Raw genomic sequence first — 576,716 nt, 5'->3', positions numbered from 1 at the left:
TGGAATGGGGCTGCCTCCCTTGCGGGGAAGGGTAGGAATAATATTTATGTGTTTTACTTTTTCCTAACTGTTTTTCAAACTTGATTACTGGAGCATTCACCAGTCAAAATTAGCAGCCTCTGCTGACGGCTTTGTGATTTTTAAATCTGCAAGAGGCTCTGCTGGCTGCGGGCATTTGGGCTCTGTCACCAGCCGGACGCTCAGGTGGGCGCAGGGTGAGTTCATCGTGTCCTGCACGAGGCAAATCTTGGCAGCAGAGGTGGGACAGCCCCCGGGACGGGACAAGGACAGAGTCCCTGGGGAAGGTTCACACTCTCTTGTGCAGACAGAGGTCTCTGGGGTAGGAAATGTGGCCGCTGGGCAGCTGGCACAGGTAGTGGCATCCCCTGCGCTGGGCTGCCACAACTGATTTAAAGGGAAACAGTATTATTTGCGTCTAGCAACTTGGGAAGAAATTTTTGGGAAAAGGAGCCAGGCTCAGAAGCCATGGGAGCACAGTGCAGGGTTTGAGCTGCAGTCAGGGTAGATAAGCGGTCCTTTGCTCACAGAGATTCCTTTGTCTCAGCAGAACCATGCTTCAGGTGCCCAGTTTTAGGTTTGGAAGTGGGGGGACCAGCTACACGATTTGCAGCTTCCACCAGTATCCCAGATCCACAAGAAACTGGAATTCTGGAGGATGGTTTTTAACTTATCTTGCCACAATTAAAAATGTTGTGTTTAATGTTAAACATGCATTTGTTTTTAATGCAGAAGCCTGGCTTTCTGCTCTCGAATAACCCATTTGTAATGGGTTCTTCATCCAAGCAGGGAAAGAAATACTTGGTCCTGGAAGCCAGCTCCATAAAGAAACACAAAGAGTATCTTTCTGAATAGCACACAAGTGTGAAAGGAAACATGCAATTGCTGAAGAAATGGAATCATTTGTACTCAGTGAAGGGAAAAAGGAAAAAAAAAAAGGCAAGCTTTTCAAAAGAAGATCTGTGACTGAAGCTCTCCAGAACTGTTTAACCTGTTGGGGATATTTAGCAGATGAATTCTGACCCACGTTCTCCACTTTGCTATACCCTGTGACAGAGCGACGCAGCATCTGCCGCTTGTGTTCCTCTCCAGACACGCTCACAATGCCGGAGGAAACGGGGGAGAAAATTATGCAAATTGCTCCGAGCAGATTACTTTGACCAGCTGCTCTTCTTCCTCCTCAATCAAAGGTCTGCCTGGGAAAGCCAATCTAGATTATATATGTCAGTCGTATACTCCGAGCCCGAGCCACAGCATCTTGGTTTCTTTCTCCCCAAACAGGGACGTTTCTTACAGTGAGCTAAAATGCAAAATGCTGAGGGTATCAGTTGCTCAAAAGAGGGCACAAGGGAACGGGAATTCCTTTTGCTTTTTTGTGTGGTAGCACCTTCCCAGGTCGCTTGCTGGTTTTTCAGGGCAATTCCCAGAGAAAGTGGTTGATCTCCACACTAACAATTATTGAATTTTATTATTAAGCATGATGAAATGTGGCAGAGAGGAAAAAAAAAATGAGCAAAAAGGCTCCCTAGACGGCGTGTTCACAGCATGGCCTTAGGTGGTGTTATTAAGCACATGGGCTGAAAGCTGAGTCGCTTTATCCCATGCAGCCGGGGGGGTTGCCGTTTGGTTGGTTGGGTTTTTTTTTTGCTGTTGTTGTTGTTGCTCTTGCAAAATGAAATTTATTCATGAACACAAACTGGAGGCCAACCTGCTGACGTGTGTTTCGCAGACCCGCCAGACGTGGCTGTGACGTTGTGCTCAGACAGACCGAGAGCTCCAGGCACATCCAACCGCTCCGGGCTGGAGCTCCTGTCCCTCCCTGCCCTCTCCTGCCATGTGCTGCCTGCCCTGCACCCAGAACAATATTCAGAGTCCAGACAAGACTCCACAGCTTCATAAATGATGAAATTTTTTTTTTTTTTTTTTTTAAGCTGCTGTACCAGAGAGCACCTAACCCTGGCAGGAAAAAAAATACAATCCTGTCACAGTCTTGTGGCAAGCCAGATTTCACTGCATTAAATCACCAGTAAGGTTCTCCGTAAGTTTGATGGAAACTTCGGGTATTTTATCCCATATACAAATCAAAGAAAGTCTCATGTTAGCATGTGATAAAACACACACGCATAAATACGCGAGCTGAACGTGGCTGCAGGTCTGTTGGGACGCATCCTCTGGAGGGTGCAGTTCCAGCAAGAGAGCCCTTGCTGTGGCTTTGAGAGATTGATCATTCTCTTGCCCTAGTTTATTTTTTATTGGTCCTATCCCATAGATTTTTTTTTTTTTTTTTCCCCTGCGGATGCCAGAATTGCTGAAGATTTTAGCATTTCAATATACATTCCCTCCCCTGAATTTCTAATCCCACTCAGCAAGACACTGGAGCAGGAGCTGAAGAGCCTCATCTTGGAGGAGAGCCTCTTGCAGCAGGAGATTTAGCTCTGTCTGGCTCACTTTTTGCTGGTTTTACCTTTTTGTGTTCACCGACTTAGTATGGGAGTAGGGGTGATTAGTGATAGAAGTTAAGCAAGCAAGCAAATTTTCATGAGTGGGCCAAAGATTTCTGGCAAAACCCGTGTGTGTAGAGATGCTCAAGGCAGTCAGCACAGAAGTGCGGACCTCTCCCTGCTTTCCACCATCACATGCCGATGGTGAAGATTAAAAACTTGAATCGACACAAATTATTTTAATTCTTAATCGTGGTGCAAGAATTATGCAAAATAAGTAAATACAACTGAATACAGAACTTTTTTTTCTTAAGGTTCTTTTTTTAAGGGTTACGCAATGAATCCTAATATTTTTCCAGAGTCTATGATTTGATTTAAGCATCAGAAGTGCGCTGCCATCATTCAGTAAAATTACCATTTGCTACGTGTTTCTGTGCAACATGCTCCTAATATTCTTTACAAACAATATTTGTAAAAAGGAGACAGTGACAAATAAAAGCCACTGCAAGTTTGCCCTGTTCTTGCTGGATTGCCAAGGCACTTGCCTCAATGGCACCCAGGGTGGGTGCTGACAACAGAGGAGTCTGCAGCACTTGCTGCTTCGTCTAATTTCTGTTTACTGCTGGGTAAGTCTGAGCAGCCCCTGTTCAGGGAAAAACTGCAATTCTAGCTGTGATCTTGACACCAGAGTTCACCTGCTTTTCAGGACGAGTTTGCGAAGGTTTGGAAGCTAATGAGCTGCAGCTAAAGCAGGGGGAGCTCTGCAGCTGCTTCTGTAGGGGGTTTAAGGTCCTCGGCACAGTGTGTTTTGTGCTTTTCTGTCTTGCTCTGGGCCCGCAGAGTGCATGTTCTCACTTTATTTCTCCAAGCCTTGGCTCTATTCTGCTTTATCAGGTCTGTCTTGTACAAAGAATTGCTGCAGTGTATTGATGGAATGAAAGTTACTAGTAAAAAAAGAAAAGAACCAAAACCAAAAAAACCCACGCACACGCAAAAATGCCACAACACCAAACCAACCCTTGAGATATGATGAATTAGCTGCAATTTGAGTGGTAAAAAATGGTCTCTTGTAGCTGGCTATTAACTACACTCTGAATATATTTTCATGCAAGAGATGGTTTGCCATTTCAAAAGATTCTCATTGAGACTTGATCAAGTTATTTTCGAAAGTTTAAAATATTATTAGATGGTAAATCCTACTGCTCAATTTTACAGCCACATTTATTTGCTGTCACTTCTCTGTGCATACTCAGTGAAGCTGTCTGGGTGGATATCGAAGGAAAAGTGAAGCTAACTACCCTGAAGAAATTGGAAGAAATAGAAATACTTTCCTGTTACTCTGGCTTAAAGGAGGTACAACTTTGTATTTCATGGTACTGTGGAGTAGGCTGGAAATCACTCCCTCACCGGCACGCTTGCATTTCTAAGCTGCAGCCAGGATTCTCCTTATCTAGGATGGAGCACAGTCACTGATGTGCCATTACGGGTCATTTGTTAAAAAAACTCTGCTTGCTATTTTTGACAAACAGTCAAGAGGGGTTTTTTTGTTTGTTTTGTTTTACTTTGGTTTTAGGTTAATAATGAAAGGAGGAATCTAGCCAGCAGGGTAGCTCAAAAAGTTGAGTAAAATGATTGCTTGTCAGGTCGACATCTCTCAGAGGAAAGAGCCACAGAAGTTGCTGCCTGAGAGTCCATCAGCAGCAAGTGGGAAGGAATGAGTGGTCCTGAGCAAGCCTGGGAGATGGATGTTACTCAAGAGCCACTGATCAAAACAATTAGTAATTGGTAACTCAGCAGAGTGGCTAATGAGTTCTGTATGCAACTGCTCTTCTCTCACCTGAAGAAAGAAGTTTCTTTCCAGATCTGGACTAGACTGGACTGCTTCTGCAAATAATCTGAGGACATCTTGGGTGCACTAATGCCATCGGAAATTTGAAATCCGTAAGGTATTGGATCATCCTGTATTTACTGTGTCTCTACAGAGAACCTTAATTACAGAGAGGAAATGACTTGTCAGCATTTGCACTTCCCTGCTTTGCCACTGAATTCATCATGGTCAATTTTTTCCCTTGTCTACTTCCAGTTTACTTGGGCTGTAACCTCAGTGGATCCTTCACGCAATCCCAGTTAGCTCAGGCCAGTGCGTGATCAGGAGGTGTCCAAAGGAAAAGTCAAGTGCTGAAGTTATTTCTGTTGAGCCAACAGTATTTTAGGGTCATGTTCTTATTGGATCTGCTGCATTTTGAATGCAGCAGATCCGTGGTGAATGCATGGTGAAATTCTTGTCTGCATTCAGTAAGTAAAGGAAGTGTGTTAACTTCTGTGCCCTCCCTAAATTCTAGCTCCTGCCCTCCCTGAAACCTGTAATTTCAGGTGGATAAACTCTGCTTCAGTGATCTACCACTGTTTTTTCCTGGTGACTCCACTTCTTTGTCTTCCGTCCCAGAATGTACTGCTTTTCACGATGGAATAATCGCTGAACAAATCTATAAACATATAGACAACCAGATGATCCCATGAGCTCGTTCGTACTCAGTACACATCAGTCTTAAAAAGTTAGATCTTTTTTCCATATCTGGCCTTAGGAGAGGCACTGAAATATAAAACTGCCCAGTTGAAAAGCAATTCTGAACCCGATCAGTGCCACGGTAAGGGGCCATGGGGCACGCGGCTGGGCAGGAAATGGAGATTGTTCTGTTGCGGCAAGACTGACCTGCTGCTCCTTCTCCTTTTTTTTCTTTCTTCTGAGGCATCCTTTGGATCTCAAAGCAATTCTGTCACGGTGGCACACAGTTCTTCCTCTCAGGATGCCTTCTGAGTTGGACCTATGTAGGATGTGAGGTTTTTTTGAAAGTTCAAGGAGCTGTCTGTGGCACTGTCAGAAGCAAGAGCAAACAGTGAGGGGGGAGGATGTGCTGTGTTTTGCTCAGCCTGTCACCCTGAGATGCACCGTGGTTTGCTTTGCTCTAGTGCTGGAGAGTGATGTGGTTTTCTCTCATTTCATTTTCAGATGCACAAGCTGAACTTAGAGCTGGAATCGGTGGATGCAGCTTTTCCTGGCCTGCAGAGCAAGTTGGTTTGACAGGAGCATCAGCCAGGCAGAATAAGTACAGAGAGAGACTGTGTGATTGTAATCACTCATAAAGCCACCTCCTTGATGCTTCTGAGCAGGATCTCGACAGAAGCAAGTGAGCAAGGGTTTCTCTCTCAAGTTGGTCCTGTAATCCTCTCCCTCTTCTTTCTGTGCCCCCTCCCCAAAATCCCCAGGAAGGCAGTGAAATCTGATAGACAGCGAAATCAAAGCTTTGTCCTGTTACCAGGTTACCCACCACTAAATCTGCGAGGGACTTGGGGACATTCTCTATGACTGAACAAGTGACTGCTCTGTCCTGGGGGTATAAATCTAACACAAGCTTGTCAGCATAAGCCTTGTATATTTATGGGAAGCTTTCAGAGGAACTGCACGGGATCAGAGTTTCTGTTCAGCTCCGAGACACAGCATCCCCTGGCATGTCCCAGGCACAGCCGCTGCCTCGCTGCTCAGCCCTGAAGAGCAGCGATGCGTTTGTACTGATTTGTTGCTTCTGAACCCGGTGTAAGAGACCTGGAGTGGGAGCATGAAGGATGGAAGTGCCACCAGGGTAAGGGCAAGGAACATTCACACTATATTTAGGGCAGAAGCAGATAGTGGTAACAATTGCAAGGATCATATATAATGCAGTAAAACTGTCTACCTGAAATATAAACAAAAGCCCTTTCCTGAGGCAGTGAGGAGTGATCAGTCATGTTGACAGTCTCCTCAGCTAAGCAGCCAGGACATCTCATTCAGAAAGCACAGACAAAGTGTAGGGCACAGCTTATTCCTCTAATGGCATCCTGGAAACAGCATCTTTGCTCTGCTGCAGAGTAACAACTCCTCTCTAGACATTTTACACGGGTGTCATGAGTGCATGCTAGCACCTTTGGTGTTTGCTACACCTGGAGAAGCACGAAGGTGGAATATAAGCCAGAATGCAGCAGAACCTTGGAGAATTTGGCTTAGTTTAGAGTATACTCTGAATCTCAGTAGCTTGTTCAAGGATATATGTTTATCAACTGTATTGGATCCCAGATCAAAACATATTAATCTAACTCCTGGATATATACATTCTGCTTCCAGGATATTTCTTTTACACACACAAAACAGCACTAAACCCAGCAGAATTCAGGCCTGCACAAATGTGCCGCAATCACGTATTTTTTTTTTTCAGCCCGCATGGAGCAAACATATGGAAAAATTTCAGTATACTTCCTATATTTTTTTTTTTTTTTACTCTTTCCTGAGACATCCATTTTTGGCTATTCTCAGTGAGAAGATGCTGGCTTCATCTCAGCTAGTGCATCTTTACCTATGTTTTGCTAAGGAAGACTGTCCTCGTTCTTCAAGGAGTGGAAAGCACACGATGCCGTCCATCGCTTCTCAGGGTAATTCCCATCATCTTTTTCAGGCAGCGCCAACAATAGTGACAGAAAGCTCTGTGAGCTGCAGGTTGCTCAGTGTACTCGCTGTCTCATGCTAATTCTTTGCCCGCTCCACTTTTAAAAGTCTCAGAAGAATGAAATTCCACTCTGAGATATCCAGATACAATTCAAGAACAAACTCTTCAAAGTGGTAGATGGAAGGTAAGAGATACAGGGGCAACCTGATCCCCACCCTCTGCGCACGGGAGGAAGGTATTTGATTGCAGTTTTATTGTTCTGTATGTCAGAACTGATGGACTGTTAGCAACAAGGGGCTGTCTCTGGGGAAAAGCAGCCCATGGCTTAGCAGTGGCTCCTCTGGGTCCAAGAGCGAGCGGTGGGGAGAGGTTGGGGCTGGAGGCGGCCGTGTTGCCGAACTGCCGTGTGTTACTGCGGTTCTAACTAGCAGAGTGCCCCCTTCCTGTCTGCTCCCAGTCTTGGCTACCAGCCCTTCGTTTACACTCATAATAAATTCACCCGTTAATTGGAAGAAGTAAATATGATGAGCTTTTGATAGAGTTCAAAGGAGCAATAGCCAGCTTCTTGATTCCCAGGTTGGCAACTGTCCTTCCTGCGTGCCCCAGAATCAAAGTGCAGCTTTTGCTTCTGCAACTGTCAGGTTTTTTCACATCTTTTGATCAAGAGCCTGGTTGCAGAAAGAGGAAAAAAAACCCCAACACCCAACTGTTTGGATCTTTTTTTCCCCTACAATTATTATCACATCCATTACTCAGCAGAAGCCTGGAATGCCCTTTCATTCTTACACAAATACTTCCTTTTGGCATTCATTTAAAGTTTCCTTGTGCACGAAGTGGTCACTTGTCAGCGATCCACCTGAAGGGGTGAGGCAGAGAAAGCACAGTCAGCTAAAAAGGAACCATGACTTCAAGCATTTAAAATGAATATTGACAAAAAGAGGGGGTGGGGAGGAGTGGGAATCAAAAGCTCAAAAATTACTGATTAGGCAAAACCCGATTGCCTCCTGCCTGTGGTAGGAAATGGCATCATTAGGAGAGATACAACAGGGCTGGTCCGGAGCAGCGAACGGGCTCAGCAGTAACTCCCACCCAGACCAGAAAAGCAGCGAATTGCCCTTTTGTCTGGCTTGTGACATTTCAGCCCTGGCAAAGCCCCAGGCTGTGGTGGTCCCCAAACTGGGTCACACTTGTGGCGTGTGCAGCTCAGGCTCTGGTGCTCGCTACCAGCAGTGCTGCACAGACTGGCAGCAGGAGCCCTGCAGTAGGCACGGGTGGGATATTTTGTCTCCCTTTTCCAGATTACATCAATCTCTGTGTTAGTTAAGCCATGAAGTCTGATGTTTCTATTCCTTCTCATATTTTACCTCTAATTTAGGGGTGCGAGTGGTGCATAAACCAGGATGGAACAGCAGCTTGGGCTGCTGGAGACCTCCAAAGAGATGACTGGGGCCGCAGAGAGCTGAGCATCCTGCACGGAGCCTTCCCTTGGCCGGTATTTAATGGTGAGTAAGACTGGGGGTGCCAGCGATGATCAGGTATTATTGGTTATTCAGTGCCTCGTGGCTAATGAATGGTGCTCTCAGGCTGGTTTTGTCCATAGGGTAAAGGAAAAACATCAGGACTGGGGTCTCCTGGCCAAGAGAGATGGAGTTAACTTTTTTAAAAAAATATGTATCTTCAAGCATTTACTGCAAGTCAGGACTGAGACACTGGAGGGGAAAGCTGCAGCACTGCTGCCCATGTACTCTCTTCTGTGCTGAGCGGACCCAGGCCCCTGGGGTATGGATTTCAAGAGCAATAAATTCACTCTAAAAATTTAAAGAGGATGACGCAGAAAACTTTGAAAAAACCAAACAAACCAGCTCCACGCAATAAAAGCCATTTCTCTCCTGACATCTCTCTCTAGTTGCAGCATGACACATCAAGGTCAGATACCCTGTCTCACAGGAGCACGGCTTTGTACAGGGTGAAAATCCTCCCCTGATGGTGTGTGATGTCTAGTGTTTCATAACAATAAACTGTACTTATATAAAAGCTAGGATTCTCATAGTGGGGCATCATTCATAGCAAGCATTCCCTCTCACAGGGCAGGAAAGCGCTGAGCTGAAGTGCCTTCAGGAGGTAGGAAGTGTCAAAGAGATATTTAACCTGCAATTGCTGACTCCCCAGCCCTGTTGTCTGACTCCTACATCACACTGCTTTCCTTATGCAAAGGAGAGATCACATCTGTAGCTCAATAAATTAGCCATTCATACCAGGAGGTTTCTCTATGGCAGAAGCTGAACTCAACAGTGAGAATAATAATCCATATGTCTGTTACTGTGATCAGCTCCTCTGGAAGATAAAACTTAGAAAGCTCTGCTGGAGCATCATGAATGCTGCAGTGCTCAAGGCCCCTGATGCTTTCGGTCAGGAAAGGGGGTAGGAACAAGGACCTGCCCCCCCCCAGCCTGGAGCATTTCCACCCCACCAGTCTCCTCTGTGGCTTGTTCAGCTCCTCTGCCATACTGATTCTTAGATTTTTTTTTTTTTTTTTCTTCTGTTAATGCAGTGGATTTTCTTGTACGCAGTCTCCTAAATGAATGCACAGGCTGTTCCTGGCATGCTCGAAACCTTCATGCATTTTTAATGATTTACAAGGAAAAGAATTTTTCCTCTGTCTTTCCCCCCTTTTCCTCCTCCTTGATTCCCTTTTTCTTTCTTCAAGGGAAAAAAAGGAAAAAGAAAAAGTAATGACTTAATACATATCAAGTGCAATTGTTGGTTTGTGGTGACGTTTTTATAATTCCAGGTTCAAGGGGGTTTTTTCTATTTAATTATGGACAATAATTTTCATGAACTATAATGCAATAACAAAAGCATGCGCCAGACTTGGCATAAGCCTGTTCTTTATTAGTATGGGTATGGGTACTGTGCTTTATGTGTGAAATAAAATATTTGGAGCTAATGCTGAGTCTGTTTCTTTAGAATTGCACAGAACACTTCTTCCTTTAAAACACTGAAGCTCAGGCTTTCTGTTCCCTGTTTGGCCTGCTTATACCCTGATAAATTCAATTGTACTTCATTTCACGATGCCTTACTTGTTTGTAACTGCCTTTGTAATACCTTAATTGAATAGAGGGTTCATACGTTAACCTGAAGTCCTCTGTAGTATCTTAGTTTATGAAGGTTAAAAGTGATTAACTGATGAAAGGCTGCCTGCTGTAAATATTGACATTTCCCCAACCTGCCAGGGTTTTGATTAGCTCCTGAAGTTGCCTTAACATTTCGTTTATCAGGTTATCAGCAGTTCCAAAAGCTTATAAGCATCAGGACTTTTCTCGTGCCAATTATCGCTAATGTTTCAGATGTTGAAGGCAAATGCTTAACAGTACCTGAGTACAGTCATCAGCTTTGAGTGGGAGTGCGTGTGTAATATTAAGCTTGATTGTAAATATTTGCACAAATGTGACTAATTTTGCAAAAATTATTTTCTCTTTCTTGCAGGCACTTTATTTCCTTTTCATTCAGTCTTGATGATAATATTTGTAAGTCATTCTGGATTTTTGGAAAGAATAGTTTCTGAAGCAAGCAAGATTGCTTTTTACAGCTGCAAATGGTTTATGTGCAAGACTTGCCCAAAAGCAGCTTGGATTTGACAGCAAGTGCGGGTGAACTTTGTAACATTCATAGCTGGTATTTTAGAGAATTCCTCTGAAATCTGCCTTTGGTCGTGGCTCTGACTTCCTTGGGGTTTCCATAAGTGTTCCTGGCACTGAATATTTAACTCTCTGTTTACCAGAAAGGTTCTGTTAACCTGTCAAATGTCAGATTTTGTGAGATGGCTACCTTCAAAGTGCCTTGTTGGTAGCAAAATGATATCAAGTGACTTAAGTAACCTGTCATGCAGCTTGTAAAGTCAATACTATACAATATGTATGTATATACAGCTTGTAAAGTCAATACTATACAATATACATATATATATTTATCTCACATGCTTTTAGCACTTTTTACTGCAAACTCCTCACAGGTGATCTTGGGGCTTCACAAACAGGAGGGGAAATCCTCCCACACCCAGGAATAAAGTCAGGGGCAAATTGCACCAGGGTGGTGCTGCTGGTGCCTCCCGAGGTGGGACCTGCAGAGGTGGGCAGAGCTGCTGGTGGCTGTGCTGGGCTTGGAGCTGAGAACCTGCCTCTCCTCCAGCCTTGCCGCAGAGACGCAGCGATAAAAACCCTCCCTGCCTTTTGCCAAGCAGCTCTCAGGTTCCTTATTTGAAATTAAGCATCGCTTTAGGGGTTTGGGATCCACCCTTTGCATGCTCCTTCCTACCTGTGTGTTGTGGGGAGGGTGCTGCCTTACTTGTTGTTGGCTTGTGATCTCCATGATTTGCCGAATTTAAAATCTCCTCGAGTGTGACCCAGTCTGGTTTTCCTCAGGTGTTCAGACCATTCTAGTCCTCTTGCATAACTCCTGTCCTTGTAATGTGTGCTAGACTGCTTCTCAACAAGCAGCAAAGAGTAGATGCTAAGGAATGTTAAACCCTAGCTTGCTAGTTTCCCTTTTGATTTAAAAAATGACCAAAAAAAATCATAGGCACCCATGACTTCATGATTTATTTTCTTATGCAGAAGAGACGTTTCTTAGCTACAGTTGGTAGGATGTTCTTTATAAGGTTAAATATCTGGTTTCATGGTTGTGTTTTAGTTTGCAAACTGTGACTTGGCTGTGATATGACCTGCCTAAAGGTGTTTTCTTTAGTATTTGAGGATTCTGAAAATCTTTCTAATGTAGTTGTGATTTCATTTCTGGCCATGGCAAAGAAATACAGATGCACATGAATAATACTTCTGAAGTTTCATGCAAGAGGAACAATTTGTAATCTAAAAATATTTAAAGCAATTATATTCTTGTGGGTTAGGGGAATTTCAAGGGTTGGGGCTTTTCTGTTTTTTCCTCCCCAAACAAGTTACTATGCATATACTTATTTCTGTCATCCTGGCCTGAGCTTCTCAAGGGCTTACGTTGCACTAAAGGAATGAATGCTGAAAATATTAGTTATGGTATTCATAAACTTCACTCTTAAGAGCTGCAGACTCACTTGTAAGTGGACAGAGAATTTCTCATTGACTCCCAGAGCTGTGACACCATCACGGAGTAGTTGCAAAGACAGTCGTGCACTGAACTTCAGGTGAAGCATAAAATCAAAGAATTGCTTGTTTTGTTTTGTTTTTGTTAGGTGGCAAATCTAGCAATTGTTTAGGTTACCAGTATTTCACAGATTCAGAACAATGCTCAGTAGACACTGAGATGTGATGGTTTTGGCTGAGGTCTGCTGTCATCCTCCATCCTTGACTGCATTTACTTTGCCACAATTCAGCTTAACTAAGCCTCGCTTGTCCTCTACATCTCATTTCCATTCAGCCACAGGGAATAAACATCTGGACACAGCCACGGTTTTCTCAGCCAGAAGAGCAGGTAAGCACCAGGCAAAGTTCTCCAACCCACACATTATCCCATGCCCCTAGAAAGGACGGTAAATAAATCACCTTCTTCTTATTTATAAATGCTGCTTACACTGAAACAGCACTGCATTTCATAAACATGCTATATGATGTGTCAGTGTAATTTTAAGAGAAAAATAAGTGCTGCAAAGTTGCAATGGCTTCCTAAATGCTATCCTTGAGCCTCACGTATTTGGAGAAGATGTGTTGCTGGCTGCTCTGTGGGGTGGGCACTGTGCTTGGGTGGATAAGCTGAAGGCATTGCCAATATTTGCCTGGCATTAAGGCAGGGAGTTCCAAAGGCAGCAAAGCAGCTGAGTTCCTCTGAAGTGAATGGGAACGTGCCGCCTCTTTGAACTCCCTGCAAAACCCAGGCCCTGTTTGCTGCGAAAGGGAAGTGTAATTTCTTGCATCGGCTCCACCTCGTTCACTTCTTTACGATGCCCTGAAAAGTAATCCCATGCCTCCCTGGAAGATCAGATCTCCCTGAATGCCCATTCTGCAAGGGTGAGCCGGTCGCATGAGTCATGGTTGCAGAGGCTTCTCATCCTTTTGAGTGAAAGGTGCTTAATGAACATCCTCTTAAATGTGTCCTGGATTAGTAACAGACAGGCAGATGTAGTTATTCTGGAGCTGTCAAAAACGGGGTGGGTGGAAAAGGCACTTAAAGGTTGAAGCCCTGATGCTTCCCTTGGAGCAGAGCATCTGCTCTGCCACGTTGGATCCCACTACAGCTGCAAGAGCCCCATCTAGTCCTGTGACCCAGCTCGGGCTTGCGGCAGCGTGACACCCGTGTGGCTCGATTCGCTGTGGCACGGCCTATGCTCACGGGATGTATTATTGATGCTGAGGAAATGCAAGTGTTACAAGGGCTTTGTTCAGAGCTGCTGAGCCAACTAACAGTGCAGAAATAGCTAAAAGCAAGGAGTGCCCGTAAATTCACAAATTCTCTGGCCCTTTATTGCGGTTGCCCAAATCTCCAGTTGTATTTTTCTTGTATCTGTGACAAGGACTGAAAGCGTTACAGGGAATCCTGTGGAGAAAACGGGACCTCAAAGGCAGATGAGGAGGAGTATTGCGGGTAAAGCTGGCCTCAAAATCTAAAGGGGGGTGAAGAGGAAAAAGGGACATGTGCATGTGTGTGCCCCCATGAACCTGTTTCTAGCCACCAGGGGAAAAAAGGAGAAAAATCTATAGCTAAAGAGATATGTAAGATCTCTCTTATAAGTTAGTGAGCATTCATTGTGCCAAAGAATTGGCAGAAGTGCCTCAGTGTGCCGGCTGCGACCCAAACACGCTGTCCCTGTCTCTCCGCATACGTGTCATAGGCACAGAGCCGGTCTCTGCTTCATGGTACATGCTGCTTACTGGGAAAATTATGAAAGTCATAAAAACGTCAGCTTCTGTATTTCAGTTCCATAAACTACACGTGCACAACATTCTCCTCGCATCCTGTGCAACCAGTCAGGGTTGTCTTCGGCTTTCTGCTTGAATAACAACAGGGATGCCTCCCATCCAGACATCTCCCTGGCATCGCTGCCCCCATCCAGCTCTGGATGGAGCTGAGCTTGGAGAGGTTTTGGGGCATGAAGGCACAGCCAGCTGCACTGCTGCCACCTATTTCAGATAGAACATGATGGAGAAAAGTTAGCTGGAGGTTTTAACGCTGCCAGTACAGATGCATGAAATGTCTTACTACCATTACTTGCGCAGAACGGGCTGGTTCAGGAGGTTACTGCAGTTGCTGGTTTGCTGTGGACAGTATTAGAGCTGTTGTTTCAAAAGATGGCCATCCAAAATGCAGTATTATAGTCATGTGTAGCCACTGGTAGTAAATCCCTCAGTTTAGGGTGTGAATCTTGCCAGCTGCCCATCACAAGAAAGTCCCTAAGCTTTGGATCTTGAAGGGAGAGGGGGAAAAAAAAAAAAAAAGGCTGATGAATACTCTGGAGCATGGAGTTGTATGTGACTGTGGGCACCGAGTCTAACAAACCTTTAAGTGCACACCTTACTTAGCAAAACCTAGAGTGGTCAAGCTTCAGCAGATGCCTGCTGGCTGTCTGAGCTGGACACAGACCCGTCATGCGGGTTGTACAGACACTGTGCAGCTGCTCTACCTGTCATGTACACCTGCATCAGGTAGGGCTAACAGCAAACCCTTTATCCCCCAAAACTCGGGTTCAAGGGGAGTTGAAGGAGTTAGGAGCATGTGTAACTGCTGTGCAAGAGATCAGGTCTTTGGAGCCTGATTCCATTCTGTTAGACTCCATATGAGCCTCTCCATTGATTTCAGGGCTTTGTATTGGTCCCTTACCTGTGATTAAAACTTTTTTAAAATGGTATTTGGCATGAAAACCAGGTGTGAGTGTTATGTTCCTGGCACAGAGCCAGTGTAGGCCCTGGTCTCCAAAGGTTGGTGTCCTTGGGTTTTATACTGCTTTGCCTATTGTTACAGTGACGTCCTTCTGTTATGGACTGGTTTTGTTGTGTGTGGGGTTTTGTTTTTGTTTTTTGCTATTTGCAAAACTGACTGGCTGTGCTGCACATATGGAAGTTTCAATAATTATTCCCAAGCAGCTCTGAGAGTTTTTTAACATGGAAACAAGTTCTACATTACTCGTTAAATTGGTCAGATTTCAATAAAGTCAGGAAAACATATTGAAAACAGCATGAATATAATTTACAAAGAAAACAATCCAAGCGTTACTGCCAAAGAGTTTTCCAACAGGAAGGAAGAAAGAATTTCTCTTTCCCCCCACATAGAATGACTGTACCGTACATTAAATTAGTGGGTTTTGGAGTGCAGAAAACCACCACAGGATCCACAATGTTAATAAGAGTGAGGCTGGTACCCGATGTGAAGATAGGTCTTGCTTTTTTGTTATCTTCCCGGGTAGGTTGTATGAATCCTGGCTGCCAATATTCATATTTCTGTAAGTAGCTCTATATCAGCCTCTTTATCCTTGATGAGCTCTTGCTTGCTGTGTTTTTATGTCTAGCAGTCAAACTCCATGCAGGGGCTGAAGTTTAGCATAGAGGGTCTGGATTCTCAGCAAACATGGAAGAGAACGTGATGCTCTCTTTCCCCTCATATCACATTGTCCTTTAATTAAATCTGTTGAATCAGAGCGTGGATGAACCAAGTGCAAAACTACGGGCTGATCTGCTGAAAACCTCTCTGGAGTCCTCAGGACCAGCACCAGGCAGTGAGGCAGCAACCTTGGTTAAGAGTTTCATCGCAGGTGAAACCCTTGTTGATTTTTCCTGCTTGGAGTTCAAAGTAAAAAGATGGGGAGTATAGAAGAGCAATAATAGCAAATCTCATACTTGTTTCTTAATGAAGTAGATTCAAATGTATACGTGCCATTCTACATGTATGCAGCCATGTGAAGGGGTTGTTATAAGCAAGTATTGACTGGAGACATTATTGTTGTAATTACTTGGACTATCAACTCCACCACCTGAAAGGGAAATATAAAGCAGACCCAAACTTGCCTGATGATAGAACTAGATGTGAAACTACAACTGTGTCTGGTGACCACATTTTGCAATTTTGAGATGTTTTTGCGCTGACATGAAAAGTAGTCTTTCCAAGTTTTTTGCAACATAAAACTCGGGCCTCAAGAACACGGTCTGCACTGATTGCACATTCTCCCCCTCTTTCGTTGAGAGGGACAAGTTGGTCCACCCTGAACTTCATAAACCTTTCTGTTGAAATCTTGGGCAAAATCAAGATAATATTTGCAAAGCATTTTAGCTTTGGTAACAGGGCAGGGTTTTTTTGCTTAAGCAACAAGCCTTTCGGTCAAAACAGTTCCAGCACATTTTCTTTGTCAACTTGTATATAATCTTCCCCTGAGGTTCCTTTGCAACTGATATGAACACAGAGGGTGTGGGGGGAGAGTGGTGGTGCAAAACCCACAAACACATTTTTGGAAGTGCTGTGTTTTGCAGTGAGGCGGCTGCACTGTTTGGTTTGACGCTTTCAGAAATGTTGTGAGGTTTAATTAACTAAAGCACTTTGTCATCATTAGAGAAATGGAGTTCTACAAGGTTATTAGTAGACTTTTTAAGGGCAACATCTGTATCGGAAAAATTAAAATCTTAAAAAATTTTTCTCACTAGTAGCGTTGGAGGGAGAAACATGGAAAGGGCACAGCTACTAATTAAATTATTGTGCACTTCCCCCCTCCTTCACTGTTAGTTTAACAGCTGTGCTCCATCTCTGAGGCATATTTGTCTTTATCTTTGGCCACTTTGTCAGAGTTGGCAGAAGGACTCTTAGGTGGGGTTGTTCTCTTAGCAAATTAAACAATGACCAAAACTTTGCTCATTTCTTCCATCATTATTTCATATTTCCATGTCTTCATTTTGACTTAGCAATATAGAGGCAGTGTGTCTCTGCTCCTGAATATGAAGCAAGGAGTGGGGACAACCCAAGGATTGTAGGGCCTACAAGGGTCTGCGTTTTCATGAGAGTGTTCAGGTCCTGCTCTATGCACCGTACCATCCACCTACGCACAAAGACACTATAGTAAAATGCTTTTACAGCATTTTAAGTGCATAAAAGTGCTCGGGTCTATAGCTTGTGCATAGGCAGAGTAACGCATTGGTGAGATGGATTTTATCTGAGTTAGGTGACTGTTAGTGGTAGTAAGTACCATTTAATATAAGCTATCTGAGATCCAAACAGTTCCAGTATTTTCTGTTTCTTCATTTTAGTGCCTGATGACCATCAGAGGATTTAATTTGTCAACAGACTATACAAATGCCCAAACCACCTCCATCTGCTGCTGTGACAGAATACAATAAACAGGAAAAATGCAGGTACTTGCCTTTGCTAGTCTCCTTCTGGCCAGTTTGGTGAACTTTGTGAGAAATCTGACTTTGAAGCTTAGGCTTGCATTCAGGCTTTATTGTTTGGTTGTGTCGGTCTCAGTGGAGAATGCGGGTGAGGGGTGAAAGAGCAGGACAGGTAGCAACAGCACAGAGAAATGTCAGGAGATGAATCTGAGTAGAATCGAAGGAAGGAAAAATGTTCCAATAGTGGGAGTGGTGGGAGGAGAAGGGGCTAGAGCCAGAAAGTGGGATCCTGGATGCTCTATGTCTTTTGTTCAGCGAGTCCCAAATCTGTTCTGTCCCTAGATCTGGTGGTGATGGCATGGTTGCTTATCACTGGAACAGATCTCAGGATGTTCCAGGAAGATTTTTCCCTGTGATGTTTAACTGGGCAAAAAAGAGGGCCAGGTTCAGATGTTTAAATAGATGCAAGTTCATGTCCCCTGGTGTCAGCAGGCTTGTTTGCACTGGGGCAGTTTGGCTGAAGCTTGTGCTTCTATGCTTGTGGCATTGGTTTGTGGCTGCTGAGGTCTTGGGCTGAGGGAGCTTGATCACAGGGTGTCAGCCACAGCCTGGGTTTCCTTTCCTTTCCTTTCTCCTTCCCTTGCAAAGCTTCAAAAGCAAATAAGCAAAACCTCCTGGGCCAGAAAGCCTAAACCACCTGCAAACTGCTCCGAAATTAAAACAAAAAACAAACCAAAACCAAACCACCACCAACAAACACGAACAAAAACCAACCAAAAAAACCCAACTTGAAATCTGAAAACATCCATGGCTGTGCTGGGCAAGGTTTTCTGGGCTCAGCAGGTATGTTGTGGTGTACAACTGGAGATACCTTAAAAGACTGGAGTAGTACACACTCTGATGCAACTTTCCTCCAATTGAAATAGATGTAAATCTGCAGGGACCAGTCACTGTCTCTCTCAGCTGCTGACAACCACAGCCCTATGAGTTATTTCCAGTTTTGTACACCCAGAGCTGAAGGTTGGCATGTCTGTGAGGGTGGCAACAGGTCTGGTGCCATGAGACCTATCTCCAGTAGAAAATACGGTTGATCTGTGCCTGCACGTGACAAAACCATCCTGAAGTAACCTGCTCACCCAGAAACACTTGCTGGTGTCCCCTGTCACTTACTGGTGGCGTGTTGAAATGCTGGGTGAATGTTATGATGATCTTTTGGCAACCCCTGATGGAAGAAATAGAACACCAATCTAAAACACAAAGAAAAGGCTCGAAGAATCTATCATTATTAATCCTGCTGTCAGTTTTAATTTTGGGGACATTACCTCATTAAACACTCGTTGGAGAGAGCTGCCAAAAATGATGATGTCATCATCACCAGGCACATCTGACCCTGGCTGCTGATTGCCAGTGTTGAGTGCAAGTTAATAAATCCCATGGTACCTGGATACACACTGGAGTTTTATTACAATGCAGGCGTTCCACGATACCCCGATAATTAAACAGTCTGGGGCGGAAAGAAACTAAGCCACTGCTTTTTCCTAGTTGGAGAAATTGTAAAATATAATTGTCTTTCAGATCAGCTTCCTTCAACTGTCATTTAAACATGTGTTTTGATTGTAGAGAAAGGCTAAGAGGAAAACTTGCATGTAGGCAGAAATGTGAGATAAAATACAAAGTGTGAGACCCAAGCTGCTTCCCCAGGATTGGTACTTGCAGACCAAAGTGGCTTCTAAGTTTGTGCATCAGGGCAGACACCTGAGATCCCAAAGCAGTGAGGTGGTGGCTGTGGGACCTGCTGGGGGAGTTTGTGACAGTTGTGTGTGTGTCTGGTAGTGCTGGTGGCCACCAATCCATCCCCATCGGTCTGTCAGGCTGGCTGCTGCTGTCCTGAAACCCCGTGCCAGGAAAAGGGCGTGAATTATTTTGCGATCTGGCTGGTGGGGGCTGATATGACAACAGCCACCCCTTGCCAGCCCGAAGCCCTCCTTGCACCACGGTACCTGTGGATGGCTGTACATGGTGTGGTGCAGACAGAGCTATGCCAGTCCCTTGGCCTTCCTTCCCCTGGGAGCTTGGGCAGGATGCTCCCAGACATGGTCTGGGATGTCCTCATTGTGTAGCCTTCACATCTAGCACAAATAGTAAGGGTGAACTTTGAACCAAGCCTGACAATTAGGGCACTTCACCTCCAAGAGAGAGAAATATTTTCATTTCTAAGGAATACTGCAATTCTGGCATCTCTATGTAAAGTCAGGAGTGGGGGTCTCACCACAGCCATGCTTCTACCTCCCCGCCACCCCTGTGAGCTCCCAGCCATGGGCATTCTGGGTGCTGTTCTCTAGCAGAACAGTAGAGGAGCCAGGTCTGAACCCTGTCTAAAGTCTGAATAGGAGCAATATGTATAGCTTATGAGTAGTGGATCTGCACTTTCACTCTTAGCCTGTCTCCAGACATAGCCACAAGATGAGACAGACAAAGTATTCATAGGGTTGCCACATTCCCGTGGCAGTAGCAGCATAACTACTCCCAAATTTATAGAGCCCATTGAATAAAAGAGCGATTGAAGAAGTCATGTTGACGGAGCAAAGCCTTTGAAAGCGGGAGCAGAGCTGGGAACTTTCACACTAGAGAAAGCTCTCAAGTCACGCTTGTTTGGAGCTGACATCTGTTTACCTTTAAAGGTCTATAAATAATATTACCTTTCCTCTTTACCGACTACTGGAGATGATACTTTGCTTCTGTTTACGGACCCTCTCCTCCTCTATCTTGATATTGGAGTTATCTGGCTGAGCGATTTGACATCATCATCATCACAGACATTTCCCCTATCTCTATAGCAACATATGATGATGCCACAAACAGAGGATTATGCAATCTGTGTAGGCTCAGATGGAAGGAGAGGCAGGGCTGGGAGCTCTGATTTAAACACAAATGTCTCTAATAACAGTGAGGGGAATACAGAAACTTGTTGGCAAACAGAATGTTTTTTTGTATAAACATTCTGATTTTCCAAGTTTTGCTCTTGTGGGAAAGTGCTTCCTTAAAGACCTCTTATACACGTATATATGTATTATATATACGCATTTGCACACAGATATGCCTATTTGTGTGTAAATTAATTTATGCAAATGCAATATTTTTTCCCAGCGTTGTGCAAGCAGAGGCGTTGCCAGCTCCCTACGCACAAACTCTAATGCATCCAGGATCTATTGTGTTTCACTCATCCCAAGGTGCTGTGGGTCTGCCCAGCCCTCTCATTCCCTCTTCAGCAGAGGACTGTCCTGGCAGACCTCACGGAATGTCCTCTGTCATGTCTGGGCACAATCGTGTCCTTGGCTTGGTGGGATCAGCAGCCTCCTTGTTCAGACCCACCCTGTCTTTTCTCTGCCAGGTTTGTCCTGTGGTTAAAGCATCAGAAGAGAAGCACAGGGGTAGTTTTAAATCTCTGCCCTTCCCCAAAACTTCAGCAAAGCCTAAAGAAGTGCTTTTGAAGACCTCTCTGTGTCTGTTTCTCCAACAATAGGACAAATAGATCTCATTCTTAAGGAGGCGGTGAGGATAACTTCACTCTTCTGTCTGAGTGCTCTGACTCTTTGGTGAAGGGCTCCATGGAGACTCTGGAAAACATGCTTGTGGGCATTTCTTCTATGTTTATCTTCTTTTTATTGAACATACAAATGCATCCTATCTAGCACATGTTGTCAGAATCAATAACTGTGCCTTGTTAGCAGTTTTTCCATTTATGGCATATTGTCCTGACATAGCTGTAAAACCTCAATGAATATGGTTTTAATAACCCAATGGTATTTAACGTACAATCGCTGTCTTATTAAGTCTAAATTAAATCCTTACTTGAGACACTTGATTTAAAGTGTGACTGATCTTTTCCTGGCCTGGAAGGAGATGCTTAAGTGACACTTCTTCCAATTTGGCTACGTGGCTGAGGGGGTGGGATTTAAATAATGTATTTTGATGATACTACTCATCTGGTTAAAGCTGAATCGCATCATTTTGTGAACACTCAGAGGCAGGATCAAATTAAACCCAACTTCCCACTAAGTTAACTTAGCTGAGCTCGGAGCTTAGCACTGGATTCAAAACACACACTTATTGTGACTATCCACTCATCAGCATCTGCTTGGCTTTTCCAAAGGAAAAAATGAAGTGCACCATATTTTTCTACTCAGAGCCTCTTGTGGGGTGCTTTTTGAGTTGACAAAGACAAGGCTTACATTCTGCTGTGGGCACACTAATAAAATAAACCTAATAAAATAAACATTACATGCAATAACGATGCTACTAAATCTAAGTTCAATGTGTAGCTAAAGTGTTACCCACAGATCTATTTAGAGTGATGTGCTTGGACTTCTTTCCATCCTTTTCCAACCAAGAGTCACATAAACATTTGCTAAATTGAAAGCATCGTCACGACCAATGGGAGCTCCGCAAGCAACTTTGGCACGTGCAAAGCTGAGGAGGGCACGGAGCTCACACATAGATGATGTGCTGTCATTTCTGCGTGCCAAGGCCACCATTGAAGAATGGCCAGACCTAAGGGTCTGGAAGAAAAAGTCTGCACAAAAGTGCCTGGTGAGTCATTGAAAGCTAACACATACATTGCTGCTTTGCTTTGTGCTTGGGCCACACAATAATTGTCTTGTTGGATTCATGCAAGTTGTGTAGTTGAAGGTGGACAGGGAAACCTCCTTTAGTATAGATAGATACGGGGCCTTTGGGTTTATGTCTGGAAAGATGGTGCAGCTGAGTGAACAGGGCACTGCACAGGGAGCCAGGAGAAGTGGGGGCAGTGGGTGTTGGGGTGACTTCTGGCAGGACTTCAGTTTCCCAGCCCATTTGGCCTCTAGGTCATAGAGAGCATTGATGGAAAGCCAGGCAGTGCCATCATTATTGCAGCCTGCAGCTCAAATTCTAGCTGCATCCTAAACTAGTCTCTGTGGATTATTTATTGAAAGTAAATTCTGGAATATTTTAGTTTGTTTTCAATATAAAGTGGAAGCTTGCTCCAAAAAAAGTAATAGGAAAGACAATTCCTGGAATCGCAGAAATCTTTTTATTTGTGGTCAAACTCTGCTAAAGAAGCCTCTGTAGATTTACCTGCTGTTGTGCTGAATGATGTGGCTCAGCCCCTGTGCGTGGCCCTTTGGGCAGTCACTGGGAGGCTGTGGTAGAATTGCTGGAGAAATACACCCTCAAGAGCTGGTCTAGACAGATGTGTTTCATGGCTTTCTCTATATCGAACAAACTGGGTGATTTGTGCTTGCTTTCTATTGAGTTTGGTGGTGTTGCTCACTTTTAGAATGAACTTGTGCTTTGCAGTACTTCAAGATGTTTTTTTTACCAAAGCCCCAGCTGCTGGATTTATGGGTTTATGCAAGAGGTTCTGCTGTCATTCAGAAAACCAAAGGAAAACTCAAGTTCAAGTGATTTCAGGGGGAGGGTTTAAAGTGTGACCAAAACCAGAGGTCAAGCATGAGGATAATGTAAGTGTATTCTTCCTTTAAAGACCTCAAAATTATCTGTGAAGCATTGTCATGGCTGCTTTAGAGGCTTGACTTCATGATGTCAAGCATTTAGAACTGACAATACTGCTGCTGTATGCAAGTAAAGGGGCCAGACAAAGTCAGTTAATTGCAAGGATCTCCCTAAGGTGGATCACCACAAAGATGCTTTGAGATCTGCTTGCAAGGCAGCTGCTAGAGAATAATCAGGGCTGTCTCCCAGAATGAAAAACTTTGGGGTTTTGCAATGCCTATTACTGCTTGCAACCTTGCAAGGGGCTCAGGATAAAGAAAATGTTATTGCTATATAATCCCCTGAAAAAAGTTTGAAAGCAGCCTTCCCTGAAAGAGAGGAGAATGTGTGTTGTTTAACATCACCACCAGTAGAGTTTGCACTGAGGGCAGTATAACACTTCAAGTAAAAATATTTGTGTTTCTATTATGTCTTCCATCCAAGAACTTAACTGCTATTTGGTTCAGTTCAGTCTTGATGATTGATTTCTCCTGGATGCTGGGGTGAGAATTGTTTTAACAGTTTACAGATGGACAAATGAAACAGGGAGGTGTCTGATATATTGCCCAGCACTATAAACTAAGCTAGTGGCAGAACGATCGTATCCCTGTTTGATCCCAGCCAGGTCTGATCCCTCTTTTTTCCTTGTGTAAAGATTTGACTTCCTCCCTAGCATGTGTACACTTTAATAGCTGCATCACAGCAGTAGAAAATGAAGAGGCTGAAGACACTGATGAAGATCTTTCATAGTGATATTTACCCTTGTTCTAAATCTGGAACAAGCCTTATTGCAATAATTCCAGTTCAGGGAGATATATTAGGTTTGCACAGTTGTTGTTGTTGCCGATGCTATACCGATGTATTTAACAGTTTTTCAAATGGTATACTGAAGTTCACAAGTTTTAAGAGCTTTTCCAGGATGGAAGGGAAGGGAAAGTGCTCACCCAGAGTGTTTTCTCCAGAGCTCTTTTGTCTATCATTAATTAGGAAGGGTTTCAAGTGATAAAACCAGCTTGTTGTTATAAGTCATCCACATGCTAGATTAAAGTGGGCAAACTGACATGGCGGTTAAACCCTCAAAGCCTGAAGTCAATCAATAAAATCTATGGAAAATTACTCTCAGCAAATTAACATCCTTTATTACATAAATGCAGATTTTTTTTTTTGCATGTCTCTGCTTAATAACTATGCACAAATTTCCTGTCCACCCCAATTTCATTCCAAGCTACACATCACACACTCTCCTCTTTCCACCAGTACATCTTCATAGAAGTCCATAATTCTCCAGAGTGGAGTGACAGTCAAGGTAAAGGAGTGGGCCAGGCTGGCTGAGGACACAGTGCCCCAGCTCCTTGTTGGCCAACGCTCTCAGAATGGTCTGATTTAGGAAAACCCACTAAGAAAATTGTTGGAGTTAATTTGGCTTTTTTTGACAGAGCCAAGCTATGGAGCAGCTATAGGTGAGTGGGAACATCAGGTGGGGTGAGAGGGAGCAGAAAAGGATGGTAGATTTTCTCCAAAACATCTTTTTGACTCTTTCATTAAATTTGCCAATCCCAACCTCCCTGAGTTTGTAGAGAAGATAACTGGCTGCAAACAACTTCGGAGAGTAGAACAAATAGGTTTACAGAGCAAAGGGACTTAATGGTTTCTGAGGGCTAAGGACACGTGATCCATCTTTCTATGTACCCTTGCAAGCACTCAGCGTTAATATCTGACAGCCTTTTAGTGCCACTGAAGAATTTATTTTCACAACACCACTGGCAGAAGGAGGATTTCATAGCTCTAATTTCAGTATAAGTAGGAATTTGAGAAACTGAACCATCAAGCTATTGCTTTCCACTTAGGTCCTGTCTATAGATATTTTCAAAAGATTACAAGAATAGATAGACAGATAGATAGATGAACTAGAGAGTATCCAATTAATTTTATTCCCTTCCTGTACATCAGTGTTTCTAGACCTCTAAGGACGTTGAGTGTGTGTAATTGTTTTAGATGATTTGGGCTAAGTCACCCCAGATAGAAAGTGCAACACGCTAACAAACTAAAGGATTTGAGGTATTTTTAATTGCATGGTCAAAAGCTGGCAGTTTGCTGAAGGACAAAAGGTTCGAGGTTGTGAAATGAACGAGTTCACTTCTCTGCCAATAAAGCTCTGGAATGGGTTTTCTAGATGTTTCCTATCAAGAAAGTGTTCTAATAAAAATTTGTCTTTACGCAAATCAAAATTTTCTGCAGGAAAATTCTGACTTTGCTCAGTTGCCCCCTTCCCTTGGGAAAATTTAAACAGAGCTTCCTGGCTTCCTGCTGGGAAGATTTTTGCCAATTTTATTTTCTGCCTGGAGGCAGAAAAACAGATTGATGCATATTTTCCAACAGCCAGCAGAGCTGGGAGGAGGAAGGAAAGGCCGAGTGCCCTGGCTGTCTGCCTGCCACACAGCGTGGTCACCTCTGCCCATTGGGTTGGGTGGAACAAAGGGAGGCAGGGGTCCTGGAGACCTTGTCTACCTACCCAGAATATTATTGTCTAGTTTAACCTATTAAAAAAAAAGACATTTTCAAACCTTCTCTAAACAATTTTTTCTCATGGAGCAAAGGGTGCAAATTTGTCCTTTTAAATTTTTTTATTTTATTTTATTTTTTTTTACCCTTGTAATGGATTTGCATTTTCTGGGCTGCTCTCCTCACACAACAGCTACAGGAAAGCTGAAAGGACAATTACTTTTGAGCAGGAGTCTGCAATACCTTGGCAGCTGGAATTCCATCAGATAAGCAATATTTGATTAATATTGGACAGCAGGAGGAGACAAAAAGGGATAGTATGGACATATTGGAAAAGCACTCACAAGAGCTACTCATGGATTTGCAATATTCCAGCACAGATTGCCAATGTTGCATTAAAATATTGCCTCAGAAGCAGTTCCCTAGACCCAGTGCAGGATGAGCTGATGAACGACTCCCCTCCTTCTCCATTCCACATATTTCCTTCAATCATGTTTCCACCCATTTCCTCTGTCTATTGCCAGTGGCTTGAGCAAGGTTGGTTCAAATGAATTTAAATCAGGGATAAATCTTGTCAATTCAAATCACGGCTTTCCAGTCTGTCCCCAGGATTGTCCCCAGGGCAGGCATTGCCTTGCTGAAACAGGTCATAATCCCTTTCTACATGAGAAGGAAGAGGTGAGGGGTCACAAGGAAAAGGCAGGAAAAGGGGGAAAAACCAGTAAGCAAGCAAATGATTCGCCGAGCAAGGAGGACATCCAAGGTTTTGCATTTTTTTTTCCTTATTGTAGTTTATTCCAAATCCTGCCATAGCCTTTCTGGAGGAGGGGGAAGCGCATCGGCTGATTTGCATCTTATGTTACTGCTGACAGTAGGAGGTCTTAATTGGGGCACCAAAGAGCAGGTGTATGCTAACGTTAATCTTCCCTTTCACCCGTCACTCATGCAATGAATATTATCGCTCCCTCTCATTAGCAGCCCTCTGTCACATACCGGGGAGCCTTGGAAGGGTCCCTCTGAAACTTGTTGGGATTGATTTTGCTGCCTGCACTGTTATTACCACCAAACCCTGGACAACCGCTCCCAAGGAACACATCTGTCCAGTGAAGGTATGGATGAGCACTGCCTAATAGCCTCAAATCATATGTGCCTTGTGGATAAATGAACAGTAATTCCTGTATCAGCCTTATGATAAACACGAGACTGGCTCATTTTGAAAATAACACATTGTGTGCTTGAGTGTTACAGAGATGACCTTAGGAGGAAAGTTAATTTGGGAAAGATATTCAATTTGGTATTATCTCCAAATGTTGATTCCTGGAATCGTTACTCACTCAATAGTCAGGCAAAACTTCCCTGGATTTCAAGGACTCCAGCTGGAGCCAAGAGGAAATTGGCCTGGGAGAAGATGAAATAGTAACTCTAGAATTTGAACCTCCATCATTTGCAGTTCACCTATCACAGCAACAAAAGCCTAATCCTTTGCTTGAGTGATGCAGAATATTAGGAAACAACCATGAGCAGCCAAGATCAACTAAACCTGCTTTGTTTCGCTCTTCGTGCACCATGAACTCTGTGTCTTGTGAGGAACCTGCAGAAAGGACAACGATCTCTGTCTCCCAGCCACACATTCCTCGCAAAGAGAAGGGAAAAAAGGAAAGGCATCTCACAAAGAGTTTATCTAAGCTTTTTACGTTCTTCTAGTGCTGCTTTGGAACAAGTTCCACTTTGGTTCATTCAGAGGTGAAATAAATAATTATCTTTGCGGGAAAAAATTCACATGGTTAAAAGTATTATATTCAGACAGCAACAGTTTGCTGGCTGTGAGTGCGATCCGGGGGGATGAGCATCAGCTGCAGCCTGTGTTCTGAGTCAGAGCAGAGTCCCGTGGGAATCACAGCTGCCTCAGGGCCCTGGGGCTGGTGGATTTTCTTTAGGATGATGATGGTTGGCCTCTTCTTTACTTTCATCATTCCCATCGGTTGTTGGGAGGTGGCTTTCTTTATCATCAGATTCCTTCCAAAAGCAGTAATACTGTGATTCAGTATAATGGAAACTGAGAAACAAATGGGACTGACACATTAATAATGTAATTCTAACTCATAATCTGTTTTTTTCTTGCTGAGATTGGGTCATGGTATGAGACTCTTCTCTTTCCTGAGATTATGAAAAAAAAGGCCAGTTGTAGTAGCTGATTGCTTGGCCGTTTTCAGGATGAAGTACCTCTGGGAAAAAGCACAGGAAAAAGCCCTAGCTTTCCCTCCTAGTGGGCACATTTGGGAGCAACCTGCCCTGTTCAGGCAGTTCATCAGCAATGCAGAACCCTGCCGTGTGCTAGTATTGCTCCCAGACACCCTCCTGCAAGGACCAGGCTGCTGGCAAACACACTGTTAAAAGCTAAGGTGGTTTTGAAATTTTCAAACGTTATTCCTCTTATGAGGAAGAGGTGCCATGTCCCAGCCACCCAGATTAGATGCCACGAATTGCTGTTCCTTCTGCCCAGGGGTGTTTCCCTCAACCTGTGCTGCAAGTGGGGACTGTACAGCCCTGCAGACAGGGCAGGGGGTGGCAGTCGGGATCAGGACCCATGTTTGCAGACCGACCGTCACCTGCTGCCCTTTATCTAGAGAAGATTCCCCAACAGCCACATCCTAAATTTAATTACACTCCTGATTTGCAAGTGTGTTATTTGAATCAAACTTTCCAGGCCTAATCGTGTGTAAAACTGAGACTAATTATGTTCTATAATGGTCCAATCTGCAATAGTGAGATGAAGTTAAAAGAAGGAAAGTGAGATTGCCTTAGCTGTGCAATTGTCTTCCCCAGGAGCTTGGAGATGCAGATGTCCTCTGTGCATCTTCCATATCAGCTTGGGAAATACCAGAGAAGATAATAGGCATCCTCCTGATTTCATGTGGGTTTTCTCTATGGTCTTTATGGTCCTTGTGTGGTCTTTAATTTTACAAACTTACATGCACTGGTGGAAGGATGCAGGAACCTTATGGCCTTTTTCACATGTAATTTCAGTAGTCCAGTGATGATGTGAGAGCTACTGACCTCACAGACGGCTGCAAAAGCACTTTGAGGTCAGTAGGCGAGGGTCAAAAACTGAAGATGTGATGTGTTCCTTGAAAGCCTATGTGAAGGAAGTAAATATTTGCTATGAATATTTTTTAAGAAATGGTTTTGGTTTTAAAATTTTTAAAATTTTGCAATTTGCTTTTCTCCAATGACAAATGGAAACTTCAAAATCAATTCTGAGTCAACACATTTATTTTTTCTTTTTCCTTTTTTTTTTAATTCAAAATTTTTGCATTCAGCTCTCCAGCAGAGGGAAACAAGGACCTTTATGAGAAGAACCAATATTCCATTGAAGACAGGGGGACAAAAATGGTGAAGATAACCCTACTATGTTTGTAATTTCTCCATTGGGCAATTGAAGGCATTTTATCTTACAATTCACAACCTCCTTACTGGCTTGTCTTCTAGCGAATATTAATAAGCATGTTCTTCAATTCCTGTATTTATCTAGTGTACTCCAATCAAGTAATTACCAAAATTATAAGGGACAATCATAGAATCACAGTGCCTAAGTGCAGGAGAAATAACATGCTGGATTTTAACTATATGAATATTACAGATTTCATTTGCCTGGTGAAGTGGGGTGAGGCAGTGCCAGATTCAGTGAGATACCTCATGTGCTTAACAATAAGTGTGTGCTTAACCATGTTCCTGGGTTGGGAGTCTACAATCTCTGTTATTCCAGTCTGTGAATGTGTTGTCTTGAAATGTACACGCTGCAATTAAGAGCTATTGGATAATAACTATGCCATGAAAATGTCCTAAACTATTAAAGAGCTGAAGATGATAGTGTGCTTTTAATGTTTCACATAAACCATTTGGGATTTGAAGAACTTTCAGCGCTCATGAGGAAGTTAGAATATATGCTTGCTTGGGTTAAAGGGAAGGAACAGAAAAAGCCCTGAATTAAATTTTTGAGCTCAACACCCTCCACTTTTCTACATGTTGCTCAATTCTAAACAGGGAAAATAAAATCAGCTTTGTTCGTGAGCATATGCTTTTGACATTTTTTCTTCTTGGAGCTTGTGAATTATTAATAAACTAATTTCTCTTTATAGTTCAATCTTTGGAGACTTAAAGTGCTCACTCAAATGCACTCCCATCAGCTCCTATCTTCTTTGGAAATGCTGGCCTTGAGGTATCTTTGAGTCTTTGAAATCAATCTTTTATTCAACCGGGAATTTTTGATGGCTTGGAGGTCTAGTCTGTTAATTCTGCCTAATGCCCTGTTTAAGTTTGGGGCATTTTAATCGGCTGATTTTCTGCTTTTACTTTGCTAAGGGACTAAGAGCATCCCTCTCTCCCTTCACCACACTCCCTGTTTCTTTTTGCCAAGTGGAAACAAAAACGTTTGTTGTGCTCAACAAGTAAGATGCGGGAGGTAGGATGATCTAGAAAATACCCAAGGTGGCACCTGGGTAAGATCTCGCTGAGTTTTTTAAAGCCAGTTTAACGCAGCTTGATCTCTAGGATCAGAAGTGCAGGTGTCGAAGGGATCCCTGTGCTCTTTCTTGCAACACTTCATCCCCACTGCCTCGGCTGAGGGTTTCTCATGCTGCTGGCATCAGTAGCACTCCCACAAGTTTAGGAGCCTTTGCTAATAAATTGGGATTTGCTCTTCATCAGAGCCTGGGCTGAGAACCAAACAAACTCATTTCACTTATGATCATGTATGCATGTGAAACAAAAGCTCCTAAAGATAAAGCAACATTGCTTGGTCCTTCCATTCTCATGCTTCTAAAAAAAAAAAAAAAAAAAAAAATCCAACAAAAAACCCCCCACAAAACAAAACACAAACTACTGAAAAAAGTCCACATGAAATTTAAAAATAGGCTGAGGGACTGGGTTACAAGTCACCGAGCCCCTGGCGGTCTAATAAAAATGACAACAACAACAACAAAACAGTGCTAAATTAAGCTGTACAACAGGACTTCATTTACCAGAAATATTTAACTGGAGAAAACCACATTAAGGCATTGGACTCATTAACAAAAATGTCCTATGCAGAGGTGGTTTCCCAGTTAGCATTTTGGGGGGGATGGAAATCTGACTCCTGAAAGAAACTGAAAAAATGTTTTAAAAAAAAAAAAATCTGGGTTTCTCTTGAGTCTGATGTATTTCTCTTCCTTAGTACTCATTACTGAAGCTATTTGCATGGAAACTGTGGGCCAGACTCTTGCTCTCCTTCTTGCTGGGGTAAATCCGGAGTCACTCCGCTGGGTGATGCAGAGCTCGTACAAACCCAGAGCATGAGCAGTGACCGTGGTAGCGCAGAGGGGCATGGAGTGTTTTCTGTACACAATTTGTTTTCCAGCTCTCTCTGAGACCTTGGCAGCTCTCTGAGGTTGGGAAAACACCTCCAAATCTTGAAAGGGAAAAATTTTACTTTCCTGGAGCATGGGGGGATTCCCAGTGAGGGATTAAAGGGATTTGCTTCTGGACTCCCATTCAGGTCCATGGGATTTGTGCAGCTCATTCCATGAAGGTCTTTGGGAAATTTCAGCCATGAAGGTTAATTATAAGCCTGTAATTAATCAGACATTCACTGTGGGCTGAAGTGGTCGGACTGTCTGAGCACCAGCCCAGGAGCAGCTGCTGGTCCCTGGGAGGTGCTGGAGATGCTGCAAGGCCAGGGCTGAGTGCTGGGATGAGGGGAGCGGTTTGTGCCATCGGTACCGAGTCCGGTGCACTCTGCGAGTGGGCTCCATCGGGGTCCCCAGGGTGACCACGAGATAACATTTAGTGAGAGAAGCAGTTATAAAACAGGGGTAAAAAACCCCAAACTTTTTATTACACCTTATTCAATAAAAAATGAGAATAAATTGGCAGATGGAATTAAAAATCCAAACCGGCTAATTTAAGTTGGGAAACTGTTTAAAAGAGGTTTCTTAATTTAAAATTCCCTAAAAAGTGAGGTAGCAATAAATGACATCTCTCAAGTTGTTTTTTTCATAAGTGTAAAGAATAATTATTCAGTTACACAAGAGTATGTCACCTCTTGGTTTTCCCCAGCCATTGAACTAACGTTTGGCCAGTGCAGCAGAGGTACCTGCAGCAGGGAGGGACTTGCTTCTCTTTGCAGAATTTGGCTTGAGAACTTCTGGCCTCCCTCAGAACGATGGCAAAGTAGCATTGACTTCAGGGAACATGGGTTTTCTCTCAATGTAATTAGCAGTGTTTCAATATTCTTTAACTTAATAGAAACAAAAAGGCAGCACTAGAGAGAGATGCTGATGAGAGAGGAAAAGAGCTATTTAGCTTCTCCCAAAATTAGAGGAACTCTTTTTTTTTTTTTTTTTTTTTTTTTTTTTTTTTTTTTCCAAACGTGCTGCATTTCTTAGGAAGAGGGAAAAATATGATGTGGGAGAAAATAACTTCTAGTTGATGCACAGAAACATTTTTAACTATCCAAGTGATGGAAGCTGCATCCATGAGAAAATCAGCAAGGACTCCTAAAACAATATGAGGCCAACAGAAAAACAGAAAATAAATATCCCCATTCCTGGAGGATGCCTGTTTCTTTAAGCAGCTGTTTCTTGTCTCTGAGGTAACAAAGTTGTCATGTGATGCATCTGTTACCATGGCAATAATCTGTAATTGTGCAGAAAATCCACCAAAGTAGCGTGCAACTCCTTAGTGAATTGGATGGAGAGAAAAAATCACCCCTGTGCAAGCCTTGAATTGATGATGTTGTGAAACTGCATTGGCCAAATCAGCCCAGTTTCACCTCCAATGAATTTCCTGTATTTATTCGCTCTGGTTCTGGTGTCTAGGGTTTGCTCGGTCTTTAAATATGCTCCTTGCTCGTGCACTCGCGGCTGGTAAATGGTGTGAATCTTCGTGTGCACTTCCATCCTCCTCTGTCGCATTCAGGGCATTTTATATAAAGCGAAGGATTTGGACACTCCTACTGTTCTCGTCAAAGGTGCAAGAACCGTAATTATCGAGCCATTCTTTTCAAGCACAGGTGATAAAATGGCACCAAATATTGTGCCCTGCTACAATTGCAATGAGAATTTATTTTATCTCACTCTCCTAAAGGGGCAGCCCCAAACATCTGCATTATCTCTGTTTCTTCATCAGGATGAGTTGTTACACCAGTACCTTGGGAACAACTCCCACGCGCACTCATGTGCATGCTATATTTTTATTTATGTATAATGTATAAATTTAAATAAATCTTCTGCTAGCAGGCCAAGTTCAGCATCCTTTAAAGCTAACTGAAAATAGAAACACAGAAGGATGAGAAGATGAAATCTGCAAAACTTTCTTCCCTGCATTAGTCATAAAATAAACTGCTGGAATTTACAAAGAAAATCCTTGAGCATTTTGAGTCATCTGCTCATGATATCATTGGGCTAAAAGTGTTTGCTACTATCCAAATCAAAGCGCCAGAGAAATCTCATGAGAATATGCCTCGTGGGCAAATCCCAAAAGGAGAACATCTGGATTTAAGATGCCATTGCCCTGTACTTAACCCTAAGCCACTGAGAAAAATGACTATTCTCCTGCTCTCACTCTCTATGTTATTAGTAAATATTTATACTACACAAGCACCCAAAGGCCTCAAACAAGAGCAGACTTCCATCCTGAGGCTTGTGCAGGCCTAACAGAGAGAGGAACCCCCCTCTGCTCTGAGGAGCTTGTTCATTCTTTATTTTTCCTTTCAGCTACGATGTGATAAGCTGCCCCATGCCCAGCAACTGACTGTGGTCTCGTGTTATTGGCAAATAGATGAGACCCTCAATTATTCCATAGGAAAAAAACAGAGGTGGCTAGTTCAGTGGTGTTAGTTCAACTGAGGCAGCTTAGAATCAGTGAAAATGCTTTTAAATTGTGCCCACACCAGCAGTGCCACCTTTAGCTTTGTCTGCCCAGCTCTAATTTAACCCATTGAGCCTGAGTTAATAACATAAAACTGCTTTATCTTCCCTTGTAGTTTAGAAGGTGTTAATTAGACTGATGTGGATGATTTAATACTGCATCACACTAAAATTCTAGCCTAAAACCAGACCTTCTCACAGCCTGGCATTTGCAGTGAGCAGACTGGAGTTTCCCCCACCTGTGCAAGTCCCTGCCTGCTTTTTAAGGCCAATACAAGTGCCTCATCTGCAGAAGCAGGGCTGTACCCCAGGGTGGAAAGACCTTACAGAAAGTCATTTGCCCTCTGGCATGCGTTTTACCAGCTGAACCCAACACCACTGAGTGGGCAACCCAAGATCTGCCATTTTCCAACCAATTTTGAAAGTCAGATTCTGACATCTTAGTTGATCCTCAATGGATCATAACCCGAGCCTCCTGCAACTGTTTCTGAAGGGGAGATGTATGACCCCAATGTAAAACAGCAGGAACTTCCAAACAGCCTTGGGTACTTTGTCTCGTGCAGAGTTTGCCTCTAGACTCCTTTTCTTGGTGGTTTCTGATGAAATGGGAACAAGCCAGTAACAGAAAGAACCTCCCCATTGCTGAAAATGTCCCACACCTGTGCACTCCTCAGCACATCTGACAAAGGAAAAGCACAATTAACATAATTAATTGAAGTAGAGCCTGGGCTGGGCTTCCTCACTTTTTTAACAAGGACCCAATTAGGCTGAAAGTTGTGCACCTGAGAGACCCGAGCTTATAAAGGCCTGGGGAGGAGCAGAAGGGAGGTGGCATTTGAGATGAGTTGTTTGGGATGTATGAGAGTTATTCATTCTTGTTGCCAACTTCTTCTTCTCCTGAGGAAGCTGCAGAAGCGGTAAGGGGGTGGTGTGTGCTGGATTTGGGAGGTCTCCAAGGGAAAGAGTTGGCTTGGAGCAACACAGGGCTGGGTTTTCTTGGGCTTCTGAGCTTGGCATTGTACTGATTGGCTCTAAAATGAGGGCCTGTTGCTCCCCTCTCATCTCTTTGCAACTTTCCTGCTGGATGCGCTGAGACTTTTCACCTCTGGAGAGAGACCCCTCGAGATGACTCACCACACTCCCCCAGCCCCGTGAGATTGCAAAGCTGGTGTGGCCACTGTGGGAAGGCAGGAAGCGGCAGCCAAGGCAGAGCTGTTCTGAAATAAGCGCTCAGGAATGCTCTGACCTCTTGCCTCACTGAAGCATCTTTTTTTTTTTTCCTTCTTATTCTTTTTTTTTCTTTTCAGAAAGCACATTAAAAGAGCTGTTTGTACGTAACTTTAGTCTGTGTGCGCACATACACAGATTCAGCCTGGGCGAGGGAAAAGGGATCAGGGCTCTGCCAATTGTAGGGGTTCAGGGCTCCCGACAGCTGTGACAGACCGCAGGCTTTTTGCTACCTTAAAAAGCATAATGGATCACTTTTGTAATTTTAGCTGTAAATGCACTTCTGCTGTATTACAGGACAGTGCTTCAGTATGAGAAAAGAGGAATACAAGAAGTGCAGAAATAATGTGGTGACAAGCCAAAGAACAGCTTATAACACACCCACAGAGTGTTTCCTGTGAAAACAATATTCTCCTGGTTCTGCCTAAGATGCTCTTGCTTTCCTGCTTTAAGGAGTAATTTCTCAGAGCTGTATTTTAGATGTTCAAGCCTTGTAAACTCTTCACAGTTTAATGCATCACAACTTCTCTGCTTGCTGAGTTTGAGCCACTGGATTAAAATTGCATCCACAACCAGGGTCATCAGTATTACTGTTAACTTCCCTTTTCCTCTCATCCCAGGCTCTACCTAGTGACCACAACCTGTAATCCCAGTTCGTACTACATACATGGCTGAAGAAGACCACAGATCTCAGTCTTTCCACAGTTTGGACAAAGCAGATAAATAAGGTGAGTGGTATGTGTGTAAAAGTGAGCCTAGGTAAAGTCTTCCGAAGTAGCAGAAGTCTTTGTGGCTGCGGTCGTGGCCTGAAAAGAAATATGAAGACTGTGATGGTGTCCTGAGTATGGACCTGAGGGAAGGAGGGATGGCGCTTAGGAAGGGTGTCTGCTGGGGTGCTGCTACCGCTATGTAGTAGGAGCAGAAACTCTGAGGTTCTGGACAGACTGCAGTGATCGCTGGATTTAGCTGGGAAGAAATTGCCTTCTGGATGAATTTACCAGGCTTGATGTCGTATGTTTCATGGGGTAGGATCTCCTAAGGAGATCTCATTCACTGAGTTCCTGCCCTGACTGGGGCTTAAGGTGTTGCAATCACAACCCAGCGGTGGTGGACACGGCACTGCTAGTGGCATGCCATGGGGTGGGCTGCAGGCCGTGTGCGGTGCAAAAGCTTGACTGAAGGGTGCGATGGCTCCTTCTAGTCTCAAAGTCTGTGAGATGGAAATCAAAGGAAAAATTGATTCGGTCGAGAAGCTGAGTTGTGGCTGTGTTGGGTTTTATGTTGTCGCTCGATGATCAGTAGGGGCTGGCAGGCAGCGAGGTGGGCCGCGTGCTGGAAAAAGGCTCAGGAAGGGCTCTGTTAGCACCGACGCAGTGCGAGGCCCTGCTGGTAGCTAAATGCTCTGGAAATTTGTGCAGCAAGGAAGGCGGTGGTGTTAGGGAGAGCCTGAAAGGCCAAAACTGAACTTTGGGAGGCCTTGGTGTTTGAGTGAGGCCAACTGGGGATGCACCAAATGGAGCTGGGAATGTGAGATCAGAGGAGACTTTAAGGTTGCTTAAATCTTTTAACAGAAATCTCAAGGAGCAACAGCTATAAACTGAAACGTTTCAGTCTAAGTCAATAAAACTGATCCAGTTTTTGTTCAGAATGCCTCCTTCAACCTATTTAACAGCTCAAATTCCTTAAGGGAGCCAGCTCCACAGGCTCGTCTTTCCATAGGCCTTACTGGCGGATTGCAGCAGTTACCTTCTGTGCCTTGTTGAGAGGGATGCTGGCTCTTCAGGCACATATTTCTGCTGCAAGTCCTCCCAGAAGTGTTTGGATCTGTGTGCAATCTGACTGGTGGTGGCTAAAGTGCTCCATATGGTTCCACATCAGGAGAATGTGAGGCTGGGTGTCCTGGGAGGTCATCTCGTCCCCCACGCTGGGACACTCATTGTTCTCCTCCAAAGGCTGAGCAACTTGCTGGGTTACAGATGTAGCTGAGCATTACATCTGTCCCTGCTGGGCTCGCCATGCACTGCTGGTTGGGACAGCAGTGAAGGACAGAGCGGCAAAGGATGAGGGAGAAGGAATATATTTTATTTTTTTTCTTTCCCAATCTACCTACGGACATCTCTACCTTCCCCCCCTTTCCTTTCCTCCCAAGCCCTTAGATTTGGGCATAATGTTTTTATATTGCCTCAGAAATCAATCTGTTCACTAACCTGACTGAGAATAAGTAATGCAGCTACATATTTCTGAATAGTTATATGCTCACGATCTGTTTGTACGATATGCTCCAGTCTTCCTAACATCTGGTTCTAGCCAGTTGCTATCAGCCCCTTGGTTTTATAAGCACTAAATTCACTCAGTTTTTAATGCAGGGAAAAAAATACAGCCCAAAGAGCATAACATTTACAAGCATTTTTTGTGGGAGTGGAGACAGGAGGCCAAGTTCTGTTCTCAGACAGAGTCCAGTCTTTGCATTTTTGGGTGGGCCTCTGAAACCATATTTTTTCCTTAAGGTGCCTCCTTTTCAGCCAAGCTAAACTGATTCCTGTCAACTGTTATCACGCCAGTATGAATGGGTTTGGCATAGACACTCAAGGGAGGGTCAGCAAGATGGCTTTTTGGGATGCTTGTCAAATACAAACTGAACTGTTATACATGCAGTATGCATGTGTGCCTTTGTCTTCTGGGAAGGGGGACACAGGGATGGGGTGATTCATGTTTCTGGTGGCCTGGCCTGCCTGTTTTCTTACCTGGTGTCCATCAGGTGCCGTGTTTGGTGGAGATAAGGGGAGGAGATAACCCGTGACTGTCCCAGCAGGCTGTAGCATCCCAGGGCCCCTCCCCAGGTGGCTCTTTCAGTGCAGCCCTGAACATGCAAGGAAGACCTTTATGCTCCAAAGCCTTCTGCTCATTATCTGCAGGGACAACTAAGGGTGGATTTTTATTGAGCGCATATGACAGCGGATGATCCAAAAGCACAAGGCAGCCTGACAGATTTGTTGAAATCTCTCCATAAGAAAACCAGGCGTCTACAAAGCCAGTGCTGCCAAGCCAGTTTCTGACACAAACAGCAAATTCATCAATAATGAGAGATGCAAACCCACTCAAATCCTTGGAAAACCTAAATCCACGTTATCCACGTGCAGTTTACAAGAGGGTCGACCAGCTGCTGGCTTGCTGTTGTAGCCAAATTACCTTTTTACTATCATCTGTCTTCTCATCCCAGTTTGCTGTTCACCTCTTCTGTGTTAAGACTCTAAGGTGAGAGTGAAACTCCGAGGGATCAGAACTCTCCTTAAATAATTTGAATTATGGTCCTGAATAATTTGAGTCAGATCATTAATGCCATTGAAAACTTCAGTAATGCTAATTCTAATAAAAATGCCACATACCAGTGGTCCTGTATGCTCTGCAAGGGGAACAGAAATGCATTTGGGGTGAAAAGGAGAGAGCAAACCAGAAATTGCTCATACTTTAAGTCACTGAAGGGTTGCAATTCACATATGGATGAAATTTGGCTCTAGAACAGGATAACGTATTTGTAAGTAGAATAAATCTGGTCCACTAATTCTTTTTCTGCCTGCTTTGTTTTAAAAGACAAACCATCTTCATTTTACATATGCACATAAAACATGGGTAGTTGAAACAGGTAATGGCGTAAGTTTCTGAGTAGGATTTGCTGGGTTCTTTTGGCAAAACCTCATTTTGTGAGGAGGATTAGAGTGAATACACGTGTCCCCTTGTAGAGGTTCTGCCTATCTGTTACCAAACTGTGACTGGTAATGGTGTGGCACTAATTCAGATCCTGCAATCCTGCAGAATTGCATATAGGTTTCCACAGTTATTTTTCTGTTGTTATCAAAGATTCAAAGTAAGGCTATGCCGTGGTCATATAGGCAGAAAAATGACATCATGCTTAAAACCACTAATCCAAATGCTTTGGAATCTGAAAGATGAACTGTGTTCTAATTAGGAACAAAAAACAATGACATTTGAAATGGAGAAATTTCTTGGATTATTATTATTTTTTAAATCCTCCCCTGGCTTTCCTTCCAGCCAAAGCTGTGACAAGTGCATTCGAGCTGATAATAAACATACACCTCTGAGGTCACAGCTAGGATTTTTAATTTAAATAAATAAATAAGGATGAATTTTCTGGTCTCCAGGGATCCAGCATTCAGGAACGTGCAGCACAAAGTCTGCTCTGCAAGGTCAGTGTGGAAGATTTTTTTTCTGCTGTTTAGCATAACTGTGTTTTTTTCCATTATTTGAAAATACAAACCAGGCTTTTTTTATACTTCTCCTCCTTCCAAGTTTGGTAGGTGGTAACGACAGGCTTTGGGATGGTGACACTTAGTAGGGATTATTCACTGCATGGAAAAAGCCAGAATTACTCACAGCAGCCACACTGTTTTAGGAGGTCAGCAGATGTGACCAACTCATCTTGCCATGGATGATGAGAGCTGGCTAGAGAAACGTTGAAGAAATCATATTCCACCAGCTGTTGGGTTCTGCATGTCTCAGTGCTGCTGCATCTTCTGGAAATGAGTCAACTCTGGTTTTGGGAGAAAAAGGGGCAGGAATTTCAACAATGTTAAAATTGACACATTGGCACACAAAGAAAAAACTATTTCTTAGTCTGAAACAAATTTTCTCTCAAATTTCTTAGTATTTTATGTTATATGATTGGGAATTGATTGAAATAGATATTAAATACTTTAATCTAAAAAACTGGTTTTATTTTTTTCCCTAGAAGCTGCTTTTGCAGAAAACTGAATGCTAGGGGAAGAGGAGGGTGTAGTTAGTTAGAAGACTGCAACACTTTGAACTCCAATTTATAAATTCTTTGAGAAATGCGCCTTCCATCCTTGAACCAGATTGCCTTGTTTCCTGCTTGAGTCAAAGTCATTGCTCAAATGCAACAAAGCCTGCCATCTACCCCCCTCCCCAAAACGAGGTGACCATAATTCCCAAAGAAGACTTGCAGAAGCTAGTGTCTAGAGAGACGTGAACCAATGCTGTATGTCATCCCCACTCAAGAAATTCTGTTTGAGTGGCCCTTTGTTTTTGCGTGATCCGTTACACTGGAAGTTAGGTAAATGGGTTCTCCATCTCCATCCTCTGCCCCTGCTCACTTTACCTCTAATCCCCATCTGGAGAATAATATGAGAACAGTTATAGAGGTTGTTGCAAGGAATCACCTACTATCATGCACCTGCCAACAGGGTGGATTAACTGTCTGGTTCTCTTAGGAACAGAATAAATCCTGACATATTTTGAAAATGCATCCTCACTTGCTTCTGAATTTCTGTTCTGCTCAGTTTCATCTCAGTCATAGCTGGTTTTCTAGAAGTGCCACTATTCATATTGAATTTACACCTTGCAAGCACTTGCAGGCTTGTTGTTTAGCATGGACTGTTCTTTATTGATTTGATTTTGTGTGTTTGTGTTTTGTTTTATAACATTTCATGGTATGGTCAGCAACTTTACAGGTACTGGGCTAGCCTACTAATTGGTTTCACATCTCTCTTTGTGGATTTAGCAGAGTCTTTGTTGGTTCTTGCTTATTTAATTAATTATTTATTTTTTAACCACAGAAATGGAAGCAAAAAGCAGCTCTATAATGTGATAGTATCATTCATTACTTCCTACGGCTGCTTCTGTGCAGACCACAAAAATTATTTAGTTGCTGAGGGAGGGCAGATCACAGTCTTCTAGAATGAATGTTCCATGGGGCAGAGGATGGCTATTCAGTGCCAGTGGGGAGACAGTGGGAGCAAAGCTGGGCCCGGTGCTGGATATCAAGTGCAGAGGTACCTTTGGAAGCCAGTGCAGGAGCTTCATCTGTGCCACCACGATAAAGCTGAGCCTTAGTGCTAGGTGAAGTTTATGGGAGTCTTTCAGTGGGTGTTAATCCACTTTGAATCAAAATGATCGACTTCTTGTTTCTTCTGTGCTTTCGCAATACGTGAGCTGAATTTCCGGAGCCCCGTTGCTGTGATGTGGGAAGGGGCCGTAGCAGGGCTGCCCAGACTCGGGGCAGACGCGCCCTGTTCCGAGCAGCCCCTCAGCAATGAGTCAAGTTTGGTCTCGGTGCTTCCAGGTAAAGAAGCCGTCACTCCCCAGTGATGGCTGCTCCAGCTCTGACTTCAGTCTTAACGTTTTCTAATCTTGTCTAAAGCAGACTTTTTAAAAAGAGAAAAACAATTTTCTGCATTTATAAATTACAATTAAGTGATGAACTTATCTTTACCTGTGTATTCATTTACTACATTTGCTGTTTTGGAAACTAAATGTGTCCTGACCATATTGTGTCTCCAGCTTTGTGGCAAGCAGGCTTTTCTAGAGACTCTTCAAGAAAATGAATGCTAGGATTTTATCGCTAGTTTACTTTTGCCATCTGATTATGACAATGGTGCTTGGTTATGGGGAACAAAAGTCAGATGAAATAAGACATCCTTGTAATAGCATATGCTGTTCTTCATGGTACTTAAGACACATACGAACAACAATAAAACAACTTTAGGTGAAGGGCCAGTGAATAAGAACACTAGACTTCATTCTTTTTTCCTGCAGAATAAATTCTCTTCTGTCTGCAAGCATCTCATTTGCTGTTTGTACAGAAAGTCCTTTGTTAGTCATTTCTCATTACAGCTATTGATAAGGCCTGTCCAAAAACATGCCAAAGTGCTTTTGTAAGTTAGATATTTTACATCAAGTACCAACAGCTAGTAATCATACAGTGGGTCTCTCTTAAAAACTTTTTCTCTGTTGCCTTTTTATTTAGATAACATTGCCATGATACTTGCAGCAAGGGAATAGTATGAATACTTCGGTATGGTGTTTGGTTGGAAAAGCAACTGAGAATGTTTTAACTGTTAGGAAGAAACTTCACTTTAATTAACATGATTTCAAATATTACTACTTATATGATATGAATGTTTTGTATTATAAGGACATTTGTTTCAATGAAAATAGTACTGCACATGGGAGCAACTTTTTTTGTGTTGTTAAGCAACAGTGAATAGTATTTTCTTTTATTTTCAGCTTTAAGAAATATACATTAAAATATTAATAGTTCATTTATATATTTATCACATATATACAAAGTATCTTCCCTTCCCCTCTAAGTCTGATCTTTATTGCCAACCTTTGCGCGTTTGTTTGCAATTTGCAATTTCAGTACTTTCCAGTATTGTCTATCCATTGCCAGTTTAAAATAACCAGTCATATGGAGAAATGGTTGTTGGGAATGGTAATTAGCTATTTCTCGTAACGCTGAACAGCACCCAAATAAATGATTATGCAACAGCCCGTAAGCAAACAAAAATCTACTTTTTTGCACAATGCATAATTAAGTTGTGGCACTCATTGCCACAGGATGTTTTAGATATCTAAAGTTCAAGAAGCAACCAAACAAGTGAATGGAAGCAAAGGTCTCTAAAGGGCTATTAAATGAGATGACGCAGATGTAGGCTACAGCTCAGGAAGTCCTTAAACCACAAATTGCTTGAAATGGAGAAGATATGGAGAATTTCTTACTTGCATCACTTACATGTGTTCTCCAAATGCCCATAACTGGCCTTTTCCAAAGACAGGATATTGTGTCGCATGGGCCTTTGGCATGACCTGGTCCCACCTTTCTTGTATGTACCTGTGGCTCCTGAGGAACACAGGCAGGAACATTCTTGAGCATAGGGAGAGGAGCAGGCATTTTCATTCAGGTTAGACACAAAGATAATTTTTTCAGGTGTGGATAGTCTAAAAAAAAAAAATCTCCTTTTAGGCATATAAGAAATCTGTGAGTCTCCAACTGCCAAGTACCTTGGGCTCTGCTAATTCCTTTAAGCTCAATTGTTTGGGGAGAGAAAAGTGGAGGATGTTATATATCAGGTTGGAAACTTTATTGGGAAAAGCCTCCAAGAGTTTTGTGTGTGAACCACAAGTGGAAAAATGTGGTGAGCAGTGCTGTGCTAAGAACAGGAGGAGGTGGTGACAACCTGGCTGATTACTTGTTATCTCTGCTCCGGTGGCCATGGTGTGGCATGGAGTCCTTCAGGTCCCAATTGAAGTCAGGTCCCATTTATTTCCATATCACATCTGTCTCCCAAGGGTTTTGTTATGCAGAAAAGCTAACCACAGGCTGAAGAAAGAGATGAGGACATGTGCGATCCTTTCCCCTGCTTTGGAATTTCAGTCTGAGACCCAGAGAAATAAAGTGACTTTAAGGAATATTGGATTTTTTTTTTCTTAGTTTTTAGGGAACATGATACATTTTCTTTGGCACTAGTTGTGATGTAGAGTAATGAAGATGGTATTTGCTTTTATTTTAAAGTAAGACCACATACCTCACTTGAACCAAGATAGGTGTATCAGCCTCCATCCAGTCTATTTTATATTGACTTAGGGGTACCAATTGTGGGAAGCAAAAGACTTTCTCTCATGAAAATAAATGTTAAGCTTCCCTCATTGGATACAAAGCAAAACAGTTACATTTTCAGCCTCCAGCTGCCAAGGACACCTATGAGCATTTTCCTACCACAGACATTTTGCAGGCAATGTGGAAAACATGCCACATGCCAAAGGCATTAAAAGAAAGAGCCAATCATGAATAATTCATTTGGAATTCACTATAATGGTGTTAGTCATAATGAAACCTAAGCTGGTATTAACATGTGGGTAATAGGTACGGCACTTCCTGAGGAATCACTCTTTATTAAGAAGGGAGTATTAAGGAGAGCTTGGAAAAGGGATCCTGTTTCTGCCATCATGATGCCCTGGTCTATGCATAGTGGTGTCTGATTGTCTCCAGGAAAATAGACAAGCTATGTTGGCTATGATCAGCTTTGAGATACTCAGCCTACTAGTTTAAAAAGAAATTGCTTACAAAATGACTATATGCAGCAGCTTAGAGCAGCAGTAGATGTGCCAGTAGAAGCATTGGTTCAAAAGAATAAGTGATCTCATCATATTTCTGTTCCTTTCTTCTTCTTCCAACAAGCTTCCGTGCAAATGAGGTGTTTTCATGTTTGCTTCACAGCTGCTGGGGGAACAGGAGAGCCTGTTGTTGCATGAAGAGAGAAGAGATTTGGTGTTTTGGGCTGGGATTGTCCCAGCCAGTCTGCAGGAGGGTACAGCCTGGCGTTCCCAAATGGGGATGAGATGCTGCTCCGGTGTGCTGGGTGCTCACATGCAGCCATTCACTGCGACAGTAATTCACTAGGGAAGGAAAAACCTGTACTGCATAGCTTCAGTAATGAGGTGATCCAGAATCACTCAAGCCTTTAAGGATGTGCTTATGCTCTGTTGAAAGCCTGTGATGATCAGGTTTGTTTTTTTCCCTAGACTTTGAAATAACTGAGCAGTAGGTGTGTGTTTGGAGTTCAGTACTCTTGAACTTGGACTGTATAAGGAGTAATCAAAGGCACACTCGACAAAGGCAGAGTCAAAGTAAATGGTTCACAGGGCACTCTAGTTGAAATATGTTTGCATAAAGTTGCTATCAGAGTCAATCCCCAGAACAAGATGTGAATGATTCAGAAACAGGCATAAGGGCCAAAACATTCATGCTAAATAATTTGCTTTGCTTTAGTATTCTAAATCTCAGGTTTGTCCAGTTGTGCTGGATGAGCATGAACTCCTAGTTCACTGAAAGGGCAGGTTTACAGTACAGTTTTCATCATGCCTCGGTTGCCATAATCCTTATACAGTGACTGCAGAGCCCTTGCTAGAGATGCCCTGAACAGAGAAAGCAATCTGCTCAGCTAATGAGCATCCTGCAAAGTGTAATTACGAGGCCTTTGCCTCATGAGGTGGAACTAATTAACCAAAACACTAAAATCACAGGAGAAGTTAACAATAGTTACCCAATACAATGGAGCCCTGCAAGGTGCACTGTTACAATATCCCACCTGTGATTGTCAGGTGCACCAATGGACACCACTCAGCGGGCAAGGCCAAGAAGGTGCCACAATGATGTGTTGGAGTCTTCCGTGCTGCATGTTGTTGTTTGTGATTTCTGTACACCAAGCGGTACAGCTCTTTCTCCAGTGTAAGAACTTGCAAAATAAAAGACGGAGGAAAGAAAAGTATTGTTCATCTTTCCTTTATTTTCTGACATGAGAACTACAGGTCTGGAAAAAAAATGAAGGGCTTGACATTTACCATTCATAAATTGTGCAGAAACAGATCCAGACACTGAAGCTGCAGGAGTGAAAGAATACAAAGTTTGTCACCTGCTGACACTTGTCTTGGAAGGAGACTGTCAGAGACAAATCCTGTCTGTTAGGACTGAGTGCCCAAGAGAAGTGTCAGGTTCCATATCTTTTGCTGCATGAATAAGTTAGGTCTTCCATTGTGAGCCTGCAGAGATGCCAGAACCTGCACAGGTCTGGACACAAAAGGGAAAAAGCCTTTTTTCCTCCTTGAAGATAATGACTCAGATAGGCTTGGTAAGGAGCCTGCTGCCATCATCAACCCACCCTGTTCCACACATACCCAAGGGCCATCAGCATGAAAACTAAGCGAGTTTGGGTTTATTTTAACATCATGATGAAGAGCATCCCAGGTTATGGCACCTGTCAGGAGACGGCTTTCCCTGCAAATGATGGAGAAGGAAGAGCTCTCCAAGAAGATAATTCAGAGCACCTCAGTGAGATCCCTGCTCTAAATTGCCCACAGATGCGTTCATCCTGATTTGTTAATCATAGTGGCAACACAGAGAGACAAGCCTCTTTGAGGTAAGTTATATGTTTTAGGTCTCTAATGACTTCTCCTGATTGACTTCCTGTTCACATCAGGAAACTGAACTTGCTTGGGGGTAACAGACAGATTCTGGATGAATTTCCTGCTGCTGCTTCTGGATGAATTTCCTGCTGCTGCTGAGACTGTATGTGCAAGGGACACACAGACTTGTCCCTGAGGGCTCGCTGCACCAGCAGTGCTGATGCTCAGGGCGGGCCAGTCACCGCTTCCTTCCATGCATCTGCAGGAATGCAGAATTTTCCAAGGAGTGCAGGAAAAAAGTCTATGTGTATCTCTTTTTATCCCGAGCATTGACCTATGAATTATGTCAGGCAAACTCAGGTGCTTCAGGGAATTCTAGTTCAGCTTTTTATGAAGAACTGAGTAATTGCCTCTGTTTTACTTTCTTCACCTTCTCTGTTAATGATACAACCTATCCCCTGGGGGTTTAAACCTATCAATGTCAGTAAATCCAGGTAATTCCAATAATGTTAAACTTTTGGCTTCCTTTGCATTGTCAGAGTTATGGTGTAATCTTTTACTATAGAGGGTCGTATGAGATGGGTATGGTGTGCTCTGGAAGATGTAGAACCTGAGTGGGATTTGTTATGGAGTAAAGGGCAAATAAGGATTTGGATTTCCTTTCTTCTGAATGCAAAAATCACCTTTCTGTTCCCATGGGAATCTGCTAGAACTTTCTCTCTGCTACATTCACTTTGCTTAGCTCATATTGGACTAAAATGCTTGAGATCATTACTTATCTGTGTAGCTGAGACCTAGTACTGATTACAAAAATCATGTGTAGCTGTAGACATCTTTAATTCCAATAACTTTAAACAAAATAATTAGTCGTTTAGCCAACTGAGCTGCACAACAAAATTTTTAAATAGACTTTCCCAATTTTACAGACATTAATTTGTGGTGTACAGATTGTGTGATTTACTGATGGTGACAGAGCGAATGTGTAATAAAGCCAGAAAATGGTTCCAAGACTCCAATGAGGACATGAGCAAGCTGCCTCAACAGAGAAATATTTACACCAGAAATAGAGCTCAGCCAAACATTATTTTGGTGTGGGTAGGAGATTGCTTCATTACATTTGTCATTTTATGGGGAAAACTGTAAGAAAAATCAACCAAGAATGTGATTTTAGAGTCAAATTTTCATTTTGAATTTTGAAAATGCTTATGTTCGTGCTTGCTCATTTATCTTAGTGGTTTTCGCCAGTGATTGTGTTAGAATGAGCTTCACTTTGAAAGCTGGAATCTTGTTTTCTTTCTTTCATGCCCATAATTTCCAGAGACTACATTATTTGTTTGTTTCTTGTTCTAATTGGCTGCATGGCTTCCTCTGTGTACTTCAAGAGCTACTGCATGTCTCCCTATGTTGGATGTTAAGAAAAGGTGGGATTTTTGTAATGTTCTATTAAAGTTCTTTGTATGGAATATGATGTCTCAAAATAGTGTGATAGACATTTAGATAATGTTGAATACCTTTGAGTTCGTGAAAATGGCATTACAAGCTAGTGTTCTGTGTAGCCTGTTTCTTTTACATTGGTAGTACTTGGCCTGACTTCTGCCCCCTTCCTACACTGTGCTAAGCTTCTGGTCTTTTTGGTCCTGGAGATCTGAATTTTGTGATGAAGCAGTAATTATGGGTTGGCTGTTTGATGGATTCACTAGGCATTTGAAAGGCGTGGGCTTCCTTGCTGTCCAGAGGAACTGCATTAATATCCTAACATTATGTTGTCATGCCTGAGTTTCAAGACACTGTCCCTCTGTGCTGTTCAATACATCAGGCAGGTAAAAATTCTGAACTTTCATTCAAATGCATGCAAAGTATCTCTTTTTAAGAAAGGTTACTTTGCTTTTAAAGAATGTGGCAAATCCATGAGACAATGGCTAGGTCAGTTTGGGAAGTGAAATTCAGGAGACTCTCTCCACTAAAAGTAGTATTTCTGTTTGTGGAGTGTTACTGGTTTGTTTTTTTTTTTTAATAGCATATATCTTAAAAGGTGTTTTTTATATTAAGTTGTATATATTGCCGTTGATGCCCTGTAGAATATTTTTTTTGGTACAATGGCGTATGCTAAGGAGCTGTGCTTTGTAATGCAGCATGGAGTACAAGAACGTATATATCACTTTATACGTGTTTTGGACATCCTCATTTTATTTATACATATCCTTAGAAAAATGACACTTTTGTTGCTGCCAGCTAAGAACTGTTGGATTCCCATACTGAGATTTGAAGAAAAGTATTAAATTATGTAGACACTGTGCTGAGTTCTAGAAGAACTAATAGTGCAAATTCGCATGATCTGCATGACCATGATTAATTTTTCAGTTAATGATCCTCTTTGTTATGCTTAGAGAGTCCACATGTGCTTTGTATACAACACACAAGCAAACAAAATATACATATGGGAGTGCTGCAAAAGCATACATATATGCAGTATGTTTAAGGCCTTTGAATGGGATTCCTGGGAAACTCACTTTAATGGTAATATCATGGGCAAATACAAAATATCTGCGGGGCAGGCTCTAAGCTAATGTAGTCCCAGGTAACTTGTCAACTGCAAGGCAGAGCAGTAAAATTACAAACTTCAGAAGCAATCTTAGGAACTGATAACCATGTGGCAAAGCTACATTCATTTGGAATATTACCAGAAACAGAGAAAAGTGTGTAGCATAATCAAGTATTTCCGCTGCTGTGTATTGTATGTTTAATGGACCACACAAGACTTTACCAGAAAATCCTATTTCACAAATGTTTTAAAGCCACAAGTGCCTGGTGATGACATAGCCATAAAATACAGCTTTTAAAAATCTTCCACCAAGGGGAGAGGTTCTCTGCATTATATCAGCAACATTGATTTAAACAATGAAGAATTGATTATAAAATTGGAATCCAAATTGAACTCTGTGAGTAAATCCAGATCTGTGCTCAAACCTCAGTTTGAGCTGAAAGGTCTGGACTGTGTTTGATTTGGGAAACAGAACCTCTGGTTCTTTGGTGAGGTCCTCCTGCCACTGTTAGAGATGCTGTTTACAGAAAATTAAATGAAAATGAACCCGGGCAGGGTTTATGAGAAATCAAGTTTGCATAGTGGGTACAGGATATAGGTAGCCTGCCAACACTGAACCGTCTTTTGTAACATAAGTGTTTGTAACACCTTGATGTGTATTTAACTGTTAAATTTAGGAAAACACATTTCAGTGGAGAATGACAGCTCTGAAAACTTTATATCTTTGCCATTGCAGACACCTTTCTTCAGGGCATTAGCTCTGGCAGAGCACAGAAAGAGAAGACAAAAGATCAGAGGTGAAAAGACAAAACTGTATCATGCAAACAGCACATTGCCTTCCAGAGCCATGGGCTGTCTTACAGGTGGTGAAATTCCACCAAAAGCACCGGAGCTTCCCGTCTTCCACTCCTTAAGACCACGGCATGTGTGTTTATTGCACAAGGAGCAGCCTGACTTTAGCTCTGGTTCTTGCACCGTTTATGAGAAAGCTCTTCTCAAAGGTAAAGTCATCAATGTGATTCTCTGGTTCCTCTCAGGCCACGAGCTCCTACTGTAACCTGTCATCTTCAGATGCAGAGTGCTTCCCTGTGACAGCTGGCTGCGTCAAAACTGCTTGGTGTGACATCTTGCTGCGTGAATCAAGTCTCTTAACACTTAGCAGGTGGTGTTTGGTGACAGTTACGTTTGTTGCACAACTTTTAGTTCACTACATTTAAAATGCTTTCCCTTGCTTCTTTGGGCCAGTGTATTCCCAGCTCCTCTGTGCATGCTCCTGTTCAAAGATAAAAGGTAGAGAGAGGGTCTTTTAGCTAACACGGTTTGTACACGTGACCATGATCACACACTTTGGCTGGGAAACTTGTTTTGTAACACCAATAAAGCACAAGTTGCCTTTCTTGGTATCTCGGGGAAGACCAGAGGTTGCAGAAATTGGCTTGCCCCATTAGAAAGGGTGGCCCTGCTCCTGTGGGGAGCTGTAGGAGGAGTCTGATCCTGCCAACTCCTCACCTCAGACCATCTCCAACACGTACAAGTGGCCTTGGCAACCCACATGAAAATGCAGTAGTCAAAAAGTTTTTATTTGCCTCTGCTGGGCTCTGAATCAGTTGGCATGAAGCACTCCAGAGACCTGCTGTGGTTTTTATATCCAGTCCTGTGGTAGCCTGGGGAAATCTACCCTTCTGCCTGGGAAGCAGACAAAGCTGGTGGATCTTGTGGACTTCTGTGCACCTCCAGGTAATGTTGTCCCTGCTTCACCATGCATAGTGCTTTGGTAGCAATACGAGGCTCTACTAATGGTGAAAGGCAGGAATTTGTTCCTGACCCTATGAGTCACCCTCCTATGTCATGGAGCGTGTGGTTTGATCACCCTTGCCATTATTTTACCTTTCATCTGAGTAGTTACAGGTACCATTAATCTATAAAATAGATGTAGGCAGACAGGAGGACGTCATGTAAAGTCTGTAGAGACACAGAACCAACAGACACAAAAAAAGGGAAAAAAGAAAAGCCAGCTTGAAATCATGACCCCAACTTTTTACTGTCATGTGCTACAGGAAAATGATTTATTGTTGGCATGTTCCCATGTCACACTGATACTCAGGACAAAGTAAAAGTCATGGTAGTCACTCAGGCCCTTGCTTCTGTCATTGTATTTTCAGATATTTCAAGGAATGAGGTAATGACTTTAAGATCAAGGTCGTCTTCAGCTGCATCAATTATTTCACTTTCTCCTGGCAAAAGCATTTGCATACCTCTGCACAACGCTAACTACCAGGCAAAGATTTCACTGGAAAACCTGACTGCTCCCATCTGTATGGAGTGCCTGGTTCATACATTAAATTGGTTTAATCATTTAAACTTTTACTATGTAACTTAGAAACTGGTATGCAGCAACACTGCATGTAACCAATTTAATGCATTTAAAACAAATATAAGTGGGTTCCAATGTACTTAGTCACTGCTATGCAAATGAGAGACCCCATATTTCAAATAACAAGGCTTCAGCATAGACATGACGTTAGTGGTGGGTAATAAGCTGAACTATCTATCAAGATATCAAGTATGAAACAGATGGTGAGGAAAAAAAGGGTCCAGATACATTTACAAGCCTTTTAACATGCTCACCCATTTAATTCACCACAAGGTCACAACTTGATGTCTTAGACATGCAATCTCCTCTTCAGCTAGAAACGAAAGCAGGATTAAAAAAAAAAAAAGGCAACCAACCAAACAAAAAACAACCTGTTACAGAAGACTGTTGGATTTAGCCAGCATTTCTGGGAAGGGGAAATAGCCCATCGTCAAACCTTACAGATCTTTGCTTCCCAGCACCAAGTCTTGAATACATGATTTGTAGACCTGCATCCATTGATTCCTCCAGTGGTGCAGTACATTAGGAGTGATTTGCTGTAATGATTCAGCTCTGAAAAATGTGTTCCCTTCCTTTAGGACAATAATTTTGGGGGCTGGGAATGTTCTTGGTTGTACCTCTTATGTTTTTGTGTCCACAAATATTCAGGTTAATCAGTCAAATAGTCCCATCTCCTAATTTGTTAAATCACTGGAACTTAGTCATGTATCTGAGTGCTTATCAGCTGGTCATGAACGTCATCTATCTATTTGATTTGTGGGGTTAACTCTTTTACACCCCATTCTTGAATTCTAACACAATACAACCTGTGTACATACTTTCTCATAGCATAGATTAAAATGTTAAAGAACCTCTAGTAACTGTTACTTAAAGCCTTCATTCTAGTAGCTGGGGAATTGGTGTCAGATGGAAAATGATTTCCCAATGGTTTGGTTTTGTAGCAAAAGTCTTCAACTTTTATGTAGATAGTCTTTGAAGTTAGAAATTGTTGTTAGACTATCAAATATTGTTTGAGGTGTCACTCATTTTTTTTCTTTTTTTTCCTCTTTCTGTTATGGGAATGGGATCTTAGCAAAGAATTATTGTGGTAGAAAATGAATGTATGACTGACACTGGAAAGGAAAGTGTTTATGGGGTATATACAAGGGGAATTGTTGTGCAACCTAGACCTGTCAATATAATATCAGTTAATTCTCCAAATGTCTGGTGTCTCGCTCAAAGAAGGCAGGGTTAAATCTCCAAAGGCTTAATACTTGAATATGTCATCCATGGTGTGGAATATTTTCTAAAATACCTTTCTGCTGGTGTAATTTCATGTTGCTGGTTTATCTGAGTCACACCCGCAGTTTGAAGCAGGGGGTGTGACTGTCTTTTGGACTGCAGTTGGCTTGAACTGCCTAGAAAAATACACTTCCTTTCCCTGTTTTCTGGACAGCTTTCCTGTATGTGATCTCTGTCCTCCCACCTCGTGTTTCCTGGCCCTGCACAACTCTTCCACCGCTGTTTTTGTCTGAAGAAGAACTGAGCATGGGTTGGACCAATAGGTGGCACACAGGGAGCTCTTAAGTAGGCTGAAAAAAATATACAAAGAGAAAATTAAGATGATAATACTCCAGATACCACAAAATATTCCAGTTCTGGGTTAGCTGGGCTTTTTCCCATCCTCTGGCCTTTTCTTATTTCCTTTACTTTTGAAATTCCATCCAGGCCTGGTTATCCAAACGAGTCATTAACACTATACTGCCTGTCCAAAAGTGAACGTGATCCTTCTGTGGAGACACCTACATGAAACAGCTAGTGCTCTCAGTACTCTCTGTCATGTGCATTGCTTTAGCATCTCAGGCCAGCCACCCAAATCCTGCTCTGCTAGGAGCTGTAGGAACACACAGCAAAATTGTCCTGTCCTAAAGAGCTCATCAGCAAAGTAAGAAATGAGAAGTCAGATGGTACAGGTAAGTGGAAAAGTACAAGGAAAAATTGGGACGGTGGTAATCAGTATGATAGCTCTTAGCTGTATTTAGTTTAAACAACAACATGAAATCTTCAAAACTGAGTTTTAGGGTGTTGTGAGTTCACCTATTGCAACAAACTTTTGAAGGCTTGCAAGCTCTAGGGAATATCCAGTTGCCCTGAAGTCCTACAGAAAACAGTGGTTTGGATTTTTAACAGCATATCAATGTATTATATCTTCAGCCTTCTAAACAGGGCTGGAGCTTTAAGTGGTACCTCCAGGAACAGAAGGTTTGATGATATTTCCTCTGACTCCTTTTGGAGCTGGATGGCCAGTAAAAAATGCATAAGCCAGTCAGTCACATAAAGGAGGTGTGAGAGCTTAAATTCAGACAGGCCATGTCACAACTGGTGAGATCTTTACATGTTAGATGAAATATTGAAAGAAAATCTGGGTCCGGGTAATACCATCCCCATAGAACCTGCAGCACAAATTTTCAAGAGCACTGCCGGAGTTTTCACACCATCCTCTGAGCATCCTTGGGAAGGAGTGAAGTCAGGCTCTGTGTATTTTCACATCTCTAAAAGCACAGGAGACAGTCAATAAAAAAGGGATGGCTGCCTTGAGATTACCCCCCTTCCTCTGTGTTCTGAAGGCAACAGAACAGAGTGGATAGCGAGCAACCTGCTTGCCTTGGGTGCAGATGGCTTTAATTGTCATTCCCAGATGTTCTGCCTCTTGAAGGTCAAATTCACCTTGTATAAATCAGACTGGAACCATCCAGGGAAAGCACAGACATTTTATTTGAAAAAATGTAATAAAAGAGTGTCCTTCTTTCTTGTTATTTCCTTCCTTGTAAATTTAAAGGGAACAGATTGAGAGGGAGGCCTGGCTGGCACAGGTCATGTTAATGGAATATAGAAGCTCTTGTCTGGAAGATGTGTGTTCAAACCCAGCTCTGTATCACCATGGTTAAAATATGTTTTGGCTGGCATAGCTCAGCTTAGGTGTTAGTCCAGGACTCTCGCTGCTGCATTTGACAGTGTCACCTTTTAAACATGGCAATACAAAAGCCACACACAATAGAAAATTGCTAGATGGAGCATCTGTTCTATCAGGAAAGGACACATGTCATTAAGGCCAGATGCACAAGGAAACCAATTATGCTTTTGCCTCATCTCGACCTGTTCTGTAGTGGAGGTTGCTTTGGTCTCCAAAGCAGCATGTTGTGCATCTCCTCCAAGCAGAAGACTTGCACTAGTGTTAACACCAGAACAACCCATGTTTCTGCCAGTTTTGCACTGATCTCATCACTTGATCAAGAATTGCCTTCCCCATGTACTGAATTACGTTGTTACAGCTGCATATGTTTTGTCATGAAATTAGTGGAATGTACCTCACTCAAAATAGAAGCAGCAGCATGTTTAATTGAGATAACACTAGTTTGACAAGGTTCAACTTATTAATTACTGCACGGAGGAAATATACAGAAGAAAACTGAGTTAGCCTCAAGTTAGAATGTTTCACACCGAGACTGGAGATGCAAAGAATAGAGAAAACCCTCCTGTTGAGTCATGAGGTTCAGAATGGACCCACTTGCTTTCTCAGAGAGGTGTATAGGTGTGACTGCATCCAGACTTAGTCTCAGACTTGGTCAACAGTTTGTCTAAGGAGAGAGATGCAGGGATTGAGAGCAAAGAATACAGAGGTTGTAATATTGGAAGGCCATGGGCATTGGTAATGTTTCATTAGTATAAGTTCAGTATGCAATCAAAGTTACCATACTACAAGGTTATGTGTGATATCAGTCTCTTACCAAAGATCTGCCATTGGTAGAGGGTCTCTGTGCCTTCAAGGAGCAACTTTGTCCCAGCTCAAGGGGAGATCAGTGCCATGCTGCCTAGCAGGGAGAGCTCCAAAAAGGCTCAATTAGGCTGATGTATTTATAGGATATAGTGGTTGGCTTATAGTCAAATCAAAGATGTGGTGGGAAAGGCAGGCATGAGGCTCCTTGTGCCCACAACTTTCTTTGTTCCTTGATAAATGAGCCTTGGAAAAGCCACCCACTGTTCATACATCTCTCACATGATTGGTGTTCCAAATGCATCGGTGCTCACTGTGCCGTTCTGCCGCTCTGTGGGTAAGCTGGAGGAGTTCATGGGCCACCCAGAGCGAAGGCCTTTGCCTCCTCCAGAGCCTGTCCCAAACCACCACCAGCCTGGTCAAGAGCACACCCATCACATTCTTTCATCTGAAATCATCAAACTTAGTGATGCTTTTAAAGTAGTAGTTCTGCAAGTTCTGCCTTGTGGTTATTCCTTCCTGGTGCAGGTGGTTGTACTGTGGCACAACTACTTGGCTGACTAAAGCTTAGGTAGTGTCTTACATTTTCAAATATTAGTTTTGATGTTAGCTAATCAATGCTGACAGTATCTGTAAGAGTTCATCTTGTAGTATCTCTCATTGTCTGCAAGCACCATTGACTGTATCTCTCTACAGATCGTATGATTTTAGAGACTAATAATGAAATGTATATGGGACAATAAGAATAGTATATTTATTTTATTTTTTAACGTAAAAATTATGTCTTTTGCTGTCCCTTCAATGACTTGGGTTTTTTAAAGCAGATGTTTTAAATATCATGAGACATATCCAGTTTTGTTAGCTATAATAATGTATGTATAAAATACTTAGGCTACAGGAACGTGAGTCACATGGACCATCAAGTACATTCCTTTGCTGTATTACCACATCATATAATCCTATTCACAAATGTACCAATCCGCATCCTAAAACTTCTTTGGCTGTTTGTTTCTCCTTCCTCTCCTACTCCTCTAGGAAGTCTGGTTCATCAATTCACTCCATTGAGGTTGGAAATGTTTTTGTTCTGTCCAGTGTAATTTATTAGCAGACAGATATATATTCCCTTGTTTTTGTGTCAATAATGCACAGTGTATTTTTTAAGTGTACTGTAATTAGGTGGAAACATACTGTTATGTCAAGCATCACCAGATGGGGCTTTTACACATAGTCTGCAAAGCTTTTATTTTTGATGCACATGTGCAAGCTTTGACTCTGGGGAGGATGTACTGCAGAGATGTTTTCAGTTATTTAGGCGTCTGTAGAGGCAGCTTTGGAAGAAAGACTGTTGAGTGAGCATTAAGATGTTGTTTTTCTCAAGCTTGGATTAGAGTCAGTTATTGAGACAGGAACCAAACTTGAGATTTAGATGTCCTCAGATGTCTCAAACAGCACCAAGAAGGGAGAGGAAGCCAGAATTACTACATAATTTTTTAAGATCTCAGACAAAACCTGCATTTTTCCAAGATAGCTGTGTATTCCCGTATCATCTTGCAGCAGATAAAAAAGAAAATAATTTTTAGGAACGCAGCCTTATCCTTTGATATGGTTTCTTTGGGCAATTCTGGAAGAAAGGAGTGAAGATTATACATATGATAAATGTGGATTTTAATGGAGAAACAGCTAGAAATTCTAAAGGTGATTAATTAAAGGAAAATTAAGATGCTATTAAGCAACTGTTCAGGGTAATTTCACACTGGAAAATTTACAGATTCAAACACAGCACTTTGTAAATATAAGCCATGAGATGAATAGAGAATTTTTATATGTGACATTTATTCCCTTACTTTTCTTGTGGACTGAAATATTTTGCCTCCATGATCTCAGAAGTTCTGAAATCCCAAATATCTTTGATTCATATTCCCATACTTTATGTTGAAAGCAGAGAGCATTGGAAGGAGACATTTGGTGGATAATTCAAGACACTGAGAAAATATATCAAGGATCTGTTGTGCACACCAGGTCCCGCACCGTAAGTCGTGTTCAGGGCCAGAATAATCATTGTTTGCTGCACACACAGCTCCAAACGGTGAGAATGCTGCCTGGGCTGGGAGAGCAGCACAAAACCCCAATGCAAGTAAATGTTGAAAATCTGGAGGAGACACCAGTCCGCAGCAACAGAGGTCTTATGCAATTTAATGAGCATGGAGGTATCTGTATAGGAGTGTAAATGAAGCTGAGGCCAGTGAGAGAGTTTAGAGAGACACCTTGGGATGCCTAGCAACTAGGAAAATAGGGTTTGTTGTTCAAGTACTTGCTGCTTATCCACATTCCACCCTTGGTTGATTGATTTGTGCTGGGAGGGGAGGATTTAGCTACCATTGAAGGTGTAAGTTGTGGGTCAGTGCGGTGGGTACTTGTGAGTGGGGTTAGTGTAGAAGAGGTTTGGATTAGAGGTTTGGGAAGAAAAAAAACCCAAACAACTACTGTCTTACTGTTCTTGTATGAATTCATGAGATGAACTGTAATACTTGGGGCAGAAGTCCTTGTTCATGCCAATTTGCCCTCAGGGAGCAAAACTTTCACCATGGACCCTAGGTTCCTTTTCTTCCTGATCTTTAAATCGTATCAGGCAGCCTGCAGTCTCCCAGTCTTCATCTGGAGAGATGTTGTGAGTAGAAATGTCAGTGCATATGGTAATGTAGGAGTGCTGGGGGCTTCCTAAATCAGGGTCAAGAACTCAGAGAGTGGCCACTGTGCACACACTGCAGCTCACAGTTCTTATGTTCATGAACATATTGGAGTTGTGATGGGCACAGGCTTATTCTTAACACTGCTTGGGAATGATGATGTCTTTGCTAAGCTCTCATTACTTTTATATATATTTTAAAATTGCACTGGAAGTGAACTTGCAACTTTGAAAAAGTGCATTTTTGAACCAGAACCAAATGGGCTAGTGTGGTTGTCATGGGCATCAACAAACTGGAGTTCACCTTGTTTGTGTGATTCCCATACAGGGTTAACACTAGTCCCTAAAGCTCCCTATGTCTTGGCACAATAATGGTGAAGCCACCACATGGATACTTTAAACAAGGAGGAAAAGCCAGGATAGAAGGAACTAATAAGTACACAACAAAACTGTTCTGCTCTGCAGTGTGTTTGAGGGGGAGGAAAAAAAAAAGGTATAAAAAATAAAAAACCCAAAAGAAACAGATGTATCTGCCAGAAGTTAAATACACATCTGTTAAGGATGCTCTTCTCATATTTGGGGTCAGAAAAATATGTACAAATGTAGCACCTTGCTGATTGACAGAAAATCCTCAGTTCTGGCACTGAGAATCTTGTTTTCTTGACAGCACTTTGTTTTAAGGCTAGAGGCAGAAAAATGTCTTATGCTTGTCCTTAAACTGGAAGGCCCTTTGTTCAGGATACTTATACCATTTGCAGATAATGATGTGCATTGCAGTTTCAGCTGTCTGCATATGCATTTTTATGTTTTTTTATGACAGCTCTGCGTACTGAACTAAAAGGCCATTTAGAGCTGTCAGGAAGTGACAAGCATTACCCTTTACATTTACAATTCTGTTAGCATGCGTTGTCAGGTGGGCTCACCATTCCACCGACATACAATTTTCTTTGAAACCTATGTATGACTTTAATTTAATACAGCAGGCTCCAAAAAAAAAAAAAAATAGGAAAAGAAAAAAGAACCTTATTAAGATTTCCTTTCCCATTTATCTACTTTTTCCTTTCATGTAGTTCTTTTTTCCACTCTTCCTTTCTTTTTACTGTTTTCTTAAGAAAGAAACAGGAAAAGAGACAAAAGTAGCTGTCTAGCCTGGAATACTCCAGCAAGCTTCTCCATTGCAGCCTGTGATGTTACATAGAAAAGAGTTGATTTTTAGTCCATTGACTTAGGAAAAAAGTGCTACCAGCATATGCTAAATATTGAACCAACTTACGAAAGTAGAAAGATCAGAACACCTGTAACTTACAATCTTGCCATGAACTACAATAAATGTGGTTTTGTTTTGTTTTCTTAGCCAGCAATTTAACAGCCCAGCTGAGACCAGTTTCCATCCCTATGGGTTAGTTTTGAATGACTTGTCTCCCAGTCTATTTTCTGCTGGTTCACATTGCTTTCTAGTAGCTGCACTGTAGCTAAGCTTCAAAGGTCCTCTTTAGCTTCCAAAATGTCACTGTCCCCCAACTGTGTTTTGAGCAGGAACTGGTTTATTAATGGATTTAACAAGATTCCACCTGAGAAAGGCCCACACTTGGAAGCATCAAACATCAGAACCAGTCTCTCCTCCTCTGAGCATACAGACCAAGTAGGTGCACGCTCAAAGCAAGGGAGGGAAACTGAGGCACAGAGCTGTGAGGAAGGTTCAGCTTTATTCTCAGCTGGAGAGAAAGTGGTTAGGAGCTTCCGAGTGACAATTAAAGCAACAATCTCCATATGAACAGATTCTCGGCTGTATTTTTTATATGGTGATGATACGGATATATTATTTAACTGCTGACAGTATGTTCAGTTTCTCAGAAGCCCCAGCAGAAGATGTATCCCCAAAGACCTTGTCGTCCCAGACAGTGGCAGCTGTCTAAATCACACTCCCTGGATTGCACAGATTGGTGTGATAGTTATTGAGGGTTGTATTTGACTGACTCATACCACTTCAGATCGAGTCATCAGTATTGTGTGGCTGGAAGGACTGGGTCATATTAAAAACAACACAAGTATTTTTCATGCTAGAGTTTCAGTTTGCATTTTGGATTTGTCCTGAGGGTTTTTTTGGATGTTATATGCAGGCCAGCCCAAATGGCAGGGTCATTCGCTCAGCAAATTCATTTGTTATTGGTGGGTAGTGTGGAGAGATCTGTATGGATGGTTCTGTAGTTCAAGAAGGCATTGTAAGAATTAAGGATCAGAGTACAGTGTGCTTTGGAGTAAAATAACACATGTGGCTAAATGCTCAGGCAACTTTGACACTGAATTCCTTTTCTGTCATTGCATAAAAGCAAACCCTAAACATTATTTTTAAGCAGCTGTTTTTATGCATACTAGCTGACACATCTGAGTCCGTGTTTCTATACATCCTAAGCTCTTCATTTGTCTTGAATATATGGTGCCGACATGTTCCATACCCAGGCGGACACAGACTCACTGAGGTCATCTCTGAATGTAAGCCATCCTCTATTTCTTCTTGAGGACCTTCACTTACAATCCCCTAAAGTATTTTTTTTTCTCTCTTGTAGTTTGTGAGCATACACATTTATTTTGGAAGTTTACATAGGCGATGTGATTCTGATTCACCTGAAGTCAATGACGGTATCTAAGCTTCAGTGGAAGAAAGTCAGATACTTCAGGCTTGAAGAAGTAAAATGGCAATAAATATCCAACAGCCTAATTGAGATAGTGATGTAATATACCGAAAGAAATGCTCTGAAGTGGCTGGCGTAGAGAGCGAGAACCGTTCTTTTACGGTACATCCTCAAAGACACAGGGTCACAATCTGAGCTCTGCAGCACCCCTGGTGCTGTGCAACTCCCATTGACCTGCAATGAGATCCCCACATGCTCTCCTTCGAATGCAGGTGGAAAGTAAGTAGTCCTTTAAAATTTTTGACTCTTAGTTTGGTCCCTGCTTGCAAGAAGAGGCAAGAACTCCTTGCATCAGCCTCCCCTGCTCCTACCTGGACTGGGACTTGCTGCTCCTAAGAAAAAGGGGAAAATTCCCATGTATTCATTCTTTCTCCTTTGTCACTATCTAACATTTTGCCCTAACCTGTAATACTCTGCAGGGACCAATTACATTATTCCAACATAGACATTTTCCATTAACTGCCTTTACAAGGTTTTTCTTATTCTCTTCATCGACATTCTGACTTTATATCAAATTTCAGCTCCTTGCAAGTAAAGAAATAGAGTCTGTATGTGCACATAATCCTGTGTCTGCAGATAAATGTGTATATTGTAGGCAAATATTTGTCTTTACAAGGTATCCTTGAATATGGACCAGATTCCTTCTTTGCAGGTGTCTTCCTCAAGATTACGAAGCACTTAATGTTTTTCTTCCTCCTATATTTTCCGGTGCATTTTCCTACAGCTAATTCTCTTATACTGTATTTACTTATTTATTTCTTTTCAAGAGGTACATAACCTGGTCCTTACCAAAGTCCTGAAGTCATTATATCTTGACCGTATTCATTACTTTTTACTTTGGAGTCTGGAAATTCCCTATTGGACCTTCCTCTCCACACAGTTCTGTGAAACTGGCTCAGAAGTGTGACCTGAAGACACATTTTCACAAGTGCTCCAGTGCATTCTTCACTTATAGTAGAAGCTCCAAGCTTCAGAATGACATTTTTTAATTATCTCAAGCTTTTATTTCTCAGAAGCAGCTTGGAGTTAAAACATTCCTCCAGTTCTTCGGTGGATATTTTAATAAGACCTTGAAGATGTGAGCAACTATCATGCAACAGGTCACAGAGGAGCACAAGAGACACTGAGCAGCTCCCTCTCTCTCTCCACATGAATATGGATGTGGGGAAGGAAAGGGGGGACTGTGAGAATAGCTCTGACGTGGGAAGACTCATAAAACCATTATCAGGTTAAGCCAATTACAAATTCTGAATGGTTCTGCTCTGTAGGAGTACTGAAGTGTTTAGGCATAACTCTGTAAGTTGTCGTATTTGCTTTTCTGTAAGGGACTTGCATAGTCTAGAGCTGAGAACACCCATGATATTTGGACTACAGCAAAGATTCCTCACAGAAATGAGGGGAACGAAAATCCTGTTCACTGCTGGTGAACCATGACAGCCTCTCTGGAGGTATGACAGGCCCAGGGTGATGTGTCTAGAGATATTTGGAGTTTCTCATTAGCTGTTTGGATTGCAACAGAAAATACCTGACAATATGGCAGTATTCATCCTGCTTCCGTACGAACCTGCAGAAGCAGGAGGTCCGTGACCTCAGAGGCTTCACAGACTAACAGGATGGGGAGAGCAGAAACCCGGACACAAAAAGCAGATGTGACTTGTCCACAGCTGTGCAGGCTGTCAGTAGTAAGGCCAGGAGCAGAGAGTAAGTCTTGAAACTCCAAGTGCCAAGCCGTTACTCCATCTTGTTACGCTGGCATATCTCTACCTCATTGGGAGACAGACCAGTGGTGTATATTCATATATTTATCCCTAAAATAGGTGGGATCATATAGCAGAGGTCCCAGAGCAGGTTGTGCGTCCCAGGACTGAAAGCAGAGTTACTCCATTCCAAGTGTACCTTGGCCAAGCAGGAGGGCTCGCTCGCTTAGATACAGCCCCACATGAGCCTGGTTGTGCCACTTGTGCAGCTGTGGGCTATGTCAAAAGGTCCTGGGATACCTAACGCTTATGGGACTCCAGCAACATGGGGGTCTTCATTGCCCAGTGTGGACAAGCCACCAGTCACCTGAGAGCCAGCTATTTCTAAAATAAGGCTCGGGAGTGAGATATGCTCCCAGAAGTCTTCACTCAAACAAAACTGAGGTCCCAGAGAGAAAACCCCAAATTGAAAATCTCCCCAGTGCTTTCCTTCTTGATTCTTCCCGCTGGCAGTGCAGCCCGGTATAGTCCTAAGTGTGTGTTTTGCGATGATGAGGATATCTTCCACATAGGAATGAGTCCAAAATAATTAACATTTCATAGAAGTTCACTAAAAACCAGGGTTCTCTTTTATTGCTGACCCACCAAAGAGTCTGGTTAAGGCTTTCTGTGGCTGGGCCCTCTGTGACATCTAAACCTAAAAGATAAGTTGTAATTTTAATTACATTTCATTTTAACAGCCTGTGCAGGGAAGCACCCATAAACTGTCAAATAAACACCTAAATCGTGATGATGATGACGCTGTTATAAAGAGGTTGTATGATCTTTTGTCCTGGAGACACCAGTTAATTTGCATGAAGTGTTGGGGGATTTTTTTGCAGCAAATCTGAATTATTCATAGCATCTCTGTGGGATCATAGGGATTGCCATGGTAGATCAGATTGCTTGTCCATCTAGTTCAGTATCCTGTCTCTCCCAGTGAAGAGTATAAGACAAGACGTTTCAGAGAAGGATCCAAGAAGCCTCAGAGACAGCAGCTGTGGGATGATCTGCCTATGGGGAAAATTTCTTCCTCCCTACCTTCCCCTCAGGCAGCTGGTGGGTTGGATATGCCCTGCGGCATGGTGGCTTATATCATGTATTCAGATTTAATCCCATTATTTTTATTTGTTATTTGGATTGCGGTAGTTTCTAGAGGAAGTCAGCTGGGTCATGTCCCCTGATTGTAGGCACTGCACAAGCACAGGGAAAATGACAGTCCTTGCATAATGCCACTGGAGATGCTCTCATTACCTGCATTGTCATCTCTACATATTCATCCTTTCAGCTTCCTCTGGAGTTGCTTCAGCAGTTTAGAGAAATTCATCATTCTGTTTCTCCAGGACACTGTAAAGTCCTGAAGTGGTTTGTAAGTTAACACCTCCAATTGCAGGTTTCGTTACAGAAGTTTGAACAGAAGCAGCACAGCACCAGTGGTGGAAGTGCATCAGTGCTTCTGAAAATTTATTAGTCTGAATTAAAGAAGAAGGAAAATGCTCAAACCCAAAACCTGTGATGACATTCACTCTTTCCAGAGGCCTATATTCTTCTTTATAATGTGTGCTGATTTCTAAAGCTAAAGTGTTATTTACTACTTGTTAATAATTCTTGCTCAAAATTACAGACACCACACCCCCCAGCTCCTCTCCCTCAACACTGCAGGATTGCATTAAAGCTTTAATATTTGCCCTCAATCTGTTTTTCTTGCAACTCCTTTTGCACAAAACTTAGGACGTTGTAGTAAAACTACTATTTGACGTTTTAACACTATGATCTAGGAAAAGATACTTTAGCTTTATTTGAGCTATGGGCATTGTCCAAGTTTTCTGCAAAAGAATCCTAATGAGGGCTCTGAAAATCCATTAGTAAATTGTCTACAGGTAAAACTTTCTGAGAAGGCAGCAGCTATACTGAACTGCCAGTTTCTTGGAAGAAAAATCACAGTGCAGCACCTTTCCTAAGGGTATGTGCATCTGATCCCAGAGCAGGGATTGCCCTCAACACTTGGTAATTTCTTTGTGCTCCTTTGAATACCACCATAGGGACAGTTAAGAATACAAGTTTTCTTGAGGCTGACTTTGATCAGATTAATTTTTCTAGTTTGGTTTTGGGGATTTTTTTTTTAATATATTTTTACAATTTAGTCAAATATTTCATTTTAATGTAAGACCAAACCACAGAAGCTGGAATGAAACTGGTGAAACAAAACACAAAGAACATTTTCCACTTGAGTTTTTAGCTTTTCATCTAGCTGAAATGCAATTTTTTTTTTTTTAAAAAGGAAGAAACAAAACCTCCATGTTTGGGAATATTTTTTAATTTTTTTGAAACCACTAAAAGTATTTTTAGAAGCTTTCAATCAATTTTTCCCTCTACAGGTGTTTTCCTGGGATTATTTTTTTGCAGGAGACTTATTTCTCAGGTGTTTCATCCTGCAGCTTTTCGCATGACAGATTTCTGTTGGCCTCCTCTTGTCTCTGTTCAAGGTTATGTAATTATAAGAGGCTAAGATTTTTAAGTTCTATTGCTTAAATAATATTAGGGCAGAGAGCTGGCGAAGCAATCTCCTGCCTTCTCACTGTCGTTACCTGTCTTGTAAACGGTGAGCATTTGCAACCCTTTACTCCATATCTGAATTTCATTTTGGCTATCAAAAGAAACAAATTAAACTAGAAACTTCAAATCATAACAAGTACAAGCAAGATCCAAAATTATTTTAGGTACAGTCTGTACAGAAAGGGGGACAGGGGGATAGAAAATAACAATGAGTGCTTGAAGTCCGAGAGCCATGAACTCCTGCAGTAGCCGTAACATTCCCTTTCAGAGAAAAAGGGGGAAACAAAAAAAGTCATTCCTCCAAGCCCAGTGGAGCTTTTTCCCACATGAAATTTCAGTAGATTCTGAGCATCAAGCGCACAGACAGCAAATGATTAATTTATAGGTTTACACATTAAATGACGTGTATTTCCACAGCTTGTCAGAGCAATTAGAGTAACGGATGAGACGGCTGAAGACCCCTTGATGTTAAAACAAAAGGCTGGCATGATGCTCAGAGAGCAACTTTGGAGTGTCTCCTGAGGGATTCTCTTCAGGAGCATGCGGGGATGTGCAGGGTCACAGCGGTGGGGAATAATGTGGTCACGGGAACACATGCTTCTGCTCAATAATTACTCTTTAGGTCAGCCTGAACTTAGGCAGAATAATGGCTCAACCTTTCTGCGCAAAGTGATTGTGTCCAGCCTCTCTTGCGCGGGACAGCAGGGTAGAGAAAGAAATTGCATTGCCTGATGGGTCTGGTGTACCCTGTTTGGGGACAAATATAGTAAAACCTTTATTTGCTTTAGAAGTTTTGCTCTATGTTTGTGTTTGTATTTCATGTCTGCCTGCTCATTTTCAGGCACTGTTCTATTTATATCCACGTCTTTTGGGAAGCAGAAAATTGCTTTACTTGGACCTTTCAATCATGATCTTTTCCATATGGGTTGTCTTTGCAGTTTTCCAAGTGCAGGTAACTCCTCCTGCAACAGCCAGAACTTCTGTGTGTTGGCGTTTTGTTGTGTGGAGAGGTCTGAAGGTCTGCTGCAAACAGTGGCCAAGCACAAGCTTCAGTAGTCTCCTTGTCCTCTGGAAAAACTGATTGGCACGCTGAATTTATTATATGGGGTGTTCATAACGAGTCCCATGCTCACAGATTGCCTGGCTGATGTAGAACAGGAATTTCTAAGCCATGATCTAAGAATTAGCGCTATTTATTTGTGTGCTGCAGCAGCCTCAGTCCTGGGTTAAATTGAAGGTCCCACTGTGATAAGGGCCAGGCAAACACACTCTGTCAGCCTGAGCTGCCCCAAGGATCTGCAGCCTAACGGGAGAAGACGGAGGAAGGAAGGTTTGCTGGTGGTCTTGCGAGCACTTGCTGGAGTCTCTCAAAGCTGATTGATCACTCGGTGCTGGCAGACCTCCTCCTTTCCAGCTGGTAAATGTCATTAAAAGACAGCTATAAATACATTAAATACTTTCCTAATATTACTTTTCCGTGTGATTCGCTGCTGCTGTTGCCACAGGGAAGCTGATCAAGAATGTGAGAGGAGGTGATCTCTGGAAAGGAGGGGAGGGCTGCCCAGCCTCTCCATTAAGACACAATCCACACGGTGCAATAACCTGCAAAGGCAGAAGAGAATTAGTGAAGGAACATTTGTCTGTTGGTTACTACTCATTGATTACTTCAGACAAAAAAGCTTGGCTTTGGGTCTTTGCTCAGCAAATTATGTCATTCTCGTTCACAAAAGGGAGAGCTTACAGTATGCTTTCTAAATTAAAGCTGGTGTTTCAAAATTAAAAGCAGATAGGGCAGATGTGCCTAGGAGAAATTTATATCCATATCTTTTGGGAATTAGCTAATCGCTCTGCCAGGACTTCAAATCAGCCTTTCCTATGTAGGGCTCGATTGCACCACACCTACACAAGCCACATTGAATAACGTGGGATTAAAATGTTACCAGATATTTCCTTAACTTTACCATGTGAAAGATGAGGGCAATTGTTGATGAAACCCAGAAATTCCAGGGCTCCAACAACATGATTTAATATTACTCAAGATGATTTTACAAAGAAAGAGAGGGTTCAGAGTCCAAGTGATCATCTCTAGCTTAATAGGCAGACATGTAAGATACTAAAAGATTGATTAGAACCATCTGAAACTGGAACATATAGTATTACTGATAATTCCTGCAGAGATATTGCAAGGCAGACACATTTATTTTGGATTCCAGGTACATTGTAGTGATGCTATATTGTTTTACAGTAAAACTTGGCCAGAGCAGGTCAAAGAAAAATCATTCTTCTCCTCTCTTCCCCCAGAACAGTCATTTTATGTAAGATGTTAAAAATGAGAATCTGCTATCAATTTGCAGAGTTCAGAATGAGCTGATTTGCTGTTTCAGTTATATTTTCCCCTTTAAGAATAGTCTACTCAAATTCAGGGTTCATTAGTGAATTGGGACATAATCATGATAAAAATATTAATAAAAAATCTGAAACATTCACTAAAATAAGATTTTTTTAATAAGGTCAAATATATTTGGAAAATGTTTCACTTTCTATAAATGACATATTATAGTCTAAGAAAAAACTGATGTTCTCAAAATTTTACCAAGACTCTTGCCTGGAGGTGTGTTACATGTCAACGTATAAGTGTATAAATATACAGTAAATATCATGTAGGTATGCATTTGTTGGCTTCTGATGTTGAAGTTCTTCCCAGTTGACTCTGATCACTTGGTCGCTGGAGTTAACTGGTGGGATCTTTCAAGGCGGGGAGTGCAGTAAGAATTTTATACCAGCTTCCAAAGTGCATTGGTGGGGGGAAGACAGTGATTTATCAGTGATGAACATCCCCTCTGCCACAGATCTGTGCCTTTAGGCCCTTCAGCTCCTCCTTGCTGTAGGTGGCTGCTGGTTGGAAATCATCAGGGTCTGGACTATTATTAGTAGTAGTCTTTGTTACAGACCCCAGTGTGTCTGATCTGCAAGCCCTGGCAAAGGATGGGGCTTTGCTTCTCATTTTGAGCAGGTACTGCATATACATCCTATGCTAGATTGAAGTGCACCCTTCAGAAATATTTGCTTTTTTAAAAGTATTTTTAATTTTTTTATATACATTTTAAAATTCATTCAGACTGTTTTTAAAATCCCTCCTTAAAAGTTGTGGGGTCTTAGTTCTTTACCAGGGTGAGAATGATGAAGAAAAGTACTAATGCATTTTAAACACATCTGAAAGACAGCGTAAAGTAACTTCTTTATACAGCAAAGATATCCCAGCTTTAAAGGCAGTTAGCCCGAATTTCTTCTTTCCAATAATATAAAGTTTGATAAAGTTTCTAGCCCTGCCGTTTCATGAGAATTTGAATTGTAAATCTGTTCCTGCTTGAGGAGTCAGACTAAATAATCCAGCCATGGGCCCCCAGCCAGTGTGAATGCTGGGAGGGGAAATGTTACTGTTAGAGGATGAAAAAAAAGGAAATATTTCTCCTGTGGGTTTTTAAAAATTATTTTTATTTTATTTTCAAATAGCAGCTGTGCGAATCTGCTGATGGGTTTGGAAAGTTGGAAGTGGCGCTCGGGGAAGGGGTTTTGTGGGCAGCATGCAGGTGGGGGGGTGTGCTGTGGAGCTGTGTGCACTCCCAGCACCCAAAATCGCAGCTGCCGTGCTGCCACGTGTGCCTCTCCGTGTCACCTCCATCCCTAGATCTGCACCGAGACCTATGGCACATGCACCCCTTCCTCCAACCCCTGCACTGCCACACAGCAAGCGGTTGTAATGCAGCCGCCGGTGCCCGGTCACAGCTTCTGGCAGCACGTGGTGCCCCAGATGGAGCTTTTCTTGGCAAGATGGGGTCTGGCCCCACTTCTATTTCTTCTGGGGTGTGCAGCTCCCCATGAGCAGCCCAGGCTCTACAGGAGCCTCTATCCTCTTCTCCAGGGCTTTGAAAGCATGATGTCCTGGACCACGCTGGCGATGGTGTGTGTTCAGCGCAGAGTGGGGACAGCAGCCCAGCATGGCTTGTGCTCTTTGAGATGTTGCCCACCAGCAGCTCCAGCCTGAGAAGTGTCCGTGTTCCCTCGCAATGGACGCTGGGTTGCTGCAGGCAGTGTCGCTGGGCTAGTGAAAGGGCAGGGGACAAACGGGCTCCCTGCTCGCTGTGGTTCCAGGGGAGACAGCACATGGATGTGCTTATGGCATGGGTCATGGTGGTGGAGATGTCCAAAAGTCCAGACGCTAAGAGGGCCTTCAAACCCAGGCAGCAACAGCTCCTCCATAGGATCAATCTGCTGATGCTGCTGAAGTACGTCCACAGAGCCACAGCTGGTTTTTGTTTGGTTTCGTTTTGTTTCTAAGGGCTTTTCATCACTAGGAGAACAGTCAGTAGGGCTGCTGTGAGTGCAGGAGAAGTGCAGTCACCCGGCTCTACGGCGTGAACACTGACTGCTCATGCTGGCAGCAAGACAGGCTTCAGAAGCCACAGCATGCAAACCCCGGGGCACTGTGCCTCCTGTTTCATCTTTCAGTCTAGGAGAGTAGAAATGTCCGACTGAAGTCTGACGGGAAGAATGCACATGCCCTTTGAGTGGGCAACAAAATCCTGCCAAGGCTTGCAGACTCGAGAGGAAGCGGGTACAACACAGACAGCAGGGGGCAGGGGGGGAAACAAAAAAAACCCAACAACCACCTTCCTAAGCCTCAGTGTGTCTGCAGCACATGAAGCCGAAATGAAACTATTGGGCCAAACATGATGGGCAGTTTGTTCCAAGTTACCCTGTGGCCCCCCTGCTCCTCCAGCAGCACAGTGTTTGTTCAGACAAGGCTGGCTGGGGTACCCAGAGCTAATAGCCCTGCCTGAGGATGCTGTGCCAGCCTGCTCTCAACCTCCACCCTTCAGGAAGATCAGGTGTGGCAAGGTGGTTGATCACGGCCTGCTCATTCATTACCTGGGAGACCTGAGGCACAACATAAATCAAAGCAGCCTGGAGGGACCCCTGACTTACAGTGTGGCTACCACTGTCCCTTGCCTGGTCCATGATGTAGAGAGTTTAAAGGCGGTTCAGAGATTTGTGACCGTGCCCTCCATCTCCCACGAGTTGTCTCCAGAAAGTAGAGTCTGGACCGCAGAAGGGTGATTTTAGATAAGACTACTCCAAACTCATAGGGCTCTGCTGTTTTCCTAGTCATATTAGTTGTTTTCTGATAATATTTGCCATTGGTCTTCTGGGAGTGCCACTGACATCATTAATCAAAACCTTGCACTGCCTACTGATACCAAAGTATCCATACTGCATCATCAATCATAAATGCCATGGAGGGTGCGCTCTGGATATCTAAAGAGAGCACGTGATAACATGGTGGGGTGAGGGGAAGGAAAAGGAAAGAGGCTTAATTATCCAGTGGTCTTTGGTCCATCGCTCACATTGGAAACATCTCTACAGCTCTATTTTGCTTGTATCTCTTTTAAATCCTTGTAAACAGCAGTTAAGATAGAAAGCTTCATTCTTCCGTGCAGGGTACCCCACTGCTTCTCAAGCTATTATTTTAATAAGGTCTATTTTACAATTAAGGCACCATGGGCTTTAAATTACATATAAAATAAAATGTGGAAATTGAAGCATTAAGCGTGCGGCTGCCGTCGGAGCCTCGGCAGCCTCACATTAAGTGGCTGCCTGTTCTTAAACAGAGTGACAGAAGGTAGAGGGTTTGTGCTACGGAGGGAGACGAACAATAACAGCCCCTTCCCTCCGGGGAAGGCACCAACGTGGGGCTGTTCTTCCCACTGGGCTGGGCGGGATGACCGCAGTGGTGGGTGCTGGCCGGGGACTCTGCAGAGGAGTTTTTTCCCTTCACCCCCCTACTCTGACTCTTGATGAGGTGCCTGGCACAGCCTCGTAAAGCCCGACGGTTTCGGTTACGCTTGTTGCCATTGCCGTGGTCTGCTGTGATACAAGGAGCGACTCCCGCTCCAGATGGTTGTAAAGGTTAACGAGGAATTTATGCAGAACTATATACAAATCAGGCTGAATCTTCTGGCTGGGAACAGTGAGCCACCGACATAAATTTGGTTTTCTGAACATATGTAGCTTGGTCACTAAGGGAAACTGGAGAATGGCAAGCTGCTCTGCAGAATATCACCTCTCGCTTGCGATGGGGAGGGGACAGCACTGCCTGTGGCACAGGAGGGTCCTGGGACTTGGGGGCTGCTGCAAAACTGTCGCCTCACCTGGAGTGCCAGGACCAGCCTTGGGTGTGAGATGCGCAGAGGTCAGGCGACATGTGGCTGATGTTCCCAGGACTGAAGGAGAGGCTGGTGTGCATGCAGGTCCCCCCACGTGGCACCGCGCCTGAATCAAAGCAATTCAAAGGAGCTTCAGGGCAGGATGTGGCCCTTGCATGAAGGGGGAAGGAGCTGGGTCTTCGGTTCAGAGCATGAGCTACAGCCTTTCACCCCCTGCACGGATAAAAATTTGTGGCCTCTCCTGCGAGGGAAAGGAAATGCAGGAGCCACTTTCTCTTCCTGTGTGTGCACAGATCCATTAGAAAGGTAACACATGGTTGTGAAAAGATAAAATTTTAAAACAAAAAAAATTTAAATTTCCAATGAGCAACTTGGAAGTGCTGTGCTGATGTTCAGATCCGTGGCAAGTGGCCATGACCTTTCACAGTGATACTCCCCTGATGGTCCTTACAAACTGTGTCTGCCTCTCCGAATACACAGTGCACGGATGTCCTTGTGCCAGAGGCTCAGGGAACCTCCCTCTGCCACCTCTGTAGGGTGACCCAGGTCCCACACATCTCTTCTGACCGTTTTTTACTTTTCCTTCAACAAGTACATAAGCTCAGGGCATTTGTCTGCTACTCCACTGTGCCTAAAAGTGCTCTCACTCCTCCCAGAAACAGTGGTCATGATGGCATGGGACTTAATTTTTCATTTATTTGTCTACTTTTTAAGTTATAAACAGATCAGAGCAGGATGCAGCAGAGGCACATAAAGAGTTTCCTTGTTAGCTTGTTGTGCTCAGGAGCTGATGAGTTCCTCAGATGAGTTGGTTGCACTGGGGACAGGGATGTCAGCTGGAATTTAACCTCAGGATTGTGTCTTCTCTGCAAGAGCAGGGAAAGAAGAGAAAAGGCTCCTGCATTTCTTCCTTAGGATTCATCCAGGTTACAGATGTGTTGGCAAACAATCTTCCCACCGAAAAAGAAATGTATATGTTGATGCACCTTCTGAGATAAATAGCCACGGGTTTTTTTGGTGAACATTTCTCAAATTTACTCTGAGGCTGATTTCAAGCATGTATTCCCAATACACTTACCTGCTTGACTCATCTTAGGGCTTTTTCAACCCCACTGCAGTTCCCTGCCAGCTCTTCCCATGCAGAATTTCTTCCTGCCCTGCAGTCCTACCTACAGAGTCACCTTGGCATCAAGTGTCACTGAAATCTGTTGGCATAGATGGGACTGACATGATTATAGATCCAGCACTGACCATCAGCACAGGAAATCATTTCAATCCCTGTGTCTGAGGCTGGGAAAAGCCTCCTGCGACCACACAAGCTGCTTATTATTGTACAATGCTCTGGGCCACAAACCAGATTCATAAAGAGCCCAGCTCCACCCTGTCTGGGCTCACAAGGCTTTTTTGGCAGCACCTCTGTCATTTGAAGATGGGCTAGGGGCAGCCTGGAGAAGGCTCCCTGCTCTCTGAGGCACCTCCAGTGGGATCCTCTTCCCAAGGATCTGACCACAGGTAGCTCTGCTCCTGCTTTCTCTGCCACTTTTTCTCTTTTGCATCTGAAGGAAACAACAGACTCCATAAAATACCCGACAGCCCTGGCTCGCTCCCCTGGAGCGGTGAGGCCAGGCGGATTTCCAGTGGCCAGCATTTCCAAGCACACTCCAGTTTACCAGGCTTGAGGCTTCTCAACCCAAACAACACTGAGGCTTTCCTTCTGCAATATTAAAAAAGGAAAAAAAATATAATCATAAATCCTCCTGGCACTGCTGGCTCATGCCACTAAGCTATTCCATGCCAGTCCTATTGTTAAACTGTAAGGATTGGTTTCAATACTGTAATAAAATACTGCATTTGAAATTTTACAGTTCCCCATTAACCTTCTTTCTCTCTCTCCCCCACCTATTACATCATCTCGCTCACTTCTCCAGCTTGACATTGCTCTGACATAAAACTTGAAGCTTCTCCACCTTTCACTTTTTCATTCTTCCCCTCTTTTTCAGAGCCTTTAGCTGTCACTTGTGCAATAGAACAGCTGAGCCAAAGCAATAAAGTGCTGCATACCATCCCCAAACAGCCTGAGCAATTTTTTAAGACATCTGTGCCAAATACCGCTGCTTCCCACACTCGTGCACACACATAGCCCCATCTCATCCCCAGCCTTGATTCTACCCAGTACATTTACTTGAAAAATGATTTTTTTCTTTCTGTGCATGCACTGTCTGAAAACAACCCTGTTTTCAAAACCTTTCCTGCCAGGGCAGTGCTTTGTTCTTCTTGCTATCTTGTTGTTCATTCTGCATGAACTGCCAGGCTTTTACTTAGGAACAGACACTAGAATTCCCAGTGACACTGTGTTCAAGGATGCCTTGTCTCCCAGGACCTGGGCAAGCAGGAGTGTCACTAATTGTCACACGGGTCCATCACAATGTCATGCACCAGTTCTCTACATCCTGCAGTCTTCTTCCTCAACAGGAAGGTGACTTCTCTGAAATCATTGAAGACACCATAGCAGAGGACCTAGACCAGTATCTGCTGGCTGTGATCTCCATGAGTTAACTCATTTCACGTGTTCTCTCCTCCTCACTCCTCCAATTTGTCTAATATAACCCTGGTGTAAGGGTTGGCGGTGGTAGCACTGCAGCACCGAGCCAAGAGAAGACTTTTCCACTCCCAGCATAATGATCCAGTTGGCCAAATTCAGTGGAAATGTTGCCATTGACTTCGCTGGTCTTTGTGTGATGAGAGTCTCCTTTGTAGTTTTGGATACTGAGAAATCTGGTGGAAATAATAGAAATGGTCTACGAAGAACAGAAAGTGGTTTTGATTGAATGATGGTCAAGTGGCACTTCCATGTTCAGAGAACCATGTGGATGTTCGCTGCTCGCAGCTAACGATGCCGTGGGGTGAACCACCGGTGTGGATCAGTGCCCACGCTGTTCTTACGGACACGGGAACTGGGACAGGGTGGGAGCAGTTTGCCTTGGGTGCAGCGGAGCATAACGGGGCCAGGGTGCCTGTGCTGAGGGTGCTGCTGCATCTCGGGCTGCCGCCAGCCTCCCGCCCTCCTCGGCCAGCCTGGCTGCCATTTCCATCTTATAAAAACAGCTCAAACCCTAAAACCAACCTTAGAGTCTTTCTCCGATTTTTGGAGAGGGCTGGTGCTTTGTTTTGGTTTGATTTTTTTTTTTTTTCCTGAACTTTACCTCCTCTGTTTGATTCTGCATCAAATAAGGAGAAGTTTTTAAACGGCTGCTACTTGAGGTTTGTTTGTCCTGCATGATAACACGAATTTCTGATATTTTTTCCTTGTGTAAGAGCTGGAAATATTGAAGACTGGCTGTATTGTGAGCTCTCCCCATCCCTGCTTTCTATACACACGCACATACAGACAGTCTCACTGATCTGCCAGTGATCTCAAGCCTACCTAGACGGACCGCTCTCTCTAGGGATCTGTCTGCTGCATCTGCCTCAGGCCTTTCCTGAAGAGAGACAACTAATTGGGAAAAATTATGTTGCATTACGTGTGGCTGCTGTGTGATGTGGACTCTTGGCTGAGGCCTCCCAAACTCGCTGTGAGCTTACGACTCAGTAACGCTGCGAGGGCTTGCAAGGATCAGGGCAGATGTTTGCGCTTTCCGTCCTAAGGTAGAGGATTTTAAAGATTTGGGTTGATGCATATAATGCTGCTTCATTATTAACTAATGAATGAGCACAGTATGCAGGCTAAACTGTTAACATTAAACCTGACAACGGACATCCAGGCTTTTCAAATGCTCTAATTGATGAGTCTACTTTTAGAGGCTCAAGGGTCTTATTTACCTTTCAGAGTTTCGGTCCACACACTGTTTTTATTTTGGGTGGAAAAAAGTGCTTTGACATATAGGGTGAACTCAGCTACCTGCATGTTCATGTTTAGCTTGCTTTCCTTCCAAACCTCCCCAGGGGTGCAGAAAAGGGAGGGGGAGACAATGAAGGAGGCAGTGACTATCAGATTAATTACAGATGCTGGGTTAACTGCAAAAAACAGCAGAGAAGGAGGAAGCAGGGGAATAAAGTCTGACCTCATCCACTCTTTTCTCTAAAAGAAATTAGCAGGTAGACTGTCACAGAGAGGCCGTGAGCGAGACCCCAGCACCGCTCTGCTGATTTCGGTGGAGGATGCCAATTCACATGAGCCGAGATCTAGCCCACAAAGGTTTTGTAGCCTGTAAATGAGATTTAAGGCAATGGGGGAAGAACTGTATGTTTGGGAAAGGGCAGAGCTTCCCTCAAACAAACAAAAACCGCGACTAACCTAAAAATAGCAAAATAGGTTACGTGACTCCCCAGTTTCTTTGAATTATGTGGCAGGACAATATTTGCCCTCATGTGGAGCTTGTCCCACGTCTCTGACCGGTTGTGGCTGAACAAGGGCACATTTCAGTATTTATTTTCTTTCTGTTGATTTCAACCAGATTGCCCGCGCTCTGCTTAATGTAGTGCCTGCTATAGAAGTGGGACGAATATTCAGTCACATTAAAAATAAATCCAGAAATAGCAGCTTATAAATTTGGATTTTTCTCCTGTTATTATTTATGGGTGAATCCTGTCAGATGCATAAATGAAATATCTTTGTAGGACGATGTTGGGATTTATATCCAAGGGGTTCTAACATTTACTTCATGTACTCAGCTACAACTATTATAAGCTATTTCATGTACAACTAGAGACAAATGATCTCTCCCATGTTTGTCTTAACTTAAAATGCAGTTGGGTTGCTTGAATTCGCTTCCAAACCTCCTGCATGGAGGAGGGGGGCAGGAGACTTATGCCTCTTTAATATAATCAATTCTAAGCATATCTTTAGACAAATAATTTAGAAATCTATGCATCAAGAGACACCTCTATTAATTTCAAGACACACTGTTTCATGCATTTTTTTTAATGTGTATTAAAAAGGGATTAATTTTTTTAAAATAAAAGCCCTTACTCTGTTAAGAAAGCAAATTCTAACAGGAACATTTTGAAATAAAATCCCAGAAGGCAACAATCCCTCCAACAATTAAACTGGGAGAAGGTCCCCTGAGGGCAGACCAACAAAATTTAGTAAAAATAATTGCCATGCTGGGTCCTTGCTCTATTTTAGCTGAGTATAAGCAGACACACAAAAAAATAACCTACTGAGAGCAAGAACATTCCTACATGAAACAGGCTAACAACAGAGCCATGTAACTACCTGGCCACACCACTCGGTTTTGCTGGCACGCAACACAGATTTTTATACTTCAGCCAATATAAAATAACAATCAGGCTATTTACAAGGCTCTGCCAAATATTAACCTTATATCCAATTCTCTTCAAACCTTTCAAAGTCTCTAATGTGAACCATGCAAGTTCCTCATTACTTGATAATATTCTGTAACTATGATGTTATGGGCTAGTTATATTTTTTAAAAGACAGTGTGTTTATGCAAAGATAATGATGCGGTGCATTTTATGCTGAAAACCTCAACGATTAATTAATTTATAATCCCTCTTACTCTTCACCCTCCTCCCTCAAAAAAAAGAATAAAATAAAAGATTAATTTGCTGGAGAAAACAGGTTCATGTTTGCCCTTAAGACAGAGGGCAAAATTACTTTAGCATGTGTACGGCGGTGAAAACAAGTTAGATGCATGCACGTTCACAGCCAGGTGAGAGCTATTGTAAAGGTGCTGAGAATGAAGCAAGCACAGAACTAGCTCTTAAAAACAGAAGGTTACCTCCAAAAAGCAACACCAAGCATGCAAGGAGCTACCAGGGTTACTAACTGTGAAACAAAGGCTTTGTCTCTGGCTGTGGGCAGCACTGCATGGGAACGCAGGCACTAGCAGAAGGGGTGGAGGAGAAGGCACAGAGCAATCCTTTAGATCTCTGCTGTGCCAGACGCATGTCCCTGGATTTAAAAAAAAAAAAAAAAAAAAAAATATATATATAAATTGCCTCGCCAAATTTTCTGACATGGTATCTTGGAGCTCTTTAAATAGTTAAGGTGACTGTTTGTGGATAGGGAGGGGACAGTGAGGCCACGGGAGGCTCTTGCCACCCGCAGCTCAGGGGTGACCAGGGTGGTTCGTGGCTTCACCGGCCACACGCTGCTGAAACGCCGGCGCTGGGGCCACACAGGTGCCCACGCAGCCACCCTGGGCCACCACGGCCACTCATGGGCTGACCTGTGCCCGCCCAGAACCGTCCACAACTGGGACCTGTCACCCTGCGGAGGAAGCGCTTCCAGCTGCTCAGTGAGAACTTTCTAATTGGGCTCCTCTCCCTGAACATCTGTGAACATCATTTTGGAAATCGAATATTGGGTTTCTTATTTTAAAGGGAGCCTTTAAGTCTATTTTTTTGGACACATTTTTACCAGCAGTACTTTTAACAATAGGTTACCAGATCCATCACACAATCTGACTAAAAGCCCGTATTTATTTCCCTAATTTTATAAACATTTAATAGGTCCTTATTAAACACATCAGCCAGCATGATTTAATAACACAATCAGTCTAGAAGTTTAAGAAAATTGAAAACAGGATTTGAATGTAATACAGCCACAATTACCGGAGATTATAGGCAATCATTTCCATATGTCTGCAATGGGGAGCTGCTAATCTCTGTTTGCGTGGAGGTGATTTCCTCTGGAACACTTCCCAGCCTTCAACAGCGCTAGTGCTGAACAAATTAGATTTGAAAGTCCCCAGTTTTATGACTAAGGTAATATACTCTGTGTATTTAGAGAAACACTGATTTCCTATTTTAACTGGCTTCCAAATGCTGGACAGAGACCTCAGCTTCATTTAGTTTGGCTTTGCTAGGTATATGGTAAAAGGTGGGGTTTTTTTTAAAGGGTCAGCACATGTATATTTGGGCGTCTCAATGATACAACACAAGTTCCCTCCATCCATAGGAGGGAAAGAGTTAGCATGGTGATCCAGTGACATCATGGCTGAGGAATGCGTAGCAATTAGCCCTGCAGTACTGCAGGCAGCCCGTGGCCAGGGGACAAGCAGCTCCCTCCTGCTAAACTTTAGGAGTCCTAACACCTTATTCCCTGACCTACCGCTTATGAGATCCTGAATAGCGTCACTTGTGTTTTGTGGGAATTCATCTGGTAAACTAGGCTTTTTGTGCACGGCCTTGGCTCGGCTTTGGCAGTTACTGTTGAAAACAGGACTGCTGTTGGGAAAGATTTCCTGCGCGGAGCAGTCAGGAGCTGGGCTGGTTTCAATAGCAGCCAGTGACTGGTGGAGATGGGAGAGCGGCAGGGACCTGCGAATGTGCCAGCCCCTTTGAGGGGTTGCGGGGCACCTGATGGTGTCCCAGGCATTTTTAGAATTTATTTTGTCACATGATTCACATTTAAGAAATATTTACGGCAGAGTTATACCTGAGAACCTAAAGAAAAGAGTAGGACAGAAAGGAAATCTGTGCTGCTCAATAACGAGAGAAGAGCAAAGGAACAAGTGGATTCCCTGTGTGCGCACATGTTTGTTAGTGGCATCACTCGTTTCACCTCCCTGTTGCTGGACCACGGTGTTGGTGAGCTCCTCAAAAAATAGACAGAGAGAGGCTGTGCTGGGGAGGGAAGGAAGAGTGCGCAGGCAGCTGGATGTATGGTGCTCTTATCTTTTGAGTGCTTGTATTTGTGAAGCTCTTACCATTCTTGTGCTATTACAAAGAGGCTTTCTTTATGGGTTCTGGCCGTGCAGACTGAGAATGACCCTCCGCTATTTCACTAAGTTAGAAAGCTGATGCTTATACGTTGGACTAGGAAATGAGAAAGCAGATGCCTCCACTGGAAAGACTCGTTTGTGGCTGGATGATCTCCTTTCTCAGCTGAAGGAGGGAAAAGTGGCCCTTAACAGCCCCAAGTCAGGACTTCAGCACGTGCTCAACTCCATCATTGTTCAAGAAAGCACTTAAGCACATACCTGATTTAAAACACGTGCTTAATTCACCTTGACTTCAATTCATTCAGGGTGCAGAACAACACGTGATGTCTGGACACTGACTTTGCTGGAAATGACACATGGTCTTTCAGTCGAGCATGTGATTAAGGACTTTCTTGAATTAGAACCCTAATCTGAAATTTAGGGTTTTATTTTACTGTTTTTAGTCTGAGAAAGAGTTAGTACACTTGGGCTGAAAATATGAAAAAAGTTAAAGAAAGATGGTATCTCTCACGCTGTTCTTGCTAAAAAAGGGACAACACCCTCGGAAAAACCCAAACCAAAATAAAACAACCCATAGTATGGCAATGCACTTTGATTAGGAATTGGTTTGTGGCAAACATGAGCAAACTCTTAAGGTGACCAGAGGTAGCACTTGTCAACTGCAATGACACTAGGGAAGTCACCAAAGTGAATTTTGCTACCTGTTGTCCCACTATAACTGTAATGGAAGTTATGAGTGCTGAGGTATCAAGGCGACACATGGCACAAACCCTGCCGTAGACTGACCTTGGACGTAACAGCTGACCCAGACTGAAACTCTATATAATGAATTAAACAGTGACAGTATTAAGTAGATAAAGATATTAGGTGTGTCCTTTTTATTTCCAGATAGCACAGAACAAAGCTGAACATATACTGTAGTATTCATTTGCAAAGCTTGTGTCTATGATCTGTCTTCAACTTGGTTAGAGCAAAAGGAAAAGAACACGCTTCTTGTAATAAAATAAATGTACAATCCCTGCACATTACTGCCTTTGTAGTTGCTTTTACCCTAAAAAAGCCCAGCTCTAGTGCACAGTATATTTTTCATCATAAACTTGCTCGTGTATGCATTCCAGATGGTGTGAAGAAGGGGTTCAGGAATTCTAGTGGCAACCGCTAGTATTACGAAAATAAAGGTAGGGCCCAGTTTTATGATGAACCTTGATCTTAAGGAGTTTATAACTAGACTGGCTCCAAGTTATACTTGGAATACACGGATAAATTTATTACATCAGTGGATTCCTTTACCCACTTAAAAAAAAAACCCCTGTCTTGTTCTTGTTTGAGTAAAGCAAGAGATTGCTTGCAGTTTAAAGATGTTTCATGGCCTTCATTTCATATAAAAAAAGAGTTGATTAAAAGGAAGTTGGCAAGACAACAACCTCCCATATATTGTAATCATTCTCCATTTGGAAGCAAAACATTCTCCCGCATTCCAACTATCTAGGTTGATTAACTTTGCAAAACATTATGTTGTACAACCATGCAACCTCATTTTGTTATATATTTTTGATATCAAGTGTAAGCTTTTCCTTAAAAAGGTTCATTATTAAGTATTTGCATCAATGCACAAAAATACGGCAATTAAGGATGCAGAAGTGGTTTATTAAGTTCGACTTTTATGGGAAAGTTTTTTTCCTTCTTTTCATTTTTAAGTTCTTGCCAACAAGAAATAGGAGCTCCACCGAAATAGGTTTTAGGAAGAGGGAGGCAATAGGCCCCCGTGCAGGAAAGGCTTTCAGCACATGCTTATGTTCCGTTGCTTTCACTGGGATTTAAGCACATTCTTAATTTATTTGTGAACAGAGTTGGGGTTTTTTTATGAGGCAATCTTTACAGTGGACACTTTTTTTATGATAACGTGTTCGAGGCCACAGCCTTGTAAACTGGAATAAGGGTGGCATGGTGTGAGGCAGGAACCAAACCTGGGAGACAGACACAGGGACACGAGACTGGGCATGTTGGGGAAAAACACGGGGACATGTCCATCGGGAGGGAAATCAGGGATGCGGCCAGGAGCAAGGACCACCGTGGGTGCAAATGAGCTGTGTCGCAGAGGCACTGAAGGTAAAAGTAATTTATTTTGTAGTTTTTGCTAAAGAAAGTCTACTGCAGTTATCTAGACTATGTATAATCGAGAGGGAACTCACCCCACCTGAAGGTGATCATGTCACCTTTCTAAGATGCGCTTTGGGTTACACCAGGTTGCTTCAGATGCTGTTCTCTTTTTAGTGATGAAGGGGGATCCCAGGTGATGGCTCCAGCTGCATGAATCCCATCCCAGCTCTCTGAATTGATAGCTCTTATTTTCTGTTTTCATGAAAAAAGAAATCCATCAAAAATGTTTGTTTACCCCTCCAGCAGTAACTGGAGCAGGGTAAGAAATGTCCTTATTTAGGAAATTATTTTTTGTTAAATAATTAAGTGCACTACCTTGAAGCCAGATCCTAGCATACCCATACTACTGAGCACAAAGGAACTAAAAGTCTGTCTGTCTGCAATGCTTCCTTGGTTTCTGATTTGTCTCCTGGGCTGTGGCTTACAGATTCAGGCACATCTTGGAGTAAGACACAAGTGAGTGAGCTAAACATGAGGCAGAAGCCTTTGTAGTAAATATCCTGGCTTGTGTTATTTTTATGTTCTTTGAACTCTAAAAGCAGTTATTTATCATTTATTTGATATCCCTTGACAATAAACATGATGTCTGTGTCGAACTTGTTACTGATAAGCTATCCAATAAGGTCGAAACATGCAAACAAATGACAGCAACAATAATAAAAATGTTAACCACTGCATCCTTTTTTTTTATAACTTTTTAGATTGTGCACTACTGTGTTTTTGTTGGAAGCATGTGGTACTTTTGCTTCTGCAATAACTCGTCTTCATGCACAGCAAACAGAAAGGATTTCAGGCTTTTTATTTCCTTGTCAGCTTCAATGAATGCAAAACGATTTACCTAAAAGAGCAAAATATCAGGTCCAAATTTTTCAAAGCTTTTCTTTTTCTTGTCATTCAGAAAGCAAACTGTAACTTTATAAGCAGAGAAACAAAAAAAGATTTTTTTTGCATAACTTATAAGCTCATTTCCTTTGATTCCTGCAAGTGATGTCACGGAGCCCAGCTGTTGTGTTTCTACAATGATTTCCCTTACTCATGTTTCACCCAGTCATTTCAGGCCCTAATAGAATTACTTTGAGCGAATCCAGGTTTTTTTTCTTTTCACGGTTCACCTCCTACATCAGCTGATACCAGGAACTTGTCTTTGGGATGCATGGAGAGTATGTACAGGGAATGAGATAGATTTTAAAGAACGTTTTTGTGGTTTGTTTATAATCAGCCCCTCATCCCGCTGCAGATCAGCAGTCTGTGGGCACGAGGACCGATAAGGGATGCAGACATTAAATTTGATGTTTTCTATTTTTTATACACTTAGTTTCTCAGAGGAGTCCAGCAGCCTGGCCATGTGTGTTGATATTTGGTACGATAAAGGGAATTTTGGTAACTAGTTTTGACCAGTTTTATTGGCTGTTCTTCCCTAATGAAAAACAGTGTGCACAGGGATGATTCTTGATTCCTACCACCCAGGCACTTATCTGGACTTCAGTACAGCACCTTTGCCTACTTGTGCAGAGACTTCTTAGCTGGCAAATATTTTCTGAAAAACAGGGATAATGAGCTGTTATCCTTCCATACCACCACCTAAAGGTAACAGCACTCTGTGGGCTGGGGGAAATCACAGTTCAGTGGCCTTTTTGAGTGGTTCAAATCCACGTGTCCCCTCTCGCAGGAGACAGTTCGATGCACTCCAGGTGCAGAGTTGTCTGATCCAGGGCATAGCAGACAGGTAGCAAATAACAGGATTATCTTCTGGGTAGCAGATAACAGGGTTAGGGACCTGCAGAGCTGTTTTAGACTCAGTGTTTTTGGAGCTTGAGACATTATTCATGGAAAAATTAGGCTTCTCTGTAATATATAAGCTACGTGTGCTTTCTTACGGAGTAATTGCATGAGCAATACCTCGATTAAATGCTTGCGTCTTTTATGTCCCTCATGTCCATCTTTGGCTGATCAGGAGTGCGAACTGTGTGGACTTCCAAGAGCTTGAATTTGTAATGCCCTCAGTGTCTTCATGGAGTCATTTTAGATGGAATATTCGATCTTGTGTAGGTGCGTGTGTCTGTATAAATATATGTGGGAAACGATCTTGTTTTCTTTGCAGCTGGGGTTTTTTAGGCTTTTTAATATTGCTGTTATTCTTTACCTGCTGCTGACATGTTTATATTTTGGTTGTTATTTGTACTCCCATGTTGGTTGGAGGCATCAGTGAAGACTGAGCTAACATGCAGAAGTGAAGGGACCATTGGCACAGGGAGACGTGGTGATAAGCCAGCAAGTACAGAAAACCACTCATCCCACCTTTAGTGCTTTACCTGAGCTACCTGTATGAAGGACACAGTTATGCTGGGGTTCCTGCAAAGTCGGGAGGGAGACTGGCAGCTCCAGGGTGATTTAGCCTCATCAAAGACAGGAATTAGAGATGCTTTTCTTTCACCTCATTAGCAGCTACAGTGATTGATTCTGACTTATGGAGCCCAACCTGCTCTAACATGCTCATCCACCAACCTTTCTTCAGTGTGGACTCCCCTCCCCATTGACTGTGAGGCCTCTCCCTTGCTGCCCTGCTTTGCAAAAAAACCTCAAAAATTTAAAAAAAAAAAATTCTATTAGGAAAAGATGGAGCATGAAGAATTCCAGCCTGAGAGGGGAATGTAAGTGAATCAATCTCTCCTGGTGAGGAGGAAATTATTTTTGTTACTCGCAAAGGTTGTTTTTTCATTGGAATTTTTCTCCCAAAGCTTTTAGGCATCCATCAAACCCACAACAGCTTAATTTCTGTAGATACATTGTTTCGCTATTTAGTTGCCATATAGCCTCATAGATTTAATTTTCCAGATTTTTTAGATGCTTTCAGGAAGTTGTCACTAGAGACCCTCCCTGGATAGATTTCCTCTTCCAAGAAAGCCACTTGGAAAAAAAAAAAATGGAACAAAGATGGTTCGAGCAGTTTTGCCCTACCCAGAAACAATGCTGCAGCTAAGGTGTGATCGCCTTTTATTAAACTCAGAATCTTTCTGGCCCTTTGCATGTGCTGAGGGTGGGGGCCGTTGATCCGTTCTGCTTCCACCACAGCCCGACCCGAGCAGGGACCCAAACCCGCCACTTTTCAGCTGTGCCTGTCCTCTTCTCCCCTTTCTTTTTTGTTAAATGGAAGTTGACGTAACGGAAGAGAGGAGCCTGCCAGGAGGGTGTCAGAGTCAGCAATGATCACAATCAGACACTGCGATCAGATTGCTCTACCAGCTCCTAGGAAGAAATAACCATCTGTTTCGATGGTTACGGGGAGGGGGAATACGGACCCATGTCCAGGATTTTGCATTGCACGCAGTACCTCATTCCCTGTCAGGAGGCATTGAAATAGGGTTTGATAGTGATGCGAGTTCAGGACCTTTTGCACCAGAGGCAAACAGCCAGCACTCAGCTAATGCGCGGTAAAATCGAGGATGGTGCGTGTGGTGGTTTAAGCATTTCCATTTTCCTTCTGGAACCTGAGCTGGACAGCAGCCTGGGGCATCTATGGACTTGCCTTAGCCCATCTGGCCAATGGATTTCCACCATTTTTTTTTTTCCTCCAAAATGCGCTGACAAAAGCCCGTTGCCGTAGCTGGAAGCGGCGTGGTCTGCTGGGGTAAGTGGGGGTCCGGAGCCCGTCCCCTCGCCTGTACCCCATCCTGCACAGGTGGCTGCTCGGCGGTGGCTGCACATTGGCCTCGCTGTATGATGTCCTCCGAGCCCAGTAAATATTCCAGCCTACAGAGTGCTATCATGCATGCAACAAAGGCAAAATTCATTTATTCACTCAGGCAGGTGATGGATAGTCTGTCAATGTTTATACAGTAGACACAAGCCTAATTTTCAGGTATTAGTTGATTAACACTTGAGTCATAGTGTGTGTCCTGTGTCCAGTAATGTGGAACATCAAATGTGTGAGAGAGATTAATAGTGTGCACAGATGTTACTCAGAGGATCAATTTGTCTGGGGTTTGAAGAGGTGGTACCCTGCGGATCAATAGGAAAGGAGAAAATTAGAGTAATATGTTGAAAGAAATCAGAGCCGAATTTATGCATGGCTGGGTTATCTGCTCCAAATACTTAGTTTCTCGTAAAGAGTTACAAAGACTGCAACAAAATGTTAAGTACATTCTCCTGTATTTTTTTGTTTGTTTGTTTCTTACAGACCTACAGCTTCCCCAAATGGCGCACAAAGCAGCCCTTGTGCGATGGGCTGAGCAGCCCAGGAAAACTTTTCCCTGGCATTTGGTATGAAAAAATGCTTCCCTATATTATAAATAGCAACAAGCAGGAGGGCAATAGAAATAAATGTTGTTCTGTAAATGAGAGCCCAAGTTGGACGGCAGAAAGGCTCTTTCTGGACAACCTCATTTTTTCCTAAGTTTTAAAGGAGAAATATTGTAGTACCTCTTTTCCCTGCTGTCTCCAGGTGGTGCGTGATGGGAGCTGCATCACAGCAGAGTTTTGGGAAGGCTGGAGCGAGTTTAGGCACAGACATCCCGACAGCAGCTACTGCGCTGCATGTCCCTGGGCTCCCCACACCCTGACCTGCCTGTGCAGGCAAGGGATGAGCATCAGGTGTGCTAAGACCTACATACACAAAATTTCCTTCTGTAGTGGCAGAATGTCTCTTGAATTTAATGCTCGCTTTAAGTGCTCCCACCCCTTCACTCCATGCAACAGGGGGTTACAAAGCTGCCCAAGTGTGTTACAGCCCCATTTCCCATCACTGAGTTATGCAGCCTCTTGGAGGAGGGCGCTTTGAGGTTTAGGAGGTTGTGGAAAGTTCCTCCACGGGAGAAGGACAGATCCCTGTTATCTTTAATATCTAAATAATGGCTGAGTAAAGCTCTGGAGGGGACACTCCAGCAAACAGTCCCACATCTGCAGTCAGAAGGATGCTCTGGTCCCCCACCTTGTTCACTCCTCCGTCTCTCTTGCTGTGGTTGCAAGTGATGCAGAGCTGGAAAGACCTGAAAGGAGGGAGAAGTTGTTTGGGGTCGGTGATTCTGTGGGCAACGCCATCGCCATCCCCTGCCCAGCCCGTGCGAGGGGCGGAGGGTGCGTGTCCCCGCCGTGGGGACAGCTGCCGAGCGCAGAGCAGCCGGCTGGCGGCTGACTCGCACGTGCTGCCAAACACAGCCCAGAGGTTCTGCATATCTGTTTATCTCTGTTACTCAGAAACTGTTCCTTGCCACTGAGATAGAAAGCAGCTTTGGACAGAAATTTCAGCATATGATGGGAATGTCAGCAGTGTTATGGTCTTTCATATTTTTTTAAAGCCTGGCTTTCTGCAAACTGACATACTATTTACATGCTTGCTTTATAACATTGGCATGGGATTTATGAAATCTCCTTAAAATTAATGTCTGTTTCTAACAAATTTAAATTAAAAATGACCATACCCACATGAGGAATAGGGTAGGAAATTTAATTTAAGGGAAAGCTGGGAATGTGTATATTTCTGTTGCATATATTTCAGACTATTTCTGTTGCAACCTAATAGCATGTGAGAATGAGTGCCTGATCCTTCAGACATAACCTATGGAGGATTGTACTTATACAAGAAGTTGCTTTGTGATATTAGCAGAAAAGCTCAGAAAGTAAGAATTACATTTAGTAGCAGATTTTTTCAAGAATCCAAATTCATCTGCCCTGGGGCCCACTCACCCGAAACAGGAGTGAGGAGGGCAAAGAGAGGGGCCGGTGCTGGGCTGCAGACCCCAGGAGGAAGAGGCAGAATTAACAATGGGCTGCACAGAAACACCTTTTTCCTTCCCTGCATCAGGTCCAGGCCAGCCACTCCGTGTAATTAGGAGCCCTTCATATATACCCTTGCTTCGAGAAACAGCCATAGCTTCCTTGCTGAGGAATGGTGTAAACTGCTCTGAACCATCATAAAAATAGTAAATTCTCATTTTCTCAGCCCAGGCAATAGCAGCTGAGCTTACACGCCCCAGACCAAAGTCCAGAAGCCATGCTAGGCGATATGTTTCCTGCACAATATATTTATATAGACAGCTAACCCGTCGCTAGTCTGCTTGCAGTTTTGCATTTTCCTTGTAAACTGTTCTTATGTGCTACAACACATCTGGGCATTCTTAATTCTGCCTCTCACTTCATTACCTTTCATAGGAGACTCTGGGTTTACAGCAAAAGTATCAATAGTTTGAAAGTTTTAAAAAGTGCAGTATTAAAAATTTAGAAGAAACCAGGAAATCATAGTCTCCATTCAGAGGAGGAAAAAAACCCCCAAACCACACACACACACACACACACAAACAAAACAAACAGAAAAATGCAAAACAAACAAAAAAAACCAAACCCAAACCAAACAAAAACGCACGACAAACTTTTTCTTTGGGTAAGGATTTGGGTTCATAATTAATTATCTTCATACATAGCAGTCTGGGATTTCTTCAGATCTTTTTACTAAATCTATGTGTGAGCATTGCTGGTCTTCTGTAGCCCACATTAAATACATTATAAGTGTTTAGACGCGGCATGGATTGTTGGCAGTGTTGGTGCAAAGTGGACTCCGGCAAACAATCTGTTGCTATTTTGACGATTGGAAAGTCGGGTTTTGGGGCAAGGGGAGGCGGGGGGCGTGTGGGGCACGTCCCGCTGTGCAGCCTCTGCCCGCGCGGGCAGGAGCCCCAGCCCGACGGGACTGACTTCAGCCGAGGATCAATTCCCCGCTGCAGCATTTCTTTCCCTCGAGCTGATCTAATTGAAATCAGATCTTTGTGCTGCGTTAGGATTCCTCTGGCAGAGCGGTCTTGGCATTGTTTTCTTTACCATTTTTCCTATTACTGTTAGTACCAATCACCAGAACAAGGCAGCGAGGAACAGAAGAGAAAAGCAACATGCTGTGAAATTGTTGAAATAATTCAAAGGTTTCCACAGGAAACATCATCTCCAAATGCTTGAATGCAGTCTCCCAGGTATAAATATAGTGCAGGGAAAGACAAGGGGGAGGGGAAGTGAAGGGAGAAAGAGATTTAGTGATATTAAGAGGCTAAAACAGTTGAAATGATTTGTAAATTATACAACCGGTCATGTTCCCCGCATAACGCGCTTCGTGTAGCACCGGAGAAAAATGCAAATGTCTCGCCGGTGCTTAACAGCCTGTTTTAACTGGGGTCTGTGGGCTGCGGCACCCTCGCTGCTTTGTTTTAAGGGGTATCTTTAGACTCTGGGTTTTTTCTTGCAAAGACGGAAGTTGGAAAAATAAAAGTTCATTACAGAATAAAAACATGCTCAGTTCAAAGAGTATCCTTCAGCACGTGCTGACAACAGCATCAATAACATCCGTGTGTTTATTGATTGATATCTTTCAATCATTCAAGGAAACATTTTGGTTTTAGCAGATGGCATTGTTCCAGTGTAACCCGTTCAAGCTGATAGATAGTAAAATAATACGGCTACTATAACACTAAAATATGCTATGTTTTAATGTTTTGAAATGAAAAGTCAGTTCACTTATTTTAAGAAACAAAGCCAGCTTATTTTCTAAGCCTGAATAGGTAGGTCAGATTTCCAAATTAATATTTTGATTTGTAGATGTAATATATTTGATTTGTAGAAGTGTGCATTTTAGGAGTGGTTAAATCCACATTAAAACTTTTTGTTAATGGAAAAATAACTTTTCAGTTAATCAGAATTCCCCAGAAGCAATGGTTATGTTTTTTTGAGAAAATTTTGTTTTGCAGAAGAGACGGAACAGCTTTCTGTTTTTGAAACCATCATTTTGGAGTTTTTGTAGTTTGATTGAGCAAGAAAGACAAATTCTACAGAGGACCATTTCAATGAAAATAATTTTTATTTTGTTTTGTCTGCAATTCTTGTAATGAGAGAGAAGGGACCTTTCTTCAGCTAGTGCTTCTGAGTGGCCGAAAATCCCCATGCCATCCATGGGAGTAGCCACACTTTGGAAATTAGCCGTTTGTATTTGGGTATTTGAAGGTAAACAGCCAGGTTTGAAGCATTTGCCTTAGGAACTTGCCTTACAAAAGCAGAAAATCCATCTCCCCTATTGTCTTCAGGAGCTCAGCAATTTCTGGGGGCTCCCAGCACCCCCCAGGATTTCTTTGTCTGTAAACAAACTTCAGCTCCGCTCCCCTCTGCTCCAGCTCTCTAATCCTTTGCATGAAATCATTACCAGCTACTTGCAACGAACATGCCATTCTTCAGCTCACAGTTATTGTTGTCGGCTTCACATAACAGTTGATCTCTTTTCTGCTTAATCAGAGGCATTAGATTTCAGGTATTTGTGGAAATGGAGAAGAGTTTTGAGGTTTCCAAATACTTCTCTTAATGAATCTTGCGATATTTTTAACAAAGAGGTCAGAAATACATATTATATTCTTTTCTAAATGTTAACAAAATACAGAAAAAGAAAGAAAGAAAGAAGGGGTGGAGAGAAGAAAGTTTCCAATGATTTTAGTCTGGTGACTGGATGTCCTTTGTGCATCTGTTCAAGTATTTTGTGGTTTGCATTTACGTCTGTATTTGCCCAATTTACAGCTTAAAAAAATCAATAGTAATGTTATATTTTCATGAAACCAGCATTTTTTAACTGAGATCTCATGAGTGAATTAAATTTCATCCATGCTGGATTACATCCAAGTTGGATTACAGTTGCAGGCCCTGATCCTGCAAATGCGTATGCACATGTATATTCCTGTTTAGTTTGTGCCTTGGGCTGAGACTTGAGAGACCTGGAACCTAGTTCTAGGTTTGGTATAGCCTTTCTCATCCCCATGTCCCTTATTCGCTCTGAATCTCAGTTTCTACTATTTACTAAACGGACAAACAAACAAAAACCCCAAACAAAATAAAAAACTACAAACACCAAGGAGAAAAGATGCACCAATATTGACAGTTGATTTGATGTCGGTGTTGCATATATATTTATATCACTTGCTATGGTCGTCTGTGAGCTATGAAATCACAAAATGTACCAGATATTATGGTAAAACAGGCTTTATTAGCTATGCTTACCCCAGACTCTCCTGAAAACTGAAGTTAGTCTGTGACAGAAAAGCTCCTGTTGAGGATTCCCTGCTTTTCCTCTTTGATATCCTGTTGTTTCTACATCCTCCTGCTCCTGGCATAGGCAGACAAATTAAAGCAAACAAGAGCATGGCTAAATTCTTCCTTGCACAGACCCTCTTTTGAGTCTGCACTTCTTTAGGGCTGACAAAATGGAGCTGCCATATTACAAACACACACTAATATGAATGAAGTCCCATACGAAGCTTCAGAGAAGCAAATGTTATGTCACAAAAGAGAACCACTGGAGCAGGTGGACACAAATGCTATAGTGCAACACACGGAACAAAATTGCCCATGTGGCTGAAAGATGATCTTTGCTGTAGGCAGTTCTCTAGGCTACAACATAAGGTAGTACATGAATTAAAAGAGGATCCTAAGCCTTGGAGACATTAAGTGTGATTTAATATATTATTGCATGTCGGCTGAGCTACTGTAAGTGCCTGTGTATCAGCTCTGCCTCAACACCATGGTGCCAGGCTCGCGAAAGCCGTACGGCGTGTAACTGCTGGGAGGGCCAAGAGCTCAAATATTGACTGTTGCCATAGCTCAGCTGAGGTATTGCGGATTGTTCTGCCACAGTAATTTGGGCTTGTTCCTGAAACCCTTGTGATCTGTGAAGGTCTCAGGAGCAGCCTGAGGGAAAATGGGGAGAAGGAGGAAATTTACTTCTCCTCTTTTCTCTTTTCTTTCTCTTTTCTTTCTCTTTTCTCTTCTTTTATTTTCTTTTCTTTTCTTTTCCTTTCCTTTCCTTTCCTTTCCTTTCCTTTCCTTTCCTTTCTTTTCTTTTCAGAAAAGTAGAATAGCAGCCTGCCAAGCCACCCTTAACAAAATTGTTGGTGAAGAGATTGCCTACAGAAAGGTGAAAATATCCTAAGAATTATGTTTTTACTGTTCACCAGAGAGTAGGAGATAATACTTAGGGAGCAAGTGAGAAGGGATCCCACTGCAATAGGCCCTGTGCAGGCAGGGTAGAAAAATCCAAATCCCTGAAGAGTTCACAGTAAGCAATGATTAACCAGCCCAAGGGCCTGGAAAGCAGGAATGAAATACACAGCTTAACCCTTCACAGGCCTGGAAACCAGTGTAGTGCATGGCATGCAGCAAAATTATTTTTAAAGTTCATTAAGGTTAGTGTGTTCCTTTGCAGTTCGTAATTTTTATTGCAGGTGTTCTTGCAATGCAGCAAACCCTGATTACTTTGCCTCAGAGTGGAACTGAAGTTCACCTGGTCAAGCCCAAGTGCTAGGAAGTGAATATAGCAAATAAATAAATTCAAATTGGAGATTATGAAATTAATTCTTCTACCCAAATATCTATAATATTGCTGTCTTTATGAGACTCAGCTCTGTGAGGTAATACAGCTTATCAGATACTGAACATTAGGTATACCAAATTATATGCATATATTCCTCACTATAATACCAGACATATATAATAGGTATGTAAAAGAACTTATTTTCTATATAAAGCCTATGTATCTGATGCATCTTTTTCATTCTGTTACTCTTCCTCCTCACCAAACATCAATGACTGTAGGACACAGACCTCCCTTCCAATCAATGTTTGCACATCCCCTTCTTGAAAGGAGACCATTATCCTATGGTATTTAGGTGAAAAAGCACCCGATAGGATCTTAGAGTGGCTGTGGCAAAAAGGATCCACTGTGATTTATGCGAGGTGCATTGGGAACTGTCTGATGTGAAGTCAGCAGCTGAAGGGCAATGAATAATTCAGCACTAGGACCCGTCACATCATCTCTCTTCCCATGTTATTGCTGTTTTTACGTAATTGCAAAGTGAAAAATAAATTGATGTCATAAAGAAAGCTGCATCATTTGTCTGGAAACACATAAGAGTTATAGGTACATTTCTACTGCTTTGTGAGCCCTGTATGATCTTACTGTGTGCAAAATTAAAAATGTGTCTTTATTAAAACCTTCTCTAGGGTTAGATGGGTGATCCATGCAGCATGACATCTTTTACATTGGTGCGAGTAGCCTGCATTGATAGAGAATGATGTTTCTGAATTGCTTCCTCCCAGCACTCCAGTGCCATTGCCCTTGCTCTGTGCTTCCCCAGCGAAGCTTTAATGCAGACCTGGGACTGAGGCGTCTGCCTGTATCATATGGGAAATGTTGTTTGTCAAACTGCGGACAAAAATAAAGCCGGGTGGAAAGGTTTGCCTGCCTCAGGGGAGATTTGGAAAGAGAAGTTGTGTAGAATGTTGCAGCTCTTTACTCTGTTCATCAAAAATAGAGAACCCAACAAAAAGATAGGATTTGGTCAGTGGACTTGCTGATCCTGTACAATGTACAAAGCTCAGATGGCTGGCTAGGTATATTCACAGGGAGATCAGCATATACACACACATCTCATGCTTTCATAGTGTTCTTAGTGTTCATAGGAATTGGTGAGTGGAGGAGCCGGTTCAAGGGATGCTTTACTTGGCTGTAGAGTGGGCTAACATTTTGTATGAGAACCTGGAATGCCCCAAAATTCTTGCATTTGGGGCTGGAAGTTGGTGTTTGGCCCCTTTCACAGGTAGGTCTGAAAAGCAGAGTTCAGACCAGGACCAAAGAGACTGGGACATGGGCTGGGAAAAGATCTGACTTCTTTGTTCTCATTTTATGGTGAAGAGTGCATTATCCATCATTGTGGTTAAGTGTGACTTGTGCTCTATGCCTTTCTTGCTGTTATTATTTTGTAAGTGGGAGAAAAAAAAAACCAACTCGGCATATTTCTGCCTTTTAATCTGAATTGTTCCAAAGGATGTCATAATAAGCTCCAGCCTCTGACTCTCCTGTCTTCCTTATAAAGCACAATCGCTCCTCTGTTCTTGACTTTGCCCTTGCCTCGCTAACGCGAGGCTGATGTGAGCAAATGCTGTTTCTTAGGAAAGTTCTGACTCAACAATGTAAGCTTTTCAAAGGAGAATGAATGCAATCTGTGAACTGAATTGGCAATGCAGGCAGATTAGAAGAAATGCTATGCAATACCCAGATCATGCCATTTTAATATCTAAAGATGATTGCTTTTAGGAAGGAGACAATAGGTTTAGCATAGAGGTGACAAAACATATTCTTTTTGCCTTTCCTCTTGGTAAACAAACTTCTTTCAGAGATGAAATGAAGCTGTATTATGCAACAGTGATGGAAAGGGGAAGACGTGGTGTGGGGGCTGTCCTCCAGCTGGTAAGATAATAGGTATTTACCAAAGGGAACCAGTGGGCTGCAGAGACCTTCTGATACCTTTTGTCTTGCAGAGCTTCACATTCTTTAAGTTAGGTTGTCAAAACTGAAGGGCTCTGTGGTTTGGTGTTTTGTTTTGATTCATATTAGTTGCTTTACTCAAAGGCCATGTCAGCTGGAAAAGTCTTCAGTTTTAGTGTTAAGCATCCATCAGAAGCAGGTTTTAAAGGAGGGCTGGTGAGTGGGCAGAGCAGCAGAGGGATGCTGAAAGAAGGGATGAGACCTAAAGTAAAGGGGTGTGAGGGGTTATGAAGGTTAGAAGAAAATTATTCAGTTAACAGACAAGCTCTGCAATTCTTCGCAGTTAGGCAAAACACCTCTGCTAAAGACTCATTGTGATTTCTCAGTATTTCCAGCTGATCCTGTGATATCAGACTTTTCCCCAGTCCTACCTTAATTTGTCTCTGTTCTCTTCCAGCCCTGCTATGGAAGGTGGAGGTTTTTATATGAGACTTGGCTTTCCTACCCTTCATACTGACATTATTCCATCCCTAGAGAAAGAAACTAGTCTATTGTATACTTTCTCTTCCATCATCTGAAGTAAGGGAGGGCTGGGATAGGCTGATAATGGGGATAATATAGTTATTATTTCTTCTGGATGCTGGGAAAAAAGTCTTGACAGAGGAATAAAGCAAGGGGAATGTAAAGACCACCAGCTGGATGGTGTAGTAGAGTTTTCTTGTTTATCAAATCCTCAGCATCACATGTGGCTACCCTGTGATGATCTATAGTATCACCAACCTACATAAATTGATTGTTAACCCAGTCTGAAAATCCATGAGGCTTGATTAATGCTCACAGATCTATTATTTCTAAAAAAACATTACAATTATTTGGTTTTGCTTATGAGTTCCAAGCCTTTAGCACATGCATTTTTAAACCTTTCTCAAGTATAGTGATGCTGTAAAACATCCTGTACTTTTTTTTTTTTCCCCAGGCTCACAGTAACATGGTGAAGTCTGGCAGCACTGTAGGAATTTTGGAGTTAGCAATTTCTTACCCAGTTAAAATAGTACAGAAAAAGAAAAAGTAGGATTTTTGAAGTTCCTTTCTGTCTTATGGCTAGTATATCTGTTTCTGGGGGGTTTCCCCCTGGTTTTTCTTTTTTTCTTTTTTTTTTCTTTTTTTTTTTTTTTTAAATAGGCTTAGCCTATTAGTTTAGTGCTGCAGGTGTGCCCATCCGAACCAGGTGATCCCTCCTCTCATTGGCCTTTAGCCCAAATTCTCCTGATTCATTCAGTGCTCTCAGGTCTTTCCTGTGCTTTTGTTCTCTCTGTGGTCCTACTGACAGAGTTAGCAGGTGAGACTCTTTGAGGACCTGCACCAACATTCTTCTCTTCTGGTTGCAAAGGCAGCTCTGTCCCACCTTCCCTTGTCATCTCCTACTTCCAGCCAGTATATCTCCCACAGAAGGACAAAAGGTAAGCAACCATCTTTATTTTCACTGGCTTAAATGACCCTGTGCCAAAGCTGTTTTGTTTCTTAACTCCCCCTATGACACAACAAATTGCAAGTTCAAGGTAGAGGTTACTACAGTGGTAGGTAACAGGAATTACCTGCTTCTCTAGCTCAAGCAAAAGATTATTTTTGTGCAAAATTCCTGAAAACTTACTGGTAAATGAAGCAAAAATCTTGCCCATATGAGTAGTCCTGCAATATTTTTCTGTGGACATAATGTGACAAATATACAAAGTAAGAAAAGCTTGTCGTTAGCTTCTAAAGACACTTATTAAAAACGTAAGGCTAATTAAAATAATAGCAAAAAAAATCCACCAGAAAGTATCCTTTATAATATCTTTTTAGAAAAAGCGCTTTGACTTCTTGAAAATAAAATCTCCAGCAAATAACAACTTCTTCCTGCTCACCCCCATATCAGCAATTTTGAATATTTCAGGGATTGTAAATAATGAGGACTCAGTTATCTTCATGGAGACAATGATGTTGTTCTTGAAAACACTTAACTGGGGTCGTGGTTTTAAGGAGAAATATTCCTTGGTGCATTATGGCTGCGAATTGTAAATGCTGAGTTTCCAAGTATTTCCGAGCACATGCTTCACATTAAAATGTAGGGTTTTCTTCTAATTTCTCTCTTTTTAATGGATAAACTCTACTGGGGTTTTGAATGCAAAGACATCAGAAAAACACATGGATAATTTATTTTAGTTTATAAGCAAAGTTTTTCTAAAGTCCCTTGCATGCATTTTCTTGTAGCTGGTCATATTAATACAGAAAGTAAACCAGAACTGTCACCTGAATTCTATTTTATTGCACGCACCTTTAACACTAAGGAACTGTATAATCTAATATAGGATGTAGGTGAGAAGAGTCTAATCCAAACCAGTAGTTGGTGTGTTGTATTCCTTTTTCTGATGCTTAATTTGTAGCAGTTCCATGAAAAGCTATGTAGACACTTTCCCGATGTGGATAATAAGGTCATTTCAAGTGCGTGTTACCTGGACTGTGCTCTCTTGGATCTGTTCAGGGTAGTGAAAAAAAATTTACATCTGTCTGATACCAGAGTTGTTTTGCACAAAATATATAGGGGGTGGGGGTGTGGAATCCCCAACAATTGAGCAGTTGTGTTCTTGTGAGTTTAATTTGGAAAGCAATCATATATTTCCTATAAAACCTGTTATAGCTGTTTGGGGAGGGGGCTGGGGAAGAGGTGTCTTTTGGTTTTATGCCAGGTTTAGTTTCTGAGAAATGCTTTATTTTCCATTTGGACAAATAACTGCAGCACAGTCTTGCTGAAACCAGAACACCAGTAAGCTTACCTGGCCTGCTGGTTCCAGTTTGGTGTGAGTCCCAGGGACAAATAATGCAACTGCTGAAGTTTAGTGTGCCAAGAAAAATCTACCAGGGCAAATATCGTTGAATCCGAGCTGTAGGGACGTAGGCTTCCTGCTTCAATGGCATGTCTGAAGCAGGAACAACAGGAGGTTGGAGCAGAGGCATTAAGCTGTGACTTTATTGCTTCTGTTGCTGTTAAAATATAGTATTACCACAAATTGTGCAGCCCAGGTTGCTGGCTTTGAGGCTCCAGTCTCAGTCTCCATGTACAGCGTTTTCATCGATCCTTATCTAGACAAGCAACTTGTTTTGCTGCTAGGATTATAATCTTCTTTAAGAGAGTGATCAGTGCAACCCATGTTCTTTCCTCCAGCACAAAAATATACACTAATTAAAAATGTTTCTAGGCAGCTGGCACTGGTGTGCGAGACTAAAAGTTCAGCACTTCTGTGGAGAGGAAAGGGAATCCCAGTAACGAAAAGAGTTTATAGTCCATCATTTAAAGTCAACACGAATGCTGCAAGGTTTGGGTCATTTTGTTCATGTTGCTAATAAGAACCATTTAGAATATGACTCAAGCAAATTCTCTTCCCAGAAAACAGAAACCAAATGAAACTGGAGCATTTAGTTCAAGCCTGTAATGTGGCACACTAATTAGTCTGTAAAAATTAATTAGTATAAGGAAGAGTAACATACTGTGGGCCAAATTCTTTGGTGACTTCAACAGGAGAACTGCTTGTGTACCTGAGGGCGGTGTTTAGATGGCCCTTTGATCTTAACTTCTGTAGCTCAAGTGCCAAACTTTATTAAAGATTAATTCTTAGGGCCTGTTTTTTAAAATATGGACAGTCATTTCCAGAGGCAGATGCATCCAGCCTGTGGCTGGGGGAAAGGTGACACTACAGACCTTGTGGAAAGCAGCTTCATAAGGCTGGGGACCTGTCAGTGCTAAGATGTAGCTTCAGAGCCTGTCACCCCACTTCTTCCAGCAAAGAGGCGCCAGACTTCTGTTCTCATGAGATGACTAAATGGTGCTACCCCTTTGTACAGTGAGAAAAAAGGCAAGTCCCGTAAAGTGTTTCCTGTCTTATGTTAGTCATTTGTGGACATTTATAGTTAAAGAAAATAGAACAACATCTCATGGCATATGGGCATCTCAGATATGTCTTTCAAATGGGGATCTGTTAATTGATGTTTTTCTTTTACTCTCTGTAATTGTTTCACTTTTTTTCTGTTGTTCTAAGATATTTTTTCTCTCCGCCAGCCCATACATCTCGCACCCATCCCTACCCCAGGGGTTGCTGACACCCAAGTGTGACAAATGCAGACTCAGCAGTTTGCATGGCAGTGCCCCCAGGGGACAGGAGGCTGTGGTATGGCACAGTAACAATAATATTTTTTTAAACCAGTTTCCTTTCAGACTAATTCTCAGTTGGGTTTGCAGAATTTACATCTCTGATATAAGGCAACAGCCTTCCCTCCCTCAAATGCTGTAATAGGCTATTATTTTTTGCAGAATATAAGGAAGAATGATAAATTTGGATATTTCTGTAGTGGCAAAGACATTTCACTGTATCGCTGGCATAGTATTAAATATAGCCTGACAATATTTGATGCAAGTGCTGTCGTCACTCTTCTGGGTAGTGCTGTTATTCCTGTTTTTCAGATGACAGGTCAGGGAAACCCACATAAGCTCTCGCAGAAATCAAGGGTCAGGTGCCTCTGTATTTTTCTGGCTCTCTGTCTGTATCATTTGTCCACAGTGAAGTGGGAAAAGGAGGACTGGTCCCAGGCTGGGAAGTTTTCTCAGTACGTGTCCTGATGTCTCCTCCCTTGCACTCTTGTGATCTCAGAGATTTGTGGTCAAGCAGCTCTGCTACAGGTGGAGGGCAAAGTTTCTCCTACAACAGGTGGAAAATGATCCGTTATCATTTTGTGTACCCAGCATGGAGAGATCAGGTGGCTGAGGCATATGCGAAAGTAAATAACTTTGGAAATCAAAAATAGAGTTTCTCAAGGATTGTATCGGATTGAGTAACGACATTGGTGTTGTCTGTGAATGAACATTTCACTAATGTAAAAGAATTCCTTTTTGGCCATACAATTTTCTGGATGTTACTTATTTAATAAAGGGAGCTTTATTTGCTCACTTTTGGGATAATGCAATTTGAACTCGTGACTCTTCCCTCCCCAGAGGGTGTCAGAGCAGCTCTGGTGGGTATGTCAGGTCGGAGTGGTTTCAGTGATGCTCCCAGAGTCCCAGCAGAGTTGTGGTTCAAGGGCTTCCCGCTTGTTTATTTGGCAGATAAAGTACTGGATGCTGATCCAGCATCCTAGGAGAATGATTCTTTTCTTCCTTCACATATCTCCTCAGCTGCTGAGCAGCTGAAGAGCTGACAGAATTAAATTACATTGCTGCTGCTGCTATTAACAAAGAGTAAAGAGAAACTGTTACATCTGGCTCCACTTCTTTGCCAGAGTCTTCATTTAATTGTTTTCTAATTTGAAGAAAACCACTAATGACAAGATGAAACTGCTAGAAATGTAAATACAAGAGTCAAATTGCTCTTGTCAGATTTCTAGTTCACAAACCACGGTAATGCGATTCTGCATATCTGACCAATAAATAAGGGTTGCAGCGAGTGGCTGCTGTTGATTTCTCTCTCCACGTTCTCAGTCCCCTCGCTCACGCTCACAGAAGTGCTGCATTTGAAGGAACATCGAACATGCTGAATTTGAGGATCCAGCCTGACAGCTGCAATCTTCTTCAGTGCATGCTGCAGGACAGCACTCCTCCTTGGTGTTAAATGGGGAAACCAGCTTGAGCTGGCTGGAAAAGGTTTCATTGCTTATTCTGTACCACTTTTATAATTATTTTGTTGCTTTCTGCTCCTTGTTTTAGTCAGGTAATGGTGAAACATATTTGAAGAATACTGAAAGTTTCACAGATCGTGGTATGAAGGGCCATCTGATTTCTACATGCATGATCAAAAGTCAGTAGTTATGTGGTTTCCTTAAAAATACAAACAAAATAGTAACGCTAGTCAAAGATTTTTCCCTAATGTTTTTGCAAAAATTTTGATCCTCCGATAGGAAATTTGAAGCAAAGTATTCCTGAATAGACTGTTGGTGAAGAATAAGGTTTGTCCTTTGTAAAGTCCTTATGAACAGCAAAGTTAACAGTAGTTTACAAATGGTTTGTTGGTCAAAAATAAGTAATTGACAGTTAAAATACAGAAATGCAAACAAAATCTGCAAGCTAATGTTTGTTTTCAAATTGACGTCTGACACTTATTATAGAAGGTTACAGTAGTGGTCCTGAGCTCCACTGGGCACATTTACACAGTCAAATGATGAAATCAATCACCACTAAGGGATTCCCTGGCAGAAAGAAATTCCCAGGTAATGCAAGGACCCTTTATTCCTTTAAAAATACGTTGCAGCCCATAGCACTGGCAGGGTCTGGCAGATAGCCGACCCTTTTGTGTGACGTCTCCGCTGCGGCTTTGAACGACACAGTTGGCCAAGTTGCTGAAGCTCATCTATTTCCTTTGAAGCTGCCCCGTTGTGGAGGCGAACTGGATTGATCCCTATCTGCTGCACGGGTCAGCTAGCAGGTTGGTTTGAAGGACAGCTCGTTGGGCTTGCAATGTCGTGTGTGGAGCGTCATCAAAACGCTGCTTTTCCAATCTGTTTGAGCTTGGTTTGTTTGCCCTGGAGTTCTTGCGGCGAAGCTAAATGTCGCTCGCGACGTGGCTTGAACACAGAGCTGCAAGAGAGGAGCAGGGCCCTGGGGGGCAGAGAGGAGCGCAGCCAACAAGCACCAGTAGAAAGTGCAGCTGTCACGGAAGAGAGAGAAGTTAAAAAGGGAAGGGGAAAAAAAGCCTTGACTGTCCCTCAGGGGCAGGGGCTGCTGTTGTTCCAAATGCCGACAGCTTTCCAAACCTAAACCAAAGCTATAAAATATGAAATATAATGAACAAAAGTTGGCACCCACCCATGTGTAGCTGTCAACCTAATAAAAACAAAACTATCTGGCAGCTGGCACGTAGGTGCTGGGAGATGCCAGCTCTGGACTCCTGCAGAACAGGTCTTGCCTTTGCCTTCTACTTCTGGGTGTTTGCTAGGTTTTAAAATGTGCACGAGAGGGTGAGGAAAAAGGAACCTCCATGCCTAGGCAGGCCTTGGTCATCAAAATAAGCATCTCCAAACTATGTGTCCCTTCACGCTTTCCCATTTAGAGAGGACAAACAACAAAGGAGTGGTGGAGATGGGATGTTACCACATTTTGGTTCCATTTCCCCTGTCATTCATTTGTTAAGCACTGGCCTAGGCCAGTGCCTGGCCACAGTGAGTGGAACTGATTTGCTTTTGATGTAGACAATTAGCAGGTTTGGTTGCACAAAGCTGCCAAAAGGCATAACCCCAAATCAGGACTCCTTATCAATTTCCTAAAGCAAATCTCACAAAATAAATAGATAAATAAATGTTTCTACTAGACCATCTAGGAATCAATCAGGAATGGGATTCATGGGGGAAAGGGAATGACTAGTCTTTCCCTATACCAGTGTTGGGGCAAGTGTATATTCTTTCTACATTAATAATTAATTCCAGACAAATAGATAGATGAGTAGGTGAAAGGAACTGATGATAACAGCTCTACATTTCCACTGTCTGAGAGTCGGGGGTTTTACTCTGGGTTAGATTGAGGCTGGATTGGGTGTTCTCACTGCATGGGTAGTTTGAAGAAGTCTGAAGGACCAGACACTGATTTGGATTTCACATCCCACTAGAAGTTGGGGCATATTTGGCATGCACCTGGACTGGAACATCTTATGTAGTTTCTTCTAAAAGGGATCCCATCCAGGTGTGGAGGAACCACTCTGTGATTGAAAGCAATGCCATGATGGATGGGGATGAGCAAAGGATTCTCTTCAGAGCTGCACCAAACTGGAACACTAGCGTAGACACAGTCTGGGTGCTGCGCAATCCTTTAAGCAAATAACATTTTAAGAGCAGAATGCGTCATTTGGGGAGCAGTTGGGTTTCAGTGCCCTGGGTTTTTTTAGCCTGTGCTCACTGAGGAGTCTGGTTCCCCAGCTCGGGCTGTGAGGCAGACTGCTTTCCAAGTTGACACTATCAGAGTAAGGTACCACGTGTGGGAGGAATCGTGGCAAACCCAGGCCTTTAATTGCCATGTAATCCTAAGGTATTATACCTGCTTTGTGCCCCCACACTCCAGGAATAAATAGCTACCTGCAATTGCAGGCTTTTTGGTTTTTTTACATTTTGTCTGAAAACTGCTCCTCATTACAAAAGAATCTGTCTTGAATGTGTCTCACTCCTCACAGACAAATTGCTTGGTGGGATCTCCTGTGACTTTCCCCCTCTGTAGGTTAGAAAGTATTTGTTCATTTTTATGAAGGGCAGCCTCTCGATATTTAGTGCAAACAGACGATCCCTCAGGCACCTGACACTCATGGCAAACAGACAAGTCTTTCGGTAAATGACAGTGCCCCTGTAGAGTGGAGAAAGTGGTTGGTTACAGACATCCAAGGGCAAAGAGTGAAGCTTTCCATTGCATGGCTGGGTGCAGCCTCCTTTGCTTGTCTGCCAGCAGACTTGACCATGTTTTAAGGGTCTGGGACTTGCTCCCGTTTTAAGCAAAATAAGTTCCTTCTTAGATGCTGTGATTTTTGTCAATCATCTTCTTGCAACTTTCGCTGGCATTGAACCAATCTGTACCACTCACCGCACTCACTCATGGGCTCTGATGGTGACAGAGACAACCTGCTTCCCATCAGGAAGGCTGGCTTAATGCTGTGCACTTCAGCTGTATAGATCATTAGAGAAGAAAATGGAACTAATTCACTATTGAGAGAATTTGAGAGGATCTGTTGTCATTCTGTAGTACAATCTTGGCATTAAAGTCTTCCTGGTTAACGCAATTCTGCGAGCGGGCACTTACAAATGTAGTGCTTCTCTCTGAAATGTGAAGTAGATAGAGCATCGAAAGAATGACCATGAGTAACTGGTCTTCTTTCCTCTGAAACACATCCATCATGTGCGAAGACATACAAGCATATGCATACATGTAATCCTATATGTCTATCCAGGAACGTTTGCATGGGCTCAGAGGTTTTCACGGCTGAAAGGAAATTTCCATGAAAAATAACCTATGTGAAGACATGATCTGTCATAGCCAACCCACTAATGGTTCGTTGCAATGTATGTAAATAGGTGTGCTATGCATTGTTTATTTGGCTCTTGTGTGTAATTAAGGTGGTTGCAGAAAGATTTGCTTTCAATTCACTCTGCCTGTGGGTCTGCCTGATGTTTGCTGAGTCGCTGGTTTATATCACTCATTGCAATGGGGAGACTATTGGAGTTTGCTCTTATATCTCGATATGCTCTTGTGTCAAGGTAATAAAGGAGGAAAAATGGAAGTGTTTGTATAGCAAATATGAAGATCCAAGTGAAGCTAGGTGGCCAGCTAATCTGGGCGTAAACCGTGGATCCTTTTCGCTTGCTGGAGTTTTAAATGGTAGCCATGTAATTCCTTTTTCTAACACCAGAGGTTACCTTGATTTTTTCACGCAAGGCACACTGCAAACCCCAGTGAAGGGAATTTTGGCATAGGTGCCGGATATGAAATATTGTCAGTGAGGCTGACCCATTGCTGAAACCTGCTCCCATGAGATGGAGGAGACTCTGGTTGCATTTTAGCCATTTAAAAATTTGTGTTCATACTAAGCTAGTCATACAGTATCCCACAAAGATTAGCAGTGAGACAGACATCTTCAGAGTCAATCTAGCCAATCCATCCTGAGATATGTTGAAATCTTTGCAGAGCTACCCACTTTTCTCTGCAGACTGCTGAAGGAGACTTAATGAGTAATTTAGACTAGATAGTTAACTTCTGCAGAGCTGAATTTAGATTATGGCAGGTTAGCCCTGCCCATAGAGGCTTTCCAAGACATGCTTTCACTAACCCCCTGGCTTCCTGGTTTAGATGCCTGAATTGCTGACTGCAAACCATGGGATGTGTGATTGGTTAATCGCAACGGTCCTTTCCTCCCTTAAAAATGTCGGATTTGAAGAGAGGGTCACGACTGCCGAATGCGGTTTGCATATTCCGTTGAAAAAGTCCGAACTGAGAGAGAAGCAGTATGATCCAGAGAGGTGCTGTCTGAAGCTGCAGATGCTTTTCCAGATAGGAGATCTGCGTATGGGGAGAGCTTGAACAATGGACCATTCAGGATGGTCTCTCTGGGACAGCACGTGGTGGTTTTGGCTGCAGAAAGTATCTCCTTTGGAGAAGATATTCTTTCCTCGCTCTTGAGAGAGGGAGACAGAGTAATGTCACTAAAACAATGCTTCAGAAAGACCTTCTAGGGAGGTTTCTCTTTAGTGTCATTTGAAATGTTAGAAGCCCGAATTTTTTTGTGTTTTTGTTTTAATGGTACATTCTTGCAAGGATTCAATCTGTCATCAGAGGGTGTATGAAATTCCCTCTGACAATTATGGAGGTTCCACCCATAGATCAAAAAAAGAAAAAAAAAAAAAGAAATGAGAGGGAGGAAGAAAGAAAGAATAGCTCCCTGTCTATCAGCAGCCCAAGCCCCATGATTTGTGCTGTGCCAAAGGCTGCACAGCATGTAAGTTGTTGTGATCATTCCCATCAGAAAACTAAATTGTTAGCTAGGAACAGCTCAAAAGTTTTCGCATGGGTAGTGCTTGCACACACCCAAATTGGTAGCAGGTGTTCTAGCCTATTGTATGTTAGTTTTGCGGTGGAAAGAGAGTGCTGCCAGGTCAGCTATAGAAGGGGTTCATGCCTCCTCCTCATCCCCACTCCATTCTTCAGCTTCTAATCCCTGGCTTGGCCATCCTGCATGCTTTCTTGTCATCAGCACCATCAGTAATGGTTTCCTCGCTTCGGGTATGAGTCGGGTTGCGCTCCGTGCCAGAATGCTTTGGAAGGAAATCATTCCGAGTCAGCCTAATGCCATAACAAGCTCTGCAACAGCTGCAGCAGTGATATGCTGGCAAGCTGTGTTGACCTTTTAAAATGAATAAAGAATGACTATTTCCACAGTACATATAACTCTTGTCCCAACCCCTATCTGTGTGCCCAGACAGCACAGGCATGCTGCTGAATTTGCAAGGAAGCATTTTTTATTTTTGCCTTTTTTTAATGTCAAATTTTATCAAAGCCTGTAAAATTATTCTACAAGGGTTAATCCTCTGAAGTTTAAAGTCAAAATACCCCATTCTAGAGGATGAAAAATAGGCTCCGAGAGGTTAAGGAATTTTGTAATGATCATACAGTGCACTTGTATCAGCCACGAGAATAAAACCTGGAACTTTCAGGTCTCAGTTCCCTGTTAATCCAAGCTCCATCCTTTAAATAAATGTGTAATGGAAGAAACAGGGCGTGTATACAGTGATCTTTTCTAGCACTCTGCAGTCCAGAGATTTCCCAAGCCAGAGAATCTGAAACCTGAATCTTCTTTACTAGCCATTTAGCAATCTCCTCTACAGGTTTGCCTTTTGTCCAGCACTTATTGCTGTCCTATAAACCGGATTGGTTGTCAAATGTTTGGAGATCTTCACTCCACGGCTGGTAATCTGGCACCATCCCTTGGAAAAGAAAGGCTGTACAGAAAAACTCCAATTATCAAAGGTTGTATCATAGTTTAATGGAGACTGACTTGTTTCACCAAGCTCCTGGGCAGCCGTCAGCTCACCTAGAACTTGGTCCTCAGCCCTACACCACCTCACCAGAGACAGTGCCCTGGTGTTTGGGTCCGTGGGGTACACAGGTCTCCTCGCCCTGCGGCAGTCCTTCAGGCTGGGAGGCTCTATGTCCTTCCACATTTTCAATTTTGAAATTTTGGGAGCTTCAAATTTTTTTTTTTTTTTTTTTTTTGAAAGCCAAATACCAAGCTAGCCTTTTCATCAGTGAGCTCTCATCCCCGAAAGCAACCTGAGAGCCTCCTTTCTACACCACCGGCACTGGTTCAGAAATCTGGAAACCCCGCCACTATTTTCTGCACAGTCAGAAGCTTCCTGTGGGACCCAAAGAAAAACACATATTTTTGTGCTTTGGTTACCCTTGGCAAAAAAGGAGACGACAGCACTTAAACTCACCAGATCATGGCAAGGAAGACAGTGGGGCACTCCAATGATAGAGCCATGTAGAGTTGTAAAAATAGTCTATGTATGTAATTAATTTTAGCCATTTCAGTGATGCAGTAGGAAAAAAATCTATCTATTGACCCACTGTATAAGAGAAACCAAGATTATGTGAAACAAGTATATTTTCATTAGTGCACTTTCATATTACATCTATGTTCAAAAAATATTTATGAAATTGTTACAACTGCATTGTCAGGAATGTGGGCTTACTGGAAGTGCTATTTTCTTGATGGAAAGAGAGTTAGTTTAACAAAGTTTTCATCACTAGATACTTTTGTAAATGTTCTAAATTATCAAAATGCTCTCTTCCAGTATGTTCCAAATTAATTTTTTTCCTGACTTTTTGAAATTAAAAAATCACTCAGTGCCTTCGATAATAGTAAAAATTAGATTAAATATTTTAAAACTATTTGAGACAAAAATGTTTCACTTGGCCTAAACTGTGTCTCCCACTCACAGTAATTATTATATTAAACTTTCATCTCAGTTCAGGATACAACTTCTTTCTAAAATTGTGACTATCTTTATGGATGAAAAAAGTTTTCCCACCCAATGTTAATGTCCACATAATGGCACAAAAGCTCTTTTCTCTAAAGATGCACTAAAATCAAGGCTGTTGTCAATGAATCATGAAAGTGGGCTTGCTTGTTGAGGTTTCCATAATTCTCTAGGAAAACTCTTATTTTCTACCTCAATCTGTACAGGCAAACTATGTACGCTGGAGACATTGTGGTCCATATGGAGAGGAATGTTGAACCCAAGCCAGATGTTTGTAAACCTTAACTTTGAAATGTGGCACAATACCACAAGCTGTCAAGTTGTGTAAAAGCTTAAGCAAAGACAAAAACAGAATGTAATATTTACCAGATGAGATTTCTCTGTAATCTTGTTGGAATTTTGGGAGTATCCAGCTTTCATGGATTTTGAAATGAGCCCTGTATCATTTTTTTTCTTTTCTCTCTCTCTCTCTTATGAAGAGGGAAAAGGAAAAAACAAAAACAAAAACCATGCTAATAAAAAGGAAACATTTTACATGGGCAAACAATGGACTTAGTATGTCCTTGGGCAGTTTCAAATGGCCATGTATTTCCTTGAAGACTGAATCCCATGGAAGATACACATTTTATTGCAACATATTTAAAGACTTTTCTTGAAAATAAAATCTATTTCTGGAAAAATTTACTAAATTGGTAGTACGTAGGACAATACCATAGTATTAACAACATTTTTCATAATGTCTAAATTATTGCAGTAACATATGTTAGAACAGTGCAAAGCTATCCAATATATTTTACATCTTTTGCCAAGAATAATTTAATTCATCCACATAAAAAGATGAGTAAAATATTTCACTACTTGAATTAAAGACATACTACTCAATCCAGAAATAAGTCACTAACTCAAGGGGTCTAAGGTGACATTTTTTGCTCCCTGCTGAGAAACTTCTTATCCTTGGTGGTTTTCTGCTTTTGATTTTCATGAGCCTCAACTATTTCCAAGGTGATGTTCTCTACAGCACCAGGTTGGTAGCCTGTTAGACCTCTTCCCCCCCTAATTAAAAACTAAAGGCCTGTCCGTAGATGTGATCCCAGGCTTTTTACACTGCTCATCTAGCCCAAGAGGAGCCGGACTCTGCCTAACGAGAAGTTGCTGAAACCTCACCTGGGAGAAGGGAATGGGTATATGAGGACAGCATTCCCCACCCTACAGAGACATTATTGCCTCTGAGCCTCAAATTAATAGTGTCTGGGGGAGAAACAACCAGTTTCTGCCATGTCTCAGCTGGCAGAACACCAAGAAGGGATTCTGTCCAGCTGGCATAATTTATTGCAGCCACTGGGCTGTTCAATATCACCCTGGATGGGATTGGCAGGGATTGTGCTGTAGAATCTGGGATTTCTCCAGTGGTTTGACACACCTCCCCGGTGCTTATGTTTGCTGTAAGAGAGATATGTAGCATATATGTTGTGGTGGTGAAGAAAACATTTGTTGAAGGAGTGACTGAATTGGCACCAGCAGTTCTGTCTTTTTCAAAATATCCTCAAAGTCCAAAAATAGCAAATGCACAAATCTGCAAAGAATGATGGGGCTATTTTGAGGGTAATGTTGGATCTGGTTCCCAGCATCAAAGAAATGAGAGCAGTGCATTCTGTTGAATCTCCCCTAAAACATAACTGAGAACAGTGATTTGTATCACTTTATACTCACCAGACTCACAGAGATTGCTGTTTGTGTTGCTTTGTTTTGCTGTTTGTGTTGCTTTGTTTTGCTGTTTGTGCCAACAGCAATTGAATTTAAGGACTTCATTTTCCAGAAAGTCTCCGTCCAGCTACTGAATTGGTGTGAACATCATTTGCATGCTCAAACAATAGAATGTGAATATACAAATAGTATTTGTGTGCACAAATCAAGTCATTAGCATGTTAGTTAATTTGCATTGCAAATTAAGTGCCAGACTTTCAATATTTGGCTCTCATTAAGGCTATAAGATAGAGGAAAATAAAGAAATACAGAAATCTTGAGACTTTCGTTTTTGAATATTGTAAAGCATGATTATTGACATCAATCCAAGTGTATTGAGTTGCATGGAAAAAGCAATCTATGGGTACGTATTCATACTGATCTACTTCAGGCAGGCAGAGACCAAAGTTATATGGCAAAGTTACTTATGAAGTCAATATAGGAACAAATGTGTCTCCAGGTTGTTTATTCGAAGTACATAAATTAGATATTTGAAATAGCCAGAAATACATGATATGATGACTTATTTGCTTACCAGCGTGTTCAACCAATACTGAACTACAAAAAGCTTGTCAGCTCCTTCCCCCTACCCCATCTTCTAAAGCACCACTATGCTGTAAGATCAACTAACAGCTAAGTGTTTTTTTCAGTTCACAACTGTGGGCACAAAGATCTCCCTCATTCTGAGTAAACAGTAGTTTCCATTTTCCCCAGTAGCTGCTGGTTTGAGATCATAATGAGAGTTCCCACACAGCAACCCCCCATGTTCCTGGGTAAGATTTCAGCTGGAATAGTTTCCTCCTAATGGAACACGGTCCTTTATTTGAATGTTATTCACTTGATTCCTTTCCTAAAGACCTCGCCCAGTGGGACTTCCACAAGCAAAATTCTTGCAGAACTGCAGCTTGTATTTTGCCTGGAAAAATGAGTATTTGCTAAATGATTAGTAAGTCATACGTGATCAACAGGCAGCTCACTTCCCTTATTTTCAGTGAAAACAACTCCTGGAAACTCTCTAATTCTAGGAAAGGATTAAGATCATCTTTTCTGGTTGTGCTGATGAACAGATAGGACTTGTCAGGTTGGATCAAGGTCATGTATCACCCACTTCAGTACCCAGAATCCCAGATATTTTCACAGGGAAGTGAGGAATCCCTGATGTCTGCAGATGCTGTCCATTTTCCACTAAGAACACCTGGGGACATCTAAGTCCCCAGCAGGTAGAAATGGGCAGAAAAGCCAACAAGAAGTTCAGTATCTTTTCTGCAAGCTGTGTATTTTTAAAGTATTTTGTTAGCACTCGTTACCCATTCTTAGTGATGTATGAATGGAAGTGACTTTGTTATTAAAGAGAAACCAGAGATGAAGGTCCAAAATTTCTATGTTTTGAAAGCTGGCCTGCTGCTTTGTGTCCCCGCTGTAGATATGGAAGTGGAAGATAAATGTTCGAGACCAGTAAAGTTTTTGGGTGTGATTTGCCTTTGAATAAAGGTATCAGTCCTCCCAAGGTGAGCTAATATGACTGGTGCTAGAAGGATGTATAGAAGGACACAGCAGATGAGAGTGAGATGGAAGGAATGCTGTACTAATGCCTTTAAAATCACTTTCCACAAAGTAGATTGTTAATTTAAACTTGTTTTCTTAGCTGCTATTTTTTTAATACAAGACTGGGACAGAAGACACATGAGATGTAATAATTACCCATCAAGAGCCGACTTTAAAAAAAAAAAAGGAAAAACAACAACCTGAAACAGAAATAGAAGTTGTGAGGAAAGGGGGGAAAATAGGAAATGTAATTCATTTATTCAGTGCTGGTATTAAGGGAAAACCAAGGTTAAAAAGGAAAAAAAAAAAAAAAAAAAAAAAAAAAGTATGTCTTTGCAAAGCTCTAATAGATATGCCAGATCCTCTCTTTTGCTTTCAGCAATTCTGGTGCATATTGTTGGCAGCGGTTCAAAGAAATGAAGTGTTCGTTCCCTGGGAATTGTCTTTCACACAAAAAAAAGTAATTAGAAGAATAAAAGAATATGATGTATTAGAAAATGGGAGCCATAACAAACTACCAAGTAAGCTGCCATGGCTAATTCTTCTTAACATTCTTTTAACCACTCTCAAACTTGTAACTGCATCCCAAACATTTCACAATTTCTATCTTGTTGAAAAATTCTGCGTGGCCCATCTGAGGAGGGCAGAGATGTCAAACATCTAAGCAGTATTGTGTGTCCTAGTGACAAATATGTTCCCTTGGTGTAGGAAAAGGTCCAGAAGGTACAAAGGGAGAGAGAGTAATCTATTTATAACTTTTACAATGCCTTGTAAGAAGAGATCTTGGGAACTCTTCTCCCGGGGTGGCTGATTGTGCTCTCTCTGATGTGGACTCTGCTAAGTACGGGTAGGAATCCTGTTACTGACCACTACAAAGGACTGAGTGGTTTAGTTCAGAATATAAAATTCATATTATGAATGCTGTATGGAGGCGGGTAGGGGGGAGGGAAGTAATATTAGCCTTCTGAAGAAGAGGAGACTGTCATGAATAATGCAATAGTGGCTCTCCGGGAGTCACACAAATGGATCAGATTTAAGATTCCTTTCCCAGTGATAAGGTCATCCATAGGGATGCTTTACATTTCTGCAGCACTTCCCAGGTACAGGTCTCAAAGCCCAACGAAGACCATAAAGGACTGTGATTTCTCAGAAATCACACCCTGGATCCAGATGTAGGGAAAGAAGGAGAGAAAAGCAGAGCTGACAACTAAGTTGGCATGGATGGAGCCAGCACACAGCCTGGCTCTGCCCCCTGGTTCGTGCTGTGTTTGGAGGGATGGTTGTTTGCCCAGCCCTGTCTCAGTGCCAACACAACAGTCTATGAGGGCTGGATGGAAGTCCCTGTCAGTAACTCTGACCCAAAACAGGGCTTTTGAAAAACTCCAGGGTAATTTGGTGTCTAAAACCAGCCACTTCGGGCTATCAGTGTCAGTAGCAATGGTTTTGCATGGTACTGTGCAGAGGAGAACAAAGCTGGATCCTGATGGCAGCGTCCCAGCCATCTTCAGCATGGACCACGCAGCCCATAGCAGCCCTTCCCACAGCCTGCTTTGCACCTACACGGCCACAGGCCTCCCAGGAGAGCCAAGATGTGTCAGCTGAAGCAGGTGGGCACGCTGGGCACAGCCCTGGCTGTAGCCCCCAGAGGGTGGCCAGGGAGGGCATGCAGAGCTGCTGCGGCCACCCTTCCTGAGGGCCAAAGCTGCCCATCGAGCAAAGAGCCAGCTTTGGGCACACCTCGGAGTGATATTCCTCTGTCCGTTCAGGATGGACAAATTAGAAATATTAATATCAGACAGAGCCTGTGCACTGCTTCACTGCTCTGTGACTTCATTGCTAGCAGCACCTTAGAGGTCAATACTGGATACAGAAATGATGACTCCCTGGGAGAAACTCATAACCCTGTGGGCTCAGAGTCCCATCAGTTGTGTGCTGACACAATATTTCTGTGTGTTTTCAATAGAGAATGAAAAATTTTGCTGTTTTGTTTGTTGGGTGTTTTTTGGGTTTTTTGTTTTTAGTCGAAATAATGGCAACAATAATGAAGTGGCAACAAATCTTTAGGTTAAGAAATATCCTTGATAGTCTCTGCTAATGCTATCTGCAACAGTTCATAACTTAATGTGAACAAATAGAAGGATATCATCTTCAGACAAGGTTATAACTTGCTTTCTCCTGTGGAGCTGAGTCTATAAGAAGCAAGAGCATTTTCCTAAGAATAAGCATTTGACCCAGGAGAGAACTGTAGGTAAACACCAGTAATACAATGTCCTTTAGAAAAAACAGTATTTTTCTGCCCCTTGATCTCGCTCAGTCTTAAGCCAATTTTGGCAGGTACTGCTGTATTAAATGGTCAGTACCCCGTAGTGGTCACACACTGTTTTACTGGAGGTCTGAGAGCAGCTGTAGGAAAGATAAAATTAACCCTTTGGCTCCAATGGCTCCAATGGATCTTATTGCCCACAACAGGGAAGGCATCGAGAATTTCTAGCTCTCAGCCTCATGGGGTTAATGGCAATCTGTTGCTGATTTCCCTGTACAATCAGAGTAGCAAACACTGGGCTTTTTAATGAGCCCCAGAGGACAATACTGGCACACAAGGCTGTGAAGATCTGGACAAACCAAGGAAAAGTAAAATGAAAACAAACATGGACGTTTATTTTCCTAACTCACCAGTTGCAAACAAAATTTCATTTAATAAACCATGAAATGATTCACAGAGTTTCTGTATATTATTGTAAGAGCAGCTGGGTAATGTAAAAGTTACTTTCCTTCCTCTTTGTTATGCTGTTCCATATCCAGTTCTCATCCAAACAAAGCTGTATTTATTTATGTGTTAATATTTATCATCTTACTTCTTACCATGCTTTTCTGAAATGAGTTTAGTTGTGACTGAAGTCGTCATCATGTGTAGGGTATGCAACATAGAGCAAAATCAGAGAATTGCTGAGGTTGGAAGGGACATCTGGAGGTCTCTGGTCCACCCCCTCTCCCCCTGCTCAAAGCAGAGCCAACTTGGAAATTGCATTAGGTTGCTCATAATAGAGCATGAAGGAAAAGCTTTTTCTGGTCATGGAATGGGACAGATTTTCTGGCAAAGTGGTCAGAGAAAACAGTTATCCAAGTTTCACTTTGCCTTTTCCCCCATATCTAAAACAAACTGGAATTTACAAAAATGTTTTTCAGTTATCCTAAGGGAGAAAAATCAGCACGTATTTCCTATATCAGGAAATTATCCCTACTCAGGGGAACACATTAAAAAAGTGCTGAATTTGAGCATGTACTTGAGTCCCACTGTGGTAAACGAGCACATGCTTTGAGTTAATCTCCTACTGAAGTACTTTCCTGATTCAGGATGACATACTGCTTGTGAACAATTTTTCCTGTACACATCCTTGATGCATACATAATGCTTGGTACCTGATTTTTTACTGATGCCCCCTGTTTTGTTTTTGTTCCTTGATTGGATGAATGTAAACTAGTGGAAAAGGCAATAAATCAAGAGAGATTTCAAGCTGGCAGAGAAAACTCTGTCACTGTAAATCTATGAAATAACATGAGATATCTGTAAGACTTTTCTGTCTTTCAGTGAACCAAAAATTCCGTCATGTGAGTGTGGGGGTTTCACTTGTTCATGTGTTCACAGAAGTTGTAGTATTTGGTTAAAGCTAGTTTGTAGCAAGCTGCTCTCCAGAACAAGTGAATGTCAGCTTTGTCTCACATGTTTTATAAGGTTGCATTGAATTATGGTACAACAATTAGTTGCATTCCAACACAATGAGGTTCTTATTTCTTTCAAAACCTTCCTGACTGCCAAATATGCAAACATATCCACTTAAAACAAGACAATTACTGTTGCAATTATTGTAAGATTTTTAAAAAACAATTTCTAGACTGTTTCAGTCAGCCTCTCCAAAACTTCCCTGTAGAAGAAGATCAATGAGTGCATTTGTAACAGCTCTGTGTGCTTGAGAATATGATACTGATCTAATTGTGTGGTGTTACTGAAACCCATTCCCACACATCTGGGCAAATGAGATAGTATATGAGATAGTCCTGTCCTCCCCTTTTAAACACACACTGATCCCACTGGACTGAGAAATGAAGCAGAAGGGAATTGGTGCTATGTGGCAAATGCAGATAAGCATCGTGAAGGCAGAAACACCTGTGATTTCATGCACAATGGCAAATGAATGACCAATTAGCAAGAGGGACAGTGTAATGTGGCACTATAATTATGCTCATTAATGGCACTGCAGGATTATATCTCCACTCAGTGGTTTCCATCTTTTGGAAGGGAGTAGAGCACAGCTGAAATGCAGCAATTTAAGAGGGTTTTAGTAGGGATAAAGATAAAAGCAAGCTCTGTAGTGGCTTTCAACTTGTAGTCAGTAAACTGATGGAGATTCATGGGCTAAAGACTGGTGAAAGTCAACTGTTGTCAGTAAGCATGAGCTGCTGGTGGTCTGCAGCTCAGAAAGGGTAGAAAAGTCCTGGCCACTCAATGGATATGGACAAAAGCAGCAGAAAAGGGCTTGGCTCCTGTTTGCCAAATGCTGGATGTGGCGGTAGCAGAGCTGGCTTGGTGTGGGTCCAGCCCCAGCCCTGGCACCAGAAACCAGTTTATTTTTAACTGCACGGTTAACAGTTGCTTTTGCTGCCTCCCTCTGAAACACCTGAGCAAAGTCAACAGGCGGGCAAGACAAGGTGGCCTGATAGTTTAATCCAGTTTTATACATCTGCGGGAGCTGATTTGTACCTGATCTTTCTGTTTGGCATCACAGCTCACATTGCTGTTTTGGTGGGAAATTGTGCTGTTTGGCAATGAGAGATGAGGATCAAATGATGTGCTGGTGACTCAGGAGGCTCTCAAACTGCAGGAGCAGCGGTAACCTTCATGATTCTCAGCCCAAATGTCAGCAAGAAACTTTTCTGAGTCTACATATTCACCTTTAATTTAATTTTTAAACATTTAGTAAACACAATTGTAGGGCTTCTCATTAACTTTGGAACCTTATAGTCATAATTTTTGATACACAACATTACTTACCAATTAGCTTGTCTTGTTCGTTTAAATTTCTTCTCTCATATTTTAATGGGAGCTAATGATGCCTTTGTTGACTTATTTAATGTTATGTAAATGTGGCTATAAACTGTGAAGGGTTTAAAGAGCAGCTCTTTTTATGCTTACTCGTCAGTTTTCTGAGAATGTTTGGCATTCTCACAATCTGCACATATCACTCTGATGAATAGGAGTAACTAAGAAGACAAATAATAATAATTTTGTAAGATAAGCAGTGAAAAGTATTCAGTGTGAAATTTGATTTCTTCTCTTTACTGATGATTTTTTTTTAATGGAGCCTAACAGGGCTTTGTGGCAGCTAATCTAGTTTATCATGATATTAAGAAACTGCTAAATGTAGGTGAATGTTTAGATTCTGCCACACTCAGGTTGCCAGCTCATGAGGACACCTTGTTTCATTTTGCTTGACAGAGCAGAACATGTGTGGTTATACAGGGACTTTTAATTCCATGTACACTTCTCGTTAAACTGAGATACAAGCACTTACAGGTAGATGTATATGGGGAATACACACAAACATATATGTATATATGACACACACAGATTTGTGCGGCAGATAATTTAGTTACGTCTACAAAAAAAGATATCTTTATTAAAGAAAGCATTGACTCTTGCACTTATCTCTGACATTTGGCCCTCTGGAGAAAGCAAAGCAGCATATTCAGCATCCCCTTTCTTCTCTAAACTCAGGACTGCATCCCTTTCTCTCCTTTCCACCGTGCTTTACTGGCTACTAAAGGTCAGCCAAAGGGGATTCTTAGAACTCTGAGAGAAGCGGCCAGTGCAGTCTGACTGGGCTACAGTCACACTATTGCATGGAAAAGCAATTCTAGTTGCTAATGAGTAGAAGGTGGGGAGAAGGGAGGCTTGTGAAACTCTTCAGCCAGGAGTTCGTAACCAATTGAGTACTGGTTTCTCCAACCTGATGATAATGCTTTGAAAATGCACTTCAAACATAGTGTAGAAAATTTCAATATTTAAATATTCATTTATTCTAATGTTCCTTTTGATAGGTACCCACCACTAGGCATGCATTTCAGCAACTATGAAGATCTACAGCACACTGTCTATCAATGTGGATTTTAGCACAATCTGCTGTAAATTAGGGAATGATTTTCACCTTCTTATCAATATTTCAGGAACTCGTTTAGTTCGATATTTAGCAATTGGGGGCTGAGAAGGAAAACTTCAAACAATGAATGAACAATTTTTACCTCCTATTACTATATAGATCTGTTCTAAAGGTTGGTGAGCATGTGGTTGTCTTTCTCTAGAACAGATGCTATTTTTACCAGTGTGGATTTAGACAGACAAGTATAAAAGTATGTTCATCATAAACTCTTAGAAATTAATCAAGGATTTGACTTTAAAAAAAAGTCAAGCAGATGTGACATTCAAATTAACTATACGTTTTATATGATACATATAATATCAGAATGCAATATTTTGTTGTGTTGTCAAGACATGAATGTTTCCTACCCTGGTAGTCAGCTAATAGTGAAAGTAATATTAGCATATTAAATTTGGCGTGACATAAGTGCTAGAGAAACAAGTTTAGTGCAGAAGATGTCAGTGATATTATAATAATGTAATCTCTGATTCCCAGTAAATTGTTTCTTGGATTTTTGCTTTCTTATGGCAATTGTCAACTCTCTTATATGCATTTTCAAACTTCCTCACCATTGTTTATTAAGGATGTTGTTCTGCTGAACACTGAAAACACACTTCACTTTTTGACTTAGTATGGCAAACAAGAAATATATTTGCATATTTTAGTAGCAGAAATGTGGAAATATGTATGTATTCTTCTCTTTGCTTAATCGTTTGGTATTATATGAGTTCAAAAGCTCATGGCAGATGCACCAGGGTGCTATTAGTTTCACTGCTATGAAGTTTACTTTAGCAGCATCCATTTGTAGAAGACACAGTACTCATCACTGGTAGGCTTTGAAGCTCATTACAAATGAGTGACGCTGAATCCTTTATATCATACCCCAGTGCTATCCGTACCAAACGTGTTGCAAATTCGTAAATCCTCTCTGGCATAACGAGACTTTCTAAGATGTATCGTTCTATTTAAGTTTCTCATGAATGCAATAGGAGCTATGCTGGTATGAAGTTCAGTTCTGTAATTACTGGGAACTATTATCTTGTACCATTTGTTCTCTTTTATTTGCGTGTAACAGACATTGTACCAAATGTTGTATGTCTTGTGCCTTTAGCATAATTCCACTTCCACTTCCTTACAAGCCCATTACTTTCTGGGCTGTTTCACTGTTGAAAGGTGGCTTTTTGTGGCTATATCATCGGTGTAGAGTTCTTCAAGGCATGCAAAAATATCTGGGCAGTTTAATGCAGACTTCAAAACATGAATTCTTTCTAAAAGGAATGCTATTACAATGAACCATCTATAATTGACATTTCAAACATATTTCTCTCTTTCCTTTTCTGTTTTATAATCTAGAAGTTGAGTGTGTGAAGAGAGGGTTGTTGGGTGTTTTTTTCATAAAACACCTTTCTCTCATACTAAGCAGATGATAAATCCTATGGAGGTTACTATTATGATTTCTTGGTCTGAAATCTCATTGATAAAGGTGAAAGAAGGATCCATATAGGTTCTTGAGGGATATTTATTAATCTGTGTTTATGAAAGCAGATGTTAGAATTACCATTTCTTGCTCTCAGATTAAATTCATTCTGCCAATCTCAGCTGCCCAGCAGTCCCTGGCAGAACATTATATAGTTTTGGAAAAAAATGGAGTCCCAGTGCATGGTGAAGGGAAGTCAAGTTTATTTAGCTCACAGTTAAATGGAAAATTATTGGGGCTGTAGCTGAACATGCAGAGTTCACAAGGTCCCAGAAGTTCACATAAATTCAGGTAAGTCCCCAGGCTTTTGCTGCTTCTTCAAGCTTGATCTAAAGTGTCTTAATCTCAGATGTTTTCAAGGTGGAGCAGAAGAATCTTATGAAAACAGGGTTCTGTTATCAGACTGCTTCTAGCTGCTTCTGCTGAGGTTGAAAGTGAGGAAATAAATTCATCTGGAGGCTTGGTTGGGAGACTAGTATTGCTGTATCATGCTTCTCTTCAAAAAGAGGAGTGAAAGAGTGTGCAGGCACAGTCTGGAGACCAAGAAGGTACACCACGGATCATAACAAATACAGACGTTGCAGCCTGTTTAGGTTACTCACGGGGACTACCCGTGCCTCGTGTGCTGAGATCACGGTGTGTGTGCTGTGTAGGTACACCGGCAGTCAGGGGGAGGGAAGGAGAAGGTTGTGTTTTCTTGCAGGCAGGTAGAGGTGAGGGTATTTTGTAATCACACACTCAAAGGACAGAGACAGATAAAAAGACTAAAAAAAAAAAAAAATCCACAGCTTCTGCTGTCAGTACTGAATGAAGCCTTCTTTTCCTTTTCGTTGATTGTACTTCATCACAGAATTAACTTGTGTAACAATTTACATTAATTAAATCGTGCAAGGTTCAGGCATTTGTGCCTCACCAGGGCTAGAAACACCCTGTGATTTTAAAACCAGTCGTGTTCAGAATATACTAAAAAGCCCCTATTCGGTCTTACTTCTAATGTAGCAAAATGCAGCTGTGATCTGCAACAGGCCAGTATGCTCCAGCCCCAGCCCTGCTTAGCCCACTCCATCTGCAGTTGCTGGCAAGCGAAACCAGAGGCCATTAAGAAAGCTAATGCTTAGCCATTTTTGTTGATGGATTCAGCACTAGAACAATATTTTGCAGGGAAGCTGGACAAAAATGCTGTTAGTTCTCATTAGAGATGGAAGAACTTTGTGAAGCTAGAGGTTTTTGCAAATCAATCATATTGCTTTTTAGGTACGCAAACTGAGTGTGACTTCACGAACCATTTTTTTTTCCTGTCATTGAATTCTCAGGGGGTTTCCCACTCCCCACACAACTGATGATTAATAAAAAGGAAAAAAAAAAAAACCAAATGTTTTTCTAGCTCAGGGGAAACCTATTCCTTGTGTTAGCAACAGTAATGCCCACCCTTTAAAACAATAGACCTTGCAGAAAATAGGATAGGCTCTCTCACTGTTTGTTTTTTACTTCTGTTTTTCTCAATTATATTTTTAATTCTCTCTTTCTTTTCCTTTGTGATCACTCTCTGTTCTCCATTGTATGCTAGCCCAGCTCCTCTCCTTCGCACTCATGCTTTCCTCACTCATAAATAAATTTTCCATTGAGGTTTCTGTTTAAGTCCAATTTCCAGTTCAGCTTTTTCATACAGAATGAGTTTGTGTGTTTACTAAATCTTATGGGTCGTTAAGTGCCATTGTAATAAGACCTCCGTGGATAATGTACATATTTTCTAGAAGCCCATCATGCTGTTATTATAGCTGAGTACCCAAGCCTCCAGTAAGAGGAAACTCAAGATGCAGGAGAGGGAAGGGGTAAAAACCAGACAGATTTACTGGGGGGCTAACGAGCCTTTGGAGCCCATAACACTCCTCATCTCTGCACTGCTGGCAGCCCCCTACTCCCAGCAGCTTCTCTCTGGCTGCTCAGTCCCATCAGCTAAATGCAGCTGACTGGCCCGTGACAAATACATCTGGCACAGGAGTTGCTGGAGCTGAGAAAGTGCAGCAAATGCGTCTTTTTCTCCTCTCTCTGGACCCTTCCCTCCAACTTGGCTGACCGTTTCTCTCGGGAGGGAAGCGGACCTGTCCCCAGGACACTGTAGGCTGGCTTCACGCCATCCTCTTGGCAGGAGCTTTGCATCCCTCACCCAAAAGGTGAGCACATGGGCAGAATGGGGAGGTAGACAGGGGTGGACATGCTCTTTCATGATGTGCTGGGATCGTGGCCATGCAGACAAGCAGCCCCTCATCTGCTTCCATCAGGGAATAACTCTGCCCACCTTATTGCACAGATCTAAAATTCTACAGTAACCCTTTTGCATGGTCATTTCTGGCATAGTGATGCAATACAAAACCTGCACCATGATGGCACCAACCACAAATCATTGGATGAGGGGGGTAGAACATATTTCAGCTTTGCAAAACACGCCATTAAATATTTATTCTAAGTGTATCTGTGCCATTGTGTGATTAAACCTTCTCCATTATTCACAGCAATGGATCTGCTTATTATAATGACATGCTGTCTTTTAAGTATTAAATACCATTTCCAAGTTGTTGTTTGAGTTTTTTTCTTCCCTCTTTTAAAAAATACTGAGCTATAACAGCCTGTTTCTTACTGAATGAGTTGCTGTTCATAAGTGAGCAATCAGCATTATCTAAATAAATGAAATATTCTTTGGGGCTCAACAAAACGCTTGTTAGGTTGAAACTAATCTGTAGGTAATGAATGGTGTTTGTTAGTCTTTGAGAACACAGAAGAGATTCAGTTCGTGTTAGTATTTCCAATAGTGCCAACATAAATGTAATGTGCAATTCTCCAAGATACAGAGCTTGTTATTGTTATCAGATGAGGGGTGGAAAGGAATGTGGTGTTATGTAATTCAGAATTATTATTTAACATGGAAAGAGACTGCAGATTGCGCTCAGTTAAAATGTACAGTGGGTGCTCTTTAGTGGCAAAAGAAACAGCTCTGCATGCCAGGGGCTCCCAGGATGCTGCGAACCCAGATTGTTCCACTAAAGTCCCTGGAAGCTGCTTGGACTCAGCACTCTTGAAGAATCAGTCCAAAATGTGATTTACTGAGTAGCTCTTCGGTTTCATATTGTGTGTTTTTCATTATTGTTTTTGCAAGTGAAGGCAGGCTGATAGGAGTTGCTCTCTTGAGAACCATGAAAAGAGAGTTCTCTTTGATAGCAAAGCTGAACTGCATGGCCGCGGCCCCAGGACTTTGAGAACGCTGCATCACTTTCAAACCTCATAATTTCCCGGAGACCACCATGCAGCTTTATCATAAAACTTTTGATCGAAAACATGCAACATATTTCTCACTGCTCCACAGCCCATCTTTGGCCCTTTAAACATGGCTTGGACCACCACTCACCCACAAAATGCTGTTCAGAAACAGGGAATGAACCTGCTGGCTTTACTCTCACCTTCCTTCCACCGGCGTGGTGGTTTCTACATTGCTTCATATTTCATGTTCTGTGTTTCTTTTGAAGTCCAAAATACCTTCTTAAGAGTGACTTTGTATTTGTGGCCATTCAGAGACCAGATTCCCAGCTGGACTTTTCAAGCAATAGTGAGAGGAGAGATGGTCCAGAGCTATGAGTCAGGGGACAGTCTTGCTTGACAAGAGCCTCCTGCGGGACCTTGGCAAGTCATTTAGGCTGAAATAAAGGTGTTGGGGAACGTGAGCCAGGTGAGCTGCCCTTTGGAGCTGCTGCTTGCAAAGTGGCTAGCAAGAAAGCTGCTTAAACTAGATATCTAAAGTTAGACATCTGGAGATAAACCCCACCTTCAGTAATTAGGAGATGGCAGTTGGAGACCTGGACTGGTTTCTGACCATCTGCTGGGGTGAGAGGATCCATTTTCCATCGTCAGTCCCTGTGCAGCTCTGATGCTAAGTTATTTTCAGTTATTTAAAAAAAAAAAAAGGCAATTTGCAACTTAAAGGGGAAAAGACCTGACATTTTAAAGGCAAACTATCAACTAAAATACAGTGAAAGGATTATTATGTGCATATGAAGGATGGGATAAATGAGATATTTGTAAGTGACATATACAGATTGTTCGTGGAAAAATGATTGCTATGAGTAACATGAAAATTAGTGCCATACTACACTTTGGTATGCTCATGCTTTTACTTCTATCTTTAGAGCTCGCTTTTATAGTATGGCCATCTCCGTAGTGCTTGAAGTTTCTCTTACGCTGTTTTTGAGGGTGCTTCTTTTGGACTTGCAAAGTCATTAGGTTATGCTAGGTAGAACCATTCTTAATACAGAAGTCTCAGAATTGACCTGAAACCTTAAAAAGGTTTCTGTCATTGTGAAAAGCCTGAAAATTCAGTTGGCAGAATTTTTTGATGACCAAGGAGGCTGTGGACCAAGGCTTCCTTCATTGGCCCAGGTCTGTAATGCTTTAAAATGAACACCAATGTTTAACACTGTGCCTTCAAAGCTCTGCAGTATGTGCTCAACATTTAGCAAGGTCTTATCTACCATCAAAGCTGAATTGAAGCATGTCCATGCACGCTTTGTTGGGCAAAGAGCCTTCAGAAGTGACATTACAGTCCCAGACTAACAGCTCTCTCCTTCCCAAATGTGCTAATTTCCACCATCAGTCTGTCCCTCAAAATAAACATGTAGCATGTTTCTTGAACAGGAGGACCACACTGGAAAGAGGATGAAAAGCCTCAGAGGAGGAAGGTGTGAAAAAGTATGTTTATTAGGGGGTCGAAGTCAAAGAAAAATAGAGCTACATCATCTCCAAACAGCATGTTTGTGCTAAGAACTTCTAGCACTATTTAGTTTTGTTTTGCTATCTGCCATTGACTGTCACATTTCACAAGTTAAGAAACATGTTATTTCTTTGTTTATTTTGTCAGTCTTAGATAGTCTCTGGAGGGAAATTATATCACTGTTTCAGTGGAATAGATTTAATTTGTTTGTGTCTTGTTGTCTATAGCATCTATCTAACTACTTATCTCTGAAGTTACCTCTCAGTCAAAGGTTTTCTGTTTTGTTCACATTTTAACAGGAGGGAATTTGCACTTGATTGCTTTGAACACTTTCTAAGTTTGGTCAGCTATCTATGTATTTATTTTTCTGTTCTAGTGAGAGAAAATGGGAATTTAAAATGTATGGAGCCAGCAGAGGTTTAGCTGAGATTTGTTTCTAATGTAGAGGAAAATTGCCCAAGTAATCTTATCCCATTCATACAACTAATATGGCTATGAGGCTCTGATGTGTTGAACAGTAAACACCATGCAACATACCCTTAAGAACTGTGGCTTAAAAGATTTCTTATTTTCCATCACACGGTTCTAGTTTTCGATGAATAAATATCAGGTCCTGCTTACATTAACGTCCATGGGAATTTTCATGGGTTTAAATGGGAGTAATGTAAGTTCCTAGTTTATAAGCATATTTTATAAAAATGATAGTTATAATGCATTATGGAGTTAAATGGTACCACTGGGTAGCTATGCGAGGAAAAATATTTCTGATGCAAGCAAGCTACAACAGCCAATTCCGATCGAGAGTATATAAACCCACTATCAACATTTGGGCAAGGGATATCATACATTCTCCAACAGATGATGGCTTGAAATCCGGAATAAATTTTTACTATGTTTTCCAAAAACCAAAAATTGAGAAACTCATGCAGGGAAATGCTCTGGCCTGTGTGATATAGAAGACATTTTAGACTAATATGGCAACTCGTTTGGAATTAATATCTATGGGTCAGCTCACACCTTCACCAACCAACATGATCTTTGAGCAAATTTTTATATATATATATGCATATATATATGCACATATCAAAATCCCAGGGCTAAGATTGGAGAAGATGTAGAAAAACGTGAGGGAAAATACCATTACATGTATCAACTTCCATACCAAACCATAGGAGGTCGAATCTTGTCTCATTATCATCAGGAGTGCATTTTAATCTCTTTAATCAAAGTTGGTGAAGCACATAGGCTAGGTTTGAATCTAGTCTTTGCAGAATTTTTGTGACTCTCTCCTAATCTTCTTAATCAAAATATCTTGTGACATTTGGCTACGGTATTTCACACCTGACACCAAGGACGTTGTTAAGTGGCAATTTAACACATTGTCTTGCAGGACTTTTAATGGATCAAGACTCATACACTGCCTCATTCTTTTGCAATGGTGTGACAAATTAGCAGCAAAATCTGGGCCTTTTAGAAGTGGTGGTTTTAGGCACGATCCTCACTGTATTTTGTATTTATCTTCTGTGAAATCCTTCCCTGAATATACAAAATATTAAACCTTGCTTATTCCTCTGATGAAATCTACACATCATTTGACTACAATTTTGTTTCTTATATGCCACCTCCCTCATTTGCCACATCACCACCGTTCCTTTGAATCTTGTCCAGATCCAGTGGTTGTTGAATTTACATTCTTCTCTGGGCTGTTAATGAGTATATCGATTAATACTGGCTCCAGTATCAATCCCTGTGGGAGACCAATTGATACTTCTCTCTCTTTTGACATAAAACCATTGATGATAACTCATTGGTTCCTAGCTGTTGGATAGATTTTTTGTCTACCTTATTATATTATTATGCAGGCTATGCAACTCCAGCTTTCCTATTGAGTTTGTGTGTAGCACTAAACTAACAATTTACTAAAAATCCAACTATGTTAAATCTGTCTTCATTAATTAAATTCTCAGTATAATTGGGCCTGATCTCCCTTTCACAGATTTGTATGAGCTATTACATGATTCCACATAATATTCACCATTTCTGTAAGGCTTCATTTCCATAGAATCATGGGATAATTTTGGTTGGAAGGGACTACAGAGGTCATCTGGTCCAAGCCCCTGCTCAAAGTGGGTTCTATTAGATCAGGTCACTCACTCCAGTCAGGTCTTGAGCACCTCCATGGGTGGGGTTTACTGAAGCTCTCTGAGCAACCTGCTCCCATATTTGGTCATTTCATGCTTAAAAAAAACACCCTTACAGTATTCCTTCTATTGTTCCGCCTTGTGTCTATTACCTCCTGTCTTATTGCTGTAGACCTCCACGAGGCATCTGACGTTCATTGTATCAGGCAGTTGCAGGCAGCGATACAGTCTTCTCCAGGCTGAGCAAGTCCATCTCCCTCACTTTCTCAGCTCCATCACTCAACCAAATTTGAGGCCTCTGGGGATTTACTCCAGTATGTCTATGTCTCTGTTATGACTGGGAACCCCAAACTGGACACAGCACTGCAGATGTGGTCTCACAAGTGCTAGAGAGGAGCACGTCCCTAGACCTGATGGCTGCTTTCATGCTAATACAGCCCAGGATATGGTTGGCTTTCTTTGCTGCTCCCTAGACAGTCAAGCCTGCAGTTTGTATTGTTGCATAAGGTTATTTTTGCCTAAATATATCGAGACTTTGTATTTGGTTTTGTTGAACTTCATGAGGTTTCTACCAGCCCATTTCTCCGGCCTGTCCTGGTCCCTCTGAAGGGTAACCCTGCCATCTGGCATATCAGCTGCTCCCCCCGCCTTTCGATATCATCTACAAACTTGCTGAGAGTGCACTCCATCCCATCATCAGGTCGTTAATGAAGACATTAAGCAGTATTGGTCCCTGTATTGATCCCTGAGGGATGACACTACTTACTGGCCATTTTGTGGAGGAGCATGCTAGCTAATTTACCTCTCATGGTGGTAAGAACTAATGGTACGAGCCAGGCACAGTGGAAGGAGATCCCGCCTCACTGGCATTGGCATATGACTGAGAAATTGTGGCGCTTCTTAGCTGAAAGCACTCAGGGTCTGCCTGGAGAGCTGGGGTGAGGCTGCTGGCTGACTGCTGAACCTCAGAACAGCCAGGGAGACAAAACTAAAGCTGCTCGAAGGGCAGATTCAATACCTAAACAGTTTAGTGAGCCTGTGATTCTTTAGATTGGGCATTTCATGGTGTTATCACATACCAGTTCCAGCTCCGAAACTGACGGGCAACAGATACAGCAGAGGCTGTTGCCATTTGTCAAAGGCAGCGTCGACACAGCCCAGGGATGTCCGTGCTAGGCACTAAGTTCATATTTCAAGTTTTATGTGGACCCACACACATTGGGACGGTGTAATAGACCCGCCAGATTGAAGGACTACCCAAGACATCTCCACTGCGAGTGCAAGTTTGCCCCCGGGCCTGTTGCCCTACCAAGCACACTCAGCACAGCTTACATAAATATTTGTTCACTTCGGAGGCTGCAATGTTATTCCTTATCCAACTACCTTTCTAAGTGATGAGGATGTGGGAAAATAACCCCTTCTTAATACCTCTGACACAATAAACATTCAGCTCCAGTAACTGAGGCCCTGGTTCAGTAGGAACCCTTCCTGGGGAGGAGTGCTTAAGCAAATTATACCTCAACGTAATCAATAGGACTTCAGCACATGCTGAATGTTTAAGCATGTGCTGAATTGTTTACTATTCAGCCCCTCATTTAGTTCTCATTTAATTAAACAGGATCAGATTCTCAACAGAAGTAAATCACTGGAGTTTCTCCCAAAGGACTTTTCCCAGTCTGCAATAATTGAAGAGTTGATCTAATGTCCCAACTCTACTTCTTTTTTCAAACATCCAGGTATCTGTCTGTCTAACTACCTAACCTGTGTTATTTTTACCTCGTAAGTGATAAACTATTCAAAGGAGAGATGCTGTCAGAAGCAGTGTAGAGGGGCATAGGTGTCATTAGTTACAAACGAAGTTCTGAGCCTCTGGTAAATGAAATGAAACTTTTTTGATATTATTGTTGTTCAAGTCTAAGCTGATATAAGCTTCTCTGCTTCTCCTAATACAGGCAAGGATTTCTTTGGAAGTTTAGTGCTTCCACTCCAGATAAAAGCAAGTCATTTGCTTCTTTCATCATGTCACTACTAATTTCCAAACAGTCAAAGCTGCTGCTAATTTATTTACTGAACACTGAAGCCCTGTTAGCAGGGGCTGCTACTGAAACTGCTTTCTGGCCTTCGGCTTTTGTTTGTTGACAGCCTGATTTCCCAGTAGGCTATTTCCACCTGTGTTTCTGTTGTTTTTAGTGCATGTCTTTCTTTCTTCTTCCCAGTGACTGTCTCCCAAATGGCTCCTGAAGGCTTTTCTCATCTTCCCTCGCTCTCTCATCCCCTTCTCCCTCCTCAGCTCTGCTTTCAGTCATTCTGCAGTTAGTGGTTGTCTACACTGCTGAGCTCCCATGGGGCACTAATTTTTGTTTCAAGGACAAGATTCAAAAGAGTTTGCTACACACAGGTTGCAGGGTGCACCTTCAGATGTGCCTTCAAATAGACTTTGGAGATTTGAATATATGAGCTCCTGAAAATCAGTTTTTAAATTGCAAGGGAGGCCTATTAAGTGCTGTAAAAAAAATTTTTTTTTGCTTTTCTATTTTAAAAGCGGCATTAAAAAAGTGATATATTTTTTTTCCTTCCTCTCTCCCATGACATTGGGTGGAAATAGAAATTAGGAGACTGCCATTTCCCTTTAACTTCATGCATATCAAAGGAAGAGAGATGACAGGATAAAATGATTCAGAGAGTGCCCAGCATACTCTGTATCTGGAGGAGCTAGTGAAGAAAGATATTGAGATGTTGCAATGGTTTCTTTGGAACAGCTCAGTGTGTCAGGAGCTTTACGTGTGCAAGAAAGGTTCTAAGATGATTTCCATGCATTGAAAAATTTGGAGCCTGCACAGCTTTAAGTATTTATTTATTAAGATATTATTTTAAATTTGCTACTTTAAATTATCTACCTTCCTTGTGTGTGAGTGTGTGTACATTTCTTGATGCGCACTTCACCTCCTTTGTAACTTCTGGTTTACACTTACTTTCTCTCAGCCCCAGCAACCTATGCAAATCTTTCTGAGGTCAATTATGAGAAGACTCAACTGGTGTCTGGTATACTGGGCTTCAAAAAACTCCTTTGCTTGCATGCTAAGTTCAAGCGGGATTTTAAGCCTTCAGTTTTGCTTGAAGACTTGGTTTCTAATGAGTCCATAAAACTCAAGACACAACTGCTTATCTTCTGGCTTGAACAAGGAACTGCACCTTGGTGGGAGGTTTTCTGCTTACAGCTCCTGGGCCCTTGATTTCTTAAACTGGCTGTTCACATCTAGTGGGTACTTTGGATTTTTTTTTTTTTTTTCATCTTTGCCTCAGTTTTCCATTTGCAAAACAGAGGTGGTAAGGCTGTCCCACCTCAAACAGGCACTGGGACATTGTTCAGAAATGTAGATGGGAACATTTTCAAAACAGTACTCAAAGCAAAGTTTGAGGAGTGCATAGTAAACCTCCCATGTCCAAAGACGCGCTTTGCAGGAGGCCATGCCTGCATACAGAACTACAAGCCGGGCATTCAAGCTGTAATCTACTGACCTTGAGTAAGTCTCTCAGCTGCTGTGTCTCTCCATTTCCCAATAATATTGCAATAAGACTAATATTTACTTACCTCACAGTCACACAGTCAGAATGAATGAATGTTTATAAAGTACTCGGAAGTCCTTGGATGAATGATCTCATCGAAGTGCTAAGCGGAGCATGCATTGTCATTTCAATTTAGATAAATACACACCATTTACATGGGTGTACAGAGCTGTTCACACAAGCACATGCAATGTCTCTTCTCAGTGCACTCAGGTTAGCACAGAACATAAGAACAAACCCAACAGTCCTTGACAATTCATGTCGTTTTGCTTTGAAATGAGTATATTTTCTTTGAGAACAGAGCTTATCATGTAATCTCCAATGAAAGTTATGTTCTGCCTTTTTACAGTTGCCATGATGCAAATGTCATTTGTGCTCTCCTTCTTTATGAAAGTTAACAGTTATTTAAGAGATCAAAGTTAATTATCACTAAGGAGATCATTTTTACCTATCAACGCACTTTTGTAACCCCACTATCACAAGTAGAAGCTTTATGCTAATCAGGTTTCTAATTTCCATAAATTACTGATAGAATTACTTTTTTTTTTTTTTCCAAGCATAAAAGTAGATCTGTTGGTGAAAGCTCTTGAGAGGTAAAGAGAGAGAGGGAAAATGAGGTAAGGTGTATTTTCAAGAGTTCACCAGCTGAATGTGGTACCAAGAAAATAAAATCCAAATCATTAGTTTCATCACATCACAAAACTTGTAGATGCTACAGCTTCCCTGCACTGCAGAAATCTGATGCACACACATTGTTTCAATTTAACATGGTGATAGGAGTGGAATCGAACGTGAGGATCACTGTGTGACCCTATTACATGTGAAGTGTCTCTATTAGAGCTGCAAAGACAGCATGCCAGAGGAGCTGAAATGTGTTGATAGAAACAAACAGATATACCTTTTTAAAAGCAGCAGTCAGAAACTCTGCAGAGTGATGCAAGCGTGTTCTGCTGGAGAGGGCAAGATAGTCTGTCCTGGGGGAAGATGATATTAAGAAAGAGAAAGAAACCCCTTCCACTCCATCACAGCGCTTTCTGTGTAGTGAGCTTGTGAAATGGAAGCTGCTACTGTGGAAGTTGTTACTGCTCTGACTGACAGCTGCTGTGAAATAACCTCAGCTACAGCGTGGAAGGAACAATAAGAAATCAAAATGAAACAGATGCGGATATTTTGGATATCCCCTTGGTCTAAAAGTTGAGTAAAATAATTGCTTAGAAATTAATAAGCTTGTTGCTATGCTGCTCCAGCCCTTTAGGCTGATGCTGATGAATTCCAGCATAAATTAAATAATCTTGAACACAGACTCTACAACCTATTGCTAAAGCTGTATCCGTGAATCACTTGAACCCCACCATACTTTTGGAGCTTCATTCTGAGTTGGTAACAGAGCAGTTCATCTTCCAGCAGGCATCAGTAGATTTCTGCTTGACCACTGGTCTCTAGAATAAGGAGGGACCTGGGCTGTCATTTTGATCATATTGAAGTCCCAGTGTCTTCTGTCTTTGCTCTGTATCTGTGGCATTTCCTATGGCATCTCTCCTCAGCCAACTGAAGAGCTCAACTCTTGGTCTGTCAAGTGCCTGAGGCAAAGCCCAGAGAGACCAGGATCTGTGTCACATCCCCTCTCTCTGTCACAGGCATCCCATTTCCCACAGAACAGCCCTGCAACCCAGATGGGTCTCCAGAGCTAAATGTAAGGGGCACCTGCAAGCCCCCCAGGAATAGGCAGGCACAAAGGAAACTAAAAGGACCTTAGCCCCCCCCCGGCTGTGAGGTTTTGTGTTGCTGCTTAAAGAAAAGCAACACAAAATTATATTCTCTCTTGGTTTTTTTCATTCTTCAACCTTCACCTCGCCTGCATGCATGCACTTATTTCTCTTCAAACACATGAGCCATCCCATTGAAGTCAGTGGGACTCTCCAGTGCTTCAAGCAAAGCATACATATGCCTGGATCAAGTTGATATTTACAGAAGGCTCCTTTTGAATTGGCTTTTGATTATACACCTGTGTCAGAGGGTTTTTCCTTATTGCGGCTGTGGACGGTGAGGACCAGTGTGACTTGTTTCCATGTGAGAAAGATGGCAAAAGATTGCAAATATAACCTTTAACATTACAGACTTTTTTTAACTGTCATGTACTGCACTGAACTGTGTATTTGTCATTGAAAGGGAACATAAACTATGATGCAGAACACTAAAGGATTTAGAAAACATAACCTTTGTGCGTATGTTTACGGTTTTATTATCCCATTTATTTATTCTGCTGGATATCTGTAGGATAATATGATCAATGAGTTGGAATCCTTCTTGTTTCTACCAACAACAAATCAAACCATTAATAGCCCAATAAAACCCTGGGATTTGGAGAGAGGGAAGGAGGGGAAGTAATTGCATTGTTCTGATGGTAACGAAGCACATCTATCTTGAAATAACTGTTTAAAGCTGGTGTTGACACAAGACCTCTGCACAAAAAAGCATGTTGCTAACGTACAAGGTGTGTAGTATTGGGGTATGGGAACATGAAGTCGCAGTGGCAGCTCTGCCTTTGCTGTGTGCTCTGTACAAGGGGGATGTGGGAAGCGCCTCTGTCCGAGGGGGATTTCATCCTGCTTAACCCTTTCCGTACACCACAGTGACAGGCTCACAGCGCGGCGGGGCAGGAGCACGCAGGGTTCATGGGGCACGTTGTGCGGCTGATAAATAGTTCCAGAGATGCGTGATTGCATAATGATAGCCACATTCATCCACCTGCCTATCAAAAGTGATGCATTAAAGTTTGAGCTCTCTTCCCCTGGGTCCATGAAGAGACGTTTGAGTGTTGGCTTATAGTCTTTAACATTTCTCCTAACAGTGGGCTAAGTGCAGTGGGGTTAAACAGAGTCCCTTTTGCTTAGTAATCCATTAGCTAATGGGTGTGTAAGCCCATCAATTTTCTGTTTATACCCTAACCCCATTAGGGTACACCTGCTGTGCATAAAAAATACACCTGACAAATCAGAGTGATAGTTGAAATAAAATAAATATCAAGTGTTGTTATAGCTGATCCATAGTGTTTAAAGCAGAAAGGGCATAACAGTGAGTTGTGAGGGTGGAACAAAATAGCGCGTGTTGGCTCACAGTAGCTCGAGCACGTTGATACAAATCCCCGTGCAGTTTTGCCAGTTCACCTGTAGACTCCAGCACTCGACTGCCTCTTTCCCCAGCCTCATGGACGCCTTTGGAGGGCTGGAGTTCACCTTCAAATTCTGTCTCCAAGCGCTTTCTGGAGAGCCAGAGCGCTGCTAAGTGATAAATTAATTATTTGGGGAAGGGAGGGTGAGAGCTCACAGGCTGCTCTCCCACAAATGCAGCCAGAAGCTTCAAATCTGTCTCCGCTACCAGGCCATTTGTTTTGTCACTTCATAGGCTTTATTTATTTATTTATTTATCTTCCAGCTCGCCTTGTGATTAAAACTGTTGAAACAGCTGTTGGCTGGTAGCAACTTTTCGTTGTGCTATTTCCTGACGTCTGTCAGGCGACCGCGGGGCTGCAGCCGCAATAGGAGCTGCCCCGCGCCGCTCTGCTGCGGCTGGGCGAGAGGCGGCAGCATCCCCCGCTGTCCCCAAACCCTCGAGGGTCTGTGGGGGCTTCAACACACCCTATTGCACAAGGAGAAAATGGGGGAATAAGAGCAATGGACCTGTGGGACTCGTTGCCAAAAGCTGTTACTGACATTAAGAGGTTATTGGAAAATGGAGTAAAATGGTGCTTTTATGTTTTAAAAAAAGAAAAAGGGTGCCATACCCCCAACTAGGGAGGCTGGTGACAATAAGATGAGCAAGGCACTTGGTTTAAAGTGATGGGTCCAGTGTGGAACAACTCCCTGGGGCAAATGAATGGGATTTGAATGAGCTGGTCTCAGGCTTTGTGGACAGAAGCTGGATGCTCTCTGCCACCAGGATGCTGAGCAGCCCGGCCAGGGAGGGCAGATGGAGAACACCATGGGCATCTGGGATAGCAGAGGATGGGGAAGCCTTGTAATCTCTGTGGTTGGGGGAATGCGCATAAAAAGCCTCTTAGGCTGAGGAAAGCTTAGGGCCGTGTTTCTTGTGTCAAACTTGAGGTGTGAAAGAGACCATGACCACAAACATTGCTACTCCTTTTGCTGTTGAAGAAAACAAATGTTGTGCAGGCTTTTTGAATCATATCAGGCACCTCAAGGCTGAGATTACTGGCTGTGACAGGCCTGCTCGTGGCTCCTAATTCCACAGTTGAACAAGCTGAAGAGCTCAGCTTGCATTTAAAAAAAAAAAAAAAAAAAAGAAAAAAATAAAACAAGGAAGAGAGACCAGGTCAACCCAGTCCTGCAATGGAGCCAAATTGCCAAACCCCTCCATTTGGGTAAGGTGGTGGAGGGAGGGTTTGAGAATCTGGTCTGGGTTGCCCAATCTCTGTTGATTGCAAGTGCTGCTGATGGGCTAAGGAGCAGTGATAAAAAGAACAACGCAGGTCTTTGCTGTTGAGTTGTATTATCCACAGGCTTTGGCATTTCCCAGCCAAATGCTCCCCTCTTCTTCTTTCCTGTCCCACTGCTGCTATTATTTTTACATTGTGACTGTTGAGGAGTGTATCATTCATAACCTACTTATCACAGAGAGATTCCTTTTTAAATGCTTAGGGAGATAGAGGGCTACAAACCCTGGGAAATCAGCTATGCCTAATATATTATGTAGAAGTTCTGTAATCATTATTGAACTAAAGTGCATTGAGTAAGTGGATAAAATCAGTCCCACTGTAGCATAAGTCTCCAGAGAGCACAGATAAAAATGCCTCGCACTTAAGTAGAAAAAGGTAACAAAATATTTTCAGTCCCAGCAACTGCATTTTCCCCTCTATATAAATAGGGAACCCTCAGGAGAAGGCAATGATGCAGCAGAGGTTGAAGGCAAAGTTAATGGTGGCGAGGTAGGGGAGTGATGCAGCGCCTGGGGCAGGCTGACGGTGAGCGGTGTGAGCAACGCTCCGTGGAAATGAAGCTGAAGGCAGAGCCCTTCGTGGCCGGGGCGGGTCTGGGAAGGAGTAGAGATGAAAGCTGCAGCACAACGACCTTCCGGATGAGCCTCTGTACAGTGTTTGTGCTCTCCTTTCAACTAAATGCTGCAGAAAAGTGAACTTTTATGACAGGCTTCATCTTGGGGCTTGCTCCCCAGAGCTTGTCACGGCTCTTATGCAGTTTCCCACCTGAACACACACACAGGTGCACATGCACGTCTGCATTTTTGTGCCTCCTGAGCTAAGGGCTGAGCTGAGCTGTCGCCTTCCTACAGGGGGTCACTGAGGCATCCTCACTGGCAAATTCATCTTGAGTTTATTCTCAACCAGAGAAGCGGTGCCTCTTCAGAGCACACTTGTACGTAGCTGCAAATGTAATCAGTACTTTCCTCTCTCATACGCATGGTCAAGAGCTGCCAAAGTGCAGTGAATCACCTTGACATGGTGAATCTCTCTTGTATACCAGCTGCAAACCCACTGAAACCCTTGGAAGGGCTTACAGTATAAGATGCAATTTGACATGAATAAATGTGATAAAATTAGGTTTTTCTTATACTTTAATAAAGAAGGAAGTGAACAGTTTCATCCCCCTTATACAAAACAGACTTTGGCTCGACTGGGACATGCAGGACAGAGTTTTCTATATGTTTCAGGAAAGGGCTGGGTAATCATCTAAATGATATTTTTGTTGTTGTTGTTTGAGGTCTTCAAATGTGCATTCACATTAGTGAGGAGGTTTGGGTCATTCGTTGAAAATAAGGAGAAAAATGCATGTTAGAGTCTTGTGTTTGCTGCTCCTGCTGTAGGCTTACACAAAAAAAACCCACCTAGAATTGCAGTCCCTGCTGTTAGGCTGTGACCTGGGTAGTCATCAGCATTCGTGTCCTGGAATGACTATATTAAAGTTTTCTAAGATGTGTGCTCTTTCACATGACCTGCCAATCATGTTGGAGCAGTGCCATAAGCTCTGGTCTAGTTGTATCCTCAAGGGCACCAAGGAGAGGAAGAGAGAACAAGGTTGTGGAGTTGGAACTATTACTTATTTATCTAAAGTATTGACCTGACCTCCCCTACTGAAATATCAGCATTAGATGCTGGGGAAAGGGATTCCAGAGCCAGCTCCTTCTGGGAAATGGAGGAAACAGAGACGTCAAATGAGGCCCAAATCAGGCAGCATCCCATTGCGATAACGGTGGTGGGGACAGGTGGGGACAGGTAGCAATGACATGAAAGAGTATACCTAGTGGGTAACCAAGTATCTTGCTGAACTATGTCAGGCTGCTTCACAGCATCTCTGAAATGTGGCCCTATTGTATGGAGTGAATGTTGAGTGTTCACTGGTAGGTTTTGCACATTTTTATTAGTACGATAGTATTGAAGTGTGTTTGTGAAGACAGAAAGAAAGAAAGAAGGGAGTAGAAAGAAATGTTTTTGTAATGTTGCTGTGGATGAAGCTAAGCAAATAAATGGTCACAGCTCTGTGATGACGAGTTGGATATGAGTCTTACTTCAGCCATACCAGAATGTGCACCCTGCAATTGGTCCTCACACGGTTTGGGCTTTGGAGGTTTTTTCCTGGCATCAAAAAAGGCAGTCAGTCATTTATTACAGTACTGTCACCCAGGTGATCTCAGTTTGGCTTGTCAGATGAACATCACTGGGGCTGACTAGCAGCTTTCAGCATTTGCCTGAACGTTCAGGCTCTCTTATCTCCCTCACCCCCTTTTTATAAAATGTAGCTGAAATTAAATTTCACACAAAAACATTCCTTATTGGCTCCAAAAGGCTGAAGCAGAGCTCTGGTTCTGTGGCACCTGGAATGGGTTGCCTAATATTACATCCTGAATTTCATCTTTAAGACTGCTTTTCAACGACATGTGACCCAACATCTTTCTAGTTAGCTGAGCAATCAGAGCCCTTGGCTGCAGTGAGAGCTGCCAATATTCACACCACTTGAAAGAGGAGCAGGAGAATTATCTCAGACAGAAGAAACAGATCTCTTGTGCTGACAGAGTAAACACATTTGGGGTCTGACGTCTCTGCCAACAGCTCTCTTTTCTCTAACAAGTACTGCAGTGGATCTGCTAACATTTAAGAGATATCCAACATGTTATGTTGGCAGAAGCCCCTTCCAGTTGCTTATGTTTTTAGCCACTTGAATTTTTAAAGTAAATTTTAATTTTGTTTAAACTGGAACCCAAACATCCCTATTCCTACCTTGGAAATGCTTGGAGCCTTGGATTAGGTCTCGTGTTTAAAGGTGTGTTGTTTTTTTTGGTTGTCCCTATACAAGTCATCTGTATGACAGCCACTCTTCAGGCCCAGTTAAGTGCCATTGTGTCAACCATTCTCATCCCAGAGGTAAAACTCCTTATGGTGCTCTCCTGCCAGAGGAGCACAGAATGAAATGTAACACCTAGAACCGATTTAGCACCTATGGATTTGTCACTTAGGAAGGGGAGCAGAATGGAAATGCTTTACAGAAGCCTCCTGCATGGTCAAGTAGCTAGTTACAGCTCAACGTACTTCGGTGCAGTTCTTGGAGCTGGCCTTGAGCAAGTCACTTAAGACCTGGTCCTGGAAGTGTTGCCATTGACTTAAATAATACCAAGATGAAAACTTGAATCTCCCTGGGTCTCTGGCACTGGATCTAATATGCCTTTGTCTTGTACTTCATGATCGCCGTGTTTAGAGGGACAGCTCTTTGCATCTGGGTACCTAAAGCTCTTGAAATCGGCTAGAAAAATATGTTGGCCCTTCAGGCAATCAGTAGACTAAAACAATGGAAATAATAATGATAACAAGATGAACATTCAGCGTTATGAGTGAGGAGCCTTTGAAATCCATTAGTGACAGAGGAAGAGGAGTTTCGGTGCACGAGAATTCACTTGTTTCACTGTGTAATGCCATGAATCTGCTTCTCCTTAATTTCAGAAGGACAATTCAGTAGGCTCCGCCTTCTGCATTTTATTTTTTTCTCATCTACTAGCCAGCAGAAACAGAAAAATAACCACACAACTAGGAGCTATATTCACAGACAGGAAGTAACTTTAATTAAATATTGTGAAAGTTGAAAAGTTTTTACAGCTTGAATTTCTGCAAAAAAATTATAACAATCTCTACAGTAGTTAGTTTCTCTAACAATAGAACTGTACAGTGTGTGTGTCTATTGAAAAAGATTTAGATAAGAAGGTGAAAGGTTAGTAGTTTCAGAGATGACTTCATTTTAGCTGCATCCTAGTACAACTGTGAGGAAATAGGCATACTTTATGCAATCCAGTCATTGTGAAGCTTCACCTTGTTAAAACTGAAATTTGAACGTTTCCACTTAAAGCCATATTCTGTAAACAGCTGCATCTTTTACGTTGTAAAAGATCAGGGTGGTGTCTGGGGGATTTTTATAAATTCCCAGTCATCAGATCACTATAAATAGCTGCAACAAAACAAAATGATGCACACTGTCTAAGGATCTTTGGACACTGGCATAGAAGGCTACAAACATCGATGGCTAACACTGGTGTCAAACTCGCTATGACTTTGAGTGGAGCTCTACAAGAGTAATTGATGGTGTCACTGGACAAAATATGGCTTTAAATTTGATTACATTGTCGTGCTGTTGCTTACTATGTGAATTAGAATAATCGCTCGGAATACAGAGAAGCAATAAACTGACGTCTCTCACATTTTCCAGTTTTCTCTTCTTTTATTTTCTTGCCATAGAAAAAAAAAATCCTGTTTTCTTCCCTTCCCCCCCCCCCAAAATCACACTGTGACATTCTAGTGAAAACCATTGCAAAATTCATACAGGAAACATGCACAGTTGCAGCATCGTTGTAAATGATTTCTTGCTCGACTAGAAAAAAGTTATATTGTTTTAAGGTAACAAAACAGTTCTTTTGTGCTTTTCGATTCTTTTTTTTTTTTTTTTTCTTAGAATGTTAGTGATGATTTGACAGTTCTGGTGCACAGTACAATGTACAAGTGAAATGAATATGATTTGCATTGTTAAGGCATCCAATCTGCTGGTTTATATTTATGTGAAAGACAGAGAAATATACAAGCAGACTTAAGAAAGAAAGTATTTTCATTGATTTCTATGAAGTTTCTCCCCATATTTAATGCACAAAAATGCGTCACTCCAAAGAGGAGAAATCCCATGCATATTAATAGAGTAAAACAGCATTAGTTTTTGTTAAGCCTCAAAAGCAAAGGATACATTTTTTTTAAAATCTACATAACTAAATGCTACAAGAATAATATGCTACTTTTTGCCATATATTGGAAAAAACTTCTTAACTTACAAATAATACAAAAATAGACAATGGCTTTTGGGTGGAAATTAAAAAAAATGGAAGCATGGATTTAAACAATACTAAAAAAAAAACCAAAAAAAACCAAACTATAAATGAAATGTTTAAAAATCACATTTCAACAGCTAATACAATGGTGAATGACCAAACAAATCAGCACTTTTCACATAGCAAACATACACAATAAAATAAACTTGGCAGGGGAAAAGAGCAATGTACAAATTCCAAAGATAAATACATTATTTATATGGATATTTTACAAACTCCCCTGTAAAACAAACGAACAAAAAACAGAAACAAAAAGCTTTTTTTCCTCTTTAATTAATTTTGCAAGTATGTGCAAGCTAAAGGTAGTGAGCTCTTTTTGCAAAATATGCAGTAAAATTCTTTTTTTTGTGATATTGAAAAACTGTCTTAAGACATTAAAATGTATAAATAGAACAACAACTTTGGCAAAAAATCACAAAAAATCTACAGTATTTATAACTACATACAAAACACAACAGCAAAGAAAAAATATCAGGTAATGCATCTTCAGAGCTTTGCTGCCTCATTGACTAATAGTTTTTAAGAACACTTCCCAGATAACGATAGCAAAATTTTTGTAAAACTGAAGCTATGGTTTTGATTGGAAACCTTTCTAAGAGCCCTCCCCCCGCCCCCCCGCCCCCCAACTCATGTTTCCATTTACTATTCAAAAGCAGTTACCTGTTGCTTAATATATTATGGTACAAACTGAGAGGGTCGACTGATACAGGACCGATCCTAGCGGGATGCTGACAAACTCGTGTGCTTTTAGAATGTGAGGATGCAGAACTGCAGATGAGTCTGTTCTCGTTCTGCCCCATAAAATCGAACAGGGGAAGGGGAGGGGGCTGCACCGAGCCCCCCGCGCGGCGGCCGCAGTCTGTGTTGGTCTGTGCAAAATCCAAGTGGCATTTTATGCACAGCTCGGGTGACATTAAACCTCAAGAAGGCCACTCATTTGGAAAGAGTCTGATGTATAAGCTAATGGGAGCGCCCTGCTAATCTAATTCTGCTGTTGTAGCATTATATCTAGAGGCACTGGATTTTCAGTTCAAAAGGAAATGTGTTATTTGCATCCTTACCTTTTCTTTCACCAATTTTTTTGTTGTTGTTGCATTATTTACAGAATTATTTAGCCTGATATTAAAGAGAAGTTGCTAATCCCACCCCTCAACCCACCCTCGTCATCCAAAAATACCATCTTTCTAGGGAGTGGTATCTATTTAATTAGAACATTAAAAATGCATCATATTAGCTAGTAACCACTGGATAAGCAACCTGTATGAGCTGACCCTTAATTAAATGGCCATAATTCTTCTACGAAAAACTAACTGGCACTTCTATTCTGTCCCATACAGACTTGTATGTAAATGACACCTCTTCATTTTTCTTTACACGGCTTTAAAAAAAAAAAAATCATAAATTAAAAATGTGGAGTTCCATCTCTAGTGTCCCTTGTGTAATTGTATGATTTATAAAAGACAAATGGTGTTGAGTTAAATCAAGCCTTTAAAAAAAAAAAAAAAAAGACGAAAACCAATTAAAAAAAAAAAAAAGGAAAAAAAAGCAAGGCCCCACCCCCCCTAAAAAAAAAAAAAAAAAAAAAAAAAGTGGATTTTTTTAACCAACATACAATAAATATTTCTCCCAGGTATTTGGGATGGACAACTTGAATCAACACCTTGCAATTGTAGGTTGTTAATTTCAGTATTTGCAAGGATGGCGATTTCTGTTTTATTTAAAAATCCGCAGTTATTGTAAGATTCTTCTTTATTTCTTTTATTTTTATTTTTAAAAAGGCCTGAGTAAAAAGTTCCACTCTGGGACTTGTATCAGATTCTCTCTGAAGCAGAATTCAACTTCTTCATTAATAAAATTCTTCAAGGCAATTCTTTCACATGGGGGGAACAATCATGCCAGATATAGCTGTCAGAAGGAAAGGGGAGGAGGGGAGAGAGAGAGGGGGGAAAAGTTACTTTAGTGCATTATCAAGCAACTTTCCAAATCCTCAGAGCTTTTAAGCATTTACTGTCAATGTACTGAGCTTCAGCTGTACTGTGAATTAAATTTATATTTAAGTATCATCCAGTAGAGACAACTATGTACACATTAATCATGGGAAGTCTCATTCTGATCAGAAAGTGGTTTAAATTATAAGTGATTGCTGAAATTAGTGGTTTTCTTGCAGAAATAGTGCGCTTCCCTGATATCAGAATCAGACCCCAACTTCATTCTCTGATTTTAGTTTCAAAATCTCAGAATGCTCAGGAGGCTTAAACCTGACCCACCTGTTGCTACGCATCCTATTACTTTTTTAAAAGTAAAGCAGATAGTTGCTCCACATATGAGCAACTGGCTGGGATCCCGTAGGTCCCCAATATTACAGATCTGGTAGGGTGTTCATTGCATTAGGCACTCACAGTGGTTCATTCTCCTATGCCAGTTTTCTCTTACAAGTTCAGTGTTCAGCCCTGAGACTTATGTATGCATTTCCAGGTGCTCAGAAAAGGACTTAAACTCTCAAATCCAATTTTCAAGTTGAAATATATCGCTAACTGGTGGTTTAGCAGACTGGCTTCTCATGGTTTTATTACACTCGTAGCAGACATCACCAACTATATTGAGTGAGTCATATGTTAATGTTAATTTAGGATTTTGAAAGCTGAATCATCAGTATTTATTATGCTTCCCCAACCTCATTTTCCATGAAACCACCACCTCTCTTAAAGAGGAGACATTCGTTACAAGTCAACAGGTAGAGTCTTCCACCTAATGTGACCTCCAGCTTGGTCTCCTGCTGTTTACCAGGCATATCAGATGTAACAAATGCCCAAGTGAGCAAGCACAACATTACAGGAGGTAGTCATGCAAGTTTATGATGAAAACTATAACAGCAATGCATCTTTAAAATACCAGTTGTATGGTTACTTGCGAAAAAGGTAGAGAACAGATTCGCCTTCAGGTTGGCGGCACTTCATGGACACATTATTTAAATGCTAGAGCTGCCTGCCATCACAGACATCTGGACATGTAATTTCTTAAGGAAGAACTCAAACCTGCGACTGGTGCTGATTCATTGTGCTTTAATTACAGCTGCAATTATTTGATAAGGACAGAGCCAAAGTAAAAGACTCACAGATTCAGGGTTGGAGGGGGAGAGGAGGGAAATATTTTCTCCACAAACACCACCATATGTGCAAGAATTACAAGTCTAATCAACAAGGGGAGAACAGCTCGAGTAAACTGCACAGATTAAATGAAATAAAATGAGAGGAGAAGGCGAGAATGCAAAACACATCCACATGTTTGCAACAGACCATCCTCAGAGGTGACATGTTGCAACTATACGGCAGCACTTAAATTCTTGGCATTTGGAATTCAGCAATGTTTCTATGTGGAATCACTGTACTGATTGTTTCCATTCTCCATGAGGGCTCTTTAAGGAGCTGGGAACAATGATAAAAGGGATAGGGAGGTGAGTTAAGTTGCTTAGGCCTACAGCAAGGCACTTAAGTGACTAGCATAGAGGACACCACTTTGTCTTAGATGTTCCTTGCTGACGTATTCCCTGTCATGGGCTTTTTTGGCTCCATCCTGGAGATAATGTGAGGATGCATTTTCTTATAAGCTATGCTGTCTCCTTTATCTCAAATCATAGGATGAATCCAATGCTGCCTTTTTTTAAGAATCCTTGCCAATTTAATCAACACTGGGTGAAACAACAGCAGCTTTGTTTAAAAAAAAATTCTCTAAGCGTTTTATTTCAGCAGCGTCTCAAATAACAAGTTCTGAATCCTCACAATTGGGCTGTCTTTTTCATACATGAGACTGAAAAAGAAGCAAACCCAAGCCAAGCAACACTCTCACTGTTGTGGTTTCTCCCTATTCTGCTCTTGGGATCCTTCCATGCGGGCCAGGATATGGACCCTGAATCATGGACCTCTATAGCATCGGTAAAGTACGTATTGACAGCAATGGATACAGTCAGCCTGACTAATTCTGCTGTTCACCTACAGCTAAGGGCGAGAGTGTAATTTTCCCCATCTGAATATGTGAAAGATTCATGAGGGCAAAGACCCGAGACACAGATTTTTTGTCCCAGTTCTCCTTCTAGCTCATTATCTTACGTCAAGTGGTTTGATTTGTTTCTGTTTCTTATCTGAGGATAACAATTTCTATCGCTAATAGTAAAGCACTTGGAGATTTCTAGATGGCAGGTGTTTAGCAGAATATAGGGGTGGAACTGCAGTGCTTGGATGTCAGTGCCGCATGTTACAGTGCAAGGAAAAGCAATAGTGACAACAGTGCTCCCTTCGTTACTGCTCAGATAAGCAAGGAGTTGAGCAGATGGGGAGAGCCTTCCTATATGTGATGAGTGCAACTGAGCAGAGTCAGATGGATAATTCATCCTCTGTGCATACCACTTCAACCTTTTTTTGTCCTTTCTAGATTCTAAATTTAGTGAAACTTTAAAACGAGATATTGTTTTACTTTAGAAAAAATACCTACACTTCAGAAAAATGTCAAAATATTATTCCAAGAAAAAAAAAAAAGCCTTGAGCTAAAAGATTCATCAAAACCAAATAAATTTCAACAAGAAATGGCCAAGAATTGTCTCTCTCTTGGGACAGCATAGCTGTCTGCCCCGGGTAAGAGCCCAAATAAAGGTGACATCATTGCAACTGCTCCCTTAGACATTTCCCTGTAGTTACATATCAGCCACGCACCTTTTGCCATTGGAAACAATTGGTACAGATGCAGATCTTCACTCATTTTTTCAAAGCATTTTTGTTTTTGAAGAGCTCTGAAATTCTGAATTAAATTACAAGGCAAATGGCAAAATGATATCTTTTCTGCCTAAAAGCTTTGATATTTCCGTTCTTTCCAAGTCTTCATTTGTATCTTTCTATTTTTATTCCTTAAGTGCTACATCTACTCATGCAAATTCTCTCAGCTGTAGCATGTTATTGATCCTGAAAAGAGATACCAGTGCGTAACAGTGCAGGTATGAGACCACACCACCTCCAGAAAGGGAGGGCATGGAGTAGAAAAACTCTCACCAGTGGGCATTATTTCATCTATCATATACTAATTTGTATTTGCTGCTAGCAAATTACAGAAATAATGTATTTTGAGTTTTACAAAATTGCATGGCAAAAGGAACAACAGATAAGCCTAGCTGTTGTTTTAGTGAGTTCTGCTGATATCTAAGCTACATAAGGAAAGCTTGATTGCTTTCTGATGTATCCAGAAGCCCAAGAGAGATAAGCCAGCCTCCTCATACATGGTTGTTTATTTAAGCAATAAGGCACAACAGGCAGTGCATTTCTGAGTGATTATTACAAGCCCCAGGTGGTGTCAGGAGGCATGGGACTAAAGGCTGTCTTTAACTCACAAAGAAGTTCAGAGATGACCTAGAAATGAACCATCTCTTGGTGTCTCATTCCTACTATGAAAACTGAATTGCTAAATAAAAATTAGGGGGGACACTCAGATCTCTGTGGTTTCTGGGCACCGCAGATCTGGATGTGACATAATGAGGTGGCAATCAGCAAAACCCAGTTTTGTCCAGTGCTCTCAGCTCATCCCATAATTGCTTTTCATAACTGAGTATGTGGAATCTGGGTATTCCATGTCTTGTCAAAGGAAAACAGTGCCTGAAAAAGCTTTTTCCTGTTATTTGCTTTTTCTCTCCACCCACAACATCAAGTTGGGACAAGGTGAAGAGAAGAAAAAAAACATTAACGTTAACATGTTCAAAAGCTTCTGGCAGTCAACTCTTAGCTCCTTTTCTACTTTTTGATTTGGAGGTGAAACATTTTTAGCTGTTGCCTTTAAAATTTGTAGCATGTCAGCAGTGCTAAATTTTTTAAATGCACAAAAATTAATCTGCTAAACATTAAAGCTCATCTGATTTTTTTGTTTGTTTTATTCCTGACACACACTGCATTTATAACAAAGTCCTGACCGAAGGTACACAAGTTCTGCTTATAAGTTCCTAGTATTTTCCCAATTTCTGTGTGCCTGCAATGATTCCTCCTCTGAATTCACCACTGTAAAATGCACAGAGGATAATGCTTTCCTCCAGTTGCAATAGATCCCAGCTTTTATGAATGAATTCCTTCCACTCTGTCTGCATATAGATTTTTTTGGCTGTTAATGGTGCTATCAGCATTATGCCTGCAAGCCCGGCATTTCTCTTTCCAGAGGCTGTAGAGTGACATGTGGAGTCTATGGAACGATCCTCCCCCCACCCTGCATATCTCCTTCTGAACGTGGCTTTAAAAATGATGGATTTTCTTCCCTGCTCGATGCTCTTTGGATAATTTGCACAGGCACGTGGAAAGGAAAACAGACCTGAGGTCTGGGGGAAGCACAACGCATACTGCAAAGTCTTTCCCACCTCTGGCACAGTTGGAGGCAGCTGGGTGCATCTGCTTATGGAAACGCCTCGGTTTAAGCGAGCATGAAAACAACTCTCTCGGCACACTAATGCGTCCTGAGGTAATTACACAGGAAGGTTTAGGCACAGTGTTGTAAAACAGGCTGAACCAAACAATGAAATGGGCAGTGCTGGGCTTTGCAGCATCCTCAGTTTGACAAGCTTTTGTCTGTCACTCCCTCGACGCTTCGAAACATATTTAGGTGCTAATGCTGGAATACTTTGTAATGAGAGGGGAAGGGATGCAGAAAAGGAGCAGCCCCTTGATACCAACAGTTGAAGAGGCTTTCAAAAAGGCCCTGCACCATTTATGGAATTAATTGGCACAGAAGTACATTAATCAGTGGAAACTAATGTTTGCCCTGGTATGAGTTAAACTGGAAAATGCTGCTGTTAGTTTGTAATGTGTCTTCTATTTATGAAAGGCAAAGATGTGTGCCAAGCTCTGTAACGCTCTATTGCTCTCAGTAGGATTTCTGCACAAGTGTACTATGACAAAGGAAAAAAAGGAAGGGAAGATTGAGTGACGTACTTCAGGAGAAGGCCAGCCCCTGGAGAGACCCTGCAGTGGAGTACTTGCTAGAGTCCACAAAAGACTGGTCTGATAAAGGACGACAACAGGGAATAAGAGAGGAAAGAAAGAAAAAGGATGGTATTAGTAAGCTGAAATATTACTTGTTTTTTATCATAACAGTAGGTCTGTGCTTTAAAAGACACAGCTTCTCAATTTAGCAGTATTAGTCGAGTTAGAGACAGGGTGGTTGCCAAACACCTGCACAGTACTAGGTGGGCTGGTGGTGGAGTCCAGTTACTCTTTACTTTAGGACAGAGACCACCAGGGATCCCCCATTGTCTTCTATCCCCTTTGACAACTCAGTGTGGTTTGGAGCCTGGCAAGGCACTGGGAACTGATGGGTTTGAGAGAAGCCATCTATGCTCCGGACTTGGTTTCACCTACCTTGCAGGCTATTGCCATTGGTGCTGGTGCAGGTGGGAGGAGGAGAAGTTTGCGGTCTCACGACAGGCGCAAAAGCACTCTTCTGTTTCACCGCTGAGACCATGTTGGCTGGTGAGAAGGAGAAAATCCCAGAGGAACTGCTACAGTTTGAGGGGAGGCTAGTGGAGGAGGCCATTGTCGGACTTGATGGCACAACTACAGGAAAAAGAAGACCCCCCCGAAAGGCATTTCTTAGTATTAGATAAACAGCAGGCTGCAGAAACAAGACCACTCTGCTTCTTGGATGCACTGGGTCTAATTTCAAGTGGCCAAGGCCTTTATTGCAGTTAGATTTCTGGTTGTTCAGAAAGTGTGATCAATCGCTACAGGTAACCCACATGTTTTGTTTTGCACGTGTTGAGGAGCAGTAATTCTTGGAGATCTTAAACACTCCCTTAATCCTCTGTCACTGCAAATCTTTATTCTTACAACAACCCTGTCTTGCCAACCTGTTTCAAACTTTTCTAGTGACTGGCATTAGCCACTGCCCTGGTCCGAATTTGTAATGTTTTTATGTAGGTGGATAAGAGGGAAATCAGACTGTGTAGGTAACTCAGGGGTTACAGAACTGATGGACAAGGAGAGTGGTTAAAGTATAAATCTGGATCTAGAATTTTTAACCTGGAAAGGTTTGAGGTTTTTAACTGGCCTGCAAAACCAGCATTTTAATCTGTGCTTTTCTTGTAGTGAGATGGCTCCAGAAAGACCTATGAGGTTTCAGGGAAACTTGCAGAAGGTAGAGAGGTCTCAGTGGTGGCCCAGTCAACCTGCTTGTCAAAAGTCAGCAAAAAGGTTTGGGTTTCTTTCCCCTATCAACCCCTGCAAGAACTAGGATTTAAAAAGAGTTATTCTGAAAACTGTGAATGTATATATATCTCTCTCTCTCTCTATGTACACACACACATAGATATATATACCTATACATGGAGGCTGTCTAGCAAAGCAACCAGCGAGATGGCCACTCTGACAATTTTTATTCCTTTGGTCTCCTGGCACTAGTGTTTTCAGCGTCTGTTGCACACACAAAAAAAAAATGTGGATGACTGACAGAGTTTGTGTTTTTATCTCCCAATGGGAGAAACCATTAAACCTTTCTCACAATGGCAACTGATGCTTTCTGTGTTACAACTACTAGTAGCAAGTCAGTCTCCAGCTTCCCTGTATCCATCAGCTTTGGGACAGTTTCTACTGTGACGACTTCCCAGGAATTCTCAGTGACATGACAAACAGTCGTATTTCTCATGTGACCATTTTATTTATGCACAGGAATGGAACTGGCATTTAGTAGCTCACCCGAGATGGAAAATTTTGAAAATGAAGGTCTGTGCAATAATGGTCAAGACAAATAATTCTCCCAGAGCATCTGTGACCACCATCTGAATACAGTCAATACAACATTCTCATTCAGAGCCATCGACTGGAATCTCAGCTGGACCAGCTAAGCAATGAAGCCGTTCTGGTTTACATCAAGTGAAGATCTGGCTTTAATGACAAGACTGAATCAAATGAAAGTCGTTAATTTTTCTAAATAAGTGTAGACATAAGGCTCACCTTTTTTTTTTTGAGGGATTGAACTGATTGTCCAAAATGCAAATCTGCCATATAGGAGGTTTGGTTTTCAAATCATATATCCTTAAAACATAATTTTACTATATAGTGGGATAAATATCTTTGGTTCGTGTATTTATCATTGAGTTTTAAGTGAATTTGTTCTCATGAAAATAAAGCCAACTACATTTATATTCAGACAGCATTGTCAGACCAATGGTAAGATCCCGCACTTTCATTCTTCGTTCTGTTTAGAAACTGCTTGTATACATGAGGGTTCTATGAATAATTACATATTAGAGGGTGAAATGCCTATCATCTGGGCTTTGAATTATTATTTTATTTGCATTTATGTAGATAAAAATCACCCTATTTAAGTTCTTATTTGAGAATCTGATATCATATTTGTTAACACTGAGGAAATCAATTAATGGAAATTAAATGTTCAAAGTTTCACAGTCTGACAGATACAATCTTGGTCTGAAGTCACTCTGTGTCTGGAAGTACTAGCTAAGGGAGAGCAATCAAAGCACCTAAATTGAATTGCTACTATACAGCAATTAGTTTATTGATTTAATTAAGAATGCCACCTTTTAATTTTCAGGTCATGATTGAAGCATTTTCTGATTCAATGGATTAGGCATTAGCAGAATGACAGATATACCAAGAAAACCTCCCAAAATATAGCTAGAATAGAGAACCAGGGCTGGGAAGTGAAGTACTATTCTAAAGAGGACTTCGTTCATAAATATGAAATAATACACTGCTAGAGTATTTTAAATGCATTACTGGCATCTGCTTCCAAAAAGAGATGTCTCATCAATCATGTTATATTATGAATTCAGAGTGCACAGATTCTATGACAGTAAATTCAACTTAATAAGTAAGGTACTTCGTAACGTTACTTGTTACATTATTATTAGAGTAGAAAAATAATAACTGGTTAGCAATCCCCAGTTTATAAGTACTAGTTATGTGGGTAAATATTTTCTTCTAAATTTGGAGCAGCTAAGAAGCCTTGGAGGCAATTTTTCAAAATCAGAGTTACTATCCCTTTTTTTAAATTCTGAATTCTAGCAATGCAATTCAAAATAATTCATTACTGCTGTTTACACCACTAAACTTAAGATTTTCTCCGTAAACCTTGGTATGTTCAGCAGTCTGTTTGTCCTGTCCGTGCAAGGATCTCAGCCTATAAACCTATTTATATGACAAGACCTTCTGGCCTGATTCTTCTACCAGCTTTCTGAAGATGTCAGTGGAATCCTTTGTGCTACATGAGTAATGTCAGCGGAGTTGGGCAGGTCCTATTCATTTAATTTTCTCATGTCAATAGGGACTACTGAGCTGTGTGAGTGGCTGCAGAGGAGGTTCATAGCCCTTTATCAGTAGAAATGCATTTATATTTAAGCAGGTTACTAGACCTGTGATATCAAAATGCAGAAAGTTAGTCCTGCACATAAATATTTCCATAACTGGGACTGTAGATCATAAGCTCTTTATGCCATGCAGTGTATGATTTGTGTGACTTACATGTTTGGGGCATTCACTCTACAGACACTAAACCACAAACTCTAAGAGCCATTGTCACAATTTACTAATACTAAGCTCTCAGTGAAGTCAATATAATACCTATTTCCAAAGCAAATGGTGTGTAAGCAATCAAAATTAGGCCCAATAGTAATTCATAATTTCTATAAAGGTTATGAACATATTATTTGCTCAGATGTCTTGGAAATATCATCATGCAGCTTATGGAAATGTCAGTCTTATTACAGCAAACTTTTCTGCTCTTCATATCTTACAGCTGGAAAAAACCTATTTTTCCTGCAGCAAAGGCCCTCAGCCTCCTGTCATATCCCATACAACAAAAAGTCATGTACTGACAACTGACTTTTGATCCAGTGCAACAGACTTTAAGTCACTTATGTCACCCCTGCTTTCTGCAACATTGAGGAGAGCATTTCTTATTTACAGAGTATAAGGTAAGTTATGAAACTATCAGCCCAAATCATGAGAGATATCATTATTTTTAAGCTCCTATGAGACACAATAATAATAAAACAGAGAATAGCATTGCTGGCAACACTGTCTTCAAAGTTCTTTGAAGATCAGTACCTTGAGGAGGAGAGAAAGGACCAAGATTTGCTTCAAGTGCTCAGAATAGAAACTAAATATTAAGTATCACAAAAAAATTCACCATCTCCTTCTAATGAAAATGCATAAAACACAGAAGAGCTATATAATACTCACTGGCATAGGGAGAATTGGCAGCAGATCCATTCAGGAAGGTTGGAGAACCGCCTAAATTTGACATTCCAGCATTCCCATAGCCATTCATGCTTGTTGTGACAGAGTTATAATTTGTCTGCTGAGGGGTGGTGCTTGGCACGTAGCCATGAGGTGACACGCTGCTTGAGTTGCGAGTAAAACCTTTTGTGGGGAGGGAACACATTTAGAAATTGGTATTATCCCAAGAACAGTTTCTTACACAAACAGCGACAAGCAAGTAACTCTGGGCTACCAAGCCGGTGGCATAGTCTAGCCATGGTGGGCATTGGGAGGTCCAGGACCACCACTACCACCACGTAACCCAAATTGTGGACCCTCACTGCCTGGGTCGCTGCTGATGGGAGCACAAAAAGGGAGGAGGGAGGCTACAGCCTTCACATCTCTGCAAGCAACCCATGCCCTCGAGCAAAGATCACCATTGGGTATCACAGGAACACTCACTCTGGAAGAGCTGCTTGTAGGAAATGGAGTAAACATGACCTACATTTTCAAAGCGAAGAGTACATGCCAACCTAAGATATGTAAAAGCATGTAGTTTTTGTTAACTCTATTCTGACATCTCTCTCATCTACTGCATCTCAGATGCTCACTGCACACTTTAGAAAATGTATGGTATATTTCTCAAAGTAGTGGGATATCCTTAGTCTTTTTGCCCTGGTCTGATCATGATCTTGGTAGAAAATGACTATCGAATTTGGCACCAAGTTAAAATTTTAGTCTCTACTTAATTCTGGAAATGATCGTTGGTGAAACTCATATCCAAGTATCCAAAAAGGAATATTTCTAGAAGCACAGAAATACAAAATGCATCTTCACTGCTAACAGAAAAAAAAAAAGCCGGCTTTTCTTCCTACCATACAGTGAATCCATAGAATATTTTAATCTAAAAATAATTCATATGTTTTTAGTGTAAAGTAGAATAATTTTGTCTGCTTTTCTAGTAAACAGCCTCATTCTAATACTTTCTCATTAAAGCGGATTTTTAAGTTGGATAAAAAATAGAGCTGAGCAAAGGAGAGGGGGAAATGCAAAAGGTTTTTACAAAAATCTTCTTCACTTTTTTTTTTTATTATTATTTTGAACTGTAGGAACTAAAACAACATAGGTTTTATATGAAGTGAAAACAACTTTATTTTAAAAATTAAGCTCTGAAAATGCCCTTGTAATTATTTCTAATTTTAGCTAGTTTCATAATTTAGAAAAGTCTCAAACTCTGAAAAAAAAAAAATCGGTGCCAATAGTATGTCTCTTGCAAAACCAAAGCAAAACCAAATGGAAAAATATTCAAGGGATACTTTTGTGTTATAAAAAAATGCTACATGGGGCCCATCCATGTTCAGGAAAATATTTAAGCAAGTACTTAACATTTAGTACATGCTCAAGTCGATTGAAATCCTTTTAAAATTAGTGGAATTTAAACACAAATACAAGTGTTATTTTCAGCAGAAGGAAATCTATTTAGATACATGCGGAAGTGCTTTTCCCAAATTGGGGCAAAGTGACTAAAGAAAGGCCCATCTCATGACTGCGTTGTGTCCTTCAAAGGTTGTGCTTGCATACGGGATGGGGTCTGTCTAGCCTGCAGATTTGAACCATCACTCTTTCACTGCTCTTCATGATTCCCTGACTTTTATCAGAAAAGGTTCATAGAGAGAAGAAGACGAGTCTTCTCCTGACCCTGATTGGTGGCTTGTGAGGCTTCGGAAACGTTGACAGCAAGTTGACCGCTAAAGGAATTCACTCCCATCATTCCGGCATGGACTGACGTGTTAGCAAGGGCGGGGAGCTGGTTGTGGTTGCGGGGGACACTGTAGAGTGCTTCTGCGATGTCTGCTGCTCTTTTCAGGATTATTTCCTAGAGGATAAGAAGGGGAGGGGGAAAAAAAAAAAAAATAAAATAGTTACCAATGTGCCTCTGACAAACCTTTTCTTACACTCTAAAATGAAACATTTCCCTGTCCAAAGGCAAAAACTAGATGCTTTTCTATCTAGACCAGTTGGCTGACTGATAGCTAACACTTAAAAGATCTGCTGCCTTCGTGACAAATCCTGACATCTGCGGTAAGAGAGTTGGAAGTTTCAGTCCCAGCGGCCACACTTCTATATAACAAGACCAACTGGCAGAATGAGGCTGGAGCTTAGACTTACTCCACCTTAAAGCTGTCTTTAGGGTAAGATTGAAGCATCACTGGTGGCAATACATAATACATATCATTGTCCATATTATATAGTATCTGCTGAAAGTGGGCAAATGCCTTCAGGGTTAATAGCATGTTGCTTTTAGAAGCACTAAATTCGCACCCTTTAAAAAAGAAAACAAGCAAACTAAACCCCACTGCAGATATGACATTGCCCTCTATATTTATTCTTGTCTCACATTGTAGTATCATGTACCTTTAGCCCCTGATCTATCTATACAGCTAAGAAATAGCCATATTTTAGAATTGCTGAAGGAGAATGCATTTACCTGGTTATTATGTGGCATACCATAGAGTGCTTCTACTAAATCAGCAGCCCTCTTAAGTATTACTTCCTGTCAATATAAAAACAGATGCATTGCTCTGAGTTCAATAAACTCCTTGTGGGGAGAAAAACAAATATTAGAATCTTTTTATACTCTTCTATTAGTTGCACCGTGGTTTGTGTGTTTTTTTTTTTCCCCCTCCCACCAGGTGCACCTTAATTGTAACAACTCTCAGCAACCACCGAATGGTGTTAAATCACTAGTTCATCCTATTCGCACACACGCTTAATCAAGTCAAAAGGTGAGAATCATTGGTGCTGCAAAATAAAATACATCACTCAATTGTCTCTACCATCTGCACTATAAACCACTCATCGGTTTATTGCAGAATACAATCCTGAGGTCATTTACTAGATTACTGCAATCAATGTCATTCAGAGCATGTTATGAATCCCTTCAATGTGTTTATTTTATTCTTAATTGCATACTGCAGGAATTGTGACCTTACCCAGCAGGCCACGTTCAAAAGATATCCAGTCAAGCCTGTGCTACTGGTAGTGTAACCTTTCAACTTCTTTGGTTTGTATCTGATATGATGGGTCAGGGCAGGATCCATGTACATAAAATGCTGCACAAGAGGAGAACACGTGCAGTACGAGAGAATGGCCCAGTACGGTGCAGTGTTTCCTGGAAAAATTCCTGCATGGACAGCAGAATTTAGAACAGTCTGGGATTTATTTCTCCATTTGGGGCATTTTTTTTCCCCTCCATTTTCCTATTTGTTCCTTTTCACTTGATATTTCTTAGAGTATTTTAATCTGGCATGCAAGTAATAATATTTCCTGTGTTCTTACATTTTACAGTGTGGAAAAATCTCTATCAACCGTACTGATAGAAAATGTAAAAATGCATTGCAGAGTTAAACCAGAAGACATTTTTTTCTTATTCTTTCAAAGCATGTAGCAGATTCCCAATTGCCTGATCAAAACCAGTCAAGACTGTCCTTTGATTAAAACAATATATTTTTGTAATTCCCAGCCCCTAAGCGTTGCTCTAATATACTAACATGATGCTATTCACCACAGTATATTTCTGCAGGTAGCTTACAAAAATAGAACCAGTTTTAAGGATTTTACAGTTTTCTACAAAGTTAAACTTTCTAACTTAAAATATGTTACACAATAGCCATATTTTATACCAAAAAGAAACAGTAATGCTCAATTTTCATATACTGTAGACTCTGATCAGAAAATAGAGATATAATTGCGTTCATTTTGCTGTCACCATAACCTCTTCAAAATCCTTGAACAACTCTTCAAATGACAAGCTTTTAGATGCATATTAGCATTTTTTTCAATTTTAAATTCTCTATAATATAAGATAAAATAGTTGTCATACTGCAGTAACTACTTATGACATATATAATGTCCTAAATTCAAAAATGAGATGGAGGATTTTTGTACTCCTAGTAAACATTTAGGCTTGCTTTCTGCTGCACACACCCCTCTCTCAGAATACACATTTAAATTATGTTCCACATATGAAGTGAGAGGTAATATATAATTAATGGTTTTTTATATCACTACATCAGAAACAGATTCTGAGGAGTTAAGTTGCTAAAGCCTTTATTTTTTCTTTTTGTTGTGGTTGTCTCATGGTTGTTGTTTATTTTATTTATTTTTTAATTTTTGTGTGTGTATGTGTGTAGCTTGACCACAACATCTAGCAGTATAATCATGGACAGACAGACTACAAACAACATCCAGGTAAAATCAATCAATGTTGCTTTACCAGAATCATCAGAACACTGAGTTGCCCTTTTTACCTCATACTGAAGATACAAACTAGAGAAGAACAGAGATGTTACTGAAAAATGTTATCTTTTTCAATCCATGATTTTAGGTGGAAAATTACTACACAGGTGTTTGACTTTGCAAAGCAGGATTTATTTCACTTCAGGAGAAATTGTTTACACTATATATTTCACTGATGGAAAATGAGAATGTGGTACAGAGCCGTCAAACTGCTTTGGAATATTGTTAACCTAGGCTGTCATTATGCCAAATTACTAAAAAAAAAAGGTTTAAATAGTCATTTTGGCTCAACCTGACTAATCATAGTTATTTATGTAATGCTGAGCCAAAACCCTTAGAATGCATCTAAAAAGAGATTGAAGACCACGTTAAAAAATGAGGTAATTACATGGAATCTTACAGCCGCTCTACCTAATATCAAATATATTCCAGTTCTTAAACAGCGGAAGTTCTTTGATGACATATCATATTGCATGTAAATAAAACTAATTTTCATGATGGTTTATTGAAATATGCTTGACAAGCAGCATTCAATTTTCCTAGCTAGTCAATGGTTATATTTTTTTTTACATTTTCAGAATCTGTAAATTTTAGTTTCATACTTTCTCTAACAATATTTTCACACAATAAAAGCATTTTTTGTTTATGATATTTTCAGATCATACAAAGTAGATGTTACACGAAAACTGCTGTGTCAAATAGTGGTATCTTCTATTCCAGAGCTAGCGGTAGTTGTTATATACACAAACTAGCTTTAAAAATACACAATAAAATGCTATTACAGACATGCTTGAGATATTAACTTCCTGTGTTCTGAACGCATCTTAAACCCTTTCCAGCTCTGCTTAAATTACCACAGAAGCTACTGTTACGACTCCACATACAAAGGAGCCCCAAAAGTCCTCTATAAGTTAGAGCAACAGACCTTGCAAGGTGCTCGGATTGCGGTGACCAGAAAATTGTTCTCACCTCCATGTCATTACGCTCCCAGTGAAGCAGCCCCCGAGCATGTTTGTGTTCGGGATCTAATATATTGCCTTTCAATCAGAGCCGAGAGCCACTGAACACACAGACGGAACATGACGAGCAGGTCAGGAAAGCAATAAAGATTTTACAGAGCTGTCCAAGGTGCTAAATTTACTCAATAATGGGTTTGGCACCATAGTGTTAACCTCTCATTTACTACCAGTTTGAGGGACTAAATTGAAGTAGCTGACTTCATTTACCTTGAAATGTATATTTTATGACATTATGTAAGTAGATTGAAAGGGCACTGCAGTTTTAACAATTTAAAGGCTAGAGCATGTTTAAGATGAAGCTCGAATATTTATTGTGTATTGCACTTAAACTATATTGTATATTAAAATGCATTGATTAAATTTGTAAAAGGTATTATTAAAAAGGACAGCTAATATAAAAGATCTATGTCTTTTAAAATCCAATTGATACTGCAATGGTGATAGATAAACAGATAGGTGGACGGAGCAGCAGACAGACATATCAAAATGTGAGTGAAACTCACATTCTATAAAAAGAAATCTCTGCCGAAGCTCAAGTTCTGTTACGTCAGATATTCTTTTGTTCACAGAAATTCTTCTTTGCCTTCATCTCAGAAATCTGGATTTTCATAGCATTAAGTGGGAACCATGTAAGGTCCTTCCAATTGAATATGCAAGTGAAAATATTTCCTGAGAGAGACGGAGTTTGACTGAAGCTAATATCTAATTTATGGGGGAATTTGTCAAGAAAGATCCACTGTTCTATTAATGCTAAAAGTCTGACAGCTTTTGGTTTAGAATAAAGGACTTCAGAGCATTTACTTAGAGCTAACGTGAGGGTCTTCTTGTCTTGCATTTGATTTCAAATGAGCATCTTCTTATTTCTATAAAAATAACAATTTAACAAATATTGAAAAGATTACTTTAGTGATTAAATATGATGCATCAGAACTGTGCCCTTCATGCAGCTACACACCACAGATCCAGAGTCCATTTTTATTCCAAACTGAAGCTGATTTTCTACTGAGGGATTTTTACTTCTTTAATTTTTGAAACAGGCATAAAATTAAATATTTTAATCAATTTTTCCATCTGAAAATACTAAAGAGTATTTACGTAAGCAAAAGAGGAGGCTGGGTAATGAAGTCTGCTGCAACTTTACATATTCCAAAATTACTGTAGGAAGGATTGTATAAATCATACCAGAATGACTGTGCTTTTGAAGCACAAAAACTGAAATTCAGACTGAATCCACTTCTGACAGAATGTACCTTGAACCAACATTACAGCAACTTTGCATGTTTTATTTGTGGCATGCATTCGCTTCAGAAGGAATTCATTAAGATCATGAAATTTGCATTTCAAGTTTTATCATGATGAAAACATTTTGTGTCAAGTTTTATCATGATAAACACATTTTGTGTCACCTCCTAAAAAAATGGAATATTTCTTCTCTTGACAGCTGCTTACTTTTTATTCAGCAACTACTGAAAAAGCCACTCTGTGTCCCAAAAGGGCTGTGAGTCTAGTCAGATAAAGGGTATCTAGAGTTACACTGAGTTATTTGGCTTAAGTAACTAAATTAGATAATGTTCAAAGTACTTGTTAAATCTAAATGAGTTTTGTCAAGAAGAAGCTGACCACAATATATAATACTCAGCAGCCACATATTGTATTATTGAGACCACCAAAGGATTTATGGACTTGTGGAGGGTGTGGGGGGGAAGCTGTTCTAGCATACTCTGAGGCATTTATCTTATGTGTTGTCTAGATATCATATCACCTTCTAATGCTCTTTAGCATTGTAATACAAGAGAGAGCCCATTCATCTTCTGAGGGGGTACTTAGGGATGATGATATCATTCATACTTCCTTGACTCTTATGTCTGACCTCCTGCCTCTGCCTTCTAACTTCCTACTCTCATGGCTACTTGCAAGAAAAAAAACTCTTCTGCAGAGTCAAAATGCTGAACATCCCTTCTTCACCTTGGAAAGGTCACATTCTGAAATCTCCAGTCAAAATGACAACAATCTGTTCTCAAACTTTTGCTTTGTTTTTCAATGAGTGAAATTATAAATGTGCTAGTTAAGGATATGTGTTAGAACTAAGTTTTAAACTTATACTTAGAATTTGTGTGCACATTATCTTTTGAAAGATAAAGATAAAATTTTGATCACCACTTTCAAGTGTAAAGGCAAACCCAACGTTTTGGTAGAGAGCCATTTAGAAGGATGCCACACATTTGAAATGCTATCTAGCTTGGTATACAAGAGTTTCAGCCTGTCCAGAACCTCCTGTCTCCATGTCGACACTGAGCACTGTATTATTGTATCATTTTCAGCAATTATAATTTTATAAAGACTCATAAAAGCCATTCAAAATGTAAAGACCCTCCATTTACTGTAAAACTAAGGGAACTATGCCAGCCTAATGGGAAGTATAAAATAACAGGGCCATTTTACTAAAAAGATATTTGTACTTGCATAAAGATGAAAACTTCTCCAGCAAACAAACAACTAAATTGTTTCCATATATTATAATTGAATCATACTGAAGAAGTAAACACCATACAGATATTACAAAGACAGGAAGGCAAAATGAGAGAGAAAGACAACACACTTCACTTGAGGGGTAAAAAAAAAAAAAAAAGCTTCTGCTTACCACTGCCTGTGGGATGGAAGTGCACTGAAATCCTGTCATCGCATTTCAATGGCAATTTCCAGAAAATAAGTCTACAGTGGGAGCTAGAACTTTAGCCTTTCCAAGCCATTTTAGTCTCATCAGCCTCCACCCAAACTGAAAATCACAGCCTAAATCTACAGCACTAAAAACAGTCATGCATGACCTTACCACCTGCTCCACAGTGAGCCAACCTTATAAATAAAATATAGAAAGCCTATATGAGGCAGCAGAAAGAACAAACACTGAAGTGCAAATGCAAGCAAGCATCTAGCCATAAACATTGAGAATCAATGATTAAAACACCTCTTAACCACAAAGGTGATAAATGCATAGCAATACAGAAAATACACCCTGTTCAAACAGTCTCCATTGCAAATACTGCTGACAGAAAGAAGGAACAGAATTATGATGATCACCTATGAATCTGTCCTTGTAAGTCTTCCATCTTACCCCTATTATTCTCCTGTTAATATAGTGTAAAAAAACGTATCAGCCCTTTTTTTTAAATCCACACCACTCATGCTCCTGGTTTTGATTTCCATAAATAATGGACATATAACAATGGTAACATAATTAGTAGCTGGCACAGATGTGTACTTCAGCTAGGTACACAGTAGCATGGAATAAACTAGCATTAATATAGTTGCATTGGAATAATTCTTTGAATCCACTGACATTTGAGAGTTTGGATGCTCCCACCATATTACATCAACTGAAGTATCTGGCAAGTAACCTGGATGGTTTTGTTGCTGAAAAAGCTCTAGAGTTCTCTGCTAATGTTAGGTCTCTAAGTCGAAGGGAAAAGAGCGAATATGTGAAAGCAGATACGTAGAAGTAAAATCACATGGCCGGTGCTTAAATCCCCTCCTTTAGGGACTTTATCCAACAGTGATTACATGACTCACATCTGTGTCCCTCAGACAGCTGTAGAACTTTGATTCTTTTAAGTATGTTTACAGTATGTCTTGCCCCAGACCACTAAGTTTACCAGAAAAAGACATATATAGCTACCTGCGGGAACCCTTCAGAGTTATCAAATTTTAACTCACGAGGTCAATCTACCTTTCATGCACACAGCGCAGAGCTGGTAGTTATTACTACGTTGTACTCTTGTATCTATTTCCATCCTACAAGACATTGACTGGTGGATGTGAGTCATATTTGGGACTCACAGTCATCAACACATCGACGCTATGGTAATTCACTGGCATCTTCTACAGCATTTCCCACAGGTTATCTTGCAAGCTCACACTGTGAGGATCTAAGGACAGATCCCTTCAGATTGAAACATAGCAAGATGACAAAAGGAAACACATTTTTCCTGCTGTACAAAAGGCTGCAGTATTTATCCCAACATGTAAAGACCAGTTCTTCTGCACATACTTTTCCTTAGTTCTGCAATCCCACCTACTATGATCACTTTGTCAGATCCAGTAAATCACTAGAAGACAAAATAAATGAGACATGCAAACTAGATCATGAATGGATAAGTTCACATGAACGCAAAATTCTTTACCAGCTTCTTTTACAGAAATTCCTCCATTTCACCAGTTTACAGTGACTTATACAATTCCCATCCATCTAGACAACAGAAACATTATTCCTGGTTTATCTGTGAATAAAAAAATTATAAGTTTATACTCTTCTCTTCTCTCTGACCTCAAAGGTTTGCCACAATGACCTAAACCCACATTTTGCACTCGAAATTCTCCTTAAATGCCACAGCTACCTTCAGTCCCTGGGCAAAATATACCAAGAGATATGTACAAAGCAATCTCAGATAGGAACCTCAGTGTTTTTTGTTTTGTTTTGTTTTAATTTACCCCAAACTATTTGTACGAGCATCTACAGTACTTTGAAGCAGTTCATTATTGAGATTAATGAACTTTAAGGTTTGTTTGGTGGTTTTTTGTTTGTTGGTTTGGGGTGGGGTTTTTTTGGTTTTGCACATATAAGATTTTCTGATAGTTCTTCCTGTGCTCTTTATAGTATGAACATTCCTATTTCTGCAGGTGAGAGTTGGGGGAAAAAAAAAGTTATTACTCAAAGTCTTCTCCTGACCATTTTATACCCATATATTTTTGGAAAGTTGTCAAAGCCCTCTTAGGGGAGAAGAATGTTTTGAATTATTTGAAGGGTCTGAACTTAAGTAAACTTAAAAAGAATCTGGAAAAATGAACAGAGACACTAAATTCTGAGACTGTCGTTCAAAGATACTGTACAGACTGCTTTAGAAGCTTTATTCTGCAGATCATATTCTTGTGCCCATTAGAAAAATTCCCTGGAATACTGGGAATTAAAAAAAGATTAAATATAGCTTGTGATTTTTTGTGGTACAATGTAGATATCTAATTATGTATTTGTTAAGAGTGAAAAACATTTTACTTGGCAAATAGACAGGCTGATATCTATTTTCCATGGTTTGTATACTCAAATAATTTCCAAACACAGGTCAAGTTGGATCACTTTTAAATTGTTCTCTCATTCAGTCAAATCTAGTATGTATTGGGTGGCATAATTCACTTGACTGCATTTAAATCTATAGAGATATATAAGCATGGTTGGTGTTGCAAGACAATAATGTCTGCTGAGTTAAATCAGCAGAGCTATCTAGCAATTAAAGTGTAAATTGTTCAAATATGTTTTGTCCATTTAATTTTCAGAGTTGGTCTTTATTAATGCATTTACGCATATGAATATCTAAGTATGCCAAACCAACTATTTACTGTAAAAAACAAGTGTTCACCTATATGCAATTAAAGACCCACCCACATTTTCTTTTAATGAAGGGAGAAAAAACCCCAGCAAACCAACACAAGAAAAAACCCCCCAGCATATCATTAAGATCTGTGAAACTGTCACTTTTCTGGATTGTACGCTTCAGGTAGGAAGTGTTAGGTAGATAGAAATTGAGAGTTCAGGTTACTTTTAATAGCAGGAGGAAAACTGAAAAATAAGACGTATTGAAATTCTGACCTACAATGATATTCCACTCTGTTCTGTGGAGAGTGAGTGCATAAAAATGTTGAAATAGAGACTGGAATAACGTTGGTAGGTTTTAGTATTACAGTTAAAACACTGCTCAGTCATAACCCCTACAAATGACTACTTTCACTTACATTTTATCATCAGTATAATTAAAAGGAGTCTCTTGAAAGGGGCATTCTCATTACAGTGAAGGACCACTTCAGCCCCAATTGAAATGAAAAGACAGACCATAGATTAGGTGTAGATACCAAGTGGTAATTTCTAGGGAAGCATAAAATGCCAAATGTGTAACAATTATATTTTATAACTATGTGTTCAAAGGATTTACAGTATTTTATTGTACAAAGAGACTTTGGTTCAGAAAGAGTACTTCAATGAAGTGCCTTGCATACATTCTAAAAATTTTTCAACTTTCTTATCAGAAAGAGAAGATATTTTAATTTACAGCCTTAAAAATTCAGCTGAAATTATTCAAAGCAGGTATAAATGTTGAATAACCATGTATTTCAGAAATTAAATGTATCCAACATTTTACAGAGATAACAGTGTCTTTCTGTGTATACCTCCACAATGTAAAAGCAGGTACACTATTTTACACAATCTAGGGCTCCTTTCTCAGTTGAGAGTGAAAAGATATATAGCATTATTAATAAAGACACTTAGATCAACCTAAAGAACAAAATTAACACACATGTAAGCCAAAATTTCTGTATCTTAGATCTCCCGCAGTACATGAACAAAAAATTGTTACATATATGTGGCATTGCTTTAAAAAATTACTTCTGTGTTTTGTTTTCATTCTCCTCTCAGCAAGCATATCATTTATCATCTATAGTCACAAATACATTCCAAAACATTATTTAAAATAAATCCAAAATGCATATCCGTGTTTATACAAGTAGCATGAGATTGTACGCTATTGTACTTAGAGGATATTTCAGTCCAGTTGAGTTATATCAACATAAGCTACATGATTGACTTTTACAACGGAAAGAAAAGGTTGTACTCAAACAACTGTTATTGCCTCAATGGAAAAAAAAAAAATCAATGAAAGTAAAATGAACAAGAGACTTTGTCTGAGTTGCAGTTAATACTACTGAAGAGCTATGGATATTAAAAGGTCAACAAATAAATTAGTCCAAGTGTTATGAAATGAATGATTTGGCTTATAATTGTATTGAGTGGAAATTGTTCACTGCCTATTAGACCAGGTAATTTTTAACCATAGTGCCTCAATTACTGTTCCATAAGCAATAATATAGTTGTAAGAGCCACTGGTTCGATCGAGTGACCTGTGAGACGCGCCAGGACAGCTGACTTCGCTATGATGGATCACTGAGCCTGATCTCCAAATGGTGCCAAAACTTCTCTTCCTGTGAGGAGATCTCATAAAAGAAACATTACTGCTATATTCATTTTACCAAAATGTTTGAGTTTTCAAGCGTCAGCAGTTGAGTACAGATTGTGAAGCTCTGTATTTCTTAGAAGAATTACGACAACAGGCATCCTATTGCTTCCAGCACTCTCTGCTAAATGGCATCATGATGGTTAGGAGGATGCTTTTTCTGCTACTCAATTGGACTGTGTTGTGAGAAATACACGGCAATCATATTTTACATCACCACGTGAACCACCGCATAACACCTAAAGCTAGGCTAGAAATGGAAACTGTAGGTGAGATTATAGACATTACTTCACACTCCTGCAACGCCCTGCGTTCAAAGATCTCAAAGCGCCACTTTAACGGGAGCAAATTAAACTTCACAACATACTTTCTAGGAAAATATTCTCTCTTCTCCACCTTCGTCAGAGACAGCCTCAAAGCGTAGCTGTTTAGCTGAAGTCACAATGGTCCATGGTTACAACCAAGACAAGTTTTGTAGGGTGAGATCATATCTTTTTATTAGACCCACTGATACAGGTGAGAGGCAGCACAGCTGGTGTGCAGGAAGCAAGGCTTGTGCGCCCAAAACCTTGTCTGTTTTTCTCCAGTTATATCGGTTAGTCTAATATAAGATAATACCACTCCCTGCAAATCCTGATAGCCTTAAACAGGGAAAATAAATTAATCAGATATTGCTTTCATGCTCTGAAGTAAAATACATGGCACTTCATGAGGAGGAAAGGCAGCAGCTGTGTTTCCCCATTGCTCCTAAGGGCACGGTGTTCCCTGTAAGCCAGGGCTCGAAATTCAGCAATAAAAGTCTCGCCACACTTCCCAAGCACTGGGCCTTAAAGGACTGTAACTATATAGTAACTACGCATATCTGCTCTCTGCCCATATATAAAATAAGCTGAAGATGTAAATGCAAATCCTGAATTATCAAATAATCTGTGCAGAAGAAACTGCAATAACAAAAGCCTAATTAGAATAGATTATACCACATACAACCAAATCCTGTTTATATTGTCACTCCGCTATATTTTTGATAAATCACTACATTCAAACAGTCCATTGGGAGGGTGATTTTCCATTTCATCTCTCCATTGAGCAAAGAAGTGCCATGTGACTGGAGTCTGAATTTCAATTTCACCAGCATACAGTTGAACTGAATATTATTTGGCACAATACAGTATACAACTGAGCCACTAAATGGCTGATTTACTAAATTATTATTAGATGAGCTCTTGCTGTTCCAAGTGAAAGTGCAGTCACTGTCTCTCTTCATGGTGTGTTCAAATTGTTCTGTGTTTAAATATTCAGCATGAGGCTAATGTGAACTGATGAACTGAGACTACAAACATTCACTTCCAATACAGACAGAGAGACAGAAATGCAACATATCATGTGGCCTGCGGAGGTGAAAATGATTTATATTTAAGGATGCTGCTGCCTACTTCCATTACTATAAGATATTCTTAATTAGCTTTGTGTTTGAATCAGGAGTTTGGAAGTGTAGCTAAAAAGCAGCTCCAAAACGGAACTAGTGATGTGCCTACGGAGGCTTCAGAATCCTGGAGAAGTGGTTCTTGAACCTGCATCTCTGTCAGTAAAATGCCACCACATTATCATATTTTACTACCTTTAGTATTTGAGTATCACCTGCAATTCCGGCCTCAGTGTTAGAAATCCTAGGAAATGCATAGGACTGACCATATTGTGTAATTCTATGACTTTTTGAGGTAGGGGAGATGGGGGGAAATGAATTTTATAAAGAAAAAAAGAAAATTAAAAAAGATACAATTTCTTTACTGCCACCTGCTGGAGTTGACAATAACCCTTTGTCATACTGAAAGAACAAGCATCTTCACTTAGAGGACAGTTACGGCAAGCATTTAAAATACTGTGATCCCAGACACTTACAGTAGATTAGAATTTTTTATTGGTGCTGTGTTGCCATAACAACATAAAGACAGCAGATGACTTAAGCTAAGCTTGCAAAGCAAAAGGCTGCTCATCTGGCAGTTAAAATGAATACAGTTCACTTCACAAGTTCCCCATATGGACCCTTAGTGTATGGTAATGAGGATACCATATGGTGGGAGAAAATGCACAGAGAACAATTGTGCTCTGCTGGATGAGTGAAGTGAGGAGGAAGTTATGAGGAAACACAGGAGAGAGATTTGTGCCTGTGCTCTCTAACTCAAGGGTTTCTTTCAGAGGTGGGGATCTCTCTCTTCTTAATCTTCTTCTTAATATATACATGCATAGAAACGACAGAGAAACATATTGTACAGTTTGCAACATCATTCATCATAAACTGTCAGCTGTGTTTGTAAATCAGCTTGGTAAGATCTTATAAATTTGTAATTCTTAAGAGGTAAAAGTGCTAAGTTTTTAGACAAAGTGCAGGAAAATTTAAGCACTTCTGACAGGTAGAAACATTAGTGGTAATCATTTTAAAAATGCTTGCATCTTTCTGCCTGCATGTTTAGCTGTAAATAATGCCGCCATGAATAAAAGCTTGAGAAAGGGGAGGGGAAGATGAAATGGAATAAATACTTTTTTTTTTTTTCCGAAAGAATAAAAAGTAATAGTTGGTCAGAACCACATACATGCAAGATTCTGCTCTAAATGTACATATGCTATACAGTACGCTGTACTAACCAGATCCTAAACCTGGTAAGACAGCTTGCTAAAGGCTGCAAAGTCAATTTTGTACTACACATGCTTCATAAAAGATGAATATAAATGCATTAGTTAGACACGGTGAGCTAAATTAGAAGGTCAGGCAGGGCTAGAAGGGCTGAAATATCACACAACCAATGACTGTAATTACTCTTTTTTTAAGTCTATTAAGTGGTGTTGTTCTATCAAGGCTCAGGGGTATAGGACATGAAGTACAAGATAAAGTAATGTGTATTTATTACTCCCATGGGATCAATTTACTAGATATTTTCAGCTCCACGGAGCAAAATACACAAATGCAGCCTTTGTTACTTTCTTCAAACTGTGGCTTTTTCCTTCAAAAGCTCTGCTCCTCAAACGGATTGTGTTTACCTGTTTGGTATCTCCCTGCCGCCCTCAGTTAATTGTTGTATTTAAAATGATAACAAGAAGGATACAGGAACAGAGAAATGCAGGGATCCCTCTTACAGGATGTTCAAACAAGTGGTTTGAGTTGCTCAGATGGAATGTGCAGACTAGAAAATCCAATCCTCGGCATGATTTTTACCCCAAGGCAAAGCAGAAATCAGGAACGGAGAATGGCACAGCGCTCCTTGTCATCGTGTTAGCCCTGATCTATTAAAAGTTTTGTCATAGATTCTAAATTACACCATCTGCTCTAATCATTTGCTGAGTAAATGCTGACCCACTTATAAAGAAAACTCACTGAAATGTGTATGCACACGGTTGACCTTCAGAAAGGAAAGGGCTCCTTGCCAGCCATTTGGATGTGGCTGTGCCCTTCAGCAAGCAACCTGCCTCTGTCTCCCCACTCTCTCTCTTTTCAGACTCTGCATATTCCCGGACATGCCTCTGACATGCACCACTCCATAAGGGTGATACTCTCGTAGTGTCCTCAGGCATCTTGGTCTTCTTCTCTCCCTGAATATTTTCAATAGGATAAATTGAAAACCAACCCTCCTCCCCAAAAAAACCAAGCAAGCCCCTCAAACAACTAAATGTCCAAATGGTTAGGAAATGAAAAAAAGCCAACTCCTAAGGGTTCAATACCAACCTTAGCTCTGGTCTCACATTCCTATAAATTTTACACAGTACAGTGCAGAAACCGCCAAGCACATCTCATGCCCTTCTTGCTATACAGATGAATCATAGAATCATTTAGGTTGGGAAAGACCTTTAAGATCATCACATCCAGCTGTTAACCTAGCACTGAACTCCAATAGCTCCTCTTCATCTGCTCTCCCTTCCTGCCTATACTTAGTATAAAAGTTTTCTAACAACCCTCTTGTTACAATGAGTGGAGAGAAAGAAAAAAAAAAAAGTGTTTTCTCAGCTAAAACTGACTTAGGTTAAAATACAGTATTTTGAGTTAACAGATGGATATCCATTCTGGAATTTCCATGGGGTCTATCTGAAGCAGCAAGCCTCAGTTTCCTTGTCTTCATTGCTATTTTAACCTTCACTAGCAAGCCTGGGCCAACCCACCCACGTTTAGAGACAACCTTTATTTGCAATATAAACAATGTCCGTGTCACGATGGATAAAGGGCAGATTTGTGGGATTTCGTATGGGAAAAGACAACTGCTTTTGCCAGCCATTGGTTCCTAATAACCACCTGTCTTCTATTAGTGTCCTAAATGGGAAGGTGGGGTATGTCTTGGGGGGTCTAATGAGAGACCAGAGAAAAAGAGCTGAAGGGAAGGTGGAGCCTGGTTACGTGTGCTCTCCACTCAGCAGGGAGGCCCCTGTGTGCTACAGAGAGAGAAAAAGGCTCCACTTTCATCCACATGAAGAGAAACCAGAAGTAATGGTCCCTTTCAGGAGGGATAAGGGGTCTCCTAGAGAGAGCGTTTATGCAACAGACTGGGCAGGAGAGGACGTGAGATCTCACACACAGAGTGAACAATCTTGTGCTTCATTTAAATACAAGTGATGAGTTGTAAAAGTGGGGAAAATGGCAGATAAATTCTATGAAATTGCATATAATAAGGAATCATTGTTATTAAATCATTTAAGATGTATGTGTTTCAAATCTAGCTCTCAGAGGAAACTGTTTTACAGCTATAGCTGTGGAGTCTTAACAAAATTGCAGAATTGCAATGTATCTGCCAGGGATTTATTTTAAGGATTGTAGGGTGGTTACATAAATGAACCTCAATAGATTCAACATGTTGTTGTGATCAGAACTTTTTCCTGATTTCCACTGCAGTTATTTATGCAAGAGTTAACATGTGTATTTGTGTGCATGTATGCAAACACATGAAACAGGGAAATTGCACACGCGTGTGCAGGCTTGTTCCTGAGCTCCACAGGCAGGCTTTCTACAAACTGTTCCTACAGGACAACGATACAATTTCTTAACATTAGCATTGTGATATTTCTTTTAGCTTCTCCCCAGAGATCTCTTCTTTCCTCTGATCTGCCTCCTGTCTGTATAAGAAAGGAAAGAGTATACTGTCCAGCGCACTCCTGGTACTTGATCTCACTCCAAGCTTTGGGTGCTAATCCCACCACCTCTGTACTGCCTGTCTTTCCTCTTGGTGCACGTGTTTGTATGTACAGATGTGCACAGCTGCTAGTGACAAGCCTACACTGGCTGCTTTCCCCGACCTGCTCTGTACAAGAAGGGAACAGAACTCTGGCCCATAGCTGGCTCCACAACTCAGCTGCCAACATCAGCTCCCACTCCTTTTTCTCCAGAAAATATAAAGTGCATTTCTACTTTAAACACATCTCCATGTCAACTGTCAGTCTGGCAGTCCAAAGACACTAGTTCCCAGGTGCTCCATTCTCCTCACTATGGGAGGACATTCTCCTGGGATTTGGCTACTGAAGCACTGGGAGACATAGAAAAAAACCTTCAAAATCAGGCTTTTTTCTTTGCATACTTCCACCACATGTCTGGAACATTTAAGAAAATTCATCCTAAGCATGAACACGGAGCACTTCTGAAGATACTGGTTCTACACTAGTGGTGATCAAACTTCTCAAACAGCCTCAATGGTTTTAGAAATGCCTGTTGACACAGGTTAGTCTGTTAACTCCTCAGCTCTGGAGTGCAGAGCATCTGGAAGCACTCACTTGATGGCTTCAACTATTCTCCTTGACTGCAGGGATAAGTCACACAGCAGAATGTTCTTGTTGGTCCGTGGGAAGGATTGCATGCCCTTATGAACACAAACATTATAACCATTTATGTTTCTTGAAAGATCTCTAATTCTTCAGTAATGGCTACAAATGCTAGCAGCAATCATAGAAATGTGTTTTGTTTTACTTATTTAATGCATAAGCATGAGTTTTTTAACGAACAGAAAGTGATGATGCCCTGGCAGGACAATGGGGAGAACGGAGGAAAGGGTATTGAAAGCTCTGAGCACTGCTCTCCTCTCTGCTGTCTCGCGCTCTGTCTCTCTCATACATTTGCCCTCTCTGCCCGTGGTTCCACTGTGGCAGCCATATGGCTTCCAACTCTCTTCTAAGTAGCCACTGAGAATTGTCTATAGTGGAATATTGCCAAAGCCCTTCCTGGTTTAATGACATGGAGAAGAGCACTGTGCAGTGCTCACCCAGCACAGAGACTCGCTGTGTCCTTGATTATCATCCTGGAGCCAGCAAGTGATGCTGGGAATTGAACCATCAGTGCCTCAAATACAGAAGTCGACATGTGCCAACCCCTGCTGCATTCAGCTCTGTGCATGGCATATTAATGAGTCTTGAACTTGAGGTCCAACCTTCAAGCTTGCACAGAATGAATTGGCCAAAGACAAAAAAGAAAAAAAAAAAAGGTCCTCTTCATCCTATTTCCCTCTAACCTTGCATTGCGATACTAGTTTCTTTACTGAGCTTCTTCGGTCCTTAAGCAGTAACTTTTTCTTTTTAGGCCATCATATCATACTTCTGCATACATAACCACAATTCCACAATTTCCCTTGATTTAAAGATCTGAAAAACTAGCTTGAAAATATACTCAGAACGAACATATTGAGCCAGAAGAATATACGAGGGGGCAGATGACTCTGTACTAACCCTCATTGTCATACCCTACCCATAAATACCTGCTAAATGTCAGAGTCAGGATATGGAGCTAGGTGGAGCTTTCCTGGGTCTGTTTTTTTGTCCTGTGACACTAGATAGCAGGAACATGTGATCAGTGTGGTGACAGTCTTGGTCTAAGTGGGAAGAAGACAGGTGCTCAGCCTGGTGGCTGCATTCCCATACCAGCACAAACGAGCATTTCTGGGGAGCCCCTTAGTGCCATGAGTGTCAGAAAGGGAGCCTGATACCTATGGAAGTTGGTAATGCACTACAACCCCCAGCTGCATAACCCAATTTGGAATTGCTCAATCTTATTTTACTTCAATTTCCTCATTTAGAGGAAAGCCACAGCCATCTACGAGTCAGCTGGAACACTGAGTTCGGGGAAATTTTGCAGCATTTCTTTCGGTCTTGCAAATGTCTAGTGCATAATAAAGGCTGGTCTCTTATTTTCTTTGAAACGATTTTTCATCTGTGTGCATATTTGGCGGCTGATGCACTATACAGATGACAGAGCCCCTACAGAAGGATGCTTGCTTTCTTTCCTTGGAAAGGGTTGCACCTCTGGAGGGAAATTTGACAACCTACAAAAGCTGTGTCCTGCTGCAAATCTGTCCAAAAGTCAGAGAAAGGGACAGCTTGTAGAGGGTGAACAGAGCCAATGTAAAATGTAACTCTCCAGGACAGCGTGTTTCTCTAGTGCTAAGAAGGAAGGACAACACATCATCAACCCTGAAACCACAGTCTATAGACTTCCTAAGGAAAGATAAAAGACCTAACAAGCCTGTTTAAAAAAAAAAAAAAAAACACATATTGAATTTCATTTCTTTCAAGAAATAGAAATAAGTTGTGGTTTTCACAGGTTCTTCTCATCTTTGAAACACTTTAGAAATTTAACTAATGAAAGCCCACAACAATCCCTGATTAAATCCTGCTCACAGCTCAAGAAGCTACGGAAGAAAGGTCACGAGATTTACCCAGTCACAAACGCTATACTGGATGTGCATTGTTCGAGGGATCTGGCCTGAGGCATCAAAGCCAAATTTGTTCTGTGTCTCAGGTCTGCAAATTCACATCTTCCTATCCGTAAGTCAAAGGCAGTGTTCATCAAATACACCCACCAAGCCCACTTGACTGCCCAACTCACTCACTAACAGCCACTATACCAGAGCAGATACAACACACGGTGGCAGCTCATCACACACAGTGACTCCAGCTCATGCACTCTATTGCTCAGTATTCCTGTGGCAAAGAGCAATACTTTTTCAAGAACCCTGCTTCTTCCTCCAGTATATCATGAAACTCACCACAAATTCTTGGCAGAGAGAGTACAGTACAGCAAGGTAGCAAGAACAGATGTGAGTGCAGACCCAGACTGCATTTTCACAGTACAAGACAGAAGTTCTACAAGCCCACATGAACTATTCTGTCTCTTCCTCAGTTTTTACTTGGCAGAAATCAACAAAAAAAATTTGCACTAACTTTGATGGGAATGAACATCAAATCATTTCACTAAGCATTGCTCTAACTATTTCATCAATTCTGAAATAAAGCAGTATATAATAATTATCTTAAACCAACACATGATGCAGCAGCAGTGGACACACATTCCCTGAAGATCCAAATCACTTGATTTTATTAATGGCAAAGTTCTCAAAATTATAATGGCAAGTACTACTGTGATACCAGAACCAAGATGCATCATTCTATGAATAAGCTTCTCAGGTTCAAAAAGACCAACCGAAAATGTGCTCTTTGTTAAGTATTTCAGAACACAGAGTAAGATTTGCTTTTAAGAAAGGTAGGAGCTGTTTGAATTAGGTGTGACTCAGAAATGTCACAGAAGTCTCATAAGTCTACAATGAAAGTTGCTGATTGGGCTTCATTGGTCATGTCTCTGTTTCAGCTTATCTAGGCTGGGTACCAAACCAGGACCATTACATTTACAGAGTCTTGTACTTCCAGACAAAAACATGCAGTAACCAGCTTTGCCATATTTAATAAAACAATAAACTTTATGCTGACCTTTGGCAAACGTTCAGGGTCACCAGGGTGCCGGGGAATAACCTTCTGTAACCTTTGGAAACCATAGTCAATGGTGGGTTCGTTCAGAGCTGAAACAATAACAAACAAGATGGTGAGGTGAGAAGCGCACAGCAAGCGGGCTCCGTCGCACTGTAGCAATTGGCAAAGCGTTGCAAGACCAAGGAAGGATCACAGCAAAATCCTCTTTTACTGAAATCAGCACTGACTGTGAAGTCTCGGTTCAAACACTGTTTGAGGTTGGTTCTGAGGCTTTGGTTCAAACAGCAACGCAAACCTTCCCACTTGAGTTCCTAAAACAAGGTTGCTGGAAAATTTGAGGATCTTGCGTACATCTTCCAAACAGGAAGCAATTATTATCTCAGAAAGCCGTGGTGAAATTAATTTGACAAATACTTTGCACCCCATGTTTCATGTTGGGGTTTTTTCCTCCTTTCATATTATGAGGAAGGTCCTTTGTGATTGGAAGACAAAAGAAGTAACTATTAGGGAGCCTCTCCTGTTCCAGATTCTATTGTACATTTAATATGTTGCATGTGCAATGATCACACATAATTTTGTTGTGAAGTATAGGCAGAGGCTTTATTTTTTATCCACCCACAATGACTTTAGCAGCCCAGATCAGGCTCTGATCGGCACTAAACTGACCAAAAATACTTAATTAATTAGAAAAATAAGAATAATCTATGTTTTTAGTTCATCTTTCCCCAGTCCTTGTCCAATAAAACCAAAAAGGAGAGAAATGGTGGAAGTGGAACACTTTAATCTTCATGAAAATGCTGGTCTGCCTGCATTAATCAAAGCTCTGATTGTGCCAAGCCTTTAAGGACATGCTTATCTGTAAGCACATACTTAAACCCATTTGCTTTCAGCAAAGCAAATTTGAGCATATTATGTTTTTTGTATGATTGCCTGTAATTACAGGGGACTGCATTAAATGACCTTCTAGCTATATTTCCAGTCATATGATCACTTTAAAACTCAGATGTTAGTGAGACTTCAACATGTGCTTAAAATTTCCTAAGTGCTTTGGTGAACTGGAACAACAGTCAAGCATTCTCAAGCATCTCTAAACAACTGCGCATCTTGACTCTCCCATGCCAATAGAAATGATGAAATTTTCCACAGCAATTTGTTTGCAATTTGTTTGAGTTAAATGAAAACAAACAAACAAAAAATCCAATATGGATTTTTATTTTTAGACTTTTTTTTTTTGGGTGGGAAGGAAGTCAAATTTTTTTTTCTTCATTTTTGGGTCACTTAAAAGTTTTTCTTATTTTGTCCTAGCTTATTAACAAAAAGAAAAGATTTCTTGCACAAGGTGTGCCTCCTAAGTTATGAATCTTTTATTTATATTCAGGGCATCATATGGAAGAGGTGAGAATAAGGCTTTTTTCCTGCTTGCGTTCTTTGTGGTTTTTGGATGGTTGGACCTTTTTTCCACATGTTTCCTTTCACACCCTGGCCACATGCTGTGCACGCTGTTGTGTAGTTTTGCAGAAAATCTCACAGTGCCTGTGTTTGCAAACCCCCAGTTTCATTACCTTTGAATTTCCTTACATGGCTTCTTATTGTCGATCTGTTTAGCTTAGACCTTCTTCAAATTTTACAATAAATTAATTTACTGCTGTTTATATTTATTATCAAAAATAACTGTTCTCTGAGAAGATTAAAAACCCCAAACCCCTACAGTTCTAATTTACATTTCTTTTGCAAATATGTTAGAAGATTTTAGTGTGGTACTGTCAAATTTGTTTCTTCTCTAATTCACTCTAGTTTATGGCCATTTTCGCTTTACATCCTTTGGGAAAGTAGTTACTAAATTCTGCAGTATTATAAATGGAGGCCAGTTCTGAAATCCCCCCAGAGATAGCAGTCATTTTCTCATATCTTCCCACACATTCAACACATTTGAAATCTACAGAGTATTTCTTGCGAGCATTTTCTGAACTAAGTGACCAAAAAAAAAAAAAAAAGTTAATCTTATGGTCTAATCTCACCGGGCATCAAGTATCCTCTGAGAGATACGGAAAACTTTGTGTCTCAAATAGCTTCAGCTTTACTTGAGCAGTGTCGAGCGGCTGCACACAGCAATTCACAGGATTGGGTCCCAGGCTAAATATCACTCATTAGTCCATAACCATTCAACCCTTTCGATCTTAGATAAAATGAAAAGAAGACGTCTTTAGCTGGCCGAACCTCTAACCTCAGATTGGACAATATCAGCCCTCCATTCCTTGGTTCATTTATAATCCGAGTCATACGTAATTAGTCCCATCTCAAAGAAAGAACCCCGTTTAAATATTTAACCCCACCTTCAGCATTAAGGCTGCACCAGTTGCTGTGTCAGCAGCTGGCAAAACTCCGAAGAAAAGGTGATATTCTGATCTCCAGGTACTGCAGAGATCCAGTGCTCAGGTCGCCCTTCGTGGCAGCCACGGTACAAGGCGAGATCCCAGTTTCATGCAAGGTTTTGCCTCTGTCTCCCATATGTATGAGCCTGATTTCTGCCTTTGAAGTCCATTCACAATAACATGTTTCCCAGTGCTATTATTTTTTTTTCCCATGATTGGAAAAAAAGAATCAATAGGGAATACAAACTCTCTATTTGTGTTCTTGACATCCACACATTAAAAACAAGCTAACACATGCGGTACTTAAAATGCATTCCCATTATCCTAAATTTTAAAAGTATAACTAACTTTAAAAAACTGTATTAAATTCAAATAGGTCCCAAGGCTAATGGAAGCAATTTGTATACCAACCCAAACTGACTGGCCTACTTTTCAAAATACAGGTATGATAATCTTGTGGTTTTAAAAGGACATTTAAATTGAAAGACTGTGAATTTAGTACATAATTATACCAATAGAACCCTTTAACTTGTCAACTTGTAAATCTAAAAGGCTATCAATCATTTCTAAAGAGGAAATAAACCTTAAAATTCTTTGATTGACAGTGCTTACTTTTTATGTGGAAAAAAAAAGGAGTAAAGTGGCCAGAAATCCATTTACAAAAGTACATTGTTTTACATAGGTGAGTAAAAAGCCAATAATTACACCTCCAAAAGACATATAAATCAAAGTAAGTACTTTTCCCTCACTTACATATTTTAAGTTGAAGTAAACTTCAGGTAACTTTTTATTAAAATACTTTTCCAAATGCAAAGCTTATTGAAGCCATTAATAGAGTAGCATTTTCATTTAAGCTAATATAATCATTTTTGCAAATACAAGATTTAAGCCATTTTTCTCCTTCCAAACAATAAACTTTCAGCCTGTCTCTTGTGTGAATTAACTAAAATTACACCCAGGTGTACAAAATCTGTCTATCTATCCTAGTGTATGAGTTAAGGCACAATATTTATTATTCTTACCGTTTTATGAATTACTTCTTAAACCCTTGAGAAAGAACTTTCTTTCAAATTAGACTCTAACAGAATAAGCCATGAAGCTCTATGCAGCAAGTCTAAAGCCATAACTCATAAAATCTAAGGCTTTTAATCAAGAAAATGCACAATGTCTATGGAAATAAGGATGCTTACATATATTCATCTTTTCAAAGTCCAACTTATTTTTCAACAAAAATGCTGCTTATGCCTCTGAGAAAAATGTTTCCATCATAACTATAACTTCAAATTCTGCATGAATAATTTTAATAACTATTTGTAGATAATCCACCATCTTTAAAACTCTCTCTTTTTTTTACAACTAGTCAGTGGAGGGCTTTTTTCAATATTTCACGTAATGAATTCCTACTGTGTCAATAAAGCTTTGGTCGTTAATTGAATGACTGTCTGATGTATCTGAGAGAGGAATTTGTTTCTCTGGCCACGCTGCCAACTTATAGCAGAATGATCGACACTTAATATCAGCAATTAAAAGGACCTGTTCAAATATCGTATGGAATTCGTAGCTTGGGGTAGTGTAGGAGAACTCTTCACCGAGGAAAACTCATTCAGTGAATGCAGAGAGTAATTGAATTAGACACATTTTAACATTATTATTCAAAGAAAAATAAACACACACTACATAGAAGCATTATGGAAATATTTCAGAACGTAAAACATATCCAGTTAATTTGTTTCCCATGCATTCATGGTTTCATTTATTCCTTTTATTTTTCAGTGCTTGTTTCTTTTTCATTCTGTTTGACCCAGAACCAATGAGAAATCAGCACTTAGACCTATGAACTTCCCATATACTTTTCCAGGGGAAAGGGCTGCAAAGAGAGGGGAAAGGATTCGAAGGGCTCAAATAGCAAAAATGAAAAAAGGATGAAGGCTACAAACAAATTTGCCTCAGGTCCACAGGCCTGACTGTCCCTATCCCAGATGAGAAACCTGGTCTCGATTGTTTTAGGTGAAACTCCCAAGGAAAGGCTGCACGTGGGAATTAAGTGCCCCAAAGTGCTTGCTCCTGTGGTTCGCCAGAGTCACTGGTTTTCCTGGAAGAATTGGGGGAGTTTGAAGAAGGTAAGAATGACCTGTAGAAGCACAGAGCTATAATGGCTTCAGATTATGTCCAGGAGGTTGTGGAACGGAAGACAAATCTTTAGACTCTACCTTTGCCTCTGCCCAAATCCTTTTTTTTTTTTAGTTTGGCTCCACAACAAAATTAGACACCTAGTGACAAGTCCTGAACTATAATGTCAAAGAGATGGGGCTTTGGGGTCTACAACGCAGTTGTTCTGGGTGTTTTTCCTGTCTGATGAAAGAAACTTCACCAAAATATAAATAGAAGTTGACTGTGTGGCTGAGACACGCAAATATGCCCATCTCAGCACCTCAGAGCCTCAAAAGAGTATGAAGAAATCCATGCAAAAATGCTGCAGCACAGTCCCAGCAATGAAGGCCAGGCCAGGAACACATTTAACGTGTCTCCCTGTGCCCAGATTAAACCAGGTCAGAACCTTCGAAGGCACAGCAAATGAATATTTTAAATAAAATCAAGGGCATCTAGGAAGGCAGACTTCAATGGGAGCCTTGCAATTTTAGCGTCTTCAGAGGAATGTTACAGCTAAGGGCTTCTTTTGTCCTCGACATTTGGCCTCTTCCCCCAGCAACTGAGATGCCCACCTCTACAATCAGCTCTCTTCCTTTTTAATCTGTATTTGTGTCTGCAATTCCACACTGCTGAGAAACAGCAGAGTGGAGTGCAAGTGGGAACACATGAGAGTAGTCAGGCAAAAGGTTGTGGCTTCTGACTCCCCACTCTCACTGAGCACAGATTTTATGAGGTGATGGAAAGCAGGAGCTCCCGCTTCTCATAGCAGCAAGATGCTGCCACGGAGCTGATCCAGGCTATTTACTTTTGCTAACAGCTTGTGGCTTCTGCCTCCAAGCCCTGGGTGATTTCTGCTAGAAGCCCCTGACTCAAATGAAATAACACCTTGACTGTGGGAGATAGAGATAGGACAGGACAACCATATGAACATCGAACCCCAGGTGCTAAAATGCCTCGCTAAGGCCCTGCAGCAATATAAGCAATGGATGATATTATAAAGCAACAACTTGACATGGTGTGCTGTAAGCAAACCCTACCCACCAACTCTTATGCATAGGGGCCTCTTTATGCCTGCTCTACAAAGACAGCAAAAATACCACTACAAAACCCCATCATCAAATGAAAAAAATAAGCCTGTTTTGCAAATCTCCCTGCAAAGACTGTTCCTTTGCTAATTAAGGACAGTTAAATGAAAACATGCAAGCATTTGAGCTATTTGTTGTTGTTTTTGTTGTGAATTTGGCTTGCTTTTTATAAAGTTTCCTTTCCACTGGCTTTCCCTGGAGTGTTTATTCCCACAAGCAGTGGAAAACGGAAGCGGGTGGGCCAGCGAGGGCTGCACAGAAAGGTTTCAGCGAGAAAAGCCCTTCAGTGCTAGCTCAGAATTTTCTTGCTTTTCTGGTCTCAGTACTCCCTCACTTAAACATACTCTTGTGCCTTGAGTTTCCATGTTTAAAATCCAACCGTGACATGATGTCATTTTTTTAATTAGAAATAGGAAGAGATAGAGATATCTGAAATGTAATTCCTATATTTTATTGCCACGCAATGCCCATATACCACGTGCATGTGCCAAGAAATACGAAAAATGCAGAGCTGAGTCAAATAACAAATCTAACACCTAGATCTGAGTTTCCCTAGTGTCTGCTCTTTACTTGAACTAAAGATGCAATAGGCCAGCGTTTGAGACAGCTCCGCTGTGTTCATCAGAGTTATTACAAACATGATAGACAGCGTGATATTTTCTTCCCGATGACAATTTTTCTCCAGCAACTAAGAACCAGAGGAGATGTTCCCTTCCCACCGAACCCAGTCTCTGCAGCCAGTGGGAGTGCTGAAGCTGCAAGGAGAGCATGTGTTGAGCCCAATCTTTTTTTATGAAAGTTAAGGAATGAAATTACTAGATCTGTCTAGCAAGAATCATGTGTTTGCTTCTCAAAATACATTAACTCTGAACGTTCACTCTTAGCAACCTGCAATCTGGCTTGAAAAAAACATCAAACAGTCCGTGAGCTTCACAATTCCTTCTGCCTCTGACTGCGCTGACCTCTTGTCTAATAGGGAAGATTTGGCCCTAAGGGATTCTGAAACAGAGTCCAGTTCCAGACACTGGAATTTCAACATACCAATTTCAGAATAGGCTGGTAGAAATCACTGGGGATATGTATAGAGAGGGCCAGAAGGAAATTAATGCATGTTGGTTACTTTGTCTAGTCATCTAGGTTAATTGATGCACCTTTGGCAGTCATTACAAAAAGGGAAAGAACAGCATTTACATGTGAATATTTTCCTATTTGTTAGACACATTCTGGTAATGCACATGAGCATGCAGCTAAAATTTCCTGAAAACGGCTAGCTCTCAATAGATTACCTCTTCATTTAAATAAATAAATACATGCCTACACATACACACAAACATAAAAATGCATATAAGCCAAGCTAATAATAATAGGTACCTAAGGTTGGCTATAAGATCTATATTTAGGTCTACTCAAAACATTTAAAGAATAAAGAAGCTGCATTTATTTTTGAACTGTTGGCTCAGAAACAGTTGCTGTGATGTACCATACAGACTGTAGGATATGATAAAATGTCACCTCATGTAACCTTTTCTTTCATTTTCTACTACACATATTTTCAACATTTTTCTTTTGCATGGACTCATCAAATTCTACAATGTAGGTGCAGACACCTTTAAAATTTTCACAGAGTTAATTTTGTATAACATACAGGAAGTTGTTTCTTTTTGTCACCCTCCACAAACTCCTTTGGGGTAGATAGCACTGAAAACCATTGTTGTGATATGTTGATATGCAGAAATATTTTCTTTTCAATAATCCCTTTCTCTTTTTCTCTCTCTTTTAACACTGCTATTTCTCACCTTCTTTTCAGATTATTTTAAAAAAATTATTATCAGGGGATGTATAAATGAAAAATTCAATGTCCTGTCTGAATGCCAAGGCCATTCCTATCAGAAAACATCTTAGCTGAAGTTTAGCTGGTTCTCAAAATTGTAGCCTTCTGATGAGCAAGTGCACAATAGTCAGAGCAAAAAGAATCTTCAAGAGACAAAATGGGAAAAACATCCAAGTCTCTGCAAATGAGATTCACGGAAAAATACAAGTAGAGCTGAATCACAAAAATGAGATGAATTGTGCCTTGCTGTAATGAACATTATAGGTGTGATCTTGGAAGGGACTGACCTCCTGTGAGGTTTAATTTAGGTCTTTAATCCCTCACAATAACTAAGCTTAAATCCCTTGAGAAAACAGTAGCTTCCAAACATCTTTACTTCTAAACATTAGCTTTGATTTGTCTACATGAAAATGCGATAAGGCTACTCACTTGAAAGCAAAAGGACCATTTTGGTTATATCCTTGATGATGCAGCAAATTGTTTAAAACTAAAACAGTTGGGTTTGTTGTTTGCTAGTTTGTGACATTTAAACAGAAATGCATAATTTGGGAGCTCTCGGTAGTCTCTGATTTTAGCGGCAGTTATATAGCCTGCTTCTATAATTGTTCGCGGTTTTTTTTATTTTGCAAAAAACTCGACAATAACTGTTATCAAGGGTAAAAAAAAAAAATATCATAGCAGGCTTTCTGATAAACATGTTTCCCTGCCCTCACACCCCAGTGAGCACTGTGACACTATACTTTTATCATCTAGTGTGTGCTCAGAATGAGCTTAGAACAGCAATTGCCAGGAATAGGCAGGCGATAAACTGCATTGATTTAACACATCTTGTTTTCAATCATGCTCGGATTTTCTGAGCACGCATTTTTCCTGTACTCTAGCTTGTAGCTTTTATCTGACGAGCTGATCCCTTTTCACTGGAAAATGAAAAGGTCGCACAATAAGACACGGTTTACTGGAACTTGAGCACGCACCAGGGAAAGTATTTTAGATAAATACTGTCAGACATAGTGGAGCTGAATTTCAACAACACAATTGCTAAACAACAATACTTATTACTCTCTAGAACAAGCCTACAAGCAACTTATGGCTCCCAGCAGGGGAGATCTCAGAGTTAGGCTCAATAGTTGAAGAAACCTTATTCGAGCCTATTTAAAGATGCAGTATCACTTTTGTGTTACATGCACCGACTAGCCATACCTCAGGACCAAACTAAATGGCTCTTCAGCTGCTTTCCCAGGCAATTTGTAAATGACAGAAAACCACTTCAATGACTTTTCTCTTTTTTTTTGGCAGAAAGCTGACTATGTGCTTGATTTAATTTAATCAAATGAGATACTAGTTAGTGGAAAAAAAAAATTATCCATATGTGAAAGTAATTGAACTGAAACTAATTAATTAACCAAGGCAAGCTGCTGAGGAGGTCAGTAAACAAGCAAAGAGTAATATGACATGACCCATCTACCAATGGCCAAAGTAGAGTAGGCTCATAATAACTCTAATTTATTTCCCCCTCCCTCTGAAGTGACTGCAATGATCTTGGCCAATACAGCACTGGAAGCAAAATATCTTCACTTATTCCTACCAGAAGGGGCAAAGAATATTCCAAGTTATTCTTGATGGCACTGATTATACCCCAAAAAAGATCTCACCAAGTAAACGTGGAACCTGGAACGTGGAACCTCCTTGGTCTAAGAGGACTAACACCCACCTGCAAGGACTTGGCTGCGATCTGCAGCCAGGGAGGGGGAATTGGTTCACTCCAGCTGCAGCCCCTCTCAGCACCTGCTTCCAGGCTTCAGGTGTGCACGTGCACATAAACAAAATAATGGCTTTTTGCCATTTGCCATTGTCTTTCAAAACCAAACTCCACCTCACCCCTAAAGACTTCGGAGAAGATTCATCCTTGTCAGTGCTTCTCAGTCTGCTCCCCTCTTCCAGCAGCCTTTCTCAGGAGAGGGCCCTTGTTTTTCATGGACCCCAAACAGCCCCCAGACCTCCCCCTCAGTTACAGGTATTTCTGCACCACTGCGAAAATGCCAGCCCAGCGCGTTCATGAATAACATGGACTGCAAGTGAGAATGGTGTGTTTAGGAGAGGGATTCCTTCAGCACAGGCAGCTTGCTCTGGCAGCAGTGGGTTCAGCCCCACGGTGTAATTCTGAACGTGTCATGCCCTGCTAGCTCACTTGTGTAAGTACTTTCACGTGGCAAAACTATCACAACCAAGTGATGGCCGCAGGTGAAAGCAGTCCTTCCTGCCTTTTCTCCCTGATATATCATCATTCATCACTTTTGCTTACAATTATATATAGTCTCTCAATCTCTGCAAACATAAGAGGGGGGTAAGAAACTGCAGCCCCTGATCCAATCTGCACTTTTGGAGAAAGCAGCCTCGCTTTTCCAGGCAGCCGGTCGCTAAGACGCAGCTGCCAGCTCGGCTTAGCTGTAACAGTTAATGAGACACAGTGATACCATCTATTCCTTATAGAAGTTGCAATACAAAGGGAAATCCCCAAAACCAAGTATCATCCCCACAGACATCCTTCCCATTTGTCGGCAATGCCAGTGCAAAACTGGTGTGAAATATTTATGTTTTCCTTGCTTCTCCTGAATGTGCTTATTGGTCATTTAGGCCCAGCATAAACTCATCTTAAATTCACTTTGTTCAAGATCCTTAACCTGTATAAAGCAGAAGTGTTCTGTCAATTTTTCTGAAACTATACTGATACTGGCTGGAAACTCTACTGGCTGGAGCTTAGTTTATATTTTGCATATGCACATCAGATAGCCAAGCCTCCACCTCTAGCCAGATACATCCACCTTTCTCTGCCATTCTGCTCACATTGTAAGTCTTATAGAAAGAATACGGTACATATTATTTAAATCACATTTTGAATTATAATTTTAAATAGGCAAGTCAAAAGCAAAGCAATAGACCTGAAGAAACGTATAAAGTAAAATCCAACTTTGCAGGCAATGGCACTTTACATTCAGGCCCGTAAGGCTGTCTGCTACAGAACCCATTCAAGCATCTATTTCTCCCTCTCGCCTGGCACATTTTTTTTGCTGGACGAGTAAGCTGAAAATCCATGCTGCATTTTAGGGTTATCTCATGCAACACAGGCAGAATTCCAATATGTCTTCTTCATTAACTGCTCATAATCCCAGAAATGAAAGTAACTCATTTCTTCCCAGGGTGCCTGTTAACTGAGAAACTCATCTTAATTGAATGCACAGATCAGTTAACCATCTTCGGATTGGCAAACCACTAGTTCACCGTTTGCACAGCAGCTCTGCCAGCAGGTCTGTTCCCACCTTTTAGGGGATCTGAGGTTCAGCGAAGGTGGTGAAGGTGGTGGAGGCCATGAGCAAACACCGTTGAGGGCTCACGCTCATGACAGAATGAGTGCTCTGGGGCCAAACGGGCCTTTGCTAAATTATCAGCGCTCGGTCCCCTTGCAAGTCAATTATACAGAAATCAACAACTACTGCAGCTCTGCCCCCAAATACGAGTTAAGTAGCCTCCAAACACACCTACAGAGAGATCGCTGATCTGGAATCTGGAGCCTCACAGGCATAAGAGAGAGGAAGTAAAAATAATTGCCTATATCACTCCCTTTGCATCTTGCCTCTCTCTCACCATCACAATTGACCGTCTACAATATCCTTGGTAAACCAGTGAAGATGAGTACGGAAATTAAAATATCCCAGGTGCAGCCATTTGCCTATAAAGCTGATGCTTCCAAAATAAACTGTAAAAGGAGGGAAGCGAGGAACCCGACTGAAACTCAGTGGCCTGTTGTGGAACACTTCTAATACTTCATTTACAGGGGGTGTGAACTGACCATCGGTTCTTTGGTGGCCACTGCTGAGTCTGGGATACGCAGCAAAACATCTCAGTGGCACGCTGAGGCAGCAACCACATCCCGGCACCCACCCACATTCATCTGCCAACTGAATAATGCTCTTCTGAGGTAGCCAAAACTTTATCGCACTCAAATAGGGCTCACCAAAACTAGCCATTTTCCTTTTAACAGGATTTAGAAAAATATTTTAAGTGCCATTGGATTAATTTTTCCTAAACCAGAATTTCCCTAATTCAAGGCAGAGGTAGAATAAACAGATTAAAGACTGCAAGATGATCAGAAAATAGAGCAGAAGATACAAAGTTACCACCGATAACCAGAATTGGTCACGCAGGTTTATCACCCTGCATTTGTGCCTGTTTATTTCCTCATTTTCTAGGTATCATTGGCAGTCTGTAGGAAAATTCAGGTCCCATCTCTGAAGTTATCAATAAGACACCATCGGAGTAGCATGGTATCGCCCGTTTTCTCTTGTATTAAACAAATACCTTCCTTCCATCCAATTCGAAACAAAAGCCAAATCCCAGTATAATAGATTACATTCTTCTATACAAATTTGTTTCTAGTGGATTTCATGACAACTGTTATCATTATAAAAAATTGCCACCGAAATATATGTGTATTGTATTAATATGCCTCAAAGTTCAATACCAACACAAACAGTATCATCAGGTGATAGAAACAAAGATGCTGCAAGTGTGACATGAAAAAAAAGAGTTAAGATGTAATTTAGCAATTTGCAAATTGCCAGTCTAAAAGGAGGAATTTAACATTAATCTTGCTGGAAGTGGTATACTTACCAGTAACTGATTTGTAGCTTTCCAGACAGTAAGCAATATATATAAATATACTTCTGGGTCCATCAGCAGTATGCAAGAATGTGCTTAAACAGACAAACACACTAAGGCCCTGAGTGAGCAAAGGATTAAGCACCTGCCTGCCAGAGTTAATTAGTCTGTGCAGAGCAATGCACTGATGCTGCTGCTCCTGCTCCAAGCCAGCTCCATCACCACTGGCCTGGGGCACCTCTGCATTCTGCTCTCCTCTGCTGGGTATAGGTGACTCAAGAATGAAGTTTCTTCTTCCTCCCCCATGACCCCCGTGCAAGCCAAGCTCATCACCTTGGTATCTAACCACTCATGGTGAGGATACCTCCGCTCACCAAGGACACAGGGACAGAGCTGGGAAGGAGCAGCCTCCTGCACCATCTCTCAGCACCGCACACTTCAAAGAGGAGTTAACTTGTCTTTTGGCCCGTAATGCATTTAGCCACTGTGCAAAGCAGGCACAAAGGCTGTCAGAAACCGGCTACACGCAGAGAAGAACTTGCAAAAATGTTCACTGCCTTGGGCTTCAGTGAAAATCGCTTTGGTTTCGCACTGAAAAGACCATGCTGATGCCTGGCAGCCCTTGTACATCATGGGGTGGCAGTGCCTGTACTTGCAGAGCCTGGGGACAGCTGGGGGGGCAGGGACCACACCTGAGATGTCCCTTCAGAAAGGAGATTCCCAGCAGTGGAGTTTACTCACTTTGTTGGCTTTGATTTTTACATCCTGTGTGGTCTCTTCTCTAACTGACCAGATAATACACATTCAGTGGCACGGGTAATCAACCAAAATAAATCTGAGTTATAGCTCATTGAGTAAAAAAAGGATTCTGACAAGGTACTGTGTCACATTGTACACTAATGTGCTTGTGTAATTGATTTTTTTCAAAAAATACACTATTTTTTCATCTTTACTTGAGGAACACCTAACATTCTCCTCTTAAATGAAGCCCCTCAAAAATGTTATCTGTATGTACGTGTGTGTATAAGTGGTTGTGTGGCTGAAAAGGTATTAACTGCATCTCCTAGCAAATAATTTTGCATGTGCTGTATATCCATGTGTACAGAGGTTCAGAAAGGGGAAAGTCCTTCCTGGGGACTGTAGCAAGCAGTAGATCACTGCTGGAGCAGAAGCGTCCCAGCTCATCACAGCCAAAGCTGGAAAAGACACAGCAACGATATTTAAAACTAGGACTTGCAAACTGGTAGATGCTTTCTCCATACAGAAAAGGGAAATGTAATGTCATTTTTTTTCTTCCAAACTTTGCTTGTTGTGCAAAAGAAAAGTGAATGAGCAAAAAGAAAGGGAAAAAATTCCCGCAGGATTCTCCTGCTCTACTCAAGACAATGCAGACCTGCCATTCCCCTTCATTCCCTTTCCTTCTACAATCTGTCCACACCAGTAGCATGACAGACAGAGAGCCCTCCAAAAACTACTGTTTCAGTAGATTATCACAGGTATAAAATAAAACATGAAACTGAAACACATATAAAAAGAAACTAAATACATCATCTCCTTGGAACCTAGAACAAAACTAAAAAAACCCTACTTTTTCAACATTCAAATATTCAGAAATTAAAATAGTGGAAAGTGAGAGATGGGACTAATCCAACTCTGCTTTAAAGCTTGTTGTGCTGTGAAATACCACATTACTGTACAGGCAGCATTCACCTCACTTCAGCTAATTGTGTGTGATGGACGCTGACCCACCAAAGTTTGGCGTAAGTATCAGATGGCAGAATTCAGTGTCAAGTACGCTTGAAAAAGTACTCAGGGTTGATTTTTATTACATTTAACTGCTAAGCATGCAAACCATTATTTATTATTGGTTAGGCTCTTCAATCCCACTGGATTAAAGAACACATTACATGATTTGGTCAGATTTTTTTTTAAACATTAAAATCTCTTTATGTCAATCAGATTATAGCTGTGGGGCCTCTGAGTTTCAGGGTACTGAAACGAAGATGTATTTTTAATAGCAAGAGTGCAGTAACCCTCTTTGTCGGGTACCTATGCAGTGTTTTTTGCCTTAGTATCAGAGCTCTTTCCACGTTATTTGGCATCATGCATTCCCTGTAATTTATAGTAGTCCTGCATTATATCTCCAATTTAAAGCTGGGGAACAAACAGCCACAAATCCATAAAATTTAGGTACCTATGCCTGTTTAAAAATCCCAGCAGACACCTAAATTAACATTCAGGACTCTAAATACAATTAAAATTCTGGATGTAAATAACAGAGTCAAAATCATACAAGAAGCCTGAGGCTAAAAAAAGGTTTTCTGCAACTGGATGACAAGATACACCTCACCAGTATTGTGGGTCTGCAGCATCTGGCAGGTGGTCACTGGCAGCACAGGCAATATCAAGATCCTGCTGTCATTCAAGTTTTAGCTGACTAAATATGTGAACAACCACAAGGGACAAGATTCAAAATTCATTACCTTGTGCTGTGGCGGGCAAGGGTAAAAGAATCACCTGTTGGGCACAATTTTTCCCTGGTAAACTGCACAGGAAAGGAGCTGTGAGTCAAAGACGACCTCCTATTCCATGGCAAATAAAGTTTTCTAACTTCTCCTTAAGGCACTAATGAATAAAAATGAGGATCCACCCAACATTGTACTATTGCCTTCAAATAGAATTTACTCTATTTGAAGCTTTTTAATGGATTTGCACTCTTAATTTATTCTCAGCCATCAAACTCCAAATCTTTTGGAGACAGGTAGCATCCCAGAAAAAAAAAAAGAGACTGTTGTTAACGCCCCATTAAAATAACAGGATCTACAAAGGAAAGATCAATATTTTTCAACGTGTAGTGTACAAACCTCCAGGACACCAGAAGTCCTGCAACTGTTTCTTGGTGGTCCATGAACAGGAACCACAAGAGATGCAAGTCTATTGTCAGCAGGCTTAAAATCACCACACAATTCATTGTTCGAGGATCTGCATTTGTACTGGAAAATATTTAGGTGTCTACAACCCTGAAAAATGTTGAAATGACGCTGCGATAGATGGTTTGTTGGCACAAGCTCTCCTCCCGCTGGAAGATTTGCTACATACATTGAGGACTGTGGATATTTTCTGCTGAATGGGGCCCTTGGAGAGGAAATATTTGATTTACTGCAGAGTTCTCATTTCCCTGAATTGCAAATAAAATGTAACTTGATTAAATGTAAATGAATCCTACAATACTTTTGGTGGCTTGTCTGAAACAATTGATTGTAATGGGCATCCATCATTTGGCTTGATTTTAATTCAGAGACAAAAAAGGCAAAATGAGAAAACTAGAGCAAGTGCCACTAACATTCTAGAGCTGGAGCAGTTGAGATTTCTGGCATTGGACTGTTATTTCCATTGTTTTCGGACAGCAAGCAACGCAGTGGAGGAGAAACACAACAGTAAAAGACAAAGAATAATGTGAAACACATACATAGAAATATACCTAGAGGAAAATTGAACTTTTTCACAATGAACTCCACTAAATCAGCTTAGAGAGCATGATTTGTTAAATTTATTTTAACACTGATATTTGAAAACAAATGAATAAGGAATATTCTTCTGTGTTTTTCAGAAGAAAATGTTTGTTTTTATGGACCGCCCAATTCCATTTTCACCAAGGTATAATATTCACCAAGTGCATAAGAGTAGTTTCAGCATTTCTTGTGGTCTGAAATAATAAAAGAGAAGTGAAAATTTTGATAGTGACACAAGCTTAATACACTTTTGGTGTCACTTTCTTTAAATGTGGAACTACTCCAACCACAGAGATAATTATAGATGACCATATTGTAACTGCTTTATTGCTTCTTTTTCCTCATAAATTTTAATTTTGGAAAGTTAAGTGAAAAATGTGGTTTCAATTTCCTACAAATTGCACACAATTTGGTTTTAACAAGAAAATAGAAAGAGATGGTACGTTCTTTTGGAGTGAATTACTGAGGAGTTTGTTTCTTTGTCTTTCAGCATCATCAGAATAACAAAGTACAAAATGCAAAAAAGATGACTGTGAAAAAAAGGCAGCTGTACAATGTACTAAGAAAAGCACCAAGTAATTCTTTATCTGAATAAGCTCTGAGCAATTTAACTAGATAATGCAATTGCTCTAGCTTTTTTTCCCTCTGTTTTACCAGATTAGAGTTTAAAAGAAATCAAGCTGCATACACATGTTACAGGAAATCTTCTAATAAGAAAATGCTGCGTATATAACCATCTTGCTCTCTCAGAAGGTACCAGCAATTGTCAAAGTGCCGTGCAAGGGAGCCTTATTCAGAACATATTAAAAAGGCTTGGATAAATACTTACATGGAACTAACAAAACAAAAGCAGAAATGAAAGCCAACACAAGACAGAGCCAATATTTATTTTGCCCGAGAGGTATGTGGGACTCAAATCAGTGTGTGGCTTTACCTACCGTACCCATACATATAATTACAATACACTTATTAGGTTCTTAAATCACATTAAAGGCTGCCCAGCCTTTACCTTCAGCCACAGCAGAGGTTTTAGAGGAGATGGAAGATGCCCTGGAGTAGGTAACAGCAGCGTAAAGCAAATGTTGAGGGGATCCTGCCAGTGCTGCCAGCAGAGAGGTGAGTGGGCTCAGCTCAGGATGGACAGGGAGAAGTTCCAAGTCCAACCAAGCCTATCAGTCAGCGTGGCTATGAAATGGGATGGTGGAGATCAAAATGCCAGATGGAAAGTCCACTAAGTGCTTGTAAACAGGCAGTTAAGACTTACTGTAAGGGCTGCAGGTATCGTGATTCTTAGAATAATCCCATGAAACTTCACAAAGATTGACAATTAGATTCCTAATTTAACAGAGCATTTAAATAACCTAAAGAGTTTCCTTGACTTTCACCAAGTCGTTTAGCTGCTTCTAAGGAAGGATGTTCTCAAAACTTAAAGGGTGCCAGTTGATTTACACTGTTTTTAATGCAAATAATGGTGAAAATTAACTAGTCGTGTATGTAAATATAAAGCCTTTATCAGTTTTCTTTGTTTAAATGTTAGATGCAGAGCTTCCAGAAACAAGTAGCAAATAAACAAGAGAGAAACATTTATAATTAATTTTAGAGCAAAAGAAATTTTCATTATGAGAGCATATGCAAAAAAAAAAAAAACAAACAATTTCCCCCAAAAAAACGAAACAAAACAAAACCTGGCACTGTAAGTAGTACTTTGGGAAAGAAAAAACAAAACAAACCAAAAACTTCCATAAAAACTCAAGTTACCAAATCTAGAGGGATCCAAGTTATTAGGGAATTACTGCACAAATTTGAGAAAATATCTGTAATGAATTTCATGCAGCTTTAGACTTTATTACACAAATCCCTAGTATTTTTTATTTTGTAAGAAAACTTTCACTGGTCAATAACCGGGTAAGTCTCAAACTGTTTTCTGAAAAAACACGTGTGTGAACCGATGAAGCTGCTTAACTGCTCTGTTGACACCCCATGCCATAGTCGTTTCCTGCCATAACACACATTTTTCATCTGATCTATGACTGTAATCACCAAAGACAGAAAAAAACCACAAGCACTGCGGGTGCCTTAAAAAGATGCTACACCACAAACATCTTGACCTACAAGAAAATAATTCTTTCTGTGAATAGGAAGGCATGGTCCTACCTCTTTCCAGAGGCAAGAGCATGTCTTCGGTTTACAATGGTCCCTTCCTGCCTGTAGATGCAATGAGCGCAAGAGAAGAGGGTTTTCTTCACCCCGCGTGTCCCCTCAGAGTCAGAACACACATCTCAGCCATTTATCATCCTGCCATCTCAACCTGCCAGCTCGACGAGGATTTTTCCCCCAGGGTTTCTAAACTAGAAATGTTATTTAGGTTACGAAAACAATTGCACGTTTTCTGCTTCCTGAGCCAGCGTAGACCAGCAAGGATGCAAACGAAAGGAACCATAAAGCTGCCAGGGATCCAGCTCACTCCTCACCTCCTTGCCCAGGGAAAACACACCCGTGGAGGGAGAACTTGTGCCTGGGAAAGCAGCACATGGTGAGATGCTGTGACCATCACAACCTGTGCTCGCTTCAGTATTGAGGGTTCCAGAGTCTTACTGCAGGGCCTTGCAGTTTACAGAAAGCAATTTTCTTTGGCCTCTGCATCAGCCAGAGGTTATTTTCCTTCTTTCATTTTTCCTCCCTTCCCCCTATTCCTTGATCAGAAGTGTCCATTTCACTACCCCCTAGCCCCCCAGCTATATGGCTTAAAGGAGAAAAAAGGACGAACCTTGCATGTCCAACAATGCTGGGGATCCAGTGCAAATCCTGCAGATTAGCTGAAAATTTAGCCGAAATTTGCAAGAGGCCTGATCTGTTCAGAACTTGCTCATCTGGTCTTTCTCATATTTTTAGGTGATGATCACAGGGGATGAACTAAGTTTGCAGGCACATATAAAGCAGCTTCCTCACAGGGCAGGATGCATGTTTGTCTTCACAAGTGCTAAAATGTTGCCCCGTTACAGGAGTTCACTAATTTTTACCTCGCACAGTTTCTTACTTTTTTTTTTTTTTTTTACATCATTAAATCTTATCTGTGCTCATTATAAAATTCTTGCTGCTAAATTATTTATGCCAAACAACTGAGTGTGATACCTTTGCAGATGTCAGCAGATAAACAGAAATGCAATGTTGCATGATGGAGTTTAATGCTGTGGAAATGTCGGGGCGCTTATTTTAAAATTCCACTGACCTTTGCTGTCCTTTTTTCAATGTTTGCTTATTGCTACAGTAAGGAAACACTGCAACAAGATTAGTCATTTTTATATGTGGATCCTGAAAGTCAGTATTTAAGGAAAGCATGTTTCCTCAATTACACCATTTCTGATTACGTGCTATCGAAACAGACAGCATGGAGATACCATTTACACAGAACATGGGCAATACATGTGATACAGTGAAGAGAGCAAGAGCAAAAAAAACTCAAGAAAAGCCGAAGTACAGGATTGTCCTAAGAGGAGCACGGGAGCTCGATGTCTGCCTATTGTTACAGCGGGACACTGTGACATTAAGCTGCTACAGGTTTGTTGTTATTTTGGGGGTTCCTCTCTTTCCCAGCTGGCAGTCCAGGCTCTGCGGAACCCGTGTAACAAGGCAATAGCGTCTGCAAAATAATGAGCCGGGAAGGCAGTGTGGTTCTTCCACTGCAATGCTAGGTGCGATGTTGCACACTAAAGCTCCAGATCAATACTTCCAGCAGCAAGCCGTTCAATACCCCTGAATTATTGCTTCATTTTTCTTCTTATTATAGATGAGTTGTGTTATTATTTTCCCCAAATCGATATTTTACAACCTTTTTTATCCGTTTCTCCATAAATTTTGTGATTACTTTAAACTGGGAATTCCGGTACACTAAATAAGATGCAGTGTCTGAGAGGTAGTGAATGTACCAACACGATTTTTTACTCAAGACACTACTTAAAGGCAGATCCTAATCAATACCTAAGGAGGAAAATTTTTATGTAAGGAAGTCAGATGCGGCACCACTCTTACAAAATCAAAACTCACATTCCTATTAAATATTAGCTACAAAAGAAGACTCTTTTGGAAGCACAGGGAAAGAGAGGTCTGATGGGCACTTTGCGTGGGAAATTTAATTCCAAACAAATATACTTTTTACTTTCCCTCAGCTAAAGGGCGACCATAATTCACTGAAATTGTTTCTCACAAAGCAGATAATCCTGTGCACCTTAGAGTGATTTAATTAGCTTCCATAGCTGTCTCCTGCTAAGTGTTTAAAGCATCTGCAAATCAAATCATGTTAACTCATCTGCTGCATCACTTTCTTTGTTGTATGCATAGGACCTTCCTAATGGCATTAATAGAAGCATGAGTTTCCCTGGAGAGGGGAGCAGCAAGGTGAGTTAATTACGTAGTTACTGTAAAATTGTGTACATTATTCCACAGAACACACAGGCTGCTGCACAGAAAATTAGGATGATTTGGGCTAATCTCACGGACCACAACTTTGTAATTTGAGGATAATGCAGATTTCCACTGAAACCGGAGGAATTCTGCCGAATTCCTGCGTGCAGTCTTCCCGGCCGGGCTGTTCACAGGCTGCAGTGCAGGATCCTGACTATTCCCTACACATTGGCTACAATTTCTGTCCTCACATTCACTGCACAATTACAAGATGGAACAGTAGGAGTCACAGTAATCTCCATTCAATGTTTTATTACACCTTAATATTTTTAAAAGGAAAATAAAAACCAAAACAGAAGACCTGCCTGGGATTTTCTGCCGTAAATTGTACATATTTCTGCTCATATCCATTTGGTCTAATTAGGCACAGCATTGCAGACCCCTTGAAGAGCAAGTCCAGCAGCTCCTTTGGGTCTGGGCATCAGTACTACAGTGGGCAAACAATTCATAACAAACCATTCCCTCTCAGTACCTGTCCAAAGAGACATCTTTCTCCAATTGGCTTGTTAGCTGAAAGCATTTGTAAAATAGTTCTTCTGATTAGCCTTGTTCTTCTAGACAGATCATTAGAATGGCTTGTTACAAATTTTCATTTTAAATTGTCCGTTTATAGCGTATGTTCGGAGAGGGCATCACCTCACCTGTGTGTTTGCTGTTTTCAAGTCATGCTTCCTAACAGCTAACAGTAAGTTTTACATCCTTTTGTTCAGGCAAAGACATATACACTACGGAAAGTTCACTTTTCATAGTACACTCTGAGTTTTTCTTAAAACGAACTCTGTCAACTAACTCACTTCTTCACACACTCAAAGAGTGCAAAGCACTACAGGGAAACGGAAGGAAATTCATTGCCAAAAAACAGATGAATATTCATGGTCCTTAGAAATACCCTTATTTCCCAGCTCTAATCAGCATGAATATCTGTGAAAAAAAGTCTAATGGGGGAAATTGGAGAGGGGAGGGGGTCATTTCCATCCTTTCCCTTAGGCCCCAATTTAAAGAAGGCTCATTTGTCTTTTTAACAGAACTTGCAAGCGGTGCAAGGATGAACAGTTTTGGTGAAGAAACGATGTGCAGACTGGCCTTGTCTTTGGGAAAATGGAACTAAATTCTTCGTTCCAGAACAAAAGATACCTCGTGCAGACTCTTGTTCCTGTCCCTGACCTGCCAGACACATACACTGGCCTGAGAGCCCCTCCATCAATAACAGAGCCTGAGCTGACAAAAATACCCAGGGAAAATACAATCTAAGGCAAACAGGTGAGGCGTGTTTCACTCTCTTCCTTTTAAATAAACACCACACACATTTCAACGCAAGATTTAAGGGAACCAGAAGTACTTCAAAATGAAAAACCTGTAGAGAAAAATATTATTTTTCAGTATGGTGGCCACTTTAAGACCTATTTTTAGGAACAACAATGTAACGACTATTTCTAGCAGCTGTGCACAACATGCTTGTGAACTTTGGGGAGAATTTTCTTTGGAGTGCTGAATCTAGTCAGAAATCTACATTTGGAAAAAAACATTTCCCTTGAAGAAGTGACCTTTCAACATGAATTCATGGTTACTTCTGTCAGTAAAATCTTGCCTTTCATTTTTATAAATACAAGCTTGCTGCTAGAACTGCCTGAGCATACAAACTATTGTTTTTACCCGATGAGTTGTAGTCTTCTAAGGGAAGTACCTCACAGAAAGCTAGGAATATGATATAAATTAAGATTTAAAAACAAACAAACAAACAAACAAACCAAAACAAAAAGGTGGGGGGAACAATAAGCACATGTATTTCAGAAACTAGCATAGGATCGTAATACTTGGAGCAATAGTTGCTTTCCTACACGGCGCCTAACGCGTGGGTGACTAAGGGTGTAAAGCTTCTCACCCAGCTTCAGCCATCCAAATGCACATTTGAGAACTTTTTTAGAGCCCATCTGCAGACGAAGGACAGAGAGGAGAGTTTCTTGATGCAGATACACCCACTTCTAAGATGATGTCTGAGACAGTCAAGGGGGTATCATGCCCCAGAGCTTCAAAGGGAGGGTTGCTAGAGCTCACGAGATTCCTATCCCTTGTGCGGACAATGTAAAAGAGGACCTCATTATGTTGAAAAGAGATAAAGCTCACTCTGGAAGATGCTGCAGTACTAAAAAGCGACAGCAAGTTTCACAATTATTTGTAGACATCACAGGTTTTGCTCTGTAACTTTCACAGATTTAAAATGGAGAGTTTGACACAAATTCTTGTTTTCACAAACATGTATTTTTGCTGGGTGACTCTTACTACATCTTAATTTCCATGTGCATTTTCTGTCGCATGGGGACTTAAAAAAAATATCATTCTTAGTTGATTATGTGTGGCTTCTCTGTCTGGTTTTGGGTGGGTTTTTTTGCTGGTGTGTTTTTTTTTTTTTTTGTGGGAGGGTGTTCTTTTTGTTGTCGTTGGGTTTGGTTTGTTTTTTTTTAAATTAACCCTCTGTCCACTGAGAATGAGGTTTCCTCTTGTTAACCACCGATGCTGACACCTGGTGCTATGCAAGAGCGGTTCAAGAGTCCGCAACGCTTCACGCAAAGAGGCTAACTACAATTTATGCCAACAGGAAAAAGATGAAAACATTACATTTGGGAGGGAAGGGAGAGAAGGGAAACTAAAGAAGACACTGAAAGATGAAGCAACAGTGGCTATGGCCACGCAAATACCTTAGGGCAAACTGCACAAGACTGCAGGTCCAGAAGGGTACCTCTCCAAATCCAGGCTCTTTATTGTGATACTGAATGGACGGTTCACAGTTATCTCCCCAAGGTGTAAACTGCCATGAACTATCTGATACTTGAAAGTCTAAGTTTGGCATTGGCTATTAAAAAGTTCCTGCGGAACAGTCAACATGCTGCAAAACCATAGTCTGATTTACATCACACAAACATGCTTGTGTACTAGTATGCTACAAAACTTCTGTCCTACCATGTGGGATAAAAGATCTGCATACTCCTGGCTTGGCAGAATAAAGTAACGGTTTTATACTTCTATAGTTAACCACAGAGCTCGCAACAGACCAGTGGCAAGATCCAATGGCAAAACACCTTTCAGTGAAGGTTATACAAGACAGCAGAAAAGCACAAAGAACTTCACGCTCCATGAAATAAGTTGCTCTTGCATCCACTCAGATGAAAGGCTGCAAGTACAAGATTTTCCTTTTATCTATATATTAAAAAAGCCTAAACGTGTAGACATGGGCTATATTGGGGCACATCTACTCTGTAGTCATAGCTTTAACCAGGCTAGATAAGCGTTACTGGCTGCATAGGGATGCCAGTACAAGCTCAAAGCGAGTGAGGCTGCCCAAATCCTTCCTCTGGGGAACGATGGCTGCACAGCTCACCGCTGGTCTGAGCCAGCCCTGCAGCCTTCTCCTGTGTAACAACATGCCTAAGCAAAATGAACCCTTACTAACAAGCACCTTGAAGGATTAAGCACATAATAAGGAGGCTATTTTGCAGGTAGTGCCGTGCAGGAGCGTGCCTCAGGTGGCCGTGCGCTAAATTCATGTTCTGATTTTCTGGCCGGAGCCAGCGCGCTGTGTGCACGGGCACCTCTGACAGTCCAGCCCACAGCCTGGCCATTTTTCAACAACACACAGTAAATCCTGCACACGGTTCCAGGCAGAAATCAAAACCTGCTGCACCCCATGAGAAGTACAAGACGGGTGAGTTAGGTACATATACACCCGCAAGGCAGCCAGAATTCCCGGCTATGAAATATTTCAGTAGCAACAAGTAGCCAAGGAGTTGACTTTTTGGATCAGCAGAGACAGTGCCTTGTCCCTCTTCTCAGGGCATAGGACCAAAATGCATTGAGGTAAGCAGTACAGCCACTGCCGCTACTATAAACCATACATTTCTGTGGCATTTATCTAATCTGAATACTCATACATTAAGAAACAAGACAGTGAAGACCCCTGTAGAAACAGAGTGCAATGCAGGGGTTTTAGTAATTCATCTCAGCTTTCTGTTTTATTGGCCATTTTTTTTTAAGATGGAATAATATCTTATCAACTGACATGAGCTAAAAGGAGAATAAAAAAAGATTAACAATTTCAGTTTGAAGCAAGGGCATGAAAATTTAAAGGTTTTGGGGTGGGGATAAAGAGAAGAATTTACAAGGTTTATTTTGTGAACCCAGAGGGTTAATTTATCATGGAGTAAGTTCAGAACTTGAAAAGCAAAAAACACTTCATTGGCTTTGAAGGTCAGATAACTATGTTATATCATATTCAATAAGTTAAGGTTCCAAGGGTCTATGGGGTTGCATGACAATTGCAGAAATCCTTATAAAGCCTAGTTTATACCTTTATCGTTAATAGCTTTCTAATCCTTTACCACAAATTTATAGTTTAGAAATGGCAACACATCTTAAAGATTAAAGGTATGTGACACACAGTTCATGTCCTTTAATAATCAAATCACACAGCTTAGATTGGGGGCTTATCAGGCTTTTTCCTACTCTATGGTTTCATAGGTAGAGAATACTTTATATCCCTATTACATGAGTGATGAATGGGACCATTGGTTATGGGCTGTTATTTGCTTGGCTGTAGTCAATATGTTTTCTTTGGACAGGGACTTCAGTGATTTATTTCTCTTTTGGCCTTATCACTTATTAACTCAGGGCAGACAGAAACAGCCAAGGTTGTGAATAAGGACTAGTGCCCATTTAGACTTCTAATATCAGAGAAAATATTCTTTTTAATGATGCAGCTACCCTTTGCTGCATAGACTCTGATTGCACTTCCCTCTAACTAGAAAATAAAGGTCATATTTCTTGGTAAGTGTATACATAAAATATGCAAAATAATATGTTTCCTTCACAGCCAGCTTTATTCTGATGGTTGCTGTAATTGCTTTCATTTTGCAGCTGTCCTACAGGTACACTGCACACTTTTAGCTATTGTTTTTTGCAGTGTGTTATGATGCTGCCAGTGTTTAAGAAATACCAAAGATATGAGGGTTCTGTGTTCCGATTAGCATACAAAAGGGATTTTCCAGTCTACCTCCACTGCTCCCTCACTGTCTGGTAACACCCTTTTTACTCACAATCAATTAGGATTCCTCCCAGCTTCTTTTCCTGAATTGCTGCAAACCAAACCAACAACCCCAATATTCAACCCTGATAATTGTCTGTATTTCACTGCACTGGGCATACCCTAACAAACTTCAAAAGCAAACGCTTTTGTAATGACATTCATCCCTAAGCCCACCACTAAATAATAAAGACTGAAGTTATTTAATCTAGGAAAGCTTGGTCCAAAACAACGGCAATTTTTTTCCCAACCCCCCCGCTAAAAATTTTCAGGCAGACCAGGTATTCATACTGACTCAGCAGAGCAACGAAGTTAATGAACTGGAACTCAGAAAAGGTCAGTTCAAGCTTAAACAGAGATTTTCCCTTTCAAAGGCAGGTAACACCCAAGATCACATCACTACTTTTGGTGCTTGGAGGCGGAGACTGCCCCAATCCCTCCCTTATTTTCCCATCTGTATTTTACCTGCAATCCTCCCCAACCCAGCAGTGGAGTCCTGAGGACCTAGTTCTTCAGTGACTATGGCAAACTCCTGTGGTAGCAGAAAGCCATGTGTACAGCTCAACTTCTTCAGCCCCACGCACCACCCCAAAGACGGGTCCATCTCTGAGCTCTGCACAGCACCTGATGCCCCTGGGGTCCCCACAGTGAGGTCCAGCTGGGAGCCAACACTCCACAATGAGATGCAGGGGGAAGCCAGTAAACTCTGCATTTTTTCAGATAGCTGTTAGGAGGGGGTTTTTGCTTGTTTCCAGAGACACTAATTAAATTCACCAGTAAAAGTCTACATTTACAAAGGATGAATTTAATGCTTCCTTACTTGATTGTGCAATAGTTAGGATTTGCCATCTCTCCTCTGTCCTTTGCAGAGTCGCTCTGCGATCAGGAACAGACTTTATTTTGAGCATCCAAAGCACAGGGTAACCTGCAGTGCAGGGCTCTCCTGCTTTTAAGAACAGACACTAGCTCTTATTTTAAACTTTATGCATTTCTTTGTATTGAGGGATTTTGTTCTCTTCTGAAGCACTCGGTGACGATTCAACTTCGAGACATCTGATACTTTTTATTCTACCACTGCTATTAATATTTACTAGTGAAAGGCAGATAAAAACTGCTGTTAAAAACAAATGGCATTCATTTGCTAGCTACCAAATCTCATAGCTGGTCACTCTTCTGGACAAGTGATGTGCTCTGTATTTCATTTAAGATTAATGATCATCATATCTTTGAGGGTGAAGAATTTTATGAACACATCAGGATAAAACCCAAGATAGCATCAGAGATGCTGGCTTTTTTATTTTATTTTTATCGTTCTGTTGATGGTGGCCTTCCCTCCTCATTTATACTAATCAGCTATTTAAGTGCTCATGATTTAATAATAAACACACATGAATGAGGCATTGTAAAACTAATGAGGTTGTGTATTACTGATGTTGAGAAGAACTGCCACTAGGTTTTAACATTTCTCAGGAACTAACACATACACAGCTATGGCCAAGGTTAGCTGGCGTAAGGGTCAATCTCTAGCCCACAGGGATCAAGAAAGGCTCCAGTGGGGCTACAGGAACCTCTTGACAGCCAGTCTGTCTCTCATCACCACTTCTTTTTCCTGTTTTTAAGTCTACAAACTCCAGAGCTCTCCATTCTGAAAACTGATTGCTTCATTGATTACGTATCTTTTGAACTTTGCATAGTTATTGGTGCCCTCTTGAAAGCAGAGAATTTTCCTAGCAAAGGAATCACTGAAGTTTACCACACTGGAAAACTTAGGGACTGGATATCACCTATTAAGTGGTTCCAGTTCTGACCAGATCTGTGTACAGGACTTAAATCTCTGCTTCCAGGTCCATGGCCTGAAATTTTAAATAGTGATAGGTAGTGTTTGGTCTCTTACTCTTAGAGGTATTTGACTTAAGAAATGAAAAGAGAAAGGTTCTCAGAAAACGACTACCCTGTGCTTCTATACATTGAGCCATTTAAAGCTAAAAAACTAAAAATGAAGCCACCTAAAATGGAGGCTTTTGAAAATGTTGCCCAAATCATCTGTGATCTGCAAGGCTCTTCCTATTTGTGCACAGACGCAAATGTTTTTGGAAGTAAATAAAGGGTGAAACGAGGATGGAGCAGGGATTTTTCCACATGAGGCTATTTCTTCTTTTGTAGCAACTTGGGGAGTGAAAAGTTCCCTGAGAAGCCCTATGACCCTTCAGAGAAAAATGCAGTTTCCCAGAAATTCTGCAAAGATCCTGACCTTCACAGCGCTAGCATTTCTCCATCACTCTACACACAATGGCCCACAAGCGCAATGCAAACACTGGTCAGTCTGGGCAGTGCTCCACTCTGACCTTCGTCACAATTATCCTGGAGGATCAGCGCTCAGCATCTCGGATATTCGCCCGGCACAGCAAGCCCCGCATGTCTACGCTGACTCTACATCCACCCATTCCTGTTAGTAGCACTTCTAGAGACACACCGTACCCCATAGCTTGTAACAAACCCCAAATGAGCTGTGTGGGGACTTGCCTGTTTCTCTAGGTACAAACAATTTAGCCCTCAGCCTCCCTGCAAGAATAATGCAAATGAAAATTCTAACCTGTATCCAATCATGTAAACAATTTTCAAAAAAAAAGGAACAGTATGTGGAGTACTGCTCAGCTAAGCATCTGAATTAATGCCATGTTGTACACATAACCTTGGTGACAGAGCTGTATAATTCTGGTCGCTATGTAGTCCTTTGCTCTAGCTCGGTAACAAAAGCACAAAACCTTAAACTGAGCAGGTGGTAGAAAACACAGCATAATGCGTTTTTATGGGCCTTCCATATGTCTTTTCCAACATGCAGTGAGACAAATTCTCATTTCACTTACATTCACGCAGTCTCACTCAAATCTCACAGTTTAGTACCACCATCCATAGCAAAATTCATCTATGAAAATCATGCTATCCATGATGTATCCATTTCTTTTTAATTAAAAAGAAAAAAATCCCCTCAAAAGTATCGCAAATCTGTGTCAATTCTCATCCCTTACTTAAATCAACCATATATGCCTGGAGTCACCTTGGCAAACTATCTACATATTTGTATCTTTAATGGCTTCTTCCATTATCTCAGGTAGCGATACATACCTCACTCCTGAGTTGTGACATGAAAACTCATTCAAGGCTCTTCACTACCAAAAGAGACTTACAGATGAGGGTACCACAGGTAAACACCAACAAGCAAATTTGGGTATCTCTGTGTGCAGTATGAACTTTTAACATTATTCCAAAATGAACACACACGCAAGACGTGTTGAGACTTCCCTATATCTTATAATGTGCTCTCAGGACTGTCAAAGCTTAAATCTAAGAAATAATTGCTTTATAAGTGCATGCTAATGGCTTGCTTTGCAGATGGAAAATAGAAAACTTATGTTTACTTGTAAGCACAGGGTTGACGCTGGTTTATTTCTTTCAAAAATACTTACAAAAGCCAGGATTTCTCTGTATATATGTGACCTTGATTCCTAGATGGCACATGGACTACTTAGAGATCATGTTACTAAGTTATTTGCAGTTAAAGGGGAAAAAAAGGCTAAAATTAATGGGTCACTGGGTATTTTCTTCTGAGAACTTAAGTACTTAACAGTAAGAAAAAAACAGTTTACAGCCAGGTGGCTTGAGGGGATATTTTGTTGAACACTGATTAAAAATAATTTCTTCTAAATGAGACCTGACCACAAAATGGGACCATTAACGAGCAGGGACATTCTCACCAGAAAGGAAACTATGCTTGATCGACTCCTGCACCGCCCACAACCCCCAGGTTTTTTTCTCTCTCTCTCACACACTCTCTTTTATTTTTTTTGCCTTTTCTCCTCTCCCCTTTTCTTGTTCTTAATAGCAGAGTAAATAAGCAGCAAGTGATGCTGAAATGTTTTCGGCCAAAAACAGAGGCCAAACTCCTCTGAGAAAACATTTGGCCTCTGTGGTTTTGTAATATGTTCCAGAACACTGAGTTCACTGAAGAACATTGTGAAAAACTCCCATCGGCTGGAGTGATGCTGGGGAATGTTACTGTATCCCAAATTCCAATTGGTCCATTTCCTGCAGGCCTTGTTAAAAAAAAAAAAAAAAATAGTGCTATGTGGGAGTTAAAACAAGTTCTCATGGGAAAAACGAATGGCAAGAAATTCTAGCTTTAAAAGAAACAGCTAATCTGCTAGTTTGATTGTTCTTCAAAACTTACAATGAACCAATAATCCTAATTAAAAACACTTGGCCTAGTTCTCTAAAGCATCATAGCTTTTTCTATGCTTCGTTTGTACACACCATAGACTATTAGTTTTTTTCTAGTGCTCACTAACAAAGTGCTGACTTTGTTGGGATGGCTGAGCTAATTTCGTGAACTCAGTGTGAAACCTTAGCTAAACAAAATTGTGGTAATTTTCCTTAATTTGTAAAAGTGATTGGAGTGCAAACAAAATTTTCCTCTTGGGTCAATCCTATAATTTTCAATTAACTAAAACTAATCGTCAGGCGTGTACTGAACCTGCATTTTGTTTAAAGGGCTGGAAGGCACTTCTGAAGGTCAGGATGCATTAATTGTTTTTATTTTAGTTTCATTTAGTTCTTTTTTAAAAGCCACATTTAAGTTCAGGCTGCCTGTAAAAGGAAAATGCAAATTACGTGAGGTACGATTTCAGTCACAATAGCTTTTCTGTATCTACCGCAACTCTATAAAAGCTGCATGAGTGAGAGAATTGTCCACGGACTCAATCACCTTTGATTATATCATTGTTCTTTAGTATTTCATAACTTTCATTTACTGAATGAAAAACAATGTGTTTTAAACACTAACCTTAAAATGCATATATGGAAACACTCTCCCTACTGGGACACTTTATTTTCACATTCAGACATCTGCTTTTGGGCAGACAGGCTAAACTGCCGCCCTCCTTTTCACTGGAAAAGCTAATTAATGATGATCTGAAAAGCAAAAAGGGCCCAAGCCATTTTTACGTTTAAATCGCAAAATGAAGTCCCCCAAAATTTCTTCGCAATGTCGAGGGCGGCAGGTTTCCTCCCTTTCTCCTTCTGCCTGTATACTTGCCATTCCACCAGCCCAAGACGCAGCCAGGCTGGCGGCTCGACGGCAAGCAGGACAGCACAACTTATGGTGAGCGTGAATGTGAGACGGGAAAGGATTCATGGTCACGCTGTCCAGAGCTCTGGCTGACACTTCCACATGGTATACGCTGGCAATTTAAACCTTTGCTTTTGCTTTTTCTTTTGTTCCAACACATTCAAACACTAAATAATTTTTTTATATGGTGTGTTATTGTCCGATATATGAATTTCCCACAGATTGTTGAAATCATAATGCTCACAATAAATACACGCAGCCTCCACAATTGCCTGCTGCTCAGCCAGCAAGGTGATACATGAACATTTTAAGACTCAGTTTAAAGAAACCCAGTGCATAATCCCAGCTGGGGCGAGGGTATTTGGAAAAGACAACAAAGCTTTACAAGAGACCTTTGTTTAACTTGTTCAGCATTATGAAAATCAAACGAGAGCTTCATTATCCAGCTGGAGCACAGAGGTCTGTCCTCTGCCTCGAGTCCCTCTGTGTACATTCATAGTTGGAGCAATATACGTGCCCAGTGTAATGCAGAGTGCCTCACCGACACAAGTATTTATGATATATCTTACTCTTAAAGTTTCAGGGGCATTTAAGAATGAGAAAAGGAATTGCAGTGGATTCTGGAAAAGAGCTGCAGAAGTAATCCTGTCTGCATATGTCGACCAACAAGTGCATAAGACGACAAGCACATCGAAACCTGGACCAAGCCATTAATTCTCAGGCCATGCATACCTTCCAAGGAATAAATGACACACATTCTTTTTAAAAAGCTAGGCTGCTTTTTGATTTACTTCCCATGCCATCCTTGTCACTACTGAGCGTGGTTTAACATTGACAGCACCTGAGATGTTCTAGCACGTTTTTTGTTAAAAACTCTTCAGGCCAAACCAGTTGACTCTGTGGTCTCAGTGTGGGACGTCACCCCAAAACACACCACAAGTTACCAGGTCTGCAGTGTCAGCCCGGCTGAAAGCCACCGAGCCTCCCTGGGAGTCAGAGACAAGTGTGTCATGGTGAGATGGGCAGGCACACCTACTGCTGCTTGGAATACTTGCTGGACAACATGAGATGGAGATATTCAGCAAGATGCTTCTTGGAAGGCAGGTTCATGATTGCACCAGTGTGTCTGCCTCTTGATGCCTGTACTCTTCGTCTGTTTAAGTATCTGTTTCTCTCCTTCCTCCCCACTCCTTGGTAAAGAGAAGTCCCATTGCGAAGACAAACGAGCAAACAAAAATCCCACAATACTATGTTTTCAGATTCATCTCTGTGGTCATCCATTTCTGAAATTCAGCCTTAAATTGGTATCTTCAATACCAGCCAAAATAATAAAATACAGTACAGCTTTTAACGATGAAAGCAGGAGCCCTGGCAAGTGTGATATATTGCTGCCCTATTTCTCCACGTTGTATCTAGTACTAAAGCATCCTTACCTGTGTAAATGAATCTTCCAGGCGTTCCCTTGCAAAACTGCTTAGACTTGTAGGACAATGTGACTTCTACAACCCCTGGGATATGTCGGGGAGGCGTCTGTACACGGATGGCATGAGGAGTAATCAGCTAGAGGAAAACATTGAGAAGGGAAAGGGGGAAAAAAAGCGCTGTTACATGCTGAACACTTCTTCAATAACACTTTCCTCTCAGATCAGAGTAAACAAGCTTTGAAACATGTAATTAACCTGTCAATGTTTGAATACAATCTTGATATAACCTACACAAAAGCCAGTGACTACAATATTTACAAGCATTTTCCTTCTCAGTTGTAACAACATTATTTCTGTTTTCATACATGGCAGGCACTTGCTTCCTGCTACAAGCATTACCCCTCGTTTAATGCAATGGCTTTAGCTTACAGCAGCAGGATGCCCATGTTTGCTCAGGTGATCATTAGGGTCATGACAGTGTCCAACAAATCTGATTGATAAATGATACACTCAGGTGTGAACACAGCGCAGCACAAGCCCAGGCTGAGATTCACTGCACAGCTAAAGCCCGGGCAGGCTTGTAAACACACTGGTCCCCAGCTGACATCTGTACACTGCGAAAGCACCATGTGCTGCTGCTTTAATTCTCTATTTATATTGTGGAGGTGTAACTGATTACTGCAGAAATGCAAAGCTTGGCTTCTGAAGGATGCTGGATCTCATTGCAGGTGATCAGAGCACACAATGAGACACACCAAATATAACCATCTAACCATCACTTCCAGTCTGCCTTCACTGCAATGACTGAAACACATCTGAGAGGGCTCCGCACATGTGGATTTACACAGTAATAAGTAGATGAACTTATCTTTCTTGCTAACAGAGCTGGGGATCCTGATCCTCTTAACATAAAGGCTGGGGTGGGTCAGTGCTGCAGTTTCCAGGTTCTAGGCCATTTTTGCTCTTTCAGGATTCTGGACTGGATTTAAAATGTAGTCCCTGAAATTAATATAAGAGCCATCTAGGAGTTCACTCATTTATGGCAATTTATCCCAAATCTCTGCTGCACTCAAAAACTGCAGAATTATCCTTCCCATCACTGGAATGTCCTCTTACTCATGCTCCCTCAGACAAGAAGAGTAAAAAGAGGTACATAGAAAAGGGGACATGATTGTGTCCAGGAACCAAGATGCGGCTCTGGCACATGGATAATCCTTCTCTAACTGACTGTGGCACATTAGAACACTTCTAGAGAGGCAAACAAGATCAAGACCATAACCAGCCTTGACAGTGAGCAAAGCCATGGGCACCCTATACAGACAGTCAACTGCTCTGTGCTGTTGGTTGACTCACATCCTGGATGGGGGAACACATTTCTATAGATTTTTTTTTTCTTAAATAAAAAGTTAATTTTATTCTTATTTTTACTGGGAACCAAATCTTTCAAAACTGTAGTAAGGTCCTACCAAAAAAAAATCACACTTTTAACCAGTTCTTTGTTTAGAGCACAGGACTGAAAAAGCACAGGAGAATAATGTCTGTCTGAGAGCCATCTGTGCTACTGAGGGAAATGGCATACACAGTAGGAAGTTCTCCATATTTAAAATAAGAAAATTAACAGTAAATCAAGTTGAAGATTAAAACCAAAACTACTAGCATCCGATGCTCCAAAAGTTATTCAGATCCACGGAAGTGGATTTAGAAATGATCATGTAGGAATTGATGCCTTCTTGTTTGTGAGCTCCAAAGAACATATTTTCGGGCTCTGCTTTGAAATCATGTGATTTAGGAACTTATTTATTTTTGAAAGAAACCTGCCTTTTTTCTAAATTGCTGACTCTCTCAACTGGCAAAACAAACAAACTTCCAAAGATTGCTTATACTTAAATTGAGTTGTCTTACAGTTGGGCTCACCCAAGCCTAAAAGTCTAGGCCAATTATCTCCACATCCTCAATAGTCAGCAGAGGCAGAAAGCACTGCCAAACAGCATTTTATTTCCAGTGCTTTAGACACCTCTCATGTTGGGATGAGCTGCTTTCTGGAAGCATCTACCTTTCCCCAGTAAACCCAGATGACAAGTTTAGGTTAGATGCTTAACTGTAGGCAGCCAAACACAGCTGAGATAAATCCCATCCCCAAGTGGTTCTGGTTAACTGGGTGAACTGGCAAGAGGAGAAAAGATTCATGACATTTTTAGGGGGAAAATATTTGTAAAAACAGCCAAGGATTTTAATAGTAAAGGTTAACATGCTAATCTTACTGTATCAGCATGTGCCTTGCACCCCTCACCCCCATTCTGGCACGAGCTATACAGGCAGCTTCTGGTTGTATCTTTGAATTTCCCAGCATTTACTGGTCTGTCACCACTTTAATGTGCTTTAAACATAATTTGTGGCATTTTCCAATACTCATCTTCCCTGGTTCCCAAGAAATGTCTGACCTATTTATGGTCCATTGTTACAGAGAGCTGGGGAGAGTTAAGCAAGTTTCCTGGTTTGTTCTCCACAAACAGTTTGGTTTTCCTTTGTGCTCTGAAGTAAATAAGTTTAACTGTGTTTAAAACCACAAATATACAATAATGTCGCCCACACATTCCCAAAGGGTGAACATTATGTCTGAAGTCCTATGGCTTCAGATACCCGGGATATATTTTACTCCTTCCTTCTCTAGAACTAAAGCTTGGGAGGTATACCAGAATACATGTGCCTTTTGCTTTTTCTCCTTGGCATCTGCCACTGACCACTGTCAGAGATATAGTGCTGAGCTAGAAGGAGCTTTGTTCTGGGTCAGCCTCCAGTTCTCATGCACACAGAAAGAAACTGGCTGGCTTGGTTGCACACCAGTAGCCTGCTATATCGCTGTCATATCACAGAATTGTCTTTAAGGGACAAACGACGTCACTGCACTTCAAAACCTGCCCTCTGAACCTCACCTTTGGACTTGAACTCTGATTCCCAGGTGCTGCCAGGATATGCATCGTGGATTGTGACCAGCTGGCTGGATTGCCCTAACTCCATTTTGCAGTCCCAGTGACCCAATGGGTACTGCGCAGGTCTGGGTACTGCACAGGTCTGGGTACTCCAGGCCAACCCACAGCAAGAGAAAATCTGCCCCTGACTCCAATAACTCCAGGACTATGGGATGTTCTCCTGTCTACACTGTCAGCCCGTGGCCTGACCTTGGGAACCCACTCCACCTTTTCCTGCCATGTTTTCTCCTCTCACACTGACACAGGCTGTACCTTCTTCAAGGCATAGTCTGTCCCATATTTGCAAATAAGGCATCTGGAAAAGGTGAGCCGTTAGCATCAAGGGATTTTAAAAGTAAAGACACCAGTTGTGGTAGCCTCTGAGCCCCAAACCGTTGCAGGCTGGTGGAACCTTCTGGGGAAGCATCACTACATGCTCACCCTACTGCTTTTATAGACATCTGTCATTGCCCAGCGCCAAACACAAGATACTGAGCCAGATGAATGAACCTCCATGTCTGTCCCCATACAGCCATTTCTATCTTTTAACCTCAGGTGCAAACTCTTGATATATTAGCAGATGTCATAACAACCATAACAATGACATGCCAAGAACTGAGCTTTCGTAAACATGAGTTATGTACATTTCTGAACACATTTTTTTAAATGCAAATCTTGAGCAAGACATTAACCTGTGATTCGGAGATAAACCCACCAGCCAAAATCCCAGATCCATTCCATTCCAGCATTTGGCTGATTGAGATCTGGAGCTGGACATAAAACTAGTAACTGGACCTTTTCTGCCAAGGGATTTTCAGGTGAATTGGCCTGATACTTGACAACTGCACTAGCTGTTTGATATAAACTCTTACATGTCAGTTGAGATCTGCTGTGGATTGCATTAAACCCTGAGATAGAGACCTTCAGAATGGAGGGAGGTGCACGTCCTTCAAAATCCAAAACACATTTGGTTTGAGCGTGTACAACAAGCCTCTTTCTGTGGTTTGAAAATATATTCTAGACATTCTTGTGTGATACAGCATAATTTCACACTCTTCAGAGTGCCAGGTTACTTTCTTTTTTTAAAAGTTACATTTTACAAGGAGATGTCATTAATCTGAGTCACTAGTTTATTTTTGCATGCTTGTGCACTGGCTTGTGGTTAGGGAAATGGGGACAATCAGCCATCAATTTTACTTGGACTCTGTGTGAAGAGGACCATTAGGACAGGAATGAAGAAAAATCCCACCAGCTAAAGGTAATGACAGGTTTCAGTGAGAACAGGACCCTTAAGATACCTATACTTTTAAAAATGACCAGTGACTATGCATGCCTCAATTCTGGGCATCCAGATGCTGCTTAATAAACCTTGGTGTTCCAAAAGAGGGTGCCTACTCATTTTTTTTAAATGAGTCAGCCCTCCAAAATAAGCACTCAGAACCAGAGACTTCCAAAATCAATAATAAACATAAAAAGCAAAATAAAAATCTGTGTCACAGAATTTGATTCAGCAGCATCAAAAAAAAAAAAAAAAGCCAAGCCAAAAAACCCATCCTCTGTTTTTGTGCTGTACAAAGGTAAAAGAACTGATGTTTCAGTGCTTCATCTTTTCTAAGTATAAAAGAAAAAGAAGTTGTTTCCAGCTGACTCTGTACAGCTGGAGGAATGTTCTTGGCAGGAAAATGTTTAAAGAAATAGTTCATTTAAAGCAAATATTGTGGAATACTTATAAGAAACTAATTTTGTCTTCGCAATCATGTATTTGCCCTGAAACTCGACTCTCGGAGGTTCAGCCCCCCAGTCAGAGAAACAACAGAGGATTCTTATCAGCAGCTCAGATTTGGAACATTTGCAACAAGGCACAGCCCCAGAACGCTGGGTAAAAACCTGCAAATAGCGACTTTGTCTGTTCATGGACCAGACAAACAGCCAGGCAGAGTCTGTCTGGCAAACAGACGATTTGCTGTGAGCTGTCTGTCCAGGTTCAGCATGTGCACGATATCCCGATGCCGTTTGTTGGTTATGAAAGTCCCTTGAAAAAAAGGCATTAGATGGCCCATTTTGCTGTATTCTAAAAATATCAAGGGCTTTTAAAGTAATTTTTATAAAGTAATATGGGAGTTAAGGATTTGTGCATTTCTGCACAAAATTAATGTGACAAATTAAGTTTTTATTTAGTTCTCCCTGGCTGAGAAAGGTTGTAATTATGTTAGAGTGTTTACAGTTAAAATATATGTTTAAATAATAAATAGGTGTTTCAGAAACCATTTTAAGCCTCCTTTTTTAACACAGTCAACTCCATTTCAAGCATATAAATATTTCAATTACAAAACTTGAATACATGTAAAATAAATTAAAAATATATTATTTACATTTCAAATTATTTATAACATATGCTGCTTGACAGCAACAAATTCACCCTTAAGATGAACTTTTTTTTTTTTTTTTTGGCTTTTAACTTGGCTTCCAAACTGTGGTAGGATTTATATTTTAAATATCCATGCATCTCAGGTATTTACGTGGATTGTGCTATAATAAAATCTGAGTAATATAGGACCTTTACGATAATTATCCTCACAGCACCTCTCCAAAGAAGGTGACTAATCTTATTACTATGTTAGAGAAAGGGAATTGAACTTTAAGCAGATTATGTGATTTGCCCAAGGTCCCATGCGAAGTCTGTGGCAAAACGATGCTTAATTTAAATATTAGACTTCGACCCCCAAACCACCTGCAATTACATCTTAAACTGAGGATAGAAGAAATCCATGTGAACATCCTCTGCAAGACGCACTTTTTCTTTTGTTTCCGCCTATCTAGTTTTGTTTTGGAATTTCTACAGCTCAGTTAAAATCACGTTTTCTTTGGATCTGTGAAACAACAGGACTAGAAAATTCTTCTTTAATTCAATAACAAAATAACCTGGCCAGGTTTGCTCAGGACTGGCCCTGCCTGGCACCTCCAGATGAACCCGGTCCAGGTTTGAAGATCGACAGTTCAATTCTACACTCTCTTAAAGTAAAACAAAAATATTCTTCCTGGGTACTGAAAATGCACTAGATATTTTTAGAAATGGGAAGGCAAATGAAAGAACTTATTTTGTACTTCATATGTGGCTAGTTTGTGTAATTTGAATTATTTATAGATCACTATTATTTAGGGATCACTCCAACAGCTCATGCATTTCTGCACTTGTTTATGATGTCTGTTTCTTTTAGAAATAATTTCTTTTCCCTTGTAGGTTTTTCTATTGCTCTAATTGGTTATGAAACTGAGAAGCAATTCTGCAATGGAGAGACAGTGAAACAGTTTTCACTCAAAGCCAACTTGCAGTCCATCGTATCATTCACAACAAACAGGCTGACTTTGGTCTGGACCTCCTCTAACATGATTAATTTTATGACAAAGCCTTGCAACCATCGGCAACAATATTTTGACCAGCATTCACTCTCCTGAGATTAGAAATTGCCAATTAATGGCTTCGACTAACAAACAGAATCAAGATTTATAATGAAAGATCCAATTCTGTAGTACCAAATTCAGAGCACTTTCTCCCCAGCCTCTTCACCTTTCCCTGTTCGACGTCTATAACCATAATGGCTTCAATTCGAACACACAAAACGCTTACACTGGACCCAGGGGGCACTTTCATGATCACATAAGGGCTTCAGAATAGGGCTCATTTAATATATCTCCTTTTCTGGAATGCCCTTTCATACACACTTGTCCTCAAGTGGAAGAATGAGTGAGAGAGAGAGAACAGTGAAGTCCATGAAGGACATTAGAGGATACTCTTCATATGGAAAAAATGCTGCCATGTGTGCAATGGAGTCAGCAGCGGGAATGTGCTGGATGTGAATTAAGCTATAATATTGGTTTAATATTTATAGGATACAAAGGAAAGCATCAGAAGATCCTTACTTAACTGGGTAAGCATTGTATAGCTATTTCAGAGATGCTGGTTTGTCTCTTAGCACGTTTATTTCGGTATTAAAATAATGAAAATAACAATTTCTTATAAAACTCCCAAAATGCTTTTGACAAGCCATAAATGCAAAATCTGAACCTTTCCTTGGAGCTGCCTTCCCATGCCAATGAAGCCAGTGGGAACTCTGCCCTGACTTCCGTGGCCGTTTGGGTGATGCCGCCTGGGTTTTAACTTTCCACAGGCTTTTGGGGAATATCAGACTCCGCATTTCATTATGTGCCAGGAGAAGAGAGGATTTAAGAAATCGGGAGGAACAGCAATAGCAATAAATAGATTATAAAAAAAAAAAAAAGGCCTGCTGTGAAACTACAGAGGCCCCCACTAGATATGGCAAGTCTTTATTTTCCACTGTGGATACAATACTGTGTATTTGGCTGCTATTATGTAGATGGTACTTACACCAAGCACCTACACTTTAAGGATATGCTATTCAGAGGAGCTGAATTTCTGCAATCTCCACCTCACTGAGCTACAGGTACAAGCAGCCAGTTTCCCTGGAAAGCAGGATCCCCTAAACGTTTGTTTCCTGTGGGCCTTTAGCAATCGTAGTGCTAAATGCAGAATTATTTACACAAGCATTTATCCTTCCCTTTTCTTGGAATAAAAGGCACTAGGCTACATTCTAGGCCAGTGAGAGGAGATGCAATTCCCCTGGCTATACTGGATTTCTGCCACAGGTAAATTTGACTAACTATTTTGATAAAACTGAAGTAGGAAAGGATTCACATTTCAACATTTGTTGCTGATTTCGCATGTGACACAGAAAAAGGACAGGCTAGCTAGAAGCTAGACAAAGCTATTAGACATTACCGTTCAGACAACACCTACCTCACTCCAAACCAGCATGGTGCCGAATATGACCTGTAACCCATCAAAGAAATTGTCTCCTATGATGATGACAGTGGCACCTCCTGTAGTCCATCCTTCACTTGGACTGATGGCTTTGATACATGGTGTAGCTGCTTTTCAACACACATGAAAAAGAGAAGTATTCTGCTGTTAGAACCAGATTTTAATGATAGAAGACTTGAAAAAATAAAATAAAATAAAAGGAGCTTTCATTTTCCCCCCTTACTAACACAAAGATTTCAGCAATCACGTTCTTTCTAGTACATGTGCATGACCTCAAACTATGTCTTTGGAGTATTTTTTCGCAATTAATTTCTGTTTGGTTTTGTTATCTCCATTGAAAAAATTAACTTTTCTAAACCTATATTCACAAAAAAATCACAGCATGATGGGCAGAGACCAGTTGGAAATCAGAACAAATCCCTATCTTTATTCTATACGAAATGTGCCATACTTGAGTTAATAAAACAATCTCCAGCGAGCTTGCTTTATTATCCATCATAACCTAAACTCATCAGGGAAATTCCTATAAATACTATGGCAAATATTGGTTAAATGAAAATGTGTGTAACCTTCAGCATTTCTTTAACTATTCTGCAATCAGATCCAGGTTGTTCTAGTTTTAAACCAGCTTGCCTTGCTTCGGCTACTAAAAACCAAAACAAAATAAAAAACAGCCAAGCAGAAACCTACAACCCTGCCATCCAGTTATTCCAGTCACACTTCACCTACATCTATATCTATCTATATATATATATGCATATATACCTCTTCTTTTAGGGTTGTTGGCATTTGGCTATGAATCGCTACTTGGTCAAAAGGCTGCTGGGCTGTTAATTTGGTTTGTAACTTTGAGTATTTGATGATGTACTCAAGGGAGAGCACGCAGGCACATCACCAGGTGAGGATTTACTAAGAAGATAATGGTGTGAACGCACATGTCAGCACCACCCAGGACAACACCCTTGCCCTCATTAATTACTTAATGTGGCTGTGTAGCAGCACAGCCCCTGCCCTGCATCCTTCTAATTGCAAAGGCAGTCAATGAATTCAATCAGGGAAGCCGACTTTAAAATGCTCCAAACATAAAACACTAAAGAGACCCTGTGTGCCTTTATGATTATTTAGTGAAGTTCAGGTTGGTTGGAGCTAATAGCAAGAGTTGGTGAGGCTGGAGAAGCTCCTTCCTCCCAGTCCCTGGGCAGGATGGGTGGACATGGAGCTGGGAAGCAGGAGGGAGCTGGAAACGGAGCTGTTGAGTCACCCTTAGCAGTGAGTGTTTCTGTGGGCACTGCTACAGCCTGGCACCCCTGGTGATGGAACACATGCCTGCAGAGCAAACAGACCCCATCCCCACCTACAAAAGGTTGTAAGTGTCAGGCACAAACTTTTCCACTACTTAAGCTGATGGGGATGCCAGCTCCAGCGAAAAACACAAACACGCAGGCAGAAAAAAATCATTACCCTATTCCAAACTTGGCAGAGCGCAGCCATTAACTTTCACATGAGCTAACAAAAGAAACATCCCAACATTACCATCACGAAAATGTAGTGCGTACACAGAAGTAACTTCAATATGTTTAATTTTGATTCAAGTATGCTTGCATAAAACTGTACATAAAAAATGTTGCAAAAAGTCCAAAACCAAATGCTTTTCTTTCAGCCAAGCTCACAGCAAAGAATTTATAGCTTCTCAAAATGCCATCTAGCCCTTTTCACAGAATCAAACTTTTTCATAAATACAAATTAACATCACTTCCAAATTACACCCTTTCCAATATTTCCAGTTGATTGTGGACACCCACACCCCACAATAAAACCCAAAGATAATCAGTTTCCCATGTGTCAGAGAACAAGCTACTTTTCTTAAAGATTACAAGCAACATTTTTTTCCTAAATACCAGTGAATAGAAACTGTTTGAGACCATAAGCCATTAACAGAAAACACATGCAGGCTTCAAAATTACAGATTCAATTCATCTTTAAAATGAATGCAAGACACTGTTCTGCAGTTACAGGTCCCTGCTAAAGGTCTTGCTATTTATATTGTGATGTTCTTTGCAGAAGTGCAAGGTGCTGCACTGTCTGTGCAGCCTCATGTATTTGATTCTGATACTTTATATGTGTATGTACTTAATCGTAAATACATGCCGAGTGCCATGGCAGCCAAGGGGACTTTGAGCCGACACTCAGGTCCTTGTGCTGCATTGGGGCTGTGGGTTTTTCACTGGAACACTCTCGGCTGCAACGTGACCACTTGCGCATGTAATTTTATTTAAATATGTAGCGATTGTGCTGAAGCAGTGCATCACCAAAACAGCTGGCAATAGCCCAGGACATCTTCTCTGAGGAGGAAAAGTCAGGACTTGGTCATTTAATAAGCAGGGCAGGTTGGTACTCTTTGCAGGTGCTACCTGAGAAGCAGCAAGAGCCCTATGCATTCACAAAAGATTTCAGGGCATCATTTTCCCCTGGCTACAGTAGAAAAAAAACCAGTGGGACTCCCAACTTTCCCCACACAGCTTATCTTATCTTAAAATGCAAGTGTATGTAAGGACTGGAAGGGTTGCACAAAGGTGCTGGAGGGCTGCATCCCGAGGAGACGTGCTGAGGGAGGCACCCAGACTGCTACCTGTTTTTGAAGGCACAAATCATGTTTATCCAATGACATATTTGCAACAGACAGTGTCATTTGGGATATTGGTCTTACTAAAACTTTGCCCTTCCCAGGTCCTTCCCTTGGAGCACCAGGAAGGAGGATGGAAGAATCAGGCGCCATTTGGCAGCATCACCACAGGTGACACTGGGAGGGGGACAGGGCAATGACCTCAACTCTATTTATGTCCCTGGTACAAATGTCTGGCCAGCTCAGGCCCTTCATACTTCTTCTGTTAATCATTTGGCAACTTTCAAAGTGCTGTCTGGAAGGTGTTTACTTCTGTGCAACCCTAGAAAAACAGAGCTAGGCAAAACAATCTTTTCATTGGAGACCTTGATTTTTCTACATTTTGTTTTGGTCACAAGAGAAACCAAAATACAGAACCTCTTTTTTTTTTTTTTTTTTCAGTATGCAAAGTTCCAGAATCTCTATCTGGAACTAACGACACCACTTTTTAATATTTCCAAGAAAAACAAAATAATTTGTTTCAAAATATTACCACTTCACATGCTCTCTGTAACACCAAGGCATCATTTCTAAAATGGTGGTTTTAAAACAAACAGAAAAAAGTTACTTAAAATTTAGGTTTTTCTGTAGAAAAAGAGATTTTCGTCGAAGTCTGGAACTTCGCTGATAAACAAACCACCGTGAAGGACTTTAGACCAATTCTAACAAAGACAACGAAGTGTACATGATTAATAATATGAACAGACTTTAAATCCAGAGACTTATTATTATTATTTTGTTATAATAAAAAATAACAACTACACTTTCTTACACACAGAAACATTTTTTTAAATGAACAGCTGGCAGCCAACTACAACCGGAATGAAAAGAGTTTGACAGCTTAACTATCAGAAAAGATGTTAAGACTCTTTGGCGTGATTGTATTACATTCACTGCATGTTTTCAGGACAGTCTTTGGACTGTGGAAAAGCTAAATATTACCCATCCAACCACAGTCACGGACCTTGCAGCTCCTGGCTGAAGGGGATGTGGCCGCATCCTCCACCTGCTGAAATGGCCTAACGGTTCTGAGTCTAAATGAGCTGCTCTCCTTCTTTGCATAATATCAAGGCAAATCAGTGTTAACATCTGACATGTTTTATTGCGCTGCTCCTGCGGTTTGAGTTAACAGATACAGATGCTGGAAGGAGGCACTGCAATCCCAGACTTACTGAAGACGATGGGAATTTTGCCACTGAGTTCAAAGCTAAGGTCTCTATCAATACATTTTAAGGATTTATGAGCAAAAACCTTAATGACTTTCAAGGGAAACAATGTTCTTTTGAAATCTTCATCTTTTCTCAGAATATACGTTGTTAAAATCTTATCTCCTTCCATACAAAGGATGGTAGGTACCGATTTCACAACACAGACAGCAAAAAAGAAAAGTTTTTCATTTTGTGCTGTGTGTGTCAGTGTGTTCTTGTGCTCCCGTGCTCCCCTAGCTACTGATATACAGGGGATTTTTCTTCCTTCAAACTGTGACAATAAAATGATTACCCCGCCACAGTTTAGCATAATGGTTCAGAAATGCTCGTGGCATATTGCAGAGTTAAAGTGGAAATTATTAGGTAGCTCTTCTTTGTTATAATAATGATCACTCCACAAATAAAAGCTCTTCTCCCAAAGGTACTGCAAGGCACAAAATGCTAATTCTGAAGATTATGTGCACGCTTTTATTAAATATTACTATACCCTGTCTGTTTGAGGGTTTCACTGCTCTGATTGTTTTATGAGTGCCACGTTAATGTCAGCCCCATCTTGCTAGCAGCAGGCACACATTTTAGCTTTTGTATGAGAGTTGATCAAAGGCCACGTGCTGAGGGAATTGCTGAGAAAACATGGACAAGCGATAAAAATCTAACAGATTAATTGGTTTAAATTTCATTTCAGGGCGTTGAACTTTGGCTCAGGACACTAATACTACACTACCAGTCAGGGCCTAATTACCACATTTCCAATTTGCCTCTGAACAATGCTTGTAAGGGAGGATAATAACAGTACTAATAATACTAATAACAATAATAATAACAACAAAACAACAGCCATAACGTCTCCTCATAGCTTCTTGTACATGTTTAACAACTAACTTGGTATGCAAGCAATTGCACTAGGAAATCCCTCTCCCCAACATCACTGTCCATCCACCTTGCAAGCATTTCTGTCTGCCTTGAACAGCACCTGAAGACAGCAGAAATAGTAGACGCTCTCGGGAGCATCAAACATCTAAATTTACAGAATCAATGAGCTACCGATCCAAGTCCCCCACAAAGATACCCTGGCCATCTCATACTCTTAATTAGGGACCTGCATTTATAAACAGAGATGGCGTTTTGTCCTCCAACAGAAGTGATCTATTCCATTGATAGAAAACAGAGGCTGGAGGAAAAAAAAAAAAATATATTTACCACAAAGTTTATGGGTGGCCTTGGAATAAGGGTTAATTGAGCTTAGAGGTATGTGTTCACTGAGGTGAATTAGTGGGATGCACAGCTATCAGCAGGGCTCTGGGACTGCTCTTATTTAGCTTCTGAAATGTATTTGCGATATGATTAATATCCAGTTTGTGCTGGTGACTGTAAGAGTGACCTCGCCTGCAGTTTTTATCATGAAATGTGGTTTCATCCTCCATTATTCCATAGATGAGGCTCTGGCAACAGTTGCTGCATCGCAACAGGAGTTTAAATGATGGGGTACATGCTTTTATTTTTCTTTTCTTTAAGAGTATTGTGACACGCAAGGAGAGTTGCATAAAGGCAGTTAAAACCAGGAATTCAGAGAAACAGGGAATTCGTCTCATCTTAGAGGAAGTACTGAAAATATCTGGAGTTTAATTTAATTTTCCTTTTTTTTTCTTGGGTAAAACCTAATTCCAGGCTAAATACATAAATAAGCCACATATTAACCAACAGTGTGTGGGTCTGATCCTGCAACCTGTTAAATGATTTCGCCAAACTGCTGATTTTCAGAATATCAAGACAAATCAGTTTTAAGCACTCAAAACCATGAATTATTGAAGTTGCGATTCAACAAGCCACTTAAGTGCTTAAAAGCACAACCAAAGAAGTGGCAGAATAAGGAACTAGATTTTGTAAGATAGTTGAGCAGTGCTCAGCGCAGTGCTGCCAAGAGCTACGTCATGTATACAGAACTGGGGTTTCTCATTTCAAAATCCACTTGAGTCACCTGCAGACCACCCTGTGCAGTGCAGAGCTCAACCGACCTGACACGAGAACCAGCAGCAGCAGAGCTGATGTCCTAACACCAATATTCTGATTTCAGGAACTGAGCTGCTATGTCTCTGCAGTGCATCAGAGTCAAATGTAACAGCAACTCAACACCAGCTCCAGGTTTTCTACAGCATTTTTATATCATCTGGTGTAGATCTTCCGTCAGGTACGTCATAGCTATTGAAATCGCGTAGGGTTTGTGACTATGAGCAAGGCGATGCCCAGGAACAATCTGAGCCTAAACTCCTTTCTCACAGCATCCTGGAGCCAGAGGTGTGCAGCACTTGTTAGGGTGCTAAAGGCCTTTTGAATCAAATATTTTTAGTTTGGCAAGGTATGTCTTTCCTTAAGAGGGGAGAAAAACAATATTTCTTCCCTTGTCAAATTACAGATTTAAATGGGTGTTATATGGAGGGCAAGGGTTATTCCATTCATCCTTGTTTATTGTGGGGTTTCCACATCAAGCACTTTAACAAACCGATTTGATCGTGGGAAGGGTGGGGGGTTTTTCAGAGCTGAAACTTATAATTTTCAAAAATTTGCCAGCTTAAAAGAATGAACCAAATATTCGGGGTGAGGAGGTTCAGTTTGGGCGGGTTTGTTTGTTTTAAAATAACTTTCTCATTCCTGAGAAGCAGGAGTTGTCTGCTTACCTACTTTAAGCACGCTGAAAGGGTGGACCCTAAAAAGTTTGTGCACCCACATAGTCATATCATTCCAGTCCAGTGTGCAGAGGCATCGGCCGAGTTGTATCCAGCACAAGAAACTGAAGTTTACCAAAGCAGTCTGGATGGGAAAAGTCCACAGGATCATCCCAAAGGGTTAGTCATAGACACTTCAGGGAAAGGGAATGCGGTGGAGTTTTTACATATTGTACTGGAGCATTAAATCTTCACTCAAACTAAACAATGCGTTTGCTGTTTATCTTAGTAAAGTGATGATCTTCCTGCTTTCCTCTTTCATATCACAGCCTGCTCTCTCTCCTATTCTCTCCTGACAATAAGCAGCTGCTGTGCAGGAAACAGGGTAACAGAGGTTTCCCTCTCGAGGAGATAACTCACGCAGCTTCATTCAACACAGGCACGAGAACGTGATGCCCCGTTCCCCCTTCCCAGCTCCCTCCTCTACAGCATCTCGATATTTGGGACTTACCATTTGCAAGCTTTAAGGATTACAACACTCTACCAAAAATGGCAACCTCCACCAGGTTTTTCATGACGTCTGCACTGGGTGAAATCACCGAACCAAAAATACATGCACCGTGCAATCCCTCTAGGTTGGGGGAAGGGAGGAAGTTTGCATTTGTTTCTGTTTTCAAGTAATGAAATTAAAGGTATTGGCTGTAATTTTCTACCTAACATTTTGGATCCTCAGTTTCCATTAATGGCAATTTAAAATGTATATTACCTGGTATAATATTCCACCTACAATCAATATTAAGCCAGTGTTTCTCTTTTATCCTTCCTGATGCCCCAGCTAGCAAAGTTACATGTCATGGAGTCCTCTGTGTTTCTCTTAATGATTTCCAAAGCTCTCAGTTGTTGAACACTGCCTGAAAAATGATCGCATGGAAAAAGGAGGCAACCCTGAATAATGAGAGACGTGTTACAAAAAAAAAATCCACTGTGTATTTTACATAAAACATTTCCATTAAAATAATAATTTAGTTACCTATAAATAGCAAGAATTATCTCTAAATAGCAAGTTAGTTATCTCTAATTAGTAATCTCCCCAATTGCAAGAGATGCATTTGCATTCATTCTTTCGAACCCATTCACATCACGGAGGAAGATTGGGGTTTTTGTTTGGTTGGTTGGTTTGTTTTGGTTTTGGGGGTTTTTTTTGGTTGGTTGTTTTTTACTTTGGGAGCTACCTCCTGCTTTCAAAAAACAGTAAGATTCCTTAGCGTTTCACTGCAAGTCGGTAAACTTGACCTCCAAAAGAAAGCTCTGTCATGTTTCTTTGGCAAATAATAAATTCCCCAAGAAAAACGTAATGTTGCTAAACCACCTGAAAATTTGGTTAAATTCAATATATAGTTTCAGTCAAAACATGAATACGTATATAGTATTTTTTTTAAAACTACATTATTATTATTCTTGAAAAAGTATATATGCTCTTTCTAGATATAAATGTTTTTTTCAAGAAGCCTAACGATTTTATTGGGAAAACTTGTGATTATTTTTTATTTCAAGGAAATTTCAAGCAGGCTTTAAACTGTAATTTTTGCATTCAGACAGAAATTGTTGTGGGTGGCCATGGCCAGTCACAGCACCCTGCCTAAATCAGTGCAGCTCTGGGATGAATTTGCACCGACCCAAGCACCAAAGCAGTGAGTGCTGCAGCACGCTCTCCCTCCTCAGGGATGCACAGGCACATTTTGAGCCCAAGCAAGATAAATGCTTTACCACGACCCCTCAAATTATTGCACCTCAGTTTCTTCACTGCATCCTCCATCCCACAGGGTCACTTGCAGAGGCGCAGGAACCGTGTTTGTTCATAAAAGATGGGAAGTTGAGGCAACAGCATCCAGGGGACTAGAGGTGTGACACGCGCACGGGATCGCACTGCTTTGTCTTAATGTGAACTTCAAAAGCTTTGTTAGTAAAACAGAGAAAAAAGTCCTATATGCCTCTCCCATTTCAATTTAAACGGCTTCCTACTGATTTAACTTCCGCTGATAGAGCTACAGAGCCCAGCTAAGTCAATATGACTATTTTAAAAACAATAAGCATATCCAGAAAGGAGATTGCATCTGTTTAAGTGCAATAAAGTTTAAAAATAGTTGCACTGATGCAATTTCTGGGTGAGGGTGAAGGTAACCTTGAGAATGGAAGCCCAAAATATGTAATATAAATCAACCCTAAAAGTTTGTCAAAACAAACATTGCTGCATAGCTTACATACTCCAAAACCTACTTAATTTAACTGACTGGTCCTTCAATGCTGCTAACTAAGGTCCTGAATCAGCAAAGCGTTTTATAGGATGGGACCAATCATTTCCTTAATGTCAGCCCTGTGGTTTACTGTTTTGCTGAATCCGAGCCTAACAGAAAGGCAGGTGGATGCTATTTCTAAATTCATGTTTTGTTTCACCATTACCCTGGTCTCATTTCCTCTCTTTTATTTTCCATCAGTACCTTAACAAAATTGTAAATCTCTCCCAGAAAAATCTCTCTGGAGTCAGAACACAGGGCTAGATAAAAGCTCCCGAGCCACAGCATCCCATCCCCGCAAGGTGTAAAAAGTTCAGCATCCCACGCACAACAGCAGCGAGTCTTGACATCCAGATGTACACTGGTACGTTCTGGCCACACTGGCAAGGTTTAGTCGATGCTACACAGAATTTAATCTAAATCTAAATTCTCACTCCCCCAGACAAAATATTAGTATCTACTGAACTTTTCTGTAATCTTCCACTATCACAAAGAACAAAGCAGAACTCCATCCCCCCAAATCAGCTAAACACCCCTGCTATGTTATATAGCACCACATTCAGGTCACCTGAGATGGATCCCGTGGCAAAGAATCTATTTCATCCTGATAAAAATAAGAGCCCAAACTAAAATTATTTTTTAGCTGAAGTCTCTTTGTTCAGCAGAACTGAGAAAGTCTGCCCACAACAGAGACCTTGCAGTCGTCATCCTTCAGAAACAGAACAACCCGCCGAGAAACACAAAGCAGTTGTGGCAGGGACAGGGAGCGCCTGTAATCCAGTTTCTTCAAGGGAAATTCAAGTACCCTAAGAGTTCTTATTCCTCCTCTGATTTCTCTCACTAATCACAAGCTGCCCTCTAATGCAATTTTCTGGAGTCTGAAAATCATAAAGTCAAATATGAACAAGTCTAGTGGAAAATCTGTGACGCTAATCTTGGCCTACGTCGTATTTTTAACAGGCACTGAATTTGTGTGCCGGATTATCCAGATGGTCATACAGGAATCATCCTGATAGGATTAAACCTTTGTGCTGAACTCTGCTCCATCTGTTCTCGGAGGTTTGCCTATTGCTATCAGAATACGAATGTTCAGCCTATGTCTCGCACCACGACTGAAAGCGCCTCTTTACCACACACACGCAAGTATATGTGCCACACATATCCCTGAGTGCTTGATTAGTAATGTGAGATGAAGTTAGCCTGAAGTTTACCAATAAAGAAACATATTGGTTTTATTATTTGTTTGAAGAACAAAGTATGCAATATCTAAATTCAAAGAAAAAAGCATTTTTGTTGTTGTTCTGGGACTTGTTCAATTCATTAAACCATAATACTGCCATAAATTTACAGATGAAGGCATGACTAAACATGAAGCAGCAGGCTCTTCGTCTTTGAAATCTATAAGTGCATGAGAATGTATGACACAATGGCACTTTGAAGATATCATGGTTAAATATTCCAGATTAAAAACCAGCCAAGAACAAAACACATGCATGCACCCAGTGTTGTTAGCTGTAATTTGTGTCTCGATCCAGTCATAGACCAAGAACAAAGAAGTAATAATCAGTCCCAGTAAAAGAAAAGCTTATTCCCATCAATTTTCCTTCTGCTTTTATTATCTATTAATGACAGTCTTCTGCATTCACTGTTGCAGCCTGCCAGATGCAGCAAATATCCGTGTTCATCGTGGGCAAAACCTGTGCTCAGGCTGTCCCTGTGACAGGTTACGTGGAGCTGCCAACGGAGAGACCAAAGTCCGATGGACAGCCTCAGGTTTCCAGGCCCTGGGCCGAGGGAAAAGGTAGGAAATCTGGCTCTTCTGTAAGAAAAGCATCCCAGTGATCAGAAGACTTTACTGAATTGCTGTCCTGGACAGAAATATACTACAAACTAATGACTACCTGGAATGGGAAGGGTAGATAAGAAAAGTAAACAAAATAATTCTATTATTATTATTATTATTATTACAACTACTACTACTTGGGAGGTTTGATTCAGGAATGCAATATAATACTCAGTCCATGTTTGTGATGGCAGTGGGACAGCCATGAATTGCATTTCAAGCAGAAGCCCTGATTGCATTGCAAAGACTGAGGCTCCCTTGTCTCTCCTGTGCAATGCCTTTCAGACTGTTTCCTCCTCTGTTCTTTGTGCTGCTCTGAATGCAGGGTCAAGCGCCTCCTCTTAGCCATTTAGGCTTTACTTGCAAAAACACAAGCATAAAAATATATTTATAGTTCATAGTATCTCTCCAGCAATGACACCACATAAAACCAACACGCTGAAAATCTGAGGAGTGAATACTTTGGACCCGAGCCTACAAACGCTTAGAGAAGTTTTTTCAATGTGTCTGATAAAGTCCCGCTATGTTTTTATTTATTTATTTAGGGCCATATTCAGACCACCTACCTAAGGCGTTGCAGCGTGTACAAAGTCAGACTCCAGCCCTGGCTGGGTGTATCAAACTGCCTAAATGAGGCTCCTCTTCCCGGTGTACGATGAGCAGAGACGGGCAGACACCTCTGGAAGCCTGGACACCTGGGAGCTCTGCGCTGGCTCCTGCCGGGACCGAGGGACCTTGGCAAGGTGGTATCACAGGTAGGAAGCAGCCAGAAGCAACCTCGTAAGAAACATTTGGCAGCTGATACTGAACAGGCACCTGACCCTGGGCTTTCCATCAGGCACCTCTGCTCAGGCTCGGGGCTGGATGAGGAGGCAGCGCTCACCACCGCCTTCAAGGTCACAGTCCCAGGAAGGGGATATTTTTCCCTAAAGGGCCCCTAATCAGAGTTGCTTTACCTTTCAGTGCCTCAGAGAGCCAAACCCGGTCAGAAATATTTTTTTCCCCCTCTTCATCTCCTCCAAGAGCCCGGGAAGTTGAGCGAAGCTCTCACCTGAACACGCTGCGGGAAAGTGCCGTGACCTCAAACCCCAACCCTCGAACTAAAGCTGCAGCTGGAAAGATGAGCAGCGCCGTGGTCAGCCCTGCGATCTACCTCCAAGCGCTGGCCTTCCCTCCCACATGGATCAGGCAACACCAGACCTACGAGTTCCATACGCAAGCCCGGGATTTCAGCGATCAGCAATGCGAGCTGTGTGTTCGGTCTCCAGGAGCAGGGGAGATCTAGCACGTCTGCTGCCATGTCACAACCCAAACAGGGACCTCTGCGGGAAACACACTTTGCCTTTTCATGGGATTGATAAAAAACCTCTCAGAGAGTAGCTACAAAACCATAATGACAAGGTATTACCCAAGCATAATTACCTTTGAATTTCCTTATACTCCCATTGCTAACAGACACTTCAGTAAAAAGCACACGGGTTCCTGCAGCACTTTAGGAAGCACCCAGCTATCCAGTGCTTCCAGTAAGCACCTAATGGTATTTTCAAAGTACCTGACAGATAGGCATAGAAATTATGTAGCCAGAGTTTAAAAAATGCCACCAAACACCCACTTGCAGCTTTAAGCACCTTGGCCCTTCGAGTTTTGCTTCAGGTCCAAAAATTTGCTTTGGAGTACCTACACTTTTGGGTGAGCACTTGACTCACAAAAATGGATTAGAAGTTCAGAAAGTCCTAAACATCCTCGTCATGAAGGACAGTATCTTGTTGAGCATCTCGCAGTGGCCCTTGTACCTTAACTTTCAGATCTAAATGTTTGAATTACTCTTGAGAAATAAATTTAAACTGCTAAATTTCAGACAGTTTTTTCATAAAACTTACTTCTTGATCTTTTTAATAAACTTCCTAACTCTATTTGCTTTGTTCAATGAGGTCATAAACCAGCACTGCTTACATTACAGTCACTTTCACCCTAAAGATTTGTTTTGTCAGAAAGAGAAACATAAATTTATGGAATGAAGGTGGGAAGCAGAAAGGACTAATTGTGACACACAAAGCTTTCTGGTTATGCTCAGCAAACAGTTTGGGCTGAGATTTTAAAAAACACTTTATGAAGTTGGACTACTGGCTGTAATGAAAGCATACTTTTTGCAATGCCATGCACTCCTGAAAATCCTGTATTTGGATTTGGGCCAAACACAGAGCCTGTCTGCATTCCAATATTAATTATTAGTAGTTTATTTTTATTCTTTACTACTAACATTAATAATTTTCACATGGAAACCCAGATTAGAATAACCACTCCAAACATCCCACTGTGGTTGGTTCCACTTTCTGCATCAGTTTCCTGGTTTATGCTATTAACTCATTTCCTCAGACGCGGAGGAGCTTTGTCAAATACTCATTTTGCTGGGGAAACACTTGGCAGACATCCTGCAACGGACAGTGAGAGACTTGAATGCTTACACTGGCCTTCTCTCAGTTCAGTGAGAAGATGTACAGCCTCAGATGCAAAAAATACTGAGTTCCTTATTTGTGAAGTGTTCTAATCAGAGTATTCTAAATGACAATTTGGAAGAAAATCTTCTCTAAATAAAACTTTAATCCTGAGGTTTTTAGCACTCAGTTCATTCAGACCTTTGGACATAAGTTCAAGAGGAACAGAGACCTTTCATAATCACCACTTGCTCTGGGGTATTTAAATACCAGGGTGCCTAACATGAAGCATTTGGAAGTGTCCGGGTACCTGCAAACTGCTGTGAACACCATTCTTCGATAATCATGTCCTTTTACGACACCCAGATGAGTTCTCAAAAGATCACCAGTTCTTGGTCTTCATTTACAAACCACAATTCACAAAACCCTTTTCCTTTGTACCCTGCCCAAATCAGCAGGGGACTGGAGTGAAAAAAACACCTTTTCCCAACGTAACAACAATAAAGGCATCCTATAATAAAAAAGCTAAGAGAGAGGAATTTGTTCAGAAATAATCATCGTATAACAACAATATAAAGTTTTGTAATTTGCTGGCATGCACATTTTGGAACCTCTGGCAAAACTTCATTGCCATACAGTGCAATATCTCTCAAACCTTTATCTCATCCTAATGTAATTCTTCTCCCCTATGATGCCATTGCATTAGTGACACAGTGGCCAGCAAAGCAAATTGAAATGTAATGAATGCTCATTATCTATGAATATTCATTGCCTATTTGAGTGCTACTAAATGTTCTCCTGTACTGGTAGCTGTGAAGTTTCTGCCAAACAGTAGTTAAGGTTTTTCTACTCACATAACTGTACTCTGATTGTACTCTGATTCCTCTGAGGTCTGGAGAGAAACCTCAAACCTTCAGAAAGTGGTTGGTCTAACTCTTCAAATAAGAGTCAAGTCTGACGGTGGTTGGAGAATTTCCATCTGAACTTTACTCCCTTATCTGTTTGCTGTAACAAAACAGGGTTTTTTTCACACAAATCTGTATCAAATTTTAATGACAGTTTCCCCCATGTTTTCTTCTTTTGGCAATTTTGGGAGCACAGTTCTGAAAGCTCCTCTGGGAAATTCACAAAATGTGCTCTATCTTCATCTAGATATTATTTTTCTGTGAATTGATGACATCCTCATAACAATAGAGGGTAACAACATATCGCAGCTTGGCATTATTTAGATATTCTGGGGGAAGGGCTGTTTTATTTTTCATTTATCTGAAAAACATAAAGGGCAGCTGCTCGTGGGTAGAAACTGCCACACCTTATCTTTTTAAAATCAAGGTGTCTCCTACTTCCATTATAGTGTATTTTTCCTTTTTCAATTAAACGTGACATTAGATCCGTGACAAGTGACTGTCAAGCAGGAATCCTTTTTAACTGTGGTAATTGGAGTACCCAAGCTTGACTTTTCAGGAGGTATTTCCATGGGCATTATGTAACAGCAACCCTTTTTATTAAAGGCTTGGATACTCCAAATGGTATCTCTTAAGTCTTCTGTGGCATGGCAGCAGCGTTAGTACATATACGTTACGAAATAATGTTGAAATAATGACCAAAATCACAAATTCGAACCACCAACTTCATCAAATACCTACAGCCTAATGGCAGAACTCAAATTCTAGAATCTCCTCACCCAAATCAACCATTAAAAGTCCGCCTCCCAGAAAATAATTTGAAAGTTGTTTCCATTTAGCCTCAGACTAAAAATAAATTTTGAAAGATCAAAATTGCTGCAGCCAGATATTCTAAGCTTTTGAGTAGCTCTTCTTAGTGGCTGATTTATGACCTAGACAAATAGAAACAGAAGATTTTCTGCTTTCTGTTTGACGTGACTGGCTATGAGAAGGGCAGCTCCACCCACCCACCCAGTTCTTGTGAAATTCCCAGTGACATCCAAAGACATAGCGGGGGTTTGGGCCTGCAGACAACTAGTCTGCTCCAGTGCAGATTTGAAAAACAACACCAGCACAATTCAGAGAGGCATAATTTAGTTAACACAGTTTTGGCCACCTAAATGGGAGCCGTATAAATCTGAGCTCTGCTGTGTTTTGCTAAGCTAAAGGATCCTAAGATTTTGCTCCTGACGGGACCATTTGGCTCACCGAGCCTGACCTCCTGCCCAGCATCCAGCAGAGAACCTCAGCCAGCAATTCCTGGGTGAGGAATTACTCAAACCCTTAACCTCTCCCTGACCTGCCGTATAATTTTAGGAAGATACCATGTCCTGACTTAACATTTGCAACCTGGGCAGAACCTGCCACAGTTTTGGCAACTTAATTCAGCGGTCCCTAGAGTTAAAATCTTGTTGAAATTGTAGTGGAGTCTCTATCTACAAAATCTTTAAAGTGAAGCACCTTAACTTTCTGGCCGTGTTTTGTCTCTTCAGAGGCACAAATGCTCTAGCTCCATCTGGGTGTACATACTGGACTAATTCAGCCCTGGTGTGCTCACTTATATTAGAAACATACAGTAGGTCCACAGGGCAGCGAAGAGGTTAATATTATACACTCAGTGAGGTCAAACTCCAAGAACACATAACAAGCCATTATGTAAAAAATTGCCTGAATTTATGACTCACTGCATTTATGAAGGAACTGATATGAAAAAGACAACTTGGCAAAAGTAAAGAAAATTATTTCCAGCTTGGAGTTTTGCAATCCTTCAGTATATCAAGGCTCACTTACTGTTATTACTATCCATGTTGTGCAATGTTCTGAAAGTCACATTTTTTCCCTAGTGTATGCATAGAGTTGTCCAACAACCCTAGGTATTCTTTCCTCATAGAAAATAAATTAGAAATCAGACGTAACTCAGAATAACATGCAAGATCCCCTCAAGTAGAGTGGTAGAATCCTAATATTTTTTTTCATTATTTCCCTTCTAAATAATAAATCAAGCCCACTGCATTTCTCTGTATGGAATGATATGATGCAGAAAAAGCTTGTGTGTTTATATCTTTCACATTATCACGATAACATTCTTAAGTGAAGCACTAAGTTATAACAGGTGCTTCCACCCAAATATTCACCATCCCAGGAGGTATTTAAAAGAAGCGTAGATGAGGTTCTTAGGGACATGGTTTAGAGGCAGACTTGATAGTGTTAGGTTAATGGTTGGACTCAAAATGATTCTATGATTCTAAGTTTCTTTGGTTAAACCTGGCCAGTTTGTGAATGCAGTAGTCCCTAACTTTGATTAAGACTCTGAACCTATACCATCTAAGGGTAAAATGTATCAAGTTTTGAAGCCTAACCTTTCTTAACTTGCTAATACTTTTCACTTCAGTCAGTATTCTGTCTTGTGTTAACAATTTCAGCAACTAACACGGACACATGCAACACCAAGGGAATCAAGGTTGAAATGGTTAAAATGGAGCTGGTAGGGGCATCCTCTTCATGACTCTCCACACTGCCCAAAATGTAGTGGTTAATGTTGTGGCAAAGCCACTTAGAGCACAAGAACCAGGTCACTAAGTCATATTTCTGGGCACCCATCAAGAATCAGTAATGGGCATGCCCAGCACACGCAGCTAAATTCAAGGTAGACAACGATCATTCTCAACAATTCTGTTCCAGTCAGACTAGATACAATGATACTTAAAGGCAGCCAGTCTCAGAGCTTTAAGGATTATCCTCTCAAAAGAGTTTATAAGGTGAGGAAAAGCTTTCATTTTATTAACCTAAATAGAAAATATCTAATCAACTAAGACACAACCTCGCACTCGTTTTTGCTTTCAAATCTGAAGATTTAGCAGGAAATCTGTGCGTGTGCCTGCTGTGGTGACTGTGGGCTCTCAGATTTCCCAGACTGGGCAGAATTGGCAAGAAAAGCTCTTTAAATGTGCCACTGCTGACGAGATGATCTACCTGACACACCCAGCTGAGGCACAGCAACTACTACTCTTCACTTACTGTGGAAGGTTTTCCACCTGCAGACAGCAAATGGTCTGAATCACGCATTACTATCATGAACTAAAACAACATAGTAAACAACATAGTCTCAGGTGATGTTATACAGGAATGGAATAATCCAGCCATGCATCATTTCCAGTATAAGGGAGACACTAATAATGGCTTTCTTATACAATAACTGATTTTAGATGCACATACACACACATAGATTTATATATATTTCATACAAAACAATGGCAGGATATTTTTTTAGAAATCATGGTTATCTTCGCTTCCATCTTCAAATTCTGACACATTTTATAATTTGTCCCTATTTCTACCCAGCATCTTTCCTCTGTTGCTGCTGTTGAGCTGACCCAGAACCAAATCACCAGCAAACGTCACCACCACCTAATTCTTCAGCACTCTTCTGTGGAGGAGAAGGAAGGAAAAGAAAAAGAAATAAACTGTCCCTTTAAAAACCCAAGCATTTAAGCTGCTTGTCAGTCGTCTTCCTGACAAGGCCACTTGAATGTATTCAGGAATATTTGCATAAATGCTCACAGTGAGTTCACGGTGGCAGCTAGCGCTAATGGTACATAAAGTAATTTAGTCACTTCTCTTAGGCATGCTGTCAGGGTGATAAGCACCCCCTCTTTGCCTTGTTGCATATTAGATCATTAGATAATAAAGTGTTAGAGCATGCAAACTGACAGGGTCTCAGGGACTATCATTTTTCGAGGGCATTGCATTCTGCCAGTGAGGAAAAATAACAGAGAAACTGATGCTGCAATTGGCTTTACATTCTTGTAAAGCCATTCAAAGATTTGGGGGAAAAAAAGAATTTTTACTTTGCAGTGATATGAGAGTTTAAACTGGAAACTTTGCAGACATCTGCAGTGGTGGACTTCATGCTGGTAAACTTGAAAAGGATTGTCGCAAACCCTGCCAGAATTCCCCCCTTCCATAAGCTAGTCACTTAAATCACATCAGAAAGATTTTGCTTTTAAAATTGACACCCTGGGATGAACTACAAGCCGAAATATATTCTACTGGTTGGGGCCTATTGGCTATACATTATACATCTTACTATATACGTACAATTTAGAAAGGTCAACCACACTGGCTTTCTGGTTTACCAGAAATATAAAACAAGTGAGGATCCAACTATTTGTGAATGAAAAAGTGATAATTATTGAAAACCACAGATTACCGTGGCTTACCCTATTTATACCACACAGAGATATACGAAATAATTGGCCTCTGCCAGCTATTACTTTTGAAAGATGGATATATTTATTTGAAATACGGGCTTCTTAACCCACTGGTTTCAAGGAGCACTGTGTGTGGATATGAAACCATGATCTAGGTTCCTAGCTATATTCAGAGAGATGAGCTACAAAAAGGAACTTTCATATTACTGTCTGACAAGCAAGATATAAATAGAGATGTGTTGGATGTCCCAAAAATAATCCAGGCTACCTGCTAATGAGATGGTAAAACCCAAATGTGGAGACACCAGGCTCTTGAGTGGCTTGGGAGGCGAAGCTTTCTTTCCAGCTTTTTGGCACCCAAAGTCTCTTTTAGGTGTCACATAAACTGCAACTTCATGTTTAAGAGCATATTGTCCCAAAACAACTTTGTAAGGGAAAATAAGATGGATATTGTCTAACTAAACCAGGCCATGAGCACACCTTCTTGCTACATCCCCCTCCCCTTTCCCCAGTCCGCACACAGTCAGGCATTCACCTCTCTTGCCATCAGATATTTGTGTTAAAGAGTTAAACGTCTAGAAAAGTACACTGGAATAAATTTGGTCAGAAGTTGCTCACCAGAGCGATAAACCCGAGCCAAACTCGCCATGCCTAAGTCAGCTTCTCATGTCACTGTTTACAGCAACTGCTCAGGTCAATCTGTCCTCCCCTGGCGGAGGCAGAAGAGCTGGAAAGAGGAGAGGCAAATAAACTGTCTCTGCTACTTACACCTGAAGATATTATCCAAGATAAAAATTCCAAACCTGAAGAAAAATAATATACTTCAGGACTGAGACTAAAAGTAAAAATTAATTCCAGTGGGGGAAACTGTTATCTGTTCCAATGGGTCTAAGGTTCGTGGTGGTTGCCCAAAATTTAATAGCATTAAGCCCAGCTGAGATTTTTCCTACTTTTTTTCATTCAGTTAAGTGTTTCAGACATCTAATAACAACATCTAAAACAGTTAGTGGATTTGTTTGTTTATTTCCTGTCTCTTGGACTCAAATATGCACAGAATTCCTGGAGAGCTGGATTGAAGGATTTAGATTAAAAAGAAAGACTCCACCAAGCCATTGGGAAGAGTGCAATTTTGTAGCATGGAGGTTGCTATTCAAAAGTCCGAATCTACTGGTTGCTTTATGAGGTTGCTTGAGAGGTGCTTGAGAAAGCAGATTAGAAAAATCACCTTTCCCACAAAACATACACATGGAGATATTTTGCAGATGTTGACTTTTAATGTTGGCACAGTAACTAGGGTTTGTACAGATATGTAAGCATAGCATTACCTTTTTTTGTTGCTTTTTGCTAACATAATCCCTCAGGTAGCAGGAATGAGAATGATAACTGTAGTAAAATGATTTGCTATTACATCAGGCATGCAAAAAAGAATATTTATGTATGAGAAGGTAAGTATTGCCTTGACCAAAAGCGTGCACTGAGAAGACTGCAATTGAGAAAAAATAATATATATCTATGGCATCTACTTTAGTAGGAATTCAAGTAAAAAATAGGAGTGTTTTGTTGAAAGACTAGGCTTAATGGGAAGATTACAAAGTTGAATAGAGAGAAGTTTCCTTCTGTAATATTCTGCCTTCTGCTAATTAATAAAGACAGAGTTCATACATTCCTTACAAAAATTCAGCAAAAATCATAACAGTGGTTTGTTTATTAAATTAGGTCGTTGGCAGGATGAAAAAAAAATTCTATAATATGAATTATGGCTGAAAATGGCTCATAGCCTACATAAAAAGTTAGAGCTAAATAAATACAGATGTAAGTTATGTTTGTATAATGAGAAATGCTGCTGAGCTAAGAATTTTAGGTTAGTAAGTGTGAACTACAGACCCGATTCTGCAAACACTTATCAATACCCTCAACTCTACTGACACAAGAAGCCTCATTGATCCCAACAGGACCATATGTGTGCATAATCTTAAATACATGCATAAGTGCTTGCAGGACTGATGCCTGAAAGCATAAACAGAATAGAAAGCTATTTCCACAGGAATTCACTGAGTAGTAGAAACCCACACATTTGTCCATTTTTCAGTATTAATAATTTCTTTTAACATATCTAGTTAACATTTTTCTGAGTGGCATTAGCTTTCCCAGAGAAATTTTATCTGATTTCTTTAAAATATTTGGAAAAATCTATTTAATTATTCATCAGATCCTTGGCAAATATTTGTGAAACAAACCAGCAAAAAGGACTGGAGCCTTCTACACTCAACTACTTCAATGGAAGCTGAGGATACACATCTCTTAAAGGGAGGAAGCACCTATTGAATTTAGGATTACAAACAGCTTTGGAGACAAAGACCTATTCTACCAAGCTGGAACAGGGAGAGGGGAGTGAAATGCCCTCTGTTTTGCTTTTCAGTAGTAGTCATCAGCGTTGAGGACAAGGAGCAAAACAAAACATTAATCAAATCCATATTTTTCAAAGTACATTTGCACTCAACAACTCCCATTTTAAGCACCTACAGTCACCAGCAGATGTTCTTTTCCAAGACCAGCTGATCTTACGGAAAAGATTACTGTCCCCCAGGCTGCTCCCAGCCACGTGCCCCCATCCCACCCTTCCTGGGGTTTACTGTCCTTTCAGAAAAGCCAGAGAAATTGCCTTGTACCATTTCTCTTCCAATTATTTCAGAAAAATAAAGTAGATTGGCAAAGAGTTATTATTTAAATGGTTCAACTTCAATGAACTTCTTTGGACTGAAGAAGGCTAGAGAGCAATCGGATAACCATCTTAGCTGGCATGCCCAGGGTGGAGAATAGCCTGCAGCAGGGAGGAGAGACAAGCAGCTGTGGTGTGTATGGAAGAGCAGCTTCCTCAGCTGGCAACAGCTGGAGCCAGAAGAGAACATTCGTCCATGGCTTGAGTAAGCAGATGGATTTCCAAGAGGGCTCTGCTTTCATTTAGGGCAATCCAAAGAAACATCTGGATCTCCCGGAGAGCTTAGCTCTCCATAGACAGAAGAAATCCAATCTGAAACTTGGGTGCTGAGCACTTCAAAATATATGCAACATGCTTTTGATGCACAATCGAAAATCAAGGCAATTTGGAAAAGCTCAGACTCAAAAAAAAAAAAAAAAAGAGAAACCACCACAGGACAAACTCTGCACCCATGTTTGCTTACTGGTTTGTCATTTCACTATGTTTACCACTGACCTACTTGAAAAATTCCCCCTTTGGTCTGAAGGCCAGTCTCTTCAAAATATCTGGTCCCAAAGGTATAAACTTTTACAGGACAATTTGAAACCAGTATCCAGAGAAACAAACCAAATAAAACTACATTTAAAGTAGCAATGCCAACCAATGAAAATTATATGCCTACCATGTTCCAGATAAGAAGGCGTACCTTCCGAGGGATCGAGTCTTCGAGCTCTCCGCCCATGCTTGGAATTGTTGTGTACAAACATATTGTCCGACACTGCCAACACATGGCCATCAACATTGACTGTTGTAGACACCACGACCTGCAAAGACAAGAGCAAAATGGAGGTAAATTTGGATATATCTGTATGTTTTTTAAGAAGCACACAGTATAATAAACTCAGTTAAATAAATAACAGCTGGGAGCTGTAGAAAATTGCATAGCTATTTCACATAATAACTGGTGCTTGTGCTGTACAAATCTAACAAGAGACGCTATTGATGAGTGGGTCTTTGGCATCGAAAGCTTTTGATGCAGTTTTAAGTCAAATTGCAGAGTTTGTAGCTGCACGGCAGACGGCACACTGTTAACCATCATTTTAACAAGAGGATCTTTATTAAGTATTTTTTCCCCTGCATACAAGGGCAGCTGTGTTTCACCCTAAATTATCCTTCAGCTTCCACGCTGAAGTAGATAGAGCTGTTGACATTGCAAATGAGAATCAATTCAGAATAAAAGAAAACAAAAGTGTATTTTGTGAAGTTGTAATGAGAGTTGCTGCACGCCTCCCTGCCCCCAATTCCCCCCTCAGTACAGTCACTACAGGTTGTTGGACTTGCCCAAATTTCTCCCGAGTTCTAACTTTGGGAGTACATATAGGCATGTTTGTGTACACACGCACGCTTGACAGTGGGGTCTTGATCTGGAGAACACAACCCTATTCATCCAGCATTGGAATTATTTGTATTTCTCAACTTATCTCAACGTCAACACCTGGGATTTGGTTTAAGGCGAGGGGAGGGAGACAGAAGCACCACCCTGGAGGCAGGATCCCACAGTTCTGCTCCCCAGAGCAGCCTGGGGCAGGAGAGGAGCCAACCCAGCAGGAGCAAACAGGTACGTGTTGGGTCCAGAGTAGGAGACCAAAGTACTCCGAGGGGTCCAAAGGGATGTCTCAACCCTAAGGCCCAGCAGGCATCATCCTATAGGAGACCCCTGCTCAGGCTGAGGGCGCCCAAGTCATGAACTACCACGAAGGAAGCAGGGGGTGCATGGGGCAAGCCCCTGGCAGAGCTGGGAGCTCATCACACCAGGTCTCCTCCCACCACACTCAGACCAAGCAACCTCACAGCCTCCCTGGCTTTCATCCAGTCGCCCCCTCCCACAGCCTTTTCCCAACCAAGTACAGCATTCCAAGGGTTTTACCCCAGCCAAAGACTTGGCCTTCAGCTGGCTGTGCTGCCTTGCCAGGGGCACATGTCGCCTTTGAGAACTTCGACTAAAACAATAAGAAGAAATGACCTACACTTCTCCTTACATTAAACAGAGAAAGGGATTAAAAACTGAAACCCACAGAGATATGTTTATTCATGCGACCTCTTACAACCAAATATAATAATTGTCTGTTAATTGCAGTTTCAGCTCCCACCTCATGCTTCGACATGTGAAACAGCAATCAGCAGCTCCTGTTTAATCCACCTATTATGTTGACTAATTAACTTTGCTCGACAGTTTATTTCTTCCTCCATTATCAGCCCCTGTCAGCCGCAAGCACACTGCCGCAAAGGGAGACCTCAGCCCTTTTGATTGATCACCGATAGATTGACATGCAGATTAATTTAATTAGAATCACCTCACTTGAGAAATGAAAGACAATGGCAAGGGGGCTAATAGATCTGCTCTTATAATGAGGCAAGCCTCCAGAGCCACGGCAGAGGATTTCTGATTTATTTTGCTGAATTCCCCAGTCGCTCTGAAAGGCTCTCGCTTTAATTGTTCTTGGTTTTGAGAGGCTTTAGCCTCTGAAGAGGTGAAATGCTTTACAAGGATTGGCAAACATTGCTTCAACTCTCTCAGGAAGCTGCTGCCTCTCAAAGTTGGTCAAATGGGGACACTTAAAGGATTGCTTACAACAATTCAATTTCATCACTTGAATTAGATCCAAAAAAAAAGGTAAATGAAAAATTTTCCACCTCTTGCTGACCACCGATTAAAATGCTTAAAAATATAAAGTAAGCAAAACTGCCCATAGCTAATCGCAAGGTCTTTGTCTGTAAAAAGAGGAATACAAAAAAGAGCAGGTTACATCTGAAGTGTCCTAAAACCATCCCTCAGAATGGCATTCCAGGCAATAGATTTTTGTGCGTGTTTTAAGTGAAAGATATTAAAACACAGAATAAATTATTCAAGAGCTCTTACAGACGGAAAGTTGGGAAAAAGAAAGCACCAAACACTGTAGGTAAGTTTTTCTGAAATCAAACTAAAGGCAAAAAAACCCCAAGCCCTTTATATAAAATTCCAAAAGGGATTTAAAAAGTAATTTATCCATTGCATTCCTGAGGGACAGAATAAAGTTTATGATATTTTCAATAAAATATGATCTTATAGTAAGTGGCTCAGGGTTTGCAATCTCATTTGTGCACTTGCAACCATTGTAAATTCTTTGCAACTGGGATTTTAAGCCAAATCCTTAGCTGGCATTGCCTGTCGAGGCTCCATGATTCCCGCCAGCTCCTTATATTCTGCAATAGATCTGCTTAGACACATCTGAAAATTAACGCTATTACAATTAATAACAATGGCTACAACATAAAATATTTTCCCCAATCCTAAAACTATATAGGTACACACAGATTTCCCACTGAAGTTGATCAATCCTGTGCTGAAATCCAAACTTTTAAACGTTTCTAGAAATAGGATTCCAGAAAAATAATGGGTCAAGAGTAATAATAGCAAGGTAGGTTCCTGTGACAATTGTAGATATAAGTAGCTATCACTACACACGCACCTTTCTAGGGAAGAACTCAAGGAAAAAATCCTAGTGAGGTTAGTTTTATGTGAGTAAATCTACATTTAATTTTTCCCTCCTTAGGTTTCCAAAACTGTTGATGTAACGTACTTTGAATTACTCAACAGTGTCTTCCTACCCACCTCCTGAACAGAGAGTTTGATTTACTACAAAGAGACCACATTGATGTGGTTCTTCAGTGTCGTTAGCAGAAGAAACTATAAAAGGAATCCTCCAGAGAAACTGTTTTCAGTCTCAGGAAATGCAGAAAAAAGAAAAAAAAAAAAGTGTGGTTACTCTTACGTATCTGTTTGAAAAAAAATAAGATTATTCATAGTGCACCTGTAAGATGCACCACACGCTCACTGCTCAATTCTTTAAATGCAAAATTTCATTAATACGGGTATACTGAACATACACTGCACTAACAAAATATTAATGCCCCTAATTATTAACAGAGAAAAAATACACCTTGAATATTGTGTGACACAGTTACATATTTGGATCGCTACAGAGCACTTACAGAGTTACAAGTTCTCCTCATATTTTTTAATCTAAAAAAATACTGCACTCTCCTCATTTTAATTTTGAAATGACTGGGATATGTTCAAGTTAAAGGACACACTAAAACTAATTTGTGGAGAAATCATAAAATTAGGGGGAGGGGAGAGCCAAAGTATATATGGAATGGGCTCTGAGACATCCTAAAACACAGACCATAGCAAGAGGGAAAGGCACACTACAGTTTAATAAATGATTAATGAGGTGCTGACACATTAATGTAAGCACAGGGATAACCAGGCCTGCCAAATCTCAAACCTTTCCAAATTTTGTCAACAAAACACAGTTTTAATTTGGGACAGGCAAACATGGAAAATGATTTTGAGCTTTAGCTTTAGCCCTTCATAGATTTTGAATTTAAATCCTGTATCAACACCAGGGGAGACAGAGGTATGAAAGAAACACATTGGTTTACAACTTTCTTCAATGAAGTTGGCACTATCAACTGTGCTAACGTACCACGGCTCTGTGAATTATTCTGCATGCCATTAAATAGTTCAGTTTGTGAACACTTTGGAGCTTAGTTTAAAACAAACAAACTAACAAATAAAAAAAACCCCCACATTCAGAGACCAGGAGCCTGGAGATCCAGCTATTTATCCACGTTTAGCACTCATCCTGTTTATTTGTTATAGTACCTCACCTAATATATCAAAATTAAGCATTGCATGACTCCTCATTTTTAACCCCAGCCCATTAAGCTATGTTAACTGATTAAGACATAGCATGTTCCTTGTGCTTTCAGTTTTCTCTGATGTAAGGTGAGGGATCTGATATTTTTGCGATGTCTCCAATATACAGTGGCAAAAGCAGAGAAAATTAAGATTAAGATGATTTCTAGTTTGAAGTGTGCCATTACTGTTAAACCTGTAACTCCAGTGTTTGCTGCTCTTCTGAAAGCGATGCAGAAAAGGCTTGAGCGACACCTTTATTTTCAGCACCAGTTGGTGACTTCTTCCTCCAGTGTGTTGACTTCTTTATTCTAGTGACTAAAAATCACTCTTGATTTAACAAGGCACTTAAAAAGTCACCTAACTTTAAGCACATAAGTAGAATACATTCAGTAATTTTGCTCATGTGCTCAAGGACAGGCCGGGCACTTAATTACCTTGTTAAATCAGGCCTTTTTTTTTTTTTTTTTTGCCTTTCCCTTCTCTGGGGATGGAGCCTTGCATGTCCAAATTCCATTATCTGGGATTCATGAAGCATCATCTCTGTCTCTTATGCAAATTTGCAATAAGACACAAGTGGTTTCAATTCAAACATGAGTGGCAGTGTCCCATGGAGGCAAACTAGCAGCCTAGGCTGAGGAAGAGGTTGTGGTAACAGAATCAAATAGCATGGCAATTTCTAAGTGACTTTCAAGGTTTTCATAATAAATGAATGTCTGGGGCTTTATGCAGTGACTCAGTCTGAAAAGTTTCCTCTAAATTAAAGCTTGAGATGTGTCAGTTTGCAAGCAGTTGTACTAAAACAAGGACAACAAGATAACTAGGGCACCTGGGTTTCATTAATTACAATAACATGCAAAACTGTTTAGGTTGTACGAATGAATTTTTAGTGCTGAAATATAAAATCTGGGCAGAGTTCACCGATGATGCCTTTTCCTAGGTATTATTATTACCATCACTAACTGGGGCACTACAGCTCATCCCACCAAGACTGATGACTTACTGTGATGAAGAATGCAAAACCAGACTGATCATCTGCTCCATGGGGTTGTTGGAATAAAAAGGCAAGGTTGGACAAAGGTGACAATACGTGATATCACCAAATGTTTTCTGCAATTGATGAAACACAGGTGATAAAACGATTTTCTCAAGGACAAGCAGAGAGTCTGTAGCACAACTGAACACTCAACTGTCTTGAGTTCCTTCATAATACTTGACTCTCCTCTCTGACCATCTCCTTCTGCTAATAGGAACACAACTAACACAGCCAGGGCCAGCACTGCTCCAGCACACGTTTTTGCTGGCACTCGCCACCGTTCCCATTGTCACATGCCTGGACATCTCAGACATACAGAGAAATGCATTTCCTTCCAGGCCCACAAGTTATTTTATGTGAGGCTTATCACACTACTACATTTGCACACAAAGTTCAAGATAAAAATTCCTAACTCATTCCTAGATGAGTCTGAATGAATTTTCACACACAGGTCACCTGAATCAACACATATTCTGCCTCTTCCCTGTATTTTCTTAACTCCCATACCATATGATAATCATACGATTCCCTACTGCAGGATAAAAATACCAAAAAATGACAAGAAAGGACATTTTTCACAGGACCCATGCTTAGATACTGCAAGACTCGTGTTCCTGGCCCTTCACTGTTTCTTCGACCAAAACCATAATGTGCATTCTAACAACTCCTAGCAACTTTTGGGCGCTGATGAATAAGAGACCATGGCTAAAAGATCGACAAATCTCTGGGCAGCTTAACAGTCCAGCACAGATGGGGGAATGAAGTAAAGGAAGGGGAAGTCTCAATTTTTTTCTTTTTTTTTTTTTTCCTTTTTTTTTGGTTTTGTTTTGTTTGTTTGGGGTTTTTTTGTGTTTGTTTGCTTGTTTTGCTTTTTTTGTTGCAAGAGTATTCTACTATTCTGAAAGTATCTGGAAATATCTTACTCTCATCACTTTTAACCAGAACTTTGACATAACTATTGGAGACCTTGTAAGTCACTTGCAATATTTCAAAGGCAGCTGACAGCAAACACTCCACTGACCTTACAGGACCCCAGATTTCACTTGGTTCCTATACAACATTGTCTCAAACATCTAGGTGCATCATATGATTGAGGTACTGTGTGTAGGCTTGGTCCTTTCCGCTCTAAGAAATGACAAATGAAGCCTGGACTTTGCAGACTCTGGCAGTTTTATTTTAAGAAATCTATTTCTAAAACAGCAACAAGTTCAAAATTTAAAATAAAATAAAATAAATTTTAAAACCACAAAGAAAAAAAAAAGCATAAAACAAAAAAAAAAAACACAACAAAAGAAAAAAAAGCAGCTGTTGTAGAACAATAAGCCTGGGCACTCAACAGAATGCTGCAAGCTTCAATACCACCCTGTATTATAGCATGAGTGGTTCGCTCTGCTGAAAGTGATTAATTTCTTGAAAATGCTAAGGTCACACTAATTGACATGACCTGTGTAATTAAGCAGTCTCTGTTTACACACAGAAAGCCCAACTGCTGTGAAGCTGGGTTTGTATGACAGAATGTCTTTACAAGTCAAGAGACCAACAACCTTTCCTATGTCCTACCTACTCACCGACACAGGCTCCTGATTGCTGTTCTGAGAGAACATGAAAAGGCATTACCATATGAAAATCAGCCCCGAGCCTGGACGAGGACAAACCCAGTAGACTGTACATGTTGTGAAGCAAGATCTGACAGGCCCCAGGGGTGACTGCTTGGTCTAAACCCCCGTGCTGGTGAGAGTCCTTTTTCCTCTTTCTCCTTCAGTGATAATGCCCTCTGGAATCACAGGAGAAATGTGATGGAGGGAGGAGTGTGGAGTGAGAAGCTGAGGGCTCTGCCATGCTAATGCCAGCTCTTATGCTGATTAATTTAATCCCTGTGGCCACATCTCCTCACTCTGCACTTCTATGCTTGGAGGGGCAAATAACACCCTTCTGCCTTCCAGCATTGTTGCGATTAAGCAGTTCAACAAAAGACACATGTTCTACATATAAATAATATTGCCATTTACATAGCATTTAGCACTTTTATTTAAGTGCTACAGTGCTGAAAAAGAAGCAAACAAGGTCCTGAGCTACTGCAGAAAACAGTCAGCTTTTGGAACTGTCTACCTTCAGAGATCCATGTAGTTTCTGGGACAAATCTCCTGTTTTTTACTCAGATGCCTGAGGCACATCGCCACTGAATGACTCTATCGTGTTTTCTCCCTGGGTCATATATACTCTTCCCATCAAAAGAGAAGGTCCTTCGGCTCTCTATCCCAATATTTTTCAGCACGTACTCAGGTAAAGCATTATTGGCAGTCAAGGGACCACATCTTCAATAAGCGGGTTGAAGCAACTATTTCTCAGCATTGCCACCACGTACATCATTCTGCTGCCAGCACTGGGGAAGGCAAGTCCAGACCATCTTCCCAAGGGACAGTGGCAGACTTAATCCCAAAGGTACAGGTAGAGCATAAAATATGTCCTTGGCCATCTGAAGTTGTGTTGATACTACAGTTCCCAAGCCCCACTGCCACATGCTGCAACAACAGGGAAATACCAGCCCAAAACATCCCAAGAAAGGTACACCCAATGGTAGTTTTTTCTAAGAGCTGACTGCTGGGATGGACCTTCATCCTATTTATTCATGTTTATGAGTCTTTAACACTGCTGAAGAAGAACTGCTGAAGTGTAGTCATGAGCTTGATTTTATTGATTGCTCTTATACCCGCCTCTGCCCCTTCCAATAAATATGGTACTCACTTAATGTTTACACGAAGGCAAATAGTTCCCCGAGCAGAAGGGAATATCTCAGAGCAGAGTAGCCCCATAACCTAAAACAATAGTGAGGTCATTCCAACTTTTCCTTTCCATGCTTTCACTTCCCGTGGAGATGACATTATCTTCAAGAGTTCTCTTGTCCAGAGCAAGAAAACCCAACTACTTCCTGACAATTCTGCTGTGACAAGAAGTCCTCAAGCAATATTCTGTGACCTTATGTTTTTAGCATCTTTCAGTGAATTACTAGGTTAGTTTGGGTCAAAGTACTTGTGTCCCTAACAGCTGCTGAGTTTTAAAGGAGGAAGTGCGTCCGACTGACCTGGAATCGACGCATATCTCGAGGGTTTCCTGCATTTTTTAGGCAATTTTGGTTACATTTGAGGAAAAATTTCAAGAAGAACCTGTGGAGAAAGAGAAATGGACATTAACATCTTATAAACAGTGTGTAGTAGTGCTATGTAACATCTGGACATTTGGTCCAACAAAGCCTTATTTGCATTAGTATTCCCAACTCAGACAAATCATCCCACTGACCATCCAAAGAGGGAGCAGAGCTTGCATGGGCTTTAATCCAGCAAAATATGTAAGCATGTCTTAAAAATTTAAACATTAAATTAATAGATCTGTTGTGTCATAGCCATTAAAGTTTGCAGAGTCAATCCCTCTATCGCACTAAATGGCCAGCATATTTCAGCACAGCAAAAAAGAGGACAGAAAAATGTCAGCCAAGAAGATTCCCTTATGTATAAATGGGGTTTTGTTTTACAAGTTCGCTCTCATGCAAATTTTGATTTAATACAAAAATACTGAAAATGTTCCATCGAGTTGAAATTTCCCTTCCACAATTACCCCTGTTTCTGCATAAAATTAATATTCAAATAGTGGTTAGTGGGAGATCAAAACTCTGAAAGGAGAAGGAGGAGGGAAGTCTTGGTTAAAAGACTGACTTCACAGAAAAACAAAATATTTTCAGTGCAGTCTATTTCCTGACCATACACAGTTCACTGAAGTAGCTATATGACCCTGACATATATCTCCAAGAAAAGACACTGCATTTTACAAAGCCAACGAGAAAAGCAAACATTTCACTGAGAATATTTCCTTCAGTGTTATGCATCAGTGGACTGTAAACTCATAAAGACAAGTCAATGAATAATAGTGAGTCTCAGATTCCATGCGTCCTCCCTGAGAGCCAAAGTTTATCAACCTTTTGTCCAAAATAAACTACAGACTAAGGTCTACTAAAGCTCAGGCGTGCAAAATTTAATCCTACAGTAAGTTTAAAACCTAGCACGGAGCAGCATTACACTTGCAACAACCATCAGTTGACTAAGCAGAAGTTAATCTAACCTGTCTCCATATACAAAAAAGCAGGGTGGAGAACTGTTCGATTCTGTTTTACTTTAAATCGGAAATCTAACTTTTGCAAGTATTCATCTTTTATCACCCAAACTGAATGCTAGTCCAGCAGAATTTGCACACGCTGCCACCAAGAAAGGCAAAACTACAGGGTAAACAGCTTCAGAAAATCCCTTTTTGATGAGCAGCATTCTTTGCCCCACTCTAGCTGTGATGCTGCTCCTCAATGAGGCAAGTTTTGGTGCTTGTTCCTCCATGCCAAGAATATCATACTAGGCAAATGGTTGCGAAGACAAATTGAAACTACAACAGACTGTTTTCCTTAAAGAAAAATAAGGTTACGAGGAGGATTATAAAATGTGATGCTTGGGATTATCAAGGACTGTATCTCCTGACCCAGGAAGTCCCTTCTAGACCTGTGCTCCTAAATAAGGGCAAGCAATCAACATGAAATAAATAGCTACCACACTTGAACGGGGATTTGGAGACACTGTGTTTGTTTACACTAAAATGAAGAGCAGTGTAAGCCATTACATTTTTTCATCAAGCAGGTTCTGATATTCAATGATGGAAAGTTGGTGTTGTTTGTTGTACGTGTGCGTGTCTTTCTAAGCCTCTAATGGCCAGCTGTGACAGCCTGACTCAGATTGTGTAGAAGGAGCTGTCAGCACAAATCTTGGCATCTCGAATCCAGACAACTGCTTGCCACCAGGAGAGGGTTTGTACTCGTGCCAGAATGGATTTTGAGAGACAAGCAAATAGGGCATTAACTCCGCCAAAGAAAAACTAAAAGTGGGAAGAGTTCAGGATCTTACACTTTAGATTATGGCTTTCCTCTCAACAGCCCATCATTTAGGCTCATGAGCTATGAAGGGCATGGACATCAGATCCCTCTTGCCCTAAGCTGGCCCTGTCATGCAAAGTGCTGGCAGGATCCAGAGACCACCCCTCCACGCAAGATTGGTTGCTGAAATAAAAAGCCTGGCCATCTGTTGGGAGGCAAAGACATCCCTGTCAGCTGGTGCCTACAGCTTCGAATGGGCCCTTGTGTGGCAAAGCCTCTCAGAGCCACTTGCTCTTTGGGGAGAAGCTGGTGCTGCCCCAGGTTTGCCAGGAGATTTTTGGTGGCTTAGCCAAGTACCGAGCCCAGCAGCTACTCGTCTGGTCTGTCACAGCCCTGGAGCAACATCTCAGCCTCCAGCAGAGCTGGGACATGGAGTAGTTAAAAACATCTGCACTGAAAAACAGTGTCAGCCATGCAAACATGGGAAGTGCCTTCCCAGCCTGGCTTTGCACAGCACCCATGAGCTCTGGGCAGTGGGGGTTGGCGGGTTGACGTGAGGGCCCCGAAAGAGATGGAAAGCTCTTCATGAAGCTCTTTGGAGAAACATTGGACCTTCCCTTCTGAAGTCTGAGCTCATGTCAGCTCAAAGTCTTTGAAAATCACTATGAAATACAAGAGTTGGCTTCCGGGGTCTGCAAACTCTAACCCAAAGTTTCGAAGTCTAACTGCATTTGCACTGTGCTATCTGCACCACATTCTACAGAAGTTTCATCAAAATAAACTACAGAAGAAATGAAGCTTATCTGTTTAAACCTACCAAAAAACATCAGGCAAGCATGCAAACAAACAAAACTTCCTTCGAATTAAATCAACTCCAGAAAAAATAACTTAAAAACCAGCAGTATTTTCAGAGGAATTTTCAAGACACCAATCTGACACAGCCCAGTTCACTCCCTGCATTTTAAGTAAAAAGCCGCCAGTTTACAGAACACATTCTGCCAAGCGCCATATTTTTATTCCACTGAAAGACAAAACAAACTATAGGCTGCGCTTTGTTTTGGAACACACCAGAGCTGGAGTCCCCCTGGCTACGCGAAAGCGTCCCACGCTAGTCTGGGCAAGAGCTGAGCAGCTCCCGAGCTGGCACGGTGCGCGCCGGCTGACGGTCTCCCCCAGCTTTGGCAGAAAAGTGGATGAGAACAGATTAGGACAAGGGTAGAGTGGAGCAGTTCGATTCACGGGGTTCAGCCCAGTCTCGGTTTGTGCTTTAAACCACTTCTTCAGACGCCTTCTTCAGCTCGAGTCCAGTCCTGACAGCCTTGGTCATCACCAGCACTTCACTCTGCAAATATTTCAGATTTAGATTGACAGGACTGGTCCAGGAGAAGTGCCAACAGAGCTGAGCTCTTTGTAGGCATAAACCTCCATCCCTGTTTGTTTGCATCTAGCTTCTTCACTGTGGGTTATTTTTTTCAGTTCTAACTTTATCCGCCTTTGGCAGGGCTGTATAGCATTAATACTAACCACAGAGGATATATAGCATTAATACTAACCACTGGGGTCTGACATTCATTTCCAAGATGAAAAAAATCTGCAAAACACAGAAGTGTCAATAAAATCTTCAACTCTCTCTCCAAACTTATGTGCTCACTGAACACCAGCTCTTCTGTCACACAAGACTCAGTCAGCAATTATACTTATTGCTACCACTGAAGGTTTATTTTTTTCATGAATCAAACACACATTTTCTGACTCCCTTCTTGACTACTAACATCCCTGGTGTGAAGAGAGTTGGTGCATATGGAGCAGAGAAACACAAGCCAGCGCCGCACAAGTGGGCTCAGGTCCAGAAACGTGCACACTTTACAAAGCGCTTGCACTTACTGTCCTACATTGCTATTAAATCACAGGACTCCGTGCTTCACCCCTTAACCCACAGAGACATGGTTGGAGGGTACGGGAGTGCAGTTTTGGAGAAAACTGGTTAATTTTAGATTAAGATGTGCCAAGATGCAGCTCAGTGCGGGCTGCAAAAACTACTCAAGGACTGGAGTCGTTGAGCAGTTCATCCATGCCATGGCACTGTACTACTACTGATCTCTAATCAATTGCAAGGACCAATGTAGAAACATAACCTTCAGTTAAATACAAAACTCTGATCTGAATTAGGCCCAAAATTCACCTGAACTTCTGTATGCCAGGCAGAAAAATGGGTTATTGGCTCTTTTGGGAGTATTCTCTCCTTTCTCACAACTTGATTGAAAATTAATTTCTGGAGATGACGAATTTTTTTTCTGACAAAACTGCTTCATCCCCAAAAAGGTTTTGGTGTCAGCAAGACTGTGCTCTCACCATTACCCTCTAACTCCATGTTAGCGAGGGACTCTCACCAGCCCAGTCTGAGCTCCCTGGTTGTCCCCACTGCCTTCCCACATGCTACTTCTGACCCCTGACACCAGCTCATCTCTTGTCCTTCCATCCTCTGATTCCCCTCGTGCAGCTGAAGGATCCAGTGAGCACACGACCAGCTGGAGGTCACTACACTTGTATGAAACACTCCCCGCCATTCATCACTGGCCATCTTGTCCACCACACTGCAAACCCTTTGGATGTTCAATCCCCACCCCACCAGCATCCCACTCTCTGCCACTGCTAACTACCACAACGATTTAAACTAAATAAGTGCAGCAGGCATGGAAATAGTAGCAATAAAGATTTTAAAGGATTTTGCCCTCCTACATTTCTCGCCACTACAAATTAATACCCATGTTTATTAACAAAAACCCAAAGAGTTAAATTAAAGAAAGCAAGCTCTGACATGATCTAGTTTGGCTCTTCTGTCACTCCCTGAAGGAAATTTAAAGGATCTCAAACACGAAGGCTTAGCAGTAGGATTTTCTTGCCATTGCCACAATAAATACGTCTCTGGAAGGAGAAAAAAATAGTTGGAAAGAAGACCTACTGCATTCCTGATGCTGAAGAAAAGCTTGTTTGTTCCTGATACATTGGAGAAGTTGTTCAAGAACAGTTCATCCATGTGAAAATACGACAGCTGTCGTGCTGCCAAGGTCAGCCAGAGCAGTGGCTGTCCAGAAAGTGAGTGCCCATTATACAATTTAAACATGGCTAGCGCAAACAAAATTCACAAAATGCACCTTTTCTGAGGTATAAATGCATTTGATAGAAGAGGGCAGCTTTAGACCCCTGGGTGAAACACAGCAGTAAGTATATGCGGGTTTGCAAAATCAGTAAAACCAAAATACATGGTCCAGTGCAACAATCAGTCCATCAGATAACGGGATTGCACGCTCATTCTGTAGGACATAGCAATTCAGCAGAGTATTAAATATGTGCATAAATTTAAATACACAAGCAGTACCGATGGAGACAAAGGTACCACTCACGTACTTCAGGAACTCGCAGAACCAGCCTGTCTCCTCTCTTTGGTTGCTCTCCCAGCAAAAGAGGATGCTGGGGATGTGATACTACAAATACAGTTGTCTCAAACAGTATCTGATGGGTATTTTATTTCTGGTGAAAACTTGGCAATACTAAGAAGTCCCAAAGCAAATATAGGGGTGAGTCCACAGGACACCAAGAGGCCAACAACGCTTCAGCCATTTCATTTGGGGTTTTGATGCACTTTTCACACACTTCTCTCTTTCTAAAACAGTAACTTCTACTGCATCTGCTGGTAGCTAGATCTAATTAGTAATTTGCCACTAAAATAAAAGTATAAAGGGAGTGCATTATTTAATGCAATTGTATTTGGAAAAGTAACAAATCAAAATGTACAAATGTCTCTTTAGAAATTTCAGAAGGACAAAGCTAATTTTTTCCCCTTTCAAGACAACTCTTCTAATCAAAACTCCAGTTTTACAATGGAAAATTCCCGTATTTTAAAAAAATTAAGCTAAAATAAAACATTTTTCCTTGAACAATAATTTCTTGAATTTTCCAACATTTTAAAAATCTGCTTGAAGGGAGCACTTTTTTATCCTGCTTTGCTGGAGAAAAATTTCAAAATATTGGAATTTTCTACACTACAGAAAATGTAAGCTCAGCCCAGCTCTACTAATAACTGCAGAAAAAGGAGGGGGAAAAAATGCCTTAGCATTTAAGGGATGAGGATTCCCATTTACTAACAAGTCTGTTGTTGCAATGCCTTATTTTTGTTTTATTTTGCGGGTTTTTGTTTTGATTTGGTTTGTTTTTCCTCTCCTTGTAGACCTTTTCAGATACAAGTTACTGGTCATGTCAGGGACCCTATCCAGAAAAGAAAAATTGAGACTTAAATTGATATTTACCAGCACGAGGTTGTGCATGGAAATCAAATATAGACATGGGGAAAATCTCCTATTACCCACATGTTCTCAGCTGGATTTTACTTGGCTCTTTAGTCAATAAACAGCAGTAGCTACCTTTTGTGGCATTTTTATAACAGTAAATTTATTCTGCAGAAGAGAAATTAAACACCAGATATGGTCATCTAACTCTTTTCTAAACATAACCTTCCTGAGTTGTTGAACATCCTAATTAAGAAAAAAAAAATCCTAAACCTGCTCTCCGTGGATTCAGTGTTCTCACTGATTCAAATTGGAAACAGAATCAGACCTCTATTTTGCATCTACGGGATGCTAAAAAATTCACTGGGTAAAAAAATTTTTTTAAAAAATAAAAAATTCAAAAAGCCAAAACCAAAAGCCTGGATAATTATCTATTTTACTACAAAATATGTATCTCCCTCTTGAACTGCAGAAAAGGTCCAAGGAAGGCAACATGACATAAAGAATAAGCCTCAAGCAGTCAGAGTCTATTCTGAGATTCTTCAGGCAATGCCATAATAACAGAAACAGAATAGTCTACATTATTTTTGTGAACTTGCTCTGACTCCTGGAGCTAGCATTGCCAGGGCTTGCTGCTATCAATATAGTAAATATTCAGCTCAGCACAGCAAATAGCCAAGGAGGCACAGACATAATCACCAAATCAGAAGGTAGAGCTGCCCAAAACAGCCTTAAATTACTCATTGCTCGCTTCGCCAAGTGTTCCCACTCGCTTTTCCTCAGGTCTGTGTGTTCTGCACAGTAAAGCGCAGCATATCAATTTTTCATCTTGCATCTTTTGGACTTCTCTAGCTCTCTGATACTGAGTTATAATGCATCAGAGAAATTTAGAGTAGTTTGGGAAACTGTGTTTGTCATTTTCTCCCATGAGTGAGTTAAAATCCCAGAGAGACTGTTTTGGTTTCTTCTCTCAGACTTTTAATAAGAAAAGAAAGAGATAACACCACCAAAAAACATCATCACAAAACAGAATTAAAAATAGTCCAGAGGCAGGTTTGAGTGCTCAGTTTTCTGTAATTTAATTTTGCCCCCAGGTCTGATTTTTTAATATTTTTTTTTCTCTTAAAGTAGTAAAAATCTGAATTTTCTTATATCTCCTTACTTGTGCCCAACTCCATTATCTAAAATTTTTATTAAATTTGAACTGCAGCTACCTGCCTATCACAAAAAAAGGCTGCATGGAGCTTATGTCATCTGTGTACAGAGTATACACGGTGTATTTGGCTTATGACAGCTAAATGCAAGATAACTGAACATACCGACATCCTTTAGGCTACAGAGACACGAAGCACGTTGTGAGATACACGGTGCAGTGTACGCACACCCGTGCCCCATGCACAGCTCCAGCTCTTGGCTTACACGGCACAGAAGCCTCCAAAGCTCTGCCTTTCTTTACATGCTTCAAATCACAGACTATTCTGTATGAGCTGATGGGTCAGTGCTTTAGCTGAAATTGTGACAGACTTTCCAGCATCAGAGTGTTTTATTATCGAGTATAGTCACATAACCAAGGGAATTTATCCTTATTCATTTAGTAAAAACAACCAATATTGGATCAATTTGTTTCAGTTGAACTACTTTTCCCTTCGCTCTTTCCCCATTTCACTCCTTTTTTCACTCCTCAAATACAATAGATATGAAAGTGGGCTAACTATTTCTAATTTTTTACCGAAGATGCTAGACTTCAGTCACTGGAAAAACATCCAAACCAGCTCTGTGGTCTGCCATAGTTCACACAACGCCATTGAATTAGCAGCTCCCAGAGTCATACTTTTGCTAAAAGAACCTCTGTTCAGTGTAAGCGATGACACACAACAGCATTACTGTTATTGTAATACGATATTAGGATTTGGTTGCCTGCTACCTCGAGGTAAACTACTGTAACTTTAGCATGGTTACCAAAAAACTTCAGCAATATCAAAGTCAGAGTATGTCGGAGAGCAGCGTTAATCCAGCCTCCTGGAGCTGTTTTTCTCACAGCAGGCATGGGACCCTAACACTTGTCACCTTGAGCTGAGGGTGCTGATGATATATTTCTTTCGTCAGCTTATTTAGAAAGTTACAAAGATTCACGTGGTAAATACATCAGGTGTGGGAAACGCATTTCCCACCTTTCCCTGGATCAGGCACATATAAATCCCCTGTATATAAAACTACGTGCAATCTGCCTGCACATACAATAATTAATGATTCCTCAAATACCCTGACACCAATAATATCCGTAAATAACACTCGACGCACCGGTGCGATCATCTGAACCTGCGAAGCCCAGAGGGTCAGGCTATTAAAATGACACGTGTGTGCAGAACAGCTCCTGGCCGGAGTCTGAGCCTCTAAAGCATTGAGAAAAGTTTTGGCTCAAGTAGCGGTGGAGTGCTGCTCAATACCCATCCGCACTGATGTAACCAGGAACGATCAGGCTATACGCAGACAATGGTACAAGACCTGGCTCAGAACCTGCTCCGTTTTGTCCTCAAGATTTCTTTTTTCCCCCTTTTAAGTGGAAAATGCTTAATGTTAAAAAAAAGCCAAGGGGTCTGCTCAGACTGACAGGCAATGATTTTTGACCAGATTTATGTGAAGGGTGGATGGCCTGACGAGAGAGAAGTCACAAAGATGCTGTTAGATCTCTTATTTACAGTAACCCATAGTGTATGCCAATAATGAGAAATGAAAAAAATGATTATTGAGTCCATTCATGTCTCAAAATCATTAAAAATACACAATCCAAGGAGTTTCCAGACCCAGAGAAATGTAAGAGAAACTTCGCACACGTGCTGAAGCGGCCCAGGAGATGCTGACTGGGCAAACTCAGGGGCTCTTGGCTGCAGCAGCTCCACAGCCTCGGGATCATCCCCAGCAGGATGGACGTTGCAAGACCATGGGATTTACTGCTGGGATGACACCCCAGTCTCAGCTTCTCCATCACAAAAGTCTCAGCAGAGCTGCAACAGCAATGGCCAACTTAGAAATGAGACTGTAAATCTCCTGTTCACACAGTCCTGCTCTGAAGATGCGTGGAACTTACCCGACCCATCTGAGTAACTACAGAGAAATATTTGGAAAGTGTCGATATGGTGATTGCAACCCCTCCAAATACAACTTATGCTTCAAAAAGCAAGTTGAGTGTTTGTTTCAGGTAAAGTAGCAGCAGCGAAGGACATTATGTGGGGGAGAAAAAAAACCAATAACTTAAAGTTAACGTTTAGTAACTTAAAAACAAAACTAAACTGGGAACCCAGCCTGAGACAGAGATAGAGGAGAATCTGACAGAGTTTCTGCTGGGATGTGCGATTTTACTTTTTGTAATAAACTTTTTTAGTTCTTCTGGGAAGAAAAAACAAAAACCAAACCAAACCAGACCAAAACAAACCCAAACAAACAAACAAAAACACACACATACAAAAAAACCAAACCCACAACCACACCACCAGACAATTAAAAGGAGACTTTTAAACATACTAGTTAATGATGAGTTGAGAATTAGCTGCTTAGAAAATAATATACATCTGCAAATGTGTATTTGTATTTATACAAGAAAAGACGAAGCACAAAAAACCTGTGGAAGAAAGTCAAGCGCTGCCTTTGGCTCCTGCCCACAAGCTGGACATTCCATCCAGAGGTTCCCATTGTTTCATGATATTTAAGAGAATAAAGCCCTCGCTTCCTTTGCAGCAGGGAGCTCTGGCAATGAGGAGGGGATTTGGCGCGTAGTTGCTATTTTGAGTGCCGGAAGGAAGCAAAGAGATGTTTTGTGGAAAGGCGGAGGAGCATAGTTTGAGCTGTGCACGCGGTGGTTCAAGAAGAGAAGATATTCCAGAGGTGTTTGAAGAGGATGCTGAAGTGGCTGTAGGTATAAAATGCAGCAAAGTTTTTTTGAGCAAGCAACCCAGACACTGTAAAATTCACTGTAAGTCACCACAGAAGAGTAAGACTGAAAGAGAAAGGGGAAAAGAGAGTTTTTGATGTGATGGTGAAGAGGATCATGCCATATGCAACATTGGAGATGACATCGATAAATATTGCATGTGTGTGCTACCCTTAACATGACATTAAAAGAGCTCAATTAATCTTCGAAATAATGACCTCTGCAGCAGACGTGCAGAATCAAATCATATCTGATTATATCACAACTTTTCTTAAAGCAATGGGCCTTTGACATGTAGGAAAAATACTTTTGCTGATGCCCTCTTCTATTTCAGAGAGACTTGGAAAAGGCTTCGTTGGTTGGAATGATGAGAAACAGCATATTTATCATAGAGTTCAATGGTGTGAAGACATTGTGAGGACAAAGGCACAGTGTTAGATACCCTACGCGAGGGAGCAGGGAACAATGTGCATTATCATCTTAGGAAAGGAGGCGACCTCTGTTAGCAGCTGTAGACACCTTCCATGGGTGCTGAAACACAGTCAAGAGGTGGGATCTCTCCTGTGTTTCTGGATGTCTGGCTGTGTCACTGATATGCCCTTCTGCACGAAAGCAGAGATGATACCTGTGATCAACAGGATTCATAGCCAAAAAACACAGAGCATGAGGATTTTCAAAGTCTTGTCTAAGTATTGCGTAATAATTGTTCTTCCGTATCACTGTAAAGCAGTGAGGACAGCATCAGCAATGGAAAAATGTTTAGAATGAGCAGTTAAGTAAACTTGCCAGATGGTCAGAGCAGAAAGGTTGAAGTTCTTATTCATCTACATCATAGCAATGAAAGTCACAATTAATTCAATGGACTAGGAAGTGCTTTCAACTTAACAAACTTTTACTCTCTAACTCTATTTTATGTTCTATTGTTCTTCTTTTGAGAACAGTTGTACTAGCAACTGGCAAAGAGTAAAGAGGATCAGTAAAAACCTACAGCTGCCCCCTCCAGCACCTCATTGGAAAAAAAATAATTCCTCGTTAATGTAAACGTAACCAACAAATCTCACTCAAAATCTTTCTAACTAGGCAGTATCTTAAAATCATCGAGAACCCTACATGAGTACTGAATATTGACCATTCTTTTTTCATTCAATCCTGTAGGTCTGACAAAGTTTCACTAAAGACTTAATTGCATAATAGTTTTTTCAAATATGCTATCCTTTCTATAATACATACATATCTCTAAGGAAAGGGCTAAAATCCTTTAAGATGATTGGCTAAACAATGTGAACCTAGATGACAATATCTCTGATGTCAGAGATGTTAATATGAACCTAAAGAAAACATGAATTTTCATCTTCTCTGGCGAATGAAAACTCCAGGCCCAGAGTCAACTAATACAGGAAATAAAAACACAGGTGTCTACCCAAAGGCTTGATGCTCATTTGCTGAGCATACAATATCAAGTTTTAAATCCTTGCTTAATCTCCATATAAAAAATAAGAGGGAATTTGAAGAAATACTGTGTGGTGCCAATGACAAATTTATCAGCAGACATGTTAGACAACATTGTAAAATACTCTCACGTCAACTTGTCAACAATAACCACCAACTAACAGACAATCCTGACAAAATAATACTCGGGGCTTGATTCAAAACAAAGAGGAAAATACAGTTAAATGTACATTATCTAAACAAGTTTTGTGTGACTTTGGTGTCTATTAAACAAAATAACATTACTCCAAGTTCTAAGTATGAATCATTCTGATTACAACTGAATGACAAAGTTCCTATCCTCAAAGTTTTCTTCCACTGTACAGAATAGCTATGACATGTCCAAAATGATTGCACTGTTTGTCCCTCTGCAGTGCAGATTTTCTGCCGTCCTAGAGCTACAGCATTACCTATTTACAGTCAGATTTAGCCTTGGCACCTTCTGAGTCCTCCACCAACTTTTTGCAGAGTAAGTTCATGGATATAAAGAGGCAGGTTTGGCTCACTGTATTTAGGAGAGCATGAAGATTCCTTCATCTAAAGATTCCTGATGCTCAGTACAAGCAGCTCGCTGGAACTAGCAAGGACACCGAGGAGAAAACTGTCATCCTTACAGTAAGTGCCTTGGGACTTGTTATGTCTACAGGTGGCCAGACACTTGACTTTGTGTCTCTCCTGAAAGACAGCACCTCCAGCATCCTACTCCCTGGTGTGACACCTCTTGAGCAGCATCTGAAAGAGAAGCGTACCTCCTACTGAGCCACCAAACACCGCTTCCCGCAGTACAGAGGCTTTTCCTCAGAGGACTCTTCTTTTACAACGAAAATTGTCAGTCTAGTGATGCAGTGCCAATAACTCCATGTGCTTTTGTTTTTGTGTATCCTGAAGGTTGCGTTTGAAAAATGGGTTTCATTACACAACGAGTTACAGCCAAGGGACGTGTCACAAGTTTTGAACCGATATAATTTTTTTGCAGCTGGACACGGTCTTCTTGATCTCCATCCAGTCATTTAGAAGGCGCATACCAGTGTTAACCTACGTGTCTCTTTTCAAGCAAGAGATTAATAGAATCTGCACTCCTTGGTAACAGTTTTAGGTTATGTTTTTAATTCTACTCCTAAAGATCACAAAATAATGAAACAAAACTAGATTTATTTTCCTTTAATCAGAGGAATCTTTCTGTAAAATTGTAGGCAATAATGCATTTGAGATATGGAAACAAATTGGAGCTGGCAGAACACCCACAGAAATGTCTTGCCTTCATTCCATGGAGAAACATGCTTCTAAGATATTCAGGCAGAAAATTTTCTGGAATTTTGAGTATGTTAATAGTTCAAAGTACTGATGACTCCAAGCCAAAACCCCAAATTGGAAGGTTCCTGAGCTCTGGGCAACATTCAGTCCACAGTTGTAGAAGGAACACAAATTCAGATGGAAACACGCACACCTTCTGTAAAGTTCTAATTTGAGGTTGGCGCCTGACCAGAAATAACCAGGTCAGACCCCATCTTGGAGACCTGACCTCAGGACCGAGAAGTCTCCAGAATAAAATGGAAATGCCTTCCTGAAATGTGAGAGAGGCTGGTTTCTCTCTTGTTGCACTGTCTTTTTCCAAATTATCTCCACCCGTTACCTCTTAAAGGACACTGGCAAACGGCACCCCTTAGGCTGTATAAATCTCTGCAGAAGGAACGACATAATTTTTCTCCCATCACAAGCCTTCCAGTCTAATATTTGACAGCCTAGATCAGGTGCTGTCCAAACATTTATTAAAACATTTTAAATGATGAATATATCCAATTATTACTATTAATGCAGCTAATACTGACTAATGAGGGGGAAACACACTAGCTTGTGTCCCGCAATTCATTACCCCTGCCTTGTCAACAATTCAAAGCCCAAAACCTAATCATCCATACCGGGCCCTGTTATATTTCACACGTCACATTTAATAAGTCACTCAGTGCCTATAAATTAATGTAACATGTCGGCGTTTATGAGTGCGGCTTTGTCGCTGTTAACAAATGATGTGCTGGCCTGGTCTGCTGCAGCTCGGCAGTGACGAATGATGGAGGATGATTTCTCTCCAAACTATAAAGTATGCACTGGGGACCACAGCAACACATGGATACACTTACATACACGGGCACATATGTGCACGCACACGTACACACATACTGTGTATGGAAATGGTATATCATACAAAGAATGTGCACCTGCGTATACTTTTTTAGGTGTATTTCATACATTTTCATACAGAACATTTTTCTGTTCAGTCATTATATTTTATCAACATCATACCTATTCATACATGCATATATATGCACAGTAGATACCATACAGTATTACAGGAATGTATATACAACTCTTCAGCAAGTTTACCAAAACCACGTCTGCTGTATATATCATATCACAACTTCGCTTGCACTAGTTTGAGCCAACCAAGTTTATAGAACAATACTACATACAGATGGGGCCAAGCCAGACTTACAATTAGTCTGAACACCTGTAATATTTCCATGCTTAGTGCTTCCACGGCCAATCACAATCTGAAACAGAAATGAAACACCATAGACTTGCATTGCAAAATGTGATGTTAAACTGCAGATGACTGGCACGGCACCAATAGTTTCTTTTCTTTTTCCGGAGCAAAACTGATTGTTTTTTTTTAAAACAGTGTTAATAATACATAACTTAAGAACTTAAAGGAAAACAGTACATGAAGAAAAAAAGGTACATGTGATACACATGTACTTTTTAATGTGTTTCTTCCTATTTTCCTGCAAGTGTACACAGCAAAAAGCAGGGAAAGTGTCGGGGTCTTTTTGGCTAGTTTGGTTACAGCTGTGGCAGATTTGGGATTGGCAAAAGGCATCTGGATATACATACTGTATGCAGTAATAAAACAGCATGTTGGAAATGCACACTGTGGCCAGAAGGAAAGCTGTCACTAGAAGCAGCTTTTATAGAGCTCAATTGGTTTGTCAGCAGCAGCAGAAGACAGATCAGGAAAGGACCTCTGAGAGCTGAGCTCCCAACCCCTAGGAAAGCTGAGTCTTACCAAATCACAGACCAGGGCCCCAGTTTTGGCTTTGTCACAAAGATTTCCCAATGGTAATACCAGTTTTACCCTTCTGTTCTCTTTTACATCAATGATGTATCCTGCGTTACAGCAACAGATTCCTTATGAAATGAAATGTATTCGAGTACATGCAGTAATTTGAAAAGTGTAACAGAGTGTGAATGCACTGGTGATGAGCCCACAGCCCGTCCGGGAGTGACAGATCTGACTGTGAACTTTCTGGGTACTTTTTTTGCCTCTGTTGGGAAACGATAATCTGTAAACAAGAAACTTCTGTGGGAAGGAGTCATGGCTGAGGGTCTGCCAGTATGAAAGAAAATGTTCAGAGGAAAACCTCCAGTGTGTCAAAATCTCAGATAGTTTATAAATGAAAAGCATCCTTTCCTGGTAAAATACAAAGCTTGCTTGGAAATTTTAACTTAAAAAGAAAAAAAAAAAAAGTTAGAAATACGTTTAAAGGTTGACATGGAAATTGTCACATTTTTACTCACAAATTTCCCTTTCTTTCTTGGACCATTGACTCACAAATAGCATAGGGATTCTGATTGTGGTTTGATTTTCGTTTGATGGAGAGTTTTTTGTTTGGTTCATTGGGGTTTCGTTTTGTTTTGTTAATCCTGGTTTCAAACCAGAAAACTCTTGAAAGGCCTCTGGCCCTGGACAAAGGTTTCCTGGACAGGTCCAGCAAAAACCCCACAGACATTTGCTCTGTGACCCCCTGAGGCTTAAGACACGAAAGTAAAACCTGTCTCTGAGGGATCATCGCACTGCGACACGGGAATCCCTGCACAGCTACATTGTGCTGAATTTGGGACAAGTCACAGGTACCGAGATTTAAATCACCTCTTCGGAGCATACAGCAAAACCAGCCAGGGCTGGGACACCTTCCCAAGCCTCCTGCCCAGGCAGCGCAGACAGAAATGGGCTTTTCCAGGGGCCAGTTCTGGGCAGGATCCCAGCCCAAGTGCTCCCAACTGTCTTTGGAAAAAGTTTGTCTTTCCATAGGATCCCATGGAGTGTGGCCAGCTTCCCGATTTGGGCTTTTCCACTGTGCTCCTGGGCTAAGTTGTGCAAATATCCCCTTGAAAGATGCATTCTTACAGAATGGGAAATTTTAACCTGGCTATAAATACTGTCTCCAAAACGTATCTCCTTGAACAGTGTTCAAAACACTTTAGGTTTCAACCATGGACAAAGGTTTGCTCTTCACTTCATGTCAGCAGCCACAACTTAGTGCTTCTATGCCCCATTGAAGCAGCAATAGCGAACAACAATACAGCAAAAAATCATATTTATTTTCCAAAATCCATCTGCCCTGGAAGGGCCATCCAGTGGTTAAAGTACTAGACCAGAACACAGAAGACCTAGATTCCCATCTGTGCTTGCCATACTTTGTAAGCTGCCAAGTCGCTTTTAGGCTGCTAAAGATGCAATTAAGCCCTCTTGAAAGTCCTACTACACACTTTACTGTAACTTTAGAAGTCAAAACACTTTTAAAAATCTAGCTTTAAATCTCTCTGTGTCTTCTTTTCCCATCTTTAAAATAGGGATCATGACACTTCCCTAGCACACAGATACTGTAAGGATAGATAAAGACAAAGACACTTTCTAAAAGGTGTCACATATATCTAGGATTGTCTCATGTATTGTTGGTATAAAAAAAAAAATCTTAGATATTTTTAAAGACTTCTGATATATAAAGTGGGAAATGATGCACGATTTCATAGACTTTTTTTTAAATGTCTCTGAGAAAATTATTCTAGTACAGACAGTATCACTGAAAGAAGCATACTTACCAATTTATTTTTCTAGGGTTTTTTGGCACTTCATGCCTTTAGACTAATAGATATGGTAAAATTTTGTTGAAAGGTTTGTGCATTGCTGCTCCTGCACTCTACGTAATGGGCAACAGCCCATGCTGAAGGAAACTTTTGGGGTTCAGTCTGCAGTCAGCCATGGGGCAGCAGCGTGTGGTGCACAACGGCAGAGGTCTGGTGACTAATTAAAGCTAAACGATGCCTTGGTGTCCCAGCAGCCTGCCATTTGCACAATGTTAAAGGTAATAAAGACCCTGAAAACCCAGGACTGCATTCCAGCCAAGCAACACAGAGACCTCTTACCAGAGGAAATAGGGAGGGGGCAAAAACAAGATCCCCAAGATATTAAATACTTTAATAATTTCACTAAAGAACATTTATTTGGTAATAAAGCAATGTTGTATTTCCAGCATCTAACTCAGAAATTGTCATGTAAACTCTCCCTCCAAGTAACTCTGTGACAACACCTGGGCAAGCAGAAGCTGAGATTATTATTCCTGACCTAAACCAAATTCTTTGAGCAGCGCGGCTGTACAGAACCCCCACCATTTGTTTCTTCATCCCATTCTCCTCAGTGTCCTGTCATTCATTTACCATCTCTAGTTCTTTCAGCCATAGTACATTATTTGTATAGAAATCTGACCTACCAGAGGCCTCCAGGTACTACTGCAAAATACATGATATATAAGAACAAACTTCATTTTTTTTCCTTACATATACATTAAGCTCTAAATGGGCAGGAAGAAAAGCAGAAAGTGAGCTGAGTGCTAACAGGAAAGCTTAGTAATGTACACATACCACAGCAGCCTCTGAAAACTTAGAAACCTCCATGAGAAAGGTGGAGACTTTGCAATAAAACTACCACACTGGCACTGCTGGAGAAAGCTTTAAAAAAAAAAAAAAAAAAAAAAAAAAAAGTAGAATTACCCTGCAGTAAGGGATTCATGGAATCTCTGAAATCTTGAAGAAAAGAAGAGAAATCTGCATGACAATAACATTGTTTCCTTTTCCGAGGGACCCAAAGGGCTCATAAAATTGTACGGAAAAGAACACAGCTCTTTTCAATTCAGCCCATTGTATAGAACGGTGAATGTCACAAGGTTTATTTTATAATGATTTATTATCAAGAAAAATAAGGCCTCAGGCAAAGACATATTTTCTCAAGAACTTATTGTTCACCAAAATGGTTTGTTTTGCAGAAACATTTCTTTTTCCTCTCTTTTTTTTCTAGCGATTCCTTTTGGCTTTATCCTAGAGCTGCCTTCATCCGTACTTTGCTTTGCTCTGAGAGAGTTAAATTTTAAACCTTCACCTTTTCTGCTACCTGCTGCTCTCAGGCTTGCCCTGAATGGGGAAGCTGCACCCGCAATCACTGCTGAGCCACCACCTTCTCCTCCTTGCACCACATCTGTCTGGGTCCTCCCTCCTGAAGCATCAGAGATCACTCAGACCTCTGGAGAGCCAAGAAGAGAGCAAAGCACTGACAATACAAGATTCAGTCCACTGCCACCAGAGACAGAAGCACACGGCTGAATCCCGCAGCGAGGATCTCCTTTGCTAACGAAACCACAGCTGGGGAATGCCCAGGTGGCGGGGGGGGACGGGAGCAGCTCAAGCTGCTCCAGGTGGAGCAGAGGCTGGTGGAACATCCTTCCTAATCCCCGTGCGAGCAACGAAATGAGCTGCACTGAAATGAAGGGCCTTAACCAGCTCTCCTGACCACCTACCGGCACGAACTGGCATCTCTACAGAAACCCTGGCTAGGTGCATTTTGCGTGATCCTGGGCTATTTCAGTGCCACCACAGACTTCATCAGTCTATGTGTTCCTATGACACTTTGTTGTTATTATTGTTTATATGGTCAGTCCCTATAGCCATTATGCCAGCTAAGGAAATGCCAGTGTTCTCTTTTCATAGGGGAGGAAAATAGGTGACTTCACAAGGGCATGCAAAAGCTTTTGGGGAAAGAAGAGAGGGTTATTCCACTGCATGGACTAAGGTCATGCCACTGCATGGACTAGTACTCTGGCTCTGCTAGTGACTAAATTTCTACTCTAGTAGTTATGTCTTTTAATTAGAAAAGCAGAAGGATTTAAAAATTAAAATAAAGTCTTCCTCGGATGAATTTTTCACTTAGAACTTGCACTTGGTTCAGAAAGTGGATAAACCAAAAACCGAGCAGGCAAAGAAAACTCAAAGTGCATTGTATGTCCAAGATAAACTGATGCAAGTGCACACATTCGGTAAAAAAATAAAGTCAGAAAAATAGGTCAGAAAAGCTGACATAATTAATCACAGAAAAGATGAATAGGAAATTTGACGGAAATAAGACACTTTTCATGATGAATTCATAGTCAGCATTTAATTGAGTACAATGAACTTGAAAATACACTTGGTGAACGTCTGCGTTAGCTGGACTGCTGAATGTTTGCTGGCTGTTAAGATACACAAACTGATCAATAGTGTAAAACAAAGGAGCTCAGGTATGCATGTGTACTCATACATCACTTCAATAAATTACCCTGCGTGTTACAACTGGGAGAAGGGAGGGGGGTGGATTTAGAACAATCATTTTGGGATCAAGAGCTAAATCATTTCAACCACATCTTGATTTCTGCAAAACTCGGCAGGAATTATGAGGCTTAACAGCATCTCAACAATTAGCATATTATAAATACAAAAATGATATATTAAAGTGAGAGGAGAAAAAGGCCAGCATTTTACACCTACAGTAATATAATTCCACTACTTAGTGCAAAGTAACAGGCATTAGAGTGTTTGGGATCTTCTTGTATAGTGTTATCTGCTCTATCAGTAAATGAGACTATGTGAACAGTACAACCTATAAATAATTCAAGGCTTGAGATGGCAATTATAGAACCATGCACAACCAGCATGAATATTTTATGAAGGCTAAAACAGCCCTCAGAATGAATCATGGATAGATGAACACACACACACACACACTCACTCAGCTGTTGGCCAAGTATTGCTTCCAGACATGGCTTATATCTGATCCTCAGTACATCTAAAAAGAAATTTCCTGAACACAAAAGTCAGAAGTTACATTTGTATTTTTATATATTAAAATATATTAGAAAAGATAAATAAAGTGACTGTAGAAAAAAATTGCTATATTAGTGAGAGAAAACGTTTGTTTCTTTCCAAATATTCTGGTAGGAATTCTAAATAACTTTTTGCTATGCACAAACTGAGGTTGACAAATATAACCTGTGAGGTACAAAAGGACCTACAAGGGCTGTGTTGTACATTGGTCTGCAAAATCTGCCCCTAAAGAAGGACTTGCCCACACGGAGATATTTACTAGTAGAGATACACTGGTATAACTTCCCATATGGGCACTATTATCGCAGCACAAGAGCATCCACATGGGAGCTACAGCAGTATAACTACTCCAGCATAATTATACGGGTATAATTATGCCAGTAAATTTCCCTGTATTAGCAAACCCAGAAAAAAGCTCCCTGTAAGGAGCACGGCACGGCTGCATCCCTCCCAGCACACCAGCAAGGGGCTGCAGCAAAATACAACCCGGAGCAGAGACCCCCAAATCTTGCTCCCAAACCAGGGCGCTCAGTGACACATTAGTAAATGAATAACGCACTAGAAAAAAAAAATCTTTTACGTGCACATCACACACATAGACACAAAGACACGTATGTGCATACATACACGCTATAGTTATATTTATACTATATATAAATATAGTATATATAAATACACATAGAGTTATTTATATGAATTTACATTTTAGAAGATACGTGTTATAAACACTGTCTGATTAGTCCACAGATCAGCTCTTTGAAATGAGGATGTATAATTTCTCCCATTCTCTGACTGGTAAAACTAAAATACACAGTTAAAGCACCACCAGCTATTAAAAGAAACTGGGCTGGAACCAGGTTGACCATCAGATAACTCTTCTATGCCAAATATAAACAGATCTTCGATAGCTTGAAGATTTCACACGTGTGAATATAACTGACCAGGCTGGGTTTGAGTACATGGCAGTCTACACACATGCTTGAGAAATGAAGATTAAGACTGAGAACAGAAAAATGATGGGGGCTAAGGAGGCAGAATCAGATCTTTCTTACTAATCTTAATACACTTTTGCCTTGTTTTTTTTTTTTTTTTAAACTCTAATTGGGTCTTTCATTTGCATCTAAAAAAGGATCTTTTAAGGCTACAATTTAAAACGAAGCATTGCAGACAGGCTGCCGAGTCCTCCTGCAAGGATGTGCCCATGAACAGGGTCACAGTGTCACAGACAGCGCAGAGAGCACGAACTCACCCATCTCGCTGCCTTTTCCTGCACGACCCCTATAATTTTGCGGGTTTGGCAAGCACAAGGGGCAATTGTGTCAGCCAGGGTCAAGTTGCCATTGTGGGGGGTTTGTGGGCAGGTTTGGTAGCCGAGGGAGAAGGGTTGTGTCATGCTGGGTCAAGATACTGCAATTGTGGGTGCCAATTTGGCAGCTACCAGGTGGGTTGCAGTTGTTTTCCAGGGAGGGAAGAGACAAGCGTCCAGGCGGCTCTGGAAGATACAGTTTGAACTGAAGCTGTTTCTAGAAGGTTTGGCACTTGAGAAGAAAGTGAAGTTAGTTCAAGGAAGCAAGGAGATTGCAGAGGTGCAAGGTATCTGGGAGCTGGAATGGTTTAGGATATCTGGAGGGGAAGATGCAGCCTCTGAAGGGATGGATGCCTTCAGCATCCTTTATCGCTCTGAGTATAACACCTTAGTCAGCAAATAGGTGCCTTTCCTCCAGTAGAAGAAGCTGGAAAACAACACATCCCTCAGTGTGTTGGAACCGGTGCACTGGGGGAGAGGTTTCACAAGTGAGTTTTACAGCCTAATTCTGCTTTGTTTGCAACCACCTCCTAACTCAGCCTTTTTTCTCTCACCTGCCAATGCATTAGGAGATGCTGATCTGCGAGTCAAACTGTAACTTGAACATGATCAAACCCTTGGTATATATGGATCCAGCAAAGCAGAACTGTGAAGTTTGTTTTTTCTCATTTAAAGGCAGCGAATAAAAAAAAAAGAAAAAAAAAAAATCACACACAGAAACACATACCTTGAGACCACAAGTCCAAAGGAAATACTCTGCTAATTGCAAGGGTGTATTAAAGTCATGAACTAAGTAAACTAATTTGCTCTTGGCATACCTTCTATACCTCCCAGGTTTCTGTTTAGAACCTCTGTTTAGACATTTCGCAATCTAAATCCGGTGAAGTCTGAAAAAGGCCTTCAGAAGAAGGGGGGGAAAGAACAGGCAACTGGTGTAACAAGCAGCTTTTGGAACTTGATCTGGCTTTCTATTAATTTGCAACATAGATTTGATTTCTAACTCAAAAAAAATCTGAATGGTTAATCTTTTATTTTCATTATTTTGACATTTCTGTTTACCTTTTAGAAAGGCTATCAGAGGCACAATGTGGCATTGGAAAGCTAAATGCTAACACATGGAGTGCTCCACGACTGCAAAAATTTCTCTCATACTTTTGCAAATACCACAGCCAAAATCAACAGTATAAGTTTGATTTTCTTCATCATGAATTGACAGCTTATTTATCTCTAAGGAAGGACTTTCGAAACCTCTTAAGCTTCTAAACAACAGAGGAAGGATTCTGCTGACTATCCAAAAATATTGGTGCCTCATAAAATTATAAGTTTAGTTATTCAATTCTTTGTATGTTCCTTCCAAAACAAAAGAAGTATGCACTATGAATTCCAACAGGCTTCAGGAAAACAAAAGTCAAAATGCTGATCTGCCAAAAAGCTTTCTTATTAGCAGGGCATCTTCCATCTGATACTAAACCTGTATTTATCCATACCAGGCATAAAGTCCAGCTAAACAGTCTTCATGGTATCAGCTGATCTTAAATACATATGGACCTTCAAACACTTGGTCAAGTCTCATTAAAGTAAAAGTTTAACACGGGCTTCAGTATGTGCAGAACAATGATGGATTTACATTCAATGCTCAATTGCTTTCCTGAATTACAGCCTTGACCACTTCATACTCCAGGGCAGGTAAACATGACCCTCCTCAGAATGCTGGGTAACGCCGATGCTTTACTACAGCCACGAAAGCACAGGCGTTGCCAAATTGCCATCGCCTGCAGCAGAAATAACGGGTTTTGGTGGCTGTCAGGCAGAGTGAGATGGTGGGTAAACACCATCCCGGAGCTGCACAGGAGAGAACACAACCCTGGCACGGCAGGACCCGGCCAAAGCAAACCCGGGCTGTGCATCAGCATCTCCCAGGAACGCTGCCTTCCAGCGAGCTAACTGCTTGTTTACCGGAGAGACTTTAAATCAATACACGGGAACGAAAGAATCCAGCAATGCTAACAGATCAAGTATTCAAATGTGGAATCCAAGTAACGTCCCGCTTGCCAGTAAAACGCCCAATGTAACTCATTCACCCATGAAAAGAGCTGTGTCTGAAGTCATCTTTATTTACAATGTGTTTGTGCCATATGTCTGCTTGGGAAGTGGAGGACAAGTTGGAGTAGGTGGCATCTCTCATAGTTTCCTTTTCACACACTCCAGATTCAGACTCCAAAGGTCTGAGCCTCACAAGGCAGCTACTGACGAGCAGAGCAAGGCACACATTTATTTGGACTGAAACTGCATAACGTATTTGCTGTGAAAGTGTTAGCCTGAGCTTATAAAGCAGGAATTCCCCGTGCAAAATATGTAATTACTCTGCTCTAAAACTGATGTAACACAGAAATTGGGCCGTGTGCTGCTTTACCTCCACTGCCCAAACAGCAAATTGGGTATAAAAATTACCAGTCAACCAGGAATATGCTAATAGGCTATGAGTTTTTCTGTATGTCAAACGGGTCAAAATTCAGAATTTTTGTTTGACTTAGAAGCCTGAAATTTTGAAATTTATTCTCATCTGAAATCAAAAATTAAAAAAAAAAAAAAATGAAACCATACATGCTGTGAAAAACTAGAAATTGTACCTGGAATATAAAAATTACCTTATGTAAGCCATGATAGAAGTAAGCAAGATGGTGGGAAATCTATAATTTCCTCAGACATCCTGCTGGCCACTGTAATATATATACCACGGTCAAGTGAAACTTGATAACAGGAAAAAAAATTCCAGACTTCGGGTTTTCCTGTTTCAAGCTCTCAGACCACCCTATACTTGGAGCTAACGGAGAAATCTCAGATAGCAGGAAAGAGCTCACAGGAAAACATAAAACTGCCAGGAGCAGGAGGTGTCTCCAGTTATGTCATACAAAGTATCATATAACATCTTCATCCACTCATTTTTCTAAAGTAAGAGACCCTTTTCCACCACGAACTGCAATATCACACCATAAAATTTAAAAATATGTTAAAACCATGTTTGAATGTATTTGATTAAAAAGCTATTCTTGAAAGCACTGTTCCATCCTGAAAATGGCATTTCTGTAAGCAATTGCATCCAAAAGGGATGGCTTGTTTCTAGGTTACTCTGCAGAGTGGCTGTCTCAAGAGAGATGAAAGAGCAAAGGTGGGTCTTTCCTCTATATCCCTATCAAGATATTAATGGATGTGATGGGGGAAAAAGCCTGAAGTGATGTCACTGGAGGCAGAGTGCACACAGTGTTATATGGATTCCATAATGAAGCAGGAGACACGAGCCACCAACACAAGAGAGGGAAAACGCTGATGAAAATCAGGTAAACAATAGCGAAATGGAAATTCAGTTGGACTGGAAGCTTTTTGCGAAATGGGAAAAACAGACACAGTTAAGTCCTCACTAAGGGGACATGGACCATAAGGAGGAGCCGAAGAAAAATAAGTAAATAAATAAATAAAAAGAAGCAAAACTCAAACCCAAACCCAACCAGCTTCTGATACTACAAAACAAGGCTCTACAAGAGACTCCACCACTCAGAGGGTTCTAAACCCATGTGTCCCACTCTGTGAGCCCATTCCAAACCGCCATCCTGTAGGGCCTTTCTAACCTACCGCAATGCAACACACACAGTATTTTTATAAGTCAGCAAAGCAGCTCATTTTTGCGGGTTGTCACAAAGCAACAGGAAATGCATCTTGCAGCATAAATGGCCATCCAGCATAGAAAGGAGATTTTGTGTTAGTGTTACACATGCATACACATAAAACCAGTTCCCTGGGGTAAGAGGCATTACATAACACCCCCGCTACTTACTAAATGTAATTTCTGTTTTACTGAAATAAATGAAGACAGGTAACTACTCTAACCACAGAATCATAATAATGAACCGGCCAACAGATGGCAGCTGAACCAAATCACCTGATTTAAATAAGATCTGTATTCTTTTCAATCCGGCAAGTTCTGCAAAGGGATTTAAGTCAACTGCCAGATAAAAATCAAGTAATTTCAGAGTCATGCTTGCTTGTAATGGATTACAACTTTATTATGAATTACGTCTCTGAACCTGCATATTTACAAAAACAAACTGTACTACTGTGGCAACTGAAAGGCGGGGACAATATCACTCTATTTAATTTTGCTCACCAATGATATCATTAATACAATGAAAATAATGTGCTGTGCATGAATCTGGCTTCTGATGGCAGCACTTTGGTGAGAGACTGAGAAAATACAAAGCAGAAACAGAGTCCTCAGGCAGTCAGTGAATATGAATAAAAAAAAAAAAACACAAGAGAGCTTTCTGGCCTGAGGTTAGAGGCAGAGGTTGGCATTATTTTACATTAGAAACAATTCACATTCAAAACTGTAATTGATAGCAGTGAAGTGTTAGGGAAAAGAGACTGTGGTGTTCAGGCAGGCTGACCTGCCAATCAAACTCAACCTTTCTCTGAATGAATAAAAGCTTCATTGCCCTATTATGTGGATCTGGGCAGGCAGCACTAAAGTACCCTGTTTGTCAAGTTTATGTGCACTGCCCCGAGCTACTCAGACACCCATGCTCAATAATAACTCGAAATCATCAGTGATTTTTGATAGGGTTTCTTTTAAAACATTTAGTGTTAATTTTACTAAGTCCCTGGGACTTAAAGAAACAGGAGGGCAATATTTCCACTCTGCTTTGTACAAAGACTGACAGACAATTGTGCTACTGCTATAGTTAAGGTAGAGAGAGGCTGTCAGCTGGGGTTTTTTTTCAAACATCTGTGAAACCGTGTAGTCTGAACGCTGCAGGCAACAGCTCCTTATCATTACAGGGAGGAAATGCTTGTCTTGATACTTTTTTTTTTTTTTTTTTTTGCCTCTCCTCCAGGCAGGAGAGCTCTTGTAAATAGAACAATTGGCCCTTTGCTAACCATCTGATGGGAGACTTTGGGTTTCCACAATTTCTTTCCTCTCCCAATTGCTGCCAGTCCATTATGCTCACTACCGCACCAAACCCACCCCTGCTCTCATCCTGATGCACTTATGAGCACAGAATTATTTGCTGCCATCAATTCTGTTTGCAAACAAGCCTCCTTTAGAGGTCTGCTGGTCTCTGCTGAGACGTTCAGTGGGTGTTCAATGTTGAATTTGGCCGATGTGGTTGATCGCCTAAACTGCAGGGTGCTGTTGCTACTCCTTGTTTGGGGAACACGGGCTTTCCTCACGCAAGTCATGAGGAAGCTGATCTTTCAGGAGATATTAGAGGGGATGGGGAAAGATCAGTGAGCAGCACATACACAGGCTTAGGATGTTTGAGAAAGGACCTCACTGCCCTGCTCCACCATCACCCCATTTCTTTCCTGATTCTCTCCCTGCTAGCAGTCGTTCTCTCTTAAATGGAAAGTGAGTGTCGGGCCGCTATGGAATCCAGTCAGTGTTCCTGTGCGATGGGAAGCATTAGATCTCACTCTGAATATTAACATTGACGAATATTCTCCAGGCAGAGGATCTGCTGCTGCCTGCACAGCTCACTGCGTGTTTTACTTGCCTAACTTGTATGAGAACTGCTTGTTCTCACAGCTACTGCAGTTCCTTTTTACCTCCTGAATCTCCCCATTAGCAAGTATACGAGGCCAGTTTAATTCAGATGTGTCCACGTTTGAAGTTTCTTGTAAAGCTGCAAGAAAAACTCCTGCTGGGAAATTAGTTCACTGTGTCCAGATATTCTTGTTAATATATAATGATGATAAAGTACACATAAACACAAATAAGAGCTCCTGCCAGAATACAAGGAAAAAACCTGTGTTACCATGAGAAAGCCGCCCTCCAAAGACAGCTCAATTCTGAAACCTGATTTAGCGAGCAAAGTTTCTGATTACATTCAGCCACTGCTTTTCCAGTTCTCTTCACAAGTGATTGAGGGGAAAAGCTACTTTTGTAAGCGATAACTGAATGTTGCAGCAAACAAACTGGGCAGTAGTCTGTGGCTAGAAAAATTAGCAAGGAAACCTTTCTTAAGGTGCTTTCAAAGCTATTAAAGGAGACACAGAGAAGAAAGTGAAGCAGAAAAGTATTCACTTGACTTCTGCCTTTTAAACCACTATCCTTCTTCCTTAGCCTATTGTCTCCCAGGTTTTAAATATCTTCTAAGCTGTATTTTCAAAGGGGAAGCTCTGTGTACCGGCAGACAAGCTGGTTGAAAATAGATTCATCAGGCTTCAAAGGATTATTATTTGCAAAGAGATAGTACAAACATTACTATTTCACTGTACAGCTATGACATTATTAACCTACTGTGGAAGGATTTTATTGCCAGATTGGTTCATTTGTCAAAAATAAGGGAAATTCAAAGCACCATAAGGAAGCTAACATTTCAGCAGGCTTGGCTTTCACTTAACGTCATTAATCTCTCTATTTACAGAAGAGGCAAAAGTGTTCATTTAGTGGTGTCTCACAGTTCAGCGTAAGAGCCTTGATTCAGTTTCTGAGCACCAGTACATCAATACTGCACGCAGTAGCAGAGGAAATATTAGTATTTTTGCTATGAAGTTATTTTTTTGTTACATTCAGCGTCCCTTTCCCAGCTAAGTGCTGGGAGGAGAATGACAGTTGCTCTATGTGAAAAGTGTGTATGTACACAAACCGGCCAACACTGGAGAGAAAAAAAGATATTCAAATACTGCAATATACATGTCATTGAAAGAATTTAAACTTTTATATGTAAGAATTTGTATCTTCATGTCATGATATCACAAGGTAAAAGCAAAGTATATGCTGGGGGAGGAAACACTGAACAATGACTCCTATTTTTTTTTTTTTTTTTTGTAAAGAAACTGATGGCAAACATCTCAATAATTCATGAAGAAGCAATTGATTTTTTTGGCTGGAAGGACTGGCTCCTTTCGACTTGTCCTCTCCAGAGGAAAAGCTCATTAACACAGAGGTGTGGGGGGCGGGGTGTGCCTGTGTGCACGCTGATCCTCTGTATGTGTGTGCATGTGTTTGTGCACACGCTATTTATGTGCACATTTTTATCTAACTTTTAGACATCTCACACAAATGTGATATTATGTTTTTTACCTATACAAAAAGTAGAGACAAAAACGCACAAATACACATACACACAGTGAAAATACCCTTATGGATTTTCATTACCATATTCAGACTTCCCTATTCCCAAAGACTTTCATGAAGACCCTAAATTATAGCCTTTTAATTGACCCACCTCCAAAGCATGCAGAGTGCTGAGATCCCAAGATGCATATAGTATTTTTGCAATACATTATGGGTCAAATTCATTTCAGCTACAACCCCTTTGCAGTGACTAGTTATATCTTTTGAGAACGTTAGCCCCCAGAGTACAGTGACAGCAATTACCCCTGTTTTCCTGCAGGAAACATTACAATATATTTGAACACTACTGAAAGCACGGGAAAATGTGCTTATAGTCATGGCTCCCTCAGATGCCTAATAATGGAAATTATAATGTCTCCGGTTCAGCCTACTGGGTTTTGACCCCAATGGTCAAGACATAAGAGGAAGGCTTTGCCTTATGTTTTTTTTTTAAGCCTCTGTTTTTATCATTGTCTTAGAGATTTTTAAGGGCTTTTTCAACTAGCTGGAAATATAGCATCCAGCACCCAGTACTTTACGACTGGCTTTACTTAATCCCACACAGCCAAGACATACAGAAGTTGAACTAAAGCCGTGATTTCGTCCTCATGCCTGGATACTGCAAGCTCATGCCCTTGCACATCATGTGTAGCACAGATTGGCAGAAAAGATGTTACTAGCCTTAGACCTGAAGGAGCTCCTCTCTGCATGGTGAGCAGGGTATAGGCGGTTATTCTCAATGAAGAATGTGCAATCCACCCCCATAGCAGTATGAGCTTCAGCTGTAGCTCATACTGTTAGCAGGTATTCTAGCACCCGGTGATCCATTAACTCTGTGAAACCAAGGAACTGCCTCCTCTGTCACCCACCACTTCACAGTTTCCTCCCCAGCTTCTCATCTCCTTCCCTTGCTCCCTTTCCTCCCCTCTTCTCATTCCACCCTCGCAAACAGAAACCCCTTTCTGATCAGAGCACCGCAGCGAGCTGGGGGGTGCAGGGTGACACTGCGCAGCCCGGATTGTCCATGTCCCTGCAGACAGCGCTGTGCTGTACCTGTCCACGCTACAAACAACGTTGACAGCAGCCCACAGCACGGGGGCACTGGCCTATTCAGTGCTCCCCTCCGCCAGGTCTCCGAATACCTAAGATCCATTTCTGGACCAAGATTCCTCAGTTCTCAGCTCACTCTCCACCCACAATGAATTAACTTATACTGGGATATAGTCCCTATACGGGGAAGCTGGTATGCTGGTGCACAGTTATTGCTATACAGAACACTCCACTAACCCAAAGGGAAGATACGGATTATTTCTCCTCTTTCCCATACATGGCTGTACCACAGCAAAGCAAAGGCAGCTTCATTCTATTTAATGCACACTCTTCTGGGCATATATTATTGCCTAGAATTACTTACTTTTAAACAAGATCAGGGACCAAACAACAATGCTGCCTTTGAAAGTTTAAAGTTTAGCGGCACGTTTTAAAACTCAGAAGACTGGGAATTATTTTGGTTTTTGCCGACTATGAATTGCAAACCCAAATGATTAACCTCTCCGCTGGGCTCCCTGTTTCCAGGGGAAACAGCAGAAAGGATGATTTCTATGCTTAAATCTCTAAATCAGATTGCACAGAGTAGTGCTGGCAGGTGATAGCTGAGCAGAGGATACATCCTTTTGTCATCAAAACCTTACAAATTATTTATTTGATCAGGAAGGAGAGCTGCAAAAGGCATCATATATTGACAGTTACTATTTCAGGGCAGGTTGCCATCCTTCCCAGTTGCTGTAAGAAAAAAGGAACAACTCTTAAAATACACTCAAGTCTCCATACATTATATTTTTGGTGTGGACGAACATCAAACTTACAGCTCAGACCACAAATCTACTACATCTCTCTGTAATGGATTTGTGCAGCATATGATCCCATCAGCTGTGCCCCAGAAACCCTGGGCTTGTTTTTGGCTTTGCCACTGATGTATTCTGTGGGTTTGGGCAAATCACTTCAGCCGGTTGTGCCTCCCTCTGTTCTCTTCTTCCCTGCTGCCTGTCTTTGGCTACTTATGTACACCGAGGATGTCTGAGAACAGAGACTGGTTTCTACTGTGTATAGAAACTGTTATTTAGCATCCTGATTTTTGCTAAAGGCGGTATATGCTACTTCACAAATAAGTAATAACAACATACCTATCCATACCTCTCTGTTTGTTTATGTACCCCCATTCAATCTCAACCGGCATATTGTGCAGTTTGGGGCCCATCTCCTTGAAAGAACAGTTCACAGATACAGAACAGGGAGAGACTCAGGGAGAGTAACTTGAGCCTGCCCTGGCTCCCCATTTGTTCTGCAACACCCATCCAAAACATCGCTTCCAACACTGCCTAGCATTGTTGAAATTCTCACAATAATAGCTATTTCACCTCTGTTTCCATGTGATTTTTGTAAGGATTTCGTCACACCACTTTTTAAAGGAGGTTGATTTCTGGATTTCACATGGTGTTGGGAAAACCAGAAAATATATAAACTGCAAAGTGAACCCTTTACTCACCATCATACAAACCAGCAAATAGAGACAAACTAGTATTTCTGTAATGAAACATCTTCTGATCTTATATTCAATCTCATTCTGGAGGGAGCTAGTGTTCCAGCACCTGACAGATTCAAGGTCCCAAGGAGATGAAAAGGATTTCAGATCTGGAACAAACTCCCTCCAAAAGCAGGGCTTTTCTTGAAGTCTTCCAAAGTGCAACACCTACAAACATAATGTCTTCCATAAAGGCAGACACTGAGCCAAGCATCTGTCTCAGCAGTGGCCAATGGTAGCTATGTGAAAGGAGAAAAGAGGAACATGGAAAGAATATCCGACTGTACTCTCCCAGCTTCCCGCAACAGAAGTTTCAGGGTTTTCTGAGCCACAAGATTCTATCTGCACCCTCATATTTATAGGCTTTATAAGATCTGTCCTTCCTGAACTTGTCTCTCTTTGAACTCATTTTCAGTTTTGACCTCCACAACATCCTGTTGCAATGGGTTCACAGTTTAATTACGCATTGTGTGAAAAAGTACTTCCTCTGCTTGTGTTAAACTTGCTACCTGATCACTTAACAGGGAAATTTTTAATCTTTGTGTTGGGAATTTTGAACACTCATTCCATATTCCCTTTGATAATTTCATAGTCTTGATTGTATCCTCCTTCTCTCACCACTTTTCCAACCTAAAGATTCCTGGTCTCTACAATCTCTTCTCATACATGAATCATTCCACAATCCTAAATATCCCTCTTCCCACCTCCCACCCCTCCCAAAAGATACCTATTTCCTTGACTTGTTTGTGTTCCTCTGATTAGGATGCTGGGAAGAGAAAAAGCAGAAGCTTGTCTTGTTCATACGAGTCTTTTTATTATGTATTTCTTAATTTGTTTCTGTAAGGTTTCATTTTCTAAGAATCAAGAGAATAAAACAAATGGTTTTCTTAAAATGTGGTCCCTTCTCAAACTTGACTGTAACTGCCAGACGTTTACAAAAACCCCAAATATAGTATTTCAAAAATCACATTATGGCCATTACAAAATTGCCAATGAACAGAAAGGTGCTGAGTGAAGGGTAGGAGCGTGGAAAACAAGTTCTTGTAAAATGTGGTTTGAAAGCCCCTGGAGTCCGGAGTTTATCAAAGAAGGGATTTTACTAATCTTGGTGACTTTCTATTTCCCTCCTGTAATACAGTAAGTGATTGCTCCTTTATTTACTTGTGCTATTTGAATATCATTCCCTGGATCCTCACCATCTTGACAGCCTTGCACTTAGTCCCAGTTTTGCATCACAGGTAAAGATAATGAGGTTTGTGAGCTACCATGGGTTATTCCACTCTGTCTTGAGCTACTACTACTGAGAAGAATTTTCAGCTATTTGTTCCTGACCATGTTGTCAATAGTTATCCCATGCACAACTCTGTAGATTAGTTTCTTACACAAAGAGCTAATTAAAGTTCACATCTGTAAACATGTTGTTCTCGGCTAATCTCCATCCTTAATTGCTCCTTTGTACTTGTTCTTGACCATTTTGTTGGAGCTGGATCCCCACACACAGAGGCTAAAATGCATTTATTACCTTCTAGCTGCTGTCTTACGTTTAATAACACAGCCAGGGCAGGTAAAGGGATGAACACCACCTTCAGGAGTGACCTGCGTGGTCTACAGTTCATCAGGTGGGGAGACAACAATGTCCACAGAGATACTACCTGGCTTGGGCCTAGATATCACCAATCTCTTCCAATCAACATAAAGGAGAAAGGAGAGACTAATTTGTCTAAGCATAACTTTGGCACTGATAATCTCATCTGGAGCAAATGGCAAACAGCATCCAAGTCCTGGCTTTGAGTTACGGGTCTTTGGCCTAATCCAGAGACTTGTAGTGAGATTCATGGTTGTCCCCTACGGTGTCCCTCTGCTTCTTTCTCCAGACTTCAACTTAGTTTTGCTTTTTTTTTTCCCCGTGAAGGGTATTGTGAGCATTTCCCTGCCGCAGATGTCAGAGCTTGCAGGGCACAGTCACCTGGAGCTCCTTTTTCTGGATTGTGATAAATGAGCAACTTCACATCATTTTCACCTTTTAGACTTCAGGGACATAATCTGACTTGTCCAAAGCTTCACGTACTTTTTCCATGACTCGCAAAAGTCCTTCCTATTTCTTGTTACTATATGTATAGTAGAAGCACAGCAGGCAATGGCGTCTCTCCAGGGTTTTCTTTTGTCAACTGTGAGGGGCACAGAAGCCTTTCAAGACTTTATAGCAACCTCTTGGTCTTCTGTCAATAAATTTCTTGTCATCTGTCACAGGATCCTTCTTTCTCCTTGAAAGTTCTTCTTTTGGAAGTGAAATATTTCTGAATATGGGGGCTCTGGGCGCTCTAGGATCTTTCCTAAGCAGAAAGTTCCTTTACCTGTCGAATCGAAACAATTTCAAATGTTCCCTCTAGTTCATTCTGCAGTTTCAGCTGCCACTTTGCAGCCTTCAGGTTTCCTTACTAGTTTTTGAATTCTCCTGCTTATTTCTATAGCCCTTTTTTATGCTTAGTGTATTGATTACATGAGAGCGTGCACAACTAATTCCTCTTTGGCTGACAGCAGAGTTTGGAGAACAGGCTCTTCAGAGCTAGCAGTAGAACCTTCCACAGCTTGACTCAGAAGATTGACTTACAAATGCCTTATCTGGACAACCACAAGATGGGGACAAAAGCCACAGTACCTTCCCTGAATGGGCCATACATTTTTGCAGGCATTAAACTACAGTGTACCAACTCCTCTTACTCAGGTGTTCCCTATGTTGCATCTTCAAAAATTATCATTTCTTCCAAAATACGTAAGTGTTCAATGTAGCATTGTGACAGCTCTATTCAGTCTTCAGACAACACAACTACCCAAATATCCTTCACTTAAAAATAAATCCTCCATATAATGTCAACATTCAGAAATCGGTCTAATTTCCTCTCACACCAGGCTTTAGTGTGATGTAATAAAGTAGGAATAGGGCAGGGAAATTTGTGCACCAACAAAAAACAAAACGAAAATGACAGATAAAACTAAAAGCATAGCAAGGATGTTAATACTTGTAGCACAAAAGGTTTTCTGTCATCTGCTTTGCCATTGAAGTTCCATATATTTTACGCCGTCCATAAATTTTCCGTTCCTGATATGCCAGAAGTTTTGGAACACAAAGTGCGTGCCTGTACCAGGAGAAGACGCAGCAAAGCTTGACGCAAATAGGAAAGCAGAGGAGATGGCTTGAAGCTGTATCAATTGAAACCTGAAGCTTCTTTTTAAATGACAATTAGCAAAAAATAAACAACACTGTCAGTCATTCTACCCTCTTTAGGTTTTGGAGTTAACTGTGAACTAACCAGGACACCATACACTTCCACAACCTTTTGTTTCAAACTCCTGGCAAACTCCAGCAAAAAGCTCTGCATCCCTCTCCAGTCGCTTCATGATGCAAGAGTTGTCCCTACCAATTTGAGAACCAAACCCCTACTACTTGACTCTGAGATGGAGGAAAATTTGCCCTAATGTGAAAGAAGGGCTTTCTGCAACCTGAGAAACACAATCCCAAGGGACACGGCAGGCAGAAAATTTCAGCATGTGGGAGAAGACTGAAATAATAGATTCGTGTTCTCTTGGCAAAGCTGAACTTGATGAAGCAATCAGAAGTAGAATGGAGCACGAGAAGCAGGAAGGAAAGGGAAGAGGACTGACTCCAAAGAGAAAAAATTCCTCCAGTCTCCAGCAGATCTTCCAAGAGTTGTTACCGAATGAGAAGATAAAAGACTGATCAGAGACCCAGAGCAGGAACCAGCAGCTGGGAGAAAATGAATGGATCAGGAAGGAGTATGTGTGATTATTTTGAATATGGTTAATGGGGGAGAAGAGGTCCTTGAACTTGTGTAGGGTGAGGTCACGATTGGTGACGTTAGCTCTGCAGAGCAGCACCATTGTTCTCCCTGAAGTCTTCCCCTTTGGACGGTCGAAAGAAAATAACTGTTTTCACCATCTTCTCTTTTAATTTCAAGACAGAGTGATTCGGCTCCAGCTGTTTCCACACCCTGCTTCACATCTATGGTCCATCTGACCTTTTCTCCCTCCCCCACCCCCCGCCATTTCCTCTCTGAGCTCTTCAGAACAGCTTATACCAAACAATATTTAGCACTAATTCATTCTTGCTCCATTTGGTTACTTCTCTCAGCTACAAAACACAAAATAGCTGCACTTCCCTGATGAGACAAACACCAAAACCTAATGAAAGTATTGGCACTGTTAAATTCTTCTAATACGAAAGTCAATGCTGTCCCAGCCCCCTCTCCCTCATTTTCAATCTCTAACATATATATTATTAACCACCTTTTTATTTTGCTGCTTATGAAAGAATACATGGTCGATGCGATCTTGTGTCCCTGGGATTAGGAGTTAAGACATCCCCTATAAATCAGAGTAATCTTTGTAATAGGACATTGTTGCATTGAGCATTCCTGTCTGTATGATACATTTTCAATTACTCTCCATGTTTTATACTTAGTAAGCCAGCTTAATTCTTCGCTATGTCACAATATTAGAACATGTCCCAGGTTAGAAAAAAGGAGCAATCTTGGAGCCCTTGTAAAGTTGTTTAGCCTCTGGCACTTATAAATCCAAAAACACAAGGGAAATCCCTTTTCCTTGCTTGTAATATGCCTTTAGATTTATTACTTAAAGAATCTGTTCACTTAATCCCTGGCTGAGGTCAGGGTTCATCTGCATTCTAATAAAGGTTTTAGTAAGAGTAAGACAAAATAAAAAGTCAAGGAGCTGTATATGCCTGTATAAGCAAGCCATGCTGCAGATAAAGTGTATTCCCAAGTAAATTCTCCACCAGGAAAGAAAACGAAGCAGAAAAAAAAAGAAAAAGGGGAAAAAAAAAAAAAAAAAAACAGGATGCTTTAAATTACTCTACACAAATCCAGACCATCTATCTTGGGCTGCTCTCTTGGACAGCTTGGCCAGGGTGGGCAGGCAAGGCAGAGGCTAAAGAGCTCTTTAGGGACCAAATTACTGTTTCAAAATGGGCCTGCTGCTCCAAGTATACGACAATATTATCTGAGAAATGTTACAGACATTGTGTGTCCTTCAGAGTTCTGCTAACACATGTCCTGTGATTGGAGGCATGTGTCACTACAGAAGAAAAAAAATACAAGAAAAGATGTTCATTATAAATAGACTCAAGGATATCTGGATGTAGAATTAGGAAAATGACCAAAATATGGCTATGAAACTTATTAGCATTTTATTTTGATGATCACGTTTGGATTTCCAGAAAACTAGCGCACAGATGTTTTATGTCGTCTCTGTCTTTTCAGGGGAGCTTGTTTAATTTATTGGGTTTTGTGTTGGAACAAAACAGTGCTGCAAATTCCCTAAGAGGTACAATGAGAAAGAAAGAAGCAAGATGATGCAGACAAGTTATCTTAGCTTGTGTTTCTAAGAATCTGTGTGTGAATAAGCATGTCTGTGTATACACATATGTGTGCAATAAAAAAAATATCATTATTGCAAACTAAAGCGTCTCTCTTTTAAGGAATGCTCTCAGAAAAATCTACATGTACGCTGGGTTCTAGCTGATTCCACTGAAATTCAGACAAACCCAAGTAGACTGAAATCATGGTCGTTTCTGTAGTCACGGGACAAAGCTACTGTAGGCACAATCCACATTCTGCACCTCAACCTTCTGATTTAGAACAGCTCTGTCCCACACGCCTCCCCACAACCACCCCGCTGCAAAGCTCTTCAGTGATGTCCCTGGAGTAGCAGTGCAGGGACAGAGCCAACGAGAACCAAAGCAAAAGTATTTTGTTGTCAAGCCTGAGGCACCAGCCTCAAAACACAATGCACTGAAGAGGGTTTGCTTCCAGTTAACACAAGATACTCTGCAGGAGAGAAATATTTTAACGCAAGCAAATACTCCACAGCCAACAGGTCTTTAGCAGATCACTTGTGCAAATACTACCAATAAAAAATTCACTGGGATTTTGTAGTTTACTCTGAGATCCTAATGCCTGTCCTGCAGATAAAAGCACCTGCATCTGTGTAGCATTTACAGGATTTCCCCTACGTATCAATCCAGAACTAGAACAGAACCTACCACCCTTGGTCCTACAGGTATTTCATGAATGAAGAAAATCCAGTTTTAACAACTAGCACTGATTGAAGTCATGTTGTAATACAGAATGCTGGAGGTACAAATTGAACCACATGCATTTTATTCTTTTTTCAGAGATGTTACTGAATGGAGCCATCTCTCATCCAATTATCACAACACAAAGCATGGATTCTGAAGTGGAAGAGAGGAAATATTGCATTGCTTCACTCCTCCTAGATCAACTCCTCCAGAGCAAGTTTCTATGGAAAGGCGAGAGAACAAAGCTGCGGGAACAAGAAAATTTCCCTTTTTTCACCGGGTCCTCCACCTGGCCTTGCCTTGCAGGTCCTGGGCCCTGATCTGGCACTGGATACTGCACTCAAACTGGAAACCTTCTGCGTCAGCCTAAGGAACCCAATGCAGGAACAGTGAAGTGAGTTATAAGCTTTCCAGAAAAAGAACTGCATTTAATCATGTTTTCTCCAGCACAAGCCCATTATCTACAATAACAAACAAAACTTACATTCTTGAATTATACCACGTGGAACAGTTATTTATTCATCAGGTTAGGAAAATTGCTAAGTTGTCAGAGGGCACCTACTGTAAAATGTTTGCAAATAACTATTCTCAGGCCTGTTTACAAACAGAAGATAAGAGGATTCAGAGGGAAATCTCCATACCATAAGCATCTATTAAGACTACTTGTTCTGCTGGTATACTGTAAATTCTTGTTTTCATTTACCTCAGTCTCCAGAAAAAACATTCTATTTCAACTAAATAAACAAATCAGTCTCAAAAACCAGATGCCAGGCTGAGAACACCATTCTCCTCACAGCAGCATCGAGCCCCCAGCACATGCTGATATTGCAAAGGGCCTTTCCTACCATTCCAAAAGCCAGAAATAGAAGCCATTTAAGATAACCCATCCCCAGATTCAGTTGGGTTTTTTTTACAGTTATGGGTACTCGAAGGACTATTTTTTTTTTCCTTCATCTGTGATATACGACTAAGCCCATTTCTGTTCTTATACAGATTGATACCATCATAGCACCCCTGACCTCCATACAATTTCTGTTCATTTAGACCACAAGATATTAGGAGCAAGCACATCTTTTTCTTGCTCCTGTGTGTGGTCCTCACTGACATACACACAGATTGAGAGCCATTCTATTATGACTAAATCACCTTTCATGAACTGAGTGCTCTTCGTCAGCTGGCACTGGGCCTCTCCAGAGCTGCATGAGTGCATGATGAGATGTTTTCATGTCACTAAGAATTGATTAGTTGAAAAATATGGGTTATATTAACACTTTGATATGATTATGAATTTAATTTCTCAACTCTTCAATCAGGTAAACTCTTTATCAATAAGAATATTTCCACTGCATATGAGCAGTTTTCTGAGGTGTTCCTGAGTTTTCTGGACATAGTTTAAATTACAGCTCTTCCTAGGAAGTAAATTATTCCTATTCTGGTCATGCTCCAATCCTAAAAGGAGCTGACAGCCTTCTGTTGGCTGTCTTTCCTCAATCTCTAAAGGCTTAACTCAAGCCACAAAAGTTAGTGGCTGGAAACCAAAGGCAATCACCCTTCTCCCGATTAAATCCCAAATTGCCATCTAAAGTTCCCCACATTCAGCTTTCCAATCCCCTTATTAGACTATTCTGAAAGCAAATCACAGTGGGGTTCCAACAAAGACCACGTCTCATTGTTACAGGTTTGACTGTCAGTAACTAAAGATGTCACACATGCAGAGCGTGCCCTGTGATGAGCAACCATGTCAAAGGAGCTTCTCTGTTAAAACACTGATACTTGAAGAGTGGGATTTTCAAAAGCACTCAGCATTCACATAACTGTTCAATGGCAACGCTCCCCAGTTAGGCCAATATTGAACACTTTTGAAAATCCCATCCTACATGTTTACACGGTCTTTTAATCATTTCTGTCCAGGCTGGCAGGCCCTGGGTGCCAGAGAGAAGAAAAGGATTTAACAAAGCAGAAATAAAAATAAGGAAAAAAAAATCTAAGGTACAACAACTCCTTTAATAAAACGTTGTTGCTTTTAAAGGGTAAAATAATTCACATTTTAAACCCCAAAAAGCTATTAGTGAAAAGAACATCTACAAGTAAAGCAGTAGTCCAACAGTATCAAATAGTCCAGTCTGGATTCACATTTAAAGTCAAAGGCTTAATAACCAAATGAAAGGATACTGAATATCATTAGAAATGAAGAGGTGTTCTGTAACATCAGGGAGAGCTGATTAAATGGGCAGTTTGTACCACAATTTGGTCAGTGGCATTTTGGCATTACAGTATAAATGGGTAAGGATTAAGTCATTTCTCAGCTTTCCTTGGCAGAGTCTTTTATTATTTACAATATTTACTTCAGGGAAGTCTTGGCGTGTGTCATATTTATCTTGCTGAAAAATGGGCCCGTAAATGCATATCACCTCTTGAACAAAGCAAAGCGTTGTGATACTAATGCGGTTCATGAAGTACGTAACTCAGCCTCTTTGCACAGGGGCAACATTTGTCTCCTGCTTTATTAAACAACTATAAAACCATTTTTTTTTTTACTTGGTACTGAAACAGGCCAGGCCACTGCCACACATACAGTGGCCTTCTAGAGGGCTGCCAGCACACAGGAATTGTCATCTTTCAGCATGCACCCATCACCATGTGTGAACACAGGTAGGACAGCAAGACCCAAAGCTATTGGAGATAACAGCGTGGTAAGTCCTCAGTGACACAGCAAAGAGAAACTCTCTGCTAATCTTTTTATTCCTGCAACAATCAGCTCTTCCCACCCAAAATTCGCTGCTCAGACAACAGCTCTTGCTGCAATGGGTTCATCTTGTCAGCCCGGCTAACAAGATCTGGCTCCAGCAGTTTAGGACACAAGGAGAGCACAGAACCTGCTCATTTCAGAGAGATAATCTGGGGATAACAGCAAGTAGAGCCATCCCACATACACCCACAGCACCAACACAGCAAAAACCAGGAGCATTTCTGACTGCATCTTCTGGCAAAAATTTCCTCTCCCACCAGGAGAAATGCACAGTATTAACACTCAGAAAATCCAGATTTGCCCATAACATCGCAGACTCTGATGGTTTAATTTTCAATAGTCACATCTCAGACGACCACTGCCACCCGTCGAGAGCTCTTTCATGCTTCATTTCAGATTAAGTCCTAAATGAGATCTTCACTACTCTACCTACAACATATGTCTCAGGAGCTCTACACCTGCCTGGTGTTTATGGCCACCTGCACTATGAAATACATAAAATGCTGTAAAGGAGCAGGAAAAAAAAAGAGATGGAGAAGAAGAAACACAAACAGTCAACCTCCAGTTATGTACCTCTTTTTCTAAAGCAGACATCTTATACACAAATGGGTTAGGAGTAATTCGATATTGCAGAGCAACCAACTACGGGGGAGGGAGGAACGATGTGCGCAGCTTACAAATGCAGAGAATAAATACACATTTTTAGTGAATTGAGAGTGTTTAAAATAATTTCACAGACAAGATTCACTTATCACCACAGGTGGCCTGTGTAATAGATGTTTTAGTTGAAGATGCAAAAATTCGGAGAAGCAGGAATTGTTGATTACAAGCAAGAGTGTTTGCACTTAAAATCCTATCAAAACTGATCTTTGTAAGTAAATAATATTAGACTAATCTATTCTCCAGAGGTTATTAAGTGTGTACTCAGAAAACAGCATTGCCGTAATGTTAATTAATTTGAGCAAATGGGGCAAGGGGGAAAGGAACTGCTTTCACGAAAGTTTCTCATTTTATCTTCAGAAATATGTTAGATGAAGAGCTGATCATAATAATAAATACCTAGGTTCTAAGTGTTGTTTTCCATGAAAAAGATTACGCAAATACTTAACTTTACACGTGGAACTACTGTCATTGGTATTCTAAGTAACAGATCAACCAGAAAGAGACCAAAAGCGAGAGTTCTGCATCTCTTTGTTATCCAAACTGTGTCCAGTGCAGTGCCGTCTACCAGCTTAGGACTCAGCACCTGTTTTTGCTCTGAGATGCTGTTGGGCCACAGGACATTCCCCACAGGAGAACGTTACAGAGTCAAGACCCAAACTACTCACAACCCAGCTCAGGGCCTGCTCCTCATGAGGCTGTCAGCTTCCATGAAAAAGAGAAGAGGCAAGAAATGATGGGAAGAGAGACATTAAAATAAAGCTAAATGCTTTGGAGTTTTAGAACAACGATATTGCTTTGATTCCATATTGTCCACAGCACCTACTTTATGTAGCTGCCCGAGTGCTATTGCTTTCGGGTTGTGGGCCAGCAAAGGAAGCACACGAGAATTACTGAGTGCCCTCCTATACTTAGCACAACAGCCCTTTTTCCTTGCTTGATTTGTTCCAAAATTAGGATGTCACACTTTCCTTAGCCACACTTAAAGATGATAGAATAGCACCTCTCCTTATCCACAAGCCAAAACACATTACAGTAACAATTAACTCAAGCTGTTAGCTATCAATTTATTTTTTTTTTAATCTTCATGCTCCATCTTATTTTCCCATTTTCCTTTCATAAAACAAACATTGTCCTTCAAGCTGCCATGTTCACTGTGCTGCCTCATGAGCTATGCTGTCTCCTGACAATGAATTTCTCTTTCTCTTCAACAAAGATTTGTTTCAGGTGCTAGCTACCTGGGACTTGTTGCACCCAGCAGGAAGAAGCACAGCCTGGCTGATGGTCATCTAAACAACAAAGAGAACTGATACTGCAGGGCATTCTCCCTGGAGTGGTGTCTGAGAAGATGTGGCACTGCTGGAGAGAGCCTGAAAGATCAAAGCACGCACCCAGCCACCTGCCGAAAATTATAGAGGACAAAAGCACATATAAAGAAGTGGCATTAAACCGTAATGATGTGCATACATATAGGAGAGAAAAAGGCAGTTTTGTCCCAGGAAGTTTTAATTGCCTTTTGTCTGAAAAGCTTGCATAACCCAGCCGTTAGTTTTAAGTACTACAACTTTTCTTAACAGAGGACGACAAAAGCCAGGCAGCCTCCATGACACCCTTAGCATCAAATACAGTGGCTCCTGTCAAAGAAGGCGGTTCTGTTTTTTCACCATTGTGTTCCATACATAAGGAATATGCCATGAAATAATGGCAACAGTGCTATGAAAAGACGGTTATTTTTATTGTTATTACAACTACGAGAGGAACCAACAATTTCCATTTAACTAGAATTGTAAAATAAACACACAATCATAAAGCCAATATCTGAAAACAAACAAACAAACAAAATTGAAAAGTGCATTGGGGGTTTTATACCTCACTTGGTACTCTTGGTCTTGTGTGGATCCTGTAAGCAAACATCTAATGTAGCAAAACCTGCCATGTACTGCTCCGATGATATTAAGGACAGGTACATGTTGCATCCATCTTGCAAAGATAACAAGCAGTATAAATACACATAGTGGGAAGTGAGAAAATACAGATCTATTATCAATCCATGGCTCAAAACCTGAAACTGCTGCACAGACAGAAGATCCGATCTATGACAGTTTTGCACCTACAGCCACTGCATGGGATTAGCTTCTACCATATGTATTTTCCCTTTGGATTTTTCTATAAAAAACATAACATGCAGCTATTTCATGCATTTATTTTCAGATATCAGTAATCAATTGCTTGCTACCAGCTCCTATCAATTACACACAGTGGCCACTACGCGTACGTGAATATCCTATACGATGCCTTCAGTATTCTGAACACTGAAAATAATAATAAACGGGGCACAGTCAAGTTGACTAAATAAACTTTGTAATAGACTGCAATTAAGACTATTAATTTTTCAGCAGAAAAACAGGCATATAATCCTTCCATAAGAAAAAACTTCTTTAGAACGGTGCCTATCCAACACCAACCAAATTGACACGCTTTCTTCCATGCATCAATGCCACTTCGTTCAGACTGGCTGGCTTTTGCTGCAGTGACCCCATCTTGCCTCCTGTATTATTTAAAAAGATTTATAGCTGTGTGTCTCGTGTGGTGAAACATGAGCTCTGACCCCCAGGCTTGGAAGTTGTCAGGCAGAAACATTAATATTATGCCACATTAGGAAAGAAAACTCATCAGTAGCAGCAAACCAAACGACAAAGTGAAACATGATGCTGCTTGTCATACATGACACTGAACAGTTAAACGTACCCAAAAAGTTGTGCCCTCTAACGTGTCACGTGTTATGTTACAGCAATGCAACAACCAGTGGTCCAAATATCAGCTGTTGTGCCTCAGATACAGAAGAACCTACAGTCACAGCAAAAACAGTCAAATCTCACTGTGTGCTGCAAAAACACAAATGCAGACCACTTTTGTCAAAAAAAAACTTAACGTCTAGATAGTTGGGTGGAGGATAGAGGGGTAGATAACTGACGAGCAAGGCATGAGGAGCCAGAGATGTGAAATGGCTTCTCCAAAAATGCATCAGAAATCTGTGCCAGAGCAACGGACTTTCCTGAGACCCCAGCTAGTAACCTTACAGCACATGGCTCTTCTTCACTTAAATTATCTACAATGCTTATGCAGCCAACAAAATCATTTCATCAAAAAATGTCTGTGTTTCAAGATAATGTTCTCCCCCCAAAAAGGCATAAAAACCAAGGTTTTAGAAAGGGCTGGCTAATCCCAACGACTTGTAAAATCAGTGATGATGCTTCATGCTAAAAATAGGCACAAACAAGCTCAGCTTCAGGGAATAATCAGATCGTCGCAAGGTAAGCAAGGATTTTCCCACCCAAATCCCATGGACAGAGCTTTGCATCGGCAGAATATTTGAAATAAACACACACACATATATCTATCTATATATAATCTTGTCTCCGCTTTCGTACACACTGATATCAGTAATATGTAAGACTATAGATTCAAAGTCTGAATTGGGAATGCAGAATTCGCTATGTCATAAACACAAAAACTAAAGATTCAAAATATTATCCCCATACACACTTTGCTCAGGTGTGTGTTTTGCACACAACCCATTTATCAATAATTAACAAAAAAAAAAAAAGAAATTAAAAGAGAAAACGAAGGAAAAGGAAGGGGCAAGAAAAGAACAGGAAGGGAGTGAAAGGAGAAAGGAACAACTTTTGCTCTCTCTGCTTCTTAGCACTGGTCTCAAAAACTCCTGTGAGCTTGAGCTACCTTGATGAAATCACAGGAGTAAAGATATATATGTTTAATCACTGGGGCAGATATGACTTTTTAAAAACCATATATTTTATTTAAGTCTGATTTCCTTTTCATAATAAAAAATGTATTAATATGTACTTTCTGACTAATCTCAGCAATACCTGGTAATTTTCCCATATCTTTAAATATTTCTTAGAACAAATAGGCTTGGGTCTTAGCATATAACATGTGCATGGGTGTATGAGTGTGAAGAAGGTCCTGTTCCTCATTTGAGAAACCAAATTTGCTTTCTCAGGACCTGCTCATTTTAAGTCCCTCTTTATAAAGTATAGAAAAGCAAAAACTGAGCAAGCAAGAGTTTTCTTCAGACATGAATCAGAGAAACACTAATTCTTAAGGCAAAATGAGGCACAGACAGGCATTTCCACCAGCTTCATGTATTGGTTTTGTACCTTACTGAGCTCTCCTAAAATTCTGGCATGCCAGGATTGTGGAGCCCTATCATCATCTGCACCTCTCCTGACACTCTGCTAATACCATAACTTATCCGCACCACTAAGCACGGACACGGCCTCTCTCCTTCTGAATGGTCCGCTCACTACATGCACACAGGGACATACATAATGCACAAGTCTACTGCATCAAAAGTGGAGTATCAGGAGTATTTCTGGTCTTTCTAGGTTGTACAGAATAAAATATCATCTTGGTTGAAAGGCCAAAAACCTGCCTTCTGTAAAAGGTATGTATACATCAGCAACGACTTACATATTTCTGTCAAAAAACATCTGCTCTTTTAAATTAAAAGCCTGAGCCAGCTTGTGGCATAGCGTGTAAATCCTGGAAGTTCCGGGGTGCAAATTGTGGTTGTCTAAATTGTGCTAATTGGGGGAAAAAACAAACAAAACAAAACAAAAAAACCCCACACCACAACCAAAACATTTCCATTATAATGAAATTTTACATATTTTCCTGACTTTTCAAAAAATTACACAACCTAAAAAAATTTCTGCAAAGTTTAGCCTGTCATGGCTATAAATGCAGAGGTGTGGATAATCCAAGATCTTCATTTTCCAAGAAGACGAAACAACACGAGTACCAAATTTTCCTGGCTCATTCCATCTATCCTGCTACACCTTCCACTACTTTCACAAGTTTTACATGCACGCCATGCAAATCAAAAAGAGTGCTACAGACAGAGAAGCAGGGGATGAAACAAAAAATGCATATAACTAAGACAAGAATAGAAGTCTATACTGCCTCGAGATAACTGCACATTTAAGCTACGATTTTTATTTTTCTTTTTTTTTTTTTCCTGAGTGAATATGGAAATGCACCTCTGGGCTGGAAAGTTTAAGGACCAGGGACAACTTACAAATGTCTCGTAAGCACAGAGAAAAAACTGGCAGCCAGAGGACAAACACTAAGATCATGTGCTTCCCAAGCCTGCAGACTTGCAATTAAATTAAGTTCTCATAATTGTGAATACATTAGCAAATATCAAAGAGTGAAATCAGAACACAAACAGAATGAAGGGGAATATTTTCAAGAGATCTGTCATTCGCAAAGCCTAGTCAACTGTCTATACAATAACGGTGACTACTCAGTCGGAGTTTCACAAATGCTAATCAGGGATGGAGTTTTTCAACGATTTTCAGATCAAATTAATTAAGAACTTTGGAGAAATCTACTACATTTCCAAGGTTTTTTTGGCTGAAGAGAATTTGTCACACCAGCCTAAAGAATTTTTTTTATTTTTTTTATTTTTTTTTGGTCTGGGTATTTCCACCACATGTACCGTGAGGAAACTGGACTTACCACCAAGCACAAAACTTGAGCAGAGATGAGAGTCACACAGCGCTGATGCCATCTTTCTGTACATTTAGGAATTTGTGCGTTCAGGAAGACCTGACAAAACTGACCAGAAAGAGCTTTTGGCCTAGGGAACTGTAATAAGGCCAAGACTGGAAATGTTGCAATCGGAGAGTCTGGGACAGATAAACGGTGCATACACAGGTCTAAGTTCACAAGGACCAACATGATGAAATGGTTGATCCCGCAATGAAGTTGCTCTGCATGCTGCAAACCTGCTGTGTTGAAATTGCCACACATAGGTAGGCTGAACACAGGGAACATGTGCCCTTTACCAAGCAGTGAAAAATAACTGCAGAAAGTCAGGAAAGACTACATGACACTGAAGAGGACTTTACAGCACGGCCAAACTTCTCCAAAAACAAGGAGTCGAGTCCACACACCGTACTGGCAACTTACAAACTGCCTGCAGTCTCTCCACTGGCTTGCAGTATTTTTTCCATGTCTCTCCATCCAGCATCCCCCTTACACTGGAAAACACCTCTGTCAGATACCTCACCAGTAATAAAGAACCCTTACAAAGACAATATACTCCCTTGTGAGTTCCAGAGTTCATGCAGAAATTCAAAGTTAATAGTTTTTCAATACTATTTCCATTTCCTGCCCATGATCCCAGTGCAGCAAAGTATTTAAGCATGTGCTTTAAACTTTGTCCTAGAAATGCATTTATGCACATGCTCAAGATGCAACCCTGCCCGGTGCTTTTCCTGGCTCCAACAGGAAGAGCAGAAGAAGGGTAACACGGGATAACTAACATTTGCAGTACACATTCCAGTCATTTGAATTTCACTTTCTGATCAAAAAAACCACACATAATTTCCACACTGCTATTTAGAGTAACCTTCAATCAATGACAGTTTAAAAAATGATTTAATGCAATATGTAAACAGCCTGAAGCAAATGCATCCAACAAAAAGAAAATATTTGCAAATAGAAACAACAAAGATTTTCATTTCGCTCTAGAAAATGAAAGAAACCTGCTTAAAAACAAGTTAAATGAGCAACGTATTTTTCCAATAAAAGTTTTGTTGTTTTTTGGGGTTTTTTTAAGATGAATGGGTTGACAGATGTTTTACTAAAATCATTTAGACAAGATGGCAGTAATTTCTGGGTGTGTTAACTAAACTATTGCGATCTGGATCATGTGATGCATGACACCACAGTTTTCACATAAGGCGCAGAAGCAGTTTACCAGTTTGAAAGTCAATCAAGTGAGTATCCCATGCACTGGCTTTCATACTCCCAATATAGAATACCATCAGTAAAGGGACAGATATAAATATACCTGCATGTAACTTTAGCAATAGATTTAAGGTAGGTGCTTATTAATATCATGAAGATATGATTCTTAATGATCTGGGAGCACAGCCTTATATAGGGTTGAATAATGACATTGTCTTATTGCATGCATAGTTTGTGCTTTTGTCTCCGACAGGTTCATTTTTCACTGGAGGGGAAAGGTTCATATCACACGAGGGGGGTAACCAGTTGATGTTACAAGGCTGCCGATTAGCCCTCTCGCTGTTCCACATGACACTGGGAAGGACTCCAGCAGGCATCCTTAATGCCTGCTTCAGCATCTTGAAGAAATTAATGAACACAGCTTCGATGGCAAAACATTTCAATCAACCCCAACCAGCTGTGCCTAGCATTAAAAAAAAAAAAAAAAAAAAAAAAAAAAAAATTATCTATTTATTTTAAACCAGGCTTATCAAAAGTTTCTTCGAAGGATGCAAGTTATTTTGGGAGAGAGAGAGGGAGAAATAAAAAGGAAGGACAACAGTGGTTAACGCCAAAAGATGTGCGATGGCCTCTGTGTTTGTTGAACAAATTAAGCACGTTCTGGTTTTTCACCTGCTGAAGTAGCAGCAGTGCATATGGCCCAGAAGTTAAAAATAAGGAAATATGCATACATTACCATACTTAATGGACGACCCTCTCCATTTAATATGCAAATTTCCTGAAATATTACTGAATGCCGTCTGTTCTAAATGAATAAATTTGAATTGCAATTAGAATAATCCTTTATAATTAATGAAAACTGTCAATTTTGGTTCATAAGTAATTTGATTAACAGGATGATGGGACACTTATCAAGTTCACTGGACTGCTAGGGTATGAGAAAGCTGACAGGGAAAATAAGGTGGTCCAGGCACTTAGGCACCACTGGAATATTATCCTAAATTATTGATAACACAAGCTAATGAACTTCAGAAAGTGAACTCTGCATGCTTTATTTAAAGGGACAGTGCAGTGAGGTGATAAGTACTAGTTTGGTCATGATGCCTTCTCCAAAATACAGTCATGTCATTACCCACTCTCAGAGCAGGAAAAAAAGAAAAGAAAAAAAAAATTCCACAGGCAACAACACACACCTACTTAAACCTGAAATTTACACCTTCCAGCTGCTTCCAGAGAGGGAAAAAATGTTCACACCATAAATATAAGAAAGGGACAATGCAAGCCAGGTGGAACACCGTTTATATAATGTACCACAGATACTATTTTATGTTATATTTCCATTGGTTAAAAAATGGCACTGACTACATTTCGTTTTCCAACCTTTTTCCTCCTAACATCTACCATGCATTTGACCATCGATGGGGTTTTTTTAAAATGTGCTTTTGCTAATTGAGAGCAGGAGAATGTTCATATATCAGTTTCAGTTTTATAAGAAAAGTAATTTAAAGAAAACAGCCACTACACACCCAAGAAAAACCCCAACTCTGAGGCCATCATTTCCATCAAGCCACATGTTCACTGACGCCAATGCCATTCTGCCACAAATGGGAAAGACAACTGCAGGGCAAAACTCTGGGCTGATACACCACTCCCTCTGTAATTCCCTTAATTTTCCAGGCCAGGGAGGATGTAATCCAATGCAAAAGTTGCCCATAATGGCATTTTAAATCAGTACACCCATCAGCACACACAGGCTGCAATTCTGATAATCCACCTAATGAGCCCAAGTATGAGTACTACAGGTGAACCTTAGTAAAAGTATCAAATCTGTGGCAACACCTGAGGATATTAAGTTTCCCAAATCAGTTTAGGATTTGAACGAAAAGTTCTGGTGGATTTGCTATCCTGCCACTAAATGAATGTGGTGAAATCAGAAGGATATTTTTTTCTTTTGCCTTCAGTCTGTCTTCTTACAAAGACCTTCTTCTAAAAACATGCTTGACTCCAAACACGTCATTCCCCTCTCTTGGGGAACTATGTCATATTTTATATATTGCATATGGCATTTATTGTATGCAATTATTCCATATCACCCTCAACACAGCCAATGGAACAATTCTGAATGCAACTTGAGAGTATGATCTCCTTCCAAACATCCTGATAGAGCACATCCTGGATACACCCACGCAGCATAAATGGAATCCAGTGCAATCGGCCTTTTGTATTTTGCAAACGACAGGAGTTGAAAATGGTGAAATCGCTTATTGAATGAGGTTATCCTTCGCCTGAGCACAGGCACAGTGCCAGCGGATTCTAGGAGAAGGTTTGTAAAAGCCTGCTATTGCATAACAAAGGCCAGTGTGCATGAGCAAGGTATGTTTTTAAACCATTGCAGCTCTGAGAACTCAAAACAGATTTTCAACAAATCACTGAAAAGACACTTCCATGACCGAGGGACTAAATCTCTGCTAAATTTCAGATTTCTACACTCCGATCACCAAGCCACCAGCACTACCTTCAAGAAGGCCACAACTTTGAGTAAAACATATGCACTCGCATACTCAAGAACGATACCTCGTTTTTTAATCAAATTGTCCGATAATGTTCAGATCTTGCCTAATACAGAATATTTCAACACAGGAGGTAACATTTGTCAAAAGTACAAGCATCTGGAAAAGGCTTTTTGGAACTGAAATGCTCCAAGCCACAGGTGGTGTTACAGATAGACATTATTAGAACTTGCAAAGCCAGAAATGAGTTCACTTTACTAACCCTGACCTATATTCCTTTGTAGCCATTTTAGCCTGTTTCTACTAGACAGTTACTCCAGTGTTGAGCAGAATCAGACATACCCAAACACTTCTGTGCTCAGATCTTGGTACAGCGCTCATCAGTATGGCAAATAAACCACATTACAAAGAAAACAATGCCATAACTGGCCAGTGGGCCAGTTTCCTGTCTTCTTCCCCTGAGGCAATCAGGCTTTTTTTCTTTTTAGTCTCATTTCCTAGGGAAATGAGGATCTGTGAGATCACATTGTCTGCTCCTGAGTCCCTCCTCCTAATAGTTTTAACCCCTTGTCCATCCTCTACTTAGGTCTCAAAAAAGGAAAAGTTTTGATACTTTCACGCAAATGCACCACTCAGAAAAAGCAGCGAGTTCTCCCATGGAAGGAACAACTGGTACAAAAGGGAGCACAGGATGGGGAGCGCAGTTAAGGGACAGTTATGCAGGAAGGCAGGAGAGGACTGGGTGTTTGCAGAGGAACTGAGGTTCATAGGGAAGTAGTGAAAATATTGGAGTGAGGGCTATAAAGGCCATGTCAGTGATCAAAGAGCATTATGGTGACAAGCAGACATGATGAATGGAGTTATTGTGATAAAGGAGCACAGGAAACAATACAAATCTGTAGAAAAACAGGGGTTAGTTTCATTAGTTCCATTGTTCATGGAACAAACTCAACAAAGTTATACTCTTTTTTTATACCTCTGTTTCTACCTTCCTTTCACTGCCCTTTTATATTTCTCTTTCTTTTTGTTTGCTGGTTTCACCATGGCTATAGAAGAGCATCCTTTGCAAGCAGTAAGACACCAGCAGACTTGCATAAGAAAACACTAAATTATCAGTCATGCGTGTAAAACATAAGGTTACATTTATGTCACTGACTTCACTCCTTAATGGGATGTGGAAATTATGTGCAACTCCGTCACGCCCCTTTTCACTATCTTCCAACTTTCATAAACCTTTGTCCCAATCTTCTTAAGAAGGCACGTCCTTTAAGAATCCAGCAAGCATTTCAGGAACTCTAAGAGAGCATTACTACTCCAATTTAGGAACAGGATAAATGAGGCAATAAGATGCCTGTAACTCGCCATGTGACTACAGCAAGACTAATAATACAATGCAAACAGTGAAGTTAAAAAGTCCTGTGACCAGACCACAAGACCATGCTTCCCCTGCCCCTAGAAATCCACCACTCTAAAAGCAGGAGGACAACTAGTATTACCCATTTGGATATGTGAAGGTTGAACAGGATCATCTGGATAAGTAAATAATCACCTAAACAAAAACCACACAAAACGACGGGGAGAATCTTCCGTTCTGAGCTTGCAGTATCTTTCACTACATACAATGAAGGTGAGTTCTTTATGATTTCGTAAGAGCAATAAAGACCCATCTTCACGAGAAAGCACTTTAGGTAGAGCACAGCTAAAAGTTCATAGTGCAATCTCTTATTTTGTTCATTCGCACAACGTCGGAGAGTTTCATTTAATACAGTTCTAGGTCCTGTAGTGGGGCAAGACTGAACCATCCACTAAACAATTCACAAGAACATCAGAAACATAGCTGAAGGACATATCAACATGTTGGACAGGAAAATGCCTCTATTTAATTCTCTGTCACATGAATGGGAATATAATATTCTCCTAGCAGAGCTTCAGAATTATGATGTCAAAGAGCAAACGCCAGCAGGTGAGAAAAAAATATCTGTTGCGACAATAACTGAAGTTTGGAAGTTTTTCCCTTGGGTAATATCAGTAACCATTCTAACAAATAGGACCTATCTATTCTTATTTTATTCCCATTATCATGGCATCCAAGAACCAATATCATGTGCTCTTCTTGGTGACTAATGCTGGAGCAACTATGGCAAGTGGAAATAGAAAATAAAAAAACCAACTGCAATGCAGATTTTAGTGGCATAAAGTGTTCCGGATGTGGATGTAAATAACGAACTTATTTATTCATGCTCCTTAAATATTCTTTTTTACTTCATTGTTTGCTGAGCTAAGAAAATTAATCATTTTCAAACTGTTAATGTTGGGAAGGGAAGGGAAGGTTGAAAAGGGTGAGTGTTGTACAAGGGCTTTGTCCCAAACAAATGAAAGTCTTTCAATGAATTATGGTCTGACTAGTTTTCTTTTTTAAGACACATCAAGGCATTTCAGTATGTGTCAATAAAAGCCCACCTGGAGGAAGAAATTACAGAGCGCTGGAAAGAACGCCAAGATTACTCAAGTCTTTGTGTTTTCATTTGTTTTAAATCTGCGTGTTGTTAAAACAAATGTAGAAATTAGCCATATGGGAACTTAGTTTTGGTGCAATATCTTCATCTGTCACCGCATTTGGAAAAAGCACACACACAACAAGATCAGTGGCCAGGGAAGGGAGGGTGAGAACAGCACACAAGGAAACAATGCTGAACATATGCACAGGATTTCGACCTCGCAGCATGGTGACTAATGATTATTTCATAGATATTGAAGCTGTGATGGATTATTATTACTGAAGAGGTACATTTTTAAAGATCATCTTACAGTTATTGTATAGAAAGGTAGCTCGTATCTCTCACTGGGACAACCTGCCCTTATATGCAGCGTATCTTACCCAAATGAACACCACACACTATTTTCAATTCAAACCTTAGACCCAATCCATGTAAGACAGGGGCTTAATAGCTTTCCAAACTCTCATTTGGCCTCAGTTATACAACCAGCTGACACTGAAAATAATTAATGCCCTTTAGGACTCGCATCTGCTCCTATGGTTCCATGTCAAGGTTTTTAATTGGGCTATTTTGGCATTTGGAGACAATGGCAAGGTGAAATAACCTTTCTTTAATATTTCTGAGGTCAGAAGTTAGTCCTGCCAAAGGTCATCCTTCAGGTTCACAAATGAGTCATTTGTATCACCTAATGCAATCTGTGACTTGCAAATTGCACTGGGAGATGTTATAGTGCATTAATTAGTCCATGTAGTGAATACTGAATTCATCATTACCAGTGAGGCCTGTGCAGGCGTGCCAATACTTGTTTTGGTGGGCTGCAGCAGCTGATTACATTACATATTATCCTTCAAACTGTGGCCTTTAATATCAGGCCTTGTTTGCTGCTAAAAGCAACGACAAGGACAATCTGGTCCTCTCCCACTGAGCAGCAAGAAAAGTTACATGTGAACAGTTCCCTGGGTGAGTGTGCGAGAAGCCACCTCGGCCCATTCATTTGGCTTCTACTTCACAGATACTGCCATTGAGTGTTCCCACAACTGACACCATTGCTGGATTGCACTCACAAGTCAGAAGGCTGGTTGAAAGTTTAGAAACTGGGCTGTCTTAGCTGTCTTCTGTTCATTTGAGCCTAAAGAGTAGTTCTAATTTTTTTTTTTAATTATTTTTTTATTTTACATTATCTGGTTGGTTTTCTCCTTAGCTGTAGGGGTTACAAGCTTTTAAAACAGACAGGCATAAACAGTAATTAACTGCAATTCTCAGGTGGCTGCATGTCTACAAAAGCAGGGCCTTTTGGAAAAGCACAATAAAACTGCAAGAGCAGCACTAGCATCTTCCAGTGAGGATCTGGGACATTTGCCCAATAACGAGGTTTCCCAGATCTTATTTCCAAAAGCCCATGTGTTGCTGTCACCTTGTACAGGCTATTGAAAACCAGCTAATGTCTCCACATGTGCCCTTCCACACTTCAGGTCCTTCCAGGCCCAAAGACAGGTCAATATCAATCCCAGAGCCCATTCTGTAAAAATCACCATTCAGTCAAGCTTCCTTGTTGTCAAGAAACCTTAGAGAGAATTTCACCTTAAGTCACAGTCTGATCTTTCAGCTGTTTGGCAGCTATTGCCTATAATGAAGGGATTATTAATTTCTGTTTCAAAGGGATAGGAGATCAGGATATGGACACGGCATGACTGTACCATCTGTGTGGCTGACATATATTGATTCATAGCATCTTTCCATCTGTCCTTGACACTACAGAGCACCAGAGGTCACAATCAACTCTTTGCTGGAATTCCCCCAAAAAACAAGTTTTCATCCAGTTCCCTGTCAAAAAATGCTTCAAACCTCTTTTACAGAAACTGGATCACCTCTTCAGTGTATTATGGAAACCTATACACAGACCACAGTTCAGCCTTCTAAGTATAAGCCACACAAGAGGTATAATAATGACCAATATCAAACAATGACAAATAGGAGCTTCGATGTCGCTTAATGAAAGGCTCAGACTAAAATATTGCTCTTGAAACAATCAGGGGCTGAAGAAGCTATGAAAATTATTAAAGCTCTAAAGAGATTTACATACATATATTGCACTAGGTACAACAACCAATCTGAGCAGAAGGTTGAGAAATGTGAAGTTTGGTCGTATGTGTCTATGGAAAGTGGTGGGGGAAAAAATGAAAACCTGCATCTGAGTAAATCGTGAAATGTATCAAAGTCTCTGGAGATGACCTAGTTTTGTTTTCATGATAGGTACCATTCTTTTTTCCTGTCATCCTATGCAAATTCCTAATAGCTAAGAAATGAAAACTTTTGAAACAGCCATTTCTGGCCTTTGTCAGTTTAAATATTTCATCTGACATAGCCCACAATATAACTGGAAGCACTGTATGTAATCTAGGCTTAAACACTGCTCATGCAAAACTATGTTCTCAGTGAGTTACAAGTGCCCCAAAAACAGCCTTGGGTCAAAACATGTCATGCTTTTTTCTCTCTCCAAAAAAATGGCTGAAGAAAATCCAACCAGATTTGAGCAAGCCTGGAATTTTAAAAAGTCTGTGGTAGAAGGATTGGCAATTACCCAATGATTTTTCATTGTTGCTGCTGTTGTCACAGCAATGACCACAGAAGTTAATCCTCAAATTTATATTTAATAAGAAAATTCAGTCTTCATGTACTGCTTTCCTCTTTGGGCTATTTTACCAAGCTAAACTCAGTGAAATCACAAAAATCCTCACCACCTTTTTATGTTTAAATAATAGGAAGAGGACAACACAGTCTGCCTGGGTATGAAGCCTGAAGCTGTAAGCCCTGGTTTGATTTATGGCCATGGTGAACACTACTAAACTCTAACGTTATCAGTTTCTTTACTCAAAGCATTAGCATAACCTAAAGTCTCTCTGATATTGTTGGAGCGCAATAGTGAGCAGAATGCACAGTGAAAGAACTCATGCTGGATCCCACCTGCAGTGCCAGCATAGCAACTTTATGTGCTTGGCCTACAAAAATATTCCCCAAAAGCCATGGATCTGGCCAGCTGGGAACTCTCAGGTGACAACAGCACCTTGGCAAGTGCACCTCTACCTGGTCACCCATCCCCATGTGCCCGGACAGCCCATAGCACCCAAGGACAGCTTGACATATTATATAAATATCATAGAATGTCCTGAGTTGGAAGGGATCCACAAAGCTCATCGAGTCCAACTCCTGTCCCTGCACAGGACACCCCACAGGTCACACCGTGTGTCTGAGGACGTTGTCCAGTCTGTCCTTGAACACTGTCAGGCTGGGGCCGTGACACCTCCCTGGGGAGCCTGTTCCAGTGTCCAGCACCCTCTGGGGGAAGAACCTTTTCCTAACGTCCAACCTAAACCTCCCCTGGCACATCTTCCTGCCGACCCCTTGGGTTCTGTCCTTGGTCACTAAAGAGCTCAGCGCTTGCTCCTCCTCCTTCCCATGTGAGGAAGCTGTAACCACCATGAGGTCTCCTCTCAGTCTCCTCTTCTCCAGGCTGAACAGATCGAGTGACTTTAGCCACTCCTCATACGGCTTCTTCTCCAAACCCTTCACCAGCTTCATAGCCCTAAATATTTCACAGCAGTTGTATAAGCTCTCTGCAATTTTTAGACAACCCAGCCAGCTCCTGAAACTCAACAAGAGCAACGCACCGCTGTTGTGGTTTATACCTGATACCTCTCATCTGCATCAGCTGTGCTCACCCAACTGATTAATTTTATGAATTAACTTTTGAACGCATCCATCCAAAACAGGTGACAGGCCACAGGGGTGGACTGGCTGCCTGCCCTCCCTTTTGTCTGTGCCAGACACCTTCCTTTGACCCTGCGTAAGCAGGGCCTGTGCCCAGTGTTCCCACACACCTCCCTCCAGCCCCAGGGCCCCACCGGGACACGGAGCCCAGGGGCTTGGGACAAGACCAGCAGCCACCCTGAAGAGGCTGTTCACTTGGTGTTAGAGGATATTTCTGCTTTCGGTGGACTAAACAGCAGAAAAACAAGGGGGCACGGAGGAGGAACAACGAAAAGCACGAGTGTTAAGGGAGAGGAAGGGGCCGGAGCACCCGAGGGGGCCGCTGCAACATGGCGCCCCGTGGCCCCGCACTGCGCTGCCACCTGGCGGCCGCCGCCGCGCACTGCGGCCGGGCGCTCGCTGGGGGAGGCCGCCTCCCTGCACGGGCACGCACCGAGCCTCCAAACAAAAAAAAAAAAAAAAACAAAAACCTAATTTTTGTCGTCCCTCCAGTGCCAGGCATCCGCGGGGGCAAGGGTTGGAGGGGTTTATGCTGCCTTGCCGTGTTGGTGCACACTGACAGGTTTCCTCACCCACATTCAGCCCCTGAGGACTCGGGGAACCTCGCAGCGCGAGGCCAAAGGCTGATAGCACATGGTAACGGTGTTAATATGAGGTAAAATATTGCCACGTTATTCTTAATCTCTTAATAAATGCATTGAAAACCGGGCACCATCCATTAATAGCTGCCCAGGAGCCAGGACGTTAGTCAAGATTTCTCCACGTTAATTTACTGTGGCCTGTTCAGGTAGTAAAAGGATCTAGTCAAGCTGCAATCCAGTCATCTTAAAAGTACACATACAAAACGAGGCTTTGGGATTTACAGTTTGACTGCCTGCCAGCTGTTGAGGTTTCACAATCATGTTCCTCATGTGTGCTTTTTTTTTCCCCCCCTTCAAATCCTTTTTTCCTGTGTTCCCACTCGACTGTGTAAAGAGGTACCAAGAAAGAGGGAAACATGGAGCCTCGGTCCATCTCCCATGAAAGCTCTGTGTAATATCAGCCACTGTATAAGACCCTACTTGTATTAAACAGAGAACGTATCTAAAATGAAACCTCCTGGAAGTACTGGGTGGTTAAGTACCTTGAAAATCGTGTTTCAAGGGTACATCAGGGGATTTGTCTTTGCCGAAGTGGATGAGAAGCCAGCCCTTTCAACATATTTGCTGTAGACATCACAAGAAATCAAAGTCTTGGAGCCTGTAGGAGCTGAGACACCACGGTGGCTGATCAGAGCACAGGGATTTACCGTCACAGCCGTTACTGACAACAAATTGTGGGTGCTGTGCGAATCCCCACGCTCTGACTAGCAAATGGTGGTTGACAGACAAGAAAAGCAGTAGGACTGTCCTCAAGTACGATGTTAATGAGACTGTCTAAAATTACAGCAAATAAACCAGGCAAATGAAGAAACTATTGAAAAGGGGCAAACACCAAATGGGTCATCTTCTGTTATTTTTCATGCCTGCCTAAGTCCATGTTATTTCACTTTGTAACCAAAGGGTAAGGACAACTTTGTAGTTATTTTGCTGAGGTCAGAGAAGGTGATGTGCATCTCGAAGAGCCTTCATAACCAAGCGGCAGGAGCACTGCTGATCAGCTCAGAGCTCACCTGAAGGGAGAAGCCTGAATTTTATATCACTTACTTTTGTAAATCTGTTATAATATCGGCATGTTCGGTCTAGGCATTTGGGTCTGGCTTTTACCTGTTTCTATGTTTATTCTGTACTTGCTCTGTTCCATCTCCTTAATGCAAATGAATGTGTTTATATACGTTGTTTTAAATAACATGACTCAGTGTGAAAATACAGATTTCTATGAATTTGAATTAACTTTACCTTTTCTGTACCTTCAGAGCAATGCGTCGATCCAGGAATCAACTATCACTTTTCCCTGTAACCTTCCTGTCTGGGCACAGCAAATACAACCTCTGCCCCAGAAGGCTCACAGTCTAAAATGCTTTGTCCCACCTAACCTCACTGCAGTAACCCTTTCTGCACCTTCCTTCTCCATCTCTTTCCTGTGCATGCTTTTAGAAGCAGCCTGAAATGCTTCCTCACCTTCCTTTTTAATTGATTCAATAGGAAGCAAAGACCTTTCCTGGCAAACAAGTGAGTACAGCAGAATCACAGTAACTAGTGCCTGCATCTGGGACAAAACCACCTCCAACATCTCCCTGCTTGCTCTAAGCCAAGAAGCCATTCTCACAGTGTCTCACGAGCACTGCTTCATAAGAAAACAAAATCCATTGACACACCAGCCACAAGCAGGCTAAGAAACCAGAACAATGTCCCTCCCATGCAAACCTTTGAGCAGTTGCAACTGGCAGCAACTAAACCTCACAATTCTCTGTTAAATAATTTACCAGAAAATAAAAACAGATAGAAGCCCCACTACTTAACATATTCATCCCCACATCTGGATGATAAAATATAATTCTTATGGCAAAATATAATTTTTAGGCGCTATGTTCCCTATCTGCAATTACATCAAAATCACATTAATTGAGCTATAACACTGTCAGGCCCAGCAGCTGGGAGGCACATCCATACATTCTAAAGAGGTGGCCATTAATTCAGCGCTCCGCAGTGTGGCAATGAAGCTGGGATGTCCGTTCCCCAACGTGATTTACTGTCTTTCAAGCTGCTTAAGTGGGAACCTCTACAAAAAGATTTAAGTTAAGTGACTCTTATGCCAAGCTGGAGCTCATTTATTATTGAATTAAGTTTTCATTTCTTTTAAAGGGAAAGAGAAATATAGTTTTATTTGAAACAAGGTAAAACTGTTCAGAGAAAGCAACTACTGCAATTCAGGAAGCAAGAATATGTATCTGTGGGTGACAGCGGCATTTTGGTTTTGCATTGCTGTAAAAGATAAATTAAAAAATTATATACATATTTATAAATGCATACATGTATATGGTTTATGTGCATGTCTGCTTTTAAGTATATATATATGTATGTATATGCATAAAGATCTGGAAATACATCTATAATTACAAATGTAGATACAGTTTATATGTATCTAATAAATTTATGAGCCTAGATCCTGAAACAGCACATATGCTTACTTTTAAGGCTATGAAGTAGCTGACTTTACAAGGCAGTGGGACACTGCAGCATATAGAACTTGCTACAAAATGTATCGGTATAAATTGTATTTTGCCTCTTACCTTAGCACCTTTTTTTCATATTCTAGCACTTCTCTCTCTTTAAAGAATGTATTTAATCAAGTTCTATTTCAGAAAATATATCGTGATTTATTTCTTAAAAAAAAAAAAGGCAGACTTATACCTGACACTCAATCACCTTAATTAAATGGGGTAGAAAGGGTGGGTATTGTTTGTGTCCTGTGCTAAAAACTGGGTTTGACATAGAAACAGACATTTATCCTATTCAAGCAGCAGGTACACAATTTCTGCTCTGAAATTAGAACATCAGAACATAGCAATCGATGCAGGGTTTGGCTTCTGTCCTCTAACCACGTGAAAGAAATACAGTGAGTTAAATTTTCTGCCAGCTTAATTTTATTGAAATTAGTGGAATTTATCCAACCAAATACTTGGCATCTTGCATTTGATGGGTAAAATGTGCCAGTGCAGGAAAAGGGATTTTGAGGGAAAGCAGTTACTCTGCATGCTTAAATTGGCTAAATATTTCTGAATAAAATATACTTTAAAAATAAATAATTAAAATTTGCCAAGACCCCCATAATGGTGTCATTTACACTCCAGTCACATGAGTCTACAGCGCAAGACCCTTTCATAATTAGGAACGTACACTATATAAGCTCCCTCTCTAATTAGCAAATTATGTTGAAAATAGCATCCTGCTAATTAATGGTTATTATGGCATTTCTGAAGCTGAAGCTTTAATTATCACCAACCTAATGATTGTGTACAGAAAAAAACAACTTTTTTTCTTAAATTATCAATAAGGGCAGGAGATTATTATCAGGCAAATCTGCTGACGGTTGATTAATTTGTTTGATGCAAAGTTGCTGTGTGTTTCGTATAATTTTATCGGAGTTGCAGGAAAAAGGTACATAATTTGGTTTCATTAGCAACTACTGCTATTTATCACTAGAAGATACCCCTCCCTTTTTTGTTGTTTGTTCAATTCCCTCTGTGTTTTTGCCTGCACCAGCATCAAAGTCAAGAGCAGGAAGTTTTAATTAAGTGACACTAATGAGGTCGTTGAAAATGATACTTCAGCAATTCAGCATGCTGTTAAATGTGTTTATTCTATAATGTCATCAAAGGTGATTGTTTTCCCTTGTAATAGATAAAATTCATTACCATAAGCATTGTACTTTTGAGTGTTAGAGATACAAAATGCGAGTTAGTCAGGTGTGTCTGTCGCACATTTCATCTCATCTACCTCTGTAAATGAATTTGCATCTAAAACTATCCCTTAAAAAGGAAATGTAGCATGAGCTGTAATTGTAAGTGGGTTTTTGTTCAGAAATAGCTAGCTTTGAGTAATCTACTTGCTTATGATGATTGTAGCCCTGCTTTTCTGGCTGCCAACCCATTCATAAGTGCATCCCAAAATTCAGTGTTTTCAGCCTATTTTGCAAATCCTAATCAAACAGTTTGAATTAATCATTTCCAGCTCGCAAAATAACTGCAAAGTAGTTGTACAGTTAATACTACGATTACGCAAATCAAAGAGTAGTTTTAGGGCTGTGATCCCAACAGGCTAAGGATATATTATAGTAAGGCAAGGTATGTTTGTAAGGAGAGGTTGTAATCTCTTCAACCAGCTGAACTAGATGGAAAAAAACACAGTTCTTCAGGTCTGCTCTAGGAGTAGTTACGAGCCTCTGCTGCTCTCTTCCTCATTGGGGATTTGGTCTTGTAGAAATATTCTTTGTTTGGCCTCACAATTGCACAGGAAAAAACCCTAGAGATGTTTGATGAGTAAGATACGGCTTCTACAAACGCACATACCCATGAAAAAATAGTAAACCTGCAATCAGTGCTAAGGAATAGATTTACTCACGTCTAAACAAGTTGGCATGAGCAGGGGCAAAAATTCACAAAGGTCCTAAATCTTCCTTGGGTGGAGATGGACAATGATATAAACGTTGTCTAGTGAACAATGTAACATCTAGTCTGATCGGTCCTCAAATTGCTTGATTCCTTGACAAATACATTTCCGAATTAAAAAAAAAAAAGAAAAACCAAAACCTAATCTTACATTAATTTTGCAGAACTACGTTCCAAAGAGCAGCTAACTCTTAAGTAGTAATCTCAGCATAGTAGCGGAGCAGTAAGGAGACTTAAATGGACTTCATCTGTCCTAAAGCCTTGCAGCAGGTTAAAGACATTCAGCTTTACTCAGAACATAAACAGACCACAGTACTTCCTGGCAACACACTTCAACTCCCAAATTTCACTCGTGATTGAGAAGGTGGTCAAAATGTTACTTTTCTGCTCTTGTATGCTAAAAAATAAGGAACTAGGTACACGTTAATACTAAGGCCAGTAAAAATATCGCTCGCATTTTCAGTGGATATGTTCTTTTTAAACTATTCCAGTTTAAAGATTATGAAGTTTTCCTTATTTAGAACAACATGAAACTAAAAAAGGAGAGAAATGAGCTCTATGGGAAAAGTCTCCCTTTTCTTCACTGAAGAATGGAGGCAATAATTTGTTTCAATTTAAATCAAATTCATTTTTAAAAATTCAGTTTGTTTCCAAGAAAAATTTTTTAAATGTCAGATGAGGCGAAACCAAACAAACTTCAAATTATTCAGAAAAGGCAAAGCACCACAAATATTTTTCAGTGGAAAAAGTCCACTGTTTCCAATAAATAGCATTTGGACGCTGCTCCATTGCTAAGTGAAATACAACATGGCATATGCAGGCCTAATACTGGAAACCTTTACTTACAGCTCGAATTTAGAGCTGCCATTCAAGGCTTTGGGTCTCTGGGCAGATCCCATTTTAAACACCTGGCCCATACTGTGTTGCTTTCCATCTGGCTGGAGGGAGAACGCTCTTCAAGTTTAACCAGCCTAAAGCCACCAAATCCACCTCGTCCTTTGGCCCTTCGCTGCGGGGTGACAGAGGTGGCCAGGGCCATCGGCATCTGTCGCTCCGTGTGCAGCCTCTGGACAACCCAAAGAGCACGATACTGCAGAGGGATGTTTCATCCTGGCATAGGATTTGCATCCTACAGTGTAAAGCCCACAGTTATTACCCCTTGCGTTTGCTTGACACGTGTGTGTGACACATCAGAATACACTGGAGATAAGAGGATCTCATCCTTCCTCTTTGAAGTCAATCGAAAAACTCCTATCGATTTCAATGGGGCAGGACTGGGCCTTTAATGAGGAATAAACAGTCCCCAAAGTGTTGTTTGTTTTTGTTTTTTTACAAATAGTATTTACAGTGGCACCATTCAACCATCACAACTTGTTTGTAAGACACGAAAAGAATTTTTGCCCTACAGTCAGGAGTGGGGAATTAGAAATTGCCTGCAAACTCACCCACCCACCCCCACAGCAGGAGCCATAAATCATCATTTTGTCCACACAGAGTGAAAAGCAGGAATCGCAGCAAGATGCAAGGAGAGCTGCCCTTCATGTGGACAGCAGGGGACACGTCTGGGTCACATGCCCCCTAACCTTATCTTTATTTTTCCATCAGGCTCTGTGACATTTGTCCTTTTTCATTCAATAAGATGCAGGACTATTTGCCATTTTCAAGTAACTACATTATACAGTATTTCCCATTGACAGACACGTCCCCCCAGCACAAGGTGCTTTAACTCTTTCTAATAGGTTTCTTCCTGGCTTCTGTTTACCGAGTGAGATTTTATGTTTTGTTTGCTTTGACAAAAAGAAGAAAGGGAAAAAAAGAAAGAAAGAAACATACCCCCTGGGAAAGTTAACCTCAAAACATAACATTTCTAAAGCAGGATAAACCACTATCGTAACTGCAGAGGACAACATAATTACAGGCAAAAACATAGAAAAACAGATGTACTGAGCAAGCAGTCTTGGCAGTCCAAAGTTAGAAGGTCAATAGGTTCTGTTGCCTAAATTGTACGTTTTTAAAGCAGACATTAGTTTCTTTCTGCAGATTAGCCACTGCAAGATCTATATTTTGTCTGAAATCACAGGCACCTTCTCATCTGAAAATCCAACTTCTCTGGAAATATAAAAGATGGCACAAAACTTTATCCCACCTAGTACAAAATCCTGGTGAAGAGCTGCATGTAGAAGCTGACAGTTTACATCTCCAGAAGGTTTCTATCAGCTTCACAAAATGCTGTCTCCTCATCTGTAATCAAAGGCTGGAGCTGCATTGTCCCATGGTCAATGTCCTTGGTCAATGGTCATTGTCCTATGGTCCTGTATGTCCCAAGGGGCTCATCCTGGTCTCATCCTTCCAAGTGAGAGAGGACATGCCATCCTACCCTTTCTCTGCCCTCTGCAGATTGGAGTTATCCTCATGGGGCCAAGCTCCTCAATGGTTGAGCTCTGACACATTTTTCTTGAAAGATAGAGGATGTACCCACCTGCTCTTGCCATGATGCTTAATATTTTCTCACCAACAGCGGCACTGCTGATATTAGTAGAGTGCAGCTGGTAAGGAAGGGCTATTCTTCCCGTTTTACTGATAAGAAATTGAGGGCCAAGGAAACTGCGTAAAACAAGGTGTCCTGGCAAAGTAGGACTTGGAAGAGGAGTCTCTCAAGTCACTGATCAGCAGCCTTGTGGCTCTTTGCAACTCTCCTCCATCTCCACATGAAATGTGTGTGGCCTCCCTGTGCATAAACATTGTTGATGAGCCCAAGCTTCAAGGTAAAGCACCTTTGCAAAGACTCTGGAATAGAAGATGAGATTAAATATTTCAAGCAAATCCTTTGGTGCCTCCTCTGACCAGTCCTAACGTGTCCTTGCTCATAATGGGTGCTTCAGCTGCTCCATTTCAGGATGCTGCTGATAAAAGCAAGGAGAACAACGTTGTATCACAGACACATTTCAAGGGCATCTCCAAGTCACTAAAGTGTTTTTAAAACCCCATGACATAAACTTGCTTATTATGCTAAAATCATGTGCTCAACCTCTAAGGTAAAGTCTGGAGGAGGGATCCCTCTCTCACACAGCACAAAACCTGATGGAGCAAAGGTGCAGTTGATGTCCACAAACACTCAGGAGAGCTTAATGGCCTCTGAGGGGTTCAATGGCCTCTAGGCATCGCCTGGCTCCCCTCCAGCCCCAGCTCTGCCTGCCACCTCCACCCTGCTGAGAAAGGGCAAAGCGACGATGTGCAGCCTGCACCGAGCAGAGGTGCCGTCACCGCGCTCGCGCTTCGCCCACACGCAGAGTAACCATGGGTCATGGAGGAGGCAGGATTTCAGCCTGAATGCAAACATGAGATGTTGACCAAGAAAATGCCCCACTGGGTTTTTTTTTTTCCCCCATGTGATTATAGGCACATTCAGATATTCTCTGAGAAAAATGACGCTCTCTTTAGTCATCGCAGGGAGGAAAGCACCACTGAAGGCAGCGTCATTGGGGTGTCCAAACCACATCTTTGAAGCGGCAGAAGTTTAGTCATTCGTAGCTGACTTGTAGCATAACACTGTGCTCATGTGAGTGGATCCACCTCTGTGGCAAAATTCAGACAAAGGCGGCCAATTCTGGTTCTGTTCTTTCCTTCGCTTATATTTGACACGTAGTCTCAAACATGAGCTTACGTCATGTATTGTAACACAAGAGATTATTACAACCGCAGGAAGAGGCTTACTACAAATTCTCAGTGCTTATTCTGTGCCAATCCATCCCTGTACCCTCCTGAAAAGTACCCGATTTGCATTAGCAGCTACTCCAAATGATGACACTGAGGTGGATGTGGAAATGTAAATACTAGGAGAAGCACAACTGCAGATCCCAATACCAGTAACTAGCAGCTTTCTATGGCAGCATTTGATAGCAGCCAGTAAACACATCCCATATGTTAAGTATTGTGACATTTTCTGAATGGCAATTGATGCGTGTGTTCCTACCCAGAATGATTGTCAAGGTGATGCTTCCAGAGAAGCTTCTGAGATGCCACAGGTTCAGTGTACTGCTGGTGGACAGCAAATTAAACATGTGATATGGCTACAAAATGAGCGTTGAGTTGGAGCCACATGTACAAAGGTGGCATGTGATGATCAAGTGGCACCGACGGGTGTGCACCTACAGCACCGTGTTCTCCTCCAGACAGCAAGATTAGACAAGAAATATCGGCAAATTAGAGGGAGATAAGAGAAAAGTGACAAAAATTTTCAATGATATTCAAGGGAAAAATAGATAAAGTAAAGTACGAGATAAGCTGCAGATTTGTAGGCATTAGTTTGTTTTCTGGTGATACTAATTGAATTTGTAGTCTTCTTTTACAATTAAAAAAATAAAGTACGACCATAAAAGCAGCAGTTTCATGGGAATGGAGGCATCAATATATGAACTTTTAAGCAATGCTGAAGCTGCTAAGAAAAGTTCTCAGAGAAAGAGTGTAATGTGTTTATCCTTATCCTCTGTGACTGCAGCTCAGAGGCTTTGCAGCCTGCGCACAGCATGCACACTGTGCCTGCATCCCAGCTGTGGGAAGATGTTCTCTACACTCCTTGTCACCAGTCATCGGGATTAAAGGCCTGTAGGAGCATTATGCTACTGCTGCTTCCCTTGCCGTAGGAAATCGATGAGTGTTGAGGTTTTATTCTGACATGCACACAGAACATATTTGTAATATGGACCCAGAGACGCAGGCAGGGCACAGAATTGCTTCACGGTAGACACATAGTCCTGCTAAGGTCAGTGTGACTGCCAACAGTCATTCAACATGCTCCAGATATTCAAAACGCAGGTCACGGGCAGATCAAATTATCAGTGCTAGGTTTTCAGCTGCAAATTTTACACTAACAAATGGAAGTTTCTCAGCGGTGTCACTTCTTGCAAATATTTCTACAATTTTTTCATGTATCTTGGACCCAAAGTAGATCTTTACAGCAAAAAGAAGACAATCTACCTAATAGAGCTACTGGGCCAAGGACTCTAGTCCAAAATGTTTAAAACTTAGACTCAAATTATTGATCTTAGACTAAGACTACAACCACAATAATCTCTGCACCAGAGCAGTTTGCTGCCAGAGGAATCTTCTGTTCTTGAAATTATGTTCTCCTTAATAAATAAATAAATAACATAAAAAGCACAAGCTTGTTTAACCTTGTTTTCCTCCTGAAGTGGAAGAAAATGAAATGAGGAATCTTCATGTTTCTGCAGACTGGAATTCTTGGGTTTCAGTCAGCACAACTGAACTTGCATACTTGGGTCCAGACTTTCCATGGACCTCTGGAACCAAGAATTCCTCAACTCCTCTTGAAACTCTTATGACCCCACTCCCAAGAGTCAGCATCAGACACGTGCTCAAAAATGCACAGCTCTTAAAAGAATAAGAGATCAGGCACGAATGATGAGTCTTTTTGGAAGTTCAGATCCACCCATCAAAAGAATGTCACAATCTAGTCCCAGGCCAGACAAACGCATGGCTGCCTCCCATCTAGTTCTTTCGCGTCTTAATTTCCTGACCATCATTTTCAAGTTTTATTTTCTCTCAACTTCCCGTCATGTGTTCTCAGCTTGCAAAAGACAGGATGCCATTTGCATTCACAAACTACAAGGAGATTTTCGCTGAACTGTAAAATTTACTGACATTATTTTGACTGTATCAGCACTGGTTTGATATCGAAGTTGAAGCCTATCATAGAAGACATTGTCTGGCCCTCTCTTGCACTTGGGTCTCCATCTACGACCAGCTAGCCCATAGGCCAGGAATGTAGAATTTAATCAGAATATCAAGGCAACATGAAGAAATCCAAATTTCTCCAGATGGGAGAAGTTTTCAAATATGAAGCACACATTATGATGTATTTGGTATCCATGTTTTATTCTTCTTTATTAACTTTTTCAAACTTTAAGATCTGTGTTGCACTTATACTGTAACCATGCTTCACTTCCACAATTTCTATTCACATATAGCTTACTATATGTAAGACAAAGGCAAAAAAATAATGTCTATTGATTATCTACCTAATGCAGCTGTGTTACTAATCCTCCTACCTCAGACTCCAGATGTGCTACGTGCAAACAACATTTGCCCACAATCATGAACATGGAATTAAAAAGCATGTGATGTTAAAAGTGAAAGCTTGCAGAAGACTTTTCCGATATTAAATAACATTATTTTCAAGCACTTTTTTTCCTGAACTATAAGAACTAGAAACTTTCTTTTACAAATAAGAACTGGCAACATTGCAAGCAAACAACTTCTTTGTGGTTTAGCAAAAAGTAGATTTTATTTTGAACTGAACATTCAATACTGATAAAGGGTACTCTCTGTGACTGGGAGCACCAAAAGTAAGAACCTAGCATTTTAAAATAACTCTTACAAATACGGGCCGTGCTTCAGTGGCTTGAAATGCCTTATTTGTGTAATTTCTCCCACTGGGTGAATACGATTTTAAAAGGAAATGAAGCATCGCGATATAAGCTACACACCACCTATATATACCTTGCGCTTGCATGTGGGCATTATAAATATTATCAGCAGCAAGAAAAGCAGCCAATGCTTTTCTAAAGGAAGAAGACTTTTTTGTTTCATTCTTTCTTGATCTATTGTTGTGACTCTCCCTTTGATTGACAGGTGGCATTCTTGTCTTTATGGATGGAGAAGCAAAGCTCCTGATGGTTATCGACATAAGGAAATGTCATGTCTGAATATGTTTCAACAGGACCTTTTTTCCCCTCATTTCCTGCTCCTTCCTCTGACTTAATTTATTATATTTAATGCCATGAAATCTCGCAAGTATGAATTGATAATCCAAACACTTAATTGCAGTCAGGAACCCACACCTGGCATTTAATTGCTATTTGGTATTAAAAATCACATTTGCAACAGAAGTGTCCTTACAAGGTCGGGTTGACCAGGTTCCCTTTGCACCAAAGCATCTCTTGACCTTGAACCTTCAAGATGGTGGTGGAAACATGCTGCTGAGTGACGGGAGCAGCTCTGTAACCGACGCATCATTGCAAATTACACATTAAGCATAATTCATTCAGAAACCAGAAGCAAGTGGGTGGAAGTGGTAAAATAGCTCATTTTGCACTGGGCTGACACACAGTGTAAGTGCAACACGAGGGCAACTCACCCCGACGCGGTGCTCGGTGGCATTGCATACCGTCCTGCCAAAAGGGCTACCACCTCCACATGACATCCAGAATAACTCTCTGACACTCAGCGTCAGGGCTGAGTGCAGGGCCTGAGGGAATCGTACTCTCCCCCAAGGCCTGGGTTTGGCTCTGGTAGCCTTTATGGTGCTTTACACCAGTGACACCGACCAGTACATGCCATTAGTCCACCTCTTTGCCCCTGACACATCAGTAACATGGACCATCCTTCCCGTCTGACCATCGCTACCCTCTGCACCACACCATCCCCAGCAAGACTCGCTTCCACCCTGTACGATATATTCCTTGTTTAAAAAACACTGTTTCTTTATGCCATGCACAGGCTTCGGACTACCTCTAACACTTCTCGTCTGCCCCTCTTACACCCTACCTCTCCTTGTTTTGTCAGGTCTGAAATTAGTTTGTTATCCTCCATCTCAAGTGGGGATCATATCTTTATCTGTATTGCAAAGTGCCCAAACAGCATAAAAATTGTATCTTTGGCAATGTCAAATAAAAAATAATAACAATAGGGCAGACTGGGAATACTTTGTCTGGGATAATGCATCATTGCTCTCTCTACCATGACCCTAATTCATCTGCATAAATTTCCACATGTTTTATATGCATTAGGCTAACATTTTGACCACTAACCACAGGGTGAAGAAATGTAACATAGGAGCCGGTTTTGTGCAGCCAAAAATAGGTACCTCTAATTAAAAAAATAACAGGAAATAATTCCCCAGAATCCATCTGTCCCTTCAAGTGGATCCTTGTCCCATCCCAGGTGGAGAAGCCAGAGACACGATTGCACTTGTTACTCCATGAATGGCTCACATCTTACAAGGAGCAGATCGTAGCCTAATGAACCGCCCTCCCTCTGCCACTTCTGCACAAAGAACTTCACAGCTAGGTAAATTTTCATCTGCTTTCAAAGTAAAGCTCTTTGTCTTGCTTCTATCTTAATGAGCAGTGCTGTGGGGTTTAATACGTTGCGAATGCCTCTCTATTGCGCTCTGAAATCAGAGAGCCAGTCCCTCACACCAGTCCTCAGTAGCTGGGGAGTCACCAAGACATCTTACAAGGTTCAGCGCTCAGGTTAGTGTTTCACTGAATCATGTTACTCCACCTGGAGAGCAGATGCTGTAAGTGGTTCCAATGGTACCTGTCAAAGTTCCTAAGCCCGGCTGAACTTTCCTTCCCAGCTCATTGCCATATATTCCCCAGCTTTTTAATCCATATGCTTTCAGGCGTGCATAGGGCAAATGCTTCTCCCAGAAGACTGAATAAAGAATACTCGAGTAATAAATTGTATTATTTATGGCCTCCTCTGCCATTGGATTCAATCTCATAAATGCAAAAAGAACATCTAAGAGAAGAGCCTTCCTGGCCTCTTCTTCTCCGTGCTACAGATGCTAGAAGAATCCTCCGAACAGCACAAAGAGAGAGAGATCTGAGCCAACTCTGAAGCAATTACATTACTCCAACTGAAGGAGTATTTGGGAAGACAATCACATGCAGGATGCATGAGCATTCCTATTTCTTCTAGTTAAGTACTTCTGGCTTTCCCTCATCTTGTCACTGAATGCATTTCTACGCCTTTATAGTCAGCCAAGCTATAAAATTCAGCATGAGCTCCAAGTGTACTACACGCTAATTTTGTATCGCCCTAATAATGCTCAGATTTACTGGGATCTATTCTCTCACTGATGCATATTTGTAAGTACTATTAACGTTAATGGGAGTTACCAACTAATTAGAAAGGAGAACAAAATCTAGGCTATAGGATGCAAATTAGAGCAGTGCCTATGTCACTTATCTTCCCGCTGAGGAATTACAGAGTAGAGCAAAATCAAGAACAGTGACTCTAAATTCTGTTGACTATTTGCCTTACATTTTGTACCCACGAACCCACAACAAAACAAAATATTTGAAGGGAAATAGCTAGCCAGGTTATGAAAGTTATTGCGTAACAGCAAAATCTCCAAGCTGGTTCTCAAACAGAGAAAGATTTGAGAAGTTCTAATCTGGTTCACTTAAACACACTCGACAAAGAACGGTTGCGAGGTATAGCTAACAATTAATAGTTTTAACAAGCTAGTCAAGAGAGTGTAGCTCAGTGAGTCTGTGTATTAAAAGGGCATTGTTAGCACACTGCTTGGCTTTTATGAGGTGAAACAATCCAAACCTACTTCAGCGCATGGAGAGGTTTGGAGAGGTTTTATTTTCATCCTTAAAGTCCAGGGTGGCTTTGGCATAATAAAGGTCATATCTCCTCATCATGGTAATGTTCACACACAGCAATATGAGCTCATTGCAGAGAGCTCCAGCACTCAGAAATCCCCGGTTAGAAGGTGTCACCGATTAAACTATCGCATTTCAAAGGCTTCCATACAGTAAATAGGAAAGAAAAGAAGAAAAGGAACCATGGCCTTTTGTTATTCAAAAAGCTACGGAGAGCGATAATTAACCCATTTTTGTTGAGAAATCATTTGGACAAAAGTCAAGGGATTGCCACCCTGTCAATTGTTAAGTCTAGATAAGGACATTATATTCCACTGTACAAAGAGTGACTGAAGATAGTGAATAGAAAGTAGGCCACTACTATGACTTTCCCCAGTCCATCGAAAAAGAGGTCTATTTTTTTTCCACAAAAGAGGTAATATAGTAAAAAAAAAAATCTCTTCCTACATTAAAAACATAACTACAGTGCTTGTTTTTGCATTTTGTTAAATATTCAAAGGTACCATGCAATTAGCATGTCATTAATGAATAATTAATTAGTGCTAAAACAGCCTTCAGTTTTTTTGCAACTAAATTATTTAAAGAGCAAATATAACAATGGAATGCAGCCCTCCCTGCCCCCCACCCCGTCCCTTAACTCTGCGTTTTCATCAGTGCATTGGTCTGTAGATGAATAGGGGTATATGAACTAAGAGAAAAATAATATTTTGGAACGTGGAAAGATTCTAGTTTCCCTTCCTGGTTGTACTGGGTCAACCCACCACACTGTTCCGCTGCCCTCATCCCCTCAAAGGAACCCAAGGGCAAAAGTGATGTGGTCCTTGGCAGCATCTGCTAGGAATACATTAGATAAAATATCTGAGATGTGCTTCAGTATACAAGATTTGGACATCTCCTGAAAAAAAAAAAACCACCCAAATATGTCAAAAACTAGTCCGACCAGCACTTTGCAGCAGTGCACCCTAAGACTCAGCAAGTGTGTTGTATTTTTGTTTATCATTTGTCACTAGATCTAACGACAGTTGCTGTGTTATTAAAATCTACCCCACTATACAGCCAAGAGTTAAAGAGAAAGTAATTTGTTGCCACTTGCAGATATACATCACTAGTAAGACGTTAGTTTATATTTATACGCTGCACATCTGTGAATCAGTTGGCCTGCCCATCTGTTAACTGCACCAGTAAACAGTAAGTCTGTGAGCTGCGTATTCCTGCATCCATCACAGATTCTTTCTTTAATTGTATGTTTATGCAACAAACCTCCACTTAAGTGTATTTGAGAATGTTTTGAACAGTGATAATTAGTTTTTATGACTCAATACTACTCTTCCTAACACTGATTCAACACTATTATTTTAAATAGAGACGGCGCTTTTCTCTGACAGTGTCAAAGCAGGTTTTCTCCATGGAGCAGAATTCGTCCCTACAAAGATACTCTGGTAAAACAAATCTCTTCCCAGTGTTCCCAAGCTACCGTTACAGCATGCAAATGTGATTCTTCATCTTTTCATAAACTTCTCTTTTAGAGGTTAGTCCCTGAAATAAAATACGTTACGAGCTATCAGCTCACCACAAAAAGTTGTGAAAGAGCTTGGATTGCACTGGACTGGATAGCAGGGGCTAAAATTGCAATCTTGGACACACATTCAGCAAGCTGCAGTACAATTATTAAGACATGGCATCTTTAAGCTTGTGAGTCAAGGAGATGACTCACCTGTTTAAACTTAAGATACCCACTTACATATACTGCTGATTCCAAGCACTGTTTCATTTCCAAGCAGATTTATGCTTGGGTACTTCGCCTAATTTCTGTAAACAAAAAGCTAATGGAGAAAAAAAAAATAACCATGAAGTTATACCTCTTACTGTATCTCATTTTACTCAGGAAATATTGCATGCACCTTTTTGCATAATAGGGGATTTTCACAGTATTTTTTTCTAATGGCTTTACAGTGAAGTGGCGTACAATATGATGTTCAACTTCATAAAGCATTTAGTTACAGCATTTATTTTGTTTGAGGAACCGAAAGCACACTTATCTATGTATCATTGTGCTGATGCAAATGGCAAAATTTTCCACATGATTAAACATCATTTTCTCAGGGTATTCTGTGTCCAACTGCCTGCTACTCAGTAAATGTTTAGATCAATGCACAGTTGATCCCAAGTCTTGCAAGCCTGAAATCCTTCCGTATCTAAATAAACACATAGGTTTACTTAAGGCCAAAAAAAGGACTTAGGCAAGATCTGGAAAGAATCAGCTGGGTAACAAAAAATGCTAATTTAAAAAAAAATATATGCTTGCAAAGATATTTTAAACCACAGGTTACGTTTATGTGTATCTCTTTATTTACTCCTTACCAGGAAAGTGTTTCACTTAGTGACTCTTGGAGCAAAAAGTGGCCACCAGTGAATGACGGTGCTGTGCAGAAATCACCATTGACTGACAGCAGTGACGGCTACTGGCACCGCCGGCCCCGGTAGCTGCCAGAAGCTCCCCTGTAGTTGGTCTTCAGCCACCAAGCTGCTCAGAAGTCCAGCATCTGTTCTTTGCTTAACATGACTGGGAGCCGTATGGACACAGTCCTCCTCTCTCATTCCTAGGGGCAGATGCCAGTGTGGTCTTATGTCACTTCCAAGAGAAAAAAAACCACCCTGACCTACACAGTGGCCGTTAGACAAACCAGGATCTTCAAGAACAGCAGGCTTAACAAACTACGATAATGATTTTTAGAGCACGCAGCAGCCAAAAGAGAGATTTTTCTCAGTAAGTATTATGGTGATTTTGCATGATTATTACAGATATTGAGAAAAGTCAGGTTGAAATAAATTTATTGAGGATATAATAAAGAATGCAAAATGAAGGAATCACCCTGCTCCCATCACCTAAATACTTTGCCAGTCCAGGACTCCCAAATCCTCCAGCCCCATACACCAATAGTTAAGCTTGGCACATCACCTGGGCTCAGTGCTGAAAATCATGCAGCTCCTGGCTTCCCTATGAAACTGATGACAAGGGCATCAAATTGATGCTTCTGCCAGAACTGGCCAGAGTACAAAATCTCATTCCTGAGCAGATGTCAGGTAGGGCGAACATTCAATCTCCACAACGCTTGGACAAAAATGTAGGATCACAGCACAGAGGTGAAAAAGACTTGGTGAAAAGAACAGACCCCAGGTCTCCAGCCAAAATATTTCAAAGCAACTTCTGCCGAGGAGACACAATCAACAATTCCAGCGAGAAAGAATGTCGGCTTCAGCACACACAAAAAACCTTCTGCTAACATCTCCCAAATGGAAAAGATATTATAAACAACATTCACCTCACTCTCCTCCCTCCCTGTCACAGAAATGACCACAATTCTTTACTACATGCCTTCAAAAACTGTCCTTTGCAGATGAAAAGAAATAAAATCCAACCTTAAGAAGTACATTCAGAGACCCCCTTTATGCCACCGCTCTGTGCTACGGAAAAATGAAGGTAGAAATCTGTTGAAAAACATTTCCCTGCTGTATTGTGATTGACATCTGACAGTGCTCAGTGGTGTCCTAACTTGGATGAATTTAAATGACAAGCTTTCCTTTATAAGTAACAGAGCTCCTTTTACAATAGAACAGCACGATTACTTCATGGAAAGGAAAAAAAGGAAGAATCAAAGTTTTTCTTCAAATCCCTGGGGGCACCCCTGACCTGTCACCAGGCTGCGACCTTCCCTCGTTAATCTATGCAAATCAGATGACTCTAATTTGTGCCACCGATTGCTTTGCCACACCTTTAAATTCAGAGATCAGCTCCAGGATGATGCCTACATCACACAGAGTTCAGATCGCCTTCATGTTGCCAACTTTTTTAATGCCATGACAGATGACTTCCCCACCATTCTGGGACAAGACCGTCCACGGACCCCTCCAGACTACTTTTTGATTAACATCGAGACAAAAGCCAGCAGTGTTTTGCCTCTTGGTTTGTGATTAGCAGCATTGCTGCCGTAAGCATTCCTAAGCAAGAACCCCTGGGAAGAGTATCAGATCCCAGGTCAAGGCACAGACTGCCAATATCACGGCTGCACTAACAGTCACCCAATCGCTTTTATGGACATAAAAAAAAAAAAAAAAAAAAAGGTATTCACTGTAATAAGCACCGGTTCCAACTGAGAGACATTATGTCAAACTCTAAGGCCTGTTTCAAAACTTTCTCCATTCATGTAACTTAATACACTTTGTAAGCCAAAGAGGGCAATATCACAGAAGATGCTCTATGTTCACCTTCCACGTCACACAAAGGCCACGGAAGCTGTTTTGTCTGGGTTTAGAGTGGTATGGGAGTTAAACTTTTTGCTTTAAATTGGGTCCTTGTCAAGGATACACTATTTTTTATTTAACCCTAACCTAACTTATTTTATCCCGAGTTTTATCCCTTTTCTCCTGTGAGACTCTTGTCCTCATAGTGCTGAAAAAGTGGAGATTTTCGTTTATAATGAAAAACATATTAGTTATTTCTATTATCCACATATACATGTATATCTATCCATTCAGAAAGTTACTGGAGAGAAAACTTGAAAATCGTTTTCCTGAGAACCAAAAAGTGCATGGAGGCATCATCATTAATAAAACATTCAAACAATTTAATACATGGCCTATGTGATCCATGCGTTTAATGCATCTAACAATATACTCTGTGTAATAATCTTATTTGCTTATGTCTTCCAATTCTGACAACACTCCAACCTGTTAACTATCTTTTCAAACAAACACTGAAGGTTGCCAGTTGTGACAGATTTGGACTAATGTTGATGGTAGCATGGGAGTTCACTAAAGTGATTTGATAAGCTTGTAGCAGCTTGAGGGGCGGCGTTATTCCAGATATGTAAACAACATTGTCAACAACAGAGCCCATCAGTAAATGCAGCCCCTATCTCACGCAGTCATTATTAAAATAAAAATAATATTGAAAATACAGGAAGGCAGACAAAGAAAAAAAACTATTTGTCTGTTGCCACAAATCAATGACATATAGCATCAGGGTTCACTGAAACACTGACAAATGTGTCAGGAACACTTGCTTTTACCATTACTGTGTTCTTTACAACTATTAGGAAGCAAGTACAAGGTTATTATAGGCATAGAGGCTAAACATAGTGACATACTTCACAAGCTCACTCATGCTTTGTATCAGAGCTTTCACTTACTATAGGAGTGGATTATCCCATTTTCCCATGCTGATCCAAGTGATGTCATTACTTAGAGAAGAATCTTGGTATACAAGGTTTACTTTGCCAACCATCACTTAAAACATCCCAGCAGACTCTATTTTTAAAGGAGAACTGTCATATTTTTCTTCTAATGGCTCTTCTATTGAAAAAACAAAAACTAACAAAACAACAACCAAAAAAAGAAAAAATAAAAAACCCACAAAACATGACACAAAAAAACCTCACAACCCACCAACACTGAAAATAGCTGCCACAGGGCTTATAGCCTCTGCCACTGGGAAGTGAAATGCAGTTATGGAGCCAATATTTTTTAATGGCTCCCACTCTGATGGCCAATAAGCAGCTTGGTATTCCCCCGTCTCCATCCCCCAAGCAAATTTTTATATATATATATATATATTTGTACACACACATCTATATCTCCACTGGCGTGCTGCCAGAGTCTCTGGAGGCACTGCACTCAGTGAATCCTGGCCATCTGGTTAGCTGGCTGGATCGCTGCCTCCACGATCTGTATCTTCGGGCAGAACCAGCCCCTGGAGTATCTGGTTATGGGCAAGAACCATTTTAGGGAACAGTCTGCCTGTGCTGATTGATGAGAGATCAATTCCTTTGCTCCATCCTCAAGAGCTTTTATCAGAAGGTGGATCCCAAAGGTCTCTCAGTGTCTTATGATATATAGAAGCCTTTTCCATAAGGTAGGACTTTCCATAGCAGACCTCAAGATTAGACCTGTAAATTAGTGGGGAAAAGTGGTTCAAAATAAACAACAGCTCTCAAAACAAACCCTAAAAGCATCTAGGCCCCTATCCAACAAAACACTTAAATGCTCGTGAGAGGGAAGGCAGCTCACCAAATATGCACAGATGCTTGATAGCCAGATCCACTTTTCACAGCTCTGCCACAGACTCGTCTGTAACCTCATACCAGTGATGTGAGCCCTGCCCAGCCATGCTTCGTTTACTCCAGCTGTAAAACTGGGAAAGTCATCCCGAGTTTCATCATTGTGAATATTGTCTTATGTATTGGATGTTTATCCAGTGACGAGGTACCCGAGTTATGAATTACACAGAGATGCTTGTACACTTAACTACATACATCCAGACTCTTCCTCAAATGCATGGACCACCCCACACCCACCGAGTAGACTCTTTCAAATTTCATTGAGATTTCTCCTCTGAGTAAAGATTTGCTGGATCTTTAACTCTCCTGGGACATTAGGCTGTCCTAGTTAAAATTGGCTAGGAAAAAAAAAAAATAATGGGCAATCTTCAAATTCTGTCAGTCTTCCAGGATGTGGTTCAGTGCTAACTGTAGGGGAATTAGCCCTTTAAATTCAGTTCAAGGAGAGGGTTCACTACAGAAACAGACCATATTGCCTTGCCTCCCTTTTCCAGATACATAAGAAGTCCTTACTATATACTCACATAAAAGAGGGAGGGACATTCTGTGAGGTTCAAGAAATAATAACTTGGAAAAAAAATTATTTCCAAAAGAGCGGCTACAGTAGTGATTAATATTCAGAGAGGAAGATCTAGTGGATATGGAACTGTGTAGGGATTCAGGAAATATGGGATGTGGAAGAAGATCGCAGTTTGAATATGGACTTTAGAGAATTGGTTTCATCTCACCTGCAAAATCTCAATAAAATAGCCCATTACTACTGCAGAGGGGACATAATCCATTAAAACATCTCAGGTACTTTATATTAAGGCTGAAATAACAGGTGTTTCATCCATGATACTCTTACTTTTCCTGATTTGCAATCTATCCAAACTCCACTGATTCCTAAATCTCTGCCCAAATTGGTATCAAGGTCACCTTGACAGTGCCACTATAGGATAAAGACATCTGTTAATTCAGAGAGAGAGCGTATAGACTACCAGTGCCATAAGGCACCACCGAGTCTAACCAAGAATACACATCGGCCCGAGAACATTCAGGAAAAGCAGAGCTCCACAGCTGCATTTTCCAATCCATAGCTAAAGCAACTTCCCAACAGCAACCACAGGGAGACAGAAACACAGAGTAAGAGCCATCCGTGCAACTGAATAACACTGCCTGACATAGTCGCCAAGAACTACTCGAGAAGAGGCAGAATTTACCCTCACAGACCGGAGTAACAATGCTTATTTCCTGTAATGAAATGATTAGTCCCACTCCCAAGCTAAGCCTGCAACCAAAGCACTCAGCTGGCCCGTGTAGTTCCCCAGAGCAATGCAAGGGGGGCCGGGCACCGACCAGCTTGTTCCCCTGGCCCAGGCACCTCACACCACGACCTCTGGAATTGCGGATGAAGGGCTGCACTTCACAGGAATCCACGGTTAGAAATCATTGCTGCTACTAGAGGTGTTGCTGGGATCCACACGTTGAAAAGCATTTCGATTTAAGCAGTAGTGATTAATTGATGTGAAGCTGTGTTCCTGCCCCTCCCATGGCATCTGAGCAGATCTTACCTTTGAAATAACAAAGGGTTAAGATTTGCCATGAACGGACCACCTACATTTTTAAGGTTATAAAAATAGGATGCTTACACTTTTCCTAACCCCTCACCAATGACCAGACCCATATGTAAATTTCACACAGTAGTATTTAGTAGCATAATTAATCCCTACTTTATGTTATGAGTAATATTTCCTATTCCCGACCCTGCAACGTCCTTTAAGAAGATCCATGTTCCAATTAGACTAGCCCATCGGCACTCTTTTAATGAGCAGATTAATCATTCAGATGGGTACAATGGTGTCATCACAGGTTTTAAATATGATAATCTACATCCTAATGGTGCTGCAAAAGCCTTGGCTCACAGCAGAAAAAAAGGTAGGCAAAAATTGGTGATACTTTCTTTTTTGTTCGTTCTTTTTCCACATGACTCAAGACATGAGAATACTTGGGCGCTGCAGAAAGTGCTGCAAGAAGGCAGCTCAGAGAGAGGGGCTGCCGAGCAGTTCCATAATTCAGGTGCAATAATTGTTTTGCAAGGACAGCCAGATTCTCTGGTCCCTGAAAAACCTTCTGCCATGATGAGGAAATATTTCAGGTCTCTCTTGTCAGCCTAACACATTGGCTCTGCCCTTACAGCCTTTTCCCAACATTTATTGAAAACACATCCAAAATGTAAGACTGTCATTCAGAATTTAATTTCATTTAATTTTAATAAGAACAGAGGTCTTTTCAGATCATGCCCAACTTCACCATTTCCAAAAGGCAGCCTGGATATTTTTAAAGCCAAAGAGAACCTATTATATTATTAAAAAAACAAAAATCTAAAACACCAGACTTCCAAACTACACTATATGGGCTCAATTCCATGCAAAAAAGCTGGTATAGATACTCCCGTTCAAATGCAATCCATGAAAAGGCTGCTAAAGTAATACCACCCTCAAAGCTAGAAGTGCCATGGTTATTAAGCCAGGACCATACTCCATATCCCTGTTCCAAGTGTGACAGTTAAAAATGTTATGTGCTGCACCGCTCCTTAATTGGCTTTGTACTCACGAGGCTTGTTTTAGCAACCAGTAGAAGTTACATCTGTTTTTCCTTCTCTTGAGCTTGTCTTACTAAGACAAGCCCTGCAGAATACCAGCACCTTTGCAGACATGCAACATTGATTTACGCTATGGTTGATTTTGATGTAGCCAGAAAAGAACCAGCAACTGTCAATTCATCTACAGGTCACCTTTTAAACCCGGCAAGAAAAGGACAGTGGTGGATACTTGTCTATGAAAAAGCCGGCTATAAACCATGACTCAGTTCTGAGGACTGTCCTCTAGTGAACAGTCCCCATGAAGTCATGACCAAAGTCTGAGTAATTCTTTCATCATTGTCTGAGGAAGAAATGAGTAAGGGATATAAAATTTGGACTCATCTCTAATGTACCCACACAAAATGTATGGCAGAAGGCAACTGTAAATTCTGCCTCCAATGTCTCAACTTCATTAAAACATGTTTCTGACATAAAAGAATCTTTATTTCTTATCATTAAAGCAAAATCTCCTCTTCAGCAGCCAAAAATCTACTCTCCAAAGTCACCGTCAACAGTATTATTGTATTTTTCAAACTGCATTTTTCAGCTAATTGTTGTCTAAAGCCTCCTCATTTTACTCAGATATGTAACTGTAGGAATCAGTCATGCTTCTCTCTCCATTAAATTGTATCTACCTTGGCCCTTCATCTTTTAGGATCTAATCCAGCTCTCCTTGACTACAAAGACAATTGGATCTGAGCCATTTTGCATAACATTGGTGGAGGATTAGGTATTTCGGTCAGGTCTTCGGGCGTACTGCCTGCACTCAGTCTGAAATTGCCTGCATCAGGTAGGCTGATAGAGAAAACTGTTTGTACACAGAAGGAAGCACTGAAATTATAAAGAGCCGTCTTGTGCATGTGCACTTGCTGGGCCAGGAGACATTATTCTTACTAATGCACCTTTGCTAATGTCCGCATCACAAGGTGTTTTTTTTTTTTTCAGTATAACACTAATGTTAGTTGTCCATTATGGTATCTGGAGTCATAATGGGCAAGGAATCCCTACAGTGAAGGAGCCAAAGGAACAACATTCAGAAATAAATTCCTATATTGGTTATGGGAATTATATTGCTGTAGCAAACTTTATTATTATTATTAAAAAAAAAAAGTTTGCAGTGCATTAATTTCTCCTCATTTTGCAAAACCAGGAAATCATTCAGAAAGGCAGCACTTTAGAAACACTTAGGAAAACCAGCATCACCCATCGGACAATCCTGCGCTGCTCCTCCCCGCTCACCCGGGCTGGCCTTTCCGCAGCCCCGCGATACTGGGGAGCAGCGCATCCGTCTGCACCCGACGCCAGAGTCTGCTTTGGGCTGTCACTCTTCTGAGGCTTTAACTATCTGTGCAACTCTAGAAACCACATCGAACTGCAGTTTTTCCTGATTTTATCGTAATTTGCATAATAGGTCACCATTAACACGCTGTGCTGAAGGAGAAACAGCTCAGCTGAAACCTACCTTGAATGCTTCCATTAAAATATGCTCAAATTTTTCCCTCTACCCTCAGTCCTGCCAGCCCAGGAATGAATTAAGGAAATACATATGTAAACAAGTATAAAAAATGCAAAAAATAATTATAAAATTAGTTCTAGACGCATAATCCAATGTGATTCATGTTATGTTCCCACCGTGATCCCAGTTCCAGAAGAGTTAATCAACCATAGCAACCTTCTAATCAGAGCAGTGAACTAATGATCCTATTTCTGAGTAATACCAGTCAGATAAGGCTCTCAAAAGGTAGTTAACATCACTTTGGTGGAAAGGCATGACAAGTGCAAGTTCTAGCAGTGGGTAATGCATCATTCATGCCCCCTCTCGTTCTGACATTTTAACGTTATCTTGTTTTACTGTGTCGGCCTAACACTGCCACTGCTGGCAAATTAAACTGTGAACTTACAAAGTGGGTGGCAATAAATACAAATTATGAGAGTTCAAAAGATGTCCCTGGAGGTGTACTGCCAGACATGGAATGTCTCTGGCTTTTCTGTCACATAGCAATAGACAAGACAAAGTGTAGCATGAGCTGAAAAAAAGAATTAACTACATCATGATGAAAAATGAGATGAAAATGATAAGAAAAAAAACAAATAAAAGGGAGATGTAAAGGCAGGACAGGAATGAACAAAGGAGCATACCCTTGAAATAGAAAACATAACTCTATCTCAGAACAAAAGCTATGTAAATTCAGAATCAACAAATGCCTTTTAGAAATACGGACCAACTATAAAATGTTGTCGATGTTATTACAAAAGTAAGCAGCTCCTCCTAAAGAAACTGCAGCACAGAAACAATAGCAGCATGATGTTACAGTGTTTGTATCTCTAGTAGAAATTCTGAATATCCCACTGCTCTTCCCCACACTAACAAAGATTTCACATTTTGCATTGACTTAAATACGTGGGGCAAAATCTTGCTTTCATAGTCAAGGGAAAAAAAAAACAAAAACAAAAACCAAACAAACAGAAAAACCACACCAAAACCAAACAGACAACTCCCTGAGGTGACAACAAGGAGGTCACAAAAAGCAAAAGCTCCTTGCGCAGACTTGCCCCAGCCTTTTCTGTTTTGTGCAGGGTGCAGGAAGAGAACAGAGCAGTGAGGTTCCCCCTCACACATCCCGCCATTCTTGGGGGGCTGATGACTTATTACTGAACCCCACAGAGCCAGGACTCAACTGCACAGTTCATCAGTCGTACTGCAGATTTAACATAGACAAAAGAGGAAAAAGTTAACGTTTCTTCCTTCCCTCAGGAAGATAAAACTTTACACACTATTAACAGGGTCAGAAAAAACTGTTCTTTTTTTTAATATACTGAAGCCACGAAGCTTATTCAACTTGGTCTAACACCACTAATGAATCTTATAAAACATTTTATCTCCCCCGCCCATGTTCACAAACCACTCACATGAGGCTCGAAAATCACAATAATATCTTCCCAAAGTGCAGATATCACTCACACCATATGCAGCACAACTCTGTTTATTTTTCCCTATAAACCATTAGTTTCATTGAAACTCATTAGCATCACCTGTGTTAATTACACTAGCAAACCAATCAACAGCTCCTTCTTAATTAGGTTTTCTTTATTAAAGCCGGAAATTACCAAGGAGACAAAAGTCAACTGGGGAAATTATGTGAAAAGGAGTGTTTATGCCAAATTACCATACAAAATATAATAAGGAAAGGAAACTCAGTTTGTTTACAGGAATAACAAACAATATTAATTTCCAAGGTCACTGGCACAATTATTAATTACCTGTCTTACATTTTATAGTGATAGTTTACTCTGCAAGGGAGGGTAGCTCATAAAAAAATCTTCAGAGTGTAGTTGTATCACATTTCGGCTGCCATGGTCACTGCCTATGATGCGCAAATTCTTTTTGGAAGTTACTTTCATGAGCATTTCCCAGATGGGTTGGCACAATGGAAACTCTGAAAGGTACATAAAAAGCTCTGAGGTTTGACCACTGCCTGCCTTAGAGAGGTCTCACGGGAAGGGAGAATTCAACCAGGGAAATCTAAGTTGCTCATCGCTGGTGGAAGGCATTTTGGAGTCCAAGAATATACCATGAGAAGTGCTGCTACAGATCGTAAGACCCCACAGAGGTGCCATGGCCTCTCCTTTTACATCCCCTGATACCAGCTAAAATGACTCCCACAGCTCCAAGGAACAGAGCTGGCACTGGATACAACAAGCCTCACTCAATATAACTGGGTTTTCTGACATCCAGCGGGGAACACTGGTTAAATCAACCCTTCCGCAGGAGAAATCCGCCGGTGTACTCAGCCTCTGCCACTCCGCTGCCAGTGAGGAGCTCTCAGGCTTCCTTTGTGCTCTGTGGGTCAAGAGCCAGACCCAGCAGCATCCTGCTCAGCCTGGTTGGGATGGCGTTGGTGCCAGGAGGAGGTCAGGGTGCTGGGCCACAGAGCAAACACTGTGGCTATTACTATAGGAAGTTTGCCAGCTGCTTGCTCTTTACATACCCACCTACCAGGAGAGTCCTCTTTGAGTGTTGGTTACCACGCTGTGTCTTCTCTGCAAGTTTTCCAATGTGCCCACACGCACCTTAGTGCAACTCCTGTGCAGCTCCACAGGTCTACCAGCATCCCCAAAGAATCATTATATGTTACCAGCAAAGCAGTTGTCTATTGACAAGCCCCTAAACTAGCAACCAGGATGAACCTTTCAAGACGCACTGCATCAGGAAGGCATCACGTGCTGATGTTTTGGGTCCTCTGAAGCTTCATCTTCTCTCCAGATTAAACACATTACAACACACACTGATTCTTCAGTTGACCAATAAGAAACTCAATGCTTGAGCTCTGCATTCTTGACCTGACAAGTCAAAGGGAAATACTGAAATATGCCATTCATGAACTGTAGATTATCTGCTGTCAATTCACCTGGAAATCCAGTCTCAGCAACCTATTATTTCAAAGTTACTTGCTGTGCTGCACAACAGCAGCTTTCTAAAAATGACATGACTGTTCCCAACCTTGCACTGTTTGACATGTCTATGATTTTACAGAACCTGGAAACTCCTCACTGATTCCTTAGAAAGCTCAGATCCTGCATCATCCTCATCATCACATTTTTGTTTCCTAGATGGCTGTGAACAGGTCTCTTTGAAGTTCACTGCAGTTAGTTCAGGGTAAGATGCATGCATGCTGCTGTTACATTGTCAGACATTTTTCTGTTGTTTTGGGATCATTCTACATTGATTGCAAAAATACATCTAACTTTTAGTTAATATTTGTATTCTGTCCTACTGGTTTGATGCATGCAGCCTTAGTTAATCACCCATTAGTTCTTTTCAGTCCTGCTAATACTTGCATTTGGGAAGAAAAATTTTCTATAATTTTACAAATATCCAATGTCCTTGAAAAAAAATAGCCTACTTCTCAGAATAACTTTCCTTTAACCCAGTTATCTATTATACTGCAAGCATCTCAGTCTGCAATAAGTCCATTTATTAACTGTTCAAATGCACATGCCTTAGCTTTATTGCACAGATCTATTACATAATGGGCAATTATCTCATTTCACAGATAGTTGCTTGTAAACTAAGATAATGTGGTTTTCCCATGAGTTATTCTTGTATGGATTATGAGTTTTCTGTATTTTTTGTGTGTCTCGATCTTACACTCTGCGGTCCCCTTTATGGCACTGCTGGAAGACACAGCAATCACCAGCGCCAGGACACCTGCTGCATCTGCTCTCTGCTCGTGCTGTATCTGGCACACTGGGGCCTCGATGCTCATCTGGTGTCCCAGGTGTGACCATAGTACTAATATTTCACTTTCTCCAACTTCTTTGCGATATTGCTTCATTCCAGCAAAATTTGGAAGCATTACAATCCATTCTCTCCAGCTCTGCAAGGACTTTTTCCAAACTGACACTTTCTTTGATCCTGAAGTAGGTAATAAAGACGCGACAGAGATTCAGGAGGGCTGGTGAGAGACTGGATCACCTCATGGCCTCAGAGGAAAGAAAAAGGTTATGCAAGGCTTCGGGTCTGACTCCCCAGAAAACCCTATATAAACCATACACAGTGCTCACATGAAGGAGTGAGGAGTACTAGGAGGGAAGTGACTGCCCTGGAGGTGTCTGTGTAATTGAGGACATCTCGCAAGGTCTTTGTCAGGACCTTTCTCCTCTCCCCACTGCCTGTGGGCATTTCCCCTCAGCTCAGCCCGGTCCCTCCTCTGAGGCATTGACTCTAATGGAAGCAACACCCATAATCTGCATTCACATCACGTTTTCTGGTGAACCAGGGTTCAGTCAGATGACATATCCATCCCTGCTTTGATCCTCCCCATAGGCTGCTGGAGAAGAGGCCCTCTCCAGTCACCCCCTGAGTCTTCCCGATTTTCAGAGTACAACAATAACATGGTCTGCATATGCCAAGAAACTGGCTGGCAAAGCCCCCCAGGTGAACATCCAAACTCTGGAGAAGTTGTGGTGGCTCTTTAGGCCTCCTTCACACCCTACCTTAGGAGGGAATGACTTGTCAACGCAGAGAAGTCCCTACTCAGCCTCTTCCATTGAACGAATGCCAAAAATAATCCAAAAATAAGGAGCTGTTGCCTATGATGTCGCCTGCTGTACCAAGCTCTTGCAAGATAGGTAATGTCATGCAATGTGACAAGGCTGTCTCAGAAAAGAGTTATACCTATATCAGCTGCCCTTTAAAATGGATGATTGTAGAAAAACATATTGCACCCTGAAGGTGGAGTTCCCAGTCATTGGATCATTTAAGACAGACCATCACGTTCTGTTTTAGAAAGAGACAGACATAGGGAAATGTTCATTTATTTTATGTTAGTTGGGGAGGGCAATACCACAGAAAAAAAAAAATCCACTATGCTAGAAATGTGTCATGCTTGCAACAATTCCAGAATGAGTATTTAACAGACAATTTTTAAAAAAGGTATATGATTTCCCTGATAAACCATCATGGCTCTTTAGAACCCATCATGGTCTAGTATTAAAAAAAGCATATTTAAAACACTTTTAAAATACGTGTTATAAAGACTTTTTAAAAATGAACATTATTTACTCAGAAGGCCATAATGGTTCTGAAATGTATTTCGCAAATCTGTATTCAGGGACTTTTTTTGTTAAAAATGATTTTTTTTTTTTTGACCCAAGAGATCTTAAACAGCTTCTATGGAGCGATCAGAATTTATTGTTTTAATAGGGCAGGAATGAAGTCTGGAACATGTTATTGCACACACAGCAGCAATGTTTTTCAGACAAAAATGAGGAAGAGGAAAGAGAAAAAAAGAAGTATAACTGGAAGAAGGAAAAGAAATGGAAGAGGGAGACAAGAAGAAGGGAGATGAGAAGATGGGAGACTGTCCACATGACTAAGATGCTCAGGCACAGAAGAGCCACAGTCCTGGCAGCAGACGCAGTGAGGGGGAGGTCCAAAATTTGCAGGAAAGGGGGGAAAATTATTTCTGAGCTCAAGGGGAAGCACTGCTCCCACAGACTGCAGCAGTACAACGTGCCAGCTCTGAAGGAAATAAAATGAAATTAAAAGGTCGATTTGAGTGAGCGGGAACTGCAGAGCTGACAGGAACCCCGGGTAAATGCTGTAAATAGTTGCACATCAGCATCTTGAGACAAAATAGTAAAGACTGTTTGAGTCTTCTCCTGCGTGCCCGTTAGGCAAACCCAGCCCACATGCTAGTCCATGCTGTGGACTAACGATGTAAGAGGAGAAACGTGAACAGACAGAACAAAATAACACAACCACTATCCCACCCATGCCGGGTTGTAACCATGAGAAGCCACCTCGGCCCACGTCAGGTGGATCGGAGAGCCATGGTGGCCTCTGTCAGTGGGAAGGGACTGGCTCATGCTCTTTAGAAACATTCTCTGGCTGATAAAGAACAATATCGACAACATTTCCATGTTGCTTCATATCTTCAAAGCGAAGTGTCAGAGACATCAACTGATCCATCTCAAAGGCAGCCTCCAGCAAACCCTCAAGAGGAAATTATGGAGGGGATAAGGACCCTCAAACAACAACCAGCTGTGGATGCACAAAAAGCCTGCAGCAAACAGCAAGTTCTACACGTGTGCACAGACACACACACGCACTACAATTTCCAGGAGCCATAGTTGGTGCTACCAGATGACTTTGAGCCACGACACTTGATTTTCATTATCTCAGTACTTTAATTCTCACCTGGGAAGAAAATATTGTGCCTGGAACGATACTCTGGGACTAGGAGCCAACTATTTCAGTAGAGGTGAATCAGACTCTAGTTGAAACACCAAGAAACAGCCCTCACTCAGTGCAGCCTTTCAGGGACGAAACCAGCTTTGCTCTACTTAGAGAAGTCAGAAATCAAAACGTGCAGGAGCTTGCTGGGTTGCCTCTTGCAAAGCTCCGCTGCTCAGCCACACAGGGGTGATTCCGGCATCGCGGACAGTGAGTGCCCACGACTGCAACACTGCACCAGGCACAGCATCTGCGAGCAGAGCACTGAGAAGGATCAGCCACTGAACCAAATCTAGAGCAATCCTAAAAGCCTGGCTGCCATCCTTACTTTTTTTTTTCCTTAATAGCTGGAATTAAGTACCGACTAAAAGCTAGCAAACGTGGTTTGTGCCTTATCATGTGAATATGTCATCAAATCCAACCTGACAATGAGCCTGCTGATACTGCAAATGGCATTGGTTTAACTAAACTAGTAAAAAAGGCTAACACGACACATTTAAACCATTTTAATTTATGTCTAAATAAGATTTAGAAATAAAGACAAGACAGCTCTTGATATTTTTACGCAAGCTATGGTATCTTCTGAGTTAAACATCCATAGCCCAGTGTAGTAAGAATTTCTGTGCCTGGTCCTCTTTTCCTGTTAGTGCATTGCCGCTGGTGGGGAGGAAGTCACCACTAGTGTACACCGGTGGAAATGGAGTCACTGCAAGCACGTGTTCACACGTGAAGTCCAGCTTATCCTCCCAAGAGAGGGTTTGGTTAACATTACAGGCTGGGTGCAGACGCGAAGGGGTGAGTTTCCCTGGGGGGCGCTGAGCCCAAGGTCAGACTGTACCATCCGTGGTCTCTTCTGGACTTCAATTGTCTACATCCGTGAGTCAGGATAACCGGTATTAGTGATGAAATTTGGAGTGCTCTGCACCTGGGGACCCTCACTCCTCAGGGAATGGGGGGATATGTGCAGCAGAGGGGAGGCTTCCTTGGCCAGATGCAGCCTTACATTCACAAAAGATAACTTTTGTCACCGGTCTTCCCCACAATGCTTCAAGAGCTTAAAACACACTTCGAGGAAGGTTTCGAACACTTTTTTCCCCCCTCAAATCTGTCTACGCTTATTCACTGTGGATTCCGGAGGGATGACCTGGATTTCCTTGCACACTCTCAAACCAAATTATATTGGTCCCAATTAGGTCACCTGCTAGCTGTACCTGCAGCCAGGGCTGCAAAATTTCTTCCCCTCTGTATCTCCCTACAGTGAGGGCTCTGGACAGGGAAGCTTTCTGTGTTAGAATAACTACTATAAAACCATATAATGCAGCCTAAAAATACAATTATAATTGCAGTGCCAAAAGCAAGCTAGTCAATATCTTCAGGATTCTAATAGTTTCAAGCACTATTACCTTAACAGTCTCACATCACAGTACTGATTAAAGAAACATTTTGTCTTTTTATCTGTATTCAATGGAGAGTGTAATCACTGGATCGTAGAGAACTAAAACATTTATTAGGAAGTACACATCTCGGGTCAGGTGGCGAAAGCCAATGTTGAAGTGGTGAGGTGCAGCACAGCTTTCACTCTAATTCATGGACCGCATCCCATCATCTCCTTGGGATCATCTCCTGCGAACGGGACAAGCTGCTGCTCCGCTCCTCTGACAAACGCTCGCAGGAAGAGCCCCCTCAGGAGCTTAAATTGGCAGCGTCACTCATGGATGACGTATTTCTGTTGGGCGAAGTCAACAAGAGCTGCACATGGAGTTGAGATACATAATCAGCCTCAAATGTGGAAAATATGGGGTTTTTCTAAGTAAATGAGCAAATCTACCTTTACTGAAAGTAGCACTGCTCTTCTCTAGAATTAAGAGCGGGGTGGAAAAAAAAAAAAAAGGCAATGCTCCCATTCTTGTACTGATAAATTTGTTTTCTCTTTTTGCCTAATTGCTTAACAATAAATCCACACACACTCTATTATCCATAGCCTACTGCAATATTCCTCAGGGCACATGATCAGCAATCAGAAAGCTTGAAAGATGGCCAACATAACCTTAAATATCCCAGTGTATTACCAAATCAGTATTTCAAATTTAGTGGACATACTCAGATATGTTTTCCTCTCTGCTAGAGGCATCAGGTAAGTGGCAAACAAGATACAGAAGATCGATTATTTAGCATAATTGCACAATCTAATTGTATGGATTTTAAATGGAACAAGAAGGAGAAAGATTAAAATCATACAGCACAGCAGTATACTTTCACAGAGTGCATGAAATATATTTTCCCCAATTAGCTGAACAATGGAAATACTTACTGTCAATTCAGTAAAGATATTTTGGAACAAGAGTCAAGCAACATCCAGATCAGCACGGGGCAGGAGCACATCATTTTATCATTAATGGGAAAAAAACAAAACAAAACAAAAAAACAAAAAACCACAACCACACCACACTGAAAACTTACACATTCTGCTCAAAAAGCTGCACTCCTTTGATGATGCTTCATTTCAGAACCACATTTGGGGGACCTTATAAACAGACTGTGCTGACTTCCCAGAAGAAAGTGAAACATCCATTCACATGGATGAATTTTGTACCTGCCCACGTCTGTGCACGCACTGCCCCACTCCTGCCTGTTTCACCATCACTTACCAAAAACCGAGCCGGTCCAGAACATCCTGCAGATTAACTGGGGGGCGGGGGGTGGTGAAGGGAGCTTCTCTGTCTCAAAAATTAAGTGAAAACGCTAACCTTGTCATATTCCCCGGGCGAACAAAGGCAGAGGCAGCGCGGCTCTGCTCAGCCGTACCACGGGTTAACTGGCATTTCTAATACTTTTCACCCAGCCCGGCTTGACAGACGCCGAACCTTCGCTGGGGAGTGGAGACAGCCTGATGGGCCCTGGCCATACAGGGGGAAAAATTTTGATGCTTCCCACTTATGACATGATTGATTTTCTTTCAGCGGCCCTTCACTTTGGGATGTGGCGGGGGCTGCCTGCCCGAGCCCCCGCGCGCCCTGACCTCGACATATGGCCGCTGCGAGGCTGAAAACTGATGACGGCAGAAACCTAAAAAATCAATAGGCCCTGTCAGTCAGCGGGGAGGCGAACGTCTTTTAAAAACCCAATCACGACATGTACTTGCTGCATGGTGCGGATCTACTGCACACTTGAGAACACACTGAATTTCCCGGTTTAGGTATTTATTTATTTATTTTTTAAAAACTTCTGTGTTAACACACCGTTTACCTATTTATTCCTTAACCTTTTATGCAGGAAGAAAGCAAATGAATCGTCGTCAGGATGGAATCTCCATGATATTAACAAGAAAAAAAAAAAATCCCTGGAAACTCTCTGGGAATAGTATGAAATAAATAAAGCGCACCTTGCCCTTGCCAATATAAACACTGACATCATTATTTTTGACATTATCTGGAAAGAATTTAGATATAAGGAGTTCTGGAGTCTAAAAACATATGAGTATGAAACTGTTTTAATTTTCTTTATGGGAGGTGAAGTATTGTTTTGGTTTGATTTTTTTTTTTTAACTTCGTTTCTGAAATATGTAAGAAAAAAAATTAGATTCCCCATTGGTTCTACACTTCACAGTTCTTGTCATCCTCTGTGTGCACTGAAGAGAGGAAATTATTAGGCTGACTGAAATCAGCTGGAGATGCTGGTGCTCCATAAACTGCACTGGGCCATTTGTACCCCACAGCACTGGGCCAACAACATCCAACTGATCACTTCACTCTTGCCAGCTCAGGAAAGAAAAGCATTTTATGAGATAAGTGATATAACATACACTGATTTGATTTCTACATTTTGCCCCAAAACTGTCTTCTAGAACTCAGACGAAAAGCAAACAAACAAAAAAATCCAACCACAATTAGAAAAATAAATATACTACCGGTGGATAGGACTTGTTATACTTTATCACCTCTAATCAAGAGTGCAGAGCCCAACCAACTAATGCCTCTGAGTGATTTACCTAACCTTGTTGAAATTTTAGAGGGATAGCCGTTATTTGAAAACGATGTCTTCATGGAGAAAAAAATCAAACTGAAAGATGTTGGCTCAGAAATCGATGCGTTGCCAGGATGTATTTTAAAAATCCACCAAAAGTAAGAAAGATATTAAAAAAACAGTAATCACACAAATAAACAAAATCTCATGCTGAATTCCCAAACTAAGACCAATTAAAGCTTTCTTTATGACTGCAAACCCGACAAGCTTACAATTTCACCCTGTTGCAATGGGGTGTGTGTGTGTTTTAATGTAATATTAATGAGCCAGGATGGAGGGTCATAAAAAGTGATAGGTTTTTGCGATGGTAAATTATAAATCGGTATTGATTTTTCCCGGCACTAATGCAGCCAGCTTATTGTAAGACACCACAGGCAAAGTGCACTTTATCAGATTAGACTGGAGCCTGGTATCAAATATACATGAGAAAAGGGATGCATTTGTGACTTCGACTAGACTTTTTTTTTTAATGATACATGAAATTTTTAAGGAAAAAAGTCTCAGAATATTAGGAAATTAAATACAGTTTTAAAATATCTCAGATGGTAGCAAATAGATATTAATGTCACATTAGGGTAATCTGTTTTTACACTGATGGGATATAGGCTTATATAGGAATATAGGAATAAGTACATGAATTAAATCCTGCTGAGATTTAACTATATGCTTAATCAGTCCAATTTATGATCATCTCAAGTGTTCATGATAAAATAGTTCCTCATTTGCATAACATGCCTGAAGAATCAGGCCCTGCATCTGCTTATGACTATATATAATATAAAGTCACACGTGTATACATCTATCTGGTGAGCATTGATTCTGTGTGTGTTACGTTTCATATCCTACACTGCTTTGAAGAAGTTGTTTGGTTTCCCTGTATATGTACCACCCAGTCATGCCAGCCAAAGACTCTGAAAAAGCTTTTCCTTGTAGCACTTTTATTGCTTAAATGCTGTGAAGCTTTTCTTTCCCTTTCATCTCAAAATGCATTGGGAGTTGGCCGCGCAGTAAAACTGGGCGTTATTTTTTAGAATCAGCTCTGCTTTTCATCTCCTGACCTTCCCACAGTCGGGATTTCCTCATTAAAACATTTCAGTGACGTGGATAATTGACCAAAAAAAAAAAAAAAAAGAAAAGGAAATAAAGGAAGGAGAAGAGAAAACAACAACAACAATAAAAAGCATCGTTACTTTCTGCAAAGTTGCTCTGGATGAGGAGCAAACCAACATCACTTTTGCTTCACCGGAGAGGGTAAGGGACAGGTTTGCACAAAGGCACATGCCTGTGTCCCCGCGGTGGCTCAGGAACCCTTGGCAGCTCCTTCCCTCCTCTCACCCCAAATGTCCCCCCCCGGCCCCTGAAGCAGAGCCGTATCCCGCCTTGCTGGCCCAAGCAGAAAACTCACTATTTTTTCCCCCAAAACCGTATGCTTATTGACAGTTTGTTAGCAAACAGCCCCTGCACAGGCTGCCCGCGAAGGCAGGCACTGAAGTGTGAACCCAAATACGTAACAGAGGAAGCGGGGGGGCTGTGAAGGGGCAAGGGGCAGGTGTGTTTGGCGAGTATTTTCTGCATGGAAAGAGGTGTGTGGTGAGGGAGATGGGGACCCTGGAGGCATCTAAACCTTTTGGGATGTTTTAACAAAGGAACATCGAGAACAGCCCTTCACGTTTCACAAGAACGGGCAGGTGGCCAAGGAGCCCCCCACATTGAGCACTGAGGGGTCTCAGTGGGGCCCACGAACAGCGGTGGGGGGCACAGAGAGAGTGGATGATCCCACTGCCCCAATCCCTGTGCCACCCATCCCAGACCACCCCACCCAAGCACCAGTTTGCAGCTTTTTTTTTTTTTTTTTGTATTTTATCTGCTGAAACTAATGCTGGACATTGCACTCTCAAAATGTTTCAGCAACTGTTTGCCTTCCTATATTTCAATTTTTTTATTCTTATAAGCAGACTAAGAAAGAGATGAGAAACTGGGAGAGGAGAAGGAGGAGGAGGATGCTTTTTCTTTCTGCTATATACATACGAATGCTCCTGAACAAGCACAAAACATTGAGACCTTGTCACTGGAATCCCTGTTTCTGCACCCAGCCACACGGACTGCCAGAGATTTGAGCTTAACAGAGCCCCGTGGAGCACGGCCCCCCCAGCACCGAGGATCGAGCCCACGGCGAGTTAAAGGATCTCGTAAAAATACTTAGGATTAAAACAACAAAGAAACTCAAACACAAACAGCCTCATTAGCAGATTGCCAGCAACCCCACTTGTCTTGCAGTGATGCGCTATATCACAGGATAAAAACTCGAGGCCTGATCTTAACAATCCTTTCTCAGACAGAATTCCTATAAACTTCCATGGAAATTTTGTCCATCTTGGGACCGACTGGGCTTTCACCTTGCAGCTCTTCATACGCTGAAAGTAATAAGAGGAAACTTTTCTTTTTGACAAGACCTCATCAGCTAAAACCTAATAAAGCTAAAAAGGAAATTAGGAAAATGGAAGGTTATTCCCAGAGCAGTCTGATCCTGCCACGGCTAAAGCCAACACTGGAGATGCCTTTGGTCTGAATGGGCCAGATTCCCACCGGCATGTCCACCAGCCCCCGGTGTAAGCATCGCACCACGGGGACCAGCCGAGGACGTGACACACCAAGGGGCACTTCACACAGGTCCCGCTGAACTCAACCACAGCATCGGAGTCTGTCCACGCACCCAGGAAAAGACGAGAACCTTCTGCTGCCTCAGTGCAAACTCATCGCACTCCCAGTCAACGCGGCACTTTTAAAGTTGTGGCTAGAAACATTATTAAAGTGAAACAAGCCATTTTTCAAATGTATGCTAATTCCACTTTATTAGTGATGCCAAAGTCCTCATTTACATTTTTCATAAAAATTATGCAGAGGTTTTTGCTGCTTTAGGGATAAAACTAATAAACAAATACATAAATTAGTACATTTTAATTAAATGTTATCCCATGAAGTAATATTGAATCCCGTTGTCTGAAACAACAAAAAAAGAAAATCTAAAGAAGCACCTCTAACTTGAAAATTTGTGTTGTATTAAAATATTAGAACTCATTAAAAACTAATTTGAAAATCACTTTACCTAACAACCATAAAAATTTTGAATTCTGTATTCTAATATGTGTTATTTGTTTTGGTACAGGAGATTATCACTGCAGCATACACTACTATGAGAATATACATACATTAGAAGCATCGTAATGCCCCCAGATTCTCCTAGAAAATAACGAAGTCAAGTACTACCTGCAAATGTATCCCCATTATGGTTTTAAATACTGTATTATTTCTATGCTCTAACATCACAGACTGTACACAGCACACGCAGACTCACAGTGGCACACATGTTAATTTAGGTTTAGGTCCATATATCACATCTGAACATGTAAAAAATACATATGTATTTTGGGATGGGATATTGTGTGCTATTATTATTTTTAAATGCTGCTCAGGGTACAATAAACAGGACCGTTTAAGCAGTAAGGTGTGGCTGGAGCTGCAGGGGGAAGTCCAACAGGCAGAAAACAATCACATCTTAACATTTTAAAGTAGTCTGCAGAAATAGCTCGAGTACTTAAAAAAAAAAAAAAAAGCAAATGTGCATTAGAACATATTCACCTCATTAGAAGGTTTTCTGCAACCCTGATTTCCTTAGGAAAGGACGAATAGACCCAGACTCTGCATTTTCATGACTCTCTATCCTCCACTGTAATTTCTTCTAAACGTAAGATTATTGCCTTTCAAGGCAGGTATTTAAATGAAACAAGCACTCTATTTGGCATTTTCACTGAAAAAGCTCTGTCTGCTACTTGGTTATGTTTCCTGGAAATGGAAAGATTTTAAAAAAGAAAAAAGAAAGCAAGAAACGAGAAATTTTTGTGTATATAAATGCGCTTTCTGTAAAGTTACATTCATTTCTCAGCCTTCCTGTAGGTGTAATTGACTGTATATTCCTATTAAAAGTACCTTACAGTACAGTGTAAGCCCTTCGGAGGCCATATCTTCAGGTATCTGTTTCCAGTATCAGTGAGTGATACCAATTGCACAGCGATGGGGAGCAACTGGACGAAGCCAAAGCAATTAAGCAGCAAGCTTGAAGTCAGGGCTCTTTGAAGGCACATTTAATTATCGTGTGGATGCACCACCAGGGAGTAGTACCCGCCATTCGGAAAAATGGACCACAGTGCAAGGGTGGGAGGACCGCGGCTCCCCATCGAGGTTAACCTCTGTGGATGATCCAAAGGATCATGGATACAGAGAAGTGTTTAATCTATGGGGAGAAATTTCAGATCGCACAAATACGGAGGGTTTTCCATTGAACATGAGGGTTTCTTGTCTGCCCCCTAAGAGGAATTTCCTGCAGCTTAAACTCCCTGGATCCTCCTGTTCTAGAGGAGGTCAGGTCATCTCATTGGGGGAATTTGGATTTCTGGCGGTACAAGCAACATCCAGTAGCCTGTTCCGTGCCAAACAGTAATCAACAAAAGACAAGGAAAAAAGCTGTCTCCTGAACTTGCCCAGGCACTTTGAAAGCTTTAAAAATATTTTCAAAGTGTTCTTTTTAAACTGCTAAGACTCATAACCCACTGTAAGATTAGTCTTAATGTGGAGCAGTGACTCATCTACAGTGACATCAGAGAGAGTCCCATGTCCTCTCTCACTTTACAGTCAGCGTTATCATCCCCTTGCCTCACCCTGAGCCTTCCCCATAAATATTTAAACAAGCAGCAAAGTGATATATTATGGATATCATATTCAAAACCGCCAAAGTGAGTCGCTTCAATCCAAGATCCACGAGTGTATTTAGATACCTAAACTTCAATTTAGATGCTTAACTTTCTTTTCAAAGGAATGGAAAAGTAGGCTCCTCGATAGCTTCTAAGATCCTTGTATTTTTATGAATCTGGCAGTAGGTTACTCACTAACACAGCGTTCAGCATCGTAGCCATCATCTCTGGAGCTGAGGACAGGCTAGCAACATCAGCTCAGCAGAGGACATGTAACTGCCTGGCAAAGCGGTGCTGGAAGACACATAGAGAAGCTCAACCTCAAACATCTGATGCTACTAAAAGCCTGCCCCTGTGGTACTGACTCCTGAATTTCCTCTCCCCAAATGCAGTGCAGCTGGATCAGCAGCCACACAGCTGTCTGGCATCAGAAACCACCCCCCACAGCCCGTCAGGGTGGAAATCCTGGGTCACAGCTCCACGCTGCTCCAAACACTTGGACATGGAGGAGCTCCCAGGAGATGCACTGCTTCTCACTGCAGCTACTCCGAGGTGGCCAGGTGTCCCCAAAAGCCTTGTGAAGCTTATAATAAGAGCGAGGATTGCCAGATTCTTTCTGTTAACTGTGAGTTATCCCCCATTTCATGCACAGATTTTACTCTGGAAACCCCCTTTTCCTCTACCTCTGTCCACATGGCAGAGCTTTGGGGTTGTTATCAGAGACAAGGCAAAAAGAAGGAAGGGGCTTTGTCTCTACCATCAGCACCAACATGTCCACTTTGTCACAAACTTCCTGAACACAGAGCAAATGCTCGAGCTAGACATCCAAACCAACAGCGCATTTTCCCAGGTGCAGAGACTCCTACAGCTCTGATTAATTACAAGTACAAGATTCCCAAATATTCTTACGTGACTGATGCCGTGATAGTGCTTACACTTAATTAACAAGTGAGACCTTGTTGTATCACCTCGAGCACCCTCAACAGACAGACACTAATGTGACAGATTTCATTTCTATCTTTGCTGACACTCCACAAGCTAACCAAAATGCAAACTTTGTTTTCACCAAAAACTCCTCTGTTGCATGGTACAGAGAAGTTGTGAAGTCCTGTGCGCAACTAATAACAAATTATAAGAGCACTAAGCAGGCAACTTGCATGGGAGCTTCAGCAAAAAGTCTCTTTCCTTCTTCTCACACCCCCGTTGTTTTCAATGGGATCATTCGTGCACTGGGCACTTGCTAGACCACGGTGTTCAGTTGTGCTTGTCATCAGCCCCAGACACCAAATCTCAGTGGCAAAGGTTGGCGCTGAACCTAGAAAAATGGAGGATTAAGCCAGTCCCTCCATCCTGGAATGATTTATATTAAACGGAATTTAAAGGGGGAAAAAAAAAAAAAAAAGCTTTAAACTTTCCAGATTTCCCATCAAAACTGCAGGCTACCTCAGCAGAGTCCAATGTCCTTACGTCCTTCTGACTCCAGAACCAAGACACCAGACTCACAGCAAAATGTAAACAGGCAGACACTCCAGCGAAGGGAGCGTTTCTCTTGCCATCAGTACGGTGCTGATTTTGTAATCAGCCTGGAACTTTTATTTTTAACTGCTTCACCAAGGTTCCACAGACACACAATTGTTCTTTTGAAACCTTGCTAATAGGGCTGATCGGTAATACTACTACTATATACAGAGCAGAAAAGCACAGCATAATGAAATTGTACTATGAGAAACTATGAACGAAATATTCTTTCTATAAAAAGCATTTTTAATAAAACATGCAATGGCTCCAGAAACTGCTCATCATATTCAGATGAAGAGACTGGTTCTGCACTCACCGGGTGCTCACCATCTCCCCATCTCCTCCGGGCCCTCACAGTGCTGTTATGCCCCTTTGAGAAAGCACATCTGGCAAATTGAAAATGGGGACTTTTCCAAGCTACTTTCACATTGACCACACACTTTAAACCACTCAGAGCCCGTTCCAAGGAACAAAGTGAGTAGAGATACTCTTTCAGCAACTCTTAGGTCGATTTGATACACTACAGATGCATTTAGGTATTCTATGCAGATTACCATCATTTATAAATTCAGCACTAGGATCAGAATTTTGATTTGGATCTCCAAAATTTGCATACATCCCCTGTAAAGTGTCATTTCTCTAAGCACGCTACCTAAAAGCTTATTTACAAAAGCAGTTATCGATATAGCATGCACACAAAGGTTACAGCCAGCAACCGAACACAGCTTTTTTTTTTATGTTGTGCAATCATTTGAGGAAAGTCCATAGTTTCTCCTTCCTGAAAAGCTTGTTGTTGAGGACCCACTTAAAACTGAGGTTGTGGCTCCCACTATTCCTGAAAATACATAGAAAAAGCCAGTTCTGCAAAACAGGGCTCTCTGCAGTAAGCAAACTCAATAGCGTGGACTGGTTGGTCAAAAAGGCATCAGACAAGCCCTTTTGTCCTGTCTGTAGGCTTTTTGGAGTGACAGATGAGAACAGTCCAAATTAATCACGCTTCCAAATTAATTCTAGGGAGCAAGAAATAAGCTCCAGGAGCTCCAAAGGTGTTTGCAAGTGGTAGTTTGCTCTGTTTCCTGAACCAAAAGGTTTGCACTTGGTTGTCTACAGGTAACTTTGCCCCATGAACTTTGTAAATGTTCTACAACTTGATCTTCTAAATCTTTTTAAGCATTTAAGAAACTTGTGGCTCCCATTCTTGTATCATTTTAACAACCTAGACCATATCCATATTTTTTCCTTGTTACCATTGTCTAGAGTCACCTGAAGAGAACAGTCTTTGCTGCCAATTCATCATTTCTTTGGAGTTTAGAACACATTAGAAGTTTAAAAGTTTTGGGTTTTTTTTTAAGTTTAAAAGGTATTAAAACACTTTGCAGACATACTGCACAATTTAAATCCTTTGCTAGATTTTTTTTTGCATCTTTCTCTGTACTTCTCTGGTCCTCCCTGCTGTGCCATGCAAGCACTTCACAGTGATTAGTGGATTATAACCTCTTAACAATGAGGTGGAGGCACAAAACGGATTAAATGACTTGCCCACATCCACACCAGGAACCTGTGGCAGAGCAGTGAGTCACAGGCAGGACACTCAGATTCCCTGTGCAGTTACCTATCTATAAAAGCAACATTTCTTGTCACAGAATTAAGAAATTTTTTTTCAATTTAGATTGAGAGGGGTCAAGAAAGAAATCTTATTATTTAGCACAACTGTAAAAGGGCACAGTCGGTGACCCCAAAAATTTTGGTTTGGTTTGGTTTTTTAAGTCAGTAGATTTTAAATCTGTATTTATAGATAGAAGTAATCACAGCTATAATCCATTTTTAAAACACCCTGTATTTGCCACTGCTGCCTTTCAAAAGGAGGAAGAGGAGAAACAGACAGAATTGTTTTGTTGTCAAGAAAAATACATCTAGCATAAAATGTTAAGGTTGCCAAGAGATGACAGTATTTGGCAGCATCCTAAAATGTTTGTCATTTTAAAAGTATTTATGCTAAGGCAGAAAATAAACTATCCAACATTTTAGTCACTTTAAGTGATTAAAACAAGTTATTAGAATTTTAGCTTAAAATACTCTTCGACAAAATTTTCCCTTACCTAACCAGCCAGTTTTCCTTCCTCACAGAAAAAAAAAAACTGTGTGCAGTCTTTGCTCTTAAAGCTTGTGTCTTAGTTCTAAGTGCTCTTGTGTGATGTAGGTAAAACAAAATGTGGTAGACTTTGAATATCATTTTCATTTTCATTGGAAACATTTTCAGTGACTACACCACTGAACAGAAATAACTAAGGGGGAAGAAGGTTAGGAAAACTTTAAATCCTCAGCAAAAATGCAAGAACTTCTCCTTACAAAAATACAAGTAGGTGCACTTAGTTGTCTAAGTTTAAATTCCAACATGAATTTGACAAATTTTCCTGATAGCGACTTGCCGTACTTCTGTTTCTTGTACCACGTTCAGAGTATTTACAAACGCACATTTCTCATGAAGTTGGAAGTAAATTCGGATCTATTTTTTTCATTTTATAGAGACGTTGATGTGTTTTTTCTGACATGCCTCATGAACTCAGTCAATCACAAGTCTTTCTTAATGGAAACCACATGTCTGCCCAGCACTGTGTAATTACAATGCTAGGATTCTTGGCACTGCCAGGAAAAGGGGCATTGTCGAACCAATTAGAGTTTATTTATTTACATACCATTTCTGGATGAGAATGTTCTTTCTTTTATGCTGATGCTGAGAAAATATATATTTCATCGAGCAGCTGTAATTTTCGCTAGATACTGTTACATTTTGTAGCAATTACATCTCTAGTTTTCAGTTACTTTGTATGTAAGGAAACTTTCCTTTAAACGAAACAGCTGGGAATAACATAATGAATTTTATCAGCCCGGTTTTCATTTGTTTCAGATGATGAAGGAGCCGTGAGGGCGGCTGTTTCCCTAAGCTCAGAGTCAGTATTTCCACCCACTTCCACCCCACTATGAGCTTTTCATTGTACAAGACGCCTTATTTGTACATTCACCCTCCCGCTGTATCACCCTTTCCACACCCCCATCAACTGGTACCTGCAGCCAGCCCTGGCCGAGCAGCGCAGCGTGTCTCAGAAAAAAGAAGGAGCAAGGCTCCAGAAGGTGATCTGCAATGCTGTTCTAAGGTAGATCCCTCTGGACACCATAAAAAAGAAAGTTACGTGACTCAGGAAAGCCAAACGCCACGCAGCTTTGCGCCAGGTCCTCCGCTGAGCTGCGGTGCTGCTGCTGCTGGAAGGTTACGAGCAACCCGAAGGGGCTGTGTGCTGGGAAACTGCGTTCCAGGGACACCAAAAAAAGGCCAGAGCCTGAATGCTGGTGTAGCGGGGCTCCCACAGAGCACACCGCACGCCGTAACCTGCCGAGGCTCCCCTCTGCTCATTCACAAACACCATTCGCTGGTTCAGACCATCTCCCATGGGCCATTGGAGGCCGCTAAACAGGGCGGGGGGTGGAAAAAAAGCCTTTTTAAGTGGTTTTGTCCCGAATTTGAGTACAACTGCAGCACAGGCATGAAAGGGGGAGAAGGCTGCTAAGTACTGGCTGTCTATAGGAGTAAAAGTGGGAGTAAATGGACAAGTTTAAACGACAAGTTTACTGGACGTCTTTCGCTTATTCACATTATTCCTACCTGAGACGGATCGTGTACTTTTCTGGCTAACGCCTTTCCAGGTCCCCATTCCTGCAGTGCCTGGACACCCAGCCGTCCCCAATGTCCCCAGCCTTTAATCCCACCCTGGAGAGCTGTGACACCTTCACATTGCCAGGGGATCATGAAGGGATGTGCTCAGGACCCAGCAGGACAGCTGTGGCACGGGAGGGGGACGAAACCCACATCCTCAAGAGCCAGACGGGGTTGTGCCAGGGTGATTTCTCAGGGCTGACCCACAGGAGCCGTCCTCTTCCTAACGCAGAACCAGCCCTTTCTGTTTTCACAAAAATCTGCTGTGTGCCACAGTCCCAAGCAGTGACCTCACGTCAGCTGGCCGAGACGATCCCCTCCCATGGCAGAGGATATCAGAGTGTGTCGTGTGAGACCATAAGGTGTTTAGTAACAGAGAGATGTCAGGCTAAAACCCTCCCATCTGGACCAAGCCAGTCCCTGCCGGGATGCTCTCTTTGTCGCAGGAGGCACCTCCTACCCCGAGATTGTGTTGTGCCCTTCCACTGAAAACACAGAGGAAGGGAAACAGCTGTAAAAATCTCCTATTTAAAGCTCCTGAAGCTTCAGGGCCTTCTATGAAATCCCTTGTACGAGATTTTTTTTTTTTATTATTTGTTTTAATTGCTGCTCCAACCTCTCATGACTTCCTCATCTTTGGAAAGTTCCAAAGCATTAAAAGGAAACATTAAGTTCTGACGCCCTCCAACATTATTTTTTAGTTTAATCGTTTTCCCCCATTTTCCTCCTCTTTCTCTGTGCTGAGTGAGGGTGGGAAAGAGACAATTAAGGGAAACTCAAAACTCTCAGATGTTTCAAATACGAAAAAGTTTAATAAAAGTTTTCCCACACATCGGCAGAGTAGTAGGAAAAACTTTTCTTATGAAATTCTCAAAGCAGAAATGACCAAAACATTCCTGGGTTTTGTGTTCACCACTCCCTCCTCAATTTTTTGAGCCAGAAGTCTCTGTTTTATCTTGTATTCATGCTTGTGTGCATGTCTGTGAGAGATAGAGCCTTGCCCTGGTGATCTTACGTTTATAGTGACCAGGCAGACGTGGGGTGAGGGCTGAAACGGCGGCACAGAGAGGGGAAATGACTTGCCCGAGGTCGTGCAGCGGGGCAATGACTCAAAAGATTTCCAATAACACAGTTGTTTCTGTAAAGGCTTTAAAAAAATGGTGCTTGATTCACTGCCCCGCACGGCTGCTGCGGAGAACAACACGGTCCCGAGAGCTGCCGAGGAGTTATGCGATGCTGTGTCAGGCCAAGCATTTAAGCAAAAGTTGGCTTTGGTTCAGCTGGGGGGGGAGGAGAGGGCGGACGGATACGTGTGTTTTAACTACAGATCCTGAATAAGAGAGGGAGACTCCTGGGATAGGCATTTAGGTGGCTATTTTAAGAGTTGATGGAAGTAATCCACATCTTCAGAAAGAGCAAGTGAGGATGAAGATGAGTTGACAGGTTGGGCAGTGGACAAAATACCCTTTTTTTATTGTGTCACAGCTTTTATTTCCATTGTGGTCTATGTCCCGTGACGTCTAGCCACTCAGCTTTGGACATTCACATCTCTCCATCCTCCATAAATCGGGTGGCCCATCGCCCTTCTCACACAGCAAAGCAGGGCAGAAGCGCTCTCGGTACCACAACCCTGTCCCAGGCCCATGGACGGGCAGCAGGAGATGGAACCTGGCAGCTTCTCCTTGCTGCAAGCAAACAGCCCAGAAAGGCAGGAGAAAGGTGCCCACAGGGAAGAATTTTCTGCCTTCACAGACCAGGGAGTCCAGGGAGAGACTGGATTATAATCCAAGTTATGTTTTCATCTGAGCTCTGTTCACAAGATGCTGCAGCCCTTGGTTGAGCTGTCTCTTGGCTACTAAAGTCAGGTTCATCATCGCTTCACCAGGCAATAGGAAAAACCTTGCCACCTTGCAAAGCAAACCCATGAAAACAATGTGCTAGTGACTGGACTGCAATGCTAATTTCGAATTACAAAGCACAGGAGCAACCTTCTATGCGCAATTTCTGATTCTGCTTTCTATTCCTGTCGAGCTGCAGCCAGAGTTTTGCCAGTGAAAAGTGCTATAAACAGCCCTGGCCTAGCTGAAAAAAGCAATATGCCGTCAGTCTGACATCTACCTCGCTTTTCCGCTCATTGTCAGCACTTTGATTGATGGTGTTGTTCATTAATGTGGAACGATTGTCAGCTTTTCCTGAATAAATATAAAAAGAAACAAAGAAATCCCCACCCTTTTCAAGCCAGAGTGAATTATTTCCTATTTTCCTTTGCTGAATTCAGGCATGTAACAGTACACTGCCCTCAAAATATACTGGAGCTTTAACCACAAAGTAGGAAATTGGACTTTAGATAGAGGAACCAAAACTTCACTTAAGTAGTAGGTACAGTAATTAAATTTTACTATTATTTATTTTCCAAAAGGAAAAAAAACAATGGTATGCCCTAAAGGCTTCTGCTTTAATACAGTACTTCAATTTTGTGCAAAAAGCTAAAAGAAATCTATTTGGCGAAGACTAAAACGACATGTGAAAAGCAGAGGCAATCACAAGCACCGCGAAAGATAGGCAGAGATTCAATTTAGTACAAGGCTGCATCTTAATTCATACTGGGGAGAAGGGGGAAAAAAGATGTGAAAATTCACATCCATTTAAAGTATTTAAAAGACAGGTAAGTTTTATTGGGCTCTCAGTACCCCCAAAATACTCCCCATGATATCTTGTCTGCTCAGGAATCTTTGAGGTTTTGTGAAGTTGGACATCCTCACTGTCTTCTTTGTATTCCCATACACCAACAATTAGGAGAGAGGGAGATGCCATAAAACCTGCCCTAAACTCTGTCTTAACATTTGCCATTTTCACTATACATTTTATCTCTCTGAGTTTTCCTTGCGCTGGCACCCTTAGCTTTCTGCTTGATGGAGTCTTTCTAATCAGGTCATTGCTTTTATCGTTAGCAATAGGGTCATTGCTCAACATCTTTTTCAAATTGTAGGTTGCATCAGTGTGTACAAAACACAACAACAAAAACGACAATTACAAAATTGTAACTGGGTGTGGGGGTTGGGAAAGGGAAGAGGAATGTAAATGGGTGACCAATGATTAATCCAGTAAATTATGCTTCAGCACAGATTTGCTTTAGAAGCAACATGCTAACAATAATAATATTCTTCACAAGTGCTACATTTGTAGAGTTGAATGGCAAATTATTTTGAATACCTCTGTAAAGAACAGGAAACTGAGAACTGTGGAAAAACTGGCATTACGCCACCAATTGAAGATTCAATCTGACTGTAATAGAAGGTGATTATTGGGGACTAGCAGGCAGATGATGGATGATTTCCTCCTAAAATGACAGCTCTGCTGTGTATCAGCAATCCTCGTACAGCACAAATGTACAGGTCGGCTTTTGTGGCTTTTTAATTGTTACCATTGTGGGAAATGGATTTCAAACCTGTGGCAAGCTATTTCAGGCTGGCAGGGCACATTTGGATTGTTCCTGTCTTTCTCTTTTGCCCCCTCTTGTTTGGTTTTGTTTTCCTTTTTTTTTTTTTTTTCTTTATTTTTTTGTTTTTCTTCTTTTTGCAAACCTGACAAAAGATGCTCAGTGAAGTTTCGCAGACATTCACCTCAAGCAGTGGAACAAAGAGCAGAACTGCACGGTCCTTGGTCCGACAACATCCCCACTCGAACCCAGTGGGACCACACCTGGGAGGGCAGAGCAGGACAAGCAGAGCCTGGTGACAACCTTCCCTTCCCACCACTGCCCCCGTTCCTGGGTAGTGTGGAAATTAAAATACCCTCCCAGGTATGTAATACCTTGTTTATCTTCAACTCTCTTCTGCTTTAGTGAAAAACACATACACAAAGTATAATTCATGTGCTAGAATCCGATACCCTGCACAGTGGTTTGTTTCAAAAGTACTCATTAGGGTTTCCTAGAGAGCATGGCCAACCCATCGGTGTGACGGGGGACCCATACGGCTGCGACACCAACACTCCTTCCATGTTTCACTGCAGAAAAAAGGCAGTCCAGAAACTCTAACGAGGTCAGAACAAAAAACATTTTAAGTTCCTTGCTCAAAGCTATAAGCCCTGTACAACGCTTTGCTTTAAAAGACAAGCTAATCAATAACCCCGTCTTTTATCGCTCTGCCCCCTACGTACTCCATTAATGATCACACAGCACTTCTAGTACATCGTGAAATCATACAGACCAGTTATAGGACAGGCTGCCTTCAGGAGGAAAAAGTGCTATCCAACAAAATCCAGGCCATCTACTCCATGTCACGGTGGCCTGGTGTCTAATGATGCCCTGGCTCCCCGGTCCTCACTGTAAATTAGTATGGACATATGTTCTGGTGTCTGTCAAGACCCAACCCCAACACTCTGCCACGCCTGCACAAAAGGACAAAGTAGTTCACAAGAGCGGTAAATTTATCAATCAAATCCTGTAAGTGTCCCTCGCTGACAACAGCCGCCTTTTTTTTTCCAGTTTAACAAGAAAGTAAGATCCAGCTTGCTAAGACGTCATGGGCACTTTCCACCTATGAAAATGCCGTTGCCAATATTTCACAATGTGCTTGCCATTCTCCTGTCTGCAGTCAATTGGATGCTGGATTGTGCTTATTCACTTGCTTTTAAAGATGAGGTGTTTGTACACCAAAGACCAAAACAAAGGCAACTACACACAGCTGGTTAATACTGAGCCTTTTTTTCAAGTAATAAAAAAAAAATAATCCCATTTTGGCCTTTATTTAGGTCTCAGCAATGGACAGGTAATTAATTGTTAGTTTTATATTTGTGTGCAATCTGCATCGTTTTTGCTTTATAAATGCAATTAGGGATGATGGAATAAAACAAGTAGGCCAAAGATGCTGCCGTGAATTAAAAACAACACATTTTTGCTTCTCCTGTATCACAGGTTGCTGGCACTAACTTTTGCAACGTAACAAAGAATGTGTTCTGCTGCTGTGTGGAATCACGGTGGTGTTGCACAAAATGACATGTCAACAGAGTAGGAGCTAGTGTTTATAGCAAAGTAGAGCAAACCATTATCAGTATGCGATGTCAATTTAAATTTTACTGGAACAGAAACCTTTTGACCCCTTCCAAACTTGATCCATTACTAGGTTTATACATGAAAGCTTAGGAGAGAATTAAATTAGAAGGAACATTGCAAGAGAACTGTATTTGCATCTATTGCACTTAAGACTGGAGATTAGTTGACCTTTGGAAAAGGGGATTAAAGCAGTTTCACCATCAAGAGAAGACAATCTGTGTTCTTAAAGCAATCAGATTGGGAACAACCTCTGAAAGATGAATTGAACTGAGGAAGAATCCATGCTAATTTGCATGGTTTACATGTCACTTACAAATGAATTTTGCAGTGATTTCTGCAAAGGGAATTGTACAGTATTTGAATTATTTCACAAGTCCTTCAGTGCTGGCATGTAAATGTAGAAACTGTGTCCATTTTTACAATCTAATTTTACAATAGATTAACCTCAGAAAGGGTATCAGTAGATAGTAAAGATGCTGTGCGGTGCATAAGCCTGGAACAGCAAAATGCAGTCACAAGGAAGTTTCTTCTTTTTCCGTGGAGAAAAATGTCAAGAACAATAATTGCCAAATCACAGCGTTGCAGAAGCACCTGCTCCAAGATAATCCAGGGCCAGGGAACAAATAACACCAGACTGGAAGAGGGCCTAATGTGGGGCATAAAATCAGGCTTATCACACAGGTAGCAAGCATATCTTGAAAAATATATGAAGCTGTACACATTTGCTGACAATGTGGTCCTTAGTGAGTGATGGAGCAGAATTTAAAAAAAAAAAAAAAAAAAAAGGAAAAAAAAGGTGAAATTATGTTCTCTAGTAAGTGTCATTAGCAGTGTGGTTATACAGAGGGAAAGTCTGATCTTTCCCCAGGTCAGGAAGATACCTGTTAGTATTATCTATGCCATGAGATTTCACCGGAGAGCTCATCAATTAAAGCATAATCACATTCTCATTGAAAATTAATGACAAAAAAACCGTCCAAGTTGGGCTCTTCCTTAGCTTCTAATAACCAGGAAAAAGGAGCAGTGAATGCAGATTTCTTGTAACCTTTGTGTATCTCTGCAGAGTTACGGCTCTTCAGACTCCGGTGCCACGGCAAAGCCTCTGCAAATGCCATAGGATTGATAATATTTTCCATCAACTATATTTTGAGTTTTGGAGTATAACAGGCTCTGAAATAATCAGTGTCAATACAGTCTCCAGGCATTCATAAGAATCAAGAAATGAGGCCACTAAATACGATCCCATCAATGCAATAAAGTGACGTTGCACTCATCATCACACAAATCAAGAGAGAACAGGGGTAAAGAGCGAGAGACATGCAGATCTCTTGGGAATCTTTGCTAAAATAAAATCTCCCCATTTTCAGATATAAAGACACACAGAACCAAATATGCTTAGGAAGCCATTTCCCAGCATAAAGCAGTTCGTCAGCAGGCTTTTAAGAAATGTGACAGAACTTTTCATGCTGAGTATTTATAATTTAAAGGGGTATTTTGCATTCTTATACACAGATTGCACTGTTCCATGCCCATAGTTACAACACCTCAAAAAAAAAATAATCAATAATCTGGATGCCAATACAATTTGCAACTTTGCAGCATGGAAAACCTACATTCTGTCTGTGAAATTCAGGTAGTTTTGTCTGAGGAATAGAGCAGAATGTATTAGGACTATCCATCTTCTGCACATCTCAAAGCAAGATATGGGTCAGAAAAGCATTTGTTAAATGTATTTTTCCTCCTGAATGACCAAATAGCTGTTGCATTGGTACCCGAGGGAGTACATAAACCAAAAAAAAAAAACCAAAAAGCAAAAGGAGCATAAAAGGGAACATTCATATCTTAAAGAGGAAAATAGACTTCAATTAAAAAAAATTCCCAGTTTTAATAATGGAAAAGAAGATTTCTTCATTAAGGAAGGATGCTGGGGACATGCTGATTTACAGGGTAACATTCTTAAGGAAGCTGAACCCAGCTGAGAATCGAGTGGTTTGGATTTGTTTAAACTTTTAACCACAACAGTCCTAGTTTGTAAGGAGAAAACTGTCTGCTGCCGTTTACTGTGCACCTGTGCAAAGGGCTGAAGCACTGAGATGCAGATCTGGCCATGAGACCCATTTTCCCTGGAAAGCACTTGGAGTTGTCCCACTCCAGGACATCACCCTGGATGGATGGACAAACACAAGGACAGCTTTCCAAGTCCTCAGGCACAACGAACAATAACTACCTCAAGCCTTCAGCAACTCTCAGTACTTTCAGTTCCCCACCTTTTCAGAAGAACTTGGCATCCAAAATGCTGAGGTTTCTGGGGAAAACCACCTGCAGCCAGGCAGAAAACCTAGAGCAGGAATTAGCTGACAATTCCAGAGTCAAAAGTCAGAGACCATCTCATGGCCCATCTGTTGTCCCCTTCCAGCAAAGATTCACGCGTTGAAACATTCTGCAGTGAGGACACAGGCAACAGATTTAAGGAAAAAGTAAATCCTATAATGTGCAAACCACTCCAGAATCACCAGTGCTTCTGTTAAAATGATTCCTGTCTTTCGGAAGTGAAATTATCCAGTGCCCCTAACTTTGCTCTCAAAAAATGTTAATAGAAAATGGTAAAGAGAAAAATGATAGGGAAAGGTGTTATTTTAGAAACCTAAAAAGTGAGGGCTTTTTCAGCCTATTTATTAAAATGTTGTCTGAATGCTCAGAGAATTCACAAAAAGGTACTCAATCGTACTTTGCAGTACCGGCTCCTACACAAGTTTTACAGCAGCTGCAGTCATACGATGAGTCCAGCTCCAGGCCAAACGAACAAATAAATAAAATCAAGATGCACCCCTAGGCTGTGTCTGACTTTTCCCATATAACTATCTCCAGGATGCCACCTCTAAAGAACCTCAACGTTCTTTTATATTCACCTGCAGAAAGCCCCTTACTCTTCCTTGCATTAAAGATTCAGCCTGCTCACAGGGACACACAGAAGGAAGAGGTCACACACACAAACACACACACACGCTGTTTTATCAGTTACTGATTTACAGCTTGGTAGCACAATGGGCTTAGGCTGACACTTTCAAAGGACCTGGGAACCTCACCCCTTCAGCCTCCTTGGAAAACCACAGCAATGTCCCTAACAATAACAACACACACTTGCTCAGGACCCAAAACCAGTTATTACACTTGGAAAATAGGCTGGGGAAACCAATTAAAAGCTCAGTTCGGTATCCAGGTAAAGTGTCGGCAGCAAACCTAGGCTCTGTAGGTTGGCTTGTATGTCAGCTTCTTCCCACGGGAAAAAATTATACATTTTAAGCGCTGCCAACTGCCCCTTGTCTGTGGCTGCCGGGTCCCAGCCGAGGGACTGGGAGCTGATACGGTGACTATTTGCAATCCTTGCACCATGATGCCTGGGGATGGATTTGCAGGGGCTGCTGCAGATTGGGATGGGGAGCTGAGCATGGGCTGGGGCTGAGAACCTCACCACACCACCACGGCAGCATCGTACCGTCCTCATCCTCATTCGAGCTCTCCCCAACTCCTCCTTGCTGCAGCACACACCAGATTCACACAAGCCAAGGCTGATAAAACAAAAGAGAAAGGCATGCCTCTCAGAGGATGTTGAAAACATCCTTTTGTGATCTAGATTCCTCACACCGAGAGGAGCAGGCAACAATTAGAGCTGCTAAACTTGAGCTGGAGGAGGACAGTAATCCAGCTCGTATTGCAAAACAGCCATGCCAACTTTCAAATCTGTTTTCCCTCTCTGGCAGCTTATTAATTAAATGCCCTAAATACCAACAAAATCCCCTTTTCTAATATTAATTCGAGACCACCTGGAAATGCGGGGCGGTTACTCCCACAAAGAAAATCTTCTATTCCTCTCCCTTTCCCTCTCACCTCCTCTTCGCCCCAAGATGCGCTCCCAGGGCTCGCACCCGCGCTCCGTCCCCGGCAGCGCCGCCGCAGCGTCCGACCCCGGCACGGCCCCCCCGGCACGTTCTGCAAATCTCTGCCAGAGCTCCCCGAGGCTGCGGTTTGAGGCTAAGTACCTAGGAGCTCACTTTCACTCCCAATCTGTCAGCCCATCATTCGGGATCAGCTGTGGCCCTCTTGTTAATTGTTCCCAGCTCTGAGCAAGCGGGGATGGGAAACAGGCCATGGCTGATACATGACTCCCGGCTCTGGAATGCTCTTTTTTCATCAGCCCTTCGGAGACAGAGTTTGTTGAGCTTAAGTCTCAGCCCTTTGCCTAAGTCCAATTTTGGGGGAGAGACAGAGGTTGGACTGTTGTATTTTATTCGCGGATGGGAGCACATGGGTAGAGAGCCGTCAAAAGTCTTGCTTGTTGTTTTAAATGGTGGTATGCAGGAGTATATTGGGCACATTTACATTAATTTCTGATTAAAAAGGGGAAGAAAGGATTTAGCATTTCTAAAAAGACGACATGTCTGGATCCACAAGGTAAACTTCCCATGAAAGAACATTCAGCGCCTGAATTTAAACCTTTGTATATTATTCCACTGAACATCTGTTGACCATGAAACTTCAGATAACCAACATTAACATATACAGGCTGTTTGTTCAAAAATATAGATTATTCACACAGAATCAGTAAAGCCCTTAAAGAACTATTTTTCTGGGGGTTTTTTATCCCCACAACATTTAAAAGGGAAAAACAAAAAAACCCCCAAAACCTTCATAAGCGAGAAACATTTTTAACATATGAAAAATGAGACTTTTGGATTAGAAGTGGAATTCCACACAGCATTCAAGATTGCGTTATCAGTTTTGTGGCACCCTATTAATCTGTTACAATAAAATATGGGAGAGTTTTTAAAGGGAAATTGTCTTTCAAGAAAGGAAAAGCAAAAGGTCCAACCTTGATAGTAAAGCTTGTGCTTACTGAAAGTAACAGGAAGATCCGTGTCATCTGGCCATCTAATTGAAGAAAGATGCTAAACACAGTGCAGAATCGAGTATAATAAACATGATTTCTTTTCTAACTGAGTGTGGAAATGTTTTATAGATTTTTTTTTTTTCCCTCCTTTCTTTACGTGTGTGTATGCCTATGTAGACATACATAACTATTTTTTATAAATATTATGTAGTACTTATATAAAGCTGTCAAAGAGCACTAACAAACCAGCAGGATTCAATTAGCCTGTGCTTTTTCAAAAACGGCCCGAAATCACCGAACGCTCCCACTCCATCCCGGCGCATTTTCCCAGCGCATAATTTCACCCTGTCCTCAAGACAGAACACGGCTTTATAAAAGAAAACCTTAAATATTAATGCGTGTTTTGCTAAGGAAGTGGAAGTCGAATCCACTTCCTGATACCCCGAGTATCTGATTTCTAAAACGGTCCGAGGCCGATGGTCGCAGCCCCTCCAGATGTGGGGTGCAGCGGAAGCCCGGCTCTGCCGCCCACCGCTGCGTCGGACGCAGAGCTCAGCGGACTGCATCCTCTGATAGTATATTTTTGTTAGCTGGCTGCCCGGAAACCCTCCGCTGCTCGATTTGTTTTGTGATCCTGCGAGGGCCTTCCCAGCGCTGATGACAGCCCTGGATTCAAGAGCTTGTTTGCTTTGGTGGGGTTGGGGACCAGCGAATGCCTCGGCGTTTAATTTATCCTCTGCAAGAGAGGTGTGGGGGCCTCGTCCTGAAGGATGGAGTCTATTTTGAGAGGTTCGCGCCGCAGACTGTTGTTCACCACATACCAAAAAACAATGCCTTTTTGTTACCGATCCCGCCTTCTTTTATTGCTTTGTTTATTGACATTTTTGGCATGGGATGTTTTAGGAGCATTTCCTCATACGAAGAGCAAATGTCACAAATACCAAAATTTGAGCAAAGGAGAAAGAGAAATCCCAAGAGGACTACTGATTTCAATACCTCCATTTTGGAAAAGAAATTGGAAAGGAAAACTTCTGCATTTTATTTTGTCTCCTGCCTTCCTTCTACAAAAAAAGTATTGGGGCAGAAACAGAGAAAAAATGCAATGATATTTGCTTATTCCATCCCAAAAAAACAAAAACATTTTTGGGACTCAGAGCAGAAGAGGCAATGTCCATAAAAAGAAAACAACAAAATAAAAACTGTCCCCTTGCCCCTTCTCCCAGTTTGGAGCTGAAACACAGGCCACTGCTACAGGGAACAGCTTGTTTGCTCCAGAGAGAATTCCCAGTGCAGCAACGCCCTGGCAAACCGGCCCCTGTGTGGGACTGAGGACCGGTGCACACTGTCCTTCTTGACTTTTCCCTGAACTGTGCCTCAAATTTCATGTTTTAACTCTTTTTGTGTTTACATTCAACATTACCATATTTCACACACATTGCTCACAGAAGGCTGAGTCCTGGTTCTGCAAATATTTTCTCCTACCTCAGTTATACAGAAGCTACTAAACTTTTATTTATATGGCTTTTTTTTTTTTTTTGTGGAGTTAAAATATGTCATTGCCTACCTAAGCATTTCTGATGCCCTTATTGTTTTTTCTATGCAGTGACGCTTAATTTGGGAGCTCATTAAAAGGGATCAAATTCTTGTCCCCATTTTAGCCCTTACTCAAGCCCTGGAAAGCCAAGCCAGCTGCTTCTGCAGATGCTCTGCCACCCATCACACCAGAACACAGAACAGCCACCATCACAGTGAGAAGCACCAAGTTTTGGGGTGCACACGATCTATCTGGGCACTATCCGATCTACCAGATGGATTACGGCTGTGAACGGGCAGTAGGAAAAGCCGCTGCAAGAAGAATTCGGGGCAAAAAGTTTCATGGCTCACATCCAGTTTTGTTCAGCCCTGTGGAGCAAACAGCAGAAAACCCCTCCCCATGTCATTTAACTTTGCAAGATCTGGACCTCAGTGTGTGCAGTTATCTTCCCACCTCACTTCCACAGGCACTATTCTTTTGCTTGGCAGGAAAGATAGTAATCGGCATAAAAATGTACTCCATATTCATATGTCTCGCTCCATAAATACTTAGGAGTGAATTCCTCCTCTCGTTTCCAGAACCCCAAAAGAGAAATAGCAACTGCTCTTTCAGTAACACAGGTTGGATTTTGTCACGTTGCAATCTCTAAAAACAACGTGGTTCCAGCCGGTTAAAAGTCAATACGTGAAATGACACAGCAGTACGTGGCATCTCAACAGAATCCAATTTAACACAATCAGAAATGTAATTTTTTCCCTTTTCAGATTGGCTGTCTGCTGGCATTTCAAGTATCAAATAGCCAACAAAAATGTTTTTAGATCTGGGAGCCGCTCCATTAGCGTCGTCTGCAGCACTTTGATAGCTGCTCGCCGTGCCATTCCTGTCACTGGCTGCTTCCAGCACGTGTGCACATGTTCACTGCTAATATCAGTTTCAATTTCCAAAAGTAGGGAAGAGAAGGCTTTTCCAAACTTTCGTTCTTTTTCATTGCAACATATAACGAGAATCTGCTTAGTATTTTACTTATATGGGTAAAACAGATTAGATTTGAACAAGCTGTTGATAATCTCAGCTAATAAACCCATTTAAACTGTAGTGAGTGCAGTCCAGAACACGTGCATTTACGGAAGTCACTGATTAACAAGATAACATATGAACAAACCACATTTTTTAGATATTTATTCAAGTGCCTTCCTAAAACCATTTAGCATCCAGCATGTGGAAAAATATGGATTCACATGGAACTTGAGATGCAGGAAAACAGGCTATTCTTGCTTATCACTAAAACAGTCTGTAAAATTAGTGAAGTACAATTAAAAAAAAAAAAACAAAAAAAATCTACCAGACCACCAAGGCAAAAAGGCTTTTGCTCTTTTTTTTTTTACCACAGATCAAGTAACGACAAGAACTGAATTTTCAGAGTCTCCAAACACACATCCTTACTGAATGGGTAAATCTTCACACACTTAGGCTCAGACACAGACTGATCCTTGCAGCCTTTTCCTCAGCTCAGCCCTCACTAACTCAAATGGGGTATTTATTGAGCGAAAAAATTGAGAGAAGACGACTATGTGTATTTTGGAAGAGTTTTGAGTATTTCCTGGACTACTGTGTACAAAAGTGGAAAGGTTTGATTGGCATAAGACTTCAAACAAGACTTTAGAAAGCGAAGGAGACAGGACTAAACACGCTGCTCTTAGCGAGACCGTTTCACATGTTGGTCTCGTCCCTGGGACCTCACCGGACTTACACCCATGTAACCGGTGATGATTTCCAGTGGGGTGAAAAAGAGAAAAATCTGAGCAATATTCTTAGCCCTGCATAACCTCTTAAAGATGGACTTGTGGTCCTTAGACCAAAATACTGACATTTCTTCCAGTGCTCCAGAAATGCACTTTATTAAAAACTTATTCGGCCCCATTCATTTATATTTACCTAATTCTCCTACAAAAGCATTAATCATTGCACAATTCCTCCAAGCATTTACCAGGCGAATATTTAAAACAAGCGATGTCCTGTGACCATAAATGTCATGTTTATTTGTGTTATACAACTAATTAATATCTCAGACTTCCTGCGTGTATCTGGATAATGGTACTGTAAATATAAATGAAAAATAAGTAATAATTTATGAAATCCGATTTGCATTTTCAAATATAAAATGTGCAAAATCCAACTAATTAGCAAGAGTGAAGGCCAAGGTGTTTCTATAGCAACTATAAAAATGCTTTAAAAATGTTTTATATCAGGCTCATTAATGTTTGTCTTCCTCACTTGTTTTGTGGGTATTCCCTCAGACACGGATTCTGCTTTGCTGTTAAGTTCTGATCACTGAGTATCATTTAATACCTTTGGCAGAGCCCTGGTACTACTTCTTTACGCTGACGTTTCTGTCACAGGCTTAAAAAAATATTTGGCGAGCAGTACAAAAAATTATTATACTAATTAGAACAGGATGCAATGGCGCAGGAAAATTAACCCAACCAAACCGCCAAAGAACAGAAAACTATGAAAAACAACCCCTGAACTTGTCCTCTTTCTCCCTCCTTCAGATTCACCCTTTTCAATCTGAGCTGCCAATGTTGTAGCCGGACAGACAGCAAAGTTTCTGCCAGTTTTTCCCCCTGGGCTGGTGCCAGTGCTATTCCCAGCTCAGCGCACAGCATCACCCAGCCCAAAGGCCATGCTAAGGAATTCTGATTTTCCCTTCCTAACCTTCCCCCCCACGCCCCGTCTCGTGCAACTTTCTTGCTTAAGTAAACCAAAATTGAGCCTCTCATTTCCATCCTCAGTGTACACAGCTCCCCGGCAGATTGATTTCTGCAAGAGAGCGAACCACAATGCTTAAAAGATGCAAGATCTCCTGTACCACCGACAGCCTTACTCAGCCGATACCTGCGAGAGGGAGAAAGGTGACAAATGTCCTCATAAAGCTGGGAGAGGGTGGACGGGAGCAAGTCATTCTTCTTTGGTTTAATTACTGAAAATCATTTGAAACCTGGGAGAAGCCCATCGCTTCTAGGCGGGTTATTTGAATGCAAAATAAACTTATGCAGAATGGCATAGAGAGAGGCCACTGACAGCATTTATTTCCAAGCTGACTTTCATCAAATGCTAATTCCCAGCCCCTCTGCTGAGTATTAATAATATTTTATGAAAAAGTTCACAACATTAGGTCTAAATTATCACAAACAATTGAGATATTCTGGAAGTACGGGAGTGCTGACCAAAAAGCATGCACAGTGGCTGCTCACAGTTGTGGGCATTAATTTCTAATGCCACGTGTGTGATCCCTATAATAGTTTAATACCATTAGACTGCATTGCAACTTTAAATGGCCCTAATGGACCCGATAGTGTTTTTCAATTATGGATGCTGGGAGAGGTCTAGTCCGCTCCCGTTACTGCTGCTAGTTGTAAAATACTTGTATTTTACAGACTGAGGGCATTAAAATTAGTGTCTTTAGTTAACTTCTAAACTGGCCCATCCGGGGGGAGGCTCACCAGAGTACCACTGCATTTTAAAAAGGGCCTTTTTCTACAAGCTCCATTTCAGTTGGTTACAGCACGAGGCAGAATATTGCAATGCTGAAAGGCATCCGATCTGCATATTACACTTGCAACAAAGCCCCCATTTCTTAAAAAAAAAAAAAAAATAAAAAAAAAACCAACAACAACGAAAAAAACCCCCACAACTTGTTAACACAAATCTCCTCAAAGGCTTTATTTTGATAGCTCCTGAATGGTGTTGTCACGCAGCTCAATTAAAGGCTGCAGAACCAGCGGCAAAACACGCTTCAGGGGCTGCCGGCGCCGCTTCTCCCCACAGGATGAGCTCGGGGTGACCGGCTGCGTTCCCAAATTTGACACCAGGCATATGGGGGAAAGTCAGGCCCGGGGGGGAAGGAGCTGGGGGGAGCTCCGGTGAGCAATGACGGAGGAGCAGCAGCTCCCCCTCCGCACCGAGACCGCAGCACTTCCCACCGCCCACCCGCCACTCCAAGTATTTTGCATGCAATAAAACTTGTGGGGAACCAACTCAAGTGAAACTCTTTGAAGATATATGATGAGGATTAGCTGTAAAACACTAATTAAGAAGAGGATGAGGAATTAATGGGAACCTACGAGGCTCTGCATTTTATATCCCCATCTAGAAGCATTGCTGCTCTCCATTTAATGAAAAGAGAAGCTGACCAAATGGATCTGGGATTTTTTTCACCTATGGTGTTTGGCTTTTTTTTTTAATTATTATTATTATTATCGTTTTCCTTAGCTTATTTTGTAAGGGCAGGTCATTAAAGAAAGAACACGGCCAGAAAAATCTCTTAGTGAAGGCTCATTACATTTTTCAAGCACAAATAAAGTGTCACTTTAAAAGGAAACCCAGTTACTCTGAAGCATTTGTCGCTTTACTTCATTGCATATGAAATGAATACAGGGCCCAACGCTGCCCTCGGCTTCTGTAATTTCCTAGCAGCTAGATGCTCAGAGACAGCACTGTGTAAAAATATGTACATTGTTTAATTTATTGCAGTACGTTACCATTTTTCTCATGAAAACAAACAAACAAAAAAATTCTAGCAGCTGGTTTCAATACCGCCCACTTTGTTTAAATTTATAGCGAAAACTAGCAGCATCATTAAAAATAAACATATTGCTCCCCTACGAGCATCCTATAGTGCAGCTCACAGAGAAATGTGTAACTTTTGTAAGAGATCCAGGAGAAACCGGCCAGCTTGGAGCTCTGATCTGAACCTCCAGCTACGTTTTCCAGGACAGAAATAACTAGCATTTTATTCATTGAAATAGTTTTCTGGAAAGGAATATTTTGGATAGAAAAGAACATCTTGACAGAAAATTTTCCGTTTGCTGAAATGTTCCAATTTTCTGCTGAAAACTAACAATGAATTCTGTAATTGGGTTTGGGAAGGCACGGTGCCGAGGGCTGCCGGCCCTGCCTCTCCCTGCCCCGCCGGCCGCCCCTTCCCGCGGGGAGGACCAGAGGACACGTGGAGGAGGGAGAGAAGGGAAGCAAATGAGAACCAACCTATTTGTTGTTTTGAGTTCCCTCCACCAAACTGATAAATGATGTGAACGTTTTCCAATGCTCTTTCAGTTGGGCTATTAATCAGTTGTCTTGGAATGAGACAGATCCTCAGGCTCCTTCGTGGAGGAAATAAATACAATCTTTTCCTCTGTCTTTACTTACTGAAACTCCCTCCCACCCAACCAACCTCCTAGGGCAGGAACCCTAGCAAAAGCAGAGGGCTTGCACAAGTTGTTTTGGGATGGGGACAGTATTTTCCTACAGTTGCAGATATACCCATCGTTCTGCAAGGTTCCTATCCCTGGCAGGGACGTGACCATCACTGGGGACACCCTGTGGGCTGCCCACAGCCTCATGGTCCCAGCAAACGGTAGATGAGATCCAACCATCACCTGCCCGATGGCAAACCTGGGAGCCTAAAAGCTGTTTCAAGACTCGTTACTATCTTTTCTTGGTGTTTCTCGACCTGTCTGCTGGTAGTCTGCAAGTGACGGTGAAAGGACCGACAGAGGGTTTTCAGAAAAATAAAAATAATTTGGGTGCTTCCATGGGCATGCTGAGGAGCATGCAGAATGGGGAAAAACAAAAGCAAAGACGAACATTCAAAGTTTAGCTCAGTTCATAGTTGGCTATAAGTAAAAACATTTTGGCAACAATTCCTAGGATAGTCCTTTGGACTAATATTTTTTCCATATAAGACAGGTGGAGCTACAACTAAAAAGGTTGAGGATCAGTACTTAAAAAGGCAAAACAATACACTCTCAAGCTCTTTACATTGGTTACAAACAAAATGACAAATCCATGAACCTTCCCAATAGAAGGGGCAATTTGCTGACTGCATTTGCGATAGAAAGCTACATCACCCAAGAGCAGCTTGTGAGACCTGCCAGCAATTTTACCAAAATCAAAATGCCCACTGAGATCGCAGCTCAGCATTTTTTGCAGTCCAGTAGCTCTCACCTGCAAATGCTGCTTCAGCCTTAACTTTATACAAGGCAATACTGATCTCCTTGGAATAATTGAGCTCACAGAAACCATGCTTAAAGATGAAGGACAGCATACAAGGACTTTCAGAACTCAGGCCTGACTTATAAAACAGGTAGAATATTCCCAAGGAAGAAAAAAGCTTTAAAACTCCTTCCTTCATAATGTTCTAGCAGGCCAAAATTGAGACAAATGCTAGAAACTCCTAGAAATATTAACATGCCATAAGAGCTTCAATTCTATCTTTTTCTTTTTTAAAGAAACCTCACAGATATGAATTACTTTGGAATTCAGATATGAAAAAGCACTGAAGCCCAAATCATCTCAGAGGACAATGTCAAAACACGGCTCAGATCTAACTTCAGGTGCTTTGCTCCTGAGATTCTCTTATTTAATTACTTAGTCCACGTATGCATTTATTCACTCATTTGCATCCCCGCATTTATATTTAGAACATTTAGAGGATTCAACTACATCACTTTTTCTTTTTTCCGAATATCTGTAGGAAATAGGGGATTCAGCTTTGCCATGCAGCACCACGCACTGTGTGGCATTAGCCATATCGCCAGCACAAAAGAAACACCATGACATTATCCTGCTTCGAATTTCTTCAACTGTTTTGCTCCCAAGTTCTGACTTTAGTTTCCCCCATGATATGCCATTCTTTATTTATTACAGCATATTTATCCATGGGGTTTTTTATTATTATTGTTGCCTTGCTCTTACTTTTTCTTTAACCTTATTAACCCTTGCTATTACTTGACAGTTTAACACCCTCCATTACTCTGCAACGTTTGGTATAAGAACTGACATGGAACTAATAGCAGCCTTTTTATATCCAATCTGCGAGGTCACATGAAACTGCCCTTGTCTGAACCCTGCAAGATTTCCTATAGGTCGTTCTCCTTTTCTTTGGATTTTCTTCTTAATATGTCTCTACAGGCCTGTCTGAATGCAAAAAAAATGGAATCCAATTTCTGCTAACTTTAGTTACTGACAATGTGCACCTTAGAATAGGAGTAAGTTTTCCCTTTAGTGAAAGCTCCAAGTAATGTGATTTGAAATAACTTTGTGGTATTCTTTTCAAGAATTATATATCATTTTAATGGCATACCCGCAGATGTTCCTTTTGAAGGGGGATCTTTGACTTTCTCAGCAAAGTGCCAGAATGGTCACATCCATCCCCTGAACCTCAGCTCTGAGTGTAAGTAGGACATTAACGCGATAACATTATAATGTTGGGGTGTCTAGCTCAGTTGCTCAGCATGGTTTGGTTAAAGGCTATTATTTAGGTCTCTGACTTCAGGGGATACCCGTCCCTCTGCACTGTACAATCCCAAGCTGTTGTTTATCCTCATGACTGGATCTGCTCGAGCTTTCCCCCAGCCTGGGTGGCCGACTTGGCACTAAACTCCATGACAAGATCCTTCAAACGCAGAAGGACGTAGTCAATATATCCGTGCAAAACAACTGAAGTACCGTATGGCTCAACAGCAGCCAAGAGAGGAAAAATGAATCGCTGGAGTAGCATTGCTCAGAAGAGGCTGACGCACACACACCTGTTACTTCTCTAGGTTTTTCCTAATAGAACCTGAGCAGCAGGAAAGGCGGCGCTTTTTTCATGCGTTCATTCCTTGCAAGCATGGAAAATTAACTTTTGCTAAATGGAAAGTACACAAAAGCACAATGAGATCTATATAGCTGAGCGAAGAAGTACATGGAGGGAAAATTGAAATTTAGGAGAACAAGTTGTAATAGCCTTTCTTGCAGATGTAACACCTGTTTAGATTAGTTATGATCCATTTTAAAATTTAAAATAAAATAAAATTTAAAAAGCCTTCCTTCTGTGCAAACCTATCATCCTTATTACTGCTATTCTAAGTGCAGCAATGGCCCTGGGAACTAAATTCTTTACTTGAAACTTCTTTGGGAAACCGTTCTTAGTTCAGAAGTCCACTGTTTCCCCCACCCAATTTCAATTTAATAGCATCTAGAGTGATAAAGTGGGAAGAGACCAACATCTGGTAGAGCTAACTAGTCATTTGCTGGTTCTACGGAAGTTTGTGCTTCCCCGTCAGTGTCACATATGAGAAATACAGATGGCCCCAAGTTAGGAAAAAAGTGTTGAAACATATACAAATGTTATGAGGACTTCAAGTGTAAAATGTTAACCAGCTGCGAATGTGACATCTCTAGTTTTACTAAATCTACTGAGATGCACCATTACCGCACACGAAATCTACATATTTTCTGTACTGATGGCAATTCTCTGTTCTCCATTTGCTTCTAGTTCTGGGCCAAAACCATCCAGATAAGAATGCAAAAAGAGAAAGAAAAGTGTTCTTCATTTCTAAGAGTTGTTTGTAAATGTTCCAATAATTTCCCGTGTTATAAGTCGACTGTTTACTGGGGGGAGGGTAGAAGTCACAAACATCAGGAGTTAAAAATAAGAGATAAATGTTAAAACAAAATCAAAAGGTTACTAATTCACACAAAGTCCTAGAGATTTAGAGTCATCCATTCTATATACAGTCCAGCAATGCACGGAATGCAATAAGACATTTAAACCACAACACAGCAGTGATCTTGCCCTGTTGCTGGCAGTATCAGTTGTTTCCCACACAAGAGCCTAAATCTGACCCTTTTATGAAACTTTTACATTTGCAAAAATAGAACAGTTGGGAAATCTTGGGCACTTCTAGTTAAATTGCAAACAAAATAACTCTCTCTCTGCTGCTGCTTAAGCTCTAGATAATCACCACATATCAAGACAATTACTTTTTCCCCCTATATGAGTTGTTTTGACAGAGCTTTTCAAATGTTATGTACAATGCAACCTAAAAGGAAAAGAAACTGTATGTTTCAGGATGCATTAAAGCGTACGAGGGGGAGGAGAGACTGGAAAACAGATGGGTTTCCCTCCCTTTTTCTTCGACAAAAGCTCCAAATTTCCACGTCTACCTTCAGCGTCTCACGCCTGTGCGAAGCATCACGGTTGATACGGGTGAAAAAAAAAAAAAAAAAAATCACGTGTGAAAGGGCAGACAGATGCCAGCATCTGGCTGCGGACCCTGCCTGCGCGGTACCTTCCCTTCCACACCTCAGCCCATCAAGGACCTCCTGGGAGCAGGGAAAGGGAAAGGATCTGGTGTCTCAGGGCACGTTGGCAGGGAGGGAGCGCTATGGGGAGGCAGGGGAGCTCCTCTCAGCCCTTCCGGCCCCTGCTCCCCTCCGCTCGGCTGCACAGACACGCTCCCTTCCCAGGAGTGGGTCACAGGGAGGTAGGGAGCCAGTCTGGGGTGGGTTTTTCGCTTGCTTGGTTGGGTGGTTTTGCTAGGAGTGGAGCAGCACTGGAAGAAATGCAGATTCTCTGCACCCCTTCCTAAAATGTAACTGGGAGCAGGGACCAGCCTCTCTCACCCTCAACTGCCAGGAGGCTTTTCCTTTCTATTTTTGATTTTTTTTTTTCTCCAGAGAAGGCAGGGAAAACAAAACAAAACAACCAAACAAACAATAAAGCCCCAGTTTTAATACAAACTGGAAAAATATTCTACTTCTTGGCAGAGTTTTACACGTGCTTTAGATGAGTGTGGATGTCTTTGCACACCATGGACCCCTGAGCCAGGATGAGGACATCACCACTTTGGGGCAAGAAATGAGCACCAGCACAAGGCTGGGAGAGTTCCAAGGGTGAACAAACCCAGGGGCCTCGATTGAGATGTAAACCTCCTTTCTTCAGAGGACAGAGCTGCTGTTTTCAGATTGTCTTCCTAATAGATTGTTTGCCTGTTATTATGGACTTTATTATGACATTAGCTTGCTCTAAAATGTTATTTGTATAATTAGCTTTCCAAATGAGATCGTTTGGCTAACGTATTTCTTTCAACACCCACAGCAGAATTATCCTGAGATGCCATCATAAACTTTTTTGAATCGTTCTCCTAGTACATCCCACCTAGGAAGTTTTTACCTGAACAAAGGGACGGTAGCACAGGAAGAAGTGAATTTGTCTTTTCCTATCAGAGACAGAAAGATGCATTTCTTAATCCTTCTCTCACTGAAGTGGGAGGGCAACACCAAAGTGACACCAGTTAACAGGAGAAAAACACATTAGGACATCCCTTGGGGGAATATAAACCCCTTCAATACAAATTGGTGTAAATCGGCAGCATAAACACATCAGGCAGAATTTGTGTGCCTGAAGTTTAGCCAAAGGCCAAATTTCTGCAGGTATTTAGGCACCTAAAGAGAGGACGGATGCCTGCCAGGGCACCCCCACCTCCAGCAGCCACTGCAAAAGCCCCAGCGGCCCCACCAGCTGCTGAAATCCTCTCCAAGCATCACCCCTGGGCTCCGCTCCTGCCAAGAATTGCCAGCTGGGTTGAGCTCAGGGAATAACTCCGGCTGAATTAAACACTCCGACAGGAGCGGTTGTTGCTGATGAGCCCTCCTGGACACCCACCCCCCGAGTACGAAGCCCCCGCGCCCCGCTCCCCCGGACCGAGGTGCCGCTCGCAGCCGCTCCTGCCCCCCCAGGCAGATAAATTGACTTCCCCACGGTTCATCGCACGCAGGCACTTTAGCAGGTACGTTACAAATTGAAGGTCCATATGGAAGAATGATTCTCCCTCCCCTGCGGCCGTGCTTTCTCCCGGCCGGGGTTCATGCCCGGTACCCCCCACCGCCCCTTCCCAGCACCCGTGACCGCGGGGACACGCTGCGAGGTCTCCGAGTGGAAGGGTCTGAAATGCTGTTAAACACTGTCGCTATCACTCCATGCTCAGGCCTCAGGAAGTTGGCCACCTGGGTAAATGTTAGAGGATCTTGTACATATTATATCCCCATTATTTTCTGACAGACTTTTCCTTCCATTATGCGATACAGGAAAAGAGGTTTAGTATTATAACACCAAGAACGTGGGTTTCGAGCTCCTGCTAACTATAAGACCAGATCCTGGATACAGACACACACAGTTATCAACAAACACAAGGTAGCACTGAGACCACATTAGGTTTTTCCTTTACATTTAATTTAAAAAAAAAAAAAAAAAAAAAGCTTCACATAGTTTCCTCCTCTTGACCTAACACAAATTCCATCAAACTTCAAAAACAATACTTTGAGATGCTGGAGGATGCAGGCCGGAAACTGAGGAAAGACTTTACACAAAGTTAGGAAATCTTTTTTGGAGGGAATACTTCAAGCTACTGAACTATTTTATCTAGATGACTAGATCTTATGGTAAATGAGTATATAATTAAATTTAAGAGCTACGCTATTGTGTTTGAGGTATATCAGCTCATCAACAAAAGAAGGACTATTTAGCTATGCTAAAAGGGATATGTAAATACCATCCTCTGATAAATAATTGATTATCGCCTTAATGTTTGACAAAGCCATAAAATGCCCTGCAGATTATGTCCAAAACATTTTAAGGTGATGTGAAATCATTTTTATTGTAATGACAGTGAGCTGTCCATGGTTGACTGGTTTAAATTTTATCTTTTCATGTTAGGAAAGGTTTCTGTTTTCTTTGAGAATTTAATTATCAGAGGGTGTTTAATATGATAGGAAGATTTATGGCTTTCAGGAGCTATCCAAAAATAGTGCTATAAAAATGGACTTAGATCCCATCACAAGCAATAAAGCTGTTATGCAGACTTGATGCTTGCAGTGAAAACTCTGTGTATGAATATATTTCACCATTGTGCATGGAAGTTCACTTCAGAGGATTTTGAATTTTGAACCTGAAATGTGACCCAAACTACGGGGTGAGGAAAGAAAGAAAAAAAAAAAAAGGCTTCACAAAAGAAAGCCACGCTGTGCTGGTATGGATGCGTTAGTGTTTATCTTGGAAAATGCTTTTCACTATCCATAAATGTTTTTTTTAACTTGTTGCCATTAAGATGCAGTAGGGACTAAGTTTTCCAGGAGGACATAAAAGAGGACTACAACGATACACTCCTATTGTGTAATAATCAGTCCACATTTCAATGAATAAGTAATATTTCTCACAAGCCAAAGTTAGATGGTGGATTTATTTAACCTCTGAGGGTCAGGTAATAAATACTAAGTGAATTATTCAGACCAATGGCTAATCAATACAATTCAGTGATATATTTTTTGTGTTTCATAAAAGGTTGTACACTAAAGGCAGTGAGCAATTATGGAAATTGGGCCCGAGCGGCACTCAATTCTTCTCTTACTTGAAACCCCAGCACCACTACCTTGACAGCAAATCGATTAGTGTGCTAGTGAAGCAGCTCAGCAACCTCTGACCCCTTCCAGCTCTGTCCAACAGCCTGGAGAGTATTTTATATTTATTTTATTGAATTAACCCCCTCTTGCCTGGACACTGTTTTACACATACAGTAACGCGGGAGGAGGAAAACGACAGACTTCCTTCATTTCAATGCTTCTCTGTAGGTCTGAGTGAAGCAAACCTAACAGACTCCTTTGTTCTTCTTCGAGACACCGATTTTCGCCACGGCATAGGGTTTTCAAGTCCATCCCAAAACTAACATAATTAACAGGATGCAAAGAATGTCCCAAGTGTACCCTAGACATTGAATCGCTCCTATTCATGCCCGCCTTTGCGCACAGCTACCAACTTTATACAATGCTCAAGTCACTGTTTTGCGCCAAAACTAAAAGCTCCTCAATAAAAGTGAGTTAATATTGCTATAGGTATAATATCCTGTTTTACACAGTGTAAGGGAGAACACTAGAGATTAACAGCATTTTCCACCAGGAAATTAAAACTAACATAAAGCCACATAAAGTGCCTTTTCTGCATGTTTAACTCTATAGGCACTACTCTCGTATCCTTCGCCACCGAAGCCCTGTCTGATCCCAGTGGGAGTTTGCGAATATTCAAGGCAATGCAGAAAAGACAGTTTTAGGTCTAAGACCTGCAGGCTTTTCCTTTGCACCATGCAAAGCGTTCAACACAGACACTTCTGGTGGTGCCGCGGACCAGGAGCCCTTACCCAGCTGTGGCCAAAGTGTCAGCTCTCCATCACCTCCTGCCCAGACTTGCAAGTGGAAATGTAAGCCTCACAAAGAATAACAAATAGCACTTTCCTCACCCAACAAGCACTTGCTTAATGCCCCAGCTGCCTCATGTCACCTTTAGATACATTATCAATAGGCTTTGAAATTGATGCAACGTCTCCTTTTCCAAAAAAATAGCAGGAGCACACAGAAAAGGTGCTGCAGCATCTGCCGCCTTACCCAACATCAAGCACAGGAATAAAAACATGACTTTCAGTGCCTTTAGCTGGAGACATGACTTGCTGCAGCCCCACAGAGGGCCCCGTGCAAGGTATCCTACCCAAAGCACAAGTCTGTTTACTTTTCCAACAATATCCACAGGAATAAGCAGGAGTTGCAGCTATTCACATACTCTCTGTATCACACATAACCAATTCCCCTGGTTCGAGGAAATTTATTCCAAGTTTTCACTGGCACAGTTGAGAGAAGCTTCACACCCCAAAATTCCTGAATCAGGATCCGTTACTGGTCTGATCCTAAAAAGATTTTAATGACAGATGAATACTCCAAAACTTGCAAGTATTGCATCTCGTTTGTATTATGAACTGTGAGCGAAAAAAATAGTAGCAAGTTGTATGCAAATAACAGGAGGAGAGATTTCTCAGGAAGAAATCAACTCCCCCCAAAAAAGCAAAGTCACGATGCTGTTCCCATTGAGGCTAACAGGAGGCAGATCAGATTTCCACGGTACCTGGTCTGTTCCACTCCAAACAATGATAATCACAGCAAAAATAGCATTTAGTAACAGTCGAGAAGCTCGTGTGCTCTGTCTACAGGTCTTATTCTGCCACTTCAAGGCTGAATAAAGACCACATGCATAGCAAGATACATCACTTTTCATAAGACTATTCGCAGAAAAAGGAACCACTCTAAGTTCACCACATCTGACCATAAGCAGATACACAGCTCGGGTTTGAGCAGTGTATTTATAAAACTCTTATACCCTTCCGTATAACACTGCATTGAGTTCTGAATTATTCTTTTCGTCTCTTCTGCTCTCAGAATCCGTACAAAAGTGATTACTTCAGTCATTTTTCAATATAACTTTCATTTCTGGAAAATGCATTTTCAAAAGTTATTTATTTTTCACAGTATGTCATGTTGTTATATTATACTAGTTAAAATAAAACCACTGTAGACTTCAGCATGCATTTATGTTTCTCTTCCAATGGTATGATGTAGAATTTTCAGGTTTTTATGCTGAATGTATTCTACATATTGCATTATCAATCCTTTACCTTAGGTTTGGTGCAGATTTAAAAACCCAAGCTGTTAAATCAAGTTACTAAAGTAATTGAGCTATAAAACTGCCTTCTTATTTATAATCACCATTTCCCTCCTAAAAAGAGTTTTTAAAGATCAACTGTGGTTTCTGTTATGCAATTCTTTTAAACAACTTTATGTCACTGATTCAACTTAAAATCTAATTAAAATAGTGGAGAAAATGTATGTTTCCTACACGGAGACAGTGAATGGGCTCTGTTACCATATTGCAGGCTGAATGCTGGGACTACTCCTCTCTCGGGGTGCGTGTGTGAAACTCTTCGCGGCCCTAAGTGAAAACCGAGGGACAGTCTGGGGCTGGGCAGCCCTGGGTCTCTGCTGACCTCTCATCCTCGCCCCAAAATTCAGCCTAGGAGTCCTTTTCAAAAGGTTTGGTTCTGTTTGGGTTTCTTACTATGTAATCCCAGGCAATGCTGGAATCCAGAACAACATTATTCCTGAGTGGAAAAGGGTCTGAAACAGAATTTATTTCAAGATCTATCTATTGCCTGCCCAGCTGGTAGACAACAGTGACCATCCTGCCACTTCTCCACGGCAACCTCTTTGAAACCAGTTCAGTTAAACATCATGAAAATTCCTGTTTATCCAGCTGTTTGCCCAAAAAAACTAAAATCCTCTGGCTCCATGGGGTGCTACCAAAGCAAAGCACAACAGCACAGCAGCCCTGGCATTGACTTTCAGAGGGGACACATGGCGGGAGCTTGGGGACCCCTTGTTTCCCCACAGGATCACTGTCCACCGCCCTGCTGCGGCGAGCTGTCTCAGCCACAGCACCCAAAGCCTGGGTACCACTGCCCATAACCTCCAAACCAGCTGAAAATTCCACATTGCCGGGGCCGTGATTTCTTCAGAGCGGGCAAAAAAGGAAGAAACACAGCTGGCTGCACAGGGAAATGCCAGAAAAGGGAAATCCAGCCCCACATCGGCCAGCGGAGGGATGAGACACGGCACTGACCAACCAGCAGGACCTGTGGGATGGTTTTGAGGCAGCTGCGGATCCCGCACTGCTGTGTTATGACAGATCGTACAGCCTGTGGTCCTGCCCCAAGGTTGTGACCCCCCGCCAGTCCCTCCGTCGCCCCCCAGCAGAGCCGGGCAGGCAGAGCAGCGAGCCTGCCCTAAAGCAGCCACAACCCGTGGCTGTGCTATAAAGGCTCATCCTCCCAAAAAGCGCATTATCGGGCACTAGAGCAGCTGAATACCAGGGACACACCATCCCTTAGAAAATCCTGCGCTCGTTGCAGTGTGGCTGAATTAGAGGTGGGGGGGGGAGGGAAAAATAAAATAAAAAAGCTTAAATATTTAATAAACAGTTCCAGAAAAACTCCGAGTGCAGCTCTGAAATGAGTCTCTGCTCTACACCCACAGAGGTGGCCGGGGAAATGGCTGAGGGCCAGATGACAGGGGACTCTTTTTCTGAAATAGTGCTGGCAGAGGCCTATCAGGAAATCTTTCAGAATTGCTTTAATCTTTCATTTTAGTTTGGTCTCTGGCCACACAAGTGCGTCCAGCCCTCAGAGACCCTGGAGGTCACTATCTGTGAGTTTTTAAAAACAGGAAAGCCATTACAGAAAAACCAGAAGAGCAAGGGAAAAAACTACTCGCTGTAAATATGTACATTTTTAATACAACGGAATGGTAGTGAGATTTTTTTGTTCTGCTATTGCTTTTAACTAAAAAGGAAGGGAACCTGGAATGTTATAAACATCTCAGAGTTTTTAGCTCTCTGCCAAAGAATTTATCCATTAAACGCAACATGAACTATAAATCTGAATTTCAGATCCTGCTCACAGAGTATGAATCTATTCCCCCCTTTGATATGCATGTGAAGTTCTCATTGACACTAATGGGAGTTACACGTGCTTATTACGGGATAACTAGATTTCTCAGCATGAATATATACTTCTAGATAGACAGCTCTCCTTAAGTTTAAAAAAAAGAAGCGGGGGAGCGGGCATGGGGAAGAAGAAGATACCAGTGAGGGGAAAAAATACATTAGGGGTGTTCTGCAAACAAAAGAACCATTCTGTGCATTTTTGATCAGCAGGCAGCTCTGAAAAATACAGACATCTACAGAAACACATATAGGTGTGCAATTATGTACATGCACATCGTCCTTCCAACATGCGGGGATGCATTCGAAGATGCGCACGAGCACGTGTGCCATTGCAAGGAAGAGTCTTTGCTCAGTCCCCCCAAGGTTCAGTGCTGGTCCCAGCCTCTGAGCTAAGTGTGAATCAGCTCAGCTCCGCGATTTCCACTGAACTGCCCAATTTACACCAGCTGAGCGGGTGACACGGAGTCCACGGGAGTGCTGCAAGCCCCGGGTCTCTCCTCCGGGATCTGTGTAAAGTAGCTGCTGAACGGAATGCTAATGCGTACAGAGCACACAGCACTGGTATCCGGGAGTTATTTCTTTTATGGGAACATTTCTTTAGATGTGTATTTCATTTTTTAGCTTGCTGGCTAGAGGTGTTACCAGGGACAGCAAATAGAGAGGGAGAGTCATGTTAAATTCATAAACATATCCTGTAGAAAGTGTATAAGGATAACATATGAGTGTGTATATACCATACCTACATTTTTATGGTATAAAAAGACCTGTGTGTATCTACATGTGTCTACACACACATGTCAAAACATTGGCACTTAGAGTCAAATTTATAAATTGTCCAGCCAGACCAGATATCTTCAGCATTTTTTTTTAATCAAGAGCTTTTACTAGAAGTATTAGTAAAGGGTCAATTCCTTTCCATCCACCAAGTGACACTTTTGAATAACTGTGTTATGCACAGCGCCTTAAGAAGACTTATAGGACTGTCACAATATTTAACTACTCATTTTTGCCTGCATGATTGTGGTTGATATGACCACAGAATACTGATCTATCCAAAAGAGAAAAATTATAGAGTGGAACAGTGGGATTTATGAATGAGATATCTTTGGCTGCAAAGCATTCCCATTTATAGCACTCAGCCACCACAAAACTGCTGTGTAATTGGAAGAGAAATTTTTCCCATGTACTGAAGCTATAGTCAAACTGCCAAACAATAAGAGACAGCCTTGTCTGAATTAGAGGAGTCACATACCTGATTTTTCTCCCACTCATTTAGAAACAGACCTTATTTCCCATCTCTGCTCCTCTTATGCTGAGACTGGGGGTAGGAAAGCTGCGTTTTGCAATTGCCAGAGCTTAAAGCTGATTCCATTTAAGCATCATATCAGAATAAATGTGTGGACAAATCAGCGGGACTCGTCAGAGCTGCCAATTTTAACTTCCTGAGTATCTGCATGTGAAAACTGTTATTTTCCCAAGGAGGCACATGGGCTTTTGTTATGATTATTTATTTGTATTATAATAGACCAAGGAAGCCACAGAGAGGGCCCTGAAATGTGAGAGGACACACAGACTCAGCGCTGACCCAGGGCACTTGGGAGGCGGTGGGATGCTCCCAGGATGCACTGATGCTCCCAGGACGGACTGATGCTCCCAGGACAGATGGACACTCACCCACACTTGTCCCTGCTGTGCTCACACAGAGATTGCTGCGAGCTGGGGGCTTTGGGGCTTTACAAGGCTCATCTTTGCAAAGCCCAACAAGTTAAACCACCCCATTGCACAGCCCCACAGCACTGCACGGATGGACAGGAGGACACACGGAGATGGCCCTCCCCTTGCAGATCCACAGGGCAGTCCCTGGGGTGCCAGGCAGGCAGACGCCCTCACAGGACCAGCTGCCTGATGAGCCGCAACTAAAAGCAGCAGCTTGAGACCAGGGAGAAAGTAACCATAAAACAAGTGTGTTTCTTGCCATAAAAATTAGCAACCTCAACTCCTCATCTTCACAGGCACCACCACTTGTCAGAGGTCACCCGGTCCTCCTGGGAACACTAGATTGAGCATGTCCCATGGGGCAGCACAGCATCACCCCCTTCGGAGTGCGCAGGATGAGCTGCTTTGCTGTCACTCCATGACAGGTCTCCTTTTCTCCCTCCTACCCTCTCCATCATACCCTGGGTGGCCTCTGCCCCCGAGGCTGCTGGCAGGGACCAGATAACTGTGCCCAGCCAAGCTCTCCCCTGCCCACTGCAAGTTCCACAACAGCACCCATGACAGCCACACAATGGCACAACGCATCATTTTAGAATATATTTTCGCGAAAGGAAAGTTCTCGGACAACCCTTTCCATGAAGACTCCAGGGCGGAAAGCAGCACAGAGTGAAATCTCATCAGGAGCTCATGCCGGGAAGCACGTGAAAAGCACTGCGGAGCGGCCCCGCCGTCTTACAGCCCCATCAGAAAGCAGAAGTCAGGAAACAGGTTTACTTGCATCATCACAACATGATTGCTGCTGGGAACACCTTCCTGTCGAGGTCCCTCCAACCGCGTCCTTAATCACACGTGCTGCTGAGGAGGCTCTGCAGGACCCTCAGGTCACAGCACCGTGGGACACGAAGCACCAGCGGCACCGCTCCCCGGTGAGCAACAGCACGGCCCAGGGAGAGAAATAAACACCTCAATTAATTGACTGCACATCGATGGGGAGCAGGTATCACCCCGGAGCGCTCCGGGTGGGGTTCCTCCAGCACGAGGAGTTTTGCACCGTGCCGCTGGGGCTTCCTAGAGATGCCTGTTGCTGCTCCAGCTCGCAAGTTTGCACTTTTGGGGGGGCTCAATGGCTTTGGAAGCCAAACTGCAAAATATTGACTGTGGGAATGAAATCTCTGCTCTGGAAATCAAGACCCCACACAAAACTCAAAGCTGGGTAGCCCAGAAATTCAAGCATCCTGATGATGAGTTGTTCTGGAAATTCAGGACAACGTTTTCTGCCAATGATCAATAAGAGGGTTCAAAATGGCTTTCTCCAACTGCCAGTATATTGGGTCAATTTACATTTTCACTTCATCTACAAAGAAAACCAAAATACCAAAGTATCAATGTAACACAACTTTATGCTTTAACAGGTTCGTAGTTTGTCAAGAGTTCTGTAATCCATTTCAGATTCCCTCTTATAAACAGGATTTCTTCTATTTTTGTATTTGAACTGTGGGCGATCAAACAACAAGCAGCAGAAAATTAATATGTCAAATTCAAAGTCACAAAAAAATAGATAATCTCATTGTCCAGAGAGAATCCCAGGAATCCTTGAGTTTCTAGGAACAAAAGCTACAACTCACTCAGGCTTAGGTCTTAGTGGAATTAACATTACTCAATAGCAAGTACTGATTGTGAGGTTTTTTACTAACCTACAATACAGAACTTGGCTAATACTTAAAAAAATAAATAAACCTTATTTATATATAAAGAAGAAAAAAAACATTGAGAGAGGCCACATGTGTCACAGGAAGCAATGAATGCTATGGATTCAGAACCACGTCTGAAAACCTCTTCCAAGTCCCCAGAGATAACCACAGGATGCTTTTCTGAGTCCCTGCCCCCAGCCAGGCAAATTCTAAATGTGAACAATGACTCCTGGTTTTCTGTTGAAATGCATTAGGTTTATTACTTTGTTGTGTTTTTCCAAAGCACACCTTGCACGTAGAAACTCCGGTACAGGCTCAGGGTGCCAAAATATTTCCCCCTCCTGTTTAGCAGCACGTATTAATACCGTAAGAGTTTCAAGGACCTGGCCAAGATCCTCTTGACATAATGAAAGGATTTTCCTCCGGGCAATGACACTGTGACCGGATCTCACTGATGGCAACACAGCATGTGGCAACGTGGAGAGACGAGGAGCTGAAGGAGCTCAAGTGGTGGCAGAAGTGATGCCAACTGTTTGTTTGGGGGAAAAAAAGTACTCCTGAAGAGCTTCTGGAATTTCTGTCTCCAGAGACTCCCCATTCCTTGAGTTTTCTCAACCACAGTGCCTCATCGGTCCAGAGGGATTTGGGGGGAGAAAGCAAACAGGCCACTGATCTCCCTGCCCACAGCAATGGGATCAGGATGAGTTCCTGCCGTTGGGTTGAGAGGAGCTGGAGATGGGGATTTGCCACTGACATGAGCAGGGAACCCCATATTCCCTGGGCAGGAGGACGCAGCAGCACGTAATACATGTCAGGGGCAAGAGCGTTTTTGAATTTCGTGCAGTGCCCAAAAAGAAATATACAAACACAGGGCTCAATCAGCCTGTGAACAATTAATATTATCATTGGAGCAGCCTCATCTCTCCTGCTTTGAGCTCAGCCCCACCACCCGTGGCAGCAAGGCACAAAACTGACAGCCAAAGATATAACGTTTGTACATTTACATATGTATCTCTTGAACACCCTATTGATGTCCCTGTGAGAAAGGACTCAGTAAAACACTGCAAATTAATGACATAAGAGCAAAATTCATTCTGCATTGCATGGTTTAAAGAAAAAATAGCTTCAGATGGGAAGACACGAAATAACAGTATAAAGGCAGAATGAAACATTTTGATCTGCTGAACGCCTTTATAAATATTTGAGTATCATTTATTTATGTTTTCCTTCTTTTCATTGTAAAGCAAGGTTTTCTGACAAAAGCCCTCGTTTGGAGAACACTGTGCTTTATTATTTAACTTCCTAAAAGCAACATCAAAGGCTGGAGTTTAAAGCTTTAAAACAAATGAACTATTTGCAATATTTTAAAGCTTTAGAGATGAGAAGAGCAGGAGTTCTCCACAGCTCACATCTAAAGGCCTCTGCGGTCTGTGCTGGGCAAGGAAGACACAACAGCCCTGCCAAACACTGGAGAACAAAATCCCTGACATCCTTTTGCAAGCACCAGCTGTAGCTTGTGCTCAGGGCTGCCAAGATGCTTCAAATTCAGTCATTCACCTTCCCATCATTGTTTCTCACCTGCAGCCACTCTGGTCTCCTCTTCCAGCTTTCCCACCATCACTCTCAGGAACCACGGGTGCTGGGAGTCCCCTGAACCGCAGCCCCATGCAAAGACAGTTTGCATCACTCACGTTACTCAGACACCAACCCATTCCTGTCCTGGCACTGCTGTGATACAAACCGAGTGATCCTGCCAGAAGAAAATTAGCCCGTGCCAGGTCTGGCAACTGTACGTGTCGTGGGAACATGTGGTTGTTACTGGCACTCACACAGCAGATAATACGACAAATTTCTCTAGCTTTGCAAGGCATTGAGGCAAAGTCTGGAAGCTCTGCTGAAAGGAGTTTCCAATGCCACCCTGATGGATCCGGTCCATAAGAGAAGGCACAAGAGAGGCAAGAAAATGTGTTGCGCCCCCAGTATGCAACCACCTCAGGAAATCTTTCTCCATGAGAGCCCGGTGGGACTGAGCCCAGGAGACGGACCTGTGCATTTATCCCACACCTCAGTCCGTTGGAGACCATTTCTCCAGTGAACAAGCTTTGCTCTGCAATCCAGACTGCCATGCAGAGGAAACCCCTTCAAGATTCCTACATGTGGAGGCAAATATAACACAGCCCCAAGCGCTTCCATTCCCATTGAAGCCAAAAGCTGAGGGACTCGGCAGTCAGCAGATCTGGTCTTCTTTTTATAATCCAATCCCTGCTTGAGTCCTTCTGTTGTTTAAACACATTGTTGTTAAGGGATTGCTCATATACCACATCTTCCTTCTATTTTTTGGTCTGATCCCAGGCTCTTTGTGGCCAGGGCAGAATGACTTGTGCTGCATATGTCATGTTCAGACCTCAGCATCGGTGGTCAACCCTCACAGCTAATAAAAGAACAAGAAACAGAATTTGCCCTTTGGTAACACTAATGGCTACAGCCACTGTGAGTATAAATCTGCAGAGCTCCACCAACTTCAATTTTATATACAATATAAAAATAAAATCTTCATTAGGTGTTATGTACTTAATAAGAAAGTCCCTAAATTAATTTATTGTGGCAAAAAATGTCTTTAAGAGAAAATGAACTTCCAACCCCATGCCAAGACCATTTCCTTACTGGTTTGCTCTGAGACAATTCGTTTTAGGTCCTACAAACTCAAAACCCCTCAAACACAGTTATGGAAATATTAAATTCCACCTAAACTGGCCGAAATTATGCAGGCAACTTTAAAAAAAAGAAAACCACCACACACACACACACAAAAAAACCACCACGAAAAACAAAACACACACCAAACAGTTTGCGTTCTAAAGCAGAATGGACTCAGCCATCCATTAAATATGACAAGGTCTGCATTTTATTTAGACATTGCCATTAATAATGAAATGATGTATGATTTCCATTCCTGCAGTTCTTCCTCCCCTACACAATCAATTATGCATTTAAGAAAATATTTAGTTGATATAAAACTATTCTAATTAAGCATTACTTGTATACTAATACAAGCTTGAACAAATAAAGATATGATCTCTAAGATGCACAAAAGAATAAGATACTCCACTTCAAAGGGGCATTTATTCCTGTCTGGCAGGAAAAAAAAAAAAAATTCTTAAAAGTCGAAGCCATGCAAGGTTCAGCACAATACTAGAGATACCACCATCCTTTAGATCTAACGAGGTAAATCCTCCCTGTGAGAGGGTCCTTGGGGCTACTCACATTGCTAAAGCAAATAGAATTTGACCCAAGAAAAATCACATGTGAAACTGCATGGATATGAATGTTGACAAGGAGAGGAAAGATCTTCCCAAAGACTCAGACATTTCCAGGTTGCTTCTGGGTGAGGAACAAGATCCTAAAAGTAAATTTCAGAGTGGTGCCTGTGACCAAACTCCCTTGAGACTGCAAAGATCGCCGCTGTCGTGGAGAGCAGGAGCTGCAGCTCAGGGCTGCCTTTCATCCCCAGGGTGATGATCAGAAACACCCCTTGAATTCCCCTATTACAGAACTACTGCCTGATTCTTGGCTGGCTGGTGCAAAAGGGTCTTACAGGGAAAACACCCCAGGGTAGCTGAGCTGGGCTGGTCACCCAGCTGTGCCCCGAAGTCCTAGTACAAGGAGCAAGCACACGGCATTTACAGCTCTTCCCTGCTTCCCAGGGCTCGCTGGAGACCCTGGAAAGCAGAGCGTAAATCACAGCAGGCTTAGGAAAACCCCTCCAGCCTGCACCAGGAGAGCAGCGCCCAGCCCAGCCGCAAGCGTACGGGGGCTAATCCTGCCCGGCGAAGGTGGTGTCGGAGGTAGGAAGGGAAACGGAGAGAAAAGTGGCTGGAGGCCAGAAAGCAGCAGCCAAGGAGACAGCAATTAGGATGCAGAAGCAGCCAGAGATATGGCATCGCCAGAGATTTACTGTGTGTACACACCTCCCTCTCTGCTCCCAATGTACTTGCTCCTTCTTTCTGTCCATATACATACAGTAAATCTTCAGTGACTCCTTATCTCCCAGTCTGCTTCTAGATCCTAATTGCCATCTATCTCTGTCTGCCTGCCACTTCCAGGTCTCCCAGCCTCTTCTTCTCTTACAGCTCCCAACCCCCCGCACACCCTCCCTGCTTTGCCCACCCCCTCCCCTTCCTCCTGTCTGCAGGCAGGAGGTTTCCACATGGAATTTGACACAGGCAGCCAAAATTTCCCCTTCTCAACTAATCATTACACCCCAAAACGTGCAATAAAATACTCAGCTCTCGGCGGCACAAAGCTCACTGGGGAGGTCAAAGCCAAGGGGCTGAAGCGCGGGAGCACGAGCTTGCAGCGGAGGAGCAGAGCTCTGCTCCGGCCCCGCCATATACAACATAGAATGTTCACATCGAATGTCCTGAGTTGGAAGGGACCCACAAGGATCATCGAGTCCAGCTCCTGTCCCTGCATATGACAACCCCACAGTTCACACCATGTCTCCGAGGGCTGTGTCCAGTCTCTTCGCTTGGCTTCCCCGCGCCGCCCACCCACTCTCGCTCCTTCGTGGCCATCGGCTTGCGCCACCTTCCCAGCCCGACACCGCCAAGGGCGCCTTCCACAAGGCTCAGCACGCCGCTCGCTTGATTTCATTTTTATTTACTACTATTCTTCCCTACTATTTATTTATTCATTCCTATTTTTATTTCACTTTGAACATGCCCAGCTGTGTCATCTTGGTTTTGCTGAAAATGTAAACAAAAAAGCTGCATTCAAACGCAGCCTTTCATTGCATGAATACATTTCCCATCCAACACAGCTCCAGTGCTCCCACCCTGGAATTAAAACTTAAAAAAAAGCAACATCAACACTGTACATCACATCTCTCCCCCCCAATGTTTTCTTTATTTGTGCTATTTATTCTTATTGAAAAACAAACATATCAACAGTTTTAATAGCTAAGTTTTCTCTCCGCAAACCAGGAGGAAAGAAATAAATGTAAATAAAGCTAATTTTATATCCCATACGGTAACAAACCTGAATGCCTCTGCTTTTCCCTAGCAAAATATTGTGCCTGCTTTTACAGTCTATGACACAGAATTGGTCACCATTTCTTTTTAAGTACTGAGTTCAGTTTTTGTCTTGCAAAGTGTAACTTTAGTGAGCTCTGAGCCCGAGGCTTTTCAGTTTGGCTTAACAGTAGTCATACGGATGTTGAGAAAGGGAAGCAACATTGTATGTTCCTTACACTTTGCAAATTCTTCCGTGCTTCTAAAAAGAGAAGGAATATTTTCTCTTTCACAAAGGTGACAATCCAAAAGGAAGTTACAGAACACACTGTGCAGAAGAAAACACCCCGAAGAATGCCATGAGCCGTGATGCCAAAGTAGCATTTCATAATTCTGCCTTTGGCTTTTAGCAAAGGAACAACTAGAGAAGAAGAGAGAGGAGGAGGTGAGAAAGTGAAAGCGGAAGAGAAAGCGGAAGAGAAAGCATTTTGTAATTCTGTCTTTGGCTTTTAGCAAGGAAAGAAGAGAGGAAAGGAAAAGAGAGGAAAGGAAAAGAGAGGAAAGGAAAAGAGAGGAAAGGAAAAGAGAGGAAAGGAAAAGAGAGGAAAGGAAAAGAGAGGAAAGGAAAAGAGAGGAAAGGAAAAGAGAGGAAAGGAAAAGAGAGGAAAGGAAAAGAGAGGAAAGGAAAAGAGAGGAAAGGAAAAGAGAGGAAAGGAAAAGAGAGGAAAGGAAAAGAGAGGAAAGGAAAAGAGAGGAAAGGAAAAGAGAGGAAAGGAAAAGAGAGGAAAGAAGAGTAAAAAGGAAAAGAGAGGGGAAAAAAACGGGAGAAGAGGAGAGGGGCAAAAGAGAAAGAGAAAGAAAAAGGAAAAAAAAAAAGTGAAAATAGAAAGAAACCCAAGATAAAACGGAGAAGAACGGGCGGCGACAGACGGGCGCAGCCGCCCCGCTGCCCGGCCCCTCCCGGGCCGCCCCCGCCCCCCGGGCACGCGCTGCCCGCGCCCCGCGCCGGCAGCGCGCGCGGCCCCGGCCCGGGCGGGTCTCGCGGAGCTTGCGCTGGCGCCAGCGCGGAGCCGCCGCTTCCCGCCCGGGGCCGCCGGCGCGGGCAGCGGAGAGGCAGCGGGCCGAGAGCCGGGTGACGGCGGCTGCAGTGGCGCTACTGAGAGCGGGGATGGGCGAGCAGGAGGAGCGGCGTGTGCCGCGCTCCGCTGCCCTGCTCCTGCAACCCTCGGCCGGCCCCTCTGCCCTGCGCACCGCTGGCTTTCGCGCACAGCAGGAATTTAGAATAGGGCGCGCTCCTAAATTAGCTTTACCATCAATCTTTTAGGCTCTTAAATAAATAAATAAATAAATAAATAAATAAATAAATAAATAAATAGCATTGCTCCCTTTTGCCCTCCTTTCTTTTTTAGCATGCAATTCTTCATCAGTTTCAATCCGGCAATTCTTCATCAGTTTCAGTCCGTTAGACTTTCCTGACAGCACTAACAGGAGACCCGTTGAGCCTGGATTCTGGGTTTTTTGGGTTTGGGTTTGGTTTTGGTTTGTTTTTTTTTTTCGGGGGGGTGGCGTTGCTTTTGTTTTATTTTGGGATTTTTTTTTTTTTCGTCTCGGCAGCAGGCTACTTTCAAACTTTGCACAAGGCTTTGGGTTTGTTTGTTTTCCTGCTTTCAAATGACATTATGAGTTTAATCAAAATGGACTGGTTTCTGGAGAAAGCCAGAGCAGACTGGGACTGGGAGGCAGATCGGTTGGGCGGTTTATAGCAGTTCAGAAGAAGGTTTTGTAAACAAACACAGCTCAGAGGTAGAAAAGCAAATACGGTGGGTGAAATCTTGGCCTCCTCTGAAAGCGATGGCACAGCTCAATGGGGCCAGTATTTTCACATCCACATGCAACTTTTCCTCGAGGAAACACAAAACCAACAGAGATGCAGGTAATGGAGAAAACGGCTCCAAATCTGTATTACTATTGCCTAAACAACTTGATGTTGTCAGGGGAGAGCAAAAGAAATACAAGTAACAACCGAGTATGGGGAACAAACATCCTAACAGGTTTTCTGGCTTAAGGAGCCCTCCTGCCCCTGCAGTTTTCCCCGAGCATGGAGCAGCATCGTGACCCCCAAGCCAGTACAAGAGGACTCCCCCGAGCAAGGACACAGCCCCCCTGGGTGCTGACTGGGGCTCCTGCACACTGAAACCTCAGAGGAACCACAGACACAAAGATTTAGCATTCTGTTATTCAAATATTTCACTTGCAAAGCCTGAGGGAAAAAACGGAAAATTGGGGAGAACTAGACAAGGTTGCAAGATTGGGCCATTTAGGACAAATAAGACAGTAAATTCCCCCAGAATCAGTGTTATCCGAGCAAGGGCACCAGTACATGTCAGTGCTCCTCTGGCCCTTTCCACGGGTCGTGATTCCAGCGAGGAGCCCCGTGCAGAGCCACGTGGGCCAAGCTGCGTACGGGACCTTTCCCAGCAGACACAGGCAGCACCTTGAGCCTCTGCTCTTGCAGGTGCAAAGCCAGAAGCAGCCACGGCTCTGTCATGCCACAGAGGGACACCGGAGTGACAGAAAGACAAGCTTCTTCCAGGAGGAAGAGATGCACACTCTTACTAAAAAACTACAAATTAAAGTCCCTCTACTTGGCTTAAGCCTGTCCCACTTCTTTTCCACACCACCTAACTGCACTAAAACACATCATCAACCTGATGCTGCTGGAGAAGGGGCCAAACCATGAACCTCAAGATTGCTCACCATGTGAACAACTCACCAAGGCGAGAAAGGGCTCCCGGAGCAAAGCCCAAACCCACGTCTGGTCCAGGGTGGGAAGAAAAGTGAGGCGGCAACTGCCAAAAATGCGGGCTGGATCCTGCCAGCGTTTCCACAGCACAGGGCTGGCATAGGGAGCTCCAGCAGAGGTGAACATCTCACTCCTCCTCAAGTCTTTCTGCTGGCCCATGAGGGCTAAGCAAGCTGAACACAGAGCTGAGGTTTGGACTCTGTTGGCAGATGCCTTTGGGACCTCTCAGAGCCAGGGAGATCCCTCCAGACATGGAGAGCCACCACACAATGGTTTTCAGCATCAGAGCCATCCTCCATCTACCTTTGTCCCCTCCTTGCTACAGCACGGGAGCATCAGATTAAAAAAAAAAAAAATCAAAGGGAAAACATTAATAAATAATAATCAAGATCATCTGCAGTTTTAATGATAAGCTATTTAATGAATTATAAAGTACCTATAACTCAAAGTATGAGACTGTACATTGTCAAAACTGGCATTAAAGTGTATGGAGATAATTAAGCAATAATGACCTCCGCAGAGGGCTTTTCCTGGGAATTAATGACCAGTCAGGAGGAGCTGATGGCTCAAGGCACAAGCAAGGGCCATTAACCCCAGCTGGTCATTAATACCCAGGAAATGCCTGGCACTGAGGTCGTTATTGTGAGTATACGATAAAATAAAGGGGGAGCAGTTGTTAATATCTGAATTAGGGGGCTGCTTGGAGAGGTGATGTTTGCAGGTACTCAGGTTCATGCCCGACCATCAGCCACCTCCGGAGCTCCCAGAACCAGCTGCAATCAGGAACATGCCCTCAACACAAACCCAGTCTGGACCCTGACACCAGCGTTTGGAGGCTCTGCCAGCACAACTAGAGCCCACGAGACATCTTTGCAACCCAAAGAGAGTAAAAGCAAAACATCCTGACAGCAATGCAAAATCAGAGGTTTTGTTTCGACCCAAATTTTGGATATTAAATCCTTATGCTTCTCACAGCTTCAGATCCCAAGTCTCAGGCTCATCTGTCTATGTGGCACATCGTGTAAAGTAAGTCACACTTTTGGGACCATCACAGCCAAACCCAGCCCCTGGTGCAGCCCTGGCCACAGTTCGCAGCGGGAGCCCCCCAGGCTCCACCTGAAAGCAGAAGAGCAGAACAGCCTCCTTTCAGCCCAAAGCTGCAGACATCTCTCCCCAGCCTCATCCTGACTTCAGGGGGATGTAGCGGAAGAGGAGTGTCACCTCCTGGTGGGGCAAAAGAAAAGCTAATGCAAAGCTGGCCGTACAAGATGGACCCGCATCCTTCCCACAGCACGGGGTTGGCACTGGCTCGACACCTCAGCCAGGTGTCAGAGACCCTCACCGAGGTGTCCAAGCAGAGCCCAAGGCCAAATCTCTACCTGTCTCCCATCCTTAGGGAGACATGGAAGGATTTGGGGGAACGGTCCCCTGGGGTAGATGCCCCAACACCACCCCCATTCTAACCAGCGAGAGGAATTAACCTGAGCTGGTTTGTTGGGGCAGTGAACCCCAGCTGTGCACTGCTCCCAGCCCCACGTTTCCACTGATCTCCACTGTCCCCCTTTCTGGACACCCACTGAGGAACCTCTGGAAGCCCAGAGTCACCATTATGTTCTCCCCTGGCTGGGGAAGCGGGGGGTATCCGACCCCCAGCCCCGCACACGGGGAGGTGGGAGCACAACGCCCACCCCAGCTGCAGTTATCCAGCCCTATTCTAAATAAACCCACCAGGGAGTGAAGGGACTTGGATTTTCCACTACAGCCCCTCTGGTCATTTATTTACCCCAGTGCCATATTCTTGCACCGAAAATGCGTAAGTGTACTTGGAGGTGACAATCACAGAACATTTTGCCCTGTAGGATCAGAGCGTATGTAAATTGTCACCTACACAAACAAATCCACGATGGCTGTAAATATTGCCAAATTATTCTCTGTAGCGATCGGTGCTAATCATGCTGTTTGTGAGAACATAACAGCGATGTTTGTTGGCAAAATAAAGGATCCCTTTAAGTTTCTTACAATCTGGAAAGAAACCCAGAGCAGCTCCTCAGTTACAGCGTTTCTCCTTAACTGTTTACAATCGATTGGAATAAAAAAATTAAGTATCCCACTGGCAATACGGAGTTTCCAACAATTATATGTTAAAAACAGCTCTTGCTTAGCGGAGGAAAATCACTACATAAGGAAAATTAGTGCTTGTTAGTACATGTAATATTCAGAATCACAAGTAGAATAAAAGCAGCAATGCAGAAACTGTTATCAGCAGAGAGAAAATTATTCAAGTATGCATTTGAGTAATTCTGCATTTTAATTTAACCCTTTGAAACATTAATCAAACCATTGCTAATTATAGGAATTAAGGAATTAAACGATGGAATCTTCTAAAAGATATTATTTAAAAGGCAGTTTATACAATTACTTGTATAGATGTTTGCTTTAAAGAGGGAAACATTTCTACTGTAATGAAAAGGGTCTTAGAAAATTAAATTAACAAGGGGGGACCAGGCTGATATGAAACTAAATTAGCATCAAATGCAAATTACAGGGTACTTAATGGTAGAAACAGGTGCAGAGCAGGTCCCTAAATGAGATAAATGAATAAAACATCCCTCTGCACAAATGTGGAAGCTGACACAAAGTCAATGATATGAATAATTCAGCAGCCTCCGCACTGCTGTTGAGGTCAGTTTTCCTTGACCTTTGAAACAGGAAGTAAAATTCTGTCCAAATTTGAGTGACTGGAAACGCAGCAGCTATTTGTTGGGGGGGGGGCGGAAAAAAAGAATAGAAAGGGAAAATCCAGGTTAAAAACCCCAAAATACAAAACTACAGTATGCGTGTGAGATTGTGTATACGTACATATACAATAATAAATCGAAACACTGTATAAATGCATCAGCAGAGGGAAACATGCAGAAGTGGAAAACCTGTAATGCTGGAGTCGCAGTGGCTAAAGAATATTTGTTTCAGCCTAAAACTCTAAAACAATGTGTGTGAGATACACGAGGATATTTAGGTCATGGTATGATCTAAGCATGTTCAGACCTAAATGGTTTCATCTTTTGAAAAATAATTTAGTTGTGCTAAAGGGGATATTAATAGAGTCAAAGTCGTTATATTTCAGGCATTAAAGAAATCAAATCATATAAAAGTAGCTGCTCAAAGCTAAACGATCAATCATTTTCTTTACTACAAACTTCTTTTTTAATAACGGAACTGGAAGACTTCTTTTCTGGACTTCTTACCCGAGCTACTGATTTAGTCACTGCTGCATTTCAAACATTAAAAAGTCACAATTTCACACATAAGCCACCCTGACAACAGATTCCAGTGAAGCACAAGCTGTGCAAGCGTGCACGAGTGTGAGAACACTCTCAAAGTAGAAATTATATAGATATATCTATATTTTATACAGATATTTTAAATGTAAATAATCCATAAACACAAATTACTGTATTTATTTCTTAAAAAGATAGAAATCTGGAGCAGCTGCCTTAAATTCAGTGGAATATCTCCAAATTTACATCCTCACAACCAAATGAAGATTTCTGTGCCTTTCCCGATGACAAAACACCCAGGTAAAAGCATAGGTCATAATTTCTGACTAGATGTATGGTCCTAATTTCAAATCGAATTTGGCACTAAAACAGATTAACAAGGTATGACAAATAACTAATTTCTCCAAGCTGGAAGGAATGGAACAACATCACCCCTGCAGCTCGTCTTCTAGGGCAACAAAAGATGCAAGATAACAGGAGATCTCTCTGCTCTTTCTTTTGTTGTATTGATCTCTTTTTACCTCCGTACCTGTCATCTGCAGAACACGTGTCCGATATCAGGGGGTTTAATTTTATTTTCTACGCTTTGGGCAGGTGAAGCCCGGGAACGGCTCTGCCTCGATGAAGTTTTTTGAGGAGTTAAAGCAAGCTCTGGCAGCAGCCACCCTGAAGATGCATATTAACGAGAGAAATAAAAATCAGCCCCGGCATTGCATAATCCCATGTGGCAAACCCAGCGCCGGTAATTTGGGGGTTGAGTTCGCAGCTCAGCTCAGCGCCGGGTTTGTGTGCAAAGTGGCTCCCGCCAAACGCCAGCGCTGAGAACCCAGCTGGTTCTCATTTCCAAACAACCAGTTTCTCTATCCCCAAGTGCTAAAGAAAATAATCCCAGCAATCCATGACTACAGGCTTTCACAGGGACAGCAGTGAGAATTTGATTGTAGAGATAATTAAAGTCATTCCTGAAACTTCCAAGGAAAAGAAGTTGGGGGGAGAAAAGGGGCCAAGGGGGACAACGATGCTCGTGTTTAAATTGAACTAAGCAACCGGTTTGGCTTGGAGAAGGGATGGGGGGGATGCTACTTTTGGGGAATTTGTTTTCCTGAAAATTCTCTCTCCTGCACTCTAATAGTTACAATGTTTGCAAAGAAAATGTAATAGACTGTGGCAAGTAGGAAGATTAGAGTCAGGTTTGGAGCCTGGATGTTCCTAATTTGGCAAGAACATCCAGAGGGAAATGCTTTTGCATTCTGGTAAACTTGAATAAAATTATGTACAGCCACTTCGATTAGAAGGGTTTAAAGGGAAATGATACTATAAAAGCAATAAAACCAACTGCTATCTGCTTCAAACACTGAAAACATCTTTTTAAAATTAATGTTTCCTGCAGCCCTGCCATGAGTTAGAACTGAAATAATTTTAATATTAACAATGCTCAAGAGGAGGTCAGTCTAGAGCAAATCATGTGGCTGGATTACTCCACTACATCTTTCGAAAACAGTGGAGTAATTTACACCACTCCAGCTGGTGCAAATCAGCAGGGTGTCCCTGGCATCAGGAGAGTGTGAGGTTCTGGCCACAACTGAAAAATAAGCATAATGACGATGATTTAAAAAAATAATAAAAAAAAAAATTTAAAAAGTGCCTTGCTCCCAGCAAAGCTAAATTGTACAACCCCCATGTCACACATCTGCTCTGACCCTCGTCATCCTGAAATCGGTGTGACATTCAGGGATGGAGAGAAAGAGTTTAAAGCACTTGTAATCTCTCTGTCTGCACTATCTGCCTTGAGCAGGAAGGAGGGATCCACTCAATGAGAGCTATTCAGGGCCTCTCAATTAACCTGATTAGTTCAGCAGGCTGCTCTCATGAATGACACCTTATCTTGGAAATGAAGGGAAAAAAACTTCCTTCCTTCTGGAGACACAGGCGGCCCCCAAAGCCAGAGCAGCGGCGCCCATGGGGACCAGCCCCACCAGCTCCCCCGGGAGCTGCTTTTGGGGTGGCAGGGACACGCAGCCCAGGTGGCCCAAGCGGGGAGGGGGTCCCCCTCTTTCAGAGCCACCCAGGCACATGATGGGATTTTCTGGCATGGTTAACCCTTGGGATGCTGGCAGAGCCCGGCCACGGGGCCGCGGCGCTGCCGGCAGGTAAGAGATGGAGCAGCCGAGGGGGCGAACCCCCCGGGAACGCTGCCGTGGTTAAGTGTGTTGTAGTCTGGAACTTGTTTCATACGTGACAGATTAATGAGCGATAACTGGGTTACCATGGCAAAAAGCATTCCCAAAATTCTCTTTTGTTTCCCCGAGAACAGTCTCTTTTTTTTTTTTTTCTTTTTTTCAAACCGTACCACTTTACAATAACACAAATATTAACTAACGGCGTGTTATTCTTTCAAGCGCAGATGGCTGTGAATGTCAACAAGGCTGACTGTTACATACAAACTCCAAGAATTAATCAGGGAAAATAGGTGTCTCAATTACAATTACAATACTGAAAACTCAAATTTGTGAATGCCCAGCCGACTTTGAAAGCATTTATTAGAAAAACTCCAATGACTTCGGAAGTATTAATGCACTAATGACGCATTAGGGCATGATGTATTAATGTTCGTGTAATTTCTGACAAATTAAGTTACCATTGTCACAGCAGGGCAATCCTTCAGGAAAAAAAAAGAAAGAGAGAGACGTTCCTCTCTCCTGCCACACAGTATACAACAGACGACAATTCATGTACACATAATGGGGTTTAGCAAGAAGTTTTCCTCCTACACCACAATACAGTTTATTCCATTTTTCAGAATGCCAGAGCTATTACGGAGCTCACTATGCTTAAAAAAAAAAAAAAAAAGAAGATTGTAGATGTAACCTAGGGATTGTTTAGCTCCTTAGGGAAGAGGCTCCGTCTCACTGTGCCGCTCAACCAGCAGCACCCAAAGCTTGACCAGCCCAATAGAGCCCAGAGACCGCTGCAGCCCAGCGACATCTGAGCATGACGCCAACAGGCACCCAAGACCCAGAGATAAAAGAGAAAATAAAAAAAAAGTTTTACAGAGCTGCTTTTACACATAAGAAGCCCCAGCTTGAGAAACAAATCCTGTTCAAGACCCTACAAGAGTCCAGGATCACGCAGGGCCCTCCTTTGTAATGCAGCAGGACTCCCTCATTTTTCCTTAAAAAAGGCCAAGTCCTGAGCCTAGCTGTGGGGCAGCTCTCACAAAACACGGACGGGTCCTTTTCTCCTCCTGCCTGCGTAACCCCCAGCGAGACGTGCCGTGGGACGTGCTCCCGTCTGCAGCCAAATCCCGGCTTGTGCGGGACTGTGCAAGAGATGCAGAGACAGATGGAGCAGACTGGAGGAGATACTACCATCAGGTCTTAATAGCTCTAATTTTCTTCTTCTTTTAGAGCAAAGAACTTTATAATGAATATACAACGCATTTCTCTTCTTCTTGTGTCATCCTTCTACAAAATCTGAATTAGGTAAAGCGGTTTTTAACATCCACTTATCAAAGTGACTTAACGGCTGGGAAGTCAGCCAGTGGTTATGTAGTGGTGCAGATGCCAAAAAATCCAACTGAAAGATTGTGTTCAGGGAGATTACAGAGAAGACCTGACTCAACTGGGTGGAAGCGGGTGGTTATCCTGGTCAGGAAAGCCTGAGTCTCCCTGCAAAATCATGGAGAAAATGGAGGAAAATGATTATCTTTTAAATAGCTTCCTTTTAACCCATTATAGACACTGGCTGTATCCTGTACCAATAACTTTTCCGAAGGCAAATTTTGGAGTCCACAGATGAACAGTTTGGCAAAGTCCAAAAGAAGATGAAAAGAAAATTATTTTCTGTCTCTGACACTCATCGAGACAACACTAACAAGAGGAAGATCCTTTCTTTATTGCTAGGCACTCACAGTGGGATATCCATTCTTCCTAACATTTACTTTACACAAAATTTATCCTTTCCAGGGTCACACTCATGTCACTTGGAGGTGCCTATTTTTTTTTTAATTAATATTCCAAAAAATGGCCTAAACATTCAGCTAATTGAACTATGTGATTGGCTGAAACAGTTTGCAATTCTGATTAAAAAGTCAAGGTGAGAAGAGAGCCGAGAAAATCCAAGTGTACAGGAAGCCTTTAGGACCCTAGCACTATGTCACTGTAGCATTGTCCTTTTTTTTTTAACTCAATTTTTTATCTCTTTCTACCCCGATGTGGCACTGGAAGAGTTAAAGAAAACAATAAAAGAACAACTGAGTGTACAGGGTAGGATTTACTGGCATTTACTTTTAATCTATGGTCCTTTGCTCTGTGGCTTATCAGCCCTATGTCAGCCCTTTTTCCTCCTTTATATTTCATGAGGGGACCCACATGCTGGTACTGAGAGACAGAGCCCAAGTGTCTGTAAGCTTTTTGTCAGGTAAAAAGAGAAGAAAAAGGAAAGGAACAAGAGGAAAAGCAAAGCTAAGAGGCATCTATTAGATGTCACTAGGCTTTTGTATTCATGTCAATGATTCAGGATTAGAGTATTTGAAATAATCTTATTGAGAGAACTCAAAAGCCCCACAGAGGGAAAGGCTGCTCGGTAGCATATGGCAGAGCAGCGGACAATATCTTATTAAGGATGTGTTAGCTAACACCATTACTTTTTATATTACATTACTGAACTATTGTGCCTCAGCCGGTTAGCGAGATGGCACAGTTGTGGAATGCCATTTTGGATGTCACCCTGTTGTTACAAAACAGGAGAGATGTGGCCGGGCACGCCGGCGGTGGGGACCACGGTGGTGACGCTGCTCCCTGGCCCCCTCCGGACCGCTGGGAAGGGCAACCCCGCTTCACTGGCAAAGGGGAACGCGATGTCCCCAAGTGCACCGGTGGCCACCCTGCCCTCGCCGTGGGTGACACCAGCCAGTGCCCCCCCACCCTGCTCCCCCCAAGTTCGGGTCCCTGCCTTTCAGGACTGGCTCGCTCACCACTGCGGGGAAAAACAGGGGTGTAGAGGGTGATTTCTGCCATATCACCAACAAAAAAAAAATCCCAAACTGCTGCCAAACTCAGCTTCTTGTCAGATGAAGGGAATTTAATTTTGTTGTAGTGAATGCTGTTAGTCTAAAAATCTCTCTTTGCTCTTGGACAAAAGCTTGTAATTGGAGAAATAGCTCTTTTTAAAGTTATCTTCATCTGCCTACACCTTTAGAGGCAGCAAGAAACCAAAGACAAAACAGCACTGTTCGTGGCATTTCAATGATTGCCGTGAAAGGCTCTATATCTGGGTCACCTTACTACTGCCCAGTATATAATTTCAGTGACTTGAAATGAAGCCTTTTAATAACTCATTTCATATAGTTCACATATTAACAGCACCAGAAAATTTGTTTTCACATTTCCTATTTCCAAAGACTGTTTTTAAAAAGTGGGTAGAAAATTATTCGTTCTGCTTTTAAAAAAAAAAAAAGACCTCTAAATACTGTCCTTAGCAAAAAAAAAAAAAGTAAACACTCATTTGATAGAGTAATATATTCTGATCACAAACTACCTATGCAAAGTTGCTAATGTGACACACTGGGAACTTTGTACGGCTTTTCTGTACTTTTCCAGAACTGTTACAAGGAAAAAAAAAAACAACCCACGATGCTACAGAGTAAAATTCATACCAGTATTTACCACTACTACACAGACTTGCTGCTCTCTGAGGACAACATTAAATCCATTTCTAGAAAGTTATCTCAGTCGTGATTTACACAGAAATCTACAATTGTTTCTTACTCTCTTTTAACTTTATTAGTTAGACGTTGTATTAAAATTATATATCTCCAGCGGGCAGAAGTGAACTTGAATTTTATAGTTATTTTTGTAGATGTGGCCAGTTACTTATAAGAATACATTTTGGTGGCTAGAACATGCAAACATTTATGACAACTCACAGGACGAAAACTACTCATGCTCCTCAGCTTCTGCAGAATAAGGCTTGAGTTATGTTTTTACCCAATAAACACTGGCATACGTTTTTCATGTTCAGAACAATTTTAGCTAATCTGCATTAAAACTGAGGATGATCTTTGCAAATACATTTTCCTGACACTCTAATTCTTGTGTGCATTCCCACCGCGACAAGAAATATGAAAATAAGTCAGGTGTTAAGATGGGATAGAAAATTTATCCACACCAGAAACTGTGTCTACAAAGCCAGTATTTTTTTCCCCCAAAAAATGCCCACTCTTGAGAATGAGAAAAGCTGGCACTGAGCTGCGTGGAGCCGGGGACCCCACAGCGCTGAGCACATCCTCCCTGCTGCAGGACACGCTTTGAAGGAGGGGTTCGTGTCAAGAAATGGATAGGTAGGAATAGCACATTCGAAGTTTTGTGACCAGAAGCAAAGGGACAAATCACCCTGCCAGGCCCAGGGATCCTCTCGGGACCATCCTGGTGCACTTGGAGCTTTCCTAATGCTGCAGGAGGTCACTGCAGAGAGGCAGCCAAATTTTTTAAGCACCTCTAACCTTGGATGCCCAAATCCTGCCGTCCAAATGAGCAGCAGAGTAATCCACGAGGTCTCGATTAGACCTTGGGGTGCTCCCCTACACAAGCAAACCCATCGGCTCTTCAGGATGGCCTTCAAGGAGTCAGACAAGCCTGTGCAGTCTCCTAAAATCGTTAAGCCTCGCTGACCAAGACTGAGATTTTCAGAAAGAGCCCAAGGGACTTACCGACCTGCAGCAGCCGCGGCTCTGAAAGCCGTCGGTGCAGAGCTGTTCGCTCTGGGCTCACCCAGAGCAGAGCAGAGCTATGTGGACATTGGGGCAGCAGGTCTAGCGCATCCCATGCATGCACTCGAGTCACTTTTTTGGACTGACAGCACAACTGGCCAAGCCCCAAAGGGCTGTAGGTAAGCACTAAAGATGGTAGTCAAATGCCAAAAGCAATAGAGTAGACTGGTCTTCATTTTCCCCTCATACCTAGGACATTCAGTACAAGCCTAAGTTTTTTATTCTCCATAGAAAAACTTCAATCTCAATTTTTAAACTGCATCAGGAGAAGCACTTCTCTTCAGGAATGCAATCATCAGCCTACCTAGAGACTACACAGCATTTAGCACGATGAGACGACTTTGAGATAGGAGCCTCTGTTATATCACTGTGATATTAAATAGTAATAATCAGGCATAAGATCGTAGTGAAATAAAGCCCAAAACACTGGCTGCAGATTCAAAAGGCATCACTGAAAGAAGCAAGTTACTATTAGAGCAGTGTGAAATGTTTGCAGTGAAACCCAAAACCACATAAAACTTGCCTGGTTTGGGGTTTTATAACAAAGTGAAAACTCAGAACAGGTTTGCTGAGAAAATCACAAACCTCCTGAGTGAAGCTGAGACCAAAATAAGGTTTTGCATAATAGTTTTGAGATTATACAAAAATCCTTATACTTGGGAGCAGAGGGGAGAGAAATCAAACAAACAGTAAGCAGAAGCTGGTTTGATCCTGCCCAAGTTCACTCGACCCCAAGAGCAAAATTAATGACTTTTGAAGCAGCAGCGATATGTGCCAACCCCAACAGGCTGAAACCAAGAGATTTTTGCAAGAACTCTTGCAAAGTTACCCCCAGCTCTAGTGATTTCTTCATCAGAAAGAGGACTGACACCAGATGCATTAGGACTGCTGGTAGAGGGCCGAGCATGTCTGACTCTCTGTGTGAGCAGCATCTACTGATCGGTCTCCCATTTATCTCACGAAGACACAAAATGCCTTTGGTTGCCTAAGTCATGTGGGAAATGTTTGGGGTAATGCTTCTCAGATGCATCAATCACAACCAAATCCTCAAGGATGTGTGTTTCAGTCCCTCCCCTCTGAGAAACGCACGGGTTCACAGGCTCCGGGAGCTCGCACGAAACGCTCGAGGCCAACTTCTGCCCGTCTGAACACCCTGCTTAGAGGCCCTAAGGGTTTAGTCGGCACCGCCTATAAAGACAGCCTGGGAGACATCTCCATGCAGTGCTGGGGGTATCCTCTGTCGCCCTGTTTCTGCTCCCCACGCTCCCTCCCTGCTGGATCAATAACTCCCATCTGGCGCTGGAAGGGACACAGCAATGAGATGGGCTCTTTCTAGCACAAGATGCACGAGAACTGCCAAATATTCAGGCCCAGGAGCGTTTCTCACCCATGTCTTGACATCTATCAAAGAGATCCGTGCCTGCCCTCTTGCGTGTAAAACTCACCCAAGGATGCAGGACAGATGGGACCCACAGCCTTTTGCAGCCCCATCACCAGTGTGAGCAAGCAGCGGGGAGGAGGACACCTTCCTCTGACCCCACACCGCCAGGTTCAGGTACCCACATGGCCAGGGGGACCAAAAACTGGGACCCCTGCAAAGGGACCGCTCCCAAATCACCTGGCATCTTCTGCCACTTTTCTGTGACACCGGCGCTATGACAAGCCTGTGTCCCTGGCTGGGGATCAGCAGCGGCTCTGATCCCATCCCCTGCAGCAAAGCAATCCTCGGCGGCTCCCTCCCAAGCAAAACACCCACCTTGTCCCCTCCCGAAGCTGGCCCGCTCTGCCATCCCACCCGCATCTCCATCACCCTCCCTCTGGGCATGGAAAGCTGCTGCAAAATGCATTAATCGCCACATCTGCCTAGCAAGTGTATTTATGGGGAGGATGCAGTGAGCGCGATACAGTCCTGTGTGTCATTTTTCCACCTGCCTGGTATTTAGGATGAAAAGATGGTCAGGCCCGTAAAATACAATCCACTACGCAATGACTTGTAAAGTGGTAAAATGGAGACATTGAAAGTCATTCACGCCTCTTTTGGTGTCATTGCAGAGTGAAATCCTACCCCCAAACATAAAATTTTTCAGCTTAAAGTCTGAAAGATCTCAAAACCATATGTAGCTCCCTCTGTAGCTGTGGCAGCTGGGGACAGATCACATAGAGCCTGGCCAAGCATCCCGTACCGCAGGTGCCAAAAGCACACAGGCCTTCCAAACACTTGTAGCAGGTCATGCATTAAAATGTACCTTGGTGTCATCAGATAATAAAGCAGATAATAAAAAATATATTATAGCCTCCAACCCATGAGTTGCCAACTGCTGCTTCAAGGACAAGAGCTCTGATAACTGCAATATATGGCCAGACAAGGGCTAGAAGAAACCCTGGTCGTCCTCAGGCTGACCTGCCACCTCAGGGCACACAGGCTCACCCAGGAGAGCTCCAGCACTAAGCCCGTTCACTTACACCACAACTAAAACTTATCTATCCCAAAGAAAGACGGTCATGAGATTTCTTAAGCAGGGCTCATCTGTATTGGTAAATCTCAGCAAAGCCAATTTCAAGTCACTGTCATCAGCCTGCTTGTGTGCTCTGGGAAATGCAAAATTTGGGGTGGACCAGCAATGGCCAAACGAGCAGTTTTCAGCCCTTTTGCCATGCAATGTCACAAGCTGGTGGTATATGGTATAGATTCTAAATGCTGAGATGTTTCTGCCACTATATTTGGGATTGCAGTGGTTATTCCTATTTTATCAGTCAGTAGGACTCCTGTTTACTGGATGCAGCCATAAAAGGTAAAGAAGCCCCAGCAGACACAGGCAACACCATTAAATATCGGTCCCAACAATTGTAAATTGGGTTTAAAAGTTTGGAACACAATGCCAAGAGAGAAGCCTCTTTCCTGAACCAAGGAATAACAGAAAGCCCCACTTTCTCCCCTATGTGACTTTTGTCATTATCATCTTTTCTGATTCTTACAAAGCAAACCTAATTAGGAATCTTTCTCATTAGTCTTCCAGAAAAAACTAGCACAGCTTATGCTAATTACTCCTGTAAAATTTAATAAACTCATTGAAATGGGAATAGTCTAATGAGGTTTTATTTATTGAACTAAGATAACTGTAAGGAAAAGGGTTAGGCCACCAGGATATCCAGAGTGGTAATAAAACTACAATTTATTCAATTTCTTCACAGGAATTTTATTGCAAACCTTTTAAATTCAAATATGACTTACAATTTGAAAGTTAAATCGATCTAGAATTTAATTTAATAACAGGAAGTGCTCTCTGTTTTCTTTAAGTGTGATTACAATGCAGCCCTGCCACTGCACTTGTAGGAGGAATTGTGCATTTGTGTTGTGACAATAATACCCCTTTTAAAATGAGTTCCTGTTCATCAGAGCTTCATCTCAACACATGTAACTGAATTAGTGATAAAATATACAGGCTATGCTAAGATGATGATTCAGACACACACGTTTCCGAGAAACTCCCTTGAAATGACTGCTCTATGAGCATAATAGATTTATTTAGTTCTCCAGAGAAAATTTAGATTGCTATGAGTATAAATTTCTTTAGGTCTCTTTCACTGCTATATCTGCTGATACTATAATACAGCAAAGTATAAAGCAATTTTATAAAGGATAAAATCATATCTTGTTTCAAACGCAACTACAGACTCTTTTTTAAATCCCCCATTTTGATTAAATAAAAATATACGATTTATTTTCATATGTATCTAGTGTTTGAAAAAGAACACATGTAACTTCCGAGCTGCCAAACGGCCTCTTCGCCAAGTTCACTAAACCACCACAAAGACGGAGCTCTATCTGTCCCAAGTTTCTCTAGCCTCATCAAAGAGAATTAATCAATCTGAAATAGTATTCCGGCGTGTAAGAAGAGGATAGCATTTCCATGTAAGTACATAAGTCAAAAATCCCATGGATAGATGCTACATTAAAGTCTATGTTAGGTCAGAGTCTGTGGATTCGTAGGATTTGATGCAAGAGTTAGATTAAATCCATAGGCAAGACTTTATCAGAGCGCAAGGCATGTGGGAGCGCTTTAGCCCAAATGGTAAATGAATTCTGTAAGCTCACATGCAAATAAAAATAGCTAAATATGGTTTTGCATATCAATTGACATAATAGTTTAAAATTGTGTGCATGGAGAAGTGACAATAGAGTACAACTAACACATGTTCTGATTTGCGCAGGCATTTTAACGTTAGAACAATTTTAAAGGACTCATTTTAAGGTAAAAAAAGCTCCACGTAGATCACTGCATCCTTTCCAAACTAAAAGGCGGAAAAAAAATGAATAGGATAAGTGTCACAAGAAACATCACTAAAGCCACTAACTGTATAAAGCACATACTTATTTGGCCTAAATTGTTTGAACTAGCCCCGGCCAAGAAAAGGTTTTAAGTACCCTACTGGGACAGATGCGAAGCGGCAACAATAGAAGCCACACTAATGCAATCCAGGTAACACAATCCTGTTTCAAAAACATGGGGAGGGCTAATTACAGTACTGCTGAGTCAAATTTCTTATACCGCTGCAACCCACAGGAACAGGTCAAAATCAAATGTTATTCAAACCACAGTCATATCAACCTTCTGTATCAAAGTCACAATTTAAAACCAAGTGAAGAACTTAAAAGCTTAACCCATTCACAAGCCAAGCGTCATTCAGTATGGGAGGTAAGGTTTGTACTGTCAGCTTCAGAGTACGTTTAGCTCACATTTTTAAAACTCTCTTCAGAATTAGTACCTTTTGCATCAATTTATTTAAATACCGATAAATTGATCACTGCTAGGAAACTAAATCTGTTTTTTTTCATGTAACTGTTTCCCCCATTTTGCAGGAAGCATGTAACAGACAGCACCCCTGGCTTTCACAATTTAAAGTACTTTGCAACTAGCAGTTTTGCATACTAGATAGTTAAACAAAATATTTCCGTAAACCTGCCATTAGCATCTTAACATCTCACTTTCCAGTACAATGAAAAATTCATGTGAATTTTGTAGCTTTCATGTCACTCAAAATGCCACTCTTAACACCATGTTTATAGCGTTCAACTCTGCAGCACGCTTACAAAACACATCTCTACACAGATTTCACTGTGGGGTTTTCACCCCCCCACTTTCCCTGATACCACCTAATGCTCACAGAAGATGAAAATATGCCTAGGTAAAGCAGATAGAAATATCTTCTGAGATTTAAACATTCTCAGGATTACTTATTATAGCTAATCAAAACATCTGCTACGAGCTTCCGATAGATGCACTTTCTCACCAAATTCTAACAAGCACCGAAAATCGGAGTCTGGATGAGCACAAAGCCAGACGAGGCTCTGCCAGAGCCCTGGCCCGCGTGTGCCACTCGACACGTCAAACCCTCTGCACCTCCTTCCGTGTTTCATGAAAATGGATGAACTGGCACAGAAGATACTTTAAACTTAATGCAGCAAGCATGAACTCAGACAATAATGCAAAGAGAAGCACACTACTCTATACTCTCCCCCCTATATGTATAGGTAGTTTCCCTTCAGGGTCCCTCTACCCACACGTTAGTGGAGGGGTATCGCTTCCCCCAGCTGATCACAGACACTTCACAGCCATTTAACTCTTCTAGAGTAATGCTGCATAATAACCTGGTTATCGCACATGGCTTTGTACAACGAGTTTGGGCAATTAAAATGTAAAAATGACTGTGTGGCTACCATTTTGCACAATTTGCAAGCACAGAAACTATGCGTGGCTCAGCAAAACTCGAATAGATGTATTGTACAACAGCGATTTACTTGGTGATGTCAGATTAGCAATATGGATCTGCTTAAAAACACAATAATTAAGACAGGCAAAAATGAATTAATCAACTGACAATACAGTCAAAATCGTATTCCAACCAAAGAAAATAACAGGAGGGAAAAAAAAAGTACTTTGCAGATCTATTTTTTTTAACTGTTTTTATGCATAAATAAAAACCTTAAAATGTAGATGGATTGCATCCAACGGAACTACTGTAGCTAAAAGTGATAATGATTCAAACATTTTTCAAATAAAAGTTAAATATTTATAAGCACCCAACCACATTTCATAAATCACAAACTATTATTATTTTATTCCTGAAGCTTCCCTGGCACAGCATGTGAATTGAGCCGCAGAAAATCAGAAAGAAAAATCTCCTCTTTATGCACATGAATCAGTTACAAGAACCAGAGCCCTCCAAAGAGCAGGTCGCTCCGTTATCCTCCATATGGCCCTTCCATGGCAATCGCAATTGCAAAGCACAACTAATTCGGTATCAAAAACAAAATTTCATCCGCATATACTCCTAATTCTTCCCCATTAGCAACACAGGGCAGGTGTTTCATTATAATGAGGAGGGGGAAAAAAAAATGGAAGGAAACAATAGCAGTCCTTACCTGTCAATTATCACTGGATCTGATGGAGTCTCATTTCTGTTGCCACAGCTTTTCTTGTCACAACAGCGGCTATAGAGCAAAAGTGAAAGGATTTAGTGCGACCATTACACTGTAAAATCATCATTACGAACACGGCAGGTTCAAATTGCCGGCTAGAGTTACCGCTCGGTCCCTGCCTGGAAATCAGTCAAATGTAGTGGGTCACATATGGGTTAATTACTATGTTTAACTTCTTGCGCAGCTGGTTAGCAACGGAAAATATAAAAAGAGAGGGGTTTTGCCCCTTTCACAAACAATAATTCAAGGATAACCCGAAACAGGGAGAACTGCCTATTTGCAGCCTCTTTTCCACAGGGTTTAACAGTTGTCCTGTGTACACTCGCACACAAAATAAAGCAGCTTTTTCCCTGCTGAGCCTGGTTTTTAGATTCGCTTGACGCTTATGTTACACACGCTGTTCCTGCTTCTACACACAGATGAATTCTCAGCTACCAGGAAACCTCCCTCCGAAATCGGAAAGCACAATTATTCTCCCTCTAAGAAACGCCGTTGTTAATGGGGAAGCCAAAATGCCGGTACCATCAGCAGTGGATTTTAATGCTCAAGCGTGCCTGTTTTTCCCCAAGTTTTCCAAGCATGTTAATGATCGCTAACGCCACGGAGAGCACAGCTCCGGCGGCTGGTGCCCTGCGTCAGCTCGGATACAAAGCAGGCATGTGAAATATAAGCTCCGTCTCTTAAAGCACTGCTCCATCGCTGACCTCTAGGCTGGGATTCTTTTAAACTAACGGTGGCTCATTGTTTCCTAAGAGAGGTTAAATTGTTGTTTGTGATAATTCCTTGTCGGGGTTATTGTCCATTAGGAGGCATAAATATATTGCAGGTAAACTCACAGGCAACGTGGGTGTTTCTGCTCAGGGTGAGAATCCCTCCTAGTGCGTCTAGAGCTGTGGCTGGGCAGCATAGGGGCTGCCTGGCTCTCCGCAGCAGCTCATGTAATCCCACCAGAACAAGTCACAGCTGTGTAGGTGAGCAAAGCCTCAGGCTTTCACCCACCTGCTCATCCCAAAGAGAAAACACCCACCCAGCAAGGAAAACTGCTGTTTGGTGACATCCCTTAACAGCAAATCACCCATTTGAAGTCAAGGCTGCAAGCAATGGAAGAAAAATATCAGGAAGCTCCTGGTCTTCCCAAGGTCTCCTTGGTCCCCAGGGTGGGGGGACCTTGGTCCTCATGGATGAAGCCTGGGCAGCTCCTGTGGGGTGATGTCTACAGGGGCCTTGGGGACAGGGAGCAGGGACCCCATCCTATGGCGGCACCAAGCGACACGCAGTGAAGACCACCCAGTTTACTCTCCCTGGCCAGACCTGAGCACATCTCTCCGTTCAATAAACTTTATGGTAAACCTCAACCTCATGCAACCAAATCTTTGGAAACCACCAAGCTTGTTCCAAATGGCATCCCGGGGACCTGCATGTCGCCCTTATTTCAGCAGCTGGCAGAAGCAACCACCGCTTGCACTCCCAACTCAGATGAACTATTTTTTTTTTACCCAGAAGGTGGAAGAACATGAGGGCAGGAAGAAGCCCTCAGAAGTGCCACACTATATAAATAGCCCTGTTGTGAGTATGACAAAGGTTCTCTTGTGCTGCTGAACAATAGAGTGAATAATATACAGTTACCCACCAAGATTAGCAATAAAGCAACTAACCACACTAAAGATAACAAAAAAAAAAAAAAGGGAGGGGGTTTGGTCTTTTGCAAAAACAGCCTGTTTAAACATGGTTTTAAAAAAATTGTTTTCAAAGAGAGGAAAATACATAATTCTTTTCACCGCAAAAAGCTTCAAGGCAACTATTCAGGGCTGAAACTTTGCACAGTTAACACATGTGCGGTATCTTCATTTTGGTGGAAGTTACATTGTTTGGGATTGCCAAAAAAAACTGCTTAATTTTACAGCACAATACCACAATTGATCCACCAGAAAATGCAAGACCCTTGGCACCCAGAAAGTATTAAAATTTAGGAAGGAATAAAATATGCTGTAGGTAAATAGTCATGTGGACGTTCGGGGGGGCTTTTCTGCCTATAAAAGGACTTCTCATTGGACTGCAGCTAGAATGTGTGGGGTGAGAAAATTTACCCACAAACAAGGCAATAAAAACTGCTAATCATTTTTAAATGATTAAAATGTAATTAGAAACAGAGTTGGCACAAGTTAAGACAATGCAGTTCTTGTGACTGAAGCGAATCAGGGCTAGTCCTGACATTCTCACAGCAGACGGGAGGGACAGAAATTGCCTCACTTACTCAGGCGAGCGAAGGTTCCCAGGCTCCCAGCCCGAGATGGGCAGATACCACCATCCGTGCACCACCAGCCCCAGAGCCCGGCACCTTCCTGGGGCACTAACCCAGCGGGAGCGGCGGCCACGAGGGCTCGGAGATGTGGACACCTCAGTGTCACCTCCTGCCGCCAGCGGGATGGAGTCAGGCACTGGCCGATGGGGACAACCCGGCTTTGAGAGTGGGGGAGACGCCACGTTGCTCACTGGGAGGCCCCCTCGTTTGGCTGGGGGGGTGCACCCCAATAATCGCAAGTAACAGTAGGAGACCTCACTCCTTGCACCACAATTTGAGAGCGAATTTGAGGGTGGAATGGCTGTGTGGTTGGCATGTCCCATTGCCTGGTGGCTCTGTGGCATGAAAGGAGACCTCAAATGTTCTTTCATGTTCTAGAGAATTATTTTTTAAACCTTAGATTGCCTTTTGCATTTTTTTCCCCCAACAGCAGAATCCAAGGCTTCTTCTACCCTAGTTTTTCTATGCAGAGAATTAAAACATCATGTAAACCCTGAGTTTGAGACCTGGTTGCATGGAGCAAGAAGTGTTTTTAATTTAACTCGCCTCGAAAGCTTTGGCCTTTAGTACCTACTTAACATTTGCAAAAAAAAAAAGTTCCTAAATATTCAGCGCCCTTTCTCCTTTCTCTGAAGGGATTAAAAATTCCCAGGAGCTTCTCCCAGTCACCCAGAAACCTTCCAGCTCCCAGCAGGGCTCTGTGAAAGTGCAGGGAGAGGCACCAAGTGCCGGAGGGCAAGGACTTGTCCTCGCTGTCGCTCCGTGACACCCATTCTCAAGTGGGGCAACAAGCCACAGCTCGGGCACAACATCATGCTGGCCCACAGGAAAAAGCCTGTAAAAATTCTTTTGTTTGGAGGCTTGTTTGTTTTTTAAAAAAGCAGTCCTTGATAGTCAGGAAGCCTCATGCCCCTGCAGCCCCCTCCGGCTCCTGCACCCCATCTCTGGCTAACCCAGGTTTCCCCCTCTCCTATTGCTGTCCTTGCCATCCCCAGGGCTCATGCCCAAGCCCCACGTATCCCCATCCTGCCCCTTTCCAGGCCTCCCCATCCCCTGGCCGCCACCACTCTCAGCTTTTGTTGCTGCCTTTGTCCTCACCCCAAACCTCTAGGGACCTGCTGCCCTCCTGCCGTCTTGCTCCACATCTTCCTCCTCTTCTTCCCTTCCCTGCGCTGGAGCATCTCCATCCCAGCCCTGCCATGGGTGCGCAGGAGACGGCCTCCTCACCCCAATGTCTGGCACCCCCAAACTCCCCCATCCCCACCCCGGCAGGCAGGAGCATCGCTCGTGAGGGGAGCCCTGCTTCGCGTATCTGAGCGCTCCGGCTTTCCGCGGGGACAATGAACAATGAGAAATTACGGGGCGATGGCGCGTGGCCAGCACAAATGCGACTTTCCGATCATCTAGTTGCCAGGCTCTAACAAGTCGTTAGCGAGTCCGTGCGGGAGGTTTTGCAGAAGCTCCCGGCGAGGAGGGCTTCATCCCGCAGATGATGCGGTTGGGACAACCCCTGCCCCAAACGGGCTCCTTGCCCTGAAGTGTGGAGGTGCAGGAGCTTCTTGCCAAAACAGCTGTAAGATTTTACTTTACACAGACAAAAACCATATTTTACTCCAACCTCATTCTCAGAAATCACTGAACCATTTTAGCTGAAACTTTCCAAAGAAAGTCAGCCTGAGGCTGACACCCTGCAAAGGATATTTCAGCCAGAACAGTTTAAGTTTGGCAAAGCTGTAAGCCACTGAAGGTTTCATAATGGAAATTGTTGAGGCAATATTAACTATGGATGTCCTTCCCCACGCTGCCTACAATACTAATAAATTCCACTGAGGCTGTGAGTTCTCCCCAGCTACTAACATTTTTGCCAACAGTGTAGATTTTTATATTTGACTAAATGCAATGAAATCCTTTGAAATAAACAGCCACCTGAAGCAAACCTCAGCCCCGCTTTCCTACCACAACCAGGACTCTCCTATACATTTGAATTCTTTGTCTTATCCATGCCGTAGTTGTAGTATACTATAAATACCCAGCTTTGTCACATAAATGCAAAGTTTTATTGTGCAGTTAGCCTTGATAGAAAGCACTGCTGAAAGTTGTTTAGAAATTAAATATCTAAAACAAGCTATTTTAAAATACAGAGCCCTCACTATTTCATGTCTGAAATGAAGAAATTTCATCTTAGGGAGAGCAAGCTGTCTTTCACACCATATGGCTAATGGTAGTGCATAGCAATTAGCTGGGCTGATTAATGGGGAACAGACTCTAATTTTATGCTTATAATTGAGGCTGCATTTGCACCCCTGGTGCAAATTCAGCACATCCCAACTTCCACTTACAACAGGCAAGAAATCAAGAGAAACAGAATGGTGTGGAGAGAGAGATTTTTTTTTCCCTTCTAGACCCCTAAAGAGCATCAGATTTGCAATTTAAAAGAGTGTTAGCAGCACAATGGATGACAGATTTGTGCAATAGGGTCAAGCGGCCTGGTAAACAAACAGCACCCTCTTACACATGTATAGGCAGAAAAGGAAGTGGGTAATATCTAATATGAGCTGCAAGAAATTTGAATATGTCTCCCCCACCCCATCGGGCACACAACATTTGCCTACCATGGTCAGATTTTTTTTTTTTTTCCTACCTCTCTACCTTATGGTTATGAAACACAAAGCAAGGACTAGCAGTAAACAAATACAAGAAGAATAAGGCTCCCGATCTAGTGAATTTTAAGAACAAAGCAAGCCTCAAGTGCTTAAATAAAGGGAAAGACTTCATATCTTTCCACATTACTGGAACAGAAATAATTTTATCTCAGTCAAAGTATATTGAATGGTCATAAGTCTTTGATGCAGGTGTTTAGTCTTCTGGTTAAAACTCAGCCCTCTATATAAAGTTTCAATTTACTTATTACTCGCTATATTTTAAAGTATTTGTAAGAAAATTAATACATTAAAGTAGGAGATTATTACTCTCGCACAAATGGGTCAGTGAGTGGCTGGCAGATGTAATCCCTACCCCAAAACTTGGCCATTTAAGAACCAGAAGGGCACATCGCCCAGGACTAACAGCAGATTCAGCCCCTGATGTAGGAAGCACTTGAGCATGTGCTTAATTTTACTCACATGAACAGTCCCACTGTTTTACTGGTCTATTACAGGAGAAAAGCAAAGCACACACTTCAGCCTTATCAGGTTGGGGGCCTCCTTTAATATTTCCATGAATTGTTCTTAGCTAGGTGTCTAGTGTGAAAGTGGTGTTAATTGGGCCAATGAATTTTCAGGCAAGTAGGAGTTGTCAGCACAACTGGGTTTCCATTTGGAAAGGGAGAACTGGGCAGGAGTCCCCAGCAAAGCAACACTGCAGCTCCCAGCAGCAGCTCAGCCACCTCTTGGAGATACTCCGATCATTCCCGGGCTGTAACGGGTTTTCTTTGGTTTCCTGGAAGAAGTCAAACCTACCAAATGCCTAGAAAAAAATGACCTGAAAACTAACATCCCGAAGGATTTGGGGAGGCTACGTGGGGTTTCGCCCAGGCTGGCAAAGCGAGAAGCTCCTTCTCTGCCAGCATGGCAGAGCATTGCCCTCGAGCAGGGTTTTATCATGAGGAGCTGCCATGGAGGACAAAACATGAAGATCCCCAAGAATTAAAAAAAAAAAAAATTAACAAATCAACCAACAGAGAAGTTTCCATCTGAATACTTTGTCTAAGGCTCTCCCCCACCAGGAAACCCTCATCCAAGTTTATTCTCTTAGAAGTGGGTCCTAGTTTTTACCCTCAAGGTACTCCTTTTAGTAAGTGTGTTTTGTAAAAGTTACAACGCATGCAATGGCATTTTTACAGGCTTAAAACAACTGATTGTAACAATGAGCTTATGCAAGAATGCCTCATCTTCCACCAGGGAATTATTTTCTGCCATCAAATAACATGTTACAAATGACTTTTTCAGACATGCAAAAAACACCCACTAACTAATGAGACTGCAAGGTCAAGCTCTGCTAGGTGTCGGAGGGGTCTGTGGGAAGATGCTGCCTTCTCTGTGGTAAAAAGGAAGCAGAAGAGGCTTCACCTATTTCAATCAGTCAGAAAAGAGAAGGAAACAGCTGCAGAAGTACCGTGTACGGGAGAGAAGATATTTGACTGTCCTGAATTTAAGTGACCAACCCCAGGCAGGCGTGTTCAGAGGAAGAGAGCACAGGGCAGAGCCGAATCAAAAAAGAAGAGATCTTTTGCATGGAGGAGCATCGCCTGCTCCGCTCCCGCTGAGCGGGGACCCTGCGTGCGCAGCAGCTGGGACAAAACAGGGCTCCTGACCTCACGTCTTAATGCACACCCAGAAGAAAAAAAAAATTAAAAAATAAATAGATAGATAAATAAATAATGCAACCAAAACCGAACACTTTTGTCATCTTACTGAGGGCGTTTTGTTGGGAATTGGGGACAGAGACGTGTGTTGCTGGAAGACTATACTTGACTGTTAATTTTGGCGAAGGGACCTTTTGCGGGCTACGGTGTCTAAATGAAAACCAGTAGCGTTCTGTTAAGAATAACTCTTTATAAATAATTGAAAACTAATGTGATGACTGAGACCTTGCTGCTAATTACACACACTGAACTGTGTTATTTTGGGATTGTTTAATGCGAGAAAGACAAATTTAAGTCTGAAAATAGCTGCAGGTTCAACCTAGATTTTGAGAGACAGATTCACCTTCTCATCACTAATTAACTGGAAGGGGGGGTATTTCTTACCTGCACATTATTTCATGCGTGAGCAGAACTCGGCACATTTCTGGGTTCTTGTCTTGGCCTTCATATACTATCGCCTAGAAACAAAACATATTTTTAGCTGTGAGTTTGGAGAAAATAAAAACACATCGCAGTAACTAAAGGCACAGCTGGAGTTGAAGCCAAGTTGCAGGCTAAAGAGACCACGTCTCCACCAAACCTGCTCCAAGACTTGTAGCTGGAAAACAACAGAAGCTGAGTACAGCTAAATTCCCCCCTCTCTGTTGCACATCTCTCAAGTGGTGTGTAGGATGGGTTTTTTTAGTAGTCAAGACAACCACAATTTTCTTTTCAATTTGGAATAAAATATAAACCTAATAGCATTAGAAAAAAATGTATAAAAGAAGAAATAAAACGCCAAGACTTGGCATACTTCGGGTGCTATTCATTTAAAAAAAAAAAAAAAAAAAAGACTGAAAAAGAGAGAGCTCGTGTATTTTTAATTACAGAAGCTGCGCATCCCAGGCATTTTCCTGGTAGCTCCTGAGAAAGCGCCTGGGCCTGATTCTCCCCTTGAACCTCGTGATCCACCACTTTCTGGAGAGCAACTCCGGAGCTACAGGGATATAAATAAGTGAGAGCTGGGCCCTACCAGAGCAGAGAATACCAAAACAGAGGATAAACCCGCCCGAGAAATTTGACTCTGCGATAGCACGGGGAGAATCCTTTAAGTTAAAACTGTGGAAAGACGGTGTATTCGCACTGCAAGAAGAGTCTACGTTCGCAGTCCTCCCACCAGCAGAACTGGTGGTGATGGGGAGGGATCGGCACTACGCGCTAACTGGGTTAGTGCTCACAGCCGCAAGGGTGTCCATCTCATCACGACAGAGTTATGTTTTCTAAGCACCCCTGGTCCTGGGGAGCAGCCCCCCAGCAGCAAAACGAGTGGAAAAGAGTTGCCTTTGCAACAGCATCTTGTGACAGCACTGAGGTTCCTGAATCTCTTAGGGTGCCACTCCTGAGCTGGGATCGACGGCTAAAGCCCCATTCTCGGTGGGATGAGCACCCCTGCACCTGAGCATCAGCTCTGCCCTTGCCCTGCGCTGTGACATTTTCAGCCTCTAAAATATAGACAGAGGAAAGTGGGGAAAAAAACTTTGCCGATAAAAATACATCTGATATAGGTATCCCTAAAGCTAGCGATAAAACAGGTATTGAAAATTTTTTAAAATAGTGTATTATCTGGATGAAATACATTTTATGGAATGAGGAAACTTTGATATGGAAGTGTGGAAAATACTGAAAAAAAATAAGGTATGTTAATATATGATGAAGTAACATCATGTCAACTGCCTTCCCAGTGCTTACAAATAAAATCCAACAAGGGTGAGAGATGTTGTACCTACAAATGGGGCACAGATCTTAGGACACATATCTGAAGAAGCATGAGCTGAATTTTAACATCATTTTAATTGCAATATGCAATATTAATATTATGCATTATCAAGTGATTTAGTGATACCATAAATAATATCAGGAATGGGGCTGTGTCATCTTTGCTAGTTTTAATTTTATCATTTTGATTTTGCTCTGTGCATTCCCCCAAAACCTGGGAGCCAGCGGGGCTTTTTTTTTTTTCTTATAAAACAGAGCCCGCTGGTGCCGCTGCAGCTAACGGGTACAGAGTCCCACTCGACTTCTGCCCCCTCATTCCCACCAGTACGGCACAAAACCTGTGAACCCAGCACTCGTATCAAAGGGACACAAAAATTGTCACGGGACGCGCAGAGTCCCCACAGCACGGACACCAGAAAACCCCCGTGATCCCAACTGGGACCCACGTTCCTGCTCAGTTGCTGGTCCGCACCCTGAGATGCCACCACATCAGTGCCCAGAAGAGCGGCTGGTGCTTTGCCAGAAGATTTAGAAGATGCACTACAGGCGGTACGTTCAGGAGACCCTGACTTCCATGCATTAAAGGGGAAGATGGGGAGAAGCTTCTTCCAGCCAAAACCAATGAATCAAAGTAACCAGCTGGTATCCGACGGGGTTGGTCAGCGGGGACATTGCGAAGACTCCAGAAAACCCCAAAGCAAGTTTCACCTGGCAGTAAGACAGGCCAGGTAAGGGAAGCTCAGGGCACTTGATAGACTTAATCACTAATTAAATAATAATCTGCCTCTTGAGAGTATAGAGTATGGAGGTAAAGAGCAGATCTACCCCCATGGCCTTTAGTGGAGAAGAACACCTCCAGTGCCCGATCACCTCCACACATCAGAGCGTGACACTAGGGGAACAGCGCCTGAGAGACCACCGCTGGCCTCGGCTCGTTCTCCCTAGGCTTTTAAATCTTAAAATGTATTTACCCAGTATGGGCTATCTTGTTGCCAGTTGAAGCCAAGGAAGCACTAGAAATGACAAACCAGAACCCAAAATTTACTTTCTTGTTTTCCCCTCCCCTCTCTCTTCCTGCTGCTGTGCTTACTTAACCTCCAGGTACCCGTTGAAATAACTCAACTAAATAGCAATAATGAATGGACAGAGTCAACACTGTGGTACATAATCACCTTGTCTGTTGTGTTTAGCATCAGCGATCCCTTCTTCGCGTGCATGACATTCTTCTGCCTTCCTCTACGTTAAGGATTTGCTTTTCACTTTATTTGCATTTAATTACCGACGTTGTACTCGTGCACATTTTGTTGTCTCCGCACTAAGCGCAGATACTCCCGCATACCCTATTCCTGCAGGAATTTTTAAGCAATTCTAGGAAGCAGGAGGAACTGCTGAATTCACTTCTGAGCAACTCATCCTCGACTCCCATTCCTGTGTCCCGATTTACTTGTGAAGCGCCAAGTGTTTGTTTCCACGAATGGCTGTCCGAGAGCATTACAGATACTCTACCGCCTTGTGAACTGCGCTGCTCTAAAGCACTAATTCTACAATTAGTTTTAAAAGGGAAACAGGAACTGCTGAAGTTTCAGATCGTTACAGCTGCCAGAAGTATTTTTACAGGAAGGGTCTGCAATGTTACCGTCGTGAAAATTTTTAACTGTAAGATTTGAAAAGCTACTCTCTTAAGAAAAGTATCCTTTTTTTATTTTTTAAAGTTCAGGCTTTAAAACAAGGTGGTTGCTGGAGGATTCCTTGTGCTGACATTCGTCATGATCTTGTCAAATAGGGATCACATTAATGAGAGATAAAGTGAAAGTTACAGTGTATAAACTTAGACCACAGCAGAGCTAAAAATAAGCCTGCAAACACACATCAGGGTTGGACAACAAAAAAACCAGCAAAGGAAACACAAAATTATAGACTTTTTTTTTCTTTTTGTTTACTTCATGTAGTTTTAACTTGGTGTTATTTCATAGGAGTTTCAAAACAGCTTTGCTCTTCCTGAACAACTTAAATATTTCCCCACAAAATTCATCTTCCATTTTGTAAGCCATTACTCACCCAAGTAACCTCTCTACAAGAAGTCTAAGTGAGTAACAGTCATTCATGCACAAACAGATTTCAAAACCAGGCCCCAAAAAATCAGTGTCAAAATATAAGACTTCCTCACTTCCATTTAAATACAGCTGCGTTAAAAGTTAAATAGAATGTGATACACTGCTTTCCAGCAAATAAAAATCACTAAATCGAGCACATTGCAGTCATTTCGAGACAACAAATGTGTCCAACAATTTACCTAAACTTTTCAGTGACAGAGTTCATAATAGATAGATAGATGATTGATTGATTGATAGATAGATAGATAGATAGATAGATAGATAGATAAGACAAAAGGGATGGGGGTAATATAAAAGTCAAGACTACAGTTCTCATTTAATTCACTATTCCGCCAGTAAAGACAACAGCATAAATCAGTAAAAGAGTTGACAAATAAGTTGGAAAAATATAGAGCCAGATTTTGTCCTTAACTATTCCTGAATAAACTCAGATTTATACTGGTATAACTGAGGGCAGAATCGTCTTGTGGTGTCACTTTGCCAGTCAAGCGATTCTGCTTTCTGAACTGGATGAGAAACAATCTTGAAGGAATGAGATCATGGTCATTATATTATTCAGTTATGTCATGGCCTTGATTTTAAAAGAGTAAGAGAAGGAGAGAAAATCACCAACATGCATCTAAATCCACTCGCTTTCCAATTCCTCATCTGTTTCACAAAACAAACTATCTCCTTTATTGAAATGAAGGAGAATAAAAAACTCATTAAAATGAGAATCTTTTCAAAAACAGAACTAAAATGATTTGGAATGACGTATACAGCCGTACACACAGAGAGAAAATAAAATCCTGGCCCCACTGAATTCAATAGGAGCTTCGCAATTGACTTCAGATGGGCCAGGATTTCACCCAGAGAGGATTAGGCTTGTATCCGCTATACATCTACACAGAAAATACTGTGAATTACATTTATTTGGCTTCGAACACTTAACCCTTAATTACCCAGGTTTTTACCCCTTCCCCTAGCAAATTTCGACTCATCCCAGTGAGGTTTATCCTGGACGAGCAGCTCAGCGCTGGGTCCCAGCGCAAGCACTGTTAGTTCTTGCTGTGCCTCTCAATACACAATTCAGAAGCATCTAATTATTTTATCCAGTCTCCCTCTGCCTTTGATACACAGCCTGCTTATCGACATATTCACACAAATTAAATAAATTTCTCTCTCCTAATATGTTCATTTTTAATGGTTTTCAAACATTCACATGGAAACAGCTCTAGCGTAAATATCCCAGAACAAATGGCTGTATATTATACAGGAGGGAGCAGTTGGGCTGCCAGACTGGGAATGCACCAGGCCATCTGGCTCAGGCAGTCTCTCCAAAATCCTCAGCTTTGTTTTCACCCTCAGACTCCAAACAACACATTTTCCACTGTGATGAGTTTACATTTTCCCAAACACAGGTCCTGATCATGCATGCAAATTCCAAACTTCTCCATTCCTCTCTCTACAAGAAAATTAAAATCACCTGCGCTTCTGACATCTCACCAAAGGCACAAGAAAGCTGCTAAAATCTGGCGCAATGTAAACTTTCCCCGTCACAGGGGTTAGGTTTTGGTTTATGTTTGTGTGAAATTTCTCCGAGTCTGCTGAGGCTCCTCTGAACTTACTGATAACATTTTTTTTTCCCATGCATGTAGCTGCCAGAGAAGGGCCGCGCTATGCACAGAATAGAGAGCCGATCAAATATCTGCAGACATCAGAGAATGATAGAGAAGTCAACAGAAAAACCATTTGCATCCAGAGTTAAAGTGCTGGAAAAAAAAGCAAAACATAAACAGAGTCTAAGTCTGAAGGAAGGATTTTTGACTCATGAGGACTCTCGGCAATAGACAATAGCTATCGTGCAAAACTTATGATTTTTAAGATGCCTGAGCCGTATTAGCATCCATTATACCTTATGGATGAGAACAGTTGAAGGAAAAATGGGTGGGGAACAACTATTTCAGATTTATTTCCTCCATCTTTCCTAATAGTGAAATATCTCAACTTTATGAAAATATAGCTGAAGAAATAGAAGGCATCTCTTCTCCGCAAATATATTAAAATCCTTGGACTCGCCTAAAAACTCCGGTTTTATTAGAGCAGACACATTTCACATTTTGCAGGCGATTTCAAAATGCATCATTGTTAGAGCCAGACCTACTGCGGCAGGAGCTGTTGCTTTACGGAAAGCAACAGCTATAAAGTTTGGGATCCTACAGGGTTTTGAACGCATTAGGAATGTGATCCCGACATAAAATGAGGTGCCAAGATAACATAAAAGAAAACGTAATTAAGTCAGCATCAACAACGAATGTTGCCCTAACTGAAAAGAACTTCCCCGCAACATTAACGATTTGTGCGTGATATTTACAATTTTAAAATGACGTGGACACATTTTGGAAATGTAGCGAAAGCCCTCAAAGGCACGTAATTCCCATTTTACCCAGCATTTCTCTGGGGCTACCACCAAAGGCCAAGCACATTATCCTAAATATAACTCAAAATGATGCACTTCGAGACCAATCCCGCCCGGGTTTCCCATTCAGAAGTCCCACAGCCCAGGCTGCCAGGGAGTGCGAGTGCAACAAAAGCTCATGTTTTGGGGCAGCACACGCATGGTGCTGCACTCCAGATCTGCCCTGGGATGTAGCCGGCGACAAAAATTCTTGGTTACTTCAGTAACGGGACTCTCCAGTCCCGCTTCCCATATCGCATCCCAGCTGACAGAGAACACACACGCGCACTCGGACACGGAGATCCCGTATTCCACCTATAACGAGATTCCTGCCATGAGTTCCTTACTTGAGCACAGCCACACAAACTAATCCCTGACTTGTTCAGATCAAAAACTCTAAAGGAGTAGGAATATTTACCATTTATTACATACGCAGCACCCAGCATAGTGGAGCCCTGCCTGTCTACCTGCTAATATAATGGGGCATTTTTGTTAAGTCTATGAGTAGCAATCCGGTATACAGAAGTCTAGGTCTGATTTGCAGAACAGATTTTATTTCATCTTGCCTAACTTAATAACCTGCAGCTGCACAAAACCTTATGACTTATAACTCTGAGACAAAAAGAATACATATAAATCTGACTTCTCTAATTCAAAATATATATCTATTTAATATAAGGAAAGAGCCACAGCTACTTTCCTATATGATCTGGGGAACCTAATTCATTCGAGCTTTGTTTCTGTGGGATTTTTAATTTGCCACCAGAAACCTCAGAGTAGCTGTAATTTTAGTCTGAGAATTCACAATTATTGAGTGTGTGAACGTACATGTGTGAGTATTGAGAAGATCCTTGCCAGCTGAAACATGTACGCTTCTGCAACAGTTTCATTTTAAAGTAATCATTTCATTATCCAATTTGTTCTGAGCGCCATGCATTAAAATACTACACCTTCAAGTAGACTGACAATATATATTTAACTTTCATTAAAAATTAAAGAATTTTCAGACAGTCTTTGCAATATTTAATTACAGTTTGATGATTTGAAAGTTACTTGAGAATCTTCTATATAATTCACTGTCGTAAAATATAAATTATATATTCAACATTTGGGTGAGCTTCTGTCATGTGTTATGCTCCGCTTCCTAATAAGCATTCAGTAATCGAAGCAATCGTAACTCTGAAATAATTTCACTTTTAAAAAAGAAATAATTAAAAAAGAAGAAGAGTGAGAATTTAGCCCCCACCCCTCAAAAAAAATTCAGAGTGGCACATGCCACAGTTTTGACATGACAATGCCCTATTTTTCACAAACAATTATAGTCGTGCCTAAAGAAATTATATTCATGAAATTAATACGTAAGCAAACATGTTTGTGACTAAAATAGCCTTTCACTCCCTGTTTTCTAACCTTAGTTCAGAGAGCTTTTGTTCTAAATCCTTGCTTTTCAACTCCATAGCACTTTCCCCAAAATCTGTAATTTGCACTAACTTTGTTTTTGTAAGACTTCCTGAAATCAGATTTTTTTTCTTCTTCTTCTTCATTGTGAACGTGCTTTAAAGCTACACGGTAGGTTTTACAAATAAACTGTATCTCGGGGTTTTTTTTCCCCCTTTCTCTCCAAAGACCCTCTGATGACTGGATAATAATGAGAGACCAAGAGGTCAAACAGTGCCTTAGGATGAACTCTTCATATGCAAGATGCCTTTGTTAAGAAAATTATTTTGAATCCTCTGCTCTACGTGAGTTCAGGGCTCTGTTTTCAACAGGGTTATGAACAGAGGCTTTTGCATTTCCGTAACGATAAGAAGGCTATTTAAAGATAATATTTATTGATAGCCTCCCTCGTATGGTCTACAGTGAAACACATAAGCTCCAAAAGAACTAAAGAGAGGTTCTATCTCAGGACGATGTTGCTACTTTTAACACAAACTAACCCATTGGTGACTGAAAAACAAAGAATGACAGCAAATGCTTTCCAAGATTTGTTACGAAGAAGGGTATGTTGCTGCTGTTTTAATTCCTACAGGGAATGAGCTCTGTTTGCAAGTGTATGGTTTAACAAAGTTCAGATGCATAGTAGATTCTCTAGTAAAATTCATCCAACTTCCTTTTTTTTTTTTTTTTTTTCTGTTGAAAGACAGTCTTCAATGGCAGGAAAAGATGTTTTGGGACCATCAAAGAGAGTTTTCTAAAACAAACTCAGCCCTTACAGCTTCATGTTTTGCTGTAGAAAAGAAACTCAAATACAAGCCAAGAGTTTTCTCCACTACAGAAAGCATACATGGACTGACTTTTCCTATCAACAGAAAAGAGACTAATGTTTTTCTTAAATAAAACGTAAGATTTTTTAAAACAAGATTAGGAGGAAAAAAACATATCGTAAGGATAAAAGGCTTAAAAGCGAACCCAACTATTTAGAAGAAACGTATTATAAAAGAAAAATATTCTGACAGTATCAGAAGAAAAAGCCAGAGTAACAAATTATTTTTTAAAAGAGCAAATCGATTTGTTCAGACAGTCCCTTTGTAGAAATACTGTTTTCAAAAATAAAAGTATTTTCTACAGGTAGGCACGCACGTTAGTACTCTGAGAAGCTAAAGAGCAAGCTTAAAACCAGGGTTAATCCATTGACAAGCTCTGCTGCCCCACAGCCCTCCCCGCAGTCCAGCACCGAGCTCGCCGCTGCCCGCGCCGCGTTTCGGGAGCTCCTCCGACACACAAACGTGCCCCGATGTGACCGCTGCTCCTTTCACCCAGGGACCCAGCGGCAGCGCGAATAGAGAAAGGACCAACACGGCCACCGCGCTGAGCGGCGGCTTGTGCTGGTGGCGTGTGGTGGGCTTGGGGCGGCGGGAGGTTAATTCTTATTAATTAAGCGTCCCGGACTAGGACGGCTGGAAGGTCGCCTGTATTTTTCCGAGCTCCCAAGCCCTGCGGCGGGCAGGGTCCCGAGCGGATCCTCCGCGCCGCCCCGACGCCGGGGTCGGTCCCCGCGGCTCGGCCTTGCAGCCCCCGCCGCTGCGCGGGCACCGGTCGCGGGTGCGGAGCGGGGAGCGCGGCCGTGCGCTGCGGGAGGCGGCAGCCCCTTCCGCGGCGGGACAGAGCCGCCTCTCTTCGCAGCGGAGGCGGGTTTCGCCTCCGCGGGCCGCCCCGCCGCGCTCCCGAGGGCCGCCCCGACGGCTGCCATCCCCGCCCGGTCCTCCGCGGGCGTTCCGCAGCACCTACCTGTTTGGTCATGGAGTCGATGAGTCGGACGTAGAAATCCTGCTCCGTCCTGATCCCTGAAACAAGGCAGAGGTGTGAGGAGCTGAGCCGGCCGGTGGCAACACGCCGGGGCTCGCCCGAGGGTTCGGGCCCGCCGGGGCTCCCACCCGGGGCCACCCGTCCCAGCAGCTCTGCCCGCGACCGGGCTGCGCTCAGGCTCCGAGCGCAAGGACGAGCGGAGCAGAACGGAGCCAGGGCAGCGGTTTCCCGGCCTCTGGTGGGCTTTCCAACCGGGGAGACGGCGGGAGGGCGGCCAGCGGCGGCGGGGGATGGTGGGGCTGATACCGGGGGCTCCCAGCCCTTACCATTGCTGTAGAGCAGCTGCAGGCGGTAGTGGATCCCGTTGTTGGTCTTTTCGCTGTTGGCTTCCTGAAGTCGAAGACGACACGGGAGGCCGGAGGAAAAAGAAGAAAAATATGATATGAAGTTTCTCCATCACTCGCACGCCGGGTGACCCGGGGGCTGGACGGGTCAGCTCTCAGCCCCCTGCCCTGCCCCGAGCATAACGGGACCAGGGTAGAGAGAGGCACCCAGGAGGCGGCGGTCCCTCCCGGGACGAGCCGGTGTCGCGGCCCCGGGGGAGCAGAGCGGGGAGGGACCCCGCGGGGTGCCGGGCTACTCACCTTCTCCTTTTCCACGAAGCCCACGAAGGCGGTGCGCTCGATCTCCACGGGCTGCCCCTGCCGGTCGTACAGAGCCAGGACGAAGTGGAAAAAGTTGGACTTCCTCAGGTTGGAAGGAGGCTGCTTCTCGAAGTGAGCCCGGGCCAGACCCACTCCGCTGGGACCAGAAAGACGCGAGTTAGCGGCAGCCCCGACGACGCGGCCTCACGTCCCCCCCGCCCCCCAAGCCGGCTCCTGGGCCCATGTCTTCCCCGCCGGGCCCCGACTGGACTCCCCCGGGGCTGAACATCCCCCCTCCCCCAGGGCTCTTCCCTCCGGGCCAGGGTAAGGCGCGCTCAACCGCGGCCACGTCGAAACTCCGCGGAGCCGAGAGTGCAGCACAGACCCGACACTATCCCACCTTGCAGCGAGCCCGAAGCGCCAAGCAGTCCCCCCCGCAACCCGACACTGGCACCCACCAACCCTCCCCGGGGGCCGTTCCCGCTCGCAGCCGGTCCTGCATGGCGGGGGAGCTGCGCTCAGCCCCGCCGGCGCGTTGCCCCGCGGAGCGGCATCGGTCCTGCCACTTCTCAAACTCGGCTCGAAGCTGTCACTCGACTGCTCATGTGCCTTATCTTTCAGTTTCAGTCCTGCGAGCCTTTCCTCCCCTCGCCGGAGCGGTGAGTAAACACCGCGATGGCAGCCCAAGAGACAACTTCAAATATTTCAGGGTTGTCCCTGCAGAACTTTCCCTTCCTTAGAGGGCTCCAAAGGGAGGGGTGCGGGGCGAGGTGGGAGACACCGGGAGATGTCAACATCAACTTCTTAGTTGATGCCGGCTCCGGGGCTCAGGCTGGGAGTCCGGCATCAGGGTTGGTTTGGGTTTTGGTTGGGGGTTTTTATTTTTAATTTTTTTTTCTTTTTTTTCTTTTTTCTCGGGGAAGAGAATGAGGAGAAGGAGAAATAAGAGAGAAAGCGAGGCTGGGTGCAGCTTCCCCAAATGCACATCCTATATGAAGGGATTTCTTTTAAAAAAATCTCAGATAAGTGGCAGTGGTTTTACAACGGGGCTTCGAATTGAATTTCTCCTCGAGAAAGCTTTGCAAAACCCACTGCTTATCGGAGGAGAAGAAGGGAGGCTGCTGATCCTGACGAAGATAAAAAAGCGAAGCAGAGAAATATATTTTGGATACATCCGTGCACAGCTCGCGGCTTATCGGAGGAGGAAAGTGTCATTTGGACATCTCAAGACTAAATCAGCAGTAAACATAGTTTTGAAAACTCTTTCCTCCGTGCGAGCACAAGGGGTTAAAGAGATTAAAACCCACCTATTCCTACCTAGCGAAACTCGCTGCTTCCTTTATTATTATTATTTAATTTTTTAAAAAAATCATTCCTACGGGACGAGAGGGATAAATTTTTAACTGGCGGCATCTACGCGAAACTCGCTGCTCTCAGCAGAGCTCCAGAGCCGGGTTTTTTGGTGATGCGGGGGGAAAGGCGCTGCCCGCGGGGAGCAGCGCTGCAGGCGGCGTGCGCGCCAGGGCGCGGAGCGGGGCGCGGAGCCCCCCTACCTCTGAGCGGCCGTGCTGGCGTCCAGGACGCCGGCTCCCTGCATCCAGGTCCGCACCGCGTTCATCCCCGCGCCGAGGGGCTCTTCCTTCATGCTGCTCCCACTCCGCTGGATGCTTTCCTGAATCCCAAACATGAATCAGAAACAACAGCGCAAATCTTCTTTCTTTAGTCAAAAAAAAAAAAGTGATAAAATCGCCAGGCGGACGGTTATATAGGTCTTTTTTTTTCTTTCTTTCTCTCCTTTTTCCTCTCTCTGCAGCTGATCTCTGGAATCAAAGCAAGTCAGAGAAAGCAAACACAGGCACGCACATTAAAAAAAAAATCCAGAAGCAATCAGAGCCCGGTTTTGTTGCTGCTGTTTGCTGCGTGTGCAGTTTGTTTGGGTGCTTGGAGGGGCCGGCGGGGTGCTGGGGGCTGGTTGCAGCGCTGGCAAGCCGGAGGAGTACTTGAAGTCCCTTTTGTATGAAGACACCCCTCGGATGGCAGCAGGAAAAAAAAAAAAATCTCAGATGGCAGTTTAAGAAACAATAGGACGAACGGGAGCTGCGGCAGGCTCTGCTACATCAAGTGTCATTTTCCAGTGACAAGAGAGGCAAGTTTCCCCCCCCTTTTTTCCCCTCTCTCTTTTCTTTCTTTCTTTTCTCCCTCTTTCTTCTCTCCGCTCCCCGCCGAAGCGCTCTCTCCTCCCTCCTCCAGCCGCGCAGGAAGCGAGTTGCCGGAGCCGGGCGCACGCCGGGAAGGGAGCGAGAGGGGCGCACCCGCGGCGGCGGCGGCGCGGATGGACGGACAGACGGCCGGAGGGAGACCCTGGGGCTCCCAATGCCCGCGCCCCCTCCCTCTCCCGCAGCGCCGGGGCGGACTCGCCGTCTCTCCCTATGGGAGCCACTTTGACTGTCCCCGCCGCCGAACACGAGCCCCGCAGCCCCGGCGGGCGGGGGGCGGTGCCGCCGCCGCCACGCCCCTTCATTTGCATCGCGTCACCTCTTCCCCCCCCCCCGCGGCGCCGCCGCCAATGGCCGCTCGCGGAGTCGCCGCCGCGGGGGCGAGGCCACGCCCCCGTCGTTAGCATAGCTCCGCCCAGAAACCCCGGCCGACCCGGGGGAAAGTTGCCCCGAAGCCCCCCCCGGGGATGGGGGCATTAACACGAACACGATCGCGCCTTTGTTCATCAACGAGGCGGCGGCGCTGCTCGCTGGGGCCGCCCCGCGCGGGGATAACCGGGGAAGGGGGGTTGACACACGGAGACCCCCTCGGAGGGGCACCCCGCTCTCCCCCCGCAGCGCCCAGCGCCGCTCCTCGGCAGGAGCGCACCGCGCTCCTCGCTCCCGCACAGCCCGTAGCCGGCGGGGACAAGCGGCAGCGCTACTTGCAAGGGTGGCCGAGCCCTCCCCGCTCCCCCGGGGCCGTCCCGGCGGTTCCTTCCCCAGCGCCAGGCTGCCGGCCCCGACTGCCCAAAGCCGGGGATGCCCCGCTGCCGCCATCCCCTGCTCCGGGAGCGCCCCGCCAGCGGTGCCCTCTGCCCGAGCCCGGGAGGAGAGGCCGTCTCACGCAGCGGGGTTATCCCCAGCGCAAACACCGCTGGAAACACGCGTGGGGCTGGGCGTGCTCTGGGTCCCGTCGACTTCCTCGCTGCAAATCCCCAAATCCCCGCTGAACTTCCACTGCTCGCCCCGGTTCCTGCCCCATTCCCGGGCAGCAGTGCGCTGCTCTGCAGCAAAAGCACACAATTTCCGAACACAGAGAAAGTCCGATTATTTTTTTTTTTCTAGGAAGTCCGATGCTTTTCCTAGGGAAAATAATAATAATAAAACCAATTCATGCCCTCGCTGGGGAAGCGCTGAGCTGGCTGCGCCGTGGTGGAGCGGGCGTAGCGTCCGCACCTTTCCGCGGGCTCCTGGACCTGCCGCCCGCCGGTCTCCCCGCATCAACCCCCGTCTTTCCCCCCGCGCAACTCGCTTCGTTGCCGAGCGGCTCCCCTGCGCCCCGGGCTCTGGCCATCGCCTCCCCCACGGGCTTTTCTCGTGAAGGGAGTTCGCTGTGCTGCCTGCGTGGGTTATGCCTCCCCAAATACAGGTTTGCATATATAATAAAACAAAAGCCAGGGCACCCCGGCAAGCCGAGTTATTCGCCCTCCCTAGGGCTATGTCGCCCCGCTCGAGGGGAACCCCCGACCCCGCTTAGGGGAGGGCAAACTCCGAAGTGCCTGGGTTGTCTCTGAATTGCTCCCGTACCCCTCTATTTCCTCCCGAGGTGCGGAAGATGCTGTCGATGGCAGGGCGAGCGGCTGCTCCCGCGGCTGCTGCGCGTCCCTTCCCGGAGCTGCGCAGAACGCTGCGGAGGGCAGCGGAGCCCAGCGAGCCGTGCTAAGCCCTGCCCGAAGCACAGCTGAGGGCCTCGGAGCTGGCCCGGAGAACAGGCAGCACAGGTACGACATGGTATAGGCACAGCATTCAGCTCCATAGGCACCCTAGAGCAGTCCGGCAACTCTACAGGACCCTCTTCCAGCCACCTGTACAGCACTTTGTGTGCAACGGCTGTCTGAGCACACAGCTACATCTCGGCAAGAGCTCTGTCTCGAAAAAACAGGCACACAGCCCGCTGCCAGCACCTCGCTGGCAATGAGAAACTGTACTTGATCCTTGGCTCTAGGCGGGTCCACACACAAAACATCCACATCCGAAGTACGCTGTGCTCTCACATAGGAACCGCTATGGAGAGCAAGTTTTTCACATTCCCTGCAGATAATATTTGAATCTTCACATAATCCTACTGTGTCATATCTCACGGATATGTGGAAGAACACCGACACACAGTCATACATGAATATTTACACCATAGGTATCACATAGGAATAGTTTGGCCCCTGTAGTGCTCTGGCTTATTGGTCTTCTTCAGGCTGCTGCTCTGTCACTTGTATCATATCCAGCCTAAATGCCTCCATGGTGAGATACATTTTGCAATTAATAGTCATTTGCACCTGCACTGATTGCTCCTTTCCCAGGGCAGGGATCTGCCCAGGGAGGAATAATGCATTTGAATCAATATACCGAGCAGTTGGCAGATTTTACCCTTCAAATCTGTTCAAGGGATCAAGGGACCGCTTCCATGCCTTTTCCTGGATGCTGAAGGGAACAGCATCCCAGCAGCAGTGTGAGGGCACCTCCACTGGGCAGGGACAGCCAGCCACAACAATAAAAGTGACAAGTTCTCCACCACTTTCCTCCTCGTACACACACACACGCCTCTATGTCCAGCACACAAGAAAGCTCCTAGAGGGTCCTGCTGAGGGACAGGGGAGATGCCACGCTTGGGGCATTACAGGCAGTCTCAAAGCCACTAACTAATTGCTGCAAGGACGAAAGAGTTAAACACTGGGTCGACCCCCCACAGGGGCAGTGTGAAAGAAAAGCAGAGCTGAAACAAGGAGGGGGTGAGAAAGTCAAGACTTTGGGAGAAAAAAAACCATGCTGGCAGCAAGCAAGGAGATTTCTGTGCTCCATTCACCCCGCAGAGGCCAGCCCTGGTGTACCGGGGCTTTTGTTATAACGAATTCCCAGTTGCTTTTAGCACTCACTTTCTCCTCACCACCTGAGTCTGGTCTCTGCACCAACGCCACCGCACTCTGCCGGCTGCAGCAGAGCCGCTCCTGCATGCATATCGCTGTCATGCCCGTTATGAGGCCGGAGCGTATTCATGTGGAAAGCTGGGTTTGTCCTTTCCTCAGCATGGCAAACTGAGCTGGAGGACACTCTACAGCCTGCCACGGGGGAGTACTCGGTGGGCTGGCTGAGACTCGGTGCTTAACTGTTTTGCTGCAGAAGAAAACCCAGGCACATTGCAGTGAGGCTTCCCTGCAAGGCCGAGCTAAATGCTCTCAATGAACAACGCAGAATAAAACGCACAGAGAGACGTGCAGGCTGTGCTTTGCTCCCAAAGCAGGCGAGAGCTGCATGGGCAAGCTGTGGATTTTACCACAGCTACACAAACCCACAAGCTGCAACTTCGCAGCTCAGGCAAGAGCGGTTTATGAACAGGACCAGGACCTGGTTGCAGTGTTCCTGGTTGTGACAGATAGCAGGGATGGGGAAACACTGGGATCCACATGCCAGTGGAAGGGAAAGGAGGAGGAAAAGGCTGGCCCTGGGTAGCTCATCCTATATAGGAGAAAACAGGGCTCCTAGGGAGGGCAAGGGGGGAATGGAAGGAGGCTTCACTTCAGAGAACAAACACAACTCCTATGGGGCTGGAGACAGAGGAGTCTCCTGCGTGGGGAAAGGCCTCTCCCCTGCCCTGATGAGGTTTCCAAGTGGGCCCAAGGCCCCTCTTGCCTCTGACCTGGAGCTCATCCCAGACAACTCCCTCCTCCTGCCTCCAGTCCCCGCTCCCTCTGCCCCAGGGCTCCTGGCACAGGGGTGACAGTCAGGACCCACTTCCCTCTGCCCAGACCCCAAGTGAGGCAGAAGTGATCGGAAATGGGAATTTCTGAGAGAAAAGCCTTCTGCTCCCTCCTCCCTGACCTTTACAGCTGGATAAGGCACCCCCAAAGGGACTGTGCTTCTTCCTGCCCTTCTTGGAAGAAGGCAGATGAGCAACAGACCCATGCCGATGGGGGGAAAGGGAAAAGCAGACTCTCCTCTCAAGGTGGGACTGAAAGCAAAGCACTGGGAGTCTGAGCATGTACCTGCACTTTCTGCTGATGCAGAGGTGGAAGGGGCTTGAAGGTTTGGGTACAGTTCACTTGTATCATCCCCAGCAAAGATGCTTTTCGTGAGTATTTTCCTTATTGTCAATAGGCTCCTGTTTTGAACCAAAGACTTTCCACCCGCAAATAAATCCAATGTTTGTCTTGGCAGGTGATGACACTTTTCAGCTACTTGGGGTATTTTATTCTTCCTACCTGGCTTGCTCCTGGTGAGAAGGAGGAGAAAAAGGCTCAGAGGACTGAGGATTGAATATTCTGCCTGCTCTGTTGAGGAGGAAGGAGCATGGATGCCTCTGGGACAAAGGGTCCGTCCACAGTATGATGATACAGAACCCCACTTTTACGCTATTTTCCACGAAGAAGCAGTAGCAGGTGACCTAGATGGAAATACCTTGTCCAGGAGCTTTCCTTCTCATGCCTCCCCGGTCCTCGGGGACTGGGGGCCGCCGGGTTGCCCCCGGCTGGCATAGGGCACTGAGGCTCTCCCCGCTGGGCAGGGAGAGGCTGCCGGCCCTGGGGCTGGGTTAACTCCTGCAGCTGGGAAGCAGCGGGGCATTGACGGAAGGATTTGCCCGCCCGGCCTGCAAGGGGCCGGGGGGAAGGGAGGGAGCGGTGCCTGGGGGCGCGGGACCCCGGGGCAGGGGGCCTGTCAGGCGGCTGCAAGAGTCCGGCAGAGCGGGCTGGCCCCCAGGGACTCGTCGGAAGGAGAACGACGGGACGGGGGGATACGCGCCCCGCTCCTTCCCCAAGTTTAGCTCCCCCGTGACCGCCCGGGGTAGGAGCCCGCCAGGGGTGCGGGGCGAGCGGAGCTACGGAAATGCGTCGAGGTGAGACCCGCACGGGGCTGCACGGCGGGGAAGGAGGGAGGGCACCCCAACCTCCGCTCTCACAGGCCGGGGGGTGTGGGGAAGGCGAGTCCCCCCTGTGCCCCGCAGCAGCGCAGCCGAGCGCTGGGCTGGGGGCGGCGGTGCCGCGGCCTCCGCGCCGCGTGCCCACGGCGCCACCTGGCGGCCGTGCGGGGGCGCTGCTCCCGCCGGCACCGCGGGGACGCGCGGGTCGGGGGACGCGCGGGTCGGGGGACGCGCGGGTCGGGGAGGGCACCGGGGAGAGAGCAGCTCCCCCAGCTCCCCCCGCATCCCACCCCCCCGCCCCGTCTGTCCCCTGGGGTTCCCGCGGGACCCGCGTCCCCCCATCTGACAGCAAATCTGAGCGGGGACAGTGCAGAGGAGAGTTACCCGCCTGGGTTCCGGGGTGTGGGTGCTGTGGGCCACCCCAAATACTCAGGGTGCTCACGCAGGGTGTAGTGCTGTCGTTCGCGGACAGGGACACGGGGTCATGTCCAGCCATGAATTCGGCCCTTGGAGTGGTGTTGCTGTCCTGGGGTAAATACGGCTGCAGGGGTAGTTGGAGCACAGGGTGCCAGTGACAGGGGCCTGATGGCTTTGTCCTGACAACCCCCCAGTCCTCACGCGTTGTGGGACCCTCCTCACAGCCCTACTCATGCCAAAAGGGCAAACCGTCTCTACAGAGGGATAACACCCTCTGCTTTCACTGATAAAAACAGATGAAATCTCTTTCTTTGGTGTATCAGTGGAAATTGCACTACGCTATAGCCAGCTGCAGGTTTCCGTTCCCTACAGTACTTGCAGAAGTTTGCAATACATTTAAGGCTGGCTGGTATTTATTTGTTTATTCTGGCATCCACTGGACTGACTATGGTTATTTTACCACACAAAATCTTGATATGATTTTTACATTGTCAGTTCAGCAAAGCATGTGAACATATGGTCAACTGCAATTGGCTTTAGGGAGATGCGAGTACACGTCTCTCATTTAAGATGGAAGGGAGAAGCCCAGAGGCATGCACTCCCTCTCCCTGAGGGAAAGAGTTTAAGCATATTACATGGAATGGATTTAAACATCTACTAAAATTGTCACACGCTTTGCCGAATCAAGACTGAGTATTATCAGAAGTATTTAAGTGACTCTGAAATCTATATCTCCTTTTGAACACTTCTACAAACTCTGAGGACTTTGCATCTTGGCATTTTGACTTTAAACATGCACAAGCACTTTTGAAGGGTGTAGTCCAGAATCTCAGGCTCTTCCTTCAAATAGGAGAGTTAAGTTCTCAATGTCTAGGACTTGGTAGCTCAGGATTTGGCTGCTCTTTTTGTGCTGACCATTTTGAAACTTATTTTCTCTGGAATTTGTGTTAACATCAGAAGACTGTATGATTTCAGCAGAAGCAGGACTAAAAGTTCATCACCTGGGCTCAGACATTTTCCCTGGAGCCGGAGACATACCTTTGACAAGTGAGATTTTGCCAGAACACAGCATGGAAGTGCTTTGGTTGCAATGAAGTTTAAGGTACAAAGAGATAGTCACTTTTGTATGTACCTTCCACAGTGCTTTGGACAACTTGAAGTTCAAGATCCTGGCTTTGCATGATCCAGAAGAGGGGATTTCTTTGTTTTTATTTTGTCCAGTATCTGTGTGACTCAAGGCAGACCAAAGACATCCACCTGGACTTCTCATGTCCTTCTTCAGACCTTTTCTCAAAAACATTCAACCTGTGTGAAAAAGTAAAAAAAGTTCTGGTGAAGAGACAACCAGACAGCGCCTGTTAAATGGGAAGGAAGAACCACATTCGTTAGAAGCTCCGGGTTGTCCCATGTCAGTTAGAAAGTCTGTACCTGTTTTAAAGCTTGCATTTTAGCAGAGCTAAATTGTGCTTAAACACTTCCCTAAACAGAATTTTTTTTTTTTTTTTAAGATATGCTTTACTACCTAGCATTTGGATGGGGAACGAGACATCGTACTTCCTACTTAAGCTCAACTTGTGCTGACTTCCATAGGAAAAGGGTAGCCTGGCTGAGCAGGCATCTGTGAGCATGTGTGCTTGTTCCATATGCACAGACATTCATTATGGATGATATACAAATGCTGCTCATGCTTCCCAAGATCGTTATGTTGAGGCTCACATCCCACTGATCTCACCGCAGGGCTTAGGAAGCCTTCAGAAAGCCTCCCAAAATGCACTACAAACTACGTATGGAGAAATTACTTCCTCCAGCGCTGAAATAGAGTCATTGTCATGGTGTGATGAAGGAACTGTTAAACAGACACAGTAACAATGCTGGAGCTGGATTCTAGCCAGGGTATTTCAAGCAACTTGTAAAAAGTTCACTGATTTTTTAATGATTCCACCTGGTTCGAGCAGGACCTCTGGTTTATGTGCCTTCCAGAAGATATGTTGCAAGAGAAGCGTGTCTTAGATGATATGAATCAAATGGATTCCGCCGGCATCACGTTGGTCTGGAATAGCTGTTGACCTGATGGAGTGTTAATGGGAACATTTATTTGTTTCTTTATCACTACAAAGATGTCATATATACTTACCCCACTGCTGCCACTGTTCCCCAAGGGCTGTCAGCACAAGAGCCATTATAACATGACTGCCGGAGGTAATTTTTTTTTTTTTTCCCCCTCACACATTATTTCTTCAAATGATTCTGTAAAGAGAGAAATGATTTGGATACAAAAATTGCTGGTAAAAGAACAGCACAGTGTGACGTGAGCCAAAGCAGCTTTACTAAACGCCTGTTAGTCTTCATTTTTACTGCTTATGGAGAGCAACACACACAGAGCCCGGACCTGTCTTGGCACGAGTTGCGGGTGCTGTACCTGGTATGGTGAGGGTGGGATTTGCTACCGGGACTCCCCAGCGCTCTCCCCGTTCATGGAAACAACGGAGTGAAATTTGGGTGACACTGCCTGACCCTGCAACTGCCCTGTGCAGACGGGGTGCACGCGGGTGATACACCCCGTCTTTGTGTTTCTTCATATTTCTGGCTTACATGGGAGTGTGAAGGCTTTAACACAGAGTGTTTTGGTAACACAGTCATTAGTAAATAAAAATTAACCAGAAACTACTGCCCTTACCTGTGGGGAAAAAAAAAAAATCCCATCACATTTCATCTGTGTTATGCAATGACTTGACAGTTTAAGGAAATTGCTAATGGGACCTTTTACTGCTAGGTCACTAGTTCAAACCTGGCTCTGTCAGTAATGACCAAGAGTATCTGATGAATGTTTGATGACGTGAGATTAAAATATGGGTCTCAATCCATTTATCAGTAGAAAAACCCTTCAACAACTTGAGCCCCTTAAAGCTAATCCCGATAGAAAAGCCTGCGAGGCTGGAGCGTGAACAAGCCCTCCACAGCTCCACAGCAGATCAGGGTCAGAACAGGGGCATGCAGATGGAAAAGCTTACAGCACCGATGTCTGGGCAGAACCTTTCTGTGCATAAACAAATCTACTAGTTAATGCACTAAACTACTCCAGTAACAGTACAGTACGAGAGAGCCAAATCCGGTATTGTTCTCAAAGGGAAAATGATCCTGGTGGAGGGAGAAAGATGCATACATTAGGAAATCCGGGATCAAGAACGGGTTTATACTGGTGCCAAAACTCAGAACTTCACAGTTTTGCAAGCTGAAAGGTTCTGCTTGAATTCCTCAATATTACAACACTGCCATAAAGTCGAAACTCAAATGTCAAGGTAGTAGGTAAGGAGTTAGTAAATGTCCCTTCTTAATCTTTGAGATGAACTACGATCAAGTATTTGCCTATTTTAGTACCTCCCAAAGTGTCCCTTGCTCTCAAAAAGCAAAAAGCATTGCTGGCAGAACTTGGCCAGACAGAGACCGAGGGCTGACGTCTGAGCGAGAAACAGCCGCCTGCCCTTTGGAGCCCGGCCTTGCCCCCAAATTAGTGCCAGGGCCAGGTGCACACGTTAGACATGGTCCGTAACACATACGCGCAAGGTTCAGTTTAGCAACATTTCCAGGACCTGCTCTGTGCGCCCTCCTGAAGTCGCTCAGTGCTTCTCCTTCAGGACTTGTCCTACAGACCCAGAAAGCGGGGGGACCCCCAAGAAAGGCGGGGAGGTGTCCGCCACCGGCACGGGCATCGTCCAGGAGTCCACGCTTCACGCTGCCAAAATAAAGTGACAGGAAAGACTCGCACCTCTTGTAAACTCACCAAGTGCTTGCAGAGCATTTACCAGCTGTTTAGAGTAAAATTTTAAAAGCGTGAGGGCCATCTGGTGGGAGTGGGGAGGGGATTTGACTTTACCTCATTGTTCTCCGCACTTTTGCCATGAGCTAAATCCAGCTGTGGAGACCGCTGGCCGGATGCTGAGAAATTGGGGAACGCCGGAGGGGCTGTGCTGGCATCACCTCGGTAACACGCCTTGCACCTCAAAACGCCCTTTTCAAGGGAATTACGTCTATGATGACTATGTCACCGCTAAAGCACAACCTACTTCTGCCAAGTGCTTCTGTGTCAGCGATGGAGGCGGCTGCTGGGGCCGGGGGCTGGTGTGTGGGCGAGCACCATACCTGCAAAAACATGGGAGCACTGACTGCAGCACGAACACCTGCCAGGGATGGGAAGTCTGGTGCTGCAGGCAGGGAAAGGCTCTTCCACAGCCTTTACAGGGCTGGAAAAGGATATATTTCTGAGCTCCCCCATTTAAGAAGGATAAGGAATTACTGGAGGGAGTCCAGCGGCGGGATATGAAGATGACAAGGGGCCTAGAGCACCTTTCTTACAAGGAGAGAGTGAGAAAGCTGGGGCTGTTCAGCCTGGAGAGGAGAAGCTGAGAGGGGATCTCATCAATGTTTGTAAATATCTCCAGGGTGGGTGTCAAGAGGATGGACCAGACTCCTTTCAGTGGTGCCCAATGATAGGATGAGGGGCAACGGGCACAGACTGAAACACAGGAGGTTCCATCTGAATATGAGAAACTTTTTTACTTTGACGTGCCAGAGCCCTGGAACAGGCTGCCCAGAGAGGTTGTGGAGTCTCCTTCTCTGGAGACATTCAAACCCACCTGGACACAACCCTGTGTGATCCGCTGTGGTGAACCTGCTTTAGCAGGTGGGTTGGACTGGGTGACCTCCAGAGGTCCCTTCCAACCCAAACCAGTCTGATTCTGTGATTTATTCTGCCCAGTAAAGCTCAGCACTGACTCACTGAAATCAGCAGCATTTACCGGACTGCTGGAAATCCTGAAGGGCCGGGACGCAGCCTGCGCTGCCCACCCTTCCAGCAGGTTCGGTGTGTGCTGGATGGGAACGCTGGAGTCACAGATCCCAAACTGCAGCCTGCAAATGCCACCCCCAACAAGCGTGTTCCGCGACAAATGAAAACAGAGCCGACAGTCACCTTTTTCAAGGTACACAGAAATGATCTGCCCCTCTTGCTTGCCTTTGGTTGTGATATATGGAAATTAAAATTGTATTCATCATACTTAAGTATCATTTCTCAGAGAAAACAAACTTACTGCCTCAGAGGAATCTGGAGCATTAACCACCACCTGACGTGTTCCTGCAAAGGAAAAAGTATCAGTGCCACCCAGAAATTTTAATTTTTTTTTTTTTCCCAGGTACATAATGTTTTATACAGAAGTCTCAGTTCCTGTGCATCTTTACACCTTCTGGGATTTGATCCTTATTGATCCACATGTGCTTCCTCTAGAATCTTTTAAGGCTGCAGAAATGACAATTTCCACACTAGTTATGAAATAATTGCCCATAATAATTTAATAATGAGCTTTCCCTTTAAATTATTGACATAGGTAGCCAAGAAAATCGTAAATTTTAACAAGTTTAAATTCAAATGATAAATGCCAAATCTGTGTTAAATGAGACCAGCAAATTAGCAATTAAAATATTTATGCAAGAAGGCAAAAGATACCGTATTCAAGGAGGTGAAGAGCTGTCTCCCATTGGAGTATTTGACAATGGCCTGTGTTTGCATATCTCAGCTTTAAAATCCTGTGTGAAAGGAAGAGGAAAAAATATCTGAACCCATAATTGAAGCTGGACAGTGTTGATTGACACCCAGTGGGATCTCACCAGAATCCGAGCAATTCTCAGAATACCCTTGGGTTACATTGAGCAGAAATCTTGAACCAAATCAAATTATTTCTATCATATAAATCTTTATCTGTGGGAAGCTCCAATAAAAGGCATCGCTTTGTGGCATCTGTCTCGTCACTGAGAACGGAGCCGACTACGCTGTTTAGTTTTTAATGGTGGTGGGGGGAGAAACATCTTTCAAGCTGAAACAAAAATACCCGTGTTAGAGCACATCTCCCATCCCCTGTAAATATAAATCAAATTTTTCCCAGCAAACTTTGCAGACACGAACCGTCCGCAGAGCATCGGCATCGCGGGGGTCGTGCTGGATTGCGGCTTCACTCGGCATTTATTACAGCTGGTGGATTCAAACGCGAGATATGGTGGTAGTAGTAGTAGCAGTGTTTTCCTTGTAAAACTCGCCGGGTACTATTTAAATGTGCAGAACCCCAAGGAAAGGCAGCCCCGGTTCCACGCTCGCCCCCTGCAGCGGCTCCGGTTTGCGGAGCGGCACCGCCCCGCCGCGGCCACCGCGGGGGCTGCCCGGGCTCCCCCCTCCCCAGCCCTTCCTGCTGACTCCATCCTCTCCATCTGTAATTGAAAAGGAGAAAAAAGAACCCCCTGAAAACAACCCCGGGCTCTGGGGCAGTTTGGAGTCCCGTTGCACGGGGCTTAATTTCATCCAGATGTTTACGCAGGGGTGGGACGTGTTAAAGGGTTGGACCCTCAGGAGGAGTGAAGAAGAGGTTTAGCGCCAGTTTTCTGCTCAGGGAAAAGTTTGAGCCACAGCAACACCAGAGGAGCCTGAACCTTCCACAGCCAGCCTTCCACACAGCCCCCCATAAAAGCACAGCACAAATAGATCCAGAGACCATTTGTCTCCGAAACCAAAGGGGATAATTCAGGACTCATCAGTGCACAGACAGACCCAGCTAAAAAAAAAATAATAATAATAATTAAAAAACCCCACAACAAAAACTCACAAAAAACCCCGACAAAACAGAACAAAACACGAGGGTAAGACCTTTATTTTCTGTTGGAAGAAACCTGGGGAGAAGATGACAGCAGCCCAGCAGCAGCACATCACCCCAAACCCAGTGCCTGCCTCCAGGGTCACGAAGTTTTCAGAACTTGGCTTATATTCCTCAACCGTACCAAGGGAAAAGGTGACCCTGCACCTTCCTTTATTTATTCTTTCCAGCTCCACACCTTTAGAAAAAAAAAAATTGGGGACCTGGAAGTCACCAGATCCACTTTAAATGCAATTGTAATTCTGGTGAGAAAAGGCTGAACGGGTCCAGTTTTTGTTAACACGTCTCTAACCACCTCAGTCAATCCTCACTGCCATGTTACAGCTGGACACAGGGACACGCACAGACCAGAACCCCCACTGCACCCACAGGGCTCAACAAGGAGCTCACACACCTGGCTGCATCACTGCAGTGCTCAAGGTTAATATTAAAGTACATCAAGGTATAATGAAGAATTCTAGTAATATTCAACAGCTGGATATGAGGTTCCCTCACTGCTTGTTTCCTACCACCTGGGGGCAAACAAAGATCATCACCAGCCTTTTTTCCAGCAAGGTGGCCACATCAGCGATGCCCAAAACAACAACATGCATGCAAAGATTTTTAAATCTCGAAAACAAGATGTATCTTAGCAGGTTACAATTTTTCGTTTTTCTTTACTTACCAACACACACTTTCTACCACGGAGGGCCTTTGAGAAATTAATTTCCATCCAAAACCAAACAAGGTCTGAAAGAGTTTACAAAGGAACCCATCTTTCAAGGACGTTTCCTTTTAAATTGCACAACGCAGCTCTTAGCAAGGAAAATAAATAAAACTTAATCCCCCCGCATTCCAGCTGGCATTTTTTCCCCAAGCTAGAAGTGAACAATCAATTTAAAGAAAACTCAGGCTACGTTCAATTAAGGAACTGTATATAATTTCATTTATAAATACCAGATACCTGTTCAATTGATTATTTTGATCCAATTAAGTCAGTTTTACATTTTAAATTCCTAAGAATTAAGTCATTTATCCACATCACAGTCCTATGCTTTTCACATTTGTTGCTGCAAAATCCTGCAGATCGCCTGGCCTTTGGCTCTTTTATTAGCCAAGAGTTTCAGCTACCAGGTTTATTTTAGGATGTGGATTATAAGCCTCCAGGAAATGACAACCACTGAGAAAAATCACGTCTAATTACTTGTAGCACATAGAAATCTTTTGTTGTTGTTGATTTTAATTTGGATTGGTGATTTGTGCGTATAAGTTGTTTTTCTTTTACATCTTATCTCTTTAACCAAGATGGCCATCTTTAGGTTTACATGTGTGCCAGGCACGCTCTCTCAGCCATGTTTAACACCCTCCAAGTTGTAGAGAGCTCACCAAGTTTTGCAGGCTACCTTTTTCTCTGAAAGACAGTGTTTCTTTTCAAGAGAACAATCAATACCTTAGAGCCACAGAATACATTTGCTGAGTGGTTCATTGGCTGAATCGTAACTTCCTTTATGAAAGCAGATGGAATTTCCCTGGCCAGAGTCTCCACATCAGCACTCGACGTTCCCAGGTCAATGCAGCCCTGGCCTTGGACGCCAGCAGGGTGTCAATAAATAAAATAGCCAGAGTTAAAATAAATAGGCATTGTCGAAAAGAAAACTGATATCTTCGAGGTGCGGGGGAGCGAATTGTGATCCTTAACGTGATTGAACATGCACATCACAGAAAGGAGGACCAGTTAACTCCTAAGCTCAGCACAGTAACACTACGAAAAATTGAGTTTAAAATTGCCTTTACTGACACCTTTATAAGTGCAAGCAAAGCCAGAGAGCTTAGTAGGGAAATGTGTTTGTCGGTCTTGCCCACAAATGTTTTTGTGGAGTCCCATCACCGGCAAGACTTGGAATAAGCGATCTGTACAGGGCAGACTCAGCTACTGTGCAGCTCCAGACACTGCAGAGCCTGACAAGTAGTACTGGAAAATTAAAGATCTCTTCATACGAATTCAACACGCAGGAGGAAGAAAGCCAGCACCAATCCACGAGCCACCTCCACAGCCCTCCGCAGAGCAGTGTGAACCAAACGGAGACTGAGAGGAGACCTCACGGCGGTTACAGCTTCCTCACAAGGGGAGCAGGAGGGGCAGGCACCGAACTCTTCTCTTTAGTGACCAAGGATGGAACCCGAGGGGTCGGCAGGAAGATGTGCCAGGGGAGGTTCAGGTTGGACGTTAGGAAAAGGTTCTTCCCCCAGAGGGTGCTGGACACTGGAACAGGCTCCCCAGGGAGGTGTCACGGCCCCAACCTGACAGTGTTCAAGAAGAGACTGGACAACGTCCTCAGACACACGGGGTGACCTGTGGGGTTGTGCTGTGCAGGGACAGGAGCTGGACTCGATGATCCTTGTGGGTCCCTCCCAGCTCAGGACATTCTATGAAACCAGCAGTGGTCCATGGACCGCTCCTTCTCGAGAACTTCCAGCCCGGCGATCACCACCCCGTGCTGGGACGGGCTGCGCTGCCGGCTTCAAACCCTGGGAGTGCGTTTCCTGCCCTTCGCTCTCCTGACCCAAACAAAATCCAGCAAGTTTCACTCTAATTTGGTTATTTTCATTTTGAACACAACTGGCTTCCCAACAACATCACATGTTTCCAATAGCCAGTTCAGCTTCCCAAGTGTGGTGGTTGGGTTTTTTTTTTGGTTTTTTGTGGTTTTGTTTGTTTGTTTTACACACTGATAACAACTTTCTTGTATTTTCTATCCTATTTGCTAGAGATAATTTGAATTTTGAACAAACTGAGATCAAACCCCTCGACTGTCCCTGCCAGTTGGGAAAAAATGTTACAACTTTGTCCTCAAACATTCAGATACTTTAAGCCCAAACTCCAGTCTATTTTAGGAAAAGGACTGAGGTAACCTGGAAATTGAATTTAAAATTAATCAGGAAGAGGAGGACTCAAAGAAGGGGTTTTCCCATGCTGGAAAACCTTGTGCATTTCAAGAACTCTCTGCCTTGGCATAAAATGAAGTGATTCACTAGGAACAGGGAAGGAAATAGATTTTTATGCTGCAAAATAGCCAAAAGCCAAGGGAGCAGAGAGCAGTGCAATTCAAACCAAGGTGTTCAACTCAAATTCCCAGCCACAGACTTGTTTGCTCTTCTCATGGAGTCATCTCACCTTGTGTAAATAACATTTCCCTGAGCCCAGAGCAATGGATTCTAAATCAGCAACACTGGGATAGTCGATAGGACTGACCAGACACACACACCATCGCACCATGCGATCAGTGCTGCCGCTTCCAGCAAAAAACCAACCAGCCATGAAAATCCCAACTGCTCCCATTGTATCACCTGGCTGGAAGCATCTTTTCAAGTCCAAACGGTCGTCAATCACACCACCATCAGGAGTCCGCATGAAAATGATTTCAAGCCTCAGCCTACAGTTATACCCTGATCATAAACACTCAAAACACATTTTTTCCCCATTTACTCATGCACAGCTGCAGAGAAAGAGAAAATCAGCTCAAAGCAAGCCGCATCCAGGGGGGAGTTCTGCACCAAAGCTGAGAGATCAGGACCATTCACCCCGATGCTGTACAGAGCATCGAGACAGGAGGTTCACTTCATTCCTTACCTCCCTGCTCCCCCATAGCAGCCCTGCCCCCTTTTCTCCAGTTCCCCCCTTCAAGTTACACAGTTTTATTTCTTCTGCAAGATCTAACTTGCTGTGAGTTTTGACAGCTCTCACTTCATCCCTGAACATCCTTACCTGTAAGATACAGCCCGCTTGGCTTATCAGTGTTTATTGCCCACCCACTCCCATTCCTTGCAGGCTTATTTTGGAGTTCTGCTAGAGCTAGATGTCTCTAGTTTTCAGAAAATGGTATTCTGCCAGCATTTTTGAGTTGGAGAAAACAAAGCCAAAAATGAAGCAAAAGTGAACACACGCACACACACTCCCCTCCCTCCTTGAACTTTCTAGTCCAGCAGATGTTAGTAACCGGTCAGCTCTGCCTCATGAACATACACACTCTACCTCAACTTGCTCTTACAAACAATGCTTTATAACAGTGTTGGCACCCAAGGAAGGTAACTTCCACCTTTCAAGCAAAGCCCTATTCCTATGATCTCTCCAGGCCAGCAGCCTCCCCTCCTTTCTCTCCCTTCCCTCTTGAAAACATCCTTCTTACAGTCACAAAGGTGCGTCAGAGACGTTTTCACCTCGTCACACCCGTCGCCAGGATGCAGAACTCAGCTGAGATTGCCTGAGCCTCCACATCTTCGAGCACCTTCTCCAGCACACAACAGTTGCTTGTGGTTCACTCCAGCGGGCATCTTGCAGCTTCATTTCTCCTAAGAGAGCACGTACCTTCCTGGTCTGCCGGGCTCCTTTCCAGCGCCACATCCACGCTCCCGACGCGCCGTCCCAGCAGACGGGGCATTTGTTCAACCTGCTGTGGGTCTGTTGATTCTCAAGGAGCAGTCTCCAGACGCACTTACCTCTTAGCGATGTCGGTGTAAATCCATAGTCCTTTCCTCTAGTTTTTGCATTACCAATTAGATACAAATAATTTAAGGTAGAAATTAAAATGTTCACTGCCAAGAGATCAGTCAGGCTGAGAAACGGCTTCTTGGCATAAACAGTGAAGGCAAACCTTATTTTTTTGTTACAACACCACTTCCTATATTTATGAAAGTGACGTGACATCCTGAGTGGGATAGCAATGGAGCTGATGACTCCCGTGACTCCCTCCTGTCCTCACATGAATACTCTAGATGAGCACAAGTTCCTCTGCTCCCTATCTCGAGGCGTCTGCCCAGCAGCCACAGCCCCTCCAAGCTCCATCCCACCAGCCCGACCCAGGCTGGCTCTGCTGAGCTGTTCCCCGGGGAACTGCTGCTCCCTCGAGCTGATCTGACACCAAGAAAAACCTCCCACCCCTGGCATGAGGAACTTCTGGGCTGATCCTTCCGCACCCAGGGACAGCAAAGCAGGGTTTAACAGAGGACCTTCAAGAACGTATTCTGTGAACTGAGGGAAAGTCTTTGTTTCACAATACTAAAGTGCTGCCCAGACATTCTCCGTTTCCCACCTCCACAGATTTTTAAGTGTGGCTAGAATAGAAACAGTGTGAATTCCGTAGGTTAAAAGCCTGGACACACATGAAACATCTTCTTGACAAAAGCTCCATTCCACAGAAGCGCAGACACAGAAGAGCAGGTTCCAGACCATTGACTAACAGGAGGGAGAGTTCAAGAAAAAAATTCTCACAATTTCTCCCGTCCCCAACACACCCACCAGTTAATAAAAGCTTTGCAATGCTCACTAAAGCACGTGGTAAACCTAAATTTCTGATCAACGTGCAAGAAAACAAAACTGAGATACAGAATGAAAGGATGGTGGAACTGATACTCCCATCCTGTCAAGGTGAGAATGAAAAAGGTTTGGGTTCTGCTGGGGGCTCAGCAGCAGCCCCCACGGCCCCCAGGATCAAAGGGGCCTCGTGCTGTGCTGTTGTGTGTTGTGCAGATCTGGTGGCGAGGACCAGGGGAGGGCAGGAGGTACCACCAGAACACACAGCATTGAAATGGAAATGGGGGAGAAAGCAGGTATCAGAAGTTCCACTGATCTCCAAGGGGAATAGAAAGCTACTACTGCAGAAGAGTCAATCAACACATACTTAATTAACGGAATTTCAGTACGATAATCACACGACCAGGTGTAAAAATCTTCAAATGTAATTTATTAAGACATTCAGCTATGTCTGTCAGTCTACATCCAAATTTACTACTAAAAATAAAATAGTATCACATTTCACATTAGGAATACCGACTTTGAAAAACACTTGAGTCAAGCCTATCGTATAAATAAGTGACTAATTTCTCTTAATATCAAAATTCACATAAAAAAATTGCCTGCTCCCTACTCCCACCTATTTCCCCACCCCAGTCCCTAGTTCTACTTGAAGCCATGACGCATGTAAAAATTTAAGTATGGACATGTCCATGTCAAAGAAAAAAGGGTGCAAACCTATTAACAGCTTTAAAAGTGGCATTTGCGGAGTCTGATCATACACAATAATGTACTCATTCCCAAAGTGCAAATATCGCCAGAGTTTAATACTGTTTTAATTCAGCTGCAAGAATTAAACATTACACAGCACAGTACTGTAAGGCCTTGCTCTGTGCCCTAAAACTCATCGCACTTTCCTCCTGCACACGGTAGCAGAGGTCAAAGTGTTCATTAGAGCTTTAGTTTACTTCATGCAGCCCAGACTGTTCCTATTATTAGCAAAAGTTTCATATACATCAAAATATTGAAGACTCCATCATAAATGTCAAGAGTCACTATAGATTACGTGAATTCAAATGCAATTGCCCCACCAAGAACACCCAAAGCATACACCTGACGTATACGGAGTGCTTCCATCTTCCAGCACAATCACTGCTGTTCTATCTTTGATTTTTGCATACGTGCCATAAAAAAAAATTTGTCAGCAACTAAAGCTGCACCTCAGCCAGACCAGCAACTCTGCATTTAATGCCTCGTGGATATCCTGGCTGCATGTGACACCCTCTTCCTGACCAAAATAAAAGCTCATGTTCTGTCTGTCTGTCTACAACTTCTCACAGACCTCTCACTCCTCTTACCCTTCACCTATGTCTCCAAAACACTTTTTTACTGCAATTTATTTCCAGACATCCTTCCTATGCCCACAGTTCAGAGAGCTTCTGGAGTCATTTCTACTACATCTCACTGGAATTACCGCTAGCAAGCAGCCCACAAAAATCAGCATGGGATATTACATTTTGACCAGCATTAATAGCTAAACTTCTTTCGCAGCTGTGGAAGGACAGGTTTTCTTCTGAGTCAAACTTGGATCTCTGAAATGTATTTGTTCCCGTCTCATCCTTTGTCACCTCAGAGCTGGACACAAACGCTCGGGTCTCGAGCTGGACACCCCTCTGGGGCTGCGATTAGTTCTGCAGCACAAGCTGCTCCCTGGCTGGCCCCACGCGGGCTTGTGTCACTGTCCAAGCTCTGAGACCCCTCTGCCCCAGCAGAGGCCTTCGGGCTGTCCTGTCCATCCTCAACCTGTCCATCCCCCTCGACAGGGCTGCCTTTCACACTTGGCCCGTTGTCATGTTCAACACCAGGGGGCTCAGCTGCATCTCCAGGTCTGGTATTTTGCTCTGCACTAGGGTTTGGCTGTTGAGCTGGCTCTGGTCCCAGTCCTGGTAGCTGCGAAGGGCTCTTAAGTTGGCAGTGGCACAGCGGGCAGGTTTCTTGCACGTACAGCCATTTCTTAAGACAACCCGCATGAAAAAAATGGCTACATGGTGTGATTACAGCAGTTTTCATATCCTGGAAGACACACACAAAAAGAAGAAAAATCATATTATTTGTAATCCCATTCCTCTCCTCTCATCTCATACAGCTGCTGGGTCCACCAGCCACAGCAGGGACAGAAACAGGTCACCGGCAAGTGAGAATGTTTCTTCATACCAACAGGCCTCCACATTCAAATACACAAACAATTCACACACTGGCTGCGTCTGCCTCTTTACAGTACTGGGATTAGAAATTAGCCAAAAGCTTTGTTTCTAATGTATTATTACATTTAAAGAAAAGCTTTTGTAGGATGAGAGTCACAGGATTAGTTGACTTAAGAAACAATTGTGCAGGTCGAAACCAGCACACTTCCAGATACAACAGGAAACAGCAGCAAACCAGAAACAAAGTGACACCCTAACTCTGTCAGCTGAGACCCACAAATCACCCCTCTGGTGTTTTAAACATTGTCACTCAATCTGGTACTGGCAGTTTTACTCTTGAAAGAATTTCTATCAAGGTTGGAGTCAATCCAATTGCACTTCAACTGCACACTACTAATCTTAGGATGGTTCTTTCGCTGCCATATAAAACTACAATTTCTGTCCAAGAGAAAAAGACATTGGAGCTGGAGGCATGATAAAGATCACAGAATCACAGAATGTTAGAGATTGGAAGGGACCTCAAAAGATCACCTAGTCCAATCCCCCTGCTGGAGCAGGAACACCAAGAGCATTATTAATTCAGCATTAATTTCTAAGGTCTTTATATCTGCTGACTTAGACAGTCCCTTAACCTTTTCATAATTAGGTTTCTGTTATAAAACTGACATTGTGCATGAAGTAGAAGTAGCAAAGTCTGTAGAGACTGATCTGCTTCTATGGAATAACAACAAATCAGCTACTGAGTACACATTGTCTTTCAGTATCCAAATCTTCCACTAATGAAGGAAGGACACATTTGCTGTTAGTGCTGAGACCAGCTCAACCCAAACACAGGAGGTTTCAAAGAAGCTCAAGGACAGAATTTCTTGTGCAACTGGAAAAAAGGAATGAAAGTTTAAACATATCCAAACTATCTCAGTGACAGCACTCCAAATCAATTTACACAAAGCAAAAAACTGGGCAATTCAAGTAAACTTAGTAGCACAATATAACTCATGAAATATAATTCAAGTCATTTATTTTACTAGTTGCAGGCTGAACTTGACAGTCTAGAGGTATTAAAGCTCAAGTCAATCTTTTTGACACTTCTATTCTTACCTGGTAGCAGATGGCACAGATATCATTGTGTTGCTCCAACTGCTCTTTCGTGGCGACAGGCAGTGATTTGATCTTATTCACGGCATCTCTGCGAAGAAGGAAACTTTTCCACCCCAGCTGGGCCCGCAACCACACATTGTAATAGGAGTGAATGAAGATGATCACAGAACCCATCACAGTCCATTCACCAAAGATCGTTTCCGAGACGCCATACGCCACCACACAGAGAGCGACGAGGAATTCCAGCAGCCGGTAAGTGCCATTTACATAATAAATCACATCATCCATATTTTCTACTGGTTCTTTTCTGAACTCCTCCACCATAAACAAGACATAAATGAAGAGAGTCCCAAGCACCTGTAACACAGTGCAAGACCATGAGCTCAGCATTCAATTCCGAACTGGAGCTTAAGTCCTTCAAGCTTTGCCCACGCTCCCAAATCAGACAGAGAGCAGACAAGCCCCAAAGGAGTCAAATTGTTGCTGAACTTCAAGACAAATGAAGTCACTCCTCCTTGCAAAGCATTTAAGCTTGTTCCCAAGTTCGTCCCCTTCTGTACTTTCCTGAGTCCAGAACATAGCTGAGTTGATTAAACAAAAGTGCTGGGCATCATGAGGGGCGATTTTATAAATTTAATAATTAAAAAAAAAAAAAAAAATCAAGTTATAACAAATACCCATAGTACGAAACATTTCCTGTATTTACACTACTGTGTTTTGAATATCATACCGCTCTCAAAGAGCCATAGCTAGGTAACAATACATAAATGAGTGCTCTAGAAAAAACAAACAAAAAAAACCCACCGAAAAAAACCAAAACCCCCAAACTTTTTACTGTGATAGCTGTGCCCTCAAAAGCCTTCCAGCTTTACAATTTCAAATAGACTTCCATTCACCTATGCTCTCAGCCCATCCCTAGGAGCTCCTTCGCCTCAGACACTGGATTAAAAGAGATTTTTATATATAACATTTACATTTATATAATTTACATATGTAACAGGATCACAGTTAATGCAGGGCTGCACATTTACTACAGGGCTAACACCCTCACCTGAAGAGAGGTCAAAATACTGCTGGAGATAATGATCAACAGCCAGAAATCCATGTGGAAAAACTGACAAATCATGTAGGCCATGTACGCAGGGAACACGAGTAAGAACAAACAGAGGCTGACGGCTCGGAAGTGCTTCCACAGACTCCTGCAAACACCACAAGAGGTTTTTATTTTTTAAGTCAGATTTGAGTGTCAGAATAAGAACAGGCTGACTGCTGGATGCAGGTGTGTTAGATGTCTGGTCAAGGCTTCCACTTGTTGAAAGGAGTTTCTGTTTTACTTGGGCACAGTCTCATTCCCAGCATGCACCCCTACAACACATACAGTGTGAAAAGTTCCCTCTCATCTGACCTTTGTTCTCAATACAAAGATTATAGGCAAAAATATCACGTACAGTAACTGTAATAATGGGTCAAGTTAGTGGTTACACAAATTAAATACCAAAGATACTGAATGTTTCAGATGGAAGTCTACTAAAATTAAGAACATTATTAAATAAGCATGTAACTTTGTAGACTTTTCTATATAAACAGAGTTCTTCCAGATTACATATTTATTACAACTCTTTTTGCATGGAGCAAATGTATTTCCTTTCATCACCAGATTTAATCCTGCTGCCTTTAGAAGTATATTCCCTAATTTAGGGATCACAAAAGAAGAAATGTAGTGGAACTTAAACATTTATCTCTGCCAGTCCTTACTCTGCTGCCATCATTTACTTCTTCCAAATCTCCTCCCCAACCTAAACACGCCATCCATCTTTTTACACCCACCCATTTGTGAAGGCTTTCAGAATATCTCCAGTTATTTACTATACTACCTCTACATGCTCCTCAGGTTGTTATTTTAATCTCGTTTAGCTCTGGAAATGTGGTATAGAGAAAGTGAAGGTATTGGGTGGACACGCCAGCAGCAGAAATCAGCTAATCTAATACAGTCCGAAGAAATATAAGAGTGCTACTGTGAGGTCTGCAATTCTGTGTCTGTGGGTGAGGGAGAAAGGGAGAGCTGAAGTGGAATTTATCCTGAGCCTAGTTGATTTAGAACTGCCTGGGAGATTTGGCAGAAGAGAGGTAGAACTCGCTGTCTGCTTGCTTAAACTGGGCAGATGCTCATATCCTGGCTCTACTCCCCTTCTCTCTGTTACTATATTTGACGTTAACACCTCTGCAGGCAGAACACACTGCCCACAAGTAGCCTCTGAGCTAAACAAACTCTCTACACAAAAATAAACTGTTTCCTCAGTTACAGCTCACAGAAAAGGAAAAGACGCAAGCAATTAACAAAGATACAAACAGATTAATACATGAACACCAGATACCAATACAGCTCTTCAAAACACAAATTAACAATCCCACATGGTCAGAACATCTGGTACACTAACCTAAGTCTTCCACCTCTTCTTTTCTGCTGGTAAACCCTATCATCTTGGAATCACAGCCTCACCAAAAAAAGGTTTTACAATATCTAACACAAGGTCACTCCCAGAAACTTCCCATCCTCAAGAGGTGTCTGAGACCACTGACTGCAGGGAAACCTCTGTGCAATACTCGGAGTGGGCGACCAAAGTCACCTCCGTTTGCCAGCACGCAGCATGGTGAAAAGTGTTAGTGCGCCCTTGAGGGAGGAGGATAGAGAGGGAAAAAACAGAATTTAGACTAGAAAAGAAATCTGCACACAGAAAAGACAAGGTAACTTTACAAGCTACTAAAAATCCAAATCAGGCCATCAATTATTAGTTTATCACCTCCTAAAAAGAACATTGAGAGTTTAGAAACCAGTCTCTTACTTGTCCCTTGAGGCTCCCAGTGCCAAGACAATGGGATCAGCAATTTCCAGCATGGACTGAAGTATGGACGCCACCACAATGAAAAGAATAATACTGAGCAGGAACGCCCGATGCACAACTTGGAGCTCGATCAAACCTGTCTGCACAGCCAGGATCAGGAGTGTGACTCCTTCAGTCATTCCCCTGCGGATCAACACAGTTAAAAGAACAATCAATCAATCACGTCTTCCTGTGTGTCAATGCTGTATGAAAAACACATCTAGAAACACCAGGTAATAAGTTGTTTCCGCAGCAACCCTTCAGACTGGATTTAATACCTCCATGAAGCACATCTTAGCACCAGTATTTGATGCAGTGAAGTACAGAGCACCCAGTACTGCACGCTTCCCCAGAAGACACTTTTATGTTGACTGCTCCTGGGCAACTTCGATTTATACCATTTTCACTTCCACATCTTGGAATCCAAAATATAAAACATTCTTTTGTACACGGTCTGAACTTTCTATAGTTAAGGGCTGGAATAACCGAGAAAGGTAGTGTCATAGCCAGGATCCCAATTTCATATCAGACGAGTTAGGACAAGTGTTAAGAAAAGGCAGTTTCTATATTTTGGCTATTTCCACAGTAATTTACAGGCAATCAATACAATGCAGCCTCATCCATTAGTAAAGTTTCACACATGACTACAGGGTAAATGAGGACATGGAAATGTGAAGTGTTTATATTATCCAAACGTGAAAATTTTCTAGTGACTCATGCAAATGAAAGCACTATCTAGCTGCAATTTTAAGTCCCAAATAATATCTTTGAATGCTACAGAAATGAACCATCTCTCAAAGTGTGTGACAAGCTGCACTTTCACTCAAACCCTTCCAACGCACACTTAGGCTGGCAGACCAGAAGCCTGTCAAAGATATCAAGGAGCTCGTAAGTTAAAAAATTACAATGCAACCTGTATTACTTCTATATAAATCACTTTTTGGCTGCTTCTTTTTAGAGCCTAGGCACAACGAGGCACTTACCTGTTCATAGCAGGATCATTCATGAATGCTCGGTAACCCTGCAAGTAAAACTTGCAGAGAGTCAGAACTCCCAAAGCCACAAAAGAGACTGTGAAGACCAAGCCCAGCAGCGAGTATGGAGTGCTACAGCATTCTGCAATACTGGGAGGGGGAAAAAAAAAAAAAAAGAAAAAGGTCTATTAATTAAAAACAACATGAGGAGCTCTCCCCCTGTCCTGTTAACTGTGCAAGCTGGTTTTAAAGCAAAATTAGATTGGCTTAATGACAATATTAAAAGCTGCATGCACCCATAGAATCCTTCTATAAAAAGAAAAAGATGAGAGGTGTTCTGTTAGTTCTTTGCAAGACAGCTCTGGTCAGGGCTGTGCTGTGCTATGTCCCCGGTCCCTCTCAGATGTGCCACACAGTGGCACCGTCCTCCCCGCGGCACGTGTTGGCATGTGTTGGCGCCCACCTAATTAGTTAATTGACTAGTTAATTACCTTGTCAAGAAGAGGAAGAGGAGCCTCTCTCTTGAGGCAGGCTGGTCCCGTGTGCTGAAGTAGGAATAGATCTGAAGAGCAAATAAGACGAGCCAAAACACCATGAAAAGAACTGGGACAACCAGCTGGTTCCACAGAGACATCCCCAGAGCCAGGAGACCATACACCTCCACCACCTGGGCAAGACAGAGAAAAATGCAGTTTGTTATTGGTTCACAGCACCTGCGATTTGATAACAACAATAAAGCCACAAGGAAAGCTGAGGATAATTCACATGGCATTAACCATCCCAAAGGAGAAGAGGTGGTACACCAAACTACAACGTGACAAAAGGGAGAGCACTAACACATAACCTGCTGATCCATTCTCTGTCTTGAAGTACGGACACATACCTGAGTGTGCAGCAAACTATCAGTGCAGCTGAATGTCGTTGCACACACTGGATACTGAAATATGAGCCACATCACTTCAGCATAGTAGATTTCTTTTGCTGACTTACTTTTAAGGAAAATCATAATAGCTCAGATATTTTAAGTATTTTAAAAAGAACATGTACCAGACATCTGACTGCTCCTAATCCACAAAGTGTTTTGAAATTCATGCTTAAGAGTTATTTCAGAAACTTTGAAGCTCGAATTACTTCTTTTGTATTGCAAAGACTGTTACAATGCAGTAATTTCCAAGAAGTTGGAACTTCATATAACTTGACTTAATACAAAAGGTCAAAAGGAAATCACTCATAACTACTGTTTCCTCATCACCTGCTTCCCACAATGACATAAATTTTCTAGCCAGTATGAATTATTAGTGAATGCTAAAAAAGCTGCCAACTTAGTCTTTTATGACAAGCAGGAGAGATGTTACATTCGTGGGACCTGCTGCAGTGTGTACTGTGGCTGATCAACGCGCAAAGAGCTGCTGGCAGGGATATGGTGCCGAGCTCCTGCTTTCAGCCGTGCACACAGATCGGTGAAGGAAACACTCATGCCCTCAGGAGACTCCCTTGGCCTGGGACCAATGCAACGCCATGCAGCTGCTGGCAGAGTGCCCCACCACGTGGGAAAAGGGTCATGCTACGCTCATAATGTAGATTCATAACCGTGAGGTATTTCTGGCAAGTAGGCGGCCAAGATTCTGGACCTGCTTTTAAGTTCTATCATTAGCCACAACCTGAAATACAGACACAAAAAGCTGCCCTGGTCCACCTGGTGGGGCTGTCTCCCCTGTGGTGCCACATTCAGGAAACACTCCTGGTGTTTAACATCCCAATATTCGCGAAGTTTTGCCACTGATTTCAAACCGGCAATCAAATCCACCCTAAAATAGTAGTAAACTTGCAAATACCAGGATGGAGGCATCACTGAAAACTAACAACTACACAAAGTTATAGCGGTGGAAAAACAAGTAGGAAAATATTGAAGACAAAATGGCAATAACCTCCTCTGGAATAAGTATATTAAGCTTGACGTGTAGTGGAGCTGCAGCCAGTTATATGAACACACTATGAGCCAATGTTTTTTTTCCTGTTCTGTTTCAGGAACACGAGCAAAGAGCAGCAAGCTCTTAAAAAAAAAATCATTTTTTCCTATATTGTCAATGCAAAACCCACTCACACAACTTTATATTCCAACCCACCTTCTACTACATGCATTTAGAAATGCAGCATACACCACTCTATTACAAATCCAGTGCCACATTATAAAGTTTTTGCTGTTTTCTCTGTATTCCCAAGGAAAAACCTGTATGCCCTTTGCATAAAGTCATGAGGAGGAGTATGATCAGTGTCCAAAGGCCGTGTACAAGGAATGCTTCTTCCTCCTGATTACAACACTGTAACACAGTCTAGCATGGAAAGATGTGAAAGACTGATGGGAGGGAAGAGAAAAGCAATCCTAGAGATGAGGAGACTTACGCAACAGCTGTATTTACAATACAGTTCCGACCAAAAAAATCATCAAGAAACAACTGTTGCCCCTCCTCACCTTGGAATGTATTTGCAATTAAAACATAAGATGCTGAAGTGTTTTAAACATGTGTCTAATAAAAAAAATAGATATGTGACTCTCAAATATGCATCCAGTTTGACTTCAGGAACACTCTGCATGTGTTCATGCACATGGAAACCGAAAGTGTTGGTTTCAACCTGCTGCAAGTCTTCAAGCTGTCCATCTGTTTCACCCCAAATGTTACCACGCTAAGTAAACTGTTAAGTATGATTTTCCTATTCTCACTGGAAAACAAAGATATTGAAGCTCTGCCAGGTAGCTCCCAAATGAGTTCTTTATCAGCAAATCTACAAGGCAAGATCAGACCATGCTAGGTACTGTACAAGCACAGACGGATAATCCTGCTCCAAAGACCAATTACATACAAAACAAATAACCAGCCAGTAATGATCAACATGACAAGCTGAGACCTTGGCACACCAGACACCTGCTACTGCCAAGTTTTTATTTGTGTATGACAGATATGACAGCAAAGAAGAGCTTTAAAGAGGGCTTTGAAAGAGCTTAACAAGTTAGTTTTCAGATTGCTTCTGACTGAAGAGCAGAAGGCACAAAACCGGTGGCTTGGTTTAAAAAAAAAAAAAAAAAAAAAATCCAGAAAGTGGTGAAAGCTGAAAAAGCATCAGTCAAAAGTCAAGCGAGCATGGATCTTTTTATATGGAAATACACAGAAGGATGCGTATGCATATATATTTTATTTTTATATAAACAACATTAGGTGTGATGTTTCTGTACCAGTAAAAAAGTGTCTTTTAAACTAAATACGTATCAGATGTTAAAGCATTAACTAAATGGATGAGATCAGTCGTCTCTGTTTCTCCTAACTTCTGTCAGAGGTCTCAGCAATGCTGATGTTCTAAAGAAAATACCACAGACCTTCCAAATCACTCACTGTAAGTCAGTGATTATTACAGTCAAAAATCAGCTTTAGCATTACCCCTAATTTAACTCTACTATAATTACAAATTATTCACATACAGAAGTCATTTCTTGAAATGAACAGCTACTGCAATTAATGCATGAGGATTACCTTGCTCACTTAATAAAGCTGTAAATAAAGTCCATTCTGCCACAATCCTGTCTTTTAGCCTGGATTCGGAAAGGACCAAGCAAAGTCCAAGCAAGTGGATATGCTCAGGTGGACAGCAACATAATTCAGGCTAATATCTTAATTGCTCACCCATACAAATTATAAACTACCATAAATTAATGAAAGAAGATGCTGTGGATTGGGTTTGCTAAGAAAACGTGAGTTAACACAAACACAGTTGCACAGAAGACAAAGTATTTTTTTCTTTCCTGCAAAAAAAGCTCAATCCAAGGAAAACAACATTGTTACATTAGCTGTCCTACCTGGACAAGCTCTCTGTATGCGGATTTCGCCAAGTTATAGGGCACCAGAAGATTCGATGCCAGAAAGTAGAGAACTTCCAAACCAGTGAAAATCATGGCAAATTTGTTGATGACGACAATGGTTTCCAAAGGGACCAGGCAAAGTCGTGCCAGCAGAGGGAGCATGTGAGCAGAAAACAGCCAGATCTGTTTTGTTTTCATGACGCAGGAGCAGAGCGTACATACCACCAGCTGACCTGAAAACGAGACAGGATTTTATAATCAAGCTGATTATCCCCTTCAGGAAAAAACGTATTTTAATACGTTATCTTTCCATAATACAGTTATCAACATCCAGCATATTGTGACAGTTCTAACTAGGACATACCCATTATGAAACCAGGCTCCTCCGCGTCTTCTGCTGGGTCACAAAAGTTCCCATTTTCCAACTGCACAAAGTGCATGATTTCACTTTGCAGATTAGCGAGATGTAAACCCAAAACACATGCAGAATTATACTCAGATTAATATGATGTCCCAGGAATAAATCATGCAGAGGATAACCGCACAAGCCATCCCTCTTTTGCCTTACCCCCCTAGCTCAACTTAAATCCCATCAGCATCTTTATATGCAGCAGTAGCTTTTCTGAAGCCCATCCATACGACGTCATCCCTCTATGCAAAAAAAAGTAATCAGAAGTCCCAAATGGCTGTTAAAGAAACAATATTTAAACCATCAAGAGAAATTACTGGCCAAAAACAGCAACAGGAGAACAGCCAGGTCAGCAGCTGAGACTTCAATAATTCCATAATGCCCTGAGGCGGTTGCTCAAAATTATCACTGAAGCTTGCAAGTGACAGATAATTAACAACTAAATTCTCTTTTGCAGTTGGCAGGGACACAAACATGAGCAGATCTCTCCCCCTCACACGCAGATGTGGAGGGTGGTATTTCCAGAGCAGACCACTCCAGCAGAACTGCTCCCATTAGAGCCACTTGAAGTCATGCCCTTTATCTCAGAGGAAACAGAATGGGGCAAAATGTACATTGCCTGGAAAAGAATAAATTCTCACTCCTCATTTTTTCAGTGTGGAAAAAGTTTATTGCGTGTTATTTAAAAGCAGAACCTTGTTCACCAAGTGCTTATGCCCTGTTTGGGAGCCACCTCCACTAATATTTGCATTTCACAGCTCCTCCCAAAACCAGGAGTTAGCCTTAGCGAAAATAAATAAATAAATAAATAAAAATCAAGGCTGTTAACATCTCTGGGTCAGCACTAACCCCACGTGTTCACATAAGCTTACTGACCTTGTAAGCCCTTCTGGATGGGTTGGGGATGGAAGCTGCAAGAGGAGAAATAGCAGTACCAGGAGTTTGCTTTCATTCTGCCTTGCTTCCCTACCCAGGAAGGGACTTCTGCTTTCAAAATAACTGTAACTGCACTTAAAGAAATTTCTGATCTGTACTACTTAAGCATACAAAGTTGTTCCTTCTTCACACTGTCCTCTTTCACGTTTAAGTCCTACTGTCAATTTGCTAAATGTATTTTTGAATTAGCAGATGTCTTTTCAGAACAAGCACCCTTGCTCTCAGCAGGACACTATCAGCATACTGGGTCTCAATAAGCCTCAGAGAAAGTTACTCTACTCATCTTTCGAGAAGTTCAACAGACTCCAGTTCTGAAGCATTATCCCTCTGCTTTGTTGTTCTCTGCCCACACGCACGTCACTACAACCCTATTTCGGATCCCACCAGCGCTGCTGTGCTGTAATATTCAAAAGCCTGTCACAGTCAGCTTGGGAGGATTTCTGCAACTCATGGTAACTAAGGCAACCCAGCTTCACACACACAGGGATACAAATACCAGCATCCAATATGCTCTTCAGGATTTAGTAAGAGTGTCGTCATCTGTAATAAAATATCGCAACAACATCGCGTTAAACGATCCAGTGGTCTTTGGGATGACTCTGGTGCTCTCCAATCATGAAATAAGGACCTCTGAGTCCAGTCTCATGCAACAGCAAAACCTGCTTTCCTCCAACACTGATATGCAAAGTATGCTGGTCATCCCTGCTAAACTCTCTCACCCTCCCACCTTTTTAATTTAAAGACCAATCAAAAGTTACTTGTCACGGGAAGGAGAGCATCAAAGGAAATACGTGGAGCACTTTCTCTGGAGGCCTCAATCTCCTTCCTGATGCCTGAAGCTTGCTGATTTTCAACCCTTCAGGAAAGGCCTGAAAACGTCTCCGATGGAGCTTTTAGTCACTGGTACTTCCCATTTTAAATTGGGGTAGCTGCACCTTAGTTCAGGATGGACAATGTTTCTGCAGCAAATCAGATTCTCTCCGAGTGGGGCTGTACACTGTCAGCCAACACAGATAACACAGCAGGATCAGTCAGAAGAAATTAGTTTGTACCTCATATCAAATCATAAAAATATTTTAACACCCTAGCTATCTGCTAAGATTAGCAAAGCCAGCCGGATGTTTGCACTCCATAAACTTACATGCCGTGGACTGAAAACTGCCAGACACAGCTAATGAACCTGACAGCTGGAATCCTGCAGGACACCAGGCTCCTCTGCTAGGGAGGGAGGCAATAAGGAATAAATCTATTGCCTTAAGTTCCTGCCCACTCTTTTCCTTTCGCAAAATACCTTAAACATTGCTGACAGATAGCCAAAGCCTCCCAGTTTGTGAGCTGATGGAAAATGTACAACAAGAAAACCTATGTGGTACAGCCACTGTTCAAGCCACTTTTAGTAGGGAACTCTCTTTATTTCATTCCCAGTTTTAAAAAGCTGATGTTAACAAATTCCCTGGCTACGTCATTAACCGCTATTCAAAAACCAGGACATCTTAAAGTTAATACATAATCCCATTATTATGGGCTAAGAAAACGCAAGTCTTCATGGCGGCATTGTTTCCAAAACCATGCGGCTTTGTAATGTTCACAGCTGACAGCCTCACAAAGTGGTAAATTCATCCAAGAAGAGTCTTCAAACACATTTACTTCTCCCATCCAGCACTTTGGAAAGTATTAGTAACCCCAGTCAAGAGTCATCAGGCTGAATTAGACACAGGGGAAGAAATGACTACAAGAGTCCATTCAAAAAGCACTAATGAATAAAAGCATTAACAAAGATTAAATTTGTGGACCAGCTGGCATACTGTACATCATCCCCTTGATCCTGACCAGAACTTTTAGGAACCAGAGCAGTACCAGTAGCATGATTATGCCCCCACGCACCGGCCTCAGTGCCTTTGTCAACAGTGCTGCAGCACAACACTGGCAGAACATGTAAGAAAAAGACAGAGCAAAGCACTTTTATATTCATTTTGCTGTGAAGATGAGATGGTTCAGTGCAGTACGCTCCTGAGACATGGCAGATTGCACTGGATAAATACCTTTTACATAACAAATTTTGAGAACGTATTTCATATTTATATAGAACACTGTCAGGCCTCAGAGCCCACTGTCACAGGTCTGCCCCAAAGAACTCTGCTTGCCATCAACACGACAATTGCACTTTCAAGTTGGCTTTAAAAGAACATGGGAAATTAAGAATGGGGATATTAAGTATGTTGACGTACACATATTTGCTAGTATAGTCAAGCACCTACTTCTGAAAAATAATTACAATAAGGGTACAATTTATTCTGACGCCTAGTACAACCCAAAACTGTATTGCATAAAAACATTATATTTTTCTCACTTATTTTTAATCCATATTAAAACCTGGATGAAGCATAATGTGTTTGACTCTCAGTTTAGTTGCTGTCTAAATGTTACTGAATGACACAACACCTCCTGATCTCCTCCTGCTGCTTTGTGAGGCTGATTCTGCTTCATCATGGGACCCAGCATCGCACCCCAGAGATTCAAGGGACGAATTACAAACATTTGCTCATAGAAACACGCGAAAGCTTTAGTTGTACTTTGGTGTCATTTGACAAGACAGCAAAATCTAGAAATTCAGAAGAAAAAAGAAATTATATCTAAAGATTTCCCTTCCTTGAAAAATACCAGTGTTATTTCTATTTAAATGTAGAGACAAATGCCACATTTGAAAGTGAGATGCAGGCAAACAAGAGATGTACATGTTCTGGTAGACCTAATATACTGTAAAAAAGTAAACCCATTTAAATCTGCCAGTAGCAGCTGCAAGTAAACAGAAAGCAGCTGAGTTTTGCCAACAGTACATGGCTGACTAAATCTGTCAATAATCTGATGAAAACCATAGATCTTAGTGAAAGGAATTAAGGAAGATTTTTCTTCCAAGCTTGTCTCAGACTTAACTTCAAAATACACATGGTGTGTGTGTGTATTCCAATATCCTCTCAGTAGAACATATGGTATGGCGTAGCAATCTTAACACTGAATTTACTCTCTTCCAGTCAAAGTTCAAAGGGTAAGGGAACAGTCTAGAAAGTCCAATTCTTCAGGATTTATTTGGGATTTGAAGGTAGAGAAATCATCTCTGCCATTAATCAAACACAATTTGACTTGTTACTCCTTAATTCTAATTAGAAATATCCCTGGGACACTGTTGAAAAAAAAAAAAAGCAACCTATAGTCCCATGCACCCACCCACAAATTTTTTTCACCATTTTTTTTCTAAGACAATTAGAGTGTTCATCTATAAGGCAAATCAAGAATACTCGTACAACACTTCCAGTGACAAAAGCACTGCAAATACACGTTCCTATTGAAATTTCCAGCATACTTTCCGCCTAAAGATGATTATAGACAAGCCAGTCCTACTGAATGAGATTGAGAGTGTGAGAACATAGGGGCAGAACATGAAAAACAGACCCAGAAAATACTTCAAAGTTGCAAGTATGGGAGCATTGGTAAATCAGTGGCATAGAAAAAGCCAGGCAGGATGCACCTCGCATCCTGCACAACTTGGATATTAACGAGAATCACAGCTACTAAAAGTGGTAAGAGAAATTTGAAATCAAGAGGTAAAACCTGCAGAGGTTTCAACAAAGAGAATTAAGCAGAGCTCTCTGATGGATCACAAATATTTAAAGCACTTACCTACTAAAGCAGTCATGAAACGATTCATAGAGAGAGGTTCCAGGTACATTGGTCCTTCATATCCTGATTCCAATTCGCTCCTCACGTAATCCCTAAAAAAAATAAACCCACAAACTATTGAGATCCATCTGATCAGATAAGCAGTAGTTTATTCATTGCACACACATAACTTCAGTGTATGTCACAGTGAATTAACTAAATTACAAAAAGCAATATTAACACTACTGTTCAGCGGCATCACTGATGTAAGGATCTGAGGCATGACTTAAGAAGAGAAGTATTATCTGTAATTAGACTCACTGGCATAGCTGTAAAAATCCTTTGGGACATCCAAGCTGTTCTTCAGAGCGTGGCCTGAAACTGCTTATTGACAAAGCCTCTTAAGCACCATTCCATTTTTAAGTATCCTTATTAAGTGTTCTTCTTCCTAATAGTAATTTATTTTCCCACCAGCTCCATGTGAAAAAAAATTTGAGCGCCTGACAGACAGGTCTTTCAATCTAATAGTTAAAGTATTTTGCACCTAAAAATCTCTTTCTTTTGAATTAAAAAAAGAGGTATGAAGGAAAAGTGACAGTCATGGACTAGATTCAGCAACACAGTTGCTTCATAATTGTTTTATCCAACATGATTTAAAAGTTCAGCACTATCCTGGGAAACTTGGGGCACCAAACAGATACCCTCAAACTGACAGATCTGACAAGATATTTGTAATTTCTCTCAGAACAGGCTGGCTAGGAGGGTAGGCTCAAGCAACCAAGGGAAAAGGTAAGAACCCGAGAAGATGGGGCACTTTTCTGCTGTTGGTGATCATCCATCAGCTCTGCCATCAAGCAGGGTCACACATGGAACAGCAATATGACTCAAATACAAACTCCACACTAGAGCAAGCACCCTGCACTTTCAGAAGGCGATTCTGGAACAGCACAGCAGTAATTCCCAGCGGCTCCTCAAGCCCCCGCCATGGGGGCCGATACTCATGACCCTTCGCATCCACATCTCCGGCCCCCTTCTCTGCCCTGCCGGGTCCTTCCTCCTCTGCTCCGGGCCGGCTGCTGCTCCACCCTCGAGACGACACCACCTCGATACCGCCAAAGAGCACAACTAATCCTGGGCTGGAATCTGCAAGACACTGTCCAGTCACTCACGTCCCGGGAATGCCAGACAGACACACTTGATCTGACCCCGCATGGAGCAAGCGGAGACTGCTCGAGTCTGCACGGCACTTCATTTATTGCAGATTTATTTATATCAGTGAGACAAGCCACACTGGCTGGGAACAGATGCAGTCAGAGCAAGACAAACAGTACTGGAAGCCACAACCGATACAAGAATTGTTTGTTTGGGTTTTTATTTCAGTGCAGGAAAAAAAATAAAAATGCAACTCAGTGCTACTGGAAGCATTCACTTCTCTCCAGAAATGTGGAAATATACCCTTCTTCTAGCACTAGCTTGCTACCCCAAGCTGAGGTATTCACATTTTCATTTGCGAAAAATCTCTGGAATTCAAGACATAAATCTCAAAGTACTAAAACGAACACTTCAAAGCCTGTTCTTCATAGCTGACAGCCCTGCCTACTCGCTGCAGCTTCTCAAGTGTCATAGTATATGTGAGGTATGTTGAAATGGATTCTTTATACTGTAACCTACAATTGAAAACACATGAGGACTGAAAAGGTACCCAGGACAACTGATTCTAAGTAGAACTTTCCCCCTTGTTATAAGGGTATCGCTAAGCACAAGGGTTTTTTCCACCTTCCAACACCCATACAGATGTAATCTTTGGGACAAAGTCAGGTATTTTTACTTATTTCATACGAACCTGCAGAAAGCACCTTCTGAAAACATTAGCAACACAAACCAGGATAATCCATGAGAGTTACAAAGGGAGAAAAAAATAACACCATTTGCAACATGCTGAAGATGGCTTTTCATATTAGCAATATCATACTCCATCCTCAAAATTTGGGTAAAATGGTTATTTCTAAACTGCCAAAAGGAAAGCAGTGAAGACATCAAGTTTTTTCCTATAGCTGTTAGGAAACAGGTTACAAAATCACCCATGATACCAACTGTAGCAAGATGACCTCATACAACTTAGCTAAGTCATACCAAAAAACTGCACTTACAGTTGCTTCTTCAACACCAGGAACATGCCTGGAGACGACCCAAATTCCTTCAAGCTGCATTTCTTGCTGTTGTCGATCTGATTCAGTCATCTGCACAGAGGTCTGTACCCGGCTTAATTCTTTAAGTAACTCTCATTAACTGAGTTTTAGGCCTATCAGCTTGGAGAAGCAATGTTTTACGGTCTCCTAAATTTTTTAAACAGTATTTGTAGATGATGTCTGAATAAAGGAAGTCAAAGCAATGATTCTCTTATTACCAGTACAAACACGGGATCTTTTGGCACAGACACCGATCAGATGATGCCTCGAACAGCTGCAGTGCCACGCAAGATGCTGAGAAGAGCAAGTGCCTGCACTCAATTTTGATCAATTAAAGCTATATTAAGCTGCAGCTTTTACATTTGAGAATTGTTCACTTTACTGCAACGATGTAAGAAAACAAGAATGCTAAAATCATTATTTACTAGTTAATGAAATGACTGAAACTGCATTATTACTTCAGAAAATTAGGATATAAGAATAAAGCTGAGGTCAGATTTCCTGCTGTTCATTCTGTAGACACATTCCCGGCCTCATTTAATCAAACTGGTGGACTGTTAACGGCACTCTCTGCCAGCCATGACTGACATTGCTCTGAAAAGGTAAAGAGATACAGGGCTTCACACATGACCACTTCTGTCACTGAAAGTGCAGGAAAGTCTTATGTTATTAAAAATATGCTTTGTAATTGACTGACATAAGGCACAACGGTTACCTGACCTAATTGACTCATACTGCTGACATTTACTCTGGCTGATTAATCTCCACCATCAACACACACACACTCTCACAGGTTTTAAATGTCTACAGACAACCTTGGAATTAAAAGTGTATTTTAAGATCATCCACAACAAACAATTCAGTCTCTTGCTCCCCACCTCCTCCCATCTTCTCATTCTAAGCTCTGCCAGGGCTCAACACTTGGAATACGATTGTAACAAAACTGCAAAACATGAAATAAGATAATGATGTAGATTCAATTTTTAGCATTAACAGTGTGTTTAATTGCATAATTTCTTTTCTGCCTAAATGCATCATTTGTTTTCCCCAACTTTATTGCTGGAAATGTGGAAAAGAAGTGTGATCCTTTAAAGCAAGACATTTGTGCAGCTACTTATAAAATAAAACCACCATCCATTTTCCTTGTCAGAAGCAGCAGGATTTTGTTTTTAAAGCTGACTTCTCCTTTTTCCATAAACAGATGGCACATTATCTCCACCCAAATTGCCAGGTTAACATGCTACATACAAATGTAGCATCTTCTTGGACTCTCCAAGTGTTCACCAACATAAGCTCATCATTCCTCACACGTTGAGGTAATTCCCAGTTTTGCAAAGACATAATAAGTTGGGTGACTTGTCAAGGTCACATAGACCTGGAAATCTGAAGTCAGAGCTAACTATAAAATTCAGATCTTCTCATTCCCAGACTTGCAGCTGAACCGCAAGCTATTTCTGGGGTGGAAAAAACACACTGAAAGCTGAAATCTTTCAGCAGCTCAGAATTTCCAGGACACTGCAGAGTCACAAGTGCCAGCTGATTCTGGTCTTGTTCTATAATTTGCATTAACCAAACTGGCCTCAATATGAGACCTCTTCATCTGTTTTTAACAGCATCCCAACCGATAGCGCATGCAAGCAATTCACTGGAAGTTTTCAGCTGTAAGCAGAATTATTAACAAAAAACACCGAGGAGTAGTTTGCACATGTGACTGCTGTGTGTTTTGTTATGATCAGGCTGCTAAATAGAAACACCAGCTGGAACTGGCATAGCTTTAGCAATAACAGGAATAGCTTCACTAATATTTGTGTGTTACACTTCACTATTTTCAATATGAGAAATAATGGGATACAAAAATTCTTTTGAAAAGCTAATGCAAGCTTCACTCCCCAGGTGATGGGAACCCCCTGCAGGGTGCTGCCTTCAACCCAAGGCAGCCTCCACCCCAGGGGATGGGTAAACTCACTCAGAAGCATCAGCAACTACATTTGCTTTGCAAAATAGCTAGGGAATACTGCTGGACTATTAGAATCCAAGGCATCTTTTAATTAAATATATTTTTTGGTGCCAGTTGACACAAGATTTAATTAAAGTCTTTATTAACTTGCTCCAGAAGCGCCAAATAGAGAAAGCTTAGTAGAAATACACTGAACAGTCCAAGCAATATTTATCTAACGTGTTTCAATGAAGCCTGAAGTTCCAAACCTCACAAAGCAACAGAAGTCACTATTCACGTTATGTAGAAACACAAGAAAAAAGGTATTAAAATCAAACACAGTGCTATCCCTTAATGTGTTGGCCCAAATCCAAGCCATCTCCCTTTCTTTTAAAAACTTTAAAAGATCCAGAATGTCATAGAGATTTCTAGCTGCAAAAATTCTGGACCAAAGCCCTGTATCTGATGGGGATTTGTTACTAGCTTTATTTTTAACATAAGTTCTTAAATAATGTTTCGGTTGCTTTTTCTAATAAGCAAGCCTTAAAGCCCATGAGAAACACCCACGAACTGTAGCTATAAAAACCCTGGCCTCCCCTGAGGATGATAAAAACCTCTCTTTCCTTCCTCCCCAGGAAATAAGAGGCCACAATTCCAATCTTGCACCCTCATGCATTCAGGAAATCATTAACTGCAACTCTGACAGCCACAACAGCGACACATCAAGTCACCACAAAACCTTCACTAACACTCCCCTGAACTGCGACATGGCGAGTAAAGAAATATTCCAGCAAATGCTTTGGAGCAACAATTTCGATGCAGAAGTTAACAAACCTATTACTTCACTTAAATCAATCAAAAGCACATTTTTAAATGCTTCCTACCAGCAGAGACCAAAATAAATCAGGCTTAAGTCCATATTTTCAAAACTCCCCATATAAAGTCATTAATGTGATGGCACTCTCTTTGGTTCCAATTAAACGTCTTATCAGTATGAGAGTTTACATTGGCTTTCAACAGATTTAGCTGGAGCCAAACAAACGAAGATGGTTGACTTCGCCTGGTCCGACTCAGTTCTCCAGCCTCTTGCTCTGCGTTTTAGATCCAAAATGCCTGTCTTCATTTTCACTGTAAATTATATTACACAAACAAAGATGAATTTAAGAATGAGTTCCACTATTACTTTAATTTTACCATCGTCCACATGACTATTTGCTCTCTCATCCTAGGTGCCAGGAAACTAAAAGTAACGTCCTGTCTGTTTTGTAAAATGCTCCAGTGTTGAAAGCACGTTAAATCGAGCCACTGAGTAACTTGGATTACTACATCAGAGGCCACTTTCAGTCTCGTGGTGAGTGTTTTTTCTCACCTCAGATTAGTGGACACTACACTCCACAGAAAAAGTAGCTCAAAATTCCCTTTAAGTCAATAAAAGTACACCAGAACTACTTGACTGCATATTTAATTCCATAAACTTTTCAAGACAAAGAACAGCAAGATATATTTAGGTATCCGGCACAGAAAAAAGGCTTCCACAAAACCAGATGTACCCCATTTATACAAGATATTAACAAAATACCATTTATTTTTCTAATTCCCAAACCAAGCTAGCAAAGTTAATCCATTTCTTCTTACCTGGAAATTTGGTGCCCAGCATAAAGCAGCAGTGCAGTCAAAAAGTACAGGTAAAGCTGAACCAGGTGTTGCCTTGGTAAAGTTAGGAGCACAACACTTAAGATGTAACCTGTAACAAAAAACAGAGGTTGAAATTTCAAAAAATACTATCCAATACCAAATTTCTTAAAATATGAATTAACACTCGAGTTATTCAGACCTCTTTAACCACCTTTGTTTTCATTTGGTTCTAAAATTCATGCACCTACGTCACAATGCAAAGCACACAACAAACCTGACACTTTTCTCTCCACGAACTGAAACAGCTCTACCAGATTCTGTAAGATTCCATCTCTATGTCAAGAAACGGACTTGATCCACAGTATTTTAACAAGACTTAACTAACATAACCTATGTAACAATGGGGAAACAGGCCTAGGCCTCCCTCCTCTTCCAAGTGAAAGCCACTTTCAGTGTGGCAGGAAAAACACCAATCCACCCAACAAATTCAGGCCATTGATGCAAACACTCATTTTTTTCCAAGCAAAGGATACACACAACACCTTTCCACACTGATCAGCATTACACATGTTAATTCTTCCACTCTATCTTAATGATTTAAAGATACTTTGCATGCCCATAATTTGAGATGGGGACACACAGGCTGTTCTCCATACTAGTAATATTAAATCCCATTCAAGCTATCAGTCACGTAAATCAAGGACAAGCCTTGGCACAGCCTAGGATTTGTAGGCATTTACACCACCAGTTCCTTCACTTCTTGTTAGTGTTTAGTAAGACTGTGGAAAAAGACCCGATGCAGATACAGCTTTACTCTTCAAGACCACAGCCTGGCTGCTCAGCAGCCTCTCCAACGAGCAGATCCTTTTGCTCATATCTGCTCTCACTAGGATACTTAAATAAAGCAGTACTTTGAAGTCCACTTCACAACTGGGTGGCACATGTCCATCTTCTTCTCTTTCCCAGACAGATTGCAGGTCAAAATCGCAGCACATGGTGCCATTACTAATCTTTATTTCCCAGCGCTCCATCACAACGCAGTGCACTCACACTTTTTCTGAAGGTCAGGTTTCAGTGCCTGGCACTGAAATCCATTTAGGAAAAAAAATCCCCAGCAACAGCGAACAACTTCCCTGCAGCTAAGAACAAAATGCTATAGCAGAACTTCTCCTGACACTTACAGCTATACTTGTCGCATTACATTTAAAGTTTCATCCATCTATTCAGCAACACTGGGCACAGCCTTTTTAACTGAGTTAATTTATACTTCGAGCTTTTTAAGAATACTTAAAAAAATAATGTAACTCTAGATTGAAGCACTCAAAAGCAGTGGGACAACCAGCTACTACAAAACAGCTTGCGAACACAGCATGTTGCGATATTTGAAAAAGATACTATTTCAGAGCCAGTCAGTATATAGAAGTATTTCAAGGCTACTTAATACCTGCCACCTTGAATAAGCCTTTTCTGAATTCTACCATTAGGTCTTCAAGAAGGTAACTCTCAACATGCTCCTAAAAAAGGCATCAGACCCACAGTATGCCAAGCAAATATCAATTCAGATACAACAGAGCAACCTGATCTGGGTAAAGATGTCCCTGCTCATGGCAGGGGTGGCACTGGATGAGCTTTGAAGGTCCCTTCCAACTCAAACTATTCTTTGATTTTTATTTTGAGCTTTTTAAAGGGGCCTGAAACTCAGCACTACAACAGTTTCCTTCTAGCAACTGTTTTATACAGTATAACATGCTTCTAGTTAATACAACACAGACATTCTACATCATTAGCTTTCTTAGTAGACACTTGTATTTTACGGAATTCATCTTCTCTGTCCACCGCTTTCCTTCTACCAAATACACAAACGACAAGAGCAGGAACTCCTCGGCAGAATCTCCATGAAGACATTTAACTAGTTTGCATCACCCCATCATAAGCATCACAAGACAGCTTCAGCAGCTCTGACACCATCTGATGTTCTTAACACCGCATCTCTGTCGCACTCACCACATTCCCTCGACTGCTTAGTTAGGGACAATTCTCTCTGTGGAACAACCATGTATCATTCCACCACTTGAGCTGAATCTCGCTAAACCCTTCCTTTGCACTGTAGCACATGACTCACCTCCAGTGGAGAACTAAATGGAGTTTATTATGCAGTCTTTTATTCCTCTATCACTCTATAAATAGGCTAAGAACACCTGTTTACTGTATCCGCATTTAAGCTCTGCCATCTTCTTTACCTTATTCTATCACATGAAAGACTGCTCCTTGGCCACATCATGATGTACCTGAGCAGTGTTAGGCTAATTTCTGCAAAAGGAAGACATTTTAGAGGGCAGTAACTGCACTTCAACACAGCCACGTTACACAGGAGTATTTTAGAAGAGATTGAAGTTCAGTTTTTCTGTACATGATCCCAACTTGAACCAAAATGTAGCAGGATACGTTGAAGGAGTGAAAAAATGTCCAAATACAAATAAAAAGATGAGAAGATTACAATCACATCTGTGCTTTCTATAGAGCGTTTCTAAACAGCACAGACACTTGTAACGCTGCCCAGGGAAGCAGCACAGGACAGGCAAGGTGACTGCAGAGGCTTGAGCAATGAACTCCACTGCTCATGAGTTTGAGCTGGAATCTAAATGTTCACTTTGAAGCAGCCATTTGGCCTAATTGTTAGATTTTTAAGAGAGTGAGAAACATTTCAAGTACTTCCCTTTCAACTCTTACTTACAATTCCCTCTTGTGACTTGGTAAGAGAGAGATTTCAACACACTTCACACTGCAATATTTGCATTTTTGCTGTAGAAGCCCTATTCCCAAAGTGGTACCAACCTCATTTTTATTGACAATGCCTCTGCCAAAAAAAAAAAAAAAGAGGCAAATAATTCATTACCAAACCGTTTCATTGCAGAAGAAATGAAAGACAAGCTCAAATTCAGTTATACCAGCAGTAATATTCTATTCCCTTTGCTCTCACCTCGACAAATGATGTAATTAGTGTATGGCACAAACAAAATTCTACTTCAAAACAAAGAGCCAGGAAATGAAATTTCTCACAGCAGCTTTTCTTATCTAAATCATTGCATTCCGTTTTCATTTGCACCTCCTCTGTCAGAAGAAAACATGACGTTGAGAACATACGTCCCTTTGGAGAGGTTCTCCATGCACAAGGACTTCGAGTTTGAGAAACAGCCATCTTACTGGGTAACCTTTAGACATGGGTTAACAGTAATTAATATCTAGGTCATCCAAAGCTTTTTGAGCTCTACATCTGCAATGAACGCTCCCCTCCCTTGATTTAGGCCATGCATGCTATTTTCACTCTTGGGACTTGGTGTATTGACTCTTGACTCACCAAGTACATTCCTGTTTAAGTTGAAGCAGCAGACTCGGTGAAGCCCAATTCATGCCCTGCTAAAGAAACTGTTCTAACGCACGTTAAAAAAAAAAAAGAGAGAGAGAAAGAGAGAATAAACTCTCTCATGAATACAGTAGTGCTAGGCCACCAAGAAACAGAACTGCATCCTTAGGCTTTCCAGCTATAAGGAGAACTGTAGAAGACCCATCCTGCCAACCTTACAAATACCCCACTCAGGATCTATTCAGGGGCACAAGGAGGCAGAGAACTTGTACTGCCTCCCATCCAAGACGGTACAGATTCAGGCCTCAGTGAAGAAAATAAAACTGTGAAAACAATAATAAGCAGAAAAGCTAAACACTTCAGACAAGAACACATGTATTAACTGGCTCATGACCTCATTTACAACCAGTTGATTCAGCCAGATGAAAACCTCTCACCGTGCAATGCTTATTGTCACCGTCAGCAGGAGCTCACAGTTTGCTTTTCAGCAATCTCCCCATTTGTGTGCCACCACCAAGGTGTCCCTCCGCTCCTCTCACCCCATGTTACCTCTTTGTCAACTCAGGTGTCCGAGTTTTATTGACATGCTGCATACAACAGAGGCTTCTGGAGCATGATCAAAGTTGCAAGCCATCCTCTTTATGAAACATTTTAGTGCTCATTTGCATGATTACACATCCCTTGTGCCCACTTCACATTATACTCAGAGTTTGCTGCAGGTTTAATCTAAAAATGGGAACTCTGCACAGGAAAGAGTTCACATTTCTTAATAAAACCACAACACCTCTTGGAGTGCCAGAAAGTAATAGCATAATTGCTTGGATTCTACCAGGAAATTAAGTTGGGGGGCACTATCTTCCCACTCGCTCACATCCTATGAGGGTGAAGGGCCCATCTTACAGTGACTTGCAAAGTACCTTGCTGGGAAGCAGCAGGTCATGAGCCACAGAATCCCATCAAAACTCCTCAATGCAGGATCTGTGCCCTACCGAGCTGCTCATTTCATTTCAGCCCAATCCCTGACCGTCTTCATTTCCATTTATTCGGACAGCTACCTGGCCACAACACATGCCAATAACACAAGACAGACTTTGGAAAGATGGTATTTGATATGGTAGAAGTATTAATATGAGAACAATTGGCACCTTTATTTTCAGTGTGTCCAATTCTCAGGATAACCAGTCATCAGTCTGGTTACACAACAATTTACACGGAGATTTAATAAACCATCTATGTCTAAAGCATCTATTTCAAGAGTGGATGGTTTTTTAGAGACATTTTAGAGCTCACAGTACTTAAAGGCAAGATGCAGAAGTTACCAGAAAGACTCTGTGGGCTCCCCACCGGAGGCCAGCTCAAGCCCAGAAGGAACCTGAACAGCCACTTATTTTAAAATTCCATAAAAGGAGAGACAAAAAGCTCTCGTACATCCTCACTACGTACGTATTAGGCATCCTTTGAAGGGTATCTCAACCAAATGGGGCCTGTCTCACCACTGCTAACCCAATACCTGTGCAAGGCAGCGTAAGCTGAGATATATTAATAAAGATATCTTGTATTTATGGGGAGTGATGTTTTTGCACGGCAATGCCAAGGCACATTTCTTCCCCACGCTCCCGCTCAGCCAGAGCTGCCCAAACAAATGTTATTCACTCCAAGAAGTTTTGTGCTTGGAGCTAACGTGGCAAATATTTTGCCCTTCGGAAAACGTTGACAAATTAGTTCTAAACTGAGAAAGCACACATCCAAACATACTTGCACTCAAGGAAATGAGTATTTACCCAGTCATGGCACAGTGCAACTATAAACAGAGATCAGAAATCCTGTTATCAACATCTGCACATCTCAGTGAAAATAATGCCAAGAAAACAATTTACTCATTACTGGGGGGCTGCCATCAGTTTCAACAGCTGTTTCTTGAATTTTTAAATGCATAACAGATTGGGCACTCTCAGTATAAATAATCCAAGAACCAAGTTCCTTCAGAGATTTGTAGTATTATCTCAACAAATAAAATGGACTTCTGATTCTGGATCCATTGTATGATTAAGAGGCTGTTTCTATAATACAGCACACCTAATGATGAGAATTCTGGCGCACATTACAACCATAGAGAACTTGAAGAGGACTAGAAAAGAACACAAAGTGGAACTGTAAAAATATAAACAGTCACAATGTATTCTAAATTACAAACACAAATTGCCATGTTGTCATTGGACTGTTACTCAAAATTCATTGAACCTCAAAGTTTTAAGTGTCTCCTTTCAAGCAAGCTGCTATTGGCAGCTTTTTTTTTTTTTAATAAAAAGTGATTCGGGTTGCCAAGAGATACCAGCTTTATACAGAAAAGTCACCAGAAAATACCCATATGCTGAGAAAGCTGCTTAGTAGAAACCTACACCACCAAGGAAGCAGGATAGGAATCAACAGCCTCTAGAGTTGGAAAAAGAAAAAAGGGTATGCTATATTTTGAGCATGGCATGCTCTCTGCCCTCTTCTGTGTCTACCAACTGCAGTATACACTGCATTTTATCCAAGAAAAGAATAGAAAAACACAGCAAGTAATTTTTTTCTTAAGAAATAAAGACCAAGTCCATGTCATAAAATTGAATCTGGTTAAAAATACCTACAGCTTAAAATAGCAACACTCAGAAAATAGTTCTACTACCCATTTATCTAAATGCTGCTGGCAGCAGGGAGACAGAAGACATGGGACAGCAAACCCAGAGATACTGACTCTGAGCAGCACCTCATCTTTGTATGCATTAATTGCATTTACACATTTAGTCATGCATCCTCTTCTCACAATTTTGGTTAATTTGTTTCTGGAATGAACCAACTGCTTCTTCTCACACTGAAGCTTCACATGGTGCTTCTTATTGTGTTTGCATCAGAGTACTAAATCTTTCCTCCTAAGAGAAAGGGCACCACAAAAAAGCAAACCAAAAAAAGATCTTCTAATTAACACACAAGAGCTTAAAGAAAAGCAGGCAGACCAAAAGTAGAGAGCAATCGGCAAACACGATGGCAGTAAATTCAGAAGTTCAGAAACACAATTCCTTTACAATTTTTCCCGTACAAAATTAATCTGTTTACATTCAATAATTCTAACCACAAATTTATCTCTGCTGTTTGCACGGCTTTGTGCATATTTAGTTAAACTTCATGCAGTTGAACTTGCGGTTGAGTTGTTATCAGGACTGTATATTTTCCTTCACTCAAGCAGATAAGGGCTGTTTCATGAAAAGATATAAGAGAGGAAAGTTCTATCAAAGGACATGTTGCATCCTAGAAGCTTTTATTACATTCCCAGTACTGCTAACTGGAACACAAATCACACTAACATACATCACCTGACCAAAAACAACTGGCTTTTCAAACTTTAAGTCAAATTGATGGAAGAAAAAGAGTGTATTTAAACAGACACGTACTCCTGGTAACCCCCAGTTCTGAGCAAATTTCCAGTTTTGCGTTCTTAGTTCTGGGAAAAGGTTCACTATATCAAGATTGGTAGAGTTTATTGATTTTTATGGCTTTCTAATCAAACTGTTCCTTGAGCACTTGTCCAAGACAGAAGCACCCAATTTCCTAAGCTGCTATAAGTATTTCCATGATACAGTATCGTATGCTACCCATATAAGAAATTCAGTGATTGTTTGATATTGCGAAGCTGCCACAGCATTTGCTGATAATGTGTTTCCTAAATGCAAATATGAACAGTGGATTTTTTTTTCCTAAATAAAATAGATCATCATGTTGAAACATATCCATGGTAAGCTGTTATTTAAATCACACGCTGGCAGTTAATTTCCCCCAACATATCTTCAAAGAAGCTTAATTTCCCAAACTAGTGGAAAAAGTACTTTGTTTTCCTTACAAATCCAACTCATATATTTTGATACATCATTTTAATTAAGGTTATACTGTAAATTGATGCAATTAAATCTATATAAAATCTTGTGCAGGCATGCAAATTAATTTAGCCCAGCCTCACACTGACACAGCTTAAAAAAACAACCACCAAGGAATTGAAACAAATCAACTTCATTTTAGAAGTACTAGCAAAGTTTTGTCACTGAAAACTGTATGAAAATCTTTTAAAACACTAAACGTTTTGATGATTTAGAAGCCTTTCTTGATCAGCAATTACCAGTTGGAGCAGTAATAGTACAGACACTCAATATTGTTAAAGCAAAAAGTAAAAGAACTCCTGAGTGACTGTGCACCAGCACAAAAGCACCACTTGTATGAGAAGCACAAGTCAGAATCCACTGGTTTAGTACCAAAATTGCATCCAGGTGAGAAATACTTTGGTAACACCACCTACCCTCTCTGTAGCACATTTTATTGGTGTTATCTCAATGCACTTAAGCAAGGACAACGTTATCAAATGGCTGTAAAGAGGGGCTGTGTCACAGCTGGAAATTACCCACTGACATCTTGATAGCCTATAGCACAACTGTTAGTTCTGCATTAGAAACTGTTCTGATAACTCATTCCTGAAAGGTACTTGTGTGCATACAAGTGCATAAGCAATCCAGCTGCAGCTACACGTCACCACAGCCCTGTGTCAGTCACATTCACCAGCAACAAACAAGTATTCTCTCCCACAAACAGATGAAAAGGGCACAGAATTGTAATGGCAGTAAATAATTTGCAGACAATAGACATTTAATAGATTAAAGAAGTCAGGTCACATGCCAACACTTCTGCAGTCAGGATTAAAAACCTGAATATGCTACTTCAAAAAAACATAGTCCCATAACTACTTAACTGAAAGGTGGCGTTTCCTTTAGCTGACTGCAGTACATTTTTATCCTCCAAAGCCACTTACAAGGAAGAATACACTGCAAAGTAGGAAAATTATATCCTAGCCATTTCTCTCCAAGCTAGGCAGTCCTCCTGCAGATCATCAGTGGCTCTCAGCCTCAACAGCCTGGATCCAATCCCTAATGACCCCCATGCACAGTCATAGATGAATCACACACCCACCTGGAGAGCAGGTCCCAGAAGATCAACCCTTTCATCTCCTAAAAGCAGACATCCAGCATTCCAGAGCTAGACTTGCAGGCCAAGGTTCAAACCTCAGCTCCCTGAGCTGTGTTAGGAATTCCGTCCATTTGCCTGCAACACGAGGACTTGTTACCTGCTCTAATCCACTCACGGCATATATGTGGTTCATAAGGTTGTAAACTGAAGAGCCATATCCATGCAGCAGTTAAAGGCAACTGGTGCTGTGGCCACAGTCCAAACTAAGCAACCATTTTCCTACTCTCTTCTTTAACGCCAATGATATAAATTGCGATACTTTTTGTCTGCACGGCATTTCACAGCAGCTTTCTCACCAGCCAGACGCAGGCAAAAGTCACTGTGCTATTCTTTCAGGGCATCCATCATGTTTCCAGACGCCAGATTTGTGCTACATATCAAGGCTACATACCAAAGTTCAGCAGAAGACTCTAGACAGGATTTCTCTACTGCTAACATAAATAGTCCCTTAGGCAGAACTGTAATGAATATATTATTGTGCCATTTGTTGTAATCAATGTATCATCATGCTATTACCAAATGCTTAAAATTCTTGTAGTAAACAAAACAGTATTTACTACTGTAGTGTTTTCTCTTGAATACACATACACTTACCCACATAATGCATATTGAGGGCCAAGTACTTGTACTGGAAGAGAGGGTTGTTGTGCAGGCTACTTCTCTGGATTTGCTGGAAGAATGAGCTGACATCCCATCTGTACAAGACATCCAACAGCATGATGCTTGGGACCCTTAGGGCCACATTCAACACTGCCTCCAACTTCTCCTTCGCAGCCATTCTCTTCCCTTTCTGTGAACTGGCAGCAGACTGTAAATAGCACAAGACAGAGAAGAGTAATCAGATCAATCTCATTGTACAAACAGCTATTAGGCTTTGTGACCATATGAATGGGGCTTCCTGTGTGGCCACAAATGACTGAATGAATCAACTGAGTTAAATTCAGACCTACACAGGACAGCTTCTATTTTTGCTTTATAAAGGTCAATTTGCTAGCAATTTTTCCACGGTGATACAGTAACACGGGAAAGGGAGGAGCAGATTAATGACATCAAAATGGTCAAAGAGTGTGCACCAGATAAACCTTCATTCTTATTTGCACTAATTTAGCAGCCAAGACCACAGCCAACAGACCCCAATGTACTAGGTACTACATGAACAATAACATGATAAGCTTTGGAAAGCAAACAAAATTCAGACACTACCTTCGCTTAGCTTAACACTGTTTCTATGCCTCTCAAATGAAAGAACCACCAACTAAAATAGTTCTTAAAACATTTCAGATCCACTTTGTCAATGCAAATTGAAATAAATAATTTTCCAATACCTAAGCTTTTAAAAAATAACATATGGCATTCATTAACCTCTATGAATTTATAAATTTGTGGAATTGGAGGGATGCAGGTTTTTAAGATTAGGACCAATAATGCAACTATTCTACTCGTTTTAATGTAATTCGCCACAAGGAATCATACAAACAAAAGACCATATCCTCACTCCGGAGTACTAGAAGGTAATTTAATATTGGTGCTTGTGATCAGAGGATGGGTGATAAGACAATGAAAGCGCTTTTTCTTTTTTTAAACAGGAAGAAAAAGCTGGTCCACAACAGCATCTCAAAAGAGATCTAGTCGTGAACAGGACCATTTTAAATAGCAAAAGGATCAGTTTCCACATCCTGTCAGAGCGCAGCCTTCAGCTGAGACTCTCAGTTGTTCTCAAATTAAACCCGCTGGTTTTACTACACACCACTTGCCCACCCTAAGAACAGCATTCACCCCAGGCTATTTGTGAGCTGCCAATTATATACACTGTATTAGAGAAGTGCAGTACCAAGGCCAAGGTGGGGATGATCCAGCAAGTTTTTATCCACAGGCGGCCATTCAGAGAAGTGAAGCAAATCACCTGTAGCACAATCCATCTCCCAATGAGGTCAGGTTTAAGAAAAGGCTCCAAATCCCAAATATTAGGGGGACAATTTGAAAGAACTGAATCCTAACCAAAGAAACAGAAAAATCTGCACTTCAAAACGCACTTTTCAAATAAAGTTGTAGAGGACTTTATTCATATTGTCCTTGTGCAAAATTTAAAAATTTCTGTGGTTGTTCAAGTTTTATACTTTTAAACCAACATGGAAGTACAGCATGAAATGAAACTATGCTCACATACAAAAACCAAAACCACCTTCCTTCTTGTATGGACACACACACACAAAATAGCCTCATGTGAAGTTTTGTGTTGCCATGGCCAAGATCCCACCATAAACTGTTCATGTGCTCACCTAAAGCCACACTGACACTTGTTGAGACATGATAACATAAAATTAATTCAGCTCAAGAAGGCAGGAGAGATCAAAACAGAGATTTGGCTCAGTAAACCCCAGGTTACAGAGCTGCTGCTTATCGCTGCCGAGGCCACAATCTTAACTTTTCAAGTTCCATCAATGCGGGCAGAGCGGCTCTTACAGCAGCTCTGCAAACCCCGAAGACATCACATCCTTCCCCCCGCCACCACATTGAGCATCCCACACAGCACCAGCGTTGCACAATGTTTCCTGAAATGAATGAAAAGGTCAGCCAGAAGGCTACAATTATTTAGAACGAACAACCAAAGCCATTGCCCAAGCAGTTACTACAGAATACCAGCGTTCAACAGCTAGGGTGAATAGAAGATGGAGTTTAAATGTGTGGTATTGTACAAACAAAAGTCGGGAGCTATACAGAGTTTTGCCAGGCTGCATACTGAAATACAAGGCTATGCTCAGAACAGTTTATAGGCACACAGCTCAGATCACTTACATCAAAACATTTTAAAAGTCCTGGAATTTTCAAAACTCTTTGGTTTTGCCGAGTTTGCAAAATTAATTAAAGCTCTGAAATGAAGCTGCCTCCTGTTTGTTTGCCGGGTTACTTCTCCAAGTAGATCAGGGCTTGGGGGTGGGCAGGAACTGACTTACAGGTTTTCACTCTGTCATAAAAATACCCATGTAAAGTCACAACAAACACCTGATTTCAAATGACATTCTCGCAACTGTGAAACCTTCTCCAGTCTCCAACAACAACCAATCATGTAGGACAGGAAGAAAATTTTGACCTGAGCTTTCAGTTTCCTTAATTACTCCAAATGCAGAATTCTGTGGACTTCTCCTTATTATGAAAGTTAACCGAGGTTCAGCACATTAAAAGTGAGCTGAAAAATGTTGTCTTCCAATTTCATACACACACACTTGAAGAATGCAAGAGAACTGAAAATTTATATTATCTAAGTAAACAATCTACATTTCAAACCCTGTTAAAACAAAACAAACTTTGAAAACCAGGTTATGTGGCCATAGATGGGCGATGAGAAGCAGGCACTGCAACTCCACAGCATATTCTGTCACTGACTGACAAAGCATCCAATACTAATAAGAAACGCTTTAAAATTAACTCCACCAGAAATGCGGATGTGTTAAATAAAGCTTCAGTTGTAACTGCTGCCAAGTTCTAACAGAATATAATGCAGGGAACAACAAAGTCCATTGCTGTAAGCTCATTAGATCGTCAAGAGCTCTCACAATGCATTATTTTGACTGGTGCAAAAACAAACAAAAAAAACCCCACCACAACATTAAACCTCTAAAACCTTTAGATAAATGATGATGACAAGAGTTGCTGGATGCTCAGACATGAGAAAAAAAAATAGGTCACCGTTGTACATAGTCAAAAACTGGACTTAAGAACAGGACTAGTTTGTGTCACAATTTTTTTTCCCCATGATTTCAAACATTTTCCTTTTCCAAATCAAGACAAGAAAGAGAACAGTCTTAGGAAGAACTTCAGACTCCACATCCTAAGCGAGTGCAACCACAGCTGTGCTACTGGACCAAAAACAGCTTTCGAAAATTTTCCATAACTGAAACATTTTTGTTTTCTAACAACACAGTACTTCCCAAAATTCCATCCCACACCTGACATACTCATTTTTTATCAAAAGCATATGCCTGGCTAGCTTTAAAGAAAACAACAGAATTAGCAAAATACAATTTAAAAAAGAAAAAAAAATTAGAAATACTATCACAAGTCTGTCCCAGCTCATTCCATTAGCAGAACAGATCAGCAATAAGCTCAAAAAAAACCCCTCTCCAAGATAAGACATATTTTCCCTTTAACAGAAGTTTCTTTCTGAGGTTTTGTCATCACATAAAATTTTACCATTTCAACTGAAGCTGTGAATTATGCCACTTAAACCAGCGTCACTGTTCTTTATGCACCAACTTAAATATAAATATATCACATCAGAGACAGAAAATACTCACTGGTAAAGCAGTTCAAGAGGCCACACAAAACCTGCATCCATTTATCCAAGCGGGTGCAAAATTACGTTAACAGAGTAGAGTTTGCACATTTACAAAAGCATTAATTATAAAGTTACTTAAGAATTACAGAAATACGCTGGAATACTTGCAAATTTCAGAGTTACTCTAATACCACTGCCACCAAAAATCACCATAGAAAGATACAGTAACTCCAGTCAGGATCAGAACTTCAAAACCAGACCTGACCCTGCCATGTTCAGCCCAACACCTGTGAACAAGGTGCTCAGTTTCCTGCATGATTACGACCTAAAGCACTTGAAAAGATTGACTAGAAACCAAAAGAGACAATTTCAACTTCTGTTCCTCACATTTATGAAATTCTCATTACTTTGGATACATCCATTAACAAGCACACTTTGATCTGTGGTCTAGTTTCCACTTCAAATTATTTTTCAATGATACATTCTGAAACTAAAAATATCACCAGGGAAAGCTTTTGTTTTCCTATAAGGTAAATTTTGCTAGATGAATCTTGAAGAGGGGGAAAAAAAGATACAACTCCTATCAGCAACTATAGAAAAATACAATGTCAGAGTTCAAAAACTAAAATTAGGTCCATCAGCCGCGTTGCATTCAGGCAGTACCCAAAACTCCTGCTATATGCCTGTCCTGTTCTTGGGGGCAAAAAGAAAGGAACTGGAAGTACAGAAGAATCTCATCCTTTTGAGTGTTACGTCTTTATATCATCAGTTTGGGAGAGAGAAAACAAAGAGAAGAAAAGGGAAGGAACAGGACAAAAAGGTTTATCAGATACGCACTTAGAAAATAATTTCTCTGTGTAAGTCTGTACAAGAAAAAACCCCTAGAACTCCAGCGAGTGAGTCAGCGCTTCATCAAAACAGTGCTTGCAGGAGATGTCTTGCTCCCAGACAATTTAAATGAGGCTGAGTTCAGTGCTGGCTGACGAGGACAGTGCTCACAAATTTTTGCTGAGAAGGCCAGACCCAGTGAACACAGCAAGCGCAGGGGAACGCCACATTCCGGTACGGCAACACCATCATTAGGATCCCGTCAGCATCTCCAATAATACCCACTTCTTGTAGTTCACTGGAGTAGTCCAGTAATTTCAAGTAATAATCAGAAAGTATTTAGCCTTCAATTTAAAGGTTGAGAGTTGGTCAGCAAACACTGCTCAGCCTTGCTGTGTAAGAAGTTAATGAGAACAAACAAATTCTTTTTTTCCTTTTTTCCACATTTGGTCCAACAGTATGGATTGCTATAGAGCTGCTGCGGTGGTGTGCCTGGAGAACTGTTATTTCCACCTAGAAAACAAATGAATTCCTAAATTGCTACTCACTCAGTTGTGAACTGAAGCACAGCTAATTATTCTAACCGTACTTCGCAAAAAACCAACTTCTACTGTAAAACAAATTAGGCCAACCTCTTATCTGTCCATAGGGACATAAGTGAACACCCATTCACATTAAAAGCATATTCAAAATGGACAAAATAAACTAGAGAGTTAACTATATAGAAGAAAAAACCCTATATTTCCCAGCTTTCATTATTTCTAGCAAGTTTCATACGAGGGAGAAGAAAATCAATTCAGGAAATGAGGATACATATCAGAGAGCTGTGAAGTTAAAGTTTCCTTTAAAGATTTATTTCTGGAGTACACTGATACACTATGAACAGTTCCAGTACACTTTCAATTATATAGCAAGTGTATTATTCATAGGCAGCCTGTAAAACATCCTCTGCCTTTTATTTTTCATAATTAGCAGGTAAGACCAGGAAACTGAGCTCAGGGAGTAACACATGTTAATGAAGGTGAACAAATCCACCAGGTACACAGCAAAGTCTTCCTGTGGATTCCTGCAGGATCGACGCTCAGCCCGCACATGATCACTTCACATCCAGCCACACTAAGAGGGGCTGCTTGTCGCTGCTTGGCTTTTAGATCACGGATTTACTGAGTTCAGTTAGGCCCCTAAAGATGGGAAACTACTTCACTAAAATAAAAATATAACTGTTTATATTTCTAGGTAAAATTTTCATTTAAAAAAATCCAGATCAAGTCAACAAGCTGAACTGCTCTGAGGTCCTTTTTAACTCTACAGTTCCCTGCCACTCCAAGGTTGGGTTTATTAACTAGCTATTCAGCATTTTTCTTTGCTGTCACAGCCAAGTTTGCAAGCCTACACCTACAAGCCTGCCTGACTACATTTGCATCAGCACATTCTGAGAAAATCTGGGCAGCAATCCCAAAGCGCCTCTGCAGAGGAGAGAATACCCAGCGGACCCGCACACAGAGCATCGGTGACAGCCCAGGGTGATGCGGTTTGTGACAACTCGCCTTAGAGAGCCCATCGCAAGGGAAGCTGGCACAGCCATCAGCCTCACCAAACCCCGCAATGTGTCACCAGGACGAAATATATTTCATCCTCCACAGTTGCTCATTTAGTTTTTAGCCATTTCAGATACAGACATCGCCTGTTCAGAGCCCGCAATGCCAAAAACTAGTTACCTGACTGCTTTAGAAGTTGAAATATAAAATAAGACTTTTAAGATCAATAAGTCAATATTGATAATTTCCATTGATGCTGTTGCCTTAGCTATTTGACTTCTGTAAATAAAGAGCATCAGTTTCCAGGCCTGTCACATAGGCAGCTTAGCTTCCCGCAGTACCACACTCACATGACAGAAAGATCAAATGGTGAAAACACTTCGAAAAGTCCCTTTTAAAACATGTTCAAACTCAAGACATGCAACCAAAAAATTTTGCAGAAAATCTCCACCAGATGAAGTACCCACTTCCGAATGTTCCTTTCAAGTAGGCAACTAATTACAAAGCAGCAAAGCTTCTCTAAAATGAAAATAAATGTTATAAAAGTAAAGGCAGGGAAACTGGTCTGTGGATATCTGAATCATACTGAAAGCTCTAGACAGGAACACGCACTTAAAAAGCAAAACTACAGTGAACTGTCCACTTTATAACCACATCAAACATTGCCAGGTATATTTGGAGCTAAAAATGGACTCGGAGACTAAATCACCACACAAATATAAATATTTCCAGTGGACTGAAATAGAAGCTATCCACCTGTCCCTGTGAAGAGGAGGAAACCAACTCAAGTTTAGCAAACAGCTGAGAGACTGTTTTTGAGAGTGGAACACAAAACACTGAGCAGGCTTATACAGTTTTCCAAGACACACCCCTCCATTCACATCTTACTGGCACGATGTGTCTTTCTGCATCTGCGCCATGGACTCCAGCTGCTGAACCGAGATACTGATCTCCTTCCACCATCTCCAAAGGAAGGAATTCCCCAATATTTCTTCCAATGCACGTCGCTCAGTTCCTATCTCCATCAGAAACAGATCGCTGTAACATCAGTAGCTCTTCCTAACGCTGACAGAAACAAGGTAAATCCTGCATTTTGGACAAGCAGCAGCTTTATGTTGCTCTCTAAGATTTTTTTACAAAGCTTCCACATAATGGTGGTCACGAAAACAGCATTTCCTAATGGTAGTGAGTTTAAGACTTAATAAAACTAAATCCTTGCATGATATTATGCCTCAAAACCCAGCAGCTGATTACCATAGTTATTAAAACTAAATAGAAACAAAAATATACAGTTTCTCATGCACAGGTATCTTCTTTCTCACGATAACTGGCAAAAATAAGCCAAGGTTGTAGATAAACCTAAGTTACAGGGTGCAACAGCTTAACAGCTCTCACCTTAAAAATATTTTTTCAATATTTAAATCTACTTTCATTAACCTACAAAGTACTCAAAGAAAAGTAGCTAAAAATTATTTCCTTCTTCTCCTCTCAAGTTTGATGTCCCTAACAAAAATATAACTAAAAGCATCCAAGTCCACAAAACATGTTAATAGAAATTCTTGTACTAAAAATTGCAGAAAAAAAAACCAAATAAAGCAACAGCTACAGACAAAGTATTTTGAATGAGATCACAAACGGCTAATATTTATGCATCAAACACGTTACAGTTGCTTTTTCATTAGTAAACAAAAGGCATTTTTGCCTATAATATCTATTATTATCCCTTGTTTACTGATACTTATGCGCGTTAAACAAAAAAAACCCCACTTTTTCATTTTATTCTCCCAATCACATTATTTATGCACCAGCCCCCTCTCACACACCCCCAAAAAGGCAGCGCAACCAAAAGACAAAAATCCTTCTAAGATCAACCATCTGTCACAGGTGTACTTGTTACACAGAAATACTCTCAATCGCAGAAGAAAATAATGAAAATTCTCATCATTAACGTTATTTTAAAGGCTACAGAAGGTCTCAAAATAATCGACTAAGATGGTATAAGTAGGAAAGATAGGAAAAGCCCTGTTTTTCATGCTACGGAGAGATCGCTCCTTACATAAGCGCTACCATATGCTGTCGGGCCCGTCTCCAGGAGGGAATAACCGGCCCCCCCGTCCCACCTGGACCCAGGTCACAGCCCCGTGTCCCACCCCTGAGCCGTGTGGCCTCTGGCCGCCGCGAACAGGGTCAGGGGACACTGACAGAAGGTGAAGCCAGAGCCCAGAGAGGAAGGGGAGAACTGCAACCTCCGGAGCGGAGCCGGCACCTCGCTCACGGCTGCGGCGCCGAGCAGCTGCTCATCCTCCGGGCCCGAGCCGAGCCCCGCGGCCGGGCTGAGCACACGCACCGGGCCGGCAAACTCTGCCAGCCCCCCGGCCCCACTCCACGCACACTTCCCAGCCGGCGACTTATCCCCTGCCCGCCGCCTGCCAGGCCGGACTCGCGCGTTCATCCCCGGCGCTGCAGAAAGCCCCTCGCATCCTTCCCCGCGCAGCTCCGCCGCCTTTGAACTCTAGTAACCCCCTGCAAAGCTCGCTGCAAGCCAGCGCTGGCGGAGGGAGGGGAGAGAGGAGGGACGGGGAGGGAGGGGAGGAGGGGGGCGCTGCGCACAGGGAAGGCCGGGGAACCCCCGCCACACAAACGCGCACAAGCGGCGGGGGGAGCGCGGAGCTGCGCCCCGGCTTGTGCGCACCCGCGCGCGCATCGGCGGGGGCGGCGCGCGCCCCCCGTACTGGCGCGGGAACGGTGGGCGGGGGAGCGGGGGGGGGGCAGCATCGGACCCCGCGACGCCCTGGGGGGAGGGAGAGGGGGCACGCGCGCGTCTGAGGCGGCGGGTGGGGAATCACCTGGGCCGGCGGGGTCGCCTTCTCCTCCTCCTCCTCCTCCTCTTCTTTTTGCTCCGCGGGGGCTCCGCGCCTCACAGCGACGGCGGCGGCTCGGTGCCCGGCGGCGGGAGAGCGGCTCCTCGAGGCACCATGGCCGCGCCGCCTCAGGACGCCAACACCCCCCGGACCCGCAGACGGGCGGCCATGGACCCGCTGCCTGCGCGCGCGCGCCGCCCCGCTCCGCGCATGCGCCCGCCCCTTCCGCAGCACCGCCCCGCGCGCCCGCCTGGGCCCGCCCGCGGCGCCGCGCAGCCCTGGCGGGGGGGCGGCGCGACTGGGGAGCGAAGGGAGCGGAACGCGGTTTTTGAGTGGGAAGCACGGGTTTGGGTGGAAACCGCCGGTTTGGGCGTAGGAATTTGGCTGGGGGGCGGAGGGGGGTTGCGCGCCGCGGGGCTGGTTCCCTGCCCGCCAGCGGGGTCGGACAACGGCCGGCAGTCCGGCGCCAGCCGGCCCCGGAAAAGGCAGAGGTTTGGGGTCAAATTCCGATGGGAGACCAGGGGTTTAGTTTTGGTTTCGGGCCCTCCCGGGAGGTGAAGGGCTCATCAGGCAGCTGCGAGTCTGAAGCATGACTCACAAGGGTCGGTCAGCAAAATTTGAGGTAGTGTCTGGGCAGATGTTTGAGAGGGCAGCTCAGATATTTTAATAATATTCTGTACTGGCCCAGTGGAACACAAAATGCTGTCTTAATTTAAAATATTAAAGTTGACTCGGGTTTTTTCCAGTAGAGTACTGCAGAATCCATAGTCACCATTGTTCTGAGATCAAGCAGGAAAATCCCAGACTTCTGCATTGTCATTTTTCAGCTGAAGACCCATGATAGGGGCCGTTCCCTCACAACACAGGCTCTTGTGCAGGAGCTCATGTTTCCCAGTCTGTGCTCACAACCTTTGCATGAAACATCTCACTAATAACTTACTTACTCTGTAAAGTTTGCATGGCCAGGCCCTAGTGTGCACTCCTAAGTGCTAAGGAAAAAAAATGTGACCCAAGAGAAGTAATGTTACCTTTATGTTTGAAAAATTACAAAGCTGCATTGTCTAGGATGTGAAAAAATTTCAGCTAAAGTGAGGAATGAGGGAATACACTGAACTGGAAAATCCTGTCGTTCACAAGGGTTGGGCTGGCCAACTTAATAATTGGTTTTTTCCTTCCATCTCTAATGAGGACTGGAGCATTCACAGACATAGACATCCGCGATGTGTAGCCTCAACACAATGTCTTTATGAAGCAGAGCTATTAAAATAAGGGCTTTGGGTGTCTGTCCACATTCTGCTTTGCAAAATTACCCTTGTCTGAGTACCCAAAGGTTTTCCAAACAGAATAAAAAGGTAGTTTGGACATGTCTGTGTTAACTTCTACCAAAGCTGCAGTGGGGCTCTGCCCTGCTGTATACTCAGGCAGTTTATTTGGTGTTAAAACCAGACCTGTCTTCTCCCAAGCTCCGCTCGGCCCAGAACACAGCAGAGGAGACCAAATGGCACAAGTAACGGGGATCTCCCAGGCAGAAGCCTTTTCTCAGGCTCCATAGACGAGCTCAGCTTATTGATACAATCTTTCACAACCTTCAGATTTTAATGCTGTTTAGAAAATAACAGCTTTTTACTGGAAATATTTAGTTTAAAGCTATCAGTTCATGCAAAGATTCCTGAACTCAGTAATTCTTCTCTTTAGAAAGAACAAATAAGCACGTCCGGCCAAAGTAAGGACATGCACGCACATGTGATTATTGCTCATAAGCGCTCTGTGCACTGGTCAGGCTTGTAAGGTTTATAGGGTATAAGAATTTCAGCTTCATTTCTAGGGTCTGCTTGTCCTGTCATGCCATGTATGGGAAAAAAAAATCGTGAGTCACTTCTGTTCTTTGTGGGGTTGGTTCAATTCTGATTGAAGTTGGGGCAATGGTGCAGGATCTAAGTCCTACCACCTGTCTTCAGTGCTGCTTCTGAGCAAAAAGACAGCAAGCAGCAGAGAGAGACAAATATATATCACAACTGTAGACAGTGACAGGTATTTACAGGAGATGGAGTGGAAATCTGTTATTATTTTACAAGTAATTATATCATGGAAGTATTGTAGCAAATCATCAAAGTTATCGCTTCAGTTTGCAAACAAACAATAGGAACTGAACCCCACCTTTATTTCATTCTATCATCTCTCAGCATTTAATTCTGAAAATGTGTTATTTACAAAAGCGCAAGTTTCCTAATGAGCAGGTCAGGTATGTGGCGTTACCACTGTCTTGTCAGGCGTGTCTTTTTAAAAGCACCTCAACTTTCTGCTTCATTTCTCTGGAATTTTAAAAGCCTTTCCTGCATTTGATACTGGGTGGCTGAGAATTCTGAATTCAATTATTGTTTATCTCTCATTATTAACAGAGGCATTTGGATTCCAAACTTTCAGTGATCGGCAACTGAGGACTGAAGGAGGCCGCTGTGGTGACATCTCATTAAAACTTTCAAAAGACCTTCTCAGAGTTCAGATATGTGGAAGCTTGAATTGTCCACGAGGATGGGCAAATGCCAGCACCCCAAACTGCTTACAAATCCTTCATAAGAATTCTCAAAAGCAGCGAAATATGCTGACACAGAAGGACACTGCATGCCTAAGGTGGACAATAACATGGGCAGTTTTATTTGAAGCTTTTTACAAGTCATTGTTTCAAAAAATATTCATACATGCATATGTAAAAGCAAAGGAATGTCTTAACAAGTAGGTTATATTGCATAAAGTCAGACAAAAGTAAAATAATGCAAAAATTAAGATTGCCTGCGAAACCCAATTTGGTGCCTCAAGCGTATGCCTTGTCACGCTGATGGCAGCCAGCCCCCAAAGCCTTTGTGTTCTCTTCTTGCAATTTTATCCCATTCACCAAACAAAGGAACAAATAAACTTCAATTCCTGCAGAAATGCATCCCCAGACACAGCAACTGGGAGCATTACTGGGTCCCACAATAGCAAGAGCCAGTGCATCTCTTTCTCTGATTTAACCACTCTCACTCCATAGCCCCATCTCAGAAATTCATCTGTTTTTCCCTCTCTGTGACCCTATTTCACAAATTTCCTCCCCACCACTTGGCTTCTCATCAACCCTTACTTCTCATTCTCACTGCTTTCCACAGTTCTTTCTAGCAATTCAGCTAGTTGCAGTTTCTCAATTTCATATTTATTTTGACTCTCTTCAGGAAACCTCTTCAGCAGTATCTCTGATAATTAGGTATCTCATACGATTACATATATTTTTATCACTTTTGTAACACTGGAAAGCGCTGACTCCAAACAAATAAACAGCTGCTGTGATTTACAACTTACCTAAAGGAACGAAATACCAGTCTCTGGGTTGAGAGGCTGGAGAGCTGGGTGGTGATGTAAGGAAAGTGATGAATCAGGGTTTGTTCAGCGAACAAAAGCATCACAGTTCTCTCCCAACATCTCTTGCCAGTGGGGCATAATCTAGAATACAAAGAATTGAAGTAAATAAAATAAAAATAATTGGGCTGGATAGTGGCAGAAGAATAACAGTTACATTCAGAAACTGGAGAATCATATGGTATACTGGTACAAGCCTCTAGTACTCACAGCATCCACAGTGCCAACATTAATTAAATAATCCTGACAAAACTCCAGTAAGGAAATGATATAAATATTATTCTAACCACCACGTTGCTGATAAGGAAGCTGAGACAGAGACTTAGTGTATTAGTGATAACTTGAAAATGCGTTTCATTTCAAACTTGAGACACTTCCATGTCTCCAGCTGAGCTGCCAGTGACTAACGCACATCCCATTATTGAACGCTGGAAATTCAGCTCTCCGTGCTTTGCCCAGAGTCACACAGTGACTCAGATCATCAGAGCTCACAGTCAAACGCTGCATTTCCAGGGCACAGTGATGGCAGCGTCTGCTGTCTTCCGTTGGAGTGCTCATGAACAGTGCAGGCAGCTCACACACACGTCTGCGTAGGGCTGGAACCACTTGGATGGTATAAACTTGAAGCATTTGACATTCTCAGACATCATTGCTTTTACCACTCACTTAGAACAAATTGTAAAACAGAGAAAAGGGACTGGGAAAAGTAATAAATGAGAAGGTATTGTAGGAAATAGCAAAAAGAGAGGGAAAACTAAAAAGCATAAAAGGGATGAAGAGTAAATATAGTGGTACAAAGCTGTATTTTAAGCATTCTTCTATTCCCAGTAGAGAATACGGGTTTTGTTCTAGGCTTTTTCCTAACATGGGTTCAATTTAGAAATGGGGTAGATACAGGCACATATTCAAATGAGGTTTTGGAACCAAAAAGCAATTTGAAAATAAAAACTTGAGAAACTTTGAAATTGGGATGTTGGCCCATTCATAGTCTGCATCACATTAACATCTGCACTGACTCTCTGCCATTGAAGTCACTGAATCTAACAAATATTTAGCATCTCTCAGCCCTGCAGTATCATCACCTTTGCTTTCTAACTCCTCACACATGATCTAAACTTTCTCTTAATTCTCAAAGCAACCTTTTGAGCTTTCCACACAGTTTTCAGCTTTAAATGATGATTTTAAAGGATTCTTATCCAGCATTCCCCAGAGTTGCTACTGGGAATTTTGCTCTCTCACAGCAAGAGCAGCAATTTAGGAGATGAGCTCCCAGGCTTCAGTAGTTGTGCACAGGAGCGTATTCCTCAAAACACACAGCAATGCTTGCTGTGAACATGAGGTACTGGAACAGAGCCAGAGGCATCAATCTGACATGCAGTCACTTTTTATTTCATCCTGGAGCATCCCAGGACATGGAGCACATCAAGGTGAAAGGGAACGTGCATTTGCTTTAAAATTTCCCCACTGCTTTTCCTTCCTCCGTGGTCTACTAGAGTTTACCACACTGTAAACCCAGAGGATACCACCACAAAACAAACTCCTCAGTACAAAGAAAAGATTATGCTGTTTGGGCTCAAATTGTAATTCTATGGTCTTAAATTACTTTACCACTTAGCACTTTTTAATGTTAGGATTGAGCACCACCATGTGTTTTCACAGCTAAGCAAAAGGACATATTTATCTGTGCCACATAAATATTGTCAGGATCGGAGCATTTTTCAACAGCACCTAATGCGAGGATGTCCAAGTCATAGCTCAGGATACTAGAACACCAGTATCATACCGGAAATGAAATATGCATAAGTACGTATGTTTTTTTATATTCCTCCTCAAACAGGAAAAAACCACCAACAACCAAACAAACAAAAATGCTACAGCCTCCTCTTCAAGAGAGCTTCTTAAAAGCCAACCAAAAATAATTAGAAAATATATTTTAAAATATTGCAAATAGAGAGGCAGTCAGACTATGTATCATTTTCGTAGCCTGAATTTTTAAACAGGCCTGGAGGGTGCAGTTTTATGACAGGGTGTGACTTTAGTTCCTAGTTGCAGCTTTGGAAGCTTTTCAGCACTACTGTGAAGTGCTGCCTCTGCACGGAGGACAACTATGTGTCATTAAAGGAAAAAGCAAACCCTTCGTGACTGCAATACATACGTAACGACTGGTTTTATGTGGATTTATGTGCAGTCAGAACATAAACCTGACATGTACTCGCTACAGTACTCTCCCATTTGTCCCACTCTTCTGAAACTCAAACTGCTTTTATGCCAAAACCTGAATATAGAACAGAACTCAAAATACATATCCAGGCAGGAAATACATTAAATTCATACCCACTCAGCAAAGAAATTTGGCTTCTACACAGTTCTTTGTTTATACTGCACTTCTTCACTGTGATTTACTTACACTGGGAATGGCTCTTAGAAGTTACAGCAGCCATTCTGAAGAAACTTGTATTTGGTGCACAGCTGCTCACCTCTGCTCTTTTATTCCCTTCCCTATTTGTAACTAAACGAAAAAGACAGAGAAAAACTATCAAACTTCTCTTAAGAGCAAGACCGAAGATGAGGGAGGACTGAAACTTTCACTTCCTTCAATTTAACAGCGTCTCTGCTGATGCCGAGAAGAACTGCAGTCTGCATCATCACCATGTCACATACGTAAGAAACTAGACTGTACCTTTCAAGTATTTCTGCAAAGCAGAATACTCAGTGCAAAAGGCCATCTTTGTGCGAAATACATTTTTTTCTTCTACATTTGTGGTCCACGCACAAAAGCACCGCAGCTGCAGCCAGTTCCCAACAGTTGCTGCGAAGTGCCCCTTGATTCAAGAGACACAAAAAGATAATATGCCTGTAAAGAGTCATCTTAGAAGCTAAGAAAATTTGGAGTCAGGATCCCTGAGTACAGAGCAACCCCCTTTGAGAGTCAACAACGATGAAGAGCCGCTGCTGGCAATAGCTGCACACGGCAGTTCCCTCTGCCGGCGATGGGGGGGCCCTGCGGCTGCCGTGGGCTTTACCTCACAAACCCGCCACTTCCAGCGTGACCCGACAGAAGCAGCCCTGAGGAACTCTCCTCAGGCGGGCCTAAGCAGTTATTCTCGTTAAAGGTGGTTAAAACTCCCCCTCGCCTCACAGCCTGACTGGTACAAGAACAGGCAGGATCGCCGCGACCTCCCCACCACCGCTCGGGCACCGGTGACCGGGGCTACCGGGGCCGCCAGCGCCTGGCTCGGGGATGACGGTTCCAGCAGGGACCCAGGGCCCGGCCAGGAGCCCGGAGCGAACCCGCCGGCCCGGCCGCCCCGCGCTGCCTGACGGCGCTGCCGCCGCCGGGCGGGAAACCCGCGCCCATCCGGGCGGCTGCGGGCGCCCCGCGCTGCCTCCTCCCCCCCCACCCCCGCCCGCTTCCGGCGGGCGCCAGTTCCGCTTCCGGTGCGGCGGAACCCGGGACGGTGCCGGTTCCGTTGCCAGGGTGAGGGGCCGCATCGCGCTGCCGGGGGTGGGGGGCGGATCGGCCGCGGCGCTGTCACCCGGTGGGCTGCGGGGAGCGCTGCCGTGCCCTCTGTCACCGGGGCAGCCCGGTAGGTTTCGGCACGGGCCTGAGCCCGTCTGTGTGCGGCGGGGGCCAGGGTGAGGCAGGGCCGATGGCGGCGGGGGGGCGAGGGCGGGCGTTTGTCTCGGCCGGGTCGGTGCCTCCGTAACGTCAGCGGGGCGGGAGCGGCTCCCCGGGGCCGGCAGCAGCGTGTGGGCTCCCCCCGCCCGTCCCGCCGCTGGGGCAGCCCCGCCAGGGGCCGAGGGGAGCGAACCCCGGGCCGGTCCCGCCGCCGCCGGCCGGAGACGCGATCGCGGGGCTGGGTGACACGGAGCAGCTCGGGTTCAAAACCCCTTTCTCCATCTGTTGCGATGTAGGAGAAAGTGCTGCGGTCCCGTCCACACTGCCCTGCAGTTTGAGGGTTTGTATGGTTTATGTCGTGTAGTAAAACTTGAAGATGTGGATGTCTCTCTTCCAGATTTTCCAAGAAAAATGGTGTGATGTGACAATGTAACTACAACAGCACGACTTTAACACTTTCTCTGCCCCAGGGGCCTGCCAACCCATAGGCTCTTGGTGGTCCAAGGGGCTTGTTAGAGCTCTGAAAATGTAATTTCACCAAAGCAGGATCAATTTCAATAGGCGTCAGTTTCACTTGGTGTCCAGCCCTGATGGTAGAAACTTCAAAAATCTCTGTGGCTTTCTCTGCTCCGAATCTGTTTTCCTGTAATCGTTGATTCTGGTGTCCACACTCAGTCCCCTTAGTGTTTTGGCATTGAATAAAGGTGTTTCTTGGTGTTTCTGATAACACTCAACAGGACCGTAACTCAGTAAAGGCAGTGGGTTGGTAAAGTGCTCAACTTTAGACAGATGATATTTTCAATTTAGAGCCGGACAGAGACTCATGCAGTTTTCTCACAGTTCTTGCCCAAGGCATTTTCGTGCAGAGTGATTTGAGGTGTATGGTACAGGTGAGAAAACAAACTCTTCTTTTTGTAAACTTAGTCTGAGGATTATGGACAGGGATACTTTATGGTAGTGACCCCATGTATCAACATTGCTTGATGCTATGCAGCCTTAACCTCTGTTGAATTTTTTAGTGCTTCTATGACACCTTTTTCATGAGTCTTTTTGACAGGATAACACCCGCTCCCTATCTGATTTGTGGATATTTGAAAGAAAAAAAAAATTAAAAAATAATTCTGTGTGATCAGTTTTCCTCTTCAATTTGCTTTCAGGGCTCTTAGAGGGAATAGTGTGGAGATGCGGCTTGTAGTGTCCTCAGCAAGCAGGTTGGGTCCAGCCCTCTATTTCTCATCTGGTCTGAGCTTAATGGGTCCACTTGAGTAATTACTTGTTCCTTCCTAGTAGGCGACAGTGTATAAAAGAGAAGTATTTTGTCTGAGAGCAGGTAGGTAACCTGTGAGAATCCAATGCTAAAGAGGAAGAGGAATCAGATTTTTGGATTCTGAGAGTTTCAGAACTGCCAGACCTGTATTTCTTGGTGTCAGGCATTTCCTGAAGGTGGATTGCCTCAGGTTTTTTCATAGGTCTGTCTCTTTTCAAAGATCAGTCTTTCGAGGACAGTCTCACCATTAGTGGTGCAGAGACCTTCTCTGCATCTCCTGACAGTCTGTAACAGCCTCTTCGTACCTTCCTACTTGATTCTCTATTTCCAAGCTTTAACAGAAAAAACATGTTGTTCTTCCTTCTGCACAAAGCTAAAAGTCTGGTTCTTCTGCTGTGTTTAACGTCAGACTAAACTGTTAAATACAATTTGTATAAGTGATGCTGTGTAAATTAAAGATGGTATAATTATGGTTGTTTTGTCAGCACTGCAATGAAAGTGCAGTTCTTACAGTGTAATTGCATGACGTGGGTGTGTATTTTGGCTTTGTTTTCAAACTCCTACTTTGATATTGCTACAGTGAGACGTGACCTGGGGTGTGTATTACTGCAGGTATTTCGCAGATCTTAGTGAAAGTGGTTAGAGAAATCCAATGCTAAAAATGGGCTGGTGGGTTCAGAACTATTTTTATGGTTTGATATATTTTAAGTGTTTCATATTTGCAGTTTTGTTGTTACGTATGTAAAGATATCCGTGGCTGATTTGGTTGCATAATTATTGCAGAGGACATTTCAGAGATTTGAAATTACTTTTATGATACTGCAGCACTGTGCTTGGGTGCCGGTTGTGCAGGGAACAGGCTGTACCTGCACAGAACAAACAGCAAACGAGCATATACTGGAGCAAACGGGGAACATGACATTGCTAAACACATCGAAGTGGAATTCAGAGCCCCACTTTTAGTGCTGGTTCTTTCTCCCTCAGTTTCAACATTTTATCAACACACTTATCACCTGCTCACACAAAACAAACAGCTCTGATGTACAATATAACAAAAAAAAAAAATTCTTTGAACAGACTGTATGGTTTGTTTTCTGAAAAGAGCAATTCTCCTACTTCTTCCTTACATAATCATTGTATTTTCCTCCTGCAGCAGATTTTTCAGAAAATAATACTGAACATATGCTTCAAGGATGTCTCTCTCTCTCATAATAAAATGGGGTGGACAGGAATATACGATAAACTCGCTGTCAGAAGAAGACACAGTGTTGGATCTGAAACAGTCTCTTAAAGGCCTTACTGGAGTGTTACCAGAGCGTCAAAAACTACTTGGACTTAAAATGAAGGGTAATTATTTATATTAGCTGTTTGTGGTGAACGTGCCTGAGATGTTTAAGGCTGGCCATTCTCTAAACCCACCCGGGATCTGAATAGTAACAGGGCATCTGCCTCCCAGATCCAGCTTTTGAATGAACACAAGCATAGAAATTTTATACATCACTGGATATTGTTTATTATTGATACATGTACCTGGTCATTTTTTAATGGCTGACATGGAAGTGCAGCAAATGTATGTTAGAAAAAGCTAAATTGCTGCCAGCCAGACAAGCAACGTATCTGCATGTGGAGGAGGACAATAATGCAGCTTGCGCTTTTCTAGTGTTTGATGGGTAGCTTATTTCAATTAAGCTTGAAATGTCTTAACATTTTTCTGAAATCTCTCTACCCCAATTAAAAAAAATATATCTGCTTGCATTATAGGCAAACCTGCGGATGATGATGTTAAGCTTGGAGCTCTGAAGTTGAAACCAAACACTAAAATAATGATGATGGGCACTCGTGAAGAGAGTTTGGTAAGTATTTTACTCCTTGGCTTAAACAGGAAAAAATGCTTATGTCTCCTAATTGTGATTTTAAATTTTGAATATTCCAGTAATCATTTCGAAAATGGTGGTACAGTAGATTTCTGTTGGTGTTTGTTTTTCTATGTGATGTAAGCTTTTCTGCAGCGCTCTGAGAGCAGTGTGTTCATTAAGCTCTTGTAACGTTCTAGACTTGAAGTACTAACTTCTTATTATGATGTTCACCAACTTCTCAAATGTGAACCATCATCAGCATGCTTCAGTAATTCTTTCCACTAGTAAAGTGAAATAATTTTGGTTAAATAGTATTTTTTCCTGTAATGTGCAGCAACAGAAACTTGCTATCCATTGTTATTTTCCCTCAGTGATCCTAGTTATCTTTTATTATTATTCCTCTAGGAAGACGTCCTTGGGCCACCTCCTGATAATGACGATGTTGTCAATGACTTTGATATTGAAGAGGAAGTTGTGGAAGTAGAAAATAGGTTGGGAGTTTTAGCTATTAAAAACCAGTCCTGTTATTGAATGTACAGTATGCATTTTAATTAACTGTGACTTTTTGCACTCTTATGCTAGGGAAGAAAATCTACTAAAAATTTCCCGCAGAGTTAAAGAATACAAAGTGGAAATTCTGAATCCTCCTAGAGAAGGAAAAAAGCTGCTGGTGCTAGATGTTGATTATACACTATTTGGTGAGATTTTATGCAACTTGTGGGTTTTGTTTGTTTGAGAGGTCAGTTCATTTGCCAGTTCATGTTTCTTGATTTTTGCCTCACACATCTTCTTCAGTAACTTTGGTATGTGTTGTATTTGTAACTTCTGCTTTGTAATGTTGTGGGGTCTTCTGCTCATATTTTAAAAAACATTGGGCTTTGTATACATTGCATATTGCTGATTTTAGAGCAGCAACTATTTACTTTCTGCAAGATGACATAAACAAGTAAAAATTCAGTATTTTAGCCAAATATTTTTTCTCTTGACCAACTTGTATCTTGGGCATCATGGTGGCAAGGCAAGATATTGTAAAATAGTGATCTTGGTCTGTACCTGATTGACTCCACTTTTGAGGGTATGGGAGAGTAGCTTCAAATTTGATTTCTAGATCACTACTAAACATGCACAAAAACACATTTTACTTGGAAATTCTAACAGACTGGTTTTTTTTGGAAGCCAGAATTTTTCTTCTGACTTAATTTTCTGGCACATAGATGTGTCATGGCAGCTCAACTATAAGCGGTAAATGATAGCTTGCTTTATGCCTTTTCCTTAGCTTTCCCTTTTGATGAGATTTGTTTACATCTGAGATCAAATTCAACCTATTGCTGAGTCTAAAATTTTTATTGAAGTCTTGTGCTAGGACAATTTGAGACAGCGGTTCTCTAATTGGAACAGGCAGCTTGATAAATGTTCACAAAATTAACTGGACCAGGTTCGAAGGAGGAATCTGTTTTATATCTGGGCTGCTACAAATTTGCTAAGTTGCACAGGTGAACTATTTGGCTTGACTGTTCAAAGACATTCAGACCCACAGATCTCTGATTTAATTATTAGCTAAGCCCTCAAATACCTGTGGGGATCAACAGGTGAATATCCCCTCTGCTTCTTTTCTCCACCTTTAAAATGGGAGGGGTAGATTGCTATGAATTCATTCATGATTTTAAAATGCCTCAGTGCTTCCCTCATGAAACTCTTCAGGTCTTTGCATAGATAGGGAAGTCAGACTGAACTTCAATAACTTAAACTTTAATAATGAATTGCTTATCTCTTATATTCTTTTTAGACCACAGGTCATGTGCTGAAACTGGGGTAGAACTGATGAGGCCATACCTTCACGAATTCCTGACATCTGCATATGAGGATTACGATATTGTAATTTGGTGTAAGTTTTATACTCAATACCTGAGACTTTATTGTAAATTGTCATTCAGAGCAAATACTCCAGGTGAGAGGTTTTTATATTGCTCTTTAGTGTGAATCACAAGATCTAAAACAATACATGAATTAATACATGCTGTAATACATTCAGCAGGAATGTTCACACAGCTGTTGGAGCTATTTTAGAAAAGTAGTAATTCTTATGTGAAAATTTTGCTCACATGAATGGATCTAATCACAGGATAAAGCTCAACATCACTTTACCGAGCGTTACTTTGTACAAACAAACAAGTGCTTGAAGTAACAGAATTGTATAATCAGCATTCAGCCACTGTTTGATAGCTATCTTTACAAATGATCTCAATCCAGACAATAAGAAGTGAACTGCCAAATGAACCAAACTCTCCTGGTACAGGAATGGTTGATCCTTTGCCTGCTGTTTGACTTCCTTTCCGACAGCTGGAGAACAGACTTTAGCCAGTGCAGAGTTTAAACCATACTAAAACTGTATTACAAAATTTAGTTTTCATAGTGTGGAACGATGTTTCCACATACTCTTAGATCAATGGGCAGTGTTGAGATATTGCCCTTTCTAAGCCTTACATATTCTCTTACCCTTGCTTCAGGAGAAAATCCTGCACAGGCGCTGCGGGTCAGACCAGGTGTAGCCCACTTCTTACGGTCCTGCAGACTGTAGTTCAGTAACAGCTGATCTAGAAAAGGGTTTAAACACGTGCAGTGCTTCATCTAGTTGTTCATTTGAAAAGTAAGCTTTTCCAAGTAAAAATAAACTTCCATGAAGAAAGACTGTCTGCAAGGCAGTGAACCCTAAAAGCTGTAATCAGGACGGATTTTTCTGAAATTTATTTTTTTGTAAAAGTTTGATATATCAAGTGAACAATTGGCTTGTTTCTGTTTTGCCTGTCATTGACTTATTTTGGTAAAGTTTTCTCTCTTTTTCTCCCTTTTATTGCAGCTGCTACTAATATGAAGTGGATTGAAGCTAAAATGAAAGTAAGTTGTTCTGAAAATTTGTGATTTGTTTCTGGTCTCACTAGGTGTTCATGTAGTTGGACTCATGCTCAGTGTTATAGAGCAGATTAGCAACTGGACGGGTCCTACAAATTAAAACTCAAGCTTTTTGAATCTTCATAGTCACTTTAAATTATCTTTGTCACAAAACTAGATTAAATCTAATTTTAGAATTCCACACAAACTATCAGCAGTAGTTGCTAAATTTAGCAGAACTAAACACAAGTCAGTACCTGCTGAAACTTGGATTAGTCACACAGCCTTCACAGTTGCTTTCATCTTACTTCTAAGTATAGAGTTCTAGTCTTTAATATATTTTTTTTGAAGGAGCAGACAGATGTGACATGCTGGAGTAGGTTATCAAGAGGAAACTCTTTTCATATTTATGTTGTAGCTCCTGCAGCTCTGTGGTTCTTTTGCTTCCTCTGCCTTATTAAACATCCGTCAGAGCTCTTCTTTCAATCCTAGTTTCTTCCGTACCTAAATCGGGCAACTAGCCAGTTTTACACAGCTGACCTAGTGGTAAACATATTTATAGGCAGGCTTAGCTGTAAATCTAATCAGCTTGCTAAGAATTGCTGTATGTTTGGTTGGTGGCTTGGGGTTTTTTATGCTTAAAAAAAAAAGCAAAGCTTGTTTCCATTTCAGGCAGAACTTTTCTAAATTTAAGCTTTCGTATCTCCACTCTTCGTTATAGACTAAACTTTTTTTCAGGTTTTAACATAGCAAAGCACAATTTCCAGTGTTCTCTATCTCAAAATAATAAGTTGCTATGATTTTTCTAAACAAACAAAAATGCCTCAGAGTGATCTCAGACACAAGAACCTTTAATCAAAACTATAAAGTAGAATTAGTGCAAGTAAAATCAATGTTGAGCCTTGCAAACGTTGTGGCAATGTTTCATCTTTGTGTCATGTCTGTCAGTGTAGTGCTAGGATTCAATTTGTGGAAAACCATTGTTCAAAACTGGGCTGTTTCCCCTGCACTGGTCACCTTTCTACATTTCTGCACCACCTTTCCAGCCCTTTCATATGTTACTGAATCACAACCTTTCTGTGCCTACTCCTGGATCTTGATCTGCTGAGCCTCCTACCAGTAGGTGCCAAATGCTGTTTCTCATTAAACTGATAGCACCCGGGGTGCTCACCTCTTAATACAAGGGCGTAACTACTCCTACATTTATACAGTCCTAAAATTACATTTGGCCCTTTGAAAGCAACTGTGAGGCTGATGTGGCCCCCAGTGAAAATGAGTTTGAAACCCTTGGAACAGTTTTCACTTTTCATCAGGGAACAATGACCCCAGCAATAATGGCATTAAAGTTTTTGTTTTAAACTACAATGCAGGAACAGCATTAAAAAGAAGGGAGTATCAGATAACCAAGTTTAAGCTCTCATTTACCATCTCTTTATGCCTGGAATTCAGCAGGTCTAGAACAGCTAGTTTTTTCAGTGTAACAGGACGCTGACCCAGGTAGGTTGTGCTTTTCATTTGCAAGATTCACTTCTTGATATAAAGGTAAATCAGTTCAGTGTGGCTGGATATTTGCAAGAGAGCTGCTGCAGTGGATATTTTCTCCTCGTTATGTACCTTTGCACATCACTACTGTTGCACACACCAGAAATTAAGTCAGCAATATCTGTGTTACAACATGTCAGCACATGTTACTTTTTAGCTTTGTAAAGGATTTGAAATTGAAATGATGCTCTCTCATCTAGTCAAAATTGGTTGTGTTTTTGTTGTTTTGTTTTTTCTAAAAAGGGGAAGTTTTCCATAGAGTCTTTATTTCAGGAGTTACCAAATCTTTAAAGTGCAAACTGACAGATTGCTGACTAACATTGACTATGTTGGACATGCGTAGGAGGAAAGGGTAACAATGAACTGTTAGTGTATATTTTCATCGTGGCTTGGGCTGTGATTGTTGCTACTTACTGAAAGGAAGAAATAGACAGTACGCAGTTGCTGTCCTTGCTGTAGGTAAAGCTGAGGCACATAGAACTTGTGAAAGATTATGCACAAAGGTATGGGTGAGACCTCCTGTATTTTGCCTTTCCTGCAAAGTTGCTTTGATTTTATGCTGACATCAGTTATTAAGTTTCTGATAGTAAACACTGCAAAAATTAATTCCTGTTGCTTTTTTCCTCTTGGTAGAATAGTGTAAATTTTATGGTTCTCATTGGGTAGAAGAATTTAAACCCCCCCGGACATCTATTTTTAGTGTGTCTCTGGTAATCCTCAGCTCACCCTTTGACAGACAATGTACTATAATGATGGTTCCAGCTGTACAACAGTAAAACTGTCATAATTAGAAGCTTTAATAATAAATCTTTGTGCTGCAGGAGCTGGGAGTGAGTACCAATGCAAACTACAAGATAACTTTCATGTTGGACAGTGCTGCCATGATAACAGTGCACACACCTAGAAGGGGGCTAATAGATGTAAGTAGCTATTTTTTCCTGATCTTTTTCTACATTCAACTGACATGTATTGTTACCTCTTCGAAATACTCAACAATAAAGTTGTACTAGAGTTTTCACGCAAGAAAACTGTAAGAATCGTGGAAGCATAGATGATTTTTTTTCTACTGAAATTCTGTAACGTTTCATTTGGAGTAGTATGTTTGGATGAGACTGCTTTCAAATCAAATAATAGATAACAGAAAGCTTTTCTTTTATGTGTGGGATTTTTAGTAGGTTATACTATTTCACATCCCTTCCCTTATTAAAGCCCAACTGCCTGCTGATTTTTCAGCAAGAATACAAGTGTCCATTTGAGTTCAGACTCAAGTTCCTGTAGATGGGTATTTTCATCTCCTGCCTGTGATCTGATTTACCTCAGGTACCTTGTATGTGATATTTTTTCAGGTGAAGCCTCTTGGTGTTATCTGGGGAAAATTTTCAGAATACTACAGCAAAAAAAATACTATAATGTTTGATGATATTGGCCGAAACTTCCTAATGAATCCACAAAACGGACTCAAGGTAATTTTAACTGGAATTTTTGTTTATTACTACTTTTTCTTATACTTCAAGTAGTACTTTCACTTACTTCTTTGCTGTATCATAAAGAAAGGCTATTCTTAATTAGCAAAAATGCATATTTTATCGTGTGGGGGGTTTTGTTTTTTAATTTAGAATCCCGTTTTTCTGGACTAACATTTCCCTAATAGTAGTATTAAATAAGCTTGGTTTCACTATTAGCTGAGCTTTTAAGAGACTACCAAAATCAATGAAATCATGATTTCTGCTTAAATTATACCTGCAAACCATAATCAAGCTGGGCATTGCTGACAGGCACCATTGAAATATGTGATGTTCAGTCTCAAGAGTGGTTATATTCAGAAAATAAATCAAATAAGCGGCTTTACTTCATGGTCGTATGCCAATATAACAGCAAGCATTCTGTTCTGGGAAATAATACCTCAAGCCATTTTGACTGCAGAACAGCAAATATTTCATTTTATCAAATTGTCAGCCAGTTTGTGCTCCATTATCAGTGCTGGTTCTGAATAAGAAGAATGCAACTTAAATTTCTACTTCTAGATGATGGTACAGCAGTATGGTACTAAAAGAACCTTCATGAATTTCTTTTAAAAAAATAAAACATGTTTTCAGCTGCAGAAATCCAAGATGATGTTTCTTTGAAAGTATCCATGATGTGAAGAAGATAGTAATTGCTGAGATCTAGCAAGATGATGTTAATTGGAACTGTACAGTGTTAGGAGAATCAGGAATAGCAAAGATCTTGCTGGAAGATGATTATCCAGAGAGCTCCCTCTAGCTCAGATTTGAAAGATGTTTGTCAAAATGTTGTTAACAGACCTGCAGACAACAACATTGAATCACTGAAACAAGGCACACGCATAATGTATTCCAAGCTTAAAGCACATGTCAGATAAGCTTTATTTCTGACATCTCTCTTCACAGAAGCTATGATTGTAGTCAAATGCTTTTTGTTGGGGGAAAAAAAAAAGCATCTGGTTCCAGTGATGCCACATAACTTAGAAAGCAGAGCTGGAAACCCCTCACATGTCCTGCAAAAATATCTATGAAATCATATTAGAAAATGTGGCAGTCCACTCCAGATCATTTTCTCATTCTGTCTGACTGGGTAGGGGAGGCTTGAAGAACTGCAAGAGAAAACAAATTTCTTCCTGGTGGGCACGCGAGGCAAAAACCCTGCAGTTGGGTTTGTGTGAATTACAAGACAAATTGGATGTGGCCACTAATGGAAAAGGTTTTTCTTCCTCTTACCCAAAACAAATTATAAACTTGGCATAGTACTGATAATATATTTTAATTAGGTGGTAAATGATAGAGAATTGGAAGTATTTTTCTTACTTCAAGCAAATGGTTATACCCAGTTTGTTTATTTTGTATAGATAAGGCCTTTTATGAAAGCACATTTAAATCGTGATAAAGACAAGGAACTTCTAAAGCTCACTCAATACCTCAAAGAAATAGCAAAATTAGATGACTTTTTGGAGCTGAATCACAAACATTGGGAAAGGTAAGAACAAAGTGAAAATTCTTTCTTCTTCTGTCCCTGACCCCACTGTGTTTTACTTGAGGTTGTCTGTAGAAAGACCAGAAACAACTGAGCTGATGAACTTTGACATCACTTGCAGTTATGAAGGTCCTTTAGTTTGAGTAGAAGTTTAATAAGGCTGTAGTGTTTGCACTGATTTCCTGAAATGGTAAGATTAACAGAATGGACCTTTTGTTCATACTTCTCCAATATTCAGGACCGCTGATTGTTCGCAATGAAGCAATTACACTTCCTAAAGGGAAAAGAATTTTTGGAGGAACCTGATCTCTGGAAATCCTCTCTCATTCCACTCCTGCAAAGTTAGGCTGTCAGTTCAGATCTCGGGTCCTTTGTTATGAGGCAGCTTTTCTGGCAGTTAATTCAGGGTTTGGGGTTTACAGTGTGGTTCTCGGGCACTATCCAAGTTGTGTGGCATTATGGTGTTCCTTGGCAAAGCTTAGGGTACCAGTTAGCATCCTAATTCTTGCTAGAGAATGATTAACTCAAGTGTTCAGGCAAAATTCCTAATCGTTTTATGCAACAGCCTGAAGTTTCAATACATATGAATAAAAGTATGTGCAATGCGCTATTCGAAAAAACACTCATTCAGTGCTTAAAAGAACAGCTTTGCAAACTTGACACAATTTTCTAGTTTCCGATTAGAATTGGAAGTCAATTGTTAAACTTTAAGGCCAGTGAAATTCACTGGATGTTTCACACTGTCAGTTAAATTGATTGGATTTTTTTTTTCCTATGTCCCCACATGGTCAGATTGCTCCAGCTGTAGTGGTGAGAGGACTATGAGATCAGAAAACAAGCATTTTGGAGTAACTCAGATTCTCTAAAGCAGCAAGTGGAGAGCTGTTCTTTTCAGATTATGCTGGATGACTGTTCAATTAAAGTCCTGAATTTATCTGAAGGAACACCATATCTAATGGGCCTTTTTATCTTAAAGGATATAATAGCTACTTTTCCGATTGATGTAGTTTTCAACCTCTTACAATAAAACACGTTTCCATTTCCTTCCTACCTTTTGTTTAAAAACCCTAATAGAGTAGCTGAAAACATGACTTTGAATTACTGTAAGGTAACCCATAATGGAATTGAAAGAATACTGAAAGCAAATAAAATCATAAGTAGCATTGATCACATTTCTAATTTTTGGTTATTGATAAGGAGATTTCTAGTGAGAAAAGAAAGCAGATTCATAGTTCAGGTGTATAAAAGGTACTAGATATATTTGTGCCTACCTCTGATTTTGTGGAAAAAAAAAATGTACTTTTGTTTCTTTCAGGTATCTTTCAAAGAAGCAAGGACAATAACACTAATAAAATTGTGTGGCACTGAACTGAAGGGAACATACCTAAGATCATTGGACTTTTCCTTGCTTTTATGCTAGAGTATAATAGTGCTGGACACTGGATCCAATGCCAGAATGACTGCTATACTTGGTCTTCCAGGTGGTTGGTTGTGGGTTTTTTTAAAAGATCACAGCAATAAGCTCAAAGTGGGAGAAGGAAGTCAGTTTCTTTTTCTTGCATTCAGTTCTGGTGTTATTACTTAAAATACTTTCCTCTCCTTTGCTGCCGAAGTACAACCATAACCATTAAAGACCAAAACTATTCTGAAACTAGAAAAAAAAAAAGCATTTAGACCAAAAAAGTTGAGTAAGGAGCCAATCTTGGCAGTGTATGAATTGTATAAGCCCTCTATTCCCTCCATTTTTAGGAACAGTCTCCCTCTCCCATTCCAGTATTTAAGTCTATAAATTACAAGTTGTCTAAGTTTGGTATGTATTAGTATGTCAGTGTTTCTCTGTGCAAGACAGTAAGATGGGAAAACACCACCTCTGTGGCCAATTTACCCCAGTGTATGAACTTGTACTACAAAGCAGTGTTTACTGGAAAACAAAAAAGATTGAAGTTTGAGGGAGAGAAACCCACTCTTATTTGGTAAGTGAAAAGCAGTCTGCCTGAAAAATTCTCACATGTCAGATAAAGGGTTTAAACCTCAGATGGGAAAGTCACATTCCTAACAAAGCATGAACAAAACCCTTGTTCTCTTCTAGCTAAATCTTGTTAAAGTGCAAACACTGTGTTTAAATACAATATTCAGCCATACTGTTCTTGAAATATCATTTACTTGCGCTGCTTATGCCTGCACTATAGAAGTGTGATGTGACTGCTGTTTGGCATTACCAACACTCGTGCATTATGCAGTTCATGTATTTGAAAGAAGACTGACCCTTTCAAATAAAAATGGTATATATTGTTCTTAAGGAACTATAGCAGTTGTGTAAATAATAAATTCCTTTTTTCATAATCTGTGTCTGTGCTATCTTAAGTATCTAGTTTGCATAATAGAGAAGCCATTGATAATCTTCATTTTGGTTTTGGGGGGTGTTTCTCTGGATTGCAGAGATACCAATTTTGCACCAGTAGTTAGGTAAGAGACTGGTACGTGCCACTGCAGATTAGGGCACTGGTGTTGAACAGTGATGTGCACAGCAGCCCGGGAAAGGAACCGTGGCAGCAAATGTCAGAATGTCAGGACAGCAGACACAAATGAGCTGTTAAGATGAGCACATTAGGCTCCGGCTCAGTGACCTGTCAGAAAATATACAGTTTCTTATCCACTGCTTTTTGTGGTTTAGTGCCAACTCAAGCTGTGTTTTAAACTAGCAAACCAGAAACCTGATGCATAAAAATCTTTGTTTTAGGTAAGTACGGAGGGTGAATTTCTGAAGTTTTGTCTCCTGTAGCTGATTGCTGAACTAGAAGGCTGACTCACTCACATGCGTACAACGCAGATACAGTCCCTGAGGTTGGAACAGTGATCCTTTACCTAGAGAGCCTGCAGTAGCGTACATATTGGAATCCAAGACTGGTATATGGTGTACTAGAATACCTTCCGATTTAAAGCACTGAAAGAAGTCAATGCATTGCACTTGAATCACCTGTGGAGTGTGTCATGCTAGCCAGACAGAAAACAGAACCAAGGGAAATTATTTAAACACGTGCCCATATCTGTTGCTCAAAGTTGGCATAGAAACAGAAGCTCTGTAGTAAATAAGCGAGACTCCTTTTTGCTTTATACAAGGAACAATTTAAAAAATGTTAATATTGTGGTGGGTTTTTTTTTCAGTGACACTGGGATTTCATCCTAGAATTTCAAAGTATTTGCTGATCAGAAGTAAATGTGCACTCTCCTTTCAAATATTTTGTAAACCAAGCTGGAATATGCGAGAGTGTGATCTCGATGTGATGGTAACACGTTGCTGTTGCTGATAAGCCATTGTGTCTTTTATGACTAATGTTTCCCTTATATTGAAGGCTAGCCTTACAATTTGATTTTTTCCTCCCCCCACTCAAGCCTGTGCATCTTGCTGGCTATCCTCTAAAAATGCTGCAGTGATTTTCTGGGCTGAGACACAACTGAGATTTATACAATCCTGAAGCTGTGGATAAGGCAAGTGCAAAACTGCTGTTCACCAGATCCCACAATACTAGAATGAGAGGCCACTTACACAAATAGGAGAATGGCTTAAAATTGTCACAAGCAGCAGGTAGCAATCTCCTGGAATTTGTCGCAGTGGCATCAGCAGGTTCAGAAAGGAGTGGAGAACTCCATGAGCAAGTCCACGGCCCAATGCTCGGAAGCTCTAATATCCTTAATGTGAGAATTGTGGGTGCTCAGAAGATGAGGAGGTCACACGTGGTGGCCAAGTCTTTAGCCACTGCTGGGTGGAATAGGGCCAAATCTCTCGCGTGTGTGCTATGTGAGTCTTATGGGCTAAACATACAACATGATTCTGTGCCAAACTACCAGAATTTAGTATAACTGTAAGGATGAATGGCTGCTTTTCTGCTTAGCTCCAAAATAATGTATTTAATGCATATAAGTTCAGAGAAAAACACCCTCATGGACTTTTTGTCAAAGCAAAGGCAGTTTTGACCTACTTGTATTTCCAAAGTGTAGTTGAGCCTTGGAAATAACTATCAACAGCAAAGTCTAATGCCTCATTCTCTGTTAAAATTCAGTTAACTCTTCAGTTATAGTGAGGTCCCTGAGAAGTATTTGATCAATGGCTTTCAATGGCTCTGTTAAAAGAAACAGGATTCGAGCATATCAGAGTGTGTGACTTAATTATAGAGCGCATAATTACCTGTTCTGCAAAACTCTGGAGAGGAGCTAAATGGAGTCTGAAATACTCCAAATATTTTCATGTGTCAGAGACTGTACTGGACTCCCAGTGCATGTCAAGTATTTTATATGTTGTTCTATCTGATTATTCATACCAAAAGAGACAGTCCATTTGAAAATGAAGTTATTTCTGTAAGCTCTGGATATCTGACAACACTAATGCCTCACTGTGGCATGAATGCCCATCACTGGAGGTACATGGAGTGACAGTTGAAGCCAAGAACTCAACTGCAAATTCAGCTCCGCAAATCCTGCTGCATGACTCTGAAGTCTACAGCTAGTTGCCAATTTTTATTCCTGACTTGACATGCAACTGACAGCAAGTGGATGCCAAAGGGTTTAAGACAATTTTCCACTCTGCCTGTTCAGGATGTATTTAAGGCTGACGTGAGAAGCGCTGAACACTTTCTACCAAGAAGGCAAAGCTGAGGTAAAAACTGAGTTTGAGAGGGTAAAATGAACAGTTCTCCTGATTCATTATAGCTGTTTAAAACCAGAAACGCTGGATGAAGAGGTGTTAGAGGGCAGAATCCTCCGACATTTCGCTATTGATATTGCGGCATTCGTGGCAGGTGCCAGCCGGTATTAGCGTGGGTGACCGCGGCACCCAGTGCGGAGTGGCTGATGAGGTGCTTTGGCTAGGGGATTGATGGAGAGAGATTTCCGTGAAAAAGAAACATGGAGGGAGACAATAACAGGACTAGAAATATACTGATCCTTCCTGGAGAAGGCAAGGTACATCTTTCAAATGTTACGAGTTTCTTGTGTAAACGTTATTAGCAATATCTTGTGACAACCATATGTTACCAGACATGTGCTTTGAAAGGGCTCTTCACTAATCAGGATATAGTTTAGGTGTAAGTGACTCAAAAGATCAAGGGTCTGGAAGAACTGCTTCAGTCTGGTTAGGTTTTCCTAGAGAATGATGGAAAATGTCCATGATGCTTTACAGTGCTAAGTCTGACCCTCCTGCCTGGTTTATCTGCTGGATGACACCGTCTATTTTAAGCCTTTCTTTCCCAGCCCAGCCATATTATCCACTCCAGATCATCTACACTGCAATCCCCCCTGATAAGCACATGAGGCTTCAACCTCACCATGCATACATACAACCTCACCATGCAGATACACCTGGGTTAGTAGTTACATCTGAGCAATATTCCCACCCCCGCAAATAGTAAATTAGTTGAGATAAACATATTCAGAAGCTATTAAACTGCTTTGTTTTGAATTTAGTGAGTAGCTGTAGCTGGAAGAAAACCGGCAAATGATGGAAAATTCTGACTTCTTTAAATAGAATCAAAATGTTCCATTTTGTATGCACGTTTCTACTTTCAATTGGTTCTAAATTTTAAGAATTTAAGCAACCTAAAGTGATGGGGTTTTTTCCTCAGTCTAACATGATTGGTTTGGTTGGTTGAAAAATATCAAGCAACTCCCTGAAAAGATGTTTACTTTAGATAGACCAAAACCAAGTAAAATTTAGGTAGACTTAGTACTGCAACTAGTAAACTATATAATACATGGTTTTATGGATTGGAAAAGCATCCATGTGGCATTGAAACAGTATTGTTGCTACTGACAAAACTGAATTCATGGCTTGTCACTCATTCCAGCAATCCCTGACCAAGGTATATGACAGTGTCTGGTTTTAACCTCAGAGATGCTATAAGATAGTTGTCCAGTTCAACTTACATTACTGATGTGGAACCATTCATTACTCCCCAATGCACGGAAAGCCCTGTCGAACCGTATATGCCAAGAGCCCCGCAGCTCCATGCTGGTCCAGAAGCCTCAGCTGGGTGTTGGGAGCCTGATGCACAGCTGGGGGGCAGAGATATGAGTGAGTTTGGCAGGAAAAAAACCCCACACCAACACCACACACAACTGTCCACGTTTCTACTTGCCCTGTAGTTAACCCAGCACATTGCATGCAGGGGTTATGTGCAGCTGGTGAGATGAGAACATCAAGAAGAGCAGTAGATCTTGTGAGGTTAACAAAAAAAACCCCTTAATGGATATTTAGGCAACAGGTAATTACAGACCCATAAAGCATGACTTAGTCAAGAACAGGGCACAATTCCAGAAATTATGAATGGAAAAAACTCAGTGTTCCCTCCAAAGAATCTTGAATCAAGCTAGAGACCAGCAACAGCACTAAGTTATCAGACCGTTGGGGCAGTAAGCAGGACAAATACAGACTCATGGGCAGAGTTTCCAGCACTGGTTGATCTTTCACAAGGATCAGTTGAGCTTTACACACCCCCCCTCCCACCTTGTCTTCCCTGGGGCTCGAGCAGAAGCCTTGGGCCAGGCATGGGACAAGCACCACAGCAAAGTGCTCAAGGCCAGGAAGGAAACCAGACAGGAGCTTTTGAGCTAAAGCTTCTGCCAGAACTAATTAACATGCACCGGCTGGATTGCACCAGCTTTACAGAGGCAGGAGGCAGCACAGATTGACCTTATCTCACCTAGCAGAGACAGCACCGGGCAGGGTGCCCATGCAACCAAAGTGTCAAACAGTCTCTCCAGCCCCACAACAAGGGCCTGGAAGCAAGTGTATTTGCCCACACTGTTCCTTGGCCCATGGATCAGTGCCGTTTCTCCTGTTCCTATGTCCCAATGAAACATGGGCACAACAGGACTTTCTTGAGACACCACAGATGTACCCTAAAAGCAACAGAGCAAGGCTGGAGGGATATCTGCATGTCCATGCCATCCTGCCTCCCCTCAGACCCTGCTGGTGCTGCAGGGATGCAGAGAGGTCCATACCCACAGTCATGTCCTAAAGCAGAGTGCCATGGACACCCATCTCCCCATGACCACCATGTTTGCTTTCATCCCCATGCCTAGTGTCCAAGACCTTCTCCTATTGCTAGAGAAAGAGCACAGCCACCCAGCCCATCGGGCTGATCTTCAGGAGGGCTTCTGTTCGTTTTGGTTCCCAGTCTCAGCGCTGGGTGCAGCCACTCACCTTTACCTGCACCACAGAAAACCCAGCAAAACCCTCTGGGGTCACCACCGCCTGGGGAGGGCATAGAGAGGCTCTGAGTGCCCCAAGCAGCCCAGCTTCCCTGTTTGCTGGCACAGTGCTTTAACCACAGGCTGCTCCTCAACCCCAGACACTCTCTTGTTGGTCACATACCTGTCACTAAACCCCATATTCCCCCTTTTTAAACAAACAGGCCCCATGGTCCTCTTAATTCCATCGCCTTTCCAGCAGCAGTGACTAAGCAATGGCACAGCAGGGAAGCTCAAGTGCCTTTCATTCTCTTCTCATTAAGAAAGCACCATCAACAAAGACTATTCATTTGCTAAGAGCAGGGGTTAAGGCTCATCTCTAATTACACCTTGTCATGCCTCCTGTCTCAGCAGCGTGGATCTGCTTGCAAGGGGAGGTGAGGTTTGACTGGTCAAGGCTGAATGTTTGCACTGCACACAAGTTGGCTCAGCTGATATTCACTGCCCCACAAGAGAGTCAGCTTACTGAATTTAACTTCATGCAAGTGGTATCAAGGTTCCTCAAATCTATCTGGGTAGTAGAAATGCTTTCATATTTTCTGTAACATGAAGGTGTGTGCAGCTGTGCCCATGTTTTCCTCTCCAGGTTTAGTCGATAACACAGCTTTTCCACCCCAAGGGCTGTCTGTGCACTCACATAAGTAGCTCTCCCCACCTTGGTATGTGTGGCTCTATCTGCTCCTTACATTCTCCTTTATCCCTGTCCTGTGCTGACTTCCATTTTCCAGAAGGGGGAATGGAATTTATTAACACTTTTCCCATAAGAACACCATAAAAATCAAATTAAGAATCAAGACATGGGCTGCATATTACAGGACAGTAACCATTATTCTCTTTGCTATAGAGGCCTCTGCCACCCCGCTCAGCCCCCCAATCTATTCTTTCTGTGACAGCAATAGCATCACAGCTCCAGAGCCATCCCCCTGCGCTGCTGTTTCTCTGCAAAGGGAGCTCCTCAGCGTCTGCTGGCGGGGTGGGCAGCAGCCACAGCAAAGTCCTGGTTTTGAAAACCTATCAGATACAGCTATTCTTATAGTGAAGTCAACAGTAAAATTCTGGCTTTATAAACACAAGACCTGGTGTCACCATCCGTGGCCAGTACAGTCCCAGGCACAGGGCAAGGTCACCCCAGAAAGCTCCCTGGTTTCCAGCACTGCTGAAGGACCAACTGGTCCTGTTTATGGGAATTCAATTCCTCCCCATGTACCCAGGGCCAGAGACCCACATCCAGACAGGAGGAGCAGGAGCTGCCTTATCTCACCAATTCAAGACAGCTGCTTTACTGCCTGCTGTCAGGTTTCCAAACAAACATGACAGACTCCCCTGCAGCTCCAAGATGAGCTCCCCACAGACACTCACGGTCCTCTAACACACACTGTGACTGGGGTCTGTCTGCGGATGGGACATCAATGGTTTCTTCTGCCACCCCTGCCCCTCTCTGTACTTGTGATGCCTCATGCTCTGGAGCAGAGACCAGCACCAGCACAGCACGGCAGCTGGCAAGAAGTTATCACAACAGACAAAAGTTCTGGAGCTGTGAGCAGATATACATGTACCTGAAGTTTCATATTAAAACCAGGCTGTGAGTAGTTGCTGCCTGCCCCAGGGGATTGCAGAGCTCAGCCAAATGGGAAGAAACAAGCATGTGCACCTGCAAAAGCCCCTGGTTTAATTTTTGAGGGTTGTGTTGTTTTGGTTTTTTTTTTTTCCACCACCCAAAAAGCCACAGGGGAGATGCAGCACCTGTTACGTCAAAGGCAGCCAAGCTCCCAGCCAGGGTTCAGGGCTGTGGCTCAAGGCAGGGCTGATGCCAAGAGAAGGGCTGTACCATGGGTGCAACTGGAGTGACTGGAGGAGCAGAGCCCTGTGGAGGCAGGAATGAGGGCTGTTATCAGAGCTTGGCAGGAAGGGCACATTTTTGTCTCAGCAGCTGTGACATCTCAGGCTCCTGGAGCTACAAGGTGAATGTTTGCATGACATGCCCCAGGGCTAATCAGACTTGCAAACAAAACAGGGACTGGGATTGAGTCCACTGGAAGCGTTTGCCCCCTGCAATACAGCATTGCGCTGATTTTTCAAACAAGTTTATTATTCTGTCTTGGAATTTTCTCAGCCTTCCCCTTGAGTCATGATTTGACCTCACACGAAAGGGGCTTAAACCATATAAATATACAAACATATTTAGGAAGGTAGAAGTTTAGGTCTCACCTAATAACTACACTCCAGGAGCTGGGGCTTTACAAAAGAAAAATCCCATAGCAAGAATCACAGCACTGAATAGGCACAGTAACACGGTTCAAACCAGCCGGTCTGTGGCAGCATCCAGTGTCCATCCTTGGTACTGCACTCTCACCGCCTCCATCACTCCGCACTTTGATCACAAGGGGAGGAGCATCACCATCCTGCCAGGCCTTGGAGAGACAACACCAAGGCCTGGACCATCCCAGAGAACCCTCTGCAGGTGCTAAACAGGCCACCAAGATATAAGAGCAAACAGCAGAGCAGCCTCAGCAGCAAAAGGTCCTCCGAGGGCCTGTTAGGGTAGAGGGGGCTTGCGCCAGCTCTGGCTGTGCCATGCCACAGCTGCTCGGATACAAGGGTACATAGCAGCTTTCTCCTTTGTTGCAGCATTAACAGAGAAAAACTGCTTCACAAAGGCAGAGCCCAAGCCTCAGGTGGGTTCAGTGACAAGCGGAACAAGTGCTTTGCACCTGGAGTCCCACCACTGATGCTAAATCTCAATATTTGCATCTAGCAACAGCATAACTGGGAAGTTGTCTCCAAATCCTAGAGGTGCAAAGCCCAGCTCATCTCAGCAGCACTTCTCTGCCCCCAAACTTCTTCCTCCAGTGGCTGCAGGAGAGTTGAGCAGTGCCCTGGGGAAGACAGCAGCCTGGGGAGCCTCAGGCCAAGGACATCATTGATTAGAGCTACCTCTTATCTGTTATAAGAAGGGGACATGCTGAGGCTGTACCTGAGCTCTTTGAGAGGTGATGGGCCTGCAGGAGCCCAGGAAATTTGTTCAGAGCACCCTGGCCTGGCAGCGGTCTCAGGAGAGGGGGAGAACAGCTGCCAGGAGGGAGAGATGAGGCAGCAGTAACGAACAAACAATTTACTAGGACAGCTCGCAGTGCCAGTGCCTCCCTGCCCTGTGCAGACCTTCATCAGCATAATTAATGGCAAGAACTGCTGTGGGGCTCGCCAAAAATAGGCTAATACAAACACCCGTTCTGGATGAGTGCTGCAATCTCAGGAACCTGCGAGTCTCTGAGCCTCAGTAACTTCACCACAGTTTCCGCACAGCTCTGCTGTTGACACCTCTAATTTTAAACAAGACTCCGACAGGTAAAATGAGCTCTGTGGCTGGGCAGAGCACTCGGACCACAAGATGGCATCTTGCTCATCGTAGCAGAGCTGACTCGCTCCCAAAGGTTGGCACCAAAACGAGCTCTGCCCAGCAGGAGCAGAGCAGCATCCCTGTCCCGGCGGGTGCCCGGCGGTCACAAGGGGGAGCCCGATGCCCGATAGGAGCAGCGGCCCCGCAGCCACATCCCGGCAGAGCTGCGCTGGGCAGCGGTGTCCCCAGCGGGACAGGCCAGCAGCGCAGGGACCTTCTGCAGCTCCTCTGAGCTCCTTTTAGTGGGCCATCATCATCGACACACAAAATTGGAGCATCCGCTTGCCGGTTGTAACTGTGAATAAGGATTAAGGGTACGTCTAGAAACAGAAGACAACAGGAGGAGGCTTTTACAGGGCAGAACCCGAGCAGCCAATGGTTTTATTATAGGTCACTCCACAAAATCACCCTCCCAAGAAAGGCACGACATTCTCTGGGAAGAAGGTGAGAAGTGTCACAGCCAGCCCTTGTCACGATACCAACTTTTCAGTTTGCTGCCAATTAATTGAGCTGGTTTAGCTCAGAAAGGGAAGCATTGCATTACACAACATCACCACTTTCCTTATATTCCTGGGAAACCTTTGCTTCCCAAGCTGGGTACTGGGTCCAGCTCTGCTACAAGCACTGAAGCTGTTGTTTGAGGCCAGTCTCAGGTTGGTCAGAACATCCCTCCAGGCCCAGCAGAAGCTCAGTCTGACCTTATCTTTCAAGTCTTGATTGAGGCTCTGCCAAAGCTCTGCTTCCTCTAGAGACCTGAGGACCTGACCTTATTGAAGCTCTTGCCCCTCACTGCCCCATGGGTGTCAAAGAGCTGCCTTGGAGCACCATCTCATCATTGGAGCTTTAAAACAAGCAATTCTTTATGTGGTACCTGCCTTTCTGTATGGATATAACTTATGTCTCTCCCATCCTCCCTTTACATATTGCGATAACCCTTGTCTGCCACATGCATTTTATAAGCCTTCACCAGCATTTTAAGGTTGCCTTATATGACACCAACACCAGCTACAATTACTGCAGCTACTCCCATGAGAAGCTCCTAAAGGACATTGCTTATTTCAGAGGGGGAAAAAAATAAAACAAAACACCAAACAAACACCACAAAGGAAACTCCTCACCTTCTTTCTGCTCTGGAACCAGTGAAAACAACCCAGTACCTCCCCTCAGGTCCTATTTAAATCCTTCAGCTGTGATGGGGATAGGTAGAACCATTGGCTGATTCCCAACATCTGGAAGCGGTTTCACCCCAGAGCAAGATCAGCTGCTCTCTAATCCTAAAAGGACCCAATACACATTGACACCCTCCTGCCACTCCCTACAACTGTCACCATCTACATCTTTTCGGTCCCCTGCAATACAGTTCTCTCACCTACTCCCCAAACAATCCTTTTCCTTGTCCCCATAGCTCAGCCTTCCTTCCCATGTTCAGTTTCGGGCCCCCCTCCAGTATAGGAAAGACACTGTAAAACCGGACAAAGTTCAGCAAAGAGCCACCAAGAGAGCTGGGGGCTGGAGCATTTGCTTTGTGAGAAGAGGTGGAGGGAGGTGGGCTTGTTCAGCCTGGTGACAAGAAGGCTTCAGGGGAACATAAAGGCAGCCTACCAGTTAACAAGCAGGTTACTGAGCAGGCGGAGCCAGGCTCCTCGCGGTGGTGCATGGCTTGGAGATGAGGCAGTTGAAATAAAAGAGGTTGAAACCAGATACAAGGAAAAAATTCTTTACCATGATAACAGTCAAGCCCTGGGATAGGTGGCTGCAGGAGATCATTTGTCTGCAGTCCTGGGCAACCAGGGAGGTCCTGGTTGACTGGAGGTCAGCAAATGTGACACCCATCTACAAAAAGGGCCAGAAGGAGGATCTAGGGAGCTACAGGCCTGACAGTCTGCCCTTGGGGCCTGGAAAGGTTATGGATCATCTTAAGTGCCATCACATGGCATGAACATGGCAACCAGGCAATCAGGCCCAGTCAGCATGGGTTTATGAAAGGCAGGTCCTGCTTGACTGACCTGATCTCCTTCTACAACAAGGTGACCGGCTTAGTGGATGAGGGAAAGTCTGTGGATGTTGTTTACCTGGATTTTAGTAAAGCCTTTGACACCATCTCCCACAGCATTCTCCTGGAGAAACTGACTGTTCGTGGCTTGGACAGGCATACTCTTCCCTGGATAAAAAACTGGTTGGATAGCCTGGCCCAAAGAGTTGTGGTGAATGGAATCAAATCCAGTTGGCAGCTGGTCACAAGAGGTGTTCCTCAGAGCTCAGTACTGGGGCCAGTTCTGTTTAATATCTTTATAAATGATCTGGACAAGGGGGTTGAGTGCACCCTCCATAAGTTCACAGATGACACCAAGTTGAGCGGGAGTGTTGACCTGCTCAGGGGTAGGAAGGCTCCACAGAGGGATCAGGACAGGCTGGATCGGTGGGCTGAGGTCAGCTGTATGAGGTTCAACAAGGCCAAGTTCTGCGTCCTGCGCTTGCGCTGCCTGGCAGAAAAATACCTGGGGGTGTTGGTTGACAGCAGCTGAATTTGAGCCAGCAGAGTGCCCAAGTGGCCAAGAAAACCAACAGCATGCTGGCTTGTATCAAAAAAGGTGAAGTCATCATCCCCTTGTACTGAGCACTGGTGAGGCCACATTTCAAATACTGTGCTCAGTTTTGGGCCCCTCACAATAAGAAATGCATCGAGGTGCTGGAGCACATCCAAAGAAGAGCAACAAAGCTGGTGAAGGGGCTGGAGCTGAGGGAACTGGAAAAGTTTAGCCTGCAGAAAAGGAGGCTGAAGGGAGACCTTCTTGCTCTTTACAGCTATCTGAAAGGAGACTGTAGTGAGGTGGCTGTCAGTCTCTTCTCCCAAGTCACAAGCAATAGGATGAGAGGAAATGGCCTCAAGTTGCACCAGGGGAGGTTTAGATTGGATATTAGGAATAATTTCTTCACTCAAAGGGTTGCAAAGCATTGGAACAGGCTGCCCAGGGAAGTTGTTGAGTCACCATCCCTGGAGGTATTTAAAAGACATGTGGATATGGTGCTTAGGGACATGGTTTAGTGGTGGACTTGGCAGTCCTAGGTTAACGGTTGGATTTCGTGGTCTTAAAGGTCTTTTCCAACATAAACAATTCTATGATCATACATTCTCCACCCTTCAGGGTTTTCAATGCTAGAGTGGGTAAAGCCCTGAGCAACCTGATTTGACCTCAGAACTGACCCTGATGTGACCAGGAGGTTGGACTGAAGTCCCTTCCGACCTGATCCAGCCTATCTTCTCTTAGGAAAAAGAGGATGAACCAAAATGATAACCAAGTCCAGAGCTCCTCCCTGGCTGGGCTGTGGGAACCCTGCAGTCAGCACCACCACCCCAGGATTGTCCCATGGCAGTTAGAAAAACCTCATCAAATGCTGTGAATGTCAAGGGAAAAAAAGTAGGACAAAGGATCCAACTGAGTTGTGACAGTGACACGTGCCTTTGCTGGAGGAGGAGGAGGAAGCGGTGGAGCGCACAAGTTAAATGGGCCAAGAGCCTGGACACAATAATGCATCAGCTGCACCACCAGCAGAGTGAAGCTGTTAGATGGAAATACATCCTTCCCCTCTGTCGTGTGCATAGTCCGGTCACGGGAGGGTGCTCAGCTGTGAGCAACGGCTTCCTTTCAGTAAGAGCAACCATGCACAGATTTAATTCTTCCATTATTTTAACTGCCAAGGAGGACTGAGTGAGCCGCAGGGAGCACAGGACCCTCATTCTGCTGCAAGAGGCAGGTCTTGGCAGCAGCCAAGAGGCTGGGGCAGCTCCACTCCAGCTTCTGCCCTGTAGCTAAGGACCCTTCCCCAGGGAGAGAAAAAGCTGTGAAGATGCTCCTGTTATCTAACAGAAGAGAGATCTGAAATGTATCATGACTCACTCACCTTTCAAAGCTGTCAAAAAAAATTCCCCAAAACCCTACACCTCTCAAAAGGTGGAGAAAGGAAATAAAAGGAAAAGTGGTGGCTGAAGGTTTGGTTTCTGGTTTGGTACGTGTGCAGGAGGGCAGCCAGATACAAACAGAAGCTCAGGCTGGACAGGCTGTGGCCATGGCCACACTCCTACCCTCATCAGCTTGGATAATTTTCTTCTTAGTAGCTGGTATAGTGCTGTGTTTTGGATTTAGTATGAGAAGAATGTTGATAATATACTGATGTTTCGGTTGTTGCCAAGCAATGTATATACCAAGTCAAGGACTTCTCAGCCAGAAGGCTGCAGGTTGCATGAGAGGTTGGGAGGAGGCACAGCCAGGACAGCTGAACCAAACTGTCCAAAGGGATATTCCACACCATATGAGCTCGTGCTCAGCATATAAAGCTGGGGGAAGAAGGAGGAAGTTGGGGACGTTCAGAGTGCTGGCATTGGTCTTCCCAAGTAACTGTTATATACGATGGAGCCCGGCTGTCCTGGGGATGGCTGAACACCTGCTGATGGGAAGGGGTGAATGAATTCCTTGTTTTTCTTTGGTTGCATGCAGGGCTTTTGCTTTACCTGTTCAACTGCCTTTATATCGACCCACAAGTTTTCTCACTTTTACTGTTCTGATTCTCTCCCCCATCCCACTGGGATGCAGGGGAGTAAGTGAGTGGCTGTGTGGTGCTTGGTTGCCAGCTGGGGTTAAACTGTGACATAAGCAAACATTCAAGTTCTGTTCAAACAAGGTCTAGAGGTTTAGATGCTCAGCATTTAGGTGCTTGCAAAATATGTTGACCCCTGAGGCTCACGATAAAATCTAAAGCTCCCTTTGAAAGTTAAGTGTCTGACATGAAGGAGCTGGTGTCCCATTGATCTCCTGCCAATGTTTTAACAAGGGCATGTCACAAGTATTTCCCTGTGTGAATTTTGCACAGTCAACGGTGAGAGAATATAGAATTCATTTTCTCATGTTTGCACAAAGAGGGATTTTCCAGCCAGCATCAAGAAGATAGAGGGCAGCAGTGTGAAAAGTAAAGAAAGGAATGATGTCTATGTGTATTAAAAATTGTAAATAAATACAAGTCCTTGTGCCTATGAAATCAAGGTCTCTGTATGATTCAGGGAGAACTTATCCTAGCAGTGGGGAGAAGAAGCCCACAGCTCTTCTCCTCCAGGGAATATATTTTTTAAAAATTATTGACATACTAGACAATCTGGTGCTCTTCTAAATATAATTTTATTAGCATGAGAAGCCACTTGACAGCAGGAAACTAATGCTGGTGAGTTCACAGTTTTCAAGACAAAGCACTCTCTTAGAACGAAGAAGAAAGAGACCGATTTGGAATGAAGAGCCTCACAGCTTCTGCCTAAAACCAGCCTCCACCTGCCATCTTCTTGTTGCAGGCTTAAATGGAGCAATGTTCCCTAGCCTCAGCTTGTTTGTCTCTGGTTTCCAAAGGAGATGAGGCATATGCAGTCACGCTGTTCACCAGCTCTCCTGTCACCCTCCCACAATAACCTCCAAGAGAGGAAGGAACATGTCTATGGGGGGCTGGGTAAAGAATAAAGGCGCTCGCTGTCACCCACCGCCTGGGATGGGGAGAATTGGGCAGGAGCCCACAAGTGGTTGCGCTGCTTGGCTTCCTGGCAGGGGTGTGACAATTTGTCAGGCAGGACGGGGACAGAAGAGCCGCGGCTGCCGGGGATGGGGGGACAGAGCCCACGGGAGCCAGGGACTCGCCGCTCCGGCACGGGGAGCGCCTTGGAGGGCGGTGATGGAACAGCACGGGATAGCAAAGCCACGCATTAGGCTCTAGCACAGCCGTATTCAAAGTGCTTTTCTGGGTGTTACAGAAAAAGGAATCCAGCCAAAGAATGGTGCCGAGTTTCATTTTATTGAGCTGAGAGGGCAGAGATGAGGGCGAGCTGCTCCCGTGTCCGTCCACAGGCGTCTGCAGCCGTTGCTCACGGGGGCTCAGCTGTTGCTCCTCGGTGACAGTGAGGATTCAGCATTTCCCCAGGTGCTTCAATCTTATTTTCCCTCCACTTTTGCTGTAAAAGGAGCAACACAAACTTAAACAAAGCAGTGCATGACAGACACAGCAGCATGGGACAAGGAGCTCGTCTGTCCAAACAGGACTATTTGCCTGACTCATGCTAGTGTACCCTGGTGCCCCACAGGGAACATCAAGCGATTTTCTCCTTTCCTTGCTCTTCTCTGCTTAACCCTAGGGAAAAGCAGCCTTGAGCACACATCAAATGTACAGGACTGCTAAGGAAAAAAATGACGTTTTGCAAGCACATTCAGTCCTGGGGTGCTGGCTCCTATTGCATCTCCTTTAAAAGGCGACAGAGCTCAGGAAAAGGAGAAAGTCAGGTTCTTCCTCTGAGATTTTTTGTCTTGTTCCACAAAGTCCTTTCAGACTTTTCAGGAATCATTTGGCACAGCTCAGCTCCCGCATTCCTCCAGACACTTCTCAGTATCCAGAAGTGTGGGCAGTGAGAGTTGCAGCCTGTGGCATGTAGTGGGAAATGTGCATCAATTCAGTGCATGCAGAAGGTACAGGCAGGATGCAATTGCCTCCCAGGCCCTGTGCTGCCTCTCGGCATGGTAACCAGCAGCGTGCAAAGCCTAGAAATGAATTAAAATTAACTTGCAATCACACAGCTCTGTTCCAAAGAGGAATTATTCCACTTGGCATGATTCAGGGGCTAATCTATACAAGAAGAGCAGCCTGGATGCAGGGCCCCCCCGCCATGAAGAACATCATTAGATATGTGGAAATGGAGCCGACTCTCTGTTATTTCCATCCCCTCTACTTTCACTTACAGCACTGCCTTGCAGAAGGCACATTTGTTTCCGTACGTGACGCCATCCGTGCCACAGTGAGGGTTGGACTCCCTCGTGCAGTACACGCTTCTCTCCACAAACTCTCTACAAATCTGCAAAAGGAATGAAAAAAACCCCTCTTATGACTCCCATATTCTTTCTTTCCCTTTCCAAAATGGATACAAGGTCACTAATACAACGCTTTTTCTGATAAAAGCAGCGGTGATGACAGACACTGCCCATTTACTGAAAGAATAAAACCCTGTCAGAAATGAGGAGAAGCAGTGTTTCAGGGGAATTTCTGCGCCACGTTTGAGGAGGGAAGCTGTAGTCACCTGGGGGAAGTCTTGATCTCCCAAAGACGTGGGAGGATCAGCCCAGGCATGCAGGAGAAGAGTCAGCACTGATGCTCTCCCAAGCACTGGGCACCGAGGCAGCTCACTGCTGCCTGGCTTCGTGGATCTTGGACACTCGGTTTGGTGCTTGCTGAGATTTCTGCCTTCCCAGCAAAAGGAGGAGAAAAGCGCAGTTTGTGGGGAATTAAAAAATGGTGTCCAGGAAATGTACAGGTATTTTGTCTCTGGACAAGTCCCAGTGATAAACTTTGTTTAGGAGAATAAAACACTCTCAATAGTCCATTTGCTTTGTGAGATTGGCCAGTGGAGCAAAGTGGTCAAACACAACCCTGTGCAGGTACCCTACCCTGTGCAAGCACCTAATCGTGGGAAGCATTTGCTAAACCAACCGTCCATTTCCACGCCTACTTGCTAGCGCCACACGTAAGAGCCCCTGTACAATGGTGAACTCCCCAAAGTGTTGAGACATCTTGAAAGGACCCACCTGCACCCAGCAGACATTAAAAACTGTTTACCATGCACCAAGATCTTGGTTACAAAACCGTTCCTCTAGAAAATGCAGATTCAGTAAGCAGAAACAGCTGCACTAACCTCTTCAATATCTTGACCTGCTACATCTGAAATAAAAAAAAAAACACACAGACCAACAACAGAGGCTTTACACACCAGAATCATTTTCTGATAGAGGCTGAACTAAAGTCACAAACTCTTTGTGCAAACCACAGTGAAACATACACCAGGGTTTTTTTTTTCTACTCTGTCATCTTGTGCAGCAGAGGAGTGGGCAGGAGATACATTATCTGAATTGTTTTTCAGTATTTTGCTTTTTTTGAAAAATGTTACTAAAATACCATGTAATCAGTCATTCAGCTGCTAACTGCACCTCAGACACACAACCCAATCTCCTGGAAGGCAGCCACTCCCTGGGAAGCAAGCTGCCATATCGGATCTGGAGCTGCGCTCAACTGAGATTTTAAAGCTATATTGACTTCTAAGGCAAAAGCTGCCGCACCTCTGAACAGCGCAAATGGCTGGTGCTGCTAACAAGAGTGCACCACGGAGAAGGAGACCCTGTGGTCAGCTTTACAGCCATCCTCAGCACAGCACAGAGACCCTCTTGGAACAACCTCATCCCGGGCGAGGTACAAAGGGACATCATGGGGTGATACGGAGCAGAACAGGCAGTGCCAGTCGGCAAGAGCACAAAAATACCCGCTGTAACCACAGGCTCTGGGCTTGCAGCTGATCAGTCTGTCCTCTTTCTATTTCTTCCCTGCAAAGGCTGCAGCCGGGCACATGGGTTGACTCATAGCTGCGGGACAAGGTGACCCTGCGATGTCTCTAAGGGGGAGCCTGACACTCAGGGGTGGATTGAACACAGATTTGCAGAATCTGGGTCACAACACTGTGAGACAAATACTCAGCATCTTGCACGGCAGTGGGGCAGCAGGATTTGGATGTGAGGCTGTAGCTGCTGGGTCGCTGGGGCAGGAGATGGGGGGACCTTGTCCTACACTTGGAAATCCCACCCAAGCCTCAGTCAGTTAGACCATCATCCATCAACCCACTCTAGTCCTGCCAATTGTGTTGCCCTTAGGTGTTTTACCTCCGGTGCTGGTGTGTTTGCCATGTCTGCAGGTTAGGGTAGGCTGCCTTAGTTGTCACTGTTATGGCTACTGCATATTATTTGCAAAATAGCTCATTAAATATTTTTTATAAATATTACATGCGGCTACAGAAGACTTTGTGACGATGTCTCTTGACATTTGTTTATTTTATGGGAGATCACAGAGTTTGCTGCTATTCTGCCTGGCCTTGGAAGGAAGCCTCAGCACTCTGACGGAACCCAGTCCCAATTAAGACTCAATTAGAGACAGATGAATATTTCATCATGAATAATGTGTACAAAGTAATTCATCTCTTTTTCTCCATGCATAGCTTGCAATTTTCTCAAGTGAATTCTTTAGTCAAATTATTCACAGAAAAACAAGTATAAATAATTCTTGTTCTGCACATTCTTCAATAACTGTTACCATAAACCTTCCAGAGCTGGGTCAGCTGGACACAAGCAACTGATAACACTGACATGATCTATATGTTCAAAAATCATCACTCAGCTTCCCCAGATCATCAGAGAGATGTGTAAATCTCCAGATAAATAAGTACTGGATCCTTTTAATTTGCCCTCTTTGTTCTGACTCCTTGAGGACATTTGAATTTAATTTTTAAGCTTTTCTCTGCAACATAAATGAAAGCTGAAACTTTCATCTAATTACGTTTCCACATCTCCAAGGAAAACACCAAATGCCAAGATGCTTAGGATCAAAACAAGAGCTGATGACCCTGAGGTGAGCAAGCTTCTTCTCTAACTGGTTCAGCAAAACTCTCTAGCGAACATTTGTACCAAAAATTCATAATTACACTTTGCTTTGGTACATTTGCTGAAAGACTCGCTTAGAGTTTCCTCACTCTGTCTCCCAGTGACACCTCCACTGCGTTATTCACTGCGGAGGCACCCGAGGAGTGGAAACATGTCATACGAGTGAGCAAGTCCCACAAATATTTTCTACTTCCTCAGCTTTGTCTTCAAGCCTGTCATCTGGTGATCAAGGCTCTCTGAAGTTTGCTGTTGTCAGGAAAGATTTTTTTTTTTTTCCTAGGCTAGGGAAAAGATCACTTACCCGAGAAGAAAGAGAGCAGCAGCAGACTGAGAAGCACCAAGGAACCTGTTGCCTTCATGCTGCAGGTAGCTCTTTAGTCCAAGCCAAGCAATCTGTGCGAGAGGTGTCGTCCCCGCAGCGGAGCGCGCAGTGCGCACGCAGACCTGCCTTTCTGTGTATTTATGTGCCTATCCGTAGCCATCCTCGTTCCCCACCTTAATTGTGAGAACTTCTCCACTTCATTTCTAAAGCCACTATTGGTCCTGGCCGTGTTTATGGTGCCTTAGGAATGCTGCCCTGTCCACATCAAACCTAGAAAGGGATAATTATGAGTGATAGACTCAGGCTTGTAATATCTTTTTTTTTTTTCCTTTTAAATAGTCACAGGATTCTCACAAGGGTGAATTTTCAAAGAGGTGATTCATCGAGGAAGCTGGTAATTTTCATTCTCTGGGCCCTCACTGAATGCCAGCTCCGAGGCTTTGACTGCAGCGTGATGACACTCACTAGACGTTACGAAATAAATCACAGCATGGGAATGTGTTGTCTGTGAAACCAATTATACGTTGTTCCCTGGCTATTTTTGAGGATGGTTCTAAATTTGTGAGGTTGGGGTGGAGAAGCGCTCCTATGCGACATGCTCTCATAGCTGTGTGCACAGTCCCAGTTAGGACTGCTGACTCTTCTCCCTGAACTATTTAAACTCTAGCTGTCAATGTTTTCCAGTTTTTCACATTGACAAACATATGTTAGGGCTCTGCTCCCACAGCAAGTGACAACGAAGGGAATTTGATGGGGAATTGGGAGACCTGAGCTCTATTTCCAGCTGAGTACGTGCAAAGCTTTGTGTTCAGCTGCACCATTTGCAAAATATCTGTTCAGATAAGAATAAGCTTAAAACTTTAGTATGCTTTCCTAAGGAGACAAGGCTTAGGAGAGCACTGCATGTAGATATATCTGTTTATTAGTTCCCCCAGTAAATTTTGAAACTGCAACTAGTTCCAACCATAGGACTGAAATATATATATATATATATATATATACATTTTTCTAGCAACAGAGGAAAGATGCTACTAACATCCTCAGCGAGCGAGGGAGAGAGTTTCTGCAGGAGAGCAACGTTATGAATGCTCTACAACAGGGGAAACAGTAGAGTCTGCAGCTTGCTAGACATCTTCAAATCCACACAGCAGAGAAACCGTGACTGACAGGTGAATTCTCAGATGTCTATTAAGGGTGAGCTCATGATGCAGCCTTTCATATAATTTAGTTATCAAGTCAGTCAGCCACAGCGCTGTTCAAAATCACGCTCAGTTCTGCCACTCGCAGCACTACTTGTTTGCCTTTTCTCGTTTCATACATCACTGCTCACGACCACAGCCTTAATGCCTCAGTCCTTTATCTACCCAAACGTTTCGGTTGCTGCAGCACAACTGACTGGCTAAAAGCCTTCGCAAACATACCGCAGGGACCAACCCCTTCTGGGCTGAGGAGAGGAAGAGACTAAATTACCAAGCAGGTCATTATCATTATTGCCCCTTTCCACTTCTCTCCAGCATCTGCAACAGGCCATTTGCTTGCACAGGTTGGGGAATTCTTCTGTTCCTCTGACTTCTCTGAAAATCAGGGATAGAAGAAGGGCACCTGGACCTTGCTTTGCAGTTTAAGACATGTAGCTGGGCAGAGCCTTGCTGATGTCAAGTACTTGTCTGTGCTGGGCCAGTCTTTAGTCTTACAGGATACAAACGTTTCCATCTTCTAAAGAGTTCTTGCCTCTAAATGCTCACAAGGCATCTAGGATACAGCCATATACCCTGTACTTGCCATTTGCCCTCCCTTTCCCTGTAGGTGAGCAGCTTTTCTTTGGGCTTTTCCACAGCCTTCTGAGATCCTAAGCAAATATTGGGCTTCTTCAGGCAGAATCTGCCACTGCAGAGGTGGTTCACCGTAAGATTTTGCTGTTGAAGACGATTTCCTGATATGGCCAAAATTCCACTAGTCTGTGGCCACTCTATAAGCTTCTTGGCCAACAAGAAATTGCAGCAGATCTCTGCCCTGTGCTGACAGGTCTCTGTTTGCATCCACTAGCTACTTAGACTGTTCCTTAATTATTTTTCACACACACACACAAGCCGGGAAGCAGTGGGGACTCTCATGACTCTCTAGTTTGTCTTTTCTTAAGAGCAGGCACAAAGGCATGATGTGACTTATGTTGCCTGTATTAACAGAAAAAAAACAAAACCAAAAAAATACCAAAAATACCCCCCCAAAAATCTGAAAGTCCATCCCTCTTCCTAGGAAAGAGCATTACTCTGTGCTAGTACTATGGGAAGGTCAAGATTCTTCTGGTGGGAAACACCTACAAAACTCCTGGTCAGGAGGAAACAAGACCCAAAGAAAGGCTTGGAAATCACAGATTTTGTCCTAAATATCAGCCTTAGCAGCACATATTCTTGCTACATAACAAGAGAATGAGAGGTGGAGAAAGGAAGAGGAAAGGACTGTGTGAGCCATGGCACCTGAGACTTTTTGCCTGTGCTATTTGCATATCGACTCTTTGACTCACCAAAAAGATTGCGCATCATTATGAACATTCATATATATCATTGCTCCTCTAGTGCACTCTTTAGGCTCCCACATAGATGTTATCTTCATACCTTTTTTCCCAAGATAGAAAGCAGCTGGGAGCTACCAGCACCTCTTCTGGTCCTACTTTCCAAGGGTTAGAAAATCCAAGACCTTTTCCTGAAAGGTCACCTGTCTTACCTCTGAATCAAAACCTTTTCAGACTTCTTCTCCAAGAAGCCAAAGGCCTAAGCACAGTCCATTTTCTCCTCAAGTTCTCATTAGGCTCATTACAGCCTTGCCTTGTTGCTGCAATTTCTGCTGATCAACACAGTCTCAATGGACACACCCTTCAAGGAAGCAGCAGTTCCTAATTTTCTTCCCGATGAGATAGCCTCCTCCCTTTGCCATAAGTCTCCTTTTTATAACGCACGGCCAGACCTACCCCTTGCCCAGGTGTGAGCAGGTAGGGCTGACCTTTCTCTTTCACATTTGCCCAGAGCCATCCTCCCATGCCAGGTCCCCTAAAAGGACCAGTTCCTCCAAAGCTCAATATTGTTACAAAGGCAAATCCATTTGTAGTCTGTAAGACACCAAAATTAGGAAAGTGACAGTATTTTATAACAGCTCGGTTTCTCTTCTGATAGTTTGGTATGGAGTGACGTACTCTCATGAAGGCTTGGGCTGGTGTGTGATGGGTGTTACACTGCTCTTTGTTGTGGTTTATTTCACAATTCTTCTTGCCTGACAGATAAGTACCTAAAAGCCCAAAGACCATTACCCCTGCCCTTTAAAACCACCAAAAAAACCAGTCCATAGCAGAGAGTGGCTGCATTTCATTTATTGATCAAAGCAGAGACCAAGGTGCAACAGTCAAGAAAGCAGGGAAGAGTGCGTTAGCATGTTTTCTTGCAGGATTTGTAAGGGAAAAATCAGGTCAAAGGGTACGGCTCCAACGCTTAGCATCTGCCACGGTGTCTGAGGAACAGAGTTCCCTCGTTCCGGCTGTAGAGAAAGAGGGAGACCAAAATTACAGGCGCGGATCTTAGTTTTATAGTCTAACTTTACCCAAATAAGCCAATGCTCTCATGCTCTCCAAGTTATAAAGTACTCTGCTAAGTGTTTCACCTCTTTCCTGATTCCCCAGGTTACACTCTTTCTCATGTGAAAGAGATTTGGGACAAACCCCATAATTTTGGACACCTCCTACGGTTACAGCCTAAATCACTCTGTCACTCAGCAATGCTAAGAGCCTGCAAATGGAGATCTGGATTTAATTGCAAGGGAAGAAGACGACTCACTCAGGCTTAAGATCTGCAGTGCCTGGGGGATGACAAAGGAGTGAGCGTTGGGAGAGAAATGTGAAGCGGGGATGGATTTACTGAGGGGCTAACGGGAGCTCGGGGGCTGCCACACCAGCTGCCACCGCTGCGTGTGTGCTCCAGCTCCTCTGGTTCCATGGCTACACGGTGAGCTCTATACTTACAAAACTGCTTTGCAGAACTCGCACTTGTTTCTGAAAGTTTTGCCATTGGAGCCGCAAAGGGGGTCAAAGTTGATGGCACAGGCGAGGTTGCTGCTCTTCTGGTCACTGCAGTCGATCTGTTAATAATGCAACAATGATGTTTAACCTGCAACAGCAGGTTTTAAAGCTTTTGTTCCCCATCTTTTCCTATGTAAGTGCTCTAAGTTTATTTAATGTTTATGATATAGCAAAACATAAAAGCACTTTTCAGGTACAGGGCTTTGTTGTTCTAGTGACTCTGCAAACTCAAAGGCAGAGAAAGTGCTTGCCTGGGGCAGCCTGAAATGGAGAGAAGGCAGGGGAGTGGTGGGTGGTGGAATCAATAAATACTATTATAAATAGTGAAGTTACCAGGTTGTTAATTCCAGGCTGCAACTCTGGCTGGAGACCCGGCTGGAGACCTTGTTCAAGACCTGGCTGGAGACCTGGTTCAAGACCCGGCTGGAGACCTGATTCAAGACCCGGCTGGAGACCTGATTCAAGACCTGGCTGGAGACCTGATTCAAGACCCGGCTGGAGACCCGGCTGGAGACCTGGCTGGAATCCCGGCTGGAATCCTGGCTGGAATCCCGGCTGGAGACCTGACTGGAGACCTGGCCGGAATCCTAGCCGGAATCCTCGCCGGAATCCTGGTCGGAATCCTGCCTGGCGACCTGGCTGGAATCTTGGCTCGAGACCCGGCTGGAATCCCGGCTCGAGACCCGGCTCAAGACCCGGCTGGAGACCCGGCTGGAGACCCGTCTCAAGACCCGGCTGGAGACCTGGCTGGAGACCTGGCTGGAGACCCGTCTCAAGACCCGGCTGGAGACCCGTCTCAAGACCCGGCTGGAGACCCGGCTGGAGACCCGGCTGAAGACCCGGCTCAAGACCCGGCTCGAGACCTGGCTCGAGACCTGGACGGAACCCTGGACGGAACCCCTGCTGGTTGAGCTGGCCTGCTTCACCCAGCTAGTGGAGGCAAGCATAGAGAAAGTGAATGGTCACAAGCCACAGCATACAAAGTACTCCCACCCAAGGAATCACCACTACTAATGGTTTCTCTCTCAAGCCTTCCCTGGGACACAGTGTGAATATGAATAATTCGTCTAGACTTAGAAATCTAAATGACAAAGAATATCTGCTACTCACCAGTCGTTCAGCAACAACAATATCTACAATAAAACCAGAGATTATAAAATATAAAAATTGTACAATGTCCTTGACCAAAATTCCTCCGGAATCATCAGTTTCTCAATATAATAACCAAATACACTTTCTTATTACTGAGAAGTGGTTATTTTCCCAAATGATCTGTCTACTCCAAGTAAACAAGAAGTTATATGCTAAGATTTAAAAAGTCCTTATTTGAGAAACCAGAAATTTTGACTCACTAAAGAAGAAACAGTACAAAATTTTCTCCTTTTGCAGCACTGCAAAAAACACCCCACTAAGTCTCATACATTTTAATCAGACAAATGCATCCTAATGATCTATAGTATTTATCTGCACAAGGATAAAGTTCATTAAAAGAGAGCTTACGTATTGCTAAATCATCACTTCTTCAAAAGGCTGAACTCTTCTTTAAGATGTATATATGAAGACAAAGGTTCAGGAGGACTAGAGACACCAGCATAGACTGGAACAAAACCAACTTACCAGAAAGGCAGCTGAGAAGCGCAAGCCCAAGAAGGGCAGCGCTTCTTGTTGTCTGCATAGCAGAGATGGTTGTGGACCCTGTTACTTGCAAACCTGCCCCTGCAGTGTTCAGTAGATGGTTCTCAGCCTGCTCTCCCTGCAATATATATATACATCTCCCTGACCTTGTCAAGTAATCCCACAGAGTAATTATTTGCTATGTAAACTAGGAAAATCGTATTGATTATTGAGGTAAGCTCCAACGAATACTTGTTAGAGATACCCAGAAGAATTAAACAAAAATGTGAGCTACACCCAGCTGTTAACAAAGGCGCCCTGCTGTACAATGAGTGACTTGTACTTTCCAAACGAGAGCACTGTCTCAATAATAGACGTTGTGAAATTACTTATGGAAGTCGGTAGAGCAAAAAAAGCCCATTTGTTGAAAGTGGTTTGAACTTGTGCACACCATATTACATACACGGGACAGTATTTGGGCTCCAGGAGAGTTGCAGGGTACGCCAGAGTGGGGGGAGAGCAGCTTGGCATACTCTAAACATTTACAGGCATAAAATCTGGAGTTTGGCAGGTGTCAGCATACTTCAAAGATGCTGAGGGCTCAATGAACCTCTCCACACTCTCTCCTGTAGCTTCCTGGTACACTGGATTTCTCACCAACAGAGAGGAAACAGTCATCACAACTGGAAAGCATTTGCTAAAACTTCAGAAGTTTATAAGACATTTCTATGTAGGAGCAATAATTATTCATCTGTTGACAACGGGAATGAATCTGATTAAGAAATTATGAGAATAAGTAGACTTAAATCTGTACAGGGATAAAGCTTCCTCTTAATGGCAAGCAAGTGGTGTCCCGTGCAGGTGAAATGGGCTTCTTAATACCAAAGACATTCAAGAAAAATTCACAGCACCTGCAAACAGAAGGCAAGTCCTTAGGCTCCCCCCTTCCCCCACTATTATATGGCATTAAATTTAGAGTGTCAGCCGAAGTCATGTTTTAAGGAAGATAAGTGAAGAATAATGTGCTAGGCTCTGTTAAGTGGTTCAATTCTATCGTGAGTGTATGGAAAAATAAATAAGGAATATTGCATAAAATAATACATTTTTGATTTAAGGTAGTGACGGAAGGAAGTGAGAGACGGAACATGTTTGTGCTTTAGAAGAAGCTTGATTCATATATGTGGTTTAAAGGCAGTGTGATTTTTAAATAGAAAATCAGAATTGTTTTTCTTATTATCCTGGGAGAAGTTCAAGGCTTGTCATGGGCAGATAAATCATAAAAAAGTAGCTGAAAGTGTAAGGGAACTATAGGCACAGAATAGAGCTTGTGGGATTTAGCCTGTTCATATCAATGAAATAATTTTCCTGAAAAATAAATGAGTAATGCTGTTTGGATCTTATTCACAAATATCAGAAGTTGAAGGGTTCCTTTGAAATCTGTTTCTGTTGTATTCTTAGCATCCTGAGTGCCTTGACTTTCAGATTCCTCAAACTGATTCCGAGTGTATTTGGAAGGGAAGCAGTAATCACAGAAGCATTAATATTGATTATTCTCCAGGGGCAAGAATGCCAAAGCCTGAAAACCAGGCTTCCTCAGAACCTGCAGCTGGTGGAGATGGCACTTGCTGGCTTTGCAGTGGAACGTAGCCTGTCCCCTTGTCAGATCTGTGACCCGAGCTTCTCCAAACCCACCTCCAGATCTGTGCTCCCCAGTTACCAGAAGCTTTGCTGCTTCTCCAGTTGCCTCTCCAGCCAGGCTGAGATCGCGCTGGTGGCTCAGGAGTTGTTGTGAGTGGCAGAGTATCTGCTGGGGAGCGGCGTCATTCGTTTGGCCAACACCTGCCCTTTGACTAGTTAGATCTGCTGGGGAGATCTCCCTCTGATCTGCGTCTGCTTCTGAGGGTCTGGGTAGCCAGCCAGTACTGCTCCGAAAGCAGCTCTTTTCCTCCAGAAATCCCTGCCGCTTCACAGGGCAGCAGGGAGAGGAAGAGAAGCAAGGAAAGAGTCTGGCTACAGGGTCTGTGAGAAAAGGGGGGAGATAATTGGCAGCAGCAAGAGCTGCTGGGCTGGGTGTGATGTGGGGTTGCACAAGGAGCTCCATTAACCAGAAGCAGAGGGATGGGACAGGAGCGATTGCGGTGCAGCAGATGGGTTGAAAGCAGGCGTTAGGAGCAGTCAAAAATAACTGTCTCCGTGCATTGAGTGAGCTTTGGGAAATGCCATACACATGTTGCAAATGCAAAAGGCGTAATGAGGTCACCTGCCAAAACCCCTCGGTGATATTCAAGACTCCCATGATAGTGGGCTCAGTGAAGTAGCTTGGGCCATAGGGTTATTTTACCCTTTCTACAGATAGGAGAACCACAGAAAAGTTCAACTAAAACTCTCCCTGCTATTCCAAGTTCTTGGAGGGCAAACTTTTAAGAAGGTTATAGCCATATGAGTGGGATAAACATTGGTAGTCCTATGATGGGTCCTCTTGTATTAAGGTAAATTTCTAAAAACTCTGAAAATTTCTTCCCATAACAGTGATATTTTCCTGGAAATCTTTTCCTCTGGTCTTGAGATTCCCTGTGTCAAACAAGTCCGTAATCTACCACCACCTAAAATATTCTTCATTTATTTTCCCTGCCTTAGTTTAAACCTTGTCACGGGCTTCATCTGGCTACAAAGAAAAATTATACTTTAAAATTATTTTGAAAAATCAAAAAGGTGGATGTGTGCCTGCAAGACCATAGGTTGTTGTTCCAGCAGCGATACCATTGTCCTTGCTCCTGCATCCTGCTGTCACACACCACACCGTAATCAAGAATAAAGTGGTGCTGTGCTCCAGTCTGCGCTACTGTAGAGACAAATGTGAAATGCATTTCTTTGCTGTTGATGAGCAATGTGGCACACGGCAAGAGCTTCCCAAAACAGGCTGCTGTTCCCAGACCTCTGCACATGGGGGCAGAACTGGATCTTCTATGAGAACGTGAATTAAATTTACAGCAAGCAAAGCCCCTGCTCTAAGCCGCTCTCATGTAATATTTCTCCTTGCAGTTCAGCTATCTGATTGCTGCCTGCATATCTCCAGTCGTTTAAGCACAGATGATATCACAGGCAAGGGTGTCTGGGATAATTTGACTGTCTGGGAGCTGCATACAAACAGCAAAAGCCTGAGGATCTGGCCCCACGCCTCCCAACCCCTCAGCAAATCTCAGCTCTGCCTCCCTGCAACCGCTCTGACACAGCCAGCCCCCAAAAACGACGTCTCCAAGTAATTTTCTTTTAAAACATCATTTCATTTTTCTCCGCATTGAGAAAGAACGTAGTAACAAACCATTTATCCTGAATGAATCCTCAGAGAGAAACAGCATTAACAGAAAGGTCTAGACTGGCCTGAGGTATATTTTGGCCAGCAACAAGTAGAACAATCCACTAAAACAGCAGCTTTGATATAAAATAGAGCTGAACAAAATAACTACATGCAATGTGTTAATCAGGTCGTGGGGTAATTGAACGACATTTCCTAAATTCACAAACATCAGATAATGACATAAAGTGCTGAGGTACTGCTTAAAGAATTGTACCATAAAATACCTCGGCAGGCAGACAACATTTCCTGCCTTGAATTTCCTGGAGGGGGTGTTAGATTAGTAATGGTGAGAGGATTTTGTGTTGTTGTGGCAGGATTTTATTGAGCAGCAGCAAAAAAATTATTTCCAATGAGTTGCCCATAAAAGAGGACTGTCTTCCTCTCCATCCTAAGGAACTCCCCACCCGGGGCAGGGGGGGCTGCCGGGGTTCTGCTCTGCCCTCGGTTACTCCTGAGTAACGCTGCGTAACTGAGCTCTGCATCAGGGTGGAGGATTGGTCCCCGTTCATTTCTACTCACAGTTTCCCCTCAATTGCCCGGTGGATTTTCCTGTTTAGCAGACATGGCCCCTGGGAGATGCCCTCTGAGGACCACTGGCATCTTGAGTGCGATCGGGAGCTCCGCTTGTCTCCAAGGCATCATGGCTCCTGGGGACCATCCTCATCCTCTCCGCTGCTCCCAGGAAAGCAAATAAGTGCTGGAGCTGGTGTTCTCTTACCCCCAGCTCCCTTGCACAGTGGACGGGGACAAGAAGGAGTGTGAAGCCCCTGAGCCACACACCCCCAGCACAACCTCCCAGAGCCCCAATTTGTCTCGGTCCTAAGAAATTGCATCTGACACCGAAATGCCTTCCTGCACACAGACCTCCCTCTCACAGGAGGGATGTTCCAGCCCCAGGAAGGGACTTGGCACTAAATGGTTGCAGAGAGTCATGTCTTTTGGAAGTAAATTGTCTCCCTTCAGAGAGCTGCTCTCTCCAGTCTCTGCAGAGTGACACATTGTCGCTTAAGATCATTAACTGTTTGACTGTGAGACTGCCGCATGTACAGCACGCCACACTGCCAGCGCTTCGCTGTTAATGAATAATAAATTAACGCTGTGACTCTGAGCCCTTCCTTTCATCAGCCGAGATTTCCAGAGGCCAGAGAATCTCTAAGGATCCTCTATAAGCAACAGTCGGTGTAATTACCTACAAGCAGCAGCTAAGTGGTGGGTGAGGTGCAGAAACAGGCTGCAGTTGTGATTGCCAGCAGTCCTCCAAATGTCAGGTCTGTTAGGACTGACTGCCCACTGGTTTTCTGCAATACCCTGCATGGAAGAACATTGCAAACACAAATGTGGGCAGCCAGGTATCTGCCTGCCCGGAGAAAACACCCTGTCCTGTTGCTTTGGGAGGCAGAACGTATTGCAAAAGACCTTCTCTCAGTTCAAGATGTCTATCCAGCCCTGCTTGCAAGGGGAAGAGGGGCAGCTGGGAACTGCTCTTCTTCACCACTTGTCTTGTGAGCATAAGAAACTGGGGCTAATCCTGGAAACTGAAACAGGGATGAGCAGCTCCCAGTGCCAGCAAGACCCTCTGTGCCTCCTTGGCTTTTGCAGAGCAGCCACAAAACACCCCCAACTGCACCTGTCTTGGGACTGTCTCTAAATACGTGTGTGTTCAGGTTTGTCTGGAGTGCCTTCATGCTGCCAAAGTCTGCCATACAGTAACTCAGGCGTAAGGCAGCAGGTATTTGACGGCAGCAGTTAGAAGGGTTCCTCTCACCGAAGGACACAGCGCCTGTCCGAGATGCCATTAACGCAATAAATTGATTGGAGCATTGCACCAGGATGCAGCTCCAGCCCTGGTTTTCTTTCGGAAATCTGGATGAAGGCAGATGCCTTCAAGATCTACCCATTCCCTTTGCGGTTGGGGCTGGTTTCTTCGTAGCTCAGAACAATGTGTTCCCTCTCTGCCTGCTAATACCCACACCCCAGGATGGTTGCAGCGATGTAATCATGCAACAACTTAGGTAAAAACAGAATGAGACATATTATTAAAGCAAGATATAAATGCTGATTTTTTTTTTTTTTTTTATTAAGCAGAGCTTTCAAGATTCATCAGGAGCTTTCAAGGTTCAGGACAAGGCTTTAGGGGAGCATCTGCCATGGAGAGCATCGCCAGGGAGGATTCCTCTTTCCAAGCTGAAACCTCTTGAGAAGTTAACACTCTCTAAGATATCTCAAGCGAAGAGTCCCACGGCTCTTCCTGTGGAGAAAGAAATCAGAACCTCAGAGACAGAACATCTAGGCTTTTACTGTTGGTCTCTCCCTCTAGTGAAGGAAGAATCACAGAGGAACTTAAACAAACCAGAAAATTTCTGAACACTATTCTAATTTATTACTAACATTCAGAGACAAGATAAAGACTTAATTTGAAGGAAGAACAAACAGTCTGTAAGAAATAGACATTGTTTGTTGGAAGAAAGCTCTCCAGCAAAATACTTAAGAGGGAAATGAAGAACTCTACTGTACCTGAAAGAAAGGAATTCCCGGCAAAACCTCTCAATAAAAAATGACTTGCTAGTAAGAGAACAGGCCAACACAAAATAAAAGAACTTTACTTCTCCAACCAGACTGATCAGTTAGTTTAAGCTAAGTTGGTTTATGATTTAGTTAGTAGAGAGATTTATTTTCATACATACAGGACTGCATTGCAGAACAAGCATTTATTGCCGTATGTTACGCCATCGGACCCGCAGTGTGGCTTGTACTCCATAGTACAGATGTTGCTGGGTACCACATAGTTCCTGCAGTAACCCTGTAGAAAGATGGAATGTATGTTCACAAAAAAGCTCTCAACAACAGATATGTAGGAAAGGTGACATAGGAGACCCCACACATCCCTTGACCTCACCCCAGGACCGACCAGAAGCAAATGCTGAGAAAAAGCCCAAGGACAAAGCTGGAGTACAGTGGTTTGTTGCCTCCAGCAATGTATAGCCTGTGTAACCATCACAAATGCTGCTGCAGTAACTTTGACAATAACTTGGACACAAACTGCAGACTGCACTACTTGTTGAAGCTATCATCAGATGAAAATGGCAATTTCATCCAATAATATCTGTGGCAAATATTGTTCAGACAGCTGGATGACTCAGGATTTTCAAATGCTCGATCACAATGTGATTAGTAAGGATTTATACAGAAACTGCTTTAAGGAAAGAAATGATGGAAAGTAGAAAGATCTGCCCCTTACCTGCTGCGCATCAATATCTGAAAAAAAAAAAAGAGGAAATATGATACAAATCCAATTAATTGGTTCTGTTAGAGTTAAAAATCTGTGAATGCATGCCCTGAATAAACAACTTTCAATTAACTGTTAGCAAATTACTTCTTAGACAAAAGGAATTTCAGGCAAAATTTTGTGCCATATTTTATGTTTACAATATTGATTCTGTAGTATATATATTTTTTTTTAATGAGGGTTACAGCCAAGATGGAAAAGGGTGTATAAAATGAAAGAACAGAGAGGCATTTTCCATGGTTCAAAGGAAGGAGCAGGACACGTACTCAAAGCTAAGCAAGGCAAACAGGGTCATAAAGCTGGCACGGACACAGCATTTTATATGCATTGCCATAACAGTTCTTAAATAGAGGATTATTTAGCGAAGTGTAACTTTTATAAAGCTTCCACAAGTGTTCAGGCTCTCAAATTGCATCTCACTTCAGAATGACTACAAGAAACATTCACTTTCTAGTGAAATAATTTGTGTTTCTGCAACATTTCAGAGGTTAAATACTGGATGTCTGAGTCTCCGGGTTGTACCACGTACATGTCACTTCTTTCATTATGCATAAACTAACACTGAGAGTAGAGCTGTTCCCACAGTTGTTCTTACCCACTCAGTTCTGTTGCTAAAATATTACCCCATAAGTGATAGTCTTTGATGTCAAGTCTTTTCAACACTATCTTTCTAGGAGTAAATAAGTCCTTGTAGAATGAAGCTCTTTCCAGTCTGAGGATGTTTTTGTGGTTTTAAAGACAGCCAGCGCTTACTCAAAGGCAGAGCAGGAGGCAGTAAAGCCACTCACCTGGGAGGCAGCAAAGGGCAAGAGCCAACAGCAGCAACACATCTGCCGTCTTCATGGTGGCTGAAGCGTCTGTGTGCAGCAGAGCCCGTGTTTTGCTCAGGAAATGGAGCCTTAATTCTGCCCTCAGGTGGTAACCATGCTTATATGTACGTGCGCCTGTTTGTGTGTGTGTGCGTGTTTGTGTAGATTTGTATTTGGCTTATGCACCTTTATTGTGAAGTAACATTCCCGGTCGTTTGTCGGTGTGGCAATCTCAACAGAGGTGAGTCGTGCTGTAAACCAGAAAGAATGCTTCTCCATCAACAGCAGTCACAAGGAGTTTAGGTATGTTAGATACACCCTCTGTGTCACTGTTTCAAGTGAAATACGTGGCAGGCTCCTTCTGAAGGATTGCAGGAAAATCCTGCAGGCGAAAGAGCAACTGAACAAACCCAAACAGTGACTGCTGTCAGATTTTCTTTGCATGCACCTATCAGTGCCTATTTACATGCACTGCTTTTTCATGAGCAAAACATTGAGAGAACGGCTTCCAGAATGGAAAGTCTCTACTTTTATTTTCAAGCTTCACCCCAGTAAAGCATCATTAAGTTATAGTGAAGCCAGGAAAACAGCAAACTGGGCAGGCAAGCAGGAGGGTGTCCCAGACACTGAAGGGATTTCTTGGACTGGATGAGAGATGGAGCAAATTTTATGGGCATTTGTGGAGAATTTACAACTGTTATTTTCCCTAAAATCCATTAGCATTGTGGGTTAGATTTGCAGTAATGGACTGATAGTCTGATGATGACAGAATGATATGAGACCCTAGCCTGGATCCCGGAAAAGTTGAACCCAATCTAGAAATTGCTGCTTCATCCATCTGCCTATCTCAACATAAATCCTTTGTTTTACCATCAAAACGTCACTTTTTTGGATGACCTCATTCCATCAAGGAAAACAAGCACTGCCCTCTCTTTGGCTCCCAGACGAAACGCATATGGGAGACATTAGTTTTTAGAATGGATATGCTGAACTTACTTATCTTTCTCTTGTGTGAATCAAGACCCCACCAATTCAACACAGGACAAAAGTAAAATAAATTCCATAGACAATACACCAATGACAGGTCACGCTCTCAAAAACAGAAGGATACTTTGTCCTTGGATTGTGAAACACTGCTGAAATACTTGGGCTGGCAAAGAGTATTATTAAAGACTAAGAGAGAAGACAAGTAGGCAGAAGTAGAACCCATCCCTAGGAGAGCATTTATCTTAAAACACTTGGAGGTTGTTAAAGGGTGATTTCATGAAAAATATGGGCTTTGTTAACAGACTGGCCTGGCAGAGCGCTACACTTCAGGTAAGGGCTGTGCTCAGGGGGCCAGGGCTCAGCCCCCGGTGCAGACACCACCACAGACTGAACGGGTTTTGCTGATGCTGCCTGCACAGGGAAAGCACACCAGAAATACCCTAGGAGAGATCGGTGTCATCACTTCAGAGCAGTATTTCAGCCTTTTACAATGTCAAATGTCTAAAAAGGTCTGAATGCTAATGCAGGCTGACTATCATTTATGTGCAAAGCCACACAGCTCTGAGGTTTATCCATCTTTATTTAATTTTCTGCCTTTTATGAGAGGGAGGGGAGCAAGACGTTCTTGTTATATCCCAGAGCTATGTGCACACAACTTATTCAGCCTGGCACCATCATTCAACAAATCAGAAGAAAATGTTTCATGAAACAATGCATGAAACAAGACAAAGAAATGTTGCTGACTTAGTTTATTGAGAGAGAAAATCAGGATAGAACCGAGTTCCCCAGAGGGCGAGATGAGCCGAGGTGAGATCTTTAGCTGGGATTTGCCAGTGGGGATCCCGTGGTGAGTTCTCTCAGCACCAATACTCAGCATCTTCCAAAATAGCTTAAAGTCAGAGTCCCATTGCTGTGCCTGAAAACAAGGAGAGGAAAAAATGGGTTAGACACAGAGTCCTGCTTGCTACACAGTGTCCGTTTGCTTGGCTCCTAGAGAAGGCATCAGGTAAGATCCTGTTCCAGAGCCAAAGAAATTGCAGACTCAGAGTCCCATTAGCTATTTGATTATTAAGAGATGAGTGAAATTATTTAACCCGTTCTTAAGACTGAAAATATTTTGAGGGAAACTATGATGAAATTTCAAATTTAATTTTCTTTGCAACATACAAGAAATACTCCATTAAGGTTAAAGGTATTCAGACCATTTACACTAAAAAAAGAGATAGCTCTTTGTATGCTTTAATGAAAAAAAAAAAAAAAAGGTGAATGGTCGCCATGGTGGCTGATGTTCTGTCCTGCCCCAAATCCCTAATCAACACTGGTCAGCAAACAAGAAAGTGGCAACTGTGCAAACTTCTGCCTATAGGAGGCAACTGATAACGCAAATGTGATCTGTGTTTGTACATACACGACTGCATTGCAGAAGTTACACCTATTGCTGTACGTTCTGCTGTCAGAGCCACAGAGAGGCATGTAGTCAAGTGTGCAGGCAGGTTGAGGGTAGTCACTACAGTCAACCTGAAAAAAAAAATACAAGGAAAGGTTTTATGCGAGAGATATGAAGAAATCAGTAGCAGAAGGGCTTGAACCCCTGGCTACAGCTGAATTACTAATGATTACAATCTAACTAAAAGTAATTAACTTCCTTGCACAATCTGATATAAGATGAGGTGTCAGTTTCTTCTGTTCCAGAAGAATTTAATAATATAAAAATAGATCATAATTTCCTGTTTGAAGGGATGTACATCATAACCTGACCACAGCATTTCTAAGCAGCAGCAGCAGCTCACTTGGTGAATGTGCCATGCTCTTGTATCGCGTTGCACCATGTTCACAACCTGGCCAGGAAATTAAATGGGAAAACACCGGTGTCTGGAGAAGTGTAGGTACCAATGCCTGTGTCCAGTATCTCTCCCACAAAAGAGGAAGATCAACACTTAGCTACATACTGCGCGAGTGGGATTTTGTTTGTGCAATGGGTGCTACACTTGCTGAGAGGTATCAGTGCAAAAAATGCATATGGGTCTAGGAAGAGGCTGAGGAATATCACAAAGGAGAAACCCTATAAGGCTTACTGACTATACAGAAATCTCACCCGGCTGAGGTCCACCACCTGAAAATAGCTGGAGGCTGGAAGAGTGTTTGGGAAGACCCATACACTCCACTCTTACTCTCTCCTACGCAGTCCTCACAACCCCTGCTAAGAGCAGGCTCTGCATCAAGCCATTATGGGCTTGATCAACCATCGGTCTGACCCCAAAAGCCATTCTCTGTTCTGCCCTGATGGATTATTTGTGCTACTACTCTTTTACTGATCCCTTCCCACGCAGTCACCCTCTTCCTTGTGACTTTAGCATGCATAATGTGTATTAAGTGTGGAGAAAGCTAAATCTTCCCTGTGCCAAAGCACAGCAGCAGTCACGTTCCTGTAGGATGCTGCTGGTCCGGGGGCTGCTGCAGACACCAGCAGTGCTTCCCCTGACGTCAGTGGGACTGAACCCCCACCCCTCATCACGCAGGTCACTTACTGTAGTGATTTCCCTCCTACATTCACCATCATACTTCTTGACAGCGCTGGTTCCACGCTCTCTGGGAAGGTAAGACACCCATGTTAGGGAGCTCTGTGAGCAACCTGCTCTGCTGAAGCCCATGTCCCAGCAATGCTGACCAGCCTCAGGTACAACATATGGGATGCAGGAGGTGTCCCCCTTAGGCTGTGTCCCTATGGCTCTAGACACCAGCTCAGGTGGTGCCACAGCCTGCTGGAGTGGTGGTTTATAGTGTGATGTGAAGGACAAGGGACAGTCCAGGGTGTTGGGGTGAACTAGGAGCTGGGTTGTGCGACAATGTAGATGCACCTTAGGTTAGCTGCCATCCTCTGCAAGGCAACATCTGCCACATACACCCCTTTCACTTAGTTAAGAGAAGCATTCTGTCTTGTGTTACATCCATACCCAGCCCTCTACTTCTCTCTCTAGATCGAAGGCACAGTTTTCCTTCTAACCGCAAAGGAAAACAAGGGTCTAGTTACCAGGGAAAGAGGAGGGTCAAAGTCCAAGCACCTTACAGAAAAGGCCTTGGTAGAAGTCCTGATACTCAGAAGAGCAGCTGCCAGGAGCGCTAAGCACCCGTCCCTCACAGGAGAGCTGGACGCACACGGTACTCACAGGCTGCGGGCACACAGCAGGCACTCGTTGTCGTAGGTGACCCCGTCGGTACCGCAGACAGGACTGAGGTTTTGGGTGCAGACCAGCACCGCTCTGCCTTCCTCATTTGTCGTGTTGGGATATCTACTGCAGTCCACCTGTTGAGGGAACACACAACAAAACACTGGTGAACGCTTGCTTATAGGAAGCAAGTAGATCTGGAGAGTGTGTTGTTTGGCCAGCTAAGACAACTACCACATTAGGAAAAATGCTTTTTCACGTGTCACTATGATGACAGTTCACTTGAAGATGACCAACGCAAGATTCTGACATTTCATGTGCCCTCTTATTTAGTGTTTGAATTATTATTAGGGGAGTCAATAAGCAGCTTTGGCCACTCAGAAGTGGGACATGCCCCTTGTTTTGCCCTTGGTTTTACTTACAGGGGTAACTTCTCTGCATTGTCCATCATGGTCTTTGCTGACATTGGTTCCATATTCTCTGTAGAGGGAAAGACAAATGTTAGGAAGCTCATCAAAGATGTCTTGCTACATTGTAGGTGCTGGAAACATGTAGTTAATACAAGGGAAAGATGACTCTTTATCAGTCAGGCTTATATATATTTTTTGAGAAGGTAGTGCCATCTTCCCTGACCAGCCAGCACTGAGTGGCTGGCAGAGATATAAAGACCCTGAGAGCTTTAGGACCTATTTGGAGGGTTCAGAGCATAGCATCTCTCCATCCTTTCCACCTGCTTTGCTGAGGTGTGCCCTAGTGGCTGGAGAAGAAAAACCTGAATAAATTACAGCAGAAAAAGAGAAGGCACAATGACTAATGTGATGTCTAGGCAACAGAGTGCCACGCAGTGATACCCAACCTCATTTTAAAGGAACTGACATGAGTGACATGTGACAGATCGCTCTTTCTTAAAAAACGAGGGTTCCAGGAGTCCTAAGCATCGCTGCCCAAGATCTCCTGTGCAGTATGTACCTGTTGTAGGAGCAGAGCAGGCACTCATTGTCGTAGGTGACTCCATCGGTACCGCAGATGGGGCTGAAGTTCCTGGTGCAGGGCAACACCTCTCTGCCTTCCGCGTTTGTAGTGTTGTGATACGTACTGCAGTCCACCTGCCAAAGCAGCATACAGCAACAGGGTGGAGAAAACATTCTACTTTCACAACTCTCACTTTGCATGAGACAGTGACCAGATACAACCTTCAGTGGGTTTTTCACTGCCACAGCACTAACTTGTGCTGGTGGGGCAGCCTGGGAAGGGGTGAATCCTTCCTGCAGAGACCTCCCCACACAGCAGGAGAAGAGGTGAGGGCTTCAGCCATGCAGCTCCTGATGGGGTAAATCAGTGGTGTCCCTTCAGTGCACTTCTGTTATTACCCTTTTATTCTCAATATGTGGATTTTTTTTTTTTTTTTCCCTTTCTGGAGGAGCAAGACTAAAGACCTGATGTGTTGAAGCTGGGGTGTCTCACAGTATTTTATTCTTTCAGTAGGTTGCCTTCAGATAGGTTCTGATACCATAGTCTATTGGTATCAGTTTAGATCCAGTCTTATATGACCAGCTTAAGGTTTAGATCAGTTTAATATCAGTGAGAAATGTATTCATCCAAATTTTTTTGTATTATTACCACTATTACATTATTAACATACAGCATAGATGTTGAGCAGTATAATTTAATGTTTCATACTGTAAAATCTGATTACAGTGACGCTAATTTCACGCTAGCTGAAAAACAGCTAAGCATCTACAGGCCTGAGGTCTTTCTCATTCCTTTGGTTATTGCGTATTTACCAATTGTCTTTATCAGGTCACACGCCTCAGAAAAGTGACATGAACAAATCTTCACTCACCTCAACCCCAAAGGCAGCATCTGGAAAAGAAAAGAGAGGCAGAAAATGTGAAACAAAGCCAGTATGATAAGATCTCAGTTAAAGCTGGAAATTTGGATGTAAAATTCCTGTACGTAGGACCAAACGGAATGATTTCCAGTGATTGGTTTCCTGAACTAAATAAACTACGTATGATATTTGTTGCTATGTTGATAAGTATAATAGAATTGCTTATTGCTGACTGCCATGAAATGTGGTTTTGAATAGCTTTGTTCTTTTTTATTTTGAGATAGGTAGACTTATTAATTGTAAATAGAATAGCTTTTCCTTCCTTATCTTTTTACACATCCGTTTTGACCCCAAAGAACCGCTGTTATATATCTGAAAAGAAACTTGAGTCAACACAGATAAATTCAAATGCAAATAGTCACCTAGAGGATAAACAAATACATAGAGCATCTGTTGTCAGGAATATGCATTTTAAAGAAGCTGAGTGTGGGGAAAAAAAAAAAAAAGTCTTTGACTTTGTAATTCCATCAGATGTAAATATGCAGTGAGAATATCAGACTCCGGGTTGTTTTCATCTCTTGTTCTCCATTAGCAGCAAAAGTATTGCAGGAAAGTTGCCAGGCTCCTGCACAAAACTTGCTTGTGCCATTATGACATTGCCGTGGCTACTTACTGGAGGTATGACCACCTTATTATGGCTTTGTTTCAAGTATTCATCCATTTGCTGTAATTGTACAAGTGTAAGCAGTGTAACAGCATTAGAACAACTGTAAAAAGTGTAGCACCACCAGTTACCACCACAGAGCTCCACTGGCAGTTATTTGTATTTCTGACAGACGACCAGCTACAACAGTGATCCATTTAAGACCATCCCGAAATCTGCTCCTGCATCTTATGCAATGCTAATGTATCCAGGCAGCCTAGCTCTTTGTAGTAGGAGAGTTATTCTGTTCAAAGCCACAATCTTATCCTTTTGAAGACAGACAGGACTCAGACACAAAGCCTCTGCAGCACCTTGAGAATTACTCACCTGGGAAGCAGCAAAGCGCAAAGGAGAGGAGCACAAAACCAGCTGCCGTGGCCATGGTGGAAGTATTTCTCCAGTCTGCAGGCTGCCCGCTCCTGTTCTGCTCGTGAGATGGTCTCTCCAGGGCTGACTGCAAATATATACAAATGCAGTGTCTAAATTGCTCAGTTGTAACATACACAATCAGCGGAATCTGTCATTGCACAATGAGGCCCGTAATATTTATTGAGGTCTTGACTTCCAGGTAAAGGTCTGCGTCTTCTAGGCAATTGATTTTGGCTGAACATCTGGTTAATCGCTTGAGACAAGTATCACATGTTCTCAGGGGTCGAAACTGAACAAACGGCCTTTTAGACAAATTAAGCTTCTTTAGGATTCTAGCAAAAATGTAAGGAGCACAAAATACTGGGAGGAGTAGAGGGCAGGTCTTCCATCCCTCCCTGCAGACTGACATCTCCCATCAGGGAGCGGTTCAGATAGACCAGGCTGACAAGTTCTGCTTTCCTTTCTGCTTTTGGGTCGTGTCGTTTTGTTTTGCTTTTGCTTTTCCACATTCCCAGATGTTCACCACTAGATATGAGCATGGGTCAGGTGTGGCTTTGCCGTCAGCAGAATCAGTTGACCATTGTCAGTGGAGTCTGGCAGGACTGTGTCTAACCTGCAAAGCTAATGGTATTTAGCACTGGTTTGATGAAAGAAAGGGCTTCTTGATAGTTTCACTGCCTTGAAAGCAGGCTAAAATCTGTCAAATGCCACTAAAAATGTCACTTGAAACTTATCAGCAGGGAGCATTATGTACAGACCTAGCCACAGTTAAACACGCTGACAGATCCAAAGTGTTCCTTCAAGCCATCTTAGGAACAAAAGACACTGAATGTTTGGGAACCTATTTACATAGCACCAGCTACTTTTGAAAGTACAGTATGTCTTTTCCCCCTACAGATATTTTAGAAAATGATACCTAAAACAGACCCTGTCCCAATTTTCCTGTCTGTCTTGCACCTTCAGCCTTCATACCATCTCCAAGTTGCTCCTTTCTAGGAGGAGGTCTGGACTTCTGCTGTTTTAGCAGGTGCAATTTTGTAAGAGTGGGTTCTGTCTTTAACCTAAGTTTCTCACCATTATCCCTTTCACGGGTCCAAAGTGGCAAGCATACCTGGGGTTTTTTTGGTCACAGAAGCTAAGCATTGTGCTTAGCACAGACTTCAGCACTGCAGGAGCTGCAAGATAGAACATGCTTTACAGGTGCTCCTTCGAACAAACAAGGCACCACCCGTTAATCATTTGAAATTCAACTGAAATGATTGAAAGCTAGTCCAAGCAACTGTGTTGGTGTCTGATACATCACAGTGGTCTAAAGACTCTGTGTACTTCGATCCATAAATTGCACTGTAACGCATGGAATCACCTGCTCTGGACACTAGCATGTCATGAAGGCCACAGCATGTCTGTGTGGATTTATAGGTTACATTATTACCTAAAAGAGATTAATTTCTTCACAGGGAAAAGGATTAAAATAATTACGCTGCTGGATTTGCTTCTATAAATTACAGGGAGCATGCCTAAACATTTTAGATAGATCTGGCACATCTTCAAGGTGTATTGCCCTCATGTGTCTTGTGGATGGTGTCTCTGGAAACCATGGACTTTTCTCCTCGGCACATACAGGAGCATGCTGAGCCTGCTGGCACATGCCATGCTCGTTGCCTTCGTCAGTTCATGTGTATGGTCTCTGCACGGTTGGAGGGAGGTACATCTTTCTGGGTCAAATACGACCTCTGCTGCTGCCTTCTCCTGCCTTCCCGGCCCCAACACGACGGTTTTCAACAGGTTGCGTCCTGCCTGGTGCCCACATTCTGCTGCTCCAGGCTTGTCCCTGCCCTGGACAGTGCTGTCCTCTAGGCAGGACCAACCTTCTCTCCCGATGGGCGGAGAGCACCTTCCTGCCAAAAGCTGGCGTGGGTTGCCTGTATACACCAGAAAAAAAAATTTTCCACTGCAACTGCCGGGTTCAGCACCAGGTCTGGCCCCAAGCAGCCCAAAGATTTGCTAACAAACACCACAACACCCACCCGATGTTGTGCCGATCCATTCCTTCACTCTCTCTCCCACAGGCACTGTAGGAAGACTTCGGTCTGTGACAATTAAGAGCTGACTGGGGAACACCAACATCCTCTGAGCTGCTGGGGTACCCCCTCCAGGCAAGCCACAAAAATGACACTGAGGAATCACCAGGTTTCAGACTGGTGCACAGCCTCCCCACCCAAGGTTACAGCTCCAGATTATCCCGCCTCTGATAACAGCGTGGAGAAATCCCACAGCTGGCTCAGCTCGTGCTGTAGGACAGGTTGCTCAGTCCTTAGCTACTCCTGGAGGAACAGTTAGAAAGAGGATTTGGCCTGCAATCCTGCCACTGATCCTGTACTGTAATCCACTTTATTACAGTCTTCTAATCCCCAAAGTCAGATGCAGCATATGGCTTATGACCATTTGGCTACAGGAGAATCCCTGTGTGTGCAGAAGCCAGCACGAGGACAGAGATCTGCAAGCAAGCAAAGACAGTGCCGCATCTTGGGGTACCCCATGTTACGGTCCTGAGCACCATAGGATCTTAGGCTGACGTCAGGAAAGGTTTTGACCGTTATACAACATCCTCTCTCACTTACCTGAGGAATTTCTTGTTTTAACATGCCCCATTGCAATTTTTGCCAGTATCAATTTCACATCCTCTGGAAGTATCAAAACTGATGTTGGGAATTTTTCTTAGCAGGTATGCGACTTCTGAGTTTTAATAATATACTGATAAATGAATGACAAATTATTTAATACACTTTTCCTAACATTCCTGGGTTTCGTCACATTATTCAATTTAAAACCAGCTCCTGTAAAAGTGAGAAATAACAATAATTAGTTGTAGCTGTTTCATGAAATTGCCTCTAATCACTCCAAAATGCCTGTTAAATACAATTCCGAGTGCAGTTTCCATCTTTGTATTTCTCTTGGCCACAGTGTGGCCAATAACTATTTGTACTGAGCCACACGCCTGGAGAAACCAATAAAGAGCAAATGGAAGGTCTGCCTCTCACCTAGTGCCCAAAGGCACTGTTTGAACTAAGCAGTAAAGCAAACAATTTCACTGATATGATTAAAACGTATAGATATGAAAACATATCCATATGAAAACGTATCCATGTGTTTGGTGAACTTATTAAACAAAGCTTGATTCAGGTAATGCCGGTGAATGTTTTCCTGAACTAATAGGACCATGTGCAGAACTTTGTACCCTGCAGGCAAAGGCTAACAGGGTTTCATGTTATTTATGCAATGCATTAAATGTACTTGGCCCCACTGTAAGGACCGATGTTGACAGATGGGAACAAATCCAGCAGAGGCCACCAGCCTGGTCGGGGACTGGAGCATGGGGCATTCGGGGTAAGCTGGAGGAGTTGGGCTTGTTCAGCCTGGAGAAGAGATGGGTAGAGGGGATCACATGGCTATCTGCAGCTCTGTGATGGGGTTATAGACACAACAGAGCCAGAGTCTTCTCAGAGCTGCACAGCAAAAGGATTAAGTTCTGACTGGATATCAGGGATTGTTCTTTGCCACGAGGGTGGTCAAGCAGCAGCACAGGAACCAGAGAGGCCATATGTGTCCTGCCTTGGTGATACTGAAAACCCAGCCGAACAAGGAAGGCGTTGAGCTCCCTGAGCTAACTGGCCTTGTTTTGGGCAAGGGCTGGGCTAGAGACTTCTAGAGATCTCTTCCAACCAAATCATTTTATGTATATAGTACTCACATAATGCTCTCTGCTATGGATAGTTTTTATTAATGAAGGAATGTAATACTTCTCCATGGCCCAGGAGAGTAGCCTCAGAGCTTTCCTACAACCTTTGCTAAAGGACCACAGGTAAGTGGTACAAAGAGCTCCTAGCACATTTTTATGAGGGATGACCAGTAACATGTACAGAGAGTAGACTGTAATCATCATTAAAAACCCCACATTGAACTATTCAGATTTGAGAACATTATTAACTCTCAATGATATCAAACTGTCTCCACTTCTGCAACAGCCCAGGCCCCCTGCCATCACATTTCCCCAGAAGAGCATCAGCATTGAAACCCACAGCAAAGTTACCTACTCCACAGAAAATCTGCTGCCAAAATAGCAGCCCCTTCACTGCCGAGCTGCAGCCTGGACCAGGTGCAGGTCTCAGCAGCATCAGCTCTGAGGACATACCTGCACATCCCACCTTCAGCAGCTTGTGCTGTGCTCCAGCGCTGGGTGATAAGAACATCAGGTCAGGGCTCCATGGCACAGGGCAAGAGTTACTCATGTAGAAGCAGGAAAACACTAGAATGAGCAGCAGAAAAAAGAGGCACTAAATAGCAGAATATCTGGCTGAACAACAGTCCAGGCTATTACTCTTTGAGGTGAACATACTGCAGGGAAGGTGGTTTGGAGGTAATGCAGGAGGTGCTATCCTGCAGCTGGTCAGAGGAAACCACTGGTTTAATCAGTTTTCCTGACACTTCAGTGATCTCAGCTGTGCATCACTGAGTGCTCATTTCATCTTTGTCACAGCCCAAGCAGGAACAATGAGGAGGTGGCTGTGGGGAAGTAGCAGGTGACCCGGGACAGACATCATTCATGGCTACCTGGCAGGAGAAAGTCAATCTGGCAGCTTCACTGCTAAGGCTGGGAAAGTCTCCTTCAGGAGCTGGGGTCGGGGAAAAAAATCTTCCCAAGGTAGGAAAAAAAAAAAAATTTCAATAGATTCTTATCTGCAAGGAGAAATCATTTATAGCTCAATGCACAGTTAAAAGAGAATGAATAAGCATGCTCTGCCATGAAAGCAAATTGCTTTGAGGTTATATAAACCAGAGGAATAGTTGAACACATCTCCGAAGGACAGCACGAGGCGTTTTCAAGCTCCCAGTCATCTAGCAGTACGCACATCACCAGAATAGCGCATGGCAGGGGAATCGTGGCTCTGTCCCTTGGCTTTCAGACAGCTACACAAGCCACCAAAGAGTGTCATTGCCAAGAGAGGCTTATAGACAGAAGATATTTTAATTGACTAACTAGCAGGGCTGGGAGAAGCAATTCAGTCTGGTTGGGATGAGCAGTTGCTGCATGCTACTGAGCAGCAAAGAGGAATACAAACGCCTCAAGGAAGATCGCTTGATCCCTGGACAGCCAAATTCAAAAGCTTGTTTACAGAGGGATAAGCACCCCAGATGCAACTACAGTACAAAGGCTATGACAAAACTGGCTGGGGAGATGGGTTACAATCTCCCATGAAGCAGAGGGATCATCTCTTCACAGTGAGCTGCCAAGTCTCATTAATTTATCATAGGAACATGCCTGCAGTGCTTGCTCCCCTCAGTTCTGTTTCACAAGATTGACAGACATGTCTATAGACCTCAAAGTGTTCTTGACAAGAGGGTAATTAACCTTCCATGTTTACATCTCTCTCCTCTTGGTAAGTAACACACCAAGTTTGGGCATTTTGAGGAGGACTGGTTGTAAATGAGTCATAGTTTCCTTTTATTCTCTTGATCAGAGGTCGGGAGAACTGGAATAACATTTTTTTCTGAGCACTATCTGGAGTAGTAGGTAACTGAGGAAGAATTCCCTGGAGTAAATGGCCAAAGTCTTGGACTTGAAGCTTTTGGATGAGCCCCAGGTCCGCAAATGAGATCTCCATCAGCCTGTAGCTCCACAGCCCTTTGGGCCAGGATCTGGAACCCGCTTCATGCAAACTCAGGACAGGGTGAGCTGAGGCTCTGCCCAGATTGAGGGAGCTAGAGGTGCAGAAGTTTATACACAGATAGTGACATGTATGAGAGATAAATTATTCTAAAGTGCTTTGTAAGTCAGATAAACATTTCAAGAATATGTGTCCCCCTGCACAAACTCCATATGGGAGGAAGCAACCAAGGGTGCAAAGCTGCTGCTCCTGGAGGTGCCAGTCCACCTCTGCCACAGTGACCTGGAGACATTGCTCTGCCTATCGACTGCCCCAAGAAAAATTCTTTCCATGTGAAACCACAGGACAAGGCAATGCAGAATAGAAGTAGAGCATCTCTCCCAGATCTTGCCTTATCAGCCAACAAGCTGGCAAAAATTCATACGAGGAACAACATTTGGAAAAGACAAATGAAGGTGGCTGCTTTCATTTTATGGGAGGAACACCAGGAACCTCTGGGATTTGGGATGAATGATGGTTTTCTTTTTAATAAAGGCCTTGTAAATAAAGCAGCAATAAGGGATTTTCTTTCTGAGGGACAGAGTGCAATAGGCTAAGAATGAAAATCCACTGCTCTCTGGTGGGAAATAAAGGGAGAATAGGGTGAGAGACAGGATACATCACAGTGCTATAACTTGAACACTTGCCTGGAATAGGAAGAACTGGAAAGAGTTTCTACAGCTGAAGGACTATTAGCATCATAACCACTGAACACTTCTTCCATCATTATTAACATCAAAAGAAAGGGCAATAATTTCATTTGTTCCGCAAAGGTGAGCTTTAATGAGACCACTGGCTGATTTTTTGCAGCTGAACACAAGTAAAGCACCGTTGATGCTGATAAAAAGGAGCATGCTGCTGTCTTACAGGTTTTTACTATTTCACAGACATTGAGATAGATAGCAGGACTTCTACCATCTCTAAACTACTGCACTAGCAAAGTAATGCGGTTATTTGCTTAATATGTTAGTACATGGTCATATGACCCCTACAGCCCCTGGCTTGGACACCATGTCCCATTTGCAAACTGACAAAAATTCTTGTCTCAAGAGAGATGAATCACCGATATCTGCAAAGGTTTTGCTTATCTCCTTTTCTGGTCTTGAAACAGGTTACTCTGCACTTTCCTGATGCTGTCAGTGAAGGCTGTCTGTGCGTGCTTGCACAGCAAAGAAATATTTCTGTGAGTTGTCTCATATTTTGCATCTTTTTCTCTTCATACATTTGAATACAGCCTGTGGAGAATAGCAACATTATAAAGCTAGCATTAAATCGCTGCTGTAGGAAACAATTATTTTGCAAATATAATAGACTCAGGCAGGATCTCTCAGCAAAGCAATTTTTTTTAATAACGATATTGCAACACCGGGTGTTCTACCTAAAGGTAAGCACACATAAAAGGGCAAAAAGCCCCTGCTTATATCCCCCCAAAATCCTGGCTCCAATTTCCCTCCCATGTTCCCCATTGGTTGGGTACTTCAGGGTTTACAGACTACCCCGACGCATACAATACTCTTCCCCTTATCAATCTATTTAAGATATGGATTCCCGGTACTTTGGCTACCCTTCCCCCCAAATTAACTTGTAAATATAAGTATCAGTATGTATACAGGTATCAGTATATATTCCAGGAAGAGACTGTGTTTTACATTAAGGGTTCATAGTCCGATGTCTCTCGGTCCTTCCACCTAAATTAACTTGTAAATATAGGTATCAGTATGTATACAGGTATCAGTATATATTCCAGGAAGAGACTGTGGTTTACATTAAGGATTCATAGTCCGATGTCTCTCGGTCCTTCCCCTCTGCTGGGGTCAGGCGCCAGGTCCTCAGTTATGTAAAAACAACAGTTCTTCGTTAAACGTTCCTTACACTGCCAAACAAAACGTCAACAGAAGGTACATGCATCACTTATATCCAATGGTACGCTGCCTGCTCAGCATCCGGCTGACACTGTTTGGGATGCTGCCACAGGCAGTGATGGAAGTTCAGGCTGCTTCTTGGTTTGCTTTCCTTCTTACTCAGTGGGTTGACGGCTGTTCCCAAGTCCCTGGGTGCCCCACGTTCTCTGAAGGAGGGAAACTCTGCCGTTAGGCACTCAGTATGACCATGTTCCCAAAGGGGTACAGGTGCTGGGAATGTAAATAAAATTCCCTAAACATTGCAAGTGAAGGAGAGTTCATCTGAGTTAACTACCGATAATGAAGCATTTTTACTGTTTCTGACAATTATAAACCTATCAGTCAACAAACCTACACCATCTGAATATGCTGCAATATTTGGACTTGTACTCCAGCTATTTTCTTCAGCTATTTTCTTTTCTCTGCTAAATCTTAGTGATTTCCCCCCAAGCACAAAGAGCAAGTGAAGAGGGAGAAAAGGGGGAAAAATAGGAAAAGCACAGGGAGAGGCCAGGGGGCCGTCACTCGGAAAGTCTGTCCTTTCCATTGGAGTGACACATTATAGGCACGGATTTCATGTTCATCGATGTAAGTGAAACCATTTGTGCCACAGATCTGGCTTGGCCGGGGGGCTGGGACTGGCCATGCCCAGTGCTGGCCCTGGGGCATGTGCTACAGCTGAGCTTTAAAGGGAAAAGAGCTTAAAGCAATAAATTTCCAATCATTCCTCATTCTTCAGGGGGTCTGAATGAAATTAAGGTTTTACTTCTGTGAATGAAAAATAGGCAGGAAGCGATACACCGTGTGAACGCTTTGTTTGCAAATTCGCGGTGCGTTTAAACTCACGGGGCTGCACCTCAGCTGGTGAAAATCTGGAAAACTCTCCAAGGCCGAGTGGATGTCTGCCAGCTGGGGACGGGCTCCCGTCCACTGCTGGTTTCTGCTTTTTCATGCCTATTCGTTGATCAGCAGAGAACATGCAGCAAGGGCCCAGAGCATGGAAAAGAAACAAATAAAATTGTATCAAACATTACATTACAACAAGAGAATGAACATTTCTGAGTGTGAACATACCGATGGATGAAATGGGTGGATACCAGGATTATGTTCCTTTAAATAGAGAGGTCTGAGGAAACTTGAGTTCCCAAACTATTTCCTTTGCTAACAGCAAATTAAATAGACCTGTGCAACTGATACAAGTTTGTATAATTATTTCTGGATTTCTCTTTTTTAAGGAACATGTTGTTATAAAAGCGGTAAACCAAATCTAAATATTATTCTGAAAAGAGCAGAGTTTTAAAAAACAGTGGGATGAGCCTTGTCACCTCTCAAGAGAGTGACAGAGGATCTAAGCCCATCTGAATGCCTCTATAGCAAATGAAACATATGAAAGAAGCTAAAACAAGGCAAATTATAAGCAAACACAATTTTGAAAGGTATAGAGTTTTTTGTAAAGCGTCTTAGTGAAGTTTAGGTACAGACACTACCAAGGAAAAGTTGTGAGGTATTTTCAAGTCACACATGAGTGAGTGCTGATAAACAGCGAAAAAAATATTTCAGCTCAATATTAAAAGACTAAGTATTGTTTTCTAAATCACATATATCAATCAAGAATTAAATGATTCACCTCATTCTTCCTTCTCTTTGTGTTGCAAGAAAAATGACTGTAGACTCAGAAAACATTGATTAGGCTATTAAAATAAGTTAGACAAACAAGGAACGAGAGAGAACATTTATATTTTTAAAATATTGCCTCTGCAATATGTACCAGTGCATTTACAAGTAATGAATCCTGAGGCTGGACTGTTATGAGTGTGAAATACGTAGAAGTTCGTCAGCCCTTGGCATGGCTCAGGAGCTCAGACCCAGCTCTCCGGAGCCAGAGGCTGCAGTAGTGGCTGCAAGGCAGCGTGTGGAGCTGGACCAGCTGCGCTTCAGCAACACATTTTAGATGCCTGATGCTACAGTCAGAGCAGGCACTGGTAAGCCAGTTTTTCCTTCACTGCATCCTTGACTGAGGGTATAAGGCTGCACCTGCAACTATTTTTGTCCATGGCAAGAGTGCAAAAAAGTGAATTTGCTGAAGCAGGACAAAATCCATATTTGCATCTCATTCCTTTAGTGCCTCTTTCCAAGTTAAAAAGCAGGCATTGCTAGCATGACAGTTGAGTGGTTTTTGAGAATAACCTAACCACTTTGAAGCTGCTCAGGCTTTGCTCAAGGTGAGAAAGCCAGCCCTGGGGCTCTGCAGCATTATGCACCTGAGAAGCAATGGAGCAGTAGGCTGAGCAGCACCAAAGTATTTGTCACCCTTACACTGGAGACAGTTACTGAATATATTGGCAGTCTGACAAGCACAGAGCTCATGAGATTATCTTTTGGTGCTCCCCAGCATGTCACCTCTATCTAGCCAGCCTTTATCTGTGGCCAGGCAGGCACCCAGCTCTGTCAACCGTACCTTAAAAGCACCTTTCAAGTCTCTTAGTGACACTTTACACCTAGTATTGTTCTACCTCTCTCCTAAGCCACAAGAGTTCAATGCTTCCTCTTGAATGTACTCGTCTTTGACCCTCGCTTCCTCATCAACAAGAAGCACAAAGAAATGGTCTAATTAACACATGCTCAGTAAATAACCCTGGAACAGCTGAAAAACCAATTTGAGGCATGGAAAACAGCTCTGTCCCTGAGAAGAAGGCTGCCCTACTTTTATATACTTATATTGCTTCATAAAACACCCCCTGAGCCTGGGGGATATTTATACTCCAATGTCAGGCTTCTCCCATTTTCTGGCCCAGTTTTAGTGATTTATTCCATTATGTGCTTTTACATAAAACGTTCTGGCGAATACTGCATGGAAACCTCTGTCTAACGACCACTTTGGCTACTTCCCTGGATTGCTATGACTTAATCTCAACTTTGTGCCTCCTTGAGTTCATGTTTGCCGTTGGTGTCATCAATGAGCTCCGCAGAGGAGGCTTTGGCACAGCTGTGCCCAGCTAATGTCATTCAGTTGGATCTTGACAATTTTACTGGAAAGGCTTGCAGAAGACAGCGGTCAGAGCTAAGTGGAAGTCTGCCAAAGTCCACAAAAAAAAATTATTCAGGTCTTATCTTTGAGGATAACCAAATAACACTTAAACTAGATTAAAGCAGCGTGTTCTGCAAAAACACCTTAACAGAAAATGGCAAGAAGGTTATATAAACTGAAAGAATGTTTACATTAGGACACAGACCCAAGAAAAGTACAATAAGCCATTGTTAGTTACAAATCGTCTTGAAAAGTACATGCCACCACAGACTTTAATAGCATAGAGGTATTATGGCCTCCTTCCCTGGTACAGTACCCAGGGTATCTCCAAATCAGGAACATTTGCCTTCAGCCTATTCATCTAGCCCGGCAATTCAAAGAATGACTTTCCAAACTGATCCAAATAATTGTGTTATTCTCTCATAAACTACAATGGGACGTTGAATCAGAGAGGAGCTAGCTGTAGTCCAGAAGAAATCCTTTAACCCTGAAATATTTGACTTGCAATAGCCTTGGTGACCTGGGGTGGAGCTAGTGGCAGTGGCCAACAGATGTGGCCAACAGAGGTAGGGCAGTCCCCAGGTCCCCCTACCTCCCCTGCCATCCATACGGACACCAAATGACAGCAATACTATCACCAGGTCCTTGGCTCTTTGGCCTCAAAAAAAGCAGGCAAAACACAACTATCAGGCAGTGTCATGGAGGCACCCCAAAATTTAGGCAGGCAACAAACTCTCAAACAGACTTTATTCTAGCCAAATCTGTTCAGCAAAGAAAAACAACTAGCAACTGGGTTTATCCAAAATTATTCAGCGCTCCAACAACATTACAAAACACAGGTTCAAATACCAGTTGAGGATATTATTACCATACAGCCATGTATGAATAATGAGGATCCCCAGCGTGCATACACTCACAAAAAGCAGAGTCCTCTTTCACTCAAGCAGAAATTATCACTTACCCGGGGTGTGCTTGGACTCAACTCAAGGATATATCCAGAAGAAAATCACTCACCAAGGAGAAGGTGAGGACACTCAATGGGGAATTTTCCTTAGATGGCGTCCCTGGTCTCAGGGGAGGGCTCTGGTCACAGCCCCGCTGCTCTCAGAACCACCCCAAGGGGCTTCAGCAGGGGCCCGTGTTACAGCCCGGTGGGATCTGGCCGCGCTCTTTGCGAGCAGGGTCCAGAAGCTTCTCAGCTTCACTGGCACCTCCCCAGCTGAGGACCCTGTGTATTGACCGAGGGTCCCTCCTGTCCCTCCAGCCAGAGGACGTGAACGTGAGGAGGCACGGACCAAGGTGCATATGTGAGGACGGGCACAGTGGGGCACAAAAAGTGCTAAAGAGCCATCAGCTGCCCTATTGAAAGCTCCGGATCTCATGGGGGAGTGGGGGGGGTTGTGCAACTGCCACAGGCAGAACCACTTTCCTATGACTTGCTGTAAATTCAGTTAATACCAGTCACGAGTGAACTTGTGCATCCTATCCTGGGGGGCTTTAGAAGGCAGGCAGCTGCAGTGATGTGCCATGGCTGTCCCCCACCCCACGGGTGATTTCTGCCCACCAGACTTGGAGTTATTCTGTTGCATTAATAAATAGAGATATTTCATGAGTGGATGCTTCTGCTGAAGGGTGCTCAACATATACCCCCATAGGTTACATCCTGTAACAGTACACAGCCTCAAGGTCAATTCAGTGCAGATGGGCTGGGATCACCTTGCTTGGCAGCAGCTGCTGCCTCTTCCACGGGAATCAGGACAGGGACACCCCTCGGTTAGGCGGCAAGTTTCCTTTTCTAGCCCACAGCAAGAAAGTCCTTTTCTTGGGAGAAAACCGCCCACATCCTAGACATTGCCCTATGGAGGAGGTGGACCATGCCCTTGGTGTGAATACCTCCTTGTGCTGACTATAAAGATGGAGTCTGTGATCAGGTCATACAGAGATATTAATGGTTAGATGAGATTAATCCCGACAAAGAGACTCTGAGGAGCAAGTAAGTGTCTGGGAACTCCAAGGGGAGGCCAGACCTTCATGAGAGCAGGGATGGCACTGACACGAAGCAGCAAAATTTTACCCACATTGTTTGGTGGAACAGGACCTCAATATAAGAATACATATGCACCACTAGAGGTACCATATCAGGGAGGAGAAGGGGAGAAAGGGATGAAACGTGTCACCAAGGCAGAAATGTTGCCATGTAAGTTTATTGAACAAGTGTTTCAAGGATCTAAGGAAATGAGACGAATCGAAGGACAGTTGCTGGGGAAGATCAGCCCATGGGAAGTCATGTGCAAGGGAGCTTGTCTTCCTGGGCTGGACTCCAGCGCAGACTTAGCATTCGGTCATACTCATGAGGTTGAGAGTCCTATTGCTTTCCCTGGTGAGAAAAGAGAATAATTAGGCACAGAGCATATTCGGTGCTGAAGTTCCTCACTTCACTGGCCCAAGTGTTGGCTTCGTGTTGACTGGAGATAAAGAACAGTCTCAAAAGCCCAAACACTCCCTTTCGTTATTATCATTAAAGGAAAAATGAAAGATTCCACACATTTGATACAATCCAACTAGTTTAGTGAAGTACTTTCCACATGGCCTGGTCAGCTTGCGGGACAGATTATGTGCTGGTCAAAATGAGTAAAATGTGTTTAAGTTAACAAAAAAGGAGGCCATGCACACATCACAGAAATGGGCCCCTTGCCTTTTCCCTTAAAATGCAAAAAAACCCCTGGTGTACCATGACTTGTGCAAGGATAGAAGTGTCCAGTATATGCCCTTAAGCAGTTAGTAAAAAATGCATTATGCAAAGAGCCCTGCATTTGTAGTAGGTACAGGAATTAATAATGAAAGGAAGAATTTTGCTCTTGTACATACAGGTAGGCATTGCAGAAAGCACATCTGTTGCTGTATGTTCTGCCATCAGAGCCGCAGTGGGGAAAATATTCCATGGTGCAGATAAGAGAGACTGTTTCGATGCCTTTGCAATGCTCCTGCAAATGGAAGATAGACATGAGTCTCTCTGCCTGAGAGCAACTGTTGTCCCCCCAGCATAAGGAATGACACCCCACTGAGAAATGAACCTCTCTGTAGCACCGTAATAACCCGACCAACTCAAAGTTTCCTCCTAGCGGCAGATGTGGTCTCATACAATTTCTGCTCACTGCCACATCTTTTCCTGTACAGTTACAGAGCAATGGGATGGATGTTGGCTGGTTTATGACTCATGTGAAATTCCCAGAGGATCTCCTCGGGTTTGCGTACCACCGCTCTCCCAGTTTGTAGCCCAGAGCAGAGGATGGTCCCCCATGACTGTAACAGACACTGGACCTCTCTCTTTGCTCCCATCCTTTCCCACTCACTTTTGTGATGTCCTCTTCACAGCGTCCATTCTTTCTTTTGCCAAGATTGGTCTGATGCTCCCTGGAAGAACAACACTTGTTAGCCACTACCCTCCCCATTACAACCACAGTGCAAGAACATAACCTCAATCTCATGTAGTGCACAGGCATTTTCAGATGAATCAGCTCAGCATCATCTGCGCAGCACTAGCAAGAACATGCCCTTATAAACCAGGCACCTGTCTTTCAGAACAACACTCTCCCCAGTTGATGCATCCCCTTTATAGGGCTCTGGGGTCAATGGCAAACACCAAGCATTAAAAAGGGGGTAGTCAGACAGAACCCAGCCAGCACAGGGTTTCGGAGAGAGCCCTTGCACGTGAGTTGGCACTTAAAGACAGATCCAGCCACCACCACCAAGAATCCCCCAGGGAGAAGGACGAGTACTTACAGGTTGTGGGCACACAGTGTGCACTCGCTGGCATAAGTGACACCGTCAGTACCACAGACGGGGTTGTAGATCATCGTGCAGGCCATCAGCTGTCTGCCGTCCTTCAGCATGGAGCTTTGGTACTGGCTGCAGTCGAGCTGGGGAACAGAGACAGCAAAAGCTGCAGCACAGGCTCTGCTCTGTGCAAAGGCACCCGGACACAACCCCCCTGCTTATGCCTCTGCCTTTTAGGGTCTGCCATAGGACGAATTATGGTTATATATTAACTCATTCTTCATGGAAAACTAGCAATTTCCTTTCTTGGCCTTATGCTGGAGAAGATTGCATCAAGGCGTGAAGGCAGACACTACTCATTCAGCTTTGTATTTATCATGATGCCTCCATACCTTGCTGAACTTACCAGGATATTAAAAATGCAGCTCAAAAATAATGTGCAAACTGAAGTGGCATGATTTATGCACTTCCTGTGAGAGAGCTGACTGGGACAAAGGAATTTTTCACAGCCTACAAGAATGGTGGGGAGACGTGCTGACAGGTCTTGTTGCAATGGGTCAGCTCTGAGTGTTGAAATCTGCCAGCAGGACTGACAGCAGTTGAAGCTGATTTACACTGGTTGAAGAACTGGCCTTGTGTTTTAGCACTCCCAGTTTCTCCAGTGTGAGCTCTTCCTCCCTGATTTATGTATCTCACCCGGTCTGAGCACAAAGCATACTCAGGAAACAAAGGAATGACATTTCATAGTTTGTTTGTATAGAAATGAAATATCTGACTTGGGATGTTGACTCTTTCAAACACAAGGTAATGAGATGGCTTTGTTCTTCTATTCCTCAGTGGGTGTAAATTGTTTAGAGCTGGACAAATACAGCTAATCTGGTCTTTTACAAGATTCATTGTTGGTATACGTTAGGTTACATTGCATTTACAAAAAAAAAATACAACCACACAGAGAGGGGTTTGAATCTCCTAGTGCGTTAGGTATGAGCATTCAAATCACAGGCAGGTTCCTAATCTTTGCAGAACACCCTTTTGTAAAACACAAGCATCCAGAAAGCACCAGATACCCTGGGTCCTCTGCATCCCACTCCCATGTTGCCAGAACAGACTGCTAACCTCCTGCAGCAGCTACGATAGACTGCTGTGGGAAAGGGATTTCTTCCTGTAAAGCCTTAAATCATTTATGCTACCTGTCTCATAGCTCATTCCTCACCTGTCCTCTCCTCTTTCTTTTCCTGACTGCATGGAGGAACTGCACAATGATCCTGCTGCCAGGAGGGTGATATTCACCCCCAGAAGAAAGGACAACATGAGCCATGACCCCCAGGAGAGGCTACACCAACAAAACCAACCAGCACTTTTTCAAGTTGTGCCATCGGCACCAGCTTAAGCTCTTATTTTTCGTTCGGTTTTTTCACTTACTTGGGGAGCTTCATCTATGCATCTTCCATCATGCTTCTTGGCAACACTGGTTCCAAATTCACTGGAAGAGAAAGCAGGGTTTAAAATGCTTGTCAAGTAACTCTGTTGAACTCTCAGGGGTGACCTCCAGGGCTTACATGTTATGGGCACACAGTACACAGTCATTGCTGTAGGTGACACCGTCTGTCCCACAGATCTCATGCAGGATGAAGGGACAGGCTGCGATGGCTTCGCCGGTCTTGGTGTTGCTCAGGTATGTGGTACAGTCAACCTGGGGAGAGAAAATAACAGTGGTGGGTCGGCTGCTGGGAGATGGACGAGCGCTTCATCTGCAGTCTGCCCACTCTGATCCTCCAGACTCTAAAGGTTTCTGCCATAGGAAAATCAGAGTTTTTTAAAGCTTATTCTTCCATTAGAAATGAGTTAGATAATTATGGTTGCGTTTGGTATTGTCTGCTAACAGAGGGAAGAAAGGAACAGCTGACCAAAGAGATTATTTTCCTAGACTAGTATGTATGCAAGTTTTAAAAGAAGCATTTAACCCAGAGGAATGTGATTTAAAGTGTTTGACAGCAAGCCCAGTTTGACATAGTTAACTAAATCTAGGATTTTGTTTCAGCTTTTTCAAAACTTTTTCACCAGCTCCTGTTGCAAAACATTTACGATATATAAAATCTAGCAGTTTAAATATTTAAGGATAAATAGACAAACATCTATTGGAAGTCAGTCTACACTAGCTAAGCATCACTGACACTTCACTGTCATTTTGCAGTTTCCCCAATGCAGTGTCTCTTATTACCCATATTTCCCATGAGAGCAAATTAAAGCAAAGACAGCATTTTAACAGCATGACTTTACTATAGAAAATACATTGCAGTCCCTCAGGATGCATGAAGTTATTTTCGGTGCTTGAGAGCTGCTCTGCATAAGCAGAATAAATGCCTTGAGATATTATCAGCACATACTGTTACTGCGCAGGATAATAAAGCTATTTCTGTATGCATATCTGGGACCAGATTTTTCCTGGCTGACCAGAGCACGACGATTTTTTTAACCTGCCTATCCAGTGGATGAATACATGGACATCTAACGCAGCTTTCTGTCTTGCTCTCCTACTGTGCTAAAATGGGCTGCAGCGTTCTTGGGGTGCCTCTGATGATTTCTGTTCAGAGATCTGCAGTACTGGGACATTTTGTGCCTGAAGTCCTGGCCTGTTCCTGTTCTCTTTTGCCCTCCTGTACAGCACATTGGCAGCAACTGCTGTGAGCAGCTAGAGAACAACAGCACCAGCATGAACTCCGTGAATCAGAATCACCCCCCTCCATGTACCGGGAGCACGGCTGGTGCCCTGAGGCCGGCCAGGCTCCTCCTGGAGGCTGGAGAGAAAGTAGGAGCTGGTGCTTATTTTACAGCTAGTCCACTTACAGGGCTGCTTTCATCCTTGCATCTTCCCTCATGGCTTTTCTTAATGTGAGTCCCATGTTCTCTGAAACGGAGACGTTGGTGTTAGTGTGCTCACTGGCTAAGCCCTGTGACACCCAGGTGCCGCAGAAAGCAAACCAAATTCATACTCAATACGTATGATAAAGGAGGTAACTGATTGTCTAATGGACCAGCTTCTCCCGGTCATTAGCAAGCATAATCCTAAGCAGCAACACACCTATCAGGTCTCCTCACTTGTGCTCTGCAGCAGCCCCATCCACTCTCAACCCTATCCGAATACCACAGCCCCCACAGTGTGCTCAGATCCAGAGCTGGCTCTCCCACAGCTCCCCCAGGGAGCACAAACAGAGCACCAGGGGAAAAAAAAAAATTAAAAAAAAAAAAAAAATCAAGGTGACAAGAGCTTCAGGATGTTGAAAGAGAAACAGAGACATATAGACATGTTGGTATAAAAAAAAAAAAGCCACCTGGAGCACTAAACTATGGCTAGTCATTCCAAAAGAGAGTCCCCTGTACAGTACTTACACGTTATGGGCGCAGATCCCACATTCATTGTCATAAGTAAACCCATCTGTGCCACAGACTGGGAGCAGGATCCTTGGACAGCGTACATGGGCTTTACCATCCTTAAAAATTCTTGATGGATATTGACTGCAATCAATCTACAAAAAGCAGGAGTGTCAAGCCTGGGGAAGTCCTTGTTCTCCAAGAAAAACCCCCGACATAACCTCCTGCCGTGTCTTTTATGCTAGGATGCTGAGACAACACCAGTGCTATGTTTCAGTTCTCTCAAATCCAGGCTGAGTCAGTTCTGCACGAATCCTCTCATGCACAGAGGGAACTGCACAGCACTGCAGAGATGGCAAATCACTAGGGCAAGCAGCTCGGTCAATCCCAAATGCAAGATAGGCCAGAAAAGCAAAAAAGAGAAAAGCTCAGTCTTCTTTTCATTCTGCCATGTAGATATAAACAAACCCCTAAAATAGCAAAGGAATTTGGACTTTGCTGACAATGCTTTTGAAGAGCATCCTCAAAAGACGACATGAGCCCAAACTGACCGATTTTCACACTTATATGTTGGCGTGTCCTAGACACCAGCTCTAAGACTTCTTGGGTGATACACTCAGGTCAAAACTTCAGGTGTGTTCCATACACCAGGCCATACCATGACTCTAAAGGTTGGTGTAGGTATGAATTTGTAATGTAAACTCTGTGCTTAACTCCCATGCAACCCATCTGCCAGGGCTGTGCAGGCAAGGAGGACAGGAGGGTTTTGTAGGTATCCTCAACACAAGGGGCTGACAGGACTTAATAGACATGTGGAGAAAGCCAGGCTTCAGGTCAGCTCACTTTGAGTAGATGTAGCCTCGGGGAACCTTCCAGTTGATACAGCTAGGAGGAGAAATATGCCTGATATTGAAAACTTACCTCAGAAGTCTCCTGTCTGCATTTTCCATTATGCTTTTTGCTAACATGTGTCCCGTGTTCTCTGGAAGAGGGAAACAATAAAGTTGAGGAACTAAATGCTTAATCTCTTGGTCTCAGTCACGTGCAAAGTGAAGGAAAGCACTGCTTCAGACTCTGTAAGGGTATATCAGAATAGCTACATTACTTTACTCATTAACTAGCTTATCACATCTTCTCATAACATGCAATTTAAAGCAATATTCTGAACTATTCATTCCTCTGCTCAGTCACTGCCCTGCCCACAGACTAAGCCAAAGAGCTGCCATCTGACTCTAAAAGATTTCCCCTCATGAGCACAAAGACTATCAGAAGGAAACTCAAGGTAAATCCAAAACCAATCCAGTTTTTAAGAGATTTGAAGAAACAGGCATAAGCAGAGATGTATAAGGATGTTTCTCAGGATGGCAAAGCATTGCTGGCTACTAAGGAGTCCCGTATGTATCGCACTTACCCATTGTGGGCACAGATCCCACATTCGTTATCATACGTAACGCCATCTGTGCCGCAAACTGGACTCAGGATCCTCGGACAGGATACTAATACTTTGCCATCTTTAACAGCTTTTGGGTACTTACTGCAGTCAGGCTGTCAAAATAAGAAGAATTAGCTCTGGCAGATCCCTTACTATGTGAGAAAAGTTGATGCAAAATATTTTCATTCTGTGTCCCAGCCGACATTGTTTCTGCAACAGGACAAAGCCCTGATCTACTGAAGCTAAAACTTCAATCAGAAATGAGCTTTCTGAATATTATCCTAGTTCTCTAGGAGTCAAAAAAAAAAAAACAAAACTACCATCAAAAAAACAGTCTTGAATTTAGCAGGAAACATTTTTCACCAGCTGGAAATATGACTAATACTGTTTTGGTTTGTGTTGGTTTTCTCCCCACTGCTCCAGCTCTGTGACTACTTATTACTTCAGATTCCCTGTAGTTAAGCAGAGGTTTTGAAAGGATAGAGGGGAAAAAAATGGTCATCTATCAGTTGAAGAATGCACTTTCTACACCCCAGTTTTTTGGTGATGAAATATAGCAGCTTCTCTTCCTGAGGCACCAAACTGTTGGCCCCATAAAATATATACAACAAACTATATTCTAAAAATACATATGCTTAGTGCTCTCACTATGTGAAAGCAACCAGCACGGGAGCTTTGAATCCCTGTTGCAAAGGGTGGAAACACTTGCGATCTCCAGAAAGAAAACTGCCAACCTGCACAGCATGTTGGCAAACAAAATCTTGGGCCTGGGCACAAAAGCCAGCTTCGTATGTAGGGAAGTGAATTCTGCAGCACTGGCTCACTGCAGCCTCTCATTTCACAGCCATCTCCTTTCTCCTTTGTTGGTGTGGTATGCATGGGGGGACCTTCTCTTTGGAGCAGAGAAGAGGCAAAATCCACCCTCACTGTGCGGAAAGGCATAGCATGGACTAGGACCCTCCTAAGCCTTGTCATATGGTCCTCTTGTAGTTTCCTAAGAAGATCTGTGTGGTTCTCAGTATTTTGTCTATTAACAGCCCTAAGGGATCAACTTATCACTTCTATTCCACTTACAATGGTAGTCTGCTTGCATTCTCCATCATATATTTTGCTGATGTTGGCGTGATGTTCTCTGAAAGAAAGAGATGCTTTGGTTAGAAGCCTTGAGAATGACTTTCCCGATTACACTCCAGGAACTGGGCCAAGAAACCAAGATGCCACCCTTCTCGTGGGACACTACAACTGCTTGACTTGTCTGAACGCACCCCACAGAGGGTAGCAGCAAATGAACAGCATTTCCATATCATATGGTAACTAGGCATTAGGAGTAATTAGGTGTTACAAGTAACACTTTGATCAGCTCATGGCTCTGCTCTGGGTTGTCCTCTGGTTGTTTTATGATTCCCCTCATGAGCACAGACAGAAAATGGGGAAGAAAACTCAGGAATTATAAGCAGCCAGCTCTAAAGAGCTTACAGAGATACCTGCCTTAACAAAGACTAGTGTTTTGCAGAAGTGCTTCTGAGACACTTATATACCACTAATTATCAAGAAGGATGCTCTGTACTTGGAAGTCCAAAGACAGGACTTACGCATTATAGGCACAGATCCCACATTCATTGTCATAAGTGAAGCTGTCTGAGCCGCAGACTGGTTTCAGTATCCTTGGGCATGCTATCAGGACGTGATCATCTTTTACAGTTCTTCGGTACCCACTGCAATCAACCTGTAAAAACAGCAGGAACAGAGGAAGAAAAAAATCCAACATTTTTGATGTAAAGATATAACGCTCCTGCGAAGTCTGATTACTCTTGTTCAACCTTTGGGGACAAATCCAGCATCAAACTAATCCTGCTATCAAAAGTGGAAGCCAGAGTCAGTTCTGTGGGAATTCTCTCCTGCTGAAAAACACAGCATAGCAAGAAGGACTGTGATTTGGATTTCGGGAGGTCCATCACGAGATCTTGTTGGAGCTATTGAGGTGGTGAGATCCAACCTTCAGCCAACACAACATTTTCATTTTGTTCCTGATCACAGATGCTAGAATTCTGAATTAGAAAAGCACAGAGGCATGGTACCAGACAGCCCATAAAAACCCTCTCAGCTCTGGTTATTGCCAGATTCTAATTCCCTTTGGGCTGTGCACATTCTGTTTTCCTGTTGTGTGGTGGTTGGAATGTCCCCTTTCACAGCCAGCTGAAGTCTTTCATAGACAACTTCTTACCGGAGTGGTTTTCGGCTCGCATTCTCCATCATGTGCCTTCTCCACACTGGCCCTGTGTTGCCTAGAAGAAAGCAGGCCCGCATCAGGGGTGGCAGAGAGCAGCATCGCCTCGAGGCTGGCGGTGTCGGTACCCAGCTGCTAACTCACGTGCTCCTCTGCCCGGTCCATCTTCGGGGGACGGAGCTGCCACCCTTACCTCGAGTCCCTCGCCCTGCAGCTTCTGTTTCCAGCCACACTCACCTGTTGTAGAGGCAGATCCCACACTCGTTGCTGTATGTGGTGCCGTCGGTGCCGCAGATGGGCTCCAGGTTCCTTGGGCAAGCTACCCAGCCCGTCCCATCCTTGCCGATGCCACTGGAATACTGGCTGCAATCAACCTGAGAAAGCAGCATAGAATCAGCCCCAACGTTGGCTGCCGCATGGGAAGAAACCCCATGCAGCCTCCCACCACTGCAGCCACAGTGCCTGCCACTCCTGCCAGGAGGTAAATCGGAGGTTAAATTAGAGGTATTGTTTTGAACCTGCTCAGGCAGTCAGGGGCGAATCTTCTCTACAAAAGTTTCTGATTATGCTTTCCTGCTGGGTTCTGGGGGAGGCAGGGCACAGAGGAAGGGTTGCAGGGGGGGAGATGGTACCTAATGAATGCAGCTGGTAATTGGGAGCCTGGCTGCACACCAGAGCCCCTCAGCTCAACATCGGATCATTTCCAACTGTGCTGCTGTCTCTGGTGAGCTACAGGAGCCTCGTAACAGCGTGGGAAGAACCTGTAGATAAGTCCATCACACAGACCCTGCTGTTTTCCTCTGTATGATATAGATATAGAAAAAACCTATGCAAAGAACACACAGTTCTTTGGGTCTTACTGCATAGGAAAAAAAATATCAGAATCGGTGTCTTTGATTCTTTCTAGCATTTCACCCTAAGATAGTATTCCTCATGGTGAGGTAACCTACTGCCTTTGGCTTGGAGCAAGTCAATTATGGCTAAGACTTAATATAATATGATTGTATAATTACTTTTTGTTTTCTTCATTTTATTTGACGAACTAAAAATATCATTAAAAATGAGTCATCTTTTACTTTCTCATGAAATTCACAATATCATTCAATAATGCATTGGCAAATATTATTTGAACAGCCAAGCTTTCATTACATTTAATCCACTTGCTCATCAGGTAATTACATACTGTTTCTACTTTATTCTGTTCTGTTCCAGATTTCTGGTAAATAGATCTGTAGCTCACCTCAATTCCAAACGCAATACCTGAAAGAAAAAAACAGAGACAGAAAAGAAAAAAAAATTATTGATATGCAGAGATCATATATGTAAATCTTTTAATGAAATTGTTAAATTTAGTTACTGTTGTTGACTAGTTTACAGGGTTTAGGAAAATATGGAGTTTTACATTATGACAGTAAATGGTCATAAGGTGTATTAAAAGTTACAAAATAAAGTTTCATTGCACGTTTGAGGGGAAATAAAACAGGGGAGAGCACATATCTTAATCCATCCCTAGGATGACACAGGTGCTTTCAATCTGGTACTCTTGGATTTTAACCTTTTCTAAGAGAATTTGCATTTGACTTTCAAAAGTTTGGACACGTGTTTAAGATGGCTGTCGACCACTGGCACTGGTCATCCAAACACGTCCTTCCTAGTTACTGGGAACAGCACAGTAAACTTAGAGAGCAATGCTAGAGGTTAAATTTTGCATTCATATTGCTTACGTGGATACAGATGCCATTTCTGACAGTTTTGCTTTGCCTTTACAGACAGCACTTCCACGTGCCAACTCTCACCCTGCACTAGGGCTGCTCTTGCAGCAATTTGCTCCTAGAAACCAAGAAGATTAAAACAGTCACCTGTATGAGGTTTGCTAAACCCTCAGTCTTGAAGCCTAATTTTGTTGCTACACCATCTCGGGAAGAATATTTCTTCAGGGAACATGGCCCTCCTCCGTGTTACAAGACCTAAATGCTTTTACTGAAATGAAAACTCAGCTCTGATTCACAGCCAGATCAATCTCCGCAATATCCCAGGAAACACTCACCTAAGCAGCAGCAAAGGGCCAGAGCTGCCTTCACGAAAACCCCCGTGATCTTCATGGCAGACAGAGGAACGGCCGCCGCGCAGCCTGCGAACTCCCCGTGCGGGAGAGGAAGAGTGCGGGGAGGAGCAGGAATATATAGCACACCAGGGCATCAAGTGGTCCCACCTCGTTAGGTAATGATCCAAGTCTGTCATCACCATTCAAAGCCAAAAACGTGTTTACACAGCTCTGTATTTCTAGCTAATGATTGACACGGGCACGGATGCCAAGAAGGGGACTTTTGCGTGGCAGGTGGGGAGCGGGGAGCCCTCTGCTCCTGGATGGACCTGCCCCAGCCCTGGGCTGCCCCCCGTGTGGCTGCGGCACATGCCAGGCTCACATCTCCCCTGCGACTGCCTAAATGCAATTAGATCCTTCTCCTCCTCCGTAGTTTTCAACTGAGCTGCCAGTTGATAACAGAAACCCTCATTATTTAACCTCAGAGCATGATTTTGTACGCTCCACCACTGTATTTCATCCCAGTTTGAACCCAGGCAATTTCAGCCCAGAAGGTCACCCTGCGCTCTGCGGGAGAAATCCTGCTCTTCTCCTGCTTTAGAAGAACTCAGCGGTGGTCTGCTCCATGTGCCAATTTTTTCTGTACTACGGCAAGGAGCAAAAATATTAAGTTTGTCCTAAAACTCCATCTTTTTGGCTGTTCATTGATAACTCCCTCTACTCACCTGCTACCACCTCCTCCATGGCCAGTTCCTGACCCACCTCACAAAGCCCAAATGACACTGTCCCACAGGGCAGCAGGCCAAATGCTTTTGATGTTTGCATAGACTAGATGTACTTTATTTCCTTTATCTAGGAAGTCAGCCAGCTTTGTAAAGATTGATATTAGCCCACGCATGGTTTCCTTCCTGAGAATTCACTGCGTATGTTATCTCTTTACACTTTATATCTTTAGTTTTCTTCAAATTTTTCCTGAAGGTTTGCCCACTATTAAGGTAAAACAACTTGGATTGGTCCTGAATGCTTTCTTGTCCTTTATTCAAGGACATTTTTGGCAATGTGAGATTGGTCTCACTCCCAGTCTTAATTAGGGTCCTAAATTCTCCCAGGTTTCTCACTAAATTTTAATCTTTCAAATTCTGTACTTGGTAATCAAAATCCTTACTTGCAGATCTATTTATGACATAATTTAAACAGAGTGAGCTTGTGTTGAATCATCCTAGTTTTATTTTCTAAGAGAAGGACATCTCCAACATCTTTCTCACTTGAAAAGCAAATCCACAATAATGCAATTTTGGGGATTACCTAATGGAAAATCCTATTTGCTTTCATATCCAGGAGGTCTGCTAATGTTAGTAGTTTGCAGCGTACATCTGCAAAGCCAAAGTCTCCCCAAATGCCACCATTTCCAGCTACATTAATCTCTACTGACATTAGAGAGATCTCTATTCATATATCTTGTTTTCGTTCCTTCCCCCTGATATTCAGCCTTGTCTCCTGTCCCTTATCTCAGTTCCACCAAGTGTCAAGGACTCCAGACCTTTGGACAAACTCAGGCCTCGATGACAAGGACCTCTGTTCATCCTGATTACAATATCCATCTCTCAGAGCTTATTCCAGCCAAGACTATCATCAATTACTGCTTCCTGGCAGAGGAAAAAATGTATCTTGACAACTTAATTGCCGGACTCTGTAAAAGCTGCCATGGTCAAGCAAATTCCTGCCAATGTCCACAGAGATGACACCTGAACCTTATCGGAAAGGAGATACTATTTGCAAACCAAATCTGCGGTTAAAATAGATTGACTCAGCATGTTCTGTCAAGATCACAGCACTTCCTTTCCAGCTAAGTTATTAAATTTAGAGAATAGTTCGCAATAGGAAGCAGATTAAAGGGGCAGAACAGCAAACACCTGTCAAGGATCTAGAGAAGGAACTGGGATCTAGAAGACATCACCACAGCTATAGCATGTCTGTCGTCCCCTGCGTCAGCCAAGGCACATAGTGCTCAGCTTTGGGCTCCTGCCCTGTGCACAAGAAGATCCACGCTGCGACCCTACAAGCAAGCCGCCTGCTTTGCAGGGAGCGAACCAGCAAAGCTTTTTCCACCAGCCGTTTGTCCACCAGGACAGAGCCTTTCAGAATCAGAGCAGAAGCTGCGACACAACCCACCCAGGCTGGGCAGGGAGACCTTCGGTGGTTCCCGTGTGTTTACACCCTGGTGCTTGTGTAACCCCCACTTACCGTCATGCTGTGTTGACATCTACATGTTTATTTTCCCTTCGCCAGACATGCCAGGAAAGGGGGACTTTGCAAAGCCCATCTGGCTGAGCAGCCCTGGCCATGGGCGTTCTGCTCCGTTCTTCTGCTGCCTCCCCAGGTTGCTTCCAGTCACAGCTGTGAATCATCTGTCATCATTTCTGCACAACTTCACTGACACGGGCCAAGAAAGGAAGCCAGCCCTTTGAGGCCAGAAGACAGTAAAGCCAATTCACCTGTTTTTCAGAAACATAAATTGTCTGCGCTTCCCATCCACAATCCAAGTTTGCAGTTGTTACTACACCTAATACTAAACTGCTTCTTTTGGGACCTTCGGCATCAAGGTGAATCATGAATTCTCATCCAGATTTGTAATTTTCAAGTAGTTGCATTTACATCTTACTATTTCCAGTGAACAATTTGAGTGGAGTTGCTCATACCTTCATGCAAGGCAAAGCATTGAAAGTTCTTATGTTGTAGTTCAAGTGGAAGGGCTGGGCAGCAGGAGGGCTCCTACAGCAACTGGAGGAGGGAAGTCCCAGGGAAATAGCCTGGACAAGAGCTCCCTGGAGGAGAGAGGCCCCCATAGGAAAGAACAGATGTGCAAACAGATGCCAAAGACAAGCCCTACAGAGAGGAAAGGGAGAGGCCCCTTCACCAGTCCCCAGGATAAAAGCAGATGGGCCATGGAGCAGAAGTTATGATAATCAAGGCAAATGAGCTGAAGTCCCCAAGAAACCATACACAGCAGTTGCTTGATGGGATTGAGCAAAGGGATGTAGGGAGAGCCAGAAAAGAGAGCTCTGCAGCAGACCCAGAGGGGCTTCACTGCGCAAATGGCATCAGGCTCTCCGTGTCATGACTCATCCAGCTCTTGAAGCAGCAAACACCCCTAACCTGCAGAATTTTGGGCACGGTCTACTGTGGCAGACCATGAGAGCTCTCCTGGCCAGAGCACACTGTGCTGCCATCCGTGGGCCCTCCCTCCATGGGGGTGTGAGAGCACCTGGGACGTGGTGGGCAGAGCTACCAGGGTCCAAGAGGACAGACAGCAGAGGATTGAGAAATGCTATGGTGAGCTCAAGGTCTACTAAGGCATCTGCCGGAGTCAACAGGCCTCACTACACACCAAGAGCAGCATTTGCATGCCCTGAAGAATTATATGAGTATCTGACACCTTTTATGAAAAAAAAAAAAAAAAAAAGGCAAGAGACTCAAGGCCCCTGCAGAGAATAGTTTAGCCCAAAGCCCAGTCGTGTTGAGAAGCCTGGAGGCTAAAGCTGTCAATTCATAACGCCAGTTCTACAAAACCTCAGAAACTGCTGTGAACCACACAGGGTCTGTGAATCTCAGCAAGAGACATCCTTAATAAAGGGCAATTTACAGCAAACTGAAGACTCCCCAGAGCGCTGGTACCTTTCCAGGTTTGTAGAGGGTTATTTTGGCCTCATTACTGTTTTAGAGGACACCATAAAGGGTAACCAAAAGCCAGTATAAAAGAAAGGGTAATAAATCCACAATACTTCTTGAGCATTGGCCTCCTTCTCCCCAGGAATCTCATAGAAATAACGGGTGGCATCACGTGGAGTCCCACCGCACACAACGCTGCTCAGGACGGACGTCATCGCCGAGCCCTTGGAGCGACCTGCAAAAAGGGGTTGAAAGCAAGAAAAGAGTGACCGGGCAGGTGGCTGAGAGCAGGAGCCAGCATTGCTGCCTCTGGTGTGGTTATTAATGACAGCACAGGCGGTTTTAGCAGGTCACTGTCCTGCGCCTGCTTGGCAGACAAGTTTGGAATCTGATTAACAATCCTTTATCACCAGCTGTGATTTTTGTGGATGATAATTTCTGCTGGCAGCAGGAGAAATTCAGAAGGTGCTCAAACACTGACAGAAGAGGCTACTGGGGCACCATCTTCATCAGTTCATTGCTTTTGAAGCATGTTTAATGCAGGTTTTACAGGTGATTATTTCAAAACCTAAATACTTGAAATCACTACAAATCATAATAGCTTTCAAGTGCACTGATTTTCATTTACAAGTATTTATTTTAAGCCACAAATTGTGTGCTGCTTTTATGAAATCATGTAGATGTCCCGGCACATGATTTTATCTGGAATCAGTGAGCAGACATCATCAGAGAACATTTTTACTGTCTGATATTCATCATTCTCAGGCTGCATAAATAACATTCAAGAATTTACTTGTTTCATCACAGCTCAAAGGCAGACACATTTTGTATCCCCCAAAACACCTAACCAAGACCAAACTGGTGACTTTCACCCTGCATGACTGTACTTGGTGAGGGGATTTCCCACATAGAAATAGGCAGTAATAATCTATTTCTAAATAGTGTTTGCTCATGTTAAGAATCAGCATACAAAATACTAACAACTACTTATATCAGAGTCTGCTGATAATAAAATTGGATTTTATTATTATCAGCAGAAATAAAATGTGAAGCATGCGTAAGCATTTTGAGAATTTAAAAATCAATTCTCATTAACTGCAGTAGGTAAAAATGGATTTGATAACCTAATCAGGAAAAAAAAAAAATCTATGTCTTTGGTGGGAATGAAATTAAATGGTATTAGGTAAAATCCTGCCAAAATCTGAAAGAAAGTCTCTCTAGCCTTACCTGCAACAGAAAGTGTTTACAGATCAGGCCACAGCTAAAACTGACTCAAACACTGCATGTGTTCACCCAAGGTTCTTCTGGAAACGTCCTGCAATAATGTTTATACAAATAAAAACCCTATTTGCTTTAAGTAACTGCTATACAAGAAAGTACAGGAAGCGCGTGCAAACTGCCAGCAGATTTCTGTTAGCCCACCAGTCTCCTGCTCTGCAAATTCCACCCCACTTTCTGATGTGTTGCCCCCAACTAGCCAGGGGAGCTTTCAGCTCAAAGACCTGGCTTTGTCCTAAAAAGAGTTAGAGCTGCCTGTACATCAGTTGCATCCCAAAACAATGATACTTCTCCTTGAATAGCTTAAACCATTCAACACGATGGAATTTCTCACATCACCATTTTCCCCATAGCACCAGGACCCCGAAGGAAAGACCATGAAAAAGGTGGCTCCTGAGACGGGCACTGGCTGAGCCCCTGTGCCCACAGGGCCTTGTTCAGGGAAGGAAGTTCAAGCCAAGGCAGAAGGGTGACCCAAAAGCACAGGGTGATGGCCCATGGACCACCAAGGTGGCTGAGCTTTCTGCTTGGCCACCAGCACCACCTCAAGGGTGCCATCAGTGCTTCTGTCCTCTAGGGACAAGAAATGCTGCTGGCCATATTCACACCCCCCAATCCCAGAGACCTTCCCAGCTGTGTCCCCAGCTCCAGCTTTACGAGGGCAAGGCTCAGCACACCACCTAACATGACCAGTCAAGGTGTATCTGCTGCCCACAGCCGCTCAAAGTGGTCTGGATTTCCCAGTGTCTCAGATGAGGCAGCTGGAAGAGGGACACTTAGTGCGACAGTTAAACTGCCAGCCCAATACGTGGGGTGCTTTAAAACCCGTTTTCCCCTGTGGGTTTCCAGATTTAAACTGATTAAGTCTCAAAACAACCCTCTGAGGTAGGTAAGTATGTTTTAATGTTCATTTTACAGGCAAGGGAAAAGGGCTGAAAGCGTGGTGAAGTGATTGACCCAAGACCACACTGAGTCAGAGAGAACCTGATCCCTCCTCACAAAACCCCAGACCACACTCTTTCTCCTCAGGTCCAACATCTTCACCAGGTATTTACAGCAGCTGCTGCACCCCAGGGGCCTCTGTGCTTATTGCCTAAGGGACATGTGGTGTAAAACCAGAGTGGGGACTCGTGTGTCCCTCCCACGAGGCTTAGTGAAGAGAAGTGACATGAAGCTGCAGAGTTATCTTTATTGTAGAAGCACGCTAAGACACAGCGAGGCAGCAGAGACCGCAACGGCACGCGTGGGGTGGACCTGGGAAGACACCAGTGGGTCCCCACAGCCCTTCACCCTCCACCTGAGCAAGGATGGGCCCCATTCACTGCAGAAGGGGATGAAGGCAGCCCTGGAGACTCAGCAGCTCGACATCAACTTTTCCTTTACTTGCCCTAAGGAGACAGAAGGAGACAAGTTATTACTATAGTCCCAGAAGGCAAAGGAACCTGAGAGGACCACAAGGAGACCTCAAAGCTGTGATGCTCCCATGCTCTATAGGGTCTCTGAGCCACCTCTGTCACCGCACGATGGGGGACAGCAGCACGCTGTTCTGCCAGTGTCCTCCCTTCTCTGTAGGAACAGCTCGGCTGAAAAACCAGAGCCAGGGAGAAAAGAAATGGGCAGAGCCCACTGCTGCAGGCACTAGAAAGTTTGCACATTCTCATGAGCTCAGCTCCACCATCCTCTGGCTGTGGCGAGAGGGGAAAAAACCCGCCGCAAAGCCCTTTGCCCCAGCTCCTTTGAAACACAAACTCCCAAGGACAGGCTAGCCAAGAGGGGCTAAAATCACTGCCCCTCTCTCTGTACCTTTAGTCACAGCTGGTCCCTGGTGTTTGCTGCCAGTCTGAACTACATTACTCCTGGAAAGAAAGAGCAAAAAAAATAAGTCCAGTGGTCATGTTTGGGGATGCTCTGTGACACTTGCAGAGCATTGGTGTCAGTGTGACAGCCCCTCCAGCCAGTTCAGCGGCCACATGAAACAACGGCAGCAGAGCCTGGCACCAGGGCAGGCAGGCTGGGTCCCTGCCAGCCTTGGAAAACAAGACTAACTTCAGCCTGAACTAGGTACTTTCCCCACCTACTACCTAGCTGGGAGAGGTCCTGTTCTTTTTTTCCTCCTTCTGCCACCTTAAAAAGAAGGATGACAAAATAAAGAGCACTGTAAGAAAGCCAGGACTTTCCCATTGCAAACCTGGGAGTTATCCATTTGTCGAGAAACAGATTAAAAGAGTAGAAACTGGATATCCCCTTTTTCCCCCTGACCTATCAACTGATGTGGGCAGACTGGGGACTATCATGCAAGTGATTTGTGGAGAAACCTTTGAACAAGTAAAAGAACTGCAAGATAGGAAGCATTAAAAGTGAAATGTACTGGGAAGGCCCACAATTGATTCACCTATACAACTTAGCACTGCAGGACCTTGTGGCCAGCTAGCTTAACAAAAAAAGGTGTCAAAAAAGATACCCAGGACTCAGACTTACATTCATCTGCAGTAAAACAGCATGGGATCAAAGGAATTTGTTTATGGCACAGATGAGCTGGGGAAGGTGCTGAGCCTGGACACCAGCCAGCCCGAGGCCCTGGGGACGGGCTCTCTCTGCAGCAGGTTTTCCACCACAGCAGTGTGCAGATACACCCTTTGATGTCAGATCTCTCCCAAATCACTCTGCTCCCATCCCTTCCTGCAAGCACCCTGCCCTGATGGCAACCTGGGTACCAGGCGGGGAGAGTTACCAGAAACACATGGAAATCCAGCAGAAGCTTTGCTGGCAGGAGTGGATGCAGACACTGAGCCACAAGGCATGAGGCAGCTTGGACACACACACTTTGTAAGGCTACCCAGCTCCTTCATGGATAATTTCAAAATACAACTCAAGAAATTATTACATTTCTGGGTAACAATTTCTTATCTTCCTCCAAAGTTTAAAGAGAGGCCTTTGCATTTTCATTCTGCACATTGCAACCGTCTAAAGCCATTTCTGATGCCAAAAATCACTGCTGGAGCTGGCTTCCTCTGGGTTTTAGAAGCATATATTGAGTGCCTGGATCTTCAGTGGAAAGAAGAATTCATTATACAGCAAGTGACCATGAATTTCAGTGCTGAAAATAATACTGCTCTGTCCATTGTTCCTAAGCTTCCAGAAATTTGTAGTCTGATTCTCAAGGTGACATAATATACATAAGTAAAGAATAAGTCATCGTGTGTGGGGGTTTACATTTGGCTTTTTTTGCCCCAAGGAAAAAGCTTATCACTTTCCCTTTTAATTGCATCCAACTCTCCTTGGAACTCTTAATATAGCTACAAGCTGTCTGACTTTCAGTAAATGGCATATTCCTCTAATTGCAAAGGCTTGAGAGCTGTAACAACTTGGTAAAACACAAACCAGTAAGGAATTCCAGACCAGGCACAGTTTTATGGGAATCCTCTCCATTTTTCAGTCACCATGGTATACCAAACCTCATCTTGTGTAGTGCCTGGTCTCCCTGCGCCCCCAGAATACACAAGCCAACAGTGGCTCCATCGCACTAAAGGTCAAGACAAAATCCTCCAGTATTATCACAGGTAAAACTGTTTCTCTCTGCACTACAATTTCTTCAACTTGAAACAAAGTTGAGAGCATTGAGCTGCTTTACAGAAGAGGGGAAGAGGAACTGGGGTGTTTTGGGGATCTGCTGGCATCAAGCAGAAGGCGGCACAGTATGACGCTATGGCACGATGGCCGTTACACAGAAAAGGTCTTCATTGCCTACACACATGTTGATACCAAATTCATATTCACAAGCCAAAGCTCCTATCCAAAATGTTACAGAATCTCTCTTCAGTTGGTTCAATATTTTGATTCTCTGTTTTCCTGGCGATGAATATTCAGTTTAAGAGCTCATTCCAACCCAGAGGACAGTCCCTCGGTGCTACAGGGAACCTCGCACACTCAAGAGATGCAAACTGGGAGACCCTGGCTGCAAATCAAAGTGCTGGAGACTGCCAAGCTTCCACTGGGGGAAAGACCAAGAACAACTGAGAAATATTTAACTCATCTGCTATGTGGGATCACACAAGATGCCAAGGCTCAAGACCTTTCCCCAAAAGTATGCCACTTAGCAAATAATATTTTCCAGCCATCTCTCTGGATATTATTTGGGAAGTGAGAGCTTTATGGTTTACACAGTCTGGTCTCAAAGTCCCGGTGGGAAAGCCAAATATTTTCCCAGACATGTCACTCTCCTACTATACATTCTCAGTAAAACACGGAGACTATGCCCAGGTTATATATTAAATCCAGTCTGAACCTGTATTTAAACATCTGGATAACAAGCACCCTACTTTGGGGGCTCTAATGATCCCACCATAGACGCAAGGGCCGGGCTGGCTCCCCAGCATGCACTTTGAGTGAGAAATGGGATGCTACATGAACTAACAGGCACTTTGGGTGGCCATTTCTCCACCTGTCAGCAACATCGCACCACAGGGAAAAGTAAGAGAGAAGATAGAGGGCTCTGATACCCCTGTTCCTTCCCAGCCTGTGGTACAACCAAGCCATCCCACCCTGCAGGACTCCTTGAGCTGACCCTAAGGGTACCAGAGCATGCTGCACTGCATGGCTGAAGAGCAGCTATAGAGCATGTCTTTAACCCTTTAGCCCAGTTAACTTGTTCATTCAATTAACCTGTTAGTTAACCTGCCTGCAGGTCACTGTGTTGTCCCCCATCTACTGCTGAAGAGCACAGCAGGGCAGCTGGTGACTGACTGTGACATTCTCAGTTGTCACTCTCCATTGTGGCTGCCTGGATCAGGCCCCCACAAGCTGAGATGGTGCCAACGGGGGATTTTCACAAGGGGAAAGGAAAAGATCGACGTTTCCCCAGCCCAGCCGTGGCATGCCGCTTACCACTTCAGGGCCAGGCTTTCGGCATTCACCTCGATAGTTTACCGTGATGTAGTTTGATGCTCTCCTGCAAAGTGAGGACAAGACATTGCTTATTATTCACTTGCAACGTCACAGCTCTCTGCCATCGGTATGACAGTCCTCTGTGGACTCCTTAATGCTTTGATGCTACTTCCAATGTGATGGCATTTATTACTCCCCGAACAGTCTTAGCATCGGGCAGAAAGGGAATAGGGGACTCTGGAAACTTGTGTATCTTAATTAGCTGTCATCGGATTAATCTCAGACATTTTGATCTATGTTTGCTTAACAGCAAGGCACCAAGGACACACTTGATAGTGAGTCATGATACATCAAAACAAACACTGTGCTGCAAAAGACACTCGGGAATGGTGCATGGCCCTGTATTACTGAAATCTCTCCGCCTACTCACATGGCAGCTGAACACAAGTCACATTCATTTTTGTATGTTTTCCCATCAGTGCCACAGACTGGTTGTGAGGATTTGCTGCAGAAAATCCTTCCACCCTTTACCCCGTGCAGAATCCGATCACAGTCCAGCTGAAGAGAGAAAGAAATCACATTTGGTGCTGGTTCACTTGCAAGACCCTCCTTTACACAACTTAAAAGCGCTTACAAACCAAGACTTGCCATGGGGCTCCTCTGTCCTGCAGCAAGTCCAGGCTTGTACAGAGATGGTGTCTCTTGTTGGACCAGCCAGCCAAGCTTTTGGGGGCAGAGCCCTCCCTGCACCAGTGCCAGGCACAGACCCACTCATCTGATCCACCTTGGTCCAAGCAGGTCTATTTCTCTCACTGGGGGTCCACAAGAAGATGAAAACTTCTGCCACCTGTCCCTAGTTGTCCTTATCCAGGCTTTGATGCCATTTCATCTCCAAGAATGAAGATGAAACCCATTGTCCACAATTAAAGAAAAAAAATTAAAAAATAAATCTCTACAGCAGGTTCCCACTGTCTGAGGGAACACAGCACAACTTCTGACACCCACTGAATAAAGAGACATAAGCATATACAAGCAGCTACGACTAATTAAGTTGCCCTCTTGTTTCCTCTCAAGTGTGACAACGGGAACAGAAACAACTTTACTTACAAACCACACATGGTACAAGCAGGACAAACTCACAGCACAAGGAGTAGCAGACCCAAAAAAAAAAAAACCTGTCGCACTTAGGTCTCCATCCTACCATCATGCCGGGGTGGGCGTTTGCAGGGTCATAGCAAATTTCAAGCAGCAGAGGTCCGAGATATTGCAGCCCGGGCGCACACACAGCCTGGCCATCCACCCTGGCTCCAGGTGTTGAAGAAAGACCAAGACAAAGGAGTGACTAATGGGTTCCCATCCCCTTCTCCAGATGCTACAAAACACATCACAACACCTGCCAGTGGTGCAGTTGGAGGAGAGCTGCAGCTGGGACAGTGAGATCTCACCTCCTGTCCCACCTGGAGATGCACCCTTTAGCACAAACTGATGGTTTATCAACAGCACCATGGGAGGGGAAGCACCACAGGGAAGGAAGGTTTCACAGTGGGTGGCACAGGGGGTTTGGTAACATTGGGGTGCTGTGATAGCACCTGCTGGCTAAACATCACTTGCTAATTTCATTAATGTGCTGCTTCCTTTCTCATCTGGGTAATAACCAATGACATGAAGGCAGACAATGCTGACCTTAGCAATTCACTGCCAGGTGCTTTCCTATGCACCAGACATTGCTGCCTGCATTACTGCCCAAGGGCAGGCAGCCACCCCACCAGCAGCCTCACATACCACGGGTCCCAGCAGCCAGTGCCACCACTCCTTTGGCTCTGAGGAATTGGAGCTGCCTGTGACAAAACCCACAGGTGGGTCTGGAAAGAGCAGAGGAGCAGATCTGCTCTCTGAATCACCTCTCAGTCAGGCTCATCGGCATCCACTCCTCCTCTAGCACTACCAGGAAATACCACTAAGCCCTGAAGCAGACTGGAGTTATTACGCCTAATGCTTCCTCCGGAATGCACCAAAATTGCTGTACCTGAACCACCTGCCAAGATTTTTTTACTCAAACATGCCTTTTCCAAAAGCAGTCAGTGACAGAGGCTTCAGAGAGAGTTAAGAACATTTGTAGTAAGGTCCCTCCAGTCCCACAGAAACACATTGCCTATCCCTTCCAAAATATTATTCAAATTACTGTGTGTAAATACTGGAGAGATGAAAACATCAGGTCATTTTGTTAACTATCCTAGCTCTTGACAACACCCTGTACCAGCGAGATCCACAGTTTAGTCACCCTTTTTACAGTAACTTATTTTCTCTTATTAGCTTCATACTTTCCACTTTTAGCTTTGCTGAAACTATTGCATTTTCTTTCCATGGAGACAAGGGAGAGCAGACACCCCCATCTTCCTCCCATGTTATTCCATATTCAGTTACAATCTATTGCTCAGTGTTTCGCCCTTTAGCACTCCCTTCCCCTGCCAACCTTACCCTCATCCCCTGGTCAGCCCCATCACCCTGCGCCAGCCACGGCCTTTGACTCAGCACCTTCCCAACATGCAGGAGGTGGCATCAGGATATATAGATGCTTTCACTCATTCAAACCCTTCCAAGGACATGGGGCCAAGTGAGAAGCTTTAGGGTCACAGCAGGAACAGGAGCAGCCGCTGGGAAAGGAGCCAGGGGGGCTCAGCACCAGAGGAGCACCCCACAGGAGAGGCCCCCATTTCTGCCCGTGCAGCTACCGTCTGAGATGCAGGAGGTGGGTTTACCAGCTGGTAGGCGCTGGTGTCTCTGCTCTGCGCTTTCTGACCAGGTCCTCGGTTGCAGTTCTTGCCATGCTGAGCCACGCTTCCTTGTGGGCTGACAGGGAAAGAGCAGAAAAGCAGCTCATCACACCTCCCCTCCAGAATAGGGGGAGCACGGTGCAAACCACCCTCCCCACAGACTGCCAGAGCCCTTGGGAAGCTGCTTGAGAGGGTGAGAAGCCCCCCGCCACATACCAACAGGGAGGATAAACCCTGCCCTGTGCTCAGCCCAAGTGCATCACCACCCTGGGGCCCTGCACCCCTGTGCCTGCTGGCATCACTTGGTGGGTGAGGAGATGAAGGGACTGCACCAGCCAAAAGCAAGAAATCTCAGAGATACCCAACAAAGAATCTGAAAAAATCAGCAGCTGGTCCAGCAGCTATAAAACAAACAGGAGTGCCTGAGCAGTGCCCAGAAAGCACGTGGTGCACCAGGCATTGCCTCCAAGCCAGCAGGTGAGGATGAGCCACAGCCAGGCAGACACGTGTGCCCTGCCAGGAGACAGGGTTTGCTGGGCAAAGCTGTCCTGAGGGAGATTGAGTACAGTAATCACTGGTGCTTCACACATAGGAGGGTCAAGGACAAAAAGGAGCAAAAGGTTACACCAGAATCATGCCCCACTCTACATGTCTCTTCCCCATCACTGGCTTAGCCAGCAGGGAGAAGTGCTGTACTGAGCACCAAACAGCACAGCGGTCAATTCTCCATCCCAGACAGTGCCACTTGTGTGCTGCTGAACCACTCCTGATCCAATTAACCTCCTAACCACCCCTAGGAAACAAAAACACATAGGAGCAAAAACCAGTGCCAGGGCTTGTGGGGTGGTTGAGGGGACAGGCTGCCACCTCAAGCACTGCTCTACTCACCCTCTATTCGAAGAGTAGGGACGTCTGTCATTGACACTCTGCTGTGACCCCGAACCACTGCAGTTCTTCTGCAAAAGGGGCAGGGTCACATTTAACAACCAAGCACAGAAAATGCTTTTATACAACTAGAGAGAAAGCGAAGCTAAAGCAGCTCCTGTCCTCCCCACTCCTCCTCTCAGGCCCAGGGAATCACAAGGCTGTTTCTGGAAAAGCAGGTTTGATGCTTGCTCCATACAGGCTTTAACACCCACCAAATGTTACCATCTGAGAGCAGACAGGATTGTGAAGAGTCTGAACCTGCCCTTTAGCTCACATATAGCATCAAAACACTGGGAAAGCAAGAGGGGTTATTCTGCCAGGTCCAAACATGCCCACTTTGTGTGCTCATACTCAGGTCCATCCCATGAATGAGGGAGGCTTCACAATACAACCTGCTTCTCCCCCACTGTTAGCTGGCTCCAGCATCCCAAGCACCATGGTGACCCCAGGCTGACCACAGACAGTCCCTGGCCACCAGGATCCCAGACTCTCACCAGCCCCCTTCTGAGCTCAGGGCAGGCTCCAAGCTCCACCTCACCTGCTTTGTCCTCTCTGAAGTGAGCGGTTTGTTGCGCTGGACAGTTCCACCAGACTGACCCCCTCTTTGGGCTTCCTTTTTGCTGGAAAAAGGGGAGAGAAAGGAAAGGGAGCACTATGGCAGTGAGAGTGCCACTAGGACCGGGGGCTGCCCCATAAGCCAGCATCATGCCAGTAGGCACCACCTCCCCATCCACAATCCCTGTTCCTGGTGGTCCTGTTCCTAATTCCCACCCCTAAACCTTCTCCCTTCTCCTCACCATTCCCACTGTATGCTACATCCTGGATCCAGGTGGCTGCTTTCATATCAGGGCTGCTCCTGCATATGCTCTATGGGAGGAGAGAGAGAGCATGTGGAAGGCAAAGTACACACGTGGGAAACTCCTCAGGAGCTGCCTGCACCTGACAGTCCCCTGGGAAAGGGGTTGCTCTCTATCAACCCTGCTTCTCCTCCTCTACTCCATGCTGCTTCTCACCTGCCCCTGGGCCCTTTGCACTGAAGGGAAGTGGGAAGAGGGGCAATGGCTGGAGCCCTACTGCCGGAGCATCTCTTGGAGGGCTGCTGGGATTCTGGACTCTCTCTCAGGCATCACCCAGATGCAGCTCCACAGGCAGAAGCTGCAGCAGAAGGTTTCCCTCTTTGCTGCTGTTGCTCAGAGGGAGCTGTACTCACAACTTCTCAGCGCACATGAGACATTTGTTGGTGTGCTGCTTGCCAGAGGAATCCCGAACCGGGTCATTCTCCCTCGTGCAGGACAGTCGTCCACTCGCTTCATACTGGGCACGATACTCTCTGCAGTTGTCCTGCAGAAGGAAGGCAGTGGTTAAGACAACCTGTCCTCCTTCCCTTATTGATCTGATTCTTAGAAACCTAGGGTTTCCTGCCAGGAATGTATTGAACCATCACAAACGCATCACAAGAGAGCCTGGGTGTGGGCGAGAGAGGGTGTGCAGTACCAACCACTTAGTATATAAACAGAGGAGTGAGTCAGAAAAATTATGGGTCCCTCTGCCTGCACAGCACGTGTTGGGAGTTTTCTACTACAGTCCAACTAATTATTATTCTCCTTGCTGGGCTATCCAAAGCATGCCAGTGATGTGACCAATACAGTAATGAAGTCCCTCCCACTTCTCCCAGCATCCTTAATACACAGCTACAGCCTTTTCCCAGATCATAGCTCATATAATTCCATTTACAAAGCAAGTAGTGCCCCCAAAACCAACACTTTGGGACATGTCAATCAAGAAGCACCAGTTAAAACAAAATCACAATGCAAACATACTTAGTAGTCCATGAGCAGTGGAAGGTTGTTTGGAGAGTGGATGATTAACTTGTTCTCTGTTCAAAATCACTGTACAGAAACCAAGTTAATTTGCCCCTGTTACATAACATGGATGTAAACATTCAATCCCCATAATTTCAATTATGTCAGACACTGCATTAGCAGATTCCAAAATAGCAAGTACAGAGGATAGGTAACTGAATCTCATCTTTTTTTTTTTTTTTAAACAAATAGGTTTCAACCTCTGCAGTTTTCTGCCTATTTTGTGTACAGGAGAGTTTTGGCCAGCTTGCATTAAGGTCCTTACCAGGTTACTGGCTTCATCCTCTGCTTCACTCGGAAGTTTCCAGCATCTCATCCTCCCTGGCATGGAAGGATCTCCCCAGCACTGTGTCCTGCATCCCTCCTGGGGCACCTCAGCCTCTGGCTCCCCAGATTTGCTACTGGACTAACACTGGCAAAACGCTCAGAGTACAAAGCCCCACATTTCCCTAGAGCCAACTAAGCCACGGGTAGGAGGAGAGATGATCCAGCCCAGAATGAGCCTGCACCTGCTGCACCCAGCACCCATGTTGCATTGCTCCCATCAGAAACAAATATTGCACCCCAATTCAGAGCGGCTCCCTGGGAGCCTCACTGCTTCTCCCCATCACCCACACATTTGTACACCCCTGTGCAGTTCAGGTGATGCTTTCCCTCCCTAGCAAGCCCAGGAAAGCTCTCCCAGCCCTCCTGTGCCTCATTCCCTGAGGCCAGCCCAGCTCAACACTGATCCTCTGCCTCTAAGACAGATTCACCTTCCCCTAATAGCCTCTCTCAGTCTCCCTTTGAACTAGCATTTCTAGAGCTCTGTTAGCTTCCCAACCTCTGCTGCAAAAACCTCGCTGAGTACATTCAAGACTTGCATTTGCCTTTTTCATGGTCTGTCACATCCCTGACCCACTAATAAATGCAGGGCTTTCTTATCCTTTGTCACTTCTAACCGACAAGCAGGAATTCTTGTTAATCACTGACTGTGTCATCTCGCACTGTTATTACATTTTATCTTGTTTCTATTACTCCAGACCTCAGCACTATCCAATTAGTCCTGAGTGATCTGCTGATCCTCCTCTGTTGATGCTGCCTCCCAGCTTTGCCATCAGCAAATTTCACTTACACTTCTAGTTTTTTTGAGCCAAAGTCATTAGCAAAAGCACTGAAACAGGATTATCCCCAAGACTGAGGCTTAAGGGCACTGCACCAGTCCCTACCATAGCAGAAATCAAAAGGTAAGTATCAGAAAGGGACTTTCCCCCCTTCACAGAGCTGCTTTTGCCAGCAAAGCATCAGTGTGCAGGGACGTGGTGGCTGCAGGGTGACAGGACAAGGGTGGTGAATGGTAGCTCTGTGAGAACAATATTTCCAACAAGAAAAGCTAAAACTGAGCCACAGGACCAGGGCTGAGCTTTCCCCCAGGAACGCAACATTCTCTGGAGTTTTGCAGAGTTCAGATATAGACCTTTTCACCCCTATTTTTCTTTTTTGCCTAATTAGCAGCCTCAGCAGCACTGGCTTCTCCACCCTTGAGCCAGGTTTCAGGACAGTGCAGCACACTTGGTTTCTCACTCGGATGGGATTTGCCTGTCCCTATATCCACAGGTCAGTGGGACAGACCACAATGTTCAGGCACAAGTTGTTCACTTGGGGAATCAGGAGTATGAACAAGAAATAAGGAGGGAAAGGAAAGTGGATCTCAAAATTAAATCAGTGGAGACAGAACAACTGAGCAGAATAATATTGCCTTTTCTTTATCTTGGGTGAAAATACAATGAAGTTTAATATTAACCTACTTAATACTTTAATCTCACCTCATCTTTTCCTTGTCTGTTTTTAGAAAGCTTCTGTTCATTCTCCCTTTTGCTGGAAGAGAAGCAAGATGAGAAAGTGAATGCCAGGGGGCTCCAGGGAGTGAGAGGTTTTCCTGGCATCAGCTGCAGGAGGGGCAGGTGATCCCATCAGCAGCCAGAAGGCTTTTGGTTTTGGTTTTTTTCCTCTACTCACAACTTCTCTGCACACATGATGCACTTATTGCTGTGTTGCTTCCCAGAGGAATCCCGGACTGGGTCATTTTCTCTGGTGCAGGTAAGTTTCCCATGCTTGAACAGATCCTGAAACTCTCGGCAGTCATCCTGTGGAAATGCCAAGAGCATGGGTTGACACAGAGACATGCATTTCCCACAAAACCACAAAGGATTATCCACTCAATGAATTACATTTCAAACACTATTTTATTTCCTTGAGGCATAACTCAGTGGAAAACCATCATTTTCCTGTTGTGTTCTCTTAACTACGGCATGCAACAAACAAATAAATCAGTATGTTTAGAAGAGCAGATTTGCCTTTTTCATCCTGGATAACCTTATTTCTAATAGATAAGACATGCAAGAGCCTGCCTGAAGGCCTGAGGTGCTGCTCTAAGTATAAAAGCTACAATTTCTCGGTGAATTTTGAATGAGAAAGTCAGTTTTCCCATCTCTCATGGGAGCATACACTACCAAGAATTGTAAAATCCATGCACAGTAAAAAGATGAAGTTGCAGGCATTAAAAAAAAAAATCCTTGCACACCTCACATTCCCAGGAATGCTAGAGGTGGGCATTTTTACCTTCTACTTAACATGACATTATGCATTAATTGAACCAAAGGACTGTTTCTCAAAAGGCTTTTGTAGCAAAACCTGCTTAAGGATTTTAGCCTGGTCTTTACTTCCCTCTGAGCAGCTTTCCTATAACTTTCAGGGCACACAAGCAGGTTTGTAGCATAAGAAACACATGCTACATGTAAAGTCTTTAGGTTCTTTTATGTAGGACTTTTAAGGTTATACATTTTTTCCCCCTCACACTGTGTAGAGGAGGTAGTTTGATAACTTATCCCAGCTCTGCAGATGGGGAAGTCAAGCCTAGAAAATTACTTGCCAAAAGCCAGACAGAAAATCTATACTGAACAAAAATTCAGCGTAGGTCTTCTCCTGATACAGTGAAACTGTCCTTCCGCCTTCAGGACCACACTTCGACAAGTCAGGTGTTTAAAAAAAATATCTTCCTTAGGACGGCTATGCTTCACAAAGCCTTTAAATTGCCCAGACACACAAGAGGTAGAAAGTTACCCCGCTTAACAAGATGTACAAAAAAAAGAATAAATCACTGCAACCAACACTATCTGATGGAAGCCAGCTCACTCCTATCTAGAATAAAAACTCAAGGCCCAAAAAGCCAAGTCTGTCCACATAAAGGCCTGCTATCTATAAAAAACAACTGTGGGTAAAAGAAACCTGCCAGGTGCATCAACAAGATAAACAGGGGACAATTAGAGCCAGTCTGCTCCCACACCCCACCCTAGTCACAGCTCACATGCACCATCATTGCTCTTAATTATTTGTCAGATGCCAACGATGGGCCTTATAAACAGGCAGGTATCCTCCTTAGCCTGTGCGTTGGGCCAGGCACAGGCCATATGTTCTGGGTCAGTAATTGCCTGATAGGGACTAGATTGCCTGGGAGCGGCCGTGAGGAGTTTTGATTCTTTTTATGCTGGTGGGTGGCAGGGAACCTCACACTCCTTCAGCCCCTCTTGCCGAGGCAGAGCGTTTTTGCCCTGCTCCCATTTCTGGGCGCTTCCCAACGGCCAAGCCAGCGTTTCCCATGCCGCAGACAATGAAACGCACTCAGCAAGTGGGTCAGAGGCAGGAGACGCAACGCCAGTGCATCATCCTGCCCCCGGCACCCGATAAAACTGGCTTCGGTAGCGATGTTTCACCTCACCTCTCCCAAGGAGTTCACATTCCTGTTCGCCTCTCCACCACTCCCTTTGTCTTTTGAGTCTCTTTCCCTGCAAGAAAGGGAGGCGTGAGTGACAGGGCAGCGTGCAGTCTTCGGACATAAAAACAAAACAGCTGGTGATCAAAGGCCAGCCCTGCCAACCCCACCTCCCCATTGCACAAGGCAGCAGGACGGACCAGCACTGGGGCTCTGGCTCAGTGAGACACATCTGGGGTGTTTAGCATCTCTGCACTGGGGGCGTTTTGTCATCCTTTCTCTCTGCCTAACATCCAGGTGTTTCCATCCTATTAATTTATAGAAACGTGGTACTGAATCCATGTATGTTTTCACCTCCGATTTGCTCCTTGCACCCTGCAGCATGTTCCCTCTGCATGAGGAGCTGAAGAGAGCTACTGTGTTCATAGGTTTGATGAAGAGCCACTAACTGGTCTGTCTGGCCCAAGACTACGATTTTACACCATGGAGCCTCCTGAGAGTGGGCTCTTTGCTACAGGAGGAGAGGACATGCTGTGGATGGGCAGGACAGCCACTGGAGCCAGTGAACGGCTGATACTCACATCAGCCTTTGGCACATCAGGCACTTGTTGAGGTCGGCTTTGCCATCCGGGCTCCTGACCAGCTCCTTGCTGGTGGGACAGGAAAACTTCCCACTGCGCAGAAGCGACCAAATTTTCATGCACTCGTTCTGAAAAGCACAGAGGAGGACAGTCAGTGCCAGCTCCCTCAGAGGCCAGTGAGATCCTGAGAACGGTTCACTGACATTTAAGCTCCTTGGGTGGGCTACGTGCTGTCAGCAGCAATAGCCTGTTCACACCAGCCCCGAGGCGACCACCGTCCTGATCCCCATCTCTTGTCACACACCACACGCGGTACAGGCTGCATCCAGAGCCCTGCTCGGGGTTCCCAAGGCAGAAAAGACAAGAGTTCAAAGCCCATTGCAAGGGCCATTATTCATAGGAAAAATACCACCTATTTAATTTGCATACAGCTGCAAATTGCTGCTCACTGCAGGGGAGGACTCTACATTATAAAGTTATTCAAGAGCAGAAAATATAGCCCTAGAAGTGCCAGTAGGATGCAAGAGTAATGAGTCGACCAGAGTGACTGAAGAGCGATTCAGGTGCAAGAGCGAAGCACAGAAAAGTACAATCCTCTTAGGGTGCAGAGCGGTAATAATGTGTAATGCTGCAGCAACCAATTGCCTCCTCTGCTGGGTAACTGAAATGCAGACTAGGGAGAATCAATGAACCATTTAGTTATTTTTGGCTACTATGTTTTCCAAAAGGGTCTTTATTAAGGAGAGATGAGCTTGTTTCATTAAAATGTGAATGGAGCTGACTTCTCAGTCATTGAATCAAGTAATTTTTTGAGACTCAAAGGACTTTCCTTAATTCTTTTAATTATTAAACTCGGGAATTATCAGAAGCAAGAGTTTCCACTGGATCAGAAGCAAAATTCTGAAATATTATTAGAAATACAATTCATGCCATTTCTAACTTCTTCTCATGAGATTTCCAGCCCAGAGCTGTTTGGGTATATGCTCAGCATAGCACACCAAACAGACACTGTCAGCTAGAGCCATTGCTGTATTGCAAAACTATTGTCTCTAAACAAGGAGAAATTTGCTGTTTTTTCCATCATTGAAAAAGCATTACGATATCCAAAGTAGAGTCTGCCTAAATGATTTTGCTCAGAGCATGCATTAAGCAGTGTAGCTGGCAAAACAAAAGGAGAATCAGAAAAGAAAAGGTTGGACTTGCCTTAATCGAAGCTTGGCTGGCAACATCTGTGACAGAAAAACCAACAATGAAACCATACAAAATCTTTGATGGGAAATTTTAAATCAAAAGCATTTAATTAAAATACTTGATGCAGTTTCCTAATCCACCCAAATACCTCTAGATAAAAGCTAATCCAATGCATTATTGTATGTCAATAGGAAGGACTGGGCATTAGAGAGTTTCTGGAACATTGCACTTTTTGCCATTCAAATGCAAAAGCACAATCCATTTTTCACATCTTTGTGTTCTCCTTTACCATGTTACTTTTCTCAGGCTTAAAATCCAAGTTCCAAGGATTATTCAGTAACCATTTCTTTATTATTCTACTCCACTTCCCTGGTAGTGGTATTAACCTTGCCCAAATGTTTTTTACTTTCTTCATCTTCAGATAGAATTAGGATACCAGAGCTAGCCCATAATATCACTGTTTGTCCAAACCTTCAAATTCCTTTTCGGGGCCCATTGCATTTGCAGTACTTCACACAAATTACCAAATTAATGAGCCACCAGGTGGGTAACTGATATAAGTTTCTTTCTACTAAGCCCCTTAGAGCTGGTATAATACACTTCATCCTTTTCTCTTACATCAGTGGCATCACAGGGAACCATCAAGAAATCCACCATTAGCTCTTTTTCAACAGAAATAGGCAGCAAAGCGAAAGACCATTGCATCCAGCCTAAATCCCTGCCAAAGCCCCTCTCTTGTAGCCATACAAAAATGCATTCCTTCGTAAGAGACTTGACAAGAAATCCCCATTTTTCTGAATTTACCAAAAATCGTATTACACTTTTGTTCAAAGTCAAGCTTTCTACGCGAAAATTCGGTCTGGTTGGATATTTGTATTTCTCCACTTACACAGTTGGTTTTTTGTTGTGGTTTGGTTTTGGGGGGTTGTTTTGTTTTTTCTCCAGTTGTTCTTAAACTGTTAACTCTACTAAAAACAGATACTTTCACCTACCAGTGGAACTGCACCATTTTCCCATGTAAGAGAAAAAGCCATTATTAAGAATGTTTTGTATCAAATCAAGCAGTACAGTAAAAAATGATTGTCTTCTGTTTATGCCACTATGCTTTTTAAAGAACAAGGGCTCTCTAATCCTCTCACTGTCTTCAGGAGAGGTCCCAGGCTGTGTCCTCTGCCAGTCCCAGATTTCAGCACAGAGAACACCAGAAGTTACTAACCTGAGAAGAAGCAGAAAAATGCCAGAGCAAGGACCACCGAAGCAACTTCTGTTTTCATGGCAGCTGTTTGCCTGTGTTGACTCTATTAGTGCATTGCTCAATCAAACACAAAGAAAGGTCTCAGGTCAGATCACATATATATAGATGACCAGATTCTCCGCCTTCATTATGACATAATCTTCCCAAGAACCATAATTAGCTGCAAAAACCAGTTTGATTACAGTAGCTCTAAATTCTAATGATCCCATTAACACAATTAATTTCCATAAGGATGGGACGTATTTGAGTCACTCCCTGTATTTTGTTAAGGTAAGAAAATTATAAATTGATCATTTCGGTTTCCGCACACAGCCAGAGGAGTTCTTGCCATCTTTAGAGTGGTTCATTAGACAGAGCTTCATATATCAAAATAGATGAAAGGATTTTGATAACTTGGCTCCAGCAGAGACAACAGGAGGGCCAGGTCACTCAAGACCTCTAGAAGTCAGTCTGCTTTTATTAAAGCACCCCAGTATGAACATGAATAGAAGCATTCAGGCAAGGTTGAAAAGCATTAAGTTTGAGGCCTTGTTGAAACTCTTTGAGTTTATTGCTACAGTTCACAGAGGAGCTGTGCTAATGTGAAAGCCATACTGCCGAATCCCCATCCCTGCCCACGTGGGACCTGGCAGAACATATAGATCAGAGGTGTAGGAGTAGATACATTTATGCAGTCCTAAAATTACATTTGGCCCTTTGAAGGCAATTGCGAGGCTGATGTGGCCCCTGGTGAAAATGAGTTTGATGCTCCTGATATAGATATCGCCCTTCAAACAAATCAGTGCTCACAGATACGTTGCTATTGGTGCTAAAGGGTCCAGCAAGGTAGCTCTGCTCAGGTGTCTCGCAAAGAAGAGATAAAAATGAAGGTTGTCAAACTGTGCGTTGTTTCTCAGAAGACTCAAGAAAGGAAATTACAGATGACATCAAAGTTCCGGAATGTGATTTATGTGGGAAGAAGCTGTGTGCCCTGTTCTCCTGTGAAAAGAAGAGAATTTGGAGAGAGAAGTCATTTGTAAGGTTTGAAACAGGTGGATAAATGAAAGTCAAGCAGACCAGAGCTATGAGGAGCTTAAGCACAGGCAAGCAGGCTGCAGCTGTGCAAGGGCAGGTCAGCACCATCTGAGGAAGAAAACATACTTCTGCATGACGTATGTGTCTGGCCAGACAGGCCAACACAGCTCAGTTCAGCTATAAACCCTAGTAATAAATTGCTGCCACGTTTCTCAGATCAGAACAGTCGGTGCGTACAACTGGAGCCAAAGCCAAGTAAGTAGAGTCTCAATTTGCTGTGTGGTCACCCCTAATGTTTCTTTTCAACTCAAAGGGAAACCATGTGCAGGTTCACAGTGAAGAGTTCAGAACAGAAAGGTAAACCGTCCAAGGTCATACAAATGGGTCATGGCAGATCTGAAGAGCTGTTCTGTATGTGTATTTGGGCATGGAATCAGGGGGAGGCTGACCGGAAGATAATAAAACTACCCTGATAAAGCATGCCTTGCTGGTTGGGTATGGGGAGGGAAAATGCATTTTTAAATGGCTTTCGGTTTTAAAATTTTCTTTTCCTCCAAAAGCTCTATTCCTATAGAGAAATGAAACAATTCCCTGATTTAAGACGGCTGGCTGACCACCCTGTTCCTGATGGAAGGAAAGTAGGTACCAGACCTGGTCAGGCTGGCCAGGTGAGAGCAGCTCCCAGCCTGGCAGTGCAGAGCCAAGGAAGAGGAGAGAGACCCAGGTTCTGACCCCAAATGGGCCCTGTGACCATTGCAGCTCATTCCCATTGTCCCACCACTGCAGCACCCTGTCCCCAGTTATACCCACACCAACACGTGGGAGAAGCCAAAACCAGAACCGTGTTCAGTACTAAAGCCCAAAACAAACAAGAAGGATTTCCTTCCCAATTAGTACTGCATAGCTACGACCTCCTGAAAAAACCACCAGTGTTATGAAATGTGATGTTAGGGGTTGGGGAGAACCCCGCAAAACCATATGGCTCATATCATTTGAAGGATTTGCTCCTGTGTGCTTGAGTTACAAAAAGGAAACCTGAGCAGAATAATGAGGGATGACAGCAAGAGTGTATTAAACATAAACCTTGCCTGACTCACTTGATTGTCTTTATTGATGGATTTACAAAGTCTTAGTCCTGCACTGGAATCCAACCAGCCCATTATTTTCCATAGGAGTTTGTATTGCGGGATCAGGTCCATAGAAGAGACGATCCTGATGCTTTAGCAGTGGGTTTAGTACAGCACCTTGATAATATAAAAATAACACCAGACAACTGAAAAGCAATATGCCACTGAGAAAAGCAGCTGAGGGCAAGAAGAGATATTAAAAAGACCCTTTTGTTCATCTCTTGATTAAAATTTTGGAAAAATAAACAGCATATATCAATGCTATGCTTGATAGCACAGCTTTCACTGGGTGCATTTTTCTATCAAGTGCTGCTAGATAAACAGGAAACAGAATAAAAACAATCATGGAGGAGCAACTAGGAAAATGCATGAGGAAATGGGAGTATTACATGAAATTTAGACAAACTCTTGTCAGGTAGAAACTCAAGAGATCATGAGGAGTCCTAGGGAGGAAGTTCTATAGCCACCCAGCCGGGCAGGACACAGCCAAAGGGGACATTGACCATTTCCATCCTCAGGGTCCAAAGGAAAATGGGGAAGGGAGTCCAATAAGCAGCCAAATGATTTACACCCCAATTAGTGGTGAACATGCTTACACTTCCTTTCCTATGATAATTCTCCCATTTTCTGATGTTACTCCTTCATAGGCTGTGACTGCACAGGAATGTATCTACAGATAAACAATATTTGAGATGCTTTGCCCACTCAGAAAATTGTTTTTCTTCCCTTTAGTGACATGGCATTGTTTTGAAGATGGGGTCACCCCCTTTCTAATGGGTTTAGCATCACCTTGGGATTTTTTTTTTTTTTTTCCCCTTCAAGGAAAGCTTCCTGGCAGTATAACTGGTTAAGTTTGTTTTGCTGGTGGTTGTCTGTTGTTGCTGTTTGGATTTTTTTGTTGTTGTTGGTCTTTGGTTTGGGAGGAATTTTTTTGCCTTTTTGTGTTGAGGGGTATGTTTGTTGGGGTTTGTTTTGTTTCCAGGGTGGGGGTTTTGGAGGGTTTTTTTGGTGTGGGGGTTTTTTGTTTGTTTGTTGTTTTGTTTTAAGGAGACTTTACCCAACATCATTGCTGGGTGCTACCATCTCTCTTCCCCTTCAGACAAACCTCATCAGCACCACTGCTGAACACGTAATTTCTCTGAAATATTGAAAATTCTCTCTTCCAACCCACCACTACACCCCTCTCACAACCCAGAGATCCTCAAGGCTAAAAGAGGCACAGTTGTTTGGCATATTTCAAAGGAAACCCAGAGTAGATGGTGTTTTCCTTCACAGCCAAAGCAGAGTCCATAGCTCTTAATTTCAGCAGTGTTTCATGAGTTACACCTCCAAAGTGAGACATTTCAAAATGCGGGGGCTTTAAGGACACTCACCTATTTTTAATCAGCCTCTCAGCAAACAGCCCCTTGCAGCTCACTTCAGGTTCATCTGCAGCTGTCAAATAAGAAACATCAAGGGAAGATGATTGTGCTGCCATGCTAACATCACCTTCTGGGCTGCATCTGCATAAATGTTGCCCACAGAGAGGGTCTGTTCTGTTCATTTTGCCTAGTGCCTTGGAAAAGGACCCATCTCTGCTGGCAACCACCACATCAAGGTGCCTTCCTGCCCCCCAGGCACACCCAGTTATGCACCCACCCCGGGCTAGAATCTCCGGCAAGAAGAGCTGCGAGTCTCACCCATCTCCTCAGTACAGCTTGGAAGACACCTCATCCACACACATCCCATGCAAGAACAAGGTTCATGAGACTGGACAAAGCTCTTCTGCTTGCATGCACTTCTGTGACCAAAACCCAGTTGCTGATCAGCCAACTGGCCAGTCAGCCCCAAGATAATGAAATGAGTTTGAGTTTCTGGACTGCAATAGCAAGATGACTCAGAGCTCCCCTGTTCGT

At 42.5% G+C, this 576,716-nt stretch overlaps 8 protein-coding genes across 19 annotated transcripts; 1 reads left to right on the top strand and 7 right to left on the bottom strand.

Annotated features, from left to right (window-relative positions):
* Positions 1-136,721: 136,721 nt before the first annotated feature.
* Positions 136,722-412,114, bottom strand: EBF1 (EBF transcription factor 1). 5 transcript variants are annotated; one of them, XM_065643903.1, is made up of 16 exons: positions 411,194-412,114; positions 409,641-409,797; positions 409,323-409,386; positions 408,979-409,034; positions 399,829-399,902; positions 392,723-392,791; positions 236,796-236,877; positions 228,619-228,760; positions 206,955-207,088; positions 199,179-199,305; positions 167,479-167,567; positions 148,870-148,935; positions 148,080-148,257; positions 146,364-146,543; positions 142,524-142,718; positions 136,722-137,049 (listed from the first exon to the last, which is right to left on the bottom strand). In XM_065643903.1, exons 1-16 carry the CDS (start codon positions 411,325-411,327, stop codon positions 137,018-137,020), a joined length of 1,779 nt encoding a protein of 592 aa, XP_065499975.1. In that variant the 5' UTR covers positions 411,328-412,114; the 3' UTR covers positions 136,722-137,017. The 5 variants fall into 5 exon arrangements, with proteins under 5 accessions (XP_065499975.1, XP_065499976.1, XP_065499978.1 ...); XM_065643904.1 differs by having other exon boundaries at positions 206,955-207,085; XM_065643906.1 differs by having other exon boundaries at positions 228,643-228,760.
* A 17,463-nt stretch (positions 412,115-429,577) lies between these two features.
* Positions 429,578-468,993, bottom strand: RNF145 (ring finger protein 145). 2 transcript variants are annotated; one of them, XM_065643963.1, is made up of 11 exons: positions 468,803-468,993; positions 459,909-460,122; positions 450,902-451,010; positions 445,163-445,254; positions 440,137-440,372; positions 436,778-436,953; positions 436,296-436,436; positions 435,274-435,456; positions 433,482-433,629; positions 432,431-432,787; positions 429,578-431,201 (listed from the first exon to the last, which is right to left on the bottom strand). In XM_065643963.1, the coding sequence occupies exons 2-11, from the start codon at positions 460,090-460,092 to the stop codon at positions 430,758-430,760; spliced, it is 2,070 nt and encodes a 689-aa protein (XP_065500035.1). In that variant the 5' UTR covers positions 460,093-460,122; positions 468,803-468,993; the 3' UTR covers positions 429,578-430,757. The 2 variants fall into 2 exon arrangements, with proteins under 2 accessions (XP_065500035.1, XP_065500034.1); XM_065643962.1 differs by lacking the exon at positions 468,803-468,993 and adding an exon at positions 468,348-468,387.
* A 6,639-nt stretch (positions 468,994-475,632) lies between these two features.
* On the top strand, positions 475,633-488,679 carry UBLCP1 (ubiquitin like domain containing CTD phosphatase 1). 2 transcript variants are annotated; one of them, XM_065644189.1, is made up of 11 exons: positions 475,633-475,685; positions 478,247-478,440; positions 478,855-478,946; positions 479,355-479,440; positions 479,532-479,647; positions 480,736-480,834; positions 481,807-481,844; positions 484,202-484,300; positions 484,727-484,843; positions 486,244-486,371; positions 487,684-488,679. In XM_065644189.1, exons 2-11 carry the CDS (start codon positions 478,287-478,289, stop codon positions 487,709-487,711), a joined length of 957 nt encoding a protein of 318 aa, XP_065500261.1. In that variant the 5' UTR covers positions 475,633-475,685; positions 478,247-478,286; the 3' UTR covers positions 487,712-488,679. The 2 variants fall into 2 exon arrangements, with proteins under 2 accessions (XP_065500261.1, XP_065500262.1); XM_065644190.1 differs by lacking the exon at positions 475,633-475,685 and adding an exon at positions 475,703-475,794.
* Positions 488,680-502,950: 14,271 nt separating this feature from the next.
* LOC135994052 (serine protease inhibitor Kazal-type 6-like) lies at positions 502,951-506,869 on the bottom strand. The gene is made up of 4 exons (XM_065644343.1): positions 506,812-506,869; positions 504,722-504,747; positions 503,775-503,887; positions 502,951-502,996 (listed from the first exon to the last, which is right to left on the bottom strand). The coding sequence occupies exons 1-4, from the start codon at positions 506,867-506,869 to the stop codon at positions 502,951-502,953; spliced, it is 243 nt and encodes an 80-aa protein (XP_065500415.1).
* An 11,161-nt stretch (positions 506,870-518,030) lies between these two features.
* Positions 518,031-520,027, bottom strand: LOC135993826 (ovomucoid-like). Its single transcript, XM_065643938.1, has 4 exons — positions 519,945-520,027; positions 519,109-519,125; positions 518,555-518,670; positions 518,031-518,118 (listed from the first exon to the last, which is right to left on the bottom strand). Exons 1-4 carry the CDS (start codon positions 519,997-519,999, stop codon positions 518,073-518,075), a joined length of 234 nt encoding a protein of 77 aa, XP_065500010.1. The 5' UTR covers positions 520,000-520,027; the 3' UTR covers positions 518,031-518,072.
* Positions 520,028-521,822: 1,795 nt separating this feature from the next.
* LOC135993825 (ovomucoid-like) lies at positions 521,823-527,035 on the bottom strand. Of its 2 annotated transcripts, XM_065643937.1 has the most exons (9): positions 526,981-527,035; positions 525,963-525,982; positions 525,089-525,225; positions 524,542-524,599; positions 524,120-524,256; positions 523,481-523,541; positions 523,037-523,042; positions 522,361-522,470; positions 521,823-521,868 (listed from the first exon to the last, which is right to left on the bottom strand). In XM_065643937.1, the coding sequence occupies exons 1-9, from the start codon at positions 527,033-527,035 to the stop codon at positions 521,823-521,825; spliced, it is 630 nt and encodes a 209-aa protein (XP_065500009.1). The 2 variants fall into 2 exon arrangements, with proteins under 2 accessions (XP_065500009.1, XP_065500008.1); XM_065643936.1 differs by lacking the exon at positions 523,037-523,042.
* A 12,809-nt stretch (positions 527,036-539,844) lies between these two features.
* Positions 539,845-550,594, bottom strand: LOC135993824 (ovoinhibitor-like). Its single transcript, XM_065643935.1, has 16 exons — positions 550,512-550,594; positions 549,705-549,724; positions 548,702-548,838; positions 548,462-548,522; positions 547,830-547,963; positions 547,312-547,369; positions 546,217-546,350; positions 545,727-545,787; positions 544,824-544,960; positions 544,281-544,341; positions 542,993-543,126; positions 542,856-542,916; positions 541,440-541,576; positions 541,010-541,070; positions 540,525-540,640; positions 539,845-540,033 (listed from the first exon to the last, which is right to left on the bottom strand). Exons 1-16 carry the CDS (start codon positions 550,564-550,566, stop codon positions 539,988-539,990), a joined length of 1,413 nt encoding a protein of 470 aa, XP_065500007.1. The 5' UTR covers positions 550,567-550,594; the 3' UTR covers positions 539,845-539,987.
* A 5,755-nt stretch (positions 550,595-556,349) lies between these two features.
* Positions 556,350-572,734, bottom strand: LOC135994001 (serine protease inhibitor Kazal-type 5-like). 5 transcript variants are annotated; one of them, XM_065644252.1, is made up of 14 exons: positions 572,642-572,734; positions 571,438-571,463; positions 570,235-570,362; positions 569,660-569,726; positions 567,901-568,028; positions 567,708-567,759; positions 565,251-565,381; positions 564,579-564,660; positions 564,002-564,069; positions 563,099-563,189; positions 560,770-560,897; positions 560,340-560,403; positions 557,259-557,311; positions 556,816-556,843 (listed from the first exon to the last, which is right to left on the bottom strand). In XM_065644252.1, the coding sequence occupies exons 1-13, from the start codon at positions 572,697-572,699 to the stop codon at positions 557,306-557,308; spliced, it is 1,029 nt and encodes a 342-aa protein (XP_065500324.1). In that variant the 5' UTR covers positions 572,700-572,734; the 3' UTR covers positions 556,816-556,843; positions 557,259-557,305. The 5 variants fall into 5 exon arrangements, with proteins under 5 accessions (XP_065500323.1, XP_065500326.1, XP_065500327.1 ...); XM_065644251.1 differs by lacking the exon at positions 557,259-557,311 and having other exon boundaries at positions 556,350-556,843; XM_065644255.1 differs by lacking the exons at positions 560,340-560,403; positions 560,770-560,897 and having other exon boundaries at positions 556,807-556,843.
* Between the last annotated feature and the right edge of the window lie 3,982 nt (positions 572,735-576,716).

The sequence above is a fragment of the Caloenas nicobarica genome, chromosome 13 (assembly GCF_036013445.1).
Source record: "Caloenas nicobarica isolate bCalNic1 chromosome 13, bCalNic1.hap1, whole genome shotgun sequence".
Classification (NCBI taxonomy): Eukaryota; Metazoa; Chordata; class Aves; order Columbiformes; family Columbidae; genus Caloenas; species Caloenas nicobarica.
Note: the sequence above shows the minus strand (reverse complement) of the source record. Positions and strands in the feature narration are given on the sequence as shown.

Bases quoted from the DNA above. Each gene is read 5' to 3' on its own strand.
- LOC135993824 (XM_065643935.1), bottom strand. From the start codon at position 550,566: ATGAAGATCACGGGGGTTTTCGTGAAGGCAGCTCTGGCCCTTTGCTGC. The intron at 549,725-550,511 runs GTGAGTGTTTCC...TTTTTCTTTCAG, and splicing joins GGCCCTTTGCTGCTGCTTAG to GTATTGCGTTTGGAATTGAG. The intron at 547,964-548,461 runs GTAAGAAGTTGT...CTGTTTTTACAG, and splicing joins GCGAGCCGAAAACCACTCCG to GTTGATTGCAGTGGGTACCG.
- RNF145 (XM_065643963.1), bottom strand. From the start codon at position 460,092: ATGGCTGCGAAGGAGAAGTTGGAGGCAGTGTTGAATGTGGCCCTAAGG. The intron at 436,954-440,136 runs GTAGGACAGCTA...TGTCTTGCCCAG, and splicing joins CATACAGAGAGCTTGTCCAG to GTGGTGGAGGTGTATGGTCT. The intron at 432,788-433,481 runs GTGAGGGTGTTA...ACTGTGTTACAG, and splicing joins GTATTTTGACCTCTCTTCAG to GTGCTTGGGACTCTCTTCAT.
- LOC135994052 (XM_065644343.1), bottom strand. From the start codon at position 506,869: ATGAAGGCAACAGGTTCCTTGGTGCTTCTCAGTCTGCTGCTGCTCTCT. The intron at 503,888-504,721 runs GTTAGTGCAGCT...TTCCTTTTGCAG, and splicing joins CAGGTCAAGATATTGAAGAG to ATTTGTAGAGAGTTTGTGGA. The intron at 502,997-503,774 runs GTAAGTGAAAGT...CTCCTTTTACAG, and splicing joins GCCTTCTGCAAGGCAGTGCT to CAAAAGTGGAGGGAAAATAA.
- LOC135993826 (XM_065643938.1), bottom strand. From the start codon at position 519,999: ATGAAGACGGCAGATGTGTTGCTGCTGTTGGCTCTTGCCCTTTGCTGC. The intron at 518,119-518,554 runs GTATGTATGAAA...CTTTCTCCACAG, and splicing joins TTGTTCTGCAATGCAGTCCT to GAAGAGCCGTGGGACTCTTC.
- LOC135994001 (XM_065644251.1), bottom strand. From the start codon at position 572,699: ATGAAAACAGAAGTTGCTTCGGTGGTCCTTGCTCTGGCATTTTTCTGC. The intron at 564,661-565,250 runs GTGAGTACAGCT...CCCTTTTTCCAG, and splicing joins CTCATGTGCGCTGAGAAGTT to CAAAAAGGAAGCCCAAAGAG. The intron at 560,898-563,098 runs GTAAACCCACCT...TTCTCTCTTCAG, and splicing joins ACACCAGCGCCTACCAGCTG to CTGGACTGTGATCGGATTCT.
- UBLCP1 (XM_065644189.1), top strand. From the start codon at position 478,287: ATGTCTCTCTCTCTCATAATAAAATGGGGTGGACAGGAATATACGATA. The intron at 480,835-481,806 runs GTAAGTTTTATA...CTTTTATTGCAG, and splicing joins TTACGATATTGTAATTTGGT to CTGCTACTAATATGAAGTGG. The intron at 486,372-487,683 runs GTAAGAACAAAG...TGTTTCTTTCAG, and splicing joins AATCACAAACATTGGGAAAG to GTATCTTTCAAAGAAGCAAG.
- EBF1 (XM_065643903.1), bottom strand. From the start codon at position 411,327: ATGTTTGGGATTCAGGAAAGCATCCAGCGGAGTGGGAGCAGCATGAAG. The intron at 199,306-206,954 runs GTAGGTGTTGTC...GTTTTCCTCTAG, and splicing joins CCATGCTGGTTTGGAGTGAG to CTGATTACTCCTCATGCCAT. The intron at 137,050-142,523 runs GTAGGTGAAACC...TCCTTCTGACAG, and splicing joins CAATGGCAATAGCCTGCAAG to CTATATCTGGCATGATTGTT.
- LOC135993825 (XM_065643937.1), bottom strand. From the start codon at position 527,035: ATGGCCACGGCAGCTGGTTTTGTGCTCCTCTCCTTTGCGCTTTGCTGC. The intron at 525,983-526,980 runs GTGAGTAATTCT...TTTCTTTTCCAG, and splicing joins TGCGCTTTGCTGCTTCCCAG to ATGCTGCCTTTGGGGTTGAG. The intron at 521,869-522,360 runs GTATGTACAAAC...CCTTGTTTTCAG, and splicing joins AACTTCTGCAATGCAGTCGT to GCACAGCAATGGGACTCTGA.